We start from the raw sequence: 576,716 nt of genomic DNA, 5'->3' as shown, positions 1-576,716 counted from the left end.
TGATGGAAGTGACATTCTCTGACTTTCAAGCCTAAGTCAAAAGAAACCTTGCTGCTTCCATCTGAGTCTCTTGGAATAATCACTCTTGAAAGAGAGTTGTAATGTAATGAGTGTGATTATTCTGTGAGAGACCCTGGAGGAAAGAGAGGTGCCAAGGAGCATCAGATGCCACATGTGTGGGTGAAGCAGCTTCTTGGAAGTGGACCCTCAGTCTCACACACTACCTAACTCAAAGCTAAACCATCCAGCTAAGCCCTTCTTGAATTCTTGACTCACGAAATTACAGGGCCAAATAAAAAAATTATTGTAATCTGTTCAGATGGGGGATAGTCTAAAAGAGCTTCCAGTTATAACTGGCTTCAGTTATACTGAAACCAGAATGCAAACATTCTCGTCTCTTGTAACTTAAGAAACAATAATACAAACAAACAAAAAACACCACATCTTCCTCTCGCGATTCTAAATCTCTTCCCCCTTGTTCATGCCTAAATGCTGAGTGGTGTTCAACAGATTTCTCGACCTTCTCTTCTCACTTCCCACTCACTTCTCTGCCCACTTTTTATCAAACATCTTGTTTCTTCTGAAATTGCAACAATCCTAACAGCTTTGTTATTACCAACACTCTTTTGTCATTATCGTACTTGGCTTCCCTGCTATCTCTGACATGTGTCTGCTTCCCCGTGGAAACGCCCCCATCTCCCGGGCTTCTTTTTTCTCACTGATGCTTCCTTCTCAGCCTCATTCTTCTTCATCTGCTGACATCTTAAAGGGGTTGGATTCTTTAGGATTCTGCCTTCAGCTCTCTTCTCATGCTACAACGCTCCCTGATTGTCAGATGCGTCTTACAGATGATATTGTGTTTATTAAATCCACCAGAGTGAATCAGAAGGTGAAATTTAAATTTCAATATTTTCAAAAACAACAATATTACAATAGCCAAGAGGTGGAAACACCATAAATGTCCACTGGCTGATGAATGAACAAAAAGTGATATGTACATATAATAGAATATTATTCAGCCTTTAAAGGAAGGAAAGCCCTTCACATGTTACAGTTTGAATGAACCTTGAGGACATTATGCTAAGTGGAATAAGCCAGTCATGAAAAGACAAGTGCTGTGTGATTTCTTTTACATGAGATAGCTAAAGTAGTGAAATTCACAGAAATAGAAAGTAGAATGGGTGGCTACCAGGAGCTGAGGTGAGGCAGAGGAAGGGGAGTTATTTAATGAGTACAGAATTTAAGTTTGGCAAGGTGGAAAAGTTCTGGAGACTTGTTTCACAACAATGTGAATCTACTTCACACCACAGAAGTATACACTTAAAAATGGTTAAGATGGTAAGTTTTATGGTGTGTGTGCTTTTTAACCACAATAAAAACTGCAAAACACAAGGAGGAGGCGAGGTGAGGGATGAATGGAATAGGAGTTTGGAGTTAGCAGATACCAACTAGTGTGTATAGAATGGATAAATAAGGTCCTACTGTGTAACACAGGGAACTATATTTAATATCTTGTGATAAACCACAATGGAAAAGAATATAGAAAAGAATATTATAAATATAACACAGAACCACTTTACTGTACAGCAGAAATTATTATAACTTTGCAAATAAACTGTACTCTGGTTTTAAGAAAAGTACATGAAAGGGTGAAAATCAAAAAATACAAAAAAGAAAGACAATTCTTTAAGATAGTAGCAAGTTGCATGTCAATATTTTAAATAGTCTTTATTTTTCAAAGGTCCATAAATACTCAGTTCTTCAAAAATGGGTACAATTATGTCCCATTAAGGGGTAGCCCTAAACCTTGGATGAAGCAGTGTATTATGTAACCCTGTCACTTCCTCATTTGAAGAAGATAACATCCTTGTTTATACTTCCTGGGGTTCATGGAATTACAGAGCAGGAGAGACTTAGAGATGATGTAGTTCTACTCTATTGTATCCCACAAAGTCCATCGGAGTTGCAGAGTCCAAGTGTTACACCATGTGACTGGGGAAGATTAAGTCCTACTGATCTTCCTGATTCACCCCCCAGCTCTTCCTTTTTCCTGTACTACCTTATCTTTGTTGAAGGGTAGTAGGAAAGGAAGGAACAGAGGAAGAAAGGTGCCTGAAAACAATAAGAGCAAATGATGTGTTGATGCTTCTAAAGGGAGATTTCTCTCCAAAATATAATCAGTTATCTTCTAAAAGATGATAAAATTGTGTAGAGTTGTGAAATGTTTACCCCCAACTGATATTATCATACACTTAGTTCATGGCACAATTGTTTTGTGATTCTACTATTAAGAGCAGGAAAACATGAAACAGAGGAGTGTTTCTGAAAAATCCTCATCAGTTTTTTTGTGGAGGTATTTAGAAGGTGACCAGACATTCAAAAGATCCAAAGTAGTTCTCACCAGAACCTTGATGCCAATATCCTAGGACCCAGGTAATCAATAGAGCAAAGCAAAATGTGATGAGTATAAGGAAGAGCTAAGAACATTGCACAAAGGGGGAAATATTTATTGGCTGTTCTATCCAAAAACTTCTTAGGAACAGTAGCGGAGCACTGTTGGAAGCAATGGAATTTCACCTCCCAAATTTTAATACTGCTATTTTGGGTCCCCTGTCTTTTAAGCAGCTTGGGATTAAACCAGATTAACAAGGACACGGTTTGTGATAGTCACAGACTTGTGATCTCAGAATATTAGTAGCTGCCCAGAAGATGTGCTGCAAGTAATTAAGATGATGAGGCAAAGGTCAAGATTATGATCCGGGGGAGTACATGTCTAGCTCTGATTACCTCTACTCATAAAAATTATGACTGCTGCTAATCTCTTCCCTGGCTCTTGATTATGTTGAGCTGAATAAATCCCTGGTTCAATAGCATCAGTTTTCCTGCAAAAGGAGGGGAGCCTGGGACTGGCTTTGTACAATACACCACAGTCTTGATTGCTGAGAGGCAGAAAGTGTACGTAGACTCTTCCTGCCAACGCTGGGCTCACACTTCCTTTCTCACTTTTCTCATTAAGGGTAGGAATGAGTCATTTGTACTTAGTTAAAGGAGAGAGGGGCTCTTTGCCAATACATCCATGTAACTATCCCAAATCTGAAACTGTTCCCAGACATAAGATTAGTGAATGCTGAAACATCTGAGCTGTTCTCCTACCCCACCTAGCTGAGCCCTTTTTTTCTGCCTCACTTCCAGGAACCCTATCATGGTGTGTGTACATCAGATAAAATCTGGAATGATGAGTTCTGTTATCTTTATTTCTCATATTTTTCAAAGAAAAATATATCTAAATGACTTCACAGTGGTTTGTCTCTTTATATATGACTATGAACTATAATACAGTTTTGCATTCAGTCTTTTTTGAAGTTGTGTGTTTAATAAAACCCGTATTGGGCATCAACTCTGTTTCAGGTACTGTGTACTAAGTGCTTTATATACATTTTCTAACTTAATCCTCACATTAAAGAAAATAATTTTTAGATGAGGAAAACTAAAATAACAGTTCAAGGCGGGACTTCCCTGGTCAGCCAACAGTTAAGAATCCAGCTTACGTGTGGGGGATGCAGATTCAATTCCTGGTCAGGGAACTAAGATCTCACATGCTGGGGAGCAACGAAGCCTGAGTGCTGCAAATACCCAGCCCATGATCTCCAGAGCTGGTGAGCCACAGCTAGAGAGCCCTTGCCACAAGGAAAGATCCCAAGCGCCTCAACTAAGACCCAAAGCAGCCAAATAAATAAGTATTTAAGAAAAAGAAAAAAAAAGTTCAAGGAGCTCGTCCAAATCTACACAGCAAGCAAAGAATGGAATCAAGGGCTCAAAACTAGGTTTGTCTGATGCCAAGCAGACAGACTTGGCCACACAGAGTTGTTCTACATAGATTTAAGGGAAATTACATATACATAGTGAATATTAGACTTGGCCAGTGTCTAATCTGACTGACGCTGACAGATATAGATAATGACATGTATTCAAATTTTTTTTTTACCACTTCTGCCAATGGAATCAGGTTACCAGTCCTGTCAATTATTTGCATTTAATCCTATGCAGGCATCACATAACTCCCTGTGATGGTTAATTTTATGTGTCAACTTGGCTGGGCCACAATGCCCAGATATGTGACCAAATATTATTCTGGATGTTTCTGTGAGGACATTTTTAGATGAGATTAACCTTCAAATCAATGGACTTTTAGTAAAGCAAATTTCCCTCCATACTGTGAGTGGGTCTCATCCAAGCAGTTGAAGGCCTGATCAAAACAATAGATGGACCTCCTCTGAACAAGAAGGAATTCTATCAGCAGACAGCTTTCAAACTTGGACTTCAGATTTTGGACTAGCAGCCTCCATAAGGATATGAGCTAATTTCTTGAAATAAAACCCTCTACATATATAGATATACATTTTATTGATTCTGTTCCTCTGGAGAATTCTGACTAATATACTCTCATATTCCATAAGTCAGAGTGCATCTCTGAACAGCCATAGGCCACTATAAGAAACAGTCATCTTTTAAAAAAAAATTGTTTTTATTTATTTATTTGGCTGTACTGGGTCTTAGTTTTGGCACTTGAGATCTTTAGTTGCAGCATACAAACTCTTAGTTGTAACATGTGCGATCTAGTTCCCTGACCAGGGATCAAACCTAGGTCCCTTGCATTGGGAGTGCAGAGTCTTAGCCACTGGGCCATCACATTCTTAGTATCAGAAATCCTCAAAACCAATGGTGTACAGCTTAGTAAAAATACAAAGGCCACACCCTACCTAACACTTACTGAATTAGACTCTCCAGGAATAGAGCCTAAGCATGTCTATTTTCATTAAGCTCCATACTGATTGTGACATCAATTACTGGTTAAAATATAACTGCCTTATATGAAACTAGAAACATGGGGTATGTCACATGTCATGTACATGTGACAAACACAGTATGTCAGGATAGACATGGTTCTTCTGGGGTAACAAACAACCCAGAGATCTCAGCGTTCATGCTACATGACCAATGCTGGTTGGTGGAAGGATCTTCTGTTCACAATAGTTGTCCTTCACTCTGTGTATTAGTTGCAGTTCAATGCAGTTCAATGGCATATTCAAAGAAATAATTAAGGATAGCTTAATAAGCAGACTATTTACAAAGGTGAGGGATAAGGTTGAGGGAAATCAACAAAAGAAAGTACTAACACTAGGGCCAATGACAGCAGCTCCCAGAACCCAAAGAGATTAAATGCTACCCAAGAGGAGGTGGAGATCTTTGGTAGAAGAATGCAACCAGCCCATGGAGACCTGGAAGGGAGGGAGTGAAAGAATAAATATCCCAACACCACTCTCCTTCTGCCCTCTGATCTCTGGCCAGTACCTTTCATTACTCAAACCCAACCAGAAGAGAGAGGAGAAGGGATCTGCAGCCATAGGCCATAAAAGGCAACCTCCCAGGGCATAAAATATCATGGATAGGGTGGAATCTATAAAGGCAAATATAAAATATCTAGTTCATTCTGGAACCCAGGCTAGTGCCAACCTGATTATTGACAGTCAGCATGGTAGAAGGGAAGAAAACGAGGCAATACCTAAACTGGCTTTTAAGCTTCAGCCCAGAATTTCCTTGACCTACACAAATCACATGGCCTAGACTGACTTCAAAGGCTGGAGGAGCAGTGTGGAGATACAGTCCTCCTCCAGGGAGAGGAAGTAAATGGTGACAGTGAACTATGCAAGGGAGGCGAATGGATAGCTAGAGGTCATGTGAGGGGGACACTTGGTTCTTACTGTATTTCCCTTCTTATCTTTTGAATTTTGTAGTGTATTAACCATATTACCTACTCTTAACAATCAATAATAGTAAAACATTAAAATGATATACTTGAAACTGATATAATGTTGTAGGTAAACATTCTATATAATTTTTTAATTTTAAATTAAATTTTAAAAAAAACCCTGTAATGAAACTACTGTGATCAGTCACTATACTCAATGTTTGTCCTTCTTTTTGGCTACCCAGCATCTGAACTATTCAACTTACGAGAAAGAGTTAACCTCCCACTGTAGAAACTGAATATGCCAGATGCTAGCTTTTCCTGCTTCCTTTGCAGCTAGGACATTGTCACCTGATCAAGTTTCTGCCAATCAGATTCAGTTGCCCCAAACTTTAAATTGGAGACTATAGATACAAAGAGGGTACTGAACCAAATCCCTCCTGTTGATGGCTAGTAGCTGGGATGGCAGCTACATCCAATTTCCAGAGTCATCAGGGAATGTAGCAATATCCAGGTTTCAATTTTGGTGATTCTTGGAACACCATCGGCAATGTCTCCCACCCAGCGGCAGCAACTGCAGTTCTAGTGCTCATAGGACTAGTTCCAAGGCGTGATTTTCAACTTGGTTTTGGATGTGTATCCTCTAAATCTGGTTCCTACTCCTTCTGGAGAGTTTAGGAAGTATCCAATAACTTTCTACTAAATTCCACTTTCTGCTCAAATTAGCAAGTTTGGTGTCTGTTATTTGCAGCTAAGAATGCGGATTGTTACAATGCCTAGCTTCTGGCCTGTTATTGTAAGAAAGAATAACTATAAGAACTAGATGAAATTTTCTTTAACTTTCCATTAAGAAAAGAAACTGAAAGGATTGGGTTAGTAAGTAAATAGCAGCTTAATCTTCCTTTAGCAATTCTACATGTGTAAAGATTTTTTGAGCTGGCTGCTTATCATTGCTTAGAACAAGAGTTGCAGGGCAATATGGATTTTAAGCTATTTGAGGCCCAGAAAATTAAAGTGAGCTGGACAACAGTTTAGATTTTAGGATTTTGTCTTAATCTTGGGAAAGTGAGGATACTAGCTAAAATAGAGTAACAGCCGAATTCAAGTCAGGACACCCAGATTCTAGTGTAGGACTGTATCTAACAAAGATGACTAGATCTCTGTTTTTTTCTATTAATCAGATGATTGCTTAGAGTCCTTCAGCTCTGATACTTTATGCTTCTAAATTGTTAAAACCCAGAGTGAATTCTGTTCCCTATTGGATAATGCAGCTCACAAAGGTGCCAGCCAGAGAGAGTCAGACTGAATTACTCTGTATTTAGCTTCTCTGTACTTAAGATGCTTTCACTAAAATGCGTGTTTAAACATAGTGCCGTGCAATGAGAAAGAGGTCACCAGTTATCTTATGACAACTTTGACCAATAAATTTATCTACAAGACACAGTTTTTCTTACTGCTTTATATTTTCTTAAGTTCAAAACCTAAGACTCTAGTGACCAGAGCTGCATGAGAGACAACTCATCAACCAAGAAGATTGGCTTATTATGTTTGTTTTTATGTTTGTTTTATTCATAATTGCAAAACATGGGAGCAACCAAGATGTCCTTCAGTGAATGAATGGATAGATAAACTGTGGTATATCTAGACATGGGGATATTACTCAGCACTAGAAAGAAGTGAGCTATTAAGGCATGAAGAGATATGGAGAAACTTATAATGCATATTACTAAGTGAAAGAAGTCAATCTAAAAAGGTTGCATATGATTATATGATTTCAACTACAGGACATTCTGGGAATGGCCACAGTCAAAAGATCACTGAAGCCAGGGATGAATAGAAGAGGCACAGAGGACTATGATACTGCATGATACTATAATGATGGATGCATGTCTTTATACACTTGTCCAAATCCAAGAATGTATAACACCAAGAATGAACCCTAGTGTACATTATGGACTTTGAGTGATAACCTGTCAAGGTAGTCTTGTCAGTTATAACAAATGTACCACTCTTGTGGGAGATATAAATTAAAAAAACTGTGGGTGTATAAAGGCATGGAGTATATGTATGGGAAATCTATGCATCTTTTGTCAATATTGCTGTGAGCCTAAAACCGCTCTAAAAAATAAAATGGTGAAAAATAGATAAGAATCCAAAAAAAGAGATTCAGCAACCAAAAAGATTAACCACTCTACTCAGCGATGGGCAGGCAGAGGAAAGGTGCATTTTGAAGCTTAGACAGACACACACACAAACTATTTTTAAATGCCAGAGGTGGAAAAATGCAGTGCCTTGCATTAGTAGACAATCTATGCTTTTATTCAATGAGATGTATCACTCCACCTTCTGTTTTATTCTTATAGTTTTAATGAAATATATAATCTCTATTAGAAATCCTGGAAGGAGTTCAAAATTGAATCTCCTCCTAGCTAATTTAATTTAAGTGCTTTGTAGCAATTTTTTAATCACATCCCACCCTCCAAATTGTACACAGCTGGGAAATAGTGTGGCTCTATTCAGAGTTCAAAACAACCTCCATTTCTCATTGTTGGCTCAGATTTCTAAAAATTACAGTCTGTGGCTGAGCCTAGCAATGAGGAGAAATTTAAATTTGGAGAAATTTCGAGAAAACCATGTTCCTTGCCAAAGAGAGCTCCTTGTTCAAATGATAAATTGGGCAAAACTTGTCTTCTATGTTCCAACTTCTTTCTTGGTTTCTCTTTCCTTTAACCCTTAGATAATTTCTGGCAAGAAATTATAGATAAATAGATAAATTCATCAAGATATGTTTTCCAAAAGGATTGATAAACTTATTTACATTTAGTTGAGGAGTCAACTATAGCCCACTTCTATATACTGCTCAGCCCATTGGAATCTGGCTTCAGTGCCAATCCCTAATCAGCCCCCCACAGAAATCTCTTTCTGAGCTCACCAATAAGCTTCTAATTGCTGAATCCAATGGATTCTCCTCAGTCCTTTTATTTTTTAAAAAGTTTGATTGGAGTACAGTGCTTTAAATGTTGTGTTAGCTTCTACTGTACAGCAAAGTGAATCAATTATCCGTACACATGTATCCCCCCTTTTTGGATTTCCTTCCATTTACATTACTACAGAGAACTGAGTAGTTTCCTGTGCTATATAGTTGGTTCTCATTAGGTATCTGTTTTATAGAGGAATGGATAAAGAAAATGTGGTACATATATACAGTGGAAAATTAGTCAGCCATAAAAGGAATGAAACTGGGTCCTTTGTGTAGACATAGAAGGACCTAGAGACCATCATACAGAGTAAAGTAAGTCAGAAAGAGAGAAACAAATATTGTATATTAACACATATATGTAGAATCTGAAAAAGATTGGTATAGACACAGGTTCAATCCCTGGTTGGGGAAGATACCCTGGAAAAGGAAATGCCAACCACTCCCAGTATTCTTGCCTGGGAAATTCCATGGACAGAGGAACCTGGCTGGCTACAGCCCATAGGGTCACAAAGAGTTGGACATGACTGAAATAACTTAGCACAGTGCAGCACAAAGACAATCTCATCTACAAAGCAGAAATATAAGACGCAGATGGACGGAACAGACATATGAATACCAAGGGAGGAAAGGAGCAGGTGGGATGAATTGGGAGACTGGTATTAACATATATATACTCAGTCCTGTAGGAGAGAGATGATGAAAATTGTCATTTTCCGCATCCTTCTTGCTAACTAAACTGTTTAATTTGCCCATATCTCAGGGATGAGTCATGATTTATCTAACCAGTCACGGCAACTCCTTCCACTTTGTCAATGAGTAATCTAACAGTGGGAATGAGCTTTGGTCAATGAGACATGAGGAGAAGTCTGATGGGGCCTCTGAGAAAGATTTTTCCTCCTGGAAGGGAATGAGGTGCACAAAGAGATTGCTTCATTGTCTCCACTCCCCTTGCCTTCTGCTTGAGATGCTCTCAACTGCGTGGAGTGGCCAGCCTATGAGCCTTAGGGAGACACTTTTGATGCACTGACAATGGCAGAGCAGAAGGATGGAAAGTGGCCACAAAACCAGAGACCCCCACCTCAGATGTCTTGAGAAGTCATCTGTAATAACATCACTCATTTTTATCCTGTTTCTTGCAGCCAAATGTATCCTGATTAATACACCTTCTCTCTAAAGTATATGATATTGTAGACCACTTTTTCCTTAAAAACTGCTCTCCCCATGAGCTCAGTCAGCTCTGGTTCTCATCTCTTTCTTAACATGTCCCTCAAATATATTATTAGGGGCTTCCCTAAAGATTAATCTTTAAACCTCTTTTGTGCTTAATCCATGTAGTCTTTTGAGGCGAGTCCTTCCAGACCACCACTTTTATTCCCACCCATACTCTGACAAGTCCCTCAGACCCCTCAGCCAGGCTCTGTCTCAAGATGCTTAAAACCAAATTCAATCATTTTCTTTTGCACACATTTCTTCCTCCTGTATTTCTCATCTCAGCTGATGCTAGAACCTCTTCCCAGTCACCCAAGACAATAACATGGGCATGATTCTAATTAGGACTCCTCCCTCAATTATTCACACCCTCTGCGAGTCTTCGCCACAGCAAATGGGTTACAAGGTCATGTCCAATAACCTCCTACTTTTCTAAAATTTTTATTATTTTTAATGGGAAAGTACAAAAATTCTAAAATACTGAGACAATACTCTCTTTATCCCTCATAACAGCTGTCTGAAAATTCTTTTATTTTTAACTAGAGGATAATTGCTTTCAAGGTGTGGTACATATATGCAATGGAGTATTATTCAGCCATTAAAAGGAATGAATTTGAGTCAGTTCTAGTGAGGTAGATGAACCAAGAGCCTGTTATACAGAGTGAAGTAGTCAGAAAGAGAAAAACAAACGTCATATATTAATGAATATATATGGAACCCAGAAAAATGGTACTGATGAGCCTATTTACAGAGTAGGAATAGAGACTCAGACATAGAGAACAGATGTCTGGACACAGCAAGGGATGAAAAGTGTAGGATGAATTGAGCATTGAATCATATACATTACCATTTGCAAAACAGATAGCTAGTGGGAAGTTGTTATGAAACACAGAGAGCTCAACCCAGTGCTCTGTGACAACCTAGAGCGGTGGGAGGGAGGTTCAAGATGGAGGGGACATTTGTACACTTATGGCTGATTCACATTGTTGTATGGCAGAAACGAAATACTTTTAGAATCCCTCCATCTTCTCCACTCTTCCTGCTGTGACCTCATTAGCTCACACTTTCTAATCTCTTGCTAAAACCTTTAAAAGGCCCTCTTAACTGATTCATTCTCTAGTCTTGCCTTTCCCACTCAATTCTCCATACTGCTCAGGATGATTTTTCCGTGGGTCGAATGTTAAAGAGCCACTCCTCTACTTAATCCTTCTTTGACTGCTGAGAATGGTATTTGAGGTCCTTCATCATTTGACCTTACAATTATCTCTGGTTTCATGTCCTCTGGATATGATCTGATGAAGGGCCCAGTTTTTTCCTAGAAAATCTAATCTCTACCCTCACTTCACCTTTTCTTTATCCACCTGTTGCACTTTCATTTATCTTCAGTTCAGGTCTTATTTCAGTTGTGAAGAGTCTTTCTTTATCTTCACCATCCTCCTTCCCTCTTCTATCCTCCAAGAAAGTTATATATTCTCCCACAGTATATTGTGATATTATACCATGGCATCTGTCAACCAATTCGGGAGTCATTGATAACTCTGCCAAATTTCCATTAGATTCTGAGCACAGTGAGAACAAGGACTGTCTTATTCATGTTTTATTCCAATATCTAGCAAACTACTCATAGATAGTAACAATAAATGTTTAGTAAAGGAAGAATTAAGTGAGTGAATGATGTTCTAATTCTCAGGGCATTTGCATTTTACAAAAAAAAAACAACAACAATAAACCACTAATCCATAAAAATGAATTTCTAATTACTTGATGTACCATCTGAGGGTCCAATGGGGAGATAATTTGCTGATGCTGGTGAATCACACTACATGGACAGTTAACCCATAGTAACATCCCTGTCTTGCCCGTAAATTCTCTTCCCAAAAATGTTAGAAATTTTGGTCTCTCTGAACAAGGCATATTTGAAAGCCCATAGGTTGTACAAAACTAATTATAGCCTTTAGTGAACATACAATAATGTTTTTAATGTTGTAATGATTCCTTTAAAAACCTTGTGTAAAAAGTGTAGTTCTTAAAGATGAATTCAGAAATTTTATGGAATACATCTTTAATATGTGTAGACAAGAGGTATGATTTTTAATCATGCTGTACCTTTAAGATCTAGTTATAAGTAATTCCCCATATTGTTAGTGTATGCACTGTGTTTAACAATACATGAGCAGATTCAGTCATTTCCAAGACATGGTTATCATTGATTACAGTACAAGTTGTACTGGATCTTCTCTACTTCCTTGATTGAGATCTATGCTGTACCCTCCTCTGCCCTGCTCCATGCCACCAAGAGGCACCTCTGTGGATTGCATCTATTCGGCTCCTGGGCTCTCTGATTTCTGGTTGGGTTTAGCCAGTGAGAATCACGAGCTAAAGGTCAGGAGAAAGAAGAAAAAGACAGAGATTTTCTACCCTGCCAGGTCATGGTCTGACAGTGACTGCATTCCACCATCAAATGCCACAGGTCCTCATGGGTGGACTTCTGTAACCTCCCCCTCCTCTTCCCTCTTAGGCGTAGAGGTCATAGAGATGGTAGCAGCACCCTGCTATTGCTAGTGCATAGGGGTTTCACTATCCTCTCCTGGATTCCCTCAACCCTGCCCTCACCCTTGTATGTATTCCCTTCACTGAACTCTCTTTATTCAGCTGGTTTGAATGCCACCTGTTTGCTGCTTAGACCCTGCCAAATCATATGATCAGGATGTTCAGGGAGGCAAGGAGGATTACTTTATTTACACCATATCCCATCTTTGTTTGCTCAAACCACAACCACCTGTGGGTACAAAAGTGTCCCAAAAATAGCAGTAAAATAATATTTTGGGGTGGTCAGCTGCAGAATTTTGGTTTGCTTTCTCTCTGTGTGGTTCCAACATAGGAAGAACTACAAAAATCCAAGAGGGAGACACTCGTCTGTTTAGAACTAGGACACTTACTCCCATTAAGCTGGATCAAAGAGCCACCATGGAAAAGCTGATAACCAATGGGACACATTAAAACATCACTGGTCAAACTAGTGCTCTGTGACAACCTAGAGAGGTGGGATGGGGTGGGAGGTGGGAGGGAGGTTCAACAGGAAGGTTCAGCAGGAAGGGAACATATGTATACCTATGACTGATTCATGTTGATGTATGGATGGCAGAAACCAACACAATAGTGTAAAGCAATTATCCTTCAATTAATAAATTTAAAAAAATCACTGGGCTAATAAAGCATCACAAGAAATAGGACAAAGAAAACAATATTACTCAGAAATCCTTTCCAGAAGAATACTGTATGTGGTTGATAGATGTATTTCCATGAGTTGTTGGAGCAAGAAATAAAAGAGGATAAGGCGCTCCCTCCTCCACGAACCCTGCTACACTAATAACACTCCCTCTTCAAAGTAAAATGGGGTGGGTGTACATGGAAAGTGGGTTGGGTTGCTGTTTGACTGTGGGCCATTACTGCTCTATTCCATTGTCTCACATGCAAAGTGACAGTAATACCCGTATCTGTCTCAAAATGCTGTTGTACATTGCTTATTAGTTTCTACAGTGATATTCTTTGAAAAACTTGTAGATGGCTCATTTTTTATTTTAGCAGTTTTTAAATAAGGATATGTTTGCTCATGATTTTGATTTTTAAGCTGTATATATGTAATATAGCTTTATGAATTAAGTAGATGTTACCCAAGGAATATCATAACCTTTAGATGTTGTCACTTGAATAAAAATTTGAGCTCTCCTAATGCAGAAAATGCAGGAAATATTAAGCCACCAAATGAACATTCAGTCTCTATGCTATCTTGGCCAAGTCAATGTTTCAGTCTCAAATTTTCAATCTGTAAAATGGGACTGTTTATATTTGCATAAACTTCTAGGATTTTGCAATTCACAAATAAAGTACTACTAATTATGGCCCAGGAATGGAAGAGGAACTTCCCCCAATGAATCAGTGGGTAAAGAATCTGCCTGCAATGCGGGAGACGCAGGCTCAATCCCTGGGTCAGGAAGATCCCCTGGAGGAGGAAATGGCAATCCACTCTAGTATTCTTGCCTGAAAAATCCTGCCAAGTGGAGATTGGCAGGCTAATCTAAAATGTTGTAAAGAGTTGGACACAAGAGTATGACTGAGCACACATGTACGCATGACAGAAGAGATCATCATTTTCGCTGACCTTCTCTCTAATCAAAATCTAACTTTTAAGGCTTTCTCCTAATCTTTCAGTGAAATCTTTCCATGAGAAATTCGTTATTTGTGTTCAGACATCCAATCCTCCTCTACTCCTAGATGAGAAAGACAACAGAGACAACTGCTCAGCTTTCTTACATGGGGCCGCATGAAATGTTCTAGCTGATAAACAATGGAACTATACAAAACCCATGCACAATTCTCTAGTCCCACTTCCCCTAATAGCATCTAAGTTCACATATTTCAGGTTATATAGCTACAAGATGATAACTAAGCCATTCTGACTTGGCAGTAGGTATAACAGCAGATGGGAAGAACCCTTTAGGGTTACTTTATTTACAGTTCAATTAAACTCTCTGCAGATGAAATATCATAAAAATTATTTGAAAGGTAGAAATTTCAGTTCCTATGTTTCAAACACACAAAGATTATTTTTAGGTAGAAAAGGTCTGTTAATCTCTTCGATCACATGTATCTACTTACTTTTATGTGGAGCCAGTTCTGGGTGCTCAGTTAAGACCATAAATGATCTGATGTGATCTTAAGTGACCTAAATGTGAGCTAACATTAGGATCGATTGTGTGATAAACAGCAACTTTTAAAATATAAGTATGTCACATGCAATGTTTGTGATATGTGAGTGCGTGTCTGACTCTTTGGGACCCCATGGACTGTAGCCTGCCAGGCTCTGTCCATGGAATTCACCAGGCAAAAATACTGCAGTGGGTTGACATATTTGTGGCAAAAAGTTATTCATTATTTACCTGAAAGTCAAGTTTAACTAGATGCCCATGAAATATTGGAAACAAACTTACGCATTGTTTGTCTGAAGTTCACATTTAACTGGGCAACTTCTATTTTACCTGGCAACTCCACCTACATACTGCCTTAGTCAACAGTGCATTCATTGCTATTTATATTTAACTGCTATTAAACCTGGAAGGGTAAGCACAAACTGAACAATTACTCTAAGCAATATCCTGTTTGACCTAGCTGCAAGCTATGAGCTATAAAAGATTTATTAAGGGAGGATCGGTTGTCAAATTTGTTGAACACTTCTTATGGACTCCCCCTCTTCTTATGAACTCTTTTAACCTCACCTGTGTCCACAGTCTACAGATAGAGGTTCTGCTCCAGCCACTTCTGTGGCACCACTTCTGGGTGGGCTTCAATCACTCAGGTGGGAACAACCTGACAATACCTTGCCTCATATTCATAATACAGGCATCTGACCTTCTACCCTGGGGCCTTCATATTGCTGCTGAAATGCGATACTGTGAGGCCCACTTGCTCCTATGTATGGAGGAAAGTTTTCATCAATGGGAGACGGGAGCTGGCAAATACAATTTTTTCTCTTCCTCCTCCAACACTGGTTATTCGGAGAAGGAGTAGTTCATATGAACTTTCATGCGACAGTTGTGGGGGGAATTAAAGAATCAGTTGCATTTGATACCAAGCGGTGCCCAGATTTTGTCTTGAGACCTGCTTTCTGGAAAGCTCTGACTAAGATATCATATTACCAATATCTGGTAATAAAACCATCTGCAAGATAGAAAAATTTAAAGTTTGTAGTAAGGGACTTGGGCTGTGGTCTAGCTTCTGTCATTTGCTAAGTGAATGATGTATGTTGTTGTTTAGTCGCTAAGTCATGTCTGACTCTTTGTGACCCCATGGCCTGTAGCCCACCAGGCTCCTCTGTCCATGGGGTTTCCTAGGCAAGAATACTGCAGTGGGTTCCCATTTCACTCTCCAGGGGATCTTCTCGACCCAGGGATCCAACCCACATCTCTACATTAGCAGGTGGGTTCTTTACCACTGAGCCACCTGGGAAGCCCAATTCAGAGATCATTTAACGTCTGCATCTTTCAGATTTTCATCTGTAAAATGAGGGTAAGAATTTGTACTTCATAGTTCTAAAGACTCAGTGAGATAATACACATAAAAAGCACTTTAATAGGGACTTCCCTGGTGGTCAGTGGTTAAGAATCCACCTTGCAATGCAGGGGACGTGGGTTCAATCCCCGGCTGGAGAAGATCCCACATGCCGCAGAACAACTAAGTCCATGCACAACTACCGAGCCAGTGCTCTAGAGCCCCTGCCCCACGACGAGAGAAGCCACCGCGCTGAGAAGCACACAGATCACAACTAGAGGCTGGCCTCCACTTGCCACAACTGGAGAAAGCCCGCAACAGCATAGAAAACAGCACCAAAGACCCGCACAGCCATAAGTAAATAAATAAAAAATTTAAAACAGAGTAATAGCAATCACTGTTAATTTTTTCTGTCAGGCACTGTATTAAGTGATTTTATTCTTTCCCACTAACCCTATGGGTTAGGTTCCATTGTCAACTCATGTGACAAACCGAGGCACTGAAAGTTTAGGTTACTTGCTTAAGATTACAAAACTAGTATGGGTGGAGCCCGAATCTGAAGCTGGGTAGCCTGATTCCAGACCTAAGCCCTTAACCATTACGTGATACTCTTCATCTGGTGAACAAAATAGTGTCTGGCTCAATATCCATTCCCTCTCTCCTCCTTAGTTGCAGAATCCTGCCTTTATTTGGGATAGCAGTGTGCCCACTTCACTGACCAAAGCTCCAATATTCCTTGCAATGAGGTGTGATCATATAACTAAATTCTGACTAATATGTGTAAGTGACGATGTTATGTGGTATTTCTGGGAAGTTTCCTTAAAATGGAGAGAGGCAGACCTTTCTCTTGCTGCCCCTTTCTTCTGACTGAAATGTAGACACAAAGGTTGGCGTGCAAGCAACCATTATCGGCCATAAAGTGACATCATGAGGATGAGAGAACAGTGAGATGTTGTGGAACCACTGCATGAACCATAGGTAGCCTACCTCAGATCTGCTTTTAGGCTAAGAGAATTACTCTTCAACTTATTTCAGTTGGTGCTGTTTTTATATTTGTGTTTGTCTATGTTTTCTCTTATTATTGTTATCTAGGTGGCCAAATTTGATCCTCATGATATAAAAGTTGACAACATTTTTGGCAGGCTGTGTATTCATTAATATTGTAAGACACAAAGTCAAACACCTATTTAGTTATAGTTATTACATTTAATATTGATAAAGGGAATATCCTTAAGAACTATTGTCCTACCTAAGCATGACTTTTGCTGGAAGTCAGAAGTCAGGAGAAAATGTAAGATACTTATTACAAGAGTCAAAATTAGTTGATATTGCTACACATATTGCAGAACAGCTGCTGTCACATAAAACTAAAATTCCATTTTTTCAATCAAGACTCATCTCTCCCCAGAGTAATAGGCTGCTTACTTCATGTAAACATATCCCTCTTTCCATCAAGACATGGCTAAAGAAAGAATGTATTTGTTTACCAAAATGAAGTGTCAAGCCAAATCTATATCCATAATTACTTTCAAGGCCAATAGCCAGGAAGACCATGTTGATAAAAACCTGAGAATTAGCACATTAAACAAGCAATCAGTATTTATTCCTGACTATTAGGCAATTTGGCAAAGCATTGGAAGTTAATTTTATGATCACCTCTCATAATTGTTGTGTCAGAGAAAACATGTGTTTATATTTTTTTAAACAAACTTGCTATTTATAATGATCCCCACTTATTTTTGTTGTTGTTCAGTCGCTCAGTCCTGTCCCCATGTAACCCCATGGGGGGGTCATCTGGTGTCCAGTCATCTCAGTCGTGTTCTGACTCTTTGTGACCCCCATGGACAGCAGCACACCAGGCTTCCCTGTCCTTCACCATTTCCCGGAGTTTCCTCAAACTCCTGTCCATTGAGTTGGTGATGCCATCCAACCATCTCATCCTCTGTTGTCCCCTTCTCCTCCTGCCTTCAATCTTTCCCAACAGGGTCTTTTTCAATGAGTTGGCTCTTCACATCAGGTGGCCAAAGTATTGGAGCTTCAGTTTCAGCATCAGTCCTTCCAATGAATATTCAGGACTGATTTCCTTTAGGATGGACTGGTTGGATCTCCTTGCAGTCCAAGGGACTCTCAAGAGTCTTCTCCAACACCACAGTTCAAAAGCATCAACTCTTCAGCATTCAGCCTTCTTGATGTTCCAACTCTCACATCTGTACATGACTACTGGAAAAATTATAGCTTTAACTATATGGATCTTTGTTGGTAAATTTATGGCTATGCTTTTTAATATGCTGCCTAGAATTTTCATAGCTTTTCTTTCAAGAAGCAAGTGTCCATCCCCACTTATAATATCAATGAAATTATATTTCAGCCTTATAAAAAAATGCCCATGTTGTCAAAGACAAAATAAAAACAATGTGACTCATGGTTAATGAGAATTTTTTAAAAAGTAATCAAATAGAATTTATGACTGTGAATGCCTAATCTATTTCTTATTTGTACTTTTTTCATTTTGTTATGGTAAATACAAAATTATATGCCCAACTTTTAAAATAAGAGAAATGAGAATCACCAGGCATTTGAACTAAATGAATTGTTACAGCTGGGAAATAAATCTAATTTGGAGACTTTTAGCAGGTTTGACAAAAATAGAAACATATTGGGCTATATTGTACCTTTGTCTAATAATATGAAGTAAAATATTTATAAAATAAAATAATGTTTAGACTAAATTCAAAGATGAGTTGCTGTGTGGCCCTTAGATAATGGGATGCAATATCTCTAACTAAAATTTTATGAAATTATGCAAGTGTTCAAAAGAACTTTCATGTAGATTCTAAATAAAGCCTTGAAGGTATAAAACTAAATTGTAACTCAGTGAAGGCATTTTACTGGAAATATAGTGTGAAATTGTATAAGAAATTTATTTTCTGAACTACTAGAATTAGAACTACTAATTCTGTAGATCTATCATGGCAGAAGTTTATGCATGCTTACAAGTGTAACATATTGTCAAGGAACTTCCACCATTTCTGGGCACTTAATTTCTTTTGCATCCCTTTCTTCTCTTTTTCTCCCATTCAGGAAAGAACATCTGATGCAAATTCTGGGGACATTGCCATGGGTATAATCTTAGTATTGTTTTAATTTAGAGAAGAAGGTAAATAATTTGCAAAATTCAGCTCTTTAACCAGTATTGACATCAGATTAATTCCAACATAAGCTGTCTTCCAAAATGGTCCTTCTCCTTTCTTCTATCCCCATGATCCCTCTCAACTTAAATATTGGATTGTTTAGAGTCTATGTTTAATTTTTAAGAGATGAACACTGTGAAATAGAATTATTTACTATTAATGAGGTTCAAAATATTATTGATAGTTTAATTTCTTAGTACAACCTTTTCTCATTAAAAGAAATAGAAACTATGACCTTTAAGAAACTACATGCCTTGATCGTGTTCTTGTCTTAAACTTAATCTGATCTGCTAGTTATAGTTGAGTTGATAACAGAAGCTTTTCAGAATCCTCTACTTGGATTTTGTGGGAGTTAGATAGAAAGAGTAAGTAGTCCAGCAACACCCCTTCTCCCCAGAAGTAGGAGGAGAGGAGAGAGTAACTCAGGAAAAACTACAATTTCCCTACATAGTATCACAAATAAATAAAAATCCTAAATCCATGACTTCATCACAATTTCCTCCTTTTGGTATTTTCCTAGTGGTGTCTAATATGAAACAGCCTGAACTCATATTAGATTTGGGAGGATCAGCACAGAGTAAGTAGAAAGGGAAGTGACAGAAATATGATTCCTATTATTACATATAGAGGAGTATAAAATTGTCTATAATTTTGTATTTAAACATTAAATTTCACCTGTTTATGGTATGTTTATTAAATAAAGTCCTTAAAAATAAGGTCCTAGAGTGTCTTTCAATGTATATAATTCTGAGAGTTTTCCAAAGGGCATGCAAGGAATTGTAGATCCATTGGCCAAGAAACTGCTTTAGTTCAACAGAATTTAGGCAACCTGGAAGAAGAACCAGGTAGCATCTTTGGAGTGTCCCTTTCAAATATCAGATGTCTCAAGAAAAACCGTGGAAAATGTCAACGGGTATTTTCTGACACTGGAAAGTATGAGACACTATTTTTGACTGCAGGGCAATTTAGTCAGGCACTTGAGAAAGCTGGAGTGAGGGAATAAGAGTTGTCTTTCAGAGATGGCCAGAGAGAAAGTCATTCCTCTTCAATGTTGGCAAGAGCTATGAAGGTTCCTGGCAGTTAGGCTAATATTTTTCCAAAAGAAAACCATTGAATCTAACCATGCATATAGACAGATATTTGGTTGACACTGCAGAGTTCTGTGCCAACATGGAAAATACAATTTTGATGCTAAAAAATATTAAAAATAGGTGTTAACAGTTAATTGCCTTGATCATTGAAAAACTTTATTAAGTCTTTTTAAAAATATAAATTTTCCATAATATTTTTCCTTGATAGGTTAGCCAGGATAGATTAGAAGAAAAATTAGCCAATAATTAACATGATAAAATAAATTACCACCTAGTGTTCCGCTAAGAATCAGACCAAAGGAACTCAAGGGTTACTGATGAAAGGGAAGAACAAATGAATGAGTAAACAATCTATTTGATGGAGCTGTTTTATATTTCAATTAATTGAGGAAGGTTTTCTGTCAATTGAGAAATTATACTTTTGACATTTTTTAGGCATATTGCTCTTTCTGGAAGTTATTAATGTTAGTCAGTAGGTTCATTTGCTTGTACTTTAAAAAAAATATAAAGCCAATTCCTGAGCAGAGATTGTCTTCCTTTTTGCTCTATCTGGAAGGCATAGATACTATTCTTTTGTGTAATGGTAACATGTTATTTGACTATACATAGGAAAGAAGAGAATAAAGACTTGGTATACAGCCCTATTTTCTACAGTTTATGGTTGGAGTTCAATTAACACTAGACTTTGACAGAGATGCCATGATACAGACATGGAAGAAGCATTAATGGTCAGTGATCTGGAAACATGATGTAGCTGGGTCCTCTGTTTATGGAGTTGAGATAAATAAGAGAACTGATCTACCCTATAAAAGGACTTTCATTACCCCTACCTGTTTGTTTTTTTTTTTTTTTTTTTATGAAGTAAAAGAGAACAGATCAAGATTAGTTGTGGAACTGATGCCATAACTTCTTTGTTCCTCAAGGTACTAGACTGAAAAACTTGACCTCACAATTTGAAAAGACATATGTGGTTCTGAAAGCTGTCCAACAGACAAGTGGTCTATAATTTGACAGATAAATGGTTCTCCTTTGCCATCAAAGGAAACAGTAAACCCGCAATTATATAAAGAACCTCCACCCAAAGCTCTGCGTTTAAGATGAGTCCATCTTCTTGATTTCAGGAAATGGAGGCTCAGAACCTTGGCAAACTTCACTGACAAGGGCCTGGTTACATTGGCACCTGTTCTTCAGGCTTCACGAGTTTCATGGATTAGCATGAAATTTCTCTTTTATCACTTCTCTGTAATGGTCTCTTATATAGAGAGACAATCTCAGATTTTGCCTGATGTTCTGGCCCAATCATTTGCATTTTATTTTTACTTATTTTTGACTGTGCTGGATCTTCATTGCTGTACATGGGCTTTCTCTAGTTGTGGTGAGCAAGGGCTACTCTTTGCTGCAGAGTATGAGCTTCTCATTGCTGTGGCTTCTCTTGTTGGCCCAATTATTAACAGAACTTGTTTCCGCTTTCAAAATGGCCCCAATTAGGACTATAGATTATATGGCCATCTCATATCTTATTGACCTACTGTGGAAGTCAGGCTCTCAAGGGTTTTCCATGAACACTGAAAACTGCCTCTATCCTGGCCATCTTAGATTTGAAGACATCTTGGATACTACAAGTAATTAACTAAAAAAGGAGAATTGGGACAGGATATATCAACTTTTTGTGACTATGACTAAGTCAATTGCATTTCCTGGCCTCAATTTCCTCATGTAAAATAAGGGTGTTAAAGTAAAGCCACTTTCCCTGGTGGCTCAGATGGTAAAGAATCTGCCTGAAATGCCAGAGACCCAGGTTTGATCTGTGGGTCAGGAAGATCCCCTGAAGAAGGGAGTGGAAACCCACTCCAGTATTCTTGCCTGGAGAATTCCATGGACAGAGGAGGCTGGTGGGCTACAGTCCATGGGGTCACAAAGAGTCAGACACTACTGAGCAAATTTCACTTCAAAGTACATGAACATTTTAGCAATAAATGTCACCTTGTCTAAAAACCAATAGAGTTTTAGTCCTCTACTCCTTTCTCCAGTTCACTTCTAGGGCCTGGGCACACCAGAAGAAAGGTCAAGTGTCACAGTTGACTCAAAGTCAATACTGCAGTCTAATAACCTCAACCATTATGAAGTTGCTGTAGATTCTTTATCACCACTCTAATATTCAAACAAAAAGATTCTGAGGTCCCAAAGACATTCAGACCAGCTTGAGGTAGGCAGAGCTTCTAGGCTGCTGTGTACAGAAAACTCTGGCCTTCTGCTTTATTGACTATGTCAAAGCCTTTGACTATGTGGATCACAACAAACTGTGGAAAATTATTCAAGAGATGGGAATACCAGACCACCTGACCTGCCTCCTAAGAAATCTGTATGCAGGTCAGGAAGTAACAGTTAGAACTGGACGTGGAGCAACAGACTGGTTCCAAATCAGGAAAGGAATAGGTCAAGGCTGTATACTGTCACCCTGCTTATTTAACTTATATGCACAGCACATCATGAGAAACACTGGGCTGGATGAAGCACAAGCTGGAATCAAGATTGCCGGGAGAAGTATCAATAACCTCAGATTTGCAGATGACACCACCCTTATGTCAGAAAGTGAAGAAGAAATAAAGAGCCTCTTGATGAAAGTGAAAGAGGAGAGTGAAAAATTTGGCTTAAAACTCAACATTCAGCAAACTAAGATCATGGCATCTGGTCCATCACTTCATGGCAAATAGATGGGGAAATGGTGAAAGACTTTATGCTTCTGGGCTCCAAATCACTGCAGATGGTGACTGCAGCTATGAAATTAAAAGACGCCTGCTCCTTGGAAGAAAAGTTATGACCAACCTAGACAGCATATTAAAAAGCAGAGACATTACTTTGCCAACAAAGGTCCATCTAGTCAAAGTTATGGTTTTTCCAGTAGTCCTGTATGGGTGTGAGAGTTGGACTATAAAGAAAGCTGAGTGCCAAAGAATTGATGCTTTTGAACTGTGGTGTTGGAGAAGACTCTTGAGAGTCCCCTGGACTGCAAGGAGATCCAACCAGTCCATCCTAAAGGAAATCAGTCCTCAATATTCATTGGAAGGATTGATGCTGAAGCTGCAACTCCAATACATTGGCCACCTGATGTGAAGAACTGACTTATTTGAAAAGACCCTGATGTTGGAAAAGATTGAAGGCAAGAGAAGAAGGGAACAACAGAGGATGAGATGATTGGATGCCATCACCGACTCAATGGACATGAGTTTGAGTAAACTCCAGGAATTGGTGATGGACAGGGAGACGTGGCGTGCTGCAGTCCATGGTGTCGCAAAGAGTTGGACATGACTGAGTAACTCTGAGCTGAACCTATTCCATGTTGTCCCTAAAGTATCATGCCTGAGAACAACAATGTTCTCTTCAACTTCCTGGAAGACCCTGACTCTCATTTTTGAGAAATACAGGTACATAGTAGACATATGTCACCATTTATGATTCTACAGAATTAGGGAGGTTCATGTCTCAACCAACCCAACTTCCATCTTTTGCAAGCATTCATTTTGCACTCTACTTCTTCCAGAAGGATTTGCATTTGCTTCATCTCCTCATTGATAACTACAATCTTGTTAGTTTATTTATTAATTTTCTTTATGATCCAATAATCTCTACATAATTACTAAGGGCAATTGGCAGGTCAGAGATGCAAAATGAAGTCAGGATCTTGGCAAGGCAATATCATGCACAAGAAAAAGTTTTGGGATGGGGTGTAAAGGAAGAATCCAGTGAAAATGGAGGATGCCCTATGGAGAAAATGGAACAGACAATAGAGACAAGAAATGACAAAAGTCAAGAAACAGACTTTTAGTTGATACTTGTAGTTCTCAAAGGGGATGACTTGACCTTATCATATGTCCTTTGTCTTTCAGTTTCCCTGTATCATTTCAATCAGCCCTCTTTTCATTCAACGTCTGAGTTTCTATTCTTTGAAACCAAATAGTCCCTCGAGACCACAAAAATCCCTGTTCAATAGACTTTCTAGTATAACTCCAGTCTAGGTGAGTGTATCAGTGAGACTCCCAATAGCAAACAGATGGAACACTCAACTTGAAGTCTTATCAAGGTGTGGGGTATTAGTAGAGCCACAGTGGACAGTACAGAAAGCCAAGGTTGGTAATTGCACAGCATTTAGCACACCGTACCTGAGAGCACAAAGGAAGGGAATGGTTGTGCTGTGCTTAGCCTCAGTTGTGTCTGACTCTTTGCAGCCTCATGGACTGTAGCCCACCAGGCTCCTCTGTTCATGGGGATTCTCCAGGCAAGAATACTGGAGTGGGTTGCCATCCCTTTCTCCAGGGGATCTTCTCGACCCAGGAATTGAACCAGGGTCTCCTACATTGCAGCCATCAGGAAAGCCCAAGGGAATGATTACTGGAACTCAAAAGGAGAGAGTCCAAAACAGAGAAACACCTTGAGTGTTTCAAGGTGTGCACCTTGAGGAGCAGTGATTTAGGTCAAGGAACACAGCTAGCCCGAGGCAACCTCTCAGAAAGGGAATCAGGGAAAACATATCCTGACCTCACTTCTCTGCTTCCAACACTCTATTGGTGCTCCCCATTGGCCAAGCTCCGCCTGAAGCCAGAGGGCAAGGAAATCTATCAGTGTTGTCCATACAGCTCACTGTCCCGGCGTAGAGATGTCTGCTTCATTGATGTCTGTGTTGACCTGAATAAATTTCTGAATGCAATTTCCTGAGAAGTAGTTAAATCTCCCATACTCACAGTTCTGGGCGAGAAAGCACTGTCTGTCTGGAAGGTGAGGTGCAAGTCCTGCCTAGTCATATACCAGACCTCCCAGAGCATCCTTCCGGCCCAGCAAGGCCAGGGGCTGCACCTCACCCATCTGCAGTCTGCCTCTGGTGTGTATATTGTCTGCCTGGAAGGAGAAGCCTGCCTGAAAAAAGGGAGCCGTGGGCAGTAATGAGAAGCGGCAGCCGAGTGTGAAATCCTGCCACTGGCCAGCGGCAACTGGAAACAAGGCCGAAAATAGCTCAGGCAGAATCCCGGCTTCAGGACAGGGAGAGAAACTGCTTTTATCAAGAGATGTCCTTTAAAGCTATTTAGAGAACATGTGAAAATGGTATTGTTGTGTTATTTTTATTCCAAACATCCATTCCCAAAGGAAACCTGAGCCACAATGCCTTTCTGGATCTCCGGGGAAAATGGGACCCTTCTGTTGGTGTGGAGAAAGCTACATAGGAGGACTCAGCAGATGACAGTTTACAAGAACCAGGGTCCAGGACAATGCTGCATGTGAAACATGAAGAGAAAATGCCATCTCATTCTCAAAACTCCTTAATGTATCTTCTTGTGGAGTATAAAAGTGTCTCTTTCAATTTTATCACCCAATCTTACTAAAGTAGATCATGTTTTCAGTTCTTGAATTCATTCTGTGAAATCCAATGTGACTGCCTAAGGAATAACTATATTTTCTTCACTATCTTTATCCACCTCTCACAACTGCTCCCTGAAAATCTTGAAAAATTCCATTAAATATTGATATCTGCGCTATTTTAATCACAAAAGCGGTATCACAAGCCTCAATGTGATCACTGATTCCAGAGTGTACATTCTAAATCAATATAATTTGATAGACTGGTATTGAGTTTCTTCTGTGCATTAGACACTCAAAATACTAAGATGAGTTTTAAATGATCTGACTTTCAAGGAACTAGACACATAAACATAGGGTTATAGTATAGTATAATAAGTAAACGTATTTTATAAAAAGTGAGATCATTGTATAAGAGAAGGAATGATCAAATCTTACACAGGCAAACAGGCTTCCTGGAGTAAATGTATGAATCTGGCTTTAAAAGATGAATAGGAGTTAGGAGGTAGCTAAGTGTGGAAGGGCATTCCAAGCAAAGGGAAGTGTATGTGCAAAGGATAAGAGGCCTGAAAAAGCAAATTGTGTCTTCAGAACTAGCAACAAGTTGGCCCTGCTGAACCTCACCCACTCAGGGGAGAGGCTGGGGAGGAAAGCAGACATCAGGCAGTTAGCAAAGGATGATCAGCAGGGGTGCATGCTAAGTAATCTAAAATGGCATTTGCAAATGGTTTCTTTTCCTTTTTTATTGGGCTTCCCAGATGGCAGAAGTGGTAAAGAACCCGCCGCCAGTGCAGGAGACATAAGAGACACAGGTTCGATCTCTGGGTCGGGAGGATCCCCTGGAGGAAAGCATGGCAACCCATTCCAGTATTCTTGCCTGGAGAACCCCATGACAGAGGAGCCTGGCGGGCTATAGTCCAAAGGGTCACAAAGAGTCAGACACGACTGAAGCAATTTAATTACATTTAATAATTAAATCAGAGTGTCTCTCCCTATAAAAGTTTCATCTCAGTTCTCTTCTAAAATCTGAATTCTTAAGTGGGAGGGAATGTGGCACTAATTTCATCATGCTGTGAGTTGACTATCACCTGTGTGCCCCCAGGGGCACAAGTCACTTAGGATAACACGGTCTTTCCTAGAGTCCTGGTAAGGAAAGGAAGTACTGCTACCAGGCTATACAGAAACAGCAAAGGATAATTTAAAGCAGAAGTGTGAGATGGTCACATTCCCGTTTAGCAAGATCCCATGACAGCACTGTGGATACTGGGCTGTTTTGAATGGTGAGAGGCACAATGTATTAGATTCCTAAAGCTGTTGTAACAAATACCACAGATAGAAACTTACTTTCTCAGAGTTCTGCAGGCCCAAAGTCCAAAACCAAGGTGTGAAGGTGGCTACACTCCCTCTGGAGGCTCTCTGGGAGGATCCTTTGCCTCTTCTAGCTTCCTATGGCTGTTGGTAGTCCTTGGTTTGGCTTGTGGCCATATCACTTCAATCTCTGCCTCTGTCTTCATATTACCTTCTCCTCTCTCTGTCTTTTCCTCTCTGTCTCTTGTAAATAAACTTGTCACCACATTTAGGCCCCACCTGGGGAATGCAGGTTGACTCATCTCAAGATCCTTAACTCAGTTTTGTCTGCAAAAATTCTTTTTTTTTTTTTTTCCAAATAAGACATCGCTCACATGTTCCAAGAATTTGGACATAAACATATCTTTGGGGAAGCTATCATTCCACCCACTTCACAGAAGAATCCTATTTCTCAACCTATGATCAACAGACAAGCTGCCTTAGGATCTCTAGGAATGCTGCCCTCTGTCCTTTGCAAACTGCTGGACTAGAGACACGGACTCAGTAAGGAGATAGCAGCAACCATGAGGATGACCTTGTGGTGTGGGTGTGGGAGCTAGAATTAGAATGGTCAGCACTCAGTGGTGACTTGAAAGTGGAGGGGAGGAGGATGAAGGTGGACATACTGACTCCCAGGTGTCATCACAGGGCCTCCCCAAAAGACAGAAATACAGACAGGAAATGTAGAATCCCAGACATCTCTGGGCTTGTAAGGACTAGTAAGATCATTTGTCCAGCCCTTCAGAATTTTCCTTTTTGTTTTCTTTAACAAACAATCCTGCAGCTTCTGTTTCAGCAAGTTACCTTGCACAGTCTGATTTCATTGTTGACTGTTTCTTTCATGAGCTTGTAAACTGAATGCAGGAAGAGGCCATGATTGTTGGGCTCTCTGTTGTTTCCCCAGCATCTAACTGAGTGTCTTGCATATAGAAGATGCTCAATACATATTTTTGAAGGAACAGATGAATGAATGAACAATTCCAGTGACTGGAAGATACGGGGACGAAGAATTGGCATGGGCAAGACTAATGCAGGGTTATTACAGTGGCTACTTTTCAATTTAGAGCAACTATACTTGTAAATTTCTCTGTGTGCAGTCACTTATTTTGTTCCCCACATGGAGCATAAGGATTCTTCTACATGAAGATTTCTTTCAAATACTTTGAAGAGAATTTTTGTGTACCTTGAACCTCTTTCTCTTTGGCTGAATGTATTCATCTTCTTTGACCACATGGCCTGTTTTAGAACTTTACCTTCTCCTTGTTCTCCTTTCACATTCTTGACTATTTGTGAGTGTCCACCGAGTTCTCTGCACCAGGGTTTTGTAGTCAGCAGGACACAATAGTCATGCACTCACAGTCCAGTGTATCCTTGTCTCTCTAAAGTTATTAAAGATATCAATCCCCAGAACTAAGAGGAGCAGGTACCATTTCCTTCATACTGGATATGTGCTTTTTGCAACTATATCTAAATAAGAGTTTATTTTCTTTCACTTCCTCTTTTGCAGCACTAGACATGATGTTCCCTATTGTCTGTACCACCATGGGCCATGAATTAAGTGGTTTTTCTTTTTGGTACAAGGATGTCTTAGTCTGCTGGGGCTACTATAACAAAATAGACTGAGTGACTTAACAGAAATGTAGTTCTGTTAGTTTTGAATCCTGTGACGTTTGTGATCAGCATGCCAACATGGCTGGGTTCTGGTGAGACCCCACTTCCTGATGTATGGATGGCCACCTTCTTTCCCTGTCCTTGTGTGGCAGAGACAGAGATCATTCTTCTCAAGTCTGTTCTTATAATGACACTAATCCCACTTACAAGGGTGCTAACCTCATGACTTAATTACCTCCCCAAAGCCCCACCTAAAAATACCATCGTATTGGAGGTTAGTAGTTCAACATTGGAATGTTGGGGCAAATCAAACATCAGTTCCATAGCATCGAGCACACATAGAATTTGCAGTACACTCAACATTCAACACTAGAACCTTCCATCTCTTACAGAATATATAACTACACTCTGTAAGATGGTAGTGCAATGAACAGAAATGGACCCCAGCAACCTGGAGGGGCAGGGTATCTTTTCAGTCATCTGTGAGAAGCAGGTGCTGTGTCAAGCCAGGGAGAGGAACCAGCTTCTTGGAGGCTCAGGTTACATCTTGTGTTCCAGGAAGCACATCAGAGTCATATACAGAGTGAAGCCAAAGTGATTGGTTTCTTTTTTCCCTATTCTATAGTTTTACATGTTTTTTTTCTATTGTTATAACAATGAAATAAACTTTAAATAAAACAGAATTCAACCAAACTACTGAAACAGTTGCAATGAAAGAAAATTCCCTTTAGTTGAATTCTTTTTGTTTTATTGCAAGTTTATTTCTAATTGTTCACTAATAAAGCTCCAAGCTTCACAAAAGGATATTCTCCTTTAAGGGAACACAGATGTTTGACTTAAAACTCCATTTTTGTGACATTTCAATATTGGTATCCTCATTTTTCACTAATGAAATGATAAGAAAACAAAATCTGCTTGTCCTACAGCAATTTGGCTGCCGTTCAAAAATGTTTTCATTAACATGAAATAATATGTTCTGCAAATCTAATTGCAGGAGAATTAAACACACTTACCAAATAGTCATCTGTGATCCAAAATGAAGAATAAGCTATAGAACAATACCAGCAAATGGACAGTAGTAAGAGATTCTAAGGAATGCCCACACATCTCTGTTGTGGTCATTTCTGGGTCTATTTTGATGTTTTTAAGTAAAAGTCTGAAATCTTGTACCTCATTTTTTGGTATGAAATGACATTTATTTGCCTCTCATTGTACTTCAAGAATAGTTGAAGTAAATAAATGGAGGTAGTTTGCATTTATAAACCTTTAGTTTTGTCAATTATAGCTAATCTGTTGGAGTTATAGCCAATAGACAACAGTTAGAAAGAAGGCAAAGATACCAATAAAGATTTAGTGAAAGGTTGGATACATGTAACTCCATGGTTGATTCATGTCAATGTATGACAAAACCCACTGCAATGTTGTGAAGTAATTAGCCTCCAACTAATAAAAATAATTGAAAAAAAAAAAAAGAAAGGTTGGTGTGGGTATATTAGGTGTGTACAAGTAAAACTGGTCAAAACTTTTTGGTTGTTTTAATGTGCCTGGGTCTTCCACTTTGAATTAAAACATGTAGTCAGTCAGAGCACTTGGCTGTAGACCTGTTTCCATTCCCCAAATGCTGGATTGTCTGTTCCCCAGTGCCGAGTCCACTGCCAGGTACATAGTAAGTGCTGAATATCTGTAGAATGAATAAAACAAGTGAAGCAAGGAACAAAAATTTCAACACTTCCTGATTTTCCCAATAAAAGTACACAGGTCAGTAAACACTTCTAAGTTCTGACACCAATATTCCAGGGACAAAGATTTGGCCCACCCAACAGAACCCTATCCTTCACATTATAAACCAAACACTAAATGAACTGATCATTATTCTTCCTTGCTAATGATACTAGGATATAATTAACATTTAGTCTAAACATATCTTTATAACGATATCTGCATATTTAAAATTTTCTGTTGTGTGTAGAATGTAATTTTATCTACAAATGGTTTCCAAACTAGACTGTGACACTGACCAGATGGATAATTCAAGCATGTTCAACTGATCTCAATTATTGCAGGTGATTTGGAAATTCAGTGATACTCTTAGATAGTTCCAGTCACGTCCCACACATACATCTATCTAGTCCAAGCCAAAAAGATTGCAGCAAAGGTGTGTGTGTATGTGTGTGTGTGTGTATGTGTGTGTGTGTGAAAACACTTGTGTATTGTTTTCTGTTTGCTTATTTTACTAACATTAATCTCTGTCTGTCAGTCCTAGAGGAATTTTGCCCCTTCATTTGTTTACATAAGCAAGCAAATAATCATAGAAAGTCAACCTGGCCGTATAGAATAGACCTGAGTGTATCTTGAAATAACATTCTTCTTCAAACTTTCTTAGTAGCTTCCAGCATGCTCAAGGACTGCCAGGGTATGATTAACCCTCTTAGCTCAGTTCCCATCATTATGCAATGTGTTTTAAAATGCAGGAACAAATAAATGATGTCACAGAGACAAAAACTCTGCAGGTAAAAACTAGCATAAAGCAGATAAGCATTCTCTGGCTGGGATACAGAGCTCTAAAACCTCTAAAAATAATTAAACCTTACTCTGAAAACACTATGTTTCAGATGTGAACTGCCCGAACTTGTTTCTGAATAGATTCACTTTATGTCCACAGAAGGGTTTTTTTTAGACATTTTAAATTTATTCATAGAGTTTTAATGCACTAAATTCATGTTCACGCAGTTTAATCATGAATCATTGAACTACTTTAGTGCTTAGTCCATTCTCTGATCTGAGAGCCTAAAACTTAAAATGTTCTTTTTCTTACATTTAAAGATGAAAAAAAGACTATTTCTGCCAGTGGCTATTGGATCACACCATTTAACTGAAAACAAATCCCTTACTTACCATGCATACATACGTGGTAAGATGGTTTCCTTAATTGACTAGTTAGATCAATGACTTGGTGTTGATGAGTTCCACATATTGGCTAGGGAGCAGGAAAATGAAGTTGGGGTGTTAACTCATCTCTAGTGGAGGAAGCATGGGATTAGGAATCAACAGATTTGTAGCTAATCTTGGCTGAGCCTTCAAACAGCAGCATAACTTGGTCAAAGAAGGACACCACTCTTGAGCCCTTAAATTCTCATGACATGTTGAGGTAGGCACTACTGGTATCCTCTATTACAGGAGAAAGGAGTTAGATATTTGCCCAGAGTCAAGTCGGAGGTTAGAGGCAGAGCCAGGATTCTCCCTCGAGCAAGTTGGCTACTGTACTGATACTGTGATCAGGGATGTAAAAGAACTTTTTAGAAAACTATTTATGTACTTATCCTGGCTGTGCTGGGTCTTAGTTGTGGCATGTGGGGTCTTTGTTATGGCATAGGGGATCTTTTAGCTGCTGCATGAATGTGGGATCTAATTCCCTGACCTGGGATCAAACCCAGGCCCCCTGTATTGGGACCTGAAAGTCTTACCCACTCAATCACCAGGGAAGTCCCCATAAAAGGACTTTCAAAAATATAGAGTGATTTTGCTGACATAAGGAAAGTTCAGTAACCGTGCTCATGTGCCAAAAATTGGAATGGGTGTGGAAGGAATATACGATGACGATGATGGATGATTTTAGGGGTAATTGCCATTTGATTTTGGAGTAGGAAATGGCAACCCACTCCAGTATTCTTGCCTGGAAAATTCCATGGAGAGAGGAGATTGACAGGCTACAGTCCATGGGGTCACAAAGAGTTGGACATGACTGAGCAACTGAACACACATGTACCACTTGATTTTAAGGAGTAGCACATGTTAGTTAAATAAGGCAGTTAAGCTAAACGTAGTCTTACCATATCATTCAGCAGTTGCATTCCTAGGTATTCACTCAACTGATTTGAGAATTTATGTTCAAAGAAAAACTTGCATAAGAATATTCACAGTGACTTTATATTTATAATCACCAAAAACTGAAAGCAATAAATATGCCCTTCAGTGAGTGAATGAGTAAACAAACTGTGATACGTCCATGCAATGGATATTCAGAGAGAACACGAAAAGAGCTATCAAGTTACAAAAGGCCTGGATGAATTTTAAATGTATAGTGCTAAGTGAAAGGAGCCAGTCTGAAAAGGCTATACCCTATATGATTTCAGTTTTCTGACATTCTAGAAAAGGCAAAACTATAGAGATAGTAAAAACATCAGTGATTTTTAAGGAAGAAGGGAGGAAGAGTTAAGTAGATTAAGCACAGGCAATTTCTTGGGGTGATGAAACTAATCTGTATGATACTGTAATTATAAAGGCATGACATTATGCATGTGTCAAAACTCAAAGATCTTCACAGCACAAAGGCTGAACCTTAATGTATGCAAGCTTAAAAATTAGTTTAGGAAGTTGAGGGCTTCCCTGGTGGTTCAGACAGTAAAGAATCTGCCTGAAATGTGAGAGACATGGGTTTGATCGCTGGGTTGGAAAGATCCCCTGGAGAAAGGAATGGCTACCCACTCCAGTATTCTTTCCTGAAGAATTCTGTGGACAGAGGAGTCTGGAGGGCTACAGTTCATAGGGTCACAAAGAGTCGGACACAACTGAATGATTTAACATGCACACATGCACGTATATACAGGGATTAGTATACACAAGTATATTGCCTTGTTCTCTCACCTGAGAGAGCCCAGAAGTAATGACATCCCAGTAGCAAGGAGCACTCCTAGTGCCCAGATCTTGGTTTCTAATACCACGTGCCAAGAAAAGGAACCAGGGCTCCTCAGAGAAGTATGGCCCTACAATGTGGTTCTAGGACTAGGTTAGGAAAGACGCAAAATGGTCCTGGAGCAACTTGTAGTTCCAGAAAGTTAGGAAGTATTAAAACACACAAACACTCACATACACACACACTGGCAGGGGGATGTCGAAGGCATACAAGAGCCAACTGTAAGAGCTCCCAGTGGCCAAATCTGGAAATTTGAGCAATAAAATAAAAACGTAATGTTAGACTAATATAATCCAATGTATAACAATGTAGTAACTATGAGTTATAGTTATAGTTTATGTAGATACCACACCCACAAGGAGGTGGAACCTCTTTAGTGTTGGCGATGCATCATGGCTTCCTTACAAAGAGTACAGTTTAAGGGGACATATACATGCCTATGGCTGATTCATGTTGATGTTTGGCAGAAACCAACACAATTCTGTATAGAATCCTTCAATTAAAAACATAAATAAATTTTAAAAAAGAGTACAGTATGGAAGGAGCTTAATTAACACTGGAGAAACATAAACTAATCAAACAAACCAGGTGATTGAGATGGTGTTGACCAGCTGCAATAGGTCATGTTGATAGAATGGACCTTGCTATGATACGATGCAAGTGATCTTTGCTGTGGTCTTCCTCAAAAATCAATCACGCAGTCTAATCATTAGAAAAACATCAGATGAATCTAAATTAAGTCACATTCTACTAAATACTTGGCCAGCACTCCTTAAAAACAAATTCACTCTGGAAAAATTCTCACCACAAGACTAAGATACAAGTAGATGTAAAATGGTGTCCTGGATGAGATCCTAGAATAGAAAAAGGACATTAGGTAAATACCAAGGAAATCTGAGTAAATTCATAACTTTAGTTAGTAGTAATATCAGTATTGATCCATTCACTATTAGAACAAATGTAGCATACTAAATAAGTTAATAATAGGAGATACTGAGTATGGAGTATATGGGAACTCTTTGTACTATTTGTACTATCTTTGTGATATCTGAAAGATATTGCTTCTCACACTGTAAATAATATTTCAATGTGAGGTTAAAAGGTGTAATCAGACACAAATCAGTGAAAACAATCAATTTATCTCCTTGGATGTAATGATATTAGTCACAACTACTTCCTACAGATGAATATAGATGATGGAAAGGGATTTTTAAATGCAGAAGTATATTTAATTTATGGGTTTAAATAAACAATATTCATTTTCAGATAGTTGCCAAGGGCAAGGTACTATATTTAGTTGTCTAACTAGCCATCCTCAGGATTGCTACTATTAGAAGTTCAGTGCCTAACTAGAGGATCTTGGAGATGGCTTATTAATTGACTTATTTTACAATAAAACCTATCACAGCCAGGGTGTAATTGTCTTTCAGCCCTTCCAACAACCCAGTGAGATGCCTGATCTGATGGACACTTGCAACAGGAGTTATGGAAAGGAGTGTTTGAGCTTCTGTATTGTTCTTGGCCCTACAATATGATCAGTGAAGAAACCTGAGCCTTCCCCTTTCCCAGCCCTGTAAAACAAGATCAGATGAGTAAGTGTGAGTTGAAAAGAAAGCATGTGCAGTTATCACTGCCTTACCTTACCCTTGCTTGGAAGTAGGTCTGAGAGGAGGATGGCAAAATAAGAGCAACAACTAACACATGCTGCATATATATCCTGTGTCAGGCATGGTGCCAGGTTCTATACTGGTGGTCAGTTCTCATAAAACTGTGGGCGGTAGAGTCTTATCCTTAAGGTTTTAAGGGGGCCCAATAAATTCCACTCCTATTTACAACTTTAATTCTCAACAAATTGAGATATAAGACAAACGAGTGACAGATGGAGATAAAATCACTGCTGTGACTGATAAAGTCTTTCTTACAGTGCTGGAGAGAGAGGCAGTTAGTACAACCATTTTTGAAAACTAAAGCTGAACAAATGCATACTTCTGCATGCATGCTAAGTCCCTTCAGTCGTATCCTACTCTGTGCAACCCTATGAACTCTAGCCTGCGAGGCTCCTCTGTCCATAGGATTCTCCATGCAAGAACACTGGAGTGGGTTGCCTTGTCCTTCTCCATGTGTATACTTAATGTCTCAGCAATTCCACTCTTTGAAATATAACCAGTAAAAAGTGTATGTACATATTCAGTGAAAGATATATTCCAGAATGTACATAACAGCACTATTTGTAAAACTGGAAAATACCCAAGTGCCCAACAACAGTAGAACAGATAAATAAATCTTGGTGTATTCTTGCAATGGGTTATTATACAGCGATAAGGAAGATTAAACTACAGCCAAATGCAGAAGAGTACGAACAGTGTGATTCCATTTAAGTTAAATACAAAGTAGGCAAAATGAATCTGTGGTTTTAGAAGTCAGGACAGATGTTGCCCTTGAGTAGGGTGGGAACAATGACTGGGAGGGACCAGGCCTGAGGCTTCCCAGGGTGCTTCTCTGGGTGTTTGGTTGTATTAAATAAAGATAGAGAGCTACAATGTAAGCTGTGTGCATTTTATCATGTACATTATACTTTAATAGAAAGTTTTCTTTAATCCTCTTGCTCCCACCTCCCTATCTAGCTACCACTTCACTCCTCTCCTTTTTAAAACAAAGCAAATTTTTAAAAATACTTTTTTGATATGGACCATTTACGATATTGCTTCTGTTTCATGTTCTGGTTTTCTGGCCTCAAGGCATGTGGGACCTTAGCTGCCCAACCAGGGATTGAACCCACACGGCCTGCATTAGAAGGCAAAGTCTTCACCACTGGGCTTCCCTGGTGGCAAAGAATTCGCCTGCAATGTAGGAGATAACAGGAGACGTGGGTTTGATCCCCGGGTCAGGAAGATCCCCTGGAGAAGGAAATGGCTACCTACTGCAGTATTCTTGCCGGGAGACTTCTATGGAGAGAGGAGTCTGGAGGGATACAGTCCATGGGGTTGCAGAAGAGTCGGACAGAAATGAGCAACTAACACTTTCACCGCTGGACCACCAGGGAAGTCCCCAGAGCAAATGTTTTTGAAAGAATTGTCTTTCTTCAAGGTCTCCATTCTCTCTTGGACCTGCTGCAACAAGGCTTTTGGCCCTAGACTCTCTATAACTCCTCTTATAAAGATTAATGATGACTTGACATGGCTAAATTCAATTGCCAACTTGCCTCATCTTACTAATCAGCAGCATGCCATACAAATGATTACTGTCTATATTTACCTGGTTCTATGCTCACTCTCACTCCCCTCTCTAGGTAAACTCATCAAGTCTCACAGCTTTAAATACTATGTATATCTTTATGATTCCCAGATTTTTGTATCTTTTGCCCAAGTCTCTCCTTGGCACACCTAACTTGTATATCCCACTGCTTACTCAGCATCTCCATTTGGAGATCTAACGTGTGCTGTGCTTATTCGCTCAGTCATGTCTGACTCTCTTCGACTCCATGGACTATAGCTCACCAGGCTCCTCTGTCTGTGGGGATTCTCCAAGCAAGAATACTGGAGTGGGTTGCCATGCCCTCCTCCAGGGGATCTTCTCAACCCAGGGACTGAACCCAGGTCTCCCGCATTGCAGGCAGATATTACTGTCTGAGCCAGCAGGGAGATCTAACAGACATCTCAAAAGTCTGATAACCCCCAAATCTGCTCCTCCTCCCACATTCTTCACCTGTTCACAGCACTTCTCAGCTCTACCCCATCCTTCCAGCTGCACAACCCCCAAATCTTGGAATGATCCTAGACGCTTCTCTTTTTCTTACATATCTAATTCACGAACCAGAACTGTTAGCTTTATGCTAAAAATACACCTAGAATTTGCACACTTTTCATCACCTCCACTGGTACCATTCTGGTTCAAATCATTATTTCTTACCTCCTTATCTCTCATTCTCCTAAATGCTTCCCTTTTGCCCCTCACCCCTTGTTTCTGCACTCACTACCATACAGTTGATTTTCTACGTAAAGGATCCTGAGAAATAATAATTCAAATAATTTCCTTTGTCTGCTCCAAACCCTCCTCACTCGGAATAAAAGACAAATTCCAAATTATGCTCTTTTAAACTCTGCATAATCTGGCCACACTTTCTCTCCCAGATCTCATCTCATGCAGCCTTCCCCTGCTTCAGCCGCCCTGGATTTTTTGTAGTTATTCATACAGTCCATCTATCCCCCTAACCCTGGGCATTTGCACTGGCTGTATCCTCTCTCTAGAATGCCCGTCTCCAAAAGTACACATGATCTGCATTTTTATTTTCTTCAGTCTTTACTCAAATGTCAACTTTTTAAAAAGGATTTCTGTGCCATCCTGTCTAATATTTCACACACTTATCCCTCTGTTCTGCATTTGTTTTTCCTCCTTGGCACTTATCACCCTCATATGTGAACGTTTATTTGTTCATTTGTTTATTGATTGATTAGTTGTCCTTCTCCCCACTAAATTTTGAGCTCTGTGAAGACAGGCATTTTTAGCTGTTTTGTCTCTTTGTGCTCCAAACCCAAGACACCCTTAGAACATATCCATTCAATAACTAACTGCATGTGACATTGCAACTCTTATCATAAACTATATCCCTCTTCTGGTATAGCATTCCCTGAGAGTCTGTTTTCTCTCACAGAAGAAGATTTGTTTATTTTTATGATTCAATCCAATTTACCACTAGTTTCTCTAGGACTACTGGTATGTCTTTCAGGATCCTGAGGAATTTGCTTCGGAGTCGTGAACATGGGAAACTGAGCCAGACTGCAGTTCTCCACCTGATCCCATGGTCATACAGGTCTGCCTGCTCACGGGATCTGTCTGCTTGTCAACTGGAAGGCTCCAGAGCTGGTTCTTACGCACGGCCTAGGACTGGAGCCCAACATGTCAAAACCATGAGGCTGCCATCTGTTCGAGTTATGTAATTTGAGATCTGGAACAATTTTCAGTGTGGGATTTGCTGCCCAAATAGAATCATTTTCAGAAAGAAGATTAAGCTTTCTTTGCTGGGAAAAAGAGAAATTACCAGAAAAGTGATCATTTCATTGCGTATAAATAAACCTTGCTCCAGAATACAATAAACGAGAAAGACAGATTTGCTTCATCAATATTTTCCTGCTTTAAAAATAAACACAAGGTGACACTTTAATTTTGTAAGTGCAAAATAAATTCTTAATGGGAAAATGGAATTATCAGTTTAACAGATCTAAATTTTGTTTGGAGCATTAGCCTGCCCTATAAGACACTAAGCAGAATCAGGGGGTGAGGGAAGCCTTGATAAGCTTATTGATGTTATAGAATATGGTCTTTCTTTCCAGGAGAGAAAGTTACCTGACCCACCATTAGTGGGACAGAAGACTTGATTTGTTTTTCTAACAGAACTTATGTGACCCACAGTTACCTTATATGACCAAAGGAAACCACTTATGAAATGACCGCCTGGAGTTAAGGATTAAAACTGCAGCTTTGTAGACTGGAATTTCTCTCACTAAATGTATTCACCTAAACAAGGCTTGATTCAGTGCCCTAATTCTTACTGACTCCAAATTTTAATGAGCTGAGGACTTGTGTTAAACACCACTCATTTTTCCACACGGAACTAGCACTATTGTTTTGCCTGATTACAAAAACAGAAATTTTGTAATCATGGACTGGTTTTACTGGGAATAAAATCAGTCATCAAATTAAAGTATAACAAAAGAAGTGAAAATCACCAGGACATCTATAACCTGGAGGTTAAGAGGTCAATATGTTTTGCAGATTCTTCTGGGGTTTGTTTTGGATATGTAATGTCTCTTTTTTTAATAAAACTTAATCATATAATAACTGAATTATATATGTATACATGTATACATATGTATACATGTATATATATATATAAAATATACATATATAATAAAATTATAACTGAATCACTTTACTATATGGCAGAAATTAATACAATATTGTAAATCAACTATACTTCAATAAAAATAATTACTCTCTCTCAAAAAAATAAGACAACAATGAAATTTGTCCCATCTATTGTCTCTTCCTTTCATAAAGGATATCTCTGTAGCCTGCAGTGCTATTTGATAGCATTTTACCACAAAATTGAAGTCAATCCTCTTAAAACTTGCCTCTACTTTATCAACTAAGTTTATTCTAAAGTAAATAGAAAAAGTAATATTCTAAATCCTTTGTTGTCATTTTAACAACTAAGTTCACCACCTTGTAGGGGCACAATTTGTGGTGTCCCTAAACAATTATAATAGTGGCATTGAAGATGACTGATCACAGATCACCATAACAAATATAATAATAACAGGAAAGTTTAGAGTATTTTGAGAATTAACAAAATGTGATACAGAGACATGAAGTGAGCACGTGCTGTTGGGAAAATGGTGCTGACAGACTTGCCTGACACAGGGCTGCTGCAAACCTTTAATTTGTAAGAAAAATAAAAAGGCAATATCTATGAAGCCCAATAAAGCAAAGCACACTAAAATGAAGAATGCCTGTATTTTACTGCCTGTAGTCAGGCAGGGAAGAACTCTCTGATAAAACAGACTTGAGTAAAAGCCAGTAGGGGAGAGAGCTCTGTAAGACTCTGGGAGAAGTCCTTTCTGGGGAAGGGAATAAATAGCAACTGTGAAGGTGCAGAGGCAGATGTGAGCTCTGTGCATTGGCAGGACAGCTCGAAGACCCCCAGCATCACAGCGTGTGATAATGCTGGGGGATATGATGTTGCAGAAGCAGATTTTCTTTTTTCTAAGTCTCTTTCAATCCTTCTGATAACCTCAAGAAAATCTCAGTTCGATGCAAATTTGTATTTAATACTCCTCTGATGCAAAATTTGTTACTCTAACTTTTAACATAAATGATGACAGATTGGAAGATCACAGCCTTCTGAAGTGACACTATAAAATAGAATAACGTTGGATTTTATCTTATTTACATTCATGCTTACTATATATTATGGCAAGTAATCTAGTTTCCTGCTTAAGAGTGATACAATTTTTCTTTTAAACAGACATATTTAAGTTTTCAATTTACTCAACTTCAAGAAAAAGAAAATATGACATAAGAAATATATAAACGGTATATAGTTGGAAGTTGCAAAAATCATAAAGGAGACTGGCAAATGACTAAAGTTTGGGAAACAGTTCTAGGCCGTCCAGCCAGCACCTGAACTCCCTAAAAATGGATCCAAACCCACCAAAGCTCTTCTGTTTTCTAAGATGATTACTACATAGCAAATGCAGATATAAATTAATCCAGATGTACTAGTCAGTGATACTCCCATCCCCGAGTAAAATAACTGCTTTTAGACAACTTTAATTTAAACATTCTCTTTGGAAGAAATATCAAGATATCATGGTTAGTGCAAAAATCAGGCAGAGAGTTGTGAAAGTGTTTTCCCATTTATATTATCTAGATGATTTAATTGACTGTTCTCCCTAGTTTTTTCTGGATTTATGTGCTAGTTTGTTTTTAGCTGTGGTACTAATTTAGATGGAAGTCTTTCTTAAATGAAGTAGTGTCACAAATAAAAGGATACTTTCAGTGGATGATGGCTTAGAAGGTTGTGTTCTACCTACTTTCTGATACAGTTTGAATGCCTCAGTACTGTATATTATAATGTTTCGACTGAAATTCTTTCTAGTGAGATTTAAGCAAGGAGGTGGGTGAGAGTTGCTTTGTATTCTCGGCACTCTCTAGAAGGAGAAAATAAACCATGAATAGAGCCATTCCACGTGCAGGTCCAGGCTGATCACCAGCGAGTTAAAAGGTACAACACCATATCCATCTAAGTGTAAATATTTTGCTCATGTTTAGTCGCTCCTAGAAGAAAGAGTTGGGAAATGGTGTACCCACTTTCACATAGAAGAAAGCCCCACTTGCACAAAATTTTAAATCATTAAAGAACAATGGATATAATCTGAATAATTAGAGGAGAAACTAGTCACTCGTTTAAATTATCTGTAGGATTTTTGAAATCCATGTGACAAAACATATTAAAAAGTGATAAAAAAAATTCCTCCCCACTCACCAAAAAATTCCTGGACTAGGAATCAGAAGGCTGTAGGTGCTAGACTCAGCTCCTTCAACTGCTCTAGTGTCTATTGACCTTGAAGAGCTCACTTGTTTTCTCTGGGCTTAGTTTTTTAACCCTGAGAGAAATAGATTAGATATATTCCATTTAGGGTAAAAATGCTATGCTTTTTTATGACAACAGCAAACAAATATTACCAGAGTGAATAAATTGGATATACAAAATAAACAGAATATCTGGTTAAAAGAGTTTCTGAATGACCAAGTAATGAAATTACAGAAAATAACAAGCACAAAAGAGATACTTTTAAAAAAAGTATAATTGTCAGAAAATACTAAATTACATTTGGACATTGAAAAGTCATGAAAGTATTCAAGCAGACAAAAAAGAAACTCTTTGAGATAAGAAGCACACACAGTTATGTTGTAGCCATAATACTGCCCAACTCACTGGACCAGAGAAGGAACAAATTTATTATATATTTCCATTTCTGAAACATGCACACCATCTGGGTCATTGTGACATGGATCGAATGTCAGGTTACTCCTGAACTGAAATCTATGCATAGCTGTCAGAAAGAAGATGTAAGAGCTCCATTTCTGAGCAGGTGTAAAGGGAGCAATAGCCAGGCTGGAACCATTAGAAAGTATTTTTAGGGCCACACTTAAATCATTTCATAATAATATGCCTGTCATTGTCTACTCGTATATTGTGTGGTCTGAATTAAAATTCAAATATATTAAGTTTGTCCTGGCAAATCTTTCTCTTTTCTGCTCCTTTTAATGGGCCCAGTCGTTGACTCAATACTCGGAAACAGGTATATTCAATCAACAGAGAAAAAATTTTTAAAAAGCCACTTATAAAGCAAAACTGTAAGGACTAGGAGGAGCCTTGGCTACATTTGTTGAAGAATAAGATAAGATTAGCTTGTCTGTCCAGATGTCTGGGAATGGATTAAATTACTTCCTGGGGCTCCTTTAAGGATCAAGATGCCATAGAAAATTTCAGTAACTGGCACATTTAAAGAGTGAGAAGACTGTTGACTCATTTAAAAATGCTACCTATCTCTGTACTTAGGTAAATACTTGTGAGTATATTTTACATTGGATTCCTTGTAACCATTTTCAATTTACTTAAAAGACAGCTGGGTAATATAGTGTATCTCCGTGGGTGGAGGTTCTATGTCGCAATTTACAGGAAGTAATTTATCTTCCCGGTGGGTTTTCAGGATATGGTGATGACTAGACTTGTTACTCAAATGATTTCCTAACAACAGCTTCAAAGGCACCGATATTGGAATTTGAATCCATCTAGTATTTGAAAGCCTATGTGGATTCCCACTCCCTTTCTCAAGGACCACATTTTCCAAGGGATCAGAAATCAAGGTATATACGGAGTTTCAGATGTTATCTACCATAGCGACCATCCTGTGATGCCTAAACATGTCACAGGATGAGCTTCTGCTAGAAAAAAGTAAACGTCTCTGGTATATGTTAGTGTGCATTTTTTTCAGAGCACATTCCAAAACATCCATCAAGATTACTGAAAAAAAAAAGGGGGCACAGAAATGTAAATGTGGAGTCTGACAGGTACCAAAAGCCCAAGGGAGCAGACATCTGTCATTTTTAAGCAGAATTCAAAAATTCCAAGAAGCAAAAGAAAAAAAATTACCAAGTAGCACCTTTCCTACATCCAGAACTAGACCCTGCATGAGTAATATCGTGCCGATTATGAAGCCCTGACACAAAACCAACAAACAAAATTACACATCAGCATTGCTGGAGCAGTTGCAGATAAGCTTGTTTGTTTTATTTGGAGTCCCTAACATCTCTAAAACACAAAGCTGAGCCATAAAAAGTGCAACTAACCACATATGATAGTTTTTTTTTCACTTCTAGAATTGGCCAGTTTTAAAACTCCTGAGTGAAGAAGCTACATCATTGATATTAAAGATGTCTTTCTAACTTGTAGCAGTTAAACAAAACACCATATTAAAAAAAACACACACACACATAAAAATAAAGCCAAAAAGTAAACAGAATTGTGGAATTACCTGACAGTGTGTTATAGTGTAAAACTTTAGCAGCAGCCTCTGTATTAGACTGGAACACAGAATACTTTAAATGTATATGGTATTTAACTTTCCTCCTCCAGAAGAAAAAGAAGTAGATCTTTTTTTGCAATAAATAAGCTGGCATTGCTGGAGAAGGCAATGGCAACCCATTCCAGTACTCTTGCTTGGGAAATCCCATGGATGGAGGAGCCTGGTAGGCTACAGTCCATGGGGTTGCGAAGAGTTGGACACAACTGAGCAAATTCACTTTCACTTTTCACTTTCCATGCATTGGAGAAGGAAATGGCAACCCACTCCAGTGTTCTTGCCTGGAGAATCCCAGGGGCAGGAGCCTGGTGGGCTGCCGTCTATGGGGTCACACAGAGTCAGACACAACTGAAGTGACTTAGCAATAGCAGCAGCAAGCTGGCATTGCATTAATCAAACAGAAAGCAAACAAGATGTCTGAACCATACGCATTAGAGATTTCAGAATGACGCAGCAAGCAAATTATACATGCAGTGCTTACACTTTCAGAAAAACAGGATGCTCAGAGAGACCTAAATTACGTGTGGGTGCTATGAAAAAAATGATGAGGTAGGGCATAGCTGGTTGAAAGTGAGATTTGGAGCTTTTTTCCTTTAAAATACTTTGGGCTCATTCATGTGTGCGATGCCTCAGTCTTTAATGGAAAAAAGAAAAGCCACAAATATGAACAGACCAAAAGTTCACTCCAAATGGAAGACACGAATCAGAATCTTTAAGGAGGTTTGCCTCCACCCCCTCTTTAGAGGTGATTGGCACACACTTAGTTTAGACTCAAGGTAACATGATAGAAAAACTTTCTGTCAAGAATCCACAGTGGTCTGTGCTGCCGTTGATCTGCCCTATCCCATGGTCATTCAGTAACAGGACTGACTTGAGTGAGCAGTTCCGCTAAATGAGTCTGGTTTGGTGCCCTTGAGCTCCAAGGTCATGTGACTAGATGTGTTCTGATGCTCCAGAGGTGCAATGGCGTGACTAACCTTGCTGAGTCATGCTATACTTGTGGGGCATGAAGCATCAGTGCTTTAATTAAAATGCCCTTAGGAGCATTGGGAAGCAATGACCACTCTTTCCCTTCACTTGGGGTGTGTCAGTGACACAGGACAGAGTCCCACAGAGGATGTAATTCATATGAGCCAGTCTTGAGTAGATTTCTTTTTTTCCAGTTACGAGAGTGAAAACCTGACCAATTCTTACAGACTTAACAAAGGAAAAGGCATTTTCCTAATTTTTCTGTCCATGTAAGTGATCCTAATAGGGGAGAATGAAGAACAAGGTTATTTGTTGATCTGTTCCCTCATTCCAACCCCTTGATGTGGGAAAGGAGAAGAAATTCTGTCCTTGAGAAGATTCTGCAGATGCCAGGGTATAATCAAGTTTCAATAATATTAAAAAGATCTTGTACAGACTTCTAGAGCTTGCCAAACACTTGCCAGGTGGCTCAATGGTAAAGAATCTGCCTGCCAAGCAGGATACACAGGAGACTTGGGTTCGATCCCTGGATCAGGAAGATCCCCTGGAGAAGGAAATGGCAACCCACTCCTGTGTTCTTGCCTGGGAAATCCTATGGCCCGAGGAGCCTGGCGGGCTATAGTCCACAGGGTCCCAAAAGAGTTGAACATGATTTAAGCAACTAAACAACAGTAGCAGAAACACTTTCACATAAATAATTTCATTTGTGTCTGATAGCCTCCCATGGATGTCAGGATTGTTCTCTTTACATATGTTGATTTTTAAAAAACTAAATGTACTGTAGTATGTATATAAGTGATGTTCATTATAGAAATGTTTTTTCATTGTTTTCTGGAAATGCATGTAGAAAATATCACCATAGAGGCCATCTTCCAGCCCCCACAAATTGCACATACCACCCTACTCTAAAATATACAGAAGAATGATTTTCTAGAGAAAGCGACAGTTCACACATTTTTTCTAAAACAGGAAGCAGGCACCGCAGTAGGAGAAAAGGGAAGCTAACCTTCCTCTTTCATTTTCTCTGGGGCTGTGATGCAAAGCAATGATGCAAAATATTTTAACCCCAGCTAATCACTATAAGAGAAAACATAAAGTCTCAGAGTTAAGGGTTAACATAAGCTATTTTTTAAATTTGTGATGTGGGTTAGTGAATTAAGTGAAGTAAAATGGAAATTCTTAATTATTATTCTTTGTTCCAGGGTTTTTATTTTATTTTTTAATTGAAGTGTAGTTGATTTACAATATTGTGTTAATTTCTGTTGTACAGTAGAGTGGTTCAATTATGCATATATATAGTCTTTTTGCATTCTTTTCCATTATGATTTATCACAGGATATTGAATATAGTTCCCTGTGCTACACAGTAGGACCTTGTTTATTTATTCTATATATAATAGTTTGCATCTGCTACTATTTTTAGGTTTTAGAAGGTTACTTCATATCTACTCTGATAACCAAAGTTTCCAGGTTTCGGGAAATTTGTCCCCCTTTTCATTTACTCAATAATATATGATTACTTGAGTGGTGTAAATGCCACTGTCCTTTTTGCAATCATCACAAAACTTCTTTTGTAGCCTTGATAAATTTTTTGATCATTTCTACTTTTTCTAGTGACATTCTTTCTTTCCCTTTGCCGTCTGTCCGTCTCTCAATCTGTTGTCTGACTCTGTGTTTCTCTCTCTCCATACCTGTCATTTCACTCTCAGACTTTTTCCCTCCTCACACTATCCTCCTCCACCCCACTCCTGTTAACTGATTTACTGTACATGTCAAGAACCATCAAGAACAGTATCAACTCATAAACACCTCCCTGCCTCCTCCTGTGAATGCCTTTTTAATTCCAACTCCATCTTTCTCACCCTATCCCCAAATATCTTATGACAGGTGCTTGAGGCCTCACCTTAAAAAATTGTTGCTAATAGTTCGTCTTAGGCATCCAATAGTGAAAAACTGGAGGTTGGCCAAATATCTCTCTGTGGGGCTGCTGGTTAAATAAGTTACAGTGAATGTATGAAATGGAATACCAAAATATCATCAATAGTGCAACCAGGTACTGACATGGAAGATGACATATTTTGCAAGAGCAGTATGTATAATATGAAGACCCTTTTAAATCTACATAATTGTGTCTTAGTCTGTTCAGGTTGCTAAAACAGAATACCACAGACTGGGTGGCTTATAAACAACATTTATATCTCACAATTCTGGAGGCTGAGAAGTCCAAGATCAATGTGCCAGCAGCTTTGGTGTCTGGTGAGAGACGGCTTCCTGGTGCACAGATGGTTATCTTCAAGCTGTACCCTCACAGGGGAGGAGAGGCAAGGGAGCCATCTGTGGTCTCATTATCACAGAATAACCATTCTTAAGGGCTCCACCTTTGTGACTCAAAGGCCCCTCTCCAAATACCACCACTTTGGGGCTTAGGTTTCAGCAAATGACTCTTGGAGGACACAAATATTCAGTCTACAGCAATTTGCATGGCAGCGGTCTCAGAAGAATTTATTCCAAATTGAGAGAAGAGATTGCCTCTACATAGTGAAATTAGGCATGCCTTAATTTTTTTTAATTTTTATTTTTGTGATAAATCCATGTTGCTGCTGTTTTTTTACAAAATTAAAATGATTCTCAAATACGAGTTTTGTCAGTTAATCAAAATACGATATCAAGAACACACTCTCCCTAGCTTCTCACTGCTAATTCAATTTTTCATGTAATGTAGAAAGCAGGAGGAAATATTTCTGATGGGTTCTCCACCACCAGAAGACAGTCCTCTGAAGCAGTCTTCTGACAAACTGAAGCTGTCACTGGCCTTTCCTCCCGATCACAGATCTCGAAGCTTGCGAAGCAGACCACCGTGGAACCCAGCGTGGCCCCTCCTAGTGGTGACAAAAGCAAAGCCCAGAAACTCTAGCTCTTAAGAACAGATCTGACTCTTCTCTGAATTAGAGAGTCCTTGCTCTTAAAGGAAATTGTCATATATAGGTATCAATAACTTTAAATGATAGCCTTCCTAGTATGAAATGATCTTTTTATTTATTTATTTTTATTAGAATATAATTGCTTTACAACGTTGTGTTAGTTTCTGCTGTATAACGTGAACCAGCCATTTGTATACATATATTCCCTCCCTCTTAAGCCTCCCTCCCAACCCCCTATTCCACCTCTCTAGGTCATCACGGGAGCACTGAGCTGAGCTCCCTGTTCTAAACAGCAGCTTCCCACTAGCTATTTTACACATGGTAGTGTAGGTATTGGAGAAGGCAATGGCACTCACTCCAGTACTCTTGCCTGGAGAATCCCATGGATGGAGGAGCCTGGTAGGCTGCAGTCCATGGGGTCGCTAAGAGTCGTACACAGCTGAGCGACTCCCCTTTCACTTTTCACTTTCATGCATTGGAGGAGGAAATGGCAACCCACTCCAGTGTTCTTGCCTGGAGAATCCCAGGGACAGAGGAGCCTGGTGGGCTGCTGTCTGTGGGGTCACACAGAGTCGGACACCACTGAAGCGACCTAGCAGCAGCAGCAGCAGCGTATGTATGCCAATACTACCCTCTCTATTCGTCCCCCTCTCTTTCCCCCACTGTGTCCACAAGTCTGGACTCTACATCTGCACCTCTATGCCTCCCCTTTGAATCAGCTAACCATTTTTCTAGATCCCATATGTAAGCATTGATAGAAGATATATACTGCTGCTAAAATTCCCTCTTTACTTGAAAATTTTACTTAATTCTGAGCATTAGTGTTCCTTGATTTGACTAGTCTTATGCCATTTGAGTGTGTTCTCTGATACCCTCATTTGCATATTCTGAAATAATGTAACAAAAACTTTTACAGGCCCCAAACAACGAATTTCCACTTTGTGTGTGTGTTTGTGTGTAAAAAGATACAGTCATAGAACCAGTAAATTGAACAATGAATGATTTAAATCAATAAAATTTGCTCTTGGGCTCTCCAAGTGGCTCAGTGGAAAAGAATTCACCTGCTAATAGGAGATGCTCAGGAGACATGGGTTCGATCTCTGGATTGGGAAGATCCCCCTGGAGAAGGAAATGGAAACCTGCTCCAGTATTCTTGCCTACGAAATCCCATGGACAGATAAGCCTGGAGGGCTGTAGTCTGTGGGGTTGCAAAAGAGTCAGACATGACTTAGTGACTAAACAACAACAACAACTGGCTCTTAGTTTACTGAATTATGAAATGTCCTATAATAATAGCATTTTTTTCTCTTACTGTCAAACCACTAATACCATATCAACATTTGCACTTTGCAATGCCTTGTTTGTAACTTCTGATTTATTCATCCACGGCTCAGATTTGGTAGTAGGAACCCTGGCTGAGGTTACCTCTGCAGATGCTTCCCTGGGAAATCGATTGTGTATCCAAGATTAGAGGATTCAGTGAAATGCTTAACGCATTTAAACAAACCTGCTATCTTCTGTTTATTTAGCAATATCCTTTATATACACAGTTATATGCATAACAGCAATGATTTCCAATTATTCTTATCTGCTCAATAAATGACTTAACAACTGGGGCAACTTACTGCATTTGTTTCACTTGTATCATGACAATCCTGAGGGCAATAAAACTACCTATGCTAACAAGTATTCAGTGGTTCAGATTTCTTATTAATTCAGATTGAGCACTCCTCAGGTTGCTTGAGTTCAGTTTTACTGTAAAAGTGGATCCACCAATTAATATTGCTTAACAATAGTGTGTAGGGATTAGACATTCATGTCTTCATTCAATAAACTTACATTACTGAGTGCCTATTCTTCACCAGGTGTTGAGTTGACCCTGGGAGTATGGACAGAAATTAGGATGATCTTTCTATACTTCAGGATCTCTCAGGCTGATGCAGCACCCAGATAGGTAAGGAGTCAATTACCCTCCAGGGAAGTACGTGCTATGAGAGAAACTCCAGTTTTCTGTGTATTGATGATTCTGAGCTCATATCTCTCTTCTACACAGTTAGCTGTTTTTTGCGTATCTCCAGTTGGGTGTTCCTCAGAAAAACAGAACCCACTCTGAATATTTAAAATAGAAAGTTTAGTATATTAACACATATATATGGAATCTCGAAAAATGGTACTGATGAACTGATTTGCAGGCATGGATAAAGACACAGATGTAGAGAATGGACTTGTGGACACAGGAGGGAAAGAGAGGGTGGGACAAGAGAGGGCCCTGAAATATGTACACTTCCATGTGTAAAATAGATAGTTAGTGGGAAGCTGCTATATAGCACAGGAAGCTCAACCTGCTCCTCTGTGATGACCTAGAAGGGTGGGATGGCAGGTAAGAGAGAGGCTCAGGATGAAAGGGATATATGTATACTTATAAGTGATTCACACTGTACAGCAGAAACGAACACAAAATTGTAAAGCAATTATACTCCAGTTAAAAATAAATTAAAATAATAATGATAATAAAAAGAGAGTTTAATACTCCATGGGAGCCACGAGCTGAAAGGCCTAACAGGAGGCTTTGAGGGAATCCTGTGTCTGGCAACAGCAGGAAGTCACCGCCACTCCTAGACAGGAGAGACCAAGCAGGTGATGCGTCACTCAAACACAAAGTGTGGGGTTATTGGAAAAAAGTGGAACAAGCCTGTCTGGAGAAAGCTAGGGCCACAGAGCAGTCGCAGCCACAGCTGGAGACATGCTGGAGGCTGGAAGGGAAGAGGAACAATATCCTGGCCTCTCCCCTCCTCTTATTCTCTAATCCCTTGCCAGTGCCTCCCATGCCCAAACCAAGCCAGAAACCGGCTAACATGAGAGCGCAGGGATTGTAGCCAGCAAGCCGACACACAACAGAGCAAGGAAAATGATCTGCGGGCAAATAGGCCCAGGACCAAAGAATGCCTCCAACTCACTCAAATGTTCAAAGCACAAATTTTCATCCCGAGAACCTCTTCATCCTGTCTGCCTGCCTGCCTTCGTGGCTGCCAGCAATTGCCTAAGCCAGCAACTTGGATATCATCCTTGATTGCTTTCTTATCCTCATTCTGACAATCAATCACTAAGTCCTTTGACCTGTGTTCTCTTTATCTCTCAAAAGAGTTTTTCTTTTCCATCCCAACTGTACATCCTTCTTTTAGGTCACCACCATTTGACATCAATGACCACACCAGCCTCCTAACTGGTCTCCTGCTGCTAGACTTACCTCTCGCTTTCCTTCCAATTCATTTCACCCATACTCTTAATTACAGTATAAATCTGATTATGTCAACCTCTTGCTTAAAGCCTTTCTTCTGTGGAGCACCAGTGGGGTGTCCTAAGAATGAAATCCAAACTCCTTTTCTTATGAGGTCCTTCAAATCTGGCCCCTTCTGTTTTCAGCCTCGTGTGTTTATTCATTCACTCATTCATGCCTGCCTGCATTCACTCGGTCAATAAATGTTCACGGAGTGCCTACTCTCTGTCAGGCACTGGGCCAAGCGCTGGGGACACTCCCTACCATGAATGATTCAGGCTGTCATTCACCAGCACCCTGAAAACCACATTCCCTGTCTCCTTCCTCTTCTCCAGCCACTCCCTCCTTCACTCATTCCCTTCCCCTCATTCGTATTCTTCCTTCTTATCTTAGATGAATCTTCCTCTAAACAACCTCCCTTTATTCTCCAAGTCCAGACTTGTATTCTTTCTAAGAATCTCCAGAGTGCCTTGTGCATACTTCTTTTCATTAGCAAACCACACTTTATCACACTTATCCCTTTACTGATTTAATCCTCAAATTGTGGTTAAATTCTTTAAAAGCAGGAGCTCTGATTTTTTTGTTTGTTTGTTTTTACTGTTTTACTGCTATCACCTTAAATAGTGCACAATACATTGTAGGCTTTCAAATCTTGATTAAAAGAATCAACTAATTAACTAATAAGGACAAAGTGCTCTGGGAATGTCCCCTGTAAGGGGGTGATAGGATGGTCGGAAGGGAAAGCTGGGGAAATTTTCCCAGAGAAAGTAGTATCAAAACTGAATTTTGAAGGACAACTTGGAAAAGTTATTGGAAGTTGGAAGGGAGAAGAGTAGGTGAAGAAGTAAGGGAAAGTGTGAGAAAAGTTAACATGGTTTGAACACAGAAGCACACTCCAGAACTTCAGGTAGCTTCATATAGTCAGGTTCATAAAGTTTGAGAGGAAAGATAGTGAAAGATGAGGCTAACAAGGATAAAGATGGCCTTGCTAAAGCGTTAAGAGCTTAAACTGAAATTCCTGCAAGATGTTTTTTTTTTTTTTTAATTTTTTTATTAGTTGGAGGCTAATTACTTCACAACATTTCAGTGGGTTTTGTCATACATTGATATGAATCAGCCATAGATTTACACGTATTCCCCTGTCCCAATCCCCCCTCCCACCTCCCTCTCCACCTGATTCCTCTGGGTCTTCCCAGTGCACCAGGCCAGAGCACTTGTCTCATGTATCCCACCTGGGCTGGTGATCTGTTTCACCATAGATAGTATACATGCTGTTCTTTTGAAACATCCCACCCTCACCTTCTCCCACAGAGTTCAAAAGTCTATTCTCTATTTCTGTGTCTCTTTTTCTGTTTTGCATATAGGGTTATCGTTACCATCTTTCTAAATTCCATATATATGTGTTAGTATGCTGTAATGGTCTTTATCTTTCTGGCTTACTTCACTCTGTATAATGGGCTCCAGTTTCATCCATCTCATTAGGACTGATTCAAATGAATTCTTTTTAATGGCTGAGTAATATTCCATGGTGTATATGTACCACAGCTTCCTTATCCATTCATCTGCTGATGGGCATCTAGGTTGCTTCCATGTCCTGGCTATTATAAACAGTGCTGCGATGAACATTGGGGTGCACGTGTCTCTTTCAGATCTGGTTTCCTCAGTGTGTATGCCCAGAAGTGGGATTGCTGGGTCATATGGCAGTTCTATTTCCAGTTTTTTAAGGAATCTCCACACTGTTTTCCATAGTGGCTGTACTAGTTTGCATTCCCACCAACAGTGTAAGAGGGTTCCCTTTTCTCCACACCCTCTCCAGCATTTATAGCTTGTAGACTTTTGGATAGCAGCCATCCTGACTGGCGTGTAATGGTACCTCACTGTTTGCAGATGACATGATCCTCTACATAGAAAACCCTAAAGACTCTACCAGAAAATTACTAGAGCTAATCAATGAATATAGTAAAGTTGCAGGATATAAAATTAACACACAGAAATCCCTTGCATTCCTATACACTAACAATGAGAAAACAGAAAGAGAAATTAAGGAAACAATACCATTCACCATTGCAACAAAAAGAATAAAATACTTAGGAGTATATCTACCTAAAGAAACAAAAGACCTATACATAGAAAACTATAAAACACTGATGAAAGAAATCAAAGAGGACACAAACAGCTGGAGAAACATACCGTGTTCATGGATTGGAAGAATCAATATTGTCAAAATGGCTATTCTACCCAAAGCAATCTATAGATTCAATGCAATCCCTATCAAGCTACCAACGGTATTTTTCACAGAACTAGACCAAAGAATTTCACAATTTGTATGGAAATACAAAAAACCTCGAATAGCCAAAGTAATCTTGAGAAAGAAGAATGGAACTGGAGGAATCAACCTGCCTGACTTCAGACTCTACTACAAAGCCACAGTCATCAAGACAGTGTGGTACTGGCACAAAGACAGAAATATAGATCAATGGAACAGAATAGAAAGCCCAGAGATAAATCCACGAACCTATGGACACCTTATCTTTGACAAAGGAGGCAAGGATATACAATGGAAAAAAGACAACCTCTTTAACAAGTGGTGCTGGGAAAACTGGTCAACCACTTGTAAAAGAATGAAACTAGAACACTTTCTAACACCATACACAAAAATAAACTCAAAATGGATTAAAGATCTAAATGTAAGACCAGAAACTATAAAACTCCTAGAGGAGAACATAGGCAAAACACTCTCTGACATAAATCACAGCAAGATCCTCTATGACCCACCTCCCAGAATATTATTGGAAATAAAAGCAAAACTAAACAAATGGGACCTAATGAAACTTAAAAGCTTTTGCACTACAAAGGAAACTATAAGTAAGGTGAAAAGACAGCTGTCAGATTGGGAGAAAATAATAGCAAATGAAGAAACAGACAAAGGATTAATCTCAAAAATATACAAGCAACTCCTGCAGCTCAATTCCAGAAAAATAAATGACCCAATCAAAAAATGGGCCAAAGAACTAAACAGACATTTCTCCAAAGAAGACATACAGATGGCTAACAAACACATGAAAAGATGCTCAACATCACTCATTATTAGAGAAATGCAAACTGCAAGATGTTAAATAAGAAATTGAGATGATTGTGCTTGTATTTAGGAACAACACTCTGGCAGCTGTGTGAAGAATGAATTGGAGACAGCAAGCTGGCTGCAGGAAGAGCAGTTGAGACAATAAATAGAGCCCGAACTTGGACAGAGTGAAGAGATATTTAAGAAATAGAATTAATAGGACTTGGTGAGTTGATTGATAAGGAAAAGGAAAAATAAAGGGTAAATCTAGAATGATGAGTTGAATTTCACCATGCTGACCTTGAGAGACCTCTGGGCCATCAAGATAGAAAAGTCCATTTGGATCAGATAGGTCTGAACACAGAAATGATCTAAAGTAGACATATGAGATAGGAACGGCTGTGTGAAAACATAAGTGAGAAAAGGATAGGTATATTGGCATTCACTGCACACTTCTTCCAACTTTTCTCCAGTTGGAAATTCTTCATTAAAAAGTACTGAGGATAAATGAGAAGAAGCTGAAGAAAATAAAGAAAAATAGAATAGAAGAGAATAAAAGTAAAATAAATGAATAAAATAAAGAAGCTGCAGTACAAGAGGCAGATGGCATGAAAGCCAGCAAAGGGTGGTATTCTTGAAATCAAGGGAAATGTCTCAAGGAGGAATTAACTGTCGAATTCTGCAGATCAGTAAAGTAAGATAAGAAGTCTAAATCATTTATTGAATCAAGTAATTTGCAACCTATGTAAAGGTAGTTTATCTTAGAGTGATGGAAGCAGAAGACAATGGTAATAAGCAGTGGCCAGGAAGTAAAAAGCGGAAACAATGACTGTAAACTACTTTCTTAAGAAAATTTAGCTGTGAAGTAAAAGCGGTATCAGGTAGGTAGAAGGGACTATGGCAAGAGTCTCTTTTTGAGATGGAAAGCATGTGAGCTTATTTGTATTCTGAGGTGAAAGAATCAGAGTGGAGGTTGAAGATACAAGTGAGAGGAGATAAAGTGTGTTCCAGATCCCTGAGGAAAGGGCAGGTGACGAAATCCGAACAAAACAGCCGGAATTAGCTGCTTACAACAGGCAAGATATCTTTTCTCAAAGACAAAGAGATAAAGATAAGAATAGGTGCAAGTAATTTTGTGATGGGGATGCAGGAAGTTGAGTGAGTTCTTGTTTAACCACATCTTGTTTCTCTAAACCCCAAAACTTTGACCACCTGACTGAGCTGGGGATAACTGCCAGGGTTAATTTGTTGGGAAGTTTTTGGTTGCATGCCCAGGTAGTTGTATCAGATTAGCTTTCCTGGAAACATGGTTTGAAACCAAAAGCTGTACGTAGCAGACTTACTAGGGATACCTATTAAAGAAATACACCTACAAAGAAGACACGAAAATAGAACTGACAGAGGGAGAAATCAGTCCACAGTGCAATTACAATGGAGACTTCAGTTAAAACAACACTGAGCCCTGGAACTTTGGGAGGGTTTCAGTTCAGTTCACTTCAATTGCTCAGTCGTGTCCAGCTCTTTGTGACTCTATGGACTGCAGCACGTGAGGTTTCCCTGTCCATCACCAACTCCCGGAGTTTACTCAAACTCATGTTCATTGCATCGGTGATGCCATCCAACCATCTCATCCTCTGTCGTCCCCTTCTCTTCCTGCCTTCAATCTTTCCCAGCATCAGGGTCTTTTCAGATGAGTCAGTTCTTTACATCAGGTGGCCAACGTGTTGGAGTTTCAGCTTCAGCATCAGTCCTTCCAATGAATATTCAAGACTGATTTCCTTTAGGATAGACTGGTTGGGTCTCCTTGCTGTCCAAGGGACTCTCAAGAGTCTTATCCAATACCACAGTTCAAAAGCATTAATTCTTTGGCACTCAGCTTTCTCAATAGCCCAACTCTCACATCCATACATGACTACTGGAAAAACCATAGCTTGGACTAGACAGACCTTTGTTGGCAAAGTAATATCTCTGCTTTATAACATGCTGTCTAGCTTGGTCATAGCTTTTCTCCCAAGGTCTTTTAATCTCATGGCTGCAGTCACCATCTACAGTGATTTTAGAGCCCCAAAAATAAAGTCTGTCACTGTTTCCATTGATTCCCCATCTATTTGCCATGAAGAGATGGGACCAGATGCCATGATCTTAGTTTTCTAAATGTTGAGTTTTAAGCCAACTTTTTCACTCTCCTCTTTCACTTTCATCAAGAGGCCCTTCTGTTCTTCTTTGCTTTCTGCCATAAGGGTGGTGTCATCTGAGGTTATTGATATTTCTCCTGGCAACCTGATTCCAGCTTCTGTTTCATCCAGCCCAGCATTTCACATGATGTACTCTGCATATAAGTTAAATAAGCAGGGTGACAATGTACAGCCTTGACGTACTCCTGTCCCAATTTGGAACTAGTCTGTTGTTCCATGTCCAGTTATAACTCATGCTTCTTGACCAGCATACAGATATCTCAGGAGACAGGTCAGGTGGTCTGGTATTCCCATCTCTTGAAGAATTTTCCACAGTTTGTTGTGATCCACACAGTCAAAGGCTTTGGCATAGTCAATAAATCAGAAGTAGACATTTTTCTGGAACCCTCTTGCTTTTTCGATGGTCCAATGAATGTTGGCAATTTGATCTCTGGCTCCTCTGCCTTTTCTAAATCCAGCTTGAACAACTGGAAGTTCATGGTTCACATACCATTGAAACCTGGCTTGGAGAATTTTGAGCATTACTTTGCTAGTGTGTGAGATAAGTGCAATTGTGCGGTAGTTTGAACATTATTTGGCGTTGCCTCTCTTTGGGATTAGAATGAAAACTGACCTTTTCCAGTCCTGTGGCCACTGCTGAGTTTTCACAATTTGCTGGCATATTGAGTGCAGCACTTTCACATAATTTCTCATAATCTTTTAGAATTTTAAATAGTTCAACTGGAATTCCATCGCCTTTACTAGCTTTGTTCATTGTGATGCTGCCTAAGGCCCACTTGACTTCACATTCCAGGATGTTTGGTTCTAGGTGAGAGATCACAACATGGTGGTTTTCTAAGTCATGAAGATCTTTTTTGTATAGTTCTTCTGTGTATTCTTGCCATCTCTTCTTAATATCTTCTGCTTCTGTTAGGTTCACACCATTTCTCTCCTTTATTGTGCCCATCTTTGCATGAAATGTTCCCTTGGTATGTCTAATTTTCTTGAAGAGATCTCTAGTCTTTCCCATTCTACTGTTTTCCTCTATTTTTTTGCATTGATCACTGAGGAAGGCTTTCTTATCTCTCCTTGCTATTCTTTGGAACTCTGCATTCAAATGGGTATATCTTTCCTTTTCTTCTTTACCGTTAGCTTCTCTTCTTTTCTCAGCTATTTGTAATGCCTCCTCAGACAACCATTTTGCCTTTTTGCCTTTGTTTTTCTTGGTGATGGTCTTGATCACTGCCTCCTGTACAATGTCAGGAACCTCCGTCCATAGTTCTTCAGGCACTCTGTGTACCAGATCTAATCCCTTGAATCTATTTGTCACTTCCACTGTATAATAGCAAGAGATTTTATTTGGATCATATCTGAATGGTCTAGTGGTTTTCCCTACTTTTGTCAATTTAAGTCTGAATTTGGCAATAAGGAATTCATGATCTGAGCCACAGTCAGATGCCGGTCTTGTTTTTGCTGACTGTATAGAGATTCTCCATCTTTGGCTGTAAAGAATATAATCAATTTGATTTTGGTATTGACCATGTGGTGATGTCCATGTGTAGAGTCGTCTCTTGTATTGTTAGAAGAGGATGTTTGCTCTGACCAGTGCATTCTCTTGGCATAATTCTGTTAGCCTTTGCCCTGCTTCATTTTGTACTGCAAGGCCACATTTGCCTTTCAGGTATCTCTTGATTTCTTATTTTTGCATTCCAGTCCCCTATAATGAAAAGAATATCTCTTTGGGGTGTTAGTTCTAGAAGGTCTTGTAGGTCTTCACAGAAATGTTCAACGTCAGCTTCTTCAGCATTACTGGTTGGGGCATAGACTTGGATTACTGTGATATTGAATGGTTTACCTTGGAAATGAAGAGAGATCATTTTGTCATTTTTGAGACTGCATCCAAGTACTGCATTTCAGACTCTTTTTTGACTATGAGAGCTACTCCATTTCTTCTAAAGGATTCTTGCCCACAGTAGTAGATAAAACAGTCATCTGAGTTAAATTCACCCATTCCAGTCCATTTTAGTTGAGTGAGTTCCTAAAATGTTGATGTTCACTCTTGCCATCTCCTATTTGACCACGTCCAATTTACCCTGATTCATGGACCTAACATTCCAGGTTCCTATGCAATATTGTTCTTTATGAATTCAGACTTTATTTCCATCACCAGTCACAGCCAAAACTGAGTGTTGCTTTTGCTTTGGCTCCATCTTTTCTTTCTTTCTGGAGTTTTTTCTCTACTGTTCTCCAGTAGCATTGGGCACCTATCAACCTGGGGAGTTCATCTTTCAGTTTCCTATCTTTTTGCCTTATGAAAAGTCCTTTCAGAGTTGTCTCAAACTAAGGCAGTTGGGATGTGCCTTTGTACCTAAATCAACCAGACTTTGGCTAAGACCATTCCACAAGAGGATACAGCATGTGGTAAGGCAGTTCTCTGTGGCTGAGGGCAATGCCCTGTGAGGGACAAAGCTCTGTGTTGTCAGTTGCCATTCCCAGGAGCATGGGTTGGATGAGCCAGGACTGAGGAGTAGATGAGGGTGGAGCCCATGGAATCCACTAGATTCCTCCATCACACATAGCAATCCACTTATTTCTTACAAGTTTGTTCCATTTCGGAGCAGCTTCTTCAGGAGTTTGGTTGGGAAATCTCATGTTTCCTGGGCAACCTAGAAAGTAAAGTACAGCACCCAAAGCTGCATTTGCCCTTGAAATCGCAATTCTCCTCCTCATTATCCTCCTCCACTATCCACCCTCATTTAGCTCCTCTGTGATCCAGGCAGCATGAGGAATCTGATCCTCTACTTACCATCGCCCTCCTCAGGTGGTGGCTGCTGATGGTATCCATTTACTCTTTCTTTTAAAAATTTTTATTTATTTATTTATGTTTTGGGGCTGGGTCTTCATGGCTATGCCTGAGCTTTCTCTAGTTGCAGCAAGCAGCAGCTATCCTCTGTTGCAGTGCACAGGCTCCTCATCGGTTGGCTTCTCTTGATGTGGAGCACAGGTTCTAGGTGTACAGGCCTCATTAGTCACGGCACACAGACTTAGTTGCTCCATGGTATGTGGAATCTACCCTAACCAGGGATCGAACCTGTGTCCCCCTGCATTGGCAGGCAGATTCCTATCCACTGTACCACCAGAGCAGTCCCTCTATTTACTCTTAACAAGAGGGCATGAGAAAACCAAGCGAGATGCTAGTGGATCACCTGCATGCCAAACATCTTCTTTCATGCCCCTACAGTAGAGCAGTAGCCCTATCTCGTCCTGATGATTAGGGGCAATTACTTTTGCCAGGATAGTGATGCTTTTCCTTGCCTACTGGTCTTTTGGCTCATAGAGCCCAAAGTGACCAAATGAATGTTGAAACTTAAAATGCAATGAGAATTTTATTATATCCTCTAATAAAAGGGCCTTCAGTCCCATAATTCCCAAAGCAGGGATAAGACATACAGATTTCTCAAATGGGTTTCTGAGATGATAATATAAAGAGACAGTCCCTTTCTGTTCTCTGGTTCCCAAACTCTTGTAGGAATACAGGAGTACCATATAATCTTTGTTATTTAGGATATACACAACATCCTGGGAGATGCTGCCAAGCTCACAGGGTATTACCTTAAAGATGTAGCTTCAGACGCATCTTTAAGAGGCTGTTTCACTGCTCTATCAGACTGATGGCCTCTGAGGGATACAGTGAGATAAGACCAATGAATCCCTGGCCATGTTCCATGGCTGCACTCCTTTGCCGTCAAGTGGGTCCCTAGGTAAGTTATGATGGGTTGCACTAGCTAAATGGCTACTTGATGTCTCATGGTCACATGCTCTGTCTCTATCATGGCCCAAGAGCCTGCGGAGTGGTTTTTGAATGGTTTATAGCCCTTTGCAGCAAAAGGCATGGTCTTGAGCCAGAACACCAGAGGTATACCTTATGGTTTTCCTTTTGAGACTCCCCATGAACTACAAATGATCTCATTTCTCATGACAAATACCTCTGTTGTTGTTGTACAGTCTCTTAGTCATGTCTGACTCTGCAACCCCATGGACTGTAGCATGCCAGGCTTCCCTGTCCTTCACTGTCTCCCATGTACAAACACCTCCAGTACATGCATTTTGAATAAGGGCAAAAGTTGATTATTGGATGGGAAAAACTCTTAGATATTACAATGTTTCATGTTTCTCCAAAGTTCAAATCTATCTGACCAAAATCATTATTCCTCAAAGTTTTATTTCTCTTATTGAATTTTCATGGGCATTATATGGCCAGCATTGACATTAATAGATAGCATATTAAAAAGCAGAGACATTAATTTGCCAATAAAGGTCCATCTAGTCCAAGCTATGGTTTTTCCAGTAGTCAGGTATGGATGTGAGTGTTGGACTATAAAGAAAGCTGAGCACTGAGGAATTGATGCTTTTGAGTTGTGGTGTTGGAGAAGACTCTTGAGAGTCCCTTGTGCTGCAGGGAGATCCAACCAGTCCATCCTAAAGGAGATAAGTCCTGAATATTCTTTGGAAGGACTGATGCTGAAGCTGAAACTCCAATAATTTGGCCACCTAATGCAAAGAACTGACTCACTGAAAAGACCCTGATTCTGGGAAAGATTGAAGGTGGGAAGACAAGGGGATGACAGAGGATGAGAGAGTTGGATGGTTAACACAGACTCAACGGACATGAATTTGAGTAAGCTCTGCTAGTTGGTGATGGACAGGGAGGCCTGGTGTGCTGCAGTCCATGGGGTTGCAAAGAGTCAGACATGACTGAGTGGCTGAACTGAACTGAACTGATTGACATTGATTTCAAAGAAAATACACAAAAGGTACTTAAGATGAGTGCTAGAAAGCTGTGATGAACAACAGCTGTGATTGGCAGGTTTTCTCTTGATGGATTGCTCTATCTTAAAGTTGTAAATCAAGAGTACACTGCTTGTGCCTATGGGTTGCCATTGACTACCTTGTAGATGTTGTCTATATTTGATTCTCAGTGTTTACATGTGATTTGGACTTTGAGGATTAGCTAAAAATAATTGACATTTTATTATTATGATTCTACAAAAGTCCTTCAACCTACCATTAATCATTTTAAGTGCCAAAATAGAAAAGATGGTCAACAATATCTTATTGAACATCAGCCTATGATTTTGTTGAAAATCTGTTCAAGACAATCTATATGTCATATATTGTGATAGTACTTTTGCAACTGAGGCTACAAAACCATTAAGACTTTTGGATCACTTGGAAAGGAAACATCTTGAGAAAGCAGGTAAATGCATAGAATATTTCAAAATTTTAAAACAGAATTTGGAGTTATGTAATATAAATACTTTTTTAGTTAAGAAGAATATATATTTGGTGATTATCATTTTGTAATTAGCACAGATGTGGCATCATAATGTTGTACACATGAAACATAATGTTCTGTACCAATTCTACTTCAATAAAAAGAAATTAATATGTGAACTTCCAGTTAAACATGGCTATATTGAAATTTTTTTTTCCCCCTCTGGGCCATCTCTCAAAACTCAGTCTTAAAATGTAAAAAAATAATAATGGAAGGTCTTACAAGATTGCAAAAATCACTGCAAAATCTGGTAGTTCTCATATACTTGCTAAGACTGCAATTGCAATAGTGATGCAACAAAATATGGTATTTTAAAAGAACTACCATTGAGCAATAATTCAATTCAAAGATGAGGTATCAGTTAACATTTGAAAAACAATTAATTGGTACATTAAAAACAATAAAAATTTCAACTTAGGTTGATGAAACACAGTTACTGACTATAAGGCCCTTCTGACAATAAGACAATGATTTGTTATTTGTATAACTCTACTGGAGTACCTTGCCATTTCCTTCTCCAGGGGATTTTCCCAACCCAGGGATAGAACCTGTGGTTTTAAGTTGTAAGAATGCATGTTTGTAAATTTTTAAGAAACTGACTATACTACGGCATCTGTTTTTGCTTTTGTAAAATTTTGGTTTGTTGAAACACAAGTACCATAGAATTTGGTTCCCTGTGTTTCTGATGGAGAAAATTACAGGATTGGAAGACAAAAAGGTTTAGTGCACACTGACTCAGTGGTAAAGAATCTACCTGTAATTCAGGAGACGTGGGTTCAATCCCTGGGCTGGAAAAACCCCCTAGAGAAGGAAAAGGCGAACTACTCTAGTATCCTGCCTCAAAAGTCCATGGACAGAGGAGCCTGGTGGGCTACAGTCCATGGGGTTGCAAAGAGTCGGACACCACTGAAGCGACTTGGCAGACAGCATACCTCATTAATATTTTTTAATTTAATTTTTAAAATTATTTTATTTAAAAATTTTCATTGGAGTATAGTTGATTTACAATATGTTAGTTTCATGTGTGCAGCAAAATGAATCAGTTATACAAATACACATATCCACACGTTTTTAGATTCTTTTCCTATATAGGTTGTTATAGAGTATTGAGCAGAGTTCCCTATTTATATAGTAGGTCTTTATTAGTCATTTATTTTATATACGGTAGACTGTATATGTCACTCTGAATCTCCTAATTTATATCTCCCCCTTACCCTTTGGTATTCATAAGTTTGTTTTCAACATCTACAACTCTTCTATTTCTGCTTTGTAGGCAAGTTCATTTGTACCCTTTTTCATATTCCACATATAAGTGATACCATATGATATTTATCTTTCTCCTTCTGACTTACTTCACTCAGTATGAGAATCTCTAGGTTCATCTATGTTGCTGCAAATTGCATTATTTCATTCCTTTTTAAGGTTGAGTAATATTCCATTGTATATATGTACTTCATCTTCTTTACCCATTCTACTGTCGATGGACATTTAGGTTGCCTCCATGTCCTGGCTATTGTAAACAGTGCTGGAATGAACATGTTATCTTTTTGAATTATGATGTATCTTTTTGAATTATGGTTTCTCAAGATATATTTGTCTAAATCAAATCAAACAGAATAGACACAGATGCAGGTAGAAAGGAAGTTATTTACTTGCCCATAAGTAAGCTTATTCAAATTCCAGTTTTGGCCCAGCTAGAATGTTTTATTACCTTCTGAGAGGAAATACAAAAGATTTTTCTGGACATTATATATATACATATATATATATATATATATATATATATATATATATATATATATACACACACACACACACACATATATACATCTATGTGTGTATATATGTAACTAAATATACATATATATATATATAAGAAACTAAAATTAAAACTATCAGTGTCAGTTCAGTTGCTCTATTATGTCTGAATCTTTGCAATCTCATGGCCTGCAGCTTGCCAGGCTTCCCTGTCCATCACCAACTCCTGGAGCCTACTCAAGCTCATGTCCCTCAAGTCAGTGATGCCATCCAGCCATCTCATCCTCTGTCATCCCCTTCTTCTCCTGCCTTCAATCATTCCCAGCATCAGGGTCTTTTCAAATGAGTCAGTTGTTCGCATCAGGTGGCCAAAGTATTGGAGTTTCAGCTTCAGCATCCATTCTTCCAATAAATAATCAGGACTGATTTCCTTTAGGATTGACTGGTTTGATCATCTTGCTGTCCAACGGACCATCAAGAGTCTTCTCCAACACCACAATTCAAAAGCATCAATTCTTCGGTGCTCAGCTTTCTTTATAGTCTAACTTTCACATCCATACATAACTATTGGAAAAACCATAGCTTGGACTAGACTAATGTCTCTGCTTTTTAATATGCTGTCTAGCTTGGTCATAGCTTTTCTTCCAAGAAGCAAGCATCTTTTAATTTCATGGCTGCAGTCACCATCTACAGAGATTTTGGAGCCCCCCAAAATGAAGTCTCTCACTGTTTCCATTGTTTCCCCATCTATTTGCCATGAAGAGATGGGACCAGATGCCATGATCTTAGTTTGCTGAATGTTGAGTTTTAAGCCAACTTTTTCACTCTCCTCTTTCACTTTCATCAAGAGGCTCTTTTGTTCTTCTTTGCTTTCTGCCATAAGGGTGGTGTCATCTAAGCTTATTGATATTTCTCCTGGCAACCTGATTCCAGCTTCTGTTTCATCCAGCCCAGCATTTCACATGATGTACTCTGCATATAAGTTAAATAAGCAGGGTGACAATATACAGCCTTGACGTACTCCTGTCCCAATTTGGAACCAGTCTGTTGTTCCATGTCCAGTTCTAATTCATGCTTCTTGACCAGCATACAGATATCTCAGGAGACAGGTCAGGTGGTCTGGTATTCCCATCTCTTGAAGAATTTTCCACAGTTTGTTGTGATCCACACAGTCAAAGGCTTTGGCATAGTCAATAAATCAGAAGTAGACATTTTTCTGGAACCCTCTTGCCTTTTCGATGGTCCAGTGGATGTTGGCAATTTGATCTCTGGTTCCTCTGCCTTTTCTAAATCCAGCTTGAACAACTGGAACTTCATGGTTCACGTACTATTGAAACCTGGCTTGGAGAATTTTGAGCATTACTTTGCTAGTGTGTGAGATGGGTACAATTGTGCAGTAGTTTGATTATTCTTTGACATTGCCTCTTTTTGGGATTAGAATGAAAACTGACCTTTTCCAGTCCTGTGGCCACTGCTGAGTTTTCACAATTTGTTGGCATATTGAGTGCAGCACTTTCACAGCATCATCTTTTAGAATTTTAAATAGTTCAACTGGAATTCCATCGCCTTTACTAGCTTTGTTCATTGTGATGCTGCCTAAGGCCCACTTGACTTCACATTCCAGGATGTTTGGTTCTAGGTGAGAGATCACAACATGGTGGTTTTCTAAGTCATGAAGATCTTTTTTGTATAGTTCTTCTGTGTATTCTTGCCATCTCTTCTTAATATCTTCTGCTTCTGTTAGGTCCACACCATTTCTCTCCTTTATTGTGCCCATCTTTGCATGAAATGTTCCCTTGGTATGTCTAATTTTCTTGAAGAGCTCTCTAGTCTTTCCAATTCTATTTTTTCCCTCTATTTCTTTGCATTGATCACTGAGGACGGCTTTCTTATCTCTTCTTGCTATTCTTTGGAACTCTGCATTCAAATGGGTATATCTTTCCTTTTCTTCTTTACCGTTAGCTTCTCTTCTTTTCTCAGCTATTTGTAATGCCTCCTCAGACAACCATTTTGCCTTTTTGCCTTTGTTTTTCTTGGCGATGGTCTTGATCACTGTCTCCTGTACAATGTCAGGAACCTCCGTCCATAGTTCTTCAGGCACTCTGTGTACCAGATCTAATCCCTTGAATCTATTTGTCACTTCCACTGTATAATAGAAGGGACTATATTTGGATCATATCTGAATGGTCTAGTGGTTTTCCCTACTTTCTTCAATTTAAGTCTGAATTTGGCAATAAGGAATTCATGATCTGAGTCACAGTCAGATGCTGGTCTTATTTGTGCTGACTGTATAGAGCTTCTCCATCTTTGGCTGTAAAGAATATAATCAATTTGATTTTGGTATTGACCATCTGGTGATGTCCATGTGTAGAGTCGTCTCTTGTGTTGTTGGAAGAGGATGTTTGCTCTGACCAGTGCATTCTCTTGGCATAATTCTGTTAACCTTTGCCCTGCTTCATTTTGTACTGCAAGGCCACATTTGCCTTTCAGGTATCTCTTGATTTCTTACTTTTGCATTCCAGTCCCCTATAATGAAAAGGACATCTCTTTTGTGTGTTAGTCTAGAAGGTCTTGTAGGTCTTCCTTCGTAGAACTGTTCAACTTCAGCTTCTTCAGGATTACTGGTTGGGGCATAGACTTGGATTACTGTGATACTGAATGGTTTTCTTTGGAAATGAAAGAGATCATTTTGTCATTTTTGAGACTGCACCCAAGTATTGCATTTTGGACTCTTCTTTGACTATGAGGGCTACTCCATTTCTAAGGGATTTTTGTCCACAGTAGTAGATATAATGGCCATCTGAATTAAATATATCCATTCCAGTCCATTTTAGTTGAGTGAGTTCCTAAAATGTTGATGTTCACTCTTGCCATCTTCTGTTTGACCAGTTCCAATTTACCTCGATTCATGGACCTAACGTTCCAGGTTCCTATGCAATATTGTTCTTTACAGCATTGGATTTTACTTCTATCACCAGTCACATCCACAACTGAGCATTGTTTTTCCTTTGATTCTGTCTCTTCATTATTTCTGGAGTTATTTCTTCACTCTTCTCCAGTAGCATATTGGGTACCTACAGACCTGGGGAGTTCATCTTTCAGTTTCCTATCTTTTGCCTTTTCATCCTGTTCATGGGGTTCTCAAGGCAGGAATGCTGAAGTGGTTTGCCAATCCCTTCTCCAGCAGACCACAATTTGTAAGAACTCTCCACCATGACCTGTCGGTCTTGGGTGGCCCTACACAACATGGCTCATATTTTCATTGAGTTAGACAAGGCTGTGGTCTAACTAAAATTCTAAATTAAAATTAAAACTAGGATTCTGGAAATTTGGATTACAATCTTATCTCTTGACTAATTTTCTATGTGATCTCATGCCATGAACCTATTTCTTAGAGAATTATATTCAACAGTTTTGTGGACTGGCTTTGACTATCAAGTAGGAATGATAGATATGAAAGTGCTTTAAAAATATTAAATGTACTAATCAAAGATGAAGGATTATTATTCTCATTAATTAAAATTTTGGTCTTTGACTTTGTCCACCTACTACTAAGTAATGACATTCATTCTGTATTTCTCAGTCTAATTTTTTTAAGCTGTGAGTTAAATTATTTTAGGTGAGTTTTGCCATAAAAATATGGAGCTAGAAGGGACTTTGAAGATTCTATAGCTCAAATCCCTCATTTTTCAGATGATAAAATTGAGTCCCAAAGAAGGGTAGGTTATCTAGATAGCAGATGGGATAAAACATCAGGTATCCAAGATATTGATGCATATGTCATACTTATTTCATCACATCAAAGAGGAGTGCTCTCAGATATTATGCTTCCTATCAGAAATTATTCAATGAACAGTTGTCCATCATGCTTATTCCACAGGCTTCCAAGTAAGCTATATCATATTTATTACCACCACTCCTTATTCCTAGATCTTTTCACATTAGTGTTCATGGAGCCCAGGTTTTAGGAGGTCGACAAAATGGTATTTATTGACTTCCTTTTTTGTTCTAGGCACTATTCAAGGTATTAAAGATTTAGCATTCAACAAGACAGAAAACCACTGCCAGAGTTTAAAGTTTACTGAAATACTAAAGGATTTCACTAAAAGGATACATGTGTTGTTAAAAGTAACCTATTCTCTTAAGCTTATAGGACACACAGCTGATACTCTTTTGGGCAGTATATTTCTTTAGTTGGAAGGCTCTATTGGACCACTGCTTCTCCATATTGGGTTAATATTCAAGTTTCAGTCTTCCAAGAGGTAGTTTCCAAGTCTTTGAGTCTTCTAAGAATATGTCTGTGGAAACCCACATGGAATATGAGAACCACCTGTATGTCTCATATCTGCCTTGTACTGCATGACACATGTATTTTGCTTATACCCTTGGTGGCATTCATTTCCTAAACACCCAGCAGCCCTTGGTTAAGCAGGAAGATGAAAAGAGCCAGCTTTTAAAATCTGGGTCTGACCATTTTATTTGCCCTCTACTTTTCAGAGCAGAGAGTATCCATTCGGCTATTTTATCTTCTGGATTCTTCTCCTTTGCACTAGCTGACAATCAACTGCTATATATGTTCTTCTGGTTGGAGTAGTGAGAACAGGGTATGTAAAGATCTGAGAAACAGAACTGGGATCCAGGAGCCAATGGCCACTGTCAGAGCTGAGATGAACAAGCAAAGGCTAAGGTGTAGACAGCTCTCTGTTGATCAACTAATTGCTAGTTGAAATATAACCTGGTGGGAATGATAGCAAGTAAAGCCTCAGAAATTAAGAGTGGAACAGCAAACAGGTGGTAAGTCTCCTATGATTGTGTCAATTTTAATTAACTTCATTGGGGTATAATTCAAAAACAATAATATAAATCCATTTTATGCATTTGATGTGTTTTGAAATATGGATATACTTGTGTATCCACCATGACACCAATATGATAACTTTCAGGACAGATTCCTATTTTCCTACAACATAATTTTCTCATTTGCGTTTTCCTAGAGATCCCGCTTTATTGACTATGCCAAAGCCTTTGACTGTGTGGATCACAACAAACTGTGGAAAATTCTTCAAGAGATGGGAATACCAGACCACCTGACCTGCCTCCTGAGAAACCTATATGCAAGTCAGGAAGCAACAGTTAGAACTGGACATGGAACAACGGACTGGTTCCAAACAGGAAAAGGAGTATGTCAAGGCTGTATATTGTCACCCTGCTTATTTAACTATGCAGAGTACATCATGAGAAACGCTGGGCTGGATGAAGCACAAGCTGGAATCAAGATTGCCGGGAGAAATATCAATAACCTCAGATATGCAGATGACATCAACCTTATGGCAGAAAGTGAAGAGGAGCTAAAAAGTCTCTTGATGAAAGTGAAAGAGGAGAGTGAAAAAGTTGGCTTAAAGCTCAACATTCAGAAAACTAAGATCATGGCATCTGGTCCCATCACTTCATGGCAAATAGATGGGGAAACAGTGGAAACAGTGGCTGACTATATATTTGGGCTCCAAAATCAGTGCAGATGGTGATTGCAGCCATGAAATTAAAAGACACTCCTTGGAAGGAAAGTTGTGACCAACCTAGACAGCATATTAAAAAGCAGAGACATTACTTTGCCAACAAAGGTCTGTCTAGTCAAGGCTATGGTTTTTCCAGTGGTCATGTATGGATGTAAGAGTTGGACTGTGAAGAAAGCTGAGCGCCGAAGAATTGGTGCTTGTGAACTGTGGTGTTGGAGAAGACTCTTGAGAGTCCCTTGGACTGCAAGGAGATCCAACCAGTCCATCCTAAAGGAGATCAGTCCTGGGTGTTCATTGGAAAGACTGATGCTGAAGCTGAAACTCCAATACTTAGGCCATCTCATACGAAGAGTTGACTCTTTGGAAAAGACCCTGATGCTGGGAGGGGTTGGGGGCAGGAGGAGAAGAGGACAACAGTGGATGAGATGGCTGGGTGGCATCACTGACTTGATGGACATGAGTTTGAGTAAATTCTGGGAGTTGGTGATGGACAGGGAGGCCTGGCGTGCTGTGATTCATGGGGTTGCAAAGAGTCGGACACAACTGAACGACTGAACTGAACTGAGAGGTCCTAGGATAGGCAAGCTCTGGGATTGTCTTTGCTCCAACAGAAAGTATCAGGGAAGTACCAGTAGCAACAAAACCTTAAGGTAAAATCTTGTCCCTGAAGCTGGTTGCCATAGATCTTGCTAACAGGATCTGGACAGGGATTGGAGAACACCCATGCAGCAAGGCTCACAGATGTTCCACTGCTTGGTCACATGGGGAATGTAGAGGGAATAGTCAGGTCATGTATCCAGATGCTTATCTGTCCAAATACAAAACCTTTTAACAACTTACTGGAATGTCTTCCTTTTGTCTCTCACAATCCCAAGAGTGGGGCAGAAAACAGATGAAGGTGAGGACTGGGACTAGAAGGTGTTGGTTGAAGTAATGAGACAATGTCTGTAATTCTCAAGATCCACCCCAAACCTTGGCACATAGGACATGCTCAATATCCTAACCCCTGATAATAAGGTAATGCTGTGACAGTTTGGCTGCCTTGATATTGCCTTGTAATTCACACTTACACAGGACAGTAGCTAATCTGTCTTTGCAAGTCCATGTATAAAATTAACCAACTTCTTGCAACTGCCTCTGGTTCTTCATAGGCAAGTTCTGAGACACTTAACCAAAGGACCTTTATAAATTTTCCAATATAAGAGCCAAACAGCTAATGTTTCTGCATTACCCACAAAAAAAAAAAAAAAATCAAAGGGAAAACATTATCCACCCAAAATTTGGAAAATGTGAGTTGTGGCTTAGGGCACATGGAAAGAAAACCAAGCTAGAATAAATATTAGGCACTGTAAGATCCTTCTTTTCTTTCTCCTTTAATTTTTCTATCTGTTTTTCATTTAAAAATGCCTATTTGAAAATCCCTGGGTAAAACAAAAGGTGCAACCTGTAGTGGAAATTACCATCTAGAAGAAGAATACCTTTTAAATGGCATATTCACTGGCATTTTTAATATTCTGTTTTCTTCCTGATAGAAACCACAGTTGTTTTGGAGAGGATGACGAGACTGCAAAGTTTATAAAAGTAAGCACTTCTGACATAATACTTATTTTGGGATTCTCTCACCTACCCTCAGTCATCTGACTGCCAGAATCACTATATTTAAAAAAAAAGTTTTCTTTGTAGCATCAAAACAAAGTCGGATGGAGATGTACAGAAATTCTGGAAGGTTACAGTCTAGCAAGAGCTATCGTTTAGCAGGGTTTTGGTAGAAATGCAGCAGACTGTATTTTGAACTTGAAGATTTTCTCTTCTAGAGATATGTGAGCAAATCTGAATTTTGGTCCCAAATAAGCCATAATTATGCAATATTAATTCATATCATAACTATAAATGCTCAAAATCTAGCAAGAAAATTCTTAAAATTCCTAATGTGGAATTCTTAGATTCATAGTGTACTTTTCACCCTTTGTTTTCATAAAAATCAGATGGAGCGAAGCTGGTTTGAACCAGATTTTGAAATTGTTATTTACAATGAAGAGGCTTCATGTCCTTGCAGGTAGAAAAATAGAATATATGATATGTATGGCTTCCCTGGTGGCTCAGATGGTAAAGAATCCACTGCAACGCGGGAGACCTGGGTTCAATTCCTGGGTTTGGAAGATCCCCTGGAGGAGGGAATGGCAACTCACTCCAGTATTCCTTGCCTGGAGAATATCCATGGACAGAGGTGCCTGGCAGGCTACAGTCCATGGGGTTGCAAAGATTTGGACACAACTGAACAACTAAGCATAGCACATCATGATATGTAAAATCAGAGTAGCTGCTGTAGAGATAGTAAGGATGAAGGAGAGAAAAAAATATTTTTTAACTGGTTAGAATAGTGTGTATAGGTAGAAAGCAATTTTCTCTATTTATAATTCATTTACGGTTGATAGCTTCCACGAACAGAAATTGACATGGTAAGGTTTTCCCAAAGCAAACTGTATTATGAAAATTAGTCTTTCTAGCTGTTGAATGTCTCTGTTAATCTAGATTAAACTCCATTTCATTTGTTATCAAATTTAAGAGCTCTTTTTCATAGATGTTAATGTTACATTAATTTTACTTTAAAATTCTTGTGATTTTGCATTCTTCTTCACTGTACATCTGTTTGTTATAAATATTGAAATTATTACATATATACAAATTGAGAAGAACTAACCTACAAACAATATCACATCAAATGAATTCAACAGGTAGACAAAGTATATACTAGTCTATCATTTGTACAAAAAGGAAAGGACATGAGACAGACTTTTTGGTATATTAATTGAATATCTCTGTGTAGACACAAATAATTGGTAACAGCAGGTCCTACAAAGAAAGAATAGGCAAGATAAATCAGGACAACTTTTTTATATTTGTTCATTTGCTGCATTTGATTTTTTTCCTAGCCAAATGCATAACACACCCACACAGGTAGTTATATTATTTGACTTTTCCTTATTCTAAAATAGACACAAGGTTTTTGTCCCCCCACCCCCATCTTCCACTGCTTTGAGCATTTTTTGCCACACAGGTCTCACAGTTTGAACAACATAAAGGAGTGTCATGGTTTCACTGATTCCTAGCTTTTTGACTTTGTATTTCTAGCTCTTTGACCATAAATTTACTGTTCCATAATGGGACCATCACAATTTCTAACTCATAAGCTGTCCTCATGCTTAAACCAAAGAGCACTTCTAAAAATCCTTAGCACAGTGCTTAGAATGTGGCCAGTGTTCAGAGATGATTGTTCTTTGTACTGGTAGCCATCCTATCTTCTGGGGCTGCCAAGATAAAAGTTCCTGTCCATAAAAAGTCTCTATACTCTTCGTGCATGCTAAGTCATTTCAGTCGTGTCTGACTATGTGTGGCCCTATGGACCTTAGCCTGCTAGGCTTTTCGGTCCATGGCATTCTCCAGGCAAGAATACTGGAGTGGGTTGCCATGCTCTCCTCCAGGGGGATCTTCCCGACTCAGGAATCAAATCTGCATCTCTTACATCTCCTGCATTGGCAGGTGGGTTCTCTACCACTAATGCCACCTGGGAAGCCCCTCTACACTCTATAATGGCACACAAACCTGCATATTACGCGAGAAGTTTATGTCTGGCCATAATAGAAGGTTTACTATATATATTGAATCAATGAGTGAAACATTATATGTTTTAAATATGCTAACATATTGGTGTGGTCTGGGATGGGATGGGGGCTAGGAAGTGGGCTAGGCAGATTCTTAATAAGCATCTTTTTTTGGTTTATTAAATTATCAACTTTTATACAGATGAAAAAAGTTGAAATCTTGAAAGTATTTGGATCTGATCAAGAGGTATTAGTTCCATTTATTTTCAAAGAAAGAACAATTCTCTTTTCTCTTATGTCTTTACTTTCTAGAAATGAAAAACCTTAAGAAGCTGTGACTTTTCAGAATCTCCCAACTGACTCAGATATTGGAAAAATATCCAAAGATCATTTTTCTTCCTAATCAAAGGGATGCTTCATCAAGATTTATTCCTACAGGTTTAAGCCCTTTGCTTTATTCAGGAATATATGAAAACTTGACTTTGGGAGAGTATTCCATTTTTCTTTCGTAATCAATAGATTTTATTGCTTATAGTAATTTTAGGTTTATAGAAAAATTAAACACAAAGTACAGAGAATTCCCATGTACTCCTTCTTACTCCATTTACAAACCCACAGTTTTCTCTATTGCTGACATCTTGTATTGGTGCGTCACATTTGTTATAATTGATGAACCAAGATTGATATATTGCTATTGAGTAAAGTCCACAGTTTACATTAGGGTCCACACTTTGTACATTTCAATGAGTTTTGCCTAATGCATAATGTCATGTATCCACCATTAGATTATCATAGAAAACAGTTTCTCTCCCCTAAAAATCCCATGTGCTGCACCTATGCATTCCTCCTCTCCTCCTCCTAGTCCCTGGCAGCCAATGGTATTTGTTTTGTCTCCAAAAGTTTTGCCTTTTCCAGAATGCCATATAGCTAGAATCATACAGAATGAAGCTGTTCCAGATTGCCTTCTTTCACTTTCGGCTAAGTCACTGTGTGACCCCATAGATGGCAGCCCACCAGGCTCCCCGTCCCTAGGATTCTCCAGGCAAGAACACTGGAGTGGGTTGCCATTTCCTTCTCCAGCACATGAAAGTGAAAAGTGAAAGTGAAGTCGCTCAGTCATGTGGACTCTTAGCGACCTCATGGACTGCAGCCTACCAGGTTTTCCAGGCAAGAGTACTGGAGTGGGGTGCCATTGCCTTCTCCGGCTTCTTTCACTTAGCATTATGTATTTAAAATCTTCCTTAGACATGCATTTAATGCCATTCAGTGGCTTGATAGCGCATTTCTTTTTAACACTGATTGATATTCCATTGTTTGTCCATTTACTTCTTGGTAAGTTTTAGTTGCAAATTCTTCACAATTAGGAATAAAGTTGCTCTAACTATTTATGTGAAGGTTTAGTGTGGACTTAAATTTCCATGCTCCTTTGGGTAAATATCTGGGAGTGTGACTGCTGGTTGTATGGTAAGACTATGTTTGCTTTGTAAAAGACAAACTGTCTTTCAGCGTGACTGCACCATTGTGCATTGCTACCTGCAATGAACGAGAGTTCCCAGTGCTCCTTGTGTTAGCATTTGGTGATGTTCTGGATCTTAGCCATTTTAAATATGTAGTGGTATATCACTGTTACTTAATGTGTAATTCCTTAACAAGATATGATGTTGGGCATTTCTTTTAGGCTTGTTTTCCATTTGTATATATTCTTTTGTAAGGTATCTATTCAGAATTTTTACCCAGTTTTTAATTGAGTTATCTAGTTTCTTATTGTTGAGTTTTAAGTTCTTTGTATATTTTGGATAGAAGTCCTCTATGAGAGGTGTTTTGCAAATATTTTCTGCCAGTTTGTGGCTTGAGTTTTCACTGTCCTAGCTGTGTCTTTTGCAAAGTAGAAGTTTTTAATTTAATGGAGTCCAATTTAGCTATCTTTCATTCATGGATCATGTTTTTGGTACTAAAGTGAAGGTCACCTAGATTATCTCCTATGTTATCATCAAGAAACTTTATCGTTTTGTATTTTACATTCAGGTCTAGGATCTATCTTGAGTTAACTTTTGTGAAAGGTGTAATAAGGTTGAACTCTAGATTCAGTTTTTTGCATGTGGTTATTCCAGCACCACTTGTTGAAATGGCTATTCTTTCTCCATTGGATTGCCTTTGTTTCTTTGTCAAAGGTCATTTGGCCATTTTTGTGGGGGTTATTTCTGAGTTCTCTATTCTATTTCATTGATCCATTGGTCTACTTTTCTGACAATAACACTCTGTCTGGATTACTGTAGCTCTGTAGTAAATCTTGAATTTTGGTAGAGTCAGTCCTCCTACTTTGTTCTTCTTCAATACTGTATTTACAGTTCAGATCTTTTGCCTTCCCATATAAACTGTAGAATCAGTTTTTCAATGTTGCAAAGTAACTTGCTAGGGATTTGGATTGCATTGAGTCTATAGATCAATCGGGAGAAGAACTGACATCTTAATAATTATGAGTTTTCCTATCCATGAACATGAAATCTCTATTTAGCTCTTCTCTGATTTCTTTCATTAGAGTTTTATAGTTTTCCTCACATAATGAGTGATAGTCACTCAGCTGTGTCTAACTCTTTGTGATCCCATGGACTGTAGCCTGCCAGGCTCTTCTGTCCATGGAATTCCAGGCAAGAATCCTGGAGTGGGTTGCCATTTCCTTCTCCATTTCCTCACATAAGTCTTGCACATATTAAGTTAGATTTTTACCTAAGTATTTCTTTTGGAGGGGGCTGCTAATATAAACAGTCTCACGCTCCCCCGCCAACTTTACTGAGATATAATTGGCTTATAATACTGTGTAAGTTTAAGATGTACAACATGATAATTTGATACATGAACCTTCTGCAAAATTCTGAGAACTCTAAGGTTGGTTAATACATCCTTTACCTCACACAGTTACCATTTTGTTATAGCTATTCTTGTTATGGTGAGGACCTTAAAACTCTACTCTCATAGCAACTTTCAAGTATACAATACGATATCATTAACTATAGTTCATAGTATTGTAAGTTTTTAATTCAAATTCCAATTGCTTATTTCTTTATTTAGGAAAGCAATTGATTTTGGTATATTAACCTTATATCCAAATCTTGCTATTGTTGATTATTCATTCCAGAGTTTTTCTGTTTGTGTTGTTTCCATGAATTCTATTGATTCGCCTTGTTCCTTGTTTCTTTTTTGTCTTCTACTCCTTTTCTGCCTTTTTTGGTTTTAAAAAGAAGCTTTCCTTATGATTCATTCTATATATTTTCCCTCCTCTCTTGGGATATCAATCACATCTAAACAAATTTAGTGGTTGCTCAAGAGTTTACAAAATACTTTTATGACTAATCCAAGTCAAACATTATATTGCTTCACCAGGAGTGCAAATACTTTTTACTAGCGTTTTCTCAATTCTTCCCTCCTATCCCTTTTAATATTCCTGTCATTCATTTCATTATCTGTAAAACATAATCATCAAATATACCTTTACTATTATTTTTCTGAACAATCTGCTATTTACCAGATCAACTAAGAATAAAAACATTTAAAAAATTATTTTACCTTCATTTATTCATTCCATAACATTTTTCTGATTTTTATGCAGATTTGAGTTTCTAATTTATATTACTTTCCTTCTCTCTGAAAAGCTTCCTTTAACATTTTTCATAAGGCAGATCTACCAGCAATAAATTTCCTCCGTTTTATTTCTCCTTCACTTTTGAAGAATAATTTCACTGGCAATAGAATTCTAGATAGGTGTTTTTTTTTTTTTTCCCCCTTTCAACATTTTAAACATTTCACTCACTCTCTTCTTGCTTGCATGGCTCTAAAGAGAAATCCAATGTAATTCTCATCCTTCCTCCTCTAGAGGTAAAGTATTTCCACTACCCCGTGACTTCTTTCAGGATTTTCTCTTTGTCTTTGCTTTTCTGGTTTGAACAAACTTTTTGATATTTATCCTATGTGGTATTCTCTAAATTTCCTGGACCTGTGGTTTGGTGTCTGTCATTAATTTTGGAAAACTTTCAGCCATTGTTTCTTTACATATTCTTTTTTTCTTCTATATCTCTTCCTTTGCCAGGATTTCCATTACAGTTAGGTTACACCTTTTGTAATTGTCCCACAGATCTTAGATATTTTGTTCCATCTTTTTCATTGACTTGTTTTCTTGGCATATCTTCAAGTTCATTCATTCTTTTCTCAGCTATGTCCAGTCTACTGATGAGCCCATCAAAAGCATTCTTTATTTCTGTTACCTTACTTTCAACTTCTAGTACTTTTTTTATTCTTCCTTAGAATTCCCATATCTCTGCTTATTTTATTCATCTGTTCTTTCTTATAGTTCTTTTTCCATTAGATCCAAGAGCATATTAATCATAGTTATATTAAATTCTTGGTCTGATAATTACAAAATCTTTGCCATATCTGAGTCTGGTTTTAATGTTTGGTTTATCTCTTCAATTATGCTTTTTGCTTGTTAGCAAGTCATAGTTTTGTTGTCGAAAACCATACATGGAATATCAGGTAAAAGGAACTTAGGTAGATAGGCCTTTACTATGAAATTTATATTTGTTTGCCTAGAAGATAGGCTATGCTATTGTTTGCTGTAGCTGTGGTGTCTGAAGCTAAAATTTCCTCTAGTGTCCTTGTTTTTGTTTCTCTTGTTGCTTTTGGATACCCCTAGTAACTCTTTAGGAGAAGGAAATGGCAACCCACTCCAGTATTCTTGCCAAGAGAATCCCGTGGACAGAGGAGCCTGGTGGGCTGCTGTCCATGGGATCGCACAGAGTTGGACATGACTGAAGTGACTTAGCATAGCATGCAGTAACTCTTTAACTAGGTTCTGAGGCTTGTGCTTCTCTTAGCTGTAATCCTCCATTACTACCGAAAAGCCCTACTGATGTGGTGGTATGGCAAGGTGTGGGAGAAGAAAAGCATGCTATAGTCCTGTGATTAGGGATCAGCTGTTTTGTGAGACTGAGTTGAGCACTTTCCTTCTCTCACGTTGAAGGCTAAAAGGGGTTGGCATTGGGTGTTCCCTGTTCCCTAACGCACATTAGGCTCTTGTATAATAGCTTCCCTTGAGGATGGATCTTGTTAACAGAATGCTCTGAAAGTATTTCAAAAGGGTTATTTTTTTTCTCTAGTCATGCAAAAAGCAAGATATTTTCCTCTGATCTTCACACTGATAATCTCTTAGGCTCTTGGAGTTGAAATTTAAGAAAGTTGTGGGGCCCCTCGAAGGCTGAGCCTCCTTTGCAGTTTTTAACTCTCAAGCAGGTCCACTAGAGCCTCCAGCAGTTCCTCACTTGCAGTTTAAAATGTTCCTACTGATATTGGTTGACTCCAGCTGTGATGTTGACTTCAACTTCTGACTTTTGTTCCTGGTAAACTGTGATCCTCTGGTAAGCTGTGACTCTCTATAACTGTCGTCTTTCCCACTTTCAGGGCGGCAGTTGGCCTTGTGGCCTCATTTCCCTGGTGGATCTAAGAAGAGTTGTTGGTTTTCAGTTTGTTAAGCATTTTTTCTTACTGTGAGGATGGATGCTTCCAAGCTCCTTACATGTTGGACCAGAAACTGAAAATCCTTTGATATTTCTTTGTAAATTTATACTTAAAATACCTATCATAAATGAAAAATGCTAGTGTCAAAATCTCAGTGTATTCTTATTCAAAAATTCAGACAAATATACATATTTATTTTCTGTTTGGATCCTTGAAAGAAAAGAAAAAGAGACTTTTTAAATGTCTATTATCTGCTAAGCACTTCCTTCCAAATGATATGCTTTTTTGTTGTTCTTAGAATAGATAAAGATGGAGAAGAGGAGGAGAACTAAGAATAATATTAAGCCAAGAATCACTTACTGACCACTAGGTCTTGTTATATAGTTTGATGCATTCTAAATGATCTGAATCTGATGTGTTTCACTCTTTAAAAAGCTCAACACTCTATGTTACTTAGTACTAAAATTTCTGGTTTTATCCTGCCTCTCCTGAGTCACTGTCTAACTTCCTACTATAAATATGGGTTAAGGGTCAATTGCGTCATTTTCGAGTAATCTTTCAGCCTACTTAGATAGTTCTGCAAAGTGACTTGGAATGAAATTTGAACACTTACAAAGATTAGAGAGTAATTAAATATGATTGTTTGTTAAGGTTTAGTCACATTATAACCATCTAAATGCATTTGTTAATGGATGTTTATAAAGAGGATAATTTAAAATTTTATCCCATAGGGAATTTTGCTTTTTAGAATTGTTAGGTAACAAAAAATGATTAAATTAGGGCATACTATTTAGCTCCTTTTTGATTATGTGAAAACACAAGCTAAATATTACTGCTTTCCAAGTTCACACGTGTGGGTAAACACAAATATACGTATATACACAGATAAAATACTGTATTTTATATATTTTTGAAAGGAAAAGTAAACTCTGAGCAAATGTAATGACTATTCAAAAATATCTTTGCTGATTGGATTAGCATTCTGCTGTAAACTTTAAAAAATGACTTAGATTTGATATTACAAAAGGCTCAGTTTTTTGTTGTAATAAACACTATACCCTTCAGGTATGATCACTGGCCAGAGAAAATTTCTTAGCAGTAAAATAAAAAGGAAATGGTTGAAAATCTCTGCCATCATGCTCATATACAAGTGTGGGAACACTGAGCAGTTTCACAGTTGAAAACAAGAATACATGTGAATTTATATTAACATAATAGGCAGTCTTGGATAGTTAAAACTTGTTGACCTTTGGTAGAAGCCCAAGTAATTACCAATAGTAGTGGGACAAATTTGGAGGTAATAATAATGATAATAATGAAAACACAACCCTGACAATACTAATGGTTAACATTTATTGATAGTTTACTATGTTCCAGGTATTGTTCTAAGTACTTTACATGTACTATCTCATTTAATCATGCTCTGATTCTGTGGTTTAGACATAAATGAGTAAACTGAGGCACAAGTTATATGATTTGGTAGTAAGTATCACAGCTGGTACTTAAGCTCACTCCTAACTCTGGAATCAGTGTTCTTAACACTGAGTTTTTAGAACATTAAATTAAACAATTTTTAATTTACAGAGTCATTCTTTTCACAATTAAGAAGGAAAAATGAGTATTTTTGGTCCTTTCCTTTTTTCAGGCATTTTCCATGTTACTTTTCAAGAAGGCATGTCATTCACAGTTGTAGATCTGGGGGGGGGGGGGGGGGCGCGCGGGGAAGTAGCATTAAGATCAGTCTTTAATCCTATCTCTATGGATTTGCTGATGAGTTAAAAATAGGTGTTATGTGAATTGATTTTTGTCTTATCAGAGTTTAATCTATGTAGACCATTGTTATGTAGACCATTATTGTTACATGACAATATAATTGACATTTACTCAGATATCCACATTAATTTATAATCTGAAGCCAGATTGTAGCAATGTAACTAACAAGGCAAAGGTGAGAAGTAAAATAATCTAGTGTCAAACTGGAGATAGGTGTGCAATGCTCCTTTGTTGGACTCAAAACACATTTCTTTTTCATTTCAAAGACTGATAGGCTTGAAAAGTAGGCTTCAGAAGCCAAGTAGTAAGTCTTATCCAGTAGCTTGCAAAGTCATGTTAGCAAACAGGCAATACTGCTGCCACTGAGTTAACTCTGGTGCAGGTCCCCTGCTTAGGTCTTGGTAAAGGTTTTCTTTCCTTCTTTCCTGTCTACACGGTGATTTCAATTCAAGGTGGTAAGTCTCAAACTAAGGGTCATCTTCGCCTTTTTCTAAATCCATCTAAGATTATTTTCTACTCTTTGAAAAGCAACAAGAATATAACTGTCCACTTAAAGCCATTTTTCCTACTTTTTCGCTCCCCCCCTCCCCGAAATTCAGGTTTATACTTTTATTAAAGTCACTTACACCTATTTGTATTGCTTAAAATAATTTCAGATTTTAAGAGTTCCTGCTGCCTTAACTACTTCCCTTGAGAGGCTTACAGCAAGAAGAGCTTGTTTATTTTATATTTGCATTCGTATTTACTCAGGAATCAAACTTCATCACAGAGAAACTTAATGGATAAAGAGAGTACCCTAGTGTTACATGGCAAAGGGTGCGGTCGGTGACATGGCCTGGTTGGGTAACCTGGCAAGAAAGACCCCACTGTAACACGTCTGAGTAGAGGGCCCAAGGGTTTGCTGCCACGACGCAAAAAGTCTGCTTTTTTGAACTGGGACTTGGCAGAGCGGGCGGCAACCCTGCACAGCGCAGCTGCCGAAGAGAAAGAGAGCTGGAGGCTGGCTGCACCGACAGCAGGAAGTGTGATGCAGGCATGAGACCCAAACACCGAAAGCCCTTCTCAGCAGCGCCTCCCAAAGCCAGCCACTGCTTTCTCTAGGAGAAGGCGCAGAGTCCCCAGACCCAGACTGGCCGCACCCCATCTCCTTTCTCTTGCCTCTGCAGCGGCACACAGACGAGCACGTGAGCGCGGTAGCGCGTCCCAGCTGTGCCTCAGCTGACCGCCCCCTGATTGGCTGAGACAAACGTGGGCTGGGGTGGGGACTGGCCGCCTGCGTCGCTCGCCATTGGCTCTCAAGGAACCCGCCTCCCCCTCAGGTGAGGCGGGCTTGCGTGAGCGCGCGCCGGGCTCCGCGGGCGCGCGCGCCTCCAATACTCCCCTCCGCGCGCGCGCCCCCGAGCGCGCCTCCGCCCTTGCCCGCCCCCTGCCGCTGCCTCAGCTCCTCAGTGCACAGAGCCGCCTCGTCTGAGGGGACGCGAGGATCGCCCTCGCTGCCGCTTTGGCCAGTACGTCGGCCCGGGCCCTGACAAGCTGCCCCAGGGGAGGCTCTTCGGAGCCGGAGTTGGACCTCTGCGATTGCCGTCTGCTCTCCCTCCTCTGATCTCACGAGGGGTTTCCCGCCTCGCACCCCCCACCTCTGGACGTGCCTTTTCTCCCCTCCCCGCGTGTGGAAGGAGCCAGCGCTTAGGCCGGAGCGAGCCTGGGGGCCGCGGGCCGTGAAGGCATCGCGGGCACCGATTCACCATGGAGGGCGCCGGGGGCGCGAACGACAAGAAAAAGTAAGCCCACTCCCCTCCGCCGGCCGCCTTCTCCCCCCGGCGCCCCCGCCCGCCGCCGGGGGCTCGCGGGCAGGCCTCCGCGTTCCGGGGGGCCGCCTTTTTGTTTCTGCCTCTCTCCCCTCCCCTCTTTCTCCCCCAGCCTCGCCGGCCGGGCTCCCCACTGTCCACGTCGCCATCTTGTCGTGGGGGGTGGGAGACGCGTCTAAAGTGCTTTCAGGGGCCGGGGGCTGGGCCCTGCTCGCCTCCTTTCCCGGCAGCCCGGGCCTCGCATCGCTCTCCCTACCCGCCTCAAACCCCCCGTCTGCCGCGTGCCCTGCTCCGGGTGGAGTTCCCCCAGCCTGAAAACCCCGGGAAGAGAAATGAGCCGCAGCTTGATCGCCGCCACTTGCACTCGAGCTTCCGCTCCTTCCCGCCCCCATCCTCTCCTGTTCCATTGAAAACTCGGCCCCGGGGCGGCCCCTGCACGCAGGTCCTGGCTTCAGTGTGGGTTCGGGGCCCTTGGTTTCCGACCTAGGAGCTCGCGTGGTTGGTTGGGTGAGATCTTGCTCTGCGGTTGTCCGGCTAGGCGGGTGTCTTTGCCTTTGTGCATTAGGGATTTGCCGCGATGGCCTGGGATGCTAACTTTTTCGTTTGCACGTGCAGGTTTGGTTTGGTTTTGGTTTAATCGCGTTGAAAAACTTGCCTAGAGCAAGAGTCGGAGTAACGGGAATTTAGAGAAATAGTAACATTTTAATGAGAACATCAGAATTGGATACCTGTGTTTCTATCACCTGTCAAGAGAGCCCAGATGTTATAAGTGAATTATATGCTTCATTCATTCTTGAAAATATTTTAGTGAAAACGTAGCGGGTGGCTAAATTCAGGCACTCACTTTTAATGAGCTTGTTGGGAGGGGGGGACGTATATGGGTATATGATCAGAGCAAATAAAATGCAGCACTAAAATGTTGTGAAGTTTTTAGATTGACCCGACTGATTTTTCTGAAATTGAGGTATATTAAAATATACAAGAAGTGAATAAATAACCATCTTGTTAGAACTTAAAGTTTTAAAAACACCTCGAAGTTTGAGTCTTAACTGGTACATTATAGGATTAAGAATTGTGAGCCCAACCAGTGGAATGAAGTGCCCCCCCCTGCCCCCACCACCTCCCCCAACTTTTTGGTCCACTCTGGTATTTTAATCTTTGAGGAAATTATTTTAAGGAATTGAAGATTTATGCTAGGAGTTCTGGTTAGTAGGCTGGCTTTACTGTTAAGTCCTTGCACTCTTCTGGGACAGATTAAGTGCCCTAATCAGTATCAGCAGAAGATAAACTTGTTTATGTTCCTGCGATTTTGTGAATTCTTTTTTGGTCTTTCTCTAATAGAATGATAGGTTCTCAGTTTGTATACACCAGAGAAAGCGTATATAAAATTTAAAAAGTGAGTAAACAGATCTAGACCTAATTCCAAGAGTTGCCAGGAATTAATTGCAATTAATTTTGTAGAGGTGATTACAAGGCTTTTGATGAAATGATGAGGCTGCTGTAAACCTAAGGCACATCACCTCAGTGTATTGTCAATATTCTGTCCTTAGTGCTAAAACATATTTAACATTGTACATGAAGTTATGCATCAGTTGGTCCCTTTTTGTATGCTATATTGTACTTGTATCTCCTTTGCAGTTCATAAGTTGAGAAGAGCATAAGCAACTTTAATATAAATGAATTAATTACCTACTGCGCTTCATTCCCAAGTCTAAACCAGTTCTTAATTTTCTTCAGTCCCATTTGTTATTTGCAAAATACTCTCATTTGAAAATTTAGCATAAACTTGGATTGGATTTAATGTTTCTTATTACAGAAGTTGTTAAAACTGATAAATTAAGTTAAACACAACAAATGGTACTCAACAACTTATAGGTGCTATTTGTTAAAGAGGTCTTTTTTTTTATCCTTTTCTAACTAACAATTTTAAAACTTTTTAAAAAGAAAACTGGGAGATCGAGGGGCAGAGATTTTTCTCCTTCGAATTTTGCCACTAAATGAGCCCGTAGGGTGCAGGTGAGGGAAACAGATTTATCCTTTTTTAAAGGAGGGCTGGGAAACTCAAAAGCTAAAGGATTAAAAGAAATCAGAACAGACGTTGGGTATGGTTATAATAGATTTCACATAGGAAATTTCATGTTGACTGCTTAGTAACAGGGATTGGACTTAATAGCACATTAATATTGAATTTTAGATTTCAGTGCACTGTCAAGAGGTTCATTATTGTTCTCTTTTAGGTTTCAGGGCAGATTCCTTCAGAGTTTTCAAAACATAGTTGTATCATTAAAGTAAAATCTCTGAGAATGGACATTCCTTAACTTCTTAACTTTGGTCATTAAAAATCAAGAACCTCTCATTCACTAGTGAACATTTTTCTTGTTACAATTTTACTTTGATTTCCTCTTTGAAGAGGTTGCCTGATGGTTAAGAGCGTAAGATTTGAACCTGACACCTCTGAGTCCAGCTTTTTACTTGTTAGCTTTGTGAGCCTGGGCAAGTTATTACTGAATGCTTCTGAGCTTATTTCCTCCTTTTGAAATGATAATAATAGCAGCCATCTTAGTGGTTATTGAGAAGATTAAATGAGATAATGCCTAGTGCTTGGTTTAGGAGTTTTGGTAACATTAAATACTTGAAAGTAGATGTTACTTGTTAAAGTTTTAATTTGAACTTCCACAACACTTAAAAACTTTTTCCTTCCAGGTATTTGTGTTACTTCTTCTTCTCCCTACTTTCTTTTCTTTATCTCCTAAAAATGAAAAGGCTATCATTGGACCCAGAAGTTTAAAGGGATTCTTTTTAGTTAAAACAGTACCTGAATTATGTTGGCATCTGGCATCACGTATTCTTGAGCATCTGATCTAGTGTCTACCCTAGGCCCCCTTTTTTCACATTTCCTTACCCCCTTGTTTCCTCCCTAAATAGGCTACTAAAAATTTTCTCTGGACTTCTGAGACTGGAGTCATAATCACATATACTAGTCAGTTCATTTTAGCAGGGTATGTGCAAGGCACTGGAGTCTTACAAATGGCAGTAACAAACCTTTTTCTTTTTTTGTCTTAATGCCAGTTTGGAGTAAACAGTTTTGTAAATATTAATCTTTCCTAAATATGATGAGTTGATAAAATAAGTGTGGTAAAACATATGAGGCTACATAGTAAAACTGTCCTTTACTTATGAATTTGTCCAGAGGTAAGATCATTGGCTTTTATCTCAAGGCAAGGCTTCAAGTCTGTATTATTTATCTGGTTTTTGTAGCTCAATTTGTATAATATTTATATTAGTGCACTCTTCCACGTGTATGTGTTTACTGAACTACCATGTTGTTTTAGATTAAGTGTGGTAGTTCATTACTATGGTCCACTACGAAGCATTTTGTGCAGTTTAGATAACATCCAATCTTTCTACCTATTGACTTTCATTGTCTTTGAAGCTTTATTGGGGTTTGGGCTCAAGGTAAAGATTTCGTGGTGACATTCTATTGTATGTTAAGAATGGTGTGCAGAAGGCTGAGGGATGTCTCTGGACTGATTTTTTTCAGAAGAACTTATGACAGTCTTTATGTTTGGTGGTAAAGTAAAAACCTTACCATGCATGGGTGTTAAAGATTTGGGTTAGATTATTGTGCTTGTGTATAGACTTGTACTCTTAAAATATAATTTTAAAAAATTTAGATATTTAAAGTACTATATTCTTTCCTTGTCTGAGATTGTTAACATAGGACTGGTTTTCCAAGCAGGAGAAAATGCTGACTTAAATGTGTTGTTGGATTAGTTTTCTATTAAGAAATTGATTTTAATTCATAAGAAGAATGCTCTTTTTCCCCCTTGTTTCTTTCTTTCTCTTTTTTCTTTTATAAACATTGGGACTGATTATCCAAGTTGGTGGATTTTATACTCAGCCTTCTGCTGTTTGTGATGTATGTGTTGTGTGTTTTCTGCTTAACTAGAGGGTAAGAAAAAAATTTGAAATTAAGATAAGTCAATCTTGTTGCTCACTATTTTTGATGAAAGTATAATGATAATTTTTAAATTTGTTATAGGCCTTGGAATTTTAAAAATAATTGTATCTCTGTCTCTTGGAGCATCAAAAAATTAAGTATTTTGTATATGTATTGAGTTTTATATTAAAAGTTGTGTTTTCTGCAGTAAAAAATAACAAACTCATATCTTTGCCAGATACGATTCTTTTAGAAAAAATATAAAATTAATTCTATAAAAACATTTATAAGTGATTATCTTATGACTTTTTTCTCCCAAAGCTTTTGAAATGATTATGGGGTTTTTTAAGTTGTGGTTTTAAAAAACAACATAAAATTTCCCATCTTCACTATTTCTAAATGTACAACTCAATACTGTTATGTATATTCACACTGTTGTATAACCAATCTCCGGAACTTTTTCACCTTGTAAAATTGAAACTCTAACTATTAAACAACTATCCCCAATTTCCCCTTCTTCCTACCTTCTGGCAACCATCATTCTGCTCTGTTTCTATGAGTTTGACTACTAAATCCCTGTTATAAGTAGAATCATACAATTTTTGTCTTTTTGTGACTGGTTTATTTCACTAGGGCTTCCCTGGTGGCTCAGCTGGTAAAGAATCCACCTGCAATGTGGGAGACCTGGGTTCGACCCCTGGGTTGGGAATATCCCCTGGAGAAGGAAATGGCTACCTACTCCAGTATTCTGGCCTGGAGAACAGAGGAGTCTGGCAGGCTACAGTCCATGGGGTCGCAAAGAGTCGGACATGACTGAGAAATTTTCAGTTCACTTATTTCACTTAATATAATGTCCTTAAGATCACCCATGTTGTAGCATGTGTGAAAACTTTCTTCCTTTTTAAGGCTGAATAATGTATATCCTTTGTTTATCCTTTCATCTTTCAATGGACACTTAGATTATATCAACAAAAATAATCAATAAATAATCTATAATAGACATAGGAAAGGATTTTCTTTGAACCAAACTGAGGACTGTAGCCCAGAAGACAGCCTCTCAGATTACTGAGAAACTGCTCTGGTGAAGCATGGTTTCAGCACAATTTATGTCTTGTTAGAACAATAGGGATACATTCATTCAAGGTTTCAAAAACAAAAAAAAACAGACCAACATGTACATAGCGAGTCAGTATGGCCTTGGCACCTGGGAAGGGAGCCTTATCATCCAAGGAGTACCAGCTTTGGCATCCCAAAGGGAGGCATTTAATCTTTTTTCCCCAAAATATATTTTTTAATTGAAGAAATCACTTGTAGAACAAAAATAGACATGACTTTTAAATCAATGGATGAAAGAAAACACCATTTAGCATAGAAAACAAATGGTAAAGAGCAAGGAAAGATGAAAAAACAAGCACAAGGCAAAAATGATAGAATTGAAATCATACTTCTGGTCAGTGTGCCCTTTTTTTGTTTTTAATAACTGAAGCATATGTACAGTGTATATTTGGTAAACCACAGTCTGTTCTAGTTAGCATAAAATTTAACTCATGTACAGCCAGAATTTCTTCATACCTCAATATGTGAAAATTTCTATTATTAGTTGCTTCCACTAGTTGACTATTATGAATAGTGACTGTATGAACATGGGTGTGCAAATATCTCTTGGAGATCTTGTGTTCAGTTATTTTGTATATATACCCAGAAGTAGATTGCTGGATCACATGATAACTCTTCTTTTAAATTGTTTAAGGAGCTGCCCATATTGTTTTCCATAGTGGCTGCCCCACTTACATTTCCACTTACAATGCACAGGCGTTCCTATTTTCTCCCCATCGTTCCCAACACTTGTTATTTTTTTGTTTTTATGATAGTAGCCATCATAATGGATATGTTGAAGTGGTTATGTTCTTAAGGGTTTGTTTGTGGATAATTAACCAACTTAAAACAACAGAGAACAGTTGCCACTAGAAGCTTTATCATCAGAAGTGAGGTTAAGCATCTGTAAAATGAGAATTAAGTTTTTCTAGTGACTTTGAAAGATTCCGTGTACCAGTACTTTCTCAGAAAAGTATTTAGTGTTTAAAATGGTCTCTACTTGTTATATTGTTGCTAAAGTCCCATTTCATTAGTAACTTTGTTTGAAAGTATTTAAAACAATAATTGAAGTGACTGACTTATATTAGACAACTATTCTCAAGGTGTTATGTTTTCTTTGCTCTGGTGATCTCACCTGTTATGAGTGTTTTCATTTAAAAATTTCACTAGGTTATAATATTGAACATAAAGATTATTCCCAAGTATGATTTTCAAAATTTATTGTTTCGTACATGGGACAGAATTTAGTAATGGAATATAACTCACTGCAGTTTTTGCAGTTCTACTGTAGTTCTACCTATTGGTTTCAAAGTTAACAGTGTTTAAAATAACTACTAGTTAATATTGCGTTTCCCCTTATTAGTGACATTTCCATGTGCTTCTCCACTTTTCTAATAGTTTGTAAGAATTTATTTTTCCAAATGAATCATACTAGGGTAAACATAAACATAAAGTTTAAAGGCAGAACATTTAAGTCTTTGAGTTGAGTGTATTTCTGTTCCTACATATAGATCTTTCTTGAGAATTCAGATGCTAAGCAAATTTCTTTAAAGTGATTCCTTCCTCTTTTTTTCAGTTGTGAAATTGAAACATTTCAAGAACAAGATCACAAATAGACCTAACTTGAAACTTGTAAAAGAGATTACTGGTATACAGTGACCTCTTAATAAGCATTTGAATGAATAAATGAAACAGTGAGAATAACTGAGTGAACAAAGAAAGCAGAGAATGATTTTAAGAGGATTTTTTGGAAGTCATCATTGCTCTTCTATGTTGCTCTTTTCATAGGAATTTTTCTTATACTGGGGCATCTGCATCTCTTGTGCTACTTTAGAACTGTTTTGAATCTTGAATTTTAACTTTTTTGTCACTTAAATATTTATGCTATTTATTAATACCAGAGGAGAAGGGGACAACAGAGGATGAGATGGTTGGATGGCATCACCGACTCGATAGATGTGAGTTTGAGCAGGCTCCAGGAGTTTGGTGATGAACAGGGAAGCCTGGCGTGCTGCAGCCCATGGGGTTGCAAAGAGTTGGACGTGACTAAGTGACTGAACTGAATTGATTAATATCAGATCAGAAAACACATTGTGTTAATAAATATAGCTATGTAACATGTACAAGCCTTGAAGATAACTCAATACTCTATCTTAAGGTATGTTAAAAACTAATTCTATATATGCAGTGTGTGTGTATCTTAGTTGCTCAGTCATGACTGACTCTGCAACCTGATGGACTGTAGCCCACAAGGCTCCTCTGTCCCTGGGATTCTCCAGGCAAGAATACCTGAGTAGGTTGCCATTTCCTTCTCCAAGGCATCTTAATCCCCACTCAGGCATCAAACCCAGGTCTCCTGCATTGCTGGTGGAGTCCCTACTGACTGAGCCACCAGGTACTCTCCTATATATGCAGAACACCAAATAAAAAGTTTATATTACTAAGACGCATATGTGTATGGTTGTGGAAAATCAGCTAGGTAAATGTGGAAAATATCTACTTTTGTTTCATCTTTAGCAAACATTTCTTACAATCTACTCTAAACATCTAGTAAGTTTAGATCAGTTTATATTCTCTAGCAGTATTTGAGAGTGCCCTTTTCTTATACTTGATCATCATTAAAGTTTGTTTTTAATATGAAACACTGACTGTTTGTTAGTATATTAGGATTCTTTTTATTGCGAGTGATGAAACAGAGCTCAAACTAGTTTCACGGGCTGGATGGGGAGGCTGTTACTAGCTCACACAATTTGGCTTTGGTTTAAGGGACAGCTAGACCCAGTATCTTAAGTGATGTCCTTAAAATATAATCTCAGGCTTTCTCTTGAATTTTACTTGGTTTATAGTTTGCTCGATTTGCATGTTGCCTCATTCTGCCACCGACAGTCTATTAATATGGTAGGAAATATGGCCACTAAGCATTCCCATGCTTGCCTCCATAGAGTTTGTAATGATAAGGAAAAAGGAGAAAAACTCCCTCTGTCTTCTAGTATCTACATATCGGTCTCCTGGATGAATGCCAGTTTGCCCTGCTTGGATCATTATTTTTAGCTATGTAAATGGAGTCCTCTGATTACATGAGTCAAATATCATTTTGTATATTATTTGATTGTCTTGATGTACATTATTAATTATCTCCTTATAAAGGACTCTTGATCAGTGCTGGTATCCCAATGAACGGGCTATAGGTTTTTGTTGCAAAGTGCCTGAATTCATATGCTACAGAGTCTTCTTTCAAGCCTGGTCAGTCTACAACTGTTCTTGCTGTGTGCCTTTGGGGAAGCTTCAAATCTCTTCTCTGGACTAGGGTGTTCATTTCACTTCTTTAAGAGAAATGTCGTAATGACTGACTGCTGGCTAAGAGCTTTAGCTCTATAGAGGCTGGCTGCCCGCTTTGCTCCTTCAGCTGTGTGATCGGGCACTAGTTGCTTTACCTCTAGGTCTCACTTTGTTCACGTGTAAATTAGGACAAGAATAATTGCCTTATAGGATTGTTGTGAGGACAAACAAGATATTAACCCATGTGGAACACTTATAACAGTTCTTGGCATAAAGTAAGGGCTTAATAGACTGGAAACCATAATTGTATTCATACAGTTATTATATTTATTGTTTTCAGAAGAGTTCCACTTCCCTAAATCTCATGATATTATTTAGAATCCATCAAGCCTTCTTTAGGACAATCTGACCAAGGCTGATGTCCTTTTGAGCCAAACTCTTAGTGAACTTATAATAGTGGTAAGAACAGTTAGTGCTGCTTTTCCTCTACATTGGTATTTTTCTATGAACATTTGGCCTTTGAAAATTACATGGAGATACTTTTTTTGTATAGACATTCTAAAATAATCATTTTCTACATTCTAAAACAATCATTTTCTACAGTGGTAATAGTAAAGGAAGAAAAATACTCTGAAGGTTATTTGGTTGTCGGAGGATGGAAAATTAATAAAGCCTACTTTTCCATGCATTTCGGGGGTCAAAATTTCATTAAATGTCTATTTAGCCTGTTTGTGGAGAAGAGTTGGAAATTGCCTACCTTTGCAGTAACATAGCTAAAATGTTTAAATGAGTTATGTTTCAAATCAGTAGAGCCTTCATTAGGAGTGAAGGAAGGGATATTTTCTTGGATAATAAGTTGATTTATTTCAATGGTTCAAAAATTTTTTTCAGCCCTAGACCACTACTCTTAACACCTAAGCACCAGGGCCTATAACAGATTATTGCACATTTATTTATTTGGCAGACATTTGTGCATCTTATTTGTTAAGCAGAGCAGTGAATTGTCGATGGCTCAGGCCATAGTTAAATAGGTTTTGGTTTTAATTGATTCATTTATTATGTGTTCCATCTTCTATTTTCTAGTACAGTGTGATTTTAGGTTTGAGATTCTTGCAAAATAATTGACTTTAGGATTTAAGTATTATTAGTTTAATATCAACCATCACAGGAATATCCTCTATAATTGTGTTTACAAATTTGCCAGTCTACTCTGAGAATTTTCTTTGTTGTTCAGTTGCTTAGTCATGTCCAACTTTTTGCGACCCTATAGACTGCAGCACGCCAGGCTTCCCTGTCCTTCATTATCTCCATGAGTTTGCTCAAACTCATGTCCATTAAGTCAGTGATGCCGTCCAACCATCTCATCCTCTGTTGCCCCCTTCTCCTCTTGCCCTCAATCTTTCCCAACATCAGGGTCTTTTCCAGTGAGTCAGCTCTTCACATTAGGTGGCCAAAGTATTGGAGCTTTGGCTTCAGCATCAGTCCTTCCAATGATTATTCAGGATTGATTTCCTTTAGATTGGCTTGATCTCCTTGTAGTCCAAGGGACTCTCAAGAGTCTTCTTTAAAACCACAGTTCAAAAGTATCAGTTCTTCAGCGCTCAGCTTTATGGTTCAGTTCTCACATCCATCCATGACTACTGGAAAAAAACATAGCTTTGACTAGACGGACCTTTGTTGGCAAAGTATGCTTTTGAATAAGCTGTCTAGGTTTGTCGTAGCTTTTCTTCCAAGGAGCAAGTGTCTTTTAATTTCATGGCTGCAGTTATTATCCGCAGTGATTTTGGAGCCAACGAATTTTCTTAGAGACACACAAAAAGCACTCTTAAAAAACAATCTATTCATTTTTTGCAGCTTTAAATGTTAGAAAGTTCTTTATTCCAATATTTCTCAACCCCAGCTAATGTTTAGATCTCTTTTGGAGCAAAGTAATACTTGTAAACCTTTGAGGTGTGCCTAGTGACCTCAACATGATTTTACCAGATTTAAAAATGTAACCCTGTTCCTTTTAGTGATTGTTTGGTACCAATTTGATCATAAACATATGCAATCTCAAACATAGACGGTTTGTAGCAAGAATAGAGACCTTATAGAGATCTTCTAGATGATCCAGAACATGCTTTTTCCCCTTTTTTCTTACATCACCACCAAAATAAGAATAAAAATTTGAAATTCTCAGAGTTTACCTTCAGCACTACTTTCACTCTATTGAGCAAAGCCTGCCATGTTAACTCCCACTTGCTACTTTCTGAAATTGCATAAATTGCCAAATCTGCCTTCTGTATGACATCCTTTTCAAATATCTGAAGGTACTTGTGTCTCTTTCTTCTATTCCTAAGTAAAAACATCCTTAAATTTCTTTATATTTTAATTAAAAAATTCTGTGTTAAGTTTCTGATTTGTGGAAAGGCATAGGCCATATTAAATACAGGGGCATTATTCTTAGGTGGAATCTGAGAGCTGCTGCTTAGTAATAGTGTTATTTATCCTCTTTTTATAGACAAACAGGATCAGAAGGTTGTTTGAAAATTTATTTTGTAACATTGGATAGGATGGATTAGTGTAGGTGGAGAATCAAGCCATGGCTTCAGAAGAGCTTCTCTTTTGTCATTATTTTCAGAAACTTCATCATGGTCAGGGTTTAGAAATAAATAGGAAAAATCTTCAGGATATGATTTCTGTGTATATACCTTTGTTCTGATACATGTGTTTTCCCCCTACTATAAGAGAAAAAACTTCATTGTTATAACTTATATATCTTGTTATATTTTAAGCAAATAATTAAACATTTTTCTGGGACTTTCCTGGTGGTCCAGTGATTAAGACTTCACCTACCAATGCAGGCATTGTGGGTTCGATCCCTGGTTAAAGAGTAAAGATCTCACATGCCTCAGGGCTAAAAAACTAAAATATAAAATAGAAGCAGTATTGTAACAAATTCAACAAAGTCTTTAAAAATGCTCCATATGAAAAAAAAATTTTTTTAAAAGGATACATTTTTCTGAATATACGCATGCATAAAGTTTAATGTCACTGACCTTGATTACCAGTCTCAGTCCTGTTACTATCAGAAAGCATATGATAAGGGAAATGGAATGGAATTTACAAGGTGAGAAGGGAGGTAATGCGAAGGGAGAAGAGTGGTAGAGCAGGTGATATGATTCTGGGAAAGCCGGTAAATCACAACCTTACGGAGAGTGAGTCTCAACGCTCTGATGTTTGTGACATTCATAAAGAGTTTTAAGAACTGACTTATAAAAAATTATTTCAGAGAACTGAAAAAGCATTGTACCATTGTCACATTTTTCATTTAGTCATCTTTATTCCATGGTAAAGAATCCGTCTGCCAATGCAGGAGATGCAGGAGACATGGGTTCGTTACCTGGGTCAGAAAGATCTCCTGGAGAGGAAATGGCAATCCACTCCAGTATTCTTGCCTGAAAAATCCCGTGGATAGAGGAGCCTAGCAGGCTACCATCCATGGGGTCGCAGAGTTGGACACTACTTGAGCACGCATGCAAAGCCTAATTATGTTCTGATCTTTTTGAGGAAGAGTTACTGGTTTTGCTATGCACACACTTTATTACTGACTTATCATTGAGTTGTACCTCTAGCTTCTTATTCCCAGCAATTGTATCTTGTTCTCCCAGCAATTTTACTGCTCACTCGGTTCAGTGTTCTGCCTGACAAACATAGTTGTTGTGGTATGTGTATGTACGGCAATGCTCAGTCACTCAGTGATGTCCGACTCTTCGCTACCCCATGGACTATAGCCTGCCAGGCTTCTCTGTTCATGAAAATTTCTAGGCAAGAATAGTGGAGTAAGTTGCCATTTCCTACTCCAGGGGAATCCTCCTGACCCAGGTATCAAACCCAGGTCTCTTGTGTCTCCTGCATTGGCAGGCGGATTCTTTACCACTGCGCCACCTAGTTAGCTAGTGATATATATATGTAGTTATAGCTAAAAATAAGTTTTTCTCAGTTTCAAATTTGCTGGCTAGCCTGTTAAATTTCTGCTATAGGACCTGCTAATAGTTCTCAAAGTGCTGTAGCTTAAGAATCACCTGGGTGTTTAATTAATAGAAGGATTCCCAGGTGCTCACCTCTAAAGATTCTGACTTGGTAAATTGAGGATGAGACTCAAAATATGTAAACTTTATAAGCACCCATAGATGAAACACAGACCTTGAACATCTAAGAATGCTCAACAGAATCATCGGGAAGATTGTATTTTTATTATTATTATTTTTTAATGGACTTCGTCTATTTTTTTCTTCCAGTTTTATTGAGATATAATTCACATACAGCACTGAGTAAGTTAAAGGTGGGCAGCAAAATAATTTAACTTATATACATCATGTAATGATTACCATAATAAGTTTAGCAAACATCCATTTTACATACATACAAAATTTTAAAAAAAGAAAAGTTTTTTCTTGTGATGAGAACTCAGAATTTACTCTCAGCAATTTTCATATGTAACATATAGCAGTGCCAATTTATTAAACATGTTGTACACAGAAAATTGTAGTTTAAACCAACATGCCAAGCCTACGATTTGAATTTCCAGGGTTGGGATCTAGGCACAAATATCTGGGGAGAAAAATTCTATTGGCAATTGTGATGCATACCACAGGTCAACCATTGATTAGTCTAAGTCCATACTGTATTTTATACTTATGTTCTAAATATGTGGCAGTGTTAATGTCTTACAGTCCAGATATGTTGTCTGTGTTTGTAAAGAATTTGGGCAGATTTTTTAAAGAGAAGGTATTTAGTAAACAATTTTGAGTGTTGAAAAACAATCTTTTACTTCTCTGGGCATTTTTGAAGGACACATAACAAAGTATTTTCCTAGAGCAGAGGGGCTCAAGGTATTCTCCAGACCAACATCTTTGGTATTACCTGCTAATTTATTAGCATTACAGATCTTTAGACCCATCCAGTCTTTCAAATTGGAAACTCTGATTGTGAGGGAAGCTAAAGTTTGAGAACCTCCATCTTAGAATAATAACTTCACATTTTTTGGTTTAATTTATCTAGTACTTTATATATTGGAGGGAATCAGAGTTTTTTTTTTTTTTTTTGAGAGGCTCAAGACTGATTCTGAACCGAGAGAGATGATTTTTAAATCATTAGTTAAGAAAAACAAAAGCATATTCTTTTTTAAAACAGAACTTCAATACACACACACACAATCATGTAAACAGATGTAAATCTATTTGCAAATTAAGAAATTTAATTAGTGCATAAATAGGACATTTACATATTAAAGCTATCTCAGATGTTATACAGATTTCATTTTCAGAATGTACCCTCTAATTTCAAACTGATTCAGTTTTTTCTTTTTATTTCACTGGAACATTAGGGAATAGTGTTAAAACTAAGCACTTTGTGAGATTATTGGAAGGTGAATAATCTTTCTCTAATTGTGGACATTTAAGAGATCATAAGTTTATAAGTTGGATATATTAAGTTGGAAATGGCAACCTGCTCCAGTATTCTTACCTGGGAAATCCCATGCACAGAGGAGCCTGGTGGGTGACAGTCCATGGGGTCGCAAAGAGTTGGGCATGACTTAGTGACTAAACAGCAACAACTAAGTAAGATAATGATCATCTAAACCAATAAAATCTTAAGCTGCTTTCAAAAATAATACAATTGTATGTATTCTCAATTTTTTTTTTGTTAGAAATAAACCATTTCACCTGTTTTTTGGAATTTCAAATTAATTACAAAGTGTTTAATTTTCAGAATCTGAAAATTGATTAGAATGAGAAATTGAAAATATTGAATTATATTGTTTACTCAGTTTTACTTTCCATTCCCTGGAAGAAGTATGATTGTACTTGCTTTATTCCAAAATGAAGAAAAAAAATTAACTTGTTTTCAGTTAGTCTTTTTGGGAAACAAGTTTAAAAGTTACATGACTACTTCTTTCAGGTTTTTCAGTGCAGGTGCATTGATAGTGTTAAGTGTTAATTCAATGGGAATTTTTCTTAAAAACAAAATGATTCTGCCATCTTGAAACTGCTAATTTTTAACATTTGTAAACTTTGCTACACTTTGTATCATTGTATTTTTCTGGTTTTATCTGTGCATTTGTAAGTTATAAATTTATTTATATGCATATATATGTGTTACATACAGAGAAACTGATTCATACTCAAATTTTGTTGTAAAGCCTGCTGTTTTTGCATACTACTGTATTGTAACATATCTTTGTGACCCCCATAGACTGTAGCCCGCCAGGCTCATCTGTCCATGGAATTCTCCAGGCAAGAACACTGGAGTGGGTAGCCATTTCCTCCTCCAGGGATAAGAAGAATACTTTTAATAATAAATACAAAATATTGTCTAAGTGTAACCCTCCCTTGGGGGGGGGTGGAAACAACGAGGTTAGAAATCAACTTAATGAAAACTTTCATGTATTATAATAATTACAAGACTCTCTTGGAAAAGATTATATAGAAAACAAAGTGAATCAACTACCGTGTTTCCAACTGGACTAGGAAGACATAAATGTGATAAAGGTGTTGATTTAATTGGTTAACAACATTAACTATACCTCATGCATTTTTCGTGACATAGATTGCAGTGGTAAGGGGAAGTAATCTTAAACTTCAAGCTTCCTTTTAGCAAGTTGGTATTCTAGTTTCTCAGCTCTCTGCCTGTGCTCTAAATCTCTCCTCTGTTGAGATCACTTATTCTTTTTGGTGATGATATTGGTGCTATTCACTGTTAATACTGCTTAGTGAATTTTTTTTTTTTGTTTTGTTTTAGCTTTTCCCCCCATTCTAACTTATGTGTAGTATGCTTACTTATATTTGAAAGTGCATATCTGGATAATCACAGTAAATCCCAATAGTATGCCTTGTTCATAGTGCTGACATTGTTATGCTGTTCAATTATGATTGTAATCTATAGGATCATAGGAGTGCTGGTAAAGCACAAATTCAGTGCTGAAGTCAAATCAAATAGCAGATTTGGGCCAAGTACTAAAGCCACTTGTGCACGTTTCCTACTAAGAACACAGAAATGAATGAGGCAGTTTCCTGCCTCCAAAAAGCTTTAAGGGACTGTGAAAGTGAAGTCTCTCAGTCGTGTCCGACTCTTTGCAACCCCATGGATTGTAGCCTACCAGGCTCCTCCATCCATGGAATTTTCTAGGCAAGAGTACTGGAGTGGGTAGCTGTTCCCTCCTCCAGGGGATCTTCCCGACCTGGGGATCGAACACGGGTCTCCCACATTGTGGGCAGACACTTTACTGTCTGAGCTACCAGGGAATCCCAAGGGACTGTGAAAGTGAAGTCGCTCAGTCGTGTCTGATTTGTAGTGACCCCATGGACGGAGGAGCTCCTCCGTCCATGGGATTTTCCAGGCAAGAGTACTGGAGTGGATTGCCATTTCCTTCTCCAGGGGATCTTCCTGACCCAGGGGTCAAACCCTGGACTCCCGCATTGTAGACAGATGCTTTACCATCTGAGCCACCAGAGGAACATAATTATAGCAAAATAACCAGAGTGGTCAGATCTAGGGGAGAGGAGCAGTTTTGAAAGACAGAATGCACAGACAAAATGATGATGGAATTGAATTTTGAAAGTTTCTCACATAAATTTACCAAGTTACATATTGAGAAGGATACCCCAGCAGAGAGAGTAGGGTCAGTCAGTTCAGTTCAGTCGCTCAGTCGTGTCCGACTTTTTGTGACCCCATGAACTGCAGCACGCCAGGCCTCCCTGTCCATCACCAACTCCCGGAGTCTACCCAAACCCATGTCCATCGAGTCGGTGGTGCCATCCAGCAATCTCATCCTCTGTCGTCCCCTTCTCCTCCTGCCCCCAATCCCTCCCAGCATTAGAGTCTTTTCCAATGAGTCAACTCTTCGCATGTGGTGGCCGAAGTATTGGAGTTTCAGCTTCAACATCAGTCCTTCCAATGAACACCCAGGACTGATCTCCTTTAGGATGGACTGGTTGGATCTTCTTGCAGTCCAAGGGACTCTCAAGAGTCTTCTCCAACACCATAGTTCGCAAGCATCAATTGGCGCTCAGCTTTCTTCACTGTCCAACTCTCACATCCATACATGACCACTGGAAAAAACCATAGCCTTGACTAGAGGGACCTTTGTTGGCAAAGTAATGTCTCTGCTTTTGAATATGCTATCTAGGTTGGTCATAACTTTCTTTCCAAGGAGTAAGTGTCTTTTAATTTCATGGCTGCAGTCACCATCTGCAGTGGTTTTGGAGCCCCCCAGAATAAAGTCTGCCACTGTTTCCAATGTTTCCCCATCTATTTCCCATGAAGTGATGGGACCAGATGCCATGATCTTAATTTTCTGAATGTTGAGATTTAAGCCGACGTTTTCACTCTCCTCCTTCACTGTCATCAAGAGGCAGCTTAGTCTAGTGTTATTTAATACCATGGTTTCTAGAGTCAGACTGCTTGTTTGAATACAGGCTTACCATTTATTAACTGCGTAAACTTGGGTAAACTGTTCACGTCCCATTATTTGTAATATGGTGATGATATAATAATTTAAATAAGTTGGTAGTTGAAAAGTGTTTAGAATACCAACGTGTACATAGTATGTACCATGTATAGATGTTTAGACTCAAAGCTGCAGGCCAAAATGCCAACTAAAGAATGAAAATTTCCTTGGAATTTCCTCTAACCTGAGGAGACGTCAAGAAGTACAGGGCAGTGAAAACAGTGAAATACACACATTTTACCTATCAGCTTGGCAAAAATTAAAATGATAAAAAAGATCCATAATATTGATATATTACTGCAGAAAACATGGGGAAATAAATACACACATTCCTGGGTTGCCAGAGACTAAAAAATGGAAACAAACCGTTCTGGAAAGGATAATTTAAATGCCACATCCTTTAGATCATGGAATTTCACTTCAGAATGTCTATCTTATATAAATACTTACACAAGAAGTGCAAAACAACAACTTGTTCCTTCAAGGTCAGAAAGAATATTTAAAGCAGCAAATAATAGAGTTGATTTTTAAGAAGTTTATACACTAACTTTATTAGAAATGTCTGATCATCTGTTAACATTTTAAATGATTATGATCTAACTTCAGTTCTTAAAGTCATACATATTTACAATTAGGAATGCCAACAGGCCTTTCTTGCACAATTAGTAGACAATACAGATGAATTAACATATATGCAATTATCTTGTATTCTTACTAATCTGAAGAATAATAGGCATTCTCTGTAAAATGGCTATTGCTTATTCATGAACTCTGTACATAAGAAACTGAATAAGACAGCAGCTGTAAATGTGTATTTCCTGTACAAAATCATATGAAGATATAACTGTTAGCTTTTTGTACAGTACTGTATGTTAAATAATAATGAAATAATAAGCATGTGAAAGCTAGAGCATCACAAAGATTGAGCTATATTGCTAGTTTACCCAAACATTGATTCTAAAATGGTCATGGAAACGGGTAAGCAAACTATTCAAAAGACAGAATTTTTACTGTACTCTTGACTGATTTCTAGCATGACTATCAGATTATGAATGGCACCTTATGCAGACATATTAATAGCAGAACTTTACTTGATCTGTACTTAATAAAAACAGTATAGATGGAATTGATAATTTAGAGAAAAACAGTGCACTTATTTGCATGCTAAAAATCTGCCTGTTGTGGTCTACAAAAGTTTTATTGTGCCATTTAAGAATAAGTAAGTAAATAGTACAGGATTCACCTTTGTGGAACCTAGACTCCATGTTCTACCAGAAATAATTCTTGGTCAATAGTAATATAATTCTGTGGGGTATGACCTGATAAAAAGAGCCTTCCTGTGAGTAGACAAGAAACTGGGCAGTTCAGATGCTGAAACGTTATTAAGAGTTTTGGAAGTTTTAGCTTTAACCTGAGAAATGTTTTAAGAGCTCCTCTAGTCACATGTGAAGAACACCAGATAAATTTGTTCATTAAATCTTTATTACAGGTCTCCTGATTGCTTTATGTCTAGATTGATTATGAATAGAAGATAAACTGATTTTCATCACCTTCTTCATCTAATTTAGGTTTGTCAACTCTTGAGGTGTATCATATTACTTCTTTGTTAAGGCTTACTTTTTTTTTTTCCCCCAAAATTTGGCTAATGCTCAAATTCCTGTTCTCACAGTCTTCACTAGCTTATACATTGTCCTTTAAATGTTTTATCCAAACTGTCATTTGTAATGGATTTGTCTTATAAACTTAGTTGCCATATCTTGGACAATCATTATCTTCAAAGTTCTGAACAATACAAATATTTCTAAAGGTATGGAGATAATGCATCATGATGGTTAGCTTGATCAGATGCCCTTTAAAAGTATATAATATGTAATATAAGGATTTGTTTTTCCCAAGTATTTCAGTTGGGTAGTAATTTGTTGGTAGCTTAGATTTGGTTGAGTAATTAAATGAAAGAGGGCTTAGTAAATCTGATGGAAGTTTCTGGTAAAATTCTGATTACCTGGACTAATTATGGCATTTGAACCAATATCCATGTTTATCATGAGATCATTGATTATCACCGTGTTTTTGTTGTTGATTTTACTTGAACCAGATAGGAATGTGGTTCTCACTGCCATTGCTGCCTCTTACCTGCCAATCCAAAAGGGAAAAGTGAGAGAAACAGTGTCTGAGATGTTAAGCTTTTATTATTGTACATTTAAAACATTTACTTAAAGTCAGTGAGAACAATGGATGCAAATAAAAAAATGAAGTTTTAGACTGAGGACATTGTCAGATTTTCATGTTAGCCTTAGCATGTAATATATTTTTGTGTTTTTTTTTAAAAATTCTACAGCATTGAGATAATCCTGATTCACAAATACCAAGTTATAAGTAGTAATATTTTTTAATAGCTCACCTTAAATCTCAAGATTCTCAAGTTAAATTGATCTAGATGCTTGAATTGAACTTTTTCTATCAAAGTTCACTTATTAATAATAGCAAATATTCACATTCCTTATGAAAGTATAAAAGTCAGATGAGCACACAAACTTGAGCAAGCGCGAAAACTGGATCACCACTGTTGTCACAACACAGCTGCGAGAATTTCACTTTTTATTATACAGCTTAACAGGAGTATACTCTGAGAAGGAGGACCTTGTTTGTTTTGGGGAATGTTACTTCTGTGATTGAATCTGTGTAGCTTTGCAGGTCGCTGGAGGGAGAAGAGATTTATGTGGAAGCAATTATGTACTTAGTTTGTAGAATATAAGGAAGATTAACTGAAGTAATGCTGGCAAGATCCTTAATATACTGCCCAGTGCTTAGTAAATGGTAATGGTTATTTTCAACATTTAATAAATAATTGACTTAATTGGATTAGGTTGAGGGTCATAGGGAGAGCAGCTGACTATTGAGGTAGAAGCCGCGTTCTGCATTAAGAAGATAAAGCCTTGTGGAAGAGCAGAGATAAGAAAACACCTGCATTTCTTAAATAAGAAAACACCTGCATTCAAATCCTGTCTGCTACAGCATGGCTATTTTTAACCTAATGAATCCCAGATTCCTAGTATGTAAAATAGGGATAATATTTAATCTATTTATAGGTTGTTTTGAGAGAAGTACAAATATTACAGGGTAATATTTGATATGTAGTAGGTTTTAATAAACAATAGCTACTAAAGAAGCAGCTAAGGCCAGAACCAGGTTAGTCTTGTCTACCTTCAGCTGGGTCAGGAGGAATAGATAATGCAAAGAAAGATGGTTCTGCTTGGATGACTTATGAAAATCTTTCTAACTGGTTTTATTCTTGGAAGAGTTGCCTAAAGATACATAATTATATTGACACCCTCAGTAATTTTCTTGGGCTTCCCAGGTGGCTCAGTGGTAAAGAATCCATCTGCCAGTGCAGGAGACTCAAGTTTGATTCCTGGGTCGGGAAGATCCCCTGGAGAAGGAAATGGCAACTCACTCCAATATTCTTGCCTGGAAAAATCCAATGGTCAGAGGAACCTGGTGGGCTACAGTCCATGGGGTCACAAAGAGTCAGACATGACTGAGCACACATGCATGCGTCTTCACCAGCAATCTTTCTTAGCCTGTTCTCTTAAATTTTTAGTATTGTGCCACCACATCTTTTTTTTGTTTCATACCCCTGCATTTATTTGGTACCTTTTGTGTCAGTAAAGATAAGGGACTGCTAAGGGAGTAAGCAAGCTGAAAAGAGTAGCTGATTATAGATGCTAATATAAATTCCTACAGCTTATAGTCTGTATTGCTCATGTGGTAGGGGAGAGGGTAAGAAAGCTCTAAGTTAAGACTACTTGTGAATGGCTGTGAAAGTAGCCTTAGATATACAGGCTACTTGTAAGGTTTTGGCCAAATCAAAAACATCTTCTCCAATTTGATGTGCCAGGGAGGAAACACTTGGTTTGGACAGATAAAAAGCTTTATCTTCGACTTCTTGTGAGAGTCCCTTTTGTCTACAGTAATCCAAAAAATTGTATAGCTGTCTTGTAAAAATACATTTATGTAGTAGGATAAATCTCTATACAATTATATGGCATTTTCTAATCCTTTCATGGTAAACAGAAAAATGTAAAATGAATTTTATTCAAGCAAAGGCAAACTTTTTTAAATTTCTTTTTTTTCTCTCCTCCTCCTTTTTTGTTAAATAGGATAAGTTCTGAACGTCGAAAAGAGAAGTCTAGAGATGCAGCCAGATCTCGTCGAAGTAAAGAGTCTGAAGTTTTTTATGAGCTTGCTCATCAGTTGCCACTCCCCCATAATGTAAGCTCACATCTTGATAAGGCTTCTGTTATGAGGCTCACCATCAGCTATTTGCGTGTGAGGAAGCTTCTGGATGCTGGTGAGTTGTTTTACAAGGACATGATAGGTCTAAAAATTAGAGATCAGAAATAATTGGAAATTACTTTTGCAAGGTGGTCATACTCTCACTTCTTTAACACGATATCCTTTTTATTACCTGCTTTTAAAGCTTCAGTCAGGAATGTTAAGATTTGGCCTCCCTCCCCCTCTTTCTCTCTTGCCATACTTACCTACCTACCTATATTTATCTTGCTTTTAATGACATGACCCTTCCTCTTTTCAGTGGTTTACCTTGCTTCATTACTTTAAATAATCATTAAAAACAGCTGGAAAATCTAAATTTAGTCTCTCTTCTCTGGCCTTGACTGTTCTGTATTAAAAATTGACAGAAAAAAAATTTAAATATATGGAAAAAAATATGTGCTACATGTATTAAATAAAGTATCTGGGGAAAAGTTTTATAAAAACATCTGAATATTACTATCACTTAAGTACAAAATTTTAACCACTTTTTCTTTAGGTGATTTGGATATTGAAGATGAAATGAAGGCACAGATGAATTGCTTTTATTTGAAAGCCTTGGATGGTTTTGTTATGGTTCTCACAGATGATGGTGACATGATTTACATTTCTGATAATGTGAACAAATACATGGGATTAACTCAGGTAAAATGCCCACATATTAAGAGCTGTTCTGTATGTGTTTATGATTTTGTTATAGATCTAATTTTTAAAATGTTTTTATTTTTACAGTTTGAACTAACTGGACACAGTGTGTTTGATTTTACTCATCCATGTGACCATGAGGAAATGAGAGAAATGCTTACACACAGAAATGGTGAGAAGAAAAGTTTTTTGTTTGATTTGTTGTGACAGGTGATTTTACTTAATTGGATACTATCACTAATCTTAAAATTTTGCTATTGTACTAACCTAAGGCAAAACCTCATTTCATGCTTCATAAAATGTTACTCTGTTCTTTGTTATATCCATGTTTTCTATTTTTTATGAGTTTCATAAAAATACCTACGTTTTGCAAAAAGCCCATCTAATTCTGTAAATAATTATAGAGAAATAAGACTTGATAAAATAAAATTGAAAAATAAATAAAAATCAGGACCAAGTAAGTTAATTTAATATTAACATTAAGGCAAGGAAGTCAGTCATACAAATAATAGGATTTTACATAGTTTAGTATAAAAGTTAAGGTGCTAGTTTGGGTTCAAGCTTCTGAAGGCCCAAGAAAAAGAAAAAGTTCACCAAATTTTAAAACATAACTGCTTATTTGACCCCTCAGATTGTTCATAATAATTGAAGACTATATAGTTCAGTTACAAAGTATTATATTACGGATGCCCTTGCATTTTTTGTTGTTGAGTTGCTAAGTTGTGTCCAACTTTTGTGACCCCGTGGATTGCAGCACACCAGATTGTCTTTCACTATCTCCCTGAGTTTGCTCCAACTCACATCCATTGAGTCAGTGATGCCATCCAACTATCTCGTTTTCTGTTGTCCCCTTCTCCTCCTGCCTTCAATCCTTTCCAGCATCACAGTCTTTTCCAATGAGTACGCTCTTCGCATCGGGTGGCCAAAGTATTGGAGCTTCAGCTTCAGCATCAGTCCTTCCACTGAATTATTCAGGGTTGATTTCCTTTTAGGACTGACTGGTTTGACCTCCTTGTTGTCCAAGAGACTCTCAAGAATCTTCTCCAGCACCACAGTTCAAAAGCATCAATTCTTCAGCACTCAGCCTTTATGGTCCAACTCTTACATCTTTACATGACTACTGGAAAAACCATAGCTTTGACTATATGGATTTTGGTTGACAAAGTGATGTCTTTGCTTTTTAATACGCTGTCTAGGTTTGTCATAGCTTTCCTTCCAAGAAACAGGCATCTTCTAATTTCATGGCTGCAGTTATTGTCCACAGTGATTTTGCAGCCCAAGAAGAGAAAATCAGTCACTGTTTCCAACTTTTCCCCTTCTATTTGCCATGAAGTGATGGAATTGGATGCCTTGATCTTAGTTTTTAGAATGTTGAGTTTTTAAGCCAGCCTTTTCATTTTCCTCTTTCACCCTCATCAAGAGTCTCTTTAGTTCTTCTTCACTTTCTGCCATTAGAGTGGTATCTGCATATCTGAGGTTGTTGATATTTCTCCCAGCAATCTTGTTTCCAGTTTGTGATTCATCAAGCCTGGCATTTCACATGATGTACTCTGCATATAAGTTAAATAAATAGGGTGACAATATACAGCCTTGAGGTATTCCTTTCCAAATTTTGAACCAGTCAGTTCTTCCATGTAAGGTTCTAACTTGCTTCTTGATCTGCATACAGGTTTCTCAGGAGACAGGTAAGATGGTCTGGTATTCCCATCTCTTTAAAAAAGACCTACTAGGACTTTTAACTTTTAGGAATGAATTATTAAAAATAATCAAATGTTCCAAGATTTGGGAAAAAAGTACTTTGTGTATTACAAATCTTAACAAATAAAGTCTTTTCATAACTGTGCCTTCTTAAGCAGAGTGTATGGATCATAATTTGATCTTTCTTCCATGACTCAAAGTTACCACACTGAAAATTTGTCACTGTTCTCTGCAATTCTTTGCAGCTCTCCCATTTAAGGGTATGTTTGTTTGTTTCTACATTAAACCTCATTGATTATTCTTTCTCAGTCATTTTTTATGGTTTTCGTTTTAACCTCATCTCATTTCTACTAAAAGGTAACCTTTATTTAGAGATTATCTGTGCCAGGACACTGTTTTCTGCATTTTATGTGCTTTTACTCCTATGAAGTTACAATTTCTATTCTAGTGAAGTTACAATTTCTATTCTACTGAGGAATAGAACCCTATGAAGTTACAATTTCTATTCTACTGAGGAAACTGAGTTACAGAGTTACTGAGTAACTTGCCAAAGATTATTTGGTTTAAAACCCTATGAAGTTACAACTTCTATTCTACTGAGGAAACTGAGTTACAGAGTTACTGAGTAACTTGCCAAAGATTATTTGGTTTAAAACCCTATGAAGTTACAACTTCTATTCTACTGAGGAAACTGAGTTACAGAGTTACTGAGTAACTTGCCAAAGATTATTTGGTTAGCACAGTGAGGGTTAAACTAAGGTAGAGTGGTTCAAGTCCATACTCCTTAGTACTTTAGAGCTCTTTCCATGTTCACCAACTCTCAATACACTCCTACTGCCATTTCTCACCTTGGAGCCCTCTTCTGTTTTTTAGTTTCATGTTGTGTATTTACTGTGAACTCAGAAAAGCAAATGCATACTTTTTAGAATTCTATGTAAAGAAGGAGTAAATATACTCTGAGCAAGGACCTAAGTGGACTGTTGATGAGTTTAATATACAACTTCTAGTGTTTATACTTTGACATTTGTATTGGCAGCTCAGTGCTTCCCTTAGTCTAGATTTGGAAGTCTTATTTTGGTTTGGTGATGATGCTAATGCATTATTCTAAATAAGATCTAGTTTACTTATTAGAGCTTAGATGTATGTTTTTAACCAAATGCTTTTCTTAAAGCACATGTACTACTCTTATTGTAATAGATTTCTGATTTAATTATGAACTTAAAAAAATAATATTTCTGATATTTTGTTGGGAAACAAAAATGCAGATTTTCACTTTTAGCAAAATAGGGCTGCTACAGTACAGTACAGTTTAATGATACACTAAGAGCCTATGGTATGTTTATACAGCATAGTCTTATTTCATTTAAATTAAAAAAATAGAATTTAGAGTTCATTAAATTATTATAAAGTATTTATTTTTATAGAGCTGAAAACTTAGTTGTTTAAAACTTTTTTTTATTAAGAAAATGCTAGTACTTTTCACTTACCTTAGTGTTAAATTTATCTTCATGTCCCAGTTCAAAGGCTTTAGGTTTCCAATGGGCAGTCTAATTCAAGTTTAGATTATGAAGGACTGAAAATACCTCAGAGACTTTACATGTGGATCTCTGCTGCTACCACAAGGACCCCTTCCCCCCCACCCCCACCCATACATACACTCCTATACCATCACCAAGGCCATTATGGTTCTTGTTGCATCTTTTTAAAATTCACTTTCAATTGCTTCTAGGGAGGGCAAATTCAGTCCTATTTAAGTAAACCTGAATAACTTGTATCAGCACCAAGATTGTCCGAACTTGCCTGTGTTCTGTAATTCTGAGTATGAACTAGAACTCTTCTTTCTTAAGAGTCCAGTATTTCTAGCTATGCAAGCCTAAATTTAATTGTATTCTTTTTGACTTGACACTTTCAATATACTAGCCTTAAAATCTCCAGATCTTTTTTAAAAGTTCTCTTTTCCCTTATTTCCATTAATCTTCCAAGTTTTTATAGATTCTGCCTCTTCATTTGTCTTTTGTCACCTTTTTTTTTTTACTTCTACTGCCTGCTGCTCAGCCCCTCGTTACCATCATTATATTCTAACACATATATTTTGCTGCGATATTAATGTTCCTTAGGTTGCTATTGTATTTCCCAACTCAGAATTTTTTGGAAGCTGCATTTGTATATTTAAGACTGATCTAATTGTGGCACCCATGACCCTCTCTAGTTAGAGCCCTAACCATCCCTTCTAACTTTTTCTGATTACTCTTCTGTATGTACTTTATATTAGAGTCAAACTGAATTATGCATTCAAACTGAATTATGCACACTGTTCCCCAAATGTGTGATGTTTTTTCTCACGTCTATGTTTTTCACTCTTCCTTCTGCCCAAATGTTGTTGTTACTAATCTCTACTTACTGAAATTTTAATGTCTCTTTTTCTGAGAAGGACTTTTTGATTTCCCTTTGACTTAAAGTTATCTCCTGATCTCTCTTTATACTTTTAAAAATTGTTCTTGTAAGTCTTGAGCATTTACTTTACATTGTGGTGTCACTGACCTCACTACATCTACTTAATTTTTAACTTCTTCAGGAGAGGCATTGTTTCTTGTTCATCTTTATATTGCCTGAAATATCCAGTCCAGATCCTGAATAATGAATACTTGAATGAAGTATTTGGCTTGAATCAGATTGATCAATAAAGAGAAGAAATCAAGTTGCTCTTTGTTAGTTGAGTGTAATCTCATGTTATTAGTTATTGAGGTTTAGAATGGGAGTAAACACACTTCAGGTTGTTTAATTCTAACTTTGCTTTGAAAAGTCACTCAATATGTTTTTTTTCCCCCTAGTAACAAAGTAGAGATAATTTCCTCCTTGCTTTATAGGAAGATTTTAGAAAAATCAGATATATAAAAATGTTATTTGGTATTAAAAAGAAATTTTCTATTTTAAAAGTTCTACAAATATTGAAAATGTTTGTTATAAATTGAGCTAACATATCTAGTAAAAGTTTGGAGGGGTTTGCTTAAGTTCTTTTTTGGGGGGGTGCTTTATACACTGATAACACAGGGAGCAAATTCATACCATGTTTATATTTCTTTGTAAACTGACCAACTCTACTGGCTTGAATGTGACATGATTAAGTGTTATTCTCATCTCACCATCTCAGGGAATCACTGCTATTGTGAACCCGTTACTTACTACAAGTGTATTAAATTCCTTGGATGTATTGGAGTGAGCAAAGCAGGTGTGAAGCACTGTTCTCATATTGAGACTTTTCACTGAATAGCAACTAGGTATGCAGGTCAGGAAGCAACAGTTAGAACTGGACATGGAACAACAGACTGGTTCCAAATAGGAAAAGGAGTACATCAAGGCTGTGTATTGTCACCCTGCTTATTTAACTTATATGCAGAGTACATCATGAGAAATGCTGGGCTAGAAGTAGCATAAGCTGGAATCAAGATTGCCGGGAGAAATATCAATAACCTCAGATATGCAGAGACACCACCCTTATGGCAGAAAGTGAAGAGGAACTAAAAAGCCTCTTGATGAAAGTGAAGGAGGAGAGGGAAAAAGTCGGCTTAAAGCTCAACATTCAGAAAACCAAGATCATGGCATCTGGTCCCATCACTTCATGGGAAATAGATGGGGAAACATTGGAAACAGTGGCTGACTTTATTTTTCTGGGCTCCAAAATCAGTGCAGATGGTGACTGCAGCCATGAAATTAAAAGACGCTTACTTCTTGGAAAGAAATTTATGACCAACCTGGATTATATATTTAAAAGCAGAGACATTACTTTGCCAACAAAGGTCTGTCTCATCAAGGCTATGGTTTTTCCAGTGGTCATGTATGGATGTGAGGGTTGGACGGTGAAGAAGGCTGAGTGCTGAAGAATTGATGCTTTTGAATTGTGGTGTTGGAGAAGACTCCTTGAAAGATCCAACCAGTCCATCCTAAAGGAGATCAGTCCTGGGTATTCATTGGAAGGACTGATGTTGAAGCTGAAACTCCAATACTTTGGCCACCTCATGCGAAGAGTTGACTCATTGGAAAAGACCCTAATGCTGGGAAGGATTGGGGGCAGGAGGAGAAGGGGAGGACAGAAGATGAGATGGCTGGATGGCATCGCCGACTTGATGGACATGGGTTTGGGTAGACTCCGGGAGTTGGTGATGGACAGGGAGGCCTGGCATTCTGCGATTCATGGGGTCGGAAAGAGTTGGACACGACTGAGCGACTGAACTGAACTGGGCACTGTGCTACTTTTGCTGTAACAAATTTGTGTATTTAATTATGTTTTTAAATTTTATTTCATGTTTTCATTAGGCCTTGTAAAAAAGGGTAAAGAGCAAAATACACAGCGGAGCTTTTTTCTCAGAATGAAGTGTACCCTAACTAGCCGGGGGAGAACTATGAACATAAAATCTGCAACATGGAAAGTAAGTATAAAAATGATCTGTGAATGCAGCTGATTTTAGATAAATTAATGCATCTTAACATTACTAGTATTAAGACAGCATTAGAACTGTGAGGGAAAACTTACTGTTCCTTTGTATTTATAGATTTAGTATCCAAAAAAGTTTAGCAATTCATCAGTTAAGAGGCACGAACTTAACTCATGTGCACTGTTGGCTTTGCCAACCACCTAGTGTTTAACTCTTGATACACATTAATATTTTATTTATTGTTGTATCATTTCTTTGCTCAGTTTTGAAACATCGTCATCAGAGCAAGAAATAACCATCAAACAGGTATAGTGACCAGGTAAATGAAAAACAAGCTCAGATTTGTACGAACGGAAATTTTTTCAAAGACTAATCTTATGGTACCTGAAGAGTAGGTAATGAGCGGTAGTGTAGAGAAAATGCTGATTTTCAAAAATATAGTGATCTACTAATGATAGTAAATTTTATCAAAGCTTACTTGCCATGTCAGACTCAACTGTCTCTGCATTTTGTTTTTTACTAGCATAAGTTTTTTTTAAAAACTGCTTTGTTTTTCTTCATTCTCAGGTACTTCACTGCACAGGCCATATTCATGTATATGATACCAACAGTAACCAGTCTCAGTGTGGGTATAAGAAACCACCAATGACATGCTTGGTGCTGATTTGTGAACCCATTCCTCATCCATCAAATATTGAAATTCCTTTAGACAGCAAGACTTTTCTCAGTCGTCACAGTCTGGATATGAAATTTTCTTATTGTGATGAAAGGTAAGTGAAATATAAAATATAACTTGAAATTTTTAATTAGTCCACAGAATTGTTTTAACTATTGACTATAGTAAAGACTGAAAGCTGAAAGAAAAATAGACCTCTTTAATAAATCTAGTTATGTAGCTGTGGTGTGCAGGCTTCCTTCCACTTAAGTTGAATACAATCATACATCCTAGAATTTAGTAAGATTAACTTTACAGATTAATTCAACCACATTTATTGAACATTTACTGTGTATCATGCACACACTCTAGCAGGTGCTATCCAGTGATTATTAAGATGAGGTTTTTTTTCCTTTAGGTGTTCTGATTTATTTAAAGAAAAAAATAAATATATTTCAAGAGACATACAATACATAATTTGAGGAAGGATTACTTCTGGTTGTGGACTAGAAGGGAAAGTCTTTGGTCATCTCCTCATCCTACATATTTTTCCTGAGCAGCTTTATCCTTGCTGATGGTGCTGTTTCACAGATTTCTATCCATAACTATTTCCATTTAATTGCCAATTTGATATTTTTATCTAGATAGATATTCTTCTGTATTATAAACTAAATATTTCCATACCTGACTGAACCACTCCTATCCCAAAACAACTTCAGAAACAGTTTTTCCTCTTACAATACCTGTCATGATTAATATACCAGTGTAGACATATAACTTTAGCAAAAATTGGAAAGTCATCCTTAACTTTTCTTTTGCTCACTTATCTACATTCTGTTTCAAAATCTTAATAGATTTACTGTGTATGTCTCCTCCATTCCCTCCTTCCACTCTTGCTTTCCTGCCATTGAGTTCTTCAGCTCATTATTACCTTTGGTGAACTGTTGCCATTAAAGTCTCCTAACTGCATCTCTGCCAACAGATTTGTGCCCTTTTAATCTCATCCAGGTTTCCAAGAATGAACTTCCTAATGTGAAAATCAGATCATGTCTTGTGAAAATGCCTCCTTGCTTCCCTTCATCTTCACACACAAACTTTTGTTTATACAAAATATTAGAAGGGCAGGAGATTTTTATTTATCAAAAGAAGACATGCATTTTGAAAAACTGAAAGAAAAATAGACCTATTTAATAAATCTCAACTTCTTAGCATGGCAAGGAAAGATATTTATGATCTGGCCCCTGCTGACTTCTCCCCCCAATTTTTTTTTTTTGAGGAGACTTTTATTTTTGACTGTGCTAGGCCTTTGTTGTGGTGCATGGCCTTCCCTAGTTGTGGTGTGCAGGCTTAGTTGCCCTGTGGTATGTGGGATGTGACCAGGGATCAAACCCGTGTCCCTTGCTTTGGATGGTGAATTCTTTACCATTGGACCACCATGGACGTTCCTGATTTTCCCAAATTAATCAGGAGGATGGGAAGACCCTTCTGATGTGGCCCTTAAGACCCTACTTCCAGAGAACTCCACATGCTATTTTGTTGTCTTAGTACAGTATAGTTTTCTTAACTCCAAACACAAACTTAGCTTCTAAGAGTCACTTACTGCATCTACTTGTAGAGCTTTCCTTGTTTCTTTAAAAAACTACTGTTCCTTATATATGGTCTGTCATAGCCTTTTTTTCTGTTTTGTAATTATTTGCTTGCTTGTCCCATTTTTTTTACTGTAAAACTAACATAGTGGCTGAAGGCATAGGTTTTGTAACCAGACTACTAAATGCTGACTTTGTTGCCTATATCCAGATGATCTTAGACACATTTCTACTTTTCTTTGAGCATCAGTTTGTCACAGTATAATACATGTATTAGTATTATCTTAAAATTGAATGTTATAGGAGAAAATTGATTTTAAGCCCTATCCTACTGGATGGGAAAATGTGACAAAGCACTGGCTTTGGAATCACATAATTCTTGATTCAATCCTGGTTTGCAGTCCTGGTACTTATAGTGTGGCCTGGGTGTTAGAACTTAGCTGTTCTAAATCTCATCTTCCTTATCTGTTAAATAAGGGCCATGCTTCTAAATGCTGTGGTAAGGATTATTAAGAGTTTGTTGAGTGCCTAGTGCACATAATGACTGCTTCACCACTGGGGTTAACTTTATGAAAAATGAAAACCGAAATGCTAAGAGACATTTTTATGGTGTTTGGTGCCAGTATTTATATCAATGCATGATAGAACATTTATGCCCATCCTTCTTTAGGAACTATTTTTATGTTTTTGAACTCCGTATATAAAGTATAGGGGTGGGAAAGGAAAGTGATGGAGTTAGAATGATAATGAAAGGGAGTGACATTGTCCTTCTGCTTATATCAGAAAGTTAGCAAAATGGTCATGATAGACAGCTAAAAGCAGCCTGCTTAGAGACCAACCAAGTAAGATTTTGAGTCTGACAGGAGATAGATATTTTCTGGTTACTCTAAACTTCTCACAGCTATACCCATTAAGAACCAACATGGAAAAAATTTTGGAAAAATTTGCTTTCTAGAACTTCTCACAGCTATACCCATTAAGAACCAATGTGGGAAAAATTTTGCTCAGTATTGAGGAATTCTAACATATCAGACTTCTTACATCCAAAATATCCCACAAATGACTACTATTTATTATACTAATTTCCACTTGTAATCATTCAAACATTTGAGTAGCTACTGTGTTTGTGGCACAATAACATACTGAGGTAAAAATGAAGTTTAATATTAAATAGTTCCTGCCCCATGATACTTAGAACAAATGAATTGTGTACTGCATAGTTGCTTTAGATTACAGGTTTATAGTCCATTAAAAACACTTTTTGGTTAAATTTTCTTGATCACTCCTCCCCCTTTTCATACAAAAAGCTAATGTTAAATTAACTTTACCGTTCTCCCTCAAATATGAATAAAATTGACCTAGGAAACCATGTTGTTATATTTTGACATCCTTTGTCCCTTAGTGATAGAGGCACCTCAACTCAGATTGAGAAGCACTGATTGACATCTGATTAAATCAAAGCTCCTTAACATGATATACAAAAGCTCTCATTAATCTGATTCTCCTGCCTACTTCTCCAGCCTCACCTCCCCACTAGCCTGCTTGTACAATGTCAATCATTTTCTCATCTCTGTCTTTGCTTTTAATGTACTTTCTTCCCCAAATAATTTACTCTCTTTGACTCTCTTCTATACTCAACTCATAAGTCTCCTATAAGAAGCTGTCCCTCATCCCCATGATTCCTTATCATGGACAGGGGTAGTTCCTCTGATTCCTGCAGTATTACTGTCACTGCACCTGCCACATAATTTCTTAAGTAGTATGGTTAAGTGCACCAGAAAATTCACCATAGGTTGAGTTTTTGCCTTTGCATTTTCACATCTAGAACAATGCCAGGCACATGTAAGAATATAAAGGTTTAAATAATGAAAAAATTTTAATTCCATGAGAATTTAAAAAAATATATAACCCATATAAGACCAATTAAAATTATATTGGTGGCTCAGATGGTAAAGCATCTGCCTGCAATGTGGGAGACCTGAGTTCAATCCCTGGGTCAGGAAGATCCCCTGGAAAAGGAAATAGCAACCCACTCCAGTACTCTTGCCTGGAAAATCCCATGGATAGAGGAGCCTGGTAGGCTACAGTCCATGGGGTCACAAAGAGTCAGACACAACTGAGCAACTTTACTTTTAAAGCATAATTAGGACTGTTGTGATTTTCTTTTTTTTTAAGGTTTCCTTGTAATGCTGCCACCTAGTGTTGATGTGTTTAGAGATAGCCCTTAGTAAACAATTTTGGATTTTGGCTTAGTTTGGTTTCAGTTCAGTTCAGTTCAGTCACTCAGTTGTGTCCGACTCCTTGTGACCCCATGGACTGCAGCCAGGCCTCCCTGTCCATCACCAACTCCAGGAGTTTACTCAAACTCATGTCCATTGAGTCAGTGATGCCATCCAGCTATCTCATCCTCTGTCATCCCCTTCTCCTCCTGCCTTCAATCTTTCCCAGCATCAGGGTCTTTTCAAATGAGTCAGCTCTTCACATCAGGTGGCCAAAGTATTGGAGTTTCAGCTTCAGCATCAGTCCTTCCAATGAATATTCAGGACTGATCTCCTTTAGGATGGACTGGTTGGATCTCCTTGTAGTCCAAGGTTGAGTTTTTGGTTTTTTTACAAATCAGCTATTTATCTATTTATTTATTTTGGAATAAACTATGGCAGATCTTTCCTTAAGATGTGACAACAAACAGTATTACTTTTATACATTTCTTAGGATAAAGATACCTCCCCTGTGTGTTTTCTAGAGTTAGTTGGTTTTTTATATTTTTGTATACAGTATATTATATAACTTCTGCTTGAACCTCAGTTAGAAAGTCCTTTGAATTCTAAAGCCTGAGAAATCAAAGAACTTAACTCCTCTTTTGCTCCCAGAAGAGCAGAGAGTATTTCTGTTAGCATGATACTATTTCTCATGAAATGGATTCCATTTCAAACTGTGGTTAGACAGATGCATAAAATATAGTCTGTGTCCTAACTGAACTGCTAAGGAACAGAATGGGTAACTGAATTACTTTCTAGTGCATTTTCAGTTTGATATCACTATTTCATCTAAAATGAATTTCTATAATTTTTTGTAATTTCAAAAACTAAGTACAAGAGCATCTTCCCAAACCAACATAATAAGAATTTATTTAGTTCCCATATTAAAATTTTATCATAGATATTGATCCCCCAAAGTGTGAAGCCTTGCCTAGGAGAACTGTCACATAAAGAATCTGATTTTATACATACACACACAAAAAGAATCTGGTTTTATGGTAAAAATAATGTTATGGGTTTAGTCTATATTTTAAATTAAATATCATTAACTGCCTTTGAAGCTTTTATCATTTAATTTAGCAGTCCTTCATACCTATTTATTATATTAATTAACTCTTATTACCAAAGATATGTACAATAAAATATGATGAAAGTAGGTAACAAGTTTGGATGAAGGAGATATAAGGGTTAAGCAGCAGGGTGAACCCTTGGAGCTTAAAGGAATGCATGGTGCTGCATTTAGTTATCTGTAGAGTTACTAAAGGTGAGGTGTAAGTTTATTTAAAGAAGAATGCTCTTTATTTTTGAAAATTCAGTTGTCCATAAGATTAATGCATATCAGGTACTCTGAAGAAGCAAAATTTTATTCATTAGTTAGTTTATGTCATTTTTATTCTTACTTATATTTTTTACTTAACAGAATTACAGAATTGATGGGATATGAGCCAGAAGAACTTTTGGGCCGCTCAATTTATGAATATTATCATGCCTTGGACTCTGACCATCTGACCAAAACTCATCATGATAGTAAGTATAGACATTCTAATTATTTAACTGTTGCAATTTCTACTGTTTGGTTGTATATCTGACTTTCTGGTTAAAATTAACCAAATCTTCCTAGACCAAACATTTGAATAAACCTCTTCTTAAGTGATCATCTAGATCATTAAATCTTTGTTTCATATTTGTTATAACTAATACCAGTTAAAGCAGAATCATTTGATAATATATAAAACTACCCTGGCATTTTACAGAGACAAAAAAATATAGAATATTATAGCATCATTTTCAGAAGTCATGCCTAAGTGTTCAGAACAGTTAACACAAAGAAGGCACTCAGAAAGTAACTGTTCAACAGATTAATGAATGTGATCAACATCATGCACAGTTAGTAGAAATAAGTACCCTTGACATAAGATGTAATTCTCAGTTTTACTCATATGAATGTTATTTGAGGATCACATGATAAGTAAAACTTTGGAATTTCTCACTTGCCTGTTTAATCAGTCCCTAAATATGACTTCCCAACATGATTGGGGAATGCCTGAATGTCACTGAGTCAGCATGATTAGCCTTGAACTATAGAATGGGCCTAAGTCTGCAGTCAGGGTCTCAATACTCATGATAATATCATCATGTTTATCTAGTACTTTCTTCCAAATCAATAATTAAGATTGTCTACGTTGCCAGAAGACTTTAGCATGATACCAATTGAAATTCAAATATGCTAGCACAACTATTTGAAGCATCTTTGCTTCTCTGGAAACTATAGCAGGAATTTAAGGAACCGGTAGCAGTGCCACTTTCTTGAATGTTCTCAGTAGAATTAGAGTTATTCATTCTTTAATATTTCTGATATGTTCAACATGTAAGTTGTTAAAGGAGTTTTAGTCACTGCTGTCCCTCATTCCTGGCTTTCATCTTATTTAAAGTGAAGGCTGGCAAGAAAGGAGTTTATTTGGGGGATTAGAAGAATGGAATAGGTACTTTTTCAGCTATCCTGGGGTGTTTTCACTGTTTCTTAATTTAAACAGTTACAACTGATTAAACATTTCTCCTTTTTTCTAAAATAATGATCAACATTCTGCATTTATTCATTCAGTTGAAAATTTGAAGTTATTTTCTCTACATGACACTTTTTTCCTTTTCACTCCTAGTGTTTACTAAAGGACAAGTCACAACAGGACAGTACAGAATGCTTGCCAAAAGAGGTGGATATGTCTGGATTGAAACTCAAGCAACTGTCATATATAACACTAAGAACTCTCAGCCCCAGTGCATTGTATGTGTAAATTATGTTGTGAGGTAAGCTTGGAAAATAAATATTTGAGGGCAGCAAGTAGTAAGTCTTTGAATACTCTTTTCTTTTATAGAAAAGATTATAAATGATAACTGAATTTTATTTTCACATTTCTACCCAATTATGGTTTTCAGTATTTCGACCTGAGTTTCTAGGCCAGCTATCTTTCACTGATTCAACTAATTACCATCAGTAGCTAGTCATCCCCATCCTTTTTACTCCCATTTGAAAAAAGACCTTGAAAAAATACCACATCTCTGATGGATTAGTTTGTTCTAGTCATAGAGCTGTCATCATAAACTATCTCAAGGCGACTGTATTATTTTTATAAAAAGAATTCTGGCCCTGGAATAGTTAGGTTTGTGTCATAGCTTTGTCCCTCATTAGCTCCATGACTTGGAGAAATCTCATTTCTCTGAATTTCATCCATTTAGGAGAGATGATAAAACTTACCTCAAAAGGTTAAAATGAGGATTAAGTGAAATTATTTGTGAGATTACTGTAAAAGGCTGTGTGATGGGACACACAACTCTTGTGTATTCATGAACTCTTCTCTTAGTGGACTGGCTTGTGAATATTATGGCTATCAAATTTCAACTTGTTGACCTCTGTGACACAAACCTCCTCCATTTTAGCAATTATCACTTTGTATTTTAACTGTTTGCACACCTACTTTCACACACACTTGGTTTTACACTGCCTAAGGAAAGGGTTAGATATTTTGAACTTTGAATCCTCAGTTCATTTAGTAAACACTTAAAGTTTGTTGATTAAAACAGCAGTGGCTCAGTGGTAAAGAATCTGCTTGCCGATGCAGGAGACACTGGTTTGATCCCTGGGTCAAGAACATCCCCTGGAAAAGGAAATGGCAATCCACTCCAGGATTCTTTTCTGGGAAATCCCATGGATAGAGGAGCCTGGTGGACTACAGTCCATTGGATTGCAAAAGGGTCGGACATGACTTAGCAACTAAACAACAACAAAATTAAGCGAATCATGAAGATGGAGCTGTTGTTCATCATCCCTCTTCAACTCTATCCTGTAGGTGGTATCACAGATTATTTTCTTACCACCAAGGAAAAAACAGTGCCCCTCTGAGAAGGACCTTTGTCATTTATCTTTATATCTTAATATTCTAGCACCATCCTTAGATCATGCTTCATATATTAGTGTCCAAGAATTCTGTGTTAATTTCATTCCATGTGGGCACAAAAGATCTGTTTATTGTCCTACATGTACTTGACTATTACATTTCTTTGTCACCACCAATCTTCTCAAAGGGATAGCTAAAGTTTCTTAATTGAAATTAATCAAATATTTGAATTATCTTGTATTGTGAATTTTAATAGGTTTTTATTTCATATTGGGATTTTAAACCCTGAACATGACCAGGTAGGCATGAGAGATGATTTAAGGCATCATTCCATAAAGCAGAATTTTGAATTTTTTTGAGAGACATTTCAGAGTCCTCCAACATTGTGTCAAGTGCTCATTTAAGAATTACTAATCTCTCTTTTTTGACAGTGGTATTATTCAGCACGACTTGATTTTCTCCCTTCAACAAACAGAATGTGTCCTCAAACCTGTTGAATCTTCAGACATGAAAATGACTCAGCTATTCACCAAAGTTGAATCAGAAGATACAAGCAGTCTCTTTGATAAACTTAAGAAGGAGCCTGATGCTTTAACTTTGCTGGCCCCAGCTGCTGGAGACACAATCATATCTTTAGATTTTGGCAGCAATGGTGGGTCTCTAGTTATTCTGTTAATTGCCTAAACTTTTACATTTTTTGTTGATAATCATTTGGACATTGTGGCCTTTGGCCCTGTAATTTGTTAGCATTCCTGCTTTTGTCACATTGTTGGAAAGTGTGCTCCATAGTTTTTAGGGTATTTCTTCTTCCCACTTTTAATTGTTCTCAGCTACTCTGCTATTTCTGTATCCTACTGTCATGTTTTCTTTACAAGTTAGCAGTTATATTGCAGTAGCCATAAGTTGAGCTAAAGAATAAATAATATCTTGCTAAAGAATAAATAATAACCAGATATTGAAAAAGAAAACTAATTTCAAACTAGTTTAAACTTGAATGAATAAAAGGTATGAGAAAGTTGGAATGCAGGGGTTTTTAAGCTATATAGATTACAGAAGTTGTCAATAGTGGATTGGTAGGATAACTCAGACTTACAGTTATACCATAGTATCTGCAGACTTTTAAATTAAGTAAAATTTGGTAACATTTTTGTTACTTAAGTCAACTAGGCAAACCTTTTGTAAGGGGCGACATAAATTGTTGTATATGTTAAAATCTAGGTAATCTTTAAATTGATTTTTCCCCTACAGACACAGAGACTGATGACCAACAACTTGAGGAAGTTCCATTGTATAATGATGTAATGCTTCCCTCATCTAATGAAAAACTGCAGAATATAAATTTGGCAATGTCTCCATTACCTGCCTCTGAAACTCCAAAGCCACTTAGAAGTAGTGCCGACCCTGCACTCAACCAAGAAGTTGCGTTAAAGTTAGAACCAAATCCAGAGTCACTGGAACTTTCTTTTACCATGCCCCAGATTCAAGATCAGCCAGCTAGTCCTTCTGATGGAAGCACCAGACAAAGTTCACCTGAGGTAGGTGTCATAATATAATTAGAAAAGGTTAACTTACAGATTTTAATGTTTGGGGATGTATTTGTAAATTTGAACCACATAGCATAGTTTTGTTTGTGTGACTTTTAGCACTTTTAAAATTACTGCAAAAGCTATGCCTAACTTAGACCTCAGTCCCATGTTTCAGGCTCAAAAAAACAGTCAGGAATGTGGGAAGGAGATGCCTTACCACAAGGCAAAAGGTAAAATATATATTGCTCCTCTGTGTATTTAATATCAGTAGGACAATAAAACTCTTGAATTTAGATATCCACAGAGGACAGTACTGTGTGTTTATGATTGCTCCAAGTCCATTCATTACCCTTTGAGTTGGAGAATTATCCAGTAGCAAAGGGCTTTGCCCAGTTTAGTACAATTTCCATCACTGTATTCATATTCTGTGTATTACATGAAAATACCAAGTCTTGCCCAGAGTAATTTGTATTAAATTTTTGTCTTGATACTAGTTTTCTCATATACAGAATAAAAACAATCTTTAAGGGCTAGCTGGGCCAAGACTGAAGGTATCAAATAGGGCTCTATATCCAAATCTAGACATAATTGATTTCAGAACTTCTTATGTCTAAAAACATGCTGATGGATGGGGACTACTCATATTTATGAGTTGATAAATGTGGCTCAAGTAACCCTTAAAAAATGATACATTATTTTACATTAAATATTTATTGATTCAAACTGGCAAGCTAAAAGTAGGAGATCTGACATGTCATAGCCTTCTAGAGAATATATCTATTCTCTGGGGGCTGGGTTTTGTCTAGCACAAAAATGTTTGAATCATTTTGTTTCTAATCCAACCAAAATAAATCTAACAAAAATGTTAAGATGAGGAAGGCAAAAGTTTATGCTTAGAATATACAGCTATCATTTTTTGGTTAGAATTCTTGCTGAAAACTAAACTAGTACTACATTCATTAAGGTGAATACAAATAAAGAACTTTAGTCTGCAGCCCTGTCCCTGCCCCACCCCACCAGAGTTGCTGTGAGATTTTTAGGTAGATCACTATAGCAATGTGGCCTCAGTACACAGCTTGATTCCAGTGAGTGTATCATCTAGTTATTGGCCAGCTAGGTACCAATGGGAGTTCTACTATCAGGTGAGTTTTATTCTTTAGAATAAAAAGATAAACACATCTTTTAATTTTATAAATGATGTTATGTACAGTTAGAAATGGATATACTGGCAAAATTATAAGTGTAAGTTCAAAAATTTAATTTCTCACTAGTTAGATAATTTGATAGAAGAGTTCTGTTGTGTATTCTCTGAGATCAGGTTTGCAAATTCTAACAACTAGCAAAACATTTATGCAAGCTTCTTCAGAGAAAAGTAAAATATATTAATTCTTTTTACAGCCTAACAGTCCCAGTGAGTATTGTTTTGACGTGGATAGTGATATGGTCAATGAATTCAAGTTGGAATTGGTAGAGAAACTTTTTGCTGAAGATACAGAAGCAAAGAATCCATTTTCCACTCAGGTATATATAAACTTGTTTATTATATATATTTTCTATTAAAATATATTAATTTTTATTCTTAAGTGACGGTGGGTTTAACTTGTTGCCTCATAAGGTATGGCCATTGTAAAAACTCATGTATCTTGTTTTAAAGGACACTGATTTAGACTTGGAGATGTTAGCTCCTTATATCCCAATGGATGATGACTTCCAGTTACGTTCCTTTGATCAGTTGTCACCACTGGAAAACAGTTCTACAAGTCCTCCAAGTGCAAGCACAAATACAGTATTCCAGCCCACTCAAATGCAAGAGCCTCCTATAGCCACCGCCACTACCACAGCCACCAATGATGAATTGAAAACAGTGACAAAAGATGGTATGGAAGACATTAAAATACTGATTGCATTTCCATCTCCTCCCCACGTACCTAAAGAACCTCCTTGTGCCACAACGTCACCATATAGTGATACTGGAAGTCGGACAGCCTCACCCAGCAGAGCAGGAAAAGGAGTCATAGAACAGACAGAAAAGTCTCATCCAAGAAGCCCTAATGTGTTATCTGTCGCTTTGAGTCAAAGGTATTTATATGTAACATTAAACTTATAGTTTGGTCATTATTCTTAAGGAAATGTGTATGATGGTAAATTATCTTTAAACATAGCAACCTTTTTCATATTTATACTTTAAGGAACATAAAACTGACATACGAATTCTGAACTTAAAACAAGCACTCAAGAAACTGTTTCTAAATTAGCTTGTGTATTACTTTAGAGTCACATCACTTACCTAATGTAGGAGTAGGAGAGTCTTCTAATATTCTAAAAATAAAGTCCAGCCAGTAAGTTCTATAAATGTACAAAAACTGGCCCAGTTTCTTATCATTGCTTAAATCAGACTAACTATCCTCTCAGGGTTCTTTATAAGCTCACCCAAAGAAAAGCCCCAACTGAAGTGTGTGTGTAGTTGCCCAGTTGTGTCCAGCTCTTTCCAACCCCGTGGACTGGAGCCCACCAGGCTCCTCTGTCCATGGAATTGTCCAGACAAGAATACTAGAGCGGATAGCCATTTCCTTCTCCAGGGGATCTCCCAACCCAGGGACCAAACCTGGGTCTCCTGCATTGCAGGCAGATTCTTTACCATCTGAGCCACCAGGGAAGCCATTCCAACTTAAGGATATTAATAATTCTCCATTCCAAATTGAACTTGATGGCCTTCAGTCCTCAGCATTCAATACAGATACTTAATAAGCATTTAAAACTTTTGGATGTATAGTTAGTTATATTTATATACATATATATATATAGTAGATTAACTATGTAGTTATATATAACCATATTATAACTATTGCTTTTTGTTTTTCCTTTTTATTTATAGAACACTAGCTATATCACAGATTAAATAGGTTGGTTTTTTGGAGGGTGGCTTGTACTAGGCCTTGGTTGCAGCATGTGGGACCTAGAGATCAAACCCATAGAGTTGGAAATGGATATATTGATAAATACATCCATTGATTGTGCAGAGTCTTATTAACTCTTAGACCACCAGGGAAGTCCCTAAGTATTAAAATAGGTTTTTAAGAGCTACAATAGGAATCTAAGCATGTTTTATGATATTGCTTCTATGGAGTTAATTTGAGCAAACACATGAACACCACCAAAATTTTAAGTTATAAGTTTGGTGTATGATTTGCAATAGGATTTGATGTATTTTAAATTTGAAGCTATAGTCAGAGAAAATGAGTCAGTGGGGCAGTGTGTGGGGGACAGAAACGATTCCGTGTCCACAGTGCCTAGACTGAGATATTAATAGCAATAGGAAAAAGCGCTGCCATAGCCAGAGGTTATGGCTTTTTCTCCTGCCCTGCATACTTTGATCTAGAATGCTACTAGAGACCTTTTCCCGGAACTTGGAAAAGATCTTGTAGCTTTTAATTAACAAAGTAGTAGTCTACATTACTTTTTTACTGTATCACCAACCAACGCTGGAGCTCCTCTGGGCAATGACAGTGTTACTAATATTTAACTCAGTACCTAACATGGAGTACTTGCTTTATAGATGGTTATTGGATGAAGAAAAGAATGAACTTAGCAACAGAATTAGCAATGATCTGTAATTTATAGTTACAGAGATGAGATTTTTCAGTTTTCTAAATAAGTATGTACTTGTCAAAACCAAAGTCCAACAAACATCTAGTCAAATTAACAATTTTTTTTTTTTACATTAGTTCCAATACAGTATGCACTAAACACTTTAAGAAATGAATTTACCTTTCAGAACTATATGGAGGCTTTTTCTTTACTACCTCTCTTGGTAATTTGAAAAAATCAAAGTGTGGTATTAAACCAGATAACTTGAAGTTTTAAAGATTGAAAATAAACTATTAAAAGTACTACTACTAAGATGATATTTACATGATAGACTGAGTTATCCTTAATAAACATGTATATAAAAAATTCAAATATGCCTGTCTATATATTGAAGGTTTTATAGAATTTTTTAAAAATTACAAAACAAGACTGCATGTAGGAGAGCAGTTAGTGGTACCTCACTTACCCATACGCCATTCTCAACTAGATGAACAGAGCAAGGATCTGTCATCATTAAGCTGGGGCTCGGGGTAGGGAGCTGGTTCTTGAAAAGACAAAACATGTAACAAAACCGATGTACTTGACACATAAAACTGTTCTTTAATGTTTACTATTAATTTTAGATGCAGATAGTTCAAGTTTGATAACCAGATCAATACTGAGGGCAAAACAGCTTAGTGGGAAGATCACTGGGAAGGAGAGTGGGTATTAGGAAACCTACAGTGTACTTCCATATTTGCAGCTAATTAGCTGCAGAGCAAGTTACCTAACAGGCCTCGATTTTTTCATTTATAAAATATGTATTATATATGTGTATTATCTTGGGGACAAGAGCAAAACTAAAACGAACTAATGAAGATGCAGTGTTCTGTAAACAGTGAAAGTGTTATCCAGTGTGAAACTGATCTTGTATTACAGTAGTCCCAAGAATATGTATGTATTAGGTGGAATGAAAGGCCAATATTGAACTCTTTAACATCAGTGTAGTTCTGTTCACTTCTGTTTTATAAATAGGGTAATGAATAGCTTAGGAAATTTTGTTTTAAAAAATAAGCTTTGACTTTTAGGGCAATAAACTTTAGTATAATCAGGAAAACTCTTATGTATAACATTATATCCCTTAATGTTGGAAAATAGGCATTATATATTTTGTTTAAAAAGCTAACGGGATATTTTTTTAAATAAATAAAACAACCATATTTTTTATTAAAAAATTGTTTTCAGAACTACTGCTCCTGAGGAAGAACTAAATCCAAAGATACTAGCTTTGCAGAATGCTCAGAGAAAGCGAAAAATTGAACATGATGGTTCACTTTTTCAAGCAGTAGGAATTGTAAGTGTGACAGCATGTTTGCTTTTCTATTCTAGCTGATGTGCTATTTCTGAGTTAGATATATAGGTAATTCCTGTATCTTCCAAATACTAATGTTACATTCTCAGAAATTACACATTGGTTTCTTTCACTTTGTACGTGTTCTTTCTTAAAAGTACAAACATTTAATGAATACAGTCTCAAAAAATTCCAAAATTTAGAGATGTATTTAGAGTAAGTATAGTTCTCCCCTCATTCCACACCCAGTATCACTACCAAGTCTCTTTCTCTTCCCTTTTGGTTACTTTCCCTTCTTACCCACAGAACACAGTCAGTGCTAGTATAACCCATACCAATATTTTCAGACCAAATTAACTGGAAAGTATTTTTACACAGTTGTCATATGAGTGGCAAATGAATTCATCACAGTATTAAGAACTGAGAGCAGTCTTTAAGAATCTTGCCTATGTATTGTTAGTAAATTTATACTGATTTCAAAGTTCATGATTTAAAAAAAATTCAACATAGTAAAATTGAAATAACTTTACTGTTTTCAGGGAACATTATTACAGCAACCAGATGATCGTGCAACTACCACATCACTTTCTTGGAAACGTGTAAAAGGATGCAAATCTAGTGAACAGAATGGAATGGAGCAAAAGACAATTATTTTAATACCCTCTGGTTAGTTTACTCTTTCTGCCATTAAACGTCACAAAGAGAATTAAAATATATGAAACGTTTATTTAGGAGCTTTACTCCAAGTAAGAGTGATTTCCATTCCTTACCAGGATTAAAAAGTAAGGTTGCATTTTATTTGATGAGTAATAGTTTCCAGATGGAACTCTGAATTATCTTTGATCTGTGTCTGTGTGCTATCAATAATGAATAGAAGCTGAAACTTGTACATTTTAATGCCTTTTTCTAAATTGGTTTAAATCACTCTGAGCCTTCAAGGTTCTTTTAAACAGTTGTGATATAGCACCAGTAATGCTTGTTTGCACCTTCTTGATTACATAATTGCAGTTTTGCCTAACAGATTAAAAACCCTTCTAGAGCTAACTGGCCTTATTTGCCCCAATACCTAGTGCATAGTTGCTGTTTAATAATATTCATTGATTAGATGAACGAACACTTAGCTATCTCTTGTTTTTCAGATTTAGCATGTAGACTGCTGGGGCAATCAATGGATGAGAGTGGGCTGCCACAGCTGACCAGTTACGATTGTGAAGTTAATGCTCCTGTACAAGGCAGCAGAAACCTACTGCAGGGCGAAGAACTACTCAGAGCTTTGGATCAAGTTAACTGAGCTTTTTCATAATCTCATTCCTTTTTTTGGACACTGGTGGCTCATTACCTAAAGCAGTCTATTTATATTTTCTATATCTAATTTTAGAAGCCTGGCTACAAATACTGCACAAACTCGGTTAGTTCAATTTTGATCCCCTTTCTACTTAATTTACATTAATGCTCTTTTTTAGTATGTTCTTTAACGCCAGATCACACACAGCACATTTTCACAGTTCTTTGGTATTTAAACCATTGCATTGCAGTAGCATCATTTTTAAAATGCACCTTTTTATTTATTTATTTTGGGCTAGGGAGTTTGTCCCTTATCGAATTATTTTTAATAAGATGCCAATATAATTTTTTTAAGAAGGCTATAACCTTTCATCATGATGAGTTTAAAAAATTTTTACTCAGTTTTTTCACATTTTACATAAACAATAATGATTTGCCAGCAGTACATGGTAGCCGCAATTGCACAATATATTTTCTTAAAAAAATACCAGCAGTTACTCATGCAATATATTCTGCATTTATAAAACTAGTTTTTAAGAAGAAATTTTTTTTGGCCTATGAAATTATTAAACCTGGAACATGACATTGTTAATCATATAATAATGATTCTTAAATGCTTGTATGATTTATTATTTAAATGGGTAAAGCCATTTACATGATATAGAAAGATATACATATATCTGGAAGGTATGTGGCATTTATTTGGATAAAATTCTCAATTCAGAGAAACGATTTGATGTTTCTGTAGTCACTTTGCCAGCTCAAAAGAAGATAATACCCTATTTGTAGTTGTGGAAGTTTATGCTAATATTGTGTAATTGATATTAAACCTAAATGTTCTGCCCACCCTGTTGGTATAAAGGTATTTTGAGCAGATTGTGAACAAAAAAAAAATCATGCTTTGTTAGCAAAATTGCCTAGTAATGTTAATTTGCTCAAAATTTGATGTTTGGTTTTATGCACTTTGTCGCTATTAACACCCTTCTGTTTTCATATAGATTTCAATAATTGAGTAATTTTAGAAGCATTATTTTAGAAATATATAGTTGTCACAGTAAACATCTTGTTTTTCTATGTGCATTGTACAAATTTTTCATTCCTTTTGCTCTTTGTGGTTGGATCTTTTAACACTAACTGTATTGTTTTGTTACATCAAATAAACATCTTCTGTGGACCAGGCCCCCTTTGACCAGCTTTTATGTTAAAACAATATTTGTTTCAACACCTCCAACTCATAAAATTGTTTACCAACAGTTTAAGTATTTTATATTACATTATTCTTGCTATTTCTACATTCACCCCATTGCCATCACTTTAATTTATACTGTGTCCCTAACTGTAATATTAAATAATAACAAACCATAATATTCCACTGTACAAAATATGCTTTTAGAAAACTGTCATTTATGAATTTATGAACCTTTAATTTATTAAAGTAAAACAGAATTTTAATGTTTTAATATGAATGGGATGAATGAAACAAATCCTTAACATTATAGTTACATAATGTTGTAAGGGTTAGAAATTCCTTGTAAGATTTCCAATCTATTTTCACTCACAGATGAAGCTATTTAGACCTTGAGTGATAAAGGATTTGTCCAAGCCTTAAAGGTAATAAATGGCAGACCAAAGATTTAAACTTACGTCTTCTGACTTAATATGAAACTAGAAAAACCTTGCTTTGTTTCTGCCTTAATACTGTATGTTTTAAAATTTTTAACAGCTTTATTCATTTTCCTACATTTTAAAAATAGCAATTTTTTTAATTGTAAAAGTAATACATTCTTACTTAAAATTTAAAAACTCAGCACAAAAAGATATAACAGTGAATCCTTGCTCCTAAAAGTAACAACAGATTATTTTTATGGACAAATTAAATACATACAGAGCCTTAGGCCCAGTATACTGAGGTTACAGGAACATCCTGAATAAAATTAAGCCACAGACCTTAAGTGGCTGTTTTTAATCTTAGAATGAAGGAAATGTGATTACAATTACATGAAAGTTTGGGAACAAACATTTACTAAGACTCAATCTAAGTTTTGTGAGGCATATGCATATTTCATTGCAAATACTATGATCCACAGTGCTTCTGGATTTAATTACAGATAGTACTGGAGGTGGTATTTTAGAATAAAGTAGTTATTTAACATTCCCAGTTGAAATTAAAAAATTCTCATTTTGGTAGCAAATTAAGCTGAAATCTAGAAGTTTATCATTTTCAAGTATTAGTAATGTTCAGATCTGTAATGACCAAGAGTAGGAAAATGACTTTTGGGAGCAATGATTTAGATGAGAAAGCCACTTTAAAGGACAGTGCAGCTGGAAGAAAACAAGTATCCACCCCTCTCATTCAGAAAACAAGCCCCCTGAGTGCTTGAAGCTGTTTTAAATAGCAGAACCAGTCCTTCCTCCAGCAGCTTGCCAGCCTCTTTGAGACCATCACAAATGTCTTTATAATGTCTTCATCCAAGTATAGCCCTACCCCAGCAACCATAGATAGACCTGTAATGTCTCCATTTCTTATGCATGGCTTATAGTTTCCCCTTCTCTGATGCTGATGTGAATGAATGACCATAGTGTTATTTTCACATCTGAAGAAAGTATGGCAAAGGAGTTTGGTGTATTTTGTTCATTTGTTCCAAGGTTCACTGTTCAATTTGGAACTGAAAGAGTTCCATGGAGATTCTACCACTGCTGCGTACAAGTTTTAGATTGAGTTAAAATGAACCTAATGTCTGTTAGTACTCTGTGCTAAGCTTTTTGCATGTTATCTCACAATTTTCCAAAAAACCCTATGAATTAGGACCTGTATCTCATGTTGTAGATAAGTCTTGGAGAGGTAGCCTAAGATTCAGAGCCTCTGAGTTGGTGGGGTGCTAACCAGTCCAGTAAAACCCTACCCGTTTCCCCATTAACTGTTTAAATGGCAAATATCAATAGAAAGCAATAGGGATGTAGGGAACTGAGGGTGGTAATGCAATCACAGAGGACATCGAGGGGATGTTCTATGAGAGGAATGGCAAGACAAATGGAAATGAATAAAAGTGTGCTGGTGCTATTTAGTGAGTTCTGAGTTTGAACTAGAGATTCAGGTGTCTGCTTATGGCGACATTAACTCACAGGTAAATGAGGTGGTTTATGAAAAGCACAGTGATAAACCATAAAAGGTCACATGAATATATGGTATGGTTTTGTCAGCGCTATTTGATTTAAAGGCATGCTAGACACAATTTATTTTCTTTTAAGCTTGTGTTAACCTCACAACTACCATTTCTAAATTTCGATTCCTCACAACCTTTAAAATACAAAAAAAAAAAAAAGATGAACTTAAAAGTTACAGGGTTTGCTGAAACCTAAGCATTCCAAAAGTTCAGATTTCTAATGTAGCAACGTCAAAAACAAGTTGCAACGAATACAAAAAAAAAAATTTAACGGGGTTTGATTAAATAAAACCTTTGCAAACATGTTGTTAGCTAAAAGCAACAAAAATGTAAACAAAAAAATGTTATTCGGGTGTTTAAGTCTGCTACTAACCACTTCGCTCGTATTTCATCCCTTTAAATAGCGCTGAACCTGTTGTCCCAGATCATTTTACAGAGAATTAGTTCAATCTGTTGGATCTGAAATAAAATAGTCTCCTTGTAAGACAAAAGCTACACTTTACAACTACCTCCTATGAACACCTTCTGGAGCTTTGTTGTGTTCACACCTTTCCGAGGTTTGGACATAATTTTTATTCTTACCTGTAGTGGACGGTTTTATCCAAGACGCTGCTCAGACACCCGATCTCCTTGTACTATTTAATTTCTTTTATTCCCTTTTCTTGGCTCCATTCCCGGACGGAGAGGAAGGACAGGTGCCTGAGAGCGGCAGTGATCAGACCCTCAGCGGGGAAAATAGCTAGGATGCGGAAGTGACCGGCTACCCCTTCTGTTCCTTGCGCCCTAGTGCCTACATGATAAGGATGTGAAACGTGAACCGCCCAAAGAAACTTCCCCAAACCCCGCCCGCCGCCCTGCAGGCCACGCCCCAGTACGTGCTGGGGCGCAGCACCGCAGCCCTGGCCCCTCCCCGGGACTGGGGGCCGGCGCGAGGCGGCAGGAGCGGCGCGTGGAGCCGCAGCCCCAGGCTTACGCCTACGTGTGGGAGAGCATGTGGAGGCGCTGCCCCGCCCGGCCTTTGGAAGCACGCGCGCGGGCGGGTGATCGCGCGGAGGCGCTGGCGCGAAGGCTCCGAGCTGCTTGTTGTCTTCCGAGACTCGTCGGATTTTGCTGCCCGCTTTTTCTTAAACTTGGTCGCTTTGGATGTTGGGGTTGCGGAAGGAGAGGGGGAGGGGGTGGCGGAGAGATCTGAAGGACGGAGACAGGAATTGCTGTAGTTAGAACTGTTCTGAACTCCTAAGCAGATGCTTTGAAGTGTGATCCTCAGCTCTGTAGAACAGAGAAATACCGAGGGGTTGCCTAAAAGATTGAGTAGCTATGTAAGACTTTTTAAAAATTACTCCCCATCTACTAATAACTTGTCAAAAATAGAGGAGTTGTGTATTTCAAGATATTAGCCTTAAGGCACCAGAGACTTCGTTTATTTTAAATTAAGCATTTGAGATAGGCCTGATTAATAGAAACTTTAGCTTCCCTAGGTGGGTTTTTATTGTTGGTTTGATTTTTTTGCCTGTCCTGTTTTTTGAATTTGTTGTGTGACAGCACCCTGAGAATCGTTTGGGAGAAGATAATCTTTCTGGACAGAAGGGTAGTGAGTTTACGGAAAGTGGAAAAGCTCGGGGCCTTAAATTTAATCTGTAATTAGTTTATGATTACGCAGTCTGTTGTAAAGCGCGGGGCAAGGTATTGTTTAGAATAAATTACCCTCTGTATATCCTCAGCTGACTACGTTTTATATTTTTTTAGGAAAATTCATTATGTTTTTTCAAATAGAATTACCTAAAAAGTAGGACATTAAATATTCTCTCATTTGACATTTTAAAAATGTGGCTGAGGTGTGAATATTTTTTTTCCTAATAAAAACTGATCTGTAGCCTGTCTCTGTGTGTGTGTTTAATTAGAGAAGTGCCCTTCAGGGAGAGTGCTACAACTCTTTTCATCTTATGGATGCTTAATCACTGTAAAGTGGTGATTCTTTCACAGAGGAGAGCAGGCTGGAGGTTTGGGGGAGTGGTATGCTTTAATGTTTATCACAAAAGCATTTTAAAAAATTGCATATGTAGCCTGACAAGTAGGCTAGAATACTGTCAAGTCAAATATTATTTAGGGATCTTTGGAATATTAAAACATTAAGAAACACTATTTTATGTAGAGATCTTTTCCATATATTTCTGGACAATATTACTGGCTCTTTGGAAAAAAAAAATTTAATGCTTCCACACAGAACTGCTTATGATTACTTGAACAGGACTACTGGACAAGCTTTGGGGTAAGTCTTTATAAACTTGCCTGACTGCCCAGCCTGCAGGTAGACTATTTAAAGCAAAAACTGAACTGAAGTAAAATTAGAGGCAATCACCAATTAGAGAGGAGCCTGGAGAGCCTAGGTAGGTGCTTTGCTTCTTTCTAGGCAAATTAAGCTGCTAATATTTGCCAGCCCTATGAACATCACCTTAAGCCCTTGCTTACTTCTGATTATTTTTCAGCCTTCTGTGACCACTTATGTATGTCTTTTCTCCCTTATTAAACTGAGTTCCTTCAGAGCAAGGTTCCCATCTGATTCATCTTTGATTGTTCCTAAAACCTTCCACTTTTCTTGCACAAGGACAACACACACATGATTGAGGGTGGGAGAGGATCTCGTGTGACACAGACCAGAGAAGAAATGACCAGAAGAATGGGGGAAATAGGACCATTTTCTAGCTCTTCCAGTGAAATCTATTTATTCAAAGAACAGTTTCTGAGGTTTGAGTGAGTCCAAGGTGTTTGCTGTGTTTTGTGTGTTTGTGGCACCTCAAAATTCATATGTTGAAATCTAACATCCAAGATGATAGCTCAGTATTAGGAGATGGGGACTTTGGGAGGTGATTAGGTCTTCAGGATGAAACGTTAATGGGATTTGTGCCCTTGTTAAAAGAGGCTCCAGAGAGTTCCATTGCTCCTTTGACTTTGTGAGGAAAATGCATTTTAAGACCAGAACTAGATACCAAGTTTCTAAGATGATTTGGCTGAAATGAGAATGCTTATTCACTGGTCAGTTCAGTTCAGTCGCTCAGTCATGTCCGACTCTTTGCGACCTCATGAACTGCAGCACGCCAGGCCTCCCTGTCCATCACCAACTCCCGGAGTTTACCCAAACCCATGTCCATCGAGTCGGTGATGCCATCCAGCTATCTCATCCTCTGTCTTCCCCTTCTCCACCTGCCCCCAATCCCTCCCAGCATTAGGGTCTTTTCCAATGAGTCAACTCTTCGCATGACGTGGCCAAGGTATTGGAGTTTCAGCTTCAACATCAGTCCTTCCAATGAACACCCAGGACTGATCTCCTTTAGGATGGACTGGTTGGATCTCCTTGCAATCCAACGGACTCTCAAGAGTCTTCTCTAACACCACAGTTCACAAGCATCAATTCTTCGGTGCTCAGCTTTCTCCACAGTCCAACTCTCACATCCATACATGACCACTGGAAAAACCATAGCCTTGACTAGATGGACCTTTGTTGGCAAAGTAATGTCTCTGCTTTTTAATATGCTATCTAGGTTGTTCATAACTTGCCTTCCAAGGAGTAAGCGTCTTTTAATTTCATGGATGCAATCACCATCTGCAGTGATTTTGGAGCCCCCCCAAAAATAAAGTCTGCCACTGTTTCCCCATCTATTTCCCATGAAGTGATGGGACCAGATGCCATGATCTTAGTTTTCTGAATGTTGAGCTTTCAGCCAACTTTTTCACTGATAGTAAAGTATAAATCTTGTTAAGTTTTACATTTGCATTCTATCATCTAATAATTTCTCAGATACATATACTCCACACTCCTGCAACATGTAAGTAGAAATCCATAATAAACCAACAAAAATAAAGGGTACCCAGTGAAACTGTATTTAAGATGAACAATGAATAATTCTTTTAGTTGGCCTGAAACTCAAATTTGATTTGGTCTCATGTGTTTTATCTGGCAATCCTACAAATAAGAGAGGAAAAAGTGTTCATAAAACATGGTTTATAACAGCAATATCTGGAACCCACCTAAATTTTCATTGAGGAAATAATAAACTGTATATTCACACAGTGGAATGTTAGGAAGTAATGAAAATAAATGAATTACAGCTATGAGAAATCATATAAATGAATCTCAGAAACACTATTAAACTTAAAAAGCAATTCAAAGACTATGTATTAGAAATTGCAACACCGTTATAGTAAAGCTCAAAAATCAACCACAAGTAAACAATATATTGTTTAGAGATCCGAACACATGTGATAAAATATTTACAAGAGAATGAGAAACAAAATAAGGTAGTTGTTATTAAAGTAATGGCAGAGGCAGGAGAATAGTTTAGAGGAGGAATCAGAGATTTATGTGAAAGGTGTTGGTCACGTTCCAGTTCCTATGCATGTAGAAGGTACACAGGTGTTCACATTCCTGCTATTCATCTTATTCAGACATGTTACGTTAAGTTTTTTTATAATGCATATTACATAACTTAAAAAAAAAGATGAATGATAAGAAAAGTTACAGAGAGCCCTTATACTTTTAGGATAACTCTCCAAAAGAATAAGAATAGCATGATTTGCAATCACGGAAATAGTGAAAAGTACAAAATATGACTTGATAGCCAGCTCCTGACGGATTCAGCCACGGTGCTGGTGAAGACGCTAGAGAGTCCCTTGGACACCAAGGAGATCAAACCAGTTAATCCTAAAAGAAATCAACTCTTGAATAGTCATTGGAAGGCCTGATGCTGAAGCAGAAGCTCCAATACTTTGGCCACCAGACTCCAAGAGCTGACTCATTGGAAAAGACCCTGATGCTGGGAAAGATGGAGGAGAAGCGGGGGAGTGGGGCGCGGGGGGAGGGGGCGGGTCGCCAGAGGATGAGATGGTTGGGTGGCATCACCAACTCAATGGACATGAGTTTCAGCAAACTCTGGGATATAATAAAGGACAGGGAAGCCTGGCAGTAATGCAGTCCACGGGGTCAAAAAAAGATACGACTTAGCGATGGAACACAACAAAATCAGATACAGTACTTTTTGCTAAGTAATGTGCTAGACCGTGGTGGTGGTGGTGGTGGGGATATTTACAAGAACTTCTCAAGAGTGAAGGGTGTTAAGGCTACAACCAGAGAGCCACACGTTAAGCACAGGTATGATAGCCTACGAGAGGAAGTCCAGTCTGCGTGGGTGTGTGCTCAAGTCACTTCAGTCCTGTCTGATTCTGCGACCCTGTGGATTATAGCCCGCCAGGCTCCTCAGTCCATGGGATTCTCCAGGTAAGAATACTGGAGTGGGTTGCCATGCCCGCCTCTGAAGTCCAGTCTACTTCTCAGTAAACCCTCTTTGGATCCTATTTCCACGAGGCAGTGGCTTGAGGTTGTGAGATGTTCCTTCTTAGGTGTAAAAGTTGACTTGTCACCCTAGGATCACTTTAAAGGGGAGAGATGGTAAGTGTAATAATGATTGGTATAAGGTATAATACAGACCTAAAATCCTTCTTTGGCTCACAGGTCCCCTGAGGAGTAAACTTATTTACTGAAATTAATCGCGCCCACCTCACTTCTCTAAAGCGATCTGAGCTCCTGAGGCGAACGATTGCGCAGGCGCAGAAAACAACGCGAAAGCTTGGGTAGATCCGGCTGGAGGTGGAGTTGAAGCGGCCGGAAATGCGTCACGGAGGGCGTGTGCGTCAGGTCGTAGTGGGTGGGGCTCAGAGCCTCGTTTCCGCGGCTACCGCCGGTAGCCTCCCTGCGCGTGGCGTGTTTGCTTTGCAGACATGGGGGCTCCTGCAGGCTTGAAGGACGACTGTGAGGCCCTGCTCAGCCGCTTCCAGGAGATGGACAGCGTGCGCTTCGAGGACTTCACTGAGCTCTGGAGAAGTATGAAGTTCGGAACCATCTTCTGGTGGGTGTTTCTTGTCCCGCCTCTCTCTGTTCAGGGGCGGCGTAACAAGTTTCTTCCATCCCTTTCGCTTTGCGGGACCTGGGAAGGGCTGAGCAAAGTGGCAGTCTGAACACCGCCTTCGTCTCTCCTGGGCCGTCATCTGTGCTTGGCTCCGCGTTTTCCCTGGGCGATTTCGTTGGCTTGGGTTTCAACCATCCATTTTGCGGCATCCTCCCAGATATGTATAGCTCTACCTCGCCGCCCTTCTCCACTCTTCTACCTCCACTACTTCATCCTGACCTAGATTACCGTCGTGTGCCCTCCCTCTCGTTTTGTTTTCTTACAACTCCATGTTTAAAAACAAACACACAAGCAAAGACAAAACCCCGCATGATTGAATTCATTTTTCATACAACCTCTGAAGTTGTAAAGTGCAGATTTGATCATGTCACGGCCTTTCATACCACCCTTAAATGGTTTCCGTTGCCTCTGAGTACAGCTCAGATTCCCTAACAAGGTTGGCAAGACCCTTCGTGACTGGCCTTTGCCCAGCGTTGCAGCTTCATCTACCAGCCCACTCCACGGCTCTCTACATGGGTTTCCTCAGTCTGGACCTTTACCCCAATTGCCTTTACCTGGCTACCTTATTCTTTATTCAGGTTTAAGCTCTTGTGACAGTTCTTCAGGGAAACATTCCTTAGTCCTTCTGGACTAAATAAGGTGTTCATGCTCTTTTTCTTGTAGCACTTTGTGCTTATTTTACCTCTTGACTTAATCACATTTTAACTGTGTAGTTCAGAAGGCAGTATAGTGTAGTGGTGAGAAGCATGGATTATGGAGCCCCACTTCCTGAATGTGGTCAGAGTCCTCTACTGATCGTGATAATAAGTGCAGTCTTAAGTGCTCAAGAAATATTCGTTATTACTATTTTAAATTTTCTTTCCACTAGACTTAGCTCTTTGAGGACAGTGACTGGATGGATCTAATATTCCATTAGCATAATACTTAAAATGCTAAATTAATAATAAAATGAATGAGTCCTTGTGATTATAACTCTTATGTTCTGCTGAATAAAATGTGAACATTCTCTTTTTTCTCCTTGTTGATGTAAAATAAGTACCTGTATAGTTTGTCCATTGCAGGGGATGGAGAATGGAGAAACGTTTGTTGTACAATTAATGAAAGGAGAGGAACTCGTTTTTTTTTTTTTTTTTTTACTGGTGCTAAATGTTATGCATTTATAGCTGTATGTAATCCATAGAACAACTCTGAGATCAGTAATTATCCTTGTTTTATAGATGAGGAAATTGAGATTTAAAAAGGTTAAATAATTTTTTCATGATCACACAACTAGTAGGTGGTACAGCAGGTACTGAAACCAGCATGTCTTACTGTTTCTGAAACCCGTGATCTTTTTCTCTGTATCCTTCTTGGGAAAAGTGGTTTAGAAAAATTTTGCTATGGTTGCCCCATCTTTTAATTTAATGAAGAAGGAACTAAAATGAGAAGACAAGTAGAGATTATTTAACGAGTGGTGGATTTTCTTTAGAAATTGCTTTGGTTGCCAGTACTGTAATAGGTATTTTTCATTCTTGTAGTATATTCATTACTTAGAGGGCCCAGGCTTTGGTATATAGTGGGGTCTCCTTTGTTACCCTGCTGTTTACATTGGTGAACTTTTTCCCTGCAGAATTGGGAGGAGGAGGGGGAGGAGGGTTACATTGTGCTGTGGTTCTCCAACTTTTTCACCCAAATGTCTCAAGAACAGATTAGGACCCCCTGAGGCTACTGGGGAAAAATCACCATTATATATTAATATGCACATATATTTTTTAATTGAAGTATAGTTGAGTTGATGCCTTTGAACTCTGGTGATGGAGAAGACTTGAGAGTCCCTTGGACTGCAAGGAGATCCAACCAGTCCATCCTAAAGGAAATCAGTCCTGAATGTTCATTGGAAGGGCTGATGCTGAAACTGAAACTCCAATACTTTAGCCACCTGATGCAAAGAACTGACTCATTGGAAAAGACCCTGATGCTGGGAAAGATTGAAGGCAGGAGGAGAAGGGGATGACAGAGGATGAGATGGTTGGGTGGCATCACCAACTCGATGGACATGAGCTTGAGCAAGCTCTGGGAGTTGGTGATGGACAGGGAAGCCTGACATGCTGCAGTCCATGAGGTCACAAAGAATCAGACATGACTGAGAGACTGAACTGACTGACTGATAGTTGAGTTACAGCATGTTAGTTTCAGATGTGCAGTGTAGTGATTCCACAGTCAAATGCATTCCAAGTGATCAACCACAAGTTCAGTAACCCATCTGTCACCATACAAAATTATTGAAGTATTACTTTTATTGGTTTTATGCCTTATGCTGTATATTATATCCAGTGACTTGTTTTGTAACTGGAAGTTTGTATCTTTTAATCCCCTTCACCTATTTTGCCCGTCCATCTACCCTCTTCCCCTCTGACATCCATCATCGTGCTCTCTGTTTCTGTGTTTCTGTTTTGTTTCTTTGTTTTTTAGATTCCACACGTAGTGAGATTATGCAGAACTTGTCTTTGTCTGACTTATTTCACTTAGCATAATACCCTCTAGGTCAACCGCTTTGTCAAAATGAACCTGATCTTTGTATTTTATTCTGTAACATTACCGTGGTTATTTTAGTATATTACATATTTAAAATTCTTAAACCAGTAGTTAGTTGTAATCCTACTCCTTTTGCTCCCAATTCAGCAGTAAAGTTGATGCTTTTGGAACGTGCATCAAGAGTACCTCGGGCCTCAGTGTAAGAAGCACAGCAGAAAATTAGGTCTTTATCCTTGAATCATGAAAGGATCAGGTGTGGAATGCCCGTCTGCTTTCTAGCAGCTGCTATTTAAACAAGTATAAACCTCTTCTGTTATTTTTTTTCACAATCATAATATAGGTTCTCTTTGTTTTCTAGTGGTAGAATGAGAAATTTAGAAAAGAACACGTTTACAAAAGAAGCTTTGACTTCGGCTTGGCGATATTTTTTACCTCCATACACCTTCCAGATCAGAGTTGGTGCTTTGTATCTGCTATATGGATTATATAACACGCAACTGTGTCAACCAAAACAAAAGGTAACATTTGTGAGTTGTTTTCCTCCAGCAGAAATATGAAACAGGTGCAATATTTTCATAGCCAACTGATTTTAAAGAGAAATGCCAGTGTTTCAAAATTATAATACATTTGTGAAAAAAGATTTGCATTTACTAATAATTTTTTTATTTCTCTTGTTTGCAGATTAGAGTTGCCCTGAAGGATTGGGATGAAATTTTAAAATTTCAGCAAGATTTGATAAACGCACAACATTTTGATGCAGCTTATATTTTCAGGAGACTGCGACTAGACAGAGCATTTCACTTTACAGCAATGCCCAAATTGGTGTGTTATCTGAAGGAGATTGTTTTTCAAAATGAGAAATTCTGCTTCATTGTCCGTAAAGTGCCTCAGTCTCCAGAAAGTGGAAAGAGTATTATATCATTCCCAATACTTGAGAAGAGGCTTCTTGGACTTCCCTGGTGGTCCAGTGGTTAAGACTCTATGCTTCCAATTCAGGGGGCTTGTGTTCAATCCCAGGTTTTGGTCAGGAAACTAAGATCCCGACATGCGATGTGGTATGGCAAAAAAAGAAAAGAAAAGAAAAGAAAAAAGATTTCTTAAAATAGGAAAAAAAAATATGGGCAATTCCCTGGTGATCTGTGGTTAGGACTCCAGGCTATTACTGCTGAGGGCCTGGGTTCATTCCCTGGTCAGGAAACTAAGGTCCTACAAGCTGTGTGTCATGGCCAAAAAAAGGAAAAAGGAAAAAAATGCTTTCTGATTACTTTTTTGTGAAAGCAAAATTCAGTCTCTCCTAATAATGCAATATTTCTGAGTATTGTCCATTAAGTAGATGGTTAGAAGAAGAAGTTAGATGGGCATCTGCATTTGTTTATGCCTTTATTCAGACATCAGAGGGGCTACTGAAGAGAACTGAGAGATTTTAATGCCAGTTAGTGAAAAGTTGAAACTTCCACTAATATATATTTCTCCAGTCTTGTGACACTTTCAGATGCTAGATTGAAAGAGCATTTTAATCAAAAGGTTCTAGTTCTGTCAGTTGACAAATCATGTAACTTCTCTGAATTTGTAAGCATGTGGCCTGGGATCTTAAGGGTTATTTCAAAAGTTGTTTAACAGTCTTTGAAAAATACATTTTTCAGAGTAAGTATGTACTTACTTATTTAGTAAATACATACTTAGAGCTGGTTTTTCTTTTTGTTTTTTGGCCCATATTTACTTATACATGATTTTTATTGCTGGCTTACTTACAGTACTTAAAATATATCTTTTAAAGCATCTATTTTAAAAGACATTATTATTTAGTTGTCATACAGAATGAAGAAAAAAATGCAACGAACTGAAATTACTGAAGAATTTAAGGACCCAAATGATCGTGTAATGAAACTTATCACTTCTGATGTATTAGAGGTAAATTTGCTTTTATGTTCTTAAAATTTTTTAAAAACTGTTTTGTTGTTAACTATATATTGAGTTTATACCTTCATCTACTGGATACTGAAATTTTTTCTAATCATAGAATGCTATTACCTTCTCTCAAGTGTCAGGAATACTTTACCCTAAATATATCAAAATTTCTGGAATAAATTTTGAAAGAGTGAGAAATAGATGTAAAAGACTGGACTTGGACTAAGGATATTGGGATTCAAATATTGAAACTACCATTTGTATTTGACTTTAGATATATTATAAAACAAGAATTTAGTGACTTTTTTTTTTTTTTAACAATATATGTTCATTTCCTAAGTTCCTTTTTACAATGCTTGAGTAAAAACCCACTATTATAAAACAAGAATTTAGTGACTTTATTTTTTTTAAACAATATATGTTCATTTCCTAAGTTCCCTTTTACAGTGCTTGAGTAAAAACCCACTATTGAAAATAGTTTATTTTGATAAAACAAAAATTTGAAGTCAAGAATAATAAGAGTTACAGTCTTAAAACAGCTTTTCAATCTAATGTATTTCAGTATTTTGAGATGTGCAGTATTCAGGAAAATCCTTTGCATTGATAAATAGTTAAAGAGAGTTTTTCCTGAGTGGGAAAGTTGCCCCGAGGTTAAAACAAAACCCCACTAAAGGGCTGCAGCCTTCTAATTAGTGATCCCTTCCTGTTTTCTAAAGAATAGATTCCTGTGTACATAGAAAGTGTATAGAGTGAGTGTGAGCAGGTGGGGGACTTCTTGTGTTTTTTCATTTCTTTGAGCCTTAGTTTCCTCCTCTTTAATGTTATGATTGCAACCCTTATTTCATCCACTTGTAAGAGTTGAGACCAGATTATTCCTGAAGAGTGCTGAGTGTGGCCTCTGGCACATAGTAGATGCTTAGTAAATGTTACTACTTCTCCCCTCAACCCTGTTCAGTCTTTTCCTATATAAGGAGTGAAAAGGGGATCAGATCTTTGATTTGCTCAACTGTTTCTCTGTGTCCCAGATGCTACCATGTTCTCATAGCTTCAACTGTCAGGTTGATTGATTTTTCAAAGCACTCTGGGTCTGCTCTGTATACCGACATCAGTTTTGAGCAAGAATTGTTAATCAGGGGTCCATGGATAGCCTTGAGAAGGTCCATGGATCCTTTTCCCCTCTAAATCATATGTAAATTTTTCATATGTATGGACACTTGGTGAGGATGAGGTACTCTATCCTCAGATTGACACAGGTGTTCATATACCTAGAATGTTAAGAATTACACAGAAGGAAATTATTTACTAAGTATCTAAAGACAACATGGTGTAGTGCAGGAGCGATACAAGATGTTTTGTGTATATTATCAATATTTTACTCCTCAACAACATCCCTGCAAAACAGGTGCTTTAAACAAATTTTAGTTATTATTTTTTTCTTTTTTTTACAGAAGATGTTTTATCCCTGATTAAAAGTTGAGGAAACTGAGGCACGGAGACATTAATTTAGGAAGCAATTGACTAAGATTCTGTAGCAGTGCCTGTTGGACAGCAAAGACCTTGTCTGAGCTGAGACTGGGGTTGGAAAGGTATCATTTGCAGATGTCTAGTGAAGTATGACAAAAATTAAGATCTTTGCCCTATAGCAGCTGAGCAGGAAAGTGGGAGAAGGTCATGTATAAAAATAAAGATAGGAAAAAAAATTATTTGCATAATAGAGGGAATTTATGTTTTATCTTTTGGGGAGAGGGGAATCATTGAAAAGTTTTAGAGATTGGAGAAAATTAGAGTATATATTTAGGTTTGGGGTAAGGAGCTATTAGAAGGAGATTTTGTGTAGAAAAGAAGCTATGAGGTCCCTTCTGTGGAGGAGGTGGTGGGTTGGTGACCAAGAGCCGGGTGGAGGGATTCCTTTGAGCTGAAGAAGGCACTTCTTCCTTGGAAACCTGAGGGAAGGAAGTGGAAATGGACTCATAATTGTGAAGAAGAGAAGCAGAAAGCAAACAGACCCAATAGCCTTAGCTTTAAGAGAGGGAGGAAGTTTGGAGTAGCATGAAGAATGAAAGATTTGGGGATGCCAGAAAGGATTTGCCAAGGAGTACTGATGTGAATTATAAAGAGAGCCAGAGGGGGTTTTTGAACCGCAGGATGTTGTTCTTATTAGTATTCTCTTAATGAAAAAAAGATGATTTGAACCCAGTTGGTTGTAAGTTTTGATTGTTGACTAATTTGGTGGTAGAACCTTAATTTTTTTCAATATGCCTTCTTAAACATTTTTATTATTCATTTGAAGCTCTTTAATTAAAGGTTCCTCTGTTAAATAATTGTATATGTGAGCAAGCAGATAATGGGAGGTTTTAGAGAACAGAGCTGGGGTGATGCGTAAAGCCATATTCTTTTGTGATTGGAGAGGAGGGTCAGAAGGGCCAGGCTATGAAATGCCTTTTCGTGGAAGCTTCTAGGAATGGAGAAGTCTGTGTGAAGCCATCCTGACTTTATCTAGCATTTTTGGCTTGCCACAGATCTGCTTTGAAGGCCTTTTCCTTTTGTACTTGTGTTGGCTGTATTTTTCCTGTTCTTGTCGTCGCTTGTCGTCGCTCAGTCGTGTCCAACTCTTTGTGACCCCATGGACTGTAGCCGACCAGGCTCCTCCGTCCATGGGATTTTCCAGGCAAGAGTACTGGAGTGGGCTGCCATTTCCTTCTCCAGGGGATCTTCATAGCTTATTCCTCATTTTCACTGATAATCCCTAAATTGATTACTTTTCTGTTTTCCTTCTCCTCCTGCAAATGCTCTTAAGTCTTCATGTCAGCATATTTGAATTCTGATTGTGATTCTGCCTCTCAGTTATCTTTTGTGATTAAGGAGGTTTAATAAAACAAGAGAATAGAAAATTGAATCAAAGTAGCTGATTTTTTAAAAAATTCAGGTATAATTGATATATAATATTGTCTTAGTTTCAGGTATATAACATAATGATTCAATATTTATATGTATTGTCAAATAGTAACCACAGTAAGTTTAGTTAACATCCATCACCATACATAATTACAATTTTTTAAAGGATCTGATTAATTCCAACTCGGTTACTTAAATATGCCCTTTAGCAAGTCATTTCACTTTTGAATCTATTTTTTTCATTTATAAAATTATAATAATGGCATTACACGTTGAGTATTCACTGTGTGTCAGGAACTATGCTGAAGGTTTTTTGTATGTTATTTCACTAATTATCATAATAGTCCTGCAGAGGAGATAGTGTTTTCCCAGTTTTAAAAGCAAGGAAACTGAGACTCAGAGAAGTTAAGTAATTTGTATAGTGTAAGGTACAGACACTGGATTTGAATGTCCAAGTGTGTAAAGCTCCAAAGCCCTACACTACCTTTTATTTCTTAATCCTTTGATTTTGTATAATGTTTTACATTTACAGAATACTTCCACTTGTATAAGCTCACTTAATACATCTGCATTGTGTTTGTCCAAACGAGGAACGTGACTGTGACTGAGGGATTTGTTCAAGGTCACAATCTAACAAGTGACAGGTCCCAGGCCCCAAGCTCGTTGTCCTTGTCCTGTATTGTAGTGCATGTAAAATAGTGGGAATACAGCACAGTGTGCCATGTGAAATGTTAGGGGCTCCCCACGTCAGGACACTGTTCCCCATTGAAGATCCTGCATATGTAAGCACTCAGCACTCCTCAGCAGTTTTGAATTCCTTGAACAGATGTTGATCAAGTCCATCAAAATCTCCTAGAAATGCATTGACTAGCCTAACTTGGGGGTGACTCAGAGGACGTGGTAACAATCGGTGAGGGATAGTTCTCTGCTGGTCTTGGAGCTGAGTGTCAGTGCTGGTTTTATGTGATTCTTGTCTGCCTGCCATAGGCTGTCTTCCTGTTTACCCTGTAGACCTGCCCATTTGTCTGGAGGTTTCTTGAGTAGGAAGATCTAACTAATACTTATGCCTCAAATGGTGTCATAAATCACTATTTCATTTAATCTTGAATCTTATCACTGAAGTAATGAAGAAGCTTATGGAGATAGACACAAGAGCTTTGAGATTTCTGAAATCAGCACATCTCCGGAGGATTGGGTGAGAGTCATGAGATAGGAATTCCCAGCTGAATATAAAGGATTGTGTAAATATCCTTTATGTGACAATATGAAATAAAAATGTGATCTTAATTATTAGGAGTAATATTTAAAGATATGCTATACTACAAATAAGTTTTGTTACATCCAGGAACGCAATCCTATATTAGACTTTCCCCTTCATCTCTCCATATGTTGTATATTTATTAAAGTTTATTGAGTTGAATTCCGTAATTCCATATTTCTGGAAAGCAGACTTTTCATTAATAATGTACTGGTTTGCATAGTTATATTATTTTAAATATACAGTAATAAGTTATTCCTTCTCAACTCTGTCACTTTGGAAGGTGATTTTATTTTATTTGTGTTGGTGCATTTCTCCTCGAAAACTGAATTAAAGGACTCATCTTTTCACTTGTAGGAAATGATGAACGTTCATGACCATTATCAGAGAATGAAACATGTAATTTCAGCTGACAAATCCAATCCGGAAAAATCCCTCAACTTGATAAAAGATGATTTTTTTGACAATATCAAGAACATAGTTTTGGAGCATCAGCAGTGGCACAAAGACAGAAAGGTTTGTAACTGATACATCACCTTTGCATTTGTGTCGTCCATGACTGGCTGGACATGGGTGAGGGTGTTGAGCGGCAGCCTCGTTTAGTGGCTACCTCCTGTGAAACGAAGATCTGGAGGGCCTAACTTCTTTAGTTTCAGCTTTACCAGTTAGTAGCTAGGTGATGTTATTTAACCTTACAAATGGGTTTTATGTGTAATAATATTATATAATTATAATTGCAACTATATAACATATAGTTAAATAATATCCATTTAATATATATGTACACACTATGTAGTGTGTTAATTATAGGGAAATAAATAATTATAGGGAAATAAATAATCTTGGTTTACCATGGATTTAGTACAATCTTTAGAATTTAGCATTCTCTGGAGGTTGCACACAGGCCGTCTTTAAGCCAAATCCTACACATAACTTTTTTTTTTTTCCCTTTGCATAGCCCTGTTCCTAATGTTTTAAAAACTTGAACTAATTACCAACATTTAAATATTTTTGGTCTTAAGGTTCCAGACATCTGACTTCTCTTAAAGGTGAGAGGTTTGGCTATACCGGTCCCGCTTTGCTGCATGGCAGCGGACGGCTAGACTTCATGGTGGCTTCTCCGATTGTGGCAGAGCGCATGCTCTCTCTTCACCAATGCTCTACCTGCCTTGGTTTAACTGTTTACAGATCTCATCAGTGCAAATCTTCCATTTAGTTTTCTGACCCAAATGCTGATGCTAGAGTTGCCCATATTCCATGTTAGTCTTTTCAGCTAGAGAAACTTAACTCTGGAAACCTGAAGGCCAGCCTTGCTAAATTTCCCTTTGAAACCACTACTCCATCTAATTTTACTAAATACTTCTAGGAAAAAGATAAAAGAAAAAAGTAATTTCTTATTACTTACTATGTGTTTAATAATGTGTTAAGGTCTTCACAAATGCTAGAAAGGCATTTTTATGTGTTATCTTTCATCATTATGTGTTATATATCAGAGAGATTTGTTGCTACTTTTTGACTTATATAATGGATAATGGCTCAAAACTCAATTTTTATAAAAGATGAACAAGGAAAGTGATGAGATGACAGCCCTGGGAAGGAGGAAATAATTTGCTTCCTCTGTGGACATTTATTTTAATGAGAGCACATTTTAGAATGTTTGACTACTTTAAGTGCTACAGCTGGGTTGCACAGATGACCTAGGCACTTATGTAAACATCTTTTGTAGCACTGTCTTAACTTATTTTAATGATCATGACTAAGACCTTTGAAAACCTGAAGGAAAGGAGAATAAACCAGTTTTCTCACGACCACATAAATCTGCATATTATCTTTCATTAGTTAGGATTTACTTTTATTGATTTTGTAATTCTAATGAAACCTAACCATGACCTTAATGTCTGGTGGTGAGCCATGCTTCAATACTTGTGAAATATTCTTTTAGTTTTTCAGTAATTAAGTAAATGATTTCCATTGTTCTGAAAATAATTTTCAGTTAATTTTTAGTTGGTTTGAATTGTAAATGTGTAAATATAACTTACTTTATCTTTTAGAATCCACCCTTAAAACTGAAAGTTAAAGGTGGAGAAGAAAAGAGTGAGAGAAATTCACAACAATCAGAGGTCAGAAAAATTCATTATATGATTGCTTCTGGGGCAAAGGTTTGGTTAGCTTCTTTTCATTTTCTGTGTGGCTATGATTCTGTGTATTGACCATAACACGCTGTGGTCAATATTATAATGTTAATACATACATTAGAAAATTCTGTAAGATGGGTTCTGTGAAGAGCTAGTCTGTTCTTTACTGGAAGCCTTGTGAAAGACCACATGAGGTATAGACTGGGCCTGAGAATGTTCACCGTCTTCAGCAAGAGAGGGGACGGGTGGTGGCGGAAGGTGCCCTCAGTCCTTGCAGGGCCAGGGGAGGACTGTTGTAATGCTGTCTTTTTCTCCCTGCTTGTCAGTCTTCCACCAAGCGTGCAGCTTAAGCTACTCTTTACGGCTTTCTGCCTTCAAGGTTCTCATCCATCTTAGTGGATGAGGCAGAGAGCCATCTTTGGGCCTAGGCAGATGAAGAGAGAATGGCATAGTCACCAGGGCTCAGGCCTTTCATTCTTATCCTTTTTAAATCTTGAATGAAAACAATCAGTAGCCATGGGGTTGTTATCATGGCCCCTGTTAGAAAGTGATGCATGTCTATGTGTCTTTACTTAATATGTGTCCAATAAATGTTAGTTTCTTTTACCCTACCTTCTGTCTTGAATCTGATTCTGTCTTATTTCTGATTTAAAAAAAAACAAACTTAATTATTCGTGATTTTACTTAATGTTTGTGTGTTTTAACTTTTTCCCATTCCGGGTTGTTTTTACTTCCAGAGATGTGAAAGGGCAGAATCATTAGCGAAAATAAAATCAAAGGCCTTTTCAGTTGTTGCTCAGGTAAGTTATTTATTTAATAAGGTAATTTAGAAATTTACTTGATGCTCTTTTAATCACATTTTTATTTTTTCATCAGAGTAACACCTCTGCATAGTTTTAAAAATCTAACAATACTGTTTAGCTTATACAGTTCAGCAATCCTGCTCCACCACTTCCTGCCCCTGGACTTCTGATCTCAAAAGGCAGCCTTTTCTCTTCTTTTTCACCTTTTTCTCTTCTAGTTATTTTTTTCCTGGTATTTACCTGGAATTTTGATGCCATTGTTCTTTACTAATAGTCTTCCAGCTTCTAGTATTCCTAATTATGAAAGGTTTTAGAATTTTATCTTTATCCCCAGAGCTCTGGATTTTCATGATAATGTACCTTGGTGTAGGTCTTTTTTTCCACCAGTGCCCTGGGCTCTTAGGATTGACGTCCTTTTGATCTGATAGCCTTCAGTTCTGAGGGATTTTTCTATAAATGCTTCTCTGATCGAATTGTTTGCTGCAGTTTTGCTCTTTTTCTGGAACTTTTATTTTCTTCTTCTTTGTTTTTATCTATTCGCAGAGAGCTTTCTTTATCTTCTGAACTATTATAATGGATTTTTAAAATTTCTGCTGACATTTTTTCATTACTAAGATTTTTTTTCTTTTCTCTGAATCTGTTATTAATTCAAAAGTGGATCTCTTATTTTTTTTCCCCCTGGGTGCAATATGTTTATCTGTTTGAGGATGTTAATTACAGTTTTTTGAAGTGTCTTCCTTTTCCTCCAGAGTTCTTATTTTTGTTTATTCTGTTCTCTGTCTTTCATTTTAGTGACTTTTTGCAAATGTTTGAAGATCTTGAAATCATATTTAAGAGTGGTCATATAGAGATACCCCGGTAGCTCAGTCAGTAAAGTGCCTGACTTTACTGCAAGTGCAGGAGACCTGGATTCAATCCCTGGGTCAGAAAGATCCCCTGGAGAAGGAAATGGCAACCCACTCCAGTATTCTTACCTGGAAAGCCCCATGGACAGAGGAGCCTGGTGGGTTACAATCCATGGGGTCACACGAGTCAGACACAACTTAGTGACTAAACCACCATACAGAGATACAGCCTTTTAGCCTCATGTTTTTCTTAGATCTAGCCATTTTTATCAGAGAGCAAGCTGGGGGAGGAAAGTAGTAAATAAGCCCAGCTGGCAGTGTTTCGGGTGCCTACAGAGAATCCACTGACAAGATCACCATTCATTCCTTCCAAAGACTTCATTCAACACCCCTGCTTCCAGTAAGAGGCTTCATCCTTTCCTTAGCTTTTCTATTACGGTCAAAAGCCTTCAACTGCTCTGGCTTAGCCTCTCCAGAGAGCTCACCTGTTTTGTACAGGAAGAGGTCAATTGTTCAGCTTTGAGGCTAGAAAATGGGATACTATTCCTTCTGTAGATTGTTCACATAGCTGCACATTTTTTAATGACCCTAGTTCCTGATCCACTTGGACCAGCTTTCCTTGTTCACCTTTCTTCATCCTAAGTCAGCCATCACTTTTCCACCTCCAGAATGATGTTGTTTTGTTTACAGCTGTGTTGTTTCCTATTATCTCCATTTTGTGAGTTCATTCATTTTTATTCCTCTCCTCTAATTTTAGTGGGGTTTCAGGAAGGAGCACCAGTAAACTTACATGCTTTATCTCATATTTTTTTCTGGGATTTTTTCCCTGGGTTTTTTTCATGGATTTGAAAGTGTCTTTATTCTGTGGGAAACTACTATAATTCTCTGGTTGTTGAAATAAAAGGGAATAAATGAAAAAAGTGAAAGTGACTATAGATTAGTCAAGTGTTATCAATTTGCTTTACTGCAGTTTTGAATGAAAGCATCAGGACAATAACTTAATTATCCCAAATTCTTTTAAACCAGAACTATTTCCATATTATATAGGCTAGTTGTTTAATTTCTTAAGATATTATGAAATACTTTAAAAAATATTAATTAAATTATAATCCCCTTAAATTTTTATAAGAACGTGTCATTGCATGGTTATGATTTTTTTTAATTACTGAGGTACAATTAACATATAGTGCAAGGTAGCTTTTAAACTGTTGATAATACATGTACCACATAGATGACATTGACTGAAAACTATGTTAGGGCTCTGCTTAAGCAAGTAAGGGAATTTATTGACTGATACAACTAAAAAGTCCTGGGACTCTACCTCTATTTCTCATCTCTTACATTGCTTTCACTATCTTCAAGTGGTATTTGTGACAACTCCAGCCTTCCCAGCTTTCAGTTCAGTGGAAAGGGAGAATTTTCCTTTCTAATAGTTAAACAGATTTCAAAAATTGAGTTATATCAGTGATGGCAGATCACACGCCCATACCCTGGTGGCCTTGGGGATGTGAAGCTCATTTTGACTAGATTGGGACCACATGACCATATGGAGACTCAGGCATAAAGTAGTTTCCCTTGAAATACATGGTGCTAACAAAGGAAAGTAAAATGTTTTTAGAAGAAAAGGAGAATAGGTTGTTAGCTGGGAAAAATATACTTGTCCTTTTTACCTCCACTTCCAACCATGCATCTACAACAATTTAACCCAATAAGGAAGTTTTAACCCAGTTTGAATAGATGATGATGACAGCTGCAGGGACCTCTTCCTGTTATAAAGATAAAAGGGTATATACACCTGTGACAAATATTAAGCAAGCAAGTGTCATGGTAAAGACTTGACTATGACAAGTCTTTCTGTAAATCTTTCCTCATCTTTGTCTATCTGTTTTGTCATTCCCTAAGTGACCTGTTGTTCAGTTGCCCAGTCATGTCCTACTCTTTGCAACCACATGGACTGCAGCACCTCAAGCTTCCCTGTCCCTCACCATCTCCTAGAGTTTGCCCAAGTTCATGTTCATTGTATTGGTGATGCCCTCCAGCCATCTCATCCTCTGACGCCCTCTTCTCCTTCTGCCCTCAGTATTTCCCAGCATCAGGGACTTTTCCAATGAGTCGTCTGTTCACATCAGATGACCAAAGGACTGGGGCTTCAGCTTCATCATCAGTCCTTCTGGTGAATATTCAGAGTTGATCTCCCTTAAGATTGACTGATTTGATCTCCTTGCTGTCCAGGGGATTCTCAGGAGTCTTCTCCAGTACCACAGTTCAAAGACATCAATTCTTTGGTGTTCTGCCTTCTTTATGGTCCAGCTCTCACAACCATACATGACCACTGGGAAGACCGTGGCCTTGACTAAGTGGACCTGTGTTGGCAGAGTAATGTCTCTGCTTTTCAGCACACTGCTAGGTCTGTCATCACGTCCCTGCCAGGAAGCAGTCGTCTTCTGATCTCGTTCCTGCAGCACTGTCTGCAGTGGTTTTGGGGCCCAAGAAGAGGGAGTCTGTCACTCCTTCCCCTTTTTCCCCTTCTATTTGCCATGCAGTAATGTTTTGCCATTCCCTAAATGATGTATTGTTGGATTCATTTTGTGATTTATTGTAATTAATTAGATTTCCAACTATTTAGGCATCAAAGTCAAGAAGGCACCGTCAGGTCAAAGTTGACTTTTCTGATTCTGAATCCAGCCAAGTACAAACCAAAACAACTAGGAAAAGAAGAAACAAAGAAACGTTGAAACCAGCAGGAAGGAAAGTGTCTTCCAGAGACAGAGGTACCTTTTGAGAACCTTAAAAAGGGGAAATGGGACTTACGTACTATCTTCCCTCACCATGTTTTCTTTATTAAAAAGCATTAGATACTTGTTTAAGAACCTTGTGAGATTAATATTAAAAATAAATTTTCTTAGATTCTTGGAATCTTACTACTGAAAGGGACCCTAGAAGTCATAAAATTGGGTCATTTCATAGATGATAAAATTTAGGCCCATACAGATGAAATAACTTGTCCAAAAGTGATATGGTTATAGAATCAGTTTAGAATTATCCATATTATACTTCATTAGTAATTTTTGTGTGTGAATCAAACTTACATGTACAATAAGTTATGATAAGTAGCACATTCTATAAACCATATTTTCCATTAGCTGTATTAACTAAGCTGTACCTGCTTTTCTTTTGAAATAGTTTATAAAGTTACCTTTGCTGTTTGGTTTTTAAAAACATGAATATGTACTCAAGTAGTTTAATTTAAGCACTGCACAAATATATTCACCATACATAAAGTTGGAATCTTATTAGCAGGCTCAAGGGGAGAAAAGTATTAAGAAACATACTAAATATTTAGTGCCTAATAGAAGCAGCACACAGAAAGCCACTGCAGCAGTATATGAAGATATGTTAACAGCCTTTTAGCATGTTTTTTTCCTATATTGAGATAGTAGAGGGAGAATTTAAGTTCAGTACCTTTAATATACTCCAGATATGATAAGTTCCATCAATTAATGCATGAAGTGCTTTGAGAATTCAGAGGCGGAGATACTATATTTGTTAAGGATAATTAAGAAATACTTCCGAAGGATAATTTTTTTTTTAATTTTCTTTACAGGGTTAGCATGTATTGTGAAGAAAGCTGTTAGGCCAGTCTCATAAGTATTAATGAAAAAATTCTAAGTTATATGTATCAGAAGAATCTCAGATATAGAACAGCTTGATTGTATACATTCATTTTATGATGCAGGGATGGTGCAGTTAGGAATCTATCAATAAGATTTGCTGTATAAATAGGTTAAAGGGGAAAATGTGAATTCATTTTAATAGTTACTCAAGAAAACATTTGATTAAATCTAGCATCCATTCTTGATTTTTAAAAATATTCTCTAGCTGTTGGGAGTCAAGAGACTTTCTGTAAAGGGCCAGATAGTAAATATTTTAGAGCTAACTGGAACTTTCATACATTTTTTGTGGGAATTCAGAATGGTATAGTCACTCTGAAAGACTGGCAGTTTCTCATAAAGTTAAACATATACTGACCATATAACACAGCAGTCCCACTCCTTGATGTTTACCCAAGAGAAATGAAAACTTACATTCACACAAAAATTTGTATATGTAAGTTTATAGCAGTTTCATTCAAATTACAAAAGATTGCAATCAGCCTAAATGTTTTCAGCTGGACATTATGTAAATGTGATATACCATACGGTTGAATACTACTCAGGAATAAAAGAACTATTGATATATCTAATAACACAGATAAATCTCAGTGTACTGTGCTAAGTGAAAGAAGTGAGACACAAGAAAAGCTGTATACAATATGGCTCCATTTATAAGATATTCTGGAAAAGGTGAATCTACAGGGGCATAAAAACAATTGTTGATTCCTTGGAACTGGGGGTGGAGAGAAGTGATAACTGCAGAAGGACACGAAGCAAATTTTTGGTGTGATGATCTGTTCTGTAGTTTGATTGCAGTGGTGCTTGCATGACTGCGTTTATCTAAACTCCTAGATCTGTACTACCTTAAAAATGGTGAATTTTATTATGTATTAATTCAAATCAAAGCAGAGGACATGGGGTAAAGATGGATTCGGTTGATTATACTTAAAAAATTAACTTTTGGTAGATTTGGTTGCTTTTTGTAAGGTGTCAGCAAAGATACTTAGTTTTAGAAGCCTACACAGGCAGTTTTTATTAATAGTTGATCTTATTTCATTTAAGTGCAGCAGAGAGTTCAAGCTACTTTCTTAAACATCAGGAAAACAATTTTTTTTTGGGGGGCGGGTGGAGAGAATGCTTCTTTATTTCAGAAAGACACATCAATTTTCAGATCAAAACAATTAGTTTCTTGGTTTTTCTTTCTCTCAATCAGCCTCCAAAGAGACCACACCAAAGGAGAGTCCATTTTAAGCAAATTAAGCTTTAGGATACATACCTAATAGATCTCACTGAAATCTCACCAAAATAAAATTTAAGAACAGTTTTGTACATAAGCTATTCAAGATTTCTCCCGCACTAGCTGCTGGGAAGCACAGTGAGATGGCAGTTTTATTAGAGACAGCAGCTTCAGACCCAGAAAAGTGGGAAGAGATAGATAGATCAGTGGCAAAACATAATATTCTTTCCTTTCAGGAAAACAGTTTTTTTATGCAGTTGAAGAGCAAAGAAGGAGCCAGATGCAAGCTAGGGAAGAAATTAAATGAAAATTCCTTTTCATATGAAGCATTTGACACATGTAATTTGTGAAAGATCACTTCCTTCACTAGCCATATTTTTTTTTACGTAATGTAGTTACCTGAAACATTTTCATAAACTCTGAAATTAACTTTTAAAGATGGCTGAGATTTGTTATTGAATTTACCTAGGTGTATTAGGGAGGATTTAACCCATGAGAACCCACACAGTAAAATGTGATCTGAATTAAGATCTTTAATTATAACTCAACTATTCCAGCTAACCCCAGCTTTGTAGCTCAGAAGGTATTGTAAATACGTTGAAGCAGAGGTAATTTGTTATTCTTCACCTTAATAAAGATTCAAGTGCTTACTAAAAAGATCCTCTTTAATCAAAAAGTTCATTAAAGTAGAAAAGTATGTTTGATTTCTAGGGATTTGTCCAGGTGACAAAAACACAGAGGACATTCATTGCAGGATTATTTGAAATGGCAAAGACTGTTAACAGCTCAAATGTATAACATTGAAAAATTGGGTACATAAAATTTTTGTCCATATAAAGAATATTTTGCTGTTCCTAAAAAGCTGGAGAAAGTTTTCTGTATACTGACATGAAAATATGTCCAAAATATATTGATACATTGCTTAGTGAAAATGTTTTTTTAAAGAAGAGTATGATTCATTTGTTAATAAATACATATGTAGACACAAAGCTACTATAAAATAAAATAGATAAACAACAAGGTCCGACTGTATAGCACAGGAAAGCATATTCAATATCTTATAGTAAACTATAATAGAAAAGGACTTGAAAAAGAGTAATATGCGTAATCAAGTAATCAAGGCTTCCCTGATGGCTCAGATGGTAAAGAATCTGCCTGCAATGTAGGAGACTCGGGTTTGATGCCTGGGTCAGGAAGACCCCCTAGAAAAGGGAATGGCTACCTACTCCAGTATTCTTGTCTAGAGAATTCCATGGACAGAGAAGGCAAGTAGGCTGTGTAGTCCATGGGATCGCAAGGAGTTGGACATGACTGAGCAACAACACTACACACACACACACACACACACACACACACACACACACACACACACACACACACACACACACACACACACACACACACGTATAAACGAAATTACTTTTTTGTACACTAGAAACTACATTGTAAGTGAACTATAATTAAAAAAATGCAGACAGAAGTTTTATATATATATCTTTGAAGAAAACTAGATGCATATAACAGAGGTTAATTCTCAGGGATGGGATCATGGAAATTTCTAAGTCCATAAATTTCCATAATGTTTGACTTTTAGAGGATAACCATGTTTAGTAATCAGGAAAAATCCAAAGATTAAAAAGCAAAAAAAAAAAAAATAAAAAGCAAACAAATGTAAAATAATTGCTTAAACTAAGACAAGATGGACATGCAAAAAGGCAAGGTGGTTGGAAGTACAGGATACGAAGGTTCCATTTTATGTGGATTGTGACGGCTGTATTGAAGAGTTACTGTTAATATAGAAAGATATATTGAGAATTGGATTGTGACCAGGCCTGAAGTGTGGAACCAAGAAATTTGGACTTCATTTAGTAGGCAGAAGGGAGTCTTGTGAGACTGCTGAGCAAGCAAGTGGTATGACCACTTTTCTTTGAAGAAGATCAGTCTGGGAGCAGTATGGTAGTTAGGTGGGAACATACTGAAAGTAGGAGCTCTAAGTAAGAGGCTGTTGAGGGGTAATGAGGACCTGGCCGGGTGGTTGTAGGGATTAGACAGGCAGACTGACAATTAGGAGAGCCAGTAGCTGTCTACAGGTAACCACATACAGAGGCTGGTGGAGAGAGGTGAGATTGGGACGCTTACAGCCTCAGCAACTGGGGGAATGTCGGTGACTTTAACAGAGTAAGGATCACAGGATGACAATTTAATTTGGGGGGAGAATTTGCCGCAATCTGTCTTTCCAGGCTCAATTCTTGTAAAGGGTGTCTAGTACATAAATAGGTGCTCATGTATATTGATTGGATTTACCCATGTTTGTGTTATTTAAGCTTTAGCTACACCTGTTCACCATTCCTAGAACACAACTTGCAGCCTTCTGGAAGAACATCAGTTAATAGTAATGGTGTACATGATGGTGAAGATAACAGCTATTACTTATGTAACACTCTTTCTTTTTAATTTTTTAAAAATTTTAATTAATTTTTTTTTTTTAACACCAAAAGCATTTTGTATTGGGGTATAGCCAACCAACAGTGTTGTGGTAGTTTCAGGTGAACGGTGAAGGGACTCAGCCATACATACACATGTATCCATTCTCCCCCAAACTCCACCTCCCATCCAGCCTGGCACATAAAATTGAGCAGAGTTCCATGTGCTATACAGTAGGTTTTTGTTGGTTATCCGTTTTAAATATAGCAGTGTAACTCATTTTCTGCTGAACTTTTTCCCCACATCCGAGGTCACCTAACTAATATTTAGAGCTGAGACTTGAGTGGCAGTCTGCTTGAATTGAAGCCTGAGTCCTTAACTGCCATTATTGCTCTCTCTCAGGTAATTGGAAATGTGGCTCTGGAGCTCCGATTAGACCTGCACTTAAGTAATTGTCGTATTCTAGCTGCATGTCCTGTAATCATATGTGTTGAGATGGAGCAATAATCTGTGGCTTATAATTGTATCCCACGTGATGAGCTTGGAGCAGAGGAAAACTATCAACCTGACACCCTCTAGGAAGTTAGTTTTGTGGATAACTGAGGTTAATGATTTAAATGGCAAAATTTACTTTTTAAACAGTTAATTATTCTAAAGCATACTACATGCTTCTGTATGTGGTTCTTGTTTTCTACAATGTGCATTTATCATTTTTACATGTATTTTATGCTCCCCTATTTTCTTGAACAGTGTATCCTGAACATAATTTAGTTTTTGCTCTATGATTCAGGGTTTTCATCATGAGCATATTCTTTTTACTGGATTTTGTAATATAGTAATCCTGTCAGATATCTTGATCATTATACTGTGGCTTCGTGATGCAGGACTGTCCTTGTTTTTCTGTCACATTTGTGTGGTAGGTGTCTTTAAGTTCTCTGTGCAAATGTAGCAGGTTTTTGCCCTTTTGCTGCTGCTTTAACTAGTGGGTTTTAAGAAGCAGGTTGGCCGTTCGTTTCAGTTTTATGTAAAATAATTAGGTTTTGGGTAAAGGCCTGAGGAACATATCGTGAGCTTTTATAGCTTTTATTTAATATGTTGACTCTGAGATAAACATCCTGAAGTTTTGTGTGTTCACTTCTTGGTTCCTAGCTGCATAACTGGATGAAGCATTTTATTTTGTTTTTAAGAGCTTTTGGAGAACATTGCCTTTCTTTTTTATTCATTTAATGTAGAAATGATATCTAAAATGTAATTAATCATCATGTGACTAGATGAAGGTTTTCTTGCATAGCTGACAGTTTTAAACTCAGTACTCCTTCCTTTGACATTGTTGCATAGATTCTCTTAGGTTATAAATGTGGGTTTGAAAAAATCATGAATAGTTGATATGGATGGACATGGCGCAAGATTGTTAAGAAGAGTATTAGTAATTAGGGATAGATTGTACTGATTATAATCTTGGTTTGAATTGTGTTTAAAATGGAAGCTTTTTGCTACAGTTAACTTCATCTAGAGCAATCTCTTCGTTCCATAAAATCTGCATCCCATTAAGATGCCAGCATGTGTGTTCAGAGCAGAAAGCTTAAACTCATTTTCATTGAATTTGTTGCCTTCTGTACTGGCAGGTACTTAGTAACACATATACTCTGTGAAATACTGTGTTATAAAATACTTGAATCCATATTTGATTATTCACGGTTTATTGAGGCCCTCCTCTATGCCAGGCACTTTTCTAAGTGCTGGGGATACATCAACCTAAACAAACCAGGGTCTGTCCTTGTGAAGTTTACATTCTAGTGGGAAGAGGCAGGCTATAAAGAGAAAAATTACTACGGATAACAGGTGGAATAAGTGTTGTGGAGAAGAATCAGGAAGCATAAGAAATAAAGAGTGACTGTGTCAAGGGGTTGCCATGACCAGAAAATGATATGCTGAATGAGACCTGTTAGGACAGTGGCATTTGATAATTTGATGAGGATATTTCTTCAGGCAACAGAAGGTTGCTATAGAAAACCTCCAATCTTAACTGTGTTTCTGAAGTTTGTGCACATTTTCCTTCACTGTAATGTGATCTTACAATTGTTTGTTAGATTAGTGAATAATGATCCTAAAAGGAACAGATTTTGTGTGTGTGCTTGTGTATGTGAGAATTGCCTTATTTTCAGGTTGTTTTATTTAATAATGGTTCTTGGACAGCATTCTGGTGTTCAGCAACCGATATAGAATATTTGTCATTAAGTACATATCAGTCTTAAAAGCAAAAGACTGTTAACTTTAGAATTACATGTGTGATTGACTTGAAGTAACACATGATCATTCCATGGTGTGTGCAGATATAACCCATGCTGTGTGTGATAAGGATTGAATCCTGTATCAGTGTTTGGCTAATTTTGTTTCTTCCCTTTTCCTCTGTTTTCTTTAATGGAAGAATTAGAGGCTATTTTCAAAACATAGGTATAAATATATGAATACTTTAAAAAATGACATGTATTTAAAATGCATATTTCTGTTCACCATTACAATTTTAGCTTTTAGTTTAAACACCTAATATGTGCAATTATAGTATTGTCATAATTTGTGTAAAATTTTTCTCAAAGATTAACATTCTTTGTTTTCATATAAAATTACTTGTTTAACTCTTTCCAGGTGACATGCAGAATCTACATAAGGAAGATAAATCTTTAAGTCTGAGTATGCCTGTGGTTACAGAGGAGGATGAGGAGAATGAAAGTTTTAGTGAAACAGGTACAGATGAAAGTTTGTCAGACTCCTGGTAGAGCTTCAAGGTTTAGAACCCAGAAGAGTGTGACAACTGTGTGTTCCTGTGATGTTTTTATCTTTGGTACACTGGAGAATTTTACCATTAATCCTGACACTTAAAAGTAAGTGATAATCCAGTAAATGAATGTATATGGAGCGGCAGTGGTCAGTGAAGGAGAGGGAATACATCGTTATTAGTAAGTGAATATCTGTAATCATGAGGGTTTCTGAAATGTATCCCTAACAAAAGGCAAAGTTCACAAAGTGAGTTACTGGATATAACTTTTTAAAAAATGTTTTATTGCTAAACATTTCTCATTTCAAATTCTAGTAAATGTAAAATTTTTACCTATGAGATGATGATTGTAACTCAGTGGTAAATTGCACAGTGTGAGTTAAAATGCCTGTACCTTTTTGTGTTGCTGTGGTTTTCATAATTTATAATATTTACTAAACAATAGTTTAAATAACTATCTCTAATAATAATTACAGTAACATAGAGAATAAATCACATTTAGCTGGCTAGGCTTGATATTTGGTAATCCATCAGTGACAATGAATATAATACATATCAAGAATCTGCCTAATGATTTTTCCATTTTGGTGCTGTATTCATTCAGCAAACATTTATTGAGTGCCTGTTATGTTTAAAGTGGTTAGCTAGGTATGGGAATATAAAGATACATAGTACAAGAGTTTTAAGAACTGTTTTATTTTGATCACAGTGAATAGATCTGAGAACAGTGAGTGGCTCATAGTGGGCCTAAGTTACAATTTAATGAATCAGATCAGTCCAAGCCCCAGAGAACCTTATGGCTTAGTGGGGAGAAAAAAAAACGACCCAGTACATTATGGTAAAGGGACAGGGTGCTGTGGAACCATACAGAAGACAAAGACAAGAGAGTATTTGTTCCTTCAGCAGTCTGAGTGCCTCTGTGATTTGCTGGTGTCAGCATAACACAGTTCTTTATAATCCTGTATAGTCCTGTATAGTTTCAGACTATAGCTGCTTTCTAGTTTTGTCTGGTGGCTTTTATTGCAAGTAAACAAACACATGTACACTTTTATGGCTACCTGGCGAGTCATTCTAAAATCTATCAGTGTGTGAATTTTAAAAATTTGGTTTTTATTAAATACATAAGCATATAATTTACTAATTAACAATTTTTCTATTTTTTATTTACATGTGTTTCCCATCCCGATCCCCCCTCCCGCCTCCCTCCCCATCTGATCCCTCTGGGTCTTCCCAGAGTTTATAATACTGATTATAAGAAACCATGGACTTCTGACTCTGACTCCCATTTCTTATTCCCTGAGACAATCACTTTTAACTCTTTCATAATTATTTTGGTATTGACATCCATGTTTCTAAATAGCATGTTTATATTGTCACTTATTCATATTTCAGTTCTATGAATTATCTGTTGACTTTCCACACTGAGGAGGGCGAGGATTTAGTTCTCCTTAATGTAACAGGTGCACAACATAATGGATATTTCTGTACACTACAAAGCCATCACCGTGAGAGATACATATATATATGTATATCTGGTTACCTCTGTCACCATGCAAAGATGTTACAGTATAATAATTGTATATATTCTTCACCTCCCAACCCAAATACATGATACTTCCTATCCCCCACCCTCCAATTATAGTAATTATTTTAGTTATGTGAGTATTCAGCATTTATGAAACATTATTAGCAGCAGGGCCATCTAACATAATCTGTGATTCTCCCTTAATCTGAGCATTTATTGTTGGCCTTAGAGAGTTAATAATTTTTTTGCCCTATTAATTTGTTTCTTTATGTACTTATCACTAATTTATCCTCAGACTTGCTCAATGTATAAACCTTCCCCTTGAAACACTTGAGCACATTAGGCATTTTACCACTGTCATCTTTTTAAGGAGGTCTCCACCAGGTCTCACACTTGCTCTCTATACTCTTGGCCTGACGCTGCTGCCTTCCAGGAATCTGTTTTCTTTTTCTTCTTAATTTTGGCTTTGTCTTTTCTCATTCCTTTTTCTGTCATCTTCTTTTAGTTTTCATTGATGGAGAATATTTCTTTCTTCTATGTCTTCCGTAATTTTCATGTTTTGTATCTTCTGTTATTTGCTTTGTTTTTAATAATCAGTGACTTTAGGCTCTCGACTGTTTCTAGATGGAGACTTAACTTGGGTATTGGTCATTACATGTGCCACGGTAGCCAAAAAGATGCATGGTGCTAGTGTTTTGGGCCAGTGCTGACAGAAAGTGACTAAGATGTCAGTTGGAAAGCAGTTAACATCTCTAGTCACTTTCTGTTAGCACTGGCCCGGATACTGTTATGATCTGGCATGCTGGGTCCATAGTAACTATAGGGAGGGCATACCCATAGGAGACACCCTCCGAGTAGCTTATTATCGAGTAGCATTTAGCATGATTGGGATCTACATTAGTAAGTCTACAATTGCAATGTCATTTTGAAGGGAAAAAATCACGTATATGTCAGGTTTAAGATTTCTTGTATCTTTGTTGTGAAGGTGTTCTTACTGTTATACCAACCTATTTAGTTTAAATATGTGTTATCAATTAAGTATTATTCTTTTTTAGATCTGACAGACACCTTAATTTTTTGTCTTTAGAGTTCACTGCACCCAAGAGGAGAAGAAAACAGAGAACAAAAAGCTAGGCTTCCCACTCCAGCATCCTTGGACTTTCCTGGTAGCTCAGCTGGTAAAGAAGCCACCTGCAAAGCAGGAGACCTGGGTTTGATCCCTGGGTTGGGAAGATCCCCTGGAGAAGGGAAAGGCTGCCCACTCTAGTATTCTGGCCTGGAGAATTCCATGGACTGTATAGTCACGGGGTCGCAAAAAGTCGGACACGACGGGGTGACTTTGACCTACTCACTTATTCACATGTAAATGGTTAGTTATTTTATATCTACAGTTTGGTAACAGATTTGTTTATGATGTATATTAACTATTGTATATATTATGTTGTAAAGTGCACTAAAGTTTTTGCCTTAATTTGCTTTATTTTTTTAATATTTGAGACTTAGGTGGTCAGTAACTTATATGATTGATAACTTAGAAAGGTCAGTTTTTATTTCTGTAATCAATTAAGTATCCTGTGGTGCTTGTTTTAAAGCTCCCGTTGGCCTAACATGTCAGTATGTATACATGCATGTTTATGTATGTATAGATATATCTGTGTCCACTTATGCATATAATATGACTAGTCAATACACTGGGTACAACATTTAAATACTATTTCTAATAAAACCTTTAAGAGTGGTAATATATATTTCAGAACATGTCTGTGGTATAGAAAGTTGGTACTCACAAAAAAATTCTGTAGCTTCGTGAATGTGCCTCTCTGTTAATTTCTCATTTGAGAGATTTAGATGGAGATTGCTTCAGCCATACTGTTTGAATTGCTGCCAGTAGCAGACCACCTGCATATCATGTGGCTGGCTCAGCCTGTCTTAAAGTTGATTATACTCCGTGTTGTTTTCCCATGTGGAATGTTCAGGAATTCTGCAAATGCCCTGTGAGGGAAAATAACTAATGCTAGCCCAGATGAAAATTTCATTTATTAAAGTCTGTGCTATAATGTTAGCTGTGAAACAGAATTGTTTCCCTTGGCTGATTTCAGATTTTTCTGATAATTGAGGGACAGTTTCTATGATGTGTATATTGGACAGAGCTTCTAGGGTTTAAATATTCTAGCATTGGGGCACGAAGAGATGTGGATCCATTACCTCGCGACTTATATACCAGGTTATTTGCTAGGCTTCTTCGGCTCATTAAACTTTACGAACATTGTATAACCAAAACAGTGAGTTTTCCTCTTATTTTTTCACAACAGTACTTTTAAAAGGTATCATTTCACTTGTACAATGAAAAAACTGTACCTGTGGATGATAAATGCCTTGCCCACATTCACAGAGTTAGTGGTGCATCTAGGATACATATACAGGGCTCTGGCTTATAATTTCAGAGTCAGTTTTATATAAGCCAACACAGGTGGCAGTTCAGACAGACTGAAAGCAGTAAAATCCCACTTCAGATGGCTTAAATATTAAGGAAAGCTTATCTGAAACCAGTTGGGCTTCCGTGTGGGGTGGCTCTGGGTTATGTAGTGTCTGAGTGCCATGATGGCTTCATTTTCCCAGGTGTGGATCTTTAGGGAAAGCTTTATATCAGTGTAGAGGGCTGTTTACCTGCTGGGTTCCCAGACTCCAGCTGAGGGGCAACCTTGCAAAGCAAGCCTTTTTAGGACAGTAGTCTCAGGCCTGCTCTGTCACCTCTAATGCATAGGTTCATTTCATTTTTCACCATTTCAAACAATGCTGCATTGATTTTTGTGTGTGTATCTTGACTCACTCACATTGGTGTTTCTGCTGGATCTATCTGATCTACCATGAATTTGTTGAACACTGTGTATATATAAAATTTTGGTAATTATGCCAAGTTGAACTGTAAACAACCTGCCAATTTACATTCCTACCAACAGTATTTGCAGAGGACCCTTGGCCTTTCCTGGTGGCTCAGATGGTAAAAAATCTGCCTGCGGTGCAGGAGACCTGGGTTCAGTCACTGGGTTGCGAAGATCCCCCTGGAGAAGGGAGTGGCTACCCACGCCAGTATTCTTACCTGGAGAATTCTATGGATAGAGGAGCCTGGCAAACTAGTCCATGAATTTGCAAAGAATCAGACATGACTGAGTGACTAACACTTTCTCCATTACATTGATTATCAATCTTTGTCAATTGAATACAGCAGAATCTTAAGAGCAGAAAATGTAGAAAGACAGATAAAAAGTAACAAAATTAGAGTACAGAGTACATCATGTGAAATGCCAGGCTGAATAAAGCACAAGCTAGAATTGAGATTGCCGGAAGAAATACCAATAACCTCAGACATGCAGATGACACCACCTTTATGGTAGAAAGGGAAGAGGAACTAAAGAGCCTCTTGATGAAAGTGAGAGAGGAGAGTGAAAAGGCTGGCTTCAAACTCAACATTCAAAAAACAAAGACCATGGCATCCAGTTCCATCACTTTATGGCAAATAGATGGGGAAACAATGGAAGTAGTGACAGACTTCATTTTCTTAGGCTCCAAAATCATTTCGGATGGTGACTGTCACCATGAAATTAAAAGCCGCTTGCTCCTTAGAAGAAAGGCTATGGCAAACCTAGACAGTGTATTCAAAAGCAGAGACATCACTTTGTTGACCAAAGTCCATATAGTCAAAGCTATGGATTTTCTGGTAGTCATGTACGGATGTGAGAGTTGGACCATAAAGAAGGCTGAGAGCCAAAGAATTGATTCTTTCGAACTGTGGTGCAGAGAAGACTCTTGAGAGTCCCCTGGACACCAAGGAGATCAAACCAGTCAATCCTAAAGGAAATCAACCCTGCCTGAATATTCATTGGAAGGACTGATGCTGACGCTGAAGCTCTAGTTCTTTGGCCACCAGATGCAAAGAGCCAACTCATTGGAAAAGACCCTGATACTGGGAAAGATTGAGGGCAGGAGGAGAAGTGGGCTCAGAGGATGAGGTGGTTGGACGGCATCACCAACTCAATGGACATGAGTTTGAGCAAACTCTGGGAGATAGTGAAGGACAGGGAAGCCTGGCATGCTGCAGACCATGGGGTCACAAAGAGTCAGACATGAATGAGCAACTGAACAGCAACAACAAGCCCATCTAAGATCCCATCTGGGTTCGTAACCCTTTTCTCTTAATGCCTCAAATGTCCTGTGAGTGGATGTATTTAAAGTGAGGAAACATTCCCAATCTCCTTAACACCCAGTTAAAGTGCTTGTTTCCTGAAACAGACAAAATTGTACCATCTGCAAGTTATTTTATACTGCCAAGGGAGAGATACGGAACCAGCTTTTAGGCAAAGATTTTGTCTTCTATAGGGATTTCCAGAATAGTGATGTGATTGTTGTTCAGTTTCTAAGTCATGTCCGGGTTTTTGAGATCCCTGAACTATAGCATGCCAGGCTTCCCTGCCCTTCACTGTCTCCCTGAGTTTGCTCGAACTCCTGTCCATTGAATCAATGATGCCATCCAACCATCTCGTTCTCTGTTGCCCCCTTCTCCTGCCCTCAGTCTTTCCCAGCATCAGGGTCTTTATCAGTGAGTCGGCTCTTTGTATCAGGTGGCCAAGTATTGGAGCTTCAGCATCAGTCCTTCCAGTGAATATTCAGGGTTGATTTTCTTTAAGATTGACTGGTTTGATCTTGCTGTCCAAGGGACTCTCAAGAGTCTTCTCCAGCATCACAATCTGAAAGCATAAATTCTTTGGCTCTCAGCTTTCTTTATGGTCCAACTCTCACATCCATGCATGACTACTGGAAAAACCGTAGCTATGTGACTATTAGAAAACCCATAGCTTTTAATGGACCTTTGTCAACAAAGTGATGTTTCTGCTTTTGAATACCCTGTCCAGGTTTGCCATAGTTTTTCTTCCAAGGAGTAAGCATCTTTTCATTTCATGGTTGCAGTCACTGTCCACTGTGATTTTGGAGCCCAGGAAAGTAAAATCTGTCACTATTTCCACTTTTCCCCCATCTATTTGCCATGAAGTGATGAGACCAGATGCCATGGTCTTCATTTTTTGAATATTAAGTCTTAAGCCAGCTTTTTCATTCTCCTCTTTCTCCCTCATCAAGAGGCTCTTTAGTTCTTCACTTTCTGCCATTGGGATGGTGTTATCTGCATATCAGGCAGTTGATATTTCTCCTGACAGTCTTGATTCCAGCTTGTGTTCATCCAGCCTGGCATTTCACATGATGTACTCTGCATATAAGTTCAATATGCAGGACGATAACATACAGCCTTGACATACTCCTTTCCCAATTTTGAACCAGTCTGTTTTTCCATGTCCAGTTCTAACTCTTGCTTCTTATCTTGCATACAGGTTTCTCAGGATATAGGTAAGGTGGCTTGTATTCCCATGTCTTTTAGAATTTTCCAGTTTGTTGTGATTTGCATAGTCAAAGGCTTTAGCATAGTCAATGAAGCAGTAGTAGATTTTTTTTAAATTTCCTTGCTTTTTCTATGATCTAATGGATTTTAGCAATTGATCTCTGGTTTTTCTGCCTTTTCTAAATCCAGCTTGTACATCTGGAAGTTCTTGGTTCATGTACTGTTGAAACCTACCTTGAAGGATTTTGAGCATCACCTTGCTAGTGAAATGAGCATAATTGTATCACAGTTTGAACATATAAGGAAATGCATTACCAACTTTATCCAACAGGTTTGAAAACTTGTAATTGTTTAATCTAAAAGCTAGAAAGTAAAACATTTCTATCCTAGTTCTGCCACTGAATCATTGTGTGTCCTTAATAAATTCATTGTTTAAATCCTTTTCTTAGCTGTAAATATAAGATAATCGAGAACTGTTTACTAATTTCAAAATATTAAGAACTGAATATTGCTTTAAAAATGCAAAGGTATGAATACTGAACTTCAAAATAATTACAGCTGGAAATTGTAAGATTTTAGAAAGTATTTGGATGTCAAGGAAATGAAAGTGATTATTAGTGGTGAATGTGATTTTTGAGGTGATTTTCTTAAGAAGTAATAATTGAAAGCTTATGTGTTTATACAGATCTTCAGATTGATGTGAAACAAAGCTCTCATGACTCAATTGACAAGGAAGAGTTGTTTTTTTCAAGTTGAATTAGGTATACTGTATCAGTCAGTTCAGTCTCTCAGTCACGTCCGACTCTTTGAGACCCCATGGACTGCAACACACCAGGCCTCTCTGTCCATCATCAACTCCTGGAATCGACTCAAACACAATGTCCATTGAATTGGTGATGCCATCCAACCATCTCATCCTCTGTCATCCCCTTCTCCTCCTGCCTTCAATCTTTCCCAGCATCAGGGTCTTTTCAAATGAGTCAGCTCTTCACATCAGGTGGCCAAAGTATTGGAGTTTCAGCATCAACATCAGTCCTTCCAATGAACATTCAGGACTGATTTCCTTTAGGATGGACTGGTTGGATCTCCTTGCAGTGCAAGGGACTCTCAAGAGTCTTCTCTGACACCACAGTTCAAAAGCATCAATTCTTCAGTGCTCAGCTTTCTTTATATAGGCTCCTCTAATAACTTATTTCAGGGATAACATAAAGGCTTGATATACAAGCCTATATATTAATATACAGAGAGAAAATATATTGAGGTATCTTTAAAAATGAACTCTGTGAGCTGAAAATTACTCTTGCTTTGACATAAAGAGCCTAGGAAAATAAGCAGAGTTATTAATGGCTTTCCAACCCACCCTTGATTCTTGAATTAAATTACAGTTTGAAGAATGCCTGCTTTTTAAATGGCATTGAGAAGACTGTGGGTGCTTAACCAGTCACATTTTCATTTACCTTTTGAACAACTGTGTAGTAATTTTTATTGCACATTTAAAAAAATTCCCTGTATTCAAGTAATACAAAGTCTCAGGCTGTATAACCTCCTTTTATATGGTATTTTTTATGCTTGGATTATTTGGTTTAATATGCTATATACTGCAGGTCTGGAGTTTTTAAAGAACAGTTTAGACATGCTCCTTTAGGTTTCAAGGCACACTCACATTATCTTAAATGCTGGAGGCTTATATTAAGACTACAGAGGACAGGAAGGTGACCGCTTCATCGAAGGCATGGCTGGGAAAATGACTGTCTTGTAGTGGGCACAGCAGCTCTCATAGCTGGGTAGCACCCCCAACTTTGAGGTCGATGTCCACTGCTCAGTAGTCATCACATACCTACTCTTGTGTTTTCCAACTTCTCCTTGCACATTTCTCCCTCTGCAGCTTCTGTTGTTCCTGAAAGAGGTTCTGATTGATCCTATTACTTATAATCCAAAAGAGAGCCCCCTGACTCTCTTTTCTTCTAAATCATTCTGGCCTTCTAAATCATGTCCAGCCAAAGGATGACTGCCCTTAACTAGGGCAGAGACCCCCAGTACACTTGACTGTGGCCAGTGTAATAGGTCAGAGCTGGGAAAGTGAAAGTTGCTCAGTTGTGTCCAACTCTTTGCGACCCCATGGACTATACAGTGCATGCAATTCTCCGGGCCAGAATACTGGAGTGGGCAGCCTTTCCCTTCTCCAGGGGATCTTCCCAACCCAGGAATCGAACCAAGGTCTCCCGCATTGCGGGCAGATTCTTTACCAACTGAGCTATCAGGGAAGCCCCACAAGCCAGAGGGCACAGCCAATTATGTGGAAGGACCCAACTCAGACAGCCTTCCTTAAAGAGGCTGTACAGGCCTTCAGAATCTCATGGATTTCTCAGTACAGTCATGATGGGCTTAAAATGATAATGATGCTCTACATCACTGTCAATATTGTAGTTTCAGGAAGAAATCAAAGTAGTGGCAGAATGTACACTTGACAAATAGCAGCATTGCACAGCACTTAAGTTGCTCTGGGGCCAGACAACCTAGGTTTGCTCTGGGATTACAGTATGCATCTGTGAATTAGTAGAACCTACCATGAAATTAAAAGACGCTTACTCCTTGGAAGGAAAGTTATGACCAACCTAGATAGCATGTTAAAAAGCAGAGACATTACTTTGCCAACAAAGGTCCGTCTAGTCAAGGCTATGGTTTTTTTCCAGTGGTCATATATGGATGTGAGAGTTGGACTGTGAAGAAAGCTGAGCGCCGAAGAATTGATGCTTTTGAAGTGTGGTGTTGGAGAAGACTCTTGAGAGTCCCTTGGACTGCAAGGAGATCCAATCAGCCCATGCTAAAGGACATCAGTCCTGGGTGTTCATTGGAAGGACTGATGCTGAAGCTGAAACTCCAATACTTTGGCCACCTCATGTGAAGAGTTGACTCATCGGAAAAGACCCTGATGCTGGGAGGGATTGGGGGCAGGAGGAGAAGGGGATGACAGAGGATGACATGGGTGGATGGCATCACCGACTCGATGGACATGAGTCTGGGTAAAGTCTGGGAGTTGGTGATGGACAGGGAGGCCTGGCGTGCTGCAATTCATGGGGTGGCAAAGAGTCGGACACGACTGAGCGACTGAACTGAACTGAACCTATAATAAGTTAGGGATGTGGATCTTTGACTCAGTATGATTCCATTTAAAGTCCCCTTTCATCCTTTGTCATACTGTTACATATTTAACTTCTGTATGTTATAAATCTCATTATACATTTTTCTCGATTTAAACAAAGAAAACATAAGAAAAAGTATATTCTAATTATCCACACAGGAACTTTTGCAGTGTTCTTTTCTGTCATGCAGAATGTGGAATGATTTTCCTTCAGCCTGAAGAACTTCTTTTAATACTCATTTCTTGTATCTCAGCTCTGTTGGAGACAAATTCTTTCAGCTTCTATTTGTCTGAAAATGTCTTTATTTCACCTTTTATTTTCAAAGATATTTTTACTGGGTTTAGAATCCTAGGTAGGAGATGTTTTTTTTTTCTTTTCTTTTTTTTTTCTTTTTATCCTTTCAGCACTTTAAAGATTATTCTACTCATTATCTTCAGCCTTCATTGTCTCTGATGAGAAGCTAGTTTTCATTCATCTTGTTCCCTTGTGTATGATGTGCCCTTTTTCTCTGGCTGCTTTTGGGGTTTCTCTTTATTTGTGGTTTTCAGCAGTTTGATATGATGTGCCTATCATGGCTTATTTTGTGTATCATCTGTGTTTTTCTGCAGTGGTCTCTTCTATTTCCAGGACTCCGGGTATATGTGTATTGACTGCTTGTACTGTCCCACAGGTCATCGTGGCTTTTTGCCTCTACTAATTTTTCTCTTTGTGCTTCAAACTGAATGATTCCTTTTGACTTCAGGTTCACAAATCCCTTCTTTCATTATTCAATCTGCTGTTAATCTCATCCAGTAGGAGTCTGATCAATTTCAGGAGTCTCCTTGTTTCTTTTTTATGGTTTTTATTTCTCCACTGGGGTTCTCCATTTCTTTGCCCATTATATCCATCTTTTACTACAGATTATTCAGTATATACTTAGCTAGTTATTAATATTTTGACACCTTTGCTAGGTCCAATATTGGGGTCATCATTGTATGTATGTATCAGTTTCTGTTGGCTGTTTTTTTTCCCTGTTGACTGTGGGTCACATTTTCCTATTTCTTTCTCTGTCTAGTAATTATTTTTATTGTATGAAGATGCATGTTAGAGACTCTGGATTCTATTATCTACCTCCAGAGTGTGGAACTTTGTTCTAGAAGGCAGTTAAATTACTGGAGAGGTTTGCGTGTAGGCTTGTTAGGCTGGATCTATTTTGGTTTTGTCCTTAGTTTTAGGGCAGATAACTTAGTCCTGGTATGTGCCCCTTATTTCTTAGGTGTGCCTCTCCTTATGTTTAGTGGAAAGCTGAGAGTGTTTGCCACATCACTCTATCCTGTCAGGGCTGGGACTTTGAACTCAGGGGCAGCTTAAGCCAGTAGATGCTGAAATAATCTGCTTTGCACTTTCAGGTCTCCTGTAGTTTATTTGCCCTGGAATCAGTGGAGTTCTTGTCCTGCTTGCTGGCTAAGATCTGAGATAATTTTACACTCACATTTTGGGGCTGCCCTCCCTATAACTGCTACTTTCAGGGACTTTCCATTTTGACTTCTCACCTGACAGCCCCAACTCCATTCTCTGTCTCCGCAGGTAAGACTTAGTCTCCTGGTGGCTCAGATGGTAAAGAATCTGCCTGCAATGCAGGAGACCTGGGTTCAATCCCTGGGTTGGGAAGATCCCCTAGAGGAGGGCATGGCAACTCACTCCAGTATTCTTGCCTGGAGAATCCTCATGGCAGAGGAGACTGGTGGGCTACAGTCCATGGGGTCGCAAAGAGTCAGACACGACCAAGCGACTAAGCATACATGGCACACCTGTCCTGTCCCATGGACAAGGCTGTGTACTCAGGTGTGATGTTGTAGAAACATGGATCTCCCCTTTCAAGGAGGTCATCCCCTACAGTTTTTAATCATAGAAAAGAACCAAATGATAGCCTCCTATGTACCTGGAACTTATTGAACCTTGTTCACTGGATTTGTGCCAAGTGTCTCCTAGGTTATCAAGATTCCACTTAGCATTCTTTGGGAGTTTATTAACTCATTTAGGTCCCCAAAGTGCTGTTTGATCATAATTTTAATGATAGACTAACCTAATGGCTTGAAAGAAGCTGGGGCACTTCTGAAAATACGTTCAAAATCCCTGATACTTCAAGAAGGTTAATCTTCCCCAAATGTTAACTCAGCAGTAGAGAATAACCAAATTGTATATTAATTTGCTTTTGGCTGCAAGTTACAAAGCCTAACCATCAGGCCAATTACAGGTTATGCTATAAGGGAATTTTTTTTACATGCACCAGTATTTTACAAATACTTTAATATGAGATTTTAAAAATTCTTAAGGTAAATAACAGCAAAAAAGCTTTCATATAAATACATTATCTACAGGTTGATTTCAGATACCTTGTCACCATAGTACTTAACAAACTGGGCTATGTTAGCTTCAGTTAACTATTTTAGTTGATCCACATAATTTGTTGAATATGAACTTCATATAGTGTAAATGATTTAAATGAAATGAATTTTGTTAAAATCTCAAATTTGTTAACTCTTCTGCTTTTTGTTAAATGTTTTAAATGGTTGATGAGCTCATTGTTTCTTAGTTTCTTGCAACATAATTGATACTGGGTTGGCTAAAAAGTTCAGGTTTTTCCATAACATCTTATGGAGAAACCTGAATGAACTTGTTGGCCAACCCAACCCATTGTCTGTGTTTTACTTGGTTAACTGAAGGTATTCTCTTTGTAAACGTCAACTAGTTGCCTATAAAATTTCTTGGCAGAAACTGATGGTGTTGAATTTAAGAACCAAATACCTTGTCCTTTATTTAGAGACTATATGTCTAAAAAATCATTCTGTGTATAATTAAAGATTAATCAACCAATCAAAAGATATAGCTCTAGTGTTACTAGTTTTCTTTAGTGTTACCATCGATGCCCAACAAAATACTGAATTACCAGCAAAATTACCCATAAACATATTGTACCAGCAAATATGGATGGTATCATTGACTCCATGGACATGGGTTTGGGTGGACTCCGGGAGTTGGTGATGGATAGGGAGGCCTGGTGTGCTGTGGTTCATGGGGTCACAAAGAGTTGGACATGACTGAGTGACTGAATTGAACTGATCTGAACCAGTAAATAACTCTTAGCCTTCTTTCTGAAAAATCCCTTATATTTACAAATATAATTCATTCACAAAACTGCACTCTGTATAACTGGGACTTAATGATTCAGGGAAGAAAATGACAGGGCTGTACAGTCAGATATCTCTTTGTTCTTTGGTGGATTTACACACTTTCTGATACCAAGTTTTGCCAAAATGAGGAGAGTATCTCTAGCGTTTTGTACAGTCTAGGTGACTACATGAAATAAAAGCAGGCAGGCATGGCCTTCCAGGCAAGCCTCTTTAGGCTGGAATTCATGGAACCAAAGGGGAGCTAAGTACCAAGCCAGGCTATGGCTCTATCCACTGAGTTTTAAGTTTCCAGTTTGTTTTTTTCATTTCTGAGAGTTTTATTTATATCCCTATAGATACTTTTGACATTTTCTCATTCTTTGATTAGCTTTTTTAAGGATTAAGTTGGAAGTGATGCTCTGTGGATGGATCATTCTTTTCTGAAGTTTGCATGAGAAGGAGAGAAACTGGATGTCCCAGTGAGAGGTAAACACAAGATCAAGAGGGCAAGATGATTAAAGGTTTAGAAAGTAGAACTAAAGAGAATGACATAAAAATGAGTTACTTAAATCATAAATTTTATTCTACCTTGAAATATATTATTATTGCAGATCAGCAGTTTAAAACTCAGTAACATCCCCCCTTATAGTTATCCAGCTCTGTTTTCTTATATCAAATGGGAAAAAAAATTAAATACTCAGAGGTAAAGTCAAGAGGGTATTTTAGTTCCTACCAGCCATAATTCCCTCCTTGTCCAAGACTTATTCCTTAAGTAAAATACAGCTTTGAAAAATTATATCTTGTTATTTCAGCTAAAACAAACACGTATTCCTCCAAGTTACTTAGCTTGTGGCCCCATACTTAGATTGTGGCCCCATACTTAGCTATGTGGCCCCATAACTTGGAGCTTTTTACTATGATACAAGGAATTAATTATAGAGAATTGTGACCAGTTCTTGTCCGTATGAAGGATAAAAAGGAATGGATTTTCGTTTTTAAATGGAGGTCTTTAATTAGATCCAAGTAAGAGCCATTTACTGAGCAAGTTTATTAGCACTGCCTTTGTTTCTTAGTGGCTCATCTCTCAGCATTTAGTACCTTACCAATATCTCCACTCTTCACTGTCAGAGAAGAGCAAAGCAGAAATTCCCCGGGTCTGAAGTTCTAGATCTTCAGACAGTTTTATTACCCTGTGAGGACCTACTCTTTCTTGGGTTAGAGGTTCTCCAATTTTAGACTGTGTTGGAAACACCATTAGGATACTTCATTTAACAGGCAGATTCTAGGGTCCCATTGTTACAGCTTCTGATCCAGCAAGTGTTGATAAGGGTTAGAGGATATGCATTTTTAGTAAGTTCTCGAGGTGATTGTATACGAGGTGCCCTGAGGCCCATACTTGGCCAATGATGGTATATGCTTACCTTTGGCAGAAATTGAGAGCTATTAGGATGCATTCTGAGAAACCTGTATGCGACATAGGAAGCAACAGAACTGGACATAGAACAACGGACTGGTTCAAAATTGGGAAAGGAGTACCTCAAGACTGTATATTGTCACCCTGCTTATTTAACTTATATGCAGAGTACATCATGCAAAATGTCAGGCTGGATGAAACACAAGCTGGAATCAAGATTGCTGGGGGAAATAACAACTTTGGATATGCAGATGATACCACTCTAATGGCATAAAATGAAGAGGAACTAAAGAGCCTCTTAAATGATGGAGAAAGAGGAGAGTGAAAAAACTGGCTTAAAACTCAACTTTCAAAAAACTAAGATCATGGCATCTGGTCCCATCACTTCATGACAAATAGATGGGGAAAAAGTGAAAACAGTGGCAGAGTTTATTTTCCTGGGCTCCAAAATCACTGTGAACAGTGACTGCAACCTTGCTCCTAGGAAGGAAAGCTATGACAAACCTAGACAGCTTATTAAAAAGCAGAGACATCACTTTGCCAACAAAGGTCCGTATAGTCAAAGCCATAATTTTTCCAGTAGTCAGGTACAGGTGTGAGAGTTGGACCATAAAAAAGGCTGAGCGCCAAATTGATGCCTTCCAATTGTGCTGGAGAAGACTCTTGAGAGTTCCTTGGACGGCAAAGAGATCCAACCAGTCAATCCTAAAGGAAATCAACCCTGAATATTCATTGGAAGGACTGGTGCTGAAGCTCCAATTCTTTGGCCGCCTGATATGAAGAGACGACTCACTGGAAAAGACCTTGATGCCGGGAAAGATTGAGGGCAGGAGGAGAAGGGGGTGTCAGAGGATGAGATGGTTGGATGGCATTACTGACTCAATGGACATGAATTTGAGCAAACTCAGGGAGATCGTGAAGGACAGGGAAGCATGCTCTGCTGCAGTTCATGGGGTCGTGAAGAGTCCGACTGGATTTAGCAACTGAGTAACAACAAGGATGTGTTCCCTGGCCCCTGCCTCCTCCTACTCCAAGATTACTTGATTGTAGGGTAAGCATATATGACTTGAGATCTTTGGTATTATTTCTATAATTGTGTATTTTTGACTTTAAAGAAAAATAACTGCTAGAATGTTCTTTAACAAATATGCTGCTTTTTATCCTTATTAAGAAAAAGAAATTAATGTTGAGTTCATAATTGACCTGTTTTCCTGGTTCCCAGACTCTTCCTTACTTTTTCTCCCTTACCTAATTTTCTAATTTTAAGCCACTGATTCTCTCCAATGACTGCTGGAAACTTAATCACCAAACAGTGGGGCCAAGCCCCAGGCCCTTGCCCTCTACTTTCTGGACCAGACTTGTATGTATTAGCCCTGTCTCTCTTCTGCCCTTCCCTGTGTGACCCGCAAGGATTAAATGAGACCATGATGTTTATTACCTAATAGCTATTTTGAAAAAGCTTTCCCTGTTTGTTAGCATCATCCATATTATATCTGAATGTTCTTAGGTATGAGTTCAGATGCTTAGAACAGATACAGAGTCCAAATGAAAATCAAAGGCAAGTTTTATATAAAATAAAGCTCTTCTCTGCTCTTATCAGATAAATTTCTCAGAAGCTCACAGGCTACATGCACAAGTCATAGTTAAAATAATTTTTCTATTTTTATCTACTCTAACAGACAAGCAATAGCTATTTCAACCAAAAATAGCCTCTATCATGATGCAGACCTGCAGCAAGTGGCTGCAGCCCCTCCCCACTCCCTGCTCGAAGGTTTGTTTATAGCCAGGGTGGTGATAAAGTCAACAGGATGTGGTCACAGGTCAAGGGTCACAGGGACTATCTGGTGATTTCCATGCATTGTGTGTATAAGAGGTATTTGTCCTTTCTTACCCTGGAAATGAACTCAAGCAATATGGATGGGGACGTTTTAAGTCACAATTACAATAAAGTCAAAAAAGCCCTCATACTTTAGAAATCTAACTAAAGCATTTTATGAACGAATGCTTGGTCCAGTCTTCTCCCTGTCCTGAAAGAGCTGATGGAGGGAGCTTTTACAGAGTGTCCTCCCTGTCTGCAGAGAGACAGATGAGAAGGAATAGCCCCTCCTCCCCACATTTGGAAAGTTGTCATTTGAGGATAAGAGATTTTATCTTATTGTGATCTTGAGGGGGAATTGCTGCCCAGGGACTCCAGGTGGCAGATGGAAGGAGTCTGAATTTCCCCTGACATTGTGGAGATGCTACACTAACCATGGGACCACCCACCTTTGGACTTCAGAATGGCATGGGCACATAGCCATCCCTCCCCTCAAGGACAAGAAGTCAGACCCGGAGAGGCTTTGGGTGTGGGTGACAGGACAGAGCAGTGGATGCCGCACTTGTGGACGAATAACTACGGGCCAGTCCTGACTGAGGAGGTCTGATGAGCTCTGAAATCCAGACAAGCAGTCCCTCACGGGGAGGAGATGTGCCCAATACCTCTTCACATCCCCGAAGCAATCTAATCATTTCCTTTAAACATGGACATGACTGCAAGAGAAAGTGGGGAGGGTAATCTCAGAATTGCCTCTGAACTGAGGGAGTTTACCCTGAACTGACTCAACAACATGTGGAATTGGGAGGTGGCCCAGAAAGCTAACTTATAGAAAAGCACATTATTTCTTTTTTTACATATTTGAATATATGGACAGAAGTACCTTTCCTTCTCAACAATCCTCTATCTCAAAATACAAAACAAAAAACCAGTCTCACCTCAATCCTACTCTCCTCTGAAGCTCTCCATCCCTTTTTCCCTGTACTGCCAAACTTTTGGAGAAAATGGTCTATCCTGGGGCCTCTGTTCTTTGAGATCTACCTATTGCTTATCCCCTCCTCATCTGACATCTGGCTCCAGGCTAATAAACTTGCTGTCAAACTGGTCAGTCATTCAGAAAACAATTATTGAACTTAGACCTTGAGTTATGACTTTTCCTCTTTCTGACTTACATAAGTAGCTTCAATTGATGATTAAAGAACCTCACCAATGTTCTACTGACCCTTCAAATGAGTCCAAACCCAAATCATTATCTCCCGCCCCCCTGCCCCGCCCACCCCAATCAGCTTAACCTCCAGGTCTGTGAGCCTCCAACAAGGTCAAAACTGGGTCACCTTTAATCCCCTCCCACCTCCTGTTCTCCATCTAAGTCATTTCAAGTCTGTTTACATTGAGGTTTACCACAGAGGGTTGATGTGAAAGCCCAATAAGTCAGATCTCTGTGGCTGTTAACTAGAAGTGTGCTTCAGAATCACCTGTGTTAAGCATAAAAAGATAAAAAACAAACAACCTAAAAATGATGCCCCCAGTCCCACCTCAGATGGGCTTACTCTGAATGTGGGGCCCAGTCAATACCAAAGTCTCCCTCATCTACGCTCTGTGGACACATCAGAAGGGACTCCTGCCTTGTTCTCCGGTTGCTTCCTGTGTCTGCCCAGCCAAACAGGAGCTGCTCTGCCCTGCCTTTCTCCAGGGTCTTCCTGGTGTCCAGCCCAGGGCTGGAATGCAGCCTACTGGGTTCCCTACTGATTGGGTGGAGGGTGCTTCCCAAATGCAACAAACAGATGTACCTATAAGAAGTCAGGAGCCGCTGTAATGCTTCAGAACACATGTCTGAGCCATTCTGTTTCTTTACATCAGGGATCCGGGGGCTCATGTACCCTCCCTCTGACAAATCAAGAGTCCCTCAGAAACTGGTTTCTGCACCTCAGGGGCATATATACAGCTCTTACAGGTGGCTTCAGCTGGGAGCCCTCCTGAACTAGGAAGGGTCCCTGAGGCACAAAATTCACTCAATGGCTCCCTCATTCAGGCTGACTCAGGACTCAAGGATCCACGCAGTCAGCTGGTAGGGCTAGGTTCCCAGTGGTCATCAGTTAATCAGCTCACCCAGGTGGCATCCAGTTAGTTGGGCATTTTATTCAGTCCTTCATTTATTCCTGCAGGCCTCGCTCACAGAACCATTCACCCAGATATGTACTGAGACCCTCTAAGTGCCCGACACTGTCTTCACACAGGAGGCAGAACGGATGATAACACAAGGAACACTCGACCCCTGAAACCTACCAGGCTGGTGTTGGGCGGATTCTCAGGAGTTCTGGGGCCTGGAGATCAATGTCAGGCACCCGGCTGAGCGTCACTTCCCACTCTTCAACTCTTCCTGCTTTGCTCCTTTCGGTGGCTGGAGCTTCCAAGCCACAGGTAGGAAGGTCGAGGCAAGGATGAGGTGGCCACTGGGGAAAGGAGAGACAAAAACAAGAACATAGCGGGGAGTGTAGTGGGAAAGGAGCATGGCCAGGAGCATTTATCCAAGTGGCTACCTTCATTGTCTTAGGGAGAGGGTCCGGGAGGGAGGACAGATGCTTCGAGGCGGAGAAGAGTGGGCCAGCCGCCCGGCGCAGGGGCTCCGCAGGCTCTGCCAGCTAGCCTGGGGTTTTTCGGGCGCTGGCGGGGCGCGGGGCGGCGCGGCGGGGGCGCGCGGCGGGAGGGGCTGTGCGCGGCGCGGCCCCCGAGCGCGCGGGGCCTGGCGAGGAGCGCGCCGGCCCGGCTCGGCGCCGGTACCCCAGGCGCGGGCGGCCGCCCCGCAGCCCCGGGCTGGACCATGGCGACCGACAGTAAGTGCGCTCGGGCGGCGGAGGCCCCGGGTGGGAGTCCGCAGGGCCCGGGGGCGGGAAGTTTTCCTCTTTGCGATGCCCGCCTTTGTGCGGGGCTCGCGGGGACCGCGGCCGGGTACCCCCGCGCCCCTCTGCCCATCACCCTCTGCAGCCGGCAGGATCGGAGAGGCGCAGGCGGCCCTGGCAGCCCGATCCCGGAGGGATGCGGTGGAAGGGCGAGCGGCGGGCGCCGAGGTGGAGGGAACGCTCGATGCCGCGGGCAGCGGGCCCTGCCATCACAGCCCTTCTGGGGGTGCCCCTGGGCCCAGAGCCGGCCTTTGGGGAACCTTGCCATCCAGGCGCCGGGAGCTTTTAGCGTTGAATTTAAGGTTCGCCCCGAGTTTTGGGGCTGGTTTTGGGTGTTCGCCTTCGGGGGATGAGGGTGGCTTGACTGCTCGGCTGCCCCATGTGCCCACCCGGGCCATGTTCCCAGGGGCCAGAGACCTTATCTGGTCACCATGGACAGCGCACCAGGTGAGCGCGTGAATGTCAGGTTGAAACTACTGAATGGAAGTGTTGGAAGAGGCTGGGTTGGCCTGCGTTTGGCATCTTGGCACCACTGCTTTATTGGCTCAGTGCTTTTGGAAATGGGATCACGTCCACGAAAGCTGGTTAAGTTAGATGTGTCGGAAGCTGGATGCGCATTAGTAGAGCCTCAAAGGGAGTGTGTGTGTGTGTGTGCGCGCGCGTGCGTGTCTTCAGTCATGTCCGACTCCGTGACCCCATGGACTGTAGCCCACCAGGTTCCTCTGTCCATGGAATTTTCCAGGCAAGAATACTAGAGTGGGTTGCCAGTTCCTACTCCAGGGAATCTTTCCGACCCAGGGATGGAACCGGCGTCTCTTGTGTCTCCTGCATTGGCAGGCAGATGCCTTACCACTGCGACACCTGGGAAGGCCCATATTCAACTCTACTGATTGAAGAATAAAACTTTAGCCCACTGGTTTTGTTTATGGAAAAATGGTAATGATTTTCTACCAGCTTAGCTTTTGAGGCGATTTTTAAGTACAGCCTTAATTATGTTTGTTTTCAGTTGGCATGGAGCTGAAACTATGAAAGGTTTCCAGAATGTAGAGGATAATTAGTTTGTCTTTGTTCTTATTCAGAAGTAGGGTAAGGGACTTACTATGTGTCCCTACTAGGGAAATGAAAAGAAAGTATTCTCAGCTGGTGTCTTGAAAAATTCTCTCCAGATCTTGACCATGTCTGCAGCTTAAAGATCCACAGTTCTTTCACAGTTAGTGTAAAGGTGATCCTGGAAAGGGCTGCTCCTAGATGCAGAGTTCTTTGGTCAGTTCTCAGCTTGCCTGCATTTTAGAATTACTCCCAGAGCTTTGAAAAATCCTTGAGCATCAGTATTTTTATTTTTTTTAAAGTAATACATCTCAGATTTTAATCTGAATCAGAATCTCTTGGAGGGCTTGTAATCACAGGTTGCTGGCCCCCACTTCCAAAATCTGCAATTCAGTAAGTCTGTGTTGTAGCCTGAGAATTGATGTTTTTATCAAGTTTCAGGTGTTGCTGAAGCTACTGTGCTCCCTGTCTTCTCTCTGTAGATGTGGGAATGACAGGTGAGAGGCAGGTAGGAGCACAGAGAGACAGTCACTTTCTCAGTCCGGTCCATGTGCGGCAGGTACATGGCATTGTGAACATATATCAAACCTGGCTAATGTTGCCTTTGGGCTACAGTGGACTGCTTTCTCTATTTTTGTCCCCAGAGAAATTTCCTCTTGAGAGAAAAATTGGTTCTAAAGTTGAGCAAAACCAGAATCCTCTCCAGTCATTCCCGGAAGTAATCCAGAAAGACTTTTTTTTTTTTTTTTTTAACAAATGTGGAATGTAAATGTATATAAAACACGCAGATATTTTAAAAATATTTGCCTGGCAACGTATAATGTTCACAAGAAGAATGCCCAGACAACATGCCCTCTGAGGGCAGATTCCAGAGGAAGAATGGAGGCTCTGAGGGCCTCACCTTGGTTTTCAGAGAGGTGTGGTGAAATGGGAAGGATCTTTGAGACCATCAAACTAAACTCCCCTTGGGCAATTCATATTTTTATTTTTATAACTCAGGTTTATGAGATCTTAAAAGGTTGAAACAATTGGGAAGGAACTATAATAGAAAAAAAGGAGACTAGTAGGGGAGAAAAAATGAACCCAAACTCTGTTAGTATGAGCAGTTCGGTTATTATATAAAGTGGTGGTACTTAGGTATTTGACCTATGTTTCTTGATTTTCTCAGTAACAAGTATTCCAAATAGTTTTGTGTTTCCAGATCATAGTGAAGTAATTTTCTCTTTTTCTTCCATTTGTGTCACTTGTTCCATTATTAGTACTTGCCCTAATGAGTCTTTATTGTTAAAGTCACTGTAACCTGTTTAGAAGTGTAATTTCTTAGGAACAGCCAGGCATGTTTGGGCAATGTTGGAAATATGTAATTGTATTATGCCCTGGAAATCTCAGGCCATTCTTGGGTGGATGGGTCTTTGGGGCTGCTGTGGATGAATATTTGGTTTCATTAGGAAAACTTCTAGTCCCCATCTGCTTGCTCCTGGCTTACTGGTTGGTTGTGTATCATTTTGGCTGGGTACATATGCAGGTTACTACCCCATAAGCCATTCCTCTTCCTGCTTACTGGTCGACAACCTGCACTTTACTTCTTCCCCATCGTACTTATCCCAGCAGTCATTTCCACTCTGCCTAGTCCTGGAGGATAGAAGGAAGAGACAGCAGGGGAGGGAAAAATCAAATTTAGGCCCTACATAGGTGAAGGTTAGCAAGCTCTGCCAAACAGCTACTTAAGATGTTTAGGACTTAGGATGTTGAGTATTTAAAAGAAAATTGCTTGATTTTAGTGAAAAGGAACTCAAATTCTTAAGTAAAATTGTTTCTAGTCATAATTATTATTAAACAGGTTACAAATAATGCCAACTAAAAAACAGAGACAAAAAGAGTTAGAAAATGACTACTTTGCCACCATCATATGTAAGTAAGTAAGTGTTAGTTGCTCAGTTGTGCCCGACTCTTTGAGACCCCAGGGACGGCAGCCCACCAGGTTCCTCTGTCCACGAGATTTTCCAGGCAAGGATACTGGAGTGGGTTGCCATTTCCTTCTCCAGGGGATCTTCCCAACCCAGGAATCGAACCCAGGTCTCCTGCACTGCAGGCAGATTCTTTACCAACTGAGCTACCAGGGAAGCCCATTCACACAGCAATCATCCATGGATGCTAAACTATTGTGTGAAAACCTGAAGACCGGAATATTTACATTTTGGGGGAATTTCCCCACAGATTTCTTATTAATTGCACAGGGGAAAATAATAATGTTATAGTGCAGAAACGTGGGGTTCACTACCTTAACCAAACCATCAAAGTTAGCATCACTAGTTAGTAATAGGGCAGGCTGGTATAACCTGTGCTGCCTGATCCAAAACCTTGGGAAGGATAGAGGGTTTTCTGGCAAAAATGGGTACCCTGGTTCTCATCAGGGGGAAATATCAGACAAACCCACATTTGGAGACATTCCACAAAAGTCAGTGTCATGAAAGATGGCTGAGGCACTGTTCTAGAATGAAAGAGACTAAAGAGATAAGTAAATGCAACAGATGGTTTGGATCAGACCCAAATCAGGAAAAAATGCTACCAAGGACAATATTATGATAATTGGGGAAATCTTAGTATGGATTGTATGTTGGATAATAGCCTTGTTGTACAGTCACTAAGTCATGTCCAACTCTTTGTGACCCCATGGACTGTAGCACACCAGGCTTCCCTGTCCTTCACTATCTCCTGGAGTGTGCTGAAACTCATGTCCATTGAATCAGTGATGCCATCCAACCATCTCATCCTCTATCACCCTCTTCTCCTCTTGCCCTCAGTTTTTCCCAGTATCAGGGTCTTTTCCAGAGTTGGCTGTTCGCATCAGGTGGCCAAAGTATCGTAGCTTCAGCTTCAGCACCAGTCCTTCCAATGAATATTCAGGGTTGATTTCCTTTAGGATTGACTGGTTTGATCTCCTTCCTGTCCAGGGGACTCTCAAGAGACTTTTCTAGCACCACAGTTCAAAAGCATCAATTCTTTGGCACTCAGCTTTCTTTATGGTCCAGCACTCACATTCATACATGACTACTGGAAAAACCATAGCTTTGACTAAATGGATCTTTGTCAGCAAAGTGATGTCTCTGCTTTCTAATACACTGTCTAGATTTGTCCTAGCTTTTCTTCCAAGGAGCAAGCATCTTTAAATTTCATGGCTGCAGTCACAGTCCGTAGTGATTTTGGAGTCCAAGAAAATGAAATCTGCCACTGTTTCCCCATCTATTTTCCATGAAGTGATGGGACTGGATACCATGATCTTTGATTTTTGAATGTTGAGCTTTAAGTCAGCTTTTTCCCTCTCCTCTTTCGCCTTTATCAAGAAGCTCTTTAGTTCCTCTTCACTTTCTGCCATTAAAATAGCCTTGTATCAATGTTAAATTCCCTAAATAGGATGTTTTTACTGCAGTTTGGAAGGGACTGTCTTCCTTGGGAGAAACTGGAGTCTTTAGGGGTAAAGGGGCATGATGTCTGCAGCAAAATCTCAAATGGTTTAGGAGAAAAACGTTCATGTGTATGTGTGCACTTGTATGTGTATGTATGTTATACAAGAAAGGAGAGAAAATGTGCCAGATCTTAGCATTTGGTGAATCTAGGAGTTCTTTGTACTATTCTTGCAAGTCTTCTGTAAATTTGCAAATCAAAACATATGGTTCCATGTAAATTTTAGGATTATTTGTTCTAGTTCTGTGAAAAATGTCATGGGTGATTTTCCTGAGTGTTCACTGGAAGGAATGATGTTGAAGTTGAAACTCCAATACTTTGGCCACCTGATGCGAAGAGCTGACTCATTGGAAAAGACCCTGATGCTGGAAAAGTTTGAGGGTGGGAAGAGAAGGGCACGACAGAGGATGAGATGGTTGGATGGCATCACTGACTCAATGGACATGAATTTGGGTAGACTCCGGGAGTTGGTGATAGACAGGGAGGCCTGGTGTGCTGCGGTCCATGGGATCACAAAGAGTTGGACATGACTGAGCAACTGAACTGAACTGAATTTGATAGCTCAGTTGTATCTGACTCTTTACAGCTGCATGGGCTGTAGCCCGCCAGGCTCCTCTGTTCATGGGATTTTTCAGGCTAGAATACTGGAGTGGGTTGCCATTTCCTCCTCTGGGGCATCTGCCCGATCCAGGGATCGAACCAGTGTCTCCTGCATTGGCAGGAGGATTCTTTACCCTTGAATCACCTGATAGGGATTGCGTTAAATCTGTGGATTGCTTTGGGTAGTATGGCCATTTTAATAATATTCAGTTCAGTTCAGTCGCTCAGTTGTGTCCGACTCTTTGTGACCCCATGGACTGCAGCATACCAGGCTTCCCTGTTCATCACCAACTCCCGGAGTCTACTCAAACTCATGTCCATCGTGTCAGTGATGCCATCCTATCATCTCATCTTCTGTCACCCCCTTCTCAAAACAATATTAATTCTTCCAATCTAAGATCATTGGATATCTTGTCATTTCCTTGAATCATCTTCAATTTCCCTTATTAATGTTTTATAGTTCTTAGCATACAATTCTTTTACCTCCTCAATCCGGTTTATTCCTAAGTATTTTTCTTTTTTTAGTGTGATTTCTAAAAGGAAGTGCTTTTTTTAAACATCCCCTTTCTGACATATATATGTAACTGAATCACTTTGGTATATGACAGAAATGAACACAATATTGTGAATCATCTATAGTTCTATTAAAAAAAATAAAAAAAACAACAGTCCTGGGATGTCAATTTTTAACTCTAGGCATTTTGGTCTAATACTTTGGAGTTTACTTATTGAGTAAAATAATATTGAAAGACTTAATTCTGGACTCCTAATCTGGTTTGAGATGATAATGTTCACGAAACTTTTTATTGTGGAAAATTTCATATACATATGAAAAAACCGAGAATAGTATAATGAACCCAATGTACTCAGGTAACCCAGCTTTAAAAATTATCTGCATTTTGCATCTACCTATCTTCACATCCCCTTTTTAGGTGCTGTTTTTGAAAGCAATTCCAAAATGTCATGTTATTTCAACCACTGATGTTTAGTATGCCTCTGTGTACACTTTTTTCTTCCCATAACCCCCATGCTGTTCTTGCACTTAAGAGAAGTAATGATTCTGCAGTTAGTGATGATAACGTTTAGAACTTGTTAGCAATGCAAGATAGCAACCAGAGTTCTGAGAAATGCTCTGATTTGACATATATGGGTTGTGCATTTGTTCTAAGTTTGAAAAGTTGAGGAAGGCTGGGTAATTACAAATGGTGTAGAAGAAAGGGTATGAGAAGCTGCTTGTTCTTGTTTTGTTTTCCAAACACCTCCTCCTGTTTTTAAACCAATAATTAAATTCCAGAAAAAAAGATGAATACGGGCACGGAGACAGTGTTCTGAACTGATTTACCCATTTGATGCTACCCTGATGAAACATTCTGAAAGTCAGAATGATTAATTTCATACTATTTAGAATTCCATAAGTTTAAATTTCAGCATGGCATCTTTGATTTAGAAAGCCCAGTGAAGTTTTTCTTGACTGAGCTGACTTTCTAATGTTTTGAAATAGAAATGGGCCAGATCTCTTGGGAGGAGTAAACCTCCTAAGTGTGGGTAAATGTGGATGGCAGTTGTTCTTTTAGGTCTCTAGAGTATCATTTAGTAATTAACTACTATTATTTAGCCTTATGGGTTGATTAAAACATGTCCATTATGCCATTTGACAATGGTTATCTGTATGTTAAAATGATGGTAAAATTGATTGATAGATCTTTGTAATAAATTAGGGCAGTTTCTGAAGCTCATATATATTGCAAATAAACTTCTTATCAACCTTCCATTAAGGGACTATACACAATTGATTTTAGGCACTTTAAATTTAAGCACAGATACCATCCCTTTACATTAGGTTTTCTTTATAAACTTTTCTTTTTTTTTTGCTGAGCTGTGTAGCAGGCGGGATCTTAGTTCTCTAACCTGGGATCAAACCCATGCCCCCTTCATTGGGAGTGTAGAGTCTTAACTACTGGACCGCCAGGGAACTCCCTTCATTAGATTTTCTTATTGCCAGAGTATATTATTTTTGAGAGTTCTGATTTTAGGAATGCACTAAGTCACATTTTATACTTTAACTTACAATGGAGCAAAGGTTAAGAGGCATATAATGATTTTATCCACCCTATTTGAAAAAATTTCCCTGGCTTACATACTAATATATTTATATACTACCTTAATTATAATCTTTTTACCAGTCAAAGTTAGGTTTTCAATTGACTTAGCTCAATAGAAATTTCGAGATTGAGGAACTCAGTGTAGGATGGTGGAAGACAGCACAGACCTAGCTTCAGAGCTACCCACATTTCAAACTCTGGCCCTGCCACTCACTGGCTGCGTAGCCTTAGGAAGTTATTTTAACTTCCCAGAGGTTTTGTCTTATTCCACTTTGAAGAGTTGCAAGAATTAACTGAGCTTGTGCACACAGTAGCCATTAAATATTTCTCTTCTCATTCCCTACAACATTCTTCCTGGAGTGTGTACCTTATCTTACAAGAACAATTTGACTTTCAGAACTGGGGTCGCCAGTCATTGATTCCATTTTTCCTTGTGAAGAATACAAGGAAAGGAAAGGAAAGTCGCTCAGTTGTGTCCGACTCTTTGCGCCCCTGTGGGCTATAGCCTGCCAGACTCCTTCGTCCATGGAATTTTCCAGACAAGAATACTGAAGTGGGTTGCCATTCCCTTCTCCAGGGGATCTTCCCTACCCAGGGATCGAACCCGGGTCTCCCACACTGCAGGCAGACTCTTTACCATCTGAACCACCAGGGACTGCTGAAGAATATAAAAATGAAGACCAAATGACCTGTTTAGAAATGAAGACTCCAAGGAAGAGACTTGAGGAAAAATCACCCTAAGGTACAGAACTCAGATTTTAAATAGAAGTATTGATGGGCTTCCCAAGAGGCTCAGTGGTAAAGAATCTGCATGCAGTGTAGGAGATGTAAGTTCAATCTCTGGGTCAGGAAGATCCCCGGGAGAAGGAAATGGCAACCCACTCCAGTATTCTTGCCTGAGAAACCCCGTGTACAGAGGAGCTTTGTGGGCCAAAGTCTGTGGGGTCGCAGAAGTGGGGACACGACTGAGCAACTAAACAACAACAACATTAATGTGATGTGTTTGTCCCTGATGCTTATCATTTTGCACAAGTGTGATGTGGCACATGGGCTTGAGGTGTGTGTGCACATGTACCGCTTTTAACAACTTGCGAGGTTTTAGTGCTGGCATTTAGAGAGGTCCAACAACTACCGTTTTTATTGGCTCTTGGGACCTCTCTGGCCACACACAAGGGGCACGTCACAAAGCCCAGAGCGGTCCCAGGAGCCAATCATCAGAGAGGATCCCAGAATTTTCCTGGATCTTCAATAAAAACAGTAGTTGTTGGCCCTCCCACCCACAGAGAGCTGGTGTGCTGTAGGAAGGATGGTACTGGAAGAGGGGCAGGAAAGGTAATGTTTGACCTTTAGCTATAATTGGGAAAGTCATATCTGAATGATATGCTGCCTCAGGGAGCTTGAAATAAGCAGAAGTCTGCATGCTTAGTGAATTCATTTCATGAAAGCTGTTACAAATTATAAAAATTAAAACACCCAAAGTCTTATTTTGGGGAGTTAAAAAGTAAAGGAAAACAGGACAAAGTTGTGAAATTTGGGTTGAAAGCTGGTGAAGGACACAGAGTGAGAAAAATAAGGGGATGAGAATTGTATCAAAGAGAAGCTGTCCTCTCTTAAGGGAAAAAGGATTTTAATTTCATTAAGCCTCTTTGCTTGTGTGTGAGGCATTACATGGGGATAAGAGATTGTTTACAGTTTAAAGCTCTATATGCTTGTATTGTATTCTCTTACCAGTGATTTTATTCATTTTAAATCCTTGTTTTTGAGATAGTAACAGGGTGACAGATACCTGAAAACTGGATAGTTCCTGACTGGCTGAGAGTTTTGTGCAATGACAAACTACTGTTTGAATTCTTGCTTTAAAATTATTGACTCTTAAGTCAGAGCTTAGAAAATGAAGCTATTCTAAAAAGGTTTGCCTGATGGAAAGTATTGATTTTGAATGCGTGTCTCTTTCTTGAAGCTTGGAATACTTTCATTTTTGGTTGCTACTTAGCACCTGAAAGCTATTCTGTAATAAAAGGGCTGTAACTGGAGTCATTAGCTCCTTGTAATTGAGGTAAGACTATCCTAGTCTTTAGAAATTGAGTTAGATCCTTGAGACAAATATTTCTGTTTTTATCCAATAAAATCAGCCTATGTAAAATGAAAGGGAGGGACTTCCCTGGTGGTGGACTTTCCTGGCCAAGACTCTACACTCCCAATGCAAAGGACCCAGGTTTGATCCCTAGTCAGGGAACTAGGTCCTGCTTGCCACAACAAAGACCTGATGTAGCCAAATAAATAAATAAATATTAAAAGAAATAAAATGAAAGGGAGAGTCTGAAATCATTTTATTAGAAAGATGTCTCTCCACGTGCACCCTAATGTTCATTGCAGCACTGTTTATAATAGCCAGGACATGGAAGCAACCTAGATGCCCATCAGCAGATGAATGGATAAGGAAGCTGTGGTACATATACACCATGGAATATTACTCAGCCATTAAAAAGAATTCATTTGAATCAGTTCTAATGAGATGGATGAAACTGGAGCCCATTATACAGAGTGAAGTAAGCCAGAAAGATAAACACCAATACAGTATACTAACACATATATATGGAATTTAGAAAGATGGTAATGATAACCCTATATGCAAAACAGAAAAAGAGACACAGAAGTACAGAACAGACTTTTGGACTCTGTGGGAGAAGGCGAGGGTGGGATGTTTTGAGAGAACAGCATCGAAACATGTATATTATCAAGGGTGAAACAGATCACCAGCCCAGGTGGGATGCATGAGACAAGTGCTCAGGCCTGGTGCACTGGGAAGATCCAGAGGAATCGGGTGGAGAGGGAGGTGGGAGGGGGGATCGGGATGGGGAATACATGTAAATCCATGGCTGATTCATGTCAATGTATGACAAAAACCATTACAATATTGTAAAGTAATTAGCCTCCAACTAATAAAAATAAATGAAAAAAAAAAAAAGGTGTCTCTCCTACATTGTGGTCCAAACCACATGCTGTTTTCTCTCTGAAGTCTTTATCACTCTCCCAAACAGAATCCATCATTCATTTTACATAAGCTTCTTAAGTTATATTTTTCTATTTTAAGCCCTGTTTGTTCTATATGCCCCTTGAGGAAATGATCTACTTTTACGTATATTTCCTCAACTTTGTCATTCTACTGAATAAGCATGGTGGCCTGCATAGTATAATCATTCAGATGTTTGCGAAATTCAGTCTATTTCTCTACTGTGAGCCTCCTCTTTTTCTTGGATCCCATCCTTTATGCACTTCTCACAGTGTGGACCTGGGAACCCAGGGTGGTTAAGGTGCCTAAGAATTAGAGAGGGTCTGCAAGGTCAAAATTACTTTTATGCCATAGTTGACCCTTGAACAAAGTTTTCTGTCTCTCACTCTGCACACATACTTACAGGCCCAGCTTCTATCATTTTGTGAGTTTGGGAGGTGAAGGTATCCAGTGGTCTTTCTCTTCATTATTTGGGCTCTTCCTGAGGGCCCTGTTTTCAGCATAGAGCTTCATCCTTAACACCAGATGACTGGTTTCCAAACCCAGAGCCTCTCTGCTGTAGCGTCTCTGTGCAGGCCACCAGAATAGAATGACGCAGGCTGAGTGGCTTAAATAAAAGAGAGTTTTTCCTGATTCTGGAGGCAGAAAGTCTAAGAATGGGGTGCCCAGAGGGCTGGTTTCTGGTGAGGCTCCTCTTCCTGACTTGCAGATGGCTACCTTCTCATCGTGTCCTCTTGTGTCTCCTCCTCTTGATAAGACATCAGCCTTTTGAATTGGGCCCCATTCATATGACCTCATTTTACCTTAATTACATCTTTACAGGCCCTGTCTCTGAATACAATCACATTAGGGGTTAGTGAATTATGCATTTTAGGGGAGCACAGTTCAGTTGCTAATGCTTAGGGAAGAAATAGTCCTCTGGCTTCATTAGCAGAAGTTGGGGTCTTCTGGATTCTGAGTGCTTTGTAAGTCCTTCAACCTTTTCTGCTATTTCAGACTTGGTCCCTCTTTGCCACTTACAGTTACAGAGTCATTCTGGGATTCGACAACATGTATTGGCTTGCTTATTGTGGCATATCCCCTGAAGTAGTTTGGAGAAAGATGAGCAAGATTTGGTTTTTAGCTATCTCCTTCCAATCTTCCAATGATGTGTTGATCTTTCCACCTACTGTTGTTTCTCCCTTGTTCTTTTAGTTTAGTTTTAGTTTAACTTTTAATCTGGTTTTTATCTTTTCTCTAGTTTCAGTGAGATGCAGAAATGGAGATAAATGCAAGTGCACTTATATGTAGAATCTAAAACATACAACACACAAGTGAATTTAAAAAGAAGCAGACTCATAGATACAGAGAACAAACTATAGATTATCTTGTTGCCTAACATGGTTGCACAGGAATGACAATTTACATACTTAAATTTTTACAGTCTACTTCTAACCAATATTGTGTTATTTCAATGGAATGTAGAAATCTTACCACCATTTAAGTCCCTAGTGACTCCTTCCCCCACCCCTTATATTTTTAGTTATATGTTTTATTCACATAATTTACGGACTGAATTGTGTCCCTCAAAAATTCATGGGTAGAGATCTTAACCCCCAGAACTTTAGAATGTGACTGTATTTGGCAATAGGATCTTTAAAGAGGTAAAATTAAAAGTTAAGTTAAAATGAAATCATTAGGGTGGGCCCTAATCCATTATGACTGGTGTCCTTATAAGAGGAGGAAATCTGGACATGGAGGGGAGGCGATGTGAAGGCCCAAGGGGAAGACAGCTATCTACCAGTCATGAGGGAGGCTTCAGAAGAAATCAAATCTGCCAACACTTTGAGCTCAGATTTTTAGACTCCAGAATTGTGAGAAAATAAATTCACATTGTTTAAACCACCCAGTCTGTGGTAGTTTGTTTTGGCAGCTCTAACAAACTACTACACATACATTGAAAATCCCATAAGACAGAGTTATAATTTTTGCTTTCAAAAGTAAAACATATTTTAAAGAATTCAAGAGGAGAATTGTTTATTACATTCACCCAAATATTTATCATCTTTGTTACTGTTCTTCATTCCTGATAATCCAAATATTTCCCAGTTCTTTAATTTTATCACTTAAAAAAAAGTGTCACTACTTTCTGGTCTCCATTATTTCAGAGGAGAAACCCACTGTCCTCTGAGTTGTTATTCCACTGTAGGTTGCAATGCATCATTTCTCGCTGACTGCTTTCAGGAAGTTTTGTTGTCTTTAGATTTTAGAAATTTAAGTCTGGGTGTGGAGTTCTTGGGCTTCTCCTATTTGGGATTTATTCAGCTTCTTGATTTTTTAGATTTATGTCTTTCTCCAAGTATGGGAAATTTTGTTGTCATTTCTTTTCTTTAAAATTTTTAAAAAAAATTTTAAAATTTATTTAAAATGAATTTTTATTTTATTTTAAAATAAAATAAAATTTTAAAATTTATTTTAAAATAAATAAAATTTTAAAATTTTATTTTAAAATTTATTTTTTTTAATAAATAAAATTTTAAAATTTATTTTTGGCTGTGCTGGGTCTTTGTTGCCACACACAGGCTCTAGTTACAGAAAGATGGGTTACTCTGTAGCTGTGGCACACGGGCTTCTCACTGCAGCGGCTTCTCTTGTCGTGAGCCATGGGCTTTGGGGCATTCGGGCTCAGTGGTTGTGGCACATGACTTAGTTGCCTCATGGCTTATGGAATCTTCCCAGACCAGGCATCAAACCTGAGTCCCCTGCACTGACAGGCAGATTCTGAACCACTGGATCACCGGGGAAGTCCATCAGTGGTTATTTTTCAAATAGTTTTTCAGTCCTGTGTTCTTTTCCCCCACCGCCTGCGATTCTCATGGCACAAATGCTGGAGCCTTTGTTTTTGTCCCAGAGCTGCCCTTTTCTCTCTGTTGTTTGGACTGAACAATTTCTGTTGATAAATCTTTAAGATCTCTTGAAGATCTTGGATTCTTCTGTCATTTCCATTTGGCCACTGAACCCAGCCAATGATTTTTTAAATAATTTTCAGTTACTGTATTTTTCAGTTCCAATAGTTCTACTTTGTTGTTCTTTATATCTTCAATATGTTTCTGAGACTTGATTTTCCATTTGTTTGAAGAGGTTTTATCATTTTTATTTAGAGCATTTTAGAAATAACTGCTTTAAAATCTTTAAAATGTGATTCCAACATTTGTGACCTCTTGGTGTTAGTGTTGTTGATTGTCTTGTTCTTATTTGAGATTTCCTATTTTTGGTATGATAAATACTTTTGGGTTGTATCTTAGACATTTTGAGTATTACATGAGACTCTGCCTCCAAAAGTATCATGTTTGAGTAGGAACCAATCAGCCAGCTTAGGTTCAAAACTCATGTTCTCAGCCTTTTATGGGCTGTGGTTTGAATGTCAGTTTAGCTTTCATAGCCTTTGTTATGCTATTCTGGTCTGCTCTGATTGATTACCCACAGGCTAATTTGAAACCTGGGTGGTATTTCTCATTATAGCTTAGTTCTCAAACTTTTTCTGTCTTGATTTAGATTGATTCCATGCATGGACTATTTGGCTTCCCTGATTGCTCAGACAGTGAAGAATCTGCCTGCAATGCAGGAGATGTGTTCAGTCCCTGGGTTGGGAAGATCCCCTGGAGGAGGAAGTGGCAACCCACTCCAGTATTCTTGCCTGGGAAATCCCATGGACAGAGGAGCCTGATGGGTTATAGTCCATGGGGTCGCAAAGAGTCAGACACGACTGAGTGACTAACAGTGTCTTTCTTTTCATGGACCGTTTAGGTTATACAGGTTTTCATATATGACCATTTCATGTACAGATTGATGAGATTCCTTTATCCAGTTTCCTCTTTGTAATCGTTCTTTCTCTCTAGATGAGAGGAGGTGGGGTGCTGGGCTGTTGGCTGTCCTTTACTTGGTACAGTGCAGGTAGCGGTCAGCAGTGTTTCTCTCGGTGCTGTGTGGCCTCTGCGGGGACTATGCCCATGAAGAGAGGAAGGGGCACTGTCTTATTCCTCTTATCTTGGTGCCAGGCAGGCATGGTCAGTGGGACCACACCCACCGTCTCTGCAGCACCCAGTGGGGAGGGAGATAAATTCTGCCCCTGCTCAGTTAGCATGGGGCAAGGAAGGTCAGCAGTGCTCCTCCTTTGGCCTTCAGTAGTGCCTGGGAGGAGGCTGAGGGATGTGGCTCTTCCGTGATGTTTTCCTAGAGTAGGCTAGGCTTATTCAAGAGGGTTCAGTCCTCTGGGGCTATCCTTTTTAAGTCCTTTGGCTAGAGAGAGCAGTTCTCAATTAGGGATGATATGCCCTTCAGGTGGTACTTGATAGTGTCTGAGACTTTTTTTGTTGTCACAACTGACATGTTGTTATTGACATCTAGTAGCCAGGGGCCAGGGATGCTGCTACATAGATATCAGGGCCCCAACAACAGAGGGATTTCTGGCCCCAAATGTCAATAGTGTCAAGGTTGAGAAACCCTGAACCACAGAGAGTAGGTTTTTCTTGGAGCTTTTTACAAAAATATATTTATCCCAACTTCTCCAGAAATGGAAGTCTATCTTTGGCATCTATCATTGATGAGTAACATAATTTATAATTTAAGGTATAATGTCTTATCTCTGATTAATTTTAATAATTCCTCTTTTTCTTTTAAGTTTAACCTTTATGTGTATAGGTGTGGATTTTTTTAAAGACTTAATATTTTTTTGAGCAATGTAAGGTTCACAAAAAAAAAAAAATTGAGAGGAAAGTACAAAGATTTCCTGTATATTACTGCCCCCACACATGCATAGCCTGTCTCATTGTCAGCATCACTTGTTATCGAGGCTGAACCTTTGGTGACTATCCAAATCCAGTTGTACCAGGAATTTGGACAAGGTATAATGACATATACCCATTATTATTATCATGCAAAGTATACTTCCTCTTTGGAAGTGGTATCTCATTGTTTTAATTCACATTTTCCTGATGAGATATTTTCATATGCTTGTTTTACATCTGAATATATTTTTTTTGTGAGGCGCTCAGGAATTTGGTCTAATTTTTTAAATTTATTTTTTAGTTGGAAATGAATTGCCTACAGCCTTGTGTTGGTTTCTGCTATATAACATAAATCAGTCATAAGTGTACATACATCCCCTCCCTCTTGAATCTCCCTGGTCCATTTTTAAAAGGTTGATTGGTTTGTTTTCTTCTTGTTGAGTTATATAATTCCTTGTATATTTTGGATAACTCTCCTTTATCAGATGTAGCTTTTACAAATATTTTCTTCTAGTCCATGGCTTGTCTTCTGTTTCTCTTGACATTGTCTTTCACAGATCAGAAGTTTTTATTAAAGTCCAGTTTATCAGTTCTTTCATGGGTCCTGCCTTTTGTGTTGTATCTAAAAAGGCATCACCATATCCAAGGTTAGTTAGGTTTTCTCCTATGTTATCTTCTAGGAGCTTGATACTCATGTGTTATACATTTAGGTTTACAGTCTTTTTCAAATAATTTTTTGTGAAGTATGTAAGATCTGTGTCTCGTGAAGAATGTAAAGTCTGTATCTAGTGAAGAATGTAAGGTCTGTGTCTGCATTAATTTCTTTTGTATGTGGTCTCCTGTTGTTCTTGTACCATTTGCTGAAGAGACTATCTTTGCTCCATTATGATGCCTTTGAGCCTTTGTCAAAGATCAGTTGACTATGTGGAGTCTATTTCTAGGCTCTCTTTTCTGTTCCATTAATCTGTTTATTCTTCCTCCAATACTACACTGTCTTGATTACTGTAATTACTAGTTAATCTTATATTCAGGTAACTTAAGTCTTCCAACTTTGTTCTCCTTCAATATTGTGTTGGCTATTTTGGGTCTTTCTGCCACACTTCACAAACTTTAGAATCAGTTTGTTGATACCATAATATAACTTGATGGGATTTTTATTGAGATTGCTTTGAATGTATAGATCAATTTGGGAAGACCCGACGCCTTGAAAATATTGAGTCTTCCTATCTATTAACAGAGTGTTATCTTCCATTTATTTAGTTCTTTTATACTTTCCTTCATCAGAGACTTATAGTTTACTGCCTAGAGATCTTGTAATACTTTGTTAGATTTATAACTAAGTATTTTTATGTGATTTATTTTTTATTTATCTTGAAGACATTTCAATCTTAATTCTCAGCTCTCTAATTCTGAAAAGTTCTTAGTCATTATCTCTTTGTGTATTACCTCTCTCTCTATACATTCCCCCAACTTCTTTCCTTCTTAAACATTATTAGACTGACATATTGAAGCTTCTCTTTCTGTGTTTCATGACTATTAACTATTCATCCAGTCATAATTATTCTTTCCCTTTTCTTCCCTCCCTTCTCCATTTCATAATTTCTTCAGATGTCTTCTACTTAAGCAATTCTTCTTAAATTTAGTCTGCTATTTAACCTGTCAGACATTTTTCATTTCAGTGTTAATTTTCATTTAAAAAATTCTCATTTGGTTACTTTAAAAAAATCTGTTCTTCTGGTATCTTATTTCTTCACTATGGTTTCTAAATTATTTAAAGGCATGATTCTTTTCTAGTCTATTGTTTTTCGTTCCTGGCATGTCGATTTTGGTGTCTGCTGATTCACTTATGATGATTCTTCATTTCCTCTGTGGTCTGTGATATTTAATTTTGGTAGTTTATCTTTAGTGAGGGTTTCCTGTAAGCCCTGAGCTGTGGAAGATTGCTCAGGATAAAGATTTTCATGATGTGTTTATTAGATCCCTAGGGATTTAGTGGTCTTGGATCACTTTTTATATTAACTATTCATCTGCCTTTTTAAGCTATGCCTGGAGAAAAAACTTAGACCCCTCACCTGTGTGAGCTTAAGATTTCCATTTTTCATGGATGTTTTAACTCAGCAATGTCTGTGCTGTTTCTGTGGGCTAGTGAGCAGGCTCTGTTAATCTTGTTTTTTGTTTGCAAGAGTGTTCTTCAAAGTGATCTGCGCTTCATTTTGGACAGGAGTCCCGGATAGAGCTTCAGTGCCTTTTATTCATCTTTGTGTAGTTCCATCATCCCTAAAACTGAGACTAAAACCCCAGTCAGTTGCTGAGGCTTTGGCTTTCTTTGATTTTGAAATCTGGGGAATATTTCTTTTGGAGCTGACATATGTAATTAAATTTAGTTTGTTGGTGATATTTAATCTGGAGCTTCCATTTGTCTGTTGTGCAAAGGGCACATCCATATCAGCTCTGTACTCCGCATGGCCTGAGTTCACATTTGATGTATTAATAGACTACCATCCATATACCCATATATCCAGTTATGAAAGTGAAGTCACTCAGTCGTGTCTGACTCTTTGCGACCCCATGGACTGCAGCCTATTAGGCTCCTCTGTCCATGGGATTTTCCAGGCAAGAATACCAGAGTGGGATGCCATTTCCTTCTCCAGGGGATCTTCCCAACCCAAGGATTGAACCCAGGTCTCCTGCATTGTAGGCAGATCCTTTATTTACTGCTTGAGCCACCAGGGAAGTCCAGTTATACTGGTATATAAATACTACTTGGTGCTCTGCTTTTTTCTCTTTTGAAAATATTTATTAAACACATTTCTGTATTCCAATTACCAATTGTATGAAAAGGTGTATGGTGTTTGCTGTATCGGCATATGATGGCACATAGCCTAGCATCCCCACAAAACTGGACATGTGTGTGGTAATATCTTTCTGTTTCCAAGAACTAGTTTCATTAAGGCCTTAAAGAAATATATGTTATGTAAATCTTGATTTTTATCCCCATTAAGCATATGAAGATACTGAGATTAAGAGAAATTATTGTACTATTTGCTCTGACAAAAACTGTCAGTAAAGGAGGCAGTGTGTTGGTTTATATTCATATATGCTAAAAATCAGTTAATAGACTGGTAGATTGAGTAGAACAAAATAGAGTACAGTAACATGTACTAATACTAACCTGCCTTTTCACTAAATAGTACATTGTGAAGGTTGTCTCATGGATGGTGATTATTTTGTGATATATTTTGTCAATCACCTTTTCATGGAGAAGTGAAAGATTAGAAAAATACTGCCATGAATATGGTTGGATTTATCTTTTCATACTGCTTATTTACTTTTAGATATGAAACTTCTGAGTCAAAGGAGCTATTCATTTTCTTTTTTTTCATTCAGAAAACATTTATTCAGCACCTACTATGTGCCAGATATCATTCTAGTTGCTTGGGATATGTGGTGGTGGTTTAGTTGCTAAGTCGTGTCCTACTCTTGCGACCCCATGAGCTACAGCCTGCTGGGTTCCTCTGTCCATGGGATTTCCCAGGAAAAAATATTAAAGTGGGTTGCCATTTCCTTCCCTAGGGAATCTTCCTGACCCAGGGATTGAACCTGCATCTCCGACATTGCAGGTGGATTCTTTACCACTGAGCCACAGGGAAACCCTGCTTAGGCTATATCAGGGATTAAAACAGAAAAAGGTCTCTGAGCTGAAGGAGCTTACAAGGGATATACTCATTTGATGTTGATATTTTAATGTTACCAACTTTCCCTTTTAGGAGATTATACCAATTTGTACTCACTAGCAGTGCATTGATGACAAAATCTAAGAAAACTTTTCTATAAAAATAAATTGCAGATAGTAGATAACTGAACAAAAATATTCTCTCCCTGGCTCACAGGCTTGTGTCCTACCTGTCTCCGCTTATCATATGCCCCAGCTTAATGAGATTTACTTTCTGGGGTCTAGAACAGTGGTTGACAAAGTGTGGTCCCTGAACCAGCAACATTGATGTTACAGCGAACTTGTGAGAAAGGTCAGTTATGAGTCCTTGTGGCAGACCTACTGATTGATAAACCTGCCCAGCTCAGCATTGCTTTAATCAGCCCTCCAGGTGATTCTGACGCAGCCATATCTGAGAACCACTGGGCTAGAAGCAGCTTGTTCCCTTGGAACTTAGAGGTCAGCTCAAGCTCTTTACTCCCACATTCTCCTGCAACTCAAAGTGGGGTCCAGCAGCTCACTGCTCAAAAGCTAATTAGAGGCAACGTTAGGGAAAGGAAAGTTTGCTTTATTTTGGATGCTGGCAACCAGGGAGGGCAGCAGACTTCTGTCCAAAGGCCGCCACCTCCCCACTGACATTTGGGGGCAAGAGCTATCATAGGCTAAGGGAGGGGGCGATGTGCAGAAACAGCACAGTCAGCTCTGACAGTCATCTTGAAATTGGTCATCAGCGGTCTGATCGGCATCATATTGATTGTTTTACAGTTAGCCTTCAGTTCCATGGTTGGTTTGTTCCCATTTCCTTGAAGCTCGTTCTTAGAATTGTGGCAGCTTATGTCGTGGCTACAGCCTGGTCATCATGCAATTAACTTCTTCCACCTGGTGGGGGTTTCAGTTATCTGTAAGACAGTTCAGAGGTTATGGCTCAGAATAGCATCTATAGCCCTTGAGAAGGAACTAAAGGTCCTTGACAATGTGTAATGACTAAACTCCTAATACCTGTTCTTCTTTGACTGTTTTCCTTTGTCTGCATTTTCTCACCTCTCTGATTAAACTCTTTGACGAAAGCTCTTCTACAGACAAAAGGCAAACAGAGGACGTGGGGGACAAGGACCATAGGGTCCTGCTCCTTGTCACTCCTTCGTACAAATAATAGAAATCGAATTCCTAGAGGCGATTTCTCAGTCTCTTCTGGCTCTTCTTCCTGCTTTGAAGTGTCTCATGATCACTGCAGTTTTATTGCTGATGGCTGTTCTCATGTCTACACTGCACTGACACAGATGAAGGACTGACTCCAATTTTCTTCGTGTACACAAGCACCTGCAATTCATTCACCTGAAAGACATTTGAATATGTTGAAAGTGGGTGGATGTTTCAGAGCAGTGGAAAGTTATATCTTAGTAACACAAACAGCTGACAGCATTGAATGTTGGATACACGCATTCCACAATCCTTCAGGCATTCCTCTGCTGGCCTCTCAGTTTTCTGTCCTTCTCTCTCTGATTATCTTTTTTCAATACAGTGATTTAGGAATTCTATTTGTTTCCTTGTCTTCTGTAATAACCAGGGTTTTTACTGAAGACAATAGAACCCACTCACCTACTCTAAGAAAAAAGGGATGTAACTCTAGAGTCTACAGCAGCTCACAGGATTATGTGAGGGTGCCAGGGAGACAAGCTTATTAGCCCCTCAGTCACAGGTAACACATATCTCCATTAATTTATGTCTGTCCTTATTTCTTCCTCTAGGATCTTCTAAATTTCTTTGCATTTTTTTTGTTGCCTCAAATTAATATCCAGTTAAGTGTTTACTTTCATGAGTTCAGAGCAGTTTTCCGGGGTCATCTGTGGGTTTTCCCTTCTCCCTGCAGGAGGTGCGCCGCTGATGCACAGTGAGGCAAGCGGTTTGAAGACAGTGGGCTCATGTCACTGAAAGGCTAGCTCAGGCCAGGAGGTCACTGAGCCTGCCTTTGCTGAAATGTTTAACACTGAGCATTAAGAAATGTTTAACATTAACCCTGAGCTTGGCATTCCTTTCTTCCACTTGGGAGGTTCGATCAGGGTCTTGAGATTAAGGGGGCTTCAGATTAGCCGTCTGCTCAGTGGTGACTTTTTGCTGGTGAGCAGGGCCAGGCCTGGTCACAGGAATTGGTCCTCCACTGGTGTGGGAGGCTGGTCCTTGTGCTGGGGGCTCAATATCTGAAAGCTGCTCAGGATTCACAAAGGTTCATGGGGAGCCTGCCTTTAAAAAAGAGGGATGTTAACAATATGAGGATAAATTCCTCAGCAGAAAAGTCCCCTAGAAACAGGCTTTCCAATTGTCCTGTATTAACTATCTTCGGAATTATCTAACATACCTAGACTACAGAACTATTGATTGCGATCATTCGATTTCTGGTGTACAGAGCTACTCTGCCACCTCGTGGCCATTATTGAGAATTGCATTTCCCCAGATGTCCGCCTCCTTCCTAGATTCTTCTATCTTGCAAAACTGGAATTGGGGTACATGTGTCTTTTTCGATTATGATTTCTCCAGGGATGAACCTAGAGCTTATTATACAGAATGAAGTAAGTCAGAAAGAGAAAAACAAATACTGTATTTTAACACATATATATGTAATCTAGAAAAATGGTACTGTTGAACCTATTTACAAGGCAGTAATGGCGATGCAGACACAGAGAACAGACTGTAGACCCAGTGGGGGAAGCAGAGAGTAGGACGAGTGGAGAGTAGTGCTGAAACATATGCATTACCATACGTATATGGTAAAAAAGAGGCCTGTGTGCTAAGTCACTTCAGTCATGTCCGACTCTTTGCGACTCTACGGACCGTAGCCTGCCAAGCTCCATGGGATTCTCCAGGCAAGAATACTGGAGTGGGTTGTCATGCCCTCTTCCAGGGGATCTTCCTGACCCAGGGAACGATCCCACATCTCTTGTCTCCAGCATTGGCAGGTGGGTTCTTTACCACTAGTGCCACCTAGACAGCTGGTGGGAATTTGCTGTATGAAGCAGGGAGTTGAAACCCGTGCTCTGTGACACCCTAGAGCGGTGGGATGGGGTGGGGAGGTGGGAGGGAGGTCCAAGAGGGAGGGGACATATGTGTGCCTATGGCTGATTCATACTGATGTATGGCAGAAGCCAATACGATGTTGTAAAGCAATTATCCTCCAATTAAGAATAAATTTAAAAAATTTTAAAAACTGGAATTGGTCATCCTGGATTGTTTCTGCCTTTGGTTTTGCAAACCAATGTGATTTGAAGAGATCTGTCACAGCACATACCAAAAGATGACTTTCTAATAGCTTTAAGCAGACATATATATGTGTAACAAACTTCATTTCTGTATAATAGCATCTTGGTATATTAGATAATGTGTGTTCAAAGTAAGAATGGGCCAATTTTATGTCCCAATGCTCTTCCAATGATGCCATGAGGGATCCTGTAATTTTCCTGGGGATTTAAATGATCCTTGTGTATTAGGCATTGATTTTAGATCACAGTGTTACTTTAGGTCACGTTGCTTTATTTCTCTAAATTACACTGAGAATCGGTAGCCCATTGGAGCGAAAATCAGTCTAACTCATTGCTGAAATAACTTTGCCCGGTCCAAGGGATCGCATCAGAATCCCAGGTTAACTTAAGGCCACACAGTTTGGGTGAGGCCCAGTCTGCTGTGCACAGTCGGCCCCATGAAGACGGTCGCACAGTTTGACAGGCCGCAGCTGAAGGCTGAAGGAGCGGTTAGGTGGTCAGCTGACCCTCCCGGCCTTGATGGCACTGACCGCTCTGGGAGCCAGGGCATCGTGTACCTCCACGCAGGCTTTCTGGGGCAGCTTTCCCGCTCACCCACCCATCCAGACACAGTGTTTCTGACAGAGTCCAATCCTGCAAATTCGCCCGGTCTGGAGGCATATCTTTCCCCTCGGGTGTTGACTTTCTTCCACAGACCACTGGGTGGGGACGTTTGCAGATACCTTGCAACTTCTGTTTACAACCTAGCACCATGACATCTCCTGTAACTCTGGCCAAAGAGTCCAGAAGGCCACACATGCCGTTGTCTACCTTCCTGGGAGGGAAAGGAAACGTGCTGACAGCAATAGCAAGCCAGAAGAAAGCACAAATGAACACCTCATTCAGTCATCCTCTGTTTGGCATAGGCAACAGGCCTAAGGCAGGGCAAAATCACCTCTTCAGTTGAGTCAGCCCTCACAGCTGAATAGGTGTTTGCTGACTGAGTCTCTGCTGTAGGCCAAGCACTTACTTGGTTCTCACAGTTTGGAGATGACCTTATGGTCATTACATAATGGGAATGGGTACCAAATGCCAGGAGAGGACTCACAGAGTGGGAGGACTGGAGGACAGTGATAAGGACTCCACCTGGTGGGACAGGAAGAGTTACTGACAGCAGATTACATTTGAGCTGGGCCTGGAAAGAAGAGGAAGCATCTGCGTGGTGGGAAGGAAGAGAGGCAGGGTGCCTCCAGGGCAGCGGGGTGCAGGGGTGATGCTCCTGTGGAAATTATTTGGGGGAGTGAGCTGGATTGGAGCCTCCTCCCCAGAGCACCTCATTTACTGTACTAGGAAGGATTTAATTTATCTTTTAGGCCAGCAAGTCACAGTCCCCTGGCTGATGCATTAGATTCCTCTGGGCTTACTTAGGCAAATGAGCCAGTCCCTCAGGGCTCACTGTATTCCTGCCTTTTTCTCTTCTGCTCGAGAAACTGTAATTAACCTGGGAGGGAGCCCTGTGGAATGTAGGTGAGAGGGGAGAGGGATGGGGGAGGCAGGGATGAGTTAACAGTTATTGGACCAAGCCAAGCAAAAACCAAGCTAAACCCTGCGCGTTCAGGGGTTGAGCTCAGGCACTGATCACTGTGGGGAACATACAGATAGAAGAGGTAATTTGCAGATAGAATCCATGGCTTAGAGGTCTTAGATATAGAGGATAAAGGAGAAAGAAAAGATTTTAGGGTTCTCGAGATTAGGCAGCTGATTCCATGAAGCTCTCATTGTTTAAAACAGAAGGTGAAAAAAGAAAAAAAAAACAGAAGGTGAGCAAAAAAGCACATTTGGAAGCCAAGATGCTGAGTTGTTTTGGGGACACATTTAAGATACATGTGGGACTTCTGGACAGAGAAGGGAGATAGGCTGTCCAAGGAGTGGGTGGTTTTAGATTTGGGAGAGGCACTGGTGAGTATGCTTCAGAGGAGCCATCCAAGTGAGTAGTCACTCAAGGAGAGTGAGTAGAGTAAGAAAACATAGGACAGCCAGAGCGTTAAGGGTACCGCTGGTGATGAGGGTGGATAACTAGAACGTCCTGAGTGAAAGCAGGAAGGGGAGACAGGAGCAGAGCCCAGGGAGGGCGTGGCCACAGAGGCAAAGGCAGTGCTTTCCGTGTCCTAAAGCCAAGAGATCAGACAGGATGCAGCGTGAGCAAAAGCCTTCCAAAGGCCATGACAAGGTGGCGGGTGACTTGCCATGTAGTTTAGCCAGCTGGTGTCGTGGCAGCTGGAGCAGAGGGATTATGCTATAAAGAGGGGTGAAGAGGCAGAGCTAGGGAATACGGGCTGTTCTGTCAAGGCGTTTGTGGGAGATGATGAGACGGCAGCTTAGCATTCCAGTAGGAGGGTGAAGAGGAAATCTGAGTTTATTGAAAGGCTCGAGGGGGAAGCTGATGGAGGAGGAGAGACTGGAGATGTGGCAAACAAGGGCTAATTAACGGGCTGTCACCCAGGCTAGAGGCAGACAGTGGGACTAGTTAGCCCTGTGGTTCTCTGTCATTTGGAACCAGTTTTGGGGTCCAGGGACCAATCTGGCTTGAGAATCTATTGAAATGGGGTAGAAATCCCCTGGAATCTCCCTGGGCTAGGTAATAGTTGGTGTAGGAAATAACCAAAGGTCTCCGTGGCTTATTTGGAGATGGTGATGTGACCTCTTAGAACTATCTGGGAACGTTCTGGTTGGACCTGCATGTAATTCAGGTTTAAAAAATTCATAGAGCATCCACTCTTTTTGTATTTTCATTTTCCAGCTTCATTGAGAGATAATTGACATATAGCATGTGTGAGTCTAAGATGTACAAGGGGTTGATCTGATGCACTAACACATGATTGCCACCATACCTTACACCTGCATCATATCATATCCGTGCTCTCTCTTTTTCTTGGTTAGAACATTTAAGATCTACTCTCGAAACAGCTTGCAAGTTCGCAGTCACTGTGTTGGGAGACACTCACAACTCCATTCCAGGCTTTTGTTTTCCACAGAGTATGCTTGGCAGCTCCCCAGCTGACCCAGTTTGGTTATAGTGAAAAGGACTGACTTCATCTTGTGTCACTGCCTGAAGATTCAATAACATGTCATTAGAAGCAGTGGGGCGTTCCCAGGTTAGCAGTTTGTATTTAGAAGTCTTTCGAAACATCTGAGTCTGGTTAAGTTGAATTCTTTAATTTTAACTGATTATCTTTAACAAGAAAACATTTTTTTTTTCCTGATAATATTATTTTATCTACCTAGTAACTAGGTTCTAATTATGAGGAAAGGGATTCTCTTCTGTCTATCCCTTTAGCCTTCTCTCTGTAAGATGCATTTGACAAAAATTGATTGTTTTGGTTGGAATGAGAAATGGCTCTCCTTCTTCCGTTCACCCTTGTATCTGTTGGTGATAACTAGTGAAACTGTTTTTTGATTACTCTTGCGGCCAACATTATGTTTTCTCTTTGACGTTGTGACTGAGTTAAGGACCTCAACTGGCTGTTGTGAAAATGACTGTTGCTCCAAAGGATTATGTGAAAATGCAGGACATCTTTTTTACTTGAAAGAATGTTAATTAGAATTTTTTTGAGTCATGTTGACACAATAAACACAGAGGTTTCTCACCTTTTGAATTACTGACAATTATAAAGTGTAGAGTTTGACTTTTCATTGTTCTTTATTTGTCCCAAGCAAACACCATTTTAAAGGCAGGCGCTCAGAAATCATTTCAGACCCTCAGGGTACTGGGCCCTTTCAGGCTGTCCCTGTTGGGATATTTATGAGTCTCAGGTTTTAATCCACGATGAAAAGCCTACATTTTGCACATGAGGAAACGCAAGCATAGAGAACAAATGAGTTATTTCGGAATTTACCTGAAGTTTATCAAAACTGTTGCTTTTCCTTTTCTTCCACTTGCATATCCATGGCATGTGCAGCGAACACCTCCCTAGTATAGAGAAAGGACTTAGAGATCTTCTGTTTGTCTCATAGTACTGAAAAATTTAACACCTTCTTAAATGAAAGACGCTGGGATTTTTCTCTCATCACATTTGCTTTTATGGGAAATGGGGGAGGCTAGGTTAGATGAACTGTGAGTGCTTGATTGAATAAATATTCTTCTCCTTCTGAAAGGACTTGGATAAATTCATTGATTGTTGGCTTGGTGTCTAGAAAGCTTTTTTTTTTTTTTTTGTAATAATTCATTAATTACCGATCACAACAAAGTCCTTGAAGCCTCGAGGTGACAAAGATAGAGGGCACATGTAGGCTCCCAGGCCCTGTTCAGTGCTGTCTGCATCCAAGTTCATTTCCTAAGTAGGGTTAAAGAAACAAGCTTACCTTATGCTCATTGGTAGATTATTTAAACTATACTTTTGAATGGAGCCACAGATGTGTATAGCAGGATGATTATTAAGCAATTAAAAATTATTCTGCATAATATTAGTAGTTTACCAAAGGAGTAGAGTGTTAATTGCATTATTAGTTTATCAATTATAACATCCAGGCAAGTTTTTAAAAATAATTCTTAGTGTTTTTGGAATGGATTCCAACAGATCCCATGAATGGGGATTCAGTCCTTTTGCAGTAAACTCGAGTGGTTTGAATAAGTCTAAAACTGACACAGTTGATTAAAAAAAACCAAAACACCTCTTGCAGCTAACATGCCAAATTAAAACATGAATTTTCCACTCAAGTCTTTCCACTCAAGTCCTCAAATTGTATAAAAAGGAAGATCCAGGAATGTGCCTGGTGTAAGTGAGGAGGGCAAGGAGAAGGGCAGTGTGCCTGGAATAGGGTGAGAGAGGGGAGCAGGAGGTGAGGTGAGGGAGATGCTGGAGGGCCAGGTGCGGTGGTCCTGGGAGCCGGCGTGAAGACTGCATTTTACTCTCAGTGGGATTTGAAGCAGTGAAGGGTTTTGATGACTGACGCAATGTGATCTAATATACATTTTGACAGTATTGGTGGTGGTGGTTTAGTCGCTAAGTCATGTCTGACTCTTGCAACCCCATGGACTGTAGCCTGCCAGGCTCCTCTGCCCATGGGGTTCTCCAGGCAAGAATACTGGAGTGGGTTACCACTTCCTTCTCCAGGGGATCTTTCCAACCCATGAATCAAACCTGGGTCTCCTGCATTGCAGGATCTAGTATACATTTACTCGGCTGCTTTTTTGAGAAGTGGTGAAAGGTGGATGAAGGGTGACCCCAGTTGGGTAGAGTGTTGGCTACCAATGATCACAGCTTGATTCAGGAGAGGAGCAGTGGTGGTGATAAGAACTAGTCAGCATTTGGAGACACACACCCACATACACACTCACTCATCTTTATGTGACATAACGTACTCTTTTGAGGCTAGAACTGACAGAATTCACTAGATGAATGGAGTCTGAGAGAAAGAGAGCTGTCAGAGGTCATTGGAAGGATTTTGGCCTGAGTGCCAGAAGGAAGGAGTTGCCATGAACTTGGAGAAAAGACACTGGAAGGACTAGGTTTGGACAGGTGAGGGTTGGCATGGGAGGGGGATAGGAGTCCAGTTTTGTAGCATCAAGTCTGAGACGTCTTTTAAACATCCTCGTAGGGATGTCGAGTGGGTAGTTAAATGTCTGAGTTTAGAGTTTAAAGGAAAGACTTGGTCTTGATATAGAATTTTGAGAGTCATAAGCATTTGGGTGATATTTGTTTATTATTTTATTCATTTTTGCCTATGCTGGGTCTTCATCGCTGTGTGGGCTTTTCTCTAGTTGGGATGAATGGGGGCTACTCTCTAGTTGCCATGGGTGGGCTTCTCATTGCGGTGGCTTCTGTCGTGGAGCACAGCCCCTAGGGCCCATGGGCTTTAGTAGGTGCAGCTATGGGCTCAGTAGTTGCGGCTCCCAGGCTCTGGAGCACAGGCTGAACACTGGTCATGCTTGGGTTCAGCTGCTCCATGACATGTGGGTTCTTCCTGGATCAGGGATCGAACCTGTGCCTCCTGCATCGGCTTTACCACTGAGCCACCAAGGAAGTCCTTGGGTGATATTTAAAACCATGATACTGGCTCACATCCCCCCCTGCCAAGGAGTAAGCCTAGGTGTAGAAAAGAAGTGGCCAAGAACCCAGGGGTCAGGAAGGAGGACCAGCAGAGACTTACAAGGAGCAATCAGGGAGGTGGGAGGAGAAACAGGAGGGTTCATGTCCTAGAAGCCAAGTGAGAATCTGTTTCAAGTGGAGAGAATGATCAGCCAGGTCAAATGTGGTTGGTAAATTAGATAAGGATCACCTTAGCATGGATTCCTTTAAAAGCAGAACCTGTGAACGAGGTAATCAGGACAGGTATTTATTTGGAGGTGATCCAAGGGAGAGGAATGAGAGGATGTTAGAAGTGAGAAAGAAGCCATTAAAGGGTATGTGACTGAGGCCACTGCTCTGGACTAGGGGGTCAGCTTCACTGAGACATCTAAGAAGGGGCCCGAGTGCCCCCAGACTCATCTGTACAGATGATGGGAAGCTGGGACATCCATCTGGTCCCCCTCTGCTTGGGAATTTTCCTGGGAATGTTAACTCCCCCTCTGCTTCTGTGCTTCGCAGGCTCTGGTGGGAGAAAGCCTTGAGGCAGAAGAGCAGAGAGGTGAGGTGGGTGCTTAGTGAGGAATGCTGTTAGTGAGCATGGAACTTTCTATCACAGCTGCGACTGAAATCAGAGGTGGGCCCAGGGAACAAGAGTGGGGCCATCACACGTGTCTCTTTGCAAAGACCGACAGTCGACTGTTGGTTTTTACCAAGGGGATGTCTTTGACCTTGAGAAAGTAGTTGAGTGGTGGGGCAAGCCTGGTTGGCATAGGTTAAGGAGACGGACTGGAGAAAGGAACATCAAAGAGAGGAGTCAGGAGGCAGCAGGGAAGTGGGATCGAGGGAGGCTTATTTATTTTTTTTTAAGATGGGAGAAACGATAGCATTTAGACGGATGGATTCAGTGGAGGGAAAAATCTTTGATGTGAGAGAAAGAAGAGTGTTCTTAAGTGGAGAAGAGTGAGACCCAGTGCATAAATGGAGGATTTGGCCTCCTTGGGAACAGGGTCAGTTCATCTGTAGCGAAGGGAGAGAGTGTATGGAAAGCCTGGCCCCTTCTGACGGTCTTTGTTCCTTCCCTGAGAAGGAAGACGGTTATCACTGAGAGGAGAGGGGGTGGGGGTGCTAGTGGTTTGGGGTGAGGAGAAGGTGTGGGAGGGTCATCTGGGTTTGCAAAGCATGACTGCACTGGGCATGGAAAGTGGGAGTCAGGATCTAGAAACATCTGTAGCGGTTGGCATTGCTGTAATGCTTTTATCGTATTTTACAAAAATATTGGTCTATACTGGATTGGAGATAAGAATATCTGGCCCTTCACAACAGATAGTTTGAGAGGCACTGGATTGGCAGAGGATGGACCAGGGATAGAGTCTGACGGGCACACAGCCCTGAGGGGCTCCTGAGGGGCTCCTGAGGCTTGTGGTCCTGAGTACTGTGGGAGGCCACGCAGCTCCCCCAGTGGTTTCCTCCAACCTTGTCTGGCTGGGGGGCAGAGTTGAATTTTAAGGAGCGCAGTTTTGCTTGGTGGGTTTGATGCAGTGTGTACGTGCTAAATCCTTTCAGTCATGGCAAACTCTGTGACCCCATGGACTGTAGCCCGCCAGGCTCCTCTGTTCATGGGGATTCTCCAGGCAAGAATACTAGAGTGGGTTGCCATGCCCCTTTTCAATCTGATGCAGTGGAAAGATGTAATGAGTTTGTGGAATTTCCAGTGAGATGGGTGATGACCCACCATGGCTTTGGGAACTGGGGAGAAAAGGCAGCAAATTGTGGGGAGGGTGAGAGGTTCTGAGAAGGTAGTGGGATTGAGGGAGTGTCAGTCCTGGAAGAATCAGGTGGTGAGACTGGAGTTCTAAGAAGGGAGACCTAGAATTGAGGGAGAGAGCAGGATTCTTGACAACACTGCTCTCAACAACAAACGCTGGGAAACTGAATGAATTATTTTGCATGAATACAATGGACAGTTTTGAAGCCATTGGAAGTCCTGGGTTATCCTGTTTCTTTGTGGACAGAGAAATGTTCAGGACATATAAGTGAAAAAAAGGTGGGTTACAAAACAATTTCACAGGCTGTAATCAGCATTGCCGGGAGGAATATCAACGACCTCAGATATGCAAATGACACCACTCTAATAACAGAAAGAGAAGAGGATTTAAAGAGCCTCTTGATGACAGTGAAAGTGGAGAGTGAAAAAGTTGGCTTAAAACTCAACATTCGGAAAACTAAGATCATGGCATCCGGTCCCATCACTTCATGGCAACTAGATGGGGAAACAATGGAAACAGTGAGAGACTTTATTTTGGGGGGCTCCAAAATCACTGCAGATGGGGACTATAGCCATGAAATTAAAAGACCCTTGCTCCTTGGAAGAAAAGTTATGATCAACCTAGACAGCATATTAAAAAGCAGGGACATCACGTTGCCAACAAAGGTCTATCTAGTCAAAACTATGGTTTTTCCAGTGATCATGTACAGCCAAAAAATTGATGCTTTCAAACTGTCATGCTGGAGAAGACTCTTGAGAGTCCTTTGGACAGCAAGGAGATAAAACCAGTCAATCTAATGGAAATCAACCCTGGATATACATTGGAAGGACTGATGCTGAAGCTGAAGCTCCAATACTTTGGCCATCTGATGTAAAGAACCAACTCATTAGAAAAGACCCCAATGCTGGGAAAGATTGAAGGCAGGAGAAGAGGACTACAGAGGATGAGATGGTTGGATGGCCTCACGGACTCAGTGGACATGAGTTTGAGCAAACTCTGGGGAATAGTGAAGGACAAGGAAGTCTGGCATGCTGCAGCCCACGGGGTTGCAAAGGGTCAGATGTGACTGAGCGACTGAACAAAACAACAAAAGAATTTACAGATTTAAGTTGTAGAGTTTACGATGATTGTTTTTAAGGTAAAAATGTAAAACCTTTTAATGCACAGATGTCTTAACCACGGAAGTGTCTGGATATCTTAATTACAGGTGCTTTTTATTTTCTGTTTAATAATATTTGATTATATGTTATTGTTATATTCTTAAGTTTTATTAACACAATTCACATGAAATAAAATTCACCTATTTTAAGTGCACCATTGTATCTGTTGTTGTTGTTTAGTTGCTCAGTCATGTCTGACTCTTTTGCAACCTCATGGACTGTAGCCTGCCAGGCTCCTCTGTCCATGGAATTTCCCAAGCAAGAGTACTTGAGTGGGTTGCCATTTCCTTCTCCAGGGGATCTTTCTGACTGACTCAGGGATATAACCCGCATCTTTTGCATTGCAGGCAGATTCTCTACCCCTGAGTCACTGGGGAAGCACCACTGTATAAGTTTTGAAAAATGTACACAGTTCAGTATCCACCACGCTCATGATATAGAACATTTTCCTCACGCCCAGAGTTTGCTTGTACTCCTGTGCACACTCTGGCAACTAGTAGTTTGTTTTCTCTCACTACAGTTTTCCTTTTCTAAAATTTTAGGTAGATGGAATTAATACAAGTTCTCTGTCAGATATTTTTTACCTATATTTTCTTGTAGTCTGTTGCTTGCCTTTTCATTTTCCTAACAATGTGTTCTAAAGAGCAAGTTTTAAATTTGATAAAATTAATTTTTTTTGAAACAAATTTTTTTACTTTGTGCTTACTCTGTTCTACTTAGGAAATCTTTGCCTAAAACCACAAGTAATTTTTCCAATTTTTTTCTAGAAGTTTTATAGTTTTAGATATTTAGTTCTAATGATCAATTTTATGTTTTTGTTCATGTTGTTAACTAAGGGTCAAATTTCCTTTTTTTTTTCTCCACACAGATATCTAATTATTTTGGCACCACTTGAAAAAGATTATCGTTTCCCCATTGAATTGCTTTGACACTTTTACTGAAAATTAACTGACTGTATACATGTGAGATCATTTCCAGAGTGTCTGTTCTCTTTCATTAGTGTGTAAGTCTGTCTTTATACCAGATATTTATTATATATTATATACAACATGCTATATACTACCTATTATTCAAAAAAAGTAAAATAAGTGTTGTGATCAGATAGTGTAATTCTTCCCCCTTTGTTGTTGTGTTTCTTTTTTTTGAAACGCTTTTGGATAATTGAAGTCATTTGTATTTCCAGTAAATTTTAGAATCAGAGTGTCAATTTCTATGAATAAGTTCTCCCAGAGTTTCTTGTTTTATTGTAATATATTGCTGTATGGAGAGAAAAAGAAATAAAAGACGTACAGATTGAAAAGGAAGAAGTAAAACTCTCTTGATTTGCAGTTTTATTCTCATGGTGATTCATTTCTTCATATGGTTGGTGAGAATTTTGCTAGTTCATCATCAGCCATGAGTTTCCTCTGTATTCAATACATAGAAGACCTATGTTCCCTGAGCTGTCAATTATAATCTGTATTAAAGTTACTAGAAGTATTGAGTGAGGCTAGAGTTTCAAAGGTTGCAAGGTAAAATATACAAAAAATACAATCTCTTTTAAAAAAATATTCTAGTAATTAGCTTAAAACACAATGATATTTGCAATTAAAAACAATACTATGTATATACTAGCATAAAAAATGTGAAATACTTGGGCAACGATGTAACTAGAGATGACACTGTTGAATAGAAAGGCATTGCTCCAGTCTTAGGGTGAAAACGTCTAGTCTTCCATCATTAAGTCTGATGTTACCTGTAGATGTTTTGTAGTTGTCCTATATCAGGTTGAGGCAGTTGCCTTCTGTTCCTCGTTTGCTGAGCACTTTGATCAAGAATGGATGTAGAAGTCTGTCAGCTCCTTTTTATGCATCTATTGAGAAGATGATATGATTTTTCTTCCTTAGTCTGTTCGTATGTTGAATTGTGTTGATTGATTTTGAATGTTGACCCATTCCTGCATTCCTGGAATAAACACCACTTGGTCTTATGTATTATTCTTTTTTTTTTTTTTTGTATTATTCTTTTTTAATGATTGTTGGATTTCTTTGGATAAAATTTTAAGAATTTTTATGTATGTTCTTGTTAATGAAAAATGTTGATTTTCTTAATGTTTTTGCCCAGGGTTTTTACCAAGATAATTCTGGCTTCATCAAATGAGTTGGGAGTTGTTTCTTTATCTTCCATTTTCTAGAAGTGTTTGCGCAAAACTGATATTATTTCTTCTTTAAATGTTTAGTACAATTCCTTAGTGAAGCTATCTGGTCCTGGAGGGCTTTTCTTTTTTCTTGTTAACTAAAAATTCAATTTCTTTAATAGCTATAAGGGCATTTGGGGTTGTTTCTTTTTTTCTTTTCTTTTTTGTATACAAAAAGCTGTAGATATTTTCCTTGTGTGGTAATAGCACTTAACATAAGTGTTACTGTCTTAGCCAAATCTTAAGTATACAGTACAGTATTGTTAACCACATGCCTTATATTGCACCATAAATCTCCAGAACGTATTTATTTTGTGTAACTAAAACATGGTACCTTTTCACCAACACCTCCCCAGTTTTCCTCTCGCTTGTCCTCTAACAGCCACCACCTTCTTTCTCCCTTATCCCCTGGCAACCACCATCTACTCTCTGTGTTTAATTATTTAGATTCCATATTTGAGATCATGTAGTGTCTTGTCTTTTTGTGATTGGCTTATTTCACCTAGTGTAACGTTCTGCAGGTCTGTCCATTTTGTTGCAAATGGCACGATTTCTTCCTTTTTAAAGTCTAAACAGTAATTAAATATATGTATGTACCACATTTTCTTCATTCATCCACTGATGGACATTATTCCATCATATTTTATCTATTGCCATATCTTGTTTATTGTGAATGATGCTGCACTTAACGTGGGAATACAGATATTTCTTTGAGGGCTAGAGTTCAGTTCCTTTGGATATATACTCAGAAGTGCTCTTTAGTTTCTAAATAGTTGGAATTCTTTTTGTTATTGATTTCATACTTAACTCTGTGTAATTACATAATATACTTTGGAGAGGTGAATCCTTTTGAATTTATTGAGACTTATTTTATTGCCCAGATTATGGTCTTGGTAAATGTGCACTTGATAAGAATGTGTATTTTTATTGCTGCTGATGGACAATATTCTATAAATGCCATTTAGATTAATTTGTTAGGTAGTGTTTTTGTAGTGTTTTACATCCTTATTCTATTTCTGTCTGTTTTTTTGCTAATCACTGAAATTAGATATTGAAATCTCTAACTTTAATTATGAGTTTGTCTACTTTATCTTTCTAATTCCATTAGTTTTTATTTCATACATTTTGAAACTTTTTACCTATCTGAATAAACATTCAGGATTGTTGTGTACTCCTAATGAGTCGATCTCTTTATTGTTATGTAATGATTTTTTTTTTTTTGGAATATTCCTTATTCTGAAGTCTACATAGATCTTAGTCTAGCCACTGGGCTTTCTTTTGATTATTATTAGTGCAGTTTATCTTTTTCATCCTTTTTTAAAATTTGTAATCTCTTTCTATATATATATTTTTTTTACTTGAAGTGAGATACTTGTAGATAGCATACATACTTGAGTCTTGCTTTCTTTTATCTAATCTTAGTCTGTTTGTTCGTTGGTGAGTTTAGGCCATTTCTGTTTAAGGCAATTATTTTTATTGTTGGATTTAAATGTATCTTACTGTTTGTTTTCTATTTGTCTTATCTATTCTTTGTTCTTTCTTCTTTGCTTTTTACCTTCTTTTAGATTGGATGCATATTATCTTTCTATTTTAGTTTTTTATTTCTTATTAGCTATACCTTTTTGTTTAGTATTTGCACTAGAGTTTACAGTATATTTAAAAAATTTAACACAGTCCACCTTCAAATAATGTTATAGTCCTTTCCATAGACATTCCCACCAACTGTACAAGAGAACTGTATACTTTCTCTCCTTCTCTTGTTTGCTATTGTTTTACCACTAGATATGGTGTATACCCAACAATGCATTGTTACTATCTTTGCTTTTAGATGATCTTATAGATAGATTAGAAATTTGAAAATTAAATTTATCTACATTTTCACCATTTCCAATGCTCCTCATTCTTTTCTGTAGATCCAAATTTTCACCTGGCATTATTTTCCTTCCATTGAAGGATATCCTTTAACACATGCAGGGATTCCTGTGATATTGTCTTTTAGATTTTGTGTGTCTGAAAAAGTCTTTATTGCACTTTCATTTTTAAGGGAAGTTTTTTCTAGGTGTAGAATTCTAGCTGGTCCACTTTTTTGTTAATGAACTTTGAAGGGGTTCTCACAATATCTTTGACTTGCATTATTTCTAATGAGAAGCCTATTGCCATTTTTATCATTTGGGTTTGTTTAGCTTCTTACATAAGTGATTTTATAATTTTCTTAAAGTATGGAAAATCTTGTGGCCATTTTTTATTCAAATATTTTTTCCTATACTGGTCTCCTTTGGCACTCTCATTACACGTTAGGCTGTGTGATGTTATCCAAAACCCCAGGATCTCCTTTATTAAAAGTCCTTTTTTTTTAGTTGGAAGATAATTGCTTTAGAATGTTGTGTTTGTGTCTGTCATACATCAACATGAATCAGCCATAGGTATACATATGTCCCCTCCTTCTTGAGCCTCCCTTTCACCTTCCATTCCATCCCATCCTTCTAGATTGTCACAGAGCATTGGGTTGAGTTCCCATGTGTCACACAGCAAATTCCACTAGCTATCTATTTTACATATGCTAATGTATATGTTTCAATTTGTCCCACCTCTCCTTCCCCCACTGTGACTTGGTTTTTTTTTTTATGGCTAAGTGATATTCCATTGTATGTATGTATCACAACTTCTTTATCCATTGATGGACATCTAGGTTGCTTCCTTGTCCTGGCTATTATAAATAGTGCTTCAGTGATCATTGGGGTACATGTGTCTTTTACAATTGTGATTTTCTCAGGGTACATGCCCAGTAGTGGGATTGCTCAGTCATATAGTAGTTTTGTTTCTAGTCTTTTTTTTTTTTTAAGAAATCTTCTTACTGTTCTCCATAGTGGCTATATCAATTTTCATTCCCACCAACTGTGCAAGAGGGTTCCCTTTTCTCCACATCCTCTCCAGCTTTTCTCGTTTGTAGATTTTTTGATGCTGGCCATTTTGACTGGTGTGAGGTAACACCTCATTATAGTTTTGATTTGTACTTCTCTAATAATAAGTAACGTTGTGCACTTTTTTATGTGTTTATTAGCCATCTGTATGTCTTCTTCAGAGTAATGTCTGTTTAGGTCTTCTGCCCATTTTTTGATTGGGTTGTTTGTTTTTCTGATATTGAGCTGCATGAGTTGCTTGTATATTTTGGAGATTAATCCTTTGTCAGTTGCTTCATTTGCAATTATTTTCTCCCTTTCTGAGTGTTGTCTTTTCATCTTGTTTATGGTTTTCCTTGCTGTACAAAAGCTTAATTAGGTCCCATTTGTTTATTTTTGTTTTTATTTCCAATACTCTAGGAGGTGGATCATAGAGGGTCTTGCTGCAATTTATGTCAAAGAGTCTTCTGCATTTTCCTCTTAAGAGTTTTATAGTTTCTGGTCTTACATTTAGGTCTTAATCCATTTTTAATTTGTCTTTGTGTATGGTGTTAGGAAATGTTCTAATTTCATTCTTTTACTTGTAGCTGTTCAGCTTTCCCAGCACCACTTATTGAAGAGACTCCTTTCCCCACTGTATATTCTTATCTTCTTAGTCAAAGATAAGGTGCCCATAGGTGTGTGGATTTATTTCTGGACTTTCTATCTTGTTCCATTGGTCTTTTCTGTGTGTGTGTGTGTGTGTGTGTGTGTGTGTGTGTGTGTGCGCGCGCGCCTGTACCATACTGTCTTGATGACTGTTTGTAGTATAGTCTGAAGTCAGGAAGGTTGATTACTCTGGCTCCATTTTTCTGTCTCAGTATTTCTTTGGCTATTTGTGGTCTTTTCTGTCTCCATACAAATTGTGAAATATTTTGTTCTAGTTCTGAGAAAAATGCCATTGATAATTTCATTGGAATTGCATCAATACCTAAGAATAATCCTACCTATGGAGACAAAAGAGCTGTATACAGAAAACTATAAGACACTGATGAAAGAAATCAAAGGTGACATAAGCAGATGGAGAGAGATGCCATCTTCTTGAATTGGAAGAATCAATATTGTGAAAATACCTATACTACTCAAAAGTTATTTTTTTCTTTATGTGTTTTATTATGGGTACTTTTATTGCTTTGTCTTTAAGTCATTAGTCCTTTCTTTTACAATTTCTACTTTTCTGTTATCCAGTGTATTTTTCATCTCAGGCATTATTGTATCTGCCTTCATTAATTTAAGTCTCTTTATTTTCCATTTTCTATCTTTATCATGCTCACATGGAATATATTTAAAGTAGCTGTTCATATAAAAATTATACAATATCATTAAATAAACAGTGTTATCATCTTATCATGGTTCATTCCATTTTTTTTTTCCCTCTGAAATTCTTAGGCAGTTTTGTTACTGGAATGAGACTTTTGAATTGCTTGATCCTACAGTTAAGTATCACTTTTCTGTTTTTCACTGTTTACCTTGGGCAAGTTACTTAACTTCTTTTTTTTTTTACTTCTTTAAGCCTCATTTTCTTAATTGTAAAATGTGTAGATTATTGTATCTCTCTTGCAATATTGTGATATGAATTGGAAATAAAAAGTGTTTAAGAAATAGTGCATGCTAAGTCGCTTCAGTCATGTCTGACTCTATGCGACCCCATGGACCTGCCAGGCTCCTCTGTCCATGGGTTTCTCCAGACAAATATCCTGGAGTGAGTTGTCATGCCCTCCTCTGAGGGATCGTCCTAACCCAGGAATCGAACCCACATCTCTAATGTCTCCTGCATTGGCAGGGCATGTTCTTTACCACTAGTGCCACCTGGAAGCCCTTGCTAAACAGTAGTGTAGTGTTAGTCACTCAGTCGTGTCTGACTCTTTGTGATCCCACAGACTATAGCCCACCAGGCTCCTCTGTCCATGGGATTCTCCAGGCAAGAATACTGGAGTGGATTGCCATTCCCTTCTTCAGAGGATCTTCCTGACCCAGGGGCTGAACGTGGGTCTGCTGCATTGCAGGCAGATTCTTTACTGTTTGAGCTATAGGAACAGTAGTTGTTATTGATAATTGTAATCACACTTTGTATCGGGCTCCACTTGCTGATTTAAAATCCAATTATAATCATTTGATGCATTGTTTTATAGCATTCATTGATGCATAATTAATTACCAAATGCATAAAGTATTCCCTAGTTTATAGACATAAATTGTGTCTGGGTTATTTATAATTTTTCCTGTGAACACAATACATCTTTATAGCTATCTTATGTAAATTTAAAAATTCTTAATGTAGCTAATTTGAAGATAGTTTTGGCCTGTATAACAGATCTCCCAGCATTAGTTCATGTGAAATTAACTGGATCTCAACTCTTCACTCTGACTTCCCTGACCCTTCTTAGTCTTAAGAGACTGTTCTCACTGTCTGTTTCCTGTGGTAGCTAAGAAGAGGGACTGAGCTGAGGGTTGGGCTGCTAAGGGACACTTCCCACTCTGAACTCTTTCTACTCTTTGTCCTGAGATTGGGGAAATACTACTGACTTTGGTTTGACTGCCTTCATTACAGTTCATGGTTCCTCTTGCTTTTTTTCCCCTGCAGGGAGAGAAGTTGGCTCTTTGTCTGTTTGGATGTGTAAGTCAATCTCTTAAAAACTGACTTCAGTTTTACACAATTCTGCTCCCATCTTGGTAGTAATGCTTCATTGTTTCCGTTACACAATTATGTTAGCAGAATCTGATTTTGAGTAGACTATAGTGAAGAATTATATTGCAACATGATATTTAAAGTTAAGGAGTTCTAGTGGCAAATTGATTAGCCTTATCTGTTTGGTTTTCTTATGAAAGGTAATTATTTGTTAAAGAGGGCTCAATGTTTTACTGAGAACGGGCTGACTGAAATATTGACTGTAGATAGAGCCTTCCTGGGAGAAAGAGAATGTGTGAATTGTAAAAACCTGTAAAGTTTGAGTGTTATCTCAAACGTGCTCTAATGTTTGCTATTGCAGACTTCACAGAGCCCTTGATTGGAAGGCTGTAACTCTGATATTTTATTCCAAACAGAGAGGGAAAGACCCACAGGTTTATCCCATTATCTGAAGGGACCCTGCCCTGCTCACTGTCACCAGGAATGAACTTGGGGTCTGGAGAATGGAGGGCCATTTTTCCTGGTTCCTCTCTAGCTCCTCTTGGTGGTGGTTTTCCTGGCTTTTCCTTAGCAACCCCCCTCTTCCTTCTCTGCCCTTTTTCCACCTAGGTCCTGCCTGCCACTTTCCTCATTTTCTGTCCAATCCCAATGGTCATGGCTCTTGACATTTTTAGAATATCCATCAGGAAAACAAATTACTTTTGTGGGTATGTTTACGGCAAAACTTTGATGCATTTTTTTGTTCTAAAAATTTCTCCTCACCCGAATAAGGGCAGTACGAAGAGGGCAAAGGGGGCAGGGAACCCCTTGTAACACAGGAAGGATTAATATTCATAACAGAAGTGATAACATGTCCCTAATTTATGAACCATTTCCTGTTTTTGAGCCTTAATCCAAGCTGTCCATCTTAATATAAAAAGATAGAATTTCATATTAGAAGAGTTAAAAGTAAGAAGATGTTCCTAGCTACTCTGTGCTTTTCCAGGAATTTATAGGCTGACTACATTGTATCTAGATGTGCGGGAGTAGTTGGGGGAAGATTGTGGCCCCCTTTTGATTTTCTTATGTATTTTGAAATTTTAGACATGTTTAATGAGGAATTATCAGCGTTACAAGTGAAGTAGAATACATTCTGCCTTCAGAAATGACACTGATGAATGATCAGAAAAATATGGTGGACAATTTTGGGGATAAAAGCTGCTGAAGTGGTATATGAGCTCTAAGGGGGAAGGTGGATATGAACTCGAATTGCATTACATGTTGCAAGACAATTTTGTTGATACTGAAAAGAAGCAGGCCTTCCATTTTTAAAGACATTGCTGGTTAAAACACCATCAAGTACATCAGGGAAAAGTGAGATAATACATATATATTTTTACATTAGAGTGAGATACAGAGAATATTTCTTCTTTGTATCTCTATACCTTTGTTACTATGGGATTTACTATGCTTCAGAGATATGTCTTTATATTTTAATATACATTTGAAAAAAATTAAAGACCACCTAAGTGAGAATCTTGGAAACTATAAAACAGTAGAGGTTTCTAATACCATTTAATATGTAGGTTACAAACTGAAAGCCTGAGTAGCCTTTGTATTAAATGGGCTAGTTTTATAGAATGAATATTTTCAGAACCACTGAAGCAAGATCTAATGTGTTTCATATGTTCTAACACTTGGCACATGGAAATTTTTTCATTTGGTGTGAGTCATGAACCAAATGATGAGATGTATTGTCATTTTAAGTCTTTTTACTCTAAATATAAAATTAAAAGGAGAGGTAAAGGAATTGAGCTCTAGAAAACAAAGAGAGAATGCATTGACTTTTTTTTTTTGGCCTGGGATAGTTTTATTTGGTGACTTAGGAGGAGTGCCTAGGTCCCTGTCAGCCTTACTATGCCAAGTAGGGTTGTGGATCCACAGCATGGGCTTCACTGGGAGCTTAGGAGGGCTGTGGAGTCTCTGAGCTATTGAATCAGTGTTCATTTTAACACAGTCCCCGTGAGGTCCATAAGCACAATGAAGTTTAAGAGGCATTTCTCGAAACTGATGGGGTCTGCCAGTGTATCACGATGTCTGAGTTATCCTTCTTGATTTCTTGGGGAATACTTTTAAGAAGATGATTGTGTCAACCTGCATCTTCCTCCTATGACTTATATCTCTCTACTTTCAATTACTTTCCTAGTTGAAAATGAGAAACTCATGAAGTTTTCAGGGGTTAGAGAAATGTCTGTGAATTGAGTATGCATAGAATAGACTTAGGAACTGGGTAAGAACTGGAAAATTTTGAAGGATAACGATTCCAAGCAGATTATTGGTATCCACATGGTTAAACCATTGGAAAAAAACCTCTTCAACTTAAGGTCCTTGCTTGTAGCAGTTAACCAGAATGCTGGTTTGAAAGGGTGTTGCCTGGTTCACAGGGTCTCTGGGTGGGCTGGGGAGTCGGCCGGCGGAGCTAGTCTGGTGGACACTCCTCTTATTGCACAGTGTTAGAGGCTTCAGCTTGCACCCCAGATGCTCCTGGTACTGAACACTGCATGCCCACATCAGCCCTGCTGCTGCAGGGACTCGTATTTCTTGTAGCATCTCTGTGCCCAGAGGGAGCTCTGGTGAGCTCTGTACAAAGGCTTGTCTGATTGGTGGTGCCCACATCACGTGTCTTTGTCCCAGTTGCAAGGAAGCTGGGAAAGCAAATCTTCAGCATGTTCACTGTCATTGTGGGAGAGCACTGCCTCCCTAGGCTGGGAGTTCTCCATCCATAGGAAGGGGGTTGGGATGCAGGTGGACAAAAAGAACAATAAACGTTGGAGAGAGTTGCCTGGGTGTTTGAGTGTGTGTGTGTGAGTGTGTGTGTGTGTGTGTATGAATGTGTGTGTTCAGTATCCTAGAGACGTTTATTTCAATAGGACATCTTTTTGACTTTATGATGAAGGTCGATCATAGGAAAGTAGGATTGATTTTTACAAAATTTTGCTTTTTTGTTGAAAGGGCCAACACACACATTTCAAAAGTACCAATCCTTCTTTTAGGTCATATTCAGCCAGGAGAAAACTTGATGTTTCTGTGAGATTAAAAAATTTCCTGACACTAACTCTGAAATAGGGAGTTCATTGCCTTCATTTTTGGAATGATGTTCCCATTTAGTGAAATCCTGACCCATATAATCAAGATAACAAGGGATTTTTAATTTGCCTGAATGACTCAGTTGTGGAGTATACACTTTGACTTGTGTTCTGTTGGGAGGTTGAGAAATTAACACTTGCTTGGTGTACATGAGACACAAAGCAGAAAAGAAAATCAACTTGCACTGTGTCATCTTTGTACTGAGATAACACAGAGGAACAGCTGTGACTCTTTCAAATGACTCCATTTGTTTGATAATTGCTGGATAAAAATAGTGCCACTATTGGCTATTTCAGGATGACAGATGGTGTTCTAGATTGTGTTCCTTTCCTCATACCCCAAAAGAACAGGGCTGGGTCTCGCAGAGAATTTTTGTCTGTGTGCAAGATAGCATCAGGGAAGGGCCAGGACAACATTTCAAGTTTCTGTTCTGCAGATAGGTAGGAAGCAGGGAGTGTGATGTAAGGGAAACAGGGAACTGAATTTTTCCAGCCTGAGCAATGACTGGAAATAAAGGCATCTGTCTGTTGCTTAGGAGCAGAAGTATCTTGTGCCTTTGCCACAGCTGGAGGAACCAGGTAATTTGCTTTCAGAGCTCACCTATCTCCTGTTCAAACAGAGCTGACATGAGCCCTCTTTTTATCTTGACTTTGCAGAGCAGAGGGATGGTGGTCATTAGACCCCTAGCTTTCTTCCACTCAGCAAACTTCTCTGCTGTTTCTAATGCATTGTCTCAAAACTGTGACAAACAAAAATCTGTTAATTGAGGGTAAAACAGATTTTCTTCAGGAGCTGGCCCTTGGGTATTTTTCTCAACCAGAAAGCAAATGGAGCCCCACGTGAGTGGAGTAGAGAATTGTCTTTCACCCGAGTGGCATGCAATGTTTGATATCTTTTTTTTTTTTTTTTTTATTTTTTTTAATTTTTTTATTAGTTGGATGCTAATTACTTCACAACATTTCAGTGGGTTTTGTCATACATTGATATGAATCAGCCATAGATTTACACTTATTCCCCATCCCGATCCCCCCTCCCACCTCCCTCTTCACCCGACTCCTCTGGGTCTTCCCAGTGCACCAGGCCCGAGCACTTGTCTCATGCATCCCACCTGGGCTGGTGATCTGTTTCACCATAGATAGTACACATGCTGTTCTTTTGAAACATCCCACCCTCACATTCTCCCACAGAGTTCAAAAGTCTGTTCTGTATTTCTGTGTCTCTTTTTCTGTTTTGCATATAGGGTTATCATTACCATCTTTCTAAATTCCATATATATGTGGTAGTATGCTGTAATGTTCTTTATCTTTCTGGCTTACTTCACTCTGTATAATGGGCTCCAGTTTCATCCATCTCATTAGGACTGATTCAAATGAATTCTTTTTGACAGCTGAGTAATATTCCATGGTGTATATGTACCACAGCTTCCTTATCCATTCATCTGCTGATGGGCATCTAGGTTGCTTCCATGTCCTGGCTATTATAAACAGTGCTGCAATGAACATTGGGGTGCACGTGTCTCTTTCAGATCTGGTTTCCTCAGTGTGTATGCCCAGAAGTGGTATTGCTGGGTCATATGGCAGTTCTATTTCCAGTTTTTTAAGGAATCTCCACACTGTTTTCCATAGTGGCTGTACTAGTTTGCATTCCCACCAACAGTGTAAGAGGGTTCCCTTTTCTCCACACCCTCTCCAGCATTTATTGCTTGTAGTCTTTTGGACAGCAGCCATCCTGACTGGCGTGTAATGGTACCTCATTGTGGTTTTGATTTGCATTTCTCTAATAATGAGTGATGTTGAGCACCTTTTCATGTGTTTGTTAGCCATCTGTATGTCTTCTTTGGAGAAATGTCTGTTTAGTTCTTTGGCCCATTTTTTGATTGGGTCATTTATTTTTCTGGAATTGAGCTTCAGGAGTTGCTTGTATATTTTTGAGATTAATCCTTTGTCTGTTTCTTCATTTGCTATTATTTTCTCCCAATCTGAGGGCTGTCTTTTCACCTTACTTATAGTTTCCTTTGTAGTGCAAAAGCTTTTAAGTTTCATTAGATCCCATTTGTTTAGTTTTGCTTTTATTTCCAATATTCTGGGAGGTGGGTCATAGAGGATCTTGCTGTGATTTATGTCAGAGAGTGTTTTGCCTATGTTCTCCTCTAGGAGTTTTATAGTTTCTGGTCTTACATTTAGATCTTTAATCCATTTTGAGTTTATTTTTGTGTATGGTGTTAGAAAGTGTTCTAGTTTCATTCTTTTACAAGTGGTTGACCAGTTTTCCCAGCACCACTTGTTAAAGAGGTTGTCTTTTTTCCATTGTATATCCTTGCCTCCTTTGTCAAAGATAAGGTGTCCATAGGTTCGTGGATTTATCTCTGGGCTTTCTATTCTGTTCCATTGATCTATATTTCTGTCTTTGTGCCAGTACCATACTGTCTTGATGACTGTGGCTTTGTAGTAGAGTCTGAAGTCAGGCAGGTTGATTCCTCCAGTTCCATTCTTCTTTCTCAAGATTACTTTGGCTATTCGAGGTTTTTTGTATTTCCATACAAATTGTGAAATTCTTTGGTCTAGTTCTGTGAAAAATACCGTTGGTAGCTTGATAGGGATTGCATTGAATCTATAGATTGCTTTGGGTAGAATAGCCATTTTGACAATATTGATTCTTCCAATCCATGAACACGGTATGTTTCTCCATCTGTTTGTGTCCTCTTTGATTTCTTTCATCAGTGTTTTATAGTTTTCTATGTATAGGTCTTTTGTTTCTTTAGGTAGATATACTCCTAAGTATTTTATTCTTTTTGTTGCAATGGTGAATGGTATTGTTTCCTTAATTTCTCTTTCTGTTTTTTCATTGTTAGTATATAGGAATGCAAGGGATTTCTGTGTGTTAATTTTATATCCTGCAACTTTACTATATTCATTGATTAGTTCTAGTAATTTTCTGGTAGAGTCTTTAGGGTTTTCTATGTAGAGGATCATGTCATCTGCAAACAGTGAGAGTTTCACTTCTTCTTTTCCTATCTGGATTCCTTTTACTTCTTTTTCTGCTCTGATTGCTGTGGCCAGAACTTCCAACACTATGTTGAACAGTAGTGGTGACAGTGGGCACCCTTGTCTTGTTCCTGATTTCAGGGGGAATGCTTTCAATTTTTCACCATTGAGGGTGATGCTTGCTGTGGGTTTGTCATATATGGCTTTTATAATGTTGAGGTATGTTCCTTCTATTCCTGCTTTTTGGAGAGTTTTAATCATAAATGAGTGTTGAATTTTGTCAAAGGCTTTCTCTGCATCTATTGAGATAATCATATGGTTTTTATCTTTCAATTTGTTAATGTGGTGTATTACGTTGATTGATTTGCGGATATTGAAGAATCCTTGCATTCCTGGGATAAAGCCCACTTGGTCGTGGTGTATGATTTTTTTAATATGTTGTTGGATTCTGTTTGCTAGAATTTTGTTAAGGATTTTTGCATCTATGTTCATCAGTGATATTGGCCTGTAGTTTTCTTTTTTTGTGGCATCTTTGTCTGGTTTTGGAATTAGGGTGATGGTGGCCTCATAGAATGAGTTTGGAAGTTTACCTTCTTCTGCAATTTTCTGGAAGAGTTTGAGTAAGGTAGGTGTTAGCTCTTCTCTAAATTTTTGGTAGAATTCAGCTGTGAAGCCATCTGGTCCTGGGCTTTTGTTTGCTGGAAGATTTTTGATTACACTTTCGATTTCCTTGCCTGTGATGGGTCTGTTAAGATCTTCTATTTCTTCCAGGTTCAGTTTTGGAAAGTTATACTTTTCTAAGAATTTGTCCATTTCATCCAAGTTGTCCATTTTATTGGCATAGAGCTGCTGGTAGTAGTCTCTTATGATCCTTTGTATTTCAGTGTTGTCTGTTGTGATCTCTCCATTTTCATTTCTAATTTTGTTAATTTGGTTCTTCTCTCTTTGCTTCTTAATGAGTCTTGCTAATGGTTTGTCAATTTTGTTTATTTTTTCAAAAAACCAGCTTTTAGCTTTGTTGATTTTTGCTATGGTCTCTTTAGTTTCTTTTGCATTTATTTCTGCCCTGATTTTTAAGATTTCTTTCCTTCTGCTAACCCTGGGGTTCTTCATTTCTTCCTTCTCTAATTGCTTTAGGTGTAGAGTTAGGTTATTTATTTGGCTTTTTTCTTGTTTCTTGATGTAAGCCTGTAATGCTATGAACTTTCCCCTTAGCACTGCTTTTACAGTGTCCCATAGGTTTTGGGTTGTTGTGTTTTCATTTTCATTCATTTCTATACATATTTTGATTTCTTTTTTGATTTCTTCTATGATTTGTTGGTTATTCAGAAGTGTGTTATTTAGCCTCCATGTGTTTGAATTTTTAACAATTTTTTTCCTGTAATTGAGATCTAATCTTACTGCACTGTGGTCAGAAAAGATGACTGGAATGATTTCAATTTTTTTGAATTTTCCAAGACCAGATTTATGGCCCAGGATGTGATCTATTCTGGAGAAGGTTCCGTGTGCACTTGAGAAAAAGGTGAAGTTGATTGTTTTGGGGTGAAATGTCCTATAGATATCAATTAGGTCTAGCTGGTCCATTGTGTCATTTAAAGTTTGTGTTTCCTTGTTAATTTTCTGTGTAGTTGATCTATCCATAGTTGTGAGTGGGGTATTAAAGTCTCCCACTATTATTGTGTTACTATTAATTTCCTCTTTCATACTCGTTAGTGTTTGCCGTACATATTGCGGTGCTCCTATGTTGGGTGCATATATATTTATAATTGTTATATCTTCTTCTTGGATTGATCCTTTGATCATTATGTAGTGTCCTTCTTTGTCTCTTTTCACAGCTTTTATTTGAAAGTCTATTTTATCTGATATGAGTATTGCGACTCCTGCTTTCTTTTGGTCTCCGTTTGCATGAAATATTTTTTTCCAGCCCTTCACTTTCAGTCTGTATGTGTCTCTTGTTTTGAGGTGGGTCTCTTGTAGACAGCATATATAGGGGTCTTGTTTTTGTATCCATTCAGCCAATCTTTGTCTTTTGGTTGGGGCATTCAACCCATTTACATTTAAGGTAATTATTGATAGGTGTGGTCCCGTTGCCATTTACTTTGTTGTTTTGGGTTCACGTTTATACAACCTTTCTGCATTTCCTGTCTAGAGAAGATCCTTTAGCATTTGTTGAAGAGCTGGTTTGGTAGTGCTGAATTCTCTCAGCTTTTGCTTATCTGTAAAGCTTTTGAGTTCTCCTTCATATCTGAATGAGATCCTTGCTGGATACAGTAATCTAGGTTGTAGGTTATTCTCTTTCATTACTTTCAGGACGTCCTGCCATTCCCTTCTGGCCTGGAGGGTTTCTATTGATAGATCAGCTGTTATCCTTATGGGAATCCCTTTGTGTGTTATTTGTTGTTTTTCCCTTGCTGCTTTTAATATTTGTTCTTTGTGTTTGATCTTTGTTAGTTTGATTAATATGTGTCTTGGGGTGTTTCGCCTTGGGTTTATCCTGTTTGGAACTCTCTGGGTTTCTTGGACTTGGGTGGCTATTTCCTTCCCCATTTTAGGGAAGTTTTCAGCTATTATCTCCTCGAGTATTTTCTCATGGCCTTTCTTTTTGTCTTCTTCTTCTGGAACTCCTATGATTCGAATGTTGGGGCGTTTCACATTGTCCCAGAGGTCCCTGAGGTTGTCCTCATTTCTTTTGATCCTTTTTTCTTTTTTCCTCTCTGCTTCATTTATTTCCACCATTTTATCTTCTACCTCACTTATCCTATCTTCTGCCTCCGTTATTCTACTCTTGGTTCCCTCCAAAGTGTTTTTGATCTCATTCATTGCATTATTCATTTTTAATTGACTCTTTTTTATTTCTTCTAGGTCTTTATTAAACAATTCTTGTATCTTTTCAATCTTTGTTTCCAAGCTATTTATCTGTAACTCCATTTTGTTTTCAAGATTTTGGATCATTTTTATTATCATTATTCTAAATTCTTTTTCAGGTAGATTCCCTATCTCCTCCTCTTTTGTTTGACTTGGTGGGCATTTTTCTTGTTCCTTTACCTGTTGGGTATTTCTTTGCCTTTTCATCTTGTTTAGATTGCTGTGTCTGGAGTGGACTTTCTGTATTCTGGAGGTCTGTGGTTCCTTTTTATTGTGGAGGATTTACCCAGTGGGTGGGGTTGGACGTTTGGCTTGTCAAGGTTTCCTGGTTAGGGAAGCTTGCGTCAGTGTACTGGTGCGTGGAACTTGATTTCTTCTCTTTGGAGAGCAATGGAGTGCCCAGTAATGAGTTTTGAGTTGGGTCTATGTGTTAGGTGTGACCTTGGGTAGCCTGTATGTTGACATTCAGGGCTATGTTCCTGTGTTGCTGGAGAATTTGCGTGGTATGTCTTGCTCTAAAACTTATTGGCTCTTGGGTGGTGGTTGGTTTCAGTGTAGGTATGGAGGCTTTTGGACGGTCACTTATCACTTAAAGTTCCATGTAGTCAGGAGTTTTCTGGTGTTCTCAGGTTTTGGGCTTAAGTTTCCTGCCTCTGGATTTCAGTTTTATTCTTCCTGTAGTCTCAGGACTTTCCAAGTATACAGCTCTGATAATTAAACTTCTAGGTTAATGGCGAAAAGATTCTCCCCCGTTAGGGACACCCAGAGAGGTTCACAGAGTTACATGAACAGGAGAAAAGGGAGGAGGGAGATAGAGATGAGTAGGAGGAGAAAAAGGGGGACTCAAGAGGAGAGAGACAGATCTACGCAGCTGTCTGTTCCCAGAGTGTTCTCGTATCTCAGATACCTACAAGGATTCACAGAATTGGATGGGGAAGAGAAGGGGAAAAGAGGAAATAGAGGTGTTCTGAGGTAGAAAACAGAGAGTCAAGATTGGGAGGGAATAATCTTCGGTTTTAAGATAGGGCTTCTCTTTTTTTTTTTTTTGTAAGGTTATAGTGTAGTGAAGATGAAAATGAAGAGTAGTAGAGGAGTACTAGAGGACTTTAAAAGAAATAAGAGAAAAAGAAAAATAGAAAATAGAAGAGAAAAAGGAAAGAAAAAAAAAAAAAAAAGAGAAAAAAAAAAAAAAAAGAAAAAAAAAAAAAAAAAAGAAAAAGAAAAAAAAGAAAAAAAAAACAAAAAAAAAAAATTTTTTTTTCCCCTAATTAAAAAAATCGTAAAAATCTATGAAAATGAAAGTTAAGGAGTAATGGGGGAGTAATAGGGAATTTTAAAGGAAAATAAAAGAGAAAAAATAAAAAAGAAAAAAAAATTTTTTTTTTTTTCCTTACTTAGAAAAAACAGAAAAATTAAAAAAAAAGTAAAAATATGTCTAGGAATTTCTCTGGAGCTGTTGCGGTCAGTGTGGGTTCGGCTCAGTTTCAGATAGCTCCTCGTTCCAGCTTGCACTTCTCGATATCTACAGGGCCCTTCCGGTGAAGTCGGTGTTTTCTTCAGGGATTTTAATCTGTTGCACCAGTCCCTTCTGAAGCGGTTCCCTTTGTTTATTTGGCTTCTGTTTGCCGGTCTCTTCAGAGGCTCATTTCCGCCCTGACACAGGCGGCCGGAGGCGGACTCTTATTCAGGTAGCTAGTTCCGTTGCGCTGCTGGGAGGGGCTGACGCTGCGGGGCGGGGCTGACGCTGCGGGGCGGGGCTGACGCTGCGGGGAGGGGCTGGCCCTGCGGGGGCGGGCTGGCGCTGCCGGAAGGGGCTGACGCTGCTTTCTCCGTCTGCGCTGCTCAGGCTCCCGGCTGTTCTATATGGAGCGCGCCCCGCGCTGCGCGAGGTTCCAGCCCTCGGGTGTTACACAAAAGCGCGGAAGGAAAAGCTGCGCCTGCTCTCTGTGCCTTCCCCGTCAGAGCGGTCCAGGCAGCCAGGGGCTTGGTGGGCGCGCTATCCCCAGGTGTGGCGCACCCACTCCCTTCCGCGGACCCAGTCTCAGTTTCCGCTGGCGCCAGGCGGGTGCGCGCGCCTTCCGCCCTCCGCGTCCCCAGCCCCAGTCCCCGCCCCGCGCCGGTCGGGTGCCTGCGCCCTGTGTCTCGCCGCGACCTTCCCCTCCCCCCTGCCTCCTGCCTCCGGCGGGGCTGGGCCGGTCCGCAGCCTGCGAGCTCTTCTCGGGACTTTCCCCGTCCCTTTGTTCTGCGAACGGCCGGCAGTGTGTTCCGGCCGGTCAATTTTCTCTCTCTCCTTTGGTCTCCCACAGTTCAAGTTGGCACCTCACAGAAGCTCCCCCCGATTGTCCTCAGGGCACTCAGGCCCGGACCCTAGCCCAAGCAAGGCCGCCTAAGACTCCCTTCCCGGGACGGGTCTCCGTCCTTAGCTCTTTTGTCTCACTTTTTATCTTTTATATTTTGTCCTACCTCCTTTCGAAGACAATGGTCTGCTTTTCTGGGCGCCTGATGACCTCAGCTAGCGATCAGAAGTTGTTTTGTGAAGTTTGCTCTGCATTCGGTTATTCTTTTGATGAATTTGTAGGAGAGAAAGTGGTCTCCCGGTCCTACTCCTCCGCCATCTTGGCTCCGTTTGATATCTTATTGGTGTCCTCACTCTTACCTCAAGGAGGGAAGGTTGTCACATATGCACCCCCACTTTTAGTTCTGAAGTCAAGGAGGGAGGCAAGAACATTGATCTTTTGTGAAGTCTGAGGGCCCACATCCTGGTACTAAGAAGGTCAGACAAAGATTTACAACCTTACCTGTGTATATCTCTTTTGGAGATTTTATAACATAAATTTACCTGAGACCTACTCCCCAAATTTTCATTCACTGGGTCTTTGGTACAGCTCAGGCCCCTGTGGGTATAAAAGTTCCCCAGGTAAGCAGAGCTTAAAAGTCAGTCCCATTTTCTCCCTACTCAGCCCCTGCTGAAGAGTGTTGGGTGCCTAGAACAGGCTGGTGACAGGAAGCCCTGGGTATGAAGTTTCTGGGCTTCCTAGTTCTTGTCCAGAGCTGCATGCTTGCCCTGAGTCCTTCTCTCTAGGAAGCTCTGTGGACAAACACTTACCTGGCTCCTGCAAGGGTGGGTTCCTTGTTCTTCCATTGTTTAAGTGGAAACAGTTACTCTCATAGGAGCCCTCAGAAGGAGAATTGAGACTTGTGGTTGGGTAGAAAAACAGTGGAGATATTTAGGCAGTGACTAGGCTATAGGAAAGGCTTCCCAGATGACACAGCAGTAAAGAATCCGCCTTCCAATTCAGGAGATGCGGGTTCCATCTCTGGGTTGGAAAGATCCCCTGCAAGAGGAAATGGCAACCCGCTCCAGTATTCTTGCCTGGGAAATCCCATGGACAGAGGAGCCTGGCCAACTACAGTTTTCCAATGGAGTCATGCAAGAGTCAGACACAACTTAGTGAGTGAAACAACAACAACAAGGCTATAGGAAATGGGTTAGAAGAGCTCTGATCCCCAAGTGTTTCTGACCTGGAAGAGTGGTAAGAACAGAACCTTCTGGGCATGTAGGCATACATCATAAATACATCATGCCTGAGAAAGGCCCTGGAGGGTGTGAACACCTCTTAATTCGACTCACCCTTCTCTAGGGGTTCAAGGAAAATCAAATAGCATATTAACTAAGAATATTTTAGTTGTAGCAGCAAATAATTTTAAAGGCGAATGAGATGAAGTTCCCATTTGCCTCTTTTTTTTTGTCCTCAGAAGATGTCAGTGATTATTGTTACATTGAAAATGAACATATATTAGAGATTATATAATCTTAAAACATCTTCAGTCTGATAATAAAAGAAGTGTCTACCATTTCTCCTAGAAAGCTGCAAACCAAAGGCAGTTATTTCTTGGCACTTTTTTGCTCAGTTACGTAAATGGCCCTTTGTGGGAACACCAGAGTTGATCCAGAAATCTCGTTTTAAAGAGAGCTATCATGTGCAGGAGAGGGAGCTCTGTAGGCAGTTCTTGTTTGCGTGATCCCAGAGTGCTGGCGTGGGGCTAAAAACAGGATGGGGCTGTCCTCCTGGCCATGAAATCAGTCTCAACGGCTTCATGGTCACACTGGAAACAGACTTGCATTTCCCCCACTGCTTGCCAAATCCTGAGGATGTGGATTTGAGAAAGGAAAAAAGAAATTTCAACCCAATTCACAGTGAAACCTATTGAAGTAATTTGAATTTCCTGTTCTTTCCTTCAGCCCTCTGCTGACTCCCTTCGTATGAGTGCTGCTGCTGCTGCTAAGTCACTTCAGTCGTGTCTGACTCTGTGCGACCCCCTCGATGGCAGCCCACCAGGCTCCACCGTCCCTGGGGTTCTCCAGGCAAGAACACTGGAGTGGGTTGCCATTTCCTTCTCCAATGCATGAAAGTGAAAAGTGAAAGTGAAGTTGCTCAGTTGTGTCCGACTCTTTGTGACCCCGTGGACTGCAGCCCACCAGGCTCCTCCATCCATGGGATTTTCCAGGCGAGAGTACTGGAGTGGGTTGCCATTGCCTTCTCCGTGTATGAGTGCAGAATCCAGCATGAACCTGGGATATGAGCTAAGAAGCGATCAAGAGGCAATTTCAGAGGTTTTAGCCACCCTGTCATGGGAGGCACAGAACTCGTGAATGGGCAGGGCTTGGCCTGCAATCGGGAGTTGTAGAGGACTTCTCTAGAAGCTGTGTGTATCTAGCAGTCATACTTTGTAATGCTTACTCAGGATGAGGCGCTTCACAGGTGACATTAGTGGTAAAGAACCCACTTGCCAATGCGGGAGACATAAGAGATGCGGGTTTGATCCCTGGGTCAGGAAGATCCCTTAGAGGAGGGTATGGCAACCCACTCCAGTATTCTTGCCTGGAGAATTCCATGGACAGAGGAGCCTGGCGGGCTACAGTTGCAAAGAGTTGGATGTGACTGAAGTGACTTGGCATGCACGCATGCAGGAGGATGAGAGTGTTGGCTTACAACCTCAGCGCTACTGCTGCAGAGCTGGGCCTTCTCCCCACACCTCCTGCTAGGACTTTGGTTTCTTTGTGTGAGTCCTTTTCTCCCAATAGACCTGTAATGAAGAGGTCAGCCATTACTCCCTCCCTGCCAGAACCCCACCATAATAGCTACCAATGTTCACCCATAGCCGACACTTAGTAACTTTGTTTTTTAATAGTTTCCTAGTTGGCTCACATTGGAGAAGGCAATGGCATCTCCCTCCAGTACTCTTGCCTGGAAAATCCCAGGGACGGGGGAGCCTGGTGGGCTGCCGTCTATGGGGTCACACAGAGTCAGACACGACTGAAGTGACTTAGCAGCAGCAGCAGCAGTTGGCTCCCATAATGATATAAAGATAAAAACAGAAGTGTGTCTTTTCTTGCCTCTCCTCCAAGTTAATCAAATAAGTGACAGAGAGGTTGCAACTGCCAAGAAGTAAAGATTCCCTTTGATTAGTGTACCAGAGATACTTGTCACACCTTCGCCTCTACGCTTGTGGCAAATAATGAGAGTTTAGGATGTGTTCTCCCTTACCACTTTTGACAGGTCACTTTGCCTCTCTGGACCTCAGTACTGACATTTTATGATCCATGATTTTGTGACTTAAATAATAGTATTTCCAGATTCTGCATTCCCATGGCATCTTGATCTTTATTGTTAATATCACCAAGGAACAGCAATATCACTAACACCTTGGTTTTAAGGAACCTGCTCTTTGACATCCATCCTATCCTCTCAGCTCACTCTCTCTTATCCTGTTACCTGAAGATTTCTAATCCATTGGCTAATCACATTTTCATTGTCTACCATCCTCCTTTTTATATTCTTTTTTTAAAAAAAACCCTAGTTTAGATTATACAATCTGTCATTTTTATTAGTTAAGCAGCCACATGTTGCAAGAGGAAAATGCATAGTTGTGCTTATTTATTTATAAATTCATGACATAACTCTGGAATTAACCCTGGCAATCCTGTTTCATTTGCTTAGTATATTCATTCTGCTCTCCAGAACTTAGATTTTCTTTTCTCACCCCCAGCTCCTGAGGCTCCTTTCCCATTTACCTTCAGCTGATGACTTTGCCTCAGAGTTTATTGAGGAAATAAAAGTATAAGGTGGGCCAGATACCCGTCATCAGGTCTCACAACCCTCTTATATCTTGATCCATATTCCATTTCCCACTTGTATCTGCAGATGAAGTGTCTTTGTTCCCTTGAAAGGCTGTTTCTACTTGTTCTCTTCCAACTGCACCATATATAGACTGAGTCTGCACCCTCACTAGCTCATTTCAGTAATAGTTTACGTTTGTTGGCCTGATGTAATTGTGAATCAGTAGCTCCCTGTATGGGGCTTCCCTAGTGGCTCAGGATTTAAGAATCCACCTGCTAATGCAGAAGATGTGGGTTTGATCCCTGGGTTGGGAAGATCCCCTGGAGAAGGAAATGGCAACCCACTCCAGTATTCTTGCCGGGGGAATCCCATGGACAGAGGAGCCTGGTGGGCTACAGTCCATGGGATTGCAAGGGTCGGACATAACTTAGTAACTGAACAACGACAACAAAAGTTCCCTGTATAGTGTTCCAGTTTGGGTGATAAATTATATGGGCCCCTTGGTTATGTAACAGAGTTTGATATAGCGGATGATGTCTTCAGATCAGCTTTTATGCCGCTCTCATACTGTCCTAGTTACTTACAAGTAGTTACCTAGGTTTATAGTAAGTCACAACACATGTGACTTACTATAGGGAAGGGAAGGAAGGCAGGTCCTCCCTTCCTTTCTCTGCTGGAAGTATATTGTTTCTTCTAGGCCTTTACTGTTTCATCTGCATTTTAAAATCAGTTTATAAAGTTCCACAAAATCCCCTTGGGGTTCTGACTGGGCTTTCATCGAGTGTCTAGATCAGTTTGGGGGAGTACAGACATCATTTCAAAGTCAAATCTTCCTGTTTATCAAAATGTGTAGTGTACTATTTGGTTTTTTTAAATGTCTTTCAGTAAAGTGTCACAATTTTCTGTATCCAGGTTGAATGTGTATCTTGTCAGTTTCTTACTAGGTATCTTATAGTTTTTGTTTCTATTGTATGTGTTGTATTTAAACTTTTTTTTCTATATGTATATATGTATATATATTTTGTTGTTATGGTACCTTTGGCCTATATTCTCATATGTGGCCAGTTTGCTGCACTTACTTTTTATTTATAATAGTTTATAAATTTGTCAGGGTTTTCTATGTCATCATCACTTGCAAAAACTGACGGTTTTTGTTTTTTCCTTTCTAAAAAAAACGTTTTTTATTGACATACAGTACACACACAGGAAGGCGTGTAGGAAGGAGCACACATAAGCTTAACTCCTGAAGCATTTTCACAAAATGAACCCACTTATTTAACTACTACCTGGATCAGGAATCAGAACATTATTTGCACCTCGGAAATCCCTCCTACCAATCCCTTCCATTGCAGCCTCCCCAAAGAATAACTCTTGTGCTTTTAATATTTTTTTCTTGCTTTATTGACTTGTTTCATGCAGAGTACCCACTCTCCAATGTATCACTTCCTGCTTTTCTGCTGGAATATTCCATACCTAGCATACAAACGTGCTTTACAGTCATCTGTCTTAAATAATTCTTCCTTGACCCATGTCCATTTCTAGTCACCGCTCCTTTTTGCTAATCCTTTTCTCAGAGAAAATTTCTGAACAAATGTTTCATAGTTACTGTCTCTGTTTCCTTGCTTTGTAGTTTTCTTTTCAGCTCACTTGATTCTGCCTTCTGTCTCTGTGATTCTACTGAAATAGCTCTTGTGAAGATTACTGTGACTTTCACATTACCAAATCCAACTGAGAGCTCTGTCAGTATCCTTTCCTGTCTCTTAGCATCATTTGATATGATTGGCCCTTTCCCATCCTAAAATACTTCCTTTTCTTGGCTTCCATTTATTCATTTAAGTGATTATTTACTGCACTTCTCTCCACCAAATTTCCAAGTTTCACAGGTCAGGGGTGATGCCTAACTTTTTCACTGCTCCATTACCGGCATCTAGTCCAGCCTCTGATAGATAGTAGATTGTTGCCTGGACTGTATGGATTACAGTTCATATCCAATCACTCTTGTCTCATGCTTACTTGGATGTCTTGCAGGTACCTCAAATTCAACAGGTCCAAAATGTGTTTATCATAATAGTCCACAAGTTCTTCACTCCACTAGTTTCCCTCTTTTGGGACACATCACTGCCATCCATTGAATCAGAAACCTTAACTCGTTCCTCTTCTCATCCCCACCTCTAATCCATCACCTGACCATCCTACTGCCTAAATACCTTTTCCAAATCCACCTACTGCCTTTTATTTCCATTTTCATCCTGCCAGATGCCACCTTGTTGAATTAGTGCAACAATTCCTGAACTGTTTCTGTTCTAAACTCTGGTATTTCTCCCCTCCAGTTGGTTCTCTACATGGCCCTTTAAAAAATATGTCTAGTTACATCATCCTCATATGGCAGACATTGTGTCTTATTCTGTCCTCTGAAATACAGAAATAGAATTAACATGGGGTAAGCAAAGCAATTCAGGACTGTACTTACCAAGTCATTTATATTTGATTTCAATTTCAGTATTTTTCCAAATCTTGAAAACCCCCTTGAATTTTTGTGTAACTTCTATATCTTCTACAACTGTTGATCCTTCAGATTCTTTTCTTTTTCTGCACCTACCTTTTCTTCAAATTGAGTTCTGTAGACTCTCACTAACAGAGGGCAGATTTCATTCCTCATTAGAAGGAAATGTATAAGCAAAACTAGTTATCTGGGGTTGAAGCACTACGTGGCTATTCATTGATCAACAACTGTTGTAAAAATAGTAAAAGAGACCTACACTGGCTCCCTATGTTAATATTAAGAATTCTTAGTGATCCAAAGTCAATTTATTATTGCTTTCTTTACTTGGTTAGATGTAGATTTTCAACTAGTTAATGAAGTGCATTTTGTAATTACTAAAGGACCCTGTTATTTCAGTGATAACCAGTTACCTGCAACAAAAGCCAGAACATAAGTGATATTAAACAGCTTCTCTTCTCCATCAGCTGGTATCTAAGTAGTTGCTTGCAGAATAGCATAATCAATCAAAGGGCAAAGTTGAAAAGTCCTTTGTTTTTGATGATGTGCATGGTTTTAAAATTTGAGAGCAATGCAGCGTGACTATGCTTCTGTTTCCAGAATTAGCAAGAGTAGCAGGACAAGATTAATAGGTGGGTTCATTATGCCTAAGAAGTTGACTGGGTTTTTTTCCCCCCGAAAATAATTGCTTTTCTGGAGTGCAGGAAGCTTTTGCTCACTCATTGTCAAGATCTGTTATGCGGATGGGGGATGACATCATTCTTCCCACTGTTGGTAGGGCAGAAAGTCAATATGTGATTGGCAGCTTTGTGCAACATTGAAAAGTCTCCAGCAGATTTCTCACTTGGGACTCACTAAAAACCAGAGGACTCCAGGAAATAAAGTCAAACTGTCCTCTTTTGACACAGAGCCATAAACATAATGGAATGATTTCTCCATGAAAGATTTGAGCAAAAAATAATCTCTACTGATTTCTTTGGTTAAGTCACATCCAGCTTTCTTTTCTTCTTAGGTCCTGTTGTTTCAGACAGTGTCACTAGCAATGCATTATCTGTCTAATATTGTGTAACAAAATACCTTATTTTAAATGGGCACAGGAAAGTAGTAGAGTGAAATGCTTAAGACCATGGGCTCTTGAACCAGAGATCTGAATTCAAATCTTAACTCAGTGGGTCGTGAGACTTTGGGTGACCGACTTAATCTTTGCCTCCGTTTCTGTATCTATAAAATGGAGGAAGATAAGAGTACCTCCCACAAAATGTTTCTGTAATAATCAAATTTATTTATGTAAAATGTGTGGCAGATAGTGGTGGCCATTACTAGTGTCACTATTATGATTGAAATTACAGGTGAATGGACAAAAATTCTTTTTTGGTCTTTCCGGGGACACTGAAGGTAAATTCAGCCTGGCATTCGTGTCTGTGGGTGGATGAATCCTTGCACATATAGCCAGGTAAATCTTTATAAATGGTCACCCAACACTTGGCAAAGCAAGCAGATATTTGGACATTAAAAAAATGGAATCAATGTTTCATGGTGTCTTAATAGAGAGAGAGAGAAAGATCTTATTTCTACCTTTTTTTTTCCCCTGAAAAGCTACAACAATGGGGATAAATCTGATAGCTCTCTGTAACGTCACATCTTGTAATCCGCTTTCACATTTGGTTTTTGCTGGTGGCATAGAAGGCATAGAATCATATTCACACTAGGAGGTCCAGGGAGAGGTTCTCGCAGTCACTGCAGCAAAGCAGGGGTTTGCAGCCCCTGGGATCATACAACTCAGGCCAGCCACTGGGGAATGACAATACCCTTTGACAAGTGAAGACAGATCAGGACGAGGCGGGGCTCTGCTCTACCTTGGATTAAGAGGAACAAGATGTCTATTAAGTGTACAACAGCATTATTTATAAAAACAAAATGTACATACCTTCATTAAGAAAGCAAAAATAAACAAATGGGACCTAATTAAACTTAAAAGCTTTTGCACAACAAAGGAAACTATAAGCAAGGTGAAAAGACAGCCCTCAGATTGGGAGAAAATAATAGCAAACGAAGCAACAGACAAAGGATTTATCTCAAAAATATACAAGCAACTCCTGAAGCTCAATTCCAGAAAAATAAATGACCCAATCAAAAAATGGGCCAAAGAACTAAACAGACATTTCTCCAAAGAAGACATACAGATGGCTAACAAACATATGAAAAGATGCTCAACATCACTCATTATCAGAGAACTGCAAATCAAAACTACAATGAGGTACCATTACACGCCAGTCAGGATGGCTGCTATCCAAAAGTCTACAAGCAATAAATGCTGGAGAGGGTGTGGAGAAAAGGGAACCCCCACACTGTTGGTGGGAATGCAGACTAGTACAGCCACTATGGAGAACATTGTGGAGATTTCTTCAAAAACTGGAACTAGAACTGCCATATGACCCAGCAATCCCACTTCTGGGCATACACACTGAGGAAACCAGATCTGATAGAGACACGTGCACCCCAATGTTCATCGCAGCACTGTTTATAATAGCCAGGACATGGAAGCAACCTAGATGCCCATCAGCAGATGAATGGATAAGAGAGCTATGGTACATATACACCATGGAGTATTACTCAGCCATTAAAAAGAATTCATTTGAATCAGTTCTAATGAGATGGATGAAACTGGAGCCCATTATACAGAGTGATGTAAGCCAGAAAGATAAACACCAATACAGCATACTAACGCATATATATGGAATTTAAAAAGATGGTAACAGTAACCCTATATGCAAACCAGAAAAAGAGACACAGATGTACAGAACAGACTTTTGGACTCTGTGGGAGAAGGCCAGGGTGGGATATTCAGAGAGAATAGGATTGAAACAAGTATACTATCTAGGGTGAAACAGATCACCAGCCCAGGTTGGATGCATGAGACAAGTGCTCGGCCCTGGTGCACTGGGAAGACCCAGAGGGATCGGGTAGAGAGGGAGGTGGGAGGGGGGATCGGGATGGGGAACACATGTAAATCCATGGCTGATTCATGTCAATGTATGACAAAACCCACTACAGTATTGTGTAAAGTAATTAGCTTCCAACTAATAAAAATAAATGAAAAAAAAAAAAAAGGAAAAAAAAAAAAGAAAAGATAAAAAAAAAAAGAATTTATTACTAGGACTTCCCTGGTGGTCCAGTGATAAAGAATCCGCCTGCCATTGCAGGGGGCCTGAGTTCGATCCCTGGTCTGGGAAGATTCCACATGCAGCAGAGTAACTAAGCCCATGTGCCACAACTATTGAGCCCATACTCTAAGCCTGGGAGCTGCAACTACTGAAGCCTGCATTGCCCTAGAGTCTGTACTCCTCAACTAGAGAAGCCAGCAGTGAGAGATCTGTGTGCTGCAACTAGAGAGCAGCCCCTACTCACTGCAACTAGAGAAAAGCCTGTGTGGCAATGAAGACAAAGCACAGCCAAAAATAAATAAAATTATTAAAAAATTTATTGCTAGAAAAGCTAAGCATCGTTTGAGTCCTAATATTTTTATAAGAGTATTGATAACATCAAAGATCACTGATCACCAGTCACCATAACCAATATAATCATAATGAACAAGTTTGAAATATTGCGAGAATTACCACCGTGTGGCACAGAAATGCCAAGTGAGCAAATGTTGTTGGAAAAATTGTGCTGACAGACTTGCCTGACAGAGTTTCTGCAAACCTTCAGTTTGTAAAAACTGCGGTATCTGTGAGGTGCAGTAAAGTGAAGCACAGTGAAATATATATGCCTGTTTTGTGCAAGAATATATCATTAATGATAATCCAAATTGAAAAAGCATTCACCTGATACTAATATGAAGTGTATGTCTGATATAGCTAAATTAAAAAAGAAAGCCTTCAGATCACCCTTGTTGGTTGTGACGTGTTCTTTTTCTAGCTGTGGTTTTACTCAGCAACTCAGTGAAGCTCAGTGAATCCTTGGAGCCTGTGGTGTGGGCTGCAGTATACACTCTGTCTCCATCCATGAGGGTCGTACAGCTTCAGAGCTCTAGGGTCACTAAAGGACAGTGCAGGGGTCACCCATTCCTCCTCATTTTAAAGAAGAGGAAACCGAGGCCCAGAGGGAGCTGCCTGCACAGTCTCACAGGGGGCTGGTGGCGGAGCTGGAGGTGATGCCTACATCTCCTGATTGTGTCTCTCAGCACGAGGCTCCTCTCTCCAGCGTAGCCTTTCCCTTTTTCTAGTCCTGACACTTGAACATGCATGAAATGAAGCTCTGTGGTTCTGTTCCTCCGTTCAAAGGGAAGCCTACTGACTTCATTAGGTTGTGGATCCCCTTCCCAGTTAAGCATAGATAGTCTTCTGGGCTCTAACGCGAGAGACCATCCTACCTGCAAACGGTGGTTGAAAACCTGTCAATTTTACAGAGACGCTGCCACAGCTCAATGAGAGGTGATAAAGACATAGGTAATTGCTGTAGAATAATCCCGCTGCCAAGAAGATGATTGAACTCCCACACAGAAGGTGAACAGATGGTAGATTATTGAAATGCATAGGCTGTGAGATGGGATAATTTAACTGATGGCTGGGCACCCTCATTTCAGACTGAGGGAGGCTCCCGGGAGAACGTGCTTGCCGCTAGGTGGCGTGAGCAGCCAGGGCCCGTGTCTGCTCTCGGAGAGAGGGAGACCAGATTCCATGCACGCCTAGAATCCCTTAGTTCCTTCCCTAATTGGGACTGCAGACCAGTCCCGTGGCTGAATAGGAAACTACCGATTTTAAGACTTAAAATCACATTAAGTTTAAAGTACATATATATCACTGAGGACTTCTGCATGGAGAGAAACCAGCCACATATTGGGGTACTAAATCACTGAAGAGATGGGGCTGTAGCTTAGGGGGGCAGTGTCTGGACCAGGAGTAGCTCTGGGCTTCAATAATCTTTCAGTCATTGACTCCTCTGGTCCTAATAATGTTTTCTTTTTACCACCTCCCTCCTCTTCAGGCTTGCCCACTGCTGGCAGAATAGCAGGAAAAACTGGCTCTAGAAACTTCATTTTGAAAGTTTATACAGGTTAATAACCTTATTTTAGAGGAAAAATGGGACTCCCAGGTGGCTCAGGGGTAAAGAATCTGCCTGCAATGCTGGGGACGTGAGTTTGATCCCTGGGTTGGGAAGATCCCATGGGGAAGGAAACGGCAACGCACTCCAGTATTCTTGCCTGGGAAATACCACGGACAGAGGAGCCTGGCAGGTTGTAGTCCAGGTGGTCGCAAGAGTCCCGACAGGACTTAGCGACAGAGCACCCTCGCTTGCAGAGGAAAAATAAAGGAATCTATTGTGAACTGGTGTGACAGGGTGGAAGAAATTATAAGAGAGGAAAGGTGAGCTGGTAACATGTTACCCTGTATTGGTTACCCAGCATTATCTCTGCCATCTTACTGATTGTATTTTTTTTGGAAAGGTTCCTCTCCTAACTTCGGTTTCTCAATCTAGAGCCCTAAAAAGCTTCATCAGTGACTTCGGGATACCCACTTCCTTCTGACTTTATGTGAGAGCCACTTTCTGTTCATATTTGAGTTCATTAGTGAACCCATTCACCCACTGCACAAATGTTCATTGACTCTTTCTTTGTTCAAGCTTTTATCTTTTTCTTTTCCTTCTTTATTTTTTAATTGGAAGATAATTGCTTTACAATATTGTGTTGGTTTCTGCTATACAACTATGTGCATCAGCCATAATTATATATATATACGTATATATATGTATATTTATCTCCCCTCATTCTTGAACCTCCCTCTGCTCTCCTATCTCACCCCTGTAGGTCATCACAGGGTGCCAGGCTGTGCTCTGTATGTTCTATAGCAGTCTCCCACTAGCTGTTTTCTTGTGTTTCAGTTTTTTCTTCTTTAAAATGAGGATAAATACCTATCTTGTAGGATTGTTATAAGGACTAAGTGAGCCCTTTAAACAAGTCCTGGCAAATAGAAAGTACTCAAATGTTAGCTGCTGTTTAGTGCCACCACTGCTGCCTGCTCCTGGGATATCACTGCTCCTCCTGCTGTGTTATTGCTGCTATTACTCCATGACGGCTACTACTGTACCTTACCATTATCACTCCTATTACTTCCACTGTACTACTGTTACTTACTACTATATTATTTCTACTCTTAATTTATATTTTTGAGCCTGTATTTCTCTTAATTGCCGAAAATAATCTTTTCAAGGTGGATTTCTAATCCAACTTAACTTAGATTAAATAAAAACCTAATCTTGTTAAGGTAAATTTATTCTCTGTTGGATTTTAGGTAAATAGTTATTTGAAAAATTCCACTTTTTCTCAGAGGGCAAGCTAGCCATCACTGAGGGCCGGGCCATGTGGTGCATAATTGTCTTCTATCCGCATGGGGCTACTTTGTTGCAGTTTGCTCTTTGGCCTCTATCTTTACACATCTCTGAGGTCTGGGCTGATCAGTTCTGAACCATTTTTGGGCCTGATGAGGGTGGGAGATGGGATGGACAGACACCAGTGAGAAATTGTCAGATGTTCTCTGGTCTCATGCTTCATGAAGCTGAGCTCAGGATTCTTGTCTCAGCACTTTTGGGGACCAAACTGGACCAGAGGACTTACCTGCAAAGCCAATAGGCTCCCTGGGCTGTACTTTAGGAAATGAGGACCAAACCTCCTTGTCTTGGGCTCCCCAAACTTAAGGGAAGTTCTCTAATTTTCTACTTCATCTCTGTATTCCTACCCCTGCCCCTCAAACAAATATAGCACCTTTAAACTGTTATTCACTTTTTTCTTTCCCAATTCTTCAAATCAAAACTCATCATTCATGAAAGAAATCTAAGTGTGGAGCAGGGAAAAGCTTTTTTTTTTTTTTAAATTATTGTATTAGTGGAAAGGCTATTGGGAGGTATTTGAGCAGTATTTCTGAAATCATAGCGTGGAAGTGTCCAGTGAGGGGTCAAGTACATTGGTAACTATGCGCAACATGTGTCTTAACCGTTGTTGTGTAACAAAATTTCTGGGTATGGACAACTCACCAATTCAAACTGAAAATAGGGGGTAGTGCTAAGGCTAGAATGGACACATGAAATTTCTGGACTATAGACTAAACACAAAGAAATACAATTTCTTTGACTGAATACAAGTCCATTCAACATAGGCCAATAGAATACTGCCAATGAGGAACTCTGTCACACTTTTAATGAATAAATAAGCATGAGTTTCTAGTATAGACTTTGTGCTTGAAAATAGTTTGTTTTATGAAGTTTATGGACATCTTATAATTTTGCATTATTTCTAAAGAAATACATAAACTCTAGCTCCTTCTCCTGTATCATATACTCAAAAAGAGATGAATTAATAAGTTTTCTTATATTAATTGGGACAAGAGTTAGTTGTTGGTCAGAATTAAGATTTACCTTATTAGATAATGATGATCTAAGTCTGAGGGTAACAAAGTATGCCCTGTGGGCTGAATGCGGCCCAATGCCTGCTTTATATGCCTTGAGAGCATAAGAATAGTTTTTACAGTTTCAGATAGAAAAAAAAATCAAAAGAAAAATATGTGATATGTGAGCATTATGGAAATTCAAATTTCAATGTCTATAAATAAAGTTTTATTGGCACACAGCCATATTCATTCAATTGCGTATTGTCTGGGGCTGCTTTCACACTGTGTTGGCAGGATCAAGTAGTTTCAGCAGAGACTAGAAGACCTGCAAAACCAAAAATACCTAGTATTTGACCCTTTATGGGAAAAGTTTGCTGACCTCTGGTCTAAGATGTGGATGAATGTGAAGAAAAATTTAGGGAGAGCCTTCTATTTAGCATCCTCTGTATACAGTCTACAGGTAAGAGCAATCAGCCCCCACGGAGGCGCTGATCTTAAGGAAAGCTGGCGAGAGAAGTTGTGCTTTCATCATGGTGTTTGTGTCAGTTCCACCCCTCATCCGTGCTTCTTAGAGCCTGCTGTTATTTTATGCCACCTGCATAACCTGATTTGCATCTTAAATGAATATCCAGCTACCACTTGGACTTTTTTCAGAATAAGGAGAATGGCTTTTATGAAGCCATCTGTAGATGAAAAATAAAGAGCAGAAAGCAGTCCCAGAATATGTGATTGAGGGAGCTAGCACACAGTGCAAGAGTCAAGCAGCTGATTGGCTCCCCAAGTCAAGGAGCTACCAAAGAGGTACCAGTGTTGACTGGATAAAGGAGGCAGACAGGAGTCCTCTGGAAGAGAAAGGGAAAATAAAAGCCATTTGAAACCTGTGGACACACTTGGATAAGAGACTGGGCCAGAGCTAGTCTTCCCATCCTGAACCCCTGTGCCCTGGAGCTCTGGAGTCTTCTCTCCTCCTAGAACCTAGCAGGCTTAACAGTCATGGGACTCGACCTCTTTTGGGACTGCACCTACTGCCCTGGGGGCTCTCCCTGGAGACACTCAAATCAGAGAGCATTTCTACATCTCCACTCAAGTCCCATTTTTATGGTGCATTCATCTTCATGATGTCAGAGGTTAATGATTGGTTGAAGCTCTTTTTTTCTTTTCTTTCTTGCCCTAACTATTCCCAACCACTGTTTACCCCCAGAGGAGTTGTCAGAAGCAAATTGCAGAAAATGGAGCAACTCTTAGCTTCTAAATGCAAAATAGAAGCATGAAACAAGGATTAGGGAAGTCAGTGTGATGAATCAGAACAATCCTAATTGAGTTCCTCCCTGACATTCTTCCTCTCTCACCCCCTCCCAGTGTTTCTGCTCGAGTAGAAAGACTTTTTTGGCCAGAAAAAGAGAGGAGAGAAAGTGAAGAAGTGAGAAAGACCTCTTTATCTCCTCTCTCTACTTTTATCTTCTCTTTTTATCTCCTCTCCCCTGCACCATCTCTGTTCTCTGCCTTCTGTCTCTCTCCCCTTCCTTCACTCCTCTCTCTCAACCTTCTTCTCCCCTCCTCCCCCTCACTGCCTCCCACCCCTCTCCTCTCTCTTGTCCTCCCCTGTGCCTGTTCTTTTGCTCTCCTCCTCAAGCTGAGTTGATTCAGGGAGGTGGCTGATCTCATGGAGGCATTCTGGTTATCCTTGTGGTACTGTTGTATCATGGAACTGGTTGCTAGGTGCATATAGGCTGGAGAAGGCCTTGGAGAGCTCTGCAGATGCTCAGCAGGGCATCCGGATGTCCCTGTGGTACAGAGATGCTCAGCAGGGCATCTGGAAGTCCCTATGGTACAGACACTAAGTGCTCGTGTATGTCCAAGACCTGAGACTGTCTTGTGGACAGCACGGGGGTGTGTGTATTGGTAAGACAGGACATGGGTATTCTCTGCCCATGGTGCGCCAGCATCTCAGTGGGTCCTGAGCTCCAGAGAGCTGTTCAAGAAACTACCGCCACTCATTGCCTGTGTTAAGGAATGGATGAGATGAGTTATATCCTGAGAAGGAAGGCTTATGCCCCATTCCCCTCCCCCAGTGCAAAGCTGGCCCTGGCTGGATCTAAGGTACGACTGCAGAGAGGAGAGGGACCAAGAGAACATTTTTCTGTTTAACTGAGCTTATTTTTCATAAAGGGCAGAACAGGAGCCCCGAATGAGAAATTAAAGTGAGTTTATAGGAAATGAAGTTATATTTATTACATATCAGAATTTGTGATTATAAAATTTGTGCCAGATAGAGTCACATTTATTAAATATGATGTGCCAGGTATTCTATGAAATGGTTTTTATGCCTTTTCTCATTTAATTCCTTTAATGATTTTTTTTGAGGCATGTATTACTAATCTCTTTCTAGGGGTGACTAAGGTTTTCAAGAGTACATTTGTGGGGCTTCCCTGGTGGTCCAGTATTTAAGACTTTGCCTTGCAGTGCAGAGGATGTGGGTTCCATCCCTGGTCGGGGAGCTAAGATTCCATATACCTTGGAGCCAACATAAAACAGGAGCAATATTGTAACAAATTTAATAAAAGGCTTTCAAAATGGTCCACATAAAAAAAAAAATCTTAAAAAAAGAGTACATTTGTTAGCCTGAGGTCACATAGTCAGAAGGGAAGGAGCTAGGATTTGGGTCAGCCAGTAATGACTCTGGAGTCCCAACTGCTCCACATCTCCTAATAGCTAAGGGTCAGATGGGACCTTATGGCAGGCCACTGAAATCTACTTTGCATGTAGCTGTTAGTGAAGCAAACTTTTCTTTTGACAAGGAACCCTTTTCGGGCCTCTTATCATGTGTGCCAGCTGCTCAGCTAAGCATGGGATACAAGATGAGTAACATTCACTTCCCTCCAGGGATGGAGCAATCTGCCTCCGTTTGGTTCTAACACATGGAAAGGACTTGGTATGGACCGGTTGAGTGAATAAATTTGAAAGGTACAAAGCATCAGTAAGGGAAAGAATGTCTAATCTCAGATGTAGCAACAAGAATATTGCAACCATACCCATATAGAGGGAACTTGAAAGAATCAGAACACTGTTTCTGGTGAAAATAGGGATTTGATTTTAGAATGGTCTCTGCCTTAGGCAGTACCAGAGGGCTGCTGGTTAGGAACCTGATCCTCGCTGAACAAAGCCCTGGGGAACAATTGGGCTCAGTGGAAAGAGATGGGCTCATCTGATCTGAGAGGGTTCCTTTATTTTTAACATCAGTGAGGTGTTGATGAAGGAAATCAGTCAGTGGCTCTCTGAGGGTCTTGTTTGTGGAAACTGCAGCCATTTCTTGTTGTCCACAAACTAAAAAAAGGATTAATGAAATGGTTGATGTAGGTAGAGAATCTAGGTCATATCATAACTTCTGATGTCACATCTCACACACACTGTCGAATACAGGATAGACAACAAGGCCCAGGTTTCTCTAAGGAAAGAAGAAAGTCAGTTACAGCATCCTGCCTTTGGCAGACACAGGTAGTGATTTCTGGTTGCTAGGCAATGGGAGGGGTCCTCCACCTTTCTGCTATTTTCTTGTTGGCACCTCTATTCTGAAAACAAATGGTCAGGGAGGCCCATTTGTTGAAGTTGTAGGGAATTTTAGTGGTTAGCCACAGACACTGGCTCTGATTAATAAGAGAGAATTAGTTGGAACAATGTAGAGAGCTCACAGGATAGAAACAGGGGCTCCGAAAAGGCAGGAAGCAGGTAGCAATGAAGATATTGAAGCAGGAATTGCTCCCAGCACCACCCCTGCTGAACTCCATCCTTACTTAGTCTTTTCATCACTTCCCTCCCAATTCCATCCCAGAAGAGGGGCATCTGTCTGGCCTGGACTTGGTACCCACCTCCTGGCCAGCTGAAGGCAAAGCATCTTGATTTAAGCCTAAAGACTAATCTAAAGGAGAAGCAGTAATTCCTCAAGGAAACAGGTGGTAAGTTACCAGATGAGATGGTTGGATGCCACATCATCAGCTCAATGGAAATGAGTTTGAGCAAACTCCAGGAGATAGTGAAGAACAGGGAAGCCCGGCATGCTTCAGTCCATGTGTTGCAAAGAGTCAGACGTGACTGAGTGGCTGAACTTTTTACTTTACCATCAGAAGGTGGAGTGGGTGCTGGGCAACCCCTGAGCACCTTGTTTTGGAGGCTCAACTTCCTGAAACTCTTGTTGACCTTGGTATAGGTTGCGAGACCTTGGTATAGGTCTTGAGAGCCTTTTATAATCTTGCTGTCTTGTTTCTGGACATGCCTGTGGTAGCAGTTCCCCAGGACCCTAACCCCTTCCCACACCCTCCGTTTACCCCCATCTAACTTCCCCTTTCTGACCTAGGTGTCTTTGCCCCGTCTACTCTAATATCAACTTCTCTTCACCAGGAACTAATGTCTTCCTCTTGTATGCTCTCATAAAACCTTTCGTTTTGTATATCTACTCAGTTATTTATGAGTGTGTTGGGTCCTAGTTGTGGCGTGCGGGCTTCTCTATAGTTGTGGTGCTGGGACGCCAGAGTGCGTGGACTCTGTAGTTGTGACATGTGGGCTTAGCTGTTCTGCAACATGTGGGATCTTAGTTCCCTAACTAGGGATCGAACCCATGCCTGTTGCTGGAAGGCAGACTCTTAATTACTGGACCACCAGGGAAGTCCCAAACTATTTGTTTTTGGGGGTGTTCTTGTAATCCTCATTTTCCTGGCCCAGGAAATTCCCTGAGTACATGCTGCTGCTGCTATAGAGAATTCGGACAGAGCACTGAATGTGTCCTCAGCTTTTTCCTAAGCACTGTCTACATGAAAAGCCATTACATCCTCCCAAGGACCTTATGTGGCTGGTGTCTCTGTGTTACAGGTGACGACACTGCGAGGGAAGTTAGGTCAGCTTGTCCAAGGTGAAACAGCTGGAGCAGAATTGGAGCTCTGCATTGTACCAGCAGAGTTTGTGCCCTTAACTAGTCCTGCGTTTTTCCCTCATGCCTCCTACACCCTCCACACCCATCAGACATCTGTTCTACCTCTTCATAATTCTGCATTTCCTCCTCTATTCCACTGCTTTGCTATCAGCCCTTATTCTCCCAGAGGCCCCACATTAACATAAACTCAGGTGTGGTTGAAAGGGGCTAATTAAGAATAACAAAAGACATTCTCCTCACCCCAGTCACTCAGGAAATCTCCAAGTGCTTTAGAAACTCCATGCCAGGAACTGGAACAAGGACCAAATGTGTATTTCTTATTATATCACAATATCACACCTGCTTTCCTTGACTCCTTCATGATCTGCTTGAGTAGCGTGTTAACTGGTCCTCATTTCTCAAGTATATTCGGTACCCCGTTGCCAAAGATATCTTACCAAAAATTATACTTGATTATATTGTTCATCTGCTTATAATTAAAATTTTGCTGTTACCTACTGTGCCAACATAATTTGGGTCTAACTTTACCCAAACCCTGGTAGCTTAGATGGTAAAGAATGTGCCTGCAATACAGGAGACCGGGTTCAATCCCTGGGTCAGGAAGATCCCCTGGAGAAGAAAATGGCAACCCACTCCAGTATTCTTGCCTGGAGAATTCTATGGACAGAGGAACCTGGAGGGCTACAGTCTGTGGAGTTGCAAAGAGTCAGACACGACTGAGCGACTAACACTTACTTTCCAGTGGCATCATCTGTCATTTACACTCTTGCCTGTAATCTAGCTCCATGCATTCCTGCATGTGGCTTAAGGGAGGACTGGGGGCATGCTGTGTGCTTTATAATTTGGCAGTGCTCAACAGGCTGTATTTTTTCATCCCTGGCACAGTCTTGAAGGACCACTGTGTCTTGACATCCCTCACATGCCTGGCCAAAAGATGTTTCTATTCTAAGACACTGAGCAAATAGCATCTCCGGTCATCACAGGTACAGTGAAGTTATTTCCTCCTCTGTTTCCATCATAGTTTTTTCTTAGCTATCTTACCTGGTGGACTTATTTTCTTTGGCAGCAAATAATCACAAACTGGATGGATTAGGGCAACAGAGGTTTACCATTTCATAGTTCTGGAGGCCAGAAGTCTGGAATAAGGTGTCACAGGGCCATGCCCTCTCTCTGAAACCTAGCTTCTGGTGATTTGCTGGCAATTTTTTGCATGCCTTGGCTTGTAGTTGTTTAACTCCAATCTCTGCCTTTGTAGTCATAGGGCATTCTCCCCGTCTCTTCCTCACATGGCTGTTCTCCTATAAGGACACCAATCATATTGAATTAAGAGCCCATTCTACTCCGATGGACCTAGAAACAGTCAAACAGAGTGAAGTAAGTCAGAAGGAGAAAAACAGCCATTGTATATTAACGCATGCATGTGGAGTCTAGGAAAATGCTATGCGTACTGCGTGCTAAGTTACTTCAGTCATGTCCTCCTCTTTGTGACTCTGTGGGCTGTAGCCTGCCAGACTCCTTTTTTCATGGGATTCTCCAGGCAAAAATACTGGAGTGGGTTGCCATCCCTTCCTCGAGGGGATCTTCCCTGACCCAGGAGTTGGACCTATGTCTCTTATGTCTCCTGCATTGGCAGGTGGGTTCTTTACCACCAGCACCATCTGAAAAATGGTATAGATGGTCATATTTGCAAGACAGAAATAGAGACACAGATGTAGAGAACAAACAAGAGGCGGAAGGGGTATGAACGGGGAGACCGAGATTGACGTGTATACATGACTGTGCATAAAACAGATAATTAATGAAAGCCTACTGTGTAGCTCAGGGAACTCTGCTCATTGGTCTGCGGTGACCTCAATGGGAAGGAAGTCCCTGAAGTGGAGGATATATGTATATGAAGAGCTGAGTCATTTTGCTGTGCAGTGGAAACTAACACAACATTGTTAAGCAACTGTACTCCAATAAGAATTAAAAATAAAAAAAAAAGAGTCCACTCTACTCCAGTATGGCCACATCTTAACTGTTTACATTGGCAATAACCATGATTCCAGATAAAATCACATTTTGAAGAAATGGAGGTTGGGACACCAACATGTCTCTTTTGGAGTAGGGACACAATCTTTAGCATCTGTCTTTTCTTAACTTTTTGTGAATATGTGGCCTTCTCCGCCTGCTCTGTCCCATGGCAGGCTCCTATGAAATGTTCAGTATGTGTTTGTCTTCATTAATGAGATAATTGTGAGAAGGAAGGAGAAGAGTCATGCATCCTTCATTAGATTATGAATGAAGCAGAGGTGAATTCAGATTTCTTCTTGCTATTACAGAAATCCTGTGAGAGCAGTGACTTTGCCTGTTTGGTGACTAACATATCCTTAGCACTCAGAACATGCCAGACTTAGAGTAGGTGCTAAGTAAATATTTACTAAACCTTCATACGTTTTTAGTTGGATGGAAACTATTGAATGAGTGGATTAAATTGATAGGAAATAAATTATAGATAATTTTGGAAACACTTTGCAGGTCTTTACCCTGGCCAGGTCTTTGCTGAAGTTGTTTTGTTGAATTCACAAGCTTTTGCAAGTGAAGCTGATCCTTCCAAGCTGCTAGCTTGAGGGGTTTGTTGTTGTTTAGTTGCTCAGTCATGTCTGACTCTTTGCGACCCCATGGATTGCAGCACGCCAGGCTTCCCTGTCCTTCACCAGCGGGTAGGAGGCTGGTATAAAGGTAACCACTGCAGGGGTGCTAATGGCATTAAAACTTGTGTTTGTTTGTTTGTCCATAAAATGGCATCTTCCTGAAGTCTTGGTGGGTCCTTCCTGTCCTTCAAGGGTGCCACAGGGGACAGGGGGAGTTTTGACAATAACCCCTGATAAAAGTTGATTCTGATTTTCAGTGTACTCTTGAAAACTCCCAAATCATAGACTGGAACCTCGTTTTGCTCCTGTGTGCTGCCCAAATTGGATGTTCAGCTCAATTGCTGTTCACTACGTGGCATTAATTGATCATTGCCTGGTTGCACTGAATCTGCCCCTCCCTGGCTTCTCCCAGGGCCTCCCAGGGAGTTTTGGACCGTGGATGCTCCCAGTTAGGCCTCATGTGGGTCCTGATTTAGGACCGTCATCTTCAAGGAGGGCAAGATTTGCCTTGTTTCCTTCACTTCTTTGCTTTTCCCCTGGATTCCTTTCCTTGGATGTGGGCTCAGCTGCCCCACAGCAGAGCAAGTCACAGGGAGGGCGCAGCTTCTTTCCTGGGATCACTTGGCAGCAGTTCAGTATGAAGGGGAAAGGCAAGTCTGGGGGTCCCTGTACCCCAGAGACAACAGAGAGTCAGTCTTTGAGTTTGCATGATGTTCTGAGATTTCTGTTTCTTAATAATCGCTTCCTGTTTAGGTCAAACTATTATGAAGAGCCTTGAGTAATGGTTTTTTCTGGTTTGAGTCTTGAAAGTCTAGTATGTGGAACTACTTTTCAACTCTGGATAAAGAACATAAATAGCCACCCTGCATCCTTCTAGAGGTGCACAGTTGGAGTATGTCTCTGTCACTGAAACATATGCTTTCTATTTGCTGTGTGGTCATTTAAGTGGCCAGCTGGGCAGCAGGAACCACAGTGTAATGATCTGAGATAAAGAGAAGCTACCAGAGAAAGAAAATCCATGTGACATGAAGCCCTGGGGTGTAAACAGGTGGAATGCTCACTGACACACTCTACTCTTCTCCCTGGGCCTCTGAAGGCCCCTCGACTGGAGCTTGGCCCACTTTTGTCACATGAATTATATTTATAAATTTTTCCCTTTGTCTTTCATTTCCTATATCTCATTACTATAATTAGCAGCTCCTAATCATAATTCACTTGAATGTGTGGGACCGCTGGGAGGTTAGAAACATAGCAATTATTGAAAGAGGGAGATCATTAAAACTCACTTAGAGAAGATGAAAGAATAATCATGAACACATTTTCTTTGGTAGCCTAAGACTTGTAAAGCCATCTAATTGCTTCTGTTATGCTTGGGGTCAATGTAGAGTATCATGCATTTACTTATCACCCACTTAGAAAACCTCTCCCTTGACCATTTCTTCCTTGTTTCTTCAACAACCTGCCAGCACCAGTCTATACCCTAGGACCACTACAGATGAGAGAAACCCACTGCTCTTCTCAGATGCCTGACATTCTATCCAAATCACCCGTCTTGATTTCTGCTAGCAAATCTTCTTTGGGAAGCTTTCAGTTTGCTGTCAAGTATTAACACCTTAGTGTGAATGAGTTTTGTGGGTATGGATGTTAACCATCTTGCGAAGATTCAGGCTTTCACTTTGTAGGGTAGTGCTGTTGCTGGAAAGTGGCCTTCCAGGCAGGAGCTACATCTCCCAACCCCCTTTGCATCTGTCTGGGGCTATGTGACTGAGTTATGGCTGGTGGAGTGTGGATAGAAGTGACATTAGCTGCTTGCCTGTGACAACCTTCTGTGTGATCATGTACCTGTCCTTTTGTCATACCGGCTGGCTTACCATCCACACCCCAGGGCTCCTTGGAGGTCAGGAGTTGATGACAGCAGGGTCTTCATCATTCTGAATGAAATTATTATTTGAATAACTATGTAGAACATCTCCCCTCCACTCATACTTCCTGATGCAATGGAAATTCTCCTGTGTTAAGCTACTGAGAATGAGTTTATCTCTGACCTTTCTAGTGCTACCTTAACAAATAAAGTGGAAAACACTTCATTAAAAATATGTTTTGAGAGATAGTTTGAGACAGCCAGTTCCTGAGGTTAGAGGAGAGAGGGATTACGGCTAAGGGTGAAGGTACAAAGGATCTAGAACAGCAAGCAGTGGGCCCCCAAATAAATTTCCTTACCTAATCATTCTTGTGAGGACTGTGTACTGCTTGTAGCATATTGGTTAAAAGGAATTTCTTGCTGACTTAACATTTACGATTTATTTTCCCACTTTTCAGCTTTCTTAGCATAAAATTTTCCTTCTCCTATTTTCCTAACTTGCAGTGACTATTTGTAAATCATCTCCTATAGCCCTAAGCAATAGAGCATAATTGTTTTAATTTCCCCTCACTCCTGGCTCCCATGTCAAAATTTCAAACTTATACAAATAAACAGTTACACTAAGCAGCTCAGGATGTATTGTTTGTCTCTCTGTCCTTCCTTATATCCATCCACCTAGCCATCCATCTGTCCTTGCATCCATCCATCCCTTGTCTTCACCACCTATTTTGTACCAGGAACTCTGTGAGGCTCTGAGGACACAGTGATAAATGAGATACATCACACCTCATCTTATGGATTGGATTAAATTAGAAAGCGTTTTAGAGGTGAATTAGTATTTTAAATGCCTATCATCTCTACCCTGTGCAGGAAGTCCCAATAGATATTAGTACACAGAATTTCTGCCCTAAGAGTCTGTTTGAAGCAAAGATGGGCCTACCACCCCTTTGCTCTTAAAACTAATGGGACTGCATAAGGGTGAGGAGAGTTGAGCACAGTGGCTCAGTTCTCTCATTAGTCACTTGGTTCATGGGAACTTGAATCCAAGAGTATCATACAAATGACTTTTAAATACTGACCATTTTATTCTTGGTTATAGCTGCTTTGAGTATTTTCAGTAAAACACCTGTTTGTGTTTCCTGACTGAGATCTGTACATTGACTATAGAAGATATTCTTATTAGTGATTATTACAAATGAAAATTTGCTTCATTTATAAATGACATCTGCATTAGTTATCTTTTGGCATAGAACAAATTACCCCACAAGTTGACAACTTAAATCAGCAAATATGATTTCATAGTTGGTGATGTTAGGAACCTGGGAGTCCCTTAGCTGTGTGGCTCTGGCTCGGACTGTCTCCTGAGGCTGCAGTTAGAATGTCAGCAGGGGCTACAGTCATCTGAAGGCTTGACAGGGGCTGGGAGATCCACTTCCATGCAGGCTCACTCACAGCTTCTCACCTCTCCGTAGGACTGGTCATGACCTGGCTTCTCCCTTCCCCCACAGTATGCTATCCAACAGAGACAGCAAGCCACAGATCCTTTAGGGCCTAGCCTCAGAAGTGACATATTTTATCAGCCACACAGATGACCCTGTGCAACATGGGGCAAGCCTCCAGAAGGGCATGGATACTAGGAGGCAGAGGTCATCGGGGTCCATCTTGATGGCTGGATGGCTACCATAATATCCTTTTAATATAACTATTTTTTCACTCTTAGAAATGCCACTTCAGTCATATGTGCATGTGACTATGTTCCTACAAAGAGATTCAGGCCATGGTAGGGCTTCTCGGATCACATACAAAGCCCGATCACATACAAAGTCTCTCATAGACGGCTTTTGTTTTAGGTGGGGGTGTGTGTTTGCATAGTCATACACTTTTGATTTTTTAGCTTCTTTTTTCAAATACATTGCAACTTTAAAGGTCTTCCCAGGTGGCACTAGTGGTAAGGAACCTACCTGCTAGCCTAGGAGACATACAGAGATGTGAGTTCAATTCCTGGGTCGGAAAGATTCCCTGGAGGAGGGAAATGGCAACCCACTCCAGTATTCTTGCCTGGAGAATCCCATGAACAGAGGGGTCTGGAGGGCTACAGTCCACAGGGTTGCAAAGAGTCAGATGCGACTAAAGTGACTTAATATGTACGTGACTTTAAAACCTTGGTGACCATTTAACTATGGGTCCCCTTGTTTCACAATCCTCACGTGAGAAAGGTGGTGGGATGCCCATGTAGGACAAGACCAGCCTTTGGTCTTGAATGGCTACTCCTTACATGCCTTTTCTTCCTTTCCCGTTCTTCCCCCTACAAGTTGAATGCAGATTTGACTTGGATATCTCAAGTTTTGCTGCTTAGTGATATCATAAAGTGTTCCTTTAATTTGAAACTTTTCAAAGACAACAAAACCAAGTTGAGGAGAGTCAACATATAACATGGGTTAAATCAGTGAACTTGCCTGATCTGAAAAATTGCCTGCCACTTGTTAGAGATGTAGATTCTCAGCATGGTGCAGACCTATTGAACGAGGTTCTTCTGAAGAGAAACCTGTGGTTTTAAACAAAAGTACTTCAGGTAATTTTTAAGTCCTGTAAGATGAAAGAAACACTGTATTAGATCAAAATGGGCCCAGTCAAATGTATATCAGACTTCTTGGAGTTCAAATATAAGTTGCAATTTGAATTAAAATAAAGAGAACAATTTTAATAGGCAGATAGTTTGGTTTCCAGATTTCTCTCAATGAACATTTGTTCCAAATTGAGCAGGATTGGTTGATGCTCTTTTGGTAGTCTGGGCTTCACCGTGCCTTCTGGGCTGTGAGCATCACTCCCTGATTGAAAATCTAGTGCTTAGAGACACAGGAGTTTTTAAATGTAAGTGTTCTTGAAACTCAAGTCAGCTTGATGTTCAACCAAAACACAGCAAACCATTTTAAATGTTAAAATCAAAATGAGCCATATTATTTTGATTTGAGAGTACTTTCAGAGTAATACAAGGAAATTTCAAGGTAGTCTGTTTCAAGGTAGTCAATTATTGCTTCATATTGCTAACTTTAAAACCCTACAATTGATAATACTGCATTTTTTCATGACATATATGTATTATTTGTTTAGTTTCCTGTGGCCACTATAATACCGCAGACCTGGTGGGTGCTTAGAACAACAGAAATTTATCCTCTCACAGTTATGGAGGCCAGAAGTCCAAAGTTGAGGTATTGGCAGGGCTCTGCTTCCTATGAAGGTTCTAGGGAGAATCTTTACTGGCCTCTTCCAGCTTTTGATGGTGCCCAGTGTTCTCGACTTGTGGCTATATGACTTCAATCTGTTTTTACATGGATTTCTTTCCTCCCCTTTGTGTCTCTTGGAAGGAAACTTGTCATTAGATTTAGAGCTCACCTAGAGAACATCACCAGATGTTCAAGCTGGATTTAGAAAAGGAAGAGGAACCAGAGATCAAATTGCCAGCATCCACCGGATCATCAAAGAAGCAAGAGAGTCCCAGAAAAACATCTGTTTCTATTTTATTGACTATGCCAAAGTCTTTGACTGTGTGGATCACAATAAACTGTGGAAAATTCTGAAAGAGATGGGAATACCAGACCACCTGACATGCCTCTTGAGAAACCTGTATGCAGGTCAAGAAGCAACAGTTAGAACTAGACATGGAACAACAGACTGGTTCCAAATAGGAAATGGAGTACGTCAAGGCTGGATATCGTCACCCTGCTTATTTAACTTATATGCAGCGTACATCATGAGAAGCGCTGGGCTGGATGAAGCACAAGCTGGAATCCAGATTGCTGGGAGAAATATCAATAACCTCAGATATGCAGATGACACCACCCTAATGGCAGAAAGTGAAGAAGAACTAAAGAGCCTCTTGATGAAAGTGAAAGAGGAGAGTGAAAAAGTTAGCTTAAAGCTCAACATTCAGAAAACTAAGATCATGGCATCCAGTCCTATCACTTCATGGCAAATAGATGTGGAAACAGCATCAGACTTTATTTTTTTTGGGCTCCAAAATCATTGCAGATGGTGATTGCACCCATGAAATTAAAAGACACTTACTCCTTGGAAGGAAAGTTATGACCAACCTAGACAGCATGTTAAAAAGCAGAGACATTACTTTGCCAACAAAGGTCCATCTAGTCAAGGCTATGGTTTTTCCAGTGGTCATCTATGGATGTGAAAGTTGGACTATAAAGAAAGCTGATCACAGAAGAATTGATGCTTTTGAACTGTGGTGTTGGAGAAGACTCTTGAGAGTCCCTTAGACTTCAAGGAGATCCAACCAGTCCATCCTAAAGGAGATCAGTCCTGGGTGTTCATTGGAAGGACTGATGCTGAAGCTGAAACTCCAATACTTTGGCCACCTGATGCGAAGAGCTGACTCATTTGAAAAGACCCTGATGCTTAGAAAGATTGAGGGCAGGAGGAGAAGTGGATGACAGAGGATGAGATGGTTGGATGGCATCACCGACTCGATGGGCACGAGTTTGAGTAAAGTCTGGGAGTTGGTGATGGACAGGGAGGCCTGGCGTGCTGCGATTCATGGGGTCACAAAGAGTCGGACACGACTGAGTGACTGAACTGAACTGAGAGAATCCAAGATGATCTTATTTGAGATCTCACTTTAATTATATCTGCAAAGACCTCTTTTTAAAAGTCAGGTCATAGTAATCACAGATCCTGGGGGTTATGGACATATCTTTTGAGGAATCATCATTCAGCCCACTATACCACTCTACTGTAAAAATGAAAGCAAACCAAATAAGTTGTAATGTCTGGGGTTAACTATAAATTATTTTTCTTTTGACTAAATATTTGTGGAGTCTTTAATCAAAAGTAGCTAAGGCAGGATTTAACCATGCTTTTCGTTTTCTTCATACCTAGCTCTATTTTCCTTCTATACTGCTTCTGTATTATTCTTTGTGTCTATTTCCACACTCCATGCTGTTTTCCTTCTTTTTTTTTTGATATTGTGATTTTTATACAGTTAGAGCCTTCAGTATCTGTTTTCTTTTAAAGTTCAGCCTTAAACAACAAAAGGTTTCTGCCCCAAATTTGGCAACTCTATTTCCATTATGATAACTATTTCTGTTTGTCTTGTTACCCTGTGTGTGCGTGCTAAATCACTTCAGTTGTGTCTGACTCTTTGCAACTCTATGGACTGTAGCCCTCCAGGCTCCTCTGTCTATGGAATTCTCCAAGGAAGAATACTGGAGGAGATTGCCATTTCCTCCTCCAGAGGATCATCCTGACCCAGGGATGGAACCCACGTCTCTTAAGTCTCCTGCATTGGCAAGTGGGTTCTTTACCACTAACTCTACCTGGGAAGCACCCCCTGCCCCCCCCACCATTGTCCTATACATCCATATAAATACAGGCACTACAATTCTATATATATATTTTTCAGTATGATGTCATATTATCTTAACACTTTCTATGAAATGTCCACTGTCTTTAAGTGTGTTCTGACACTTGAATCTAGCTTTGGTGAGATAAAATAACCCCCCATGTGGACTACTGGATAGCTTCCACCGCTTTTCAGAAGCTGTTTTCCTGTGTTTGTTTTCAGTATTTAATTGTCATATGTTACCCTGAGCTGCTGCTTGTCCTTTGGCAACAACTTGCTGTCTCACTAGAGTTTTATTGTCAGTCGGCTTCTTGCCTATTTACTAACTGTGTGGGCAGTGATTTTAATGGACCTACCTGAACTTTTCTGAATGAAATGTGTAAGGTATTCCCTTAGGCAGTTTTCTTTTATCCAGTTGGATAGACATTTCACAGGAACATCAACTGGGTAACTAGATGCCTTTGAAATGGATGCAGAGGTTAGATTTTCTGAAGGACTGGCCAACACTAAAGCCTAACCAGGTCTGAAGAACTGCTACCAGAACAAGACATTTGCCAGAATGGTTTAGGACCAATGCCTTTAATACCGACTCAACTTACATAAACATACCTTTAAGTATGTTAGGTCTAGAAGTCAAGGTTTGGACAATTTAGAAGGGGCATTCACATGGTTAGAGTTCTGGATTGTTCATACCAGGGTTGGAAAATCAGGTGCTCTCCCAACCAATCTTCACTCAGTCAAATGATTGTTGTTTTCACTTGAAAAATATATAAAAGGAGATGCTGGAGGATTTGTATCCTTGAAATGAAAGAGCCACAGCAGATGAGTAAGACTCAGAGGAGCTGTGTTCTATGTGTTTAAGAAAAAAGCTGAAAGCAGAGCAGCTTAAAAAATTGAAAGCATTAAAATCAATATTTAAGAGGTTCATTTAACCATAACAAAACACCTTAGCAACGGACTTTTTTTTATATGCACTGCAAAGGAAGTGAGCCTCTCTAAGCTGGGATTGGCCACTCAGTGCAGTGAACCCGTGAAAAACAACTCGATGTTCCATTGAACTGGAAGCAAATTATGTTGCCAGGGAAACCAGCCCCTCTGTGCTTCTCAGGTGAAAGGATGTTTGATCTTTAAAACAACAGAAACAGGGGTTTACATGAGGAATATTATCTGCATTGCCCAAAAAGTGCAGTTAGTGGGAACCGTGCATTATTGCTGCAATTTACCAAATGATTATAGAGGCAGGAAATTGTTGGGAAGGCATTTGGTACATACCTTACAAGGGATGCCGGCAAAAATCCAAGTGCAAATTTGTTAGTGTCATGTATATTTTCAGTATAGTGATGGGAGTGGCAGTCTTCAGGCTTTAATGGCATTTTATAGCTAATTTTGAGCAAGCAGTTAATATTTGATACTGCTTCTCTGGGTACATCCTGGGAAACTAAGGATTTATCAGACTTACCTCTAATTTGAACAGATTTCTCTAAGCACTGAGAAACATAGAATTAAGCATAAAAAGAGAAATGTGTGGGCTTCTTTAAAATTGGAGGATTGAATAAGAGTACTAAACTCATTTTGCTTTTGACATGTGAACACTGTTGTCACACTGACAGCATCACACACAGGTGTGACATCGTGTGCACTTAGGAGCAGTGAGTCACTTGTTGGGTACGATTTCAAAAGAGTCAGCTTATATTACCTTGTGTTTGGGAGCTCTTTGAATTATTGAATTAAGACAAGGTTTATGGCCTTTATATTTGCTGTCTTGCAAAGAGTGTTGAATAATGAACTACATTTTTAATCAAAGACTTCCTTTTACTCGAATCCTTTATTTCCCAGTAGGCCTAACCTAATTTATTATGCTGAGTTCTCTAGGAGGAGTCTGTGTAACCTTGGCTTTCTTCTGAGGAAAGAGGAACATTAACTTGGGGGAGCAGCAAGGAAAAGAACAGTGTTAACTCTGAGAAGTACTTGAGTTCCAGGGTATTTATCTGCTTATCCATCTCTTCAGCTCTCTGTCAATCTTTATCCCCCCAAATACAAAGCACTGAAGGAGTTACAGAGACCTAGTCCTCATCACTGTAATTTCTTAGTAGGGAGAGACAGATTGAAATAGGATAAAGTAAAGCTACAATAGAGCTCTGAAATAGTGCCTGGGATGCGCTAGGCAGTCAAGACATATTTGTCAAATGAATGAATAGAGACACAAAGTGCAATGGAAGCATGAAGTAGGGAGTGATGAATTCTGTTGGGGAATCTGGAGTCTTGGTCCTTCCTCACTTCATCCATATCTTAGTTCAGATGTGACATCTTTTAAAAGCTTCTCCCACTCCCTGCCCCTACCTTATAAAGAGCTCAGATCTATTAATATCTTTGTCTCCTTACCTCACTACATTTTTCTTCTTACGCTTGTCACTGTCTGAAAATGTATCAAATATTTATTTGTTTACTAGTTTGTCTGTTTCTCCCACTTGACAGTGAGCTCATAAGTGTAGGGCTTTTTCCTGGCTTGCTGCCGTATTCCCAGAGCCCCAGTGCCCAGCTTATGGGACAAGCTCAAAACATATTTGTTGAAAGAACGAGAGAATGAATGAATGGTGGGTTCTGGGATTACAGTTTGCCACCGTGGAAGCATGAGGACTTACTTTACATGTTAGATTACAAAGACTAAGTCTTGCAAAGACCCTGAAGAGTTTGGTGAGCTGGCCAGATTAAAAAAAAAATTTTTTTTCTTCTTGAACCTATAAATATTGCCCTTAAGAAAAGAAAATAATGTGATATAATACAATATGGGCTTCCCTGGTGGCTCTGTTGGTAAAGAATCTGCCTTTAATGCAGGAGACCCAGGTTCAATCCCTGGTAAGGAAGATCCCCTTGAAAAGGAAATGGCAACCCACTCCAGTATTCTTGCCTGGAGAATCCCATGAACAGAGGAGCCTGGCAGGCTACAGCCCACAGGGTTGCAAAGAGTCAGACACAACCTAGTGACTAAACCACTATCAGGAAAGTGAAAGTGAAAGTGAAGTCGCTCAGTCGTGCCCGACTCTGCGACTCCATGGACTGTAGCCCACCAGGCTCCTCCATCCATGGGATTCTCCAGGCAAGAATACCGGAGTGGGTTGCCATTTCCTTCTCCAGGGGATCTTCCTGACCCAGGGATTGAACCCAGGTCTCCCGCATTGCAGGCAGATGCTTTAACCTCTGAGCCACCAGGGAAGCCTAACCACTATCATAATACAATACATTAAGAGGGGTGGTATGGAGTGCTGTTATACTCTGTTAGGTGATAGACAATTATTCCTGTTGATGGGAATTAAAATATACCCCCTGATATGATTTAGGACACTGGACTTCATTTACACTTGGTTTGGCTTCAACTGAAAACGATAGAGAAGAAAATATGATCTTCTTTGTGTGGCATGGCATTTTTTGTTCTTTTTGGCTGAAGAAAACTTGGAGACAATAAAGCTAAAGAAAAGACCTTACATCTGTGCATGTTGAAAGTACACCATGCAAAGTGGCTGTCCGTCATGGGATGAGGCCAAAACTTGGCTTTGCCCAACACAGCAGCCTTTGTCGACAAACTATTTCATTGCAGTGTCAGGGGAAAGGAGCCACACAGAATTGGAGAAGCTCCAGACTGATTGGCAAATCTAATATTTTGAAGCAGGTTTTGGAGAAATCAGTTATGTCTCATCTCTAGCATGCAAATGGATGACATTACTGGATGTGTCATGATTGCCTCACCTGTATTTCTTATTTGGAGAGTCCTTTATGGAAATTTTAAAAGTTGTTGACATCTTTGAAATGACATAGGGAGTCCTCATTTGTTCAGTCTAAAAGAGCATTAGTCTCTCTGTAGTAAGTTTTTATGTCACTTCAGGATTGGAGAAGCCTCATGACTTCTGAAGCTCAGGTTCAAGGGAAGTTTCTTAGCCAGGCAACACTCCAACTGAGACAAAAGGTTTGGCCTCTGTACCCAGATGAAGTAAAAATGAAACATGTCTACTCTTGCTGTTTTGGTGAAGGGAGAGCACCACATGCTATATTGTTGCTGAATCATGCTGTCTATGTAGAGGAATCCCATTCAGTATTTGCATGCTATTTTAGTATACTTTTAGGACTCTTCTTTTTTTATTTTCAGTCTTTACTTGAAATCCAGACTCATTTACCCAAGTGACATCTTCTGGATGTCTAGTAGGCATCTCTGGTTGAACATGTCTGAGACGGACTTTTGATTCCTCCTCACCACCTGTATTTCTCCTAAAACATCCCTGGGTTGTGTGAAGTGGTGCCATCTGTTTGCTGAGGCTGAAACCTTGCAATTGTCCTTGACTATTTCATTCTCTTGACACCTGGTGTCCATTCTATCAGCCATACCTGTTGGCTTGATTCTGCCTTCAAAAATATATCAAACTTCATCACTGTCACCTAGGTTTAGGCCACCACTATCCATCTTGAACTACTGTGGGAGGCTCCCAACTAATCTCCTTTCTTTCCCCCTGTTCCTTCTAGCCCAAAAGTCCCCAACCCCTGGGCCACAGACCCAGTACCGGCCCTGTTAGGAACTGGACCATACAGCAGGAGGTGAGTGGTGAGTGAGTGAGCAAAGCTTCTGTATTTATAGCCGCTCCCCATTGCTTTCATCACTGCCTGAGCTCTGCTGCTTGTCAGGTCAGCAGCAGCATTAGATTCTCATAGGAGTGCAAACCTTAACCCTAAAGTCAACGTGGAATATCCTGAGATTGCCACAGAGTAGAAATAAAGTGCACAATAAATGTAATGTGCTTGAATCATCCCCCAAACCATCTGCCCCCTTCACCCCAGTCTGTGGAAACTGGTCCCTAATGCCAAAAAGGTTGGGAACCACTATTCTATATTATTTTCCAGACTGCAGCAAAATGAGCCTTTTAATCTATATATCAGGCCTTGTTGCACTCAAAGCCTTCCATTGGCTCCCATCATATCTAGAGTCAGATCCAAGTTGTCACCATGGCCCACAGAGTCATACATGATCTGACCCAACTTCATTTATTCCAGCTTTTCTCCTTAGTAGGAACTCCTCATCACTTACTCTGGAAGAAAAACCTCTTCACTTCTGTCACTTTCTGTGCCTTTACTGCTTAGTTTTCTTCATAAGTTTGTGGTTTTGGGAAAACATTAAATAACACCCCCCATTCCTGTCGTCTTCTTAATTTTATAAATAGGATGTCAAAGACAGTCAGGTGGTGAACAAAATGTCAGCCATTTTCACGATAAACTTGATGGATGAACATGGCTTTAGATGTTTAGCCAGGAGGGATGGAGCAGTGAGGAGAACAGAGACACTTTTCTCATGGAACTCATATTCTAAAATGATAGTTTTTTTTTAATGCGTATGTATGAATATGTATGTATACAGGTACATACATAGTATATGTATATGTACATGGAGTATATTATATGTATATGGAGTATCCCTATAGGATACATAGCTTAAGAATGGGATCGTACTATGAAATTTGCTCTTGCCAGAAATTCTTTGAATTTCTAAACATCAAATTTTTGAAGCACTTGATTGAACGATAGGCATACATTTAAACTCATTTATCTTGAGAGAAATAAAAAACCCACTTGGAGCCATTTGGCAGAGAGGAGTTAGTTATTTTTTGGCTTTCTTTTCGAATGTGTGTGTATACACATACACACACATATATATGAATGAAGCATATGTTTTATTTCCTAACTCTCCATGGTGGATGATAGTTTTGGTGAGATTGCCATTATAAGCAGATATCTATATTAACTCTATGGGGGGAAAAATTTCTCCTGTGTGCTGGAATCTAGTGTGACTATACCTTGTCAGTTGTTCTTTCTACAGGAATAAATCTGCAGGCCTCTGGAAATACTGCAGAATTCATTTGAAGGTTGCTTCTACTGGAAGACCTTTGTGTTAAATCATGGATTATTAATCCTCTCCCTGCTGACATCAGTGCATCAATGATACAGTCTTTGCCAAAGATGATCTCATGAATCTGAGGACAAAAGAAATGGTACAACTTGAATTCAACCCAAATCTTGGAGCATTCTTGTGCTTCTTGATACAAACCTGTGTGTCTGTCAAGGTGAAAGATGAGGGCTTTGATTCTTGGCTGCTGTGTCTTTTTGAGTCATTTTCCTCAGGACCAGTTGGTATCAAAATGAAAAACTGGTTAAATATTAAAGATGACTTGCATTCTATTTCAGAACCACTTCATACTTTCAACTTTGTATTTAAGTATAAACCTTCAAGCTTTTATTGAAATTTACCTTTGAGCAGATTTTTTGGGGGAGGGGAAATTTGGATTTATTTCCATCATTTTCAGGAAATACTCATTAATTTTTATAAGAAAAATGAGCAAGAAATGTAACTCTTTGCAATGCTGCTTGCATGAAGGAAATAAATTTTTAGTCCACAACTGCCTTGCATGTTTGTGTGTGCTTTTGCTCATTTTCATCCATGCAACGCTTGTATTAGATTCTCAGAGGGGTTTGTGATCCTAAAAGTTAAGATTACTGTCCTAGAGTATTCCCTCCTTGCATGGATGTCTGGTGTATTGCTTAGACAGCATTCATTTCCCTCTTCTGGTAATTGTACCCAATGTCTTTAACTGTGTTTAGGACATAGTTAGGGCTTCCTAACTATGTTCGGAGGCTTCCTAACATAGTTAGGAAGTAGGGCTTCCCTGGTGGCTCAGATGGTAAAGAATCTGCTTACAATGCAGGAGACCTGGGTTCAATTCCTGGGTCAGAAGGATACCCTGGAGAAGGGAATGGCTGCCCACTCCAGTATTCTTGCCTGGAGAATTCCATGGACAGAGGAGCCTGGTGGGCTACAGTCCATGGGGTCGCAAAGAGTCGGACACGACTGAGCGACTAACACTTGGTACATAGATAGTACGGGAGCCCTGTGACCTGGCTCTAATTAAGTCAATGAGCGGATCCATCCTCTGGGCCACAGGGACAAGTGCATAGCCCTAATGGCCCAATAGGAGCCAGTTCCAAGATGCTTTTTGAGATATTAAAGAAAGAAGCAAGCTTCCCCTGGGTTTGGAGCTTCAATGATAGAAACCTGTAAGTGCTGCTGCCACCTTAGGGGGACCTCTCCCCAAAGTGAAGCCTGCACAACTGACAAAAGAGCCCAGAGGTCAGGAAGAACCGCCTCCTGATACTGTCTGATCATGTTAGATTTTAAGTTATGTGAAACCACCAGTTCTCTTGCTTAAAGCTGCTTTGGTTGGCTTTTCTATCACTTGCAAAGAAGAGTCAGGACTGCTATATAGCAACTGTTTGTGGCCCCATGGACTGTAGCATGCCAGGTTCCTCTGTCCATGGAATTCTCCAGACAAGAATACTGGAATGGGTAGCCATTCCCTTCTCCAGGGGATCTTCCTGACCCGGGGATTGAACCTGGGTCTCCTGCATTGCAGGCAGGTTTTTTCCCCCCTAATTATAAATAAACATAAAACTATACATCAGAAGCAATAATAAAGTAGAAAAATTTTTAGTCTTAGTAACCAGAGTTTTGGCACTGAGGGATTTTCTGGCTGATATATGTATAACAAGTCACTATTTAGTATTATTGACAAAGACCGAGTTTGTTGTTCTGCCGTAAGCACACTTTTTTCTCTGTATTAGCCAGTGTCATGCTGGCAAGACAGGTTTGGAAGATTTGAGCAGTCAGTCAGATCGGGAAGATAATGGCAACCACCCAGAACAATCATGGGAGTGGGAACCATATACTGCAGCAAGGCTAACCTAACGGCAACCAGTGGCTATATCCAAGAATATCCAAATGAAAAGATGATAAAGAGCGAGGAACATAGAATTTGGGGGTAAAGGAAGTAACAAGCCAAGTGTCCAGTGATAAGGAGATGGGGTGAATAATTTATGATATATTCTAATACTGAAATATCTAGTAGTCTTTTAGAATTGTATTTTAGATGTTTATTTATATTCATGGAAAACATCATAATATATTGCCTGAGAAGAAAAGCATGGCATTTTAGAAGAGTATGGTTCTGTTTTTTCTCCTCAACACATTATATAAATATTAATAAAACATTCTCAAGGATGCCTCTGAAAATGCAAAACTGATTATCTCATAGTGGAATTAGAATGATTTACCTTTAAAAAATTTTGCTTGTGTTCTAATTTTTCTATAATTAATATGAATTCCTTGTGTAAAAACACAGAAGCAGAAGTTAGCTCCTAAGAGAGAAAATGACTCGTATTGCAAGTGTGCAGGCGGCGTTTCTAGGTGTCAGAGAAATATTGAGTAGAGAATCAAGAATTATAAAAACCTTTCCCTAACTTTTGGACATAATAAAAAACCAAACTCAACATGTGGGGAGGAGGCATAGGATAAAGGCAGACCCTGGTGTGCAGTCTTAAAGATTCAGCATTACAGAGTGACTGCTATTTTAACCTTTCCATGGTGGTAGTTTCCAAGTCAGCCCATTACTTGGGGTTTTCTTCAAAGGGGATATATCTTAACGTCACTGAAATACTTGTTTTATTGTTTAATGAAGAGACCTCCCTGCCCATCTGATAGAAATATATATATTGTTAATGATCACGAAACAGGTAAATATTGTCTGTTTAGAGAGGCACCACTTTCTTTCCTACCCTGTTCTCATTTTCCTAAGACACACCTTCATCATCTCTTGTTTGTACAAATGCAACAGCCTCCTAGTTGTTTTCTCTCGTTCCAGTCTTTTAAAGATAAGCTACAGGTGTACAGTGTAGTGATCCACAACTTTTAAAGGTTATGCTCCGTTATTATGCAATGTTATTATAAAACAATATAATTATAAATATATAATATAATTATAATATATTATATTATATTATAAAAATAATTATAAAACTTTGGCTCTATTTCCAGTGCTGTGCAATATATCCTTGGAGCTTATTTTACACGTAGTAGTTCGTACCTCTAAATCTCCTACCCCTGTCTTGCCCCTCGCCACTTCCCTTTCCCCACTGGTAACCACTAGTTTGTTCTCTGTATCTGTGGGTCTGTTTCTTGTTGTTGTTGTATATTCACTTGTTTATTGTATTTTTTAGATTCCACAGTATTTGTCTTTTTCTGTTTGACTTATTTCACTTAGCGTAATGCCTTCCAAGTCAATCCATGTTGTTGTAAATGGCAAAATTTCATTCTTTTTTTCTGTATGAGTAATATTTCATTGTGTGTGTATATATATGTATATATATATTATATATACACATTGTGTGTATATATATGTATATATATATTATATATACACATTGTGTGTATATATATTGTATATACACATTGTGTGTGTGTATATATATATAGGTTGTATAAGGGTCCATTATATATATATATATTATATATATATATACACACATATATATATAGGTTGTATAAGGGTCCATTATATATATATATTATATATATATATATATATATATATATATACACACATATATAACACATCTTCTTTTCCATTCACTTGTTAATGGACCCTTAGGTTGCTTTCATATCTTGGCAACTGTAACTAAAGCTGCTATGAACATTGGGGTGTGTGTATCGTTTTAGTGATTTTGTTTATTTCAGACACATACACAGAAGCAGAATTGCTGGGTCATATGTTCGTTCTATTTTCAGTTTTCTGAGAAACCTCCATACTGTTTTCCAGTGCTGTACCAATTTACATGCCTGCCAACAGTGTACGAGGGTTCTCTTCTCTCCTTAACAACATTTGTTCTTTTTGATGATAACCATTCTGACAAGTATGAGGTGATATCTCATTGTGGTTTTAATTTGCATTTCTCTGATTATTACAACGCTGAACATCTTTTCATGTGCCTGTTGGCCATCTGTATGGCACATTTCTTTTTTCTAATTAATTAATTTATTTTAATTGGAGGATAATTTCTTTACAACATTGTGGTGGTTTTTGCCATACATTGACATGAATTACACATGGATGCACATGTGTCATTTCTTTGGAAAAATGTCTTCCCATTTTTCAGGTCTTCCCATTAAAAAAAAATTTTTTTTTCTTTAAATGTTGAGCTGTTTGAGTTATTTATGTATTTTGGCTATTAACCCCTTGTCAGTCATATCATTTGCAAATATTTTCTCCCATTCAGCAAGTTGTCTTTTTTATTTTGTTGATGGTTTACTTTGATGTGCAGAAGCTTTTAAGTTTAATTAGGCCCCATTTGTTTATCTTTGCTTTTAGTCCCTTTGCTTTAGGAAACAGATCCAGAAAATATTGCTGTGATTTATGTCAAAGGATGTTCTGCCTGTGTTTTCTTCTAGGAAAGAAGGTTTGTGATTTCTGGTTTTATAATTAGGTTTTTAATCCTAGAATAGAGGATATTCTATTAATAATTTAATGCTTTTACATGTAAAAAAAAGCTGCCCAGTTTTCCCAGCACCACTTATTGAATAGATTATTTTTCTTTCCATTGTATATTCTTATTTTGTCATAGATTAATTGACCATAAGTGTGTGGGTTTATTTCTGTGCTATTTTGTTTCATTGATCTATGTGTCTGTTTTTGTGTCAGCATCATGCTGTTTTGATCACTATGGTTTTGTAGAATAGTCTGCAGTTCAGTTCAGTTCAGTTGCTCACTTATGTCCAACTCTTTGAGACCCCATGGACTGCAGCACACCAGCTTCCCTGTCCATGATCAACTCCTGGAACTTGCTCAAACTCATGTCCATCGAGTTGGTGATTCCATCCAACCATCTCATCCTCTGTCGTCCCCTTCTCTTCCTGCCTTCAATCTTTCCTAGCATCAGGGGCTTTTCCACTGAGTCAGTTCTTTGTATTAGGTGGCCAAAGTATTGGAGTTTCAGCTTCAGCATCAGTCTCTCTGATGAATATTCAGGACTGATTTCCTTTAGGATGGACTGGTTTGATCCTTGCATTCCAAGGAACTCTCAAGAGTCTTCTCCAACACCACAGTTCAAAACCATCAATTCTTCAGCGCTCAACTTTCTTTATAGTCCAACTCTCACATCCATACATGACTACTGGAAAAATCATAGCTTTGACTAGATGGATCTTTATTGGCAAAGTAACGTCTCTGCTTTTAATATGCTGTCTAGGTTGGTATAGCTTTTCTTCCAAGGAGCATGTGTCTTTTAATTTCATGGCTACAGTCACCATCTGCAGTGATTTTGGAGACCAAGAAAATAAAGTCTGTCACTGTTTCCATTGTTTCCCCATCTATTTGCCATGAAGTGATGTGACCAGATGCCATGATATTAGTTTTTTGAATGTTGAGTTTTAAGCCAGCTTTTTCACTCTCCTCTTTCACTTTTATCAAGAAGCTCTTTAGTTCTTTACTTTCTGCCATAAGGGTGGTGTCATCTGCATATCTAAGGTTATTGATATTTCTCCCGGCAATCTTGATTTCAGCTTGTGCTTCATCCAACCTGGCATTTCACATTATGTATTCCGCATATAAGTTAAATAAGCAGGGTGACAACATACAGCCTTGACGTACTCCTTTGCCAATTTGGAACCAGTTCATTGTTCCATGTCTGGTTCTAAGTGTTGCTTCTTGACCTGCAGACAGATTCCTCAGGAGGCAGGTCAGGTGGTCTGGTATTCCCATCGCTTGATGAATTCTCCATAGTTTGTTGTGATCTACACAGTCAGAGGCTTTGGCATTGTCAATAAAGCAGAAGGAGATGTTTTTCTGCAGTTGGGGAGCATGGTTCTTCCAGCTCTGTTCTTTGTCAATATTGTTTTGGCTATTTGGGGTATTTTGTGTTTCCATACAAATTTTAAATTTCTTGTTCTAGTTCTGTGAAAAATGACCTTGGTATTTTGACAGGAATTGCATTGTAACAGTAGATTACCTTGAGTAACATGGTCATTTTACCTATATTCTATCACTCCTTGAACATAGTATATCTTCCATCTTCTTGAGTCATCTTTAATTTCTCTCATCAGTGTTTCACAGTTTTCAAAGCACATGTGCTTTACCTTTCAAAGCACAATACTTTTACCTAAGTATTTTATTCTTTTTGATGAAGTGGTTAATGGGATTATTTCATTAATTTCTCTTTCTGAGAGTTCGTTGTTAGTGTATAGAAACTCAGCAGATTTCTGTGTTAATATTGTATCCTGCAGCTTTAAATAATTCATTGATGAGCTCTAGTAGTTTTCTAGTGGTATCTTTTAGGATTTTCTATGTATGGTATCAGGTAATCTGCCAACAGTGACTATTTTACTTCTTTTCCAATTTGGATTCCTTTTATTTCTTTTTCTTGTCTGATCTGATTCCAACCTTTTTACTTCTCAAAGACATTGTATTAGTTTCTTCTCACTTTTGTAAAAAATTACCACAAAACTTGGTGGTTTAAACATACACAGATTTTTATTATTAATATCATTCAGTATTGTGGTTCAGAAGTCTGAAACATGTCTTCTTTTTTGAGGCTTTGGAGGAGAATTTTCTTGCCTTTTGCAATCTTCAGAGACAGCCCACATTCCTTGGCTCTTGGTCCTCTTCCTCCATCATCAAGCCAACAATAGATAGTTATGTTCTTCTCATGATTCCATTTCTGTGGTTCTCTCTTTTGATTCCCCTTTCCACTTTTAAGGACCTGTGTGATTACATTAGATCCATCTAGGAAACCTAGGATAATCTTTGTTTTATGGTTATATGATTAGCAACCTTAATTCCACCTGCAACCTTGATGCCTGTTTGCCATGCAACCTGACATATTCACGGGTCCTAGGGATTGGAACATGGACATCTTTGGGGGTATTATTCTGCTTCCCACAAACATCATTCACTTAGCTCCCAGAGTAAGTCTTCTAGTATGCACACCTGGGTAGAACTCTATCCTGATTAAAATCCCTTCAAGCCTCTTAATCATAAAGGCATACAAGGTTTGTCATCCTCTGGCTTTACTTTCATCTAAGTCTTTCTCTCCCCCTTGCCTCTCAGTTTATGCACAGATAGTACTAACCTTATAGTAATTTCTCCCCCCACCTAGCACACACACATTGCTGTTTCACACCCCTGTGCCTTTGCTGATACTGATGCTTTTCCTTTTTATTCATCTTGTTCCTATGCATTAGATTTTCCTCCTATCTTCCTACTTTCCTTTGCTTGTTCCCCTTCCCCTCCTAATTTCTAAATGTTTGCACTTTCAGAACTTGTTCATAACCTTCATCTCTGTCCTCTCTCTCCCTTCTTAGATGATCTCATCCTTCTCATGACTTCAAACACCTGATGATTCTCAAATTTATACCTCTAGCATTAGATCTGTCCTTGACTTGCATATATAATTGCCCACTAGAAAACTTCACTTGTGTGTCCCATAGACGTGGTAGACGTTTGACATTCAAGACAGACTTCCCTCTTGATTTCCTGCCACCGCCAAATTGTTGAATTCATTCACTTATTTGTTGAATACATGTTTATTGTTCTGTTTTGCAGTAAAACCAGGAACTTTTATTGATTGACTACTGCAGGTACCAGAAAAACTTAGAATAATATGCATCTTCAGAATATCCTCACAATGTAGTTATTATTCTTACTTCCATTTTTACAGGTGAAGAAGTTGAAGCCACCAAAGGCTTAGTCATCTGCCTCATTTATAGAGGAGGGAGTGGTAGGATTTGAACCTTGACAGTCTGCAGATTTCCTGCTGTCAATAACTAGGTTAGACAGCTAACCAGTCTCAGACTTGTTTCCAGTGAACTCTCCTCAAACCTCCAGGCTGACTTAGGAGCACCTCCTCTGGGTTCCCTCAGTCCTCTGTGCTCACTTCCAGCTTGGTAGTTAACACATGAGAGCTAAATCTGTGTCTTTTATCTCCCTCTGGAGAATGCACACGGACTTCCTCATCTTTGTTCCCTCAGCATCCAGCTCAGACCTGGGTACAGAAAATTTGTTGTTGGACCAAATGAAGCTCCTATTTTGCTTCATTCTTTTCATAACTCATGTTCCTGTAACAGTGGGCTCTCTTAGAGTCTTGTCCCTCACAAGATGTCACTTTTCCCTTTGATCAGGCCCAGCACCATCACTCTTTATTGCAGAGGTCACTAGCAACATCCTCATTCTGACAGCACCTGAAATTTTCCTCTGAGAAGCCATCTGTAATTAATCATAGAAAGCGAGGGGACCATTTTCCTAGTTCCTTATCGCTAACAGGAAACTTATGGCTTTCTGTTGTTTTCATAACCTTTGCTCTGTAGGCAGTGTCAATATTGAATTTCGTGTCTGCTCTGTTTGTATATTCTTTCTCGGTTTTCTCCTTAGCTGTCTGTGTTGCATATTGAGCAGTGTCACCTTAGGTTGTGAGCTGCTTCTCTGAGTCCTGGCAGCTTTGCTGATTGGAATAAGGGACTTAAAGCCACAGAAGGAGCATTTTGCTTGGCCTCTTCTGTTTTAGGGCTTCCCTGGTGGCTCAGAGGATAAAGCGGCTGCCTGCAATGTGGGAGACCTGGGTTTGATCCCCAGGTTTGGAAGATCCCCTGGAGAAGGAAATGGCAACCCACTCCAGTACTCTTGCCTGGAGAATCCCATGGACGGAGGAGCCTGGTAGGCTACAGTCAATGGGATCACAGAGAATCGTACATGACTGAGCAACTTCACTTCCTCTGTTTTAACATTGTCTGACCCAAACCAGCTACTCTGCAAGTTATTAGTTACGTGGGGACTCAGCAGGAGAGAAATAACAGTATGTCACCTGTGGGATGACAACCTCAAAGTACAAGTCCCATTGGAAGTGAGATGAAAGAGCCAGTAGAGTGGTCATGAGAAAGGACTTTGGAAGAGGCAGGCCTGGTTTCAAGTCTTAGCTTCAATAAAATACTAGCTGCTTTTCTCAAGACAAGTCCTTCTATGAGTTCTTCCCCTTGGCTTTACAGCCGGCCTAGGGTCCTTATGTGTAAAATGAGACTATCTAGTACATACTGAATAGTCAGGACTTCCCAGGTGGCTCAGTGGTAAAGAATCCACCTGCCAATGCAGGAGGCACAAGAGATGCGGATTCGATCCCTGGGTGGGGAAGATCCCCTGGAGGAGGAAACAGAAGCCCACTCCAGTATTCTTGCCTGGAAAATCCCGTGGACAGTGGAGCCTGGCGGGCTGCAGTCCATGGGGTTGCAGAGAGTTGAAAACAACTGAGTGACTAAGCATACATGCCTTGAGTACTCAAAGCACAGTTTCAAAAGAAAGAACACACAGCCTTTCCTAGTACCATGTATAAAGAAGCAAAGAAAAGCTTTATAAATTCTTATTGGTGGTGAGGAAACTAATGTTAGAAAAAATCAGGCTGATTATTTGTATACCTGTTCATTCTGGCATACTGGAAGGGAATGGGCCTTGAGAATTTTTAATTATGTAGAAAGTTATTAGGATAACAAGGGCATATTCCAAGAAGTTGGTCTACAAATTATGGCAACTATGGTACCAAACTCATTCAAGCCAGTATATTGATAAAATCAAACTGTTATCTCTTTACCTTTTTCTTTTTTAAAATGCCATATGCTAAGTTGTACAGATTTCTACAGCTCTGGTTGATTATGCAGAGTCAAGCAACCATTCCAAGGACCCAAAAATCTCTCTTCCTCAAATCTCTTACTTCCTGACCTCACTGCTAGATGACAATCTTTTTTTGTGTGTTTTGGCTAATGAGTGAGGGTAACACTTTGAGTTAATTGTTGTGCAGTTGTATCTTTCTAGATGACCCAGTAAGATCAGGAGCAAAACATTATTTATAACCTCTGAGCACCCTAATGCGATTATTGGGATGCAGTACAGTTAAGTGCCTGTGCCAAACAAATGAAAAAGAAATTTCAGCTCAAGTATTTATTATAATACTCAGAATTTAATTATCTGGTATTTGGTATGTTTTCTAAAGTTCTTGAAAATCATGCTGTCACTTCTTTATAATGATTCAAAATTAACACCTTACTAATAGAAATTTGACCTTTCTTCAAAACCATGTTGCCGAAAATGATTTTAAGACTACATTCTTATATTAAGACCGTAATTAATAAATTGTGGAACAGTTGTCAGTCTTTTTCTTTGGAGAAATGAATAGTCTTCTCTTAAAAGTTAAGCTTCACTCAAGCAAAGTTAATACTTAGTGCTGTCTATGAAATGCGACTGTCCTTGCTGGATCAGGATGGATGGGAAAGGGGTATGAAGACACTGAAGTTATTTTGACATAAAAGTTGAGGTGGTGATTCTTACATATTAGACAGTTGCTTCAAATAGCCTTTTTTATGACCCTAGATATACCTGTCACTGTGCTAGGGTCATGGAGAGACACAGAAGAGGAATATAGGGAAGAGAGGGGGCAAAGAGTAGGAGTTATTTGGGTGAAGCTTATTTTTTGAGATGATGAAATTTAAAGCACCACAGGACTCATAGTAGTTTGTGGATTTTTGAGAACACTCAAAATAATTTGAGACATTTAAGCCCAGGTAATGCCCAGATCTCATCATTTATGGAATATTTGACTATGATATATAAGGCTTAGAGTGTCATCTGGATGAAATTGTGGAGCAAGACCTGAAAACTACATTTCAGTTTAACCTAAGAATAGCAGGAGCAGCAATTTGGTGTGTCAACGACTAGTATGTTATATATTCAGAACTGAGGTGTATTTCCTTTTTAGTATAAAATCATGTTCTTGAATTAACTCTTGGTTTGGATATTGAAAGTGTTAGTCACTCAGTAGTGACTGACTCCTTGTGACCCCATGGACTGTAGCCTGCCAGGCTCCTCTGTCAATGGGGTTTCCCAGACAAGAAAACTGGAGTGGGTCTTCTCCAGGGGATCTTCCCCAACCAGGTGTCGAACCCAGGTCTTCTGCATTGCAGGCAGATTCTTTACCAACTGAGCCACCAGGGAAGCCTTGGTTTGGATATTAGACCTCAAAATTCGATGTAAAAACTTCAATGATCTAGTTAGTGCCCTTGTCTACATCTTGCACTAAGCTGCTTGCTTCTCATGCCGTCCTGCTTTCTTTTTCCTGTGTGTGATTCTCCTGCTTATGAGGGGCTGAGCAGATAAATTCTTCAGTTCCTTATTGTGTAAAATGATGATGATAATACCGACCTGGTAGAAGTAGTGTATGGATTAAATAAGTTTGCTGTCTCCTAAATTCAGCTACAAGTGACAGAACACCCCAAATTACAATGCTTTAAACAAGTGAGAAGTTTATTTCTCCTTCCTCTGAGCAAAGTCCACAGGTAGTTTTGTTGTTGTTCAGGTGCTATTGTATTCGACTCTCTGCGACCCCATGGGCTGCAGGCTTCCCTGTCCTTCAGCATCTCCCAGAGTTTGTTCATGTCTGTTGAGGGGGTGATGCCATCCAACCATCTCATCATGTGTCACACCCTTCTCCTTGCCCTCAATCTTTCCCAGCATCAGGGTCTTTTAGTTAGGGGTCATTGTTCTGGCTTCTCGATCATCAGGGATTCAGGCTCCTTCTGTCTTTTTGTGTCACTGTCCTTAATGCAATCTCAAAGTTTCTCATAACGCTTGAACGTGTGTCTCCTTGGACAGGCTGCTCTTAATCATATGGCCTCATCCATTTTAGGGGGATGCTGAGACATGCCATCTTTGTTCTGGGATGGCCAACTGTTTGGCTAATTATTGGTGGGTTCTATTCCTAAGGAAGAAGAAGAGACTAGATATTGGGGGCAGCTAGCAGTCTCTGGCCTGGCAGCCTAGGAGAGTTTCTGGCCTAACATGTTCTTCAGTTGCTTGTTCCCTGTCCCTCCTTCCCTTTTTACTTTTCTCAGCTTTTCACACCTGGGATGAGTCTTCATGTTTAGATTGGAAAGTGTTAAGCCTGAGAAGAGAGCTTTTTGGCAGTAAGAAAGGAATTCCTGTGGCCAGTTTCAGCTAATTTGTGATTGTGGAAGAAAATCTTGGCATAGATTAGTATCAAATCATGTGTTATGCAAAGAGTGTTCTCTGTGGACACAAACTGATGTATTAGCATTTGTGTTTAAGTACCTAATTATATTCTCAGCATTTAAAAATGTGGAAAACAAACACTTCCCAAAATTACTTCAGAGCTCTTTAGCACTGCATAGAGCCATTGTAATTAATAAAAAGAGGGGTTTCTTCTCTAGGATTTTTGAAAAATGTGTAATTATAGTTTTCCTGTGCACTTATATTATGTATTCTCTTCTTAGGAAAATTTCAAGGTTAGGCTTTAATGTGGATGGCTTTCATGGTTTTACTTTATTTTCTTCTAATATTCTGTGATGCAATTGTTGTATTCCTCTCTTCACTTAAAGTGAATGAGTCAGAATCTGTCATCTTGAAGGTGAAGTCCCAGAAGAATCATCTGAAAGCTCTGTAAGGCCTACACATGAACTTGTGTTTTATCTTTAATGAAAAGGAGGTGTTTTATCCTCTATTATTGTGGATATTTCACAAGAATGAAAAATCAGGAGAAAACTTGGACATTCAACAACCAGAATCACAGTTCAGATTGTGTAAGGTGCTGTGGATACTCTGTGAGAGCAGGAACTTTCTGCCTTAGTCCCGGCTGTGGCTCTAGGACGTGCTAGGTGCGTGGTCAGCATTTAATAAAAATATATTGTCTAAATGAACCAGCTGAATGCATGCATTGCCAACAGTTGTGGGTGATGTGACTTAACAGTGCTTATGTAAAAGATACAGGGATTTTGATCTACTTAGAACTTAACAGAAATCAAGTTGTGACTTCCAAACAATTAATGAGGCAGTAGATAGAGGAGGAATTTATTTTGGAGGTAACATGAGTTTGAGGTTGATTATGCATTGGAGAAGGAAATGGCAACCTACTCCAGTATTCTTGCCTGGAGAACCCCAGGGACAGAGGAGCCTGGTGGGCTGCTGTCCTTGGGGTCACACAGAGTCAGACACGACTGACGTGACTTAGTAGCAGCAGCAGCAGCATGCCCAAATTAATGCACAGAGCCAAAGTAGGGTATGTACTCAGCCTAGTTGAATCTCATGGTGAGAAGCACAGTATTTAGTTCTTCGTACCACCCCTGTGCTTACCAGGAGGTGCTGTGGTAAAGAATCTGCCTGCCAATGCAGGAGACACAAGAGACAAGGGTTTGATGCCTGAGTTGGGAAGAGCCCCTGAAGTAGGAAATGGGAATCCACTCCAGTATTCTTGCCTGGGAGATCTCATGGACGGAGGAGATGCCTGGTGAGCTAAAGTCCATGGGGTCACAAAGAGCTGGATTTGAATGAGCATAGCACAAGGCATCACCCCGGTGAAGGAAGGGCATAGACACACAGGCATCCGAGCATATGTCTCATGTCGGAGTGGACTGGAGAGGCTGTGTATTCCAGTTTCTTTCCTGATTCTTGGATCTTTTCAGCAACCTCTAAAAAGTGAGGGCCCAGTCTCTGTGCATTCCTCCAGTGATGAGTGACTCAATTTAGTTAGAGACATACCCTTCCATTTACCAGAACATTCTGCTTCTATGCTTTGGGAAAAGAAGAGTATGACCAAGAGAAAAAATGAATGCAAATATAATGTCTAATTCGGCTCAGTTGGAAGGAGTGCACCTTCTATTATTTTGAAGAGAGGAACTGTTTTTTTTGTGTTGGCTTGATGGGAGAATTGGACTTCCGAATGGGAAAGATATCACCTCTGAAGCAGAAATTCTTGACCTGAAGTCTGAGGACCCAAAGTGCTTTGGGGTTAGATTTTAAGGGAGCATCAATGCATTCTATGAATGTATTTATAAGACATTGTTTTTCCTTTTTCCCCGCCCCCTGGGAGTCAAAGTTTTTATCAGTTTAAATGGGAGTTCTTAGTTCCAAAGATATGAAGGTCTTCTATAACTCTGAGTTTCTATGCTTATGAAAAATAAGTATGCATGAAAATAAAATGCCAGTTCTCTTTCTTTTATACATAGGGGAAATAGACTAATTAGACATTCTATAACAATTCCTCTGCTGTAACTATGTGACTCCTCTTATATGAAGAAGTAGTATTTTAAAATCTGTTACAACTTACCAGCAATGGTCCTTCATGTCATATAACTTTACATTTTTAGTTTTCAAAAAGTATAAGCTTAGCGATTGCCTCTATCTTTACAGTTTTACCTATGACCTCTGTGATCTCTGTGACCCACCAGATTTAAAATCCAGGAAGTGAATTTTATCCATTTCATCTCAGTCTGAAGCTTTATAAAGCTATGCAGTGAAAAAGTAAGTGATTAATGTTTGGAAAATACTGTATGTTTATTCCAGGTAACAGTATTCACAGGAGGCAAGGCACTTTGTCTTCATCAGAATCCCAGCTGTGATCTTGTACTTACTTTTTATTGTAGGAGCTGTAGCTACAAATAAGAGAAACAAAGCACATTTATGATGAACCAAAATATTTATAATCGGAGTCTGAGTTTAGTCAGGGCAGCAAATTACATTTGTTCCCCAAAGGGAATAATTACTTACAGTTTGACAGCAAATGAATAATAATTGGTAGCAAATTTATCAGGAAGATAATTGTGCCCATAGAAAACTAATAGTGCCACTGAACAGGTGGTTATATATTTGTAAAAAAAGGTTATTAAGGCAGAAGGTTCTAATAGCTGTGTGGTGAGTCAGACCAGTTTCTCTAACTTCTCTTTAGCAAACATTCCTTTGGGTGGTTCTCACACTTATGTATGCTTTCCTTTACCCCTTTTAGATGGGAACTGTGATCTTCCGTAGTTGGAAAGCATATTATTAACTCCAATAAGGGCAAAAAGTCATTATGACTTAGAATTAGAGAAAAATTAATAATAAGAATCCAGAGAGGAAGGGGAAGTGGAGGTGCTTTTTCAGGAAGTATTTAAGTAGCCATGAAGCAGTCCTGGTGATGGACTGGCAGTCCTGGTGATGGACAGGGAGGCCTGGTGTGCTGTAGTCCATGGGGTCAAAAAGAGTCGGACACGACTGAGCATGTGAACTGAACTGAACTGAGGCAGTCATTGAATCCACTTTATCAAGGAAATACCATGATTTAATTTGCTTTGCAGTCCTGAATATCACAAAGCCAGGTATGTTTGGTTTTGAACATTTCTCAGGCTCACATGGTATTCTGAAGGAGGGCATGGTTTTTGAAAATAGAGGAAGAGCCACAATACATGCAAATTTGATATTTAACCTATTAAAGCTTTGTTTTATTTGAAATTAATTTGAGTATCTTTTGTGCTATGAATTTTTAAACTCTTTATGGATCTGTGTCTCATGAGTTCATCTGACCATGTCTGGAAATGAAGGGGGTTGAAAGTTGGAGGTGGACAGAGGTTGGAGGTGGTGTAAATGTCTGGAAAGGAGGGGAGGGATGCTCACCAGTGCTGCGATGGAGCTGCTTTGTTTTCAACTCCCATCACCAGAGATAGGAGTGGACATTTAGGGCCCTAAGGGAAGTAAGGGATGGCTTTTGCTGAGTAGCCATCGGCAGGAAGAAAGGACATAACCAAAGTCTGCTCTCCTGTGCTTGTGTCCATTTTAAAACTAGTTTTGACCTTGACATGGAGCTTTGAGCCTAATGAACCTGTATATAGCTTCCCCATCTGTTTGTCTAAATACCTAGCTAGGAGAGGTAGTATATGAGTTTCTGGAGTCATCAGAAATCCCATGGCAACACGGTCTGACATTTGTGGACCCCTGATTCCTTTGAGTCTAGGTGAGAATCCCAGGCTGCTGGGAACTGTCAGGAGCAGGTGGTGGCAATGACATTCTGTTCTCACTCACAAAGCTTGTTTCTTTGCTGTAAGATTGCCTGATGTCCGTAGATATTGGCTGTTTCTCTCTTCAAAGGCACATGGATGCATTTGGTTATTTCTTTTTTTAAATAACCTGGGTTAAGAACTGAGCATTGCTTCCTTCAGGGGCTGGCGCATAGTACACAGCTTGTTATCCGGAACATGATAATGAGGATAAGTACATAAATAAGGGTGAAAGCACAGCCCAGAGCCCCGGCTCTTGAAGGAAAAAAGGTGATTTAATACACGTAAGCCTGACACTTCCTGCGTACATAGTCATTAGTGACAACCTGTGAGGGTGAGGGGAAATTGACTCTCCTGTGGAGCAAGAACATTGCTAAATGTCTATGAAAAATTTTCATGCTCAACAAATTTTGCTTCTTTGCCTCTTCAATACTGGCTTAGCTCTGCTTTTCTATCCATTCTGAGGCCTGAAGGAACAGTGATCCAGGGTCTTTGGAAAAAAATTTCTAGTTATTATTTATGTGGTCAGTTCTTCCAGCTCTGCTCTGTACATCTCTGTAGGAACTGATGGAGCAGATTCTGTGAAGTTTGCTCGTCAAGCCTCCTCTCTAACCTTTCAGGTTCGGCAGACTGGAAAAATGCTGCAGGAATCGCTGGAGGTTTGGGTGGTGGGCATGAAGTGAAGAATTCTAGGCATGTATAACTTAACACAGAGAGAAGGACAAGAACAGATGAAAGCTGTAAGGTGTATGTAGGGGAGAATGTGTACTGGGCAGGTGAGGAAGAGATTTTGGAAAAGGTCTTGTGAGGCAGGTAGCCTGGGAGCTGCACGCAGGATCCTGAATTGATGCTGCCACTGGTAAAGCAGCCTTGGTCACGCCACTAACTGCCTGTTCCTTAGCAGCCTCATATGGAAGAGGAGATTAAATTCACTAGATTATCTCTCGTTGTTTAGTCGCTAAGTCATGTCTGGCTCTTTGTGGTCCCATGGACTGTAGCCCTCCAGACTCCTCGGTCCATGGGATTCTTCAGGCAAGAATAAAGAGTGGATTCCCATTTACTTCTCCAGGGAATCTTCCCAGATCAGGGATTGAAGTCGTGTCTCCTGCATTGGCAGGCGGATTATTTACCACTGAGCAGGGAAGCAGATTATCTCTTAGGACTCTTCTGAATATTGCTACTGCAGCTTTGCAAATGGAGGAAAGGGTCATGGAACCAGAAATTGAGCTGCTAATAGAAGCAGGAAAAGACAAGAGAATAGATTCTTTGCTGAAGCCTCCAGAAAGGAATGCAGCTCTGCGGACAGGTTGATCTTAGTTTCAACAGACTCCTTTTGGACTTTGAACCTACAAAACTATAGGGTAATACATTTGTTTGGTTTTAAGTCTCTAAGTTCAGGACAATTTGTTGCAGCAGCAATAAAAAAGTAATGCACTGGCCTTTCTACCTCTGGTGTGCCGCCGTCCCAGTCCATGTGCAGACCTCATGCTACTTTCTTGTCCTTTGAAACCTTTTGGTGGGTCCCCCCACACTCACATTGTCTTTTTCTAACTCAGCACCTCAACACTTTATACATAGGGGTCAGTTAACAACTGTTGGATGAATAAAGAAAACAGCCCATTTTCCATGGTCCAATTCATGATTTTTAATTTGAGGAGATAAATTAAAAATCAGTTGGTTACATTTTATATATCTCTTTCTGGGAACAGGATGAAGTCGAAATATATTCTATTCTTTCTTATTTTTCCCTTTTTTTAGCTTCTGTTGTTTTAAAATTATAAAATAGCAGTTTTTGTAGCAATTTAATACGTAAAAAAAAAACAAAAACAACAACTCAGTGAAGTCACTCAGGGATGATCATTGCCTTTGTTTTGATGTGTACCTTTCTAGTAACTTATAAAATATTAGTTAGCAAAATAGTATGTGAGAAATGATACTTTAAAAATACATATATAGTTTTACATAGTATAGTATGAATGCTTTTCTACAGTGCTTTTATAGGCATATAGAATTCCTCTGGGTGGGCTGTACTAAAATTTATTTTGAACACCTTTCTCATGTTATTAAGCTTTCATATTGTTCCCAATTTTTCTCTGTTGTGAACACTGCAATTAGTATATTTGCAATATATTTGTGCATGTCTCTGATTATTTCCTTAGAATGAATTCTTTAAGTGTGCTAACTGGGTCAAAGACTCTGGAATTTTTATAGTGTCTGGTGTATATCACAAAACTGCCCTCCAGGAAAACTGTGCCAATTTGCACTCCCACCAGTCCTTTCATCCAGCTGACCTCCTTGCTCTTTCCATCTTTTGAACACATGGGAGGACTAGAGAGCATGACATCAAAGGTGAGGAGAAGGTTATTTTACAATGAAAGTGGGCACTGCTCTCCCCAGTTGAACACAGCACCGTGGTCAGAACCAGCACATACAGCTCCATCATAACTGAGACATCCTCCTATCATCCCTCCAAAGGCTTGGCACGACTACTACTCAGAGAAGTCTGTGGACTGGCCTCCTCTTCCCACCACACCAAATGCCAGGAACCAAGCATAGACTCACAGCCCCCTCCAGTCTTTATAGGCTTCCAGTCTCTGGTGGGAGTCCATAAAGGAAACTTGGGATGGGGCACACAGACCCTCGTACCTCTCTGAGACCCGCCCCAGCCCCACATTTACTCCAGAACTTATTTACTCATGAAGTTGAGCTACTCATGACTCATGTATGCAGGTGATGCATATTAGGTAATGTAGACGTCTCCTTAGGTGAGAGGGTTTTTTTTTTTTTTAATGTAAGCAGTTTTATTTAGAAACAGATAGGTACCTGTTTGCATTATAGAATATACAATTTGGTTTATACTCTATAAAAAATAGAGTGTATTTTTGTATGGATGCTTAGAGTGCCATAAACATCTACTGAGTGGACCAGCCTGATACCTCTGCTCACTCAACGTTAACTGCAAAAGCTTAATGCTGGACTTCCAAGCCCAGGTCAGCATTAGGATGGTTGGAAGTTAGATTTGGTTGTGGCTGTTTTAGAACCGTTGATCTAGTATGTGCAGAAGCATTCATAAAATATCAAGCTTATTAGTTACATTCTCTTTTTGGTGGCAGAGTTTCTCCCTGTGAGTTTGGGAAAGCCAGGCTAGTTGCCATAGCAACACAAAAGCTTTCAGGCACTTGTTTGTTTGTTCTGTTCCTTTGTTGGTTTATGGAGTGGTCTGTGAAGCCTCTTGAAAGAAGACGGGCTGCCTAGTGTTTGACAGTTAAATCACCGTGTTGCCTGTCAGAGAGGAGAGCTGGGGGAAGGGAAAGGGACAGCCACAAAGCTCTTTTCTCATTGTCTGCTTTCAAAAGAGCCTGGCTTTGGAGAGAAGGTACCTGAATCTGGAGCAAGAGCTATCGCTCAATATCTCTAAAATGATAAAAGAAAACCACAGAGAGTTGGAACCACCATACCTGTATTTTTGTTTTCCCACCCCTCACTGCCGTTACTCCAGGAACACAGAGTGCAGTTATATATTTCCTCTTGAAAGTCCAAGGGTACAAGAGTAGTGCTGGTCCAACTGTGGACTCTGAAACAGAAGAAGTTCTGGGAAAAACAAAATCGGCCCTTTCAGAGCAGGCGATCCCACCATTACCCTTCTTGCTTGTGCTCTGAGGAGACTGTGTCCAGAAAGTATGGCCCTTCCCCGGCTAACACCGCTGGTTGTGAGCGGCAGCCAGCATGGTTTCTCCAACCCTGGGGAGCTTGTTCCTCTTTAGTACAGTGCGATTGTATGGATAGTGAGGCTTAGGTTATCCAGCATGTCTAGGATTATTGCCTAAAGCAATCTGAAAAAAGTAAAATGTAGAAAATAAATTTATTTTCTATTGAAGGAAAAAATAAATTTTGATATGAAATACAAAATAAGGAGAAAAATAGAAAGGTCATCAGTATTTCACTGCGTATACCTCCAATCAACATTTTGGTACAAATTTTATACGTGTGCATGTGTACATGTATACATACACACATGCACACACATACATACATGTTTGTTTTTATATATGTGTTCATGGTGCTGGAGAAGACTCTTGAGAGACCCTTGGACAGCAAGGAGATCAAACTACTCAATCCTAAAGGAAATCAACCCTGAATATTCATTGGAAGGTCTGTTGGACATGACTGAGTGACTGAACTGAACTGATGCTAAAGCTGAAGCTCCAATACTATGGCCACCTGATGTGAAGAGCCAACTCGTTGGAAAAGACCCTGATGCTGGGAAAGATTGAGGATAGGAGAAGAAGGGGGCGGCAGAGGCAGAGATGATTGGATGGCATCACCGACTCAAAGACACGAGTTTGAGCAAACTCCGGGACAGAGTGAAAGACAGGGAAGCCTGGTTTGCTGCAGTCCATGGGGTTGCAAAGAGTTGGACACAACTTGGTGACTGAACAACAACCACAAAGACATATACACATGCGTAACTATACAGGTATTCATATATGTGCATTGCTATTGTTTTCATACAAATATGGAATTTTGTTGCCGAAATTTTTCATTCAACTATGTATTACTATCATGTTTCCATGCCTGTAACTTTAATAATTATGTAATCTTTTTAAATCATAAAGCTATAGTATGGTTTGATTCAACCATTCCACCCTTTGACATGTAGGTTATTTTTGAGTTTCTATTTTTTTCTTTCAACAATTCTGGAATTACATTTTTTTGTACTTGTATGTGAATGTCTTAAAGAATGTACTCAGCAAATCAGCAGCAAGAGCCTATTAAAACTTAGTCACCTAAGTTTTCTCTTTTTCTTTTTTCTAAACTGATAAATAAGCCTAGAAAAACTAATGACAGAAAACATAGAGTGGCTTTGTGAACATTTGACATTCTGAAGCTGCCATATTAGCTCTAAAATTGAGGCACGGCTATGTAAAGGAAACTTCAGGAAGACATGGTATGGTTTGGGGCTATACTAGTGAGTAAAATGTGCTATAGGAGACATGAAATTGCATCACATCCAACGCCAAGTTGATAACCAAATTTTTATACTGTGTGGAGACTTTATTGTGATGACATGTGGTGCATCACAGTGGAGCCTGGTCTGGAGCTAGGCAGGCTCAGCTAGCCAACCTTCTCCTGGTTCTGCCACTAATTAGCTTGTAGAACCTTTTACAAGTCCTTGGTTCCTTACTTACAATGTGATAGAATTGTTCTACTTGAACTCTGAGGTTCCTTTTAGCTCTAAAACTCAGTGGTTTGAAGCTGATTCTCCTTTATTTAATTCATGTGTAGTAATCTATGGAGAAAACAGCATGGAATTTTCACATACCTCTAAGAGTTTAAAACCTTATGGCCTGAGCAAATTACTGCAATTTTGTTGTAATGGGCTGAATACTATTTAGAGAAAGAATATTTTTGCTTGCCCTGTGTCCATTTCTTCTTCCCTGCCAGTTTTGCCTGGGACAGCCACCAGTCCTGATGGTGGGCATTTGGGGTTGTACTGTAATCAAGTGGCTCCACTCTTCCAGCCAGGAGATCTGCATGTCTCTTCAGCAAGACTCACAGCCCTGCAATTATCAAAACTGAATCATGTTGATAGTGACTACTATTCATTCACCGCATCCAGGTTCCCAAACGGCCCTCATTCTGACTCTTTTCTAGTCTTGTTCTTTTTTCTCTCTAATCTGTGAACACTGTGCATCTTTTCATCAAATTATGGTTTTACTTTTTAGCCAGAGTTGGATTTTGCTGTCTGCTACAGAAAAACCCTAACCCTCATTGCTGGTGCTGGTTCTCCAGCTATCCAGGGCTTTGTAACCAATAGGCAGGTCACTCCATTTCTCTAAGCCTGTGTGTCCTTATCTTTATTAGTGAGCTCATCCCACCTGAGGGAAACTTCTGGTTCAACAAAACTAGCATCCTCAATTCATTGTCCCAAGACAGAGTGGTCTGTGACCATTTCTAGCCTCTGGTCCTATAATCCAACCCCTTCCCTGAGAATGCCTCCCTTGTCAGATGCTACTCCATTCAAGTCCCCTCTTACATGATTCCTTTCCAACCCACTCTGAAGGTGAACTCTACGCCATCTCCACATCACTTACCTGGTACACATCTGAGGGCAAGCTCGGCAGGTTTTTATAGCTAGTTTTCTTGTGTTGTGAAATCTTTAAAGGTAAATGTCTAATATTCCTGTACTCTGCCTCACCCTCAGTCTCAAACAGCATCTGTCATGGAGTTTGGCAACAAAACATTCACTAAATGCCAGGGAAGGAGGGATGGGGGAAAACAGGTGAAGAGACAGCCTGAGAGTCTCTGCCCTGTTTTAGCATCTCATTTCATAAAAGTTTCTTTATCCTTAGAGAATTAAACTTATAACCTGGATGTGTGTGATCTCTTCCCTTCAAGTTTCCTCTCTGAAACTGTGTGTATGTGTGTGTGTGTTTGCACGCATGTGCAGGGAGAGTTCAGAAGAGGCATCAGATGAAATTTAGAGTGAGCATTCCTCAGCGGACCACCAGCTGTATGAAGTCAGGACACTTGTGTGCCGTGCTTACCTCCCTATTTCCTGTGCAAGTGGGAATTCCTTCCATATATGATGGATGGATGCCTGGGTGAATGTATAGATTCTAAGCAATCACGTTACTCTCTGGGGCTTCACACTGTCACAGCAGGGAGATGTTCCCATTCTTCTTCTTTCCTCCAATTCTCTGACCCACCTAATCCTCTAACCATATTATATCTGGGGAGTCTGGGATCTCAGATGGATCCTCATTTCTGCCATAGAAATAAGTGTCAACAGTTCTGCTCTCGCTGGAAACTGTCTCAATATTCCCCACCTCTACATGGAAAGGAGGGGGAGGGATTCCTGCCAATCTGAAGTTGCCACATGCCGAGACAATTACCTTGACTGGTCTCAAGGTTGTCAGAGACTTTGTTAGCATATACGTTAATGATTTTCACCAAAAGAGTAAAGAGAGGTGGTACATAGGTAGGAGCTGATAACTGTTAAATAAAAGTTAAAAGCTAAGTTAACCTTAATCTCTTATGTAAAGTGTCTTACTTTCAAGGGACTTGCCTTCATGATGGGCAAGGTAAGGAAGTTAGTCTTCTGCTAAAGCCAGGGATCACCTTGAGTTTTCTAGAGTTCACTAAATCACTTAGCTCTGTTAAATAAGCAGAGAAAGCGTTTTAAATGGCTAGGTATGGTTGCTATTAAAAGTGTGCTTGCTCTAGCTATTATGAATAATAACCAACTTTGAAAATCACGATGAAATATCATTTCAAAGTAAAATCAGTTTAAAGCAAATGCAGGCTTTGAAACTCTTGCAAATGGAATCACAGAGACGTTGCCACCTGCTGAGAAGTCCCTTCCCGACCACCACCACTGAGGTGCACGGTAACAGCATTGTTGGAACAATCCTTTCTGTGGCCTTGTTGTCTGCGAGACGAGTCCTCAGTTACACTGGACAGCTGCTGGGAGGCTTTTTTAGTCCCTCTAAATTCACCAATGAGAACAGTTTGTTCAGATTTAACAAAACAAGGATGTGCAGGTACGCCTTGTGACATGAGGTAAAGAGATGCTATTTTTTAAAAAACAAAAACCCTGAAAACAGGCTGAATTGTTACAAGGAAGGGAATATGCCAGGCCCAGCAGCGCCAGGGTGATGAAAAGACACAGGGACAGTGCCTGGGAACATGGCCCCCTCCCAGGGCCTGGGTTGGGGGGTGAAGGGGCCTTCCTCACCAACATCCTATCCCACTCTCCTCTGCCTCCAGAGCAGCAGAGACCACAGCCATAAGAGCAGACAGGAACAGAGGAGAGGGCTAGGGCAAGGAGCAGAGGGGGAAGGGCAAGGGAGTGTGGGAAAAGACGAGAAAAATGAGAGGGAGAGAGAGAAAGGAAAGGGAGCAGATGGAGGAGGTGTAGCGACATCATTATTTCCTTAAATGCAGGCTCTCTCATGAATTTTAGGGTCAATATGGGTGGGGGGGGACTTGTAACTTTCTCACGCCTGGTCAAAATGCCTAGGGTATCTTTGACATTGCCACTACAAGACCAGTAAATGCAACTTTCGCATCTTGTGTAGCTGGGAGTCAGTCCCCTTCAGCTAATAGTATAATGCTCTATCCCACCCATCCCCCAACAGCCAGAACAAATTTAGAACGATCTACTCTTGACTTTTTCATTTTTTACTAAACCATAGCTCCCAATGCTCTTCTCTGTGCTGGGAAATTGTAGCAGAAAATAGTGACTCCTTATGCATTACTATGGAAACCCTAAAACTTCCTCTAGAAACCATTAAAAAAAAAAAAAAAGGCAGCACATAACCCTACTCTAACTTTCAATCACGATTCTCTCCAAGGAAGAAAACTGAAAATTAGATGGATTCATTCCGAGTTCCCTTTTCCAATCAAACAGATGGGATTTAGATAAGCTCTTAAAGCAAATTGTGATTCATATAATAATATGTAAACTTATCTCAGATCTCAGAGGCCTTTTCTAAAGAAGATTCTGAAAATTAAAATGTTCCTTTACAACTCAAATTCCATTAAAGCAATATAGTTTAAGTGAAAGCTCTCTCAGTGAGCATATTTCCAAGCCCTGGTCAAAGGGTTAGAGTATTTGTGTCCTTCGCTCAGTTTATTAAAGCCCCGATGATCATGAAAAGCGTAGTACTGAAAATCCAGATGACATTGATTTTCTTAAGTCCTTGTTGAGTGGTTTTAAAAAGTCATTCAAAAGAATTTGTATTTAGAAATCACCTCCTTTGTGCGTGCCACAATGCAAAGAAAGGTCAAGAACAAACAAGATGCAATTATGATCAGAAACATCCTGCTAAGTCTGACTTAGAGTCAATAGGTGACTCATCCAGAAGAAGGTTCTAAATTCACAAGCCAAGCACTTTTCCAATGAAATGTGATGTGGAGGAGGAACTAGCATTCATCATACTTTTAGCATGTGCCAAATCTATGCTTAGTTCTTCCCAAACAACCTTGCTAGATGGGTTTTATTACCCTCCTTGGAGAGATTGCTAGGGGTTGGACCCTTTATAGTCTTATGAGACAAGTAAAGGAATTTGAACCATATCTTATAACTAGTGAGAAACCACCACCACCAGCTGAGGGGGAGTGACATGATAAAAATAATACTCGGGGGGAAGATGAATTTGGTAGAGTGCTAAGGAGGATGAATTTAGGAAACGGCATAGAAACAGAATCTATGGTCATTCATCATGGGTACAAAAAGGATATGAACTGAGGGGTGGTGATGCTTGGAAAGTCAGCTGCAGAAATCTGGAGGGACCTTAACCATTCTCTTCTCCATCCCCACTAGGTATGTGAGCCCCTCTAAGAACTGATTGCCAGTCTCTTTCAGGGCAGGAAACATTCATGTTTATTCAGTGAGACAGCTACTCATTCTCTGATGTACACTTGTCGTTCAAGGGAAGACACCTGTACTAATAATCCATTTGGGCTTCATAACAAGCATTGCACACTTAAACAACAGAAATGTGTTCTCTCACAGTTCTGGAGACTGGAAGTCCCAGATCAAGGTGTGGGCAGGGTTGCTTTTATTTGGAGGCCTCTCTTCTTGGCTTCTGGTCAACTGTATTCCAACCTGGCCTTCACGTGATCTTTTCTTTGTGCCCACCTGTCCGTGTGTCTAAGGTCCTCTGCTTATAAAGGCACCAGTCCTATCCAGTTAGGGGCCACTCAAAAGACTTCATTGTAATGTAACCACGTCTTTAAAGACCTTAGCTCCAAATATGGTCACATTCTCAGGTACTAGGAGTCAGGACATCAACATCTGAATTTGTAGGGGACACAACTGTGTCCCTAACAGCACCCAAGGGGGGAAGAGGAAGAGAAGCTGCAGGAGGACGTCGGTCAAGCATTTCACTTGCTTCTGGCCCCCTGCTCCCTCTCCTGGTGGAAAAACAGGCCACCCCTAGACAGAAAGTTCCCTGAGCTAGCCTTCTGTCATTCTTTTCTCGGGGAATTTAGGCTGATGTCATCTTTGGGGGCTTTTCAATTCCCAGTTTTAGGAGGAGCAGTCTTTTTCCTTTTTATTTTCTTTTAACTTCTCTGGCAGTGCTAGTCTCTTACCAATTTTTTTTTTTTTTTTTTTGCAGTTGTCTGTTTATATGCATGATAATTTTATCACGATGGGAGGGAATCTTTGAAAATGAACAGAATATGTAGAATAAACAGATGCGTGAAGTTACAGCTACATAGTGCTCATTATTGTCGTCCTTACAGGATTGGCACTGATTTTTTTTTTTCACCTCTCTGGCCTCAGTCTCTGAGGGGCATCCTCTTTACTTCTCATGTTCTCTGTTTCCATCAGCTGGCTCAGGCTGAGGCCCCAGATCCTCATGTCCTCACTTCTAAATTCTTATTCCACTCTGGATTTCAAGCTAGAATTGCTTTCCTCACAGTTGTATGAACCCCTACTGACAATGTCTGTTGCAGCCCAACCTCAAAAAAGCCCTGGTAAAGGCAGGATACCAGCGTAATTAAAACTGGAGACTTCAGGGACTTCCCTGGTGATCCAGTGGTTAAGAATCCACCTTCCAATGCAGGGGATGTGGGTTCGATCCCTGGTCAGGAAATTAAGACCCTACATGCTGTGAGACCACAGAGCCCAAGCGCTGCAGTGAAGACCCAGCATAGCCAAATACAATCAATCAATCAATCAATTTGAAAACAAACAAACAAACAAACCAAACAACTGGGGACTCCAACCATCCTGTCAGGGTCAAATCCTGGATCTACCACTTACTACCCTACAACTTTGTATAAGTTACTTTTTAAACCTCGTTTTTTCCTTATCTGTTAAATGGTGATGATAAAAGTTCTAACGTTAGAGGTTTACTGTGAAATTTAAATGAGTGCCTGTAATGAGCACTGTAAATGAAATTAAATAGTGCCTAGCACAGAGTAAATGCCATGTAAGTGTAAAGGATAGTAATTATTATTATGCTTGCTTTTGTTCTGACTTCCCTGGAGAGTCAGATCTTGTTGGTTCCTTCTCCGTTTCCCCCTTCTAGACTTCCCTTTTGTACCCACGTAGGGTTGGGCAGCCTTCCCTACAATCCTCCTCTGATCAGCTGTCCATATATCTGACCAGTGACCGGAAGTAGCTGACAAGGTCTGTAAGTTATTCTGGCCTTGGAGGCCGTTATGCTGGCACAGTTACAGAAGGTTCTTCTGGGGCCTTTGCCTTCCCCTCAGGCTGGCACCTGAACAGGCCCCTACTCAGCTACCATGGGCCCTCAAAGGCTCCACAGGAAGGAGATATTTGTTCCTTTCCCTTGTAAGAAGTGCCACCATTTTGGAGCCAAGAACCTTTTTGATCTGAGGGAAATTTTGCATGGTCCCCACTGGGGAGGAGTGGTCCATCTTCTTGTTACCTTCTTATTATCCTTCTTCTTAGGATCTGCAGGACAAAGACATCACTGTTTGTTTTGAAGGTAAATTTCTCTGTCTCTGTCTTGGGCTGGCAACTGCTGGGAACTTTATAAACCACTAACTGGTCCCTTGTGTGTGTATTAGTCTGTCCAATTCTTTGTGACCCCATGGATTCAAGCCCGCAAGGCTCCTCTGTCCATGGGATTCTCCAGGCAAGAGTACTAGAGTGGGTAGCCATTTCTTCCTCCAGGGGATCTTCCCGACCCTGGGATTGAACCCAGGTCTCCTGCCTTGTAGGCAGATTTTACCATCTGAGCTACCAGGGAAGTCCCTAGAGACCCCTAGTGAGACACTCGATTGTAACAGGACCCTGAGAGCTCTGAGATTCACAGCTTTGCCATTAACATACCAACGCATAGTAACTTAGATCTACACCAGTACCCTCACTCTTCAGGTTAGTCTTTGCCTTGAGCAAAGAGCGATGTTTTTTTTTTTTTTCAATCTTTGAAATTTGCATTCTTAATTCTCCATTTCTTCCCTGCAATCTTGGATTCTTCTTGCACTTCTTGGTGACTTTGTGAGAAATTCTTGATTCTCTCCTCTTTCTCCAGGATGCTCCTGTCCATAAGAGAGAGCCTCCTGCTCAGCACCTCTCACTCTAACCTCTGTCTCCAGCCTGCAGCTTCCCCCTTACCTCGTCAGCTAGAAGCTCCTGTCTCTCTTCTCCAGTCTCCATGCTTCCTCTAGGTGGATGGATCCTATTACCCAGGCTGCAAACATGCCTATCTCTTCATAGCAACAGCAAACTCTTGTCTTTCTGCCTCAGTAAAGTGAATGAAGTGTGGGGGCAGGTCCTTAATTTCCAGTCTGTGGACAGTTGAAATGATTTATCTTAAAGATGATATCTAAAGACAAGTCAACAAGCATTTCAGGAAAATATCTGGAGCCAGATTAGATTCATCCAGAGGCAGAAGAGGTTCTTTGTTTTTGTGAGTCAAGGCTTCTTTGGCCATATATACCAAAATATTACTCATCAGTCAAACTCATTTGTTTATCAGTATTAAAAATGTTCAAAAGTTTGGCAGACTGGACAACCTTACTGCAATTTGGCAAGGTATATTATATAAATTACAAGTTTCAGATATTGGTTGTGTTTTTATTTTATTAATAAGACATTGCTTAGGGACATGAATTATGGGATGTTTTTAATTGTTGGAGCACTTCTTGCTAAGTCACTGAGCCTCCTTTAACATTTCTCTTACTTTATAACAGATTCTTAAATTCCCTTCTTCAATTCTTGTTTTGTGTAGAATAAATTTTCCATCTATGAAGGCTTCCTTGAAAATCTTTTTTAAACTTTGTGGAGTTAGGTATCAAGTCCAGTCATGAATGGGTGCTCAATAAACAATTGAATTGTTGCAAGGATAACCTCAGGTTGATTTTCCATGTGGGAGAACAGGTTCTGTTCTATCTTTTTTCTCTTCAGTGGAGATAACAGTGATGATATCAAAATGGGACTCCACCAGGTTTAAATAATGAAAATTTAGCTGGAAGGGATGTTAGATAAGCCAAGAGAGAAATTTCTTCTGTTTTTCTACTCACAGTGGGATTCTGAAACAATCTCTGTAGTTTAGATGGTTGTGATCTTATCAAAGATTATGTGTAGAATATTTTTGGTTTTGAATTGATATTTTAGTGAGTACTTTCAAAAATTGGGATGGGAACTGAAAGGAAAAAAAATAGGAGAGACTGTTTTGAGATGTTTTAATTCATTCTGAAAAATTTTAATTGGATTTGTTCATGTTCTGGGATGTTGTGGCCCTAAAAAGTTTTTTTTAGGTATTTGCATAATGCATGTAGTTTCTCCTCCTTGTGAACTGAACCATGCTGTGCTTAGTTGTGTCTGACTCTTTGCAACCCCATGGATGGTAGACTGCCAGGCTCCTCTGTCCATGGAATTTTCCAGGCAGGAATACAGGAACACTGGAGTGGGTTGCCATTTCCTACTATGAGGGATCTTCCTGATCCAGGGATTGAGCCCATGTCCCTGGCAGACAGCTTCTTTACCACTGTGCCACCTGGGAGATCTGTACCAAATATAAATTGGTTCAAAACAACATTCTCTAGTAATGTTTTCTGTCAGTGAGTCCTTCATATTACTGTTTGGATATCCTATAGAGCTGATAGAGATGGAAATTTTGCATTGAAAAATTAGAGAGGCCCTGAAGGACATTTCTTTCAAAGGCTTAATTTCTATTCCATTTTCAGTAGGGCTCGGGCATATTCTATGGGACAGAAAAGGGAAACCAATAAAATCGTGGAATTGTGTCATGAGGAACAGTTGAAGAAACTTGCAGTTCTTTACATGAGAGGATAAATTTGGGAGGCCTAATTGTTGTCTTCAGCTATTGGCAGGGTTGAGACTGGATTTCTCTGTGAAGAAGAATGTATACCCAGAAGACAGGAACCAAGAAGGAATGGGTTACTTGGCAGAGTGGTGAGCTCCCCAGGCTCTAGAAATGTTCAGGTAGATGCTAATAGCTGTCAATCAGGGTAGCATATACTAGATTGTTTCATTTAGTGAGATGTTGGAAGTTCTTGGTGAAGAGAAGCACCCTATTCCAAAGATTCTGTGCTTCTATAAGAGGAGAAACATCAGGGAGTGGTGAAATCAACACTGTTAGAATACATGGGCAAGCCTAGACTCTGGCACTGTAATGGCAGGTATTTGGGAGCAGGTCTCTTGGCCTCTTTGTCCTTCAGCCTTTATTTTAACAAAGAGGCTTGAATCAGTGTCATCCAGGGTTTTTTCTGGATCAACAGTTTAGGGTAATAGTTTTCCCAGCCAGCACTTTTGATAGTTGACTGTAAGCCCTAAAATATTAATGGACCAAATCCATAAGGCAGGAATAACAGAACCGTACGCTTATTGAAGACAAAGTCGTACTGTATATGGGACTTGTATTTGAAAGGAACCTGCCTGAGACTTCTCTCATTCCATACTCTAATATAGTAATGGTTTGTATGCAATAACCCCATCAGTTAGCTCATTTAAAATGAAATATAATCTTGGAGGTTATGATTTTTAATTTAATTAAACTAACCTGCATTATGGATCTATTATGAGCAAAGCATCAGGACTATAAAGATGAGTAAGAACACACTGTCTCTAGTTTCAATAAATTTAGTCTTGTGGGGATTACAGCTGGATTAAACTAACAGTAATGTAATGTCCCAAGTTCAGTGTAAAGATACAGCATGGTTGTATACACCGATTGGTGGGACAGGGAAAGACTTGCAGAGGAGTTGGCATTCCAGTGGGTTCTTAGAAGTTGAGGGGGACTTTGCCTGTTTAAAAAGGTCATTCCAGGGATAGGGATTCTTATGAGGATATACACAGAGGTTTGAAAGGCCATGGCGTGCTTAGGAAATAATAGGTATCTGATAAAGCTAAACACAGGGCCTGGGAGGTATGGTTGGTGACCAGACTGGACAGGTGGTTTGGGACTGGTTTGGAAAGGCCCTCAGATGTTAAGGTACTAGTTTGAGCTTTAATCTTTAGGCCAGGGGGAGTCCTAGAAGCTTTTACACATGTCTTTGGGTCTACAGTATATTATTATTGTTTATTCAGTTGCTGAGTTGTGCCCAACTCTTTGTGACCCCATGGACTGCAGCATGCCAGGTTCCTCTGTCCTCCACTATCTCCCGGAGTTTGCTAAAATTCATGTCCATTGAGTTGGTGATGCTATCTAACCATCTCATCCTCTGTTGCCCTCTTCTCCTTTAATTAATTACTTTAAATTAAATTAATAATTTTAAAGAAATTGAACAGTTGAAAACTTGAGCTAGACTTTTTAAAAAAATCTAAAAAAATGGAGTAAAAGGAAAAGGAGATGGAAGACAATATCAGTTTGGAGGCTTTTGTAGCAATCTGGTAAGGGTCTGTCTAGAGCACTGCCCTGGGGTTGGAATGGTGGATATTCAGCAGTTTCAGAGGACATTTGAAGAGGATAATGAGTTTAGGCTGGATAATCTAGGGAATGCCTGTAGGGCATCCTGGTAGAGATACATGCGTCTGATGAGCGTTTCTACTTGTAGACCTCAATGACTGCTGAAGCCATGTGAATACATAAAAAAATAGAAGAAATTCTTGTTAAAGTGCAAATGGACAAAACATGGAGTCCTTAAGAATATACAAACTGTGAGAAGTGGGGCTTTGACAGAGTTGTTGGAGTGGTAGAAAAAAGTGAAAATGTTAGTCACTCAGTTGTGTCCTAATCTTTGAGACCCCCTGGGCTATATCTCACCAGACTCCTGTCCACAGAATTCTCCAGCAAGAATCCTGGAGTGGGTTTCCATTCCCTTCTCCAGGAGATCTTCCCAACCCAGGGATCAAACCCAGGTCTCCTGCATTTCAGGCAGATCCTTTACCGTCTGAGCCACCAGGGGAGTGTGATAAGAAGAGAACCCTAAATAAAAAGATTCTGGTGATGTTTTAGGCATACAGAAAGAAAACTTGAAGATTAAAGGTGTATGATATGGGCTCTTGCTCTGTTCAGAGGGTTAGGTGTTTTGATTTTAAAGGACTCTTCTGAGATGTGACTGAGAGAGTCCTTGAAAGAAGATTTTTGAATCCTCTATCCTGTACATGGGTGGAAAGAGGCCTCAAGAAGATCCAACTTTTCTTGCTTTTACTCATTGCTCACCAGGAAACCCTTGGAACTGTGATTTCATCTTAAATGGAGCCATCTGAGGTAGGTCGCAAAGAGTTGGACACGACTGAGCAACTGAACTGAATTGAACTGAGGTAGGAGGTTCATTGTGGTTCTGTGGATACAAGATTTGTTCCAGTTTTTGGACCAGGCGTAATCATTATAAAATAACAGTTGGTGTCCTGATTTTTGTTGTTCAGTCACTCAGTCGTGTCTGACTCTTTGTGACCCCATGGGCTGCAGCACACCAGGCCTCCCTGACCTTCACCATCTCCTGGAGTTTACTTAGACTCATATCCATTGAGTTGGTGATACCATTCAAACCATCTCGTCCTCTGTCATCCCCTTCTGCTCCCACCTTCAATCTTTTCTAGCACCAGGGTCTTTTCCAATGAGTCTGCTCTTCTTATCAGGTAGCCAACGTATTGAAACTTCAGCTTCAACATCAGCCTTTCCAATGAATATTCAGGACTGATTTCCTTTATGACTGACTGGTTTGATCTCCTTCTAGTCCATGGGACTCTTAAGAGTCTTCTCCAACACCACAGTTCAAAAGCATCAGTTCTTCACCATTTAACCTTCTTTATGGTCACTTCTCACATCTCTACATGACTACTGGAAAAACCATAGCTTTGACTATACAGACCTTTGTTGGCAAAGTAATGTCTCTACTTTTTAATACTCTGTCTAGGTTGTCATAGCTTTTCTGCCAAGGAGCAAGCGTCTTTTAATTTTATGGCTGCAGTCACCATCTGCAGTGATTTTGGAACCCAAGAAAATAAAGTCTGTCACTATTTCTATTGTTTCCCCATCTATTTACCATGAAGTAATGGCACCAGATGCCATGATCTTAGTTTTTTGAATGTTGAGTTTTAAGCCAGCTTTTTCACTCTCCTCTTCAGTTCCTCTTCATTTTCTGCCATAAGGGTGGTGTCATCTGCATATCTGAGATTATTGATATTTCTCCGGCAGTCTTGGTTCCAGTTTGTGCTTCATCCAACCTGGCATTTCACAAGATGTACTATGCATAGAAATTAAATAAGCAGGGTGACAACATACAACTTTGACGTACTCCTTTCCTAATTCGGAACCAGTCCATTGTTCCATGTCCAGACTGTTGCTTCTTGTCTTGCATACAGGTTTCTCAGGAGGCAGGTAAGGTGGTCTGGTAGTCCCATCTCTTTAAGAATTTTCCACAGTTTGTTGTGATATACACAGTCAGAGGCATTAGCATAATCTAGCATAATCAATAAAGCAGAAGTAGATGCTTTTCTAAAATTCTCTAGCATTTTCTATGATCCAGAGGATGTTGGCAATTTGATCTCTGGCTCCTCTGCCTTTTCTAAATCCAGCTTGTACATCTGGACATTCTTTTTTCACCTACTGTTGAAGCCTAGCTTGAAGGATTTTGATTTATCACATATATTACTGTTGGAAAAGCACCTAGATGTCATGCAGTCAAGACACAGCCCTGGCCTCAAGATTTCATATCACCCTGGGTTGTAGAGTTTGGTAGTACAGTGCTAGACCTGAACTTTCTAACTCAGGGCCAAGTACTCTTTTTGTATTTTCTCTTCCTCTCTGCCTTTCAGCCTCTGGCTTAATTAGAGAGAACTAGTCCTCAGGAATTTGAGCATGTCTAAGTAGCCTTTGAATATCGTATTCTTAAACTTCAAAGACCTGAAACAGTTTTTGGATTTTGGTGGCTACACTAGGATGCACCAGTAAGTAAGATTCCACTTGAAGCCGTCATCCTCTTTCATGTTTTAGAGCGTTCAACTGATCCTGGTTAACCCAGGAAGGAAATCCAGCTCCCCGTGACTCTCATCTGATGAGAGTAGCTCTGTACCCTGAAAGAACCTGCCTGAAGTAGGCACAGGTGTCTCAAGAGGCACAGTTTTCTGGTGAAAGTGATCAGCACAGCCTGCTCTGACATCAGGGCTTTGTTTCACCAGACTTTGCAACATGGGGCCCGCAAAGCACGTGAATAAAAACATCATGTTCTGTGCCTCAAAACCCTGCTCTCACAGTCCTTGTTTGCTTTGCAAATTAAGAGACTTTCACAACTCCCTCTTGACCTAAATGTGTAAAATGTTGCATGTTGTTTTGGCTCTTCTGAATAGCTTTTGTTTGGCACATTTTGAATTTATAAGGTCAAATATAATTATCTCCAGATACCGAAGTCTCCATTAGGAATAATTTCAAAGACAGAGGAGCCTGGCAGGCAACAGTCCATGGGCTTGCAAGAGTTGGACACGGCTTAGCAACTAAACCACCAAACAGCAGTACATCTCAAAACTTACTTACAGGTCTCCAGCCTCTTTACAGCTTTCAAAAATGTTTAGATTTCTAAACTGACCTTGATTCTGGATGGATAAACGGGGAGAAGTTTGAGGGAGTAGTTGGGCTGGCTTGGTTACTTATGCTGAGGGCTAGGAGATTAAAAAAAAAAAGCAAAAGAAAAAACACACCAACAAACCTTTTAGATGAACCTTTCATAGCTGTGTTTTAAGATTAATATTCAGATCTGCCATATGGAGCCAGATCTCTGGCTGTCATGGTGCAACAGTTTGGCCTTGTGTAATGTTGCCCTGATATGTGATGCTAATCACCATGGGGAAGCCTAGTGCAGATGGCCTCCCAGCTTCAGCACACAGCCCCTCTGGGTACGGATTCTGTGCAGTGGAGTGATGTGGGCATGTAAGTGGGTGGAAACTTTCTTAATGTGTCACAATAATAACAAAGCAGAATCCACTGCTGTTCAGTTTCCCCTAGAACTTCAGCCTCCGCAGCAGCCTACTTGGTTCACAGTCCTAGACAATTAGCAGCTGATAATGAAGAATGCCATGGGAACCAGTGGGAAAATAATAGCTTACTCCAAGGATATAATGAAATGAAATTAGCACAGACAGTAAAACAGACAATTTATGGTGGGTTTTTTTTTTCTTTGTAATTAAAAAGAACCAGTAAATACTTCTAGTAGAGAAATCTGAGAACCGATTAGAATCCCATCTGTTTTATTCAGAAATTGATTCCAAGGAAGCTTCTTAATATCCACTAAGGAACAAGAATAGGTAAAATGTGCCTAGTTTATTTGAATACAGTGATAATTTTGTTCAAGTGTTGTTACTTAAATAGTTGTCAAGTGTGGCCTGAACTTTAAAAAAGGACACAAAGAGTAGATAATAGATTTTACGGCTGTTGTACTTGCTAAGTCTTGTCCAACTCATCTGTGATCCCATGGACTGTAGTCTCCTCTATCCATGGGATTTCCCAGGCATGAATTACTGGAGTGGGTTGCTGTTTCCTTCTCCAGGGAATCTTCCTGACCCAGGGACTGAACCTGTGTCTGCTGCATTGGCAGGCAGATGCTTCTCTGCTGAACTTCTAGGGAAGCACCAATTTTACTGTTATCCATTATGCTCTTAGCTAAAATGCCAGTAGACTTTGAGTGTTCCCAACAAATTCTTAGTAACAGGGTGAACTTATATCTTTGTGGATGCATAATTTTCTGAACACAAGGCAATACTTATATCATCTGAGAAATTGAAGATTTAAATGGCCCTTAAATCTTCCTATTTTGAGATGTCCCATGTGCTGCTTGACTCTTGAGCACAAAGATCTACATACTACTTTTTAGGGTCAAAATGTAAATTTGAAGACTCTTTAGAATAATCTTTTAAAAATATTTAATTGCTTGAGACTGCAAGAAAAAATTTGTTTTGAGGATATTGGATTAGTGAAAAACAGTTCTGTTAAAATTCAGTCTCACTGTGTGGGCAGTTCTGTGAATTGAAAAAAAGTTATAAACAAATCAAAATTATATTTCACTCCAAATGCTCTCCAAATGGATTTGTTTTGGAGAGTTGAAGGAATTTGGGTATCTTTCTACTGAGACATTTTGCCTGTCTTAAGTAGACCTGTCTCTCAATTTCTCATTTCTAAAAATATTCTCTTTTTACTTGAAAGATAAATTGCCACATTGATTCAGCAACCATTCCACCAAAATCTTGTGTATGTTCCCTGATGTTTCGACATGACATGCCTTTATTCGCGTATGTTCCTAATTTGATTATATAATTAAGTTCAGTGATGTTCAAGTTATATTGAATTATATCCATGCTAACTGATAAATTTTTTTGGTGAGTGACATATAAGTTGTACAAGGCCCATATATCACTTATTTAAATTCAGCAACATAAACATGCTATTAAAATCCAAAAATCCAAAAATCCAAAAATGTTGTTGTTAGCCTTATAAATCATCAACATCATCTCATTCCTTTTGTTTCTTTTTTTATCGTCCTCCCCACTGGGAAGATGTAGGGAAATGGAGAGATTGAGGATGGTGGAGAGGAGCTAAAGAGTTTGGAAAACTCAGATAAATGAACAAAGTCTCAGATCCTTTTGTGAACCAATTGGTGCATTTCAACCATTTTCATCCTTAAATGCTGCTTCTGAGCTCACCATCTGAGTATTAAAGAAAAGGAAAGCAAGCTAGCTGATAATTCTTGGCTTCTAGAGACATGGGAGTGTGTGCATGTGTGTGTGTGTGTTCATGTTCATGCTAAAGGGGGATTTACATTTTAAACATGTAAAGCAGACAAGTTAGATTACTTAATTCTCAGGAGAAGATGGACACATTTCAACACATATATATTACTGTATTAAAGATAGCACCCCATGTATACCCCCAAATGCTGTGTTCTCAAGTGTTTGAGAAATGATTGGTTGCTAGTGACTCCATATGTTGCTATGTTTTATTTTGGAACATGTTAAAATCTCACTTAGGTTTCATTAAGCCAATTTTTTTCCCTATTTTTTGAAAGGTCTATTTTTCCCTTCCAAAGAATTCATTTGAATATGTAGTTAGCATATCCTTGTTAGCTACTACTAGGAAGAAAATTTAAGTAGCACTACCCATTTTCATATATATATATATATATATATATACACACACACACACACATATATGTGTATATATATACATATATATGTAATATTTTATATTTTGTAGTTCTAGAAATATTTAGAGAAGTGGTTGACTATCCATGATGGTTATTTGAGGTTATAGTGCCTAACTAGCCCTAAATTTAGTATACTGGCAAAATGATATGCTTCTAAGTATTTAAGGCTTTGTTCTTTTATTTTTTTGGTTCCTGAAGCATCACTGTAGGAAAAAGGAACATTAAAGCTCTCAGTTTAACTTGTTCTGTACTAATTTTTTTAATGACACTTAATTTTGTATTTGGTTGTAAAAGCATGGCTGATAGTATCAGTTTATTTCAGTCCCTCAATCATGTCCAACTCTATGACCCCATGGGCTGCAGCACGCCAGGCCTCCCTGTCCATCACCAACTCCCAGAGTTTACTCAGACTCATGTCCATTGAGTCTGTGATGCCATCCAACCATTTCATCCTCTGTCGTTCCCTTCTCCTCCTGCCTTCAATCTTTCCCAACATCAGGGTCCTTTCGAATGAGTCAGCTCTTCGCATCAGGTGGCCAAAGTATTGGAGTTTCAGCTTCAACATCAGTCCTTCCAATGAACACCCAGGACTGATCTCCTTTAGGATGGACTGGTTGGATCTCCTTGCAGTCCAAGGGACACCCAAGAGTCTTCTCCAACACCACAGTTCAAAAGCATCAATTCTTCAGCACTCAGCCTTCTTTATAGTCCAACTCTCACATCCATACATGACTACTGGAAAAACCATTGCCTTGACTAGACAGACCTTTGTTGGCAAAGTAATGTCTCTGCTTTTTAACATGCTGTCTAGGTTGGTCATAACTTTCCTTCCAAGGAGTAAGCATCTTTTTATTTCATGGCTGCAGTCACCATCTACAGTGATTTTGGAGCCCAAGAAAATAAAGTCTGCCACTGTTTCCCCATCTATCTGCCATGAAGTGATGGAACCAGATGCCATGATCCTTGTTTTCTGAATGTTGAGCCTTAAGCTAATAGTATAAATGAGTCTAATTGTACAGATATTTTGAATTTGTGCACTGAATTAGCTGTATATGGAGTTGTCACATTGGTGTTCAGCTCTTAAAAGTTTCTCATTTCTTAACTTCTTTTCTTTTTGCAGAGGTCTGAACATAAACTGTAGGTCAAGGACCTCAACTCTTATTGTGCCACCATTACTTTTGAAAACATCTCCTTGTTTTGCAAAAGCTGCTGATATCTAATGCTATAGCTTTTATTGTCACTGCCTTGCCCTGGGACCAAAGGAGACTGGACTTGGGCTAACCTTAGTGGTGGACACCCATGCTGCATTCAGGTCACCTCTTCTCTGACTTTGTTCACTGTCCTTCTTGGGATGATCCTTGGGTCCTGAGGTGGATGGATCCCTGGAGGAGGATTCCCTTCTCCAGGGGATCGAACCCAGGTATCCCTTATTGCAGGCAGATTCTTTACCAGCTGATCCACCAGGGAAGCCCAAGAATACTGGAGAGGGTAGCCTATCCCTTCTCCAGTGAATCTTCCTGACCCAGGAATCAAACTGGGTTCTCCTGCATTGCAGGCAGATTCTTTACCAGCTGAGCTACCAGGGAAGCCTGTCGACATGTTCAGGCAATCCTAAATTCTTTTTGAAAATGTATTAATGCACAATTGATGTATGTTGTGTTAAAGGTGTACAGTGTGTTGACTTGATAATTCGTATGTTGTCATATGATTAACAGTCATAGCATTAGCTAACACCTCCATCTTGTCACATAATTTTTTTTTCTTACATAATTCACGTCATGAATTTGGTTTTGTGTGGTGGGAACAGTTAAGATCTAGTCTCTTAGAGGCTTTGAGTACTACTGTCTGCAGCCATTGTGTTGAGCCTTAAATGGAGCTGGAATTTTTAAGGTGAACAAGCTTATGCTCAAGTCAGGGACTTATGCTGTATGACCATACTTGAGAACCTCATAGAAACAAAGTCATACATTTTATTTATTTATTTTTTTAATTTATTATTTTTTTGGTTGAAGGATAATTGCTTTACAGAATTTGTTGTTTTCTGTCAAACCTCAGCATGAATCAGCCATAGGTATACATATATCCCCTCACTTTTGAACCTCCCTCCCATCTCCCTCCCATCCCACCCCTTAGGTTGATACAGAGCCCCTCTTTGAGTTTCTTAGCTCTACAGCAAGTTCCCATTGGCTATCTATTTTACATATGGTAATATGTTTCCATGTTACTCTTTCCATACATCTCACCCTCTCCTCCCCTCTCCCCATGTCCACAAGTCTATTCTTTATGTCTGTTTCTCCATTGCTGCCCTGTAAGTAAATTCTTCAGTACCATTTTTCTAGATTCCATATATATGGGTTAGAATATGATATTTATCTTTCTCTTTCTGACTTACTTCACTCTGTATAACAGGTTCTAGGTTCATCCACCTCATTAGAACTGACTCAAAGGCATTCCTTTTTATGGATGAGTAATATTCCATTGTGTATGTGTACCACAACTTCTTTATCCATTCATCTGTTGATGGACATCTAGGTTGCTTCCATGTTCTAGCTTTTGTAAATAGTGCTGCAATGAACAATAGCATACGTGTGTCTTTTTCAAGTTTTGTCTCCTTAGGGTATATGCCTAGGAGTGCGATTGCTGGGTCACATGGTGGTTTTATTCTTAGGTTTTAAGGAATCTCCATAGCGTCTTCCATAGTGGCTGTTTCAATTTACATTCCCACCAACAGTGCAAAAGCATTCCCTTTTCTCCACACCCTCTCCAGCATTAATTGCTTGTAGACTTTTTGATGATGGCCATTCTGACCGGTGTGAGGTGATACCTCATTGTAGTTTTGATTTGCTTTTCTCTAATAATGAGCGATGTTGAGAATCTTTTCATGTGTTTGTTAGCTGTCTGTATGTCTTTGGAGAAATGTCTGTTTAGGTCTTTTTCCCACTTTTTGATTGTTTTATTTTTTTCTGGCATTGAGTTGTATGAGCTGCTTGTATATTTTGGAAATTAATCCTTTGTCAGTTGTTTCATTTGCTATTATTTTCTCCCATTCTGAGGGTTATCTTTTCACCTTGCTTATAGTTTCCTTTGCTGTGCAAAAGCTTTTAAGTTTAATCAGGTCCCAGTTGTTTACTTTTGTTTTTATTTCCATTATTCTAGGAGGTGGGTCATAGAGGATCTTGCTTTGATTTATGTCATTGAGTGTTCTGCCTATGTTTTCCTCTAAGAGTTTTATAGTTTCTGGTCTTATCTGTAGGTCTTTAATCCATTTTGAGTTTATCTTTGTGTATGGTGTTAGGAAGTGTTCTAATTTCATTCTTTTACATGTAACTGTCAAGTTTTCCCAGCACCATTTATTAAAGAGGCTGTCTTTGCCCTATTGTATATTCTTGTCTCCTTTGTCAAATATAAGGTACCCATAGGTGCATGGGTTTATTTCTGGGCTTTCTATCTTATTCCATTGGTCTACATTTCTGTTTTTGTGCCAGTACCATACTGTCTTGATGATTATAGCTTTGTAGTATAATCTGAAGTCAGGAAGGTTGATTCCTCCAGCACCATTCTTCTTTCAAGACTGCTTTAGCTATTCAGGATCTTTGGTGTTTCCACTTGAATTGTGAAAAATTTTTTTCTAGTTCTGTGTAAAATGTCATTGGTAATTTGATAGGGATCTCAGTGAATCTGTAGATTGCATTTGGTAGTATAATCATTTTCACTATATTGATTCATCCTACCCAGGAACACAGAACATCTCTCCATCTATTTATATAGCTTTTGATTTCTTTCATTAGTGTCTTATAATTTTCTGTGTACAGCTCTTTGTCTCCTTAGGTAAGTTTATTCCTAGATACTTAATTCTTTTTGTTGCAATGGTGAATGGGATTGATTCCTTAATTTCTCTTTTTGGTTTTTCATTGTTAGTATATAGAAATGCAAGTGATTTCTGTGTATTGATTTTGTATCCTGCAACTTTGCTATATTCACTGATAAGCTCTAGTAATTTTCTGATGCTATCTTTAGGGTTTTCTATGTACAGTATTATGTCATCTGCAAACAGTGACAGCTTCTTCTCCAATCTGGATTCTTCTTATTTCTTTTTCTTCTCTGATTGCTGTAGCTAGGACTTCCAGAATTATGTTGAGTAATAGTGGGAAAAGTGGGCACCCTTGTCTTGTTCCTGATCTTAGGGGGAATGCTTTCAGTTTTTCACCATTGAGAATAATGTTTGCTGTTGGCTTATCATATATGGCCTTTACTATGTTGAGGTAGTTTCCTTCTATGCCCATTTTTTGAAGAGTTTTAATCGTAAATGGGTGCTGAATTTTGCCAAAGGCTCTTTCTGCATCTATTGAGATGATTATATGTTTTTTATCTTTCAATTTGTTAATACGGTGTATCACATTGATTGATTTGTATATATTGAAGAATCCTTGCATTCTTGGAATAAACCCAACTTGATCATGGTGTATGAGCTTTTTTATGTATTGCTGAATTCTGTTTGCTTAAATTTTGTAGAGGATTTTTGTATCTATATTCATCAGTGATATTGGCTTGTGGTTTTCTTTTTTTGTGTTGTTTTTGTCTGGTTTTGGTATCAGGGTGATGGTAGCCTTGTAGAATAAGTTTGGAAGTGTTCCTTCCTCTGCAATTTTTTGAAAGAGTTTTAGAAGGATAGGCATTAGCTCTTCTTTAAATGTTTCATAGAATTCTCCTGTGAAGCCATCTGGTCCTGGGCTTTTGTTTTTTGGGGGAGTCTTGATCACAGCTTCAATTTCAGTGCTTGTAATTGGGTTGTTCATAGTTTTTATTTCTTCCTGGTTCAGTCTTGGACCTTTGAACATTTCTAAGAATCTGTTCATTTCTTCCAGGTTATCCATTTTATTTCCATGTAGTTGCTCATAATAGTCTCTTATAATCCTTTGTAATTCTGCATTGCCTGTTGTAACCTCTCCTTTTTCATTTCTAGTTTTATTGATTTGATTCTTCTCTTTTTTTTTTTTTCTATAAGAGTCTGGCCAAAGGCTTGTCAATTTTGTTTATCTTCTCAAAGAACCAGCTTTTAGTTTTATTAATCTTTACTATTTTATCTTTCATTTCTTTTTCATTTATTTTTCCTTGGAACTTTATGATTTCTTTCCTTCTACTAATTTTGGTTGCTTTTTGTTCTTTTTCCAGTTGTTTTAGGTATAAATTTAGGTTGTCTATTTGATGTTTTTCTTATTTCTTGAGGTAGGATTGTATTGCTATAAAGTTCCCTCTTAGAACTGCTTTTGCTGCATCCCATAGGTTTTGAGTTGTCATATTTTCATTGTCATTTGTTTCTAGAAATCTTTTTATTTCCCTTTTGACTTCTTCATTAACCCGTTGGTTGTTTAGAAATGTATTGCTTAATCTCCATGTGTTTGTGTTTCTTACAGTTTTTTTCTTGAAATTGATATCTAGTCTCATAGCATTGTGATCAGAGAAAATGCTTGATTTCAATTTTCTTAAATTTACTGAGGTTTGATTTGTGACCCAAGATGTGGTCTATCCTGGAGAATGTTCCATGTGCACTTGAGAAGAAGGTATATTTTTCTGCATTTGAATGGAATGTCCTGAAGATATCAAAGAGCTCCATTTCATGTAATGTATCATTTAAAACATGTGTTTCCTTATTAATTTTCTGTTTTGATGATCTGTCCATCGGTGTGAGTGGGATGGTAAAGTCTCCTACTATTATTGTGTTACTGTCAATTTCTCCTTTTATGTCTGTTAGTGTTTGTCTTATGTACTGAGGTGCTCTTATGTTGGGTGCATAGATATTTACAATTATTATGTCTTCCTCTTGGATTGATCCCTTGATCATTATGTAGTGTCCTTCCTTATCTCTTGTAATCTTCTTTATTTTAAGGTCTATTTTGTCTGATATGAGGATTGCTACTCCAGCTTTCTTTTGCTTCCCATTTGCATGGAATATATTTTTCCATCCTCTCACTTTCAGTCTATATGTGTCTTTAGGTCTGAAGTGGGTTTCTTGTAGACAACATATATATGGGTCTTGTTTTTGTATCCATTCAGCCAGTCTGTATCTTTTGGTTGGAGCATTTAATCCATTTACATTTAAAGCAATTATTGATATATATGTTCCTATTGCCATTTTCTTAATTGTTTTGTTCGGGGTTGATTTTGTAGATATTTTTCCTTCTCTTGTATTTCTTGACTATATAAGTCCCTTTAACATTTGTTGTAAAGCTGGTTTGGTGGTACTGAATTCTCTTAACTTTTGCTGTCTGAAAAGCTTTTGATTTCACCATCAATTTTGAATGAGATCCTTGCTAGATACAGCAATCTTGTAGATTTTTTCCCTTTCAGTACTTTAAATATATCCTGCCATTCCCTTCTGGCCTACAGAGTTTCTGCTGAAAGATCAACTGTCAAATGTATGGGGTTTCCCTTGTATGTTACTTGTTGCTTCTTCCTTGCTGCTTTTAATATTCTTTCTTTGTGTTTAGTCTGTGTCTTGACATGTTTCTCCTTGGGTTTGTCCTATATGGGACTCTTTGCATCTCTTAGACTTGATTGACTATTTCCTTTTCCATGTTGAGGAGATTTTCAACTATAATCTCTTCAAAAATTTTATCATACCTTTTCTTTTTCTCTTCTTCTGGGACCCCTATAATTCTAATGTTGGTGCATTTGATATTGTTCCTGAGGTCTCTGAGACTATCCTCAGTTCTTTTCATTCTTTTTACTTTGTTCTGCTCTTCAGAACTTATTTATACCATTTTATCTTTCAGCTCACTGATTCGTTCTTCTGCTTCAGATATTCTGCTGTTGATTCCTTCCAGAGTATTTTTAATTTCAGTAATTGTGTTGTTTGTCTCTGTATGTTTATCCTTTAATTCCTCTAGGTCTTTGTTAATTGATCCCTGCATTTTCTCCATTTTGTTTTCAAGGTTTTTGATCATCTTTACTATCATTATTCTGAATTCTTTTTCAGGTAGTTTGCGTATTTCCTCTTCATTTATTTGGACTTCTGTGTTTTCTAATTTGTTCCTTCATTTGTGTAGTATTTCTCTGCCTTTTCGTTATACATATATATTTTAGTATATGTGCTGCCAAAGCGAGCACTATATATATATTTTAACTTATTGTGTTTGAGGTCTCCTTTTCGCAGGCTTCAAGGTTGAATTCCTTCTTCCTTTTGGTTTCTGCCCTCCTAAGGTTGGTCCAATGGTTTGTGTAAGCTTCATATGGGGTGAGATTTGTGCTGAGTTTTTTTTGTTGTTGTTGTTGTTTGTTTGTATTTCCTCTGATGGGTAAAGCTGAGTTAGTTGGTAAATCTGTCTCCTGAATTGGGTTTGTATTTTTGTTTTGTTTTTTGTTTAGATGAGGCGTCCTGCACAGGGTGCTGCTGGTGGTTGTGTGATGCCAGGTCTTGCATTCAAGTGGTTTCCTTAGTGTGAGTTCTCAATATTTGATACTCCCTAGGGTTAGTTCTCTGGGAGTCTAGGGTCTTAGAGTCAGTGCTCCCACTCCAAAGGATCAGGGCTTAATCTCTGGTCAGGAATGAAGATTCCACAAGTGGTTTGTTATGACATTAAGTGAGGTGAAAACAAATACCCCAAAATGAGAAACCAAAGATGAACCCCAGACAAATGGGAATTACAAAATCAAGCAAATACTAATTAAAATAATGGAATATACACAAAAACATATACACCCATAAGCAAGATCAAAACAGTCCAACTAAAAGTGTAGTAGATTGACCTGGTGAACAAAGTAAATAAAAAATTATATTTACCAATTGAACAGAATTAACTAAAGCACAAAACAGAAAACAAAACTAAAGCAAGGTGCCAAGTGGGAAATAAAGCAATGAAAACAAAAGTAACAAATATGTTTAGAGGAAAGGAAAGAAAGAAAAGAAAGAATAGATATGCAAGGTTAAATAGAGGAGGATGAAGAACATTTATATACATTAAAGATTAACTGCAAGGGGAAAAGAACAGTAGGAAAGACAAAGGAACAAATGTAGAAAAAGATAATAGATTTTTAAAAATTAATAGATAAGATTATAAAAAAGAGAAAAAAAAAAAGGAAGAAGAAAGAAAAAAAGAAAAAAAAAAAAAGGAAAACTCCACAAAACTGCTAAAACCCAACATAGAGGCAGAGGTTTATAACAATAAAAAGTGTAACTGAATATACACATATACATATATACCCATAAGCAAAATCAAAACAGTCCAATAAAAATAAAGTACAGTAGATTGACCTGGTGAACAAAGGAAACCAAAAATTATATCTACCAGTAAGAACAAAACTATCTAAAGCACAAACTGGAAAACAAAACTAAAGCAAGGTACCAATTGGGGAATAAAGCAATGAAAATAAAACTAACAAATATGTTGAGAGGAAAGGAAAGAAAGAATAGATATGCAAAGTTAAATAGAGGTAGATATAGAAGATTTATATACATTAAAGATTAACTGCAAGGGGAAAAGAACAGTAGGAAAAGCAAACAAAGGAATAAATGTAGAAAAAATAATAATAGGTTTAAAAATTAAGTTTAAAAAAAGAGAAAAAAAGAAAAAAAAAAAGGGAAAACTCCACAGAACTGCAAAAGCCCAACATAGAAGCAGAGGTTTATAACAGCAATAAAAAATATGACTGAGGGAAAAAAAAAACCTCAAAAACTTAGATTTCATAGTGCCAATAAAATCGACAACTACAACACAGGTGGAAAAAAAAGTAAAAAAAAAAAATCCGAAAGAATCTACAGAACAAGTCAAAACATGAGCATAATAAATGTTTTTCTTGAGTCACTGCTGTTAGAGTCCTTCCCTCCCTGGGAGTCACAGTCCACCTCACCTCCTGAGGATGCCCTCCAACACTGTGCTCATCTCTGGACCTGTTGTGGGGGCAGCTCAGATTCTAATTTGGTCCTACTCCTGTATGTTCTTGCCTCCAATGTCCACAGCTATCTGGACTAGTGCGTTTTCTTTTGTGGGAGCTCTTGATGTGCTTTTATATACTCTACAGACACAGGGTCTGCCTAGTTGATCGTGTGGATTTAATCTGCAGCTTGTCCAGCTGGTGGGAAGGTTTTGAGCCTTCTTCCTTAGCCACACTGCCCCTGGCTTTCAGTTGTGGTTTTATTTCCACCTATGCATTTGGGTCGTCCACTGGGGGTTGCTCCTGAGGCTGCCCTGGAGGACTTGGGTTTGCCCCTGTGAGGGCCAGATGTGGAAGTGGTGTAGCTGCTTGTGTCGCAGGGGTTCTGGCAGCACCAGATACTCAGGGGAGTTGGCGGCTAGGGCAGCAGGAAATAGAGTGCTCTAGAAGGGTATGGCAACCAGTATTGGCCAATACCCTCCTGTATTCTTGCCTGGAGAACCCCCCTGACAGAGAAGCCTGGCAGGCCACAGTTTACAGGGTCGCAAAGAGTTGGACACGACTGAAGTGACCTTGCACGCATAGACACAAGATTTCTTTTTCCTGTGGCAGCTCTGCCTTCGTGAGAGTTGAGCGTGAAGATGGCGCAGTGCAAAGTGTGCAGGGTCACAGACTGCTTCCGTCCCAGGAGTTACAGCCCTAAAGAGTCTTTTTTTGAGCCTCTTGTAGCTCACCTCTTGTAGGTGGTCAGAAGGCCTCTTTGGCCAGTCTTTCTCCATAGCTCCGCTGTTCAGGCACTTAGAGGGCTCCCTCGCCTGGGGACCTTCTCTGTTGTTTGGTGCGTCAGGCACATAGAGGGGCCCCCCTGGTTGGGGCCCTACTCAGTAGTTCAGTGCATCAGGCGTTTGATGGGCCTTCCTCTCTATTGTTCAGCGGCTGATGCTGGCATGTGGGGAGAGAGGCTATAGTGATAGCTCCACCCCCTATGCACGACTCAACAGTTTCGCCTTGCTTCCATGGCTGCCTGGCTTTCTTCCACAGGCATTTCCCACCACAGTCTCCTCCCTCACATCCCCTCTATCAGTCTCTCCACAGCCAACAGCAGCCCTCACCCTGGGATTGCGCCACAATCCCTAAACTCCAGCTCCAGCTGCAGCACCTTCCAGGTGACCGGTGTCCCTGTCCGGGGTAAGTATGGCTGTGGCAAGGACTGTCTGATTCTCATTCTATTTAGGCTGCCACAGATCAGCTGTTTGACTCTCAGCCTTAAATGTTTCTCCTCTGACTCAGACAGTTGCCCCAATGTGGAGCTTAGACCCCTGCTTCAGTTCCCCCACCTGCTGAGGGCAGGTCCAGTCCTACTAACACTCCTGTTTTTCTCCCTAGTTCCTTCCTCCTACAGAGTTTTGCGTGGTTCTGTATATTCTTTTCTGCTGGTCAGGTACTCCTGTCCGCTCTCAGCTGGTATTCTGCATGCACTTCTGTGTCTGAAGGTGTATTTCTGATGTATCTGTGGAGAGTCCATGTCCACCTTCTCCTCTGCCATCTTGTTCTCTTCCAATGCTGCATTTTAAAGGGATGGATCAAATAAAAATGGTGTGATGGAAAATAGGAGTGTCAGGTTGATGGCTCTCAAGGATGGTAGAAGTGTTTAAGTGAGTAGAGTTTTAGATTTACATCAGGCTTTCCTCTTGTTTTTAATGAGATTCCTCACAATCTTCAGAGCAGTGCCAAGAAAGTTTATTCCTGATAAATTATAACTTTACTCTTTAATTATTTCCATTATCATTGCTCAGTTATTTCTGATTTCCCTGCCTTAGCATTTTGTTAAGTAAAATTTCAGTTTTCTCTTATGTTATATCTAGTACTTGTGAGTCAGATGGCTGCAATTGGCTAGCTTTTTTTTTTTTAACCTTTTCAGCAACTGTGGAATGAAATGTACAAACATCCATTGACCATGTGACATACAGAGGCTTCTTTGTTCATGTCTTTGCATGCTCTGTCTTCTCCTTGAGCCCCTGCTTGTGAACCAACAGATGGGGCTCTCCAGTGGAACGTGAGAGATATAACTTTGAGGAAGTTTTCAGTATGAACTATGTGACCGAACTTCACAGCCATCTGATTTCCAATTTAGTAATTGCTGGAATAATTAGATGAGTTACTCTGCAGATGGCAGTGAAGTTTCTTGACATATGTGCCCTTGTCATCTATAGCAGATGATACATGTAATGCTTGTTCTTCATCATAGCATTTGTATATATGGAATGCAAGATGACGTAAGGCTTTCCTGCCAAAATCCCTTGTTTTGTTTAGACTCAAACTCAGCAGCATCAAACTCTCTGGCTTTGACCAATAGAACTGTTGGCTTGCTGTGCTCGGTGTTACACACTGATGCTAGAGCTCTGCTGATACAATTCCCATACTTTATAATATTCAGACTTTATTTTTAATTCTAAATTCTGAAATAATAAAATTATACAGTGTTTAAACATGAAGAAAATAACTTCCAAGCCAAATCTCAGAAAACTCATTTTTCTCATGTTTCTTCCCAGTCTTTACTAAAAGACTGGAATTGAAACATCTTTTTGAGATGAAATTCATATTCCATAAAATTCACACCTCTTAAAGTGTACTATCGCTGGGTTTTAGTATATTCACAAAGTTGCACAAGCATTGCACCATCTCATTTCAGAATAATTTCATTACCTCAAAAAACAAAAAAAAACCCATACCCATTTGCAGTCACTCCTCATTTCTCCCTATTCCTCCCACTACCCTATTAGCTTCTGGAAACAATTCATATGCCTTATGTCACCTTGGATTTGTCTATTAGCCATTTAATATAAGTGGGACCGATTACACAATTACGTGGCCTTTTGTGTCAGATGTTTTTCACTTAGTGTAGTTTTTTTAAGTTTCATCCATACTGTAGCATGTATCAGTACTTCATTTTTTGGTGGAATAATATTCCATTGTGTGGATATGCCACATTTTATTTATCAGTGTCTGGATACTTAGTCTATTTCCACTTTTTTGGCTATTATGAATAATGCTATGCACACTCATTCACAGGTTTTTTTGAGAATGTGTGTATTTTCAATTCCACTGGATATATACCTAGACATGGAATTGCTAGGTCATATTTGTAATTTTTAACAATTTTTAGAGAGATTAGTTTGTCTGCAACCCTGGTTAAGCAATTCTTACAAGTCTGAGGTCACTGCTAACTTCTCAGTCATTTCCTTGATACTCTACTCATATAGAAAGTATTGGGTTGGCCAAAATTTTTGATTAAGTTTTTCATAAGATATAACAAAAAAACCTAAACAAATTTTTTGGCTAACCAGATACATACACTAAACTATAGTTTAATGTAGCATTTGGCTCCCAGTCTCTCATGCACCTCTTCAGACTTCCAATTAAGTACTCATAAATACACAGAATAAGATGAAATTAAAATTGATACATTCTGAGAGGAATATGAACTCTCATGAAATAACCACACTCCTCAAACTAAGTTTTCCCTCTGCTTTAGCTACATTTGTGTTTATCCTAGTGTTCTTCATCATCCAACTCTAAAGACTTTATCTTCTCCCACAGTCTGCCACTGACTCAAATATACTGAGTTTACAGTAGAGAAGTAGGTAACAGCACACGTTCACCTATTTAGTTAAATGAAAAGTGTAGGCCATATTTGGGATCTGCTAGGATGCAGAAGAAAAAAACCCTAAAAATTGGTAACTAAAGAAATAGTACCCTAGTTTAAGGCAGAAACAAGAACAATTGGCACAAATTATCAGACATCATTGAAGAAAATTCTTCCAGGCTTTAAAAAAGTCATGGATATGCTGGTGAAAAGACTAGATTCTAGGGAAAATCAACAAAAGATGCCATAAAAAGTCACATTCTGATAATTTTTGGTATTAAAAGAAAAATTAAATTAAAATTTTGTATTGAAAAGATTCTAGATAAAAAAATTCTGTTGCCCATATGGTAACAAAAAGTAGCTGCAGTGTCACATTCATTTATGAAACATTAAACATTAAAAGTTAATGCAGTGATGTCTAGATAATTTTGAGGAGAAAGACATTTTGGTACCTACCTAGGAACTTTGTACCTACCCAGGAATTTTGTACCTACCCATAGTTTAGTCACTGCTACAAGAATGATTACTAACAAAAATATTTTCATCTACAAAAAGCAGAGTTATTTTGAATAATACAAGAGCTTTCTCCCAATTCTTTCTTTCATCTTTGGAGATTTATATTGAAATTCCTTATATATTTTATATATATATGTATATATATAATATTATATATATTATATATTGTCTTCAATCTGGAATTTGTGAATGTTTTTAAATTAAATGCATTAATATAAGATAGTATGTCAATGTTGGTAAAAATAGTTAAGAAAATATAAAAGAAAACAATGATAGGTGGTGAGTTTCAACATGATCTTTAAAAAAACATTTTCCAATATTTTAAAAATATTTTACTAAATGCATGAATCATTTTTTCTTTAAGTCTCTAAAAAATAATAGAAGTTTTTATCTAGAAAATTTTTTTACAAGACAATAAAGACAAAAAACAAAAAATCAATACAGACAATTAGTATTTGCCTGAATATCAAAATGACTGGCAGGAAGTACACAAAATCTTAACTGTGGTTGTCATCATCTTTTTCTGTATTTTGTAGATTTTATGTTTTATAATGGAAAAATACAGTGTATTCAAAAATCAAGATTTAGTTTCACTAATGAATGGCATTATTTAGGTGCAAATGTTTCTGCTTATAGACAATAGATGAACCTTTTTTTCCCTAAACCTGGATCTTACAAAAATCATATCTTACGTTGTTAGTGTTACTGACCTACTTCAGGTATATGTTTTCTTTCCAGAAGTTTCCATGTATCAACATGTCATAGCACAGAAGAATTCAACATTTATTTAAGCATCAAATATGTATCATGCATCTCCTAGGTTAGCTGCTGAGAGCGCATTGGGTAACTGAGGCAAAGTCCTTGTTCTTATGAAGTTGAAAATTTAACATTTGAAAACACTTGAAAAAGCTGTTGAGGTCTCAGTGGGTGGGAACTCATAGTAGAAGCATCCAGCCTGGTCAAGAGGAACAAAAAAGGCTTTCAGAGGAAGTCTAGTATCAGTGTTAGACAGTAGAGAGTGCACAGTCATTCCATGGATTTGAAATAGTCTCTCCAAAGGTCTGGAGGTGAGCTATGTTTGGGGAACCAGAAATAGATGAATATGATGGCAACAAAGAGTTTGATGCTGGGGAGTGATGAGTGATAAAGGCTAGAATCAGCAGCTAGGTCATGAAAAGTCTTGCAAACCAAGTTGAATAATTCAAGTTTTGTCCTATGGGTGATGAGAAGCCATTGGAGGGTAAATTAGTTTCTAAGGGTTACCATGACATATTACCAAACGCTTGACAGCTTAAGACAACAAATTTGTTCTCTCACAATTTTGGAGGCCAGAAGTCCAAAATTAGGATATCAGCAAAGTTGATTCCTCTGGAATCTCTGAGAGAGTACCTCTTCCAGGGCTCTCTCCTAGCTCTTGGTGGCTGCTGGCAAGCCTTGGCATTCCTCAGTTGGCTTTATAACTCCAGTCTTCTCTCCCATCTTCTTATGGTCGTCTTCTCTCTGTGTTTTCTCCTTTCCAGTGTCTTTTAGGGATACTTATCACTGTATTTAGGGCCCACTCTGATTTTGCTAATCTCATCTGAAGATCCTACCCTAATTACATTGCAAAGACCTTTTATTTTAAATAAGGTCACATTCTGAGATTCAGGGTGGATGTCTCTTTTGGGGGTCACAATTAAACCCACTGCAGAGGGCTTTAGTGGGGCAATTGAACAAATCAGACTTATTTCAGAAGGATCACTCTGGCTGCCTTGTGGAGAAGGGATTTGTGGGGGGTAAGACTGGGTACTTGGAGATCAGTGGGAATCTGGGTAATGGATCCTAGAGGCTTTGGAAGTAAGAGAGTGGAGGTGAGTGTAGGGTACTCTGAAGATGGTCAGTTGTGACTGGGAAAAAGCAGGGCTATGGTTGAAGAGAACATATGGTGGCGAGGAGGGGCTCGTAAGGATGGGAGATACTTAGTGAATTTTTAATGCAGGTGAAAATGATGTGGTATCTACTAAGGGAAGTGGTTGAAAATACAAGAATTGGTGGCGGGGAGGGGGAGAGATAGAGATGATTTTAAGTGTAGGTGATTCACAGTGTTGTGTTAGTTTCAGGTGTACAACAAAGTGATTAAGCTGTACATATTCAGACATATTCTTTTTCATATCATTTTCCATTATGGTTTATTATAGGTTATTGAATATAGCTCCTGGTGCTATACAATAGCACCTTGTTTTTTTAAATCTATTTTATATGTAGTAGTTTGTAGCTGCTATTCTCAGGCTCCTACTTTATCCCTAACCCCATCCCTCTGGGATAATTACTTTAATGCAAGAGAGGGAAATGGGGTGTGGAGCACAGCCTGTGTACAAAGCAACACATCCATCTCGTATTTGACTGCTCCTAGGTATTTTAAAAAGTCTGTAAAGCTGATAATGATGCTACCGAGGAAGATGTTAATTCCTGTTTGAGAACTCTCTAAGTGCTAGGTGCTATACAGGTTATTTTCCTTGTGTTAGCTCATTTAATCTTTAATGTAGTTATATTTATTGTCTTCTTTTATTACTTAGAAAACTGGAGCACAGAGAGGTTAAATAATTTGCTCAAGGCCACACAGATAATAAGTGACAGATTGTGATTTCTCCCCAGGTGGTGTGACCGCTGAACCTATGCCAGTAAACGTTGCTACCTGTGTTGCCTCTAGAGGCAGAGGGAATAATCAATACATGCATACTTTTTAAATTCACAATATATGTTGGTTTTGATAAGCAGGCACTATTATCATTTTGCAGGCTACAAAGCTATTTTTGTCTTGTTCTTTCTCTGGCTTGCCACTAGATTGATTTAGTGAGGCAGTGCCATTTTTTCTCTTTTCATAGGGTTGGGACTGGTTTGATTCATTCTTTCTCTCTTTATCTGGAAGGTAGCATGAGCTGGATATTATTTCTTCATATTATTAATCCACATATTAAACCTGCTCAAGGATTAAAACTGCTCTTAGGAGAGTTATTTTCATAAGCTTTTGCATATACCCAACTGCCTTGAATAACTCTTCCTGACACCTGCTTTGTGATTGATTCCTTTATACAACTTGATTTTTGGATTTCTTTATGAAATGTTGTCTTTCCTCAAATGACATTTCTTTGAGGGAGTCTTCTCTCAACCTGGAAGTAGCTCTGACCTTTCTGCTCTATGTACCTCACAGCTGATCTCAATAGCTGGGACTATGGACCTGGGCAGCACAGGGTCATTTAAAGTTTGGGAATTTTTTGATGAGGAGGGGACAGGGGAAGATGAAAATTCATCTTCCAAAATTCTAAAATATTAGCATTCAGAATATAATTATAATTTATAATATGGATGCACAGATTAGGAATTTTCTTGTCGCCACTGGTAATCATCACTATCATGTGCTGCTTAGTTGAATTAGAAAAACCATATCCAGGAAATGACTTTCCTCCAATTGCTGATGTTGACAGATGTATGTCTGCAACTTTGTCTTGTGTAATTAGTTTTTCTAAGTTTTAGGCAGTTGTGTTTTTAAAAGACTTGCTTTTATAACACTGGTCAGCCATTTCAAGCTCAACCCATTTGACTGATATCTAATAGTCTGCATGCTTGATGTTGAATATTAAGAGAAGGATAGGGCCCAGAGAAGTTATATTACAGGCAGAAGAAGCCACATGTGTAAGGGAGTGGAGGTCTGTCATCTAGGAACCAGCCTAGCCTGATGTACCTGGCAATAGTCCTTTTCCTTTCCCCTGTACACAGTTCTAGGCATGCCAGCAGTTCAGGACTTGCAGAGTATCTGGCATTCTAATAATTGTGAAGATTCCAGATAAGTTTGATCACTTGTTAGAACTAAAAGGTGGTTCACTTGGTGATATTTTTTTCCTTTGTGTTCTCTTGCTAGTCCCTCCCGAGGCCATCGGCTTCTTGTCTGCAGCTGGGGTCTTTCTTGTCCTTCTGGTTGTCCTCTTCCTCTTCATCAACAAGAAGCTGAGTTTCGAGACCACAGGAGGCCTTCCATGTCTGGAGCAACGCGGGAAGAGAAAGCACTCTAAAGACAAGACTGGAATCTGCGAAGGGCCAGGTAAGCATTATGCTTCACATAATGTGAAGCTCTCCTGAGCTTGGCATTGGCTGTGGTTTTGGTCAGGGAAGGATTATCACTGTTCCTGGATGGACCCCATTAAGAAATCACACATGAACAGTTTAGCAGCTGCTGTGGCAGCATGATGAATGGACATTACCAAAGAATACATTAGCTTTAGGGAAGTAATGCTCTCTTTAGGGTCCAAAGAGCAGACAGGAAAAGGCCGACCACCGCTTCCTTGTCTTCTTAGCTTTTTAGATGTCTGTGTTGAGTTTCCCTCTGACTAAAGCTTGAAGGGAAAGAAAAAAATAAGGATTTTGATTGACAAGAGCCTTGATGTGTTTTGGTTTCATTATTTTGGAATGATGTTGACACTTCACTTTAGTTAGCTGTTTCTGAGATTTTTAGTGCGTAGGGCCATTCCCCACCTCGTATGGCAACAGTCACTTTTCTAGAGGGAGGTTTTCAGTTCATTGAATCTACTAAATCATTTACTAACTTCCTTCCTTCAGTTTAATGGGGAAAATAACACACTGAAAGAAATAATCAGCTTCCGGCTCTTAAAGAACATATTCTATTTTCAATTACTGAAGGATAGAACTTTGTGATACAGGATGTTATCACAAAGTGATTATAATCACACAAAAGCTGGACGTTTAAAGACAGTGCTCTTATTTTATAGGTAACCACTTGGCTTTTAAAAAAACATTTTGTTAGTCTGATTCTCACTCTTCTTCCCCGTGGCCCATAGGTGGGGCATGACAGAACTGGTGGAGGGACAGTCTTACATTATGTTTTTGAGCTGGGGCAAGACCTTGAGGAAAACACTGCTTAGCTATCCCATAGCCTGGACCAATGACAATATTTGATTTATTGATATGGTACCTTATGTAGATATGGTTTAACTTGTTTACTTTGCTATATAAAAGGCATAATTTAGGAATAAATATATATTAATTATCTATTACTTTAACAAATTACACCCCGCAAAAATATTTATTATCTCACAGTTTTCAGAATTGATGAATATGGGGCTTCCCTGTTGGCTCAGAAGGTAAAGAATCCACCTGCAATGTAGGGGACAGGGTTTGATCCCTGGATCAGGAAGATCCTCTGGAGGAGGAAATGGCAGCCCACTGTGGTTTTCTTGCCTAGAGAATTTCATAGACAGAGGATCCTGGTGGGATATAGTCCCTGGAGTCGCAAAGACTTGGACATGACTGAACAGCTAACACTTTCACTTCACTGTCATGTATTAATTACTTTTTGCTTTAACAAATTACCCCACAACAAATATTTATTATCTCAAAGTTTTCAAAGTTGATGAATATGGGTTTAACTTAGGTGAGTGGTTATTACAGATCAGAGTTTTTCATGATGCTGCAAACAGAATGTCAGCTGCAGTCATCTAAAGGCTTGATTGGGACTGATGACCTCACTTCCAGGCAGAAGGCTTTAGTTGCTATGTGAACCCTCCACAGAGCTGCTTGAATGTATTTTTTACATGGCAGCTGGCTTCCCCCAGAGTGAATGATCCAAGAGAGGAGAGCAAGAGGAAGTCAGTTTTTTAATGACCTAGTCTAGGAAGGTCATTCAATATCTCCTCCACCATATTCTGGTCGTTTACTAAGTACAGTCTATCTTCAGGGGAAGGGAGATTAAGTTCCACTTTTTAAGGAAACAGTATCAAAGAGTGTGATGTCTCTTAAAATCACCATAGGGGAGAATAATGGAAGGGGTATAAAGTGTAGTTCTGGCAGTTGATTTGGCATTCCTACTGTTGCAGTAGCCTTCGTTTTTGAACTCCACTTGGGACATCTGGCTTGTCTTCTGAAAATAGAGTGGAATATTTAAAATAGAATTTTTCATGCGAAATCTGGGACTTACAAATGCTTTAGCCACTATTGTCTCAACTGGGACGTAGGTGAGACTTCTGCTTAGTTACGAGGTGATATGGAGTTAGGGTTCATAGTGATGCTTTCCTCTTTCAGCAGCTCACTTTCACTAGTTGTATGACTGAGGCAAATTATGGAACCATTCTAAATGTTTTCCTTATATGTATATCAGGGTCATCAATACACCCCTTACAGGGTTGGTCTCGATTATGTGAATTAATTTTGTAAAGATACCAGCATGATGCCTATGGTAAAAGACCTAATAGAACTTTAACCATAGTTGTGTAGTATTAACACAATTCCAGTCACAGTAGTGGCTTCTAGGAGTGACATCACACACGAACATGTTGTATTCATTACTTAAATTGGGAGATTAAAGTCGGTGATGGTTTCTCCTTTTCAGACTTTAATAAGTACAAAGAACTAAGGTTAGAGCTATTTAAGATATTTTCTTTTTGTCTTGTTTGACATGTTATCTGAGTAATTTAGAAACAATTATGAATTATACTTGCAAATAAGTTGAATATAATATTGAAACAATAACAATAAGCTGTTAGCTGTTAGCTCAAGCAACACTGAGAGTGGGATCATCTAAAGGGAGCTTTAAAAATAGTTTAATCAGGAGAATCTACAAATTACAATGAAGAAACAAACACCTTCATTTTGACATTTCTCCTTTGAATGTTTAATTATTATTGATCAAGAGTCTTTGAAAAATGTGCCGTTAGCCCAGATTTTATCTAACTTTTGATGTTTGCCTTAATTATCATCTGCAGAACCCTGACTTCTCAGTGAAGATGGGATGTTCTTAACATATTTTGACAAATGTTAGGAAGGGAGGAAGGCAGCCTGGTATGGTAGAAAGAAACACAGTGAAGACAGTCAGAGCTTAGTTTTGCCACTAATTGGCTGTGGTATTCTGGAGGTTTACTTCACTTCTCTGGGTCTTAAGTCGTCACTTGCAAATTTATGAGTTTGGGCTAGGTTTCTCCCCATTGCTACAATGCAGTCCTATTTGATCCTTGGGGTTACCATAGCAATTTCTTCTCTAGGTCTCAGTCTATGAATGGAGGAGACCTAATGAAAATGATTAAAAAGTGACAAGACCATCTTACTCTGAGGTTGAACCATATGAAATTTCCATTTTTATAGATCAAAAAAGGGCTGGATATTAGCAATCTAATCATTATAATCTAATATATGTGTGAGGTTCTGAAGAATAAAATAGTTTTTTTTGTTTGTGTGATAATATTAGGCAGACATGACAGTTCATTTTCTGAAACTGTTGTGCAAAATAATTTACCCCACAAAAATGCCTTTTAGGCTATATTTTTTTTTCAAAATTCAACAGATTTTCACATATCATTTATCTGAATGTAGGTAAGGGGATAAAGAACTGAAACAGTTTCTTCCTAATAACATAGGTAATAATAATAATTAGATAATTATAATTGATGGCTATCATTTATTTAGCATTTACTCTTCATACTTGCTAAGTCTGTTACATGGATTATTTGACTTCTTAATGCAAAGTACTTGTGTTATTTATTGGTAGTGATTGCTTTGGGGGAAGGGTAGATATGGGTTGTCACAAAGAAGCCATTGTTCAGTGTTTTTTAAATATTTTACTCATTTTTAATTGGTGGAAATGTTCAGGGTTGAGATAAAAGTTGATTAAAAATAAAAATCCCATGGTGAAATAATAAAGAATCTTAGCTTTGAAAGAGAGATAAGATTTTTTGTTTGTTCGTTTTTCCCTCAGAAGCTTTCTTTATGTATCAAAGGCAACATTTAGAAGTTGGAGCAGAGAGCTTCATTTCCAGAAGCACAGTGTAGAAAGGATAGAAGATGTACAGGAGGGTGGTTCCTCCCAGGCAGGGAGGAGAAGAAGAAAGGCTTTCCATCGCTGGGAAGGGCATCCCATAGTTTGGAAGGACTACAGGGAAAGAGATTTGGAGGGTTTGAAAGTTGCCTGGACCCTGAGAAGTGTGGCGGGTGTTGGGGGCCACCTGCCATGGGTGTAGTGAGAAGATCGGAGTCCAATATGGCCTGAGGACGTGATGAGAAGCAGAGCTCCATGTGCATCCCCTTGTGGAAGGTGGCTGGAGACTGCCCTACATGTGTCCCACGTGGGCCCAGCATGGCTGCTGCAGAGGTGGGACATACTGGTGGGGATGTGAGGAAAGAGACCTGGGGAAGATTTCTAGCAGTTCCTCAGTGAGTAGCTCATGTCACATAGGGTTTAGGAGTTTCTGCATGACCCTCTGGAGAGAAGACAGTAGATGTCTAAGAGTCACTGTCTTCCTGCTAGGGAGTAGTTGTACCTTGTGGTGGGGTGGCCTATATCAGAGGCTGGGGAGCATACCCCCTGAAGCCCCCTAGAGCCAGGACTGGATTCAAGGGCACATGACCTGTTACACAGGACTCCATGCCAGAAAGGGACGCTTCTCTTGGGTTAGTGCTCTGCTGTTGCCCTCTTGAAATTCTTAATGGTTTTTGAACCAAAGGTCCTTCCATTTTTGCACTGGGTCTTCAAATTATGTACTTGTCTTGCCTGGAAGGATCCTAGGGAAGCCTTCCCTGGGAAGGCTTAGAGGCAGAGGCTGACACTCCTCTGCGGGTCAGGGGAACCAGCAGGGAGGAATAGCACATCATAGTAAATGAGCGCACATCTGTGCCCACTGCTCTCTGATGAACAAGAGCGTGGAGTGGGAGTGCAAATCCCTCAGGCTGATTATTGATCTCGAACCAAACTGACTGACTTTGAGGAAGCAAATTGAAGTTTAGTGTCTCACCACGGAGCATGGGAAGGTGTGGGGGTGACAGAAACAAGAGCACCATGAGACACCGTGTGTATGCATGCTCAGTTGCTTCAGCTGGGTCCAACTCTTTGCGACACTATGGACTGTAGCCCACCAGGCTCCTCTGTCCATGGGGTTTTCCAGGCAAGAGTGGGTTGCCATGACCTCCTCCAGGGGGTCTTCCCAACCCAGGGGTCGTACCTGCACCTCTTATGTCTCCTGCACTGGCAGATGGGCTTTTTTTTTTTTTTCTTTACCACTAGTGTCACCTGGGAAACCCAGATAAGGTGTTGACAGATTTTGTACATTTAGGCAAAGCCGGTGCTCAGCCAGGGCTCAGCAGTCAGCTGTGTCAGCTGGAGCTCGGGAGTGAGGTGGTTCACATGTGACAGTGTCTCCCTAGCTACCAGTTGGTTGGAAAGCCCAACTGGCCAGTTCCTCCTCAAGACTACTCCCATCCCTTCACCTCAATGGGATGATTAACTTCTGGTCTAGTAGGAGCTCCGACCAGCCCCACCTTCTTCTGCTTGGGTCGTCAAGGCTGTGGTTGTCAGATACTTTTGGTTTCAGTTCTGCATTTAGGTCAGAGTATGTTCATGTACAACCTTCCTACAGTGTAATTCAGTAAGTAGATACTATTAAAATCTCCATGTTATAGATGAGGCAACAGAGGCTTTGAGAGATGAATTGTTTTCCAAGGTATTAAGTGGCAAAGTGGAGATTCATATCCAAAAACTGCCTAATGTCAGAGGCCAAGGTCTTAATGGCACTACTCTTTTGCCCACCCGTTCTCAATTCAAGCCACTCTTTCGTGCTTTTGAACTTCTGGGATGGGAGAAAGTAGGGGAAAGGGAGGATTTGGAGGATGGTTTGGTTTCCTGTGGCTGCCACACAAATTATCACAAACTTGGTGTCTTAAAAGAACATAAATTGATTTTCCACACAGTTCTGGGGACCAGAGGTCTGAAATCAAGGTGTCCACACTCTCTCCCAGATCAAGTGGCTGCCAACCATCCTCGGCATTCTTGGGCTTATGCCTGCATCATGCCCGTCTCTGCTTCCATCTTCACGTTACCTCCTCCTATGTGTGTCTTCTCTCTGCCACTTGTCATTGGATTTAGGTCTCACCCTGATAATCTAGGAAGATCTCAAGATCCTTAATATAGTCACACCTGAAAATATCTTTCCACCATTCAAGGTTTCAGGGACTAGAACATGGACATATCTTTTTAGGGATCACCATTTAGCATTAGGAGAGTTGATGAAGAATTGAATAGAAATTTTTTCTTTCACCATTTTCCTTGAATAGTGGTATTTCACATTCTCCATCTGGGTTAGAATGATTCTTACAAAGAGAGATAACAAAAGCTGGTCAGATATTTTTGGTATAGACTATAATCAGCAGACAGAGTGCTTTCCAGCTGTGAGCCCAGTTGAACTACACTGAGTCTCAATCCTGGGAGGCTTTTAAAAAACTACCAGTGATCAAATCCCACTGCAAACTAATTATATCAGAATAGGGAGTGACAGTGGTGAGGCAAACTGTACAGGTTTAAAAAGAATACCAGGTAATTTAAAGATGTGGCTGCGGTGGAATGCCATGGATGGAAGGGGTGTGTTCATTGCTGACATCCCCTTTCAGGTTGGAGAGGATAGAGCTTGAGCAATGTTAATGCTGGCCCAATTCACATTTCCTTCTGCCCACAAAGTATCCATCTGCTGGTTCCCCACCCATTTCTTTCCCTGACTGGTTTATTTCAGTTCTGTCTTGGTCAGCAGGCAAGCTTTTCCTTTAGGATGCCTCCCCTCTCTATCACCCCAATGTATACCATGGCACTCTTAGCAGATGACTTCTGCACAGGGATTTTAAAAAAAGAAAAATCATTTAGAAAAAGTGTCTATAAGATTACTCAAAATTGTCAAATTATAACCATCTGTAATTTATACTCAAGATTCTGAGTTTTACAAAATTTTAGTATATTGGACCCAGACAGAAGAATCTGGCTATCCATCTTTGTAACTGTCCAGTGTTTTCTGAATGGTTGTGCCTATATTCCATTTCCCTTTTGTGCCCAAATAAGAAAGAGCAATGACAAATTTTACAAAATGGTATGAATCGGGATTGGAAACAGATGTAAATATATATATATAAGGGGTATGGATACTGGATATGGATAGTTTCATCATCATCATCATTATTATTAGCATCTTAAGATAGAGAAGGACATTTACCCAAGTACCCATCCTGCAGTTGTAAATAAACAGTGTTGGTTTCTTTGTACTTCATGTTTAGTATGACTGATGAATAAAGTATACATTGAAAAAGATGTCTTAAAGGATAATATAAAAGCAATACAGTTCATTCTCTTTTCTAGGAGGTTTTGTTTGCTGTCTTTAAAGTTGTATTTTCTTTGCCTGCAGGTCTGTGGGGATGGTTTTGGGTTTGGACTGATCAGATGAATTTTAAATGAATCAAGTATTTTAGAATTAAGAAAAGGCTAAATATGCCCCTCCCTCCTTTTTCCAATAGGATGATTAAAACCTGTCAATACTACTGAAATGCTTTTGATACAATTTATAAACTTTTGGTTTGTACAACAGTTTGTTTTAAAATTATGAATTGGCTATTTTTATAAAGTTGAAGTCTTCAACCCCTCCCATCATTGCCCCTCATTGTACTTTTTTGTCCTTAAATAGTGGAATAAATGGAATAGCCCCTCTTTTCTTCTTATCACCCTTCCCCAGTGGGGCTTATGCAAAAAAAGACCCAACCTGGAGAATAATGCCTAGAGGGGGAAGTCCACTTATTAACAGTCTAAATTGAAAAGTATCTTCTCTTCCTATTTTAATGCTTTCATTTGTGCTATGCTATTTCATATTTTTCTAAGTATGTGTTATATTAGGTCAAACCTTTTGAAATTACTGTTTTTGTAGGTTGGAAGTTTCATATGGTTCAACTTATACCTGAGATGAAAAGCTGTAAGGAACTGTAAGAGTTTAAATACCAGAATAAGCCTTGGTAATATTCATTGTGGTGTCTAGTTACTTGTTTTGGTGACTTAAGACACAAATAAGTGAGAATGCTCTTAACAAACCCATAAAAGTAGGACTGATTGAACCTTGTTTGATGGATAAAAATTCCAAAGAATGCAGTTGAAAAGTTACTGGTTTGAGAATATTCATTCATCTATTCAATATTATTTATTAAGAATCAATGTTAAAAAAAAAGTATCAATGTTATGTTACTCAGTTTCTAAATCCTGGAAAAAAAATGATAAAAAGAGATATAGTCCCCACTCTCTCGGAAATTCCATTTTTGGATAATGACAGGAAGACAAAACTGAAAGTGAAGAAGCAAATAAAAATAATTATAGGTTATTATAAATGCTATAAGGGCCTAAAATAAAGACTAATTGATAGGATGGAGAGATTGACGTTAGATGCGGTAGAACACATCTTGCTCGTTGTTTGGTGGAGAGAGATGAACACACAAATACATTATATTGGTTCTATTTTTTTTTCTTTTATTTTTTTTTAGGACTTAGCTTATTATAGAGGCTGGCATGTCCCAAATCTGCAGGGCAGGTTGATATGCTAGAGACCCAGGAAAAAGCAAAGGTTGCAATTGATGTCTGAAGGTCATCTACTGGTGACTTTCCTTCTTGCTCAGGGGAGGTCACTCTCTGTTAAGGTCTTCAGCTGATCAGGTCTGATCCTTGCACTTTATGAAAGGAAATCTGCTTTACACAAGTTCACTGTTTTAATTGTTAATCTCATCCACAAAAAACACCCTCACAGGTTGTGGAGAAAAGGGAACCCTATTACACTGTTGGTGGGAATGCAAACTAGTTCAGCTGCTATGGAAAACAGTGTGGAGATTTCTTAAAAAACTGGAAATAGAACTGCCATATGACCCAGCAATCCCACTTCTGGGCATACACACCGAGGAAACCAGATCTGAAAGAGACATGTGCACCCCAATGTTCACGGCAGCACTGTTTATAATAGCCAGGACATGGAAGCAACCTAGATGCCCATCAGCAGACGAATGGATAAGGAAGCTGTGGTACATATACACCATGGAATATTACTCAGCCATTAAAAAGAATTCATTTGAATCAGTTCTAATGAGATGGATGAAACTGGAGCCCATTATGCAGAGTGAAGTAAGCCAGAAAGATAAAGACGATTACAGTATACTAACACATATATATGAAATTTAGAAAGATGGTAACGATAACCCTATATGCAAACCAGAAAAAGAGACACAGATGTACAGAACAGACTTTTGGACTCTGTGGGAGAAGGCGAGGGTGGGATGTTTCAAGAGAACAGCATTGAAACATGTATATTATCTATGGTGAAACAGATCACCAGCCCAGGCTGGATGCATGAGACAAGTGCTCGGCCCTGGTGCACTGGGAAGACCCAGAGGGAGCAGGTAGAGGGCGAGGTGGGAGGGGGGATTGGGATGGGGAATACATGTAAATCCATGGCTAATTCAAGTCAATGTATAACAAAAACCACTACAATATTGTAAAGTAATTAGCCTCCAACTAATAAAAATAAATGGAAAGAAAAAAAAACAAAAACAAAACACCCTCACAGAAATATCCAGAGTAATATTTGATCAAAGATCTGGGCACTGTGGCCCAGTCAAGTTGGCATATAAAATTAACCATCAGAGGAGCTTACTTAATATCTTTAAATCCCTGTTTCCTTCAGTGTAATATGGTAGAGAGACTGGGAAGAGATATTCATTTAAAAAATATCTTTTTATTATGGAAATTTTCAAACTTAGGAAAATAGAGAATGGTATAATGAAGCCCATGTACCTATCACCCAGGTTCAACATTTATTAACAAAGAGATTTTGTTTCTAAATTACACCCTGTTGTATCCATTTTCTTGTTTTCCTTGCCCAAGAGGAAATAGATCTGTCTCTTTAAATTTTCCATCCTTTGCTGTTTATTTTCTTGCAATTTAGATGATGCATTGTTGTCCCCTGCTCAAGAATTCAACCCAGCAAAAGACCGTGTTACACAGCTAGCTGATTGCTGCTGATGGGAGACATTAGGTTGAAGGTTGGGCAGATACTAAAAGTCCTTCAACAGATCTGGGCACTTTACAGTCAGAATATGAGCAGCTCTATTTTCCAAGCTATTTATGTGAGGGTGCCTAGTGAGTTACCTTAGAAACAGATTCTTCTTGTGGCATTTGAGCTGCTTCTATGATTTTAGAATATTAATAAAAACAAATCTGAAGCTCTCTGTAGGTACAAGCTGCTGTGGAAATGTTTAACACCTAAGTTTTGAGAACTCCCAAAACACACATCACTATTTCAAAAGCTGCAGATAATTCCCTTCATGATTTTTCACCTTCCCAATGACTATAGTGTGTGTGTGGGGTGTGTGTGTATATACTGTATATAGTCCTGAGTCAATTTTTGGCAGAGCGTTTTTGTATTTGAATTAGCCATACTATGAAATCTTATGACTGACTTCTGGGTAGACCTCAGTGAACCTTGATAGTTTAGGTAGAAGCAATTGCTGATTGTTTGGTGAGTTGAAAGTCTTTATTTACTCCTCCAGCATGGGTTCCCTGGATAATCTGAGAAGGCCTTAAACACACATCTTTTGCTGGAGCTAGTGAAACTGTCTCATCAACTTTGTGGGTAGCTTTGAGGGGTTTTGATGTATTGAAGATGAACATGTCATTTTCACTTATAGATGAAGAAATTACTTGTAACTTTAACACTCGTATGTTGGTCTGCATGTGCTAAAGAATGTTATCATCACCAACAATTGATCTCACTGTGATATCTTTCAGAGATCCATCATGCTATGAGTTCGATTTATCAGAGGATACTGGGTTGTATGCTTCTCTTGTCAGCAAGGCTCATTATACCTTAAAGAGACACATGCCTTAAAAAAAAAAAAGTCAGTTGATGAGTAGGTGGCAAGAGAAAGGATTATTATTTGTGTAGAATAGTCAGTAGCACAGGTCACTGTTTCTGCATTGAAGTGGGTGTCTATGAGCATATGTTTAGCTAGCTATTTGAGTAGTTGGTTCTAAACTAGTTATTGGAGTACCAGCTTTAAAAATCTCATGATTTTTTCTCAGTCTGACAGATTAAGGTAAAATGAAGAGCATGTCTATGGTTATACAGTTCCATCAAAATATCCACATTCCTCTAAAACCTGCTTACAGGAGCAAATGCTTTATTCACAAAATCTCACATAATTGCGAGCTTGTATTATTCAGGCTTTAATGTCAAGGTGATGGGTATTATTTGAAATGTATGGATTTAGGGATTCCAAAAACATTTTGAATCTTATTTTCTTACTTTCAATCCTCTGGATCCTCAAAACAGTTCTTATTTAGGAACAATTAATGTCAGTTTTATAGAATGAAACTGCTATCTGCTTAAAAACAGATTTTCTCTTTTATTTTTCCTAGTGAGTATTAACCACAGAATGGTAATTTATAATTGTCATTCCACAATAGTGTGGGCCACTTGATGAGAAAGAGGGTGATGGAGAAAACCTTACCATTAGGGCACTGACTCTTTGAATGTTTCTTTTAAAATTATCTTGAAGCAAAATACAAATCATGCATTATAAGGCATATTATGAAAAGTATGATGAGCTCTGTGTCTTACTGGGATGCAAGCAGAAAACCTCTTTTTGTTGTTTTTTAAGTTGGTCTTTGATCTTCCCAAATCTTTCCATCACTCTTCTGCCCTTAAACAAGTAAGGCTTATTAAAGATGTACTTTGTAGCTCACTATGTTGGAAGGATGTCAGAGTCCTTTTAAATGTTTGTTTTTCCCACGGGTAGACTTTATAGTCAAAGACCCAACAGGTATTAATTTTAAGCACATTTTAGCGTGAGTTCCATTTAGAATTCCCATCCCCCCAGCCAAATCTGAAACTAACCCCAAATGTGTATTTTATGTGGGACTCTGTTTAGAAATGGGACACCAAGGTGAAATGTCATTTTCCATATCAGTTGGAGGATTTTCCTTTCCATTAACTGCTCTATTGGAGGACTCATACTAGGATGTTTTTTGGAATGAAAGGTAGTATTTTACTACTAGAAAGTAGGATTCCATTCATTATGGTAGTAAATGCTAGTTGAACTGAGCTGTGTTAACAGAAGTCTGCAGGGGTATTTGTTATTCTTCAGTAAGCAAACTTTCACATCTTTTAGTGATAAATTGGAAGTATTAAACAAGACAGAGAAGTAAAAATTAAAATGCAGGCATTGTTGGCTTAAAGTAGAAAAATAACTATTATTTAGGTCTAACTGAATAGATACAATTTGTATTTGTATAGCTATATATAATGTTATAAAATTGGTCACATGTGTATGTATAATTAGTTAAGAAGGTTTGAATCCATTATCATGCTTAGAAAATATGCTCCCATTTCTTATGTGAAATTCCCTGCCAATGCAAAGGGAAATGTAAAAAGGATGTTTTCAAATGTTCTTTGACTGGGGCCACTGTGGCTGGGCAGACCTGAAAGACATCAGGTACCACCCACCCAACCTATTTATGTTTGAAGCCACAAAGATCCCATTAAGGCTGCTGCTTTTGATGGGATCCCAGGGGGATCTGATTATTAATGTTTGCCAGACACAGAAGTATTGACATTGTCGTGTTATTAACATTACTATTCTAAGAGCCAAGTCAGCAAGGACCCCTGGAGACCTTGTTTTGGTTACCACTAATGAAGGAGATAAAAATGTGTAGCAATCATCATTTTAGTAATAAACAATTTTACTACCTGTTTAGTGTGTAGCTTTTGTAAACAAAGGAAAGGAAAACATGAGGAAAATATTGAACGTTTGTTAGCATTGATTTAGGTTGAGAGTTCCAACCTAAGAGTATTGATGTGTTCATTCATAGACAGAAGGGGGCAAGTATAAACAAGAATGTGAGGCCGTGTTCCAGGACCTAGCAGGAACATGTGCAATGGATTAATAATTTGTGTTGGAATGGTTTTCTGGCTATACATGAAAATCTCATTAGATGAAAGATTCCTATTTCCCTCCTCACAGACATGGTGTGATTAAAACCAGATTAAAACTTGTATAATTTTGATTGCTGAGTGTCTTTCAGAGACAGACTAACCTCACAAACCTATGCTATTTATAGAAGTGACAGTGGGTAAAAGAGCCCCTTTGATAACTCAAACTGGGGCTCTGTAACAACCTGGAGGGGTGGGATGGGGAGGAAGGTGGGAGGAAGGTTCAAGAGAGAGGGGACATATGTATACCTATGGCTAATTCATGTTGATGTTTGGCAGAAACCAACACAATTCTGTAAAGAAATTATCCTTCAATTAAAAAAAAATTTAAATTAAAAAGAGCCCTTTTGAGATTCTGAAAAAATGAGAAAATAATCTTTAGGAAAAAGTTTATTTATTCAACATTTTGCAAATAGATTAAAGTTTATAAAAAAAAAATTCCCAGATCTTACAGGATTAAGGAAACCTAGTTTGTGGAGGCCAACCAAATTCAGTTCAGTTTAATTCAGAAAATGAATGCCTTCTATATGCTTGATATGGTTGCTAAATTGTTGAATTTGTGATGTCTGTATCATAGCTATGTTTGAAGCAAAATGAATTTCATGTGTGTTGGAGTACAAAGTCCAGTGGAGGGTGGCTAAGGAGAGCTTCCCAAACTCCTGATTTAGAATATTCTCTGCAAGGAATACTGACAATTTTCCAAGTGCAACTCTATCATTTTGCAGATAGGGAAATGGGTGTCTAGGGAATTAAACATCTTTCCCAAGATCGTAAGTAGTTGCAGAAGTGGAACTGGCTGATGGTGCCACATATCTATTTTAGTGTTATTTCAACTGTCTCTCATAATCTTTTTCCTTATTGTGTGAATTCCATTTATATGCAATGCCCAGAAAAGGCAAATTATAAAGAAGGAAAGTAGATTAGTTGTTGCCTGAAACTGGAGGTGGGAATGGGGATTAACTGTAAACGGTCATTAGAAATCTTACTGGGGTAATGAAGACATTCTAACATTGGGTTATAATGATGGTTGCACAATTCAATAAATTTACTAAAAAGTATTGAACTGTTTATGATTAGAATGGGTGTGTTTAGGAAGGTGAATTTTATGACCTGTAAGTCATCCCTCAGTAAAAGTTTGCTGTTTGAGGTGTCAAAAACCAGCAGCGTGAGCATTACTGGGATCTGATTAGAAAAGAAAACCTTTTAGATCCTTCTCCTAACCTCTTAATGAAAAAAAGGAACTGTAAGGTAAATAGTCCCCTGAAATATTTTGATGATGAGGGTGACGATGATGATCATCTTATTTAGCTAGTTTTCTTTTCAATTTTACTTCAATAGAAAACGCAGAAGTAAGCTTTACTTTCTCTTCGGTCAAAGTTTTTATAAATGTAAAATTTATGATGTCTGGATTAATATGATTTAACTATATTCTGATGGAGTATACTGGATATATTTTTTCTGAGATGTAAAGGATTGCATATTGTTTTTAAAATAAGTATTTTCATAGATTCGAATTTGGGAAAATTTATTCAGGTTTTAATTGAAAATTTAATTTTTAAATGTTAAATAGTTAAAAATGGTAACCAAAAACACTATGAAAATATACAGAAGGCCTTAAAATGTTAAATGAATGAAATAGGATATAATACTGTCTGTGTATGTATTCAGATATCCAAAACTATAGATTGCCTATTCTGTTCTATTCAATTGGATGCTGACAAAAGGGCAAAGAAAAATTAACACTACCTGATTTCACGGAGCTTCTAGTTTAGTGAAGAAGACACTGTTAAAAGAAATAATTACATAAGTCATCAATAAGCTACAATTATAATGTGTTAAGAAGAAGAAGAAAGAGATACTAGAAGAGAATATTTCAGGGGGACACATTTGGGTCTGGATTATGAGGTTTGGTTGTCAAGCAAAGCATTCTGAAGAGCAAAGTATAAGTTAAGTCCTGAAAGGAGATGAATGGATTTTGGGGGACAGGAGAAGGAAACCTAGAGAGAGGAGAGCTTCTCAGCCAGTGGGGAGGAGCCTGGTGAAGTAAGATGCTGAAAGGAAGTGGTGAGATGCTAAAATATAGAGAGCAAATAGAGAGTGATTAAAAACAAGAAGTCAAACCATCCATAGCCTTCTAAATCTTGTGGAGGATTTTTTTTGAGGGGTGGGTAAGAGAGAATGCAGAGAGTCATTTCAGAGGCTGTTGAAGTTGTTTAGGTGGAAAATAATGGTGACTTTGATTTGGGTATTACTTGTGCAGGTGGGTGAAGGCAGGTAGATAGATTCAAGAGATGAAAGAATGAGTAGGCCTTGTTGGTGAAGTCTAGATGAAAAATAAGGAGATAAGTGAACTCTTAGGTTGCTATGTATTGTGATTACCATTCTATGCAAATTGCAAAGAAAAATTATAGAAGAAATACACAAAAATAATGAGAGGTGGGTTTAGGTGGAGGACTTATACATTATTTCCCTCTTATTTAAAACAAATTTTCATCAAGCTGATTTATTTCTATAATTAATGAAAAAAATTGAACAAACACTAACTGATTGCTGATAATTACAGTATTGCTTAATTTATCTCTAGAGGGCTGCAATTATCTTAGTTCCATAGTTTTTTCTTATCTTCGAGGCTAGTGCATTTTCAAGTGATATGAATGATGTTTCTATCTCTTCTCTTGGAACAAAAATCAACAACCTGGTAAATCTCCTGAAATTTACCTGAGTAGCCTGAGAGTAATTCCTGTTAATTGTGCCTGCATTTTGCTTTCCTCAATTTCATTACATTACCTTCTAATTACATTCTTTTGTGCTATGGATGTTAATTGAGATTTTCAGAATCTCCTTTATTTGGGGCCAGTTAATATGTGCCAGTCACTCAGTCATGCCTGATTCTTCGCATGGACTATGGCCCATCAGGCTCCTCTGTCCATGGGATTTCCCAGACAAGAATGCTGGAGTGGGTTGCCATTTTCTTCCCCAGGGGATCTTCCTGAAAACCCCGGGATTGAACCTGCATTGCAGGCAGATTCTTTATCATTTGAGCCACCAGGGAAGCCCCGATATGTGCCAGTGGCCTTGGAACACAGGCGCACTCTTATGGGACGTCAACTATGATCACTCTAGCTAGTGTGATGGAAAGTGAGATTCTTCCTCATTTTGGTTGTGTCTTTAAAATGGTAAGTATTAATCAAATATAACTCATTCTAAATTCTCAATGAAAATGTATGTCTGAAAATGTATTTCTATGCAAAAGCAGTGACAATGTCTTAAGAAAATTGTATTATTTTCTGGAAATAATTCTCTGGAAATGCTGAAGACCTTATGTGTTTATGTAACCACTGAATATTTGTGAAGCATATTTACATCTCCGCTTTGGAGATAATAGGTGCTTCAAAATACCCAATGGGCTTATGAAATTTGGAGAATATTTAAAAGATGTTGTTACAGTGGTAGAAACCTCGAACAATTAAAAATTCTTGTTGCATCAACCCAAGTCTTTTTGAGATTATTATGTTCCTGTACAAAGCTTTCTGTTGCATAGAGTCTGATAATAGATTTTAAAATAAGTCTTCCTTGACTTAGGTCATAGTTTAGGATTTTTTTACTTTATTATACTTTGGAAAAAGGTAATTTTTTAAAACTTCATCAAACTTATTTTGGAAAATTGCAAAATTTTTTATTTTTAGAAGGGTTTCATTAGTAAAATAGGCAACCAAGGTGGGATGGAAATGGGATGAAAATAGACCATGGAATTCCTAAACCTGGATTTGAATCGCACATTGACTACTTATTAGGAAAATACCTTACAATTAAAAAAATTCATTTTATTGATGCATAGTTGATTTACAGTGTTGTATTGGTGTCTGGTGTATAGCAGAGTGATTCAGTAATACATATGTACACATTCTTTTTCATATTCTTTTCCATTATGGTTTATTAAAAGATATAGAATATAGTTCCCAGTGTTATACAGTAGAATCTTGTTGTTTATCCATTGTATGTGTAAGGTTAATGTATTTTTACCTTTTAAAATGTCAAAAATTTTAGTTTAGTAATGAAAAGCTGATATTGAGTGCCTATTATGTACTGGACTCTTCCAGGTGCTTTAAAAACATTATATAATCCAATTTCCATAGGGAATAGCAAGACAGAGAGTAGGGGGTAGTGTTCCCCACATTACAGATAAAGACATGTAGGTGCACCCAGGTAACCTGACTGGCCCCTTGCTCTGCCATAATTGAGGGAAGATCCAACACTGATTTTGTGTGATTCCAAAGCCATTGGTGATTCTTTTCACACTGACTGATTTTTCTCAATGCCTACTGATTGAAAGTATGTTTTGGTTAGAATGAAGTTTCATGTTTTGCTTTATGCTAATTGCCCCCCTGAAGCCCAGCCGTGGAGGGTCTATTGGATTGCCCATTCCCCAGCAATGACAATATGGCTGTATTATATCTATATTGTTGACATCAAGAGTCTTCAGTAGTCAATTTTTATGTTTGTTAAAACCCAACATTTAGAACACATTTTGGAGAAATGCTACAAAAGATATTTCATCTCAATTTCATATTTTCATACTCACATACCAAGTTTGCTCTTAACAGAAAACACCTGTAGACTCTTTGGAATCATGCTAAAGATGGCTTGCAGCCTATATTATAGTTCTTATTTTGACTTCATGCATTATTCATCTTTCTAAGCCTTCTTGTTCATGCTAGGTAATGCAAAATGCCTTTCTCCTAAAGGTATGATAATTGTCATAAAAATTATAGACTTAATTAGCCTCATGACCACTCCAGGAAACCAGTAATAAATAACCCACATTTAACAGATGACACAAGGAAGTTAACTAATGGCTGCCAGAAGGGACTTTAAATAAACCCAGTATTCTTGACGTTTACTTATGATTCCCTACAGATCTTGGTAGAGAATAAGAACAGTAGATTTTCCAAAGTGATTTCTCCTTTAAAAAATGTTAAATATTAACACACTTCAGTAGATGAACTTGTATAAGATTTTGATCTGGGGTTTGGTTTCCTGGGGACCATACCATTTGAAACATTTTATTCTCTCTCAGAATGTATCTGACTCTCTCCAGGAGCTGATAATCCTTTGAAAACTATACATGCTTATGGGCTTCCACTTGAGATTTCATCAGAATAATATATATTTTTTAAGGCATAGCTCCTAGAAGCTGGTTTTCTTCTTAGGTCATCACTCTCCTCTTCCATCCAACCGTCTGTCATCAGATAGGAAGTGGGGTCAGAAAGATTTACCTAATAGCCTTTAAAAGACTCTGAGCATTTTTATTCTGGGGATGGCACACTTTTGTTCACAGTTACCCTTCACAGGATGGTCAAAGTGTGTGAGAAAGCATATGGCTCAGGAATTTGATCATTTTCTCCCTAGATAAGCACAACTCTTTAGTGTTGACTGTGTGGTCGTTTCTTATGTTTTAAATGACCTTAGTTGAACAATTTTATAGTTAAAGTGTAATTCTAATTAAAACAAAATTTAAAGAAATGTAGCCCTTAGGAATTCATCAGTGGCTTTACTTTCGTCTTTATCATTTAGCCAGTCAGTTCAGTCACTCAGTCATGTCTGACTTTTTACAACCCCATGGATTGTAGCATGCCAGGCTTCATTGTCCATCACCACTCCTGGAGCTGGCTCAAACTGATGTCCATCAAGTTGGTGATGCCATCCAATCACCTCATCCTCTGTCATCCCCTTCTCCTCTTGCCTTCAGTCTTTCCCAGCATCATTGTCTTTTCCAATGAGTCAGTTCTTTGCATTAGGTGGCCAAAGTATTAGAGCTTCAGCTTCAGCATCAGTCCTTCCAATGAATATTCAGGACTGATTTCCTTTAGGATTGACTGGTATGATCTTCTTGCTGTCCAAGGGACTCTCAAGAGTCTTCATCTTTATCAGTTGCTACAATTTCTTTATTAACTTGCTAGTTTATTCTGAATATTTTGAGAGGCCTGTAAGTATATATTATACTTAAAATCATAGAAGCTCATGAACTATTTTAATTCAGATAATGAGCCTCTCAACTACCACAGACTTTACCTGTATTTTTCTTCTAATCCAGGAATCTGGACCATCATTTCTTTTCTCATGTAATTTCATTTTATGTTTTATTTTAAAATTTTAATAGAGTGCCAGAATTAACTTTGTCTTCTAAGCAGTAAGAAAGCCACCCCCTCTCCCTGCAACTAGTATACTAGGTATGTAACTGGTATTACCCTTGGCATGCTTCACCAATTAAGTTGAAATTTACCTAAGCAGTGAAGATATCTCCATGGTTACACTGTCAGTTCATAACCCTTTGGCTTCAGCCTGCTTTAATATACAATGAAAGCTCTCCAGTGCTGTTAACTTGGTAAGTTTTCAGATTCTGGTTCTAGATGTCTTTTCCTTGAACTATTCTGGTATATAACAACTGAACATCTTTCACATATAGACTGAGACTTGGTCTCTTTCCAATCACTTTGAGATCATCTAATGATAATTATTGGGAAAAGTAAAGAAGAAATCCCTGAAAAGGTGACTTACTGTAGAACACATCCAGCCTCAGTGTTAAAATGCTTTTTGCCTCACACTGATAAATTCTTGGGTTTTAAACTGGAAGGGAACTGTTAGAGGTCACCTGCTTTACTGCTGAAGAAAAATGAAGGAATTAGGGCTACTTAGCTTTACATTTTTTCACTAGTACTTTTCATTCACTCATTTAACAAACTCTGATAGTGTCTCTACCATGTGTGTGTCCTGGAACTAGAAAGTATGAACACAGTCCCAGCACTGAAGGTCTCACAGTCCATTGGAAGAGGAATCCTGACCAATAATTGCCACGACAAATAAAACCTGCTATCATAATGGCACACTCAAAGCACTCTGAGGCCACACCTTTGATTGTAGATGAAGAGTTGACTCATTCTAGAGAATATGTGTTTGCCAGGCAGGGTAGGAAGAGAGGGCATCCTGGGCAGAGCAAACAGAACTCAGGAAGGAGCACAATCACTTTGGAAAATGCTCAGTGTGTTAGTGTGATGAGTCAGTAGGACTTCAGAGTGAGGAGTGGCGAGGACTGGCTGAGTTCCCACTGTGGGTAGTGTCAGTGGGAACGCTCACACTCAGCTGGACCTTCAGTTAGGGCAAAAGCTAGGGTATTGAAATAGTTCTAAGTTGGTTGAATAAGAGCCATTGATCTAAGGCCCCTGCAACTGTCCTGTTGCACCCCTATACCTCCTCACAGCTAGTGGTTCAGCAGTTGAAGAGTCGACACCCAGCAGGAGGCCCATAGGGAACCCTCTCTGGCTGTAAGGGCAGTAAGACAGTGCTGGTATCAACTTTTTGAGCATTTCTCCTCTTGCTTGCCATGGTAAAGAATGTAAACTTTATCCTACAGGGTAGAACTTGAACACCATATGCCTCCAGGGGCCAGGAAGACTACACAGAAAGGAGTGAAGCTAGTAGGTATAAACACAGAGAGGTGATGACTGCAGTGAGCTGGAGGCATTCAAATTAATTAAAAAAAAAATTCTGTGTTAACAAGCATGAATTAACCTTTGCCATTGCTCAAATTTTGAAGAAGAAGAAATAGGGAGCCATACTGTTATTAATTTATTTTTTTGTGGTTTGTTTGCTTTTAAACTAGGAGAATGATGCAAGATTTATTTTTAAAAATGTTGCCATGAGGGTTTGATGGACAGAGATTTCAGGAGACATGAAGACATGAGACCAGAAGTATAGGCTGTTACTAGATCCAAGATTGGATAAGAAAATTCTGGTATAAATTCAAAGATTTTGGGTTGTATAGCAAAATAAAGTTTTCTCTGTATAACAGAAAAATAAAAAGATTATTAGATTATTAAGGAAGATATGTCATTTCTATCTTAAAAAGTTTCTTGTAAGGCACAGTGGTAGAAGCTAAGCCTACTGCTTTTTAAGGAAACTTTCAAAGCTTGTGATGCCCCAAAGCATATTAAATTAAGTAAAATATTTATAGAGGAAAAGCAAACAAACATACAAAAAAAAAAAAAAAACCCAAATATTGTGGATGGTGAAATGGGGTGGAACAAATGCTGAAAGAACTCTTCAGTGTTACAAGCAAGGAATTTGTATGGTAACATTCAGATGTTTTCAACAGTTCTGAGAAGGTTTTTTTAATTAGTTTAGCACATTTGAGTGCACATTCTAGTATATGCTAGAAACTGTTCTTTGCACAATTTTAAATAGGATTTGTTAATTCATTTATTGAGGATTTATTATGTGCTCAGCATACTTGAAGGCATTGGGATAAACCAGAGAACAAAACAGACAGTCCCTGCCTTCCATGGAATTTCCATTCTAAGGGAGAAACAGGCAATATACCGATGCAAGACCAAGTATGGTGAGCAAACCTAGAGGGTAGATTGAAGCTGGGGAAGACTAGAAACTGAAACCGACTAGGTATGTAATATCTGAGGATATGTAATATCTGAGGATATGCAATATCTGAGGATATGCAATATCTGAGGATATGTAATATCTGAGGATATGCAATATCTGAGGATACTAGCGTGTGGGGAAAGGTGATAACTATATCAGATATAACGGAAGTGAGTCTTCATAGACCCCAAATTAGCAGAACTTGGGATGGAAGAAATGGAAAGGGGGAGATTTGAAGAGAAATTCACAACCAAAGATCCCCTGGAGAAGGGAATGGCTACCCACTCCAATATTCTTGCCTGGGGAATCCTATGGACAGAGGCGCCTGGCAGGCTACAGTCCATGGGGTTGCAAAGAGTCAGGCATGACTGAATGACGAACACTTCACTTCTTTTTTTTTTTTAATTTTTTTATTAGTTAGAGGCTAATTACTTCACAACATTTCAGTGGGTTTTGTCATACATTGATATGAATCAGCCATAGATTTACACGTATTCCCCATCCCGATCCCCCCTCCCACCTCCCTCTCCACCCGATTCCTCTGGGTCCTCCCAGTGCACCAGGCCCGAGCACTTGTCTCATGCATCCCACCTGGGCTGGTGATCTGTTTCACCATAGATAGTATACATGCTGTTCTTTTGAAACATCCCACCCTCACCTTCTCCCACAGAGTTCAAAAGTCTGTTCTGTATTTCTGTGTCTCTTTTTCTGTTTTGCATATAGGGTTATCATTACCATCTTTCTAAATTCCATATATATGTGTTAGTATGCTGTAATGGTCTTTATCTTTCTGGCTTACTTCACTCTGTATAATGGGCTCCAGTTTCATCCATCTCATTAGGACTGATTCAAATGAATTCTTTTTGACGGCTGAGTAATATTCCATGGTGTATATGTACCACAGCTTCCTTATCCATTCATCTGCTGATGGGCATGTAGGTTGCTTCCATGTCCTGGCTATTATAAACACGAACACTTCACTTCTAAATATAAGTCTAGAGAGTTGAACACTTGTAGCTAAAGTGGTGTGCTGTGTTTTGATGAGCTGAAGTTGAGATTTGGGTGAGGTGTCCAAGTGTAGCTCTTTCCTTAGAACAGCATTTGTCACACCTTGCGGGGTGGGTGTCAGCATCACTTGAAGCACCTGACAAAAATGCAAAGGTCCAGGTCCTTCAATTAACCTGGGCCTCTGTTTTCTTTATTAGCTCACCAGGTGATTCTGACACAGCAGAGTTTGAGAACCACTGGCTTAGATAACCAGATGTGCAAGTCTGGTAAAAGGGATTTAGCTAGGTCTGGAGATGTATATTTTGGAGCTTTAAAAAAGAGTGTTAATTGAGACTTATGGATAGGTCAACTCTCCCAGCTGATGAATATAAAGTGGAAGAGGGGAGAAACTGTAGGACAATGAGTGATTGCATATATGTAGTTGGTGGGTAGACAAGGAAGAGCCTGAAAGACAGGCACATGAATTATTCAGCCTCAAGAAAGTGCAGAGAACTCAGTTTCCCTTGAACTGGAATGTGGGCTCCACAGGGACAGATACGTCAGGGTTACCTTATACCTGGCATTGTGCCCAGCCCTTCAGAGTCACTTAATCAATATTTGTTTACTGAATAAATCAATGTATGACTAGCACAAAGTCTAAAGAGAAATTTTTAGGTATGCAATCATGTCATGTGTAGTAGTCTGAGGTCAAGAGGGCTGAAATTTAAAGGATGGTTGATAGAGTTGGTCAGAAAGAAGCTATTACTATAAAAGAGATGGGGTGATTAAGTGCAAGCAGTGAATGCTCTGCTGTCATTTATAACTTTCATCGTGAGATACTGGTGAGCAGTGTAAAGGCAATAAGTATGTACATGCATAATGCACATCCATATGATTATGTATCACAGGTATATATGTACCTGTTTGTATGCATGTATATCTGTGAAAGTATAGCTATTTAGCCCTAGAATCTTCATTGTACCTTGTTACTCTGTCGATGTCCTGTAGCTGCCTACTTCAGGCTGTGAATCTCATGGAAGTATCTCCCAGGAATCTCACAGGTTGTGGAGGGCTATCTTTGGGCATTTGGAACACAGACAAGAGTAACAGAATGCTCAGAACATGTCTCCAGTAAGCTGCATAACCCACTTGCCACCCTCAATCTTTCAAAGATGGGTTGTTCCTCAAGAATATGTGTAATTTTTGAAAATTGCATAAAATATATATAACCCTGCTCTAAGATTTGTTAAAAGCTTTTTAATTCTAGGTGCACTTTTCCTTTGAAAGGATAACTCTTTGTATCACAAAGCAGAGATGCTTATTAGCCTGCTCTCTGGGATCTACAGATGAAGCATCCAACCTTTCTTCTATTTTGAGGTGTCACATCCAACTGCCTCTTAATGAAGATTCATTTATCCTTTTCACGCTGTTAAGCATGGCCTTTGAGGACAGACTTCTTTCAGTCCACATGAATAGAGCCCATTACTGCTAATGGAAGTTTTGCACATGTCTGCAGAGGTGAGCAGGCATTGAAATAATCTACATTCAGACTTTTACAGTCAGTTTTATTTAGCTGCCTTAAGGATTCCAATGATGACCCCTTTTAGTCCCCAAATGCTGTTTGACATAGACTGTAGGAATCTGGTGGTGGCCTGAGGTTGTAACTTTAACAGGTGTAAGTATTTCTTTCCTCTGCTTCAGCTGAGAAGTTTTGAGACTGAAATATTCACAACAATTAAGAGACATCCAGTTTAATTTCTCATCATGCATGTTCTGTAGTTCACATTAAGACCAGAGTATTGAAGGAATGGAGCAAGTGGACTTGTAGACATCAGATAGCTGGCCATGCTGTTGGCCATGGCATCTCAGGATGCTCAGAACTTCTTCCAGCCTCTCTCTTCCTGGATATCTAGGGTTTATGAAGCTCTCCAGCAAGCAGGAGACACATTATCTGCTTCGCTGGTTAACTTCAGCAAACAAGACTCTAAATTGAGTAATATGCTAGACCAGGACTTAAATGATACTCAGATTCTGGAAACTTGCTCTGAAGGTGAAGAAAAAGGCACTGATCGATGCCAAGAGAACACAGATTCCTTGTTTCTTGAAGGGGATCCTTTCTCCTGTTGTAATAGTGATTTGCAGGACTCTGGCCAAAGTTCAAGCCCCAGACTTAGCCAACATGCAAAGGACTCTTGTTCCATAATGACCCTGTGGCCCAGTCAGACCCTTGATGACCAGAAGCCACCACATGTGCTTTCTTCTATTGTTGAGGAAGATATCACCTTGAAAAGCAAAGGGGTAGCCTTCAACATGGCTTTGACAGCCACCTCTCTGGTATTTTAGAAAATGTTAATGGAAAAAAGCAAGGTAAGCTAGCCAGTAATCATTTTCTCTGGGTTTGTCCAAAGGAAATTTGTACTCATTTTATTTTTATTTGTTTCAGTTATAATTTGAATTTTATTTTTCTCTTGTATCTTTTCACACACTGGCTTCTTAATGAGTGATATAATCCTTAGGAATATTTTCAACATATGAAACTTTGGGAGATCCATATTGGTGGGCTCCATATTCCAAAATAATAGTTCTGAGCAAGTGAAATGGTGAAAATGAGTCTGTGGGTTCTGTTTGAGAAGCCCCTTGTGCATATGTCATGCTGTTTAAAGTATCTTTAAAAATGTTCTCTCTCTTTTTTTTTTAAACTAGGTTAGGAATCTCTAGATGTTACTATATTATTCAGTGTGAAATCCTGTGCAAAAAGCCATACTCGTTGCAGAATTTTTAGTTGATAACACTCCAAGAACACTTCTCACAGTGTTGTACTGAGACGTGATGTGAGATGACAGTAGATAGGAAATCTTTGGAATAAGAATAGCTCGCTTTTCTTTTAGCCTTGAATGGAAAGGACACATTTAAAACAAACTGCCTATAGAGCATCATCCTGTCAGAACTGAGCATATAATAGGCCTTCAATAAATACATAATGAATATGATGGAAATGTAATTAACTCTATAAAAGTAGCTGTAGTATGTTCTGGCATAAATTTCTCACCCTTCTGTTATACTAAGCCTGAAGTAAGGACATTCCATTTTATTGACAGACAGAGGTACATGATAGACAGAGAAAGGTATTGGGTGTGTTTATAGGATGTGGGTTTGTACACAAGCTCATTCAGATGGTTGGATCTCTTATGTTATATAAAGGTGAAATCATTAATTTTCTTCTTGTTGGCAGGAATAGATTTTTATGGAATACATTCTTAGTTTCTTCATCCATTTTCAGTGATTCCTTGTAGCTTTATTTTTTAGAGAAATGTTTTATCCAGATACATGAAGTCTTGGTAAATGAAGAAATATAATTTCATATTCTTTTTATAATGCTTTTTTGATCCTCTTACTAAATTAAAGTAATATTATATGCTAAAATAAATTGGTGAAAACAATTTAGACTAATATGCTTTCTGAATCTGATAAACTATAAATAGATGCAATTTCAAGTCTTTTAAAATTATCTATAGAGATAATCCTAGAAATGTCTGGCCTACTAACTGGATTTCTTAGACTTGACTTGAAATTTCTGTTCCTATTTTAGAAAATTTTTGCTTAACTTGAACTATATTTAAAATAATTAACATGAACTTGGCTCATAAGTGTTTAACACTGGCTTCTGTTAATTTTTGTAATAATATAATGGCAGTTAAACAATTGTGGTTAATTTGTTCATTCAGGAAATGTTTGTAGCCTTATGGAAGCCTGGAGCCATGTAACAGATTCATTTCCGTATCCTCAATATCAAACACAATGTTGAATGTATAATAGGACATCAAATAGTAATTACCAATGGAACAAGAAGGAAAGCTAACAACTTTAAATACTATTATTAATCTCACTTTACACTTGAGAAAATTGTTGCTTAGAATTCAAGAATATACCCAAGATTGACATTTAGGAAGAGGCAGGGCTTAGGTGGCTTCCCTGGTGGCTCAGAAAGGGAAGAATCTTCTTGTAATGCAGGAGACCTGGGTTCGATCCCTGGATCAGAGAAGGAAACGGCAACCCACTCCAGTATTCTTGCCTGGAGAATTCATGGACAGAGGAGCCTGATGGACTATAGTCCATAGGGTCACAAAGAGTCGGGCACTACTGAGCAATTAACACACACACAGAGCTTAGGTAGTCTAAAGCTAGAGTTTATACATGTAACTTTCCTTGCCCCTAATCTTTTAAAAGTTACAATTTACATATAGTAAAATTTCTTCTTAGTGTACAGTTCTGTGAGTTTTGACAAACATATGGTATCATCACCACCACTCAGGTATAAGACAGTTCCATCACCTCAAAAAACTCCCCCATTTGGAGTCAATCCTTTTCCCTACTTCCAGTTCCTGGAAATTGCAGATATATCTTCTCTTTCTATTGTTTACCTTTTCCAGGATGTCATATAAATGGAATCATGCAGTTTGTAGCCTTTCGAGTCTGATTCTTCCCATAATGTACTTACTGTAGTGCACTGGAGATCTATTCATGTTGTCCTGTGTTCCACTAGTTTGCTTTTTTGTTGCTGAATAATATTCCATTGCGTGATGGCCCCCGTTTGTTGATCCATTCATCTCTTGAGGGATATTTGTATTGTTTCCAGCTTTTAGCAATAGGAATAAAGGTACTATAAATATTTGTAGAACAGGTTTTTTGTTTTCAACTAGGCGAATGCCTATGAGTGATATTTTTGGCTCATATGGAAAGTATATGTTTAACTTTATAAAAAAAATTCTGTTGTTTTCCACAGGGTATAATTTTGCATTCTCAAAAGTTCTGTATGAGATTTCTAGTCACTCATATCTTTACAGTTGTGATATTATTATTATTAGCCATTCTCATCGATGTGCAGTGATAACTCATGTTGGGAGATAATTTTCCATTGGTGTCTTGCATGTGCTATGAGCAGGGCAGAGCCACAAACAGCCTTTTGTTTTGGATTTCAAGGGTGTTTGTATGACAGCCTTGGAAATTAGTGTCTCCCTCCAGAGCACAGAGGATATTTGTTTGCTATCCAGTCTAGTAAAGTAATGTTTCTCTTCAGGGCAAATCTTAGGCAAATTTGCTTGCAAATGATAGAGGTTTTCCAAACTTGGTGTTCCCTGGCTGTGACATAAACCCAACACTGCATGGAATCTCTCTGGGCCTGCCTCTGGTGTTGCCCCTTTGATATATGGAGATATTGTGAGTAATAAATTGTCCTTTGTCTCTGACCCAGAAGTCTTGCATCTTTGCCAAAGTCTATAATACAGTAGCAGACAAACTTGTTATTGTGCAAATAGGGTAAAATCATAGATCTTTCATAGGTTTTAACATCCCATTTGGCTTTCATTTGTATTTCCCTGATAAGTAATGACACTGAGCATATTTTCATGTAGTTGTATTCTGTAAGACATCTTTGTAGGGTGTTAAAATTTTTTGCCTACTTTCATTGAATTGTTTGTTTTCTTATTCTTGAGATTTGAAAGTTATGTTGATATTCTGAATATGAGTTACCTTTTAGGTATGTACTTTAAAAATATTTTCTCCTAGTTTGGTGGCTTGAGTTTTTACTCTCTTCACAATATCCCTCAAAGAATAGATTCTGAATTAAATGAAATCCACCTTATCAAGTATTGCTTTTATGAATTGTGCTTTTGGTGTCATATCTAAATCTTTCTACTGTGTTTTATTCTAGAAAATTTAAAGTTATGAATTTTGCTTTCTTGTTGTTGTTCAGTTGCTCAGTCATGTCCGACTCGTGACCTCATAAACTGCAGCACACCAGGCTTCCTTGTCCTTCACTGTCTCCCCGAGTTTGCTCAAACTTTGCATTTAGAGCTATGCCCTATTTTGAGTTAATTTTTTACATGATGTAAGGTATGAATGAAGCCCTCTCCCCATATGGGTATCTGATAATTCCTACACCATTTGTTAAAATGACTATTCTTTCTCCATTGCTTGTTTTGATAACATTGTCAGAAATCTATTATCTATATATGTGTGGGTCTATTTCTGGACACCATTTTCCCTCTTAATCTGTATTTGTATTCTTTCTCTAATAACACACTGTCTTGATTGCTATAGCATTATGGTCTTGAAGTCAGGTGAGTATTTGACTTGCATTTTCAAAAATTGCTTTGACTAATCTGGTTTGTTTCCACATAGTTTTAAATTGGGCTTATTGATTATTACAAAAAACTTTGTTGAGATTTTCATTAGAATTGTGTTGAATCCATAGATCAGTTTGGAGAGAATAATATGTTAATAATACCATATTTTAAAATCTACTAACATGGTATACCACGTCATTTATTTAGTTCTTAATTTTTTCCATCTGTTTTGTAGTTTCCAGAATACAGGTTTTATATATACTTTGTTAGATTTATCCATAAGTATTTCCTTTTTCTTATATATAATTGGAAATAGTATATCTATAACTTTCATTTTCCAATTGCTACATGCTAATATATAAAAATGTCACTGATTTTTGCATATAATCTTGAATTTTGCAACCTCCTTGAACTCAATGATGAATTCTAATAGCTTTTTAAAATAGCTATTTTGGACTTCTCCTTGTAGATAATATCAGAGAAATGACAGTTTCATTTATTCCTTTTCAATATCCATGTCTATTATTTCTTTTTCTTGACTAATTAATGGTGGAAGTGGGTATCTTTGTCTTAATCTTGGGCTTGGTGAATAAGTTTTGTCTTTCACTGTTATTTAGTATTAGTTAGGTGTAACTTTCTGTAGATGCTCTTTATTATGTTGAAGAAATTTGTTTCTATTCCAATTTGTTAAGAATTTTTAATCAAAATGGATATTTAATTCTGTCAAATGCAGTTTTGCATCTATTGAATTGATCATATGAGTGTTTAATTTTTGAATATTGAACCCATCTTGCATACCTGGATAAAATCTTCTCTGTCATGATATATTATTCTTTTCATGTACTGCTGGATTTTATTTGCTAATATTTTGTTGAGGAATTTTTTTTCATCAATTTAGAAAAGGGATATTAATATATAGTTTTCTCACAATATCTTTAGTTTTGGTATCTGGGTAATTCTGGCCTCATAAAATGAGTTGTGAAATGTTTCTCTTTCATAGTCTGGTCAAATTTGTGTTAAATCAGTATTTTTTTCTTAAATGTTTGCTAGAATTTTGACGATTTTGAAATACAAATTCCATTTCTTTAGGGTATATAGAATTATTCAAAATGTCTGTCTTTTCTGGAGTGACTTTTGGCAATTTGGCTTCTCAAGAATTTTTTTTTTCATTTCATTTAGGTTAAATTTATGGGCATAGTTTTTTCTTTTTATCTTTTTAGTGTTTGTAGTATTTATGATAGTTCTCCATTGTTTCCTGATATTGGTAATTTTTATTTTCATTTTTTTTGCAATGGTCTGTCTGAGTAGAGGACTATCTATATGTCTGTATATTTTTCAAAGAGCTAGTTTTGGGTTTCATTAATTTTTCCCTATGTTTTTCTGTTCTTAGTTGTATTGAATTGTTTCTATTATTTATTATTTTCTTCCTTCTGGTTGCTTTGAGTATTATTTGTCTTTTTTTATAATATAATCATTTAATTAATGTATTTTTCTAGGCACTACTTTGTCTACATCTAAAAATATTATATATATTTATTTTCATTGTATTAAAATATTTCTTAATTTACCTTTGATTTCTGTCTTGATGCATTGTTTACTTAAAAGTGTATTGTTTAGTTTACAAATGTTGGGAATATTCTAGATAACTTTCTGTTACCAGTCTCTGGTTTAATTCAGTTGTGGCCTGAGCATTTTTAGTTTTAAAATATTAAAGTTTCTGTTTTGTCATCTTGACCTGTTCTAACTTGTTGAATGTTTCATGTGTACTTGAAAAGACTATGTATTCTGTTGTTGTGGGGTACAGTGTTCTATAAATTACTTCAAATTGTTTGATGTTATTTCAGATTTTCTATATACTTATTTTTATACTGATTTTGTCTACTTATTTTCTTCTGTTGGTTACTGAGACAGTAGTATTAAAGCCTTCAACTCTACTTGTGGAATTGGCTATTTTTCTCTTTTCTGTTCTTCAGTTTTTGCTTCATGTAGTTTGAAGCTCTATTGTTAAATACATACACACTTTAGAAATATATGTCTCCTTGGAGAATTGACCTATTGGTCATTATATAATGCACCTTTTTGTATCCCTGGCGGTATTTCTTGACCTAAAGTCTACTTTGATATTAATGTGGCTACTCCAGCTTTCTTTTGATTAGTGTTGGCATGACATGTTTTTTTTTTTATTCTTTAACTTTAAACCTATCCTTATCTTTATAGTGGGATTCTTGTATGTGGCATATAATTGGGTCCTGCTTTTTTTTATCCAATTTGACAATCTTTTACTTTTATTTGGTGTGTTTAGACTATTTGCATTTATTGTAATTATCGATAATGAACTAAGATCTGTCATTTTGTTAGATTTTTTCCTATTTGTTTCATCTATTCTTTGTTCTTCTATCTTGTTTTCTTCTGCATTCTTTTGGATTTAATATTTTTGTCATTCCATTTTATATCCACTATGGGCTCATTATTTTTATCTCTTAAAAGAAAGTTTAATGATCATCATAAGATTTTACAACATATAGTTTTAGTTAATTGTAGCCTATCTTGAAATAATACTGTACTACTTCAGTTATAGTTAGGTGATATTACAACAGTAAGCTCCAAATTCTTTCTTCTCATCCTTCGCTTTTTGCTACTACATATTTTACTTTTACATATTCAGTAATATTCAATATGCTGATACAGTTTTGTTTTAGATGGCTATCTCCTAGAATAATTAAAATAAGAATTCTATATTTACCTCATTTATGTTGTTTGAAGAACTCTTTAACTTTTCTTGTGCATATATGTAGCTAATAAATTATCTTTGTTGTTGTTTGTCTGAAAATATTTAGTTTTGAAATACGTTTTAGATAGGTAAAGAATTCTGAGTTGACAGTTATTTTTCTTTCAACATTTTAATGTTGCCATTTCACTGTCTTGTAGTTTGCATAGCTTTCATATGAGAAATATGCTATAATTCTTACTTTTGTTTCTCTGCATATAATGTGTCTTCCCACCCACCCCCCCCCCCCAACTGGGTGCCTTAGAGACTTTATCTTTGGTTTTCAGAAGCATATATCTGGGCGTGTGTGTATGCATTTCTATTAATACTGTATATGTGTATGTTTTTCTGGCATTCATTTTTACTGGTGTTCTCTGTCCTTGTGTCTGTGGTTTAGTGAGTTTCATTAGTTTTGGAAAATTCTTGACCATCACCTTCTCAAACATTTTTTCTAATCCATTCTGTCTTGTTCTTCTTGATATTCCAGTTATACAATTATTAGCCTGGTTGATATCATCCCATAGCTTTTGAATGTTCTTTTTCTTTCCTTCATTCTTTTTTTCCTTTGTATTTCAGTGTGGGTAGTAGTATTTAATGACATAATCTTCAATTTGACTACTATTTTCTTTGGCTGTATGAAGTCTGGTGATGAGCCAATCAAAAATATGTTTTAATCTCTGTTGCCTTGTTTTTCATTTCTAACATTTTGATTTGATTAAAAATTATTTCAGTCTCTCTGATGAAATTCCTCAACAATTCATGCATATTTCTCCCTTTTTCAACTATTAATATGTTTTTAGCATGTTAGTCATAGTACTTTTAAATTCTTTGTGATATCTCTAACCCTTGAGTTGTATCTGAGTTTCATTTTCTTGATTGCTTTGTGTCTTGACAGTGTATTTTTCCCTTCTGCTTTATTGCTTGTATTGTATTTTTGACTGAGAATTGAACATCATATGTAGGGGAAGTAAATGGTGTTTCTGCCCAGAAGTAGATTAGCCTTTTCTAATGCTGGACCTTTAGTGTGAAGGTGTTGAGAGAATTTAGTCAGAATTTGAGCTGGGCTTGGATTTTGTTGTTTTTATTGTTAATCTTGTAGTATAGCTTTCAAAATGCAGTGAAAGTGAAAGTCACTCAGTCGTGTCCAACTCTTAGTGACGCCATGGACTATACAGTCCATGGAATTCTCTAGGCCAGAATACTGGAATGGGTAGCCTTTTCCTTCTCCAGGGGATCTTACCAACCCAGGGATCAAACTCAGGTCTTCTGCATTGCAGGCAGATTCTTTACCAGCTGAGCGACAAGGGAAGCATAACTTTCAAAACCCTTTATTATTATAATTGTATTTAGGGCACAGACATGTTTGCTACAGAGTTGGTCATTATCTGCTCCATCTTTAGCCTCCAGTCTCTTCTTATTGCCTGCACCTCAGAGAGGGTTTCTCTTTGCAGGATGTTGGCCCTTTCCCGGAAGGAGCCTGATATTATTCAATACTTGGTGCTTGCTTGTATGGTGTGGTTATGTTGGAAGTTTCTGTTTCCTACTGTTCTGGAGCAGCCTCTGTCTTAGGCAGGTGATATGTTCCTGTGTCTTGGGTTAGGGCCTTCTCAGTTATCCTGCCCCTCCCTCAGAGTTAGGGGATTTTCACATGTCTGACCCCAGGACTTCTTTCTACCTCTTCCCCAGAGGTGGTAGTTTTTATTCTGTTCTGTTCATCACCTTCATGTGTCTCTGCCTATGGTCTGAGGGTGATGGGATTTGCTGCCCTTTCCCAAGTGGCTTGTGGCTTTTATTCTATAGTCAAAAGATGAGAGAGGAAGCCTGGTGAGACTTCTGATTTTTCCTATAGCAGCTGCTCTTCCCCCTCCTCCAGAACCATACCATGAGAGAAGCCTTCTCCACCCCTGCCCAGCCTGCCCGGCTCTGCTCATTCTTGTGAGGACCAGGTGACTTCTGCGGAGCCCAGCCTCTCACTGGGTTTCAATTTCCCTGGGGTTTGTGGCTCCCGTGGGTTCTCTACTCTTGTGCCAGTACACACTTGATCTTTAGAAATTCTTTGAAAATACTATCTTAGTTTTGCTTGCCAGGAAGTATGAATCCAGCATTTACCCCTGGCAAGCAAATGCTTGTGTTCTTTCTCCCATTGAAAGAAATTTTCTTTTTGTAACTTTTGGATTAGTTGGTTACCTTATGACCTCAGCTCTCTAATGAGTTTTAAAATGTGTACTTTTACATATTATGTAGATTTCATTTTTATTTAAAGAATGATAACATTATTTCCAATTGTTTTACATCCTAAGTGGAAGCTAGAACACTTAACATCCTACTCTAAAATTAAGCTGGATATTCTCGTTAATTCGGGTAACATGTTTGGGCTGGGACATACATGTACAAATAAAATATTGGTCTTCCTTTAAGGAGTTTTCAAATGTCTTAAGATATAGTTACATGTAAGAGGTCCCATTTTAAAAAATTGTGGAAAATTAGAACAATTAACAACGTGGTAACTTTTGAGATGGTTTTGCCAGTAGTGATCAGAGGAGGTTCCACAGAGCCGATGATATAGGACTACAAACTCTAGGAATGAGTTATAATTTAACAAATGAGTGGAGAGAGAAAAGCATTCTATTTGAAGGAATGACATAAACACAGATGTGTGGACAAGCGTGACATTTTCAGGGATGGATCATAAGACTAGAAGCATAGGCTGCAATTGGGAAAACCTTTTTTTTTGTGTGTTAAGGATTTAACTTTTATCTTGTAAGTAGCTGGGACTCTCAAAGAGCTCTTAATTAAGTGTGATAACAACAGAACTCCATTTTAGAAGGATAACTGTGGCATCATTTGCAGACCACGTTGGAGGAAAGGATATATGTTAGAGAGCTATCATGTTGTTGTTCAGTCGTTCAGTCATGTCCAACTCTTTGTGACCCCATGGACTGTAGTATGCCAGGGTTCGCTGCCCTTCACCATCTCCCAGAGCTTGCTCAAACTCATGTCCATTGAGTCAGTGATGCCATTCAACCATCTTGTCCTCTGTTGTCCCCTTAACCTCCTGCCTTCAATCTTTCTCAGCATCAGGGTCTTTTCTAATGAGTCAGCTCTTCACATCAGGTGGCCAAAATATTGAAGTTTCAGCTTCAGCATCAGTCCCTCCAATCAGGACTGATTTCCTTTAGGATGGACTGGTTTGATCTCTTTGCATTCCAAGGGATTCTCAAGAGTCTTCTCCAACACCACAGTTCAAAGCATCAGTTGTTTGGCGATCAGCCTTCTCTATGGTCCAACTCTCACATCCATACATGACTACTGGAAAAACCATAGCTTTGATTAGACAGACTTTTGTTGGCAAAGTAATGTCTCTGCTTTTTAATACGCTGTCTAGGTTTATCATAGCTTTTCTTCCAAGGGGCAAATAATTTTAATTTAATGGCTATAATCACTATCTGCAGTGATTTTGGAGACCAAGAAAAAAAGCCTGTCCTTGTTTCCATTGTTTCCCCATCTATTTGCCATGAAGTGATGGGACCAGATACCATGATCTTAGTTAGTTGAATGTTGAATTTTAAGCCAGCTCTTTCACTCTCCTGTTTCACCTTCATCAAGAGGCTCTTTAGTCCCTCTTAGGTTTCTGCTATAAGGATGGTGTCATCTGCATATCTGCGATTATTGATATTTCTCCTGGAATCTTGATTTCAGCTTGTGCTTCATCCAGCCTGACATTTTGCATGATGTACTCTGCATTTAAGTTAAATAAGCAAAGTGACAATATAGAGTCTTGATGTACTCCTTTTCCACTTTTGAACCAGTCTGTTGTTCCATGTATGGTTCTAACTGTTGCTTCTTGACCTGCATACAGGTTTTGCAGGAGACAGGTAACGTGGTCTGGTATTCCCATCTCTTTAAAAATTTTTACAGTTTGTTGTGATCCACGCAGTCAAAGGCTTTAAGTAGTCAATGAAGCAGAAGTAGATGTTTTTATGGAATTCTTTTGTTTTTCTATGATCCAACAAATGTTGGCAATTTGATCTCTGGTTCCTCTGTCATTTCTAAATCCAGCTTGAACATCTGGAAGTTCTCGGTTCATGTACTATTGAAGTCTCACTTGGAAAATTTTGAGCATTACTTTGCTAGCATGTGAAATGAGTGCAATTGTGCAGTAGTTTGAACATTCTTTGGCATTGCCTTTCTTTGGGATTGAAATGATAACAGACCTTTTTCAGTCCTGTGGCTACTGCTGAGTTTTCCAAATTTGCTGGCATGTTGCATGCAGCACTTCAACAGCACCATCTTTTAGGATTTGAAATAGCTCAACTGGAATTCCATCACCTCTACTAGCTTTGTTCCTAGTGATGTTTCCTAAGGCCCATTTGACTTTGCACTTCAGGATATCTGGCTCTAGGTGAGTGATCACACCATCGTGGTTATTTGGGTCATTAAGATCTTTTTTGTATGGCTCTTCTGTGTATTCTTGCCACCTCTTCTTAATATCTTCTGCTTCTGTTAGGTCCATACTGTTTCCGTCTTTATTGTGTCCATCTTTGCATGAAATGTTCCCTTAGTATCTCTAATTTTCTTGAAGAGATCTCTAGTCTTTTCAGTTCTATTGTTTTCCTCAATTTCTTTGCATTATTCAGTTAGAAAGTCTTTCTTATCTCTCCTTGCTATTCTTTGGAATTCCACTTTCAGATGAGTATATCTTTCCTTTTCTCCTTTGCCTTTTGCTTCTGTTCTTTTCTCAGCTATTTGTAAGGACTCCTCAGACAACCATTTTGCCTTTTTTCATTTCTTTTTATTGTGGGTGGTTTTGATCACCACCTCCTGTACAATATGAGGTGGTGAGAACCACAATATGAGGTTATGAGAAACTCCATCCATAGTTTTTCAGGCACTCTATCAGATCTAATCCCTTGAATCTATTTATCATTTCCACTGTATAATCATAAAAGATTTGATTTAGGTCATATCTGAATGGCCTAGTGGTTTTCTCTACTTTCTTCAATTTAAGTCTGAATTTGGCAATTAAGGAGTTTATGATCTGAGCCACAGTCAGCTCCCAGTATTGTTTTTGCTGACTGTTAGAGTTTCTCCATCTTCAGCTTCAAATAATATAATCAATCTGATTTTGGTATTGACCATCTGGTGATGTCCCTGTGTAGAGTGATCTCTTGTGTTGTTGGAAGAGGGTATTTGCTATGACCAATATGTTCTCTTAGCAAAACTCTGTTAGCCTTTGCCCTGCTTCATTTTGTACTCCAAGGTCAAACTTGCCTGTTACTCCAGGAATCTCATGATTTCCTACTTTTGCATTCCAGCCTGCTATATTGAAAAAGACATCTTTTATGGTGTTATATCTAGAAGGTCTTGAAGATCTTCATAGTACCGGTCAACTTCAGCTACTTCAGCATTAGTGGTTGGGGTATAGACTTGGATTACTGTGATACTGAATGGTTTGCCTTGGAAACAAACAGAGATCATTCTGTCATTTTTGAGATTGCACCCAAGTACTGCATTTTGGACTCTTTGTTGATTATGAGGTCTAATCCGTTTCTTCTAAGGGATTCTTTCCCACAATAGTAGATATAATGGTCATCTGAATTAAATCCAGTTTTAATAGTAGCTGGTAAGAAGAAACAATGTGTAAGCCAATGTGAATGTATAAAAAGAAATGATTGTCCTTATTTTGACATTACTCCCCCTGAAAGGCCTCTCAACTAAAGAGAGTCATTGCCAAGCTTGTAGCAGGGTATTGGGGTACCACCTTGTTACTTCTAGGCAGAGGCAGATGTCCAGTTTTCCCTCTTGGCCTTCTTAACCCTTGAAGGGGTGCTCCACACTAATGCTGGGTTAGATGAGAGATTCATCTCTCCATGTGGTCTCTGCTGACATGGAGTTGAAGGTAGCCTTGATGGTGAGAATCCTGTCTCCACTAGACTTCCTCTGATACCACCCAAATGGAGAGGCGCAGGGGGCCTCATTACTCCAGGTAGGGTACAGGCTCCCCATGAGCCCCCCACTGATACTGCGGGGGCACCCAATGCTTATTAATGACCATCAAGGATGAAAGTTCCGGATTCCTCCTCAGCCTTCTCTGGCACCCCCTAGTGGGGATATTGGTGTGCGTGCGTGCTTAGTCGCTTCAGTCATGTCGGACTCTCCGAGACCTCGTGGACCGTGGCCTGCCAGGCTCCCCTGTGCATGGGATTCTCCCAGCAAGAATACAGGAGCGGGTTGCCATTTCCTTCTCCAAATATGACCTGAGACAAGCCAAAACGACCCTCATTAAAGCTTAGGGAGGATGGAAGTCTAGGCTCCTATTTGGCCTTTGCTGGCATGATTGAGCGTAGGGGACACAGTTTTCCTGTGCTATTTGACTGGAGTATAATATTTAATGTCTGAAACTTTTCTGTTTTGGTATTCTGTCCCTTTCCTGGCCCTTTGCACAGAGAGAGTAGGCGTCTCTTGAGTTTTGTGTCTTTGCTTATTGGTGTTTCTGGGTTGCCAGCGTCTTCAGCTTCAAGTCTGCGACATGTGAGGCAGAAGAACCCAGGAAACTCACCACCATGTTGTTCCTTGAGTCTCATGGTCCTTAGCTGGTTTGCCTTCTTCTTGGGACCTTTCAATCTTCTCATCTTTGTTTTATATACAATGCCCAGAGTTTTGAGTTGTACTTGGAGGGAAGAATAGGGAAAAGTATATCTATTCTATCTTCTTGGAAGTGAAAATCTTCAAATTAGCCCTTTATAACATTGTGACTTTAATTTCCACCCAAGTCTCTCCATTTCACAGTGAAAATAAGAGGAATAGAAAAAATGATAAAGGGGAAAATGTTTGTGTAGATAGTATAGGGAGAAATATCCCTCTATAGACATCTTATATGATGGCCTTCCTCAGTAAACCACATATTTATTGAATGCCTACCATGTACAAAGCACTGGGGGAATGGACCCACCTACACAAGCATAAGCTGTGGACCTCTCCTTCAGGTTATTGAAATGTTTATACCATTTGTTTAATATGTTACAGAAGATTCAAAAATGTTTTCAATGCCCTGACTCTTTGGTGGCAGTGGGAGTTGAGAATGCAGCAGAAAACTAGAGTGAGATAGTTCTGTTATCCCAAATCACTCATTACTTTATAGATGGAGGAGCATTACTGAGTTATCTCTAGAGAACTTCCATCTTTCTCCCTTTCTCTGAGATGGAGTCCACTAATTTACTTCAGATGCCTTATAGCCAATGAACAAAAGCTCTTATTCCTGTCTTTCATCAAATTATTTAAATGCCCTCAGGACTGTCTTAAACTGGGATAAGGGTCTGGACTCTCAGCTTCATGAATGTTAAAAGCCTATTTTGGGGAGGGATTTTACCTGCCAGTTAATAGCCTTAAATTATTGTCATGTGCTCAATTTTTCCTTTATACCAGAGAATCACATCAGCTTCAGCATATGGGCTTCTTTGCAGTCTACTAGAGAGATGTATTTGGAGATACTGTAGGAGAAGGCAGCATTTTAATCAGTGATTTTTATGCACTTTTAAAAAAGCCTTGTCAAGCCTGCTTTTCCCATTTAACCTTGAATTCTTTTCATAACGTTGTATCTTGATTTCATGCTTTTTAATGTGCCATATTTTTCTCCACAATAGATTTTAAGCTAAATTGGCCCAAAACAAGAGGGATGCTGAATGCTTTTTGTAACCATGGAAACATTTCTGGGCACTTACTGAGGACCTGGTTGCCAATAGTAATGCAACAGAGAAAATAGATACACTTCATTTAGCAGTTGCCTATGATTAAGAGACAGATAGAGTCCTTATAGTGCCATCTCAAGATAGGCTTTTTGGTTAAAAGACCCAAATCCCAAACAGCAACTTCTCAGTCTAGAAGCAGTTATGACACCTTTGATATGTGATGGGAAGGAGTTTTAATTGCATTTAAAAATCATCTTTGTTTACAGTTTTTCACCTCGTACTTTTTTTTGAGACTGTTTTTTAACCACATGTATTTGTTTCCAAGAAATATGCTCACTGTTTCCTGAAATAGCTCGCTAATGGAATTAATGTGTTCCAAGTACATTGGCATATAGAACTTTAGAAATACTCTTTGGCTAGATGGAATGTATTTAAAAAATAGAACAGCAGGCTTTGAAATCATGGTGATATAATTTGACTTTTCAATCAGATTATTCTACAAGGCTAATGTAACATGGAAGGGAAAACCCTACTGTGTTCTTAGTTATTCGTTGATCTCAAGTTTTTATGGATTGAAGGTATTTTGTTCTGTTGATGTTCTGAGGATTACTTGTGGCAATTGAGACTAAATGGTTTCAGGCAGGAGAATGCAGTTGATTTGTAAATTATACAGCCTTCATTTCTTTCCTAGAGGATGCCTTTCTGAACACAGAATGCTACTTCCTGCTTTCCTTTAATTGCAGTATTGGAACTTTGCTTTTTTATTGCCCAAGTGATTTCTTGAAAGCAAACCCATCCCTAGTTAAATTTATCTTCATTTGTTAGTACAACATTATACTTCGTTTGATTGCATTTGCCACCATGTCACTGGTTATCCAGAACTGTCCATGAAAAAATTTGAGTATTCTGCAAAAGCTTCAGAATTTGTTTTCTAAAAGCTTTATGAAGTTAATTTTCGTGCTGTGTTGACTCCATGTTTTAGAAAAGCCGGGTATTAATGAACATGCCAGTACCTGACCTCTAGAACTTTGACATTTCAGAACCTCTAGTTTTCAGAACCTTGACAAAACCTCTAGTTTTCAGAGGTTGTTATTGTCAATATTACTTGTTTTTCAACTTTGTGTCATTTTAAAAGGAAATTTCAGATGTATAACATAATTTTATATGGACAGAAGTTAGAACATATGAATGGTCAAATAGAGATTCAATTTTTGCCTTAATTTCTGAATATTATAATAGGCAGTAGGACACTTTTAAGGACAAGTTTAAAGTAAGAGAGCCCATTTTCTATTTTCCTCTTCTTACTACCATTAGGAACGGATTAGAGGAATTAAAGGTAAATTATGCTACAAATAAGCTTTAATTCCATTTTCACAATTCCCGGGGAACCAGAAAATTTTCCTTAATAATGAAATTACCTGATAATTAAAAGCTCAGGAGGCTTCCTTGCCCTGAGACACACACTATAATTGATGCAGGTGTATCTTTTTTGCAATTATCTAGCCCAACAGGGAAGAAGCTGGAGTCAAATTGTAACCACAGTTTAATAAGAACGTTTTTCATTTATGTACCTTGATTCTTCTTGCTGAGGAAGATTCTTACCTGTGTTGTTCTCTGTGTTGTGTATCTATCTTTTAAAATACCATGGAGAGTTTATCCTCTTCTCTTCTTCCCCTCTTATCTTTTCCTTTGTTTGGTAAGTCCTCTTTCTCCCTCCCTGGTACTCTTTTCCAGCATCCACTTTTGTGGAGAGTTTCTGAAAAGGAACCTTGCAATGGAGTTGCTGAAATGTGGTTATAAGTTCCTCTTTTCTTCGAGCTCTTGTTAATTATGCTAAGGGGTGGTCTAGGCCATTGTTAATGGAGCTTTTAGTGCCCTTCACATTTCCTAGTTTTTAAATTTATGAAACACTTCAAAAACATAGAAAAATATAGCATCATACAGCAAACACCCACCATGTAACTTTGCCAAGTCTTAACATTTTGCTATATTTAATTCAGATTTACTTTAAAGAAGTCATCCAGGTTGGAGATCATTGGAGTCCTCTGAGGATGACTCTATGTTTCTCTTCTCTCCCTAGTAGGAGTAAGACAAATCTAAATTTGGGCATTATGATTCCCTTTGTGACTTTATTCTTTTGCTGCAAGTATCTGTAAATTACACACAACATAATTTGGCATATTTTAAAGTTTTATACAAATGATATAATATTGAACATATTTTATTCTGCAACTTGTCTTTGCTTCCACTCAATGTTACACTTCTAAATTGAATTGTTCAGATACATGTTTATATGGTTTATATTAACAGCTATATAGGAATCTACTGTATTAATTAACATTCCATTGATCTGTTCTTCTATTGATCTAATTTATCCATTCATGTGAATATCTAACTTATTTCCAAATTTTCACTACCATAACAGATAATTCTGCAATGTAAGTATATCTCTGAGCACATATACTAAAGCTTATTTATATGGAATATATGAAAGAGACAGTCCTATTTTGAGCCCCCTTTTTAAACATGGTAATTTCTTCTTTGATTGAGGTCCCTTGAATAGACCCCCTTATTCTAGCCCCACTATTGATGGGGTCCTGAATAGGAACACAATTCATGTGTTTCTGCACCACCCGGAGTTCATCTCTGGTACTCTGGATAGCATCACTGACTCAATGGACATGAATTTGAGCAAACTCCAGGGGATAGTGGAGGACAGGGGAGCAAATTCCAGCAGAAGTGGTGTGCTGTAGTTCATGGGGTTCCAAAGAGTTGGACATGACTTATGAATTGAACAACAACAACTCTAGATTAAAATCAGCACAGTTGATAAGAAAGAACTAGTGACAATACAGTCAGGAAAAAACCACTGTACCATTTCATTTGAAGTTTGGCTTTTCTTTTATGAAAAGTAAATTGGAGATATGCATTAGGATCTATGCTGGTTTTTAAACTATTTTCTCTCAGTTCAAATCCATTCTTTCATATCCTGCTTTGAATGTTAAGGCTGGAATTCTGCAAACTACAGTTTGCCTTTGCTTGGGGGTATTCTCTGATCTTGTGACAAAAGGACTATTGGGAGATGGGAGTAGGGAGAAAGGGCTTACTTTTTCCAGTTTCTGGCTCACTGTTTCTGTTGGCATCTTAGCACTGCCCTTTATAGTGCTGTCAGCAGCATGGGTTCTGGTCTCCAGCTTGTACTTACCAGGTCATTTTCCCTCCACAGATGTCTTAGCCACATATCCATGGGGCCTCACCTCTGAGCTTCTAGTTTATAATAACCTTGACCTCTTCCCTTTGCTTCCCCAGCCAGAGGGTGGTAGCTGCCTCCTGCAGTTCCAGTCTCTGGCTATTTCTCTGTTCCTCCTTCTATTCATCCAATACCACTACCCGTGGAACCAATTCTCTAAACTAAATTCCCTCTGTTGAAATACCTATTGTGGGTTTTGTTTCCTGACTGGACCTTGATCAGTGTAGTAATTAAAGTCTTGTCCAAGCAGCTGTGTAGGTTTTGAAGTAGTCTATGTGCAAGAGCTACAATCTGCAGGTGAACTAGGACTTTCTAGAGATGATAGGTAACTGACATAATGGACATCTAAGTCTTACCCATTCTGATATTCACCAGGTGAACAAATAAATGTAATATGTCAGGTGAGAGATGCCATGTAGAAAAATAAAACAAGATAAGGGGTTAAAAATTAATTGAGTGAGTGCTATTTTATATAGGGTGGTCTTTTCTGAATTTTATGCACAATGAACTGTCTGGGAAGACAGTGGTTACACTGAGGTCTGAAGGAAAGAGTGATCCTCCTAGAGGGAACAGTGAAAGGACAAGCCATGGGGTAGGATGAGAATTGTGTTTGGTGGATTGATTATAAAATGTGGCTTTGCCAGAGCTTTTCAGGAGCTGGTCATCAGTAATACTGTCTAGTTATTACTCCAGAGTTTTTGTTGTTCTTGAGATTTCCTGATGTTTCATGAATCTTTTTCTAAAAGATGTCTGGTACAGGATTATCACAGGAGACATTCTTGTTCATGACATGGAAAGACTTTCATATTATTTCAAAAATCAGCTCCTTTGGGGAAAAAGAAACCATTATGAAGTTGAAACTTAAAGCATTACCTTCTTAAGCTATGATATCAAAGTTTATTTCAAAATAAAAATAAGAACTTCAAGTTTTTCTGAGACTGTCTAGATTTTATTCTGTTTTGATCCTGCAAAAAGCAGCCATTGCTTATGTGGAACGTTTGAAAATTGCTCTCCTGCATTTAGACCCATAATGACAAGCAGTTACCTTCATTTGAGTCTGTGATAGATGAGCTTTACTGTTGCTACTTTGCTTTGCAAGGTTGGACTTCTTAGCCATAAAGATGGCATTGAGCAAATAGTTTATGTACTGGAAGAGATGCTATTTACAAAACTGAACTAAACTCAAACTATATGGAGGATTTCTCAATTTCTTATAAGCAAAGAAGAGTGGTTGAGCTCAAGTGACTGATAAGTGTGGGGATATATCTGGTTGCATGAAAAGCTATATCCAGGAGTTCAGATGTTGTCTTTGGAACTTGGTCTCTCTCCCTCCCTATGTCTCTTCTTTCTGCATCCATCTGGGCTGGTTCCCTTCTGTGGCTCCATGTGTAGTGAGATGGTTGCCAAAGCTCCAGATTTATATCTTCTTAGGTTATAATCCAGTGCAGAAAGAAATGCCACTTTCTGGCAACTGAAAAAAATCCTGAGGTTAGCACTCATTGGCTTGATTCTCCCCACTCGGCTTGAATTATGTGGCAAACCTTAGTAATCTTTGAAATCAGGGAAATATGGAACTCTGATTGGCCAGGCCTAAGTCATTTGTCATTTCTATAGCTGGTGTAGAGAGAGCTTTATCAGAAGCAAGGTCTAAGCATAGAGAAAAGGTGGTCTACCTAGAAGAAAATCAGGGTTCCAAAAGTTGAAAGAGTAGATATCGAGTGGCAAAGAAAACAAAGCTCTATTGGAGGAGTCAGTGCCTCTCATGGGTGTCTCCATTACCCGTACACTGTACACTGATCAGAAGCCTGTTTCAGGGTTGAATCTGGACTCCTTGTATCATTGCATATGACTTATTGTCATCAGAGGTGCCATGAACACCTGTTTCTCAGTGTTTAGGAATGCACATCTCTTATGAGTTGGGAAAAGCAATTTTTTATTTGATAATTTGGATTTTGATCATGGCTTAGTTAGTGTTAGTCACTCAGTCGTGTCTGACTCTGTGGTGGACTATGGCCTACCAGGCTCCTCTGTCCATGGAATTCTCTAGGCAACAATACTAGAGTGGGTTATCATTCTCTTCTCCAGGGGATCTTCCTGACCTAGGGATCAAACCTGGGCTGTAGGCAGATTCTTTACCATATGAGTCATCAGGGAAGCCCTCCCTTGAATATTAGAAAATCTCGCTAACTCCTCTTTTTAGATTGGTTTAACTGCACACTTAACTTCATGTTAAATCACCACAAACTTAGTAGCTTACATGATATGTATTTATTTCAGTGTCTGTGGGTTAGAAAGCCAGAAATGAGTTAGCTGGGTCCTCTGAGCAGGGTCTCACAAAGGATCAACTGGGTTGTGTTCTCATCTGGACACTGGACTGGGAAAAATTCCATTTCCAAACTCTCTCAGGTCATGGGCACAATTGATTTCCTTGTAGAAGTAGGATTAAGGGTGCCAGCTTCATGCTGGCTGTTGATTGCAGGCTGTCCTTCACTCCTGGAGGCTACCTGTAGTTCTTAGAGGATGCCCACAGTCTTGCCACATGGGCAACATGGTTGCTTACTACATGAAGCGAGCAAGGAGGGGCCGCTGGCAAAAGGCATCTTATATTATGTAATGAAATCATGGCTGTGACATTCTGTTGGTTACAAGCACATCACAAGTCCTGCCCACACTGAAGGGGAGGAGATCATACAAAGTTTTGGATCCTAGGAGGCAGGGGTGGGGGGTAAGAATCCTAGATTTGCTATATAAGCAGAGAAACTGCATGATAGAAGCTACTTAAATGACTTCATGTGAGTTGTTTACTTTTACAGATTTTTTTTTTTTTTTTTAGTGAGAAAATTGTATTTCTGTTCTGAAAATAAACTGTTTCTTTCTCTTGGCTGCTCTACAAATGATTCATCCAGGAATTGTTTGTAAAATGATTTTGGTTAGAACCTAGATCTATGGACCTGAATCGATTTTCAGATGGTAGAGTGTAAAGGAAATGCAGACTTCACAGGAAAACTCACTACTGGCATGTGCTGTCTCATTGCAAACGCCCAGGAGACCTTGCCAAGAGTCCTTATTGATTTTGTAGATCATTCCAAGTGAAGAACTTCTTGATTGTTAATATTAGAAATAATAAATATAACAGCAATAGGTATTCAACAAAGGGAGACCTTGCCTTTGTGCTAAATATCCTAATTGTATTATTTTATTTAATCATCATAATTTTGTGAGGTGTGTCCACGAGTAAGTGGGTGGATTATTATTTTTGTTTTTAAAGAAAAGACAAGAGTTCCAGGGAGGTTCGGTAACTCTTTGCATGCCTCTAGCTGGTTAAGTAGCTGAGATTCCAAACCACATGTGCCTGACTCAAAAACTCAAGGTGGCTTCCCCATGTAGCCAGCATCCCAAAGCAGATTGAAGCGCTCCCATGTCGTCCTGCACCTCTGTCCTCTGTTACAAGAAGTCTGGCTCAACAGCAGTTACTAGCAACGAATTACTGGGCATTACAGCTTCTGACAGTGGACTTAAACCCTCCTAAGTCTGGTTTAAGGGATTAATGGAGAAATAGGCTGCATTTGCTGTCTCCATTTCCCTGGTCCCTGCTTGCTTCTTTCTTCACTACTGTTTGGCCTCTAGTCTTCAACTCTAATGACCATGCACTGAATTATTTGATTATTTCCCCACCTTCATTTTACTTGACTTATTTGGGAATGACAGTGTTGAATATTCCTCCTTTGAAACTCATTCCTCACCTGGGTTCTGGATACCACTTATTCCTGGATTTCCCCTTGTCACGTCTTTTTCGTTCACCTTTCTCTGCCCATCCCTTAAACACTGGTTTCCTTCTTACACACTCAGTTTCTTATCCCTTGTGGCTCTCCTAACCTTCCCCTACATTTAGTATGTACCAAATTTTGTTGATTCTGTCTCTACAATTTCTCTTGGATCAGTCCAGCTTCTCTTTGTCCCCTCTGCCTTAACTTATCTATATCTATATCTGTATCTATCTACTTAATTTATCTATCTATATCCTCTTCTGCCAGTCTATCTACTTCAGTAATGTCCTAACTGGTTTCTCTATGTTCTTTCACCTCTTATTCATTTTCTAAGTTCTCCTCAGAATGTTCATTCCAAACTCTGCACCAGATTTCATACTTTCTCATCCAAAAAGCTTTCCAGGATGACTTCTTTCCTTTGAAAGATGCATAGCCTTCAAGGATTTGGGCCATTGTCTTCCAGCTTCCAGAAATACCAAGATAATTCACATCTAAATATTCAGTTTCCTTTCCCAGCTCCTGCCTAGTGAAAACTGCTCATTTTTCAAGAGTCCTCTCAAGTACCATTGTCTCTAGCAAACTTTCTTGGTTCATTCAGGTGGCTATACAAAAATAGTGTAGACTGAGTGACTTAACACTTCTCACAGCTCTAGATACTCAAGTTTTCCTGCACCAGCAGATTCTCCGTCTCTGTGAGCTCACTTTATGGTTCATAGACAGTGGTCTTCTGGCTCTGTCCTCACATAGTGGAAAAGGGTAAGAGAGCTCTCCGGGGTCTTTTTCATAAGGGCAAGAATCCCATTCTGACTACTCTACCCCCATGAGCCAATCACCTCCCCCAAACCCTGCCTCCTAATACCATCACATTGAAGAAGTAGGATTTCACCATAGGAATTCTGGGAGGATACAAGGATTCAGTTCATAACAGTTCTTAATATTTTGGCATATTCCCCACACTGCCCCTCCCCGCCCCCACCCCCATGCCCCTGGTCTTTTTCTGGCAGTTAGCTGCTTCCTTATCTGTTCCAATAGCATGTTACATTTCTCATTTCTCAGTAATATAGGTTTCGTGTTGTATATAACTTAAAAAAAATAATTGCACCCACTCAAGTCTGTAGGTTTCTTGATGGCAGGGGTTTGTGCTTTCATTACCTTTAGAGTATGAGAATTTAGCACAGCATCAGTTTCATGAATGGGAAAAAAAAAGACTTAATGAATGAACATACACCTTATCTTAGTTGGCCCCATCATATCTCATTACCTTCAAGAAAATGAGTAGCCTGTAAATATGCTACAAGTAACTGTAAATTTCAGACTGTTGGAAGAATCTAGTCAATGCCACTCTCCAGGTTTCCTAAGACATTTTACACTGTGTTGGAAGACACAGGCAAAAGTACCTTAAGGCTTGCTTTGACCTTCTCCATCCGGCATTACTGAGGACTTAAAAGACAAGTGAAAATGAGCTGTGAATGTTAGTGTGTCGGCCTTTACTTGTAGTTGTTCATTCTTTCTCTGAGATATACAGCAAGACACAGGGGTTCTGCTTCTGTGATTGAAGTGGGAGGCTCCAGTGCACAGGAGAAGTGGCTGTGACATTACCACGTGGAGCCCCTGTGAATGGGACAATCCCAGACAACTTGGCAGGGGTAAAACCATTAAAGCGTAGATCCAACTGATATGTTCTGGCAACAGCTCCTGAGCATGCACCAGAGACAAAAGATCAAGGGAGCAATAACTCTTCTTTGGCACTCCAGCTATAGCAGTGAAGTCATGATATCTCAGTTCCCAGCAGCACAGCCCCAAGTCATTTTCCTAAGAGGTGTCTCCTTATCAGAATATGTTTAGCTAAGATGGGAAAGATGTTCTATGTACCAGAGTGGTACTAACATTCAGTGTTACTGCAGAAGAATATTTATTTTGCTGATGATCAGTGGAGTCTTTGAAATATTTCGATTGCATTTTTCGTTTGGAGATATGGCCTTGATTATAATGGCACGTCTTCATGCTCTGTTGTGTCTGACTCTTTGCAGCTCCATGGAATGTAGCCTGCCAAGCTCCTCTGTCCTTGGAATTCTTCAGGCAAGAATACTGGAGTGGGTTGTCATTTCCTCCTCCAGGGGATCTTCCTGACCTCAGGATCAGACCCACATCTCCTGTGTCTCCTGCACTGACAAGTGGATTCTTTACCACTGAGCCACCTGGGAAGCCCTGATTATAATGGAATCCTTGTTAAACTCTAAGAATTTGGCCCCCAAATATGTTTCTGAAACCATTATAATTTTATCTATGTTAACTTTGTATCATTACTTCTGATGTACGTGTTTTATCTTTCCTGCTAGACAGTCAACTCTTTAGAACAAGGATCACATATTAATCACCCCTGTCTCCTGTCACCATTATCTATAGCACTGTGACTTGCATATGCTAGATTCATAATAAATATTTTGTCAATTAAATTAGTGGGAATGTTAAACTTTGCTCAGGTTCTGGCATAGTTCAGGTTTAGGCAAAATCAGAGACCCTGGGGGACAAGTCAAAAAATTCATGGTGTTTTACTCTTTCAGTCTGCCTTGTTATTCAGGAATTTTTGAAACATGGGGAATTTAAGAAGAAAATTTGTGGAAAACTGATATTCATCAAATGCCTGTTTTATCAATAATTTTTAAAATATCCAACTATTGGCATGGGAATATAAATGCTTCTTTCTACTTGATTGATGATTGACCAGTTCCTCTAGATTTCCTTTGTTGATCTTCACATCTCCTTGACCTCCAAATGTCAGGATGCAGGGTTTAGCTTTTGGACTTGCCTCTCTTTCTAATCTCATCACAGCTCAAGGTTTTAGATAATATTCATATGTTAATGGGGGCTTCCCTGGGGGCTCAGATGGTAAAGAATCTGCCTGCAATGCAGGAGACCTGGGTTCAATCCCTGGGTTGGGAAGGTCCCTTGGAGAAGGCAGTGGCAATCCACTCCAGTAGTCTTGCTTGGAGAATTCCATGGACAGAGGAATAGGCAAACCAACAGGGTGACAGTAGACAGCCCTGTCATACTCCTTTCTCAATCTTGAACCAATCAGTTTTTCCATATTAACTGTTGCTTCTTGACCTGCATACAGGTTTCTCAGGAGACAGGTAAGATGGTCTGGTATTCCCAAATCTCTAAAAGCTTCCACAGCTTGTTATGATCCATATATTTAAAGGCTTTGGTGTAGTCAATGAAACAGAGGTAGATGTTTTTCTGGAATTTCCTAGCTTTCTCTATGATCCAGTGAATGCTGGCAATTGGATTCATTAACGTGTGAGTAAGGGAATGGAAGTCGCTCAGTCATGTCCAACTCTTTGTGACCCCATGGTCTGTCCATAATGCACATTATGAGAAATGACGGGCTGGATGAGTTACAAGCTGGAATCAAGATAGGTGGGAGAAACATCAACAACCTCAGATATGTGGATGATGCCACTCTAATGACAGAAAGTGAAGAGGAACTAAAAAGCCTCTTGATGAGGGCAAAGGAGGAGAGTGAAAGAGCCAGCCTAAACTAAATATTAAAAAACTAAGGTCATGGCATCTGACCCCATTACTTCATGACAAATAGAGGGGGAAAAGGTGGAAGTGGTGACAGATTTCCTCTTCCAGGGCTCTAAAAATCACTGTGGATGGTGACTGCAGCCATGAAATCAGAAGATGTATGCTTCTTGGCAGAAAAGCTATGACAAACCTAGACTGTGTGTTGAAAGGCAGAGACATCACTCTGCTGACAAAGGTCCATATAGTCAAGGCTATGGTCTTCCCAGTGGTCATGCATGGTTTTGAGAGCTGGACTGTAAAGAAGGCAGAGCACCGAAGAATTGATGCTCTCAAAGTGTGGAGCTGGAGAAGACTCTTGAGAGTCCCTTTGACAGCAAGGAGATCAAACCAATCAATCTTAAGGGAAATCAACTCTGAATACTGGTTGGAAATGCTGATGTTGAAGCTGAAACTCCAGTCCTTTGGTCATCTGATGTGAACAGCTGACTCACTGGAAAAGTCCCTGATCTGGAAAAGATTGAGGGCAGAAGAAGAGAGTGTCAGAGGATGAGATGGCTGGATGGCATCACTGATAAAATGGATATGAACTTGGGAAAACTTCAGGAGATGGTGAGGAACAGGGAGGCCTGGCATGCTGCAGTCCATGACACGATTGAGCAACTGAACAACAACATGTGTTAATGAGTCTACGGTCTACTCTGGTGTCTAAGTGCTTGCTTGCTACTCTACTTGGATGTCTACTGGGTAGTGGTGGCTTATTCGCTAAAGTCAGGTCTGACTCTTAAGACCCAATGGGCTGTAGCCCACCAGGATCCTCTGTCCACGGGATTTCCCAGGCAAGAATACTGGAGTGGGTTGCCATTTCCTTCTCCAAGGGATCTTGCCCATCCAAGGATTGAACTCGCATCACTTGCGTCTCTTGCCTTGCAGGTGGATTCTTTACTGCTGAGCCACTAGAGAAGCCCAGTCTACTGGGTACCTCACATCCAATCTGTCCAAATCTGAATTTCTGATCTCCACTCAAAATCTTACACTTCCCACAGTCTTGCCTATCTCTAAATAGCAGCTTCATCTTTCCAGTTTCTCAGCCAAAATTCTTGGAGTCATCATTCACACCTCTCCCCTTTTTTCTCTGCATATAACCCATCAGCAAACCCTGCTGGCTCTGCCATAAAAATGTATCTAGAATCAGGCTCTTTCTTCCTACCATCACTGCTACCATGGTGCGTTAAACACCCATCATCTTGCCCCTGTGTAGTTGAAATTACTTCCTGATTTCTATGAATCCACCTTTCCTCTCATGTAATCTGTTTTCAGCGCAGTACTCAGTGTTCCTTTAAAACTCAAGGTAGTGTGCTATCATTTCTTTGCAGTCAGTAACTTCCATCACATTTAGAGTAAAAGCCACAGTCCTTTCAGTGGCTATAAGGTCTTTAATAATCTAGCTCCATACGGTTGCTCTGACCTCATTACACTTTTTTCCCTCTGTTTGCTCTGCTTCAGCAACTCTGGCCCCCTTACCTCTTCTCCTAAAACACCAGCGGTATTACTGCCTCAGGGATTTTTTTTTTAATTTATTTGATTGCATCGGGTCTTTGTTGTAGGCATGTGAGCTTCTCTCTAGTTGTGTCATGCAAGCTCTAGAGCACAAGGGCCCCGCACTTGCAGTGTGTGGCTCTCCAGTTCTGCCATCATCTGTTTCCTCTGCCTGGAATGCCCAATCTCCAGATAGCTGCAGGGTTGCACCCTCACATCTTTAAGGTTGTTCTCTGTACTCAAATGGCCCTTATCAGAGTCCTCCCTGATCACACAAGTTTAAACTGTATCCATCCACTTCTATATAATTTTTTTCCTCTATGGAACTTTTCACTGTTTGACCTGTTTTACTTATTTGTCTGTCTCTGTGAAGGCAGGAGGCATTTCCAACCATTTCTTTCATTTCACCATTTCTTTTCATTTCTTCCAGCCATTTCATACCCCTGCATCTAGAAGTGCTTACCTGATGGTGATAAGAAAGAAATCTTTGTTGAATAAATTAGTGAATACTTTTCTGGTAATTGGTATATGCTATTTTCAAATAGTTTATTCCAATGGCATTAACAAATTAAGTGGCTGAATTTGCCATGAGGTGCTTTTAGATTTGTAATAAGAGGAATGATAAGCTATTGAAATGTATGAACTATAGCTTTTGTCACTTTTCACAGTCTATTATAAACAATGAAGCTAAAACTTTAATGGAAGAAGTAACACAAAACTTGTGCTGTGCTTAGCTGTGTCCATCTCTTTGCTACCCCATGGACTGTAGCCCATCAGGCTCCTCTGTCCATGGGATTCTTCAGGCAAGAATACTGGAGTGGATTGCCATACCCTCTTCCAGGGGATCTTCCCAACTCATGGACTGTGCATTGCAGGTGGATTCTTTACCGTCTGAGCCAACAAGGAAGCCCAAGAATACTGGAGTGGGTAGCCTGTCCCTTCTGTAGGAGAACTTCCTGACCGAGGAATCAAACTGGGGTCTCCTGCATTGCAGGTAAATTCTTTACCAGCTGAGCTACCAGGGAAGCCCAGAAGACTTTCTTTTAAGGCTTGGATTTCAACAGATGATCAAACAGAATTAGAATGTGTTTATTTCTTAAGTCAACCTGGAGAAAACCTACAAATGAAGAAGAAAGCATACAAATGAAGATGTTATATTTTATGCCTTTTTCTCTTGTGGAACAAATTAGTGCTATTTTCTGAATTATTATCGTGAACCACTGGTGTGAAGACTCTGGTCTTTAGAGCCACTTGGATTCATATGTCAGCACTGCTATTTTCTTGTGTGCTTGCATGCTACATACGAAGTGCTTCAGTCATGTCTGACTCTTTGTGACTCTACGGACTGTAGCTTACCAGTCTCCTCTGTCCATGGGATTCTCCAGGCAAGAATACTGGAGTGGGTTGCCATGCCCTCTTCCAAGGCATCTTTCTGACCCAGGGATCGAACGCAGCTCTCCTGCTTCTCCTGTACAGACAAGCTGATTCTTTACCACTAGCGCCACCTGGGAAGTCCCTATTTTCTTGTGTGCTGTGCATGGGCATCACTTAAAGAGGCTTCTCATTCCTCATTTATAACACGTAGATAGCAATATCTAGTTAAATGTGAAAACCCACACAAGACATGTTAGGCATGTAACAGGTGTATTGTTTTTTCTCAAATATTCCTACTCTTTATTTTTTGTCTTTTGCAAATTGTGGGTTGGCCTAGATACAGAGGAGACGCTCCAGGCTTTCAGGTATTTCTTCATGTGACACATTTGCCAACACAGGGAACTGTCTTTTGCTATGTGATCAGGCAGTAGCTGGAGTAGAGCTAAAGTTGTGGAAGAGACTCCAGTTCCCCTCTGGGAGGAGAGTGCCCAGCAGACAGGATACCCTCCTTCTTTCCTAGGACCCCTGAGAAAGATGAGCTACCCTCTGCATCCTTTAATACTGCTGATCCAACATCCTATTCTAAATGGTAACATATCATAATCCCATCACACAGTATTACTGCAGTGTTTGAAACTTTGGAGATGGGCAGCAGTGGGAATTAGTGAAGGGAATTCTTTTTTCTATAAACAAATCCTTTCACTTTCTCCTCCTAGCTTATTAGAGATACACTTAGATTAGCAAAGGCATTTGATTTTATCTGGGTTATTCCATAAATCATATTTAATGGTTTATAAAGAAATTGACCTGATAATCTCGGAATTATGTTGAATTTCGAAAAGTTCTTTGTTATTCCTTATTTTAGTGAGTTGTAAAGAACTTTAGAGATTTTAAGACCTTTGAGACTCTCACTAATTTCATTTTATTAAAGAAGTTTTTTTCCTCCCTCTATAGTAAATAGGTAAAAGTAAATTAACACATGTTCAAACTCAAGTTTGTCAAAGCTTATATAATTTTTTTTCTTTATCGCCCTATTACCTTATTTCTCTTTGGGAAGAGTAGCTTACAAACCTAGCACCTGTCTCTTAAACAAACAAAAGAAAATTTTTATTTTTTTTTACAGAGCTTTGAAGAGCTCCTAAATTTATCTATAAATTTGCCCGTGTTGAATTCAAGTGTGGAACTGAATTTGAAGAGTTCAGTTCTACATTTTCCGTATTTTCCTAGGGAAGGGGCAGGCAATAGCTAATGAAGATTTCCCTTCATCTCCCGAAAAGCCTCCTTCTCCACAACTGTTTTCACCAACCAGCATTCCTGATTCTCAGCAGAAATGCAGACCCGGCGCTCACCTTCGGTGGGCTCTGCCCACCTCCGACATGGCTTTGTTCGAGCATGCGAAGTCTCTGTGAGATGCAGTTAAAATTCCCAGTGGGCACAAACTGGACATCATTGAATGAGCTGGCAATCTGATCCTGGCAGGCTCAGCGGTGCGCATGGCCGGCGCGCTCCTCTGGGAACGCGGGGTCCCCAGCGCTAGTGCGCGCTGCTTGCGCCCCTTGGCGGTAACCGCCAGCACCGACATTCAGACACACGCGATCTACATGGGTCTTCGCTGGAAACTTGGGTCCTTGAGTTCTCAGGGTGCAGGTGGTTTGAGAAAAAGAAAAGTCGTGAAGGTTCACACTCATGAGAGGCGACATTTTATTCTTTGCTGGAGTGTGAACTGTTTGTGATTTATAAAAACGTGTCTGCTGACAGTATAGGTGACCTCATGGGTTTATTCATTGCCGGTTATTCTCTTCCTACTCCATCTCTACCTAAGAACGCTTCTTGTGTAACTAGTAAAGTTTTGTCATTTTTCCAAATAGGCTTTGATCTAGTGTCAGTTGGGTCATTTGCGGGGAGGTGATTGTTTCGTTGTTGTTGTTGTTTGGTTCCTAATCACTCCAGGAGACAAGAATAAAATCCCAAATAAATTTTATAGAATGTCTCATTTTCTAAGGTACCACTCTGAAGTGGCAAGATGCCATGCAATAAGTAAGAGAAATCTGACTTTGAGTTCTGACCTAAGAGTTTATCTCCTGGGCAAGTTACTTGGGGTCCCAGGGCTTCCGTTTTCGTATCTATGGAATCTAATTGCAAATGTTCCTGTGTGCTGTATGCAGTGTTTATAGTAGTGCCTGGCCTGTAGGAAATTCCTCATGAATATTAACCGTATGAAGTTTCATCAATTGAACGTTCACCTACATTGTCGTGTAGTTTTTTTGCCCATGAAGTTTGTAAGGGTGAGATGGGGGTGGTTTTATAATGAGCTTTTTAATCCCTTAGGAGTTCGTTTTGGATATGGTATAAGTGAAACTCCAAATTGGAGGCTCTCTGATGGGCCATGTTTTCCAAAGTACCATCTGTTGAGCGATTTCTTCCTTCCCCATTGATTTTTTGGGAAGCCATGGAGCTTCCTTTATCATTTGTCGCATTCTGTTATCTGTTTCAGAAATGCTCTCTAGTTTCTCAGTCATTGCTCAATTCTTGTTCTTTTATTTTTTACTCTTTTATTGAAGTACTACTTATAGCCAATGAAGTGACGAGTCTTCACTGTACAGCTTGAAGAATGTCTATCTTTCCACTCTTGTCATTACCACCCACATCCAGTTGGAAACCTCAAACCTCTTCCTCCTACCTGTTCTGTAATATAACCACTCTTCTCACTTCTACCACCATAAATTAAGGACATTTCTTTCTATTCTTAGTTTGTTTAGGAATAGAATAGGAGATACATTTTATGATACACTTATTCTGCATCTTTTGAAGTAACCATAGGATTTTTCCCCCTTCTTTATTCTACTGGGTAGATTATATTGGATTTTAAAATGTTAAACCAGCTTTGCTTTTTCAGAATAAGTTCTACCTGGTTGCAATGTATTTTATTTTTCCTATATATCAAGGGATTTGAATTTCAAATATCTTGGATGTGATTTCTTGTATCTTTTTCATGAATGATACTGGCCTGTCATTTTCTTGAAATGTCCTTTTCAGGTTTTTGTTCCAAGGTTATGCTTGCCCATCACATGAGATGGACAGTATTTACTTCCTTTTCTATTCTCCTGCTATGTGAGTTTGATATTACTTCTTCTTTTAAAGTTGGCACATTTCACTAGTAAAGCCATGTGAGGCTGGAGTTTTATTGGTGAAAAGAAATAATTGATTAAATTTATTTAATACATAGTGGATCTTTTAGATTTTCTTCTTTTGTTGGATCTTTTCTATTATTTTCTTTTAGTTGTGCAGTCATGTCCGACTCTTTGTGACTCCATGGACTGTAGCCCTGACCTGTCAGGCTCCTCTGTCCATGGAATTCTCCAGTCAAGAATACTGGAGTGGGTAGTCATTCCCTTCTCCAGAGGATCTTCCTGACCCAGGGATTGAACTTGGCTCTCCTGCATTGCAGGCAGATTCTTTACCATCTGAAACACCGGGAAAGCCCAATTACATAACTTTCCCCCCCAAAGTATGCATGTAAAATTATTCCTTAAAAATACTACTTTAGCTGCCACCCACAAGTTGAATATGTTATATTTTTATTGTAACTAAGTTTCAACATAGTTTCTGATTTTTACAATTGTTTTTTTCTGGATATCATTCTTTTATTGATTTCTAGTTTACTTCTTTGTAGTCAAAGAATATACTCATGATTTTACTTCTTTGAACTTTGAAATTTGTAATGCTTTCATTATGGCTCTGCTGAGGAATCTGTATGCAGGTCGGAATCAACAGTTAGAACTGGACATGGAACAACAGACTGGTTCCAAATCGGGAAAGGAGTATGTCAAGGCTGTATATTGTCACCCTGCTTATTTAACGTATATGCAGAGTACATCATGTGAAATGCTGGGCTGGATGAAGCACAAGCTGGAATCAAGATAGCTGGGAGAAATATCAATAACCTCAGATATGCAGATTACCCCACCCTTATGACAGAAAACAAAGAAGAATTAAAGAGCCTCTTGATAAAACTGAAAGAGGAGAGTGGAAAAAGTTGGCTTAAGACTCAATATTCAGAAAACTAAGATCATGGCATCTGGTCCCATCACTTCATGGCAACTAGATGGGGAAACAATGGAAACAGTGGGAGACTTTATTTTTTTGGGGCTCCAAAATCACTGCAGATGGTGACTGCAGCCATGAAATGAAAAGATGCTTGCTCCTTGGAAGAAAACTTATGACCAACCTGGGTAGCATGTTAAAAAGCAGAGACATTATTTTACTGAGAAAGGTCCGTCTAGTCAAAGCTATGTTTTTTCCAGTAGTCATGCATGAATGTGAGAGTTGGACTCTAAAGAAAGCTGAGTGCTGAAGAACTGATGCTTTTGAACTGTGGTGTTGGAGAAGGCTCTTGAGAGTCCCTTGGACTGCAAGAGATCCAACCAGTCCATCCTAAAGGAAATCAGTCCTGAATATTCATTGGAAGGACTGATGCTAAAGCTGAAACTCTAATATTTTCACCACCCGATGTGAAGAACTGACTCATTGGAAAAGACCCTGATGCTGGGAAAGATTGAAGGCAGGAGAAGGGGAAGACAATGGATGAGATGGTTGGATGGCATCACCAAGTCAATGGACATGAGTCTGAGCAAGCTCTGGGAGTTGGTGATGGACAGGAAAGCCTGGCATGCTGCAGTCCATGGGGTCACAAAGAGTCAGACACAACTGAGTGACTGAACTGAACTAAAAATTCATTTTTGATAACCATAAGGAGTAGCAAGAAGATGTGTGTTACGTATATTCTCTATATTAAGGTAATTTGGTTAATCATGTTCAATTCTTATATAATCTGATCTGTTTTCTTTTTTTACATCAGTTTTGGTGAGGGGAATGTTAAAAAATGTTAAAATCATCTCAGGTGATGTAATTTAGCTCACCAGTGCCTGCTCTGTTGAAGAGCTAGGTGTCTATTCTTGAAGAAAGAAACTCATGGAAGGGTGTGTTTTCTTACTATGTACTGATAACTTCTTATACTAATTTGTACCAACATTTCCTTGATTGTGACTTACGCCAAGCAATTATGAAGAATGTTTTTTCTTCTGAGTATTGCACGAAGGCTTCCAATTTGGAACAGGCAAGTCCTGGATGTGAAAGCTTTCAATTTGTCTACCTCATTTATGCATTACTTTTGTAGCTATAATCTCTGTTTTCCTATTGGATGACTGCTAAAATGTTCCTAGACCTTAGCATAAACCTAAGAGTTGATGTATTGGTGGTAGCAGCTCAAAGTTCAAGATGTTGTAGTGGAAAAAAAAAAAAACCTTGAAAGATAAGAAATTGTTCTTTTTTTTCTTGAAGAAAAATTGTTCTTTTTTTCTCGAATATAACTTGAAGTTATATTGCTTAGGGTTGTTATGTCTTCCTATTAAATTTACCATTTTATCCTTATGAAACATTGTTTCTCATTTTGAATAATACTTTTTGTATTAAAGTTTATTCTGATATTACTATAACTTTACCATACTATTTTGGGTTACTGTTTACATGTTATATCTTTTTCCTTTTCAGTTATATCAGATTTAAAGTGGGTCTTTTGTAAACAGATATACATTTGACCCTTGGACAACAGCTTGCTGAGGGCACCAACGCTCCCAGGTAGTCAGATATCTGCATGTATTTTACAGTCAGCCCTCCTTGTAGTTTCCTCCACATTTGCAGTTCTGCAAATCTGGCAGATCCAATCAGTCTTGGATTATGTATTATTTACTGTTGAAAGATAAGCTGACCCATGAGTTCAAACTCCGCTTGTTCAAGGGTCAACTGTAGTTGGATTTTTTTTTTCATTTTTATCTATTGTAACCATATTTATATTTTAAGTGGATTAGTCCATCTATTTACATTTATTGACATAATTGGGTTTAAGGCGTCTTACTGTTTACTTTCTGTACTCATTCTGTCTGCTCTTTGCTCCATTATTTTCTCTCTTGCCTTTTGGATTAATCAAATATGTATATTATTCTATTTTTCTTAACTTTTTGTTTATGTATTCTTTTATTCCTTGGGTGGTTACTCTAGAGATTATAATATTGACTTTTTAAAGTCTACTTTAAATTAGGTACTTTTATCAGATACTTTCTGAGCAGTGTAAAGATTTTATAACATTCTAATCTCCTATACCCTCCTCTCTACTTTTGTGTTTCTGTGGTCATATCTTTTATTTATACAAATATCCTAGGGAGTTGTAATTAATTTCTGTTTCTATTGAGGAATAATTTAAATATTTTACCACTTCCTGTGGAGTGTAAAGTCCTTACAATAGTATATTCCTAATTCCTGTCTAAGGTCCTTTGCTGTCATGGATATACTTTAACCTATGCTTTAATGCCCAATATGTTGCTATTAACTTTGCTCTAGACAAGTCTTTTATAAAAATTAGAAATAAGAAAAATTTTAAATTTACCTTTATTTACATGGTTTCTGGGCTTCTCAGGTAGCTCAATGGTAAAGAATCTGCCTGCCAATGCAGGAGTTGCAGGTTTGATCCCTGGGTCAGGAAACTTCCCCTGAAAAGGAAATGGCAACCCATTCTAGTATTCTTGCCTGGGTAATGACATGGACAGAGAAGCCTGGTGGGCTACAGTCTGTGGGGTCGCAAAAGTCAGACATGACTCAGCAACTAAACTACAACAATGTCATTTTTATCACTCTTTATTTATTTTTATGTAGTTTCAATTTTCTGTCTGTATTATGGTTCTTCACTTCAAAGAAGTAGATCTTGTACTACAGGTGTGTTGCAAATAAATGACAAAGAATCTGCCGTAATTATTACCTCTGTTCCCCCACATATAATGTATCCTTTTTTTCCTATTACTGCTTCAAGATTTTTTTTAAAACGCTGTTTTTCAGCAGTTTGAATATGATGTGTTTGTTTAACTTATCTGGATTTGTGCCTTTTAATCTTCTTAATCTTCTTAAATCAGTGGTTTGATGTTTATTTATTTGGGATAATTCTTGGCTGTTATTCCTACACATTCTTTTCCTCTGTTCTTTCTTCTCCTAGTGGGATTCTGATGTCTCACTCATATGTTATACCTTTAAATATTGACCACAGTTCTTGGATGTTCTATTCTTTTTTTTTTTACATCTGTGTTTTAATTTGAATAATTACCATTGACTTGTTTTTTTAACTTAACGGCTTTAAGCAACAGCCATTTAAATAAATATTTATTTGGCTGAGTTGGGCCTCAGTTGAGGCATGCAGGATCTTTGAATCTTTCATTGTGGCAAACAGGCTGTCTAGGCACATAGCCTCTGAAGCATGCGGATTTCATTGATCCGAGGCATATAAGATCCTAACTCCCCGACCAGGGATTGAACCCCATCCCCTGCATTGCAAGGCGGATTCTTAACAACTAAACTACCAGGGATATCCCTGTTGACTTCTTTTTAAGTTTATAGCTTTTCCTTTATTATGTTAAGTCTATTGTGATGCCATTAAAAGGATTCTCCATTTCTTACAGTGCTTTTCTTTTCTAACATTCCATCTGGATCTTTTTTTTTTTTTAAATAGTTTCCATCTCTGAAATACTTCATCTAATAATGCATGTTGTCTACCTTTCCTTTTAGTCTCTAACATATTCATCATAGTTGTTTAACTTTCCTCTGTCATAGTTCTAGCATCTGTGTCTGGTTCTCTGGTTTGCTTTCTTTCGATGGTGTCTCATTTTTCCTTGCTTTTTTTGTGTGTCTCATCATTTGTTTCTGAAATCTGGACATCTTGTGTAATGTATATTGGTTGAAAACTGAGGTGAATGAGGTGACTAGCACTTATGATTGGATATATGCATACCTTATCTTTTACTACATCTTTAATATAAGGAGTTGAGTCAAACTAACCAAGATTGAGCTTGGTTTAGGTTTAGTTATTGTTATTGTTACCTTCTATGCCTCGTAGGCTTCAAATTCTTCTAATGTTATCATGGTATTTAGGATAGAGGCAGGTTTACCAGAGAGTTTTTCCTTAATGTTTTTTCCACTGTTTGGTTTAAGTGTTTCCTTTGATACCCACATCACAGAAGGTCTGTCTCCATGTTCTTGACACATCCCCTAGCTGGAGATTGCTGTTTCTAGTCATGATACTTGCTAGTTGGTGGAGTGGGATAGTGTTCTCTCTTGTCTGGTGTAGATTTGTTCTTAGGGGAGTGGCATCTGCCTCACTCTTGTGGGTGTGGCATTCTTGGTAATCCTGTCTCTTCCCCAGAGGTATAGGAGAGCTAATGATCTGGATCTCAGATGTGTTTCAGCCATTCTTTGCTGGTAGAGCTAGAGAGTTTTTTCCATTCCTTTTCTTTAGCTGCAGAAGTTTTGACCTGTCCCTAAAGCCAACAGAATTTTCTGTCTTTCCTCTAGTGGGGGTTACATCTTCTATGCTCTAGTGGAGAGAGGGGAGAAGAATCTGTGTGGACTTTGTCCGTTTTCCACTGTGGCTGCGGTTTCCTTCCAAGAGGACAGACCCTAGAGGGAGACATCGTCTTTCCCTCCAGTCTTTCTTACTAGTACCCAGTGAGGATGGCTGAGAAGAGTCTGTGAGTGGGTATAGATTTCTGCTGTATCGTAGCTCTTAGAGGTTTCGTGCCCTCATGCTACCTCATACTTAGATTTTAGCGATTTGTTAAAAGTTTTACCTAAATTATTCATAATGCCTTGACTTGGGTCCAAGGTCTATCTCAGGTAGGCAGGTTTTAGTGTCTTATATGTTTTTGGAGGCTCCTGTCTCTCCTTAGATTTTGAATTACTTGGTTGCCCTGAAAGATAATAAGCTCTTTCTAACGTATTCAAAATAAGTTATAATTTTGCACATTTTTTTTTTTTTTTTAGGGATGGGGATAATATATTATGGGAAGCATACTATAGGTATTGTTGTTATTCATTCACTATGTTGTGTCTGACTCTGCAACTCCATGGACTGTAGCACACCAGGCTTCCATGTCCTTCACTATCTCCCTGAGTTTGATCAGACTCATGGCCATTGAGTTGTTCATGCCATCCAAACATCTCATCCTCTGTCATCCCCTTCTCCTCTTGCTCTCAATCTTTCCAAGCATCAGGGTCTTTTCCAATGAGTGGACTCTTTGAATCAGGTGGCCAAAGTATTGGAACTTCAGTATCAGTTCTTCCAATGAATATTCAGGACTGATTTCCCTTAGGAATGACTGACTATATCTCCTCGTGATCCAAGGGACTCTGAAGAGTCTTCTCAAACACTACAGTTCAAAAGCATCAATTCTTTGGCACTCAGCTTTCTTTATGGTTCCAGGTTTCACATTCATGCATGACTACTGGAAAAACCATAGTTTTGACCATATGGACCTGTGCCAGCAAAGTAATGTCTCTGCTTTTGAATACGCTGTCTAGGTTTGTAATAGCGTTTCTTCCAAAGAGCAAGCATCTTTTAATTTCATGACTGCAGTCACCATCTGTAGTGATTTTGGAGCCCCCCCCCCCCAAAAAGTCTGTGACTATTTCCATTGTTTCCCCATCTATTTGCCATGAAGTGATGGGACTGGATGCCATGATCTTAGATTTTTGAATGTTGAGTTTTAAGCCAACTTTTTCACTCTCTTCTTTTACCTTCATCAAGAAGCCATTTAGTTTCTCTTTGCTTTATGCCGTTAAGAGTGGTATCATCTGCATATTTGAGGTTATTGATATTTCTCCTGGGAATCTTGATTCCAGCTTGTGCTTCATTCAGCTTGGCATTTCACAAGATGTACTCTGCATATAAATTAAATAAGCAGGGTGACAATATGAAGCCTTGACATACTCCTTTCCCAATTTTGAACCAGTTCGTTGTTCCATATCTAGATCTGACTGTTGTTTCTTGACCTGCATATGGTTTCTCAGGAGTCAGGTAAGGTGGTCTGGTATTCCCATCTCTTGAAGAATTTTCCACAATTTGTTATGATCCACACAGTCAAAGGCTTTAGCATAGTCAATGAAGCAGAAGTAGATATTTTTCTGAAATTTTCTTGCTTTTTCTATGATATAATGGATATTAGTAATTTGATCTCTGGTTCCTCTGCCTTTTCTAAATCCAGATTGAACATCTGGACATTCTCGGTTCACATACTGTTGATAGCTTGAAGGATTTTGAGAATTTCTTTGCTCACATGTGAAATAAGTGCAATTGTGTGATAGTTTGAAATTTTTTTGGCATTGTCTTTCTTTGGGATTGGAATGAAAACTAACCTTTTCTAGTCCTGCAGTGACTGCTGAGTTTTCCAAATTTGCCGCAATGTTGAGTGCAGCACCTTAGAAGCATCATCTTTTAGGATTTGAAATAGCTCAGCTGGAATTCCATCACCTCCACTAGCTTTGTTCGTAGTGGTGCTTCCTAAGGCCCTCTTGACTTTGCATTCCAGGATGTCTGGCTCTAGGTGATTGATTACATCATTGTAGTTATTCTGGTCATTAAGATCTTTTTTGTATAGTTCTTCTGTGCTACCTCTTCTTAATCTCTTCTGCTTCTGTTAGGTCCATACTGTTTCTGTCCTTTATTGAGCCCACGTTTTCTTGAAATGTTCCCTTGGTATCTCTAATTTTCTTGAAGAGATATCTAGTCTTTCCCTTTGCACATTTGGTGCTGTATCTTCTCCACAGAGTTGTTCATGATAATGGTGTCTTCATTGTGGAGTTTCTCTTTTATCATCTACAAAACTAACTTCTCTGACTACTCAGTGCTCTTTGCCATAGATTCATCTTTTTCTGAAATTAATCTGTAAGTTGTTTCATCAAAAAATCTGTGGGAAAAATGGAGAAAGTTCTCCAAGAGCTTGTTGAGGGTCTTAGTTTTTCTGTTTCCTCCCCTAGCTTCTGTGACTTTATCCATAAGATTCAGTATCTGGCTTCATATCTAGTTGCAGCCTTGGCCATATTACATCTCTGATACCAGTGCTTTCCAGAGTGAATATAGCGTATGGAGCCAGGAAAGAGTACCTCTAGTACCTCAAAGGCAGAGACCAAGAAAGAGGGATTGTGGTCTGAACTAAAGATATACCTTGTTTTTTGGTTGGTGGCTCTAGATTTGGTTTCTCTAAGGGTATGTTAGGAATAGGTATAAGAGCTTTTACATCCAGGGGCTATTCTGATTGATTGGTGCTAATGTCTATTTGGCTGTTAAAAATGTTTAATATCATCCTCCTATCTTTACAGTATTCTATTTTTTAGATTGAAGTGTGAGTTTGCCATCCAGTGTATTTCAACCCAACCTTACCTGCCTTGCATTAATACTCAGAGATGACATTTCACTGATCACTATCCTTTAGTTCCTCCAGGGTCATGACCATGCATGTTTGATGTTACATTGGAAGTCTTACTCTTCTTCATCTTTCCACTAATCAGGTGTGGTTACCAGACTGGAAACACAACTCAGAAGTCTCAAAACAGTCCTGTTTAATATGAATCTTCTGCTCCTTCTGTCGTCTTCCCCCAAATTGCTTGAAAAGAGCCTTTTTATTTCAGAGGGAGTTTTGTACTTTGTGTGGTCAGTGCATCTCTGAAAAGTTGTTCAATTTCACTGCAGAGCTTTTCATTACTAGGGCTTATGTCAAACGTGGGATATGATTTCTTAGGAAGGAGAAACCTCTGAGTTTTATACACCAAAAAGTTGTTATCCTTATCCTCTGTATTCCTGAAGACTTTGATGCTTCATCCTGAGCAACTCTATATTCAGTGACCGTGACTGTGCTGTTCCAGGCCTGGCTGGGCTTTGGCTGACAGAATTTGCTCAATTGTGTTGTGCTGCTGGTCAATGCCCTGGGTAGGAATTTATGTTTGGCCTCTGCCTCCAATTGGTTGTCTTGTAATTGTTCAATCAGAGTTTCAAATAAGTGGATTGTGTACTTACTGGGTTATATTGAACAGTGTAGTGGTGGTGGTAGTGATGGTTATTATAACTGATATCATTTCTTGAAAGCTAATTAGGTGCCAGGCTGTTTTAACTGTTTTATATGCACAATTGTAAGTGCTTTATATGTACACGTCTTAAGTCCTATTGTTGACTCCATTTTACAAAAGAGGAAACTGAGGCACAGAGGCCATACGAGTTTATGAAAGAGCAGGCTTTGAACACAGAAAGTCTGGGCTCTTGACCAAAATATTGTATTGTCTTTATAATAATTAACCTGTAGCATCCTTCTGTTTGCTTAAACTGTTAGGTGAGTGTAGAATATTTTATATGAATTTTCATGTTAATTATAGTTGTCAAAATAGAAGAATTATTTAAAAGGACTGATGAAGAAGAACAGGTTTATAGTTGAATGGGAAACATCACCAAAGTATAAACATCTGAAAGGCTAAAGTCTTATGTTATTTGTATAACCTGTATTGATATAGATTTTAGTAAAGTATGTACCCAACTGTTTTATATTGGGTTTAAAAGACAATATAAAGAGGGAACTTGAAAATTAATTTCTAAATGGAAACTTAAAAGTGCTAAACCTATAGACAGTACCATGAAGTGTAATCAGGACAAAGAAGTAGGAGAAACTTAGTGGAATTTATTAAGTATAATGAAAAACAAATATAGAACATGTCAGTATTCTGGGAGTTATTTCTTTAAAACAAAAATATCTGTTTATTCCCCAGAGAAAAATTCATTCAGGGACCAGCATTTAATGCAGTGTGTGATGTTTTGCACAATTACCTTTCATCTGAGTGGTCCCCATAGGTCCAGCCTAAGCATCACCATTAGGAATGAAGTGGTCCTTTTGGAGCAATGTCTTGGGTGAATGTGAGGTGAAAGGAGATATAAAGAGCATCCATCACCTTCCCCTAGACAGGCTGTGCCACACTTACCACTGGGAATAGACATCAGGCTTTTCTGCTGCTCCTGTGTGAACAAATAGCGATGCCCACCAGTGGTTTGATCTTGATTGTGAAGCTTCTGGCTGCATGTGTGGAGATCATGTGGAACTCTAAAAATGATATGTTACACTTCCTTTCGGGAATTCTATTCTCAGAATAGTACAGTTCTTTGAAATCCTCATTTACATGCACTGCATGGTTTGCAGAAGGTGAGAATGCTCACACCTGCTTTGCAAATTGATAAACTATGCCCTACATTCATAACAGGTGGTTTGCTTGAAGTCAGGTAGTGAGTCAGCAGTGGGACTTCCAACAGAATCCAGTTTTTCTGTCACCTGCCGACTCTGGAAAAGATCTCCCAGCTCCGTCTTCACGTTAGGCAATTGGGGAAAAAAGTCTCAGTAGATGGGAGAGATTGCCAGTTTTATCAGTCTGAGGGCATTGCCTTTCTGTGTGTGTATGTGTGTGTACACATCGGTGTATTTGTGTGTGTTTCTGTGTTTGCTCATGTTTTATGAAACATTTTGCCAAGCGGTATCTTCTTCCCACTTCCCAGATGGTAGTTCTGATTTTTTTTTTTGTTTTGGAAATTGCTCACAAATCAGAAGGCTTCATTTGCCAGTTGACAGATTTTAACAGCAGCTGGTAGGTGACCACCCTCCACCACCCGCTCCTCCCACTCTCTTCTTCGGCTGGGCAACAGACAGTGCCGGAAAGCTTGGGGAAGCTTAGCTCTGTGAGGGAGGTTTGACCATTATTGGAAAGATTCAATACAAAACCAAATTGAAATGTGTCTTTCTGCTTAGATGAAAGCTGTTCTTACACATCTTTCTTTGACTCCTTTTTTCCCATCAGTTCCTTTTCAGTAGAATGGTACCTTTGCCACATTTATTGTGCTGTGAGGGGAAGAAGTTACTTTTGAAAGTGCTATAATAGAGCTTGCTGAATGGGATATTGAAAATTCAACCCAAAAGAGATGAATCCGTTGAGTAGAAATCATTTTGAAATGTCTTTGAATGATGAGTTATACTGAGACAAGTGTGGCCTTGATTGACTTTAATTGGTTGGAAAATACTGAATAAAAGATCCATGGAGGCCAGCCCCACACCAGCCCAAATCCTATTGAGTTTTGTGCTGTAAATTTTGTTTATTGCTCTCACTTTCTCTCTCACATAGTTAGCATTGAAATACCTGTTTCACTTCCTTGCCAGGAGCAGAATGTAGCTTTCAGCAGTCTGTAGCATGGTTGTAGAGGTTTTCATTTGCTATACGGTATTCAGATTCAAAGGTGGTTTTAACCTTTCTCTCTGTTAGTGAATAGAGTGTGTTATCATTGATTGAAGTCAAGCATAGATGCAATAAAATGGATTTCCAGACAGTGGCCTTTTGTATTCATCAAGTGAAAAGCTGCAAAGAAAGAAAATTGAGGTCGTAATGTATCTGTTGCATTTGGTTATTAATAAACATCAGAGATGTCATATCATTTAATTCAAGTTGAAGAACATGAACTTTGAACCAAACTGCCTGTGATTAAAGCCTAGGTGACTTTGGGCATGTTAAGTTACATTCTCTGTGCCTCAGTTTCCTTATCTATAAAATGGGGAGAAACAATAATACCTGTCTCATAGAATTGTTGTGAAGATTACATGAGATATTGAAAAGCACACAAGCTACATAGAATAGATTTTCTTGAACTATTAAAATCTACTTAGTTTATTATTTTGAATGTTGGCTTTAAAGTTTCTTTGAAAATATTTGCAGCACATTAAAGGATAAAAGGTCACAATGTACAAGTAACTATAGGCCTCTTGATATTAAACATGACGATGTCCTCAAAACTGACTCCTGTTAGGTTGAGTTCAGAGAAAGACTTACAATCTGGGTTTCGAATGAGCTAAACTGCATTAATTTGCATGTCTATTCACATTTAGCACAAACACTATAGTTAGAAAAACACCGTGAAGCTGTTCAGAAATGGAGATGATGTTCACAGTATATTTCAAAGGTGGAAAAAAAATAGTTCAACCTCATTTGAAAGGCAAATAGTTACTAATCTACGTGAAGGGTAGTTGAACTTTGGGACGTCTTTTAAATTCTACTGATAGTAAAAACAAGAAAGGCAAATGTGAGCCTGTATGTGATAGTGTTTTAGGACTGAAAATAATTTAGAAATCAGAGTCCCTGCATGTTACAGTCTGGGAAGCTGGGACTTGGAGGATATAGTGAACTTGCTCTATATCACACAAGTAGGTGATGATGGGGAACCTGCATCATGACTCAGGCAGTGACTTGATATCAAACTTACCTCCCTGGGTAAATTAGGAGATCTAGATCAAGTGGTGACTCTAACTCAGAGACGCTTGACACCAAGGATCTAGGCTTTGTACTGAAGGTAAGTGTGGGAGGTGTCTGTGTGTGTGAGTTTGGCCAAAGAAGAAGGCTTTAGGTTTATCTGGTGTTGGAAGGCTCCTCCCTGGGTAAATTAGGAAATCTGGACATGAGAAAGGGCCTATTCAGGAAAGATGGACTTCATCTGCAAGAGGCTGCAGATACTAAAATCCTAGAAGAATGCAGCAGCACAATTTTCAAATTATAAGTTTGGAAGGGAATTTTATGGAGTTAGAATAGCAGGTGAATTACCTTGACAATGGCTAGAGAGGTTAGGAGGAAATTCAGTATCACAGATAAATGAAACAGGAATCCTGAGATAAAAGACCCAATAAGTTGAAAGAAAGAGAAACATGGACATGGAAGGAAAGTCAGGTTATAAAAGAAAGATGGTAGAATCCTAAAAATAAAGAAGGTGAATGTTGGCATTATTGCCAGCAACTGAATAGCTTAATAAAATTTGAAATTTCATAGAAATGTAGGATTATTTGAAGATAATTTTTTATCATTTTCTTCACTATGGAAAAACCACTTAGTATTCTTGGTTTTAATTCCTTTCCTTGTGTGATCAGAATTAAAACAGCATACTCTCCTAATAATATATTATTTTAATTATGGCATTTAGGAGGATCAGAAATCATTTACTTAAACATTTCTCTAAATAGTGACAATTTCAATTCTATTATATTGGAGTATCCATTAGCTTAGGATGCTTTCATTTACCCAATACCCAACACATTCTTACTTGAGTTTATAAATATATCATTTATTTGAGTTTATAAAAATGAATCCACATAGGGTAATGATACTGAGTAATGACAATGTCTATCACCTGTAAATGCCTGGTAAGTTTTGCAAACAAAAGTATCATTAACAAGTTTTGAAAATCTGATTAAACATAACATTGATAGATTGGGGAGCTTCCAAATTTAGTTAAGAAAAAACTCATTAAGGTACATTTAACAAAATTTTAGAAAGCTAATTAAGGAAGGGTTAAAGTAGGAGTGGTTAATGTTTTCTTTTCCCCAGAAATAGAGTATTTTGGTAAACAGATTCTTTCCTAGCCCTTTTATCTAGTGAAAGTGTCATTACAATGTATGAAATAAAATTTTATCCCTCATTATTTTGGGTAGCCCCATCAGATTTTGTTTATTTTTCAGTTCTGTAGTTTTAGAAATACATCACCTGTAAATGTACAGGTAGGTCATACTCCAAATGGACAACCAATAAGGACCTGGTGTGTAACACATGGAACTCTGCTTAGTGTTATAGGGCAGCTTGGATAGAAGGGGGATTGAGGGGAGAATGGATACATGTATATATATGGCTGAGTCTGTTCACTGTTTGCCTGAAACTATCACAAGATTATTTACAATATTGTTGTTGTTCAATTGCGAAGTCATGTCCGACTCTTGGCAACCCCATGAACTGCAGCACAGAAGGTTTCCCTGTCCTTCACCATCTCCCTGAGTTTGCTCGAACTCATGTCCATTGAGTCAGTGATGCCATCCAACCATCTCATCCTCTGTCATCCCCTTCTCCTCTTGCCTTCAATCTTTCCCAGCATCAGGGTCTTTTCCAATGAGTTGGCTCTTCACATCAAGTGGCCAAAGTACTGGAGCTTCAGCATCAGCATCAGTCCTTCCAGTGAATATTCAGGGTTGATTTCCTTTAGGATTGACTGGTTCGATCTCCTTGCAGTCCAAGGGACTCTCAAGTGTCTTCTCCAGCACCACAATTCAAAGCTGTTTTAAATAACCCTCAAAATCCTTACCCCTCGCTCTGAAATAAAAGCTGTCAAGTTTTGACTGTCAACACAGTCATCTTCCAGAAAATGACAAAAGCTTTACTGTCAAGGGTGAACTCCTGTGGACCATAGTTTTCTTAGTTTGTCTTGGGTCTTTTGTGGCTGTGACAGGAGCAGTGTCTTTTTTTGTAAGTGACCTCACGTTTGCATATGCCTATCCATTGTCCTGGCTTAGGTGGGTAATTTTTGCGTGCTGTGCTAAATCGCTTCAGCTGTTTCTGACTCTTTGTGACCCCATGGACTATAGCCTGCCAGGTTCCTCTGTCCATGGGATTCTTCAGGCAAGAATACTGGAATGGGTTGCCATTCCATTCTCAGAGGATCTTCCCGACCCAGGGATCTAACCTATATCACTTATGTCTCCTGCATTGGCAGGCAGATTCTTTACCTCTAGTGCCACCTGGGAAGCCCTGAAAATAAAAAGTGAAAGTCGCTCAGTCATGTCTGACTCTTTGTGATCCCATGGACTGTATATGGTCCCCATGGAGTATATAGTCCATGGAATTCTCTAGGCCAGAACACTGGAGTGGATAGCCTTTCCCTTCTCCAGGGGATCTTCCCAATCCAGGTATCAAACCCAGGTCTCCTGCATTGCAGGCGGATACTTTACCAGTTGAGCCGCAAGGGAATCCTTGTGCAGGGTCAAATCTTGCCCCTAGGGTGTTGTTAGGGTCAGATTCCAACCTTCAAGTTATTTGACACGTTGCTGGAAATGGTCGCCCCCTTAACTTCAACCTGTATCATGATCACTTTTAGTGTTATGTTCTAGAACTCAGGGTGAAGTAGTTCCAAGGACATATAGCATCTTATTTTTGACAATACATATTGTTTCTATTTGTGCATGTATATTGCTTTGATTTGTACTTTGTCTGAATTACTTGGTCAGAATTATATGATTCTGTTCATCTCTTTATCGTATTACAATAGCTCTTAACAATACTGAATCCATTGAATTAAGGGGGTAAAAAATGGAGATAAAAAAGCAGAGTAACCTCTCAGGATCACGTCTGGAGAATGGCTAGTATAATGACTCCCTCAGAGTCAGGAGGGAAAGCAAGCCTGACCAAGGTACCCATTCTATTCCCAGTTTGCTCAGTAGCTGGTGATTGGAAGACATTCTGCAACAGAGTTTAAAAAAAAATAGAAGAGTAGAATGTAGAATACAGGAATAAATTAATGAGGGAAAATGTTTTAAATTTTATTAAACAGACAAGTAGATATTCGCTTACAAGTTTAGCAAAAAGAAATTGAAATAGATTAATAGAGGCTAATTTTGATGAACAGTGGTTATTTTCCACCCCTGCTTACCAGTGGGTTCTATTCCAAGGGTGTCTTCATAAGCTACTTGGAATGTGAAAGGCTGTTTCCTGTTAAGAGCTGGGGCTGTCATCCAGATCACATAAGCCTATTTAATCTGTGTATATCAGAAATACAAGATAAAGAGTTGAATAAATGCTAGTGAAATATATAACAACCATTGGACACATCTGTGTTAAACACCCACTCTGTGCCTGATTATGGTGACAGGTACTTTTCTGTGCTCGATGCTTTGGGGGTTCCAATTCTTCCCACTATAGTTGGATGTGGCTAATTAATTACTGCTTTCATTTAATAAATATTTATCGAGCAGCTGCTGTGGGCCTGACACTATGCTAGCTTGGCTGTGAGGATGCAAAGAGAGGTACTCTGCTCCCACTTTTAAGGAGCTGCCTCTCTAGAGGTGACATGTACAAGTCCATGGAGAATGTTAAATTGTTTTGGTAATGTTTCAACTGGGGTAAGGACTAACAGGAGGAGGAGCAAGAATAAGGGAAAGAAACCCAGGCTCAGGTTTGTGTTTTGGAAAGGGGAGGGGAGGACAGATCCTGAAGAAGTTTAAGCATTTTGAAGAATGATGTTAAAATTAGGAGTTTGGGATTGACATACCCAATACTATATATAAAATGAGCTTCCTTGGCGGCTCAGCAGTAGAGAATCCGCTTGTAATGCAAGAGACATGGAGACGTGGGTGCAATCCTTGGATCAGGAAGATTCCTTGGAGGAGGAAATGGCAACCCACTCCAGTAAACTTGCCTGGAAAATCCCATGGACAGAAGAGACTGTCAGGCTATAGTTCATAGGGTAGCAAAAGAGTCAGACAGGACTGAGCAACTAAACAAGAACAACAATATATAAACTAGATAACCAACAAGGACCTACTGTATAGCACAGGAAACTATACTCAGTATTTTGTAATAATCTATAAGGGAAAAGAATCTGAAAAGGAATATGTATAGATATATGGGCTCCCCAGGTGGCTCAGATGGTACAGAATCTGCCTGCAATGCAGGAGACCGGGGTTCGATCCCTGGGTCAGGAAGATCCCCAGGAGAAGGACATGGCATCCCATTCCAGTATTCTTGCCTGGAGAATGCCATGGACAGAGGAGCATGATGGGCTACAGTTCATGGGGCCACAGAGTCGGACACGACAGAGTGACTAACACTTTCACTTTCATATATATACATGTATATATTCAATCATATATAAGTATGACTGAATCGTTTTGCTATGCACATGAAGCTAACACAACATTGCAAATCAACTTTACTCCAATAAAAAATTGTGAATGGGAGTTGAGGAAGCAGAGGTCATTCTGGACACGGAAACTCGAGGATGGGAATAAAGGAAAAAGGTAGCAGCACATAGGTTGGGAGTAGGTGGGTGCAGGATGGGCATGGTAGGGGTTGTACCGAGACCCAGGCTGGAGGCTGGTGTTGAATGCATGAGTGAAGAGCTCGGGAGAGAATGGAGGAGCCAGTCGCTGTTTGGCCAGTCACCGTCTGGACTTGGCAGTTGAAGCTGTGGGTGATCTGACATTAGCAGGTCCAGCATGTGGACTGAGCCAAGTGCTCAAGGTAGAACTCTTCAGAGCACTGGTGCCAAGAGATGAGCAGGACGGATGCAGGGACGTGTGAGGCTGCCTTGCTGTGGATGATCAGGGGAGCAGCCTCCTCTGTGGTATCACATTTCACATGTGGATCAATAGGTAGGACTCAAAAGCAGCAACCTCGGAGTGCAGCGTCAATGGACGTGTCATTGCATTTCTTCGACACCTTTGCCTTTGAGCTGCAAGACCAGCTCTCAGGTGCCTTGCGAACCCTGGTTTCCACGTTAGGTGATTCTCGGCAGCATGGGCTTTTGACCCCTTCAGCTCAATTGTGGCAGGAACCCTGTTCACAAGGTCCTTTTACTTTTCTCATGTTTCAGTTCAGTTCAGTTCAGTTGCTCAGTCGTGTCCGACTCTTTGTGACCCCATGGACCGCAGCACGCCAGGCTTCCCTGTTCATCACCAACTCCAGGAACTTGTTCAAACTCATGTCCATCGAGTCGGTGATGCCATCCAACCATCTCATCCTCTGTCATCGCCTTCTCCTCCTGCCTTCAATCTTTCCCAGCATTAGGGTCTTTTCCAAAGAGTCAGTTCTTTGCATCAGGTGGCCAAAGTATTGGAGTTTCAGCTTCAGCATCAGTCCTTCCAATGAATATTCAGGACTGATTTCCTTTAGGATGGACTGGTTTGATCTTCTTGCAGTCCAAGGGACTCTTCAAGAGTCTTCTCCAACACTACAGTTCTGGTTCATTCCTGGGTTTCTGCAGACAAGCACTTCTCATGTTTACCTTATATGTTTATAATTTCTTCAGTTACTCTGTGCTATCTCCAACCCCTAGAGTTATGTGTTATTCTAAAAATGGATTTCTTTAATATCTTAAAATATTTTAGAGTATTTGAGATTCCTATATCTAAAAAAAAATTTCTCAATAATTCTTGTGGGGAAAAATTTTGCATAGCTTTTTAAACACCAACATATGATTTGGGATGTCTCTTCTAGAAATCAGACACACAAAATTAACTTTTATCTTAGATTGATATATGCAGTATTTATCCTGATACAAGTGTACAAACCCTCATTTGGAATCTCCAAATCCAAGACATTGAAAACTGGAATTTTTTCAAAATATCAGGGATGACTTGAACCTGAGATGAGGTTATTTAGAACTTTTACTTATTTCTCTTAGAGTGAATATTTGCATGTTTTAATTATTAATGCATCTTATTACAAGATGTTGCCCCAGACTCTACTGGGGTGTTAAATAGATTATGATATGTGCACTGTTTTTTCCTTTTTAAAAATCCAAGAGAACCTGAATTCTGAAATCTAAATGCCAAGTATTCCAGCTGCATGCTTGGCAGTCTTTGAAGTTACTGACCCATCTAGGCTATTTCTGCTTTCTGAGATGAGCCCACTTTTCCTGGCTGCTTTCTGGCCCTCTGAAGGCTTTTGATATCATAGAAGAGAGTTAATGGGATTATAATTGCCAGGTGAGGGCTGGGTCTATTTTTGTTTGTCAACTGTGTCTGACATCAGGCCCTGGGACTGGCATCTCATGCTGTTTATGAAGCAGATGGACTTTTTTTCTAAAGCATGTTTTTAAATTATTTATTTATTTGTTACTGCACTGGGTCTTTGTTGCTGCACCCGAGATTTCTCTAGTTGCAGCAAGTGGGGGCTAATCTCTAGTTTCAGTGCATGGGCTTCTCATTGCAGTGACTTCTCTTGTTACAGACCGTAGACTCCAGAGTGTTCAGGCTTCAGTAGTTGTGGTGCATGGGCTTAGTTGCCCTGTGGTGTGTGGGATCTTCACAGACCAGAGATCAAACCCATGTTCCCTGAATTGGCAGGTGGATTCTTTAACCACTGGACCACCAGGGAAGTCCTAGCAGATGGACCTTTAAATAAGTGAATTCCTTTCCATTATCTTTCCTTTTCCTCTCCTGATTCCAGGCTTGGCTGTAGCTCTGCTTTGCAGTCTCTACACAGAATGTAAGCTGTCTTAATAGGGCACAAATTTGACTAGTAGCTTCATTCTATAGGCAGTTCTGATCAGTGGATTTTGCTGTTTGAAGTGCATTTACAGATTCTGAGCCTCATCAGGAAAGAGGGCCATGAACAGTTAGTATCCTTGGCTTCGGATATAGGAGGGAGAAGTTGTCTTGGGACATGTACCTGAATTTTGACAATCCCAGCTGTTGTGGATGAGCAGAAACTCTTTGGGTCCCACTTTGATTGTGTTTGTCCTTTGTTATTTGAGGCCAAGACTTTTTTTTTGTGGTGGTTCCTTGGCACCTGGGGAATGAAATACCTGTTGTTTGCATATTGCTTTGTGTTTACCAAATAGAATAATGTAATGGAAGGAATATGGACTTTGGAGTCAGAGCCTACACATTACTTGATTTCTGTGGATCCCAGGAATTTCCTCTGTTGAGTGAGCATACAATGGCTACCTCTGAGGATATTGTTCAGTTTTAAATGGAATATTATATATAATATGAGTACATTGTTCAGTTCAGTTCAGTTGCTCAGTCATGTTCAACTCTTTGTGATCCCATGGACTGCAGCACGCTAGGCCTCCCTGTCCATCACCAACTCCTGGAGTTTACTCAAACTCATGTCCATTGAGTTGGTGATGCCATCCAACCATCTCATCTTCTGTCTTCCCCTTCTCTTCTTGCCTTCAATCTTTCCCAGCATCAGGGTCTTTTCCAATGAGTTAGCTCTTTGCATTAGGTGGCTAAAGTATTGGAGTTTCAGCTTCAATTTCAGTCCTTCCAATGAATATTCAGGACTGATTTCCTTTAGTATGGACTGGTTGGATCTCCTTGTAGTCCAAGGGACTCTCAAGAGTCTTCTCCAATACCACAGTTCAAAAGCATCAATTCTTCGGCCTCAGCTTTCTTTCTAGTCCAACTCTCACATCCATACATGACCACTGGAAAAACCATAGCCTTGACTAGATGGACCTTTGTTGACAAAGGAGTGTCTCTGCTTTTTAATATGCTGTCTAGGTTGGTCATAGCTTTTCTTCCAAGGAGCAAGTGTCTTTTTATTTCATGACTGCAGTCACCATCTGTAGCGATTTTGAAGCCCCCCAAAATTAAGTCTGCCACTATTTCCACTGTTTCTCCATCTATTTGCCATGAAGTGATGGGACTGGATGCCATGATCTTAGTTTTCTGAATGTTGAGCTTTAAGCCAACTTTTTCACTCCCTTCTTTCACTTTCATCAAGAGACTCTTTAGTTCTTCTTCATTTTCTGCCATAAGGGTGGTGTCATCTGCATATCTGAGGTTATTGAATTTCTCCCAGCAATCTTGATTCCAGCTTGTGCTTCATCCAGCCCAGCATTTCTCATGATGTACTGTGCATATAAGTTAAATAGGCATGGTGACAATATACAGCCTTGACATACTCCTTTTCCTATTTGGAACCAGTCTGCTGTCCCATGTCCAGTTCTAACTGTTGCTTCCTGACCTGCGTACAGATTTCTCAAGAGGCAGGTGAGGTGGTCTGGTATTTCCATCTCTTTCAGAATTTTCCACAGTTTATTGTGATCCACAGGGTCAAAGGCTTTGGCATAGTCAATAAAGCAGAAATAGATGTTTTTCTGGAACTCTCTTGCTTTTTCAATAATGCAACAGATGTTGGCAATTTGATCTCTGGTTCCTCTGCCTTTTCTAAAACCAGCCTGAACATCTGGAAATTTCATGGTTCACTTATTTTTGAAGCCTGGCTTGGAGAATTTTGAGCATTACTTTGCTAGTGTGTGAGATGAGTGCAATTGTGCAGTAGTTTGAGCATTCTTTGGCATTGCCTTTCTTAGGGATTGGAATGAAAACTGACCATTTCCAGTCCTGTGGCACCTGCTGAGTTTTCCAAATTTGCTGGCGTATTGAATGCGGCACTTTCACAGCATCATCTTTCAGGATTTGAAATAGCTCAACTGGAATTCCATCACCTCCACTAGCTTTGTTCATAGTGATACTTCCTAAGGCCCACTTGACTTCACATGCCGGAAATGTGAAGTCACACTGTGGCTCTAGGTGAGTGATCACACCATTGTGATTATCTGGGTCATGAAGATCTTTTTTGTACAGTTCTTCTGTGTATTCTTGCCACCTCTTCTTAATATCTTCTGCTTCTGTTAGGTCTATACCATTTATGTCCTTTATTGAGCCCATCTTTTTTTTTCTTCATTTATTTTTATTAGTTGGAGGCTAATTACTTTACAATATTGTAGTGGTTTTTGTCATACATTGACATGAATCAGCCATGGATTTACATGTGTTCCCCATCCCAATCCCCCCTCCCACCTCCCTCTCTACCCGATCCCTCTGGGTCTTCCCAGTGCACCAGGCCTGAGCACTTGTCTCATGCATCCAGCCTGGGCTGGTGATCTGTTTCACCCTAGATAATATACATGTTTCGATGCTGTTCTCTCAAAACATCCCACCCTTGCCTTCTCCCACAGAGTCCAAAATTCTGTTCTGTACATCTGTGTCTCTTTGTCTGTTTTGCATATAGGGTTATTGTTACCATCTTTCTAAATTCCATATATATGCGTTAGTATACTGTATTGGTCTTTATCTTTCTGGCTTACTTCACTTTGTATAATGGGCTATTGAGCCCATCTTTGCATGAAATGTACCCTTGGTATCTCTGATTTTCTTGAGGAGATCTCTAGTCTTCCCCATTCTATTGTTTTCCTTTATTTTTTTGTACTGATCACTGAGGAAGGCTTTCTTATCTCTCCTTGCTATTCTTTGGAACTCTGTATTCAGATGCGTGTGTCTTTCCTTTCCTCCTTTGCTTTTGTTGTTTAGTAAAATTTGCTTTTAGAGTCCTTTGCCTACAAATGATTATTCTTGTCCCTCACCAAAACCTTAAAAAAGAGGAAGGCAGGGATCATTATTTTTATATGAAGAACTGAAGCCTCAGAAAAGTCAAGTAACAAAGGACAAGTCACACAGCTAACATGTGGTAGGATCAAGGCTAAAACCTGTGTCTTTTGATTCTAAATTCTTTGGCTTTTCACTTCCTATCTTCATAAGTGAAGGAAAATATTTCTGAACATAAAGGGAATTTGGGATGGAGCTGAGCTCAGTTCAGCCTGTGCTTTCAGTATGCTGACAGAGTCAAGGGCACTGAACTCCATCTTGGGGCTATAAAGGCCTATAGCGGATTCTGCTTCCAGAGAATCATGGTATTTAAGGGACAAAGCATGGGGCAGCTTTGTCAGTATGAAATAAATGCTGTGGAATCAGACAGCAGTTGTGGTATTTGGGGCCCAGTATTATTATAGTATCATAAATTTGCTTTAAACTGTGCTTGTACTCAGATATTCAGTGGTTTCTGACTGTTAAAATAGCACAAATTTCTTTTAAACTGAGCGAACCCTAACAGGTTAACTTACTCACATTAGCTGTGCTGTAAATGTGTTTGGGTTCAGTGGATACATCAGCTGTGTGGGAGGAATCAAGGATATAATTCAGTTGGGGAAATAAGACATAAGTGAATAAAATGTTAATACAGATTTTAAAATAGCTAGTCAAGCTAGAAGACATATCACAACTCAGTACATACTTATTTGCTTAATGAATTATGTAGACAGCATTTCTTGTAGAAATTCAGAGAAGAGAGCAATATAAAGTTCCTTGGCCAAGATTTTATAATTCTGTGTTGTCAGTGGAAAATATAGAATAGAGATCTCTTTACTCTCACCCATAATACTCTTTGCACTTGACTACACCACTCAGAATCCTTTTGGGTGCAAGTGGGAGAAATTTAATCAAAAGGGGCTTAAGTGCGTGTGTACACACACACACACACACAAACACACACTAGAGTTTTTTAGTTCACAGAAGTGAAAAGCCCAGTGAGTTGTGCTTCCACATGGAAATGATTGGCTCCACTTCACAGGAGGCCTTAGTATCAGGAATCCAAAAGTCTTGATTCTACTACTTTTTCTGCTGGTTTCTTTCTCAGGCAGACTGTCTCTGAGGTGATGGCAGATACAAGCCTATCTCCTACTACCTTAACCTCAGCTGCAGGGGTGTGTGTGTTTAGTTGCTAAGTTGTGTCCAACTCTTTGTGACCCCATGGACTGCAGCCCACCAGGCTCCTCTGTCCATGGAATTTTTCAGGCAAGACTCCTGGAGTGGGTTGCCATGGAATCTTCCTGACCCAGAGATCGAACCTACCACTGTGCCACCTGGGAAGCTTTTTCAGTATTTCCACTAGAGTTCTAGGGCTTCTCTGGTGGCTAGCTGGTAAAGAATCTGCATGCAATGCAGGAGACCTAGGTTCAATCTCTGGGCTGGGAAGATTCCTTGGAGAAGGGAATGGCTACCCACTTCAGTATTCTTGCCTAGATAATTCCATGGATAGAGGAACTGGGCAGGCTACAATGCATGGGGTCACAAAAAGTTGGACATGATTGAGTGACTAACGCATACACAAAGTTCTGAGGTTGGCTCTCATTGCCAGTGTCTGAGTTATCTGCCTACTCAAACCTTATGGAAGCATGTTGTCATAAAAGAAAACCAGATGTCTTTCCTGAGAGAGGAAGATTCTGAAATGTCAAAATTAACATCTGTATATTGTAACACATATGTAATACTTGGGACACTTAAAAAAATTAAGAAGAACCTGAGTCTTTGTATATTTACCCTCAGTAATTTCAGGGGCTCTTTATTTCTTTGTGTAGATGCAGATTTAGTATCATTTTTCTTCTGTTTGAAGGACTTTTTAGAATTTTTTTTTTTGTTTTGCCACTCAGAGTCTTTTTGAAGTCTTTATTTTGCCTTTTATTTTGAAAGATATTTTCTCTAGGTCTAGAATACTGTCAGCTTTTTATTCCAGCACTTTAAAAATATTTTTTCACTGTGAGATTTCACAGTGAGAAGTCTCCTAACATTCTTGTCTACATTTCTCTGTTCATAGTGTCTTTTTTTCCCCTCTATTAAAAAAAAAAAAATCAGTAGACTACTTTCCCAGAGCAGTTTTAGTTTTTACAGAAAAATTGAGTAATAAGTATGAAGAGTTCCCAAATACTCTCCTCCAATCTTGTTTCTCCTGTTGTTCATCTTAGATTGGTGTGATACTTTTTTTATAATTGATGAAGCAATATTGACACATTATTGTTAACTAGTTAATAGTCTAATTAGGGTTCATTGTGTTGTTTCATTTCTGACCATCTCCAACTGGTTTTTAGCAATTTGATTATGATTTGTCTTAGTGTAGTTTCACCATATTTCTTGGACTTAGGATGTTTTCTACTTCTTGAATTGGTGGGTTTATAACTTGCATCAAATATGGAAAACTTTGGCCATGATTTCTTCACATATTTTTCCTGCTCCCCTCTCTCCTTCAGGGTCATCAATTATATGTATTTTATGCTACCTCAAATTGTCCCACTGCTACTGGTGCTCCGTTCATCTTTGCCCAGTGATTATATTTCTCAGTGTTTCATTTTGAATTGCTTTCACTGTTTTCAAGCTCCCTACTCTTTTCTTCTTCACTGTCCAATTCTGTGATTAATCCCAACCAGTGTTAGTTTTTTTATTTTAGTGTAGTTTTCAGCTTCAAAATTTTCATTTGACTCTCTACTTATTGTGTTCATAATTTCTTCTAACTTCTTGAATATATGGAGTACAGTGATAGTCACTGTTTTAATGTCCTTGTTTACAAATTATCTATGTCTTCTATTATCTGTGTCATTTCTTATTCTATTTCAATTGATTGACTTTCCCCCTCATTACACACAGTATTTTTCTGCTTCTTGGCATGCCTGGACAGTTTTGATTGAATATCATACATCATGAATTTTATCTTGTTGCATGTTGGGTATAGAAATATTCTTGAGCATTGCTCTGAGTTGTGGTTAAACAGTTTGAAAACTGCTTGATCCTTTTAGGTCTTTGTTTTAAGCCTTTTTAGGTAGGACCTAAGTAATTTTTTTCTAGATTTAATTGTTCTTCCCCACTGAGCCAAAACCCTTCTGAGTGGTTTACTCAATGCCACATCAATTATAAGATTTTCTACTTCAGCTAGTTGGACCAGAGCTCTGTGTGAGTTCAAGGGAGTGTTACCTGACCAGTTTGAGTGATTCTTTCCATAGTTTGCTCACTTACCAGTTTTCAGCTGAAAACTCAAGTATGGCAGATCTCTAGAGTTCTCTCTTTTTAGTTCCCCTCTTTAATACTGTTTTGTGAGCTTCCATAGTGTGGCCCCCCTGGCCTCTTAGCTTTATCACCTCAAATCAGGGAGACCACCAGCCTTGCCTTGGTTCCCCTCCCCTAGACAATGGCTTCAAAACGTTCTCCGGGTAATCAGCTTAGACCATCATAGGACTTACTTGCTTATATCTCATCTCTTAGGAGTTGCTATTTTTTGTTGCCTTTGTTTAGTATCTTTCGTGTCATGGGTTATATCCAGGTTTTTAGTTGTTTCATGTGAGAGAGCAGACTTAGTATTTGTTTTTCTGTCTTGATCAGAGGCAGAGATCCCCTTAATGAACTCTTAATTTAAAATTGACCTCAATTTTTTTTTTAACTTAGTTTGATCTTTTGGAATTTTATTTCTTGTTTTCCAAGTTTTACATAGTCTCTGAAAGTGAAAGTGTTAGTCTCTCAGTCGTGTCCAACTCTTTGCGACCCCATGGACTATAGCCCACCAGGCTCCTCTGTCCATAGAATTTTCTAGGCAAGAATACTGAAGTGGGTTGCCATTCCCTTCTCCAGGGAATCTTCCCGACCCAGGGATTGAACCTGGGTCTCCTGCGTTGCAGGAGAATTCTTCACCATCTGAGCAACCTGGTATATAGTCTCTAAGGAATGTTAAAGTTTATCTTTGAGTGTGAGGAATGGTAGATTATCTATTTCAGGTTGAGAATGTTTATTTTTATTCCTAGTTTCTGAAGAGTTTTTTTTTAAATCGCAAAAATTCTTTAAAGTGTTTAAATTTATTTACTATTTTATACATCTATTGAGATGATTATATTAGCATGATTATTTATATGTTAGAAAATTTCTGAGTATTTAAACTTCTCTGACTTTTTATTTTCAGTGTATTTTTAAAAATACATTTAAATTTTATTTGCTGCTATTTAGGATGTTTATAACTAGGATCATCAGAGATTGAGTTACTATATAAATTACCTTCTTTGATTTCATAAATGATATGGGTTTTCTCTTCTAGAATAGCTTATATAAAAGAGCAAGTTACCTTCCTTTGAAGGCTAGAAAAAGTCATATAAATCCATCTGGACGTGATATGTCCCTTTTGAATTGTTTTTCTACATTTTATTTTTTTTAGTGGCTATTAGTCTACATGTTTTCTATTTTTTCTTTTTAAAAAAATTTTAAATCTCTTTTTTCTCTTATGATTTTTAAATGCCCACTGTGTCTATAGTTATATTTGTCTGAATCAACCTTGTCAATGGTTTATCTTTAAAAGACAGTTTTTCATAATATCTTCTCTATTTTTTAGTGCTTTCTTTATATTTATATTTTTATTAATATTTGCTTTCCTCTTTTCTATTTCTTCTGTGTAGTTTGGTTTAATATATTGATCAATAATACCTTGAGTTGACATTTCTATCATATTAATTTTTTCATCTTTTTCTTGACTCATAATATATACTGTAAATTAATCCATAAATTTTCTTTAAGTACCACTTTAACTATATCCCACAAGTGTATGATATGTGATGTGTTCATTATTTTTTAGTTATTAATATTTTATCATTCCAATTAGAGTTTCTTTTTTTTTTTAACCCATCAATTATTTAAAATTGTGGTTTCTGGTTTCCAGAAGCATTTTTATAATTAAAAAAAGTCTTGTTTTATTTCTAAATGCATGGAAATTAAAATGTGGTCTAACTGTATTTTTGAGGCTTCTTTTGTGGCCTGATACATGGCTGATTTTTATAACTCTTCCACATATGCTTGCAATTACTGTATATTCTTAGGTTGTTTTGCATTTCACCTCATGCTAGTTTAATGCCTCTTATGTATTATCTTCTGTGTGTTTGTGAGTGAGCTCATCTTCAGAAGGCATTGTTTTTTAATGTGTTGATGGATATAATCCTCTGTACCTTTGCTTATGGAAGTGTTCCTTAGAACAATTTTGTACTTGCCTCTTTTAGTACAAAACCTCTTGGATTTGCTTATTAATTTCTTGCTTTCAGATGTCTGTCCCGCATTGATATTATACTTCTGTAAGAGGTAAAGACTTGATGTTTTTATTTCTCACAGGATAATTTTTTTTCCATTCACAGCTCCAAACAAATAGTAAGCTTTCTTCCCACTTCTCTAAGTACAAACTATTAGATGGGATTTTACTAGTCCTCTTTTCAAAGAAAGGGCAGCATTTTTAAAAGAGTAATAGTCGAGGGAGGAGCCAAGATGGCGGAGGAGTAGGATGGGGAGACCACTTTCTCTCCTACAAATTCATCAAAAGAATAACTGAATGCAGAGCAAACTTCACAAAACAACTTCTGATCGCTAGCTGAGGTCATCAGGCGCCCAGAAAAGCAGACCATTGTCTTCAAAAGGAGGTAGGACAAAATATAACAGATAAAAAGTGAGACAAAAGAGCTAAGGACGGAGACCCGTCCCGGGAAGGGAGTCTTAGGCGGCCTTGCTTGGGCTAGGGTCCGGGCCTGAGTGCCCTGAGGACAATCGGAGGGAGCTTCTGTGAGGTGCCAACTTGAACTGTGGGAGACCAAAAGAGAGAGAGAAAATTAACCGGCCGGAACACACTGCCAGCCGTTGGCAGAACAAAGGGACGGAGAAAGTCCCGAGAAGAGCTCGCAGGCTGCGGACCGGCCCAGCCCCGCCGGAGGCAGGAGGCAGGGGGGAGGGGAGGGTCGCGGTGAGACACAGGGCGCAGGCACCCGACCGGCGCGGGCGGGGACTGGGGCTGGGGACGCAGAGGGCGGAAAGCGCGCGCACCCGACTGGCGCCAGCGGAAACTGAGACTGGGTCCGCGGAAGGGAGTGAGTGCGCCACACCTGGGGATAGCCCGCCCACCAAGCCCCTGGCTGCCTGGACCGCTCTGACGGGGAAGGCACAGAGAGCAGGCGCAGCTTTTCCTTCCGCGCTTTTGTGTAACACCCGAGGGCCGGAACCTAGTGCAGCGCGGGGCGCGCTGCATATAGAACAGCCGGGAGCCTGAGCAGCGCAGACGGAGAAAGCAGCGTCAGCCCCTCCCGGCAGCGCCAGCCCGCCCCCGCAGGGCCAGCTCCTCCCCGCAGCGTCAGCCCCGCCCCGCAGCGTCAGCCCCGCCCCGCAGCGTCAGCCCCGCCCCGCAGCGCCAGCCCATCCCCGCAGCGTCAGCCCCTCCCAGCAGCGCAACGGAACTAGCTACCTGAATAAGAGTCCACCTCCGCCCGCCTGTGTCAGGGCGGAAATGAGGCTCTGAAGAGACCGGCAAACAGAAGCCAAATAAACAAAGGGAACCGCTTCAGAAGGGACTGGTGCAACAGATTAAAATCCCTGTAGAAAACACCGACTTCACCGGAAGGGCCCTGTAGATATCGAGAAGTGTAAGCTGGAACTAGGAGCTATCTGAAACTGAGCCGAACCCACACTGACCGCAACAGCTCCAGAGAAACTCCTAGATATATTTTTACTTTTTTTTTTCTAAGTAAGGAAAAAAGAAAAAAAAAATTTTTTCTTTTTATATTTTTTCTTTTTTATTTTTTCTCTTTTATTTTCCTTTAAAATTCCCTATTACTCCCCCATTACTCCTTAACTTTCATTTTCATAGATTTTTACGATTTTTTTAATTAGGGGAAAAAAAATTTTTTTTTTCTTTCTTTCTTTTTTTTTTGTTTTTTTTCTTTTTCTTTTTTTTTTCTTTTTTCTTCTTTTTTTTCTTTCCGTTTTCTCTTTTATTTTCTATTTTTCTTTTTCTCTTATTTCTTTTAAAGTCCTCTAGTACTCCTCTACTACTCCTCATTTTCATTTTCACTACACTATAACCTTACAAAAAAAAAAAAAAAAGAGAAGCCCTATCTTTAAACCGAAGATTATTCTCTCCCAATCTTGACTCTCTGTTTTCTACCTCAGAACACCTCTATTTCCTCCTTTCCCCTTCTCTTCCCAATCCAATTCTGTGAATCCTTGTAGGTGTCTGAGATACGGAGAACATTCTGGGAACAGACAGCTGCGTAGATCTGTCTCTCTCCTCTTGAGTCCCCCTTTTTCTCCTCCTGCTCATCTCTATCTCCCTCCTCCCTTTTCTCCTGTTCATGTAACTCTGTGAACCTCTCTGGGTGTCCCTAACGGGGGAGAATCTTTTCGCCATTAACCTAGAAGTTTTATTATCAGTGCTGTATAGTTGGAGAAGTCCTGAGACTACAGGAAGAATAAAACTGAAATCCAGAGGCAGGAAACTTAAGCCCAAAACCTGAGAACACCAGAAAACTCCTGACTACATGGAACTTTAAGTAATAAGTGACCATCCAAAAGCCCCCATACCTACACTGAAACCAACCACCACCCAAGAGCCAATAAGTTTTAGAGCAAGACATACCACGCAAATTCTCCAGCAACACAGGAACATAGCCCCGAATGTCAACATACAGGCTGCCCAAGGTCACACCTAACACATAGACCCATCTCAAAACTCATTACTGGGCACTCCATTGCTCTCCAAAAAGAAGAAATCAAGTTCCATGCACCAGTACACTGACGCAAGCTTCCCTAACCGGGAAACCTTGACAAGCCAATCGTCTAACCCCACCCACTAGGTAAATCCTCCACAATAAAAAGGAACCACAGACCTCCAGAATACAGAAAGTCCACTCCAGACACAGCAATCTAAACAAGATGAAAAGGCAAAGAAATACCCAACAGGTAAAGGAACATGAAAAATGCCCACCAAGTCAAACAAAAGAGGAGGAGATAGGGAATCTACCTGAAAAAGAATTTAGAATAATGATAATAAAAATGATCCAAAATCTTGAAAACAAAATGGAGTTACAGATAAATAGCCTGGAGACAAAGATTGAAAAGATACAAGAAGTGTTTAATAAAGACCTAGAAGAAATAAAAAAGAGTCAATTAAAAATGAACAATGCAATGAATGAGATCAAAAACACTTTGGAGGGAACCAAGAGTAGAATAACGGAGGCAGAAGATAGGATAAGTGAGGTAGAAGATAAAATGGTGGAAATAAATGAAGCAGAGAGGAAAAAAGAAAAAAAGGATCAAAAGAAATGAGGACAACCTCAGGGACCTCTGGGACAATGTGAAACGCCCCAACATTCGAATCATAGGAGTTCCAGAAGAAGAAGACAAAAAGAAAGGCCATGAGAAAATACTCGAGGAGATAATAGCTGAAAACTTCCCTAAAATGGGGAAGGAAATAGCCACTCAAGTCCAAGAAACCCAGAGAGTCCCAAACAGGATAAACCCAAGGCGAAACACCCCAAGACACATATTAATCAAACTAACAAAGATCAAACACAAAGAACAAATATTAAAAGCAGCAAGGGAAAAACAACAAATAACACACAAAGGGATTCCCATAAGGATAACAGCTGACCTATCAATAGAAACCCTCCAGGCCAGAAGGGAATGGCAGGACGTCCTGAAAGTAATGAAAGAGAATAACCTACAACCTAGATTACTGTATCCAGCAAGGATCTCATTCAGATATGAAGGAGAACTCAAAAGCTTTACAGATAAGCAAAAGCTGAGAGAATTCAGCACCACCAAACCAGCTCTTCAACAAATGCTAAAGGATCTTCTCTAGACAGGAAATGCAGAAAGGTTGTATAAACGTGAACCCAAAACAACAAAGTAAATGGCAACGGGACCACACCTATCAATAATTACCTTAAATGTAAATGGGTTGAATGCCCCAACCAAAAGACAAAGATTGGCTGAATGGATACAAAAACAAGACCCCCATATATGCTGTATACAAGAGACCCACCTCAAAACAAGAGACACATACAGACTAAAAGTGAAGGGCTGGAAAAAAATATTTCATGCAAATGGAGACCAAAAGAAAGCAGGAGTCGCAATACTCATATCAGATAAAATAGACTTTGAAATAAAAGATGTGAAAAGAGACAAAGAAGGACACTACATAATGATCAAAGGATCAATCCAAGAAGAAGATATAACAATTATAAATATATATGCACCCAACATAGGAGCACCGCAATATGTACGGCAAACACTAACGAGTATGAAAGAGGAAATTAATAGTAACACAATAATAGTGGGAGACTTTAATACCCCACTCACAACTATGGATAGATCAACTAAACAGAAAATTAACAAGGAAACACAAACTTTAAATGACACAATGGACCAGCTAGACCTAATTGATATCTATAGGACATTTCACCCCAAAACAATCAACTTCACCTTTTTCTCAAGTGCACACGGAACCTTCTCCAGAATAGATCACATCCTGGGCCATAAATCTAGTCTTGGAAAATTCAAAAAAATTGAAATCATTCCAGTCATCTTTTCTGACCACAGTGCAGTAAGATTAGATCTCAATTACAGGAAAAAAATTGTTAAAACTTCAAACATATGGAGGCTAAATAACATGCTTCTGAATAACCAACAAATCATAGAAGAAATCAAAAAAGAAATCAAAATATGTATAGAAATGAATGAAAATGAAAACACAACAACCCAAAACCTATGGGACACTGTAAAAGCAGTGCTAAGGGGAAGGTTCATAGCATTACAGGCTTACATCAAGAAACAAGAAAAAAGCCAAATAAATAACTTAACTCTACACCTAAAGCAATTAGAGAAGGAAGAAATGAAGAACCCCAGGGTTAGCAGAAGGAAAGAAATCTTAAAAATCAGGGCAGAAATAAATGCAAAAGAAACTAAAGGGACCATAGCAAAAATCAACAAAGCTAAAAGCTGGTTTTTTGAAAAAATAAACAAAATTGACAAACCATTAGCAAGACTCATTAAGAAACAAAGAGAGAAAAACCAAATTAACAAAATTAGAAATGAAAATGGAGAGATCACAACAGACAACACTGAAATACAAAGGATCATAAGAGACTACTACCAGCAGCTCTATGCCAATAAAATGGACAACTTGGATGAAATGGACAAATTCTTAGAAAAGTATAACTTTCCAAAACTGAACCAGGAAGAAATAGAAGATCTTAACAGACCCATCACAGGCAAGGAAATCGAAACTGTAATCAAAAATCTTCCAGCAAACAAAAGCCCAGGACCAGATGGCTTCACAGCTGAATTCTACCAAAAATTTAGAGAAGAGCTAACACCTACCTTACTCAAACTCTTCCAGAAAATTGCAGATGAAGGTAAGCTTCCAAACTCATTCTATGAGGCCACCATCACCCTAATTCCAAAACCAGACAAAGATGCCACAAAAAAAGAAAACTACAGGCCAATATCATTGATGAACATAGATGCAAAAATCCTTAACAAAATTCTAGCAAACAGACTCCAACAACATATTAAAAAAATCATACACCATGACCAAGTGGGCTTTATCCCAGGAATGCAAGGATTCTTTAATATCCGCAAATCAATCAATGTAATACACCACATTAACAAATTGAAAGATGAAAACCATATGATTATCTCAATAGATGCAGAGAAAGCCTTTGACAAAATTCAACACTCATTTATGATTAAAACTCTCCAAAAAGCAGGAATAGAAGGAACATACCTCAACATAATAAAAGCTATATATGACAAACCCACAGCAAGCATCACCCTCAATGGTGAAAAATTGAAAGCATTTCCCCTGAAATCAGGAACAAGACAAGGGTGCCCACTCTCACCACTACTGTTCAACATAGTGTTGGAAGTTTTGGCCACAGCAATCAGAGCAGAAAAAGAAGTAAAAGGAATCCAGATAGGAAAAGAAGAAGTGAAACTCTCACTGTTTGCAGATGACATGATCCTCTACATAGAAAACCCTAAAGACTCTATCAGAAAATTACTAGAACTAATCAATGAATATAGTAAAGTTGCAGGATATAAAATTAACACACAGAAATCCCTTGCATTCCTATATACTAACAATGAAAAAACAGAAAGAGAAATTAAGGAAACAATACCATTCACCATTGCAACAAAAAGAATAAAATACTTAGGAGTATATCTACCTAAAGAAACAAAAGACCTATACATAGAAAACTATAAAACACTGATGAAAGAAATCAAAGAGGACACAAACAGATGGAGAAACATACCGTGTTCATGGATTGGAAGAATCAATATTGTCAAAATGGCTATTCTACCCAAAGCAATCTATAGATTCAATGCAATCCCTATCAAGCTACCAACGGTATTTTTCACAGAACTAGACCAAAGAATTTCACAATTTGTATGGAAATACAAAAAACCTCGAATAGCCAAAGTAATCTTGAGAAAGAAGAATGGAACTGGAGGAATCAACCTGCCTGACTTCAGACTCTACTGCAAAGCCACAGTCATCAAGACAGTGTGGTACTGGCACAAAGACAGAAATATAGACCAATGGAACAGAATAGAAAGCCCAGAGATAAATCCATGAACCTATGGACACCTTATCTTTGACAAAGGAGGCAAGGATATACAATGGAAAAAAGACAACCTCTTTAACAAGTGGTGCTGGGAAAACTGGTCAACCACTTGTAAAAGAATGAAACTAGAACACTTTCTAACACCATACACAAAAATAAACTCAAAATGGATTAAAGATCTAAATGTCAGACCAGAAACTATAAAACTCCTAGAGGAGAACATAGGCAAAACACTCTCCGACATAAATCACAGCAAGATCCTCTATGACCCACCTCCCAGAATATTGGAAATAAAAGCAAAACTAAACAAATGGGATCTAATGAAACTTAAAAGCTTTTGCACTACAAAGGAAACTATAAGTAAGGTGAAAAGACAGCCCTCAGATTGGGAGAAAATAATAGCAAATGAAGAAACAGACAAAGGATTAATCTCAAAAATATACAAGCAACTTCTGCAGCTCAATTCCAGAAAAATAAATGACCCAATCAAAAAATGGGCCAGAGAACTAAACAGACATTTCTCCAAAGAAGACATACAGATGGCTAACAAACATATGAAAAGGTGCTCAACATCACTCATTATTAGAGAAATGCAAATCAAAACCACAATGAGGTACCATTACACACCAGTCAGGATGGCTGCTATCCAAAAGTCTACAAGCAATAAATGCTGGAGAGGCTGTGGACAAAAGGGAACCCTCTTACACTGTTGGTGGGAATGCAAACTAGTACAGCCACTGTGGAAAACAGTGTGGAGATTCCTTAAAAAACTGGAAATAGAACTGCCATATGACCCAGCAATACCACTTCTGGGCATACACACTGAGGAAACCAGATCTGAAAGAGACACATGCACCCCAATGTTCATCGCAGCACTGTTTATAATAGCCAGGACATGGAAGCAACCTAGATGCCCATCAGCAGATGAATGGATAAGGAAGCTGTGGTACATATACACCATGGAATATTACTCAGCCGTCAAAAAGAATTCATTTGAACCAGTCCTAATGAGATGGATGAAACTGGAGCCCCTTATACAGAGTGAAGTAAGCCAGAAAGATAAAGAACATTACAGCATACTAACACATATATATGGAATTTAGAAAGATGGTAACGGTAACCCTATATGCAAAACAGAAAAAGAGACACAGAAATACAGAACAGACTTTTGAACTCTGTGGGAGAAGGTGAGGGTGGGATGTTTCAAAAGAACAGCATGTATACTATCTATGGTGAAACAGATCACCAGCCCAGGTGGGATGCATGAGACAAGTGCTCGGGCCTGGTGCACTGGGAAGACCCAGAGGAATCGGGTGGAGAGGGAGGTGGGAGGGGGGATCGGGATGGGGAATAAGTGTAAATCTATGGCTGATTCATATCAATGTATGACAAAACCCACTGAAATGTTGTGAAGTAATTAGCCTCCAACTAATAAAAAAATTAAAAAAAAAATAAAATAAAAGAGTAATAGTCTTTTTTTTTTTTTGCTTCCTTAGTTTTATTTATTTACTTTTTAATTTATTTATTTTAATTGGAAGGTAATTACTTTACAATATTGTAGTGGTTTTGCTGTACATTGACATGAATCAGTCATGGGTGTACATGAAGAGTAGTAATCTTATGCTGAGGTGCTGAATCCAGTCTTGCATGATCACAAGGCTATTCATATCTGAGATATCAGTCTATGACCTGCAAACAAGTTGGCTACCTCTCTGGGCTAATACCAGGTGTCTTTCTAATTTTATCGGCATTTCTGTGAGTTTGTTTAGGATGAGGCGTTCTGTATGGCCTCAGGCTTCTGAATAGCAAGAACCAAAAGCTGCTCTAATTTTTAGGGATGAGTAAACTGAGGTTTATTGATGACCCAAGATTATTCAACTGGAAATTGTCAGAGCTAGGATTAAAACCTGTGCATGATCTGCTTCTTGTTGGCATTCTTCCTCCCTTTGGCTTTTATATGGTATTTGTGATAGTTAATTTTATGTATCAGCTTGACTGGGCCATGAGGTAACAAGATTGTTAGTCAGATATTCTGAGTATGTCTGGGTGGATGTTTGTGATGAGGTTAACATTTGAATTACTAGGAACAAAGCTAGTGGAGGTGATGGAATTCCAGCTGAGCTGTTTCAGATCCTAAAAGATGATGCTGTGAAAGTGCTGCACTCAATATGCCAGCAAACTTGGAAAACTCAGCAGTGGCCACAGTACTAGAAAATGTCAGTTTTCATCCCAATCCCAAAGAAAGGCAATACCAAAGAATGTTCAAACTACTGCACAATTGTACTCATCTCACACGCTAGCGAAGTAATGCTCAAAATTCTCCAAGCTAGGCTTCAACAGTACATGAACTGAGAACTTCCAGATGTTCACTCTGGGTTTAGAAAAGGCAGAGAAAACACAGAGATCAAATTGCCAACATCTGTTGGATCATAGAAAAAGCAAGAGAGTTCCAGAAAAACATCTACTTCTGTTTTATTGACTATGCCTAAAACCTTGACTGTGTGGAACACAACAAACTGTGAAAAATTCTTCAAGAGATGTAAATACCAGACCACCTGACCTGCCTTCTGACAAACCTGTATGCAAGATAAGCAACAGTTAGAACTAGACATGAAACAACGGACTGGTTCCAAATTGGCAAGGAGCACATCAAGGCTGTATATTGTCACCCTGTTTATTTAACTTATATGCTGAGTACATCATGTGAAATGCTGGGCTGGATGAAGTACAAGCTGGAATCAATATTGCCAGGAGAAATATCAATAACCTCAGATTGGCAGATGACACCACCCTTATGGCAGAAAGTGAAGAGGAACTAAACAGCCTCTTGATGAAAGTGAAATAGAATGAAAAAGCTGGCTTAAAACTCAACATTGAAAAAAACTAAGATCATGGCACTGGTCCCATAACTTCATGGCAAATAGATGGGGAAACAATGGGAACAGTGACAGACTTTATTTTGGGGGACTCCAAAATCACTGCAGATGGTGAATGCAGCCATGAAATTAAAAGACACTTGCTCCTTGGAAGAAAAACTATGACTAACCTAGACAGCATTTTAAAAAGCAGAGACATTACTTTACGGACAAAGGTCCATCTAGTCAGGCTATGGTTTTTCCAGTAGTCATGTATGGATGTGAGAGTTGGATTCTAAAGAAAGCTGAGCACCAAAGAATTGATGCTTTTGAACTGTGGTGTTGGAGAAGACTCTTGAGAGTCCTTGAACTGCAATGAGATCCAACCAGTCCATACTAAAGGAAATCAGTCCTGAATATTCATTGAATGGACTGATGCTGAAGCTGAAGCTCTAATACTTTCATCTCTGATGCGAAGAATTGACTCTTTAAAAAAGACTCTGATGCTGGAAAGATTGAAGGCAGGAGAAGGGGATGACAGAGGATGAGACAGTTGGATGGCACCACCGACTCAATGGACATGAGTTTGAGCAAGCTTCAGGAGTTGGTGATGGACAGGGAAGCCTGGTGTGCTGCAGTCCATGGGGTTGCAAAGAGTTGGACATGACTGAATGACTAAACTGAACTAACATTTGAACTGGTCAACAGAATAAAACAGATTGCCCTCCCTAATGTGGGTGTGCTTTACCTAATCAACTGAAGACATGAGCAAGGGGGAACTCTGCCTGTTGACTCCTTGAGCTGGAACATTGATCTCCTGCCCTCAGACTGGAACTTATACCATTGGCTGTCCTGGTTCTCTCAGTCAGGATGGAATGACTCACTGGCTCTCCCAGGTCTCCAGCTTACCAACTGCAGTTTTTTGGACTTTTCTGCTTCCATAAATACATGGGAGCCAGTTGTGTGTGTGTGTGTGTGTATTTTTTTCTACTATTGGTTCTGTTACCCTAGAGAACAACTAATACACTATTATACTGATTTTAAGTTTATGTGTTTATTAATTACTGAAGCATTTGTTTTATTTCTAATTGTATGTTAGACACTAAGAGGACAGACTAGAGAAGAATGAGTTAAGACTACAAATTCTTTGAAGATGTTAGAGAAGTCACAGATACAGAAACCCATTTAGAAAATGTAAGTAAGAAAAGTAATAGAAGGCGAACTGTTCATGGCAGTTAACAATATAGAGAGAACAAGGGACATTATTGTACCCAGGGCAGCATTCTCATTCAGCAGTGCTAGGCTTGTTCAATTGGTTCAGTGTCTGAAAATTGAGGTATTTTTTGTGGCACCCTATACTTCACTGTGAAGTTTTAATGCATTTATTTTCATCATTTTATCAGTAGAAACTATAGCTGGACTGTGTAAGCCATGTAATAGTCAAACCTGTGAATATGCATGCCCATGACAAAGCATGTTAAAGAAAGAGGCATGATTTGTTGTTATTTAGTCACTAAGTCATGTCTGACTCTTGAGATCTCATGGACTGTAGCCTGCCAGGTTCCTCTGTCCATGGGATTTCCCAGGCAAGAATACTGGAGTGGGTTGTCATTTCCTTCTGCAGGGGATCTTCCAGACACAGGGACCAAACCCATGTCTCCTGCATTGGCAGGCAGATTCTTTACCACTGAGCCACCAGGGAAGCCCCAGAGGTATGATAAATGATGTCCATATTTCTTAGTTCATATTCATTTCTGTTATTACCTACTTGTGCTTGTCAGCATATGTGTGATAATAGGCACCCAAAGCATAGAAACTGTATGGGAAAAAATGGAACATTTAGAAAATATTCCATTAATTTTTCTGAAAATGGAGAAACATTATTTATAATCTAATTTTCAGGGAGATTATTGGGGGGGCTATTATTATGATATGTGCATATCACCACTGAATATATGATGTGCAAATTGTGTGACTTTTGGAATATAGATTTTTGCTTTTATTTTTCCTGAAAAAGCTGTTAGTTAGCTAAGTGAATATGTTCAGTCTATATTTTTTTCAGTTATCATGATATATTTGGGTACATTTACTGTGAATTTGGTGCTGAAGACACTTTGAAATTGCCTTATAGAAATTATCACTGTAGCTTAACTGGGCTACAGTTGAGTTTTATCTCAAGATAAAACAACTTTGGAAATTGCCTTAAGGATGATTTGCTGCATGGAATGGGAAGATGAGTGAATAAACTGAAAAAATATTATAGAAATCTAGAAACTCAACACCTGCAAAGTACACGATCTGTTCAGTATCTTTCTCAGCCTTGGTAATATATCCCAAGCCCTTCATTTTAGTATCCATGGCAATGAGATTTTTTTTGTCTTCCTAATCAGAACGTTTGTAAATTAAAATGTTGATTCACATTTGCTTTATAAGGATTCACTCGAGTTATAGAGAACTATTGGGGTTTGGGGAAAAGAAAGCAAGAACAAGCATTCTGGTTTCATGTTTTCTCTGCATGTGCAGAAATTTAATTATCAAGTCACTTCATTCTCAGCAGAGTAAATTACAGTCCTGGTCATTAATTTGTATGTAAATGCCACCATTGTAGGAAGACAACACAACGCTTGAGTACTATCAAGAGATGCCCTTGTAGGAGGCATACAAATTATCAGAGCTTAAAAGAGTCGGGCAAGTAAATGGTTTAGCGCTTGCTCTCATTCAGGTGAACCCTGTTGCAATGATCAAACAGCTTAGAGTAATTATCAAGGCCAAGTGTTCAGAAAACATTTTTATTTGAGAGAGTCCAAAATAGTAAGAAATGAGGACCCAATGAGTACAAACATAGGTCTTGCTCAGAATACTACCTGGAGAGAAGACTTTTTGTGATCTCCGTAGTCAGACCTGGGCTTCCCTAGTGGCTCAGCTGGTAAAGAATCTGCCCGCAATGCGGGAGATCTGGGTTCAATCCCTGGGTTGGGGAGATACTCTGGAGAAGGGAATAGCTCCCCACTCCAGTCTTCTGGTCTGGAAAATTCCATGGACTGTATCAAAGAGTCAGACATGACTGAGTGACTTTCATTTTCAATACCTTAGTCAGACCTAATCACTCTCAATGATTTCATGTTGCTTCATTTCTTATCCTGGGTGAGTAGCCTGGAAGGGAAGAGAAATAAGCTTCAATGAAGCTATAGTAGCCTTGGATAGAGAACCATTCACTTGGGGTATTAACTAGCTTTACACATATCTGTCTAGAGATGCCAGGAAAACTGGGGTCTTATTTGGCAAACGCTTGGCTCATAGGAATGAACAGAGTGAGCTGAATGTGGCAGCAGGGGAATCCAGGCTGTGTCAGCATTATCTGTCTTCAGGGCTCTTTAGGTTTGACTTGAGTTAGTGGCTCCTGACTATTGCAAATAGGGTCTAGTAACTGGGGACACAGAGGAGTCAGACAAGAGTTAAATTGTGGCCTACATCTCAAGGTTTATCTAGGAACTCGAATATAAATCAGAAAGCCAGGAGAGTTTCCCAGGTGGACACAGCAGGGATCAGAGAGACATTCCATTTGGTGTGGTCCTCAGACTTCTCTCCTTGGGCTAGAGCACAAGGACAAGTTCTAGATTTCATTGGTTTTGAGTTTTCTCAACTGCACAGGAATGGCTGGGAATATTTGAGTTGATAAGGTAAGGACAGAACTTCAGTATCTTGCAGTGGGGGAGAGAGAGAAGGCTGCAATGGGAACCAGCTTTACTTCGATTCACATTTTAAAAGCTTTACCAAGGTGCAATTGATAAACCACACACATATACAGTGTACAGTTTGTCAATTTTGACATCCTGTGAAGCCATCAGAAGAAGCAAGAAAATGAACATTTATGTCACTCCGATAGTATCCTCATTCTCCTTTGTAATCCATTGTTCTCTGTTAATTCCCCCTTGCCACCCTGTAGGCAACCACTGATCTATTTTCTGACATAGTATCCTAGTTTAAATTTTCTAGAATAGTATATAAATGGAATTATATTATTTGTACTCTTTTGACTCTTTCCCTACTACTCTCAGCTTAATGTTTTTGAGATCCATCCATATTGTTGGAGGTATAAATAGTTCAGTCCTCTTGATTGCTTACTAGTATTCCATTGTATTGATTTGCCATAACTTGTTTATCCATTTACCTGTTGCTTAATGTATGGGTTGCTTCTAGATTCTGGCTTAGTTAGTTCAGTTCAGTCACTCAGTTGTGTCCAACTCTTTGTAATCCCATGGACTAGAGCACAACAAGCTTCCCTGTCCGTTACCAATTCCTGAAGCTTGCTCAAACTCATGTCCATCAAGTCGGTGATGCCATCCAACCATCTCATCCTCTGTCATCCCCTTCTCCTCCTGTCTTCAATCTTTCCCAGCATCGGGGTCTTTTCTAAAGAGTCAGTTCTTCACATCAGGTGGTCAAAGTACTGGAGTTTCAGCTTCAGCATCAGTCCATCCAATGAAAATTCAGGACTGATTTCATTTAGGACGGACTGGTTGGATCTCCTTGCAGTCCAAGGGACTCTCAAGAGTCTTTTCCACACCACAGTTCAAAAGCATCAATTCTTTGGTGCTCAGCCTTCTTTATGGTCTAACTCTCACATCCATACGTGACTACTGGAAAATCGATAGCTTTGACTAGGCGGATCTTTGTCTGTAAAGTAATGTCTCTGCTTTTGAATACGCTGTCTAGGTTTGTCACAGCTTTTCTTCCCAGGAGCAAGCGTCTTTTAATTTCATGGCTGCAGTCACCATCTGCAGTGATTTTGAAGCCCAAGAAAATAAAGTCTGTCATTGTTTCCATTGTTTCCCCATCTATTTGCCACGAAGTGATGGGACCGGATGCCATGATCTTAGTTTTTTTCAATGTTGAGTTTTAAGCCAGCTTTTTCACTCTCCTTTTTCACTTTCATCAAGAAGCTCTTTAGTTCCTCTTCAGTTTCTGGCATAAGGATGGTGTCATCTGTAAATCTGAGGTTATTGAGTTTTCTCCTGGCAATATTGATTCCAGCTTGCGCTTCATCCAGCCTGGCATTTTACATACTCTTCATGTAAGTTAAATAAGCAGGGTGACAATATACAGCCACAGCGTACTTGTTTCCCAGTTTGGAACCAGACTGTTGTTCCATGTCCGGTTCTAACTGTTGCCTCTTGACCTGCATACAGGTTTGTCAGGAGGCAGGTAAGGTGGTCTGGTAATTCCATCTCTTAAGGAATTTCCCACAGTTTGTTGTGCTCCACACAGTCAAAGGCTTTAGCATAGTCAATAAAGCAGAAGTAGATGTTTTTCTGGAACTCTCTTGCTTTTTCTATGATCCAACGGATGTTGGCAATTTGATCTCTGTGTTTCCTCTGCCTTTTCTAAACCCAGCTTGATCATCTTGAAGTTCTCGGTTCACACGTTGAAGCCTAGCTTGGAGAAGTTTGAGCCTTACTTTGCTAGCATGTGAGATGAGTGCAATTGTGCAATAGTTTGAACATTCTTTGCATTGCCTTTCTTTGGGATTGCCTAGTGGCTCAGTTGGTAGAGAATCTGCCTGCAATGCAGGAAACCTGGGTTCAATTCCTAGGTTGGGAAGATCCCCTGGAGAATGGAATGGCAGTGAGCTCCAATATTCTTGCCTGGAGAATTCCTTGGACACAGGAGCCTAGTGGGTACTGTCCATGGGGTTTCATAGAGTCAGACACAACTGAGCGACTAACACTTTCACTTTCACTCACATCTATACATGACTACTGGAAAAACCATAGCTTTGACTATATGGACTTATATATCTTAGGGTTGCAAAAATTTCTATGTTTTTTCCTAGGAGTTTTGTAAAGTTTTGCAATTCAATCTATGATTAATTTTTATACCCACACACATAGTGTGAACTATAGGTTGATGTTCTAAAATATTAATTATATTCATTTTGCTCAAGCATACTTATTTGAAAGACTTCAATTTCCCCCATTAAGTTGTTTTGGAACCTTTGTTAAAAACAAAGGTTTTGTTTTGTTAAAACAAAAACAGTGGACCATATTTCCATACTCCTATTTCTGGACTGAATTCTGTTGATTAATTAGTTTACCTTTTTGCCACTATCAAATTGTTGATCAGTGTAGCTATAAGTCTTAAAAGCTTGTAGGTTGGAACTCCCTACAAAAAGTTTGTTCTTTTTAAAAATTATTTTGAATATTCTAAGTTCTTATGTTTCCTTATACACCTTAGAGTATGCTTGTCAAATTTTACAAAATGTCTGCTTGAATATTGATTTAGATTGCATTAAATCAATAGAATAATTTGGGAAAATTAATATCTTAGCAATGCTGAGTCTTCTCTATTTTTTCCTCAGGAATATTTTATTGCTTTTGGTATAGTAGTTTGGAATGCCTCCTGTTAAACTTTAGGATATAGGTATATAATTTTCTATATTTGTGACGTCTTTGTCAGCTTTTTTTCATTAGTATTATGCTGGCCTCATAAAATGGATTGAGAAATGCTCTCTTTTCCTCTGCTTTCTGTAAGGGTTGTGTAGATGTCGGTGTTATTTGACATTCATAGAACTCTGTACCTGAAAACTGCAGGATATTCTTTCTAAGTCCACATTATCACAGTGGACTGTATGTTAAGTCATACAAATCTATACACTTACTGATTTTTTTCTTAGTTCCTCTATCAACGAACTACTGAGAAGAGGGTGTCAAAATCTTTAGTTCTATTTTGAGTTTGTCTATTTCTCCTTTAAGCTCCATTAGTTTTTCCCTCATGTTTTGAAACCTTGTTAATAGTTTCATACACAGTTACAATTTTTATGTCTTCATGAGTTGATCATTTTATTGTTTTAAAGTATAATTCCTCTCTGGTAAAACTATTGTCTTGATGTTAATAGCTGCGTCAACTTCTTTATACTTATAGTTTGCATAACTTATTTTTTAAATCCTTTTGCTTTTAACTTGTCTCTGTATTTGTACTTATGGTCATTAAATAATTGGGTCTTGCTTTTTTATTCAGTTTGACAATCTTTACTTTCAAATGTGGTCTTTATCGCATTTGCATCTAATGTGTGGAAATTATTGGGTTTAAGTATATCATTTTGCTATTTGCTTTCTAATTGTTGCTTCTGATTTTCATCTTCTGTTGCTCTTACTAGTTTCTTTTTGTGTTAATCATCTATGTGCTTAGTGTTCAATTTAAATTCCTCTAAAATTTTAGCTATACATATTTGTATTTTCTTTTTTCATGGCTTTTCTAAGAATTGCACATGCATCCTTAGTTTATCACAGTCCACTTTGAGTTAGTATTGTACTGCTTTGTATTTACTCTTTGTTTTATATCACATTATACAACTTTGTGACAGAATAAATCACTTACTTCTCCTCTCCTTTGTGCTGTTGTTATCTCATGTTTTACTTTTCTACACTGTATCAACTCTCCACTTCCATGCAATAGTATATATTTTCTTCAGTTATCTTTCAGAAAAAGTAAAAGGAGAAAACATCCAATATTTTTTTTTTTATTACTCACATATTTACCATTGCTTTTCAATCCTTCCCATAGATCTGAGATTCAGTTTGTTGCCAGTTGCCTTTCTTTTGACAAACTTCCTCTAACATTTCTTGAAATGAAGATCTGATGAATACTCTTTTTATTTATATGAAAATGTGTCTATTTCACAGACTTTTTTGAAGGATGATTTCTCTGGATATAGGATTCAGTGTTGATGTTTTATTTTTTCTTTCAGCTCTTAAATGTATCATTTTGTTGTTTTCTGGCTTCCAATGTCTCTGAGAGATGACAGTTTTCTTTGTTTTGTTATTTTCTAGCATGCAAAGCATTTCTCTTTATCTTCTTGATTTCAAATATTTTGTTTTATCTTTGATTTTCAGTTAGTTGACAATGATTTGCCTCACTGCAGAACTTTCGAGCTAGATTATTAAAATGTTTGATTCTGTATGTTGATTTTTTCTGTATGTTTTTTTCAGCACATTTGGGTGATTCCCAGTTATTTTTTCAAATATTTTTCTTCCACATTTTTTGTTTTGTTTTTCCCTCCTTGAACTCCAGTTATACATATTTCAGACAACTAGATATGCTATCCTTATTCACTGAGGTTTTGTTTATTTTCTTTCCAAATTTTTTATGTTCTTCAGACTGATTACTTTTTATTGAGCTCCTTCAAAATTCATTGCCATCTCCAAACTGACTGAATTTTTTAACTTTGAACATTCAATTTTAAGTTTGTTTAGTTTTTTGAATATTGTTTTCATTTCTCCACTGAAATTATCCTTATTTATGTTCATTATGATCACCCTTTCCTTTGATTCTTTGAACTTATACAATAGATACTTTAAAGATGTCTTCTGCATCCACAATCTGAGTCATCTTGAGGCTAGTTTCAGTTGAATGTTGTTTTTCCTTGGTGATTCACATTTTTCTTGTTTCTTTGTATGTCTAGTGACTTTTGATTGTATACTGGACATTGTGGATCAAATGCTGTGAAGATATTGGATTCTTTAATCTTCCTGTAAAGAGTATTGCTTTTCATTTTAGCCCAATTTCAACAGGGGAATTACTAGTTGATTCCTTTGAGTATAATGGTTTCTAGTTTGTCATGTTGGGCTTATTTCAGTTTTACTCAGTCTTATTTCTAGTGTTAGCCCTTCTAAAGTTTGAACAGAAAATCTAGAGTGTCTCCCAAGCTACTCTGCCTTGGCCAGATTCAAACTCCTAACTCAGACTCTGCTGAGACAGGCTTCAGACAAAATGTCTAATCAAATTTTTAGTCTTCTAGGTCTTACTTTTTCTAATTTTCTTGAATTTTTCCATATGTATACATAGTACAGATTTCAGCCAAATGCTTGAACTAAATTCATATGCAGATTTCGGAGCTCTCTCTCTCTCTGGGTCCCTCTTTTCTGGGATTTCCTTTTCCATGTCCAGTTGCTCTGGTTGCCCTGAATTCTGCCCTTTGACACCTCAGGTCAATAAGGCTTGTGATTTCTGCCTGAGTCCTTGATGCCCTGTGCCTCATAGACCTAGGAATACTTTTAGCAGATAAATAGTATAACCATGTAGTCATCCAGTAATGTTTTCTTCTTTAACAAATTAGATCTCCTCTCATTTCTATCTTCTGTTCACTCTCTATGCTTTCAGATCGTTTAATTTTTTTTCATGAATTTATAATTATTATTAGGTTAGTTCAAGTCATGTACTCTGCTGCTGGCATAATTAGCATCCTCAATATTGTAACTTTTTCCTAGTGCAGTGATCTGTATGTTACTCATAAAAATTTTTCCTTTTGACTAATTAATATTTAGCCATTACAAGTGCCATCTCTTTGTTCATATATGAAATGGAGTTGTCAAAACATCTCATACAAGGTGTAGGGTGACAAAACAAGTGTGCACAGGAGAACCAGGTTGTAATCCTTCCTCTGCCACTAACTATCTGCTTGACATATAGGTATGTGCCTTAAGTAGTCTCAGCCTTAGTGTCTATTCTGTAGAATGAGGGAGTTAGGTTATATCAATGTTTTTCAACCTTTAAAAAATGTCAGGACTTTTATTTTTTCCCAACAGAATCTTATAAAAATATAAACTGTATTAAAGCAAAACAGCCCTGATTGTTCAGGGTGTATAGCTCAGCCTGCTCAGTGCAACCACCCACATCTTTACTTTTACCGTGGGTGGCATTGAAGCTCCTTTGTGGAATCCCAGACTTCCACAGAGCATCGTCTGAAAAAAAAAAATCAAGGTTGATGATTTATATAAATCTTTTCCTATCCTGTTTGAGTTAAAAAATGACTGGATTATGCATCTAAAAATGTGGTCAGCTTTTTAAGGATCTGAGAGGGGTAGTTGTCGCCTTTGACCCTCCCTTGTGCTTTATTCACTTTAACCAACTTCTTGTTCTTATTTCTATCCTTATCCAACCACCCTGGGCAGACACTTGCTGTAGGTATTGAGAAATCTGGTATATTAGGGATTCTTGCAATTGTAGCTAAAATGAGCACTCAGGTACCGCACCACCGAGCACAACCCACCTCCGCCTGTCTCCAGGTCCCACCTATAAGATATGAGCAGTACTTCCCTCCACCTAATTGCTCCTATGTGGGCGGGAAGGAATTAAAAGGTTTGGATCTGCACTGATCATTTATAAAGTCCTTCTCCATCTGTAAAATAGCAGCAGACAGTCTTAAGAAATCCTCTTTGCACCACCAGTTGGTGGTTTTGTTGCCTTAAGAGAAACAACAAAATGAGCAGGTGTTGAGCACTGCCCACATCCAGACAGCACTGCCAAGTCTTACAGAGTGCTCCACCTCTAAACTTGGAAAAATGCATAGTGAGGGAAGGAAGCTGATACAACCCACATTGTCAGCTTAATTTTCTCTTATTCCTGCCCTTGTTTCTTTCATCCTTTCCCTGAAACAGTTGAGGAGTTTTCAAATCAGACCCTGAAAGAATAGGCATTCTTTCCTTTGCTTATAAATGGCAGGGCTTCCTAGATGGGTTTCCATATAAGGCACTGCTGTGATGAGGAGTAATAATAATAATCATTAACATTTTTTAGCATATCATATGCCAGGCATGCTTTGTTTTTTTTCTTCCCTTTCGTGATTTATCCCATTTAGCCCTATCAACAACTTTAAGATGTAAGGAATATCAAGATAAGGACACCGAAGTTCAGAAAGATTAAGGAACTTGCTTAGATCTCAGACCAGCAAATGGAAGGTCCCAGATTCATGCGGAGGCAGCTTGACTCCAGATTCTGCCTTCACTGATGTTAGACCTGGACAGGCAGCTTCTGTGGCACTGAGGCCCCACTTTCCTGTCTTTTAGTTGTGAAAGATGAAGATGGCATTTCCTCTACCTCTGTTTACAAGAAAAAATAAAAAAGATTCACTAAAAATCAAAGGGAGGAATATTCTGATTGCACTGCTATAGAGACTTGGTATTGATAGATAACTTTTCTTAGTCAAAATCATGAACTTCCTGTCAGTGCAAGGAGCCCACAGTAGCAACTCAATAGTATGTGAACAGAGGGAAGGAGCTGGGTGGCCATGCGTCAGGAATATTGCAGATAAGTCTGACTTCTCTTTGGTGGTAGATTCTGAGGTGGTGTCTAAAATCTCTCCAAATTCTGTGATTGAGTGAAGTGAACAATCTCAACTTCAAGATGTGTCCACATACTTGGTATTTGTGCAACTTTTTCTCTGTTGTCTTAGCAAGCTAATTGGATGAAGAGGTAAAGATTTTAATACAAATTTCCATTTGTATTAAATATTATTTCCCAAGTGCTTAGCTTGAAAGAGGTTTGAACTTGGTATTTATACTGTGTTTCAGAAAGTACTATCTTATGTCTGAAAATTAAGTGCCACAACTTAGACAAGACTTAGTGATTTTCAAAGATTTAAGTTGAATGAAATCCAGATCCACTCTTTAGTTGTTGACACAGACTCATTGCAAGGAAAGTAGCAGCTGGGATCTTTCAAAAAGGTAAGAGTCAAATTTTGAATTTGAGAAAATAACTGATTGGTTAGAGAACATGGAAAATAGTGTTGCAAAACCATTGACCTGGAAATCTGGAGACCTCCATTTGTTCCTAGCTTGATATACACTTTGCCTCTTTGGGTATTGGCTTCTCTTTGTGAAAATGAGGGAATAGATAAATGCTCATGAAAATCCTTTCTAACCCAACCTATGTGATTTTATATTCTTAGTGACCAAACACAGTTGTATAGATTTTGACCAGGATTTTTTTTCCTTCAAGTAACAGATGATAGAGGGAGCATAATGTTGTCATAATAATATTGACGTTGGAGCCAGACCACCTGGGTTTGAATCCTGGTTACAATGTTTATTAACTGTTATCACTGCAGCAAATTACTGACTTCATGATGCCTCAGTTTCCCCATTGACAGAATGGGGATAATAAAGTACTGATTTCACTGGGTTATTGTGAGGAGTAAATAAGTTATCAGATGTAACTTTCTAGAATAGTGCCTGGCTCATGATCAATGCTGTATATGGGATTGCTTTTATTGTTATAATAGTACCACTACTGACTTCTGTTGCTACCAGTGGGTTTTTAGGAGGGATGACAGGTTTCATTTTTAGACAGAGAATTTCCTGAAATCCTTGAGGACTGAGGCTTAGAATAGCATGTGCAGTTGCATTTAGAATCCCATGAGGAGAATGGACCAGTTATACTGCAGCCTGGGTGCGTTCACTCTCACATAGGGTGACTCTTCTTCCCTCTGCTCTCTCTTCTCACAAAGGAAGCAAAGTCCTGGCAGATTTCAGGGTGAAAATGGCAAAACCCCCTCTTGGCGCACTCTGAAAAGTAATCTAGATATGGCTGTAGTGTCCTGAGGCAATAATGTTTGATGATTTGTGCAGTGACCAAGAACAGAGGTTCTATGTCCAAGTCCCAGCTTTGTTACTTTGCTAAGTTTTTTGCCTAAGATAAGTTACTTAATCTCTCTATGCCTCTGTTTCCTGTCTCTAAAATGAGAGTAATAATAATTATCCCTACTTCATGGTGTTGCTGTGGTGATTAAATGGAATAATATATATGAAGTCCCCAGAAGATACCTGGCATATAGTCTATGTTTAGTTAATGGGAAACATTATAATTACTGTTATGATTATGCAACAGGGAAGAGTAATTTTAAATTTATGCTGGATCTATTTCTGTGACTTTAACCCTTTTTTGGTATTATAAGAATACGTAAGAGTCTCCCTCAGGGAGATAATCTGAGCCGCCCAATTGTGAAGGACTACAAGGAACTGAAACTAACACATTCCCCTGCCTGAGGCTTGCCATTCCAGGGGACATTTGCAAGGACTGAACAGTCTTTTTACTTTGTTTCTTCACCTCCCCCCAACCTCTGATCTATAAAGAACCTGGCAACCAGGCCCTGACCTGATAGCCTGCCAACTTCTTGGTCAGCCGACTCTCCGATTAGTCTCTTCCTTGCCTCAACACTTTGAGACTCGGATTCATTGGCCTGTCCTGCAGCGAGCAGAGCAAGCTTGGACTCGGTATGGTTATTATATTGAGTGAGGAGAATATGTGCTCTGTGGATGATCAGTGACTCACTGGGGAAAAAAATCAAGGATCCCATACTGGTAAATTAATGAATTCTCTTTCTTAATTTTATATATGAGGAAATACTTATGGACTAACTCACTTAATTTGAAATTGATGACTTTTGACTATGAAAAGTTTTAATAGTAAAACAATAGTATACTACTAATAGTATACTATTAGTGATATTAGTCACATTTAATATAATTAATATATGTTAATATAATTAAGTATATTAATAGTATGTAATTTAATAGTAGTTCAGTTCAGTTGCTCAGTTGTGTCCGACTCTTTGTAACCCCATGGACTGCAGCATGTCAGGCTTCCCTGTCCATCACCAATTCCCAGAGCCTACTCAAACTCATGTCCATTGAGTCAGTGATGCCATCTAACCATCTCATCCTCTGTTGTCCCCTTCTCTTCCTGCCTTCATCTTTCCCAGCATCAGGGTCTTTTCCAGTGAGTCAGTTCTTCACATCAAGTGGCTAAAGTATTGGAGTTTCAGCTTCAATGTCAGTCCTTCCAATGAACACCCAGGACTGATCTGCTTTAGGATGGACTGGTTGGATCTCCTTGTAGTCCAAGGGACTCTCAAGAGTCTTCTCCAACACCACAGTTCAAAAGCATCAATTCTTCAGTGCTCCGCTTTATTTATAGTCCAACTCTCGCATCCAGACATGACTACTGGAAAAACCATAGCTTGACTAGACAGGTCTTTGCTGGCAAAGTAATGTCTCTGCTTTTTAATATGCTATCTAGGTTGGTCATAACTTTTCTTCCAAGGAGCAAGTGTCTTTTAATTTGATGGCTGCAGTTACCATCTGCAGTGATTTTGGAGCCCCCCAAAATAAAGTCTGTCACTGTTTCCATTGTTTCCCATCTATTTCCCATGAAGTGATGGGATTAGATGCCATGATCTTAGTTTTCTGAATGTTGAGCTTTAAGCCAACTTTTTCACTCTCCTCTTTCACTTTCATCAAGAGGCTCTTTAGTTTTTCTTGCGTACCTGAGTTTATTGATATTTCTCCTGGCAATATTGATTCTAGCTTGTGCTTCATCTAGCTCAGCATTTCGCATGAGTACTCTGCATATAAGTTAAATAAACAGGATGACAATACGCAGCCTTGACGTACTCTTCCCGATTTGGAACCAGTCAGTTGTTCCATGTCCAGTTCTAACTGTTGCTTCTTGACTTGCACACAGATTTCTCAGGAGGCAGGCCACGTGGCCTGGTGTAGTAATACTAATGGAATACAAATGGCCTAGTAGTACGCATGGAATGGAATCTCAGAGTTGGAAAAAGTGCCAGTGGAGGTCTATTCCAACCATTTCTCCAGTGCGTATATCCCCCTGACTACCTCCCAGGTGTGTAGATGGCCCTATACTCTAAAGGTGGGGAGAGTTTACTTTTGGTCCTGTTAGTCTCTGGATCTCTTCCATATGTGATGGCCCATTCCATGCTAGGAACTATGCCTAGCACACTGAGACGTGAGGAGCCTGTTCATTGTAATGGTGTTCTGTTGGGATGGTAATGAAATCTCTTCTAACACTTAGCTTTCTATGTCTTGCCATGGGTCTGGTCCCAGATAACAATAAAATTGAGTGAGCTGAAAACAATATGCTCTTAAGTCACTGGATCAGCTATTCCATAAAAGAGAGAAATAGATTGAATGTTGACACCTGTCAGGTAGAAAGTTTGGAGTTTGAGAATTTAGATCTGGAAAAGACCTGGGAAATGATCCATACATTAGAAATGATCCACAAATGAAGAAACAGGATCAGAGAGGTTAAGAGTCTCAGCCGCATAGAGTCAGCTTGCTAATATGAGCGAGCACAAAGAATAAGAGTTCTTTCTGCCACCTCTCTCTGATTCTCCAGCAGAGTGATTAGAAGTGTGGCCTCTAGAGACAGACTGCCTTGATTCAAATTTTGGTTCTACCCCCTCCTGGCAGTGTGATCTTCAGACAGTTGTAGACTTTTCTCTGCCTCAATTTTCATATGTGAAAGTTGGGAACAGCAATAGAGGTTTTGTGTGGATTAAATGAGATGTGTATAAGATACTTAGGACACTTCCTGGCACATGAAAGATATTCAATAAGTGTTTGTTATAATTGCTTCTGAAGAGCCTCAGGAAAATCAACTCTTAAGTGAGAGTAAATGTTTTGGCCAGGTGAGTGTTTTCAAGTATTTTCCCTCACTTAAAATATGGCTTTTAAATTTCTTCCTAACTTCTAATTCTTAACTGATCTTCAGGACCCATCTGTCCTGTTAATAGCCATACCCTTCGCTGGAACCATTGTGTGAGTTTTGGATGAAAAGAGGAAATCTTTAAATAATAATTCGATATTATTTATATTTCCAGTCCATATTCAGCAGATATTTACAGTGTCATCTGCCCTGTGCCTGACACAGAGATAGTGCCTGGAGGGATGCAGGGATGGGTGGTCTTATGTGCTTCTTGGTCTCAGGGTGTGTACAAGTTAGATGGAAAGGTTGGCAGTTAAATAGATAATTTCCTCCACAAAGCTGAAGGAAGCACTGGACAGGACTGGATAGAGAGTGATTTTACAGTACATGGAAAGAGCCTTAAATCCCTAAAGTTGATTTAAGGGATCAAGGAAGGACTTTCTGAAAGAAATGATGCCTCTGCTGAGACCTCAGTGAGCTAGATTCTTGGCTAGTTTAGATGGGGACTGGAGAAGAGTATTCCAGACACGGGATCATGTGTGAGTGTTGGGTGTGAGAGAAAGGCTCAGGCTTGAGAGAAAACACTGGGTATTCATCAATCTAGTCAACATTCAACAAGTGTTTAATTAAGTACTTACTCCTTAGCTGGCATTGTTTTACACACTATAGAGACATCAGATAATAAAACAGGTGATATCTTTATTTTCACGGAATTTATTGGGGAGAAGAAAGAAAAAATATTAAGTGCAGGGAACAGAATTCCTTCAGGTCAGTAACTCAGTCGTGTCCAACTTTTTGTGAGCCCGTGGACTGCAGCACGCCAGGCCTCCCTGTCCATCACCGACTCCCAGAGCCTACTCAAATTCATGTCCATCGCATCGGTGATGTCATCCAACCATCTCATCCTCTGTCGCCCCCTTCTCTTCTCGCCTTCAATCTTTACCAGCACCAGGGTCTTTTCCAATGAGTCGGTTCTTCACATCAGGTGGCCAAAGTATTGGAGTTTCAGCTTCAGCATCAGTCCTTCCAATGAATGTTCAGGACTGATTTCCTTTAGGATGGAGTGATTGGATCTCCTTGCAGTCCAAGGGACTCTCAAGAGGCTTCTCTAACACCACAGTTCAAAAGTATCAATTCTTCAGCACTCAGCTTTCTTTATAGTCCAACTCTCGCATCCATACATGACTACTGGAAAACCCGTAGCTTTGACTAGGTTGACTTTTGTGGGTAAAGTAATGTCTCTGCTTTTTTAATATGCTGCCTAGGTAAGTCCACAGAGCTCCTTAAGGTAGAACAATCAGGGAAGTGTTTAGGATGAAGTCAAGCTGAGACCACAAAGTTGAGAGCAGCCAACCAGGTAAGCACCTGGGGAGGGAAGGTTTCTGGCAGAAGGAACAACATGGGCAAGGGCAGGGATGATCAGATGCTGCTGGAGAAATGAAGAAGACTGACCAGTGTGCTGGGGTGGGGGAAGTGGTACGAATGATTCAGAGTGTCTGGATTGGGTTGTTGGTGATGGAGAAAGGCATTGCTAGTACAAGCTAGTTATTCATTATTTTTTAAGACACACACAATGTGGTGTCGCTTTTCAAATCTAGGAAGCTTTTGGAAGATCTCAGTAGCTAATATCTCTTTCCTGAAGTGGGTCTTCACTTTGTGTTTTAATAGCTGAGATGAGGCAAAGAGCATATTTTCATCACCACCGGCTAGAAATACACTTAAGATACATATGTGTCCAGATTGCTGGTCCTATTCCCAGTCGTGAGCACATGTCAGCAGCATCACGACTCAGCAGGCTGCCCAGCTCAACAAGAGGGCTCATTATGTTGGTTACAGGGTGCTGGGGGTGGGGCGTTGCATGGGGAAGGTGTTTTCTCTGAGCCCTAGCCCTGTAGTTCCAATTACCCTTCTGAGCTTTCTTTTCCTGTTTCATTCCTTTGGACTCAAAACTTGTGTTTCAAAAGTGCTTTAAATTCTTTCTACCCACCTTCGGTCTGCTTTGATCCAGATTAATTGGCCACTGTTTCTCTGGACTACCTGTCTCTGTTTTCTTGTGGGCCCCATAGAAGACTCATGGCTCTTGTTTGCTTCCAGTTAACAGGTTCGGAGATGATGAGGAGCTGTCCACATCTTCTGACAGTGATGAGGAGGTGATCAAACAATTTGAGATTTCCGTGTCCCGGTCCCAGAGTTTCTGCTCAGGAGCATCTGAGAAAGGAAAGCAGACAGGATTGGAGCATAAACCAAAACCCAGTCACCGTCTCTCCACCCACAAAGAAGACAGCACAGAAGTGTCCACCTGCAAAGGTATTCTTTGCATCAAACCTTTCCTTTATCTAGACCAGGTATGTCTAATGGTAAGAATGATATTGAGTCACTGCACTGGCATCTGAGAGTCCAGAGAGGAGAGAAAAAAGAAAGGTGATGTCCAGAAGGTGGGACAGGGCCAAAGGGCTGCTTCAGACCTTCCAAAGAGCCTCATGCAGAGAGAATGGATCAGCAGTACCAAAGTCTTGATCCTGAATTGTGTAACCCCCTTCCTTCCTCATAGTTTATTGCTTTGTACATTTTGACAGCTAATGACTAGAATGGTGTTTTTCAAGGTTTATAAAATTTCATTCCCTTCTGACAAGTACAAAAATTTTACATACATGTCTCCTGATGTTGCACTTCTGTGCCTTTCCCCCCATTTGAAAATGTAGGATCCATTTTCCATATATCTATGTAACCCCAGGAGATTTTTGAAGCCTTACTTTTAATAGGTTGTATTATTAAAACAATAGGTATGATTTACCTTCCAAATAAAAATAATGTGTTTTCATAATACTGAATAACCTTTTTCAAACAACATGTACCCCGCATGCTCTCCCTCATGCCCTGTAGTTTCTGGAGCCCAACCCGTATTATAATCCTGGGTGTGAGCAGGTCTCTTGGAACCCTCCATCTTCAGACTAAGCGTACTTTTCACAAAGGGAGAGGGGGACACTCAGGGCCGGGTGAGCACAGCCTGTGACTGTGAGTAGGACTTGTCAAGGGTCCTTGGCCCTGCCCACCAGGCATACAAAAGAACCTAGGGAAAGAACAGTACGATATTTATTAGTGCTTTCCACAGCAAAGGTCAGGCATCTCTCTATCTCTCTGACTTCTTTATGCCCAGAACCCTGAATGGCGTAGGACATTGGAACAGGGAACAGTCTGTGAAGTGTATCTGGTAAAAAAAAAAGTAAGCCAGAGAAAATGTCATACTGTCTACCATAGTGACCTGGTCTAAAATGACCTGGGTTCTCTAATCTTTTCCTTCTTTCCTCTGGGCCTGTGGTTCATCCAACCAATGGGATCATAGTTGGTCTTCCTTGTTTTTCAGCACTTACTAATAGGAAGACTTTTAAAAAGGAGAGCGTAGAACTGAGAGACGATAACAGAGAAGAAATTTCTGATTTGATGATATGGATGAAGTGGGCAAAAAATGAACAAAGGAGGCAGAAAGGAAAATCAACGAATGAGCCCTATTTTTTTAGAGGGAATATAATAATTTGCTGACCTAATGTAATTTTACTTATTGACATGGGCCACATAGCATTTTATTGCTCGTCTTTTTAGCCTAGGTAAGCCAAGAGATAAATGCTCAATGTAACCAAAGAATAGTAACAGTTGCCAGACGCCCTCTGTAATCTCCTCACCCTCTCTCCTGTTTGCTTTTTCTCTGCTGTTAACAGCACAGCACTCTTCTCTCTCCACTGAGAGAGCAAATGTTAGCTAATGAAAGTTAATCGCAGTTGATCCCCTATGAGTAGCTTGTTTAATTCTAAAGCTAATGGCCCCATTTCCCAGAGGCCCAAGTGTCTAGATTTTGATTTATACAAATACGCTGTTCTGAGAGTTCTGACAAACACTGTAGCCCTCAACCTTCCTGGAATCAGCAGCAACTTTTGTCGTAACTGGTGTGATTCTGAGTTTTTTGACAGATGGTGATAGAAAGGCTACATTTTTCTCTACCGGAGGGTGGAATGAGTCTACACATTGAATGAATTACCTGTACATTTTGAAGAAAATCAGCAAGAGTTTTCATAAGAATGATTAACAGCATGCTAAATTTTAGGTTATCAAATGCCATGGAAATGTTAATGTAATTTTTATTGCATGATTTTTTTCTGTGTCATTTCTTTTTGTTCATTTTTAGATCATTGAATTTGTGTCAGCAGTAAAGAATAATGAAAAGATTAAGCATGCACCCTGTGTCAGCAGTAAAGAATAATGAAAAGATTAAGCATGCACCCCAGAGAGAATTTTTTTAATGCCTTTTCTCTATTTAGCTATTTTCCCCTCTACCTTAAACATGTTTTTCTAAGATCAAATTTGCATGCGTGCATGCAAAGTTGCTTCAGTTGTGTCTGACTCTTTGCAATCCTATGGACTGTAGCCCACCAGGCTCCTCAGTCCTTAGGATTCTCCAGGCAAGAATCCTGGAATGGATTGCCATGCCCTCCTCCAGGGGACCTTTCCCACCCAGGAGTAGAACCCGCATCTCTTATGTCTCCTGTATTGGCAGGTGGGTTCTTTACTACTAGTGCCACCTGGGAAGCCCCGAGATAAAATTTAACTGTAGACAGCTCTTTCACTTAAAGGGTGCATTCAGAATGTAGAACCAGTGAAATTCAAGGTCCAAACCCACTTAAAACCTTCTTCATATTCCAGCTAAGTTCTCTTGTCTCACAGATCTGACTTAGTGTTATTGTGAATTAGTTGTCACTGTATTCCTGATAATGTCAAAGGGGGCTTGGCCTAAGTGATCTGAATGAGGAGCTGTGCATGAGGTCTCTATGCTTGTAAGGTGGGCTACAGAATAATAGCCCACTTACTGGACTTTTTGTTTTGAGCAAAGCCTTATTTTTGTGTGTGAAATATTTAGTTCTTAAGATGTTTCATAGTAGCTAATCATTACCTTCCTTGTGTCATTTAAAACAAGTCAATTATGCCCTGTTTTTGTGTGTGTGTGTGTGTGTATTTTAAGAGATTTGTTGCGAAGAATTGGCTTATGTGATTGTGGGAGCTCTGAAACCCACTGTTCAGAAGGAGAGGCTGAAACTCAGGAAGGAACTGAAGCTTCAGTCTATAGATGAAATTGCTCTCCTCCAGTAATGCCTCAGTTCTCCTCTTAAGGCCTTTCAAGGGACTGATTGTGTAGGATAATCCCCTCTACTGAAAGTCAACTTTAATTATAGCTACCAAATGCCTTCACAGCAACTCCTAAATTAGCGTTTGATTGAATAATTGAGGCCTATAGCCAAGCTGACACATAAAATTGACCATCACGAATGGTAGGCAAAAGTATAGGTGATAGTGGGAAGGGTCTTGTAGTAGAAAAGAAAGCATAAAAGCATAATAGGTTTACACCCCATCAAAGTGGGATATGGACTAAAAAATTTCCTCTCATAAAATAAATATGGTTGATGTGACACAATTATGCTCTATAATTTCTAAGAAGCCAGGATACATTTCTCGACAACAGGCAATTACTTTTCTGTGTTTAAGGTGACATGACCTTCTTTAGTTTAAAGCATGGGAAGATGCTTTATGTAACAGTGAATCACCCTTCCCCCTCCTTGCAACTTGACTTGTCCCCCAGATTTGCCTTTCTAATTCATTCCTTGCTTGTCTGTCAGGGAAAATGGTTTGTTACATTAATATAGTTCTTACGTTTTTCACTTATGAATAGCTTTTTAAGGCTTTAATGTAGCTTTTGAAAATTCCCTTATTACTGATCTAAGTATTATCACTGTGGGAGTTGAAGTCATGAGACAATTTTATGGGGGTAATTTCTTGGCAGAGTTAGATTTTGTGCTGAGATCCTGCTGGGCGCTACACACGTTGATGGATGACCCACTGTTTAATAGGACATTTTAGTGTTCGTGTATGTGAGGAATGGATGGGCTAATTAGAGCCTGAGAAGAAAATTCTGCTTTGTGTTATAGGGTTTTGCAAATGGAATAACCCTTGTTCTGTCATTTTCTGGGTCTTTTTTTTTTTTTTCTTCTGTGTGTGTGTTTGCCAGATAACTGAAAGTATGAATGTCAAGATTTTAGGTATCCTATGAGAGTGTTTCCAAGAGGCCTGAAGTGAATTATTAAGAAAAACAAGGCAGATGGAGAACTTCTCAATGGCTTGCCATAATTTGGCAAAATCCCAAATGAGGGGTTGGAATTCATGCCCTGAAAACCAACTCTTCCCCAAGATTTTTGTATCTGGTTTGCAGAGGGTGATGATGTGTTTTTAAGTTTATGTGTTTATGTAGGTGGGTCAAATATTGTCTGCTAAACCACTGTCCACACTGCTCCATATTGCTACACATCTGACTGTTTCAAGTATTTGTTATCTGCGTAGCCTTGAAAGCTACTTGAGATTTAATAAAATCCACTTTGAATCTGAAGGAGTCAGAGAAGATTCAGGAGTTGTCGGGACTTTGGATGGACAGGAAAGAAAGGAGAGGAGGAAGGGCTTGAAGACCGCTGTGAACAAAAATACACAACTGTTGTTTCCATGGAAAAGACTATGCAGTATATGGATGTTGCTTAGCAGCTTCAAGGACCTTATGTTCTAGCTCAGATTTTAAGACCAATGGTGGGAACAACTGCTATTATACAGTGTGTAAATAAGAGCTGAGCTTGTCATCCTCATGAATCTTGTCTATATCTCTAATTTTCCATCATCCTGAGAGTGGGGGACACTGGAGAAGAGTAGAGGCCAAAGAGATAAGACATCCTTGGCTAGTTTCTGGATGTGGGAGGCAATTTAGGGTGAAAACTATTGCTTAGGAAGAACAGGAAGACCCTGTCAATTTTTCCTTATTATCTGAGGGTAACCTGGGTGTCAAGGAAGAGGAAGGGGGTGAACAGGGTAAGGGAGTACCAAGAGAGAGGAGACACTAAGGGCTGAGAAAGACTCTGAGTCTAAATGAGTCAGGGAAGATTTGGGAGCTGTCGGGACTTCGGATGGACAAGAAGGAAAGGAGAGGAGCGAGGGCTTGAAGAATGCTGTGAACAAAAATATACAACTGGTGTTTTCATGGCCTGTGAGGCCACAGATGTCTACGAGTTTGGTGGTAGTACTGAATGGGCTTTGCTGGATGAGGTTGGATGGTTTGCTGGATGCTGGTTGGATGAGGCCAGACAGGTCAGCAAGGCTAATATTTATGGAAAGGCTGGTGGTTACTAGGCAGATATTATTTCACATGTCCACAGTGAATTTTTAATGGCTTTTCCCAATGACTCAGTGGATAAAGAATCTTCTTGCAGTGCAGGAGATTCAGGAGACTTGGGTTCGATCCCTGGGTGGAAAGATCCCCTGGAGGAGGAAATGGCAACCCACTCTAGTATTCTTGCCTGGAGAATTCCATGGACAGAGGAGCCTGGTGGGCTATAGTCCATGGGATTACAAAGAGTTGAACATGATTGAGTAAGCAAACACACATAGACAAGGAAACAAAGGTTAAGACAGTTCAAATATTGTTCAAGTTCTTAATGCAAAACTTGGATTTTAAACCCAGATCCTCTGAATCCAGGGGCTTCCCAGGTGGCACTAGTAGCACTAGTGGTAAAGAATCTGCCTGCCAATGCAAGAGATACAAGATGTGAGTTTGATCACTGGGTTCAGAAGATCCCCCAGAGGAGGAAATCACAACCCACTCCAGTATTCTTGCCTGGAAAATTTCATGGGCAGAGGAGGCTAGTGGGTTATAGTTCATGGAGTTGTGAAGAGTTGTATTTATTTTATCCTTCAAACATAGTGTACATCCTTTATGTTCATATTATCATAAAGCATTCAGTCTTCTTGTACCCTATATAATGAACTAATGGGTTTTGATTTTATGGCCAATTTATCCAACATATAGATGAAAGTGTGTTTCAGCAGGTGTTATTTAATGATTGGAATAGTTGCTATTGCCCATTTTCTCTAGATGAAAAGATGAAACATGATAGTACATTTGAAAGAATTTCCTTTTTGCAAATTTAGGTTTGGATGGAGCCAGCCAACTGACTTATTCTGAGAATCTGTCTTATGGTGAAGATGATCCCATCTCTGCCCATTCACAGTCCCCTTGTGAGCTGGGGAACACCAGGCACCATGGTGGATCTCCTGGAGAGACCAGTGTGGTCCACAGCCTCAGCCGGCAGTCCACAGAGGGCAGCCTGGAGATGGAGACAGCTTTTAATAACCGGGGATTCGAAGATTCCTATGCTACTGACAGCTCCTCTGTGTGGAGTCCAGAGGCAAGTTGTTTGTTTTCCACTTTTTCCTGGCTTGAATATTGTCAGCTCCCTGGTTCATTGTTCCCCTTCCCCTCCCCGTTCCTCTCCTCCCTTTCTCCCCACCCTTCAAGAAGAAAATTTTTCCAAAAAGGAAGCATTGCCTTGAAAAAAAAACCACCTAAACAGCCTTTAATGGAAATATATTTTTTATTCGGATGACCAGATCCCAGCTCCTATGTGTGCCACTAAAAAAAATCATATGTAAGTGAAATCTATCAAAATGGAAAAATAAAAAGAAGCATTGGTGGCAGATTGAACCCAGCAACAATCAGGCTTCTTTTTTTATGTAAAGGAGTTTTTAGTTCTTTAAGGAGGCTGGATTATTTCCTTCATAGTTTCAATTAAATGGAGTATATACATATTTTTTATACCAAATCTTAAGTTATGAATTTTTGAATATGAGAATTATTTGGGAATGAAACAAAAAGCACAGTGCCCTGCAAATGAAATTATACAAGGTGTTATGATGAAGATCTTACAGTATGAACATATTTATTAGGTCCAAATTGAGCTGAAGTTCTAAGAGATGGCATTAGTCTGTCATGTCTCTCTGTCCATTGACTTTGCTTTTTGGGTAAATCTCTGATAAAACATACATTGCCTAATTTCTTTTCCAGCTGAAACTATTCCCAAATATGCCTAAACATCCAGAAGTGTGACTGGAGGATTGCCCAGATTCATGCTCATTGAGTCACTGATACTATCTAACCATCTCATCTCATCCTCTGCTGCTCTCTTCTCCTTTTGCCTTCAATCTTGGCCAGCATCAGGGTCTTTTCCAATGAGTCGGCTCTTGGCATCAGGACCAAAGTATTGGAGCTTCAGCATCAGTCTTTCCATTTAATATTCAGGGTTAATTTCCTTTAGGATTGACTGGTTTGATCTCCTTGCATGACTTTAAGATATATTAAATATTCTAATATTTAATATGTCTAATACTTACTTTGAAATTAATTTTGAAGAAATAACTCATGTAGTTATATAAAACTTTGTGTGAATAGAGGAAGGAGAAGGTTAGATGGATTTTGTTAGTGTCAGTCTGCCTGAGAAATTAAACAGGATGAATCTCTTATTAGAACCTGGACTGTCATACACACCAAATGCTCATCAAGGAGGAGAAAAAAATCATAGAAAATTATGTTTCAAAGCCTGACTGCTGAGGTACTGGAGCACATAGAGAAAGCATAAGGAGATGACACAGGGACATGTGTCCTGTGTGTAGAGTTATTGCTGAAGTCCAGGGATGGCAACTTAGATACGTGGTTTGTGGCTGGTTAAAAGAAAACCTTCATATAAAGACCCTCAAAGTGATCTATCTTATACATTTTGTTAAAAAAAAAAAAGTCTGCTTCCTACTGGTTTACTGCCAAGAATCAGATCAAATCCCACACACTAACATTCAACATTTAAAAATATGATTCTTTTTTGGCTCTCTCACCACATAAACAGAACAGAACTGTTTACCTGCCTATTGACAGTCTGTCGCCTTGATAACGCTACCACTGGGCTTGGAATTACTTTCTCCAGGCAACCTCCCGTTTGCCTGCCTCATGGAGCTTCAATAGAAGACTGGGTGTTGAGGGCACTAAATGTTCTCAGACTCCAAAAATACCCAGACATCGCTGTGTGCTCCATTCAACCTCCTATCTATTTTGAGACAAAAACTGTAATTTGGTGCTCCTACAGTAGAACCTCAGATGCAGTGTGGAGGCAGTTCCTGTAAATGCCTGCTTTGCAGGCTTAGCTCGCCTTTTAAGAATTGATTTATTTGCCTCTTAGCTGTATTAGGAAGCTTCTCTTCCCCTGTGTATCTGGCATCAGGAACACACTGTGGGGCTGTTTACTTTGGGCCACACAGATGACATCAACAGTATCTTGTTAAAACAGAAATGCTTCCAGTTTGATAGAAACATCTTTAAATCTTCATGGGTTTTGCCAATTGTGGCGCAAGTGTTCTCATCTTAAAGGAAAACCCAGGATATGAGAGCCAAAGGGATCATTTATTTTGCCTCAGAAGGAAACCGGTCATGCAGTGTGCCTACCTGTGAGGTTGATGGTTTTGCAAGCATTGCTCTTCTCTGCTGGAAAAGGCCATTGACTTTTTCCTGCAGACCCAAGGCTTGGCAGGGACGACGGTGGGAGGGTGGTTGGCGATTTTGAGCACTCAGGGAGGCGGCTGTCCCACTTTTCATCTCTGCTTTCCACTGATTAACTGATTGGCCTTGAGAAGTTAATTAAAATCTGCCAAATGGGGATAAAAATGAAGAGATTTTTACCTTGCAGGAAGGTCAGATGGATTAGCTGTATTAACAGTACCCACCTGAGGAGTGCCTTTAGTTGCCTGGTGATAGGTAGAGTGTGTTAAAATAATTAATTGCTATGAAAATATCAGCCTTCACGAATCTTGGTCTCAGATCAACCCAGGAAGAGACCACAAAGCCCAGTTTTCATGAGCCATGGCTTGGATTGTCCCCATCCAGAGCCTAGCTGTTGCCTGGAGCTATATCTGATTCAAGATTCTCAGGACAGTTATTTCAGACCCTTCCCCAGGACCTCAGCACAAAGCTGCAGATGGAGTGAACATTTATCTGAATGCAGAGCCTGGTAGATAAGTGGGGAGATGCTCATTAACTAGATATTTTTACCTTGGCATTGACATTGATGACAAAGCTAGGAACTGTTAGCTCATATCAAGAGCAGAGGCTTAAAAGGATGTGAAATTCAAAGTAGTGTGTGTTTCCACCTCCCATCTCCTATCTTTTTTCCTCTTCATCTCACACACTTACTATGCATGTAAGTAGTTAGGGTGATGACAGGTTTGTGGGGGAGGAAGGTAGACACCATGGTTTCACATGAGATTTGGGACTTTGAGCATTAATGCTGGCAAATCTTGGGTAGTTCTGGCTGGTCATATGATTTTGGGGGCAAAGAATGAGTTATTTAGGCATTCTAAGCCTTTGTTCCGCTCGGCCCCAAAATGAGGATATTGAAAACTTACCTTATTAGGTTAATGAAAAGTTAATATGAATATCTAAAAAGATAATGTTTCTTAGCTGGATTTTCCAAAAGTACAGCTTACTTTGTTAGGACATGCAGTCCCAGGAATCAAGAGTGAGGGGCAAGGGAAGTGATACAGGGAAGGGAGAGCCAGTATAAGTGTGTATAATCCAGTTGTCTACCTCTAAGTGTGACTCCTGACTTGACCTTGTGCAAGTGTACTATAAGAAACTGTAGAAATTAGTCCTGGGACATCTGCCCAAGGGGAGAAAAATTTACTGCATGGGGCATGAACCTCACACATACTCTGGACTTTATATTCATGGGTGCCAAGAAGTATTCTGTAAATTTCCAAGCCTTGACATCAGCGGATAGGCCTTTGGTGAGAGTTGAGAGTTACCTTGTGTGGGAGGGAGAAAAGACTTTGTTGGTTTGTGCCAGACAGAAGCTCCTTAGAGCCCAACCTGTAGGGGAAGAAGGAACAAGAGGTCACGAAGGTCTGAAGTGCATAAGAACTTGCTTTGCATCCATAAAGGCTTTAGTGTGCTACCTGGTGTAAGGAAGGGCTTTAGTGGGTGGTAACTGTTATTCCTTATGGTCCAGCAAGCAATGTAGAGATGATCAAGGGTAAGCTAAAATAGAGAGGAGTTTTAACAGAAGACTGTGACTTGATTTTTCAGTTGGCATAACTCCTTGGAGACTCGCTTCTAATATTATATCTACACTAGTCAGTTGTATTCAAAAGTCTCTATAGCAACCACTTTTATCACTTGAAACTAAGTACCTCTGAATAGAAACACTCACACATGAATGCATGCTCAGAGGAAAAAATGTAAGAAGCCTAAATTTTCCCTTAAACAAGGAGCCCAAGTTTTCTTGGTAGACTAATGTGAATCTTAAAAGGGCAATTATTAGACATCTACTAGGTGTCAAGTGCTTTAATTTTCACAGCAACCCTATAAAGTAGGTATCATCTCCCTTTCACTGTTGATTAAAACAGGAAGTGGGAAGGGTTAAATAACTGCCCAGTGTCCTAGAGGTAGTATGTGGTAGACTTGGGATTCTTAACAATATCTCGTTCCAGAGAACCATGCACTTTCACTTGAATTCTGTGGGTAAGTTTTGTTGATGAACATGCATTTTTGAGGTGTATTATTATATTAAAAAAAATTTTTTTTGCTTTTTAAACTTCTTATTTTATACTGCAGTATAGCCAATTAAAAGTGTTGTCATAGTTTCAGGTGTACAGCAAAGTGACTCAGCCACACATACACAAAGAAACTGGAAAATTCTGAAAGAGATGGGAATACCAGACCACCTGACCTGCCTCATGAGAAACCTGTATGCAGGTCAGGAAGCAACAGTTAGAACTGGACATGGGACAGCAGACTGGTTCCAAATAGGAAAAGGAGTATGTCAAGGCTGTATATTGTCACCCTGCTTATTTAACTTATATGCAGAGCACAACATGAGAAACGTTGGGCTGGAAGAAGCACAAGCTGGAATCAGGATTGCTGGGAGAAATATCAATAAGCTCAGATATGCAGATGACACCATCCTTATGGCAGAAAGTGAAGAGGAACTAAAAAGCCTCTTGATGAAAGTGAAAGAAGAGAGTGAAAAAGTTGACTTAAAGCTTAGCATTCAGAAAACTAAGATCATGGCATCTGGTCCCATCACTTCATGGCAAATAGATGGGGACACAGTGAAAACAGTGTCAGACTTTATTTTTGGGGGCTCCAAAATCACTGCAGATGGTGATTGCAGCCATGAAATTAAAAGATGCTTACTCCTTGGAAGGAAAGTGATGACCAACCTAGATAGCATGTTAAAAAGCAAAGACATTACTTTGCCAACAAAGGTCTGTCTAGTCAAGGCTATGGTTTTTCCAGTGGTCATGTATGGATGTGAGAGTTGGACTATAAAGAAAGCTGAGCACCGAAAAATAGATGCTTTTGAACTATGGTTTTGGAGAAGACTCTTGAGAGTCCCTTGGACTGCAAGGAGATCCAACCAGTCTATCCTAAAGGAGATCAGTCCTGGGTGTTCATTGGAAGGACTGATGCTGAAGCTGAAACTCCAGTACTTTGGCCACCTCATGCGAAGAGTTGACTCATTGGAAAAGACCCTGATGCTGGGAGGGATTTGGGGGCAGGAGGAGAAGGGGGCGACAGAGGATGAGATGGCTGGATGGCATCACCAACTCGATGGACATGGGTTTGAGTAAACTCCGGGAGTTGGTGATGGACAGGGAGGCCTGGCGTGCTGCGATTCATGGGGTCGCAAAGAGTCAGACACAACTGAGCGACTGAACTGAACAGAACTGACTCTCCCCCAAACCTCCCTCCCATTCAGGCTGCTGTTTAACATGAGCAGAGTTCCCTGTGCTATACAGCAGGACCCTGATTGTTACCCATTTTAAACAGCAGTGTGTACATATTGGCCTAAAAATAAAAGAGTTCTTTGTATTAGAACAGTTGATATTCTATTACATAAAGAAGAACTGATTCTTATTTACAGTGAGAATCAGACCAAAATTTGTCATGAGTAAGAGGCATGCCTTCAGAGGGAAAAATCAAATTATGTTGACATTAGTAATAGTTTGTTTGAGGGTGGTTCATTATAGTAAATGTGATTCAGCTCAGTCTTCTCAGTGAGGTCATTGGATCTGACTGGATGAGGTGAACTGCTGTCTGAAAGTGATATTTTATAACAAGGGGCCATGATTGGAAATAAGCATCAGTTCAGTGATGAGAATAGATATCTACGGAGGCTTGTCTGAGCCGAGCATTCTTCCACAGCTTCCCAAGTGATACTAGTGGCAAAGACCTGCCTTTCAGTATAGGAGACATAAGAGGCATGGGTTCAATTCCTGGGTTAGAAAGATCCCCTGGAGCAGGACATGGCAACCCACTCCATTATTGCCTGAAAAATCCCATGGACAGAAGAGCCTGGCTGGCTACAGTCCATAGGGTCATACAGAGTCAAACATGACTGAAGCGATTTGGCACACTAAAACCTCACAATGACACTCTATCAAGCAGTCACCTTAATGCTCGTTTTTCAGCTGAAGTACAGAGAGCATGACCCTTTTGGCCAGGGCCAAAAAGCTGGTCAATGTTGAATTTTAATTTCAACCCAGGTGTTCTGTCCATAAGCCCAGCGTTGTATTTGCTAAATGGCTGCAGGGGATGTCCTCCTAAACCCTTCCTACTCCAAGAGTGACTGGAGGCTAGCTGAGACTTCCTTGCGGCCTGAGAAATGCAGAATCCCAGACCTGACTCCTGGTCCTACTGAATCAGAATTCCCAGATTAGTCAAGTCCACTAGAATGTTTGAGAAGTTCTGTCCTAAACCTTTTCCACCATGTAGATAGACAATCTATTAAAGGCTCACCTGTCCATGACCCCCACTAGGATCCTTCTCTGCATGGGCTCCTGGCCCAGAGAGCACAGGCCCAGGCAGAGTCATTTCTCCTGGGAACTTAAGGAAAAGTTAGCTTTTGGCAGTTGCATAATTAACTAATTTTAGACTTAGTATTTCAATTGGTTTCAATGATAGCACTTTGCAAATTGTAAAAGCTTTGTTCATTCATTCCAAAAGCATGCATATGCTTTGAAGGCTCACCATATGTCTGGTGCTGTACCCTCAAGGAACTCACAGTCCGATGGAGAGACCAGGAAACAGACCTTTCTAATGTATGAGGTTATAAGCTATCAGTCCAAAAGTGTGAGGTTCTGAAGAAGCACAGAGGGGCACCATCTTTCCAAGATGCATTAGGCATTGTTCCATTCCTAACCTTTCCCTCTGTCTACAACAGGAACAGGATGGGACCAATTTTCAGGTGCCACCTGGGGTCCCGGAACCCATCTCAAAATGTGGTGACCTGGATGTCATCTTTGAATATAGAGCTGCCAGCCAGAAGCTCACAGTGACTATTGTCAGAGCCCAGGGCCTCCCGGATAAGGACCGAAGTGGAGTCAACTCCTGGCAAGTGCACGTTGTGCTGCTGCCCAGTAAGAAACAGAGGGGCAGGACAAGCATACAGAGAGGGCCCAACCCCATCTTCAAGGAGAAAGTCACCTTCGCCAAGCTAGAGCCCAGAGATGTGACTGCCAGTGCGGTCCGCTTCCGCCTGTACGCTGCCCGCAAGATGACCCGGGAGAGAATGATGGGCGAGAGGCTCTTCTATCTCAGCCACCTGCACCAAGATGGGGAAATGAAAGTGACTCTTGTTCTGGAGCCAAGAAGTAATATCAGTGTGAGTATGTTAAATGGTGCTACTAATGATGTGCTGTGTTGGAGGATCTGGAATTGTCAGCCCTTGATGTAGTATATTCAGCCTGTGAATTCAGACACCTTAATTTAATTTCTATTTTTTCCTTCTCATCCTTGTGAGCCATGCTTTGCACTTCACGGTACAATGGGGTTTTTATTTTGTGTGTGTGTGTGTGCCCATAGCCCCTATAACCTGATGGATGTACCCCTATCCAATTTTGGACATGACGACGGCAGAGTAAAGGAGGACACAGGGAAACTGTGAGAGATTTCTTGACCTTCTCATTAGCTGATAAGTGGTTCTACCACTCATCCCCCTGCCCTGACCCCAGTATACATCATGATGCATCTCAGAGATGGGGCTTTCAAAGTGAGGTCCTTAACAAGTGTGCCTGAGTAGGTTATAGAGTAGCCCTGAACTCCAGCCACTTCTAAGACCTTCCATTTATTATGACTGGGCTTCTTCCACATGCCCATCTTCTATGTCCCTGGGTTTCAAGATAAGACAGCACAGCTCTCATATCTACAAACAAGTAACTCTCTCTTCCTGTGGGTGATATATATATCATCCAGTGTGAGGGTCTCCTTCTAAAAATCACATAAAAGATCAGGTAGTTATCTTGGGCTGTTGGGCCAATCAGTCATTCACTCCAAAATGTTTATGAGTGCCTACTATATGTCAGGTGCCATATTGGCAGAGGAGGAACAAAACAGGGGCTGCCCTTGCAAGGTGAATGAAACAGGAGATGCCTTACAATCTGGTGGAGGACGGCGACAATAGGCAGCCGGGGTAGAGAGTGACAGAGGCTGTGTTTTCTTTTGAAGGGTCAGAAAAATTATCTTTCAGGTGGTGGTATGACACAGAAAACTCAAGGACCCTTAGGAGCCAGCCTGGGTGCCGTGTGACGGACAGGGTCTCCAGACAGAGGGGCTGGTATATGTAGACACCAGCAGGTGGGAAGGGGCTTGACTTGTCTGAGGAAGAAGAAAGGAGCCAGAGAGTCCAGACTGTGCTGATGGGAGATCCAGCCACTTACATTTTTAATAGATGTCTCAAAATTTAGACTCCAAATCCTGATTTTTGCCTCACAAAATCTATTTTGGGCTTCCCTGGTTGCTCAGCAGCCTGTCAATGCAGGAGATGTGGGTTCAAACTCTGGGTTGGGAAGATCCCCTGCAGGAGGAAATGGCAAACCACCCCAGTATTCTTGCTTGGGAAATGCCAGGGACAGAGGAGCCTGGTGGGCTGCAGTCCATGGGGTAGCAAGAGTCAGACAAGACTTAGCAACTAAACAGCAACAAATCTATTTTACCTGCAGTCTTCCCATCTTGGCTAAAGACAATCTCATGCTTTGAATTCAGGTCCAAAATCTTAGAAGTCATTTGTGACTTCTCTCCATCTGAAATCCTACTGGCTTTTTATTAAAAATCCAACCAGAGCCTGACTCTCTGCTGGATTATTGAAAGGGCCTCCTAGTCATCTCCCAACTTCCACCTTTGTCCCCTATAAACTATTTCCAGCTTGGGAACCAGAAGGAGCCTTTAAGACATAAACTAGATCACATCTTTATTGTTGTGGTTCAGTCACTAAGTCACGCCTGACTCTCTGAGACCTCATGAACTGCAGCACATCAGGCTTCCCTCCCTTGTCTCTGTTCAAATCCCTCTTTTCCCCCTAAGCTCAGAGTAGGGTGTGTCTTAAATCCTGGGGAACAGAAGTCATGGGAGTTCAGAGGAGTCCTGCATCATAAAGCATGGAGACAGGGATGCTCCCACCCCTGTAACTCTCTGCCAGACGCTGTGCTTTGTGATGGGGGTACAGAGCTGAGTAGGGGAAATGAGCTGTGTGAAAGAACCTTGAAGTAAAAATCCTCCCATTTACCTGTTATTTGTTGAGTGTGGTTATCAGCTAGGCACTGGACAATGCACTGTGGCAGACTGAGGGGTTTATAATATAAGGCTGGGGATTAGAGGGGAGAGGCAAGCGGTGCAGTGACAGGTGTCACAGTGGACACTTCTGCACAAGCCCAGGGGACGGGGTGGCCCTCACCCCAAACTAAGCAAGTATTTCTGTGCTGGATTATCATCATCCAGACAAAAGGGCATCTCTTAAAACCACCTTGCCCTGTAGTTTATAAATTGTGTGTGCTAGATTGCTTCAGTAGTGTCCGACTCTGCAACCCTTTGGACCGTAGCCCAGCAGGCTCCTCTGTTGTGGCAAGAATACTGGAGTGGGTTGTTATTTCCTTCTCCAAGTTTATAAATTATGTCCCATGAAAACCTCTGTGGGCTCTATAGGGATGCCTGTGGCTTTGTAAACAGGGTAGTTTCCTAAGATGTTAAGAAATATTTGGTTTCTTTCAATGCATTTATTTATCGAGGTTCCTGATGAGAAATTTTAGGAAGTGATTTCAGATGTTGAGAAGAAAGATTTGAGAAGAGTCCGATGCACATGTTTCTTTTTCTGAAATTTACTTTTAATTGGAGGATAATTGCTTTACAGTGTTGTGTTCGTTTCTACCATACATCAACAGGCATATACATATGCTCCCTCCCTCTTGAACCTCCCTCCCATCACCCACCCTATCCCACCCCTCCAGCTTGTCACAGAGTCTGATGCACATGTTTCTGATGGAGGAGGTGATGGCTCCAGGAGGCTGGCTAGCCTGCCCTCAGAGCCCATTCCCACTCCTGTTTCTTGAGTGAGAGTCAGTGTCCTGACCTCCTTTGCTCTCCTTCTCCCGGCATGTCTGGTGCACAGAGGCAGATGCTTTGGAGAAGCAATATGTGAATATATGACAGAAAGTGTGGGCTCCGCTGTTGCCTAAGGTTTCTAAGACACACAGTCCTTGTGTCAACTTCCTTACTAAACAGTTGTGAAAGTGCTCACATTCAATAGAATTCATTTCCTTAGGGAAAAAAAAATGTAGCATCTGCTGTATTCGTGACAACCTTAAAAAGCAGAACTGGGAGCCAAATGTTCTTTGGGGTGGTAGGCAGCCAGTGGTCAATTTCTTTTCTGGTGAAGGCAAGATGCCTCCTATATTGTTGCATTCCTCAAGAAGCTGCAGGAAACAGAAGCTGAACTCATGCCTGGGGTGGACGTGAAACATTTGAGCACAAATTGCACAGGAGGGAATTTGGGTCTATATTAAATGTCTTCTTAGCTCTCCATGTATCTTTCTGGGTTTGATTTACACTAGTAATAACATCTTTGTCCATTTTGTCTTTAGAGAGGAAAGGGTGAATGGAGACAGCGCTTGAAACAAATATGTCAGCTAATAATGCAGGGGATCCCATCCAGGACTGCGCTCCCCAGGCCCTATTATCATTCACACCGAGTGCGCCCTTAGTAATCTTTGGCAGCAGTGGAGATTGGGGCCACAATTTCTCCAAACATATCGGCTTTCTTTTTGGGAGAAAGCGCAGCCAGGGCCAATGGATCCTTTGTTGTTCTTCCCCTCCAGAGTGGAGAGTCTCCGCTCAGCCCATCTGCAGTGTCTCACAGTGATAGCGCTTCATCCACGCAGTCGCTGTCGCATGGAGGGGCGCCAGAACTGTTGGTGGGGCTGTCATACAATGCCACAACAGGGCGATTATCCGTGGAGATGATCAAAGGCAGCCATTTCCGAAACCTCGCTGTGAACAGAGCACCTGGTAAGTTCATGCCTATACCCCCAGCTCTGGTCCTCCCAGAGGCAGGCAAAAGGCTGTGTCTGCTTTCATCTCAATTCTGTAACTTGTAAAATAAAAATGATCTTGGTGTGATTTAGACAATTTTTACCAAATGATGTCTCTGGATTTTTCAAATGCTTTTCTATTTAATTAAATTGAAGGCTTCTCTGATACCTGGATGAATCTTGATATAAAACAGGCTGACCTCTGTGAGTGTATTGAAGGGAAAAGAATGATGTCTTTTCAGCAGCATAACATGTATAAACAATTAAAATCTGCTAATAGGTCCCAGGCCCTCAAATTCTTTAAAGAGGCAGACTTCAATCTTTGGAGCCAGGCAGACTTGGGATCTAACTCCAGCTCTGCTCATTTACCTGGTAGCTTTGCTCTGATCCTATACATTTTACCTCTCTTTCTGAACCTCAGAAAACTCATCTGGAACAAAGGAATAGTAAGAGCACCTTCCTCATGTATTGTTTTGGGGCTTAAATAAAATGATTTATGTAGAACATTTAGTATAGTGCCTGACACATAGTGAGCATGCAAGAAATGTGAGTGGTTATGTTGTTGATTGCAGAGGAGGTAGAGTAAGAAGACATGGGCAATCCAGGCCTGACTCACCAGGGAACCTTCTGAGATTACCCCTGGAAAGAGCAGCTCAAAACATACCCCCATAGTGGCTGTCCAGGGCTCAGGAAGCCAGAATAAAAGTGTTGCTGCTGCCAACTGCCCGAACTGCCTCTCAGTACCCAAGAAACTAGAGATTGAACCTTGGAATAATGCTGCTAAAAAATCAGCTCACATTTAATGATCTTGCTCATTAGCAGAAACAGCTTAAGAAAGGGTGGTTTCTGTCTCACTTCTGTCTGCTGGATCTCATGTAACATCTAATTAGAGGAATCTAATTTATATCTAGAATTCTAGCTGCAAGAGAGTCTGGGAAATGCTGTTGAAATTCCAGCCTTTTGAGTCCAAGAAGGTAAAATTGACGGGGCTAGGGTAGAGTGTGAGTGAGTCTGTTCTCCACAGACTACCAAATCTTTTCTGAAATAAGTACCGGGTCAGTAACAACATGATAGGCTGCATGAACCAATGGACTCTGGCCTCACCTGTCCGCACCAGGTGAAGAGCCAGCCAAGCTGGCTCCTACAACCAAATCTGGACTCTCACTCCTTTTCGTCTCTAACTGTGCCACCACCCACAATGTCTCTGTTCAGTAGTATCTTGTTAGTCAGTCTGTATTAAGGCCATTAGAGCAAGTTAGTGAGGAAAACACAACAGTCTGGATAACAGAAGAGACCAGGGGCATAAACCATATTCTATATCAAGGCTCAGAAGCATGTTAGAGCTATTTAAAATCCACAGTACATATTGATTATTAATTGCATGGATAGATGCTCCTTTCTAGATATAGCTTTTAAAAAATAACTCCAGATTTACTAAAGATCTGGATTTACTGCTTTTACTGTAGAACTTTTGCTGGTCTCTTTTCCTGTCTTCTGAGATTTGTTGAGATCTGAACAGTTAAGGGGGAAGAAGATGGTGCAGCTGCAGATAATGATGAGGGAGATGGACCACACATTCATGGCCTATTCCAATGCATGTTGGGAGGCTTTAATTTGCATGCTTAGAGGTTCCAGGCAATACAGGGGAGAAGGACAGTATGGTGGCTAAGAAAGCATCAACTGGAGGATGCCAAACTAAGATTTTTGCCACTTGCTAGCTGTGAGTTACTGAATTTTTTTGACTCTGTTTTCTTATTTGTAAAATGGGGATCATAATAATATATACTTTTCAGGTAGGGATATTACATGTAAAACTGTGCTTTGAGAATGGTGCTAAGGTATCTTTCCACATTTCTTTATAAAAGAGAAGATGCCAAAAAGGAAACTATTATAACAAATACTTAAAATTGAGTGGGAAAACAAGGCAAGTCCTCATTTTGAAATTGATTTCCTTCTAGAAGTTTAAGTCAGATTGGCATTTATTACATGGTTTTAGATAGAATAGTGATGCAGTGTAACTGAAAATGTAACTGACATGCTGTATCTTTGCAACCAAAGTAATAGAAGACAATATTGCTGTGATGCTATTAATTAAAACAGAAACCCAATAGTGAAGACAAAAGTTTTTTGTTTACATGGAATGCTAGTACTTAAGGAAAAACCAGTTTAATTAGGACAGACTGAGAAAGTAGAAGGTTCTTTTGTGGAGACTCTAAAAGGGATCTCTTGGTACTTTCAAGGGCTTGAGATGTTGACGATGTTGGCCTTTCATTATGTCTCACTTCTTTATGCCACTAGCAGGACTTTGGCAGTCATCAGACAAGCTTAGGGTACAGTTCGAGTTCCCATATGGAAGAGAAAAAGAGAGAGAAAGGATGAGGGAACAAGAGTTTTATGAGGTAACTGAGCAGCATTGGAAGAAAGAGAGGGAGAAGAGGAAACAATGCAAGCTGGGAAATGAATGGACCTGAAGTGGGGAATGGGGACACTGCCAATTGCACTCATCTCCATGGAGAAAGTGGAGAGAGGGCAGGGGGGACAGGACCCTGCGTCAGACTCCACCCTGAGGGAGCTGCCTGCGGGAGGGAGGCGTGGGTAGAAACTTGTGTGTGAAGGTCACAAATCCTGTCCTTGAGACCCTCAGCTCAGTGGCAGTGACCTCCTCTGTAGAAAGGGGTCATCAATCCTGCCTTGCAGGGTGGCATTGATAATGTAAAGAATGGTTCTTAAGGTAGTCCAAAGAAAAAGAAGTTGAGCCTGATGACTAGGAACTTCTACAGAATGCTGAAGGTGCTAAATCTTGATGGAAAGAGACAAAGGCTAGAATTTAGAAGTGAGGATCTTTTGCATCAAAGTATTTTGTCAGCCAAAAGATAACTTTGAATTTGCCAACTTGAACCAACTAGATGACTGTTCTGATATTTTAAACTTTTCTTTCTAAGCAAGATAGAGGAGAGGTGGACTAATAATAGATGCAGTTACCCTTCTCTTTTCAGGCCTTAGAAGAAATAAGCCACCAGATGTATGCTCCTTTCCCCAAATCCCTGGGGGAGAAGGCCCAGTGAGAGGCAGGTTTAGCTCTAGTGGGCAGAAGCCAGTGGGAGCATCCCTAAAGATGAGTGTCTACCACACCTCCCCACCCCAGAATGGTTAAAACTAAAAAGACTGATTCCCTCAAATATTGGTGAGGATGTGGCGAATACTTTCTTGGTAGAAGTGTAAAATGGAATAACAGCTTTGGGAGAAGGCCTGGTGGTGTCTCATATAGATGAACATGCACTGAAAATCCAGCAGTTCTATTCTTGGGCATTTGTCCATAAGTTAAAAAAAAAGGGACTTTCATTAGAAGGTTTATAGCAGCTTTATTACAGTGTACAAAAATGGCGAAGAGCCCTTATGTCCTCATAGTTGAATAAATAGATTAAGATATATTTTGTATAGTAGAATACCATTCAGCAATAAAAAGGAATGAAATTAACTGAGGCATTCAACAACATGGAGGAATCTCAAGAACATACCAAGTACCTACTGCATGATTCCATTTATATGAATTTCTAAAACAGGCAAAATTTGTTTAAACATATAGTGGAAAAAAAGAGCAAGGAGTGGTTGCTTCAGGATTCGTATTGGCATCAAGGTGACCGGGCATAGACATGAGGGAGTATTCTGGGGTGATGGACATATTCTGTATTTTGATAGGGATGTGGGTTAAATGGATGTTTGCATTTGTTAAAACTTACTGAGTGGTGCTAGGCTTCGTGCACTTCACTGCATGTAAATTTTACCTTATAGTATGAAAGAACCATAAATTATTGAACTCTAGTTAATGAAACATATGCTGAAATATTTAGGGATAAAGAACAATGATGGCTACAGGTATGACAGGTTGATGGATAGATAGATGTATAGATATATGAGGAAGCAAAGTCTGTTATCTCAGGCTACTATAGCAAAAATACCATAGGTTGGGTGGCTTAGGCCAGGTGTACCCAAACTCTGGGATCTAATGCCTGATGATCTGAGGTGGAGCTGATGTAACATTACTAGAAATAAGGTGCACAATAAATATAATGTGCTTGAATCATCCTGAAACCATCCCCCCACCAATGCATGGAAGAATTATCCTTCACAAAACTGGTCCCTGGTGCCAAAATAGTTGGGGACTGCTGGCATAGACAACAGAAATTTTTTTTCTTGCAGTTCTGGATGCTGGGAAATCCAAGATCAATTTGGATTTGATCAGCTAATTTGGTTCCTGGTAAAAACCCTCTTTTTGGTTTTCAGGCAGATATCTTGCTGTATCTTCACATGATGGAGAGAGAGTACCTCTATCTCATGGCTCTTCTTCTAAGGGCACTGATCCCATTCATGAGGGCTCCACCCTCATGACCTGATTACCTCCCAAAGATCCCACATTCAAATACTGTCACACTGGGGATGAGGGCTTCGACATACGAATTTTGGTAGGACACATCAGGCCATAGCATAGGTGGAACAAAATATGACAATTGAAGAATCTAGGTGATGAATATATGGGTATCCACTGTATAATTATTTCAAATTTTCAGCATACTTGAAAATTTGTTATAAAATAATAGGCATAAAAAACTGGTCTGGTCTGGAATAGTTCAGTTGGGCTAGGTAGATAAAAATAAAACATGAATGAAGCCATTGATAGGGAATACTGTGGTGGGCATTACATTGTTTTTTAAGTTATGTTGACATCTCAAGGTCCACCCTTGACTCAACCTTGGACAGAACAGACAGGGTATCAATCAAATAACCTGAGGGCATCTTCTATAGCATCCTTCATAAACCACATCCATCCCAAGACAAAGTATTTGATTGGGCATTTCTTTCTTTCTAACTTTAACCTTTTCTCTATTCATCAGATAGATAAATAGATTTTTATATCTACATCCCTCTTCCTGCCATCTTCCCTCCCTCCCTTCCTTCTTTTCTCTTTCCCTTTTTTCCTTCCTCCCTCCCTTCTTTCTTTCCTTCCTTCCATTTTGGTGAAAATGCCCATATTATAAAAATTTAAGTATGTTTACATATATTTTTCAAATCATAGGTGGACCAGGGAAGGTAAAATAGGCTATTTGAAAATTACTGAAACTATTCCATAGAACCTATTCAGAAACAATCCATAAACAAGTTAACAAAATGAACTAATCTTAGCTCAAGGCAGGTAACAATGTGTCAAGAACCATTCCAGGCACTTTCAAGGTAAAATCTCACTTAGTACAAGAGATCATTATTGTTGTCATATTTGCTATTAAGACAGTACAGGCTAGTCTACAAACATGATGACAAGGAATAGTCTCCACTTCTGTACATGGCAGATGATCTAGGTGAAAAACCCTCTTTCAGTATCTGCTAGACGTCTGAAATCCTTATACAGAAGCTTTTGAAGAAGTCACCATTGAGAATTGGAAGTATTTGATTATCTTTTGAATTTGGCTTTATGGGAAAACAATTCACTAACAGTTTAGCAACTCTGTTCCGTTCTTTTCTTGGGCTTACCACCCAATTACTGCATGGCCTGGACAATTGTTTTAACCTCTCAGAATTTCATTTACTTCCCTATTAAGTGGGGTTAACAAGTTAATGCTACCTATACAAGTCTATATTCTAAAAAGTTAGCTATTCTGTTGGCAGGTTCTGTTTCTCCATCCTTCTCCAGTGCGTTACTGCATTGTGTATATACACACATATAATGGTCCCTGTCAAAAATTATCATTAAGATGTCCCCTCTAGTTAAAAATAATGCGTCCCCCGGCCTCTCAGTGTGTGTGTGATTAGCCACATGTGATAATTACATCCCAAATGATAATACTTACAGCAGCAGCATATTAACCTTGTTAGGCATTCACAATAGCAGAGACTAGAGGAAGGAAAAACAAAAAAGCAAATCAAGCAGGCTCATGTTTAGTGTGAATAACAGATAGGAAGCAGGGGGTAACCTCTATGGATGAAACACAGGGAAAAAAGGACTACACAGAAATGAATGAATATAGGATATACCACCTTCTTTTAAAATCTTGGTCCAATATTCAGTTAAGTATAGTAAACACTTATTAATAGCCATTACATGTTCAGAATTAAGGCCAATACATATGAAGATTTATGTGCAGCAGTAACTTATTGACTGCATATGTGATGTTCCTTTACTTATATCACCTCATTTAATTCTCACAACAATGTCAAAGTTAGAAAATCTGAAAAGCAACAGAAGAGAAAATACAGTTACCATAGTATGTGAGTTATATCTCAATAAAACCAATTAAAAAAAAAACCACTCAGCTTTCTTCAGAAGAATGACAGACTGTGGACAGCCTTGTTAACGGCAACAATAGAAGCCTGAAGACAAGGGGAGAATATCATCACAGGCTTGAGAAAGAAAACCACTCTCAACTTATTATTCTTTTCAAGTGACAGAAGAATAAAGATCTTTTTTTCTTTTACAAAGCTTGAAAGGGTTTATCACTGGAAGAACTACTAACTGGTGTGATTTCAGGGAGAAAGAAATTGAACCTGAAAGGAGTAAAGTGCAAGAAAGGAAATGAACAACAGGCACAAAAAGATCAACATGTAGGTAAATGTGAGCATGTGTAGACTGCGTAAAGCAGAAACAGCAAAAGTGGGACTACAGCAATAACGTGGAACTGAAATTCCTGGCAGGAATAATATGAAAGATGTGAAGGGGAGACAGAAGTCAAAGAATTCTAAGGTACTTATGCTACTTAGAAAGAGGGTGAAAGTGAAAGTTGCTCAGTCGTGTCCGACTCTTTGCGGCCCCGTGGACTACACAGTCCATGGAATTCTCCAGGCCAGAATACTGGAGTGGGTAGTCATTCTCTTCTCCAGGAGATCTTCCCAGCCCAGGGATCAAACTCAGGTCTCCCGCATTGCAGGCAGATTCTTTACCAACTGAGCCACAGAAAGAAGGTAGAGGTATTGATTAATTTTGGACAGTAAATAAAGGGTATATGTTAAAATTTTAATACAACTTTTAACCCAGTAGAGAGACCAAATTAGAATAAAGAAAATTCAGATAATCCAATAGAAAGCAGAAAGATATATTTAAAAGCCTAGAAAATGCAGAATAGATGGCATAAACAAAATCAATAAAAATAAATCAAAATCTATTGGTGATAATAATAAATGTCAAGGGACTGAAACTGCTTTGTTACTGATAGATACAGCATTAGGTTAATATTTCTCTTCCTCCCAATCTCTCCCTATCTCTCTCTCCTCACATCCTCTCACTTCTACTACATTTTATATTGGGTGTCCACCTAACCTCATAATGTTTAAGAAAAAGAAACACTAATTACCAATAAATTGGGCTTGGTTCTGGAATGCAAGAATGATTTAACATTAGGGAAATCTAACGTATTTAATAGCTCGCTATACCAACTGATTTATGAGAAAACTTGATCATGTCAATAATTGCAAAAGAAGCTCTTGATGAAATACACTATGCTTTATTGGCAAAAATAACTCACAGCAGATGAATAATAGAAGATATATCAGTATAGGCAAAGTTATGATGCAATAACAAATTCTGCAGAGTTCATGGCTTAACACAGCAAAGGTTTATTTCTCCCTTTCATCACAATCCAAAGTAAGGCAGGCAATGTTCCTCTAAGCTATGAGTAAGGGATACAGATTCTTTCCATTTAATGAGGTGATAATATTATGTTCAAAATGTGACCAGCCTTGTTGTCGTGGAAGGGGAAGAGACAGGGGGAATGACTGACTTCAGCTGTGATTGAAGGTAATGTATTACTTCTAGGATTCTATATTCAGAAGTCAGACACATGGCTCAGTCATGTCCAATCTGGTGTGAAACCTTCATCCTTAATTTTATATTAACCCAAGTCACTATCACATTGTTCACCTGAGAAGGTTTATTGAGCCTTTGTTGTTTGAAGCCCTTTAAAATTTATCTCTTACTGTTTGGAAATCTGGAAGCAAGGAACTTTTCCAATCACAGATATGTCTGAATATCAGGATTCTCTTTCTTTTTCCTTGCACATTCATCTTTCCCAAGGGTACTTTTCACCACTCCCCAGCCTCTAGATGAAGCCAGTAGTAGTGAATACACACTTCTAACATTATGTTTTTCAATCTTTTTCCTTGTAACTACAAATATTAGGCATATGTGCTTCCTTCCAAGTGATAGCATATGAGTTTACCATCACTTAGTATGGATGATGGATCGCCACTATCCTAGCCTCTGATAGGAGTTTCTTCATCACCTGGCACTAACTTCTAGGCCAGTGGTCTTCTTGTATTTTTGTTTTAGTTGCATTCCAGTTCAGATTACTGATTACTTTATCACACTTTTGTCAGGAAAATACAAAATACTCTAACTATATTTTGAATCAGAAGTTGTTTCTTATAGGCTTCAAGCATGGGAAGTCTGGTCAGTAAAGGTCAGGAAAGCTCTCTCTAGGAAATCCAGAAGTACAGGCATCACAGGAAAGGTACCAGTACAATTTGGGCTGGGCACATTAAAGGAATGGTTCTCATAAGGATCTTTGAATGCCATGGGTGAACACCCTACTTTGCCACCTGCTTGCTAATTCCTGTCCACATGCCTGCAACTGGTCTGTGGCCTGAAAGGACTTGTGGCTCCCCTTTCCTTTTGCTTTCCAGTCTCATACAGTTTGCTTTCATTAGTGAAATCTAACTGGGATCTTACTGGCAAGAGATCCAGGGGAATGTAATTTTAAGTTTGGTAAAGAAAAGAGCTTAGAAAGGCAGAAATGGTATTAGATGTCAACAACTAGTATGTTGTAGAGAACTGTTAGTCACTTAGTCATGTCCAACTCTTTGCAACCCCATGGAGTATGTGTCCATGAAATTCTCCAGGCAAGAATACTGGAGCGGGTAGCCATTCCCTTCTCCAGGGGATCTTCCCAACCCAGGGATCAAACCCAGGTCTCTTGCATTGCAGGCAGATTCTTTACTATCTGAGCCACCAGGGAATAGGGAAGAGAACATACTTAACCCTGATGGTGAGCATTTTAAGAAAATAGACACTAGCTATCATTCTTAATCTTGAAATCCATCAAGAAAGAAATAAGGATTCCCACTAGAATCACTCTCATTCAACATTAGACTGGAAACTCAAGGCAATTTAGTAGAATAAGAAAAAGAAATAAAAATTTAAAGCTAGAGAAGAGGAAACAAAACTGCCATTCTTTATAGAAAATATGATTGCATTAAAAATGCAAGAAAACCTATAAATTTAAACTAATATTTTTTAATACAAACTTGTTTTCTAATACATCAAGGACAGATAGAAAGTAGAGTTTTAACACATTAATATATACAAACTAACAGTAGCTATGGTACCAAAAGATAACATTAATAAAGGATGAGATGGTTGGTTGGATAGTTGGATGGCATCATCGACTCGATGGACTTTGGTTTGGGTGGACTCCGGGAGTTGGTGATGGACAGGGAGGCCTGGCGTGCTGTGGTTCATGGGGTCGCAGAGAGTTAGACACGACCGAGTGACTGAACTGAACTGAAGAAAATTATTTAAAAATCACAACACTTTTTGAAATACACAAAATAAAACTAAATAGATAGATGAACGTGTTTATTGGTTAGAATAATCTATATTGTGAAAATAATAGCTTTCCTCAAATTTATATCTGGTGCAATCCCAATCAAAATCCCCACAGATTTTTTTTTTTAAAAAGGACTTGACTGACTGATTCTCAAATTCATATGCAAGAACCAGTTAAAGAAAGAAGTTGGGATAACTAAATTTTTAAAAAGATGATATAAGGATTCTTCCTAACAGATATCAAGACATATTCTAAAAGGATGATAATAAATATCAAGTTAAGGGAAGGACACTAAAGCTAGATGCTTGATATCTGATCAACATTGTATTACAAGTCAACTGGAAGATAATGGGCTATTTAATGTATAATGCTTCTGATTTGGGAAAATAATTAGATCCCTACCTCACACCACATACAAAATCAATCTTAGGTGGATTAAAGATCAGATTGAAAAACAAATTCTTAAGACTCATAGAAGGAATGTTGAAGACCATTGAGTTTGGATAGGATTTCTTAAACAATTTTTTAATGTGTCGACTGAAAAGGAAAACACTGATAAATCTGACTCCACAAGAATGTAAAGCATTTAAACTGCAAAAGTTACTATACACATAGTAAATGGATAAATCACAGGCATGGAGAAGGTATTAACAATAAAAATAACAAGATTTTGTCTCTAGAATTTATAAAGAGTCAATAATCCACTCACAGGGATGTACTAGAGAAATTCTCAAATGTTGGTATGATATAAAATACCGAAGTGTTCACTGAAATCTTTTCAATTCTTGGTTATTAAAAACAAATGTCATTAATTAATCAGTAAGCTATTTGTGGTTTATTAATATACTAGAACACTATTCACACTTAAATGAATCATAGGTGTATATAACAATATATGTAATATAAAAAAGTTAATGCTGAATGCAAAAGAAGACAAGCTTTGGGAGGACATACAGTAAAATGCTAAATACTCTAAAATGTGTGAAATAATTTAAAATATATTCTGGATAGCTTTATTTACAGCTACTTTTATAGTGAAAGTTCAGAAATACACATAAAGTTGATGAATTCCAAATCCAGGAGAGAAATTACCTGTAGAGAGAGAGGAAACCAAACAGGATGTAGGAGGGATACTTAAGGATCTTCAATTATATTTTATTTCCTAAATATCAACCAGAAAGGTCAATAGTAAATATGAAAAATGCTGAATATCAAATGAGACTGCCCAGGTATGCTAGTGGTAAAGACCACACCTGCCAATGCAGGAGAAGTAAGAGACGCAGATTCAATTCCTGGGTCAGGAAGATCCCCTGGAGGAGGGCATGGCAACCACTCCAGTATTCTTGCCTGGAGAATCCCATGGACAGAGGAGCCTGGCAGGCCACCATCCATAGGGTCGCAAAGAGTTGGACACGACTAAAGTGACTAAGCATGTATCCATGATTGGTACTTAAGTATGGGTAGTATTAATATTATTCTCTCTTATGTATATTGAGGGTGTTTTATAATTATGAATACATTAGAAGCTAGTTCAGTTCAGTTCAGTTCAGTAGCTCAGTCATGTCCGACTCTTTGAGACCCCATGAATCACAGCATGCCAGGCCTCCCTGTCCATCACAAACTCACAGAGTTTACTCAAACTCATGCCCATCAAGTCGGTGATGCCATCCAGCCATCTCATCCTCTGTTATCCCCTTCTCCTCCTGCCAATCCCTCCCAGCATCAGGGTCTTTTCCAACGAGTCAACTCTTCACATGAGGTGGCCAAAGTATTGGAGTTTCAGCTTCAGCATCAGTCCTGCCAATGAACAATGCCTTGGAAACGAACAGAGATCATTCTCATTCTGTAGTTTTTGAGATTGCATCCAAGTACTGTATTTTGGACTGTTTTGTTGACTATGAAGGCTACTCCATTTCTTCTAAAGGATTCCTGCCCACAGTAGTCGATATAATGGTCGTCTGAGTTAAATTCACCCATTCCTTTCCTTTTTAGTTTGCTGATTACTAGAATGTCGACATTCACTCATGCCATCTCCTGTTTGACCACTTCCAATTTGCCTTGATTCATGGACCTAACATTCCACGTTCCTATGCAATAGTGCTCTTTACAGCATCGGACCTTGCTTCTATCACCAGTCACATCCACAACTAGGTATTGTTTTTGCTTTGACTCCATCCCTTCATTCTTTCTGGAGTTATTTCTCCACTGATCTCCAGCAGCATATTGGGTGCCTACAGACTTGGGGAGTTCCTCTTTCAGTATCCTATCATTTTGCCTTCTCATACTGTTCATGGGGTTCTCAAGGCAAGAATACTGAAGTGGTTTGCCATTCCCTTCTCCGGTGGACCACATTCTGTCAGACCTCTCCCCCATGATCCTACCGTCTTGGGTGGCCCCACATGGCATGGCTTAGTTTTATTGAGTTAGACTGTGGTCTGTGTGATCAGATTGGCTAGTTTTCTATGATTATGGTTTTAGTGTGTCTGCCCTCTGATGCCTCTCACAACACCTGCTGTCTTACTTGGGTTTCTGTTACCTTGGACGTGGGTTATCTCTTCACGGCTGCTCCAGCAAAGTGTAGCTGCTGCTCCTTACCTTGGACGAGGGGTGTCTTCTGGCCGCCCCTCCTGACCTTGAACGTGGAGTAGCACATTAGAAGCTAAGGAGAGGTTAAATGACCAAATTCCTTTCCTTTGCCCAGAGAATCGTAGTGCCCCATCCCCACCCCAAGGCTAAGTCTGTTACAAATGACAGACCATCATTTGTCGGGCAGCTGTTTTCTATGAGCTGTGTAACTAACTTTTGTGGTATTGCATTGTTTCTTTGAAAAGATGACATCTGAATCCCAAATGACATAGGTTTATGCCATGATAAAATGGAAATATGCTTTATAAATGGAAAAATGGAAATTTTGCTGTTATAATTTTTTTTTTTTTTTTGGTTCATGTGGTGTCTTCATTGTGGAGAAAGTGACAGTGAACCATGACACAGTTAACAGGCTGAGTCAGGAGGACAGCATCCAGAACTACCAGGGGATTTTGACCCATTCAGCCTTTTGATGATGGTTTTATGTTGTTAGAGACACTGAGGGGTGTCTGAATCATCAACAGAAGATAAAATACTGCTTGGTGGTGCTCTACAGCAAGTATTACACTATCAATTCCAAAGAATTAAAACAGCTCAGTAAAGCTGCGTATTTACTTGACCCTTTCTCTTCCAGTCTGACTGATACTCATTGAACCCCCAAACACTCCAACCTTATTCCTCACTATTCCTCACAAGCAGAATTTTCTGGTCATAGCTCTGGATAGCTAAAAAGTAAGCATATGATTACTGTGAATAAAAGGTTCCCTTTTGAGCTGGAACAGTCGGCATTTCTCTTCTGGTTAGATGTCCTCAGACTGGATCGTTTATACTTTTATTATTTCCCCCTTTTGTCATACACTTACAATTCAGCTTCAGTGATGGTGGTTTGGTTGTAAATAGCCTTTCTTGTAATTAGAAAATAATCTGACTGGGAGAAAGCTGGAGATTGCTCTCTTTGTGAAATGAGCAAGTCTTTGTTTGCAAGATTAATTCAATTCCCACTGCCATAACTGGCAGCAGAATTGCCAGATCAGTTTGGTGACTTGATTGAACTTTTCCTCCAGGAATTGTGTAGCTGTACGGCTGCGGAAACACAAGTTCACTCCCTTATTGTCAGTTTGCTGACAGCTTTTTCCATAGAGCAGTTTGAAGAGTGGAGAGCCCTGTTTCTGAGACAGAAAAGTGTTTTCACACCTGAAGTGCAATTTCACACCTTGTGTTTCTCAGCAGATAAGTGCATAAAATAACACATCAAACCGGAATAGAAAAAGATCAACAAAGAAAGAAAACTGCAGGTTGTAATTTGTTTCCTATCTTACAGTGCCTTTGTAGAGAACGATAAATTACAGGGATCTGGGTTTACACTTTAAAAAGTTTGACTGGTTGTTAGGTGGGAAAGTGAGCAGTAAACACAAATCGGCATTTAGCCCATATTGAACAGAATGTACAAAATGATAAAATTTGGGAAACACCAAAACATAGAATTTTTTTAAAAGGATAAAACACATATAAATTAGTGGTAAAAGTTGTAGTTAAGAGAAAGTCAAGATATTGATACATTACATGATTTTAGTAAAAATATTATTGTCTTAAGATATAATTTTTAATAATTATCCATTCAGGAGTTTTAGCAAAAGTAATAGACTATGTTAGTACTTACTTTCTATAAATGACTAAACCTATGATGCTAGTAACTGTCTGATGGCATTCTAGTGCAGGGGTTGTAAAATGAGGGGTTTAGCTCCATTTTGCAAATTTGAAAACAAGTCCAAAAGAAAACAGAAAGTTGAGCCTCCTGGATGGTCACAAACATTCATTACAAAATATTTAATATTTATTGAGTGTCTACCACATGGTAGGCATTATACCAGGCATGGGGGTACAATGGTTAATAGGGCAATCTCTCTTTCTCCCATCTGGGAACTGACAGTTTTGAAGACAAGTAAGCAGGCGATGGAAATACTGGGTAATGAGTGCTGAGAGAGGCTAAAATTAGATTTTGATGGAGCCTGCAGATGGTCAGCATGGGGGAAAGTGGTCATCCAAGATTCTTGGATAAAGTGACATCCAAATCAAACTAATGAATGACAGAGGATGAGGTGATTGGATGGCATCACTGACTCAATGGACATGAGTTTGAGTAAACTCCTGGAGTTGGTGATGGACAGGGAGGCCTGGTGTGCTGCAGTCCATGGGGTTGCAAAGAGTCGGACATGACTGAGCGACTGAACTGAACTGAAAGGTGGGTATCATTTGGGATGTCAGGGCATGTATAACATATGCAGAGGTGAAAGAGAAAGAGGAGCAGGGTGGGATGGAGGGATGAAGGTAGTTCAGTGGAGTGGGGATGCAGGGTCTAAAGGCAATGGTGATGCACAATGAAACTGGAAGATTAAAGGGTCAGGGTGTGTAGTCTATGCTGAGAAGTTTAGTTTTTTATCCTGAGACTAGTGGGATGTATTGAGGGTTTAGTCTTTGTTTATTAGTGAGAGTGATACAACCAGATCTGTACTTTATAAAGACCCCTCTGACTATTGTCGTTGTTCAGTTGCTCAGTTGTGCCTGACTCTGAGACCCCGTGGACTGCAGCATGCCAGGCCTCCCTGTCATTTGCCATCTTCCGGAGCTTACTCAAACTCATATCCATTGAGTTTGTGATGCCAAATCCAACCATCTCATCCTCTGTTGTCCCCTTTTCCCCCTGCCTTCAGTCATTCCCAGCATCAGGGTCTTTTCTAATGAGTCAGCTCTTTGCATCAGGTGGCCAAAGTACTGGAGCTTCAGCTTCAGCATCAGTCCTTCCAGTGAATATTCAGGACTTTATGGTCCAACTCTCACATTCATACATGACTACTTGAAAATCCAAAGCTTTGACTATACAGACCTTTGACTATGGGATTTGTCAATCCAGTGACTGGACATCAGCAAAGAAACATGCAGTAATGCAAGTGGGAGAGGTTGGGACCTGAGCTGACAGTATACATCAAGAGCTCAGCAGCATTGGGAGGGAAGAAAGGGGATGGATTTGGGAGCTGTTGTGGAGGCAGAATCAACAGAACTTGGTGACTGATCAGCTGGACTAGGGGTAAGGAAGCCAGTCTGGTCAAAAATGCGGTCCTGAGTTCTGATTTGGGACTTGAGCAGATGATGCTACATTCAGAGAGTTGGGGGACACTAAAACAGCTAGTTTTTGAAAGGGAGATATGATATGTGTGAGATGGGATTTTACAAGAAACAATGTGGTATTCCATTGGATTTTGAGCTTGGAAGGGAAGTCTAGGTCAGAGATACAGATCTGGCAGTTGTCATTGAGTGGATGAGATGGTCCAAAGAATACACAGAGAGTGAGAAAAGAAGAGACTCTTTAGGCATAAGTAGTACTTTGACAATGAAAAGAAAAACACATAGAGCAAAATGTATATATATTGTTACATAAATAAAATATGGATGAAGAATGTGCATGTCCATAAATACCACTGCACACATGCCTTTGCACATACACACCCCTGCACGTGTAGACCTTCCAGTGAACATCAGCATGGTATCCCATGGTGGGCCACATGAAACATTAAGTGTTAAAGGTAATCATCCCTTTCCTGAAGAGTTCATGTAAGATGTGTGTTGTGTGTGTGACAGTCGTTCAGTCATGTCTGACTCTTTGCAACCCCATGGACTGTAGCCCACCAGGTTCCTCTGTCCATGGAATTCTCCAGGCAAGAATACTGGAGTGGGTTGCCATTCCCTTCTCCAGGGGATCTTCCCAACTCAGGGATCGAACCCAGATTTCCTGCATTGCAGGCAGATTCTTTACTGACTGAGTAACCAGAGAAGCCCTTGTGTTAGTCCAACAGCAAGTTCCAAGTCTAAAGATGCTGCTCAGTATGTTAAAAAGGAAAAATATACTGCCCATGTAGATATTGCAATTAAACTAGCAAAACGGAAGGCACTGATGTTTTCTCATTTCCATTGTTTCTTTCTTAGATACATACGGAAAGCTCTTTCTCTTCAATTCTGTGGGTCAAGAGATGTCTCGCTGCAAGACGTCGATCCGACGTGGTCAGCCCAATCCCGTCTATAAGGAGACCTTTGTTTTCCAGGTGGCGCTCTTTCAGCTGTCTGATGTCACACTGATGATTTCTGTGTATAACAGGCGTACCATGAAGCGTAAAGAGGTGATTGGTTGGATTGCTTTGGGTCAAAACAGCAGTGGAGAGGAGGAGCGAGACCACTGGGGGGAAATGAAGGAGAACAAAGGGCAGCAGGTCTGCAGGTGGCACATGCTGCTTGAATCCTAGGTTTGGCAAGAGGTGTTTGTGGGCTGTACCCACCCTGGTGATACGTGTTTCGATTACTGATAATCAACTCAGTGCTTGCTGGCAGGCTTTTTACAGACAGGCTGTAAGAAGGGATTGAATTTTACTAACCCCTAAGACCTTGTGAGGGTGGGAGGATTTTTGAGTTTCTCAAAGGTTTGATTTAGATTTAAATACTATAATTTTAAAAAAAAGCCCAGATGTGTGCTGTCGAGTATACTTTATGGGAAATGTCATCATGGTTGAGATGAATGATGATAAGTTAATTTGTGTTAGTAGGTTATTGAGTTTTGGTTCAGGCTCTGGAATGAAGCTTCTCTGGCTTCCTTTGCTCCTTGAGATTTAACAGTAAGAGTGCTGTTAAAAGTTACAATTTGTAAACCACTTGTGTGTAGGAATGAGAATTTCCTTAATATGGTGCAAAACACTTCAAAATACAGAAATAAATCTGACCCCAAGTATCATAAAAGAATGTAGCTGTCATCCATAATCCCCCATTTCACATTTTTCTCTTTATTAAAAAAAACCTTCATTTATTTGACTAACAAATAAATGTTATAAACTTGTACTTATAAAGCAAATTTGTATGAATTAAATAGCTCTTTTTATCTTATATATTGTGGTTTCCTATGAGATTTGGTTAGGTGAACCATTTTGAATCTGAAAAAGAATTAGAAAACTACTGTTACAAGCCAACTTGTCTCCTTTTGAGCATGTAAGATTTCAAAGTTAAAACTTTCAAGGTTTTTATGCTGTTTTTCTTACCTGACAAATTCTTATAGAATGAGAAGAAAACCAAAAAAACCTATTTAAGTCAGGGGTGTATTGATTTTTCTGAATCTAGTGATCTCCTAGATTCAGAATATACTCAATACAATACAATATACTCACCCATACATATATTTTGATTGTGCACTTGCATGTAAACCATATTTTTAATGCAATAGTTTTGACCATCAAAGCATAGTGCATTGCATACAGTAGGTCTTTAATAAATGTTGATTTGATTGATATTTAGAAATGAACATGTTATAACATGAATGAAGAATATTTTCAGTTTGTGAGGGATGACGCTAATTCTTCTTTGAGCATTTGAAGTGCCTATACTTGTCATTTTTTGTGGTATTTGCAGCAACATATATTAGTCACCACTTGCATTCTGGTCACATACCATTTAGAACACTGATCATGTGTTTATGAGCATGAAATTTTACTTCTGCCTGACTTTTACATTATTGTGCATTGCATGTTTATTTTCTTAGGTCTGAGCCCTTAATTTCAATTACTTTAAATTGGCAGTCATAAAAAAGGGAAGGAATGTGTGTACGTGTAACACTGAGCCCCATGTGCAGCTCTTCTGAGCAATTGCTGTCACTTATTTTTAGCTTTTATGTTTCATTGTTGACTTTTCACTGTCTGTGGGAAGAATGATAGCTAGTGATGGATGTATACAGTTAAAAACACATAACTCCTCCTCAGCTCTGCTTTTTGACAGATTGTAAACGTAGGCTGTAGCACTTGAAGCACATATTTATTCCTTACAGCCTGTAATGGTTATCCTGACAAGCCCAGACTAGGACACAGGATAACTCGACTCCAATTTCAAGCTTTGGAAAGAAGTGATTTCCTATGGAAGAATCAGAATTAGAAAAATAAATGAATATCTTACTTTCTTTTCAGGTCATGGGAGTTCTGTACATAATGCTGCTCAGTTATTGTGAACAAGTAGTGAAACCATGTTCCATTGGGTTTTCCCCCTACCTTGCTTTGGAAGACCTCAAAGTGCTTTTCCAACATCATATCCATTAACTGCTGAGTGGTCTTTGCACTGTGGCTGTGTCATTGAGTAGAACTGAGTGCAATTGATTAAGTAGTGGCACAAAGAACTGGCTTTTCACATCCTTTACTCTCTTTATGCGCTTGTGCTTAAGGGGAAGCAGAGCAGCCTTGTTATGCTTTCCTTTATCCAGTGACATAAAAGCAGCATTCACTTTAAAATTTACATTTGAAAAAAATCTGCATGTATTGTACAGACGGGCCTGGATTTTTCCTCCTCATATTTTCCTGCTCTATGTTTGCCTCATCCTTAGTCTTATGGTACCCAATAATCACCTATACTTCATTTTTCTGCTGCCTTGACCCACCATTTCTAAGGTTTTCTTCTGATATAGTGAAATATCTTTGTGTGCTTGATCTTTTTTCTCATAGTCTGCTTATGGTAGAGTTTACAGAAATCTTAAGGGGAGGGATACCTGAAAAGCATTTTTCACTTGAATAATTTTGCTATGTTGGTGCTATTCACCATGTAGGATGCATGTACGTCTTGAATATCCAGCCACATTCACCCTAAAGCTTGTATAAATATAAAATGCTAATGACAAGACACATTAAAATATGAGGCTGAATTTTTTTACATTGATTTGAAATTCTGGTTTAGTAAAATCTTCATTTTGTGCACTTAAATTTGCTTGTTTTCTTGGCAGAGTCTAGACACAATGCACTTAACGTGTTTTTTACTTGAGCTTTTATATCTACATTTGCTTTTCAAAAGAGTTATGAAAGATAATTCATTGGCTCTGCCATGTTAAAGCTGCTTTTGCCTATTTTATCTAGCTAATAATTAATATCTCATAGTGACATATGAAACTGAAGCAGCACTAGAATTTGTTGTTTGTGTAGTTCTTTCTATGAGAATGCTTATAAAATATTATTTTGGAAGGTAAATGATGCAGGAGGTTTATGGAAATGTGATTTACAGTGTGGCTTCTTTCAGGGCATGAGTTAACACTGAATTGGGAAGTGCTCGTTTCCCCAACCACGGAGGTGGCTCTTGTGTACCCTGCACCCCTTTGACTATTGTTGAATTTTTAAATGGGCCATTCACCAGGCAGCCGAGCACCTGCTCTCACTTCTCTCCTTCACTGGCTCCCAGTGTGATGCACAGTTGTTTTAGACCCTCTTTTTGCTGCTGTTGTTTAACTGTGAAAGGGGAAGTCTTATCTCTCTTAATAGAAAAAGAGCTTGTACCGTCTTTGGATGTAATAGACTTGACATTCCACCTGTACAAAGTTGCAGAAAGAATCCTCGCCATGATGGGAGATGAGAAGAGAAAAAGAAAGCATGGTACTACGTTGTTGCTCACTATAGGCACTGTTCACTCTGCCTCAACTTTCATGACAGTAACAGATTGACCTCAAACGTTGGTATTCTCCATGGTGCTACAGCCTGAAACATAACCTCTGCCTTTGTAACATGTAGCACTCACAATATTTAACAGATTGTTAACACTTCTCAGTCACTATATTTTGCATCCTGGTTGTACCACCTGGTCTTATCTGACAACCAAAACTCTTTCCTTTCAAGTAATGCATTATTTAAGTTGGAACTCCCATCAGGTTAAGTGAAAATGCTTCTCTGATAGCCATTGAATTGATTAAATTGATGGCTTAGCAAGGACCGTGGAACTAAGGGTTCCTCCAAAGCCTGGTTATCTGTTTGCAGCAGAGAGCTTAGTATTCAAGACATGAAGATCAGAAAAGTGAAATGAAAGGATTATTTGTAGATGACATAAAACCAAAAGCAAGCACCATGTCCTTTAATGATGAAGAAACAGGACTAGAAATTACATGTGGCCTCTCCTCTAACCTTTGCCTAAACTGTGGCTAAAGACCATCCCATTCTATTTGATCCACAGGGAAAACAAATGATAGATAATCCTGAAATGGCCAAAGTATTTTTATTGTATTAGAAATTGTTCATTCCAAAAAGAAAAACCAGGGAAAGTTATAAAAGAAACAAATGATATAGCATGAGTATGGAAGAATTAAAGGATAAATATGGTAGATACCATCAGCATCTATTACATATATGCAAGAAAAATAAACTAATATAAATGAAAAGCCATTTTAATTTAACTATAATTTTTCACAACTTGTGGAATTCTAGGAAAGAGATGGGGTGAATGAAATTGGTCTAAACAATTCAGAGAAGTTGGCACAGGCTGTGGCCCTAGTCTGGTTTTAAATAAACTCTGCCTACTGTGTGGCCCTAAGAAAATTTCTTAGCCACATTGTGACCCTGCTTATTCAACTGGAAGATGGAAATAATACCTACCTCAAAAGGTCTTTTTTTTTTTTTGATAATGAAATAACAATATAGAGAGGGGCATATAGTAACCATTCAATGTTCCCTTCTCACGATCATGCTTAAAACTGCATTTAAGATTTGTTTCTCTTTCTAGTGAAAGTAATAGTAATGCTAGATAAGCACTAAGAACAATTTGCAGATACTTTAAAAAGGGTAGGCAGGTGAAGCTAGTCTGGAAGGCAGCTATGTTCACCGCTATACCAGTAACACTACACGAAGCTAGTCTGCATTTGGGACAACCTCAACTGCAATAAACCTAGTGTGTGGAAGAAATTAAGTCTTAATAAATCCCTAAATGATGTATAATGACCAAATCCTGACCAATTTATAATTGTATAATGACCAGTTTATCCACTCTGGTGCTTGTATGTACATCTTGATAAATCACACTCAAGACCTCTCCTCACACCCAGCTCTTCTCTACTGCTCATATGTGGACAGAGCACCTTGTTCCTATCAAAGGAGTTGATAAAGGTGGCAACTTGAGTACCTATTTCAGCTTTAATCTGAAAAGTAAAATAAATAGTGTGGCACTATAGAGGAGCCTGGTAGGCTACAGTCCATGGGGTTGCAAAGAGTCAGACATGATTGAGCAACTAACACACGCATACTGACACATTTTGGCTTCCCTGCTGGCTCAGATGGTAAAGTCTCTGCCTGCAATGCAGGAGACCTGGGTTCATTCCCTGGGTGGGGAAGATCCCCTGGAGAAGGGAATGGCAGCTCACTCCAGTATTCTTGTCTGCAGAATTCTATGGACAGAAGAGCCTGGCGGCTATAGTCCATGGGGTCACAAAGAGTTGGACGCGACTGAGCAACTAACACTACTGACACTCTTTTCAAAATGGAAAACATTCTTTTTGGGAGCTCTTATATCCATATTATATCCTTCAGTTCAGTTCAGTTGCTCAGTCATATCCGACTCTTTGTGACCCCGTGAACCACAGGACACCAGGCCTCCCTGTCCATCACAAACTCCTGGAGTTTACCCAAACCCATTTCCATCGAGTTGGTGATGCCATCCAACCATCTCATCCTCTGTCGTCCCCTTCTCCTCCTGCCCTCAATCTTTCCCAGCATCAGGGTCTTTTCCGATCAGTCAGCTCTTCGCATCAGGTGGCCAAAGTATTGGAGTTTCAGCTTCAACATCAGTCCTTCCAATGAACACCCAGGACTGATCTCCTTTAGGATGGACTGGTTGGATCTCCTTGCAGTCCAAGGGACTCTCAAGAGTCTTCTTCAACACCACAGTTCAAAAGCATCAATTCTTTGGCGTTCGATTTTCTTTATATCCTTATAGGTAAAAAAAAAATTTTTTTTAATGATCTAATGATGCAGCTATTTACATTTAGCTGTTTGACTGGGAGGTAATAGTCAGGACCAGTGATTAATCTCTGTTTCCCTTCAGAGACCATAAAGAAAGGAATTTTATCAGGGTTGATATTAAGTCCTTTTTAAGTGGTTTTCAAGAGTGCCTTGTTGATGTAATAGAAAATGTGCTCTGTTGTCCTCCAGTAGTTTTCAAAGAACTTAGAAGAGCCTTTGTGGACTCTCAGTCCTCATATTGAGCACAACCAGGTGCCATGAACAAGTCGCACATACTAGTGGATTTAAACTGAACAGGGTTCTGAGATGAGAATGTGTGAGACCACATTTCCGAAGTTGCTAAAGTGTTGACTCACGTCCTACTATTCTCAGTTAAGGAGAAACATGAAGAGACTGGAGAATTCCTTAGCTTAGGGGTTTTAGTTGGGAGTAATTCAGCATGTAGGGAAGGTAAAGGGGTTGGCTGAGTATTGAGAAGGCTGAGGGGTGATTTCTAGGAACGGTTATCCAGGCTGTAGAGTGCTTACCAAGAGGACCACTCACCACCTCTCTTTTGACATGTGGGCAGAGTCAGAGCTTTAAGTCAAGAGAGTTTAACTGAGCTGTAAGGAGAATGATATAAAGGGGGTTTTGTGCTAATTCATAATGTATTCTTTGGATTTCCTTGTCTGTGGCACCATGCTCTTTGGGATAACACAAGACTTAAAATTTTTTATGAGTGAGGTGACTACGCTTTGAAGCAATTAGCCACAATATAAATAACAGTGCTTACCAGCATACAGTTGTTCAATTAATCTCATTATGTACCACAGAAGTCAAATACCTTGCTTTGAGTTATTGGAAAGAGGTGACATGTATTGATTCAATTTATTGGAAGAAACATGTAGGAAGTCTGAGACTTGGAGCAGGCCTTGGTCACATTGGAGAGATCACAGAATCATCACTTTTGGAAGTCTTTTGAAATAGAAACATCTGCATGAGTGGTGGATTCTGACTAAAGGAGAACAGCAGGGCACCCAGAAAGACAGTCTTTCTGAAGTTCCTTCTGAGCCCTGATATTGTACACATAACCTGCAAACGGGATCAACAATAACAACACTCCAGGTCTGCCCTCTTCCCCTTTGGTCATTTTTCCACATTGATTTTTCTCTGCATCATAGAAGGCTTTCTCCAGGGAGTTCCTGCTCGGGCTTTGTTTAGGTTACTTTGAGGATGCTTGCAGGCTCCAGGTGAGTTTCCTCTCCTGGGGTGCTTTGACTGTTTTTGTTTCCCTCGGGTTATGAAGCAGTATCCTAGACACACAGACAATAATCAGCTGTATTTATAGCCACTGTGGAACCTGATAAAACAGCTTGAGGTTTTAGAGAACAAACTCAGATGCAGGCATGGAAGCCTAGGACACTGTAGAATAAAACCATGCTCCCAACTCTGCATTGCTCATGATTGCTGCCTTCAGGTGTCTCCATGGGAGCTTTTATGTCATGCCTTCAAGTGACAGTATTCCCAGTTTCACTTTAAAGATTGTGAGAAGGCTGTCTTCCTATTGATCTCACCATACTTCTGGAGTACTTTTGTTTCATTTCCCCTTAAAGTATCTACTTTCTCTATTTTATTGTTTTAGTTTATATATAATTTATTCATTCAAAGGATAGTAGGTATGTTATATCCCAGACTCTGGGCTAAGGAGCTGAAAAACAGCAGGTGAGTAAAACAACTTGAGCTCAATCATTTTCATTTATACTTATTTATTTTACTAGATTCTGATAAGATCTCTAGGTATACACTAAGATCTTTGATTATCCTTTAATTTTGAGTTACTGTATTTCTGTAATGGTCTCTTCTCTCACACCTCCCTTTTCCCATTGAAAGGGAGAAGATTTAAGGAAAGTGGAAATTATTACTCTGCCTCTATTTGAGGAATAAATACATTGATTGTTAGTCTATGCTTCCCTTTGAAATAGACAGATATGTTTTAGCCTCAGAAGAAGGAAATACAGCTCCCATTCCACTAATGAAGTGAGTTATAACATGAGATAGAATTTGGTTATTTAATATATTTTATTTTTAGAATGGAATATGGAATGCCCTTTGCAAGCAGTAAGTTAGACCCTGGAATGCTAGATCTGTGCAAACACATGTGACACGGTTTTTATAAGCTCAGTGATTTAATAGTTGAAAGGCATTGCTACCTTTTACTTTTGAAAAAGTAAACTAGTGACACTGGCTGCCAGATAAAGAGGTGACAGTATAAACAAAGATGCCTATGTTCCTCTGTTTCTTTTGATGAAAATTTGTCTTAGATATTATACACATTAAACACATGTGGGGCATCCTATGAAATGGATAAAGATCAACATTGGGGGTGTCCTTATATTGGCCGAGGGACCAATAATTGTTTTCTAGTCTCAAACCATGTAAAATCAGTGTGAATCTAACTTTTAATGCCTTCAATTTTATAACAGAAGACAAAAATAGGAATTTTTACAGTGGATTTATTGCTTATAATTCTTATAATAAAAATTTATCTCAAATAAATATTAAACATGTCTCAATTCATGCAAGTTAAGTCAGAATGTTTGGTGGCCTAGAAATTCTTACTGAAGACAGTTTTCTAGTGTTGCTTAGTTGATGGTCCATAATAGAAAAGTTCACATCTCTTATTTAATAAGACCTAGATGTTTGGGAAAATATATCAGACAGCTGCCAATAAAAACTCTGATCGGTGAAGAAAATGTGCACTAAAAGAATATTTTTGTGTAATTTATTCTACATAATATATTCACTTTCTAGGAATACATGTCTCTCAAGAGTTTGTCAAGTTCTTTATAGCTGGCACCTTCAGCAAAGCTTACTAATTTTGCCACATTTCCTTATGGACATGATAATGTTTATTAATTTACAACTACCCCCAAATATAATGCAATCTTTTATTATATCACCAAAATAATGCAGCTATAAGTTAAAATTTAGTATTAATATTATGAAACAGAGTCTTTTCCAGAATTTTAAATTTTATTGAAGATTCTATTAGTAAGTTTGTAAAGTATTTGCATACTTTATTGTGACAGAAATGTCTGTAAAAATATCTGTTGAAATAAGATTTGACCTCTATTTTTTGGGTAAGAAACATGATGGTCTTTGTGATCTATTTACTTTTTTAAAAATAATCAATTTTTTTTAGCAGTTTTAAATTCACAGCAGAATTGAGCAAAAGTGCAGAGTTCCTATACACTCCCTTCTCCCCACACTTGCACACCCACCTCCACTATCAGCCTCCCACACTAGGATCGGTACATCTCTTACTACTGATGAAACTACATCAACATATCCTTACCTCCCGAAGTCCATAATTTACATTAGGGTTCACTCCTGGATGTTTCTCAAACCTGAAAATCTTTTGTGTTTTGCTTATTCACCCCTCCTTGATAATCCTTGGCAATCAGTGATCTTTTTACTGTCTTCATAGTTTTGCTTTTCCCAGAATGTCATATGGTTGGAATTATGCAGTGTGTGGTCTTTTCAGATTGGCTTCTTTCATTTAGTAACATGGATTTAAGTTTCCTCTATGTCTTTTCATGTCTTGATAGCTCATTTTTTTTTTTTAGTGCTGAGTAATAATATACCATTGTCTGCATGTACCAGTTTGTTTATTATCTATTTAACTTTATTTGCAGTTCTAATTGCTATGTTACAGTTTGTTAATGTGTCTGATCTGAATCCAATAATAGATGTATTAATTCATATGATTCATCAAATAAAATATAGCAACTTACAATCTGGGATCAATTTCACCTATGTGAAACTGAGTTTATTTTACATTTGAGGAGACGGTTCATTAAAAACCACATAGTTTTATCATCTATGTTAACATATGTAAGCCTTTCCTTACTCCATTAGAGTCTAATGGAGAGAGGAGTTCCAAAGGCTAATCAGAGAAAATTCCAAAGGCTCTGAGAATATAATCCCTGAATTCAGAGACACTGTGGTATTTTTGTTGTTGAGCAATGATTTAAATATACACTGATAAAAGTGCTAATTACATTACTACTGATTCATGACAGAAAACCACTTTCTGTTATTAGTTTATATGTCTTTACATCTCTACCACTGCTGCCAAGAGAAAGGAAGCTTTGTGATCATGCCCTGTCATAGTCAATTGTACAAATTAGCCGAAAGTGGTATGTAAGCATCCGGATCATACAGGAGCTCTGAATGCTGAATAGAAGGGCATGCTCTAATAATGCATAGGCTGACCAAGCAAGTAGGGGTGGTGGGGTGATAACACTGATAATCAAACTGGGTGAAGGGAGAAGCCTGACTGATGATCAATATCTGGGGAATATTTTGATGTCATTTATATGTGTAGTAACTGCCCTTTGCTTTGTAGCTGCAGCAACCTGTGGAACTAGGCATTATTGCAGAGATGGTATGGTTGTAGAAAGAATATTGGATTAGGTTAAAATTAATGAGGGCTCTGTTCTGGTATCAAGTCTTCCTTTAATGAGCTATAAAATGACTATCAGGTCACAATTTCTATAAGCCTTTGGTTTTGCAGCTGTCAGATGGGAAGGATAATACTCATTTTACTTATTTTTGCCAGGTTGTTATAAGAATACATTTCATTCATTCCTTCATTAATATGACAAACACTCTGAGTCCATACTGTGTGCCAGGGCCATAGGTCTGACAAACAGATGAAGAAATAGTTCTCAGATTTAAGAGTTTGTGAAGACTGTGAGATGTTTCATTATTTTTTAAGGTAAATCGATTCTTACTTACATTGAAGTAATTGATGCTTTTAAATCTTTGCCAATCATTAAGCTATATTCATAGAATGTTAGTAATTTGACTAAAAGTTATAGTTGGAATGGTCTTTAGTCATTTTGTCTCTGAGAAGTTAAAAATAAGGTATTAGGTTCTAATTCTTTTGCTCAGACACCTGACCACAGAACAAATCACAAACATATCTTCTCAGTAGGCTTGCCAATCTTTGAGTTGAACACAGACCTTTTTGATTTTTTAAGAACATTTTAACTTCAAGAACAAGTTCAGTTCAGTCACTCAGTCATGTCCAACTCCTTGCGACCCCATGAACTGCAGCATGCTGGGCTTTCCTGTCCGTCACCAACTCCCAAAGCTTGCTGAAACTCATGTCCATTGAGTCAGTGATGCCATCCAACCATCTCATCCTCTGTCGTCCCCTTCTCCTGCCTTCAATCTTTCCCAGCATCAGGGTCTTTTCCAATGTGTCAGTTCTTTGCATCAGGTGGCCAATGTATTGGAGTTTCAGCATCAGTCCTTCCAATGAATAGTCAAGATTGATTTCCTTTAGGATTGACTGGTTGGATCTCCTTGCAGTCCAAGAGACTCTCATGAATCTTCTCTGATGCCACAGATCAAAAGCATCAATTCTTCAGTGCTCAGCTTTCTTTATGGTCCAACTCTCACATCCATACGTGACTACTAGAAAAACGATAACTTTGACTAGACAGACCTTTGTCAGCAAAGTAATGTCTCTGTTTTTTAATACGCTGTCTTCTTAGTGATGCTTCATAAGACCCACTTAACTTCGACTCCAGGATATCTGGCTCTAGGTGAGTGATCACACCATCGTGGTTATCTGGGTCATTAAGGTCTTTTTTGTATAGTTCTTCTGTGTATTCTTGCCACCTCTTCTTAATATCTTCTGCTTCTATTAGGTCCATACCATTTCTGTCCTTTATTGTGCCCATCTTTGCATGAAATGTTCCCTTGGTATCTCTAATTTTCTTGAAGAGATATCTAGTCTTTCCTATTCTATTGTTTTCCTCTATTTCTTTGCACTGATCACTGAGGAAGGCTTTCTTATCTCTCCTTACTATTCTTTGGAACTCTGCTTTCAGATGGGTATATCTTGCCTTTTCTCCTTTGCCTTTAGCTTCTCTTCTTTTCTCAGCTATTTGTAAGGCCTCCTCAGACAACCATTTTGCCTTTTTGCATTTCTTTTTCTTGGGGATGTTTGATCACTGCCTCCTGTAAAATGTCACGAACCTCTGTCCATAGTTCTTTAGGCACTCTGTCTATCAGAATCTATTTGGCACTTCCACTGTATAATCATAAAGGGTTTGATTTAGGTCAAGAACAAGGAAAGTATTAAATAGCATTTTTTTTCACAAAATGGGATTTGAATACAGTATTTGGAAAGATTCTTCCCCCATCAAAAAAGGTCCCTCAATCTATATTATTTTTTCTTTTGAAGCAGTCTTCTGCTTCATCTCTCTCCTCTCAAGTGACTGTCCTCATCCACAAAATCATTTTCTTCCTAAATAGCACTTATTATCTCTCAGAAGGAAGTAAAGATTAAAAGAAATACTTTCAAGGTACATCCAAGATTTCATAGCAATATTTTGTATTCACAGTACAAGATAAATTTGACTCTTAATTTTTTTTGGTCTTCATATGGCATCTGAAACAGTTGTTCACATTCACACATTTATGTTTTACCATATGCATACTGTGTGCAACTCTGTTGTTTTAAAATATTTTATTGGTTTTCCTTTATATCTCAACTTTTGATGGGTGTTCTTGAGGAACTTGCATGAAAAAATGTGAATGATTCATTCATTTTTAACATATGTAACTGTTTTGGGGAGATTGTGCTACCCTGCATGGAACACACTATTCTTAGTAGGGAGTGTGTTTTGTATTTCTGTTCTGTTCACAGCTGGATGATGGAGATGTATTAATATTGTAAACCTGTACCTTTTCTTTCCTGTGTTTACTTCAATGAGTTATTTATATGTACCAGGCTGTCCTGTCTTTTTGGTGGTTGTGAATGCTGGTTATTAGTTTCATGGATTTCACTTGTGGGAAAGTTTATTATGATATGGTGTAATATAAAAGCTGGTCCTCCTTTAGATTTCTAAGTCACTACCTGGGCAAATTGTTGTGCAGGGCCAGACTTGCTGGTTGTAAGGTAGGAGCTGTCCCAAACCTTTCCCATTGCTTCATGGGCCTTTTCAGATCCAGCTGCTGTCACATTTTCTCAATTTTCCAGCAGAGAATCAATCTCTGGGTGGTACAGAGATTTAAGAGAAAAACAAATTATTTTTTTCTCCTGAAAGGTTGAACTCTCATTTTAGAAACTTCTGAAAATGTTCAGAACATTCCATATAGGTGTCCTCGTGTTTCTCACAGTATGACTTATTGACTTATGGTGTCTCCTATTTAAGAAGCATGAATGTATTCTAGCTGTTACCAGGACAAACAGCTATAGAATGTAATGACCTACCCCATTTCTAAAACTACTAAATTCTATCAGTGAATAGTGTTTAGGAAAAGGTTTGGAAATTTTTTAACAGTTCAGGTTAAATAGATTACCTTTCTACCTTTTGTAATGTTCAAGATTTCATAACAATGGTTTTAATGTATTATTATTGCACTGTTATATCTTATGTTTTAACTGGGCAAGCTAGTGAAATATTCAATGTTGATACTCTATTCAAGATTAATACTCTTATATTAGAAATACCATTTGAAACTATGTTAGAAAATATAAAATGGTTTACCTGTGATAAAGAATAAGTTTGTGATTGGAAGAATTATACTGTTTTTCATGTACAAATAATCCTTAAGGCAGATGTTCAGTCTCACAGTGATGTTGGAAGCATATTTTATGCAGGCTAAAAACTATTTCTGTATTAGATATTTAAATGCATGAGGATAAATTCTAATTGCTTTTTGTTTAAAACAAAAACATAGAAGAAGCATTAGCCCCAGTTTGTACAAAATGTCTGCTGCAACTGAACTCACATTAGTTCAAAACTGAAAACCATTCCAATTTTGTAAAACTGCTGCTACTGGTCTTATCAATAAAGTTTAAGCAGATGGCTTCTATGCATACGTGTGAAATTTTTGCATCTTTAAAAAAGATACAGTTTTGCAGCATCAACATGCAAATTTTATGGGCCTGAATGATATTGCTTATTTTAGCATATACAAAAAACATTAACTCCAAAATCATACCAACTTCAGACATAGATATACTAGAACTATAAGCATTACATTTATGACCCATATAATTTATTTTGGTTTTAGGGTGAGGTAGGCTTTTATGTGAGGTAGGCTTTTATGTGGAACACAGATACAAATCAGTATATATTGACTCAAATGCTAGCTTAAAGCACTGAATTTAAATTAAGAATATTAGGTAAGTGAGAGAAGCCTGGTGGGCTTTAGTCAGACACAACTAAAGCAACTTAGCACACATGCAAGGAACTCTGTGGACTTCCCAGGTGGTGCTTGTGGTAAAGAACCTGCCGGCCAATGACATGAGAGATGTGAGTTTGATCCCTGGTTTCAGAAGATCCTCTAGAGAAGGGCATGGCAACCCATTCCGGTATTCTTGCCTGGAGAATCCCATGGACAGAGGATTCTGTAGCCTGTTGGGCTACAGCCTAAGGGTTGCAAAGTGTTGGACATGACCAAAGTGACTTAGCACACAGCACAAGGAGCTCTATAAATATAAAGATCACCTGAAATAACTTAATTTCATCTGAGGAGGATTCTGAGAAAAATGTAGGCATTCCTGTACAAATGGAATGTGTGGGGAATTACTCATCTGAGAGGCCCTCTTCCAGAGTCCTCTCCCTTCTATGTATAGACAGTTCTGATAAGTTTACAAGGCTCAGATGCAGCAAGCCAGAAGTAGAGGGAACAGAGCTGTTATGAACAGACACCTCCACAGCAGTAAAAAACGCCACTGACATCCCCCAAACCAAAAAAGAAAATGGAAAAAATCTATAGATGTTTCAGGAAAATTTTATTTTTACCATTTTGCATACTGTGTTAGTTGAGGGGATTAATGCTATGTGTTATAATAAACCAAACCGTCCATGAATTAGTAATATAAACGTTTATTTCTCATTAAGATGTTCTTGTCCATACAGCTTGCTATCTTAGCACTTTAGGGATTGAGGTCCATCTCAGAATCCTTAGAGCCTCTAGAGGAATATTTATTTATTCAGTCATGCAAATACAGGGGGAAGAAAAAGCGTGGGAATCAAATCTCTTTAAGGAGTTAGGCTAAGTGGTGGCAATCTCTACTTTTCTGTCCACTGACCAGGACTAGTCACTTGGCTCCACTTACATTTAAGAAGGCTTGGAATTGTCATTTATTTGTGCATACAGGAAAATGAATCAATTTAGTGAGAATCTTCTAGATAGCATTTAGCACACTTAGTTTTTTATCTTTTCTTTAGAAAAATTATCTCAAATGTTGTGGTAGCCATGATTATTTAAGGAAAGATTCCTAACTACAAGCTCATTTCTTAGGTTGCTAAAGTTCTTCCTAACCTATGGTGGCACTAGATCATTACATGCTGATTAAGAATTCTACTTTGTTTCTTCATTTGCTATTATTTTCTCCCATTCTGAGGGCTGTCTTTTCACCTTGCTTATAGTTTCCTTTGTTGTGCAAAAGCTTTTAAGTTTAATTAGGTCCAATTTGTTTAGTTTTGCTTTTACTTCCAATATTCTGGGAGGTGGGTCATAGAGGATCTTGCTGTGATTTATGTTGGAGATTGTTTTGCCTATGTTCTCCTCTAGGAGTTTTACAGTTTCTGGTCTTACATTTAGATCTTTAATCCATTTTGAGTTTATTTTTGTGTATGGTGTTAGAAAGTGTTCGTTTCATTCTTTTACAAGTGGTTGACCAGTTTTCCCAGCACCACTTGTTAAAGAGGTTGTCTTTTTTTCCGCTGTATATTCTTACCTTGTTTGTCGAAGATAAGGTGTCCATAGGTATGTGGATTTATCTCTGGGCTTTCTATTTTGTTCCATTGATCTATATTTTTGTCTTTGTGCCAATACCATACTTTCTTGATGACTGTGGCTTTGTAGTAGAGCCTGAAGTCAGGCAGGTTGATTCCTCCAGTTCTATTCTTCTTTCTTAAGATTGCTTTGGCTATTTGAGGGTTTTTGTATTTCCATACAAATTGTGAAATTATTTGTTGTAGTTCTGTGAAGAATACTGTTGGTAGCTTGATAGGGATTGCATTGAATCTATAGATTGCTTTGGATAGTATACTCATTTTCACAATATTGATTCTTCTAATCCATGAACAGAAAAATAAATGACCCAATCAAAAAATGGGCCAAAGATCTAAACAGACATTTCTCCAAAGAAGACATACAGATGGCTAACAAACACATGAAAAGATGCTCAACATCACTCATCATCAGAGAAATGCAAATCAAAACCACAGTGAGGTACCATTATACACCAGTCAGAATGGCTGCTATCCAAAAGTCTTCAAGCAATAAATGCTGGAGAGGATGTGGAGAAAAGGGAACCCTCTTACACTGTTGGTGGGAATGCAAACTAGTACAGCCGCTATGGAAAACAGTGTGGAGATTTCTTAAAAAACTGGAAATAGAACTGCCACATGACCCAGCAATCCCACTTCTGGGCATACACACCGAGGAAACCAGATCTGAAAGAAACACGTGTACCCCAATGTTCATCACAGCACTGTTTATATTAGCCAGGACATGGAAGCAACCTAGATGCCCATCAGTAGACGAGTGGATAAAGAAGCTGTGGTACATATACACCATGGAATATTACTCAGCCATTAAAAAAAATTCATTTGAATGAGTTCTAATGAGATGGATGAAATTGGAGCCCATTATACAGAGTGAAGTAAGCCAGAAAGATAAAGACCATTACAGCATACTAACACATATATATGGAATTTAGAAAGATGGTAATGATAACCCTATATGCAAGACAGAAAAAGAGACACAGATGTATAGAACAGACTTTTGGACTCTATGGGAGAAGGCGAGGCTGGGATGATCTGAGAGAACAGCATCAAAACATGTATATTATCAAGTGTGAAACAGATCGCCAGTCCAGGTTGGATGCATGAGACAAGTGCTCGGGGCTGGTGCACTGGGATGACCCAGAGGGATGGGATGGAGAGAGAGGTGGGAGGGGGGTTCAGGATGGGGAACACATGTAAATCCATGGCTGATTCATGTCAATATATGGCAAAAACCACTATAATTATTGTAATGTAACTAGCCTCCAACTAATAAAAATAAATGAAAAAAAAATTAAATTAAAAAATACTTAAAAAAAAAAAAAGAATTCTACTTGTTCCTCTAGTCATCTTAGAACAGTTTGAACACTCTTTAGGGTAGTAGGTGGAGGCTGCAAATGAAGATCATTTGAGGTCCCATTTCTAAAGTCACAGGGCAGAGTTTGAGCAGTCACACTGAGTACAGTTGAGCATTTCTACATGTGTCTGTGCACTGCATACCTATGTGATATTTTAAAACACCAAAGAAAATATATAAAATTATGAGCAAAAGTAGAATATTGCCAAGAAAAGATATTTTTAAAGTCAATCATCTGCAGAACCAAACTTGACAAATGATTGCTGTCTCCTGACATTCCTTCAACAGAGACTTAAACATCCTTAAGTGTTAAAATAATTGCGACAACATCCATGACTGTGATTCTTAAAGTCTTTTGCAGCAATGTAAAAAAATCTTAATTATCTTGAGTAACATTTTATGGATGAATCAAATCACATTATATGTCTTGTAAACCTCACAGTCTCTTTATAATTTCTCTAGGATCTCACCAGGGAGATTCAGAGACATGGCTCAAGAGGACTTGGGTGACAATTCAGAGCTCTGGTGAATTTTAATGTGCATTCTACTACATAATAAAACATCTAATTCTTTTCACCAAATAGATAAGGAGTAGGAGACAGGATTAGTGTTATTTCCATGGTTGTCTCAAGGAGGGACAAGATTCAGTGGTGAAAAGACTAGAATTTAGATGAATTCTCAGGTGAGTGGTATGGTATTTTAATAATTAATTTTTAAACCCAAAATTGTTTAGTGAAAGATTTGCTCTCTCCATCACTTACCAGAAGAACTGAAGAATTTATAAAATTACATCTGCAGACATACCACTGTGTGGTTCAGCACAGATTAAACTCTCATACCTGTTTCTATTTCTGACTTTACCACCAATTAACTCTGTGATCTTGAGATTACCTTGACCTTTCCTTTGTGTCTTCAAGCATCTGTTATTTTTCTTGAGGTGGTCCCTCAAGATGAAGAGGAATTTGGCAATTACTTGATGAGTTATACTGACAGCAAAAAGGCAGTTTCCTGGTCTTTTCTAATAACGTATACTAGAAGTGCTGTCCATGTTGGTCAAGTTAGCTAGCTGCTTCTAAACAGATTTTTTTTTTCTTTTGCTCCATAGAGATGGAGCATGTGATGATGGAGGCTATGTTTTACCTGTGGTTGGAAAAGAATTTTAAGGAAAGATGAAACAGTTCAGCTCAGAGGACTCACACCTACTTTGGAAGAAGATAATTAGGAGTATAAAGGACTTTTAAGTTATTTTCCAATGCCATTAAAATCCAGACAGTGACTTTTTTTTAGTGGAAATCAGTTAAAGTTTTGTTTTTTTCCAATCAAATTCAGCCATAGGCAGTGTTCTTTAAAAAAATTTTTTTTAAATTTTATATTGGCATATAGCTCAGTTGGTAAAGAATCCGCCTGCAATGTGGGAGACCTGGGTTTGATTCCTGGGTTGGGAAGATCCCCTAGAGAAGGGAAAGGCTACCCATGGACTGTATAGTTCACATGGTCGCAAAGAATCAGACATGACTGAGCAACTTTCATTTCGCTTCACATAGTTGATTTACAATGTTATGTTAGTTTTAGGTGTACAGAGAGTGAATGACCTTTATAAAATGGTTTAAGAAGGAAGAGAAGTTGCTGTACCAATACAATGCTCATTAAGGGCAGAAAACAGTTTTCTGTGTAATAGGTTTTTTTCCTCTCCTTCACTTAACAAAACAGACAAGTAGTGGCCACCCATATGTCTTATGTAAGTTCATTAACTTATAGCTACACAGCTAAGGTGAAAACAGAAGCCCCAAGCCAGGCTGGGTGATACCACGCACACACAGGTTATCATAACTAGCTTTGATATACCAGGTACTGCTGGAGAAGGGAATGGCAATCCACTCCAGTAATCTTACCTGCAGAATTCCATGGATGGAGGATCCTGGTGGCCTACAGTCCATGGGGTCACAGAATCAGACACAACTGAGCAACTAACACAACACAGCCAGGTACTGTGTCCTAGGTGCTGGGGACACAGTGTTAACAAGGTGGAACTAGCTGAAAACCTGGTGTGATGACTGTTGTGAAGTGGGATCAGTAGGAAGACTGGGGAATGTAATTAGGGGGTTAATCTAGTTGGTGGGAGGCTGTGAGGGAAAGTCACTCAGGAAGTGAGTAGTTAAAGAAGTAAGTAGTTATGAGGAAGTGGTAGTTAAGCTGAGACTTGAAGGCTGAGTAGGAGTAAGCCAGCTGAAAGAGAGGCGCATTAAGGAAGGAGAAACAGCATGCACAAAATACCTGAGACCAACGAGAACCTTCCCCATTCAAGGAAACTGAAAAAAGTGGACTATGAACAGCAAAGGAGAGCGCCTCCTGAAATGAGCTAGCCAAGAAGGCAAGGCTGACTGAGATGCCAGCTCCTTTCTTCCCTCACAGTAAAGAACAGGTAGCAGTGGTATAATTCTGGCTGTGGCCATTGCTCAGATTTGAGGTGTGCCGGTCTCAAAGCCACCTTTCTTACCTTATAGCTGACGCGAAATCATCAGATCTTCGACCTACTTATTTTTTGCCAGATGTATTTTACATTGCCAACTCCCCCCCCCCCCTACTTTGCAGAGGTGTAACAGACAAAACTCTAAAATATTTAAAGTATACAACCTAATGATTTGATATGCATATATATTGTGAGTGGATGTCTAAAATTGAGTTATTATTAGTACAAGTTTATAGCATTTAAATCTTAGGGCCAACAAACTCTTAACTCTACATTCTATCATAGGTATTAAGTTGGTACTGGGTACCTGAGGGGCAGAGGTCCCTGAGATTTGTAGGGCCACTTTCTGTAGCCCCTTCAACTGTGAAGAAAATCTGCCATTGCAGGAGTCAACTTGACACTGCACAGCAGCCCTGCTCTGTCTCCAAAGAAAGCAACTTTTCTTTTTAATTGATCCCCAGAGGTGCCCTCTTCCTTCCAGACCCTGACCTGACCCTATAGGGAAGTTGTGTATCCAGTTCTTCAGTGATATTCCTTTTCTGAGAATAGCACTGGGCAAAATTTCTCTGCCACGTTTGTCATCTTCCCTTCTTTCATTTGGCTCACTGGCTACCCAAATTTGCCCACATTGGCATTCTCAACATTCCCCTCCACCCAAGAACAACAACCTCATTGAACAACAACAAGAAGAATTGATGATAAAACAAATAAACAAACAGACACACACACACACACACACACACACACACACACAAACATAGCCTGAGTGATACAATACAGAGACAGCACAAGCTTTTGGGTGACTTTATACTAAAGTGTGAATGACTGAAACATGCATACCTTCTCCAGTCTTCTTTGTGAAAAGTACGTTTTCTTTTGTATATTTTTATTTTAAAGAAGTTTGCCTATTAGCCTGAGGTTTTAATGAGCCACTGGATCAAAATGAAGCCTTTCTAAGTGCATAAAGTACTTCAGACCACAGGGTCATTTTTTCTGAAACCTTTGGCACTATTACCAGTAGGCAGCCACAGACAGTGCCAAAAGGAATGAGACTCTGGACTGATTTCCATGTATTAGTTGTTTCTCCCCTCTTCAAAATCTATCAAATGTTCAAACCTGTGGACACAAACAGGAACACACTGGGGAGAAGAGTCTCGGGGGCGGAAGATCCTCTACTCCTCGTCCCATGCGCCTCACCTCCTCACACACGCACACTCCTCCATCTCTCACCTTGCCAGGGACCTGCCCCAAGGTGAATAGCATCCCAGTGGGGCTAGAGGCACTAACAGAGTCCTGCTGCTTCTTCAGCTGCTGGAAGTGCCAACCTCTCGCATGCCCAAACCTGATCCTTCTACAGGACACTCAGCCAGGGCCTACAGCGAGTGACCGACCCTCCCATTAGAGACGCTGCCATCATCACCTGCCCAGGCCTGAAGCCCGGCACGCAGAGCCGCGGCGTTCACCCAACCGCAGCAACCCAACCGGCTCTCGAGGCCTCAGTTCAGGCGAGCACAGGACCCTCTATTTGGGGCTCTTTGTTCGCCGCCTTCCTGGTTCCTGCTCTTAAACCTTCCTCCCAGCAGCCCCCACCAGCGCACCGACCTGCAGGAAAGTTGCTCCCGAGCTGTGGAGGGGCGTCATCGCCTCCTAGCAACGCTCCTAGCAACCGGATAACATCTGCTCCCTCTGGTCCAATGCGAGCTGAGAACAGCTGCGCGCCCGCCTCGCGTTGCGAACCCCGAGCGAGAGGCGCTTCAGAGACTGGAGGGACGGACCTGCAGGAGCCAGGGCTGCCCGCCGAGCTGCAGTTGCCGCCGCTGCCACTGTCGCGCCGCCGCCACCGCCGTAGCTGTCGCCGTCAGTGCCCTTCTGAAGAGTGACAGCGCCGTAAAAGCGGGAGGGAGCACCGAACCCCGCGCCTTTATGAAACAGGTGCATGCGCCGGTCTCCTGGTGAGTGGACCCAGCTCGCAAGGTATGTCTGAACTTATCCAGCCAGGTGCCCGCCTCAGGCTCAGAAAAGACTCTTTCATTGAGGGCGTGGATCGGGACGTGTTCTGGGATCCCACTCCGCCCCAGCCATTGAAAAGTAGCTAGCTGGTGGTCCCGAACAATATGATTTGATTTTTCTTCTTTAAATCTTGGGATTGTTCTTGCAGATGCTCCTGCCCGTCGCTGTTAGGTTTGTGCTCGGAAGTTTTCAATCCTCCCTGTTTTTCCTTTGACTTTACTGCCTGTGTGCAGCTAGGAGGGCTGGAAGCAGTGAGCTCCCAAAGAAAACCTGTGGTTAAGGCGAAAAGGATAGTGTAGCTTCGGCTAATTGAATCAACACGTATGGAGAGCAACATTCTTAGGTCTTGCTCTGGAAAGGGTCCATTTGGCTGGGAGCAGCCAGTTCACTGTTACTCAATCTCCTGAAAAGTAACCATAGTAACTCACCTCTCTTTTGACGGGATCCTCCTCATTGGCTGCCTATCTTCCTTTGGAAAGCTCATCTCTCTAAATATAGAAGATGATGAGATCTGTAAGCATACATCCATGTAAAAATAAAGGTGCAGTTAAACATGGCCCTTTAAAGAAAAACTGTCTTCAAAGGTAAAGTGCCCTTTGACAATTTCAAATTTTGTGAGAAATAGTGTGTATTCCGGTGAATGATTGAGTAAGTCTGTTTTGAGTTAACTGCTGAATTGTTACTTTAGAGAGAATATTTCTTGAAATCATACAAAAATCTGGCATTTAAAGAACTAATTATATCTGTTTTTTAAAAATCAACCTACATCCCCCCAAAATTGCCCAGTAAATATTTGATGAGATGTCATTCATTTCTTTCCACATTTCTTAGAATAGTTGAGTCCTCATGTTTACAATTAAATTAAATGGAGAACATTATAGTAACTGTGTATTTTTGAAGGTTTACTTACTTCTTTGGTCCAGATCAACTCCACCTCAAACATCTTAGAGTCTTCCTATTGCATGCCTTCTCCTGACTTGATAACCAGTTCAAGTCAGTGCAATGCTGACTCTTCCAATGTTATTTGTTTCTCTCCTTGTTTCAAAATCTCAGGTAGCCATTCATGAGTCTGAGGCTTTGAGAAATGCTCACTGTGAAAAGGGGAACTTTCACCAGATTTTCTGAAGCTGTCCTAGAAATACACTTTTCAGATTGATTCAGCATTACCAGGTAATCACTAGCTTAAAAGAAATTACTGTTTAAATATGTATCCAGAGAAATAAATGCTAATGCAGCATTACCATAACTTACAAGATCAATATAAGGGGTTGTTTATATAGATGGTTGCTGGGTAGAAGTCAATAGAGGTTTTCTGTAGAAAGGACATTTGTGGGCTGGCAGATTTTCCTCTTGAAGACTCATATGAGTAGGGTGGGGCCAAATTAGGTAGCCTGGCTTGGGGAACATGTCAAGCGGAAACCCTATGAGCACGTTGGTACATGTCCGAAATGAAGGCAATAAAAAGAGCTGTCTGCAAAAAGAGAATGTGGTGATTTTTAAAATTTAATTTGCATTAAAGTCATTGTGATAGAAACCCATGAGTGTCAAGCATTTTAACTCAATTTTCAGAATATAACATAGTCTTTTACTGAGTGTTCAGCCCTCCAGTGTTGTGTAACTTCCACATGTACTGAGCTATCCATGTGCAGTTCCTGTAGGTAACCAGTCTAGCAGATTATAATTAAATACATAAAAATATACCATGGCACATTTCTTCTCTTTCCTTACCTCCTTTTGCAAAAATAAATAATTAAACAATTTTATTCAGAAACCTATTTGAAAATTTATTCTAATCTGGTTGTTTAGTTTTTATGGATGTCATGAGACTTTACAAGTACTGGTCTCTTTGATCACTTATTGAAATATCCATAGCTTAATAATTTTAAGCACTAAAGATGACTGCTTGAGTCCCAAAATATTTGTTTCATTAGTCTTTAGCACCACCCACCTGTTTTCCTTCCTCCATCATAATTACTACATTTTATGGTGAGAAACAAATCCAAAGAGACCAAAAAGATTTACTGTCAGCTGTCATGCGATGCATATAGAGTTCTAGTCATGCTGTCAATCTGAGGAAAGTTTGAGTAAAGCAACCATAAGTATTGGCTCATGTATATGCATTATTAGTCTTTGCATTAGTAATTTATATACATCCTACCCCTATTTAATATGCATAGAAGTTTAAAATCATTCAGGGCCCTTCAATTTATGTGAATGAGTCTGCTCTTTCATTGAAACCACCGTCATAATCAAAAGGTCAAGTGAAAGGAGTTCTTAAATTTTAATTTTGATTCTATCATGAATGTATAATGTGCAGAATATTTACTGTGCAATCTTGATGACCATATCTATTTAAAGTCATTCACCAGAAAAGATTATCATGGTGTTTTAAATAAAGGAAGACAAATCATTTTAACCTAAGCATTTAACCCTAGAGACATTAGTAGATTCTAAGAGCGTGAAAAAATATTTCACCAATTTGTAATTAGCCAATGTAGCTAGTCTCTCTTGTCAATGTAACTAGTCACTCTTGTCAATGGGAAGACCAGCTGTACTTGAGCATATCATATCTTATAAAGAGGAGTATACTTAGGGTGCTAAGACTTAAGGCTGAGATCAAGCAAGTTGTAACTGAAATCAAGTTCTAGTTTCAATTTTTCATCCAGTACTCTATTTGGAAGTTTTTAGGTATTTATGAACATCATTCTGCATTCAGTTTTATGCCATGTTACTTTCGTGGGATTTAGAAGATGCTTGAAAACATGGAGAAATATTGAAAGGTTTAAGATGCTGAGGCCACTGCCTCTACATCTGGGCTTTCCACTGAGGACTCATGCCAGCTGGCTTTCACTGTCAAAATACCAACATCCCAACAATAGCTCTAGAGCCAAGGCACAACTGGTTTAGATTGTTGTATCTGTCAAAGCAATATGCTTCAGAACCCCAGAAAAAGCTTATATAATGAATTCAGAATCAGGGGGCAAATTTACCATAAATGTGCAGTACAAAAACTGAAGAAGTACACCTTTAGATATTGGGAGAAGCTAATTTTTGTCAGCACTCCCTGCCTTCCATCTTATTTTTTAATAAGTTGTCTATCTAGATAGTCTCAATACATTGCATTAATGTCTCCACTTTTTAGTCTAACACAATTATTTTTTAATTTTTATGATTAAATTTAACAGGCTAAAAGCAGTTATCTAGTTTGCTGCCATAATTCTCAATAGGAGTGGTAGGAGGATATTAACAAAGGATCTGCTAGTGTTATGTTCAGTACTGTAATGTAACTATACTTAGAAAAAATTAAGCCATTTCTCATGCTATAACGTATAGAAAGTAAAATGCAAAAAAGTAAATCTTCTTGGTAGGGAGAAATATATAGGTCTTCTAAATATTAGTGATAATTAAGAGGGGAGGAGAGACAGGGAACCCGGAAAATACCCTCCATGGTGGTGTATCAGAATTTGTGTTGTTTTTAAAATGTGTCTTAAAAGGGGGCATGGGTTAAGATGTGAAGAAAAGTTGGGGATGTGGCAAAGAGAATCAGGACTCAGAAACCTGTAGTCTTATTTTACCGCTTTATGACTCAATATCTAATGTGGGGGATAAGACATCTACTGAGTGGTATGCATGAATTGAACACAATGTAATTTAAAGAAGTATCTATTACTCTTTAGAATAAAGGTGCCCTGTGAATAAAGAACATTTTATCACCAGAACAACTCCAGGTGGTGACATAAATGAGATATTTATGAATGAGGGCAGAGAATTAACCAACTCCAGAGCAAGATGTTTGAGGGCATGGAACCCAAAGATATGAGGGCCAACCGTACAGTACAAGTTTACATGAGGGACTTGAGTATCTATAGATTTGGGTATCTGTGGGGGCCCTGGAACCAGTGCTCTGATATTGAGGAATGACTTTGTATTCTTAGTGAGAAAGTTAATGATTAGTTCTAATTTATGTTTTTCTACAACACTTCTGGATATCTGGCTTAATGTTTTTGGTGATATACCCAAACTCGATGGTAGTATCAAAGTGGCAGAAAATGAGGGTGATACAAATGAGGTACTTTTGAAAAGACTACTGCTTTGAACATTGGGGTGCATGGATCTTTTCAAATTAAGTAAATTTGTAAAATTAAGTAAATCTTTTCAAATTTGGATATATGCCCAGGAGTGGGATAACTGGATCATATGGTAGCTGTGTTTTTAGTTTTCAAAGGAATCTTCGTACTATTTTCTATATGACTGTTCAGTTTACATTCCCATCAACAGTGTGGGAGGGTTCCCTTTTCTCCACACCCTCTCCAGCATTTATTGTTTATAGGTTTTGTTTTTTTTTTTTTTTTGTATTATGGCCATTCTTACTAGTGTAAGGTGATACCTTAGCACTATTTACAATAGCCAAGAGGACATGGAAGCAAAGATGTGGTACATATATTCTTCCTGGGTGTCTCAGTGGTAAAAGAGTCCACCTGCCAATGCAGGAGAAGTGGGTTTGATCCCTGGGTTCTATCCCTGGGTTGGGAAGATCCCCTGAAGAAGGAAATGACAACCCACTCCAGTATTCTTGCCTGGAGAACCCCATGGAGCCTGGTGGGCTGTAGTCCATAGGGTACAAAAAGTTGGACATGACTTAGTGCCTGAAGAGCAGCAGCAGCAGGTGCATATATACAATGGAATATTGCTCAGCCTTAGAAAAGAATGAAATAATGCCATTTGCGGCAACACGGATGGACCTAGAGATTGGCACACTGAGTGAAGTAAGGCAGACAGAGAAAAACAAATATCATATGATATTGCTTACATGTGGAGTATAAAAAAGGGTACAGGTGAACTTATCTACAAAACGGAAATAGAGTTACAAATGTAGAACATAAACTTATGGTTATCAGGGCATAAGGGGGGATAAATTGAAAGATTGGGATGAACATAAACACACTACTACCTTTAAAATAGATAACTAACATGGACCTCCTGTGTAGCACTGGAAACTCTACTCAATACTCTGTAATGATCTACATGAGAAAATAATCTAAAAGAAAGAGTGGATATACATTTATGTATAGTAGACTCACTTTGAAACTAACATTATGAATCAACTATACTTCAAAAAAAAAAAGGCTACTTCCATACACATAGAAGGGATTTAAAACCCTTCTCTTTGAGCAACAGACTGGGGTACCTAAGGAAGTAGAGCATTTCCCTAGACATTGTTGATAGTTTTTGTCACCTCCACCTGTCAGTGTGGTTGCTTTGCCAGTTTTCTTTCTGATTCATTCCCACTTTTCAAGGTAAAAGGTAGACTATAAGGGAGCCTCATCCTTCAAAATAAGGAGTGCAGTTCCGAGGGGTGATAAGTCACAAAACTTCCCCCAGGAACCTGCTTCACTAGGTCTCTCTCATTAGGAGGGCCAAATCTCATCATGTAGGCTTCAGTGCAGTATCAAAGGTAAATATGGTTACCTGGCTGATCCTATCCATTTAAAGATGTTCTCTTTGGTTCCAAGACCATCACCAGTGAAACAAGGTAGGCATGTGAAACATCAAATGGTCTTTTATTTAATATTACATATCTGTGCTTGGGGCTCTCTTCTATGCTGCTAGTTTCTTGAAAAAAATCTGTAACTCCCTGGCTGTCAGTATCCCTTGGAAGTTCCTAGGAACGTTTTCCAGAAGCTGCAGCTTGTTGGTAATTTTAAACTGCCAGTAGGGTCAATCATGTGCCTGGGGTGGAAGATACTTCTGAAGGAACAGGTTGCTCCATTGATTCATGGCTAAAAGCTGGCAATGATTTCTGCTCCTCTAGAGCATATTATCCAGAAAGGTGCCAGGCAAGAGGTTATGAGGGAGAAGATTGATGGGATATTGCTAAACATCAGCAAAGCTAAAGGTCTACAGAAGATGTAGCATTACAGCCTTGCATATTGCACCTGTCTGTCTTCTTGAGTCCACTCACAGATGTTCCATGCATCCTCTGCTTAACATGAAAGAGAGGACGGATGTCCTCCGTACAACGTAGTGCTGCTGAGTGGCGTGTATACACTCACATGTATGGCTTCAAAAACAAGGCCACTGCAATAGTAATATGTAGTATTGAGCAGGAAATATGTATGACAGGCTCTCAGTGCTTTTTAAACATCTCATTTAATCTGCACACAACTCAATGATTTTGATATTTGGCCTCACTTAATCAATGAGAACTGACTCATTGGAAAAGACCCTGATGCTGGGAAAGATTGAAGGCAGGAGGAGAAGGGGACAGCAGAAGATGAGATGGTTGGATGGCATCACTGACTAGATGACATGAGTTTGAGCAAGCTCCAGGAGTTGATGATGGACAGGGAAGTCTGGTGTGCTAAAGTCCATGGGGTCGCAAAGAGTCGGACACGACTGAGTGACTGAACGGAACTGAACTGAACCAATGGGAAACTCAGGGTTCTTTGAGATTAAATACTTTGTCCTAAGTCACCAAGAAAGTAAATTGTAGGACTGGGATCAGAACCAGTGCCCCAGAAGATCGTGCTGAAGTGTCTGTAGCCAATGCAGCAAGATTGCACAGTGTAATTAATAGTGAGAGGTAGAGTAGCTCTCTGTAAACAGGTGTGCCCATGGCACTTAAGGAAGGATTTCAGTAGCTTTGCCATCAGCAAAGCATTACGTAGATACATAGGGATACATGCTTTTTTAAAGCTCATGCCAGGCTAATGCTAGGCAAAGAAAGAGAAATCATTGAGAGACTGGAAGCTGAGTCACATGGTTTGTCCACATCACTGGTTGTTGATCTGACTAAAAGCTCTTTATTTTCCCCATTGATCAAACTCTTCCTTTGACTTTGGGTACAGATGCATACAGCCAATAGGATGGTCTAAACTCTGTTTTTGTGGTATATTGATTAAAGTATTGTGGGGTAGAAAATGAAAACCTTACCAAAATTAAGATATGTTAAATTCATCACTTCTTTACCATTTCTTAGGTTGTTTTACAGTCTTGGATAAAGAATGGTTTTACTATGACAGGAGTTGTCCTTTTATGATCGTCTGTACTCTTGAAGTGTTTGTAAATTAATTTGCTGATGATTTTTCCTTAATGTACTGCCCGTGGGCTGTACACCAAATGAAATCACTTGTGCACTAATGGGATTTCAGTTGTCTGGAGGCAGAAGCAGAAGAGTAAGAAAGAGCATTTGAGCAACCATTTGTAATTACATTTTAAACATTTATTTAAAGAAATATGTATAAATTGTTCTGTCAGAACTCTAATGACAAGGATGGTCATTCTGTTCTGTGACTTTTCATTTGATTGTTGACATTTTAGACTAGGAAAGACATTGAGGTTGGCGCAGATATTTTATGTATCCAGAGGTTAGAGTATTAAAAACAATTTGAATATTCAAGTCAGCATTAGCCATTTTACTTTCAGAGATAAATTTAGGCTCAGCCTCATTCAGTTTTATAATTTATATGCTGTTCTCAGAGTTCAGGACATGGATTATGAAGACATAAGGTCATTTTACTTTTTCTTGTCTATTTCATGAGCTTTATTTGAATAACAGGCTGGGTTGAGTTGGGCTTTTTAGTTATGGGAGAATTATATAAATAGATTTACATACATTTACTGGGCCATACCAGGCAAACTTATTTGGAAATTCAGAGTAACTTTAGTTCTCCAAATGACTATTTGGATATTTTAAAAAACAGTTATATTTCCTTCACCCGAAATGTATAACCAGTGACAATATATCTAGAAACACTTTCTTGGAGCTGTTATAGTATCTGTGCTATTTTTATCTTGATCATTTGAAATGCACTTTTGCAGTCATCTGACTCTCTAGTTGGGGCTTCCTAGATGGTTCAGTGGAAAAGAATCCACCTGCCAATGCAGGAGATGCAGTAGACCTGAGTTTTATCCCTGGGTCAGGAAGATCCCCTGGAGGAGGAAATGGCAACACACTCCAGTATTCTTGGCCTGGAGAATCCCATGGACAGAGGAGCCTAGTGGACTACAGTCCATGGGGTTGCAAAGAGTTGGACACAGCTGAGCACATGTGCACATGCACGTGTGCACACACACACACACACACACACACACACAGATTTAAGTCTCTAATTACAATCTAGTATCTCTGGGAGGCAGGGTGGGAGAAAGAATCTTAGGGTCAAAGCTAGGAGGCCAGGCTAGGATTTACTTCTGGGATAGATCTGTGCCTATTTGCCCTAATAAGAACTAGGATTTGATTGAGTGCTTACTATATTGTGGGCATAATGCCAATCACTTTCCACGAATTATTTCAGTGATCCTGTGAGCCAGTGTTTTTTTCTATCCCCACTTTACAAATGAAATTTGTGGAGCATTCATGTAAGTTTCTCAAGGTCACACAACTAAGAAGTGGTGGATCTGGGCCACTTCCATCTGCCTCCAAAACCCAGACTGTCAGCCACACACACCAAATTGAAAACCACTGAATCCTTCTGGGTCTCAGTTTCCTCATCTGTAGGTCATGTAGGCTGAACCACGTGATCAATAAATAGTTCCCAGCTCTGAATTTTTTGAATTCTCATCCAGCCAAGAAAACGGATGTAGGAACTTATGTTTGCTATATATTTTAGCCTCAAAGTGGCTAAAAGCATCCTCCAAAATGTGATGCTGAAAACACTGCGAATAGCTAAACAGCATGCAAGGAAGTAATTGTCAAATGGATACCAGCTGTGAAAGCTTTTCAGCATTTCAACAACCCATGGGGGTATTTTGTAAGAGCAATAAACTAAGTGGCTAAGTGTGTTGCCCACAGAGCTGAGATACAAATCTAAACCCCTGAGAATTTACTGTGTTTCCAGGGTCCAATACATTCTCTATCTTAGGATAATTGCCTGAATACAGCAGACAGAATCTTTATGAACCTTGCTTGGGACCATTCATATTTTTTGGTCTTGTTGTTAAATAAAAAATATTTTACCAGAGCATCACTTGGTTTATTTGATACTTGTTTCTCTAAGTTGCCACCTGCTCTGCCTTGTGTCATTCACTAAAAGGTCTTTAGTTGGCTATTAATGCTGTAGACATTGCATTAGTTTGTAAAATAAATGAATATGTGTTTACTTCCAAATATATATGTGAATATATATACATATATATATAAATCTTTCCTCACCCTTTATTGCTCTATAGTAATTCATCGAGCCTTGTTTAAAAAAAAAAAAATTAATGACCTGTCCAGTCGTTTATAATGCTAATAACTGTCAGTCATTGATATTTCTTAATGTGAACCGAGGAATTTATGTTGAAAAGTGATCTCATTCATTTTTCACTACTAGTTTAAATGGAGTCTGGCTTTGCTCATAAAGCTAAAACATCTAAGCCAATGTAGCCAATGTCACAATAACAACAACAAAAATCAATCAAGTCAATTGCTTGGCAGTCTCACGATTAGGCAATCAGTTGATGGGCTGAACGTTCTGTTTTCAACTTGCTCTTGTAGTGCTACTACTACACTTGCCTAATGCTATGACATAGAGGCTCTCAAAATTCAGTCCCCAGGTCTGCAACTTCAGCATTACCTGGGTATTTGTGAGAAATAGAAATTCTCTGCTCCTAGCCCAGACACAATGAATTAGAAGTTCTGGGGGTGGGACCCAGCAATTTGTTTTTAGGAGAGACAATTCTGATGCTTCCTAACTTTTGAGAACCATAATGGCATCAATGGGTTAAGTGGTTTAAATGAAATCGGTGATTCTTATGGTTGCCCAGGGGAAGAATGAGGGGAAGAGATAGGGAATTGGGAATTGACATGTACCCACTGCTATATTTAAAATGGATAACCAACAAGGTCCTACTGTATAGCACAGGGAACTCTACTAAATGTTATGTGACAGCCTGGGTGTAAGGGGAGTTTGGGGAAAAATGGATGTATATGTATGGCTAAGTCCCTTTGCTGTCCACCTGAAACTATCACAATATTGTTAACAGGCTATACTCTAATATAAAGTAAAAAGTTTAAAAAATGTAAAAAAGCAATAAGTAATAATTAATTGTCATCATAGAATAACCCAAAGTTTCACCTACTTATTGATTCAGTCCTTTAAAAATACACCTAGTGTTAATGTGTTAGTAGCTCAGTCATATCTGACTCTCTGCGTCCCCGTGGACTGTAGCCCGCCAGGCACCTCTGCCCATGGGATTCTCCAGGCAAGAATACTGGAGTGGGTAGCTATTCCCTTCTCCAGGGGAGCTTCCCAATCCAGGGATTGAACCTAGATCTCCCTCATTGCAGGCAGATTCTTTACCATCTGAGTCACCGGGGAAGCTCAAAAATACACCTAAGAAAATGTTAACTACAAAAACAGCCCTTGAGAAAACTAGGTTCATTGATGTTTTCATTACAAATAATTTTGTTTTCCTTTTTTTCTAACCTCTGAAATCTGTGAAAATTTCATATAAACTGAGATGTGCTAACTGAACTCAGGAATTGTGTACTGACTTTTTCAGTTGTGAATGATCATTGCACATTCATCTCTTTTTAGGTCAGACACACCAGTGGTTTAAAATTCTTATTTCCCTTACAGAACATGCCAGCTCTAATTTAAGGCTCTCTTGGGTTTATAATCCACAGCGGTGCCAGTGAAAATTTGGAAAGTTTTAGGTGTGATTTTTTTTTTTTTTTTTTGGTAGATTTTCCTACTGGTTAAGGAAAACCACCCAGCTACAAAAAGCTACAGGAAATGTTATACAGATGCCACCAAAAGGAGGAAAAACTTAGGAGAGTCATGTTTTTAAAGAGTACGTTTTTAATAGTTAAGATTTTAAAAATTCAAGATGTCAGGGAAAAAAACATCAAATGTCTTAACCATGAATTGATTTGGCCAACATATTAATAAACTACTCATTTTATGAATCAAATGGTCTCAACACCCAGAAATATTCAAAGGTGTGTTTAAGGCTAAAATTGATAATGCTTAAATTATAGATTTTTTTTTTCTTGATCTGGTCTACTGAGGTTGAATGAGTACTGAACTGGACTCAATTTCTATTCTCAATTCATTCAGTTCTTTTGCTAGGAAGCTACTTCTGTATCTTTAGGTTTCAAGGCTATACTTGCCTCTTTTCCATGATAAGAGCACCACCTAGTGTACACACTAAAAATTCCCTTTAAACCAAACCTGAAAATTGGCCTTAGAATACCATCCTTCCCTAAACAAGTTAGGATTTTCAATAATAGTGTATTAAAGGAGAGAACAACATTCTTACTTTAAAAATTATACCAAGGTCAAGATTTCTAATCAGTACGATATTTGAACTGTTTGCTTATGATTAACCTATGCTAAACCGGGTGTTATGAGGATGGTTATACCATGACCATGTAATAGGGTTTGTCTGTAGACATGGAATTATTTCTTTAAAGTATATAATTGGGTCACCAACCATTTTACATAGATTTGGTTAACCAAGAAACATTAAATGCCTTCTGTAATGGAAGCAGTATAACTAAAAGCATGATGAAAAATAACATCTCTTTTCATTCATTTTGTGTATCAATTTCAGATGTGGATATGTCTTGACATTAAATGGCATGACATTAAATAGAGGATTGGGGGCTTTCCTGGTGGTTCACACAATAAAGAACATGCTTGCAGTGTGGGAGATCCCTGGGTCAGGAAGATCCCCTGGAGATGGGAAAGGCTACCCATTCCAGTATTCTTGCCTGCAGAATTCCATGGACAGAGGAGCATGGCAGGCTACAGTCCATGGGATTGCAAAGAGTTGGACAGACTTAGTGACTAGCACTTCAGGAATGTATTATAATTATAACACTTTGTTTCTGAGGGGCTGCATAAGGAAATAAATATAATTCTCCAACCTTGAACCTATATTTTAGGTCTGAATAGTGTCATTTGCCTGCAAACAGGCTTCTTAGCCACAGGACAATTGCCACTGACTTCTTCACTGTAAGTAAAGAGAGAATGTTAGTTTCTGGGGTCACCAGTTTACTTTGACAAGTAGAACTTTTGTTTTTAAACACTTTTGCTACATTAAAATCTGACTTTTCTCCAATTATTTTATTTTGTTTAGCTTATCCAACAAAAGTATTAACATATACATTAACAACGTCGAAAGTAGCCTACTTTAAGAGAAAATATGCAGAAGAAGAAGATTTACATCAAGATTACCATGGGTATTTTCCAAAAGTAAGGGTATACTTTTAAATTTTGTTTGAGTCTTGTCAATAGCAAAGGCTCTTGTTTTCATTTTTCTAAAATGTCGATTGAATGATGGTTGTATTTGCTTTTCAGCACCTGATATTGCCTGAGGACAGGACTTGCATTCTTAAACTTTCGCTGGAGAAGCTCAGATTTCTTGAAGACCCAGAAACCTACTTGAGAAGGTCTGTGTTAATTAACAATTTGCTGAGGAAGATCCACCTAGAGACGGAGAAAGAGAGCTATGAATACTTTAAAGAAGCTCCCTGTTATAAGACTGCTTATTCTGATACAAGAAAACGGCTGAAGTTTATGGTACAGGAATGCTGTTCTCAGTCCCTCTATTACGAAGAGCTGCGTTCATATCATATCGTGCCTTATGCTTCGGAGAATGCCATTTATGGAATGGGCTACACTAGCAGCCACTTGGAGCAAAATTCTCAGTTGCTTATTTATAAAATGAATTAGAATTAACTGTTAAAGTCCATTGATACCTTGTTTCTAAATGCCTGAACTGTTCATAGTGAAGATGTTAACATAAGGCACTAATTACCAGTGCCCTTGAGATCAGAGATGAGATGCATGCTGAACTGATTGGAGAGAACCCTGGTTATTATTCAGCAGTCCTTAGTATCATCCAGCCAAATTGAAAATATGTCCATGTATTATAAAGCAGAGAATAAGTGCTTTAGAAGCAAAGTTTTCTTGCTTTTTTTTTTTTTTTTTTAAAGATAGTGTGTGTAGGAAGGGACCTAAACTAAGTTCCTTTGCCGATTTAAACATTTCAAACCACCTATTTCCAAATTCTACCACTTTTCGTGGTAAGTAACAGATTCATATTAAACAGATAATGTCTTGTCCCTGAAGATTAAGGGTGGAACAAATTTAATCTTCTGTAAATGATGAAAGGAAGGGTCAGTCCTTTCTGAAATGCTTTGGTTTGTCAAGCATTGTGCCAAATAATTGACACCATTCTCCTTTTACCATTAGTGACAATTCAAGATGTGGCCAACCTGCTACAATTTAACTGCTGAATGTTAACAACCAGAACACTCCACACTGATCCATTTTACATTTCTTTTTTTTTTGCTTCATAGAATTTTCTCTTTAAAAGTGGAATTTATAAAATAGCCTTGCAGATGGGCTTATCTCTAAGTTCTAGGGGTCAATTAAAATTTGTGGTGGGCCTTTAGTTGCATTTAAATTTATTTATGATGTCACATTTACAGGCTGTGAAGCTCAGGAAATGGGTAGGCAGGTCATATTTGATTTTAATAGGCAGATAACTTTAAAGAATATTATCTGCAAAAAAAAAATGGTGAGAACAAGAAATCCTACATGATGTTGTTTCTTCATCTGAGAGTTCATTTAAGGCTGTCTAGATGAACCTTTGCACTGATTTTTGTATAATAGTTGACCGTTCACTATTTGACAAAATGTTTCAGAATGCCTTTAGTGGTGAAGTTGAGATAAGTTCCTATATTTTGCAATTTGAAAGATAATTAGTTAACAAGTTGCATAGCTTCCTGAAATTGTTTGAAATGGTTCATGATGTTCTTTGAGGTTTGAGTGAAATGTCTGATTTCAGTGTCTGGACTTTTGTTCCATGGCGCACATCATTTAAAGAATTGTCATTAACTGATAAAACAGATTGGAAAACTAGGTGCCAAAGGTACATTTAAGAAAATACCAAAGACCCAAAGATGAGTGTTAGATAGACTATGATAATGAAGATAAGAACCTAAAGTAAGGATTATACAGGACATGGAAGAACATTGTTAAAGGGATTTGGAATGATATGCTTACCAACGTGCTTTCAGAGCTCTTTATACATACATGATAGTAACAGTCAAGGGCACTGCTTGGACCTTCAGTGGTCCAATGTTTTCACAAATCTAAACATTGTGACTTTTCAACATTGTATCTTCCCTTGTTGAAGGCCATCTTGTAATCAAGAAGGTCTTTATCTCTTCAAGAGAATTTTGTTTTTAGTTTTGATTCACTACTTGCTCCCTCTAATGAATTATCAGGGTGATTAACATGGATGCTTTTGGTATAAAGAATATGCGCCCCCTAATTAGCATGCATTGTTAAAGACCACATAGATATATAACTGATAAAATTATCAGGTTTCTATTTAATTGCTCAGTCAGAATTAGAGAAAAATGATTTGGAACAAATTGAAAACTTATAATTGGGGCTAATTTTTAAGGCAATTTAGTATGAATGGTGAGATAGCTTTGACATACAAATATATTTAAAAATTAATTTAAGGGCAAAATGTGTTACCAAATTTCAAAAACTTTATTTCACTACTTATACCATACCTTACTTCTCAGAATGTGTTTATTAAAATGTAGTTTTCTTAAACAATGGAAATATTAATTGAACCAACACCAAATTTGATAGGATAATTATGTACTTTGAAAAATAGAATTAGTTCTCTAATAGTTTAAAACTTCTTACCAATAGGGACATTTGGCTTGGTTTAGGACAGTATCTATAAGAAAAACACACCAGTGCTAATAGATATGACTTACAAAAATGCAACATATTGAAATTGTTTGACAATATAAGTGTGTATACTTTGGGACTGAAAAGAGAGGGGGAGAAAAAACTACCAAGAAAGTGTAATTTTGTAAAATTTGCTGTTTGTCTGAAATCTTAAAGCAAGAACTCTTGGGCAATGAACCTGTAACAGACATAAAGTCTGTTTTATTTGATGACATCATTAACTGAGCTCTCTGAATTTTACATTCATATACAGAGAAGGAACTGTCTTAGAAATCATTGATATTTGTGAATATGCTTCTCTTTTTTAAGAAATATGTGTTGATTTCAAACCAGGTTATTTAAAAACTATCTTTTAGAGCATTTAATTTCTTTTCCAATAAACAATTCATAGATAAGGAGCTGACTAATGTTATCTTGACTCATTGAAAAATTATAATTTGTGTTTAAACTACACTAGTCTGAGTTAACCAATAAGATTGCTGTGATTTTACCATGGCAACCTGTTACATAGGGACCTGCTCTACTGTCTCCATCCTACACACTGTTATGGGTGATGCAAAGGTAGGAAAACAATGACAAGTTTTGAAAACAGTGACAACTTTTTTGAACCTGGACATCTTTTCTTTGGTGACAAGAGTCATGCTTAAGGTAAGAAAGATAGAATGGGAAAGGTATGAGACTAATTTTGTGGGGGCCCAAACAGCCTAAAGTTCCCATAAAGAAGAAGAAAAACAAACAGAGAAAAAACAAGAGGAAGAAAAAAGGAGGGGAAAATACAGAGATAAAAGGAACAGAATTAGCAAGTGAAAGCGAAAGTTGTTTCATGTGAGGGTTGTTGCTTGCTTGCTTGCTGTACTCAATTGTTCTTTCCTATGTCTGCTGTACTTCCCAAATCTGAATACCCACAGTGTATTGATCTTTTCTTTTATTCACCAATGATGCATAAGACTAGATTCTATTCAGTATATACATGATTTGAAATGTGGTACCACTACAAAATATCCCTAAAATGGAACTCCTTGGGTAGATGAGAAAAGGAAAATTAGAAATTAAGTTGGAAGAAAGACTGAATGGTGAGTGAGCCGGTGTACATGTGGTTAATCTCAAACACATGAACAGATTTCACTGTGCATCCCAAGATTTAGTAAAGTCAGTGCTAGAGGACTTGGAAGTAAGTGCGATTCCCCACCATTTATTGAACAAGTTATGAGTTGGGCATGGTGCCAGGGTTGAGGATACATAGGTGAGTGATGCACAATTCTTTTGTCTAAGCTGTTCATTGATGAGGGAGGAACTCAGAGATGTTTGGTTTTATTTGAAAATGTAAGAATTCTTTACTGGGAGTAGCACTTGCATTTCTCTTTTCCAAACTATGGGATGGTTATCAAACAAGTCTCTCCAAAGGTGTTTGTAGCTAAGAAGATGCACAGGAAGAAGAGAAGGTATACTGAGCTAGATTTTAGAGCAGAAGGAGAGTACGTTTTGCTTTGCAGTGTATTTTATACTTGGAAGAATGAGAGAAAACCAGTGCTGCAGAAGGGAGGTGTCGCTCATCGCTGGGGCACAAGAGGTTGTAGGCGAGGAAGGGAGACCAGTGAAAGTGCAGAACAACTCCTCCCCGACCTCTCTGGCTTTGATGTACTTTCCCATGGCAAATCAGGTTAGTATTGTCACGAATATCCCTGAAGTGATAGCAGAATCAGGAAATCACAGTCTGAGAGTTGTATATAATGTGTTCAAGGTTAGAGGGCAGTTTTCTTTAATTTGCCTTGTATTGGTAAATTGCTAAAATGAACCTCGGGATTTCTTAACAGCAGTTGCTGGAGGCATGCTTCTCTCCCAGTTGCTTCCTTTCTGAATCACAGCTCAACCAGCCCCTGTCCTTTCAGTCTGTTGGAAGTGGAGCTCATGGTTCTAAAACTCTCTCCCCTCTCTTTTTTAAAATTTTGATTGGTGTGTAGCTGATTTACAATGCTGTGTTACTTTCAGATATACAGCAAAGTGAATCAGTTATACATATACATATAACCACTCTTTGTTTTTAAAGATTCTTTTCCCGTAAAGGCCAGTACAGAGTATTGAGTAAAGTTCCCTGTGCTATAAAGCAGGTTATTAGTTACCTACTTTATACTGTTGATACTGATTTGTTCAAAACTACTTGGAAGAAAGCAACAATTTGCAGTACTGGTTGAACCCCCTTGAGAAGGGTTTCCAGAGTGTATCAAACTAGAATCCACCATAGTTTCTTGATAGAATTATTTTAAATACTATTTGACATAGTCATTAAATAACTATATACTAATGTAATCTTTATGTTTCTAGAGTTCAATGTAACGGTTGTAATTTCTACATATTTTGCTAAATACCTTAGTTTGGAAACAATGGAAGATCATGTGTAGTTAATTCAAGCCGTTGGTTCATGAGTATTTATGTAATATTTGAAATTTAAATTTATGTTCTTTTTTCCCATCAAACTTCATTACTGTACATCACCAATGTGACATGTCTCATGATTATTATTTCCTTATTAAGTGGGCCATGTCTAAAAGTTTGTCCCTTCATGGTTGAACCCTTTGGATTGTATTTCTCCATTAAAGTTTCTGTCTTTCCATAAAGATTATTCTACAGTTGAGTGGATAAAGAACATTCCTCTACATTAACACTTTTCAAATCTTGTGCATACAAGTCACCGGACATCAAGTTAGAATACAAACCCTTTTTAGTAGGCCCGGAGTGGAGTCTGAGAATCTGCATTTCTCAAGCTTCCTAGATGATGTGGGTGCTGCTGGCTCACTGAACACACTTTGAGTAGCAATGCTCTACATGGCTCTGAGAATGAAAATATACACTCAAGGCTACAGTCTTACTACTTTCAAAGCATGTGCATTCATGTCTGCTTTCCATAGAAATTTTTTCTTCAAAGAAATGAAAGGCAAGAAGTATCATCAGCTAATTTTTCAAATTGGCCCCAAATATTACAATATTCTATATGGTAAAATCCCTAGAAAATGATTGATAAGTTTTATCTACATCAAGTGCAGAAAGGGGATATGGAGGCAGTCATGTACCATTCTTGCATATCTGCATGGATTGAAGAATTTGGTAAACCTAAACTGAAAATGGTACTTGGAGTTTCATCTTCTTGTCTTGAACTCTTTCTTCAGCTTTATTCCATGAAAAGTCCTCCCTTTGGTACAGACATTCTGTTTCTCTTAAGCTGTTGGTGTCTGAGTGAGGGGTGGAGGATTGGTGTGAATGAGGAAGTCACCTGAATTGTCTGATTTGAGTATGCCAAGTAATTTTTGTCAGGCTCTCTTTAGATCTTAAATTGTTGGTATAGCTATTGTGAAATATAGTGCCATAAATTTGTCACAAAATGAAAGGAGAAAAGCAGAAATTTAGTTCTGTGGAATGCACTAAAAAACCAAGCAGATGGTGTTCTACAACATTTATGTGGGGAAATGTGTATCTGTTACATAATCTAAAATATGTCTTTTTCACATTTAAAATATTTGGGTCATGATTTAGTTTTTATTGGATTGTTTTTTAAACTTAGAAGAAGAAGAAAGGTCACTGTATTTTAAGGCATATTTGACATGTTACTAATAAAATTTTATTTCTGGTGAAATATAGGTGCTTTTATTAAGTAGGGGAGGGAGGGTCTTAAACTATGGCATTTGCCTTATGTCCCTCAATTCCAGAGGTCTCATTTTAAATGCATATAGCTATATTTCTTTGAACAGTTTATTTTCATCACAAAATTTGCTTAAATATTCAGAAGATATTTCCAGTCTCTTGGTGAATTTTTTCACTAGAATTGACCCTGAAATGTTTTTTAGATAGCATGAGTCATGAGAACACATGACAGAACTCACTCAATTTAGGTCTTATTCAAGTATGAGATCATAAGTCTCAGAGTCAAAGATAATTTTTCTACCCATAGAACAGCAGATGTACCTACTTATTGGTTCCTTATATTTGTTAGGCAAAGGGCAGGTGGTTCATACCAGGAAGATACATTAATAGATTGCTTCTGTTTCTAGTAGAAAATGGTGTTTATTATCAATTTTGCAAGCCAGTTATTATGATGTCCCCTATAATCCATTGACTTATGTGGGAAATCAATATCCGAGTATAAGCTATTTCCATATAACCAACATTAGCATCATGGACTCAATGAACATGAGTCTGAACAAACTTCAGAAAATAGTGAAGGACAGGGAAGCCTGGTGTGCTGCAGTCCATGGGGTCACAAAGAGTCAGACGTGACTGAGTGAACAACAAAAACATTTTTCTGTGTGCATCAAACAAGACAAAGGCTAGATTAATTTTAGTTATTTGAGCAATCTAGGAACAGCTAACCTGTATAAATTACAGAGACTTTCATGTATGTGTTAATGGAAACTTGAACACATATGGATGAACACATCTAAGAGGGTAACATAAAGAGCCAATTGGTTTCTGGAAGTGAAAAAAAAAAAAATCCTTATATGTTATGTAAGTGCCTTGGACACTGCCTGGCTTGCAAAATTGATAATAAGCACCATTTCCTACTAGAAAGAGAAGCAATCTATTAATGTATCTTCCTGGTGTGAACCACCTGCCTTTTGCCTAACAAATCTATAAGGAACCAATGAGTAGTGTATTTTACGGTAATAAATCTTGTCCAAGTGATTCTTATTTTTTTCCATTTGCGCTCTATTTTGAGTCCAAAAGCAGGTTGTTATAATTTTCTTCCCTAATTTAAGGTTGAAGAAACATACACACACATACACACACTGAGAAATCACAGTTGCAGAGGGATGGGCTTTTAAAAATTTATTATTATTAAAAAGTAAAAGAAGTGTGAATACTCTAGGGTACTTCTTTTAGGAAGCCTGAAATCTACATGAGAATCCACTTTCCTGGATCCCTGCATAATTGAATGCAATTCAATTGATGCAGTCAGCATAGATGGAGAGAGCATCTCCAGATGACTGTCTGGGGATAAGAAGCAGTCATATTGTGGGAGGGAGAACCACAGAAACACCTGGATAAGCCACACTGAGAAGCATAAATATAGTAGCATTGTTGAGTTGATGGTAGCATGTACAGCAAAGGTTTAACCTCAAAACAAAGACCCAGCACAAAAAAACGATTTGATGATCTTTTCCCCTTGTTTTCCATTCCCCCAACATTACTTTCCCACTTCAGTGCACCCCAGCCCTGGCCCAGGCCCTCTAGTTGTGACTTGATTGCTTTCGCTGAAATTAATGGTTATGGCAAGTTCTACCAGGACCTATCTTTATAAAGTACTGGTTGAATAATCACAATCACTCCTTTGTACTGTGGCAGTTTTCTTAAAATCGTTTGATATGAGTCCACAGAATTAAATATCTTCCACAGTGTGAGGGCCACTCCCAAACATTCACTTCCCTGGAAGGCATTTTTACTGTTGCCCCATGAATTTTACAATTAGAAATGTTTGTAAATGGTACTGTATAAATACAAGTTATGTTGAATTATCATTACTCCTCTCTAGTTAAAAGAGAATATATTAAATAAACTATTGGTTCATACATACAAGCAGAATATGGCAACACTTCGATTACGGTCACAGTATATATGTAGTTTATAAAATTTCAAAAACAAAAATTTTATCAGTATGTCTCATATTCTCCTTTTTAAAATCAATTTGTGATACAAACTAGGTCACCATTTTTTAATTATCAAATTAAAACAACTTCATCCTCACTTGACCTCATTGTCAGGATGTCCAGTCTTTCTTCTGGGAACTTTCTTCTTTTCCAAGGTGTTCCAGTGCCATTTTCTCAGGTCAGCTTCAGCCCAACACAAGAAAGGAGGACCCTTGAAATCAGCTCATCTTGCCATCAAAGGTGGCAGTAGTTCAAGTGCCAATCTTGTGGTGTCACCATGGAGACCAATATCGGCCAGGACTAACTAAGCCTTGTTACTTGTGGTTGCTGTGAATAAGGAAATGTCTCCTTATCTTGATTGCCCTATTTTTTAAAAACACGTGTAGGTTAAACTCCTTCTCATGTCAGACTCTCCAAGGAAACTTATGCTGCTGATATTAAATAATCAGGAGATCTAAATAAACCAGTAACTGTTGTTTCTATTTAGCTTTCAAAATAAACCAACTCTAAAAACTCTTCACTCTGCCATAGTTGATAGGCCATTAGAAACTGGGACAAATCTAAAATACTAAGTAGTTCACTGTCTCTGGTTTGAATTATGTCCGCTTTCCTGGATCCCTGAATAATTGAATGGAATTCAACTGATGCAGTCAGCATAGAGGAAAGAGATTTTTGCCTGGGGAGAAGAAGCAGTCATATTGTGGGAGGCGGAACCATAGAAACAACCTGGACAATGGATACAAAATGCACCAGGGACTTAAATATCTCTTTCCATATTTAGTCAAAAAAGGCCCTGGGCATGGGTCCAAAATTTTGTATTGCTGTTTTTCCTTCTTTGAGTTTGCTTTATGGGTGTGAGTGCATTTCAGACGGATGGCTAAAGTGATTGTTACTCTCACTTCTGTACATACTTCACAATTAATTTCTTTTCATTGGTTGGGTTTCATCCGAAGAAAGTTTTTTATTTCTTTGCATACTACTAGCCCACTGCTTTATAAACTTGTGCCCTATTGCTTTGGAACAAAAATTCAGTGATAGTCCTTGATGTAGAGTTTGACATTACCTGGGAGAATTCAGGTGGCACCCTCAACCATAATCAAAATTGCAGTATTGGAAAAATGCTCTCAGACATGGTGAAGAAGCTTATATTTTATATCTGAATTATAGTATGACAATAGTTCAGTAATGGTTCCAGCCCTTTTTCTAATATCCAGTTCTTTTCAAGACAACTCCACCTATAAAACATATCCTTAAAAGAAAGTCTGTAGGCTAAGTATTGACTTTAAAATCTTGACTTTCCAGTTGAAGTTTACTAGGAAAACTTATTGCCTTAGATATTTTGCTTTTTGGGTATTTCTTGTTGCCTGAAAAATGCCAAGCTATTTTTACAAAGTTGCTTTCCACACTGGTACCTTTGGAGTAGTCTGGAACTCTGACCAGGGCTGGGTCTGCCACCGTCCATGCCCTGACCATGCATACCTTCTTCTTGGATTAATCCTTTGGTCATTATGTAATATCCTTCTTTGTCTCTTGTTATTGTCTTGTTCCTGGAAATACTGCTGGCTCACTGGTAGGTAGAGCCAGGTCCCAGGGCCTCTGGCTGTAGGGACCTGAGGGTCCCAGAATTGGTGTGTGGGTTGGGTAGTGGGCTCCCTGAGGACCTCAGGGGGTTCCGAGGCTGGCGCCTGCCCCGCTGGTGGGCGCGGTTGTGTACTGGAGTCTCTAGCTGCAGGGTTATGGGAATCCTAGGGCTAGTGCTTGTGTACTGGCCTGTCAGGCTAGATCTTGGGCCCTCTGGTAGACAGGCCCATGTCTTGGGGTGGCTGTCAGATTAGGAGGTCTTAAGGCAGTCTACTCACTAGAAAGTGAAGCTGCAAATCTGCCTGGCTAGCTTCTTGGCCTTTGGCATCCCAATACTGGTGCTGACAAGCTGGTTGTTGATACCAGGACCCTATGCTAATGGACTAGAAGGAAGATTCCAAAATAGCACTTGCCAGAGCCAGTGTTTATGTGGTTGAACAAGCTCCCCAAAATGGATGCAGCCGGTGTCTTATGCCGCCAGGGTGAGCTTCAGTTTTCTCTTGCATCTCCAGGATACTCTCCAAGATCAGCAGGTATGTTTGACCCAGGTTCCTTTCAAATTATTGCCTCTGCCCTGTACTGCCTTTAAGAGTCGTATCTCTATTTTCCACAGCCTTCTGGTTGTCCTGAAAGTAAGCCTCACTGGCCTTCAAAGCCAAATGTTCTGGGCTAATCTCCCTGGTGTGGAACCCCAGGTAGGAAGTCCAAAGTGAGGCTCAGACCCATTGCTACTTGTGGAAAGTCTCTGCAGTTACTTGATCATGCACCAGAAGTCAAGACCATGTGGTATGGTCTTGACTATACCACAACTCTGCCTCTCTCATCTGTTTCATTGTGGTTCCTTCTTTATATCTTTCATTGTAGAATGTCTTTATGCTTTCTGATCGACAGTTGCTCTGCAAATAGTGGTAATTTTGGTGTGCTTCTGAGAGGAGGTAAGCTCAGAGTCTTCCTAATCTGGCATCTTGGTCAAGCTCTTCAGCTAGAATTAAAGAAAAGATAAAGAACTTCTTAGACAAACAAAACCTGAAAGAGTCCATTAATGCTAAGCCTACCCTAAAATAAATGTTAAATGGTCTTCTCTAAGTGGAAAAGAAAAGGTTACCGCAAGAAGTAAGAATCTATGGGAAAGGAAAAATCCCACTAGAAAAAGCAAATATATATAATAGTAAAGACTGTGGCTCAACCACTTAAATAAGCTAGTACAAAGATTAAAAATGAAAAAATTATAAAATAAACTATAACTCAAAACAGTGAAGCGATAGACATGAAGATGTGAAATGTGACATCAAAACACAAAAGATGGGGTAGGGAAGTAAAACAAATGTAGATCTTTTAGAATGTGTTTGAACTTAAATGACTACTTGTTCAAAACAAGAATATATAGTTATAGGTCAACATGTATGAACCCCATCGTAGCCGCAAATAAAAAACTCACAATAGACATACAAAATCTGAGGGAAAAAAAAAAAAAAACACAAGCATGTCACTAAAGAAAAACATGAAGCCACAAGGGAAGAAATTGAAGAAGAAAAAAACATAGAGGATTCTGCTGTGATTTATGTCCGAGAGTGTTTTGCCTATGTTCTCCTCTAGGAGTTTTACATTTTCTGGTCTTACATTTAGATCTTTAATCCATTTTGAGTTTATTTTTGTGTATGGTGTTAGAAAGTGTTCTAGTTTCATTCTTGTACAAGTGGTAGACCAGTTTTCCCAGCACCACTTGTTAAGGAGATCGTCTTTTTTCCATTGTATATCCTTGCCTCCTCTGTCAAAGATAAGGTGTCCATAGGTATGTGGATTTATCTCTGGGCTTTCTATTTTGTTTCATTGATTGATATTTCTGTCTTTGTGCCAGTACCATACTGTCTTGATGACTGTGGCTTTGTAGTAGAGCCTGAAGTTAGGCAGGTTGGGCAAAACATTCTCAGACATAAATCACTGCAGGATCCTCTATGACCCACCTCCCAGAATATTGGAAATAAAAGCAAAAATAAACAAATGGGACCTAATGAAACTTCAAAGCTTTTGCACAACAAAGGAAACTATAAGCAAGGTGAAAAGACAGCCCTCAGAATGGGAGAAAATAATAGCAAACAAAGCAACAGACAAAAGATTAATCTCAAAAATATACAAGCAACTCCTGAAGCTCAATTCCAGAAAAATAAATGACCCAATCAAAAAATGGGCCAAAGAACTAAACAGACATTTCTCTAAAGAAGACATACAGATGGCTAACAAACACATGAAAAGATGCTCAACATCACTCATTATCAGAGAAATGCAAATCAAAACCACAATGAGGTACCATTACAAGCCAGTCAGGATGGCTGCTATCCAAAAGTCTACAAGCAATAAATGCTGGAGAGGGTGTGGAGAAAAGGGAACCCTCTTACACTGTTGGTGGGAATGCAAACTAGTACAGCCTCTATGGAGAACAGTGTGGAGATTTCTTCAAAAACTGGAAATAGAACTGCCATATGACCCAGCAATCCCACTCTGGGCATACACACCGAGGAAACCAGATCTGAAAGAGACACATGCACCCCAATGTTCATCGCAGCACTGTTTATAGTAACCAGGACATGGAAGCAACCTAGATGCCAATCAGCAGACCAATGGATTAGGAAGCTGTGGTACATATACACCATGGAATATTACTCAGCCATTAAAAAGAATTCATTTGAATCAGTTCTAATGAGATGGATGAAACTGGAGCCCATTATACAGAGTGAAGTAAGCCAGAAAGATAAAGACCAATATAATATACTAACACATATATATGTAATTTAGAAAGATGGTAATGATAACCCTATATGCAAAACAGAAAAAGAGACACAGATGTACAGAACAGACTTTTGGACTGTGTGGGAGAAGGCGAGGGTGGGATGTTTTGAGAGAACAGTATTGAAACATGTATATTATCAAGGGTGAAACAGATCACCAGCCCAAGTTGGATGCATGAGACAAGTGCTCAGGGCTGGTGCACTGGGAAGACCCAGGGGGATCTGGTGGAGAGGGAGGTGGGAGGGGGGATCGAGATGGGGAATATATGTAAATCCATGGCTGGTTCATGTCAATGTATGGCAAAAACCACTACAATATTGTAAAGTAATTAGCCTCCAACTTATAAAAATAAATGGGAAAAATAAAAAGCCATTAAAAAAAAAACAAACAGAAAAACACTTCAAAAACAACCAGAAAACAAGTAACAAAATGGCAATAAATACATAGGTATCAGTAAGCACTTTAAACATTCAATGGATGAAATGCTCCAATCAAAAGACATAGGGTAGCTGATTGGATTAAAAAACAAAAACAAACCTAGCTATATGGTACTTACAAGACACAAACTTCAGGTCTAAAGACATACACAGCCTGAAAGTAAGGAGATGGAAAAAGATATTTCATGTAAATGGAAATGACAAGAAGCTGAGCAATAGCAATAGTAAGGAAAAAAGAGAGGACCCAATGAACAAAGTAAGGAATGAAAGAGGAGACTTAACAATCAATATCAGAAAGATTAAAAAATCATAAGAGAGTATTACAGTTTTATACCAACAAATTGGACAACCCAAAAGAAATGGATAAATTTCTAGAACAATGTAATCTTCTAAGACTTAACCAGGAAGAACGAGAAAATCTGAACAGACTGATTACCAGTAATGAAACTGAATTTGTAAAAACAAACCTAAGAACAACTTCCAGCAAAGTCTACAACCAGATGGCTTAACAGGAGAATTCTACCAAACATATAAAGAAGAGTGAATAACTATCCTTCTCAAACTATCCCCAAAAATTGAAGAGAAGGGAATACTATCAAATTCATTCTATGAAGCCACAATTACCCTGATTCCCACACCAGGCAAAGATTTCATCAAAAAAGAAAATTATAAGCCACTATCTCTGATGAAAATAGATGCATAAATCCAAAGCAAAGTACTAGCAAACTGAATCCAACAATACATTAAAAAAAATACACCATGGTGTATTATATGACCAAGATGGATTTTTTCCATTAATGCAAGAATGTTTCGATATCCACAAATCAATCAATGTGATATACCACATTAGAGAAAGTAAAGAGAAAAATCACAAAATCATTTCAATATATGCAGAGAAGCTTTTGACAAAATCAACATCCATCTATGAGAAAAACTCTCATCAAGCTTGGTATACAGGGAATATATCTTAAAATAATAATGGCCATTTATGGCAAACCCATAGTTAACATCATACTCAATGGTGAAAGCTGAGAGCTTTCCTCTAAAATCAGGATCAAACAATAATGTTCTTTTCTGCTTAACATAGTATCGGAAGTCCTAGCCACAGTAATCAGACAAGGGAAAAATAGGACATCCAAATTGGAAGGGAAGTAGTAAACCTGTCACTATTTGCAGATGACATGATACTAAATATAAAAAAACCCTGAAGTCTCCACCAAAAATGATTCAGTTCAGTTCAGTCGTTCAGTTGTGTCTGACTCTTTGTGACCCCATGGATTGCAGCACGCCAGGCCTCCCTGTCCATCACCAACTCCCGGAGTTTACTCAAACTCATGTCCATCGAGTCAGTGACGCCATCCAGTCATCTCATCCTCTGTCGTCCCCTTCTCTTCCTGCCCCAATCCCTCCCAGCATCAGGGTCTGTTCCAATGCGTCAACTCTTCACATGAGGTGGCCAAAGTGTTGGAGTTTCAGCTTCAGCATCAGTCCTTCCAATGAACACCCAGGACTTATCTCCTTTAGGATGGACTGGTTGGATCTCCTTGCAGTCCAAGGGACTCTCAAGAGTCTTCTCCAACACTACAGTTCAAAAGCATCAATTCTTCTGCACTCAGCTTTCTTCGCAGTCCAACTCTCACATCCATACATGACCACTGGAAAAACCATAGCCTTGACTAGATGGAACTTTTTTGGCAAAGTAATGTCTCTGCTTTTTAATATTCTATCTAGGTTGGTCATAACTTTCCTTCCAAGGAGTAAGCGTCTTTTAATTTCATGGCTGCAGTCACCATCTGCAGTGATTTTGGAGCCCCAAAAAATAAAGTCTGACACTGTTTCCACTGTTTTCCCATCTATTTTCCGTGAAGTGATGGGACCAGATACCATGATCTTAGTTTTCTGAATGTTGAGCTTTAAGCCAACTTTTTCACTCTCCTCTTTCACTTTCATCAAGAAGTAACAAATAATTCGGTAAAGTTGCAGGATATAACATTAATATACAGAAATATGTTGCTTTTCTATATACTAATAGTGAACTCTCAAAAAGAGAATTAAAGAAAACAATCCCATTTACAATTGCATCAAATAGAATAAAGTACCTTGGGATAAATTTAACCAAGTGGGGAAAAACTTCTACTCTGAAAACTGTAAGGCATTCATGAAAGAAACTGAATATGATATAAATAAATGGAAAAATAGTTCATGTTCATGGAATTGGAAGAACTAATATTTTTAAAATGTCCATACTACTCAAAGGAATCCACAAATTTTATGTAATTCCTATCAAAATACTCATGACATTTTTCACAGAATTAGAAGAAATAACCCTAAAATTTATATGGAATCACAAAAGACCCTGAATAGCCAAAGCCATCTTGAGAAAGAAGAACAGAGTTTGAAATATCATAGCCCTTCACTTCAGGCTATCCTAAAAGGCTACAGTCATCAAAATTGTATGTTACTGACACAAAAACTGGCACATAGATTAATAAAACAGAATTTAAAAAAAAAAACAGAAATAAATGGATGCACATACTGTCAATTAATCTATGATAAAGGAGGCAAGAATAAACAATAGGGAAAAGACAGTCTCGTTAATAAGTGTCACTGGGAAAACAGCTTCCCAGATAGCTCAGTGGGTAAAGAATCTGCCTGCAATGCAGGAGATGCAGGTTTGATCCCGGGTCAGGAAGATCCCCTGGAGGAGGCATAGCAACCCACTCCAGCATTCTTGCCTGGAGAATCCCGTGGACAGAAAAGCCTGGTGGGCCATAGCCTATAGTGTCACAAAGAGTCAGACACAACTGAAGCGACTGAGCATGTATGTAGCATGCACACACAGAAAATTGGAGAGCTACATGTAAAATAATGAAATTAAAATGTTTTCTCACACCACATCCAAAAATAAACTCAGAATGGATTAAAGAGTTAAATGTAAGATGGAAATTACAAAATTCCTAGAAGAAAACAGGCAGAACACATAAATTGTAGTAATATTTTTTGGATCTGTCTCCTAAGGCAAAGGAAACAAAAGCAATATTAAACAAATGTGACCTAATAAAACATAAGGCTTTTTCACAGCAAAGGAAACCATTGACAAAACAGTGTAAAGACAACCTAATGAATGAGAAAATATTTGCAGATGAAATGACTGGTTAATGTCCACACTATATAAAAGCTCACACAACTCAATATCATAAAATAAACAACCTGATTAAAAAAATAGGTAGAGGACTTGAATAGTCATTTATCTAAGGAAGATGTACAGATAGCTAGCAGACACATTAAAAGATGCTCAGCATTTTAATTAATAGAGAAACGCAAATCAAAACCACAAGAGATATCACCTCACCCCCATCAGAATGGCTATCATCAAAAAGACCACAAATAACAAGTGTTGGTGAGTATGTGGAGAAAATGGAACCCTTGTAGATCATTGTGGGAATGTAAATTAGTGCAGGCACTAGGGAAAACAGTATGGAGTTTCCTCAGAAAACTAAATATAGAATCAACATGTTGTTCATTTACTAAATCATCACTGATTTCTTTGCGATCCTATGGACTGCAGCACTCCAGGCTTCCCTGTCCTTCATTCTCTCCTGGAGTTTGCTCAAATTCCTGTTCATTGAGTTGGAGATGCCACCCAACCAACTCAACCTCTGTCACCCTCTTCTCCTCCCACCCTCAATCTTTCCCAGCATCAGAGTCTTTTTCAATGAGTTGGCTCTTCACATCAGATGGCTAAAGTATTGGAGCTTCAGCTTCAGCATCAGTCCTTCCAATGAATATTCAGGGTTGGTTTCCTTTAGGATTGACTGGTTTGATCTCCTTGCTGTTCAAGGGACTCTCAAGAGTCGTCTCCAGTACCATAATTCAAAAACATCAATTCTTTGGCACTCAGCCTTCTTTATGGTCCAGCTCTCACATCCATACATGACTACTAGAAAAACCCTAGCTTTGACTATACTGACCTTTGTTGGCATAGCGATGTCTTTGCTTTTAATATGCTGTCTAGGTTGGTCATAGTTTTCTTCCAAGAAGCAAGCATATTTTACTTTCATGGGTGCAGTCACCATCCACAGTGATTTTTAAGGCCAAGAAAATAAAGCCTGTCACTGTTTTCACTTGATCCAGCAATTCCACTCCTGGGTATATGTCTGAAGCAAACAAAAACACTAATTAAAAAAAGTACACCCACCAAAATATTTATAGCAGCATTATTTATAATAGCCAAGATATGGATGCAACCTTAGTGTCCATCAACAGATGAATGGATAAAGAAGTAGTGTATACACACAAACACTCACATAATGGAATACTACTCAGCCATAAAAATAATAAAATTTTGCCATTTACACCAAAATAAAAGGCCTTAGAGTGTATTAAGTTTAGTGAAATGTCAGACAAGAAAGACAAATATTTTATGTTATCATTTATATGTGGAATCTAAAAAATAAAATGAATAAATGAATATAACAAAGTGGAAAGAGGCTCACGAATATAGAGATAAAACTACTGGTTACCAGCAAAGAGTGGGAAGAAGTATGAAGCTAGACAGAGGTATGAGGTTAAGAGAGGCAAACTACCATGTATAAAATTAATAAGCTACAAAAGTGTATTGTTCAGCACAGGGAATATATGTTTTATAAAAACTTTAAATTGAATGTAACCTAATAAAGTGTTACTACTGTTACTAATTCAGAAATAATAATACATCTTTAGTTTTCCATTTATCCTGGGATCCCCTCCAAAAGGGCCTGGTATAAAATGCCTCCCAATGAATAATTCTGATGCTTCTCAGGAAAGGTCTCAAAACATGAGGCATTTCTTCTCTGTAAAAGATGCTTTGTTCTATTCCAATGCATATGTATTAATTATCTCTGTATGGGAGGCTTCAAAAGAAGAGTCCCTTTTTCCTGCCAAAGACATGCTGGAGAAACTTAAGGTATATATACTCATACACACCACAAATGAAATGAGGGCCCTGATGTCTGAGGACAAAGGGTAAAGCATGACTGTAACATTCCCTCCTTGGGTATTTTCCAGGCCATGTTCTTTTGAGCTAAGTGATATCCACAATCACACAACCACAACCATAGACTTCCCAGCACAAAGCCTTCTCCCAAAAAAGGGTGCTAATCAGACAGAGAATCTGACTCAATACCTGTGGCCAGAAGCCTGAGTAACAGCCCTTCCCCCAAGTTTGGCAGTATATGCAAACACACCCATGAGCCAGATGGTTATCGGTCTGATTCACAGGAATGTAGTATGGTGACCAACGATGTGTCCAATTTTTAAGTCCCACCCCCACAGTTCATCTTGAGTGGAGATAAACACAGCTAAGCAATTTAGCAGAGAACTGGAATTTCAAAGCTGTTTGTTTAAAAGTACATTATTGAGAGTTTGCAGTTTGGACTACTGGAAGAATTTCTTCACTAGCCTTATTTATTATGCAGTTAACATTATTATTAACAAATGCTAGATAATTTAAGAGTTTAGTTTTCATATTAAGCATGTTTAAAGGTGTGTTGCTCCTTGTGTAATTTGTGATTTTTATCTGTCTCCTTCTCTATACCTTGAGGTCCCCAAGAGACAGAGTGTCTTTTGCTTTTCTCTTTATCCTCAAGAACAAAATAAATGTTTCTTGAATAAATAAATGAAGAGATATATGCATGGCTGTGAAATTACCTTTACAGAACATTTCACACACAGTGAAACTCAGGTAGGCCCATACTTAATTATTTGGATGATAGTCAAAGTAGGTCCTTTGAACAAAACACACAATTCCTATTCACTAGATGTTTACAATCCAAGAGAATCAATATTGCAAATGAAAAACTAACAGACAAATCAAACTACCAAGTAAAAGACCTGCTAAATAAAAGCAGATGCTAAAGTAGAACATATTGACAAATGGATGTGCTGCTCGGGAAGGTATTTTCAGGACAAGGTAAACAGACCTAATTCCTAATCTCTGTCAGCATTGCCATGGAGAACAGCTGGTGCTGGTGTGGTCAGAGAAAATCTTCAAACAGGTAAATAAAAGCTTGCCAAGATTAAATGAGTAGAGGAGGTAAGTGTTTTATATAGTAGTTTTTGAATACATTGCAAAAGACCGTATGAATAGATGGAAAGATTAGGATTGACCGTGCTTTTATCCAGACCCTAGAAAGGCTTCAGGGGAGAAGGAAATGGCAACCCACTCCAGTGTTCTTGCCTGGAGAATCCCAGGGACGGGGAGCCTGGTGGGCTGTCGTCTATGGGGTCGCACAGAGTCGGACACGACTGAAGTGACTTAGCAGCAGCAGCAGAAGAAAGGCTTCAGGGGAAGAAAAAAAAAAAAGATTTTAAGAGCAATCCATGAAAAGTTGTAGGTGCTTCCATGGAAGCAATAAATGAATGATTGCTCAACTTTATATTGAATGTCAGTAGTAAGTAAATATACAATTTGGGGTTCTTAATTTCAAACCCAGGGCTCAGTCCACTGCCCTTACAGGTAGACTCTGGTATTGTACACTTGGGCTAGAGTGAGGCTAGAGTTTAACATATTTTTAAAAAATGATATATCGATAAGAATTCTTTTTGTCTCTTGTGACAGAGACCCAACTAGTTTAGGTAAGAGTTGGGGTGAGAGGGGCAGAGAATCAGCCAGGGCTAATTCTGGATATTTAAAGAGACACTGTTGGATTCAAAGAACTCACTCCAGTGCCTGGTTCTGGCAACTGAAGATTATTGTTTCTACTTACACTCTTTTAGAGAGTTTATTTTGAAAGTCAATGTTGGGCAATGCTTTTGTTGTTCTTTCTTTCTTTGTTTCTTTGCTGTTCTGTATCTGTCTTTCTTCTGAAACATTGGATGCTTCAGCTTTAGTGTGTGGTGCAACAATTTCTGAAAATAAAAACTACATCTGAACTGCCATCTTATTACACTAATTTGTGATAGACTTGGATTTCTGCTGATATTTATAAGCCCAAATGAAAAAGGGATGTTCTACTAGCAGTGATTAGTATTATTGATAAAATATGAATAGTTTCAGTAACTTCAACATAAATTAACGGTATTTGTGTTTTAAATATGAAATCTCTCTTCATTCTTTTCCACCTGATACCAGCAGAGGTTGAATGTATCTGTATTTTCCTTTACAGTACATCAAGTGCTTCAGGACTTTTTAGATAATGGGTGATCTCAACAATTTCTTAACAGATTTATACAGCCTATATGAATAATAAAACAGAATTTTGAGGAAATAATGTGGGGGGGAAAGCCTTCAAGGTTGAAATGTACATGTCAAGAATTCCTTGACTTAGTTTCTAGTTTCCAACACAATGTCCACTCTAAAGGCGTCCTCTTCCTACAGCGCCCCCCACCCCAACTCTGCCACATGCACAAGACCAAAAACTCAACATACCTTTAAAACTAAGCTGCAGTTTGTCTGCTTCCAGCTTCTGGGATTATTTTCTATTGTATAAGACAAATAGAACCGAAATGATTGCTGACATCTTTTTGCCACCTGAAGCTTTATGAAACTTTACCATCCTCATCCTTGTCTCATTGTTGCTTTCAGACTGGGAACTTTATTCTCCTATTTGAGTACCGTTCCATTCCTCTATTTCCCTGTGCCTCATTAGTACTTGTCTTTACACATTAATTTGAGCACTGAAACTTCCACAAAGCAACAGGACAAGAAATGAGCATTTGGGTAGAGAGGTGGCAAAGAGTTCTCTTTTGTATTATCGGAGATACAGTTCCAATACCTAAAAAGGCTTTTAGTGCAGGCAAAACCAAAAATAGCTGTAAATCTCCAATGGTTCATAATATCAGAGAGTCAATTGGCAGGAATAGGGATGATTAATGATTTCACTGAATCCAGCAAAGTCATAATAGAGAAATATCTCCAAGCTCTGGAAATAGAGTTAGATGCTTTGTATAGCATTATGCCTTCCACTTGTAAAGGCTCTGTACTAAAACTCAGTTGGCAAACATTGAGTCTAGACTATTTCCCTCTCTTTCCATGAGGAGTAAACTTAAAAATAAGAATAGATCTCAACAATAGCTGTGGTGCTGCTCAACATGTAAAACTATTTCAGAATAAAAGAAATATTACATAATTTTTATACCTCAAAAAATAGAAATCTTTCTAAATGATTAATCCCCAGAGTTAGAAAAGTGTTTAGAAGAAAGTAGTGTCTGCAGTAACATATGTAACGGTGTGGCATCTATAAAAAAGGAAGAGAAAACTATAAAAAGAGAATAAGTTGCAAACAAAAGATTTCAGTTGAGCTTCAGTTAAAAGCGGAGATGCAGTTGAGTGAGATCAGAGAAGTTACACAATAGTTAAAAATACAAAGCAGATTAAAACTAATATTGGAAACAAAGCAGACTGTCTATATGAAATCCATAATTAGTTTCTACTAAACAATTCAGTGAATCAGCTATATGCATACGTATCCCGTTCCTCTTGGACCTCTCCTCACCATCCCACCCCTCTGGGTGACCACAGAACACCGGGCTGAGTCCCCTGTGCTACGCAGCATTTTCCCACCAGCTATTTCACACATGATACTGTATGTATGACAGGCTCTATCTCCCAGTTCATCCATTTCTCCTCCTCCCCTTCCTGTGTCCATGCATCCATTCTCTATGACTGTGTCTCTATTCCTGCCCTGAAAATTGGTGCAGCTTAAAACCTCTGTGTCTTTGTATGCCTCAGAAACCTCTTCATCCTTGCCACTATCACCTTGGTACCAGTGGCGTGCTTTGTACACATCAGGTCAAGTGGAGTCCAGGGAAGCACATCTATGGTGTTGCTCAACTTGAGCATGATTCCCAGTAACTCTGATCAGATCTCCTTAGGGAATGATAATGGGAAGCTGGTAATAGAGAATGACTTGAAAGTTAGTGGGGCACCAAACTTTAAACTGCATGCTTCACTTGGTCTTGAAGGCAAAGGCAGCATGGGCATAATTGAGAATTGGATAACCCAACACAACAGACTCATTTGAAAGGACCCCGATGCTGGGAAAGATTGAAGGGAGGAGAAGGGGATGACAGAGGATGGGATGGTTGGATGGCATCACCGACTCAATGGACATGGGTTTGGATGGACTCCTGGAGTTGGTGATGGACGGGGAGGCCTGGCATGCTGCAGTTCATGGGGTCACAAAGAGTCGAACACGACTGAGCGACTGAACTGAACCGAACACAACAGACAGCAGAAAGTGTGTTTGCCTAATAAACGTGACATTAAACTAACTGCATGGGTGTCAGATCCATGAATATACTCTGCTATGGGTGATTTTTTTATAACAGAATTCCCATTAGTTGTGACTGCAGCACTTGTGGTCAGAGAGCATTGGATATGGGGATTGATTTGAAATTCTGTCAGTATAAATTTAGGGTATTAATAAATTTGAGGAAATGAGTGATAGCATATATAATCCTGCCAATGAGGCTGGGCTTTCTAAAAATGCAGAAGCTGAGTTAAGGATCAAAAATACTAATACTTTATTTGGGGAACACAAGCCAAGGATAGTGAGACTAAGGAAAAAGTAAAGTGAAGCAAGAAAAATGGACCAGTGGTTAATAGCTTCACAGAGAGTAAGAGGAGACTCAATAGGTCATGTACCAGGAGCGTTTACTGGGCACGCAAGTTGGAAGGTTGGAAGAAAGGAGCTGCACTTTGGATAGTCCCTGGAGGGGAGAAGGGAGAGAGAATTTATCCGCTCAGCTCCCTCCTACTCCCTGTTTCTCATTGGCCAAGGCCACCAGTGCTTCCAAGATTCTCTAAGTGAACACTTAGGTAGGTATGATACCACACCTACAGCATGTCATTTCTTCTTCTTTTTTTTCCCGTAGCATGTCATTTCATCTGAGTTCAGAAATAAAGAGACCATATGGCATAGATAAGCTCAGGAAGGCAGGCAGGACCATTAGAAGAAACTAAAGGAATCTAAGGCCTGCCTACAGGGTTTCCAGACCATTCATGCAATAAAAGTTAGTGTCATATGGACACTCAATCAACTGAAGTTTCAACTGATCTCATGTATAACCTTCTGATTCACAGCAGTGGCAGGGCAGTGGTGGTGATAATGATGAAATTATAGAGCTTGGCAACATCTATGGGAACACAAGGGGCTAGGGAATAGAGAATTCCAACTTTGACTTATCATTTTCAGTATCATCACCAATATCAGAACTAGACCTTTTCTTCAAACTGCTAAACCAAGAAGCTCACAGACTTGTTCTCTGGTAGCAGGTTTTGGGCATGTGTGCTCAGTCATGTCTGATTATTTGTGACCCTTATGTACTGTAACCTGCCAGGCTCCTCTGTCCAGGGAATTTTCCAGGCAAGAATACTGGAGTGGGTTGCCATTTCCTACTTCAGGGGATCTTCCCGATCCAAGGATTGAATCCACATCCCCTACATCTCCTGCACGGGCAGGTGAGTTCTTTACCACTGGGTCAGTAGCTTTTTAATCCAGTCAAAAATAGCATCAGTGATTTTATTACCAGTAGTGAGGTGGTGCTAGTGGTAAAGAACCCACCTGCTAATGCAGGGGACATAAGAGACAAGGGTTTGATACCTGAGTAGAGAAGCTCCCCTGGAAAAGGGCATGGCAACCCACTCCAGGAATCTTACCTGGAAAATCCCATGGACAGAGCAGCCTGGTAAACTACAGTTCACAGGGTCACAGAGTTGGACCAAATGAAGCAGCTTAGCATGGGGTGTGGGCAGTGTTCACAGGCCTAGTTTCTGCCATGTCTTCCTTGCTAGGGATGAGAAGCTATAGATGGAAGAGCTTCTGGGTTTACTCTGTTTTCTCCAATAACCATGAGACTTTGAGGCTACAGTTTTGTATGTCAGGCGATATTTTCCTGACAAGACTATCCTTTCCTGGTTCTTAACAAAATGCAGGTATAGATATTAAAATATAAATCCCTAAGCCTGTATTAATGTCAAATCCAGTTATTTATCTGAGCCATATAAGCTTTAGCTCCTGCTCTAGAAAAGTAGTTTCTTTATTTCTGAAGATTTCCAGAAGATTTCCTTTCTGCTTTTAAGCTAAGCTATGTAAAATTAAAAAAAAAAAAAAATCTGGTGACACTAATTGTTGAGAGTCAGGTGTGTAGTAGTGGTGAGTTTTCCTTTATCTGCTTACTTTTTAATCTTCAACACGAGTACCCCAGGCTTTCTGTCCCATCATTTGAAAGACAATGTTTACCTTGAATTAAATTTCCATGTGTATGAGAGTCCATTCTTGAATTCTCTGTTCTGTCTCATTGATATGCTTTCCTATTCTCTGCAATTCCTCCACCACTTTATGATAGCTTTGATGGAAATTTGGACATCCTGTAGAGTAAACCACCACACACTCCTGTTTTTCACATTAAAAAAGAGGTCTGTATGTTCTTAAACAGTTGGGAATCAGCTTCAGGTTCAGTGATCAATGTAGACTCATTGGAGAGAAGTTATATATTTACAGTAGTAAATTTGTCCATACTGGGACACTGTTGGGGAGGTCATCTAGAGGACTTGAGTAGCATGTGACCAGTGAGCCCCACCTGGGTAGTCGTAGGCACCTCACCTCCTTTCCTGTCCTTGGAAGGTACATTCTGCCCACCATTCCCACATTAGGAACTATTCCAAGGACATAGCCTTGAGAGAAGAAGGTGTTAGTGAGACCATGTGATCTGAATACTTGACCGAACCCAGTCAAGGCCTCCGTATAAGCTCAAGATTCTGGGGGGCAGCTGTGGAGAGGTATTCATCTGTGGCTGCCCAGGGCAAGCTTCACAGGTATTAATACATTTATATAAATTCCTTAGCTTGTTAAACCTGCCACCTACCAATCTGGGGTTCTGCTCTCTCTTTAGTCTCTCCTTGCCCTCCATGTATGGGGATCAATTGGTAAACCAACAGATACACTAAGTCTTTCTGTTTTTTCAAGTTTCTTTTATATCCTCTAGTGAGCATTTTTTTGAAATTGAAGTATATTTGATTTACAATGTTGTTTTATCCAGTGGGGTTTTACAGTTCATTTCCCTAAGGTTTTGCACATCCGTTTTAGCTTTATTGCTAATTAGTTCATGGGCTTTGTTGCTATAGAGAATTGGATCATTTTTAAAAATTAAATTTGCTCAGCTATCATTGCTGGGTTATAGGAAATCTGTTGATTATTTTGTTGTTGATCTTATCTGGCCACTTTACTGACTCTAATAGTTTTCTACTTGATTTACCTCATTTACCTAGGTAATAGAGTAACTTCAAAAATGGTAGTTTCATCGCTTATTTTCTGGTCATTTTAATTATAGATTTTCCTTGGACCTAAGATGTAGTGTTGACTAATAACAGTTCTAATTGGCTTCCTTGTCCTGTTCTTTGTGGAAATACTTTAAATGTTACACAACTAAGTATACAATTTCCTGTAGTTTTCTTCAGTTAGATTTTCATTAGGAAGCATGTAAAATTTTATTGAAATTATTTTTGGTATCTGTTGATAAGATTAGTTTCATTTTTTTATTTAATAGATTTCCTAATGATGAACAATTCTTAACATTTGTAAGATAAATGCTATTCAGTTGTAAAGTCATATTCTTTTAATTCATTTTTGAATTTGAGTTGCTGAGGTCTTGTTTAGAAATTTTCTTTCTCTGTTTGTAGTGAAATGGTTCTTTTTCCTTCTGTTTTGGTATCAAAATTATAATGACCTTGAACTATTACTCTGAAAAAGGTAAAAGCAAAGGAAATGCACTCCATCTGGGCAATAGCAGTAGCAGCAGCGTTAGTTGCTCAGTCGTGTCCGACTCTTTGTGACCCCATGGACTGTGGCCCGCCAGGCTCCTCTGCCCATGGGATTCTCCAGGCAAGAATACTGGAGTGGATTGCCACTCCCTTCTCCAGAGGATCTTCCTGACTCATTTAGCGATACAAGCTATAAAATAAGTATGAAAACATAAAATCTGAAAGCATGGTATTTTAAGGCTGAATTAACCATTATGGAACTTGACATAATAAAAGTAAATGACTGTATTGGAGAAAAAGATACAGATTATTTTAAAATAAAGAGCACATTGTATGTGTGTATATAAGATATATACATATGTTATATATATATAATAAATAAAGTTATATACTATGGTGGAGCATAACAATCAGAGAAAAAATTATAGTCATATATATTCTTATTTTTTAAAAACAGCAAATGAAAATAGATGAATAAGGCATTCAATTGCAGAATTTAGAATATTACAGTAAAACAAACATGAAAAAAGCATATAAATTCAGAAGTTAATGTATTATAAAACAGAAATTTGTAGCTTTGGTAAGTAAATTCAATATATAGCTCTCAGAAAAACCAAACCATAAAATAGAGTCATCACTGCCAGTTGGATTAAAAAAACAGACAAAAAGATTTACACAGAGTGCTTTAACACCATAAATGGGCAACTTGGAGAAATAGGAGGTATGTATAGCTTTCTTTATGCCTGTACTATGAAAATCAAATTAAAATGGATAACTTTCTGAGAAATTGAAATAACCACAACTGAATAACATGAAACTGATAACCTGAAAATACAGATGTCTTTTTTATCAAAATTTTATTAAATATTAATTTGGAAAAATGAAAAAACATGAAGTTGAGAAGCTGAAGATATAAATATCTAAGAAAAAATTTAAAAAATTATCAAACTAGTGATAACAATAAAAAAGCTGTGGGTTTAGATGTTCTTACCAACAAATTATTTCAGGCTTTGGAGACATGCATTAACTGTTATACAATGTAGAAAAAAATTATCTCTTCAATTCACTTTCCAAAAATATTTTATTGAAATATAGTTGATTTATAATGTTGTACTAGTTTCAGGTATATAGCAAAGTGATTCAGTTATATATGTAACACAATAAAATAAATACAGAGAAGAAAGAACAAACTCACTTAGTTTACTCTAAATACTAAGTTTGGCAGTAAATTAGAATATTTTAACCAAGACCAAATTAATTTTACATTGGGGATACATGAATGATTTGACTAGAAAACTAGTGATAAAGCATATTACATTGGTAAAGGAAGAGAATGGAATATTTAAGATTTCTGATAAAAATGAATCTCTGAGTAAACTAGATGTGTAAGAATTTTTAAAAAAATGATAATATCATTCTATCAAAAATCTATACATTAGGTACTTAATGAAACCCCAGAAGAACTTTCATTATAATTAGGAGTGAGCCAAGAATATCTACTATTGTCTACTTTTATTTAATATTGCCCTAGAATTTCTAGGTATGGGTTCAGAAAGAGATAGACATTATTATTTTTAGATGGCATTTTTCTACAGACATAACACAAGATAATCTATTAAAAAGCCACTATCAGTAAAGAAAACATTTACATAAGGAGCTGTTAAGAAACTAGCTTTCTGATTAACTAGTAAATATCAGCTAGAAAAAAAAAAAAAACATGTAATAGAGATACCATTTAGAATAGCAATAAAAACAAATATTTAAGGTAATAAAGAGTGTATCCTGTATAACAGAGTTACCATAGTATTAAAAGGTTATATGAAAGAGCTGGGAACCATATATTTGAGTGGGAGTGCCTGAAAACTATGAACATATAGTTTTTCCCAAATTAATGTATGCATTTTAATAAAATGACTTTTGTTTTATCTTTTCACAAAATTTATTCAGACTCATAGGAAAACAATTTTTTTTCATTCATGTTTGCCAGATTATTGGAGACTCTGAGAACACTGAACTTAATAACAGTTACTAATGCCTATTTTGTAAGCATGTCCTACTGGAGACGCCATAGAACCTCTTCTTTTTCCTGTTTATTTCCACATTGAAGATTATTTATTACTTTTAAGAGAAGAGTATCTTAAGCATGAATAGAGACAAAAGAGTCCCCATATCCAATCAACAGTTTGGACATCAGGAAACCAGCTTGCTTTAATTATAGTTAATTCTTTTACGATTGAGGCATACTTACATATAACATCCTATTAGTTTCACATGTTGGCTTCCCAGGTGGCGCTAGTGGTAAAGAACCTGCCTGTCAATGCAGGAGACATAAAGAGATGTGAGTTCCATCCCTGGGCTGGGGAAGAACCCCTGAGGAGGGCATGGCAATCCCCTTCAATATTCTTGCCTGGAGAATCCTCTGGACAGAGGAGCCTGGTGGACTACAGTCCACGGGTCGCAAAGTCAGACATGACGGAAGCGACTTAGCATAGGACAGCACAGTTTTAGATGTACACTGTAACGGTTCAACTTTTGTATATATTATGAAATGATCACATTTCTAGCTAGACTAAACTGGCTAACCTCCATCACCACACATAGCTACATGTTTTTCAATCTTAATAAAATCTAGTTTATTAACTTTTGGATTTATGAATCAAGCTTTTAGTGTCTTTTATAGGAAACATCTGCCTGGTCCCCAAATTCTTATTTTATTTTTTCATCTAGGAGATTTATTTATGTCTATGATTAATTTTAGTTAATTTTTATATGATATAAGGAATGGATAAAAATTCTTTTTCTTTTTTGTGTATGGATGCCCAATGTTTCTAGCACCATTGGTTGCAAAGACTATCCTTTTTGCTGAATAAGCGTCTTATCTTTCTCAGAATTCAATTGCTTGCATAGATATGGGTCTAACTCTGAACCCTTTTTTATTCCAGTTACATAGTTATCCATGTTTACAAAAGTGACACATTGTTGTATAATTTTATGAAAAGTCTTCAAATTAGGTAGTATCTGTCTACCTAAAAAAAGTCACTTAACTTTTTTTTTTATTTCCTGAAGTTGTTTGGTGATCCTAGACCTTTTGAATTTTCATATATCTATTGCTGCTAAAAAACCTGCCAAAATTTTGATTAGGGTTGTGTTTATGAATGTAGGCATAATTGATACTATCTGAATTATCTTACTGAATATATTAACTGAATTATCTTACTGAATATATTAACCCATATACATACAACATGCATTTCTCCACTCATCTTGCGTTGAGAAATTTTAAGATCTACTCTCAGCAACTTTCAAATTTGCAATCCAGCATTATTAATTATTATCATCATGCTGTACATTATTTTCCAAGATTTAGCTATTTTGTCACTGGAAATTCATAGGTTTGATCTCCTTCATTTATTTCATCCACCCTCCACACCCTACCTCTGGCAACTGTCAATTCTCTGTATATAAGAGCTCTTCTATTGTTTCTTTTTTAGATTCCACATAGATCATAAGGTATTAAAAATTGTTGCAATGAACATGGGAGTGAATACATATTTTGCAATCAGTGTTTTCCTTTTCTTTTATGACTTCTATTTGGCACTTTCATATATTGAAAAAAATCTCTTTGTACAAGTTTGCACTGTATTCACCCATTTTCTCCTGGGTTTGGTAAATATCTTTATGACCATTACTTTTAACTCTTTATCTGATAGATTGCTTATTTCTGTTCATTAAAGTTTTTTCTTCTGAGATTTTGATTTTGTTTCTTCATTTGGAACATATGTCTCTGTTGTTTTTTTTTTTTTTTTCATTTTGCTTGATTCTCTGTATTGGTTTCTATGAGTTAGATAAAATAGCCACCTCTCCCAGTTTTGAGGGAGTGGACTTGTGTAGGAGATGAAACTTACTACTTAACCCTTCTCTAGCTATTGTTCATCTCTCATAGCTTTGTGATTGTCTAAGCAGCCTATCGCATTTTTAATGGTTTCCAGTAATTGAGGGTATGCCAAGACCTGCCAGTGTCCCAAAGGGAAGGATGTCGTTTAGCATCTAGATTCAGGCTGACTGGAAGCCAGACATTTAGGCAGCAATTTTTAAAGTACGAAAATACATGTTGTCAAACAGATACAGTCTTTTAGGCTGCATAAGCCTTATGAGTCCTATAGGCATCAGCCCTGCTGACCACCAACATCAAGTGATCTAGAGGCATCCTCTGGGTGACTGTCAAAAATCTAGGGCTCCATATGAGTGTATAAGCTCCTGTCTGGGAGGTACTGGGGCTCTGGAGGGCAGCAGAGGGAGAGTGCCCACTTGCTGTAACCTGTGGAAGGGATTATAGTCAGCCCTTAGATGTGTATTTAATTAGAAGCCTGCTCCTTAGGGTGCAGCTCTAATAGGCCTCTCTCACAGGAAGACTGAACTCCTGGGTCTGTTGTTGCTGGCTGGCCCCATGGGTGGTAGCTCTCTGAGAACTTTTTCTCCATTGTTTATAGTCCTATAGGACCTACAAATGTGTCCCACTGGCAACATAGCCAAGAGATGTAGAGGCATCCCCTGGCAGCAGCAAAAACTGGGGCATCAGATAAAAAAACTGGGGCATAGGATGTGTGTAGAACTACTATAGAGCACCCAAGTTGGCCCCCAAATATGCATCAATTGAGATGCCTGCATCTCAGGTTAAGGTTCCAAGACAAGCAAATGAGCCTCTCTTAAAAAGTCTGGGCACTCCTCCATTGGTTGCTCCCATGCTGGGCCCGTGTGTCTGAGCAGGTAAGCCTTTTAATAGCCATTTCTCAGATTGCTACAGACTATAGGTCTCACACCCCACTGGCTTTCAATGTTTTGGCAATACATGTCTTAAAAGCTGGGGAGTCCCTGATGCAGGATTGAAACCCTTGACTCCTCAGAGAGAAGCTCTGGGCTTTGAGGTCCCTCCCAACTGTGGGCATCTGCACGAGGAGTGGGGTTTCTGGTGAGATTGTGTCACAGACCCTCTTATCTGCTTTGATGTGGGCCGTGTCCTTCAATGGGCTTCCATGGACTGCATTGGCAGGCGGATTCCTTACCACTTGCGCCAACTGAGAAACCTGGTGAGCCAGTGGTAAGGAATCCACCTGCCACGCAGGAGGTGTGGGCTTGATTCCTGGGTTGGGAAGATCTCCTGGAGAAGGAAATGGCAACCCACTCCAGTATTCTTGCCTGGAAAATCCCATGGACAGAGGAGCCTGGCGGGCTACAGTCCATGGGGTCGCAAAGAGTCAGACACAACTGAGTGACTAAGTACAGCATAGCACGAAGGCAAAGGAGAGGAATTTATGCTTGAGGTGACAGATGGCAGAGAGTCACTGTAGCTTCTTGAGCAAGGGGAGAGCAGGATGACAATGATTTTGTAAGGATGTTTAGTCTGGCAATAATGTACAATATGCACTGAACTGAAGAAGTGATAGTAAGGAGAACCAGCAGGGCATCACCTATCAATCCCAGAGTCAAGTGCTGAACAGAGGAAATGGCATGAGGGGGGAGCCTTTGCAGAGGAAGCAACTGCTGGATAAATAATAGGTTGATCAGATTGAAAGAAGAGAAGGGAATCTAGGGTAGCTCCAAAATTGCCAGAAGATCAAAAGAAGGGTAGACTTTTATTAAGTGAATTGGAGGTGGCTGGCAAGGCAAGATGAGCCAGGAGGGTGGTGGTGTTCAGTCTTGTCCAACTCTTTGTGACCCCATGGTCTGCAGCATGCCAGGCTTCCGTGTCCTTCACCATCTCCCGGAGCTTGCTCAAACTCACGTCCATTGAGTCGGTGATGCCATCCAACCATCTCATCCTCTGTCAGCCTCTTCTCCTCCTGCCTTCAATCTTTCCCAGCATCAGGGTCTTTTCTAGGGAGTCAGTTCTTCTCATCAGGTGGCCAAAGTATTGGAGATTCAGCATCAGTCCTTCTGATGAATATTCAGGGTTGGGAGGATTCTCCAAATCATACGGATAGAAAATGGGGAGATGTGGTTTTTCAAAATGAAGAGAAGTTTCCATTACCCAGAAGGAGGAAGACTGGGAAGCCAAAAGTAACAGGCTGAGTTTTGAAGAAGAGCTCCTGCTGTGGTTGGACCATATATAGGAAATTTATTGAAAGAAGAACTCACTGAAAATACAAAATTAGTTATAAATAGGAAAGAAAATCGGGCTTCTCTGGTGGCTCAGTGATAAAGAATCTGCCTGCAATGCAGGAGACCCAGGTTCGATCGCTGGGTCGGGTAGACCCCCTGGAGGATGGCATGGCAACCCACTCCAGTGTTCTTGCCTGGAGAATTCCATGGACAGAGACTGGTGGGTTATAGTCTGTTGGGTCGCAAAGAGTTGGACATTACTGAAGTGACGACTGAGCACAACACAGCACAGGAAAGAAAAGCATCGTCTCTGTTAGATGTTGGCCATCTGGGCCTGTGCGCTCAGCTGAAGAATCTCAGCTCGCTTAGCTGCTCACTCAACCCTGAGAGCCAGCAGGCTGAATTAATGAGAGACCCTGGCTTTTGAGGAAGAGCCTTGGAGGCCTTGAAGGCAAATAGATCCTAAAATGGTCTCAGGTTACCAGCTGGAATGAATGCTCCCTCCAGTCAAGCACTCCCACCCCTGCCTTTGTAAGTATCCCTATCTCTGACACCTGCTCTCTCCCCATCCCCCACCTCGTGAATGTGGTAATCCTCTAGGGCAGTGGTCCCCCACCTTTTTGGCACCAGGGACCGGTTTCATGGAAGACAATTTTTTCCACTGTGGGGACGGGGGTGGGATATGGTTTCAGATGATTTAAGCACCTTACATTTACTGTACACTTTATTTCTATTATTACTACATCAGTTTCACCTCAGATCATCAGACATCAGATTCCAGAGGTTGGAGCGCCCTGTTAGGGTTTCTTCCAGTCCTAGGATACCTTGAGTCCATGAGTTAGACATGAGAGAGGAGATACTGAAGTAGAAATACTTTGTAGATAAGTGGAAAAATTCTAAAATCTCCAAAAGGGCTGTATTTTGTGGCATAAAAGACCAGATCTGAGATCCTGTGGATCTTGCCACCACTGAGGTCCCAACACCCATGGGGCTCTTTAGGTTGGCTGGGACCAGCTTAATGAATAGACTCCATACCCTCTGAGTTTTGTGGTAACTGGCTCTGCATGGTTTATGAGACATGCAAGAACCAACACTGCCAAGGGAGAATGTATGCGCCTTTGCAATTGCTCCTCTCAACATCAGTGTGAACTCACTGGTCTTCAGATTTAGGCTGTTGGTTATTGTATTCAGGCAGCTACTGGAGATTAAAATTTTAAGGCATTTTCTGTGTGATTAAAAAAAAATCATAGTAGAAACCAATGCTATTTTTTCCCTCCATCAAGTGAAAACTATTGTTTGTGAAATGTACTCTCAACTTGATTGTCCCTACCCACTTTCCAGAGTGTCATAGAACATCTTCTGAAGTGACTTAAGGACATGTCTTTCACCAATGGCTGCTTGTATCAGTACATCAGGGACTTGAACTGGCTGTCTCTTTTTTCTTCTCTGAACAGCCTTCCGCCTAGTTTCAGCATAGGGACCAGATATCTGGACTATTTGCCAAGTGGATTATTTTTTCACATCCTGCAAGACAGAAAATCTATTTTAAAGTAAGGTTATTGTACCTGAATGTAAGTAATGAGGCTTCTTGGCAACTCATATCTATAATGTACACTTAAAAGAAGGGGAGGAATGAGGATATGAACGACAAGATATGTCTTAAACACTAAGCAGTGCACGTGATCACATTGTTAATAGAAATCGTGTCAATTATCAGCAGCTGCTCAGTTGTTGATAACTGACACAATTTCTGTCCAGCCCAGCCTGGATGCCTGTTGCTGTCTGGTCAGCTACGCAGTCGTGGGCACTCATGGCTCCTCCATTGGTAAAACAACCCATGGCAGTGGACCACAATGAACATCCAGATAACTGAGGGGAAAATTGAGCAGACTTCTTTGATCATACCTGAAAAGCTAAGATTTGTTTCACTGGGAAATATAGTTAATCCACTTCTCATCTTGTTCCTACAAATAAAAGATGAATCAACAAAGAGATTTAAATAAGCACAGCTTGTTTTCCCAGAGTCAAGATTATGCGGTAGCTGCAAATTTGTATTCAGTTCTTTTCACTTATTGTAGCAAAATGTATTCTATTATTCTTAACTTTTGATAAAAATCCTTTGGTATAAAATATTCATTCAATTAGAAGTTCAATAATGTTAGCTTTCTGTTGGATATTTAAATTACTCTAATTTTTTGATATTATAAATATCAAAATATTACAAATATGGTGATATTATCTATATCATACCTAAAGTCTTTCCAATGTCTAGGAGTGGAATTACTAAGCCAAGTTAATATTTATAAGACTCTTAATATGTATTCTCAAATTATTTTATAGAATGGTTGTGTTACAGTATCTAAAAGTGCTCATATCAGCACACCTCAGTATTTCTACATCTTTCATTGAAAACAAGCATAATAAATGACCACTCTAAGAGCATGAAGCAACCCTGAAATATGCACATGTGTGCACAAATGTGGTGAGAGTATGTCTATCTCTTATTTATTCTGGAAAAAGAGCCTGTCAGTGGGAGTCTGGTATATGTGTATTTTCTTTGTGACTTGCTTCTGATTTCTTTCCTATCTTTTTGTTTCTTTGTTTTCCTTTTTTACCACATGGACTTCTCACACTTTCACACTCATTAAGAATGATGAGGTTGTTTGGAGTCTTCAAAATGCTTTTTTCTCATCTGAAGGTGAGAAATGCACATAAGGCCCAATTCCTAGTACATATATAGGTGAAAACAGTTGCAGGCAGTGTGATCAGGTGACAAATGACAGTCCAGGCTTCCTGCTCTGCTGTTGTGTATACTCTTCCCTCTTCTGGGAGCATTTCCCCCCTCGCCTACTTACTCTGATGAACTTTTAGAAACTTTAGGGAAAACTTCTTTGGTGACTGTAAATTGCAATGGCATGCTGAATGAACTTCACCTATCCATTTGAACATTTTCACATGATCAAAATATGGAAAATATTGACTTAAATGATACACGAACGCTGGAATTATAGCTGGGTTTGCAGGGGGAACTGATGAGGGCTCAGACAACCTCTAAGACACACACGCTGGTGCCCTTCAGGCTTCCTCTGTGCGCCTCTGATCGCCAACATCTCCCCCTGCTGGTGGTGGTAAGGTGCTGCCACCGTCCAGCCAGAAAAGAGTGCCCTCCTCTCTGACAGCTCAAACCAAAGTTTGGGATTTGTGCCTTGTTAGTTCTGACTGGCTTTCTCTGGACTCTGAACCCAATCCAGAACCTATCCCTAAACAGAGAGGAACGAAATGAGCTGGCTGGGTTGCGTTTAGGTCACATGTCCTACCCTCAGATGAACTGTGAGTTGGAATAGATGCCAGACAAAAATCAGGACACGCAAGTGGCATGCCTGGCAACCATGGATATTATAACTCGTAGAGCTCTGCATTCTAAACACCAGTTTCCCCAGTGAACTATAAGACTATTAGACCCCTGATCCCAGGGACAATGTCTGTCTTGTTTTTCATCGCTAGGCTACAAGCTTGTGTGTGGTAAGCACTCAATGATGTTTGTTGAATAGGACTAGTGGATTAATATCTCTGAATTTAATCACCTGCTATTTTTGTTAAGTCTGAAATTGTGGCAATGGTAGAGTCTATGACATTTTCAAATAATCTTTGTGGATTATTAAAACTTGTATAAAAGTCTTACAAAAGGCTCTTTTTATTTTCTCCCATGTAAAAGCTGATGATTCTACTGGTAACTTGATCTGTGTTGCATTCTGTAAAGGCAAACTTCCCTTCCTTGGCACTGTTTGTACTTGGGAAGCCCATCTTCAGCACCTTTTATTTTCTCCTGGGCTCTAGGCCTGGTTACATCACAGCCAAGGAGCACTTCTCAGCCTCCTTCAGCACTGTAGGTGCAGGGGACACTGTTCAGAGCGCTGGGTAGCTTCCAGCATGCAACATCCGTAGACAAAGCAAATGTTAAGACTCCTAAAGTCAAATGGCTTATAGAGGAAGTTAGATACTTGCAAAGGCAGCAAAAAGACAACTAGTAACCTTTCTAACACTACAGGGGATATTCAGTGTCACCAGATGTGGCATTAAAAATTATAATGGCACCATCAAAAAGAGCAACAAACACCAATGATAGGAACAAAAGGGAACAAGCTTTTAGGCAAATTTGTACATTTTCCTCCAGTATTGGTCTCAAAGTGCTCCACAAGTTTGAAAAACCTCTATTGTTGGACATTGCTATTCTTTTGGTTCTTTTGGTGTCATAAGCATCTCTCTGATAAGAAACGTATAAATCTTTGTGTGCATTCATTGCTTAATTTTTAAGATCATTTCATAAACTTTAGAATTTACACACCTGTACCGTCTCGAATGACCTCTGGTGGTTTGTTGACCTCAGCTTGTGAATAAATCCTTTTGAATCCATTCCTGAATGGAGGCATTTCCATCTCAAAAGAGACGCAGGAGGTAAGGATTTTCATGTCGTGCCATATGGCCGCTTTGCTCTCTGCAAGGTTATGAACTGTGATTCTGGGATTCTGCGGCCAGCTCCGCTTTTGGGAGACATGCTGCAGTGCACGCTCTTCTACGCTAGATGGCGATGTTTGATCACGTTGAAAGCCTGCTCTGCCGCTACACAGAGGGAGGAGGAGCGTTTTATGCAATTGTGTATGAATCTGCTCAAACAGAAGAGAGACAACAGTGGGGAAGTGGTCACATAAACTTTGTCTCTAAAGCATTTATTCAAGGCCAGGACTCCAAGAATGCTATCTTGGCATTAGCTCTTTGTGACATGCCTCTGGGGAAAGGGTTGCGTGTGGGCATGCCAAATTGCTTCAGTCGGGGTCCAGCTCTTTGCAACCCTATGGACTGTAGCCTGCCAGGCTCCTCTGTCCAGGGGATTTTCGGGGCAAAAACACTGGAGTAGGTTGCCATGCCCTCCGCCCTGGGATATTCCTGACCCAGGGATTGAACCTGCGTCTCTTATGTCTCCTGCATTGGCAGGCGGGGAAGGTCGCAGAGGGTTGGACAGGACTGAAGCGAATCAGCAGACATGCCTGCAAGTATTTTTGGGGTTCACAAAGAATGACACACATGTTTTCTGCTTTTCAGAGTGTGGTAGTTAATGAAATGTTATTTGATTATTAACAATATTTTAAAAATATCATAAAGGGCCATTTTCTTAGAAGATTTACAAATAAAGTCTTATAGAATTTAAAACAATCTAGTTTGGGAAGCCAAGAAAGACTAGGAGTTAATTTGGTAGAAGAAGCAGGGTGATGGAGCCAGGCAGGGAGAAAAGCAGGACACAAGACCCCAGGACGGGGAAACTGAGAGTCCAGTGGACAGCGCCATGATATGAGACAGATGGTAGTGTGTGTGTGTGGGGGGGGGGGGCATCTCCTACCTCTTGGCCATAGTTTACCTGAGAGCATCTGAAGAAATGTGTGGAGGTTTAAAATAAGAAAATAATGGCATCAAATTTGATTTAGAGAAGATCATTGGCAGATATATAGAAAACAGTTCAGGGTGTGAATAATGGGAGATTAGGTGGGAAGCTACTCAATCTTCTAGGGAAGAGGATTTGACAGTGGTGGGGAGGGAGGTGATGGATTTGAGAGATAGGTGAGAGGTGAAAACATCAGGAGTTGGTAACTGATTGAGGAGTGAGGTGCATGCATGCTCAATTGCTTCAGTCGTGTCCAACTCTTTGTGACCCCATGGGCTGTTGCCTGCCAGGTTCCTCTGTCCATAGGATTCTCCAGGCAAGAATACTGGAGTGGGTTGCCATGCCCTCCTCCAGGGGATCTTCCCTACCCAGGGATCGAACCCTGAACCCATGTCTCTTACATCTCCTGCATTGGCAAGCAGGTTGTTAATCATTAGCACCACCTGGGAAACCCTGTGGGGAATGAGGGGTAGGGAGTAATCAAGGATGGCAACCGGTGTCTGGCTTCAGCAAGTAGTTGAGTTGATTAAGACATACATAACAGGATGAGAAACAGATGTGGGTACTAGATGATGACAATAGCTTTAGACAAGTAGCATCTGCAGCGCCTGGAAGTATCCAAATAGTCTTGTTAAAATACATATATCTCAGTCCAGAAGAGAGTCAGGTAGGATGGTGATACTTGGAGTATGACTCCTAGACCAGCAGCACCACTTGGGATTAGAAGTGCAAATTCTTGGGCTCCATTCCAGACCTAGTGAATCAGAAACTCTGGGGGTGGAGCCCTGAAATGCTTTAAGAAACCTTCCAGGTGATTCTGATTCATGCTAATGTTTGAAAACTAGTAGACTAACTCTCCAACACCGAGCAGTTTTGTAGAGGAGGATGAGAATGCAAAGGATCTAAGGGGTGACAAGAGTTGTTGCAGAAATAATGGGGAAGTATGGAGCCATAGAAGACAAACAAAGGAGGGATGAAATGGGTGGATTGCTTCCCAGAAGTCATATGAAACTAGGAATGAAATAAATCCACTGAATTAACAACGTGAGTGTCATTGGTGATGGTAACTGGACCAATTATGAGGAAATGTGGAACAAGCAGCCTGATGAGTGTGGCCCATGACCCAATCTGTGGCAAAACCATGAGAGAACCTGGGGACAAATACTTTCATTGTTTTCCTTTCCACCCTTTGATCTCCTGTTGTTCTCCCTTGAGAAGTCAGTGGGCAGAAGGGGCTTAGAGGACACAGTCCAGAGAACAAACAGAAGCAGGGAGAGCAGACCTGCACACAAGGAATCGCTCATTTCCCACCAGTTTCCCTGACTCGCCCAGTGTTGCAGGTTGGTGAACCTGAGAGTGGACTCTGAGAAGATGAACTTGCAGGGCATTCAGTGTTATGAGGTATGAGGTGTTTTTGCAATTGATACCCGTGGATGGGAGGGAAGGAAGAACTGGGCAGAGGAAGATGAGATGCAGAGTCATCCCAAGGAAGGCCTCATCCAACACATGGGGAGCTCTGGGCTTCCGTGCCCCTCCAGAATCCCCTTGAGTTTGGAGTAAGGGCCTGGTAATTTTTTTTCAACCATTAACATACACGCTTTATTCATTTGTGTCTGTGCAGGTTTTCTCTAGTTGCTGTGAGCAGCGGCTACTCTGTCGTGGTGCCTGGGGTTCTCGATGCAGTGGCGTCTCTTGTTGCAGGGCACAGGCTTTGGGTGCATGGGTTTCAGTAGTTGTGTTGCTTGGGCTTAGTTGTTCTGCAGCATGTGGACTCTTCCCAGACCAGAGATCGAACCTGTGTCCCCTGCACTGGCAGGCAGATTCTTAACCACTGGACCACCAGGGAGGTCCCCTGGTCATGTTTTAACTGTGTTGATCAGTTACTGGATGCAGACTGAGTATCCAAGTGTCACTGGATACTCAGACCAGAATTCAGACCCCTTGCAAAGGTCGTTAAAAGGTTTGGATTTCCCTTTCTTGAGAGTTCAGTTCCCTGAATCAATTGCTTAGGTCTCTGGGGAAAAATTGAGGGGAATCATTTCTTGATACTTGCCACAACGTCACTGGGTGCTTTCTCCTGGAAACCCAGCATCTCCTTCAGTCAATGATTACTGATTCTGAAACCTGACTCAGGTTTAGAAACTGATAAAGGAACCATGACTTTGATTGGGGTAACTGCCTTCAGATTCTTGATTGTCCATCTTGGATTTCTTTGAATAATACAGATTGAAAAGCACCCTTGTTGACTGTCCGTCTAGTTCACTCCTGCTGCTGCTAAGTCACTTCAGTCATGTCCGCCTCTGTACGACCCCATAGACGGCAGCCTACCAGGCTCCCCTGTCCCTGGGATTCTCCAGGCAAGAACACTGGCGTGGGTTGCCATTTCCTTCTCCAATGCATGAAAGTGAAAAGTGAAAGTGAAGTCGCTCAGTCATGTCCGACTCTTAGTGACCCCATGGACTGCAGCCCACACAGGCTCCTCCGTCCACGGGATTTTCCAGGCAAGAGTACTGGAGTGGGTTGCCAATGCCTTCTCTGAGTTCACCCCTAGTGAAACTCTTTTCTATTAAGGATCTACATATCCCCCAGTTGGTCAGCCCTCCATCTGCCACCACATTGACCTTGCCACTCATCACAATGCATGCATCCCCCTGGCTTCTACTGGGTAAGTACTGATGTGGGGGCTGGCTTGCTTTTGAGTTAGCATGCTCAGTTATCAGATGTGAGCCCATGTTTGCGTCTCCTACCACCTTCTCTGGCCTTCATAAGGGAGCCACCACTAAACTTCTCGTGAAGTCCTTATCCCTCTCACCAGTCACTCCTTGTTGCTTTGGTAAATGGTATCCCCTCTAGCTCTCCTGAGAAACAAAGTGATCTGGTGGATTTTCTTCTCTTATGTAGTATATCCACAAGCACATAACAACTTCTCTACATTTTCAAATCCCTTTTCCATTGTCTGCACAGTGATTCTGCTATTTCTATCTCACTTAGTCTGGGCCATCACCCTTTGCATGCCTCTCGGGGGCTGGTGTGCCGTGTGGTCCACGAGGTCGCCAAGAGTCGGACATGACTGGGTGACTGGGCAACAGCAGCCGAGGTCATCCTAGCTGTGTGTGCATCATTTCCGATGGTTCTTGCAAGACGGTTAATTGTTGTATCATGAAGGAGGACTCCAGTATCAATACTTCTATTCCCATTTATGTTTTAGCCACCTGGGTCCAGCACACTATTTAATCTTTTCGAGTTACAGTTGCACTAGGCAGTTACTCTGGGGTATTGTCTGCCTCCTTCTAGCCTGTCTCCAGCTGAGTTATGTTGCGATTTTACCATAGTTACTGGTCAAGTGGGCAGGAGGGGGAGAATGGAGCCAGATCCTGAGCTGGTACTTTTTTTTTTTTTTGGTATGGATGAGATCTCTGTGTGACTTTCAAGCAAAAGATGAGGGTTTGCTCTTCACTGGGAGGACTGGGCCACTTACGCAGGCTTATAGAATTCGCAGCAGTGATTCAGGGTTTTTGAGTCCATCAGGGCAGATGTCACCTTTCCCTGTGTCAGCATCTCATTCCTTCGAAATCAGGGCTCTGTCTGTGGCACACCTAATCTACCCTAGTTGAGAGTTTAGTCTATGAAACGTGACTGTTCCTAAGTGAGGTCCATAGCTTTCTCTGCTCTCCTGCTGAGGAGGTAAGGACCACTTCATTCAAGACCAAAGAAATACTCTGCCTTTTACACTTAGCTTTTAACTGCCAAATTGTCCATCTCAGCTGTTTGTTATCCTCATCCAGAGCATTAAGAGATGGCAACAGCCACCCTATTTCACCCGCCTCTTTTGCTGTTGTTTAGTCACTAAGTCGTGTCTGACTCTTTGCAACTGCATGAACTGTAGCCCGCCAGGTTCCTCTGTCCGTAAAGTTCTCTGGGCAAGGTACTAGAGTGGGTTGCCATTTCCTCCTCCAGGGGATCTTCCTGACTAGGGGATCTTCCTGACTGGGGGATCGATCCCACATCTCCTGCATTGGCAGGCAGATTCTTTACCACTGAACCACCAGGGAAGCACTTCACTGTCCTTAGAGTTGCTATTTCCCCTCAAACTTAGCTAATATATTTCCTTCCATGATTCTTGTTCACCAGGTGTACAAGTTTCAACAATTGCAGTTACCCTGTACCAGGGACTGTCCAAGCTGCTCCTATGGTCAGAGATGGATCTGCATTGCCAGCTGGTGGGCACATGATCCTGTTTGAAATTCTCATCTTGGCATTTGTTTTCTCACTCATGATACAAAATGCATTGCCATTTGGGTTCCCTGGCCAGCCAAATGTTAAATAGGGAAAGGCATATAGGAGGTGTATTACTGATTATATTTGGTAATGCTGCTGGGACCAATTCTTAAGGAATGAAGCAGAAGGGATAGTTGAAGCCCAATGTAGAGCCAAAAAAATCCCTGCTGATGTGTCTCATGTCCTGGGTTTTATCATTAATTGGTTTTTGGCTATGGGCTGCCCCAGAAGGAGGTCTGATTTTAGGGGAAGCAGTTTTCTTCGGCTAGTTCAAATCTCTAAAGAAGGTGGACAGCTACATGCTCAGCAACTGAGGAATAAATCCTTTATTATTCTGTTCCCAGTTTGTTGAGATATAATTGACATACAATAGAGTATAAGTTTAAGATGTAGGAAGTGTTGAGCTTATGCACTTGTTTATTTTAACATGACGATGACTATAGCATTTGCACCTCCATCATGTTACACAATTAAAATTTCTTTTTTGTGGTCAGAACGTTTCAGATCTACTCTCAGCAACATTCAAATATACAACACAGTATTGTCAACTATTGCCACCTTGCTATACATTAGATCTCCAGAACTTACTCATCTTGTAACTGGGAGTTTGTGCTGAGTCCAATTCTTCATCCATGAAGGACGATCTGAGTGACTTGTTAGAGCAAGCTCCACACCCAAATACAGTGGACGTGGACACTGTCTTGTCTAAGCATGGATAAGTGTAAGCCAGGATGAAAAAGATGACCTTCAAATGTGAACAACATGAGGGCAGAGATTTTTTTTTGTACCTTGCCTTCTTCCTAGCACCGAGAACACTGCCTGCCCTACAGCACAGGCTTCAGAAAGATTCAGTGGATCAGTGCTTGTCACTCTTGAATCCAGAGATGCTGGCATAGTATGTAGTGTGCCTTCTTGCATTTTCAGGCAGAACTACTTCTAAATAAGATATGTTCCCATGGCCATGCATAGTCTGGCTATCAATTTCAAACCATTATACATCAATGTTAGTGTGTTAGTATGTACCAACAGGTGTTAAACTGGAAAAAAATTCTGAATTTTTTTTTTAATTGTTTTCTGAGACATTATTCAGATGGCTGAGTCAGTGTTATTCCTGGCTTTTTTTTACTTGAAAATTACTGGGCAACTTAAAATTCATTTGAATGCATGTGGCTAAGTTTTCTTTCATTTTTTAGAGTTAATGATGCATCTACAATGGAAAGTCCAACTTGTGTTAGACTTAAAATACCTGACCTCTTTAGAAATTATTTTGGTAAGACAGCCAACTGATAACACTCATTTTATATAAAGAGAGGACAAATACACAAACTGACATAAAATAGCTTTCCTGGTAGGTATTGTCAACCTAATAAAGAAATGTAGTAAAAGTAGAATGTAGAACATCTTTTAGGAAACAACATTACAAAAATTTGTTCACAGACAACTGTTGTTCAACAAAAATCACACCCACCTATCCCCTATTTTTCTTTTATACTATGAATATTTGCTGAGGTAGAAATACACATATATGTATATATTTATTGTACAAAATATAATTTAGTCTATGAATTTATTATGAGCGTTTACATAAATTTGTAGATCTAATTGTAGATTTAAGTTCTTTTGATATATTACTAGATAATTTCATTTTACTTGTGTTAACTCATACTCTTGTACTGTAGATTTAAATGTCTTAATGAATACTAAAATTCTTTGTTACCACAAAGTCATTTTAGAGTATACCTCTAAATAACAACTATAATTATATAAATAACAGTGATAGCACCTGATCTTTAAGTGATTTTGTGCCAGACATTATACTACCTACCTCATCGTGTCATTATCCTGCATAATGCTTACAAGCATCTTGGTTCCAGAGCCCACATTCTTATCCTCTGCCCTGCATCCCTTTCCAGTGACTCATCTTGAGGGCCACTGTTCTTCACTTCATCAGCTCACTGAATTAATTGACAACCATCACCGATAATGGTCATGAAAAGAATCTTCTGAGTCCAGTGTTTTTACTCTTTTATCTTAGGTGAATGCATTGGGATCATTCCATGAGCCTGATCATTGTCCTTCTAGAGTCAACCAAAGAGGAAATAAGAAAATGTTGAGAGTGGTCACAGGATTTCAGTTCTCTGAAGAGCTCTGCTATCTTATGCCTTTGGATCTCTGCAGACGGTGTTCCTTTAAGCTGAATGGGGCTTGCCTTGTCCCCTCCATTGCTGACCTGAGAAAATCTTCTTGCACTTCAAGTGTAGGTTCAAACATTCCTTCCCATTTCTGTGATACCTCTCCAGCTCCCTAGGCTAACAGAGATTCCTGTCTGTGTCTTGGTTTGTTCCCTCTCTCTCTCCTCCCTCTATGTGTGTGTTTGTGTATGTATGTGTGTGTGTATGTTTATATACATGTATATATGTATGTATATAATAGGAATGATTTTCTTTCTGAAATGGAATTATTTGTAGAGCTGTCTATTATATTGTGAGACACTTAGGGGTGGGTTCTGGATCTTTTAATCCCTTCTAACATTTTGAACCATATCTTGCCCAGTTCTTGGTTGAATTAGTAAATGCAAGAATAGATCAAAGCTTTGAGAATGCTAGGATGGAAGGGACATTTAGGCAAAAATAGCCATCTCAAGGGATAAAAATGTAGGGCATGCAGCTTAGTTATTAGTGAAAAAAAAAAAAAAGATCATGTGCCATCAAAAACTTCACTCTCCATCGCAGGAAGGACTGCTTGCAGCTTTTGATACTTGCTTCTCTGGATTGGAACAGGAATCTCTTTTCTTTAGTAGCTCACATGCATCATGTACAAGATGCCAAATGGCTAGTTTAACTCTCATCAATGACTTCTCATCTGACTGGCTGAATTAGTGTCACTGTGAACTTATAAACGCCATCTCATTGTAGAAGTCTTCATTTACTGCCATCTGCTAAAGACAGAGCAGAACAATTTTCTTGCTTTCTAGTGCATATTTAAATATTTCAACAAAGACAGACTTCCACTATTAGGTTCTATCAGGCCTGTTGTAGCTGTCTGCATCTTTCCTTCCTTCTGCCATCAAACACATATGCATTAGGAGGAAGAGCAACTTAGGCTGACATTTTAGGCCCTTTTATTATGTGAATCTAGCAGCAGCAGCAGCAGGAGGAGGAAAATCAGTCCTAGCCCCCATCTCTAATTCCTCATGTGATTAGGTTACCCCCACTTTAGAGATTTTTCTAAAAGAAGAGGCAATACATGGGAGATGAGAAAGAACAGGACACTGGAAAGAATCTTTGGGCAGAATCTTTAAAAAGTGGCATTTAAAGGAGGAGAACTCCAGAGACCTACTGGAATCTCATCCCGCACACAATCCACATGGCATTACAGTTGGCATTCTGCCAAGAGATGATGAGTTAGTGGCTGTGCTAATTAATGAGAGGAAGAGAAAAGTTAATAGAGCTTTTCTTTTCCTTCCACTGGAATATTTTTTCCCCTCAGCATGTTTCCTCTGTGCTCTCTGAAAGAAACAGTGTTGGGTCGGAGAGTCTTAGGTTCCTTTCGTCTGAACCTCTAACAAGGGCTTTGTGACGTGTGGTATCTCGGCTCTGATGCATAGATGCTGAAGGGTGAGCTCGGGGTGATTCATCTTAGATGTGCAGGACAGTTATTCAGATGATGAACTCGACTCTATTCAGGTCAGGAAACAAACGCCGGCCTGAGCCTTCCTCAGTCCTGTCACAGGTCAAGAGTGTTCACCAACCAGGTTTGACTGAGCAATTCATTAGTGGGTGCTTTCGACCTCACACTCTCAAATTGGAAATTCTTGCTCAGTCTAAATTGATAGCAATTTTTCTGTTTCCTGTATTATTTTAAATGAATGTGAAGCAGGGTGACCTGTTCTTGCAATGCCACATCAGCTCTTCTTTATGATGAAAATGATGACTTGGAATCTGGCATTTCCCTCCATTTCCAGTAACTGCCTTCATTAGAAATGTTGCTAGGACCACAATAAATATTTTAATATAAAATTTAATGTGAAAGTCTATTAGGATTCAGGGTGAAGGTGATAAAGTGGTAGGCGATTCTGAGAACTATTATGTGGGTAACTTCAGTAGAATTGGGAATAAATCTGTCATCCTTCAAGTGAGCTGAGAAGGGGCTTATTTCTTTATTTAGTATAAAAAAGCAATGTTGGGACAAATTGTCAAGCCATTAATATAGAGTCTGAAGCTAAGGAGTTGACATTCTCTAGGCACTAATTTCTATTTCTTTTCATGTCACATTGATGACCAGTTTCTATGACAATCACTGGGTCAGAAATCCACTGCTTCTTACTAGGTCATTGAGATTTGTTTATCAGTCTGATGACTTAAAAATTGCACTTTGGGCATAAAAACATAGTCAGTGAAGAGTAAGTATAATGTGTCACATACCCAAGAAGGAATGGACTTGTTTTATGCATCTTTTTAAATTTCATGGAATTATATTAAACTTGGGATTTTTATGAAGACCAATAAGTGATGAACTGAGATGGAAAGAGACCTTGGAAAGATTTATGTTCATTTTTCTTAACACATTTGAATACACCCAGAAAACACATTATAAATAACGCACAGCTATAACTACATCTACATTTAGTTCCTCCCTCACTAAAACCCGGGAAAAGAATTTCACCCAGAGGACATGTCTCATTTGTGGCTCTCTGAGCATCTCCTTCCTTTGTCAGGGCCCTTCTGGTCGTGCCCTGATCCTCTTCTGCTTTGCCTTGTGGTCTGAAATTACTCATATTCAACAGGTCAACTGCTGGCATCAGCTTACCAGTTCCAGAGCATTCTCAGTTTCTCCATCTGCAATTGTTCAAAACTTAAACTTTAAATTGAGCTTTTACCAGCTGTGTTTCTCTGTTTTGGGACATAAAACTGGGGATTTCAGGGCACCGCCTCTCTGACTCTATAAAATGCTTACGGTAGATGCTGCTGACAAAATATGTATTCTGCAGAGGTGGACAGGCTTTATAAGCCTCTCTTGTTTTTGGAGGAGGAGGGAATGACTTTCAGCCAGAGTACATCTAAAACGATCTCTCCCAGCCTGACACTGAAGTTTATTTCTGTTTTGCTCTATCAGTTTCCCTAACTGACAACAGCACTTAAAATGACCCATTTGCTACTTCATGGGGATTTGCTTCTTAATCAGTTCATGTATCCTCTGCTTGTGATCCACAAACTCTCAGGATAGAGACCTCTTAAGAGGCAAGTGGTCAACAATGTGCAGAGGTTACTCTAGGCTACAGACTATGTTATACTGACTATAGCTTCCAGCATCCACTTGACTGTTGGTTAATATGAAGAAGTCATTGAACTCTCAATAGAAATTTTTGTTCATTCCCTGATTGCTGGTGCCTGACAGAATGGGCATTAGGGAAATACACAAACATACAGGCATACACAAGCACAAACAATTTGAGTGTTTACTATACTCCCGACACTGTTTTAGCTACTTGACATATTTTAATTCCTCTAATTCTCTGATTATTTCCATCAGAATAATAATAATTAGTACTAGCCCCTTGCACTTTCAAGGGCTTCCCTGATTGACTCAGTGGTAAAGAATCTGCTTGCCAAAGTAGACATGAGTTCAGTTCCTGGGTCAGGAAGACCCCCTGAAGATGGAAATGGCAACCCACTCCAGTACTCTTGCCTGGAGAATCCCATGGACAAGAGGAGCCTGGCAGACTGCAGCCAGGCTTTTGGAGTTGCAAAAGAGTTGGACAGAACTTGGTGACTAAACAGCAACACTTGCACTTTCAAAATATCTTCACCTCTGAGGAAGGCTATATTGTTACCGTTATTTTATAAGCAATGAGACAGGCACAGAAAAGTAGGTATTTGTCAAAGGTTACTTAATTCCTAGGCAGTCAAGATGAAGTTCATACCTTGAAGTCTATACTAATCATCTATAGAATCCAATTTGAGAAGCCCTCTCAATTCAGTCCCCCAATGCAGCAGTTAAGGTAACAAAGCAAAAACCAAAACCTATTTGAGACCTCATGGCATTTTGCTCTTTAAGTTCATATGTATTATGCTTACTCCTTCTGCTTTTCCCACTTCTCCCTCCTCCTCCAATTCCTTTACTGCAAACATACTTGGAAAGGGTTTAATGTTTATAATTTAGAAATAACTTTGTAAGTTTAGCTTCCTTTCAATCTGAGACAGTTGGGTACCTGTGTCTGATGGTAATAGGACAAAAGGGAGAGGTCATAAGGGAAGTAGAAGCAAGAAGTAGAAATAACGATAACCACTAGGATTAGTTTCTCTGTGCCACGTTCATTGTTTCCCAATCAAAATGAGCTGAGAGAAATTGCTAGAACATGTATCATTCTTGGGCATCTCCTAAACATTTCAACATATCAAGGGATAGGCTCTTGTGTATGTGTGTGTGTGTGTGTGTGTAAGATACAAAGATGATTATGCAATGTTTCTGTTCTCTGTCCTCCCATGAAATAAATTTAAACTATTCAAAATCACAAAGGGCGGAAATCTTAATCATCTTGCTGTTTCCTCCCCTGGCTTAGTGTGCAACCGGCTCACAGTAAGTGCTTGTTGAAAGCATGCTTGAGATGGTCACTCTGTGGTTCAGCACTGGTATAAGTTGATGAGTCCGGATTCCTGAAGGCATCCCCAAGCACTCAAATGCGGGGAGCCCGCCTGCAGTCCCCTCTTTGGCAGAGACTCACTTTCACCAGCAGGGGGCAGCAAACCTTTGCTTTTGCTCGCTTCCGCTGTGACAGTGTCTCCGGCCAAATCTGAAGGCTCACAAGTGACCCACCTTTTCTATGTGATGCCTTAGTTTGCTAGGAAATTCACCTTCATACCCGTTATCCTCGGCCAGCACCCACTTCAGAAGAAATTAGAGTTTGAAAGAAGGAATTAAATTTGAATTAAGACCAGCCAACCTGCTTGGCCAATTGTTGCCCTTATAAGTTCCCTCTGCCAGGGATGGTGGAGAGATTCAGAGGGGGTCGCACTCTGGAGAGAACCCCCTCTGGGAAACAGCTGGTTCCTGCAAGTAGGCCGTTTGCCTCCACTGCCCGTTAAAAATCTGTCGTGCAGAGAAGGCAACAGGGAGATTTTACAGGGTGACTGTTCATCAAGGTGGCCTAGGAGAGTTTATGTTGGAATGTCCCAACATATTTATTAATACCCCCCTACACTTATCAAAGTGTCCTTGTTTAGGTGATAAAGGAGGTGGTGAGTGGTCTTCAGCTAGGTCATCTGCTAAGAAAGGGGTGGGAAAGACTCTCAGACTTGAGAGGTTGGGTGAGGAGATGTCAGAGTATAAAAGTGAGATTCCTCAAGAGAGGAGAACCTGGGCTTGAGGACACTGTCTTTCTTCTCTTGTCTTCAAAGTTGGGCTGGCTTGTGGCAGAGCTGTGAGGGAGATGGTGAGGTTGCCCTGTCCTCCAGAATGACATGCTGCTTCCTGTTTCCTGCCAAAGACATCCCAGGTACCAACTAACAACTGACACTTGCCACCTGCCTCTGGACAAGGATTAAGCCATGAGCCACTGCAGCCTCTGACCTTTAGCACACCCCGAAATGAGCTCAGGGTGGAGATCAGGAATGAGGCACTCTGTGCCCTGAAACAAACTGGCAGAAGAGTCCTGCATATAGGTCAGTATTTTCAGGAGAAGATTTATGAGCCCAAATTCTTGCATCGTCTCATACCTAGGAAAGCACTATAATCATTAACAATGACATCTGCTCCTCGTGACTAGCAGCAAGCCTCTGCCAAAATGTGTGTTTGACTGCAAATACCCCCTGGTAGCTCAGATGATAGAGTCTGCCTGCAGTGTGGGGGACCCTGGTTTGATCCCTGGGTTGGAAAGATACCTTGGAGAAGGAAATGGCAACCCACTCCAGTATGCTTGCCTGGAAAAGCCCATGGATGGAGGAACCTGGCAAGCTACAGTTCACGGGGTTGCAAAGAGTCAGACACGACTGAGCAACTTCACTCACTTTAACTCCGTCACTAAAGTCATATGTAATACGGACATCTCCCTCTAGCTCTTCAGAACCGGAACCCCAGAGCAATCTGAGCTGCTGTCTTCTGGGCCATGGTGGTCATTTTGCCCCAAATAAAGCTTAAGTCACAACTCTCATGTTGCTGCAGTTTTGTCTTTTTTTTTCAGTTGATATTAAGTATCTACACTTGAAGTCTATAGGAAAGTCTGTCATCCAATGGGGACAATCTAGCCATCAGGTGACCTTTAGGAAAGAGTGTTGCTTGCCCTTGTTAGACAATGTGTAGGTTCTTCCAGTGGTAAATCAGGAGTGGATCCTGGAGATCAGGAGTTGGGCAGCAGTGTGTGGGGGTGCGTGGGGATTGGAGGCGGATCCCAGGGACAGGGGGGTCTACTTTTGAAGAATTTTGAGCTAGCTGCAGGACTTTAAAGAAATCCAGCCATCCATAGAGGATGATGTGGTTCTAGGAGGTGATGTAGCATTATGGTTAAGAGGGTTCACTCTGAGCTCAAAGTGACCTGGATGCAGACTCTACCATTATTAGTTAATGAATTCTTCACTTGGTATCCACATCCAGTTACTCAGTTATGTAGTTACTCAGTTACTCCTCAGCCTTAATTTCTGAAATGGGGTTAGCAATGTCCATACTTTTAGCACAGTGCTTTACATGTGGTAAATATTCAGTGAATTGTAGTTGTTGTGATAAAGCTGGTTCCATAGGAAAACTTGATGATGTGAATATTTTTATTATTTGTGCATTGTGTGATAGCAAATGGGTCTTTAGGATGTTTTAATTTTTTCTGAATACATATCATTCTTAATTACTTTCATAATTAATACAAGTTTAAACCTAGAAGCTGCAATTACCCTACCTTGGGTAATTGGTCCTGGCTCTGTCACTAACTAGTTACATCACCTTTTCCAAATCACAGAACTTCTCCAGGCTTTAGTCCTTTACCTGCTGAGAACTGTGAAAAGTGCAAGTATTAGTCACTCAGTCATGTCCAACTCTTTGTGAGCCCATGGACTGTAGCCCACCTCTGTCCATGGAATTCCCCAGGAGTGGGATAGCCATTCCCTTCTCCAGGGGATTTTCCTGACCCAGGGATCAAACCTGGGTCTCCTGCATTGCAGGCAGACTTTCCCATCTGAGCCACCAGGGGAGCTGAGAAGTGTAGGGTCTGACGATTGCTTCAATACCTGTTGGAACTAACAGCCTGCCTTTCCCGAGGTGCCTTCATACAGTGAGGCAGGGGTGTTCTGCCCCCTGAGTGGTGACTGCTTGAGGTTATAAGGGTCTGGAGTTGGAGAGCCTGGGATCATAGGCTTGATTCCTGTGTGGCTGGGTTTTCCATCTCAAGGAAAATTTTCAGAAATTTCATATTTTGAGATTATCTGGCCTCAGTTGTATGTCTGACAAGCACTTTTGGAAGTATGGGGTTTTCAGCCATGCCACCCTGACTTCTTGAGAAGGACAGAAAGATGGAAGAAGCGGATCACCCGATGCTGAAGTTTTAGCCTATCAAATTGTCCAAGTGTGAGAAGGAGAGTGTCATCTTCCAGGGGACCACTTATCATGGAGGTCATTGCCTGTTGATTACTGTCTGCTCCTTAGCAATTTGCTGAACTAAGTGGTATAGGAATTTGATTAAATCTTAGGATTCTAAATTGGCTCAAAGTAATTTGTTCATTAAGGGCAAGAAATTTGCTAGTTGGAGGAAGCAAAACATATCAGGGATAAGATTTCTGACCTCTTGGGAAATGTTTTGAAATATAATAAAAGGGGGTTCCAGCTCATGGTGTGATTTACATGTTCTGAGAATGCAGAGATGGTGCATATGGCCTGGACCTGGGCTCCCAGCAGCTCAAGGTGGGTGGGCTTTTAATTAGCGTTAGAATCAGTCTTTCAACAGCTCCTTCCAGTAGGAAGAAAGCCGGTTGCTGGAGGTATTGATTCTTGTGCTGTGTTGTTGACCAGCCAGCCCTGGGGGGCCTGCAAGGGAGACCTAAGTAAGGCGTTTAATGAGCCGAAGACCTCTTGCCAGATGCCATTTCCTACTAGAAGATCCATCTTCCTCTGAATGTAGTAGTATTTTTACCCTTTAACAAGGAAAATCTGATTTGCCAAAAAGCCGTGCTTCAAGACCAAAAGGTGAAGCTTTCTGCCTTCAAGATTAATGAACAAAAAGTTTGGTGTGTGTACACAACCTTCTTATCCCAGTGGCCTACAGAGGAAGACAGAGCAGCCTCCATGGATAGAGCATTACTGGTTTTATTCTTACCTAGGGCCAGAATGAGATTTTTAGAGTCTGCAAGCTCTTAAAAGATGATAGTATTCCCTGGAGGTGACTAAGCAACTGAGCACACACACACACCCCTGTCATGTAATTTGGAATAATGGAGGAAAATTCTAAAGTGGAATGCAAGAAAATTAAGTAAGGTAAACAGGATTTCCTATCAGACTATTTTGATAATTTTTTTAAAAGTCAAAAATAAGTCTTTGATTTTTCCCCCATCCTCCCCTCCCAGCTGTTGCCCCTGCTCTCCTGGTTCTGCTGGGTGCCTGTTCCTAACCTACCTGTTTGGTGACAGCACTTCCCTCCCAAGAGTGGCATTTCTTCAGCTGCAGAACTTGGCTCACGTGTATCAGATCACATGATAAAAATGAAGATTCCAAGGGACTTCAAGCCAGAATTCTAGGTCTAAGCCATCAAAATATCTGGGGCTAGAATCTCTTAAAGAGCTCCCCTGGTGATGATTATATAAACTAAAATAAAGCTTAAATACACTTAAAATGTTCTAAGGCAGAAGCTCTGTGGCCCTCATAATCATTAAGTGTTAGTGGCTTAGCTGTATCTGATGCTTTGCGACCCCATGGAAAGTAGCCTGCCAGGCTCCTGTGTCCATGGAATTCTCCAGGCAAGAAAACTGGAGTGGGTTGTCATTCCCCTCTCCAAGGGATCTTCGTGACCCAGGGATTGAAGCTGGATCTCTGGCATTGCAGGCAGATTCTTTACCATCTGAGCCACCAGGGAATAATCATTGGGAGCTTCTAAAAAAAACCCAGAGGGTTGCTTACAGGTACTGCTGATTCAAGTAGCTTAGGAGAGAGAACTCTGAGATGTTGAGATGGGAAAAGCTCCATTATGATTCTGCTGAGAATTATACATGGGACCAGTTTCAATAGGAATGTAATACCAACCACATCTTTAAGTTTTTTTAGTAGCCACATTAAAAGTAAGGTAAAACAGGTGAAATTGACTTAAAATACTTTGACTTAATTCAAGGGCTTCCCAGGTAAAGAACCTGCCTGCCAATGCAGGAGACACAGGTTTGATTCCTGGATTGGGAAGATCCCCTGGAGAAGAAAATGGCAACCCACTACAGTATTCTTGCCTGGAAAATTCCATGGACAGAGGAGACTAGTGGGCTACAGTCCATGGGTTTGCAAAGAGTTGGAGGTGACTAAACAACTGAGCGCACACACATCCCAAACAATATCCTTTTAACATGTAAGCGGGGTACAAATTACTGAGACACTCGACATTCTTTTTTCACATTAGATATTTGAAATCTCATGGGTGGTTTACACTTAGAGCATGTCTCAGTTTGGATGAGCTGCATTACAAGTGCTGTGGCCAGTGGCTACTATATCGCATAAGGAAGCTCCAGACAGTTTTTCTCTTATTCTGGATAAATTTTTCTCTTATCTGGAATTGAAATGTTTCAAGTAAGCTCTTTCTCCTATAATTCAAAATCACCTTTAATTCCTAAATGCCCTTCTTACAAAGTTCTCCCATCACCAATTTTTAAAATTACTATCCCATGCCCTCTCGACTCCCCAGCTCCCATCTAAGCGCAGCCTTTCCCCACCCCAGGACGGCGTCTTAGGCTATGAAGTCACTCCCCACTTCTCTGCTTTCTCTACATTCCAATCCTACTTGCCTTATAAATATTCCATTATTCTTACAATGCAATTTTCATCATGACACATTCTTCTGAACCATAACACTTCCAAAGTATAACCAAGAAATTAAAAGTTGGAGTGGAGTTGGGTAACATTCCTTAATACTAACTATAATGTATTATGTACTTCCAAAGTAGATTCCCACACTGCATGCACTTTGAATGTCTAATCACCCTGTGAGGTAGATACTATTATGCTTATTTTACACTTGATGAAATGAGGCTCTTGATGATAATCACAAGGTAACAAAAGCAGTAAGAGGCAGAGCTATTCTTAAGTCCAGGTCTTTGACTCCATCCACATTCTAAATTCCTCTGTGTCAGTGTCGCTGCTGGATCATCCAATCCTTCATTCCATGACACAGGGCAGACGACCTCTAACTGCTCACTCCTAGGAGATCTAGTGTCAGCTGACACACCAGTAATGATGGAAGGACATTAGGAGCAGTGTATTTTACTACTGAGTTAATTTTTTGAGAGCTCTGTGTCTTAAAGCTCAAACTTCACAGCCTGATTCTCAGTGCACTCCAGGATCTTGAGACTAACTTGCATTTTTTAGTCACACCTCCTACTTTTCTCCAGTTACAAGGCATATTTTACACTCTGATCCTCATTCTCTTCTTTCCTGGCCATCCTGTTCTCTTTGATTGGCTTCCTGCTTGCTCTCCTTAGCACAGAATTCTACCTGTCCTCTAAAGGCCAGCTTCAAGCACCCTCTGTCTGCAGGGGAGCCCTCCCTCCTCTGAATCTGGTACCATTCTGGCTCCTTCCTGTCATTGGTTATTTACTAAATGCTCTTGGAATTTTTTTTTAATGCTCTTATTGGAGGATCTAATCCTTCCAAGTGTTAATGATAAAAATGTCCCTCTATGTCTACCTAGAGGCTGAGACCTTGGATAAAAATGTGACAATCTAGAAATATTCCATTAGCATTAGGTATTCTCATTAATGCTTTTACATTTGACCCTACAGGAGGCTACCCCAAACTGTGCTTATATCATTGCTCTGCAGGGGAACTGGTGGTTTCTATGACTCTGAATGGAGTTGTGAGGGTGAAGTTGTCCAAGCAGACTGGGACCTAGCAGAGATTGTGGTGTTGGATACTTGCACAGCTCACTAAATCTCACTGGGCACCGTGGGAGTTTGCTGGATGGCTGTCAGGGGCCACCCAAGTAATTTTGGTGAGATCAGTATTAGTGAGTTCCAGGAATAGCTCCCTCTGTCTGAAGGAATCTTCACAGCAATCAGGGTTTGCCCTAGTTCTTGAGGAAAAGTGCAGAAACAATGAGATTTGTTATACCTGAGCAGATAACTGGTTCACTCAACATAGAATGCCTCTGGAGACAGCCAAGAGTTTTTTCTTCAGAACAAAGTGGAAATTACTAACCCAGGAGTTTAAAAAAAAAAAAAAATTGGCAAGAATTTTATGAGTCCTCTGGTCTATCTTCCAGCATGTAATTAAGTCATATTAAATTAATAGACCTTTACTCTGCACTGGCTATGAGGAGGCATTATGGGATATATTAAAATAGGATATATTGAAATAGAATGTCCTGTAACTGCCCCCGTGAGGCTCATGGGGGTTGTCCATGGAGATGGTGCCAAGCAATTGCCATGGAGGGGATGGCATGAGGAAGGAAGGAGAGGGAAGGGCTGCTGAAGTCTGGAAGAATTCAGGCTGCAGTGGTCAGGAGTTTGTAGATGTGGAAACTGAATTTTAGAAGGGTTCCTGACTTCCCTGGCAGTCCAGTGGTGAAGGCTCCATGCATCCACTGCAGGGGATTCAAGTTCCATCCCTGTCTGTGGAACTAAGATCCCACATGCCAAGTGTGTGGGGTAACCAAAAAAAAAACAACAAGGAAGAAGGGTTCATGGAGGACTCATTTATCTTCCAAGTGGCTCAGGTGAGTTTCAGAAGAAATTCTGAGAGATCGTGAGAGAAGGCAACAGAAGTGGTGAGTGTTTAGTCTGTGAAGAGACAATAGGAGAGAAAGTAGGAATGCTTGCAGCTTGAACACCCTTCACCTGGCTCTCCTGTCCTATAGAGTAAAAACAAATCCGGCTTTGCATTCCACTTGGGGCCTCTGTGTGAATCACAAATGCTGGAGCACATTCTTTCAAATGAAGACACTACTTCTGCCTTCTCTGAAAGTCTTTGTTAAGTTAGAGAGTTATAATTCCCTATTCCATTGAACACTAAAACCCACAGTCTGACTCCAGCAATGAGAAATGTACCCACCAGCATTCTGCAATTGTTGTTCTCAGTGATGATCCTAATTCGTTCCATTATTTCAAACCTGATTTCTATCCACTGCTAATTCTTAAAGAAAGAACTGAATGATGGCACACTTTTGCGTGATTCGGTGAAAAATCTAGAATGGTGAGATGAAGGCAAAGCATTCTCGGTGTGTTAGTATTGACAAATCATTTCCCCACATGCTCATAAACTTCAGTGCTTCTCAGGTTTCTAGAGAGCAGCAATTTTGCTTCTAAATTGATTGTATGATGGCCGTGGATAGACTCCATGGGCTAGAAATTATTCGTCATTTATTAGCTATTCTGAAAATCCTAAGCTGGAGGTCATCTTCACTACCAGATCCTACCAGCTGCTCCTCTGGAAAACAGTTGTTCCTTTGAACTCCATCATTTTATAGAGAACCACAGTTGTCAGCAAGATCACTTAGATTCTAGTGGTGATGTCCATCTTTTCTCCACTCTGTTTGCTCTGGTCGCTTTTGGAAGGCAGTCTTGTCTGACTTCTTTTTTGGTCTGTGTAGAGCCTGGTACAATTTCTTTGTAAGAAGGGGAAGCCATGATGAAGTTGAAAGAGTTGAGTTCTAATCTTCGCATTGGCACCACCAAGCATTCTCACCTCAGCTGAATTATACCGTGTTAGCCACCTGTGTGTCTTTCCTTTCTAATAAGTGAGATGCCACTGATCATTTCTGCCATGAAATTCTGTAATTCTGTGAACTTTCACACCTGTTTCAATGTGATTTTAGATGCTAGTAACATGAAAATAATGGGTAGTAGTGTAACTCTATTGAAAACAAATTGGGAGCCAGTTAAGTGTATGGTTTAAGAGTGTAGGCTCTGGAGCCAGGCTGCCAGGGTTCAGATACTAGGGATCTGATACTGGTGATACCATTGACTTGATATGTAACTTCTGAGTCATCAAACTTTCCTTCTTCAGAAAATGGGGATAATAATGCTCATTATGAGCTGTTAGAATTAAATGCATTAATTTGGGTTATATATTTTGAACAGAGTCCAGCACAGAGTGTGCCATTGAATGTTAGCTATTAAAGCTGTGATAGTGATGATTTCTCTTGGAATCCGAGTTCTTATCTCTGAAAAGGAAAGACAGAAAAGTCACTCCTCCAAGACGTGGTATGACAGCTAATTTCTTAGATGTACGTGGGAGTCGCCTGTCTTGGTGGTAGATCTATTGTGTGCTCATTAGTGTTTTCTAGTTGGTTTGTGTATATTTCCTCTGTCTACAACAAAGTAGATGCTTCAAGCTCCAAGACTTGTATAATTACATGTGAGGAACTTTTTATTCCTCGGTGGACACTGGCTTATTTGCTAGTCTACATACAGAATGTATTGCATGCTGAATATTTTGTTTACCCATCCAGATGTCCCTTAATCCTCTCCACCTGATTTTGCCCCAGGAGACCAACCACTATGGATCTCCTAGCTCCCAGGTCTTCTCTCTTCTGATTAGATTCAGTCAGAGGGAAGGCAAGGAGACAGCAGGATGATGCCACAACTCCTCCCAAAGGCGTCGCCTACAGCTTATTGCTATGTTCTAGTAGCTGCTCTATAGCTCTAAAGGACTTCTCACTGTTGCTAGTTCTAGGTACTGTCCCTGCTTCTTCCCTTAATCTTTGACATGTCTTGGTATCATCCATTTGCTGAACGCCCTTCACCTCCATCTGTTGAGGGAACTGGTACACATTGATAAGGTTGATGTTTCCATACCTACTTACTGATTGGAAGTAACTGGAACATTTTAACCTGACCCTATAATATCAAGGTTCAGATTCAACCCTTTCAAAACTGAGCTCCACAGAATATGGAGAACACTGCTTGAAGCCCAAGACACTGATTTACTAGATAGTTAAATACTATTCTTTCCATTGTAAAAAAAAGATGTAAAAGAGGAACTAAATGAATTGAGGCTAAATTCTAAATAAAACTAAATGAATAAATGAATTTATTATGACTCTTAGAATACCCTGGGTTATAAAGGAACTTCTGAACATTCGTTCTGTTGTATCGATACAAACATTCAGTGCCTGTTGAATGAAAAGGCCAAGAATAACATGTCTGGGTTGGACTAGTGGTGATATTCTGGTGCTCATGGCTAGAAGAAAGGTTGGAGAGAGACAGAGATGACAGTGGTCTACCCCTGAGAGGACAGTGATCTCAGTCCTTTAGACCTCACTGGTTTTGATAGGTTCTTTGGAGGAATCTTCTCTTGGTAAGCGAGAAAGTTTGAAAGGTTTGAGGGCTCTAATCAGATAACATTTAGGAGAAGGCAATGTATAACGCTGGTGCCAAAGAAAAGAGGGCGATGGTTTGTAAGAGCTTGACTCTGGCTGTCACCTGAGAGACAGGGAAACATAAATCCTTCAGTTAGATGCTTTTACAGGAAGCACTTTGCTTGATGGATTAGTTTATATGAAAGCTCCAGTGAAGAATAGTCCAGAAGCCTCTATGCAGGTTTGATTTTGCTGTTAGAATTTTATTAATTGGTGCAAGAGTGAATTGGTCCAAGTAGTATGTACTTGTGGGGTTGAAGTCACATGGCATTTATTCAGCTTGTGCAATTTTACAACTCGGGGTCTGTATCGCAGACCCTGAGATTAAATCTCTCTTCTTCTGTTTGTTAATCTCTCTGGACTCCACCTCTAGAATTAGCATCATGGTTTCCATGGCAACTAATGTACTTTGAAGAGGGGGAGAAAGGAAAGGGACTAAATAAATGGCAGAGCTGCTGCTGGAAAATAGGAATTAATTATGAGCTTGAACATAGGGTCAGAAGGTGAGTGGTTGGGCAGAAGGGTATTAAGGCATATAAAGTCTTCGGTGTAAGGCCCTTTGACTCATCCACTCTGTATTGCTTTTGGTTTACTCAGCATTGCTTTTGTTTTACGTGGCTGCCTCAGACTCACTGCTGGTCTCCTCTCTTTGTCCTGACCTCCTCTCAGATTGAAAAGAGAACACTGTCAGGGCCAGGACTGCACATAGTCCAGGAAAGAGCTTACCTCTGCAAGGTGCATTGTATGAGATCTCCCCAAAGTCATACGGACCCTTGGTAACCTTCCAAACACAATCTCTAGACTTCTGCTGTTCTAGTTTCTTATAATTAACTTTATTTTACCTTATTCAGAAGGAGTAAGGTTTTCTTCAGTTCAGAGCAAGTATTGTGTATTTCCTATTGAGAACATTGTCGGTTTCTTTCTTCCTTAGTCTTGTCTCAAATATAGGTGGAGACAGGATGGTAAGAAATGACCACTACTGATCAGAGCATACTGCGCTCCTGAAGAAAAACATGTCATATATATGCCAACTAGCTTGTGATACAATCAAGTCTTAACCCAGACTTGAGAGTCAACCAACAAAGTAGAAAGAGAGCTGACTCAATGATTTTGCACTTACCGCCTGTCAGCCTGCTTTTCCTACTATGTCAACATCTATTAATCTGAGATTTAATAGCACTCTTTTTCTTCCAAGGTGTATTACATCTGCCAACTCAGCCTGTACATCTTCCTCATTCTTTTTAGCACAGAATTCCCTAGCCTTCAGTAATCAAGAGCAAGTAAAATTTCCAAAACAATTTGAGGACTGACAAAGGATTTCTAGCTTTTGAGTTTGCAAAATGAGGATATTGAAAGGAACCCCAAGCATTTATTAAAACTATACTTCATAAAACCTTTTTTAATACCCCTAATTTGGAGGGACTGTGGTTAGACTAAAGAATAATTTTTCCAAGGCGGCCACCTTACCCAACTGCCTGTCCCAACCCCATCTCTCCCCACCCCACATTCACATACAGCTGATTCTTTTTCATTTTGCCGTGGCCTGGGAAAATATGTTAGGAATCAATAGCATACCAGATTAATCATCATGCTTCCTTTACCATGGTCCTACTTAAAATAGCTCACTTCGTTTAAGTCAGTTTGAGGAGAAAATCCAAAATAAGAACTCCATCTTATTTAACATCATAACCCTTAATTGTTAACACAGTGAGTGCCTGGCATACAGTGCCCATGCTTGGTTGCTAAGTCGTATCTGACTCTTTGCAACCCCATGGACTATAGCCCGCCAGGCTCTTCTGGCCATGGGATTTCCCATGTAAGAATACTGGAGTGGGTTGCCATTTCCTATAGTTAGGTACTCAAATAATTCTTGTTGAATAAATGAGTGAATAAAAGATTAAGCCTCTCTGTTTTTTTAAATAACTCCTGCTTGGCCAGTTTGTGACTTAGTGCTTCAGTTTATCTGTGGTTATCCAATGGGATCATTTCAATATGCGTAAACAAAGATGATTAAGAAGAAATGAATTAATTTCCCCTTTGGTTGAAGGTCATGCTATAAGTGTGTTAATGGATATCGAAGTCAGTTTGGACTACTATAACACAATCCCACAGACTAGGGAGCTTATAAACAACATTTATTTCCACAGTTCTGGAGGCTGAAAGTTTGAGATCAAGGGGCCAGCACGGTTGAGTGGAGGCCCTTTTCTTAGTTTCAGACCTCTCTTTGTATCCTCACACGGTGGAAGGGGCTAGGGATCTCTCTGGATCCACTTTTATAAAGTCTTAATCACATTTCTGAGGGGTCCACCCTTACAACCTAATTACCTCCCCAAGCCCCCATCTCCTAACATTGTCACACTCAGAGCTAAGATTCCAGTATATGAATTTTTAGGGGGATACACACATTCAGACCATAGTAACGGGAATGCATTCTTTTGGCAGATTCAAGCTTTTATTGTAGGGTAATATCTGCACTTCACTACCTCTGCTTGGCTCACATCCAAACCTGGGCTCCAAATTTGGCAGCTAATCTCGGTCTTCTTTATTTATATTCTGTCCCAGGTGACTCAAGTTTCAAAACAAATAATCCATTAGAATAACAGATATGAGCAAATTGCATGATATGGATAAAATAGCTAAGCTATCTTCTAGTTCACTGTGCTTTCATAGAGAAGAGAATTATAAATCACAGCTTAATGTTGCTCTCATTTGAATGTTTAATTAATCAACTTTTACAAATGATTTAGCATTTAGCTTTTCAGATTTTTTCCTTGGGTTAATAATGACACTAAATTGCTCTAAAATGTTTTGGCTCATTTTTCATCCTATTCACATACATTTTAACTTCAAAATTGTTTAACATGTAATGGGTGGTTATAACTTGGAATAAGTGATACAGAAGAGTGAAGTTTCAGACCTGAAAGAGACCAGAGGTGATTGAATCCAGTGGTTCTCAAGCCACTTGAATGTGGACAAAATCCTTCTCTGATGATTACAACAGATCAGTCTCATTGGGTTATCACTAATTTAGACCAACGGGCCACTGTAAAGATGAAGAAACTGAGGTCCAGTTTCTTCAGAAAGAGGTTCCCTCTGCCAGATTTACAGAGATAGTGTTGGTGAGGACTAGAATACAGGTAAGACCCAACACAGTGTGTGAGCAGCTTATTCCCTTGTACTCTGCTTCCATCCAGAAGGATTTTCTCTCCACTCCTGATATCTCTACCTGCCCTCACACACTTCTATCAGCTGGGTAAGTTGAGAAAAGGAGCTATGTGTCTTCAAGTTACCATCTCTCTTTCTTTTGATCTCTAAGAGGGATAGTCCTGACAGTAGAGGGCAAGAAATCTAATGTGTTCCTCTATGTTCCAGATTTATTGAGGTGCCTCCAACACACACAGGCCTGCAATTTCAGAAGTTCCTATGTCTGATATTCTATGATAGAGCTGTCTAGTTTTGGGGTTCAGTGTCAGGAAGTTCAATATTGCCATGCCTAAAGAATATTCTCCAGTAGTTTTTTCAAAAATAAGTGGACATTTTAATTTTCATCTTTTCAGCTTCTAAGTCACTGTAGATCTTGAACTCAGTTAAGGAAAGGATTACTATTGCTTATCTCCATAAGCCCTAAACATACACTGTTGTCTTTCGGAGGAACAGTAATCCTTTTTATGCTGGCTACAGAAAGTCACCCCAGATGCCTCAAATGTCAGCATCAGAGGATGGACCAGTGATGGCTATGACTTTTTTCCCCATTCCTGTGCTTCTGGGCAGATTCATAGGCCACCAACATTCTGAGATGAGATTCCTGCTTTGAAAGTTCTAGGCTCACCTGATGGTCTGCCATCAGAGTATACTGTTCTGTGCAGAGAGGCGGTCAGGAGGTTACTGAAGAAACCCCTGTCTTGAGTCTGTTACTGTCTTCAGCTGAGGATTCCTGGGGAAGTTGATTTGCTTTGATTGTGACCCTTGCCCATTGGACCTATTAGACAAGGTTTTACATGTGTGCTCACACACTTGTATGTATACAAGCACATATACACACATGCCCACATACACACAGACACAAGTACATGAACAGTTTGTCTACAGAGATACTGAAATCTAGCTGAGGTGTTGTGCTATTCACTTATTGATGCCACACAATCTCCTATTCCCTTCAGCATAGAAATTAAATCTGGAAGCCAAAAAGTGAGCTGTTTTGTTTCAAACAAACAGTTTCAACAACCAAATGAATTGGAATTGGAAAAAAGTAGAGTATCATGTCTACCAATTCCAAAATAAGACTGTTTTAGAGCTCTTTTTCAAGGTAGGGGTCACCCTCAATCATCTTTCTAAAATTCCCTAACTCTGAAATCACATTTAATACTTAAAATAGCCTTGTTATCTTGTGGGGTTGAAGGGGCAATATATGTAGACTGAAAAACCAGAAAGCACATCAGCATAAAGCAAATAAAGACAATCAGTAATCCCGCCATACAGAGATGGTCGCTGGTAGTAACTTGTATTTTTCTAGACCACATTTCTATGCACACATTTACTCCATTTGAAGGGCTCATTCCATACTGATTGTTTTGTAACCTGTTTTTCCCATGGCCTAATTTTATTTCTTATCCTGATAGACAACCTCAAGCATGTTTCTGTGTATCAAGATACAGCTGGAAATAGGCAACCACAGAATTAATGTTTCCTGAAAAGAGGCTCAGCTTCTGGTGTTTGATGATGCCCACTCACAGTGTGAGGTGACAGGGGAGTTAAGCCTCAGGATGAGAATCACCGAAGCAAATACCAATTTGGACGAGATAGATAAAGGGATGTTGTCAGAGGAACTGCCTTCTCAAAGATAATTAAATCTTTCCAAGGGTTAATCTGGCCAACCAGCATAATACCTGGAGATGGAAAACCTTTCTTTCATTGTCACTGAACAGCTGTCAAACACAAATGATAAGAAGGTGGAGAAAATGAGTGATAATTGGAGTTTGAGGATCTGTGTCATGAGTTTCACTGACAGTGTTGGCATTACTCCGGAACTCCGTTGTCAGCAGATGGGATCTTTCTGCACACACACCAATCAGTTTGCTTTCTGTAGCCCTCATCGCAAGCACAGCAAGCGTAAAGCTGAAAGCCCACAGGTCTGGCTGCTTCAGAACTCTGCCAAAATTGTACATGAGAGTTAAAAATCTCAGACACAATCCAGAGCAAAGGAGCATTATGAATAGACCAGGGTGATTTCTTCCTACTTAACTATTGATGGTTAAAAGGAAGAATATACAATTGCCTTGTGAAAATAGTTATATTTGTCCTGATTCTTCAAAAGTATGTAAAGTAACTGCAGACTTATCCCAAATACATTTTCTAAAAAAATTTCCAAACAATGGATTTCTATTACATCTAGAAATACCACGAATCATTGCTTTTAATTTTTTGACTTTTTAACTATAAATGTAATATAGGCACACGGCAGGCTTCCCTGGTTGCTCAGACAGTAAAGAATCTGCCTGCAAGGCAGGAGAACTGGGTTCAATCTCTGGGCTGGTAAGATCCCCTGGAGAACTCCAGTATTTTTGCCTAGAGAGTTCCATGGACAGAGGAGCCTGATGGGTTACAGTCCATGGGGTTTCAAAGAGTTGGACACAACTGAGTGATTAACACACACACACAGGCACATGGCAAAAATCCAAATGGTGTTGGAGGATATAAATCGAAAAGTTATTCTCCCTTCCTCACTTACAAGCCACTTCACAGATAAGTACTGTTGTTTCTCATGTATTTTAAAAAAGGAAGAAAAAGAAAAAAACACACTTACTACATTACTTTGAATCTTTTTTTAACTTTGTTACTTTAGATAGTTATCTTTAGCACTAATCAGTATCATTTTCTCAAATATTGCTTCATTTTTAAAGTGTACTTGTTGGGGGGTGAAAATTGGATACATTCTCCTCCCTCCACTTCCCCCTTCCTCCCCACCACTGGATACAACCCTTATCTTTCTTTTTGGGCTGTGGTGGATCTTTTTTGCTGCACACAGGCCTTCTCTAACTAGAGGGAGTGGGCGCTAGTCGTTATTGCAATGTGAGGGCTTGTCATTGCAGTGGCTTGGCTTGCTGCGAAGCATAGGCTTTAGGCACATGGACTTCAGTAGTTGCGGTTCCTGGGCTCCAGAGTGTGGGCTCAGTAGTTGGGGAACACAGGCTTAGTTGCTCCATGGCATGTGGGATCTTTCGGGACCAGGGTTCAAACCAGTTTCCCTTATATTGCAAGGCAGATTCTTAACCACTGGACCACCAGGAAAGCCCCAGCCCCCATCTTTTAACATGCTCTGTAGCCTCTCTTTCTGGTATCTTGGGGGAAATCCTGTAGTTTTGACCCTTTCAATTGTAAAAATGGTCTTTTGGCCTCTATGAATTGGTTTCAATGGTTAAAATTCTTACCAAGTCTAAACAAAAAGTTGAGTCTCACATCTAATTCCTAGCTTTCTTCCTCCCTTCCAGTCTTGGGCCACACTCACGGCTGGGACTTATACAGGGGAAGTTATAGCATTCTATTTCTCTATATTTCCTCTACCTACATTTCAGTATTTGGAGGGGAGAAGAGATTAGATGAAAGAAGCAAAATCTTTTTTTTTTTTTCTTATCTAGTCCTATAATTAAGGTTCTTACTTGACTAATATTGGCTGAATGGACCTCTGTATGGAATGAGTCCAAATGCTAGTTCTTGGTGAGTTGTATAATTGGGGCCCCTACACTAGAGCACTCTGATGTGGGCGATGCATATTCTGGCTGAGATTATCTGTGTCTCTGCACCTTGTTCTATTTCCGCTTCTGCATCTGGTGGTGTCTGCCTGCTTGCTCAGTCGTGTCTGACTTTTTGTGAACTGATGGACTGTAGCCCTCCAGGCTCCTCTGTCCATGGGATTTTTCAGGCAAGAATACTGGAGTAGGTGGCCATTTTTCTCCTCCAGGGGATCTTCCAGACCCAGGGATCAAACCCGTGTCTCCTGCAGGGGCAGGCAGACTTTTCACCACTGAGCCTCTAGGGAAGCCCCATGCCTCTGGTGCTACTTGGCACAATAATTTTCTTTTCTAGTATTTAGCCTTCTATCAGTTGGAGGTGAATGGTGAGGGGATGGTCTCTGCAGACGTTTACTAGTTTGCAGAAATGTGTTTAGCAGCTGTTCTTTAGGATGTCCTGACTACTACCTTCATTACTGGGTCTTTAGCAAAATTATTAGGCAATAATAAAATCTCATTCACACATCAAGTTTAGTAAGTAAAGTAAATGAAGTAAATAAAGTTTAGTAAAGACCTTTTTTACTAATAAAAGTACTAAAAAGTACTAAAAAGATCTTTTTTACTAATAAAAGTACTAAAAAGTACTAAAAAAGTAAAGGTCTTTTTTACTAATAAAGTTTAGTAAAGACCTTCATTACTGGGTCTTTAGCAAAATTATTAGGCAATAATAAAATCTCATTCACACATCAAGTTTAGTAAGTAAAGTAAGTGAAGTAAAATTCATGTTTATGGCAAGACAAGAAAAAATTTAAACATAAAAATTCTTCTCTGTTCTTTGACCTTGCCTCCCACTGCGCATTGTGAGTCCACCTTTTATGCATTGACCCAACCTCCTGTGTCGGCAGAAATACCTGCTCAACACTAAACTGCAACTTTCTCCCAGCATCAAGACCTCTCCTTAAATGATAACATTTCTTCTTGATCTTATAAAGGGTCACATGACCCACCATGATGGTGCTTAAATATGGATTATGTAACTTATCAATAATACATCTTTTAATGTACAACCCTCTATCTCAAAAAACTTACACAAAGTATGTCTTGATTTCTAACGGGAGGAACAGTTCTCAGAGCTTTCTGAGATGCTCTTCCTAGGTTGTATCCTCAAATTTGGCTTGAATAAAATTTCCAACTCTTTCTTAAATAGATTTTGATTACTTTTCATTGACAGTAACATTGAGGTCAGATGAATCTGAGTTCCTATCTGAGCTCTATCATATACTAGGTTAGGAAAATGACTCCATTTCTCTGGGGCTTTGTTTCCTTATTTGTAACATGGGCAAAAGGGTAATTATCTGGAAGTGTTGCTGTAGGGATTTTAGTGTAATGACTGGTACTTGGTGGGAATGCAACTCAATGTGGCTAACTGTGATTTTAATTATTAAATATAAGGGGCAAATGATAAAGAACAATTGAGTATATAACTTTGATATGTGAATAGTCAGTTATAAACAGTTATCAGATTGATATGTAAGAATATATATTATTTAGAGAAAAGTAGAGAAAGCAGTGGTGTCATATCTCAAAGGAATTCAGCTCCAGGTTAGTCTCCAGTTCTCCCTGCCAGTGACTGATACAGAGGAAATTAGAGAATTTCTTCTGGGGATTGGGGAGTAGCATATATCATAGCATGTGATTTTCTTTTTAATTGCTGTTATTATATAATGAAAACTTAAAGTTAGAATGACCTTTCTTAGGCTGTGATAAAAAATAGCTTCTCTCTGCATTTGTGTAAGGAAAATAATGTCACTGAATTTAGGAGATAGAAGAAAACAGAGAGTTAGCAATAATTCAGACAGTGAGTAGTCATCTGTCTTTTCTCTGATTCACACAGTGTCTTATGAAGCCTGAGATGACTTTACCACCAGTTTCAATCCCAAGCATCCATCTTTCTCCTAAGAAGTATCACTATTTCAAAAGGAAAGGAGTTGATTTTGCTACCTCTGGAAAAAGGGCAGTTGCACAAACCATAAAGAGGGTTACCTTCTGGAAGATGAAAGTGCAGTTTGAATGGACACTGTAAGTCCTCATCTGCTATGTGTGGGAAAGATTAGAGAATACTCCACAAGTGGCAATTGTTAGAACAAAGGAAAGACGAAAAGAGATTATCTTCAGTAAAGCTTTTCTGATCCCACCTCAACCCACCCACCTCCTCCAAATGTACCTCTCCTGTAGCTATTCATTCCTCTCTCAGGCATTTAATTATAGTCTGTCTAGAGTATTTATTTGTCCTTTGCTAAACCCTTAAGGCCGGATATTTGCCTTATTCATTTTCTTTTTTGTAACCTACATGTTCCAGGTCTCATCAGCACACAACTTCAAAATGTAGAGGTTTGTTTTCCCACAGAGCAAAGTTTTGTGTTTTATTCCACTGTGTTTATGTACACAAAACTGAAGAACTCGCAAGCTAAATTATTCTAGCAAATTGCTATTAGAAAGGGAAGGAGTATCTTTAGTAATCAAACTGAAAACATATTAATAGTTGAAGTATATTCTTGAGACCTTGGAACCACTCTTACTTTTGAAAGAAGGAACTATATTCAGAGACGAGATTATATTACAAGGGCCAGTGGGCCTCTTCTCTTCCTTAGCTAGAAATAGTGGGATAACCTGGCCAATGTGTCGTGAAAAATGGGTTCAAAGTCAGATGCCTCAACATCCCTCTCTTCATTCCTCAGTGAATTCATCCAGTACATAGTTTTTGAGGATTCACAACGTGCAATCTCTTGTCCACTCCAATCTCATCCCTCAGTGATGTGGTATATACTCTTGCTTGGGAATCCATCACATTCACAGTGATCTTTGATTGCAGGAAGGGAGATACAGATATTACTTTCTTTCTCCTAACACCGATTGTCCACTGATAATAAAGCACCGTGGAGTAAATTCTGTGCCAGTGAATCTGGCTGTCACATGCAACATTTATCAGTTATACAGTCCCATTAATATTTACTGAGAATAATGTTAGAGTTTGAGAAGGATAATACAAAGCTCAGTAAGACAGGCTCCTGTCCCAATTGTCGAGAGGGAATTGAATCTCTGGCATTAGACTGTGTGTTTGTGTATATAATTGACTATCTTCTTCATTCCATTAGGCTTTCAGTCCCTTGAAGAATAATCTTTATTTTTTAAATTTTATTTTTTAAGTTAACCTGCTGTAAAATTGAATTTTGGGGGTTGTAAAGTTCTGTGAATTTTAATGCATGTATAGATTTATGTAACTCTCACTAAAATCATGATTCTGAAAAGTTCCATCTCCAAGTCTCATGCTGTCTCTTTGTAGTCAAACTCCCTTCCCAATCTTAGCCCCTGGCAACCTGTAATCTGTTCTTTCTAAAGCTGTTCTTTTCCCAGAATGTTATCTACCCAGAATCATATAGTATGCAACTTTTATAAACTGACTTTTTACATTTAGCATAATGTCTTTAAGATCCATCCATATTGTTACATATAACCGTACTTCTTTTTTTTTTTTTTCTTTCTGAGTAGTATTGCATTGCATAGGCATAGTACAGTGGTGTATTTATCCATTCATATATTGAAAGACACTTCTTAATTTTTATTTTTTGGGTGACAGTGAATGGAGTTGTTATAAATACTCAGATACACAGATTTTGGTGTCAACATTAGGTTTTGATTTCTCTAGGATAAATACCTAGGAGTTAACTGCTAAGTCATATATACATGTGTGTTTATAGCAAACTACCAAACTGTTGTCCAGCTTGTAATATTCTGCATTTTCTCAGGCAATGTATGAGGGTTCCAATTGCTTTGTGTTCTTGTCAGCACCTGGTAATGTTAGTAATTTTCATTTTACACATTCTAATTAGTATACAGTGGTATCGCATCATGATTTTATTTTGATTTCCCAGATAGCTAATGGTTAGTAACATTAAACATTTTTGTGGGTGTATTTGCCTTCTGTGTATGATCTTTTGTGAAGTCTTTGTCTTTTTATTTTTGAAACTAAAAATAACTCTTTTTGGCTGCATCAGGTTTAGTTGTGGCACGTGGGATCTCTCTTGTAGTGTGTTTCTTCTTTCTGCGGCGTGGGCTCCAAAGTGTGCAGACTCACTAGCTTCAGTGTAGGGCTTAGTTGCCCTGAAACATCTAGCCTCTCATTTCCGCCACCAGGTACTGAACCAGTGTCTCCTTCATTGAAAAGCAGATTCTTAACCACTAGACTACCAGGGAAGTTCCTTTCATCTGTTTTTAAACTGGGTTGTTTGTTTTCTTATCATTGAACTTTGAGAGGTTTTTTTTTCTAATATATATGTCAAGTTACAGAGACTTTGTTATATATATAATTTGCAAAAAACTTCCACTAGCTTGTATCTTATCTTTTTTTTTTTTACTGACATTTTTAAGCACAAAAACAACAAAAAACCCTTCAATTTGAAGTCTAATATGTCCATTTTTTTCTTCTCTGGCTTGTATTTTTTGGTGTCATATCTGTAATCTTTTTCTCTAACTCAGATCATGAAGATTTTCCTCATATTTTCTTCTAAAGTTTTATAGTTGCATGTTTTATATTTACATTTATGATAACTTTGACTCAATTTTTGTACAAAGGGTAATATTTAGGTCAAAATTCACTTTATTTCTTACATATAGATTATCAACCAATTGTTTGAAAAGACTGTTCTTTCTCTGTTGAATTTGCTTTGCACCTATTAAAAGTCAATTGAACATTTTTCTGGGAGTTTACTTCTGGACTCTATTCCATTGATCTATATGTCTGTCCTTTTACCAATATCACATTGTCTTAATTACTAGAGATTTAGTATACTCTCAATAATAGGTAGTGTGATTCCTCAAACTTTATTCTTCTTTTTCAAAATTGTAGCTATTCTAGTTCCTTTCCATGTAAAATTTTAAATCCTCTTGGTTAATTCTACAAAATTTCTGCTATAGATTTTATTGAAATTACATTAAATTTATAGATCAATATGGGGAGAGAAAATTAAAATCTTTACTATGCTGAGCCTTCTAGTCCTTGAAAAAAATTGTGTTTCTCTACTTAGGCTTTTGAATTTTTCATCAATGTTCTTATAGTTTTTAGCACGTAGATCCTGTCAATGTTTTGTTAGATTTATTCCAAAGTATGACATATTTTTGGAACTGTTAGTGGGATTAGATTATTTTTTTAGCTCTTTCCAGTTATTCATTGCTAATAGATTTTTAAATTATCTTACATTTAATGGCTTTCAATGATGAAAATTTATTATCTCACAATTCTATAGTTCAGAAGCACAACACAAGTCTCGTGAGACTAAACTTAAGGTAACAGGAGGACTGCATTTCTTTCTGAAGGCTCTACAGAACCATCTTTACCTTTTTCAGACTCAAGAGGTCAACCACTTTCCTTGGGTTGGGCCCCTTCCTCCATCTTCAAAGCCAGCAGTGGCAGTCATCTTCTCTCCTTGCATATTTCCTTTCATCTCTTTCTGACCTTAGCTAGAAAGTGTTCTCCAACTTTAAGTACTCATGTGATTATAAGAGGTCAACCTGGATAATCCAAGATAATGTGCCCATCTCAAAACTGTAACCTTATCACATCTGCAGTCTTTTTTTTTTTTCCTATGTAAAATAATATATTCACATGTTCTAAAGATAATGCTGTTGACATCTTTTGAAACCACTATTCTGCTTAGCACAGCTAATATATAGAACTTTGGCTGATACTTTGTGTTGAAACTATAGTCTTTGACCTTTGCAAACAATCACATTTATTATTTGTATTTCTTTTTGTCTTCTCCCTCCCTCCCATCTTTCTTCCTTTCCTTCATTTCCTCCCACTTTCACTCCTTTATTTTTTATTTTAGTTTCTTTTCTTTCTTGTTTTATATACACTTATATCATCTCTGAATGGGAAGAGCTTTATTTCTTTCTTTCAATCTGGATGATCCCTTCTGCTCTTCCACATTTTTTTACCTTCATCAAGAGACTTTAATTCCTCTTTGCTTTCTGTCATAAGGGTGGTGTCATCTGAGGTTATTGATATTTCTCCCGGCAATCTTGATTCCAGCTTGTGCTTCATCCAGCCTGGCATTTTGCATGATGTACTCTGCATGTAAGCTAAATAAGCAGGATGAATATATACAGCCTTGATGTGCTCCTTTCCCGATTTGGAACCAGTCTGTTGTTCCGTGCCCAGTTCTAACTATTGCTTCTTGACCTGCATACAGGTTTCTCTGGATGCAGGTACATTGGTTTGATATTCCTATTGCTAAAGAATTTTCCAGTTTGTTGTGATCTACACAAAGGCTTTAGAATAGTCAATTAAGCAGAAGTAGATGTTTTCCTGGGGTTCTCTAGCTTTTTCTATGATCCAGTGGATGTTGGTAATTTGACCACTTGTTCCTCCGCCTTTTTAAAATCCAGTTTGTACATCTGGAAATTCTTGGTTCACTTATGGTTGAAGCCTAGCTTAAAGAATTTTGAGCATCACTTTGCTAGAATGTGAAACGATTGCATTTGTATGGTAGTTTGAACATTTTTTTGCGTTGCCCTTCTTTGAGATTGGAAGGAAAACTGACTTTTTCCAGTCCTGTGGCCACTACTGAGTTTTCAAAATTTGCTGGCATATTGAGTGCAGCATTTTAACAGCATCATCTTTTACGATTTGAAATAACTCAGCTGGAATTCCATTACCTCCACTAGTTTGTTTGTAGTGATGCTTCCTGAGGCCCACTTGACTTCACACTCCAGGATGTCTGGTTCTAGGTGACTGGTCACACCATTGTGGTTATCCGAGTCATTAGGATCTTTTTTATAAGTTCTTCTGTGTATTTTTGCCACCTCTTCTTATTATTTTCTGCTTCTGTTAGGTCTATACTGTTTCTGTCCTTTATTGCGCCTATCTGTGCATGAAATGTTCCCTTGGTATCTCTAATTTTCTTTAAGAGATCTCTCGTCTTTCCCATCCTATTGTTTTCCTCTATTTCTTTGCATTGTTCACTTAAAAAAGACTTTCTTACCTCTCCTTGTTATTCTCTGGAACTCTGCATGCAGATGGGTATATCTTTCCTTTTCTCCTTTGTGTCCTTTTGCTTCTCTTTTCTCAGCTATTTGTAAACTGCTTTAAATCCAGGCAGGGTGATCCCTGGGGGAAAATTAGTAAACTCACTGTCACTTCATTAGTACTTCAAATTTTGGTGTTCTGTTCCAATCTACCTGCTACTATTTTTTTTTCTTTTAAAGACTTTACTTTTTCAGAGCAGGTTAGGTTAACCACAAAATGGAGAGGAAAGGACAGAAATTTCCTGTGTATCCTCAGCCTCTACAAAAGCATATATTCCTACACTATCAACATTACTTACCACAGTGGTATCTTGTTACAACTGATAAGCCTGTATTGACACATCATAATTGGGAATCATAATTCCCAAAGTCCATAGTTTGCCTGAGTGTTCACTCCTAACGTGTACATTCTACAGATTTCAACAAATTTATACAACATGTATCCATTGCTGTGGTATCATTTAAAGTATTTTCACTGTCCTAAATATACAGGTGTTCAACCTGTTCACCCTTTCCCATACTGCAACCCCTGACAATCATTAGTATTTTGTATTTTTTACTATCTTCATTGATTTGCCTTTTCCATAATGTCATTTGACCCTTGAACAACACAAGTTTGAGATACATGGGTCCACTTATATGTAGACTTTTCTCAACAGCAAATACCACAGTAGTTCATGATCTATTGTTGATTGGATCTGTGGATATGAAGAAGGAAACACGGATACAGTAGTCTGACTACAAGCAGATGTTTGACAATTTGGAGGGCTGATGTCCCCAACCCCCATGTTGTTCATGGGTCAACTGTAGTTAATATCATACAGCGTATAGGTTTTTAGATTGACTTCTTTCACTTAGTGATATGCATTTGAGATTCTTCCATGTATTTTCATGGCTCAATAGCTCATTTCATTTTAGTGTTGAGTAATATTCCAGCACCTTGGAGGAGGGCATGGCAACCCACTCCGGTATTCTTGCCTGGAGAATCCCTGTGGACAGAGGAGCCTGGTGGGCTCAAGTCCATGTGGTTACAAGGAGTCGGATATGACTGAGCAATTAGGCATAGGACACTGCACCCAATATTCCAGCAAAGATGTACCACAGATTATTTTTCTGTTCACTTATGGAAAAATAGGTGATCAAAAATAGGTGGATGACATTTTAGTGGCTTCCAAGTTTTGACAATTATGAGTAAAGCTGCTGTAAACATTCTTGTGCAAGTTTTTGTGTGGACACAAATTTCAGCTCTACTGGGTAAGTTCTAAGTCAAGTGATTGCTGAATTGTATCAGAAGAGTATGTTTAGTTTTGTAAGATGTCAAACATCTTCTAAAGTAGCAGTATCATTTTGTAGTACCACCATCAACGTGTGACAGTTGCTGTTTCTCCACATTCTTGCAGGATTTGGTGGTGTTAGTCCCTGATTTTGGCCATTCTAATAGATGTGCAGTGGAATCTCATTGTTTTAATTTGCATTTCCCTGATGACATATGAGGTGCTTCCTGGTGGCTCAGACAGTAAAGAATCTGCCTGCAGTACAGGAGATCTGAGTTTGATCCCTGGGTTGGGACGATCCCCTGGAGAAGGGCATAGCAACCCACTCTAATATTCTTGCCTGGAGAATTTCATGGACAGAGGAGCCTGGTGAACTAGAGTCCATGGGGTTGCAAAGTGTCAGAGCAGACTGAATGATGAATACGATGCCATATGATATAGCACATCTTTCCATATGTGGATTATCTTCTCTTCTCTGATGAGGCATCTGTTAAGATATTTGGCCCATTAAAAAAAAATTGGCTTGTTTTTTCTTATTGCTGAATTTCTGGTGTTCTTAGTATATTTTGGATAACCGTCCTTTATCAGGTGAATCTTTTGCAAATTTTTTTTTTTTCCACTCTATGGCTTGTGTTTTCATTCTCTTTTTTCTTGTTTTCATTTATATGACAGAATTTTTAACTTGAATGAAATAAGATTATCACTTTGCTTTGTGAATTGTGTCTTTGGTGTTATATTCAAAATTCATTGCTATATCCAAAGTCATCCAGATTTTCTCCTGTATTATCTTCCAGGGATTTTATAGCTTTGTGTTTCATGAAGTTTATGATCCATTTTTGAGTTAATTTCATGAGAAGTGTAAGGCCTGTGTATAGCTTCATTGTCTTGAAATGTGGATATCCTGTTGTTTTAGCACATTTGTTGAAAGGACTATCTTTTCTTCATTGCTTTGCCTTTGCTTCTTTGTTAAAAATCAATAGTCTATGTTTAGGGGGGTTTATTTCTGAGCTCTCTATTCTGTTTCACTGATCTATTCTTTTGCCAATACCAAACTGTCTTTATTACTGTATATTTGTAGTAAGTTTTGAAGTCAGGTAGCATCAACCCTCCAACTTTGTTCTCCTTCAATATTGTGTTGGTCATCTGGTCTTTTATCTTTCCATATAAACTTTAGAATCAGTTTGTTGATATCCACAAAATAACTTTTAGGATTTTTTTGGTGTGTTTTTTAATTGGAATATAATTGCTTTTCAACGTTGTATACTTTCTAGGATTTTGATTGAGATATTCACTTTCCAGACTCCTTAAATAGTTCTTTTATACATGTTGTGATTTATGGCACCATTCACTGGAAGAGACAGAATAAACATACTCCATCACACCCAGAATCACCCTTCCAGAACTATATTTCAGTCATACAAAAAAGGGTGTGAATAATATAGAAAAAAGTGTTTACCTACCGCTCGGGCCTGGTGCACTGGGAAGACCCAGAGGGATCGGGTAGAGAGGGAGGCAGGAGGGGGGATCGGGATGGGGAACACATGTAAATCCATGGCTGATTCATGTCAATGTATGACAAAAACCACTACAATATTGTAAAGTAATTAGCCTCCAACTAATAAAAATAAATGGAAAAAAAAAGAAAGAAAGAAAATATTATGAGTTTGACGTCCATCACACTTATTGCTAAACTTTAATGTTTGTGATGTTCTACTGTTGACAGTGAGCCATTACTCAAAAGCATTTCCCTATTCTTTAAAAAAAAGATCCTTATTGAAGATTTTTAAAAAAGGTAAGTGGTGGGTTCAGCAGCTAATGTCTTCATCCCCAGGTGAATTTTAGGAGTGAGGCAGAAATGAAACATGCTATTATTAACTCTTACTCATAGAAACTTCTGTTTCACTTTTAATAATATTTGGTTAACTCAGTTTTGGCTCTCCCTGGAAGTAAGTGTGGACTTTGGATTACAGTTAAATGAACATCACAATAAACATGGTCTCTAAAAGTCTCTTTCTCTGAGAGAATTCTAGTTGGAATCTGTATACCAAGCAGTACTTCTCCCATAATACCTGGTGACTTGGAATGACTGAGATGCTTGTTGGGGTAAGTTTATGTACAGAAGGAAAAACAATCCGTTACTGCAAAAATGCTTCCAGTTTCTGTTACCCAGTCCCTGGGGACTAGGATTTTATAATACTAATTTTAAGGGCTTGACAGGTTAATTTCAAGATAAGCTTCCTATGAAAAATCTACCATTATTCATTTTAGCATCCTTATCCCAGAAAATAGAAAGTTCCACTGGCCCTCAGGAGCAAACCCAGGGTTTACACCGATGTACCATTCTTAGATCTTATTCATGTTGGCCCGGTCTCCATCCTTGAAGACTTCATGACCTCCGGAAAGCTTTTTTCTCCACTAGACAATAAACTCCTCAAGGGCATCCGTCATTAGTCATCCAAAACAACTTGCTTAAGCAGTTACAGTGTCCAAATACTTCATGTCCATTGTCTTAGGTGAATGTCAGAAATGAATAGTTTAGGCAAAATATCTCACACTGGCTGAGAAATACCTCATGAATACCTCATGAAGAACTAAATGAACTTAGTAAAGTAAGTATAAGCTCTGTAAATATTTGTTGGAAAAATAAAAACAATAAGAAGAAATTATTTCACATGGATGAAATAGATCAAGTCATATGGTATACTGCAAGTCACAATGGTGTTCCTCAGGTTTTGGATTTTATTAGAAGGTTTTCCTTTGTTTTCTACTGAGAACTCTCTGGAGATAAGAGTAATTTTCTTGGTAAATGAAATGTTTTGTAATTCTTCTTGGGCCATTTCCTTTACAGTGTATTTTCAATGCACTATTTGAACTAATCAGTATCAATAAATTAGGTGAATAAAAATGACAATCTTTGCACTATGTTCACATAAATGAACTGTGGTGAAATTTATAGGGGTCAATGGAATAATTTCTTCAACATTGGATAATTTATTTATTAAGAGATTGCCATAGTGACTTCAAACGTTTTCTAAAAACTTCTAGGTATTAAAGTTCTGAAATTCTGTACAACCCTTTTGGACAATCTCTAGTTTTAGCAAAGAAGTTAAATATACACACATAATTTACACAAATAGATTTGGGGTAAATAAGGAACATTTTTAAATTCAATTTACTCTCTAATCTTCTATTTATACTTGAAGTTCAACATAAAAAATGTGTGATGGTTAAAAATTTGTGCCTTGCCATCTTCCAGTAAAGTGTAAAGGATTGTAGCAATTTTTAAAAAATGAGTTAAAAAAAGGGATATATCTTTTCTCATTTGGTCAATAATCCCAACCTCTGGAGAAGTCAATTGATTTAAAATCTAAATTTAGTCTTCTACTCAGTATGTAAGATTTATGAGTGAGTTCTACTGTCAGCAAAATGTGTGTCCTCTCCCCTGCTGACTTGAAGTCCAGGCTGCATCTGCTTTTGGAGATACCATGAAAGCAACAATACAAAAACACAATTTTATCAAGCCTTTAAAACTGTGTGATGTAGACAACTATGTAGTTTGCAGATAATGATAGTTATCCTGAGTTGTACGAGGGTCTTTTAGCACTTTTCCTTTCCAGGGCTTAATGTTCTATAGGGAATCTAATAGGAAAAGTAGGATTAAAGAGGAGGAGTGCTGAGGAGGAGAAAAATAGCTTGAGATTTGGTATCTTTTTTGGTGAGCCCAAGAATAGAAAGGAACTAACTTTTCATTTGGTAAATACCCCTTACTGTCTCTTCAACAAAATTATGCTGCTACCCATTTAGTTTTCCTACAAAAGGACTGAAAAAGCAGGTTGGATCAATGAAAACAGCATAAATTTGGAGGCAGCCAAAATGTACTTTAATTCCAGCCTGGCCATTAACCACTAGTGTGACTTCCGGGTAGGGTCCTTAGACATTTTGAGAGTCAATTTCCTTGTATGTAAAATAAGGGTGAAATCATCTTACTCACCCCTAACTTTGCTCAAAGTCTATCTGGGATGTCAGTATTGCCGTCTACTTCCTAGGCTGAGACTCCTTTAGTCTTCCTTTTCCTACATCCAGTTAGCCACCAGGAATTCCTGGTTCAAACCACTGATGTCTTCATTCCTCTTCTAGTCATCCGGTGCGGGGACTCTGCAGTAGGCGCCGCCTGGTCATGCAGCCTTGGGCAACTCAGCGGCCGCCTCCTCCACTCTGATTTCCCGAGTGAGTTGCACTTCCTCTGGCTGCAATTGAAACTTACACGGACATCTCTCAGTGTCCACTCTGTTCTCTTCATCAAGGTCTGTGTCGTAGTTACCTTTGTAACTGGGGTCCTAGCCTGGCACACAGTAGTAGTCCAGTAAATATTTGTTGAATAAGTGAATGAATGAATGAAATCCTTTTGTATGGTTGTTTAAAAGTAATCTATAGTAAAAGATAGGAATTAAGTGTTATTTATTTTTAATATAATTACTATTTTATTATCTAAAAACATTTGTGTTTAGCATGTTTTCTTGTGGTTTGATGGTAATTATTAAAGGTGATCTATTAATACAGATATAACTGCCAGTGATTAGTAAAACAACCTTCTAAACTGAGATTCTAAAATTAATTAATTGCTTTCTGCACCATGGAAAATGCCAAATAATCTGCGGGGGTGTCATCCTTTCCTTTGTTGGAGTAAATACAGGAAAAACTGTCCTCCAGAAGTGTTCTAACTTTGGAACTTAACTTTGTCTTTTCTTTCCTTTTATACTCCCTATGGTAGAGAAAATTCTTATTGTTCACAATATATTTACGGGCTTACTTTGGAAGCAATCTTATTTGTATCCTCCTGGGACCCTCAGGCTGCATTAAATTTTACTCAGAACAAATCCAGGGCTTCACTAAAATTAAGGACAACTATAAGTCAAGGAGAAATGGACTTATAGTGGTTATGTGGCAAATTCCTGACATGGTGGTGGTGGTGAGAAATCTTTGGTAATGGGCAGCAGCAAGTCTTTTGCAGAACATATACCAGGATAGAAGGGACCTTGAATGAGGAAGGACTAGAGCTGCAAAAGTGTGTCAATGAAAGCTCTGAACGCATGAAAGTGCAGACAGAGGAAAGAGGAATTCATGTAAACCAGTATAAAAAATCTTGATCAGTCTTGGTCTAAGGAATAGTCCTTTTCAACTGAGATCAGATTGGAGTGGCAGAAGCGGAAGGGAGAGATAATGAAAGTAAAACCAGAGTGAGGAACAAAAGAAGATTCAGATGGGGTCTGGGTAGAGACAGTTCTCAGAATCATAGCTGATAAGGGGTTTTACCAGTTCCCTGGTAAGGAAGAGCCCAAGCTAATTTCACAACCACCCCTATGTTATGTATGAGTGTATGTGTAAGAATAAATAAATTCACAGCTTAGAAAAATGCATGTGGTACATCTTACAGGAAAGAATCACCCATTTGCTGTAAAGTTTTGGTTGCTATAAAGCCTGGAGTATGGACACCCTCTCCAGGATAATTAACTTTTTCTCTTTTAAATTAATTGTTTTAATTGGAGGTTAATTACTTTACAATATTGTGGTGATTTTTGCCATACATTGACATGAGTCAGCCATGGGTGTACATGTGTTCCCCATCCTGAACCCCCCTCCAACCTCCCTCCCCATCCCATTCCTCTGGGTCATCCCAGTGCACCGGCTTTGAGGACCCTGCCTCATGCATCGAACTTGGACTGGTCATCTATTTCACGTATGGTAATATACACAGGATCACTAACTTTAATGGATCAACTGATATGTGCTCTGAGGCTCAGAGGGGAAGGACTGAGAGAAATCACTGTCCCTTACGATTCACTGTTTGCATAAGATATAATCCTTCCTTGAATACCAACCATATTCTCCCCAGTAAAGAATTAGACCCCTCCTTCCCTTTGGACACATTTATTGACAGGAGGGGTGTTACGTTGATGTGAATTTAGAGATTTCAGTAATCTGGAATGTGTACTTCGAATCTCAGTCTTCCCTGACAATTGCTAAGCATTTAACTTTCCCATGTCTACGTTCCCTTTACCCAAGTTAGAAGAAATATGAACAGCTCAGAAAAAGAGTGTTTTTGTAACTCTGATTTGACCAGAAACACATTTTAAAAGTTGTTAGTGCCCATTGGAAATCTTTATAAAGTTGACTCTTCTGCTTTCCCTCTTGTAGTGCCTGCTGTGTAGAATGGCAGGCTCCTTTGTTGGTGGCGGATCTTGCAGACTTGAACTCTGACCACAAAGGCTCTTTGGTACTAAAACAAAGATGAAGGCAGAATAAGAGAATAATATCCAGTGACTCCAGGATATTTTGTGGAAGAGGTTCCTTTGAAAACAAATTTCCTCACTCAATCTTGTTTTCCTGTCATTTGTCTCTTTCTTCTAAAAGAAGAGAACAACAGAATAACTTCTTTAACACAAAGTCCCTGATGCTGGTTGATCACTATCTTACTGGAATGAGTCCTGGCCTTCAGTGATATTAAGAAAGCCAAGGGATGATTTTAAGCAAAAGGCCCATTTTAAAAGTATTATTATCAGAGCCGATAACTTTTAATTAACGTGGAGGATAAAAATTGTACACTTACTTTATTGTCTATTCAATGTGCTTAGAAATATTTTGATGAACATCTTTATATAAAAAGCTCATTCTTTCTTTAGGATAGTTTTTTTTAAGACAGTCCCAGAATTAGAATTACTGAATCAAAGGGTATGAAAATTTTAATACTGTTGAGTGATTCTGGCAAAGCATCTTCCAAAATGATATAATCAACTGCACCAGCACTTTGACCAGCAGTGGATAAACTTGCCTAGTTTACCATACTATCTCCATCAGGAAGCATTCTCACTGTTCTAGAAGAAAAGCATTTGTACATTCATTGAAGAGCCAGAATATTTTTATTGGGATTATGAGTGTTTTATTCTTTTGACTTTAGCCTTTATTAAAAAAATGTTTATATTGAAGATACATATTTTTCCAATCATAAAAAGGAAAACATACTTTAAAAAGAATCTAACCTCCAAACTTAAGAGCAAAATTAAGAATTAAGAAGGTTAAACATATGCAACTAAATAAAACTGATAGCTGTGAGATAGTTACATTACTGAAGAAGAAATAGGGGATGGAGACTTTGATTAAAATTTTTTTTTAAAAGTACTTCTATCAACTAAAACAAGAAAAAGAAATCAGCTCGCGACCATTCAATGCATTGCCAGAAAAGTAAACTGTATATAAAAAAATCTTTTTTCTATAATGATAATTATTTAACATTGTAATGTAAATGTTCTTTAAATAAATGGAATCCTCTGGCTCATTTATTTCCTCATCTCTAGGCCAGACTGTACTCATATTATTCCAGGTAGATGTAAAATTCCTTTTTTAGAAGACTTCCACCAGGAAAGGAATTAGTCTCCCAGGATGACCCACTCCTACTCTTTATCAGTGACCTGAAGTTTTTCCAGCAAGAATGTATATCCAAATTAAATTTTCTGGGCTTAATGAAGATAAGAGGCAGCTGTATAATGAGGGTCCTTCATGCCTTTGACTAGCATTGCTAGTTCATCTTTTTTTTTAACCTTCTGAAGATTAAATCACTGCAGTTCTTTTCTTATTTTTCCTCTAAGGATCTATATGTCTTCTTCAGTGCCATCATATTTGCCTTTGGATTCTCGAAATGCTTTCACTGAATCTGAAGCATTTCTGTCTATTACATATTCTTCAGTATAATTTAATACAAAAGTGTATTATTCTCTCATACAAATGCACTGTATGAGTGTTAGAAAAATAATAGTGTCAATGATAATGATTTATAATTTTAACATCAATTCTACAAATACTTTCTAGTATTGTTCCCATTTTATTGATGAGAAAATCAAGGCTTTGAGTATTAAGTGTTAGCCAAAGTCGTATGATCAAGGGGAGAACCAGAACAGAAACACAGGTTAGCCTCACTCCAGAACTCAAGTTTTTAACCAACTGAGGACTATTTTCATGATATTAAGTCAGCAAGTATGTTCGAGCCAAGGTGTTCTTACATATGCTACCATTCTTTCCACTTACATCTGCTGGAAGAGTCTTTTCATTAGTGTTTGCTTATATATGATATTTTCGAAATTCATTTCAAATAGTGACAGAGGCAGGGAGCAGAGAACTAAGGAGCACAGGTGTTGGCACCAGCTTGCCATTTATAACTTTATGACCCTGGGAAAATTATTAAATATCTGTTCTCAGTCCTCATTAATGAAATAATGCTGAGACTAGTCTTTTCCTTATAGGGTTGCATTGAGAAGTGAGTTGATAAATGTTAAGTGCTTAGAAAAATGCCTGGCACAGAGAACTATACAAGTGCTGCTATTATTGTTAAGATGAAGCTTCCTCTGAAAGCTACATTTGGAAGAAATCAGGAGAGGCACCAGCCAAGTCTTCCTATTCCAACTCCTGTCAGTTTCTACCATGAAGACGATGGGCAAAGTGGTTTGTAGCTGAAATAGTGATATAGTTCTTTGAAGCTAACCTCTTAAGAGAATTGGGAAGTTTAAAACATTACAGATTGAAATGCTTTCCTCCTTTTGGTGGTGGGGTGAGGAAGGCAGTGAAGCAAACCATGAAGTGTAGTGGACACCACTGATAAACCTGAAACTCCTTTTTGCTTTGGAAAAGTCACATGTAAAGTGGTATTGTTGTTCAGTCACACAGTCATGTCCAACTCTTTGTGACCCCAGGGACTGCAGCAAGCCAGGCCTCCCTGTCTCCCACTATTTCTTACAATTTTCCCAAGTTCATGTCCATTGCATCAGTGATGCCATCAAGCCATCTCATCCTCTGACACCCTCCTTTCCTTCTGCCCTCAATCTTGCCCAGCAACAGGGACTTTTCCAATGAGTCAGCTGTGCACATCAGGTGACCAAAATACTGGAGTTTCAGCTTCTGCATCAGTCCTTCTAATGAGTATTCAGGGCTGATTTCCTATAAGATTGACTGGTTTGATCTCCTTGCTGTCCAAGGGACTCTCAGGAGTCTTCTCCAGCACTACAGTTTGAAGGCACCAATTCTTGGTGCTCTGCCTTCTTTATAGGACAGGTATCACAACTGTACATGACCACTGGGAAGACCATCGTCTTGACCTTTGTCAGCAGAGTGATGTCTCTGCTTTTCAACACACTGTCTGGGTTTGTCATAGCTTTCCTGCCAAGAAACAATTGCCATCTGATTTCATGGCTGCAGTCACCATCCATAGTGATTTTAGAGCCCAAGAAGAGGAAATCTGTCACTGCTTCCACTTTTCCCCTAATATTTGCCATGAAGTAATGGGGCTGGATGCTGTGATCTTAGTTTTTTTTAATATTTAGTTTTAAGCTGCTTTTTCACTCTCCTCCCTCACCCTCATCAAGAGGTTCATTAATTCTTTGCTTTCTGCCATTAGAGTGGTATCATCTGCATATCTGAGGTTGTTGATGTTTCTCCTGCCTGTCTTGATTATAGCTTGTAGCTCATCCAGCCCAGCATTTCTCATGATGTGCTCAGTATATAAGTTAAACAAACAAGGTGACAACAGACAGCCCTGTCTCAGTCCTTTCTCCATCCTGAACCAATCAGTTGTTCTATACAGGATGGTATTAACAATATATATTTTTCATGTCAGACAACCTGACCCATACTTACATTCATGGTAGTTAGCTAACTGAAAAAAAAAAATTTACTGTGGTCCATAAAATTGGCTTCCCATCAAGGAAGAAGTTTTCATTAATAAGTTTGACTGAAATCATTATGGTGCCACCATGCAGGTAGATGTGCTTGCTTGCTTCCCCCACTCCCCCCCACCCGTGTCTAGTCACAAGGGGCCAAGAGAATGATGAAAAATACCTTTCCTCCTTTGGAGATAAGTGTTGATAAAATGAGGTTCTGTTGGCAGGTGTGACCCTTAGCAAAATAATGAGGTGAGTTGTGTTCATCCTCAGTGCTCCAGTTCTTCCAGGTTAATCCCCACCCCTCCCTCCAGATCTCACCTTTTCTGAAGCCTTAGTTACCTCCCTGTCTGTTCAAGGCCCCCTGCCATAGCTCCTTAATAAGCTTGCCCTTCCAGACAGCTTTAAGCTGTACATTTCTTCTATTTTCTTTTCTACTTCCAGTATCTCCCCATTCTGTATCCTATTCTCTCAGAACCCTCTGGATCACCTAGTTGAAATCAGATTTAGCAAATAAAAATTCAACATGCCCAGTAGATTTGAATTTTAGATAAAATTTAAAATTATTATTGTTTAAGTATATAGTGTTCGGGGCATACTTGTACCAAACACTATTGTTAACATGAAATTTGAGTTCAACTGGGTGTTATTACAAACTGAAGTAACAGGGATTCTTTTATACATCTAGTGAAAGAAAATTTAGCTCAGTTGTGTCCTACTATATGAAAGGCAGAACTTGTGAGGGATGAACTTGAATATTTAGCTGTAATCTCTAAGCATAAAGTTTTGAAGGTTAGCCTGGTTTCTTCTTACTGCTTACAGTAAAATGTTAGAGGAAAGAGCTGGATTGAGGGAAGAACTCTAAGCAAAAAAGAGCCAAGACTTGATCTGGGAAATTCTCAGGCTATTCAGATTGCAAAGATGCTACAATAGATTTAATGACAGGAAAGCATGCACTGCAGAAAAAAGCAAAGGAGTGACTCACCAACCTTTTAATCCTTCCTTGGAAGGATCACCAGGTCCAAGTTCAATCAGATGAGGTCTCTTTGAAGAGATTATGCATGTGACTCATGGATCCCTTCAGCCATCTCAAGGGAAGTAAAAAATAGAGATGAGATGTCTTCGAAGGCTCTCTGGAGGAACCTTTTGTCTAACAAATTGAATCCTTGAGAAATGTATAGGAGACTCGCAATATTCTTGAGTTATAGCATCAGAAATATTGACTGCTTGGATTACAAGAGGGAATGAAAGAAAGCAGTCAGACTGAAAATTCTACGTGCAGGAAATAAGCTTAAAAATTACTCAGCTGCAAATATGTTCTATCCTTCATGAAAGAGGAAGGATGACCCAGACAGCGAAGCTGAGGGCAGAGCCTCATACCCAGAGGATGGAACAGAGGGTCCAGAGGGCAGAGCTATGAACCACAGAGGATTATTCTCAGGGCTTGAAATCTAATGATTTTTTCCTAGTTGGATCTCAGTATTTCTTGCAACCAGTGATTTTTTTGTTTTTGTTCCATCCCTCACCTCTATTTTTGAACAACAATGACTATAAATCTTATCCTATATCTGTCCCACAACTGTTGGAATCACATCTTGAGAGTCCCTTGGATAGCAAGGAGATCAAACCAGTCAATTCTAAAAGAAATCAACCCTGAATATTCATTGAAAGGACTGATGCTGGAGCTGAAGCTCCAATACTTTGGCCACATATTGCAAAGAGCTGACTCATTGGAGAAGACCCTGATGCAGGGAAAGATTGAAGGCAGGAGGAGAAGGGGATGACAGAAGATGATATGGTTGGATGGCATCATTGACTCAATCAATGGACATGAATTAGAGCAAACTCTGGGAGATAGCGAAGGACAGGGAAGCCTGGTGTGGTGCAGTCCATGCGGTCACAGAGTCAGACATGACTGAGTGACCGAACAACTTGTTTTTTATTTTCACAGATTCACAGACAGAAAAATTTTGCCTCAAATGAATTATACTGAGATTTATGACCCAAACATAATTTAAGGAATGAGATTTAGGACTTTTGAATTGACGGTATTTAAATGAGATTTTGAAATTGCATTGGTGCTGCAATGTATTGAGACATTTAGAGACGTTAGGATTAGGTGACTGTATTTTGCATAAGAGATGGATGTGAATCTTTGGGAGGCAGAGGGTGGATTGTACTAGGCTGACCAGTGGCCTCCAAAGTTTTCCAAGTCTGAAGCCCCAGAATAGTTGAATGTTACCTTGTATGACAGAAGAACTTAGCAGATATGAATGAGTCTTGAGGTGAGATTTTCTTTAATAGTCTGAGTGGACTAGATAATCACAAGGGTACTTGTAAGGGTGAAGACTGAAGAATGGAATCAGGGGTCAAAGAGTAGAGAAGATGCTTTGTGGCTGGCTTTAAAGATGGAGGAAGAGGCTATGAGTCAAGGCATGCAGGTGGCTTCTAGTAGCCAGAAAAGGCAAGAAAATTACCCTCTAGAATTTCCAGAAGAAGCCACAACCACGCAGTCCCATTTCAGACTTCTAACCTCCAGAATTGTAAGATAATGTATTTATGTTGTTTAAAGTCATTAAGTTTGTGGTAATTTGTTACCCCTGCAATAGGAAACTGACAGACTTGTTATCCTGTAATTTACCTAACAACCCTAATTCTAGCAAGAACTAATATTGTAAACTGTTATGGGTCAGAAGCCTTATAGCCCATTTAATTCTTTCAATAACCTTGTGAAATAGTAACTATTTTATAGATAAGAAAAATGAAGTACAGACCTGTAGCAGCAGAATTTAATTTGAACCCAGGTCTGAGACACTGAAAAGTCCAGTTTGTTTGTTTCTTTAATCCTCTTTTCTCTTCTTCCTCCCTTTTCTTCCCCCTTATGCTGCTCCCCCCCTCCATTATTATCATTATCATTACCATGACCACAGTACTGTCTATGAGGAATCTACTTCTGTGGCAGAGCAGATTCCTTATCCAATGAGTTGGATGGCTCCTCTCCCTCTGTCCCTAGGTACAAAGACACTTCTTCTTATAGAATAAATATTTTATTGATTCCCATCCAAAGGACATTCTACTTTAAACTAATGAGCCTCTGAATAAATAAATTCTCCACCATAGTGAAGATACATATTCAAAAGACTATATACTTCATGGATAAAATATGCATTCTTCAATGCCAAAATGTTCTGCCTTGCTCTGCAAACAGAGAAAAGGATCCATGTATTATAAATTTCAACAAATGAGCCAAAACAATTAGTTACCTTAGACAATTAAATAAGATAATAAGCCAAACATATTCCACAATCAGGTTGGTAGAGAAAAAAGATTCACTCTCTTTATTATGCAGCTTGCTTGTAGATTTTTATTTGAAATAATGAATATTGTAATAGCTCAGGGGAAAAACAACTCAAATGCTGCAGGCTCAGACCACTCCTAAACCAAGAGCTGGTGTTTAATTGGAGATGGCCAGATGCATGTACTGTTTCTCTTCATTTTCAACTTGGAGTTATTCTACCACTCTCCCCCTGCCTCCCAACCCCCAACTAAAATCCTGTAAGTGCTATGTTGGAAGAACATCCTACAGAGAGCTTCCAGCAGACCGAAGGAATTATCTGTTCATGTATCTTGCAGTTGACCAGCACAGACCATCTGGCAGGGCAGC

General features: G+C 39.1%; 3 protein-coding genes and 2 long non-coding RNA genes across 6 annotated transcripts; 4 read left to right on the top strand and 1 right to left on the bottom strand.

The window, feature by feature from the left end:
* The first annotated feature begins 80,731 nt into the window (after nt 1–80,731).
* On the top strand, nt 80,732–126,329 carry HIF1A (hypoxia inducible factor 1 subunit alpha). Of its 2 annotated transcripts, none has more exons than XM_043919109.1 (15): nt 80,732–81,090; nt 102,083–102,273; nt 102,754–102,899; nt 102,987–103,071; nt 108,912–109,024; nt 109,598–109,800; nt 114,950–115,056; nt 116,187–116,334; nt 117,854–118,074; nt 118,671–118,957; nt 120,347–120,469; nt 120,603–121,027; nt 123,761–123,869; nt 124,406–124,532; nt 125,006–126,329. In XM_043919109.1, the coding sequence occupies exons 1-15, from the start codon at nt 81,056–81,058 to the stop codon at nt 125,155–125,157; spliced, it is 2,472 nt and encodes an 823-aa protein (XP_043775044.1). In that variant the 5' UTR covers nt 80,732–81,055; the 3' UTR covers nt 125,158–126,329. The 2 variants fall into 2 exon arrangements, with proteins under 2 accessions (XP_043775044.1, XP_043775045.1); XM_043919110.1 differs by lacking the exon at nt 80,732–81,090 and adding an exon at nt 99,473–99,490.
* On the bottom strand, nt 102,179–129,098 carry LOC122704431. Its single transcript, XR_006343856.1, has 3 exons — nt 128,897–129,098; nt 123,003–123,080; nt 102,179–102,302 (listed from the first exon to the last, which is right to left on the bottom strand). It is a non-coding gene; the product is annotated as an uncharacterized LOC122704431 (long non-coding RNA).
* A 4,911-nt stretch (nt 129,099–134,009) lies between these two features.
* On the top strand, nt 134,010–160,527 carry SNAPC1 (small nuclear RNA activating complex polypeptide 1). Its single transcript, XM_043920553.1, has 10 exons — nt 134,010–134,214; nt 137,147–137,306; nt 137,470–137,610; nt 138,595–138,699; nt 143,207–143,365; nt 144,901–144,969; nt 145,722–145,784; nt 149,259–149,403; nt 156,593–156,691; nt 159,335–160,527. The coding sequence occupies exons 1-10, from the start codon at nt 134,087–134,089 to the stop codon at nt 159,379–159,381; spliced, it is 1,116 nt and encodes a 371-aa protein (XP_043776488.1). The 5' UTR covers nt 134,010–134,086; the 3' UTR covers nt 159,382–160,527.
* Nucleotides 160,528–175,880: 15,353 nt separating this feature from the next.
* Nucleotides 175,881–461,684, top strand: SYT16 (synaptotagmin 16). Its single transcript, XM_043920779.1, has 7 exons — nt 175,881–175,992; nt 314,214–314,393; nt 423,264–423,476; nt 429,180–429,436; nt 436,292–436,732; nt 440,217–440,406; nt 456,587–461,684. Exons 1-7 carry the CDS (start codon nt 175,980–175,982, stop codon nt 456,898–456,900), a joined length of 1,608 nt encoding a protein of 535 aa, XP_043776714.1. The 5' UTR covers nt 175,881–175,979; the 3' UTR covers nt 456,901–461,684.
* Nucleotides 461,685–477,641: 15,957 nt separating this feature from the next.
* Nucleotides 477,642–496,369, top strand: LOC122705414. Its single transcript, XR_006344094.1, has 4 exons — nt 477,642–477,994; nt 479,084–479,200; nt 490,100–490,215; nt 490,321–496,369. It is a non-coding gene; the product is annotated as an uncharacterized LOC122705414 (long non-coding RNA).
* Nucleotides 496,370–576,716: the final 80,347 nt, after the last annotated feature.

This window comes from Cervus elaphus, chromosome 12 (assembly GCF_910594005.1).
Source record: "Cervus elaphus chromosome 12, mCerEla1.1, whole genome shotgun sequence".
Taxonomy (NCBI): Eukaryota; Metazoa; Chordata; class Mammalia; order Artiodactyla; family Cervidae; genus Cervus; species Cervus elaphus.
The sequence above is the reverse complement of the archived record's forward strand: the minus strand, read 5'-3'. Positions and strand labels throughout refer to the sequence as shown.

Bases quoted from the DNA above. Each gene is read 5' to 3' on its own strand.
- HIF1A (XM_043919109.1), top strand. From the start codon at position 81,056: ATGGAGGGCGCCGGGGGCGCGAACGACAAGAAAAA. The intron at 120,470-120,602 runs GTATATATAAAC...CTTGTTTTAAAG, and splicing joins AGAATCCATTTTCCACTCAG to GACACTGATTTAGACTTGGA. The intron at 121,028-123,760 runs GTATTTATATGT...AATTGTTTTCAG, and splicing joins TCTGTCGCTTTGAGTCAAAG to AACTACTGCTCCTGAGGAAG.
- SNAPC1 (XM_043920553.1), top strand. From the start codon at position 134,087: ATGGGGGCTCCTGCAGGCTTGAAGGACGACTGTGAGGCCCTGCTCAGC. The intron at 134,215-137,146 runs GTGGGTGTTTCT...TTTGTTTTCTAG, and splicing joins AAGTTCGGAACCATCTTCTG to TGGTAGAATGAGAAATTTAG. The intron at 138,700-143,206 runs GTAAATTTGCTT...TTTCACTTGTAG, and splicing joins TCACTTCTGATGTATTAGAG to GAAATGATGAACGTTCATGA.
- SYT16 (XM_043920779.1), top strand. The intron at 429,437-436,291 runs GCAAGTTGTTTG...TGTCTACAACAG, and splicing joins CCTCTGTGTGGAGTCCAGAG to GAACAGGATGGGACCAATTT. The intron at 440,407-456,586 runs GTAAGTTCATGC...TTTCTTTCTTAG, and splicing joins CGCTGTGAACAGAGCACCTG to ATACATACGGAAAGCTCTTT.